Raw genomic sequence first — 550,483 nt, 5'->3', positions numbered from 1 at the left:
GGGATGTCCGACTGCCCATTTAGGCCCGATCCCACCGGGATCAGGCCTAAACGGGCAGTCAGACATCCCTCTCACAATCCAGGACTGCTGGCTCCCAACCGCTCGCCTGCCTGCCTGCCTGATTGCACCTAAACGCTTCTTCCTGCCAGCCTGATCACCCTCTAACCACTCCCCTGCCAGCCTAATCAACACCTAACTGCTCCCCTGCCAGCCCGATTACCCCTAACTGCCCTCCCCTGGTGGCCTAGTCACCCCTAACTGCCTTCCCTTGCCAGCCTGGTCGCCCCCAACTGCCCTCCCCTGCCAGCCTGGTCACCCCCAACTGCCCTCCCCTGCAGGCTTGATTGCACCTAACTGCTCTCTCCTGCAGGCCTATTCCCCCCCCAACTGCTCTCCCCTCCAGGCCTGGTCCCCCCAACTGCCCTCCCCTGCTGGCCTGGTCCCTCCCAACTGCCCTCCCCTGCAGGCCTGGGTCCCCCCCAACTGTCCTCCCCTGCAGGCCTGGTCTCCCCCAACTGCCCTCCCCTGCAGGCCTAATCACCTGCAACTTCCCTCCCTTCCAGGCCTGGTCCCTCCCAACTGCCCTCCCCTGCTGGCCTGGTCCCTCCCAACTGCCCTCCTCTGCTGGCCCAGTCACCCCTAACTGCCCTCCCCTGCAGGCCATCTTGTGTCCACATGGGGGCAGCCATCTTGTGTGTTGGAGTGAGAGTCAATTTGCGTATTACTCTTTTATTAGATAGGATATTAGATCCATATGTACAAAATAGCCTTCTTGCATTTTTAAATGCTTGGCTGTAGGTCCTCTGAAGGAAGGCTAGGGTAGGGTTGGGGGAGTATTGGTGACAATCACATTTTTATTAAATTAACATGAGGGTAGGGAGAAGAGAGGTTACAAGTTGATGGAAGGAGATTAGACTTTGGAAGGTGAGCACACAATAGAGTATACAGATGTATTATAAAGTTGTATACATGAAACTTATATGTTATTAACCAACTAGAGGCCCAGTGCACTGATTTGTGCACCAGTTGGGGTCCCTCATTCTGAACTGTGTCCCCTCACAATCCGGGACCCCTCGGGGGATGTTGGACTGCCGGTTCCGTGGGGATGAGGCTGAAACCAGCAGTCCAACATCCCCCAAGGGCTGTAGCAGTGCTCAAAGCGGCCAAACCCAAGCAGGGCTCGGCACTCCTAACCACTTGCCACTCACTCCTAGCCGTTCACTGCTCGCTCCTTAGTGCTGCTGTAGAGGCGGGAGACACTGCCGCTGTGCTCACCGGCTGTGAGCCCAGCTTCTGGATGAGGAGCGCTCCCCCTGTGGGAGTGCACTGACCACCAGGGAGCAGTTCCTGTGTATGATCTGCCTTTTCTCACCTGGCACACCTACTTACCAATCCCAGATCTTGCCCCCTGGTGGTAAGTGCACATCCTAGTGACTGGTAATTCCATCTTTCCATCATAACAGTTGCTTAGGCTTTCATATATACAGATGTTCCCCCCAATAAATTTAATATAATTAATTAACATGAACTGATATTTAAAAGTGGAAAATAAATTATAAAGAGGAAATCTTAGGGCGAGGTATGTTATGTGTTGTATTTTTTAAAATATATTTTATTGATTTTTTTACAGAGAGGAAGGGAGAGGGATAGAGAATTAGAAACATCGATGAGAGAGAAACATCGATCAGCTGCCTCCTGTACACCCCCTACTGGGAATGTGCCCACAACCAAGGTACATGCCCTTGACCGGAATCAAACCTGGGACCCTTCAGTCTGCAGGCCGACGCTCTATCCACTGAGCCAAACTGGTTAGGGCTATGGGTTGTATTTTTGTTTTTTGCTTTTTTAAAAAAATATGTTTTTATTGATTTTTAGAGAGAGAGGGAGAGGGATAGAGAGATAGAAACATCAATGAGAGAAACATCATCGATTGGCTGCACAGCCCCCACTGGAGATCAAGCCTGCAACCCAGGCATATACCCTGACCAGTAATCGAAACAGTTACCTCTTTGTTCATGGATTGACGCTCAACCACTGAGCCACATCAGCTGGACTGTTTTTTGCTTTTTAAGCATAGGTTTCAGGTCTCTGTCTAGAAAACATCTTCTTCCCACCTTCTTCACCAGACACATCTGACTTTTTCCTTAAGGTCTCAGCTCAAAAGTCATTTCCTCAGTAAAATCTTCTGTGACCACTCCCTAAACTTAATAAGACTCCCTGTTATTCTCACAGCACCACCCTTTTTTACCAGAGAGCTGATCATAACTTGCAATTGTGTACTTGTTCATTAGCCTAGTGTCTGCCTGCTCTCTGAGACTATAAGCTCCAGGAAGACAGGAACCATATTTGTCCTGTTGGCTCAATCCCCAGTAGGGTGTACAAGAGGCAGCCAGTCAATGATTCTCTTTCATCATTGATGTTTCTATCTCTCCCTCTACCTTCATCTTTTAAATCAATAAAAATATTAAAAAAAAATAAAAAAAAGCAGGAGAGACAAAAGGCTCAAGCCCACTGGGAGGGAGGAAGGATGTTGGCTACAAATGCTAATCATCTGTGTCAAGTTCTAGCCAGAAGAGATCTCTAGGTTTCAAAATTTTCCTCTTCCGGTCCCACACTGTCCCTCAAGATGGGGAGAATGCCTCTGGTCTGGGCCTAATAGTGAGGCTCACCTTCCAATTTCCCAGACTGCCTCTGGCCACTTTTCTGTCTCCACAAAAGGCACAAAATTCAACTTTTTGAATCACCATCACTTGGAATGGATGAGTGTGAAACATGGGGTTTGGGGAGTGGATCTCCCCCCCTTGCAGCAGGTTCTTGCCTCACGAAGATTGAAGAATAAAATTCACGGACTAAAAGGACTTGTCAGGGGAGTCCTTCCCCTTGAGTTGGGCTCCCGCCTGGCCCCCAATATTTCCAAATTAATATTTTCCAGTCTCTTTCATTTGAGTGTGGCCTCCTCCAGAGCCCAAACCCTGAACCTGAACCCTGAACTGGGCCTCTAATATGTATCTACACCAGGGGTGGGCAAACTTTTTGACTCGAGGGCCACAATGGGTTCTTAAACTGGACCGGAGGGCTGGAACAAAAGCATGGATGGAGTGTTTGTGTGAACTAATATAAATTCAAAGCAAAGGAGTGGAGGGGAGAGCAAGAGAACCGAATAGAACAGCCGGATCCGGCCTGCGGGCCGTAGTTTGCCTACGGCTGATCTACACTAATAAAAGAGAAACATGCAAATTAACCATCACTCTGCTACATCCACCAGCCAATCAGGAGGGAATATGCAAATTAGGAGAAAGATGGCGGCAGCCCAGCTGCTCCAGGTGTGGAGTGCCAGGCGGGGCAGGATGCCTGCTATGAGAGGGAGGGCGGGGGGCTAAGGGATCTACAGGAGTGGCACTCTGACGACAGCGAAGACAAAGACTGCAGACTCCAGTCTGCAGCAAAGACAAAGATGGCAGACTCTGGCCAGAGTCTGCAGCAAAGACAAAGAAGGCAGACTCTGGCTGGAGCGAAGGCCTGGGTCCCAGGTGCCTGAAGAAAATGGGTGCTGGAAGCTAAAGGAAGGAAGGCTTATTGCATGAATCTCTTCATGCAATGGGCCTCTAGTATATATATATGTGTGTGTGTGTGTGTGTGTGTGTGTGTGTGTGTGTGTATACACACGTACACACTGAGTGGCCAGATTATTATGAATTCAGAGATCATAATAACCTGGCCACTCAGTGTATATATACACACACTAGAGGCCCGGTGTGCCACTGGGGAGGGTGTGTCCCTCAGCCCAGCCTGCACCCTCTCCAATCTGGAACCCCTTGGGGGATGTCTGACTGCCTGTGGGATGGGGCCTAAACTGGCAGTCGGGACATCCCTCTCACAATCAGGGACTGCTGGCTCCCAACAGCTCGCCTGCCTGCCAGCCTGATCACCCCCTAACTGCTCCCCTGCCAGCCTGATCAATGCCTAATTGCTCCCCTGCCAGCCTGGTCGCCCCCAACTGCCCTCCCCTGCTAGCCTGGTCACTCCCTACTGCCCTCCCCTGCCGGCCCAGTCACCCCTAACTGCCCTCCCCTGCTGGCCTGATTGCCCACAACTGCCCTCCCCTGCTGGCTATCTTGTGGCGGCCATCTTGTGCGAGGGCATGAGGGTCAATTTGCATATTACCTCTTTATTATATAGGATATAGATACTACACTGAAAGATTGCTAGTATATATAATATATACACACACGCACACACACTGAGTGGCCAGATTATTATGATCTCTGAACACATAATAATCTGGCCACTCAGTGTATATATACAGTATATCTGTACACACACACACACATACACACACACACACACAAAGGCTGATGATAAGACAGAGAAGGCATCAGCATATACACGGCAGGTAAAGTTAGGTAAGAGAAAGCCTGGGAAATGTCCCTTAGATTTGGAAAACAGGAAGAGCACTGGTCACTGGATAAGAGCACTTGAAGTGATATGAACACAAGTCAGATTTCAGACATAAGTGAGAAGAATGGAGATAAACTGTTACTGGTGAGCCCTCTGAGTGGAATGGGGTTGGTTCTCCTCTCCTTGACTCTTATCAGCTCGCAAGAAGGAACTCAGATGAGTAACAGACAGCAGTGTCGAAGCAAAGCAAGCAAATTTATTAAGAAAGCAAAGCAAGAGAATTGATTAATAAACATGGCAGCCCTGGCCAGTGTTATTAAGTGGTTAGAGCATTGGCCCACAGACTAAAGGTTCAATCTCTGCCCCAGGTCAGGGCACATACAGGAGGCAACAAATTGATGTGGCACACATTGATGTTTCTCTCCCCGCTCCCCGCCACCTCCTTCCCTTCCACTCTCTCTGAAAAATCAATGGGGGAAAATATCCTCAGGTGAAGATTAAAAAAAGAAAGAAAGAATAATTGTGGCAGCCCTGGCTCAGTTGGTTAGGCATTGTCCTGTGCATGGAAAGGTTGCCAGTTTGATTCTGTCAGAGCACATGATCGGGTTGCAGGCTTGATTCCCAGTAGGGGGCATGCAAGGGGGCAATCAATGTTTCACTCACATTGATGTTTCTCTCTCCCCCGAGCTTCTAAAAATCAATAAAAATATTTAAAGAGAAAACAGAATATACGTGGCATAAAGCACAAGCAGGCAACTGTTTGAGTGTACCACCTGGAGGGGGTGTAAGAGGTTCTATACTCTTCCCCTTATAGGTTTCAAAGCTCCTCTGCTAAATTATCTTGGGTGGCAGACTAGGTTTCAAAGTCTCCTTCTACATTGTTGTGGCTTATCTTGGAATGTTTGTACATATATCTGGTCATTTTGTTTGGCAAGTCCTAAGATGGCTGACTTCTTTGTATAGTGGGTGACATCAACTTCCCTTTTTCTCCCCTCCCCTCCCTCCTCCCTAGCAGCTATCTTTCCTGCCTAACATCTCCCAAGTGATACCATCCAAATGCTTTTGGGGTTTTGTCCCCCAGACTTTATCTGTCCTTGGGTTTAGCTGGCACAAATGACATTAGTTGGATCTTGGCTCTCTATTTTCCTAGGCCAGGGTGATTTAAGCTAAGTATTCTCTGGTTAGAGAGGAGAGGTATAAACCATTTGCTCTCAAGTGTCCTTAGTTGGGGAAGGTAAGGTCTTGCAATTTACAAGCTGGCTGCAAGCTGCTCAACTTGTTTGGCCTTGTTTAATTTTGTCTCAGTTTCCCCATTCCACTTGCCCAGGAATTTTCCTAGCTTCTTACTATCCTGCCACATAAACCATTGCCAAATACAAGTGGATTTGACACCAACTCTTCCATGCAGACATGAGAACCCAGCATGGCTTTTCTGAGCAAACATTAAAATAACCGGTTTGGCTCAGTGGATAGAGCGTCAGCCTGCGGACTGAAGGGTCCCAGGTTTGATTCCGGTCAAGGGCATGTACCTTGGTTGCGGGCACATCCCCAGTAGGGAGTGTGCAAGAGGCAGCTGAATCGATGTTTCTGGCTCTCTATCCCTCTCCCTTCCTCTCTGTAAAAAATCAATAGTAATAATAAAAAAATAACCAAGACTATTTTACCTGGTCTTTTCTAGGGACATAGGTTCCATTCCAGTGGCACTTGATGAAATAGGTGCTCTCAACTAGTAGTCCCTTGCTAACTCATGCCAAACTGGTCCTCCAGTCAAGGCAAGCAGGTCAGGGCCACACTGGATTCTTTGGTTGCAAGCTCAGAAATTACCTCTGCTACTTTAAACAAGATGGAATTTACTGGCTGTTCACAGGTTTCATAGCAAGAAAAAGACAAGGGCAAAATAAATGAATTCTTACTGATCATTCCCTTTGTTCCTCTGCTCAAGACACAAATTCTTGGTGAGGAGCATATAATTGGCCCAAATTAGTCATGAGCCTACTGCCTGGCTAAGGAAGGGAGTTCCCCCAAATTACAGTCCCACTGTACCATATTGCCTGGGGAAGAGATAATTCTACAAAAAAGAACCTGTGATCTGTTCAGGATGGCCAGAAAACTAATATCCAATCACAGTAACCTATAACAAAACCATCTTTGTAACAGGTGGCATTTCACAAAGAAGTATGAGCAGGACATACATTCTATTCAGTAATCAATACTGGCTCCTCAGTTAAAAATAGAAGGGCACTTTTCGGAGATACATCCTTCCAGCTACCATTTAACAATGTCAAATTGTGTGTGGTGATAAAGTTTGGCTGATTTGTTCTTTGACTCTTTGCATTTATGCCCAGAGTGTCCTTTAGGGAAATAGTCCTTCTAGATCTGATTATTTCTGGGCATAGTCCAGTCAAGTCTCACTGATGCTAGCATGCGCTGCTCCTGAAATGGCACAGCTGGCTGCCGAGTACAGAATACAGCATTCCGAAGGTGATCAAACAGAGATGAAACAAGCAGGCAGCCAACAACATGCTTCTTGACAAGAGAAACACGAGGTTCCTATTGCAGAATTGACCCCACTGGAATTCAGGAAAGAGCTTATTGCTGTAAGCATGCTGAAATCTGTAGCCAGCAGGAACATCATTGGGTGTGGGGGAGGAAGCTTCTCTGGTTTGATAAGTCGGCTTGAATGGCTGTCTAGGAGCCCAGCAAGAAGGCCAGGTCCACTAGTGTACTGAATTTTATCATCAGATTCCACTCAACCACAAGTCCTGCCAGGATCTGTTCCCAAAATTAATCAATACAAAGGAACAACTGCATCTGACCTGGTCACTCATCTGACCTGGACCCCTCTGAAATTTTGTTCACAGGATGCTAGTGTTGCTGGAGTGGAATAGTGAATTCTTCTGTCCAATAAGGTAAGTCCTAGAAAGGTGGAAAACAGTATGGGGAGCAGATTACAGCCATGGAAAATGAGAGACATTTCCTGAACACAGAACAGATACCATCTTCCTTCCATTCCCACAGCTGCCAAAGAGCTTTAGTTCACAAATCTGAATGGATCTTGACTGCTCCAAGTCCTTTATTGGCTCCTTTACATTCATGACATAAAATCCAAAATCTCTGCATAACACAATCAGGCCCATCTCTCTCTCTTCCTCCTCTACAGCCCTCCAATCCTACCTTATGCTTCAGCCATGCTGAACAGACTGCAGGTCCCACACCAAGTCCTGCCCTGCAGGGGTGCAACTGTGCACCCTCCTGCCTCTGTGAGAAACTCCTAACCTCCTTATCTGCAGAGCACATTTCTGCCCCTCCTCTGAGTTTCAGCCCAGCTCTGACCTCCTTGGTGAAACATCCCCCTGCTCTTCCAGCTCCTGAGGCTCTAAGGGCCTTTCTGTTTGCATAACCTACATCAGAGGCCTAGCAAAAGGCTTATCTTCTGGAAGGTGCTCAAATGTTTGAAGTAGTGAATGATCAACACTTTCATTTTATCTCTGGCAATGTCCAAACCGAAGAAAATCACATTTGTCTTCTCAGAAGAGGGAAGATATTAAAATACTAAGAACTGCAGTTCCTGGTAAGACCTTTTAGAAAATGACGTCAGGAATAGTAGCAACTAGAAACTCAGCAGAATGCTTAAGTACTAAGACCAGAGTGAAATAGGCCAAGACTTGAACAGTCATGGTTTAGGTAGACTGGGGCACAGGGGAGGGGGGAACAGGGATAGGAGGGGGGCAGCTGGGAGAGTTTCAAGATTGTAAGGTTTAAGAATCACAAGTTCTTGGCTTTTCAACCATAAAAGCAATCTTGCTGAATGATACATTCACATGGGTACCTGGGGAAAGCTAGACCTGTACACCTATTAATAAAAAGGCCCTTAAAAAATAAAAAAAGAATCACAAGTTCTTTTTTAAGAATCACATATATTTACATGTGGATCTGGGATACGCTTTTTACAGGAGTTAAGCTGTTTCCAGCTGGAGTGGCTTTGGAAAGTCCACTCTAAAATGAAGTCAACTATTGTCACTGTTCTCCTCCCCAACCTTTGTTCTGAAACCAAGCACCTTCCTGTGACACCCAAAGGAGGCTGCTCTCTTTAGTTTTCCATGCGACTCCCGAGCTGGTCCAAGCTGTGGGGATCACTCTTCAGCTCAGGGGTAGACAGATGCTCCAGCTCATAGTGCCCACTGTTAAAGGCCTTATGTGTGGGTTTCTCTTTCATGCCCTCCTTCTGGTTCCTCTTGTGCTCAATAATCTGCTGGAGCTGGTGCCCAGCATACTCTGGCTTGGTGGTCAGTGGGCTCCCAGCTGGCACAGCCACACCAAGAATATCTGATACCATGTACGGGCGTAGCCAGCCCACTAGAGGAGTGCTTCCAGGGCTATAGTGGGTCTGCTTGTGGTAGAAGAGAAGTCCATCCACCTACAAGAAACGAGATCAGGGATCAAAATGACTTCTGAGGCCACATGTTTTTAGGAGAGCCTATATACACGGGACAGCTCTAGTGGTTCAAATCCTTTTTCTGAGTCACTGCCAGAGGAAAGAGTTCTCATTTCTCACACATGCAATTTCTCTAAATGAAGAAACGGCCTAGAAAACTAAATTTTAGAAAATAAAAAAAACATAAATAGCACATTCCTGTTTATAGTGTGCTTCCCTACCCACTACTTCACCCTTTCATCCACCATGAGGGCATTTTCGAGATGGGGCTGGCTCAAAGTTCTGGGGGCTTCTGTAATAACACAGTTAGTACGAAGTAGAAATTCAACTTGAACCCAAGTCCTCTTCCCAAATCCCATGCACTCCTACCACCAGAGATCTCACAGTGGGTTATGTGTTTTGCAAACGGAACAAAGCAGGGGAACTGGATAGGCCCATATGAGATGCTGGACTGCTGAACACAGAGGAAACCTGTGTGGTGGTCAGTGGTTGAACATTGACCTATAAACCAGAAGGTCATGGTTCAATTCTTGGTCAGAGCACATGCCAGGGTGTGGGCTTGATCCCCAGTTGGGAATGTGCAGGAGGCAGCCAATCAATGATTCTCTCTCACCATTGATGTTTCTATCTCAGTCTCCTCCTTCTTCTGAAATCAATAAAAATAAATTATTAAAAACAAAAAGAAGCCATGCTCCCCAAGCCATTGTTGGCTGCCTAACTCTTTCCCCTAAATTGTTGCAAGCTATGTTCTAGGAAACTCAGTTTTTCTTAATGGAAAGATTTCCTACAGTCCCAAATTTTCTTTTCTGGGAGTCAGCAACTCATCTCTAAAAAGCATTTACTGGATCAGCCAAAGGACTTGTATGCATGCATATAAGCCTAACCAATGAACACAGACACCAGGGTGGTGAGAGCAGGAGTGGGGGGTATGGAGTGGGGAGTGGGGGATGGGGGGGCAATAAGGGGGATAAGGAGACATATGTAATACCTTAATCAATAAAGAAAAAAAAAGCATTTACTGTAACTTTATTTATAGTATAAGGGCTATAAGTAAAAATAAAGATGGCAGTCACCCTGGTTAGTGTGGCACAGTAGTTAGAGCATCAGCCTGAACACTGAAGGGTCTCGGGTTTGATTCACGTACCTGGGTTGTGAGTTCACTCCTCAGGGTGAGTGTGGTAGGCAACCAGTCCATGTGTTTGTGTCACATCAATGTTTCTCTCTCTCTCTCTCTCTCTCTCTCTCTCCCCCTCTCTCCCCCTCCCTCCCTTCCTCTTTTTCTTAAAAGCAATGGGAAAAATATCCTCAGGTGAGGATTAACAAAAATAGATAAATAAAGATAAAGATGGTGTTCTTACCACCTTCGTAATTGACTCCCAGAAATGAAGGCAACCGCCTGAAGCTGTGATCCTTTCTGCAAAATATATCCAGTTCAAGTAAAGACTTGCAAGTGACTAGGCAGAATTTTAAAGGGTTTGTTGGGCAAAGGAAAGTTTGCTTATTGAGACTGGAGAGGATAACTGCAGGTTCTAAGGATGACAGAAGACTGCCCCAAGACTGAAGAGCTGCTGCTGACAATGAGAGACTTTCAACACTAAGACTGGGAAATTCTAGGACACAAACTGGGATGAGTTGATCACCTGTCCCATGCCACTGCTGAGCAAGCACTGACAGACCCAGGGATCACTTGCTCTTCCTAGGAAGGAAGAATTAGAAGTTTACATCCCTGTGGTCCATCAGTCAAAGAAGCCCCTTGACTTTACAACCAGCCATGGCAGTCACACAAAGGGCCTGGTTCTCAAGCTTACAGCAGAAAGGGGCAAACAAAGAACGATCTAGGAATGAAAGCCTCACCATGATCTGGGCTTCAGTTTCTCTATGTGTAAAATGAGAGCGTTAGATGAGGTGTCCTTTCAGGGCCCTTCTACCTCTGGCATTCTGATTTACGTAGAAGGGTGAAGCTGAGGCTCTGAAGGGCAGTGAGTATATCCCTTCCTAGAAATCAGCTTTCAGCCCTTTTCTTTTTCTTAAAGAGATTTTAGAGAGAAGAAAGGGGGGAGGGGATAGAAAGAGAGAAAGAGAATCATCGATAGGTTGTCTCCCGCATGCGCCCTGACAGGGAATCGAATCTACAATTTTTTGGTGCTCAGGATGACATTCCAACCAACCTTCTGAGCCATACCAGCCAGGGCTCAGCCCTTTTCTGATTCTTTAACTCAGCAAAGTCAAAAGATATCTTAAGACTGTGTAACCAACTTTTCTTGTGTCCTGAAACCATAACAGAACAATAAAGACAATGACTTTTTTACCTCAAAAGGGAAATCCATAGACAGCACCTTACACAGGCTCTCAGGGGTACAAGGAAAATTCTTTAGCCCCACAAATTTAAACTAAAATATAAATTAGAACAAAGAATTAGTACATATTACAAATAATACTATTCTAGCAACTAAAAAGCTATATCAAAGAAGTTTTTGGTCTCTTCCTTCCCAGCTACCTCCTCTCCACATACATGCTGAATTACTAGGTCAATGGTTCTCAACCTTGCTTTATACAGGAGAATCATTTGGGGAACTCTTAAAAATTACTGATTCTGACGGAAATGGTCTGGAAGAAGCCCAGACAGTGATTTTAACATATAGTCAGGATTGAGAACCAGGGTCCTGCGCTAGGTTTAGGGATTATATGTTATTCTCCCAGCCCTCTGACAATTGCCCCTAATGAAGGAGTAGTTGAACTTCTTTCACACCGGCAAGGATTTTATTTATGTATGTATGTATTTATTATTTTTATTTCTTTTAGCTGCAAAGATTTTTAGACTGAAGCAGTATAACTAGTGCTTTGACTCCCAGCTCTGCCAATCATTTTATCTCTATATGATTTCATTTTCCCATCTGTAAAATGGGATAAAAGTATCAACTTCATAGGACTGTTGTGTGGATTCAATGAGATAATACATGTAAGAGCACCAGAACTGCTCCCATGTTCCCCCTTTTCTTAATACACATTTTTCTAGGATGTTATTGATAACATCACAGGAAATATTGACTCCGTTTATGGTCCTGTAACTGTTATCTAATTGCCTTTAAAAATGTTGTAACAAAACAACAACAAACAAAAAAAAAAAGAAAGAAAAGAAAAAGGAAAAAGAAAGAAAACAAAAGAAGAGCTGCCTGGCATGGCTCATTGGTTGAGCATCGACCTATGAACCAGGAGGTCACAGTTCCATTCCTAGTCAGGGCACATGCCCAGGTTTCGGGCTCGATCCCCAGTGAGGGGTGTGCAGGAGGCAGCCGATCAATGATTCTCTCTCATCACTGATGTTTCTCTCTCTCCCTCATGTTTCTCTCTCCCCCTCTCCCTTCCTCTCTGAAATCAATAAAAATATATTGAGAAAAAGGAAAAAAAATGTAAGCAGTCCGGCCATTGTAGCTCAATGGTTGAGCATCAACCTATGAACCAGGAAATGGCAATTCGATTGCTGGTCAAGTAAGGCACATGCCCAGGTTTCAGGCTCGATACCCAGTGGGGGGCATGCAGGAGATGGCTGATCAATGATTCTCTCTCATCGTTGATGTGTTTCTCTCTCTCTCTCTCTCTCCCCCTCTCCCTTCCTCTCTCTGAAATCAATAAAAACATATTTTTAAAAAAATGTTGTAAATAATCCAGGCAAATACCAATATGCAGGGCTTAATAAAATTTCCTCAAAATAGCTGTCATATATTTAATAATTGAGCAGATAACAAACATACTTGAACTATTATCCTGTACTGTGGGACCTTGGGGAAGGCAATCCCCTCTCTGAGCCTATATTCTCATCTGTAAAATGAGGGAACTGACTAGATGAAGTTACTCTCAGCTCAGATATAAGAGCAGAGGTTATCAAAATGTGGCTCATGGACCAGGGATATCAGCATCACTGGGGAACTTTAGCATTTCACACCAACCACTATTTATTGAGAGCCTACCATAAGTACTATGCTAGGAGGACATACATATTTTTCTCATTTAGTTCTTAGAACCACCCTGTAAAATAGATATTATTAATACTATTATACAGATGAAGAAACTAAGGCCAAGTGATGTTTTTAGCTTAGCCTAATAATTATGAAAGCCAAAACTGGAATTCAGATATGGATGACTGTTAAGCCTATAATCTTCCTGCTATGCTGTACTATCTCAATATTAAAGAATTTCATTCATAATGGTTATATGTAGATAATAGATCATTCCAAACCAATCCACATAAAGAAATTTACAACCCTAATCCCAGGCCTTACAGGATTGAGCTTGGTGTTCTCTCCCAGTCCTTCTTCTTCTGGTAACTTTGAATGCATCCAGTAGAATCGGAAATCAGTCTGCCACAAAGAAAAGACAAAGATAAAATACAGCTCATCTCAAACTCTAATAGAAGCAAAAAGCCATATTCTAAATAGCCACCTGATTTATGAAGACCTAAGCCCTTCTATCATTTACCCTCATTTCCTTAAAACACTGCCATCAGATCAGGAAGATATTTATAAAATCTTTGAAGATTTTTTTCTTTCATTTTTTCTCTTTAGATTTGCAAACGTGTCAAAATAACCGTTATTACTTTTATAACAGCCTCTTATGTTCTCACACTTTCTTGCCAGAAGCCTTTGTAGCAGGTGCTTTTAGGGCTGGAGCTTTCAGATCCTTGTGCTTTTCAAAGTGCTGCCTTCTGGCCTATAGCTTTCTAGGCAGATGCCCTCTGGACTGGAGCCGTCTTACCTGCAGCGGTCACCTTTTTTTTAAAGAATAGTTTATTGATTTTTAGAGAGAGAAAGGGTAAGAAACATTGATGTGTTGTCTCCTGCATGCCCCCTTCTTCCCCCCAGGGATGGAGTTCAAAACCCGGGCATGTGCCCTGACTGGGAATAGAACTGGTGACCTTTCTGAGCATGTGATGAAACCCAACCAATTGAGCCACATCGGCCAGGGCCAGTGGCCACCATTTTTGCTGGAACCTTTGCAGAAGCAGTTGTAGCTCCACCTTTAACAGCAGGGAGCTTTAAGAAGAGATGCCCCCTGCCCCCCGCCCCTTTTGGCTAATCCTCACTAGAGGATAGTTTCTCCATTGATTTTTAGATAGGGTAAGGAAGATGGGGAGGGAGGAGAGAAACATCGATGTGAAAAAGATACATCCATTGGTTGCCTTCCACATGTGCCCCAACTGGAGCTAGGGATCGTACCTACAACCCAGGTACATGCCTTTGACCAGGAATCAACCTGTGACCCTTCGATGCATGGGCTGCCACTCCTAACCATAATCCACACTGGCCAGGGCAGAACTGCCTTTTAAAGGTTCCTAACTTCAAGCTTGATTATTCAGTTCCTCATTTTCTTTACCGTCATGACCCTGTAATGATCAAAACCTGTCATCTTGGCTTGCTTTTCTCTGGCTTCAATCTTATTGGCCCATCTTGTGGCTGCCAGGCTTGTTAAGTAAACTTCTGGCGGGCACTATGTGAGAACTTGGGATGAAGACAGTAAGCCGCGTGCATTTGAAGTCATGGCTTGTCTCCTTACTTGAGTGAAAGTTCCATTAACCAAAGCCCTGTTCTGATGGATATCTATAATCTCGAGCAGCTTCGTGGCAAGAGGCCCAAAGGAAAGGTAGGCCACCCAGGCAATCTCCATGAAGCAGCTGAACACCATGTTGAGTGGGTTGTGTGAGAAGGAAAAAGGCATGAAGATTTTTTTTTTTTTAAAAATCCAGTAATATTATTAATGGCAGTAGGCCAAATATTTGTTATGGAAGACCTACTGTGTGTCCAGCATCAAGATAAGAACTGTACAAACATAATCTTATTAATCCAAAACCACCCTGTTGTATTATCATTATTCTACAGGTGAAAGGGCAGAGGCTCAGAGACATTACATCACTTGCCTAGTTGCACACAAAAAATACTAAGAGACCAGGACTCTACAACTCCAAGTCACATTAGGTCGACCTTTGTTTTATTTTAATCCGGAGGACTAGAAACCACTATATAGCTTACTTGATTCTCTGAATCAGTGATATAAACCTTACTGTACTTATTTATGTCATTTTCTTTCCTTACATTATTTAGCTTTCAGAAACCAAAAAAACAACATAGTATTTTCTTTATATTATAAAAACATAGGTGGTTTTGCCTAGCTGGTGGGGCTCAGTGGTTAAGCGTTGACCTATGAACCAAGAGCACAAGGTTCGATTTGCCATCAAGGCACATGCCAGGGTTGCGGGTTGGGTCCCCAGTAGGGGGTATGCAGTTGGCAGACCATCAATGATTCTCTCTCATCATTGATGTTTCCTGGAAAGATCTTTTAAAAATATATTTTTATTGATTTCAGAGAGGAAGGGAGAGGGAGAGATAGAAACATTGATGAGAGAATCATTGATTGGCTGCCTCCTGCATGCCCCCTACTCGGGATCGAGCACACAACCTGGGCATATGTCCTTGATGGGAATCGAACCTGGGACCCCTTCAGTCCGTAGGCCAACACTCTATCCACTGAGCCAAATTGGCTAGGGCTCATCATTGATATTTCTATCTCTCCCTCTCCTTTCTTCTCTGAAATAAATGAAAATATTTGGAGGGTAAAAGATAAGTTTAAAACAAAAAATAGGTGGTTTTAGTTACCAAATTCATATATTGTAAATGCATGTTAGAAAATATCCTTCGCCAAAACCGGTTTGGCTCAGTGGATAGAGCGTCGGCCTGCGGACTGAAAGGTCCCAGGTTCGATTCCGGTCAAGGGCATGTACCTTGGTTGCGGGCACATCCCCAGTAGGAGGTGTGCAAGAGGCAGCTGATCGATGTTTCTCTCTCATCGATGTTTCTGACTATCTATCCCTCTTCCTTCCTCTCTGTAAAAAATCAATAAAATATATTAAAAAAAAAAAAGAAAAAAAAGAAAAAAAAAGAAAATATCCTTCAACAGAATTACAGGAAAATGTGTTTGGACTGAATTTTTTTTTTTTTTTTTTTTTTAAATATATTTTATTGATTTTTACAGAGAGGAAGGGAGAGGGATAGAGAGTCAGAAACATCGATGAGAGAGAAACATCGATCAGCTGCCTCCTGCACACGCCCCACTGGGGATGTGCCCGCAACCAAGGCACGTGCCCTTGACCGGAATCGAACCCCGGACCTTTCAGTCCACAGGCCGACGCTCTATCCACCGAGCCAAACCGGTTTCGGCTGGACTGAATTTTTTTTAAAATATATTTTATTGAGTTTTTACAGAGAAGAAGGGAGAGGGATAGAGTTAGAAACATCAATGAGAGAGAAACATTGATCAGCTGCCTCCGCACACCACCTACTGGGGATGTGCCCACAACCAAGGTACATGCCCTTGACCAGAATCGAACCTGGGACCCTTCAGTCTGCAGGCCGACACTCTATCCACTGAGCCAAACCGGTTAGGGCTCGATTGAATTTAAGACTTCTAAGTTTTAGTTTTGGCTCTGCACCTGGGCAAGTTACATAACATCTGTGGCTCTCAAATTCCTTATCAAAAGGATTACAAATACGAGTACTTACCTTTTAGAAATGTAAGGAATTCAATGATATAATGCTCAAAATTGCTTAGTAATGCATGTCCTGGAGAATATTCTTAGAATGAGGAGCATGTTAGAGTTTCAAAGTACCACCACTGAGCAGATGAGGAAACCTAGCTTTTAGGAATGACATGAAAGGAAATAGCCTACCCAGCTGGTGTGACTCAGTGGCTGAGCATCAACCCATGTACCAGGAGGCCCCAGTTCAATTCCTGGTCAGGGCACATGCCCAGGTTTTTGGCTCGATCCCCAGCAGGGGGTGTGCAAGAAGCAGCCAATCAATGTTGATGATGTTTCTCTTTCTCTCTCTCAAAAACAAAAAAGACTATGGTGATAACCCATGATTCTCACATTTGGCCTGCATGAAGAGCACCTGCAGGCTGATTAAAATATAATCCACCCCGCTAAAACCGGTTTGGCTCAGTGGATAGAGCGTCAGCCTGCGGACTGAGGGGTCCCAGGTTCGATTCCGGTCAAGGGCACGTGACTTGGTTGCGGGCACATCCCCAGTGGGAGGTGTGCAGGAGGCAGCTGATCGATGTTTCTCTCTCATCGATGTTTCTAACTCTCTATCCCTCTCCCTTCCTCTCTGTAAAAAATCAATAAAATATATTAAAAAAAAAAATAATCCACCCCAATAGTTTCTCATTCAGTAGGTCTGAGAACTTTCATTTATTAATTTTTTTCAATTACAGTTGAAATCCCTTATTTTATATTGGTTCTGGCATATAGTATAAGGTTTAGACATTTATATAATTTATGAAGTGATCCCCTCAATGTCTTAGTACCTGACACCACACATAATTACAAAATTACTGACTATATTCCCTATGCTGTACTTTACATCCCCATGACTATTTTGTAACTGCCAATTTGTATTCTTAATCCTTTCACATTCTTAAACCAGCCCCCGCAAACCTCCTCCCATCTAGCAACCATCAGTTTGTTCTTTCTATTTCTATACTCCTTGATCATTTATTTTGATCTTTAGATTCCATAGATTATTTGCCTTTCCCAGTCTTATTTCATTTAGCACATTACTTTCTAGGTCCATCCATGTTGTCACAAATAGTAAGATTTCATTCTTTTCATGGCCGACTAATATTACATTGTACATGCTTCACCTTATTTATCCAATCTACTGATGGGCAGTTGGGTTGCTTAATATCTTGGCTGTTGGAAATAGGAGTGCATATATCTTTTAGAATTAGTGTTTTGGATTTCTACCAATAAATAAAAGACAGAATTGCTGGTTAATAAAGTAGTTCTAGTTTTAATTTTCTGAGGAACCTCTATACTGTTTTCCAAAGTGGCTGCATCAATTTGAAATACGACCAACAGTGCACAAGGGTTCCATTTTTTCCACATCCTCCCTAACTCTTGGTGTTTCCTGATTTATTGATGATAGTCATTCTGACAAGCATGAGATAATATCTCATTGTGGTTTTAATTTGCATTTCTCTGATGATTAGTGACATAGAGCATCTTTTCATCTTTCTATTGGTCATCTGTATGACCTCTTTGAATAAATGTCTATTAGGTCCTTTGCCCATTTTTTAATTGGGTAGTTTGATTTTTGGTGTTGTGAGTTCTTTATAAATTTTGGGTATTAACTCCTTATCAGATATATTATTGGCAAATATAGTCTCCCTTTCAGTAGGCTGTCTTTTTCTTTTGTTGATTGTTTCCTTTACTGTGCAAAAACTTTTTAGTTTGCCCAGACGGTGTTGCTCAGTGGTTGAGCAAGAGGTTATGATTCAATTCCCGGTCAGGGCACATGCCCAGGTTGCAGGCTCGATACCCAGTTGTGGGTGTACAGGAGGCAGACGATCGATGATGTTCTTCTCATTGATGTTTCTATCGCTCTCCTTTCCCCTCCCTCTAAAAATCAATTAAAAACAAAACATTAAAAAAAAAGCTTTTATGATTCTGAGTCTTACATTTAAGTCTTTAAACCATATATAAGAATAAACTCAAAATGGATTAAGAAGGTGGTCTAGTTTCACTTGTTGCATATATCTGTCCAGTTTTCCCAACACCATTTATTGAATACACTGTCTTTACCCCATTTGATATTCTTGCCTCCTTTATCATAGATTAATTGACCACAGAGTTTAGGTTTACTTCTGGGCTTTCTATTCAGTTCCATTGAACTATGAATCTGCTTTTATGCCAGTACCATGTCATTTTGATTACAACAATCTTCAAATATAGTTTAATATCAGGTAGCATGATATGTCCAACTTTGTTATTTCCTTCTCAAGATGGCTTTGGCTTTTAGTGCCCTTTTGGGTTCCATATAAATTTAGAATTATTTCTTCTACTTCTGTAAACCATTGTTACTTTGATAAAGACTGCAAAGAATCTCGATTGCTTTGCACAGTATAGACATTTTAGTGATGTTAATTCTTCCTGTCCATGAGCACAATATATGCTTCATTTGTACCTTCTTCAATTTCTTTCTTCTATTGATTTTTGGTGGAACTGTTATGGTTCTATATGTATAGTATCATGTCATCTATTAAAAATGACAGTTTTACTTCACTTTTTAAAAAATCTTTATTGTTCAGATTATTACAGATATTCCTCTTCCCCCCCCCCCCCCGCCCCATAGCTCCCCTCCACCCGGTCCCCTCCACCAGGCCCTCACCCCCCTGCACTGTCCTCGTCTATAGGTGTAATATCTTTGTCCAATCTCTTTCCACACCCCCCATACCCCTTCCCCCCTGAGAATTGTCAGTCCACTCCCTTCCCATACCCCTGATTCCATTACATTCACCAGTTTATTCTGTTCATCAGATTTTTTATTCATTTGATTTTTAGATTCACTTGTTGATAGATATGTATTTGTTGTCACTTTGTTGTTCATAATTTTTTTATCTTTATCTTTTTCTTCTTCTTCCTTTTCTTAAAGAATACCCTTCTGCCCTGGCCGGTTTGGCTCAGTGGAAAGAGCATCGGCCTGAGGACTGAAGGGTCCCAGGTTCGATTCCAGTCAAGGGCATGTACCTTGGTTGTGGGCACATCCCCAGTAGGGGGTGTGCTGGAGGCAGCTGATCGATGTCTCTCTCTCATCGATGTTTCTAGCTCTCTATCCCTCTCCCTTCCTCTCTGCAAAAAAATCAATAAAAAAAAAAAAAAAAAAAAAGAATACCCTTCAGCATTTCATATAATACTGGTTTGGTAGTGATGAACTCCTTTAGCTTTCTCTTGTCTGTGAAGCTCTTTACCTGACCTTCAATTATAAATGATAGCTTTGCTGGGTAATCTTGGTTGTAGGTTCTTGCTATTCCTCACTTTGAATATTTCTTGCCACTCCCTTCTGGCCTGCATAGTTTCTGTTGAGAAATCAGCTGACAGTCGTATGGGTACTCCCTTGTAGGTAACTAACCGTTTTTCTCTTGCTGCTTTCAAGATTCTCTCTTTGTCTTTTGCCCTTGGCATTTTAATTATGATGTGTTTTAGTGTGGTCTTCTTTGGATTCCTCTTGTATGGGGTTCTGTGCGTTTCCTGAACTTGTAAGTCTATTTCTTTCACTAGGTAGGGAAAGTATTCTGTCATTATTTCTTCTAATAGGTTTTCAATATTTTGCTCTCTCTCTTCTTCTGGCCCCCCAAAAATTCGGATGTTGGTACACTTAAAGTTGTCCCAGAGGCTCCTTACACTATCTTCATATTTTTGGATTCTTTTTTCTTTTTGTTTTTCTGGTTGGGTGTTTTTTGTTTCCTCATATTTCAGATCTTTGGTTTGATTCTTGGGGTACATTGATCTACAGTTGAGTTTCTGTATATTCTTTATTTTAGACAGTGTATGCTTAATTTCTGACTGGTCCTTTTCCATTTTTTTGGCATTCTCATTAAGATCCTTAAAGGTCTCACTAAGTTCCTCAGCGGTTTTTAGAAGATTCTTGAGTAACCTTATAAATGTGGTTCTGAACTCTATGTCGTCCATTAGTTTGCTTTCCTCCATTTCTCTCATTCGTGACATGTTTCTTTGTCTCCGCATTTTGCTGCTTCCTTGTGTTGATGGAGTGGCTTTGTGTGGTAGGTGACCTATAGGGGCCGGTAGCTCAGCCTCCCCAATCACCTGAGGTGGACACCTTTGGTACACCCCTTTGTGGGCTGAGTGCAAAGTCTTGGTGTAGTTAAGCCTTGATTGCTGTTGGTACACTGGGAGGAATTGACCTCCAGGCCAACTGGCTGTGAGGACCCGCTGTGTCTATAATGGAAGAACTGCTGCGCTGGATACACGCTTATGGTGCAGGCCTTGTTTCAGTGGGGCTTTGGTGCTCACTGAGTCTGCCTCTTGAATGTGTCACTTATGGATGTGAGGAGTTGAAATCTGGTGTCTCACACTGACCACTAGGTACACTGGCTTCTGGATCTCCAATGAGGTACAGGTCAGCTACTGTCTGAGGCCACCCAGCAGGAGCTACAGCGAGAACTACAGTTTTCTCCTCTTTGCTTGGGGTTTGGAGGTTTTGGAGCTGTCTGACCCGGGCTGCAACTTTGCTAGATTAAGCTGCGATAGGGCAGGCCATTCATATGCTAAAGCCACTGCTTGGAGCTTGGGTGGGTTTGTAGGTTGTGCGGGGCGGGGTCTCATGATGTTACTAGGCTAGGGCGTGGCAAACAGTGATGGCTGACAGTAAGCCGGCTCTGTGTCTCCGACCGCATCCCTGCGTTACCTGCCACAGTGCAGTAAACGATTATTCCTGCGCGCAGCTCTGCAAGCAAGCCACCCTCACTTTCCGACCCGATGGCAGACAGTCCAGCTTCTCCCCATAGGAGTTTGGGTGCCCCGCGTCTCCCCAGAAACTGGAGTTCGGAGTAATCGGGAACTTGTCTCCATTTGTCTTGAAAAAAGCAGCACTCCCAGTCGCCCGCCGCCAGCCCGATTCTCGTGCCTCCGTACCTCAGCTTTTCAGCACTTGTGCACGTCTCAATGCTCTTTTCTCCTAGTTGTAGAACTTCCACTCAGCCAGCTTTCCCATGGTTCTGGGTGATAGATGTTTTGTCTTTTAGTTGTAGTTTTGAAATTGTTGTGCGAGGCAGCAGTTTAGGTGTTTACCTACGCCACCATCTTGGACCCTCTATCTGTCATTGTTTTTCTTTTTTTAAAACTTTTAATACATTTATTATTTTGCAGCATCAGTTTTCCACTGATAAAAACGACAAAGGCATAATATAACACCAGGTAATGAGTCATACTGAAATAGAATACATTACAATCAATCAATTCTATCAATGGAAAATACAAATGGGACAAAGGTTTGTAACACATTCATTGCCTAGAAATAGGAGCAATTCAAATGTTACCAAAAATTAATAAAAATATAGATACGTTATGAGTTGAGTCTTCCTGGTGTCCAATTATGCCGTGAGAAGGAGGTCAATTCTCCGAGTCCAGCGAATGCAATAGGAAAAGCACAAGGCAGCCACGAGTCACAGATGTGCTAACACAAAAAGCTCTCCCAGTCCTACCAGTGCCAGAGCACGCCGCCAGGAGGAGCATGGAGGTTGGGCTGGGTCCTTTGGAAAGTTCTTGGCAGCAGCTCTCTAGTGGATCCTGCACCACCAGCAGCTATTGCGCTCCCAGCACTGAGAACTCGCAGTGAGGTCATGTGCGCCGTGGAGCAGTCCCACACAATGCGCATGTGCAGTGGCCACAAAGGGAGCAGAGCAAATGCCACCTCTGCAAGTTGGATGCTTAGAGGTGCGCTGACGCTGCACAAGAGCAACTGGCGTCCAAGATGCAATGACCAGCGCTTCTCGCACCCGCATGGGCGCACACCCTTTTCCCGTGGACGCGCGACATCTGCAGGACTTGGCGGGGATAGACTCCCTTAAAGATCCAGTAACTTGTAGGGGTCCTCCTCCCTCTCAGCCCAAGGCTGGCAGGAGGAAAAGGGCCCCTCCAAGGGGCCTTCGGGTGAGTGCAGCTCTGTGACTTCAGGGGTCACAACAGGGTCGGTCGGGAGAGAAACTAAAGGTGTAGGGGCCCTGAGGCGAGATTCTGGCTTGAGCTGGAGCTGGAGCTGGAACTAGAACAGGTGCAGCGGGGACCTTGCCTTGGAAGTCCTGTGCAGGGTCTCAGCAGGCCTGCCTGTAGCTGAAGACGCAGGGTTCTGCTTCTGGGAAGACTTCGAAGGGTCTGGGCGGAGGGCGGCTGCAGAAACCTGGGTCCCAGTGGTGCAGAGGGCCGGCAGGGAGCACAGGGTTGGCGGGGAACACTGGCTCCTCAGGGAACACAGGTGTGGAGGGGAGCACAGGGTCCCCCTGGAACGCAGGGCCCGCAAGCATGGGCGCAGGTTGAGGGGTGCAGACTCCAGTTCCTGGGGAGCAGCGGCAACTCCCTGGCCTTGCTGCCCGCGCAGTCGCTGCAGCCTGCGGTCTTTGGCCCTGCGGTTCTTGAGCCACACCTGCACTTGGTGCTCCTGCAGGTTCAGCTTGTTCGCCAAGTCCTTGTGTTCCCCATAGGTCCCGCAGCGTTTCTTCTTAAAGAATTCCTCCAACTGTAGCCACTGTTCTATGCTGTACACCGTGCACTTCTGCCGCCTCTTCCTCGAATGGGTTGCGGAAAGTGAAGAGCCCTTGGGGGACTGTGGTTCCTGCATCTTCGATGCTGCTGTGCCCTCTGCACATAAGACTCTCTCCACACAGCCTGGAGCTTAAATAGCACCTGCTAGGGGTCCTGGGACCCACCCTTCTTCAGCTGGCATTCAGCCCCACCCTCTACAGAAGCCTCAGTGCTTTACTGGTCCTTTTATTGAGCAGTTACTGCAGGTGGTCCCTATCCTGGGGGCTGGGAGACCTCAGTTGCCAGACATCCTTGGTCCTGCCCTCAGGGGGACGCTGCATTGTTTCTGTGGGGGATCCCCATCTCAGAAAACAATCCCTCCAGTCGAGCAGCCAGTTTCCAGTATGTCCATTCCATGTCTGAAGCCACCCCAACAGTGCCATTCCATCCCCAAACCCACTAAGCCTCCAAGAGAAGGTGGCCCTGGTCTGAATGCTCAGGAGCCTCCAGCCCCAGCCCCCTCTGTCATTATTTCTTCAAATAGGTTTTCAATGTCTTGCTCTCTCTCTTCTTCTGGCACCCCCATAATTAGGATGTTAGTACACTTTAATTTGTTCCAGAGGCTCCTTACACTATCTTCATATTTTTGGATTCTTTTTTCTTTTTGGTCTTCTGGTTGGGTGTTTTTTGCTTCCTCGTATTTCAAATCTTTGATTTGATTCTTGGAATCCTCTAGTCTACTGTTGAATCTCTGTATATTATTCTTTATTTTAGTCAGTGTATGCTTAATTTCATTCTCACTAAGATCCTTGAAGGTCTCACTAAGTTCCTTGGAGGTTTCTAGAATATTCTTGAGTAACCTTGTAACTGTGGTTTTAAACTCTATATCCAGGATTTTGCTTTCTTCCATTTCTTTCATTTGTGACATGTTTCTTTGTCTCTGCATTTTGGCTGCTTCCCTGTGTTTGTTTCTATGTATTGGGTAGCTGCTAAGTCTCCTTGAGTTGGTAGAGTGGCCTTGTGTGGTAGGTGTCCTATAGGGCCTAGTGGCTCGGCCTCCCCAATCACCTGAGGTGGACACTCCTGGTGCATCCCCCTTTTGTGGGCTGTGTGCACAGTCTTTTTTTTTTATATATATAATGAAGTCATTTCTTTTTTTAAATATATTTTATTGATTTTCTCACAGAGAGGAAGGAAGAGGGATAGAGAGTTCGAAACATCGATGAGAGAGAAACATCGATCAGTTGCCTCCTGCACATCCCCTTCTGAGGATGTGCCCACAACCAAGGTACATGCCCCCTCCCAGAATCGAACCTGGAACCCTTGAGTCCACAGGCCGACACTCTATCCACTGAGCCAAACCAGTTAGGGGTGTGTGCACAGTCTTGTAGTTAAGCCTTGATTGCTGTTGGTATCACTGGGAGGAACTGACCTCCAGGCCAATTGGCTGTGAGGACCAGCTGTGTCTACAATGGAAGAACTGCTGTGCAGGAGACACCCTTATGGGGCAGGACTTGCTTCAGTGTGGCTTTGGTGCTCACTGGGTCTGCCCCTTGAGTGTGTCTCTTATGGATGTGAAGAGTTGTAATTTGATATGGTCTCACACTGACCACTGGGTAAACTGGCTCTTGGATCTCCAAGGAGGTGCAAAGTCAGCCACTACCTGGGACCACCCAGCAGGAGCTACAGAGAGATCTGCAGATTCCTCCTCTTTGTATCGGGTTTGGAAGTGCCCAGATGAGGCCCAGCTGTGAAGCAAGGTAGGCTCCTGCTGCTGGCCTTGGGCCTTCTTTTGATAACTTTGGGGCTCCCTGACCCAGCTGCTGCCTGTTTGACAGGTTTTAGGCTAAGAAAGGACAGGCCATTCATATGTAAAAGCTGCTGCGCACAGCTTGGGTGTGGTTGTAAATTGGGTGGGGTGGGGTCTCAGAAAATCACCAGGGCAGAGCAAACAGCAATGGCTACCAATCAGCCCTGCATAGGAGAGGTCCCAGCGTAGGAACAATGATCACTGCAAGCACCTCCGTCTGAAAGAAAGCCACTTTCTTGTTCCTGCCTGGATGCCAAACACTCATTTCTCCCTGTATGTGTCTGAGTCCCCCAGAGTCTTGCCCGGAACTGGAGTTCAGAGCAAGCGGGAGCTTGTATCTCCCCCCCGATTAAAAAAGCAGTGCACCCAGGTGCTAGCCCATTCCGCGCCTCTGTACCTCCTACCAGTCTCAATGCACTTTCTTCTTTACTTCTCTGGTTGTAGTACTTCCACTCAGCCAGTTTTCCTTCAGTTCTGGATGATAGTTGTTCTGTCTTTTAGTTGTAATTTTGATGAAGTTGTGAGAGGCAGCAAGTACAGGTGTTTACCTATGCCACCATCTTGGTTCTCTTTACTTAACTCTTAAAATAAAAATTTTTCTTTACCCTGGCTGATGTGGCTCAGTTGTTTGGGTATTGTCCTGTGTACCCAAAGGTTGCCGGCTCAATTCCTGGTAGGGGCCATGAAGGAGACAGCTGTTCAATGTCTCCATCAATGTTTTTCTCTCTCTCCCTTCCTCTCCAAAAACCAATAAAAATACATATATTTTTAAACTTTAAAAAATATATATTTCTTTATTGATTTCAGAGAGGAAGGGAGAAGGAGAGAGAGATAGAAACATCAATGATGAAAAAGAATCATTGATCGGCTGCCTCCTGCATACCCCCTACCAGGGATTGAGCCTGCAACCCAGGCATTGTGGCCTTGGCCAGAATCGAACCTGGGACCCTTCAGTCCGCAGGCTGATGCTTTATCTACTGAGCCAAGCCGCCTAGGGCAAAAATATTTTTGAAAAAATTTTGCCCTAGCTGGTTTGGCTCAGCAGATAGAGTATCAGCCTGTGGACTGAAGGGTCCTGGTTCGATTCCCGTCAAGGGCATATGCCCGGGTTGCGGGCTCAATCCGCAGTGGGGGCATGCAGGAGGCAGCCGATCAATGATTCTCTCTCACCATGGATGTTTCTATCTTTCTCTTCCTCTCCCTTCTTCTCAGAAATCAATAAAAATATATTTAAAAAATGAATTTTTTAAATTAGTCAACATACATTATATTAGCTTCAGGAGGACCATAGTTATTAATCATCTATGACACTTACGAAGTGATCACCCTGATATGTCTAATACCCATCTGATACCAATTATTACAATATTATTGACTATATTCCCTATTCTATACTCCACATCCCCATGACGATTTTGTAACTGCCAATTTGTACTTTTTAATCCTCCAAATATGTAATGCTTGATGAATTTGTATGTCATCCTTGCCCAAAGGCCATGCTAATCTCTGCAGTATTCCATTTTAGTATGTGTGCTGCTGAAGGAAGCAGCAAATTTCCTTTTTTTTTCGGTGTTAAATTTTTTTATTGATTTGAGAGGAAGAGACAGATTTGTTGTTCCACTTATTTATGCATTAATTGGTTGATTCCTGCATGTGCCCTGACCAGAAACAACCTTGGTGCATAGGGACTGTGCTCCAACTGAGCAACCTAGGCAGTGCAACAGCTTTACTTCTCCCTTTCCAATTTGCATGCCTTTTATTTCATTTTCTTGTCTGATTGATGTGGTTAGGAGTTCCAGTATTATGTTGAATAAAAGTGGTGCAAATGTTTATTGTTCCTAGTCTTAAAGAAAACACTTTTAACTTTTCCCCATTGGCTATGAAGTCAGCTGTGGGTTTGTCATATATGAACTTTATTGTGTTGAGGTACATTCCCTCTATTCCAACTTGGCTCAGACTTTTTATCATAAAAGGCTGCTGAATTTTGTCAAATACCCTTTTTTAAAATTTACTGATTTTAGAGAGAGACAGAAAGAGAAATATTGATTTGTTGTTGTACTTATTTATGCATTCATTGGTTGTTTTTGTATGTGCCCTAACAGAGATTGAGCCCGCAACCTTGACCTATCAGGATGGTACTAGTCAACAGAGCTACCCAGCCAAGGTTCATTTGCGTTTCCTGCATGTGTTAATATGATGATATGTGGTTGTATCATGTTTACTGATTTGAAGATGTTGAACCAACTTTGCATCCTAGGAATAAATCCCATTTGGTCATTAAAAAATCTTTTGAATATACTGCTTAATTCAGTTTGCTAAAATTTGTGGAGGATTTTTGTACCTATGTTTGTCACAGATATATCCTTTTTGTTATGTCTTCATCAGGCTTGAAATGATGGTTATGACATCCTCATAAAATGAGCTTGGGAGCTTTCTTTCCTCTTCAACTTTTGGGAGTACTTTGAGAATAGGTGTTAATTTTTCGAATGTTTGATAAAATTCACTTGTGAGCCATCCAGTCTAGAGCTTGTATTTGTTGCGAGTTTTTTGATTACTGATTTAGTTTCAGTTGGTAGTAACTGGTATGTTCAGATATTCTTCTTTTTCTTGATTCAGTCTTGGAAGATTATATGTTTCTAGAAATTTATTCATTTCTTCCAGATTGTGCAATTTGTTGGAATATAATTTTTGTAGTATTTTTTTTAATAATCCTTTGTATTTCTATGGTGTCAGTTATCACTTTACTTTCATTTCTGATTTTATTTATTTGGGACCTCTTTTTTTATTCTTTTAAACTCACCCAAACACATGTTTTTTATTGATTACAGAACAAGGACAGGGGTGGAGGGGAGAAACAGATCAGTTGCCTCCCTTACACACCCCAACCTGGGAAAGAACCTACAACCTAGATATGTGCCCTGACTGGGAATCAAACCCACCTTTTGGTGTATGGGACGATGCTCCGAGTCACCTGGCCAGGGCTCTTTTCTTTACTTCTTTCTTTCTTTTCTTTCTCTTTCTTTCTTTCTTTCTTTCTTTCTTTCTTTCTTTCTTTCTTTCTTTCTTCTTTCTTTCTTTCTCTTTCTTTCTTTCTTCTTTCTTTTTCTTTCTTTCTTTCTTTTCTTTCCTTCCTTCCTTCCTTCCTTCCTTCCTTCCTTCCTTCCTTCCTTCCTTCCTTCCTTCCTTTCTTTCTTTCTTTCTTTCTTTCTTTCCTATCTTTCCCTCCCTCCCTATTATTTATTTATTTGTTTATTTATTTACATTTTTATTGACTTCAGAGGAAGGGAGAGGGAGATAGAAACATCAATGATAAGAATCATTGACTGGCTGCCTCCTGCATGCCCCCTACTGGGGATCGAGCCCACAACCTGGGCATGTGCACTTGATCAGAATCAAACCGGGGACCCTTCAGTCCACAGGCCATCGCTCTATCCACTGAGCCAAACCAGCTAGGGCGGGCTCTTTTCTTAAAAAACAACAACAACAACAAAACGAGTATTGATTTCAGAAAGGGAGATATAAACATCAATGATGAGAGAGAATCGCTGATTGGCTGCCTCCTACACCCCCCCCTACTGGGGGTTGAGCCTGCAACCTAGGCAAGTACCCTGACCAGGAATCGAACTGTGACCTGGTTCATAGGTTGATATTCAACTACTGAGTCACACTGGCTGGGCTGTTCTTTTATTCTTGAAGAGCCTGGTTAAAGGATTCTCCATTTTGTTTATCTTTTTAAAGAATCAGCTCTTGGATTCTTTTTTAGACTATTTTTGGTTTATTTCCACTCTCATCTTTATTATCTTCTTCCTTCTACTCACTTTGGGGTCTGTATCTTGTTCTTTTCCTAGCTCCTTTAATAGCAAAGTTAGACTGAGATTTTTTCTTGTTTTTGAGGTAGGCCTATACTGCAATGAATTTTCTTCTTAGGACTTTTACTTCATGTGTCCCATAGACTTTGGGTTGTTGTGTTTTCATTTTCATTTGTCTCAAGATATCTTTTGTTTTTTTCCTTGATCTTGATTTGATGCTTCATTTGATTTCAATTTTCTTACGTTCACTGAGAACTGTTTTCTGGCTTAACATGTGATCCTGGAAAATGTTTCAAAAGCACTTGAAAACTGTATATTCTACTGCTTTGAAGTGAAATACTCTAAAAATATCAATTAAATCCAGCTGGTTTAATATGTCCTTTAAGCATGCTTTCCTTGTTGTCTTTCTGGAAGATCAATCTATAAATTGCTTTGGATGATGATGGAGTGTTAAAGTCCCCTACTATGACTCTAATTCTGTCGATCTCTCCCTTTATGTCTGTCAATTTTTGCTTTATACATTAGGTGCTGCTATGTTGGCTGCATGTTTACAAGGATTATGTCCTCTTATTGGATTAATCCCTTTATCATTATAAGGTGTCCTTCTTTGTCTCTTATTACAGCCTTTGTTTTAAAGTCTATTTTATATGACAGAAGTATTGTTATGCCAGCTTTTTTTTTTTTTTTTGCATTTGCATTTGCTTAAAATATATTTTCCTGCCAGGCCAGTGTGGCTCAGTGGACAAATGAACCAGCAGGTCATGATTCAATTCCCAGTCAGGGTACATGGGCACACCCTCTGGTTGTGGGGTCGATCTCAAGTGTGCGGTGTGTAGGAGACAGCCGATCAATGATTCTTTTTCATCATTGATGTTTCTATCTCTCTCCCTCTCCTTTCTTCTCTTTAATCAATAAAAATATATTTTAAAAAACTTTTTCCACCCATTTACTTTCAGTCTGTGTATCTTTCAACTGGAAAAGGGTCTCGCACACAATGTATGTATCGATCTTATTTTATTATCCACTCAGATACCTTATGTCTTTTTTTTTTTTAATCCTCACCCAAGGATATTTTTCCATTAATTTTTTATAAAGAGTGGAAGAGAGAGGGAAAGACAGAGAGAAACACTGATGTGAGAGAAACAGATCAATTGGTTGCCTCCTATACCCGCCCTGACCAGGACTCAGGCCAGAGAGGAGCCAGCAACCATGGTACATGCCCTTGACTGGAATCAAACCTGGGACCTACAAGTCTGCATGCCAACGGTCTATTCACTAAGCCAAACCAGCTAGGTCTACCTTATGTCTTTTTATTGGAGCACTTAATCCATTTACATTTAAAATGATTGTTGATAGTACATACTTTTTCCCATTTTTTTATTCACAATTGTTCTTTTTCCCCCATACTGACTTTCTGCAAGAGTCTACATTTCACCTTCTCTATCTTGATCAAAGGCATTCCCTTCACCTACAATCATCCCTGACAACAATCCTCCCAAGACTCTGGAGAGGGCAGGGGGCAGCTGCAACCTATAAAAGTCCCAGCCTACCCTTCTGCTCTCTTTCTTTCTTTCCTCTCCTCAAGAATTTACTATACTGTGCTTGCTTCAGCAGCACATATACTAAAACTGGAACGATACAGTGATTAGCATGGCCCCTGTGCAAGGATAACCTGCAAATTCATGAAACATTCCATATTTAAAAAGAAAAGCTAATTTAAACAAACTCAAAGATGCAAGAAATGGAGAAAACAGAACACATGAGGAGATTATTGTTCCTTACCTGGCAGTCATAAAAAGGGTGGCCCCGCCAGCACATCACATCCAGAATGTAGTAGGTCTGCTTTGCCTCACTGTAAATGCAGTCCAGAATGGTATAGTCTGGGACACAATGCAGAAAGTCAGTACAGGGTGCCCTTCCAATCAGGGTTCCCTCCACCACCATCTAGGAAGCCCATCTTAGGGCTTGGAAACAGAATCCAATAATCCTTGGTACTTGCAGCAAGCACCAGCACTAAGGTATGAGAATTCAGTGGGGAAGGCATTCTTCATGATGCAGCTGAAGAATGGTGACCTGAGGTAGGACAACACAGGAGGGATCAAGGCAACCCCTAAGCCAACTGGAAATTCTGAGCTTTTATATAAATTGGGACATTTACTTACAGAAGCTCAAGTTTGAAAGCATTTTAGTTTGTAATTACTTTTGAGTTCCTATCATGGGCATTGTGTTCTGTGGGGAACATTACCTGCATGTAGTCCCTGCCTTTAAGAAAGTTACAATCTGCCCTCGCCAACATGGCTCAGTGGTTAGAGCATGGGCCCGCGACCAAAGAGTTGCAGGTTTGATCCCCAGTCTGGGTGCGGGAGGCAACTGATCAATGTGCCTCTCTTACATGGATGTTTTACTCTCTCCCCCAACCTTCTATTCTCTCTTAAAAAAAAGAGGAGAAGCCCTAACCGGTTTGGCTCAGTGGATAGAGCGTCGGCCTGCAGACTGAAAGGTTCCAGGTTCGATTCCGGTCAAGGGCATGTACCTTGGTTGTGGGCACATCCCCAGTAGGAGGTGTGCAGGAAAAAAAAAAAAAAAAAAGAGGAGAAAATATCCTTGGGTGAGGATTAACAACAACAACAACAACAAAAATCACAATCCAGCCTGTTATATATGCCGAGCCAAATCCTAGCTGGTTTTGGCTCGGCATATAGAACATCGGCCTGCGGACCAAAAAGGGTCCCAGGTTCGATTCGGTCAAGGGCATGTGTCTTGGTTTCGGACACATCTCCAGTAGGGGGTGTGCAGGAGGCAGCTGATCGATGTTTCTGTCTCATCGATGTTTCTAACTCTCTATCCCTCTCCCTTCCTCTCTGTAAAAAATCAATAAAATGTATTTTTAAAACAATCACAATCCAGTTAAGGAGATAAGATGATCACAGAGGAAAGAACCAAGAGCTGAACTATAGCACAAACTAAGAACAATAGGAATTCCAGAAAACAAGGGATTGGAGCAGCAGGAAGTGCTTCATAGAAGACATGTGATATGAACACAGTCTTCTGGGTTAAGAGAATTAAAACAACAGGGCAGAGGGTTGGGAGGGCATTCCAGGCCAGAGTACTAAATTGGCATGAGAAAAGGCACAGAGGTAAAATAAATTGGGTACATGAGGGGAGCAAGAAGGCAAACCAGTAGAACAGAGCTAAGGGTAGATATGGAGAGTAGGGGAAAGATACAAAGATGGGTAGACCAAAGCCCATGTGTGAGGAGCTCTAAAAGTCAAAGGAGAAGTTGGGCTCAGTACTGAGGACATGAGGAACCAGCAAGGGAGCCTTAGCAGGCAGGGAAGAGAGCAGGGTTTATCCCAGCTCCGCCACTTTGTCACTGAATGACCATGAGCAAGTTATTTCACCTCCATGATCTTAGTCTCCTCAGCTAGGCTCAGGTGGGAGAGAGAAGCTAAGGTTAGTACAACGATAAAGGAAAAATGGGAATTCGGCAGGGAAGCCCCAGCAACATCTTACTGTACATTACGCTCAGCATTCTAAGGGACCTTCCCCAATAAACTGTAGCTGTCACCTTGTAATGGCAGTTCATGGGAAAGGCATGCTAATTTTGATTCAGGGATTTTTTTGCCAAGCAGGCCACATTGGGCTACATCTACTCTGCAGCTACAGAGGGCTGACTTTGAAGGAGATGGCCTGAATTCAATGGGCAGGGCGGTGTCTATGCAGTTTCAAAGGCATGCTTTCAAAGTGGATCTTTAAAACAAATGACCAAGAAGCTTACACTATCTTTTACTGATTAAAAAACATAGTAATTATAAACTAAAAAAAAAAATAGACAATTTCATGTAGGTACCTTTTGCTGTTGTTGAGTTTCGCTTGTTGCCTCCTGGCAGAAGCGAAGAAAACTTGTTGACACAGTAACCACTCTTGGTGTAGGCACTGGTAGAACCCTATTTGGAAAGAAAGGTACCATTAGACATCAGTTCTCCTCACACTCTTGCTCCCACACTCTGCAGAGGCCAAAGATGGCTCTCAAAAAATCTTCCTACAGGCAAGTGTTTCAATCCCCATGCTAGGCACAGCTGCTGTGGTGGACAAGGAACATGAAGTGCAAAGAATCCCTCTTATTACAGACAAGGCTTGGTGATGTAAGAGGAGGCAGCTACTCACCCTGGAGGCCACGATAAGCGCTCTTTTTCCAACAGGGCACACAACCACAATCCATTCCTGCCCCAAATCTGAAGGGACGTCAATTAACCACTCAGAAAGCATCAACTGGGAACACAAAATATGGTGTTAAAAATCAACAGGGGTGTGCTGCTCCACTATTTACAATGACAAGGAATCTATATACTATCTATATATATAAAAGCTAATATGCTAAGTGTCCCTCTGCCCCTCTGACTGGTTGCTATGATGCACACTGACCACCAGGGGGCAGATGCTCAATGCAGGAGCTGCTGAGGTGCATTAACTTGGCAGCGGTGGTTCTCAGGCGATGCACCCCGAAACCAGAGAGGAGGGAGCCTGATTCCTCGCGGGGCCACGCAAATCCACCTTCAGCCATGGGTTATGTTGTTGCTGGGGCACTGTCGGCCCCGAATCTGGTTTACTGCACACTTGCTACGACAGCAACTTTGCAGAGTGCCCTCTTACACTCGGGGACCCCTCGGGGGATGTTGGAGAGCCGATTTTGGCCCAATCCCTGCAGGCCAGGTCGAGGGACTTCACCTGCTGGAGGGACCCGCTCACTTCACAGATGCCCTTTGAGCCACGGAACCACCCCGGGTGCAGCCAGCTGGCAGGGGAGGGAGTGCGAGAGGTTGGCTCCAGGGCGTGTCCAGCCCGTCTCGCCCAGTCCCGCCCCGCTGGCCATCTTCTAATTAGTTTCCTTTCAAGGTACATGGATCTGTGCACTGGATCACTAGTATTATATATCCATAATGAAAATACAAGTTAAAGAATGAGGGCAAAAAAGACTGACAGTAGGAGCCTCCACCCTACTTGCTATTAGCTGTCCACTATCTCCTGCTCAACTGATGGGATGGAGGCTACTCACTGTGAACTTCAACTTCTCTCCTCACCTTCATTACCTGCATTTATATCCATTCTTACTACCTTGCCCTCTAGACCAGGGCGAAGGGACCCTCTTCCTTTCCTTACTTTGTCAACCAACCTACCATTACCATAATGATTATGTTCCAGGGACTATACCTTAATGATAAGGTCCCTGACATTGACATGCTCTTAAACTAGAGCATTCTTTCCCAAACTGGTGAAACAAACACTATACTAAAGAATATTAGGGCCCTAGCAGGTTTGGCTCAGTGGATAGAGCGTCAGCCTATGGACTGAAGGGTCCCAGGGTTGATTCCAGTCAAGGGCACATGCCCAGGTTTGGGCTTGATCCTCAGTAGGGGGCATGCAGGAGACAGCCGACCAATGATTGTCATCATTGATGTTTCTATCTCTCTCTCCCTTTCCCTTCCTCTCTGAAATCAGTAAAAAAATAAAAATGAATGTTAAAAAAGGATAGCAGGAAATTTGCCTCAAGAAATGGGGGAGGCTGTTGGTGAAATTAAGCTGAAAAGGTTAATTCTTCCACTCATCACTCACAGTCCATCTCATCTATAAAACTTAGGCCTATCAATGAATCCCTCCCATTGAATCTTTTCTCTCTCCTTCCTCTTAGCCCACAAAATACTTACCCCCTAATCTTCAAAAGCAAAACAAAAATGAAAACCTTATATCACTCTGCATTTGTTAAACTATCTTTCTCCTTTTTTTTTCAAACTACTGCACATCGTTGTTGTCTTCCCAGCTACTGACACCCTCAGTCCAAATTTGCTACCCCACAGCCCTGCTAAAGACCATCAATGACTTCTTTGCTACCAAGTGTCTCTTCCCTATCCTCCTTCTTCCACTTCCTGTCTGATGCTGCCAGTCATATCCTCCTCCTTGCTATATGTTCCCTTGTCCCTATGACACAGTGCTACTGTTTTTTCCTCCAAATATTCTTCCACACACTCCCCCAAAACAGGTAAATAATCTTCATGAGGCTGTTTGTTTATGCCCCCCTTTTCTCTCAGATGCTGCCCCCTTGGGGGTAGATGTCATCTATTTCTGTAGCTTCACCCATCATTCTAAGAGGATGGATGCCTCCCAATTGCCTTCTTTTTCTTGTCCAGATTTCCTTCCTTTCCTCCAGACATATATTTCAAGCTGGCCACTTAATATTTCTTTCTTTGTCTTCTCTATACCTTAAACTCAGTATAGTATATAAAAAATGGAATTTACTACCTTCTGTGTTGCCTAAGTATTTCCCAACCCTAAAACACACACCCTTCTCCTTTTGCATTCTATAGCCCTGTTAACTGCATCACCACTATCTCTGCTACTAAATCTTAAACCCAAGGCATAATCAACACAAAAGAAGAGTAGTAATATAACACTAAAAGAACAAGTGACAAAACAAAAAATAGATTAGCCTGGTGGTGTGGCTCAGTGGTTGAACGTTAACCTATGAACCAGGAAGTCACAGTTCGATTCTCAATCAGGGCACATGTTCCTATCTCTCCCTTCCTCTCTAAAATCAATAAAAATATACTAAAAAAAAAAAAAAAAAAAAAAGATAAATTAGACTACACAAAATTTAAAACTTCTGTGCTGCCTCAACGAGTTCTAGATCCCCATTATCAAAAAAGTGAAAAGAACCCAGTGGTGTGACACCAATTCAGAGTGTCCCCTATGCAGGGAGAATGACCAAAAGATGGAGGAACTCAGGAGTTGCCTAACATCAGGAGAAAACTTAACTTAAAAAAAAAATATATATATATATTTTATATATATTATATATATATATATATATATATATATATATATATATATATATATATATATTTTTTTTTTTTACTGATTTCAGAGAGGAAGGGATAGACAGAAACATCAATGATGAGAGAGAGTCATTGATCGGCTGCCTCTTGCATGCCCCCTACTGGGGAATGAGCCCGCAACCCGGGCATGTGTCCTTGACCGCAGGCCGACGCTCTATCCACTGAGCCAAACCAGCTAGAGCATTAACTTCTTATTAAATTTACTTGCACAGCCCTAACCAGCTAGAGCATTAACTTCTTATTAAATTTACTTGCACAGCCCTAACCGGTTTGGCTCAGTGGATAGAGCATTGGCCTGCAGACTCAAGGGTCCCAGGTTCGATTCCGGTCAAGAGCATGTACCTTGGTTGCAGGCACATACCCAGTGGGGAGTGTGTAGGAGGCAGCTGATTGATGTTTCTCTCTCATCGATGTTTCTAAATCTCTATCCCTCTCCCTTCCTCCCTGTAAAAAAACAATATAATATATTTAAAAAAATTTACTTGCACAGAAATCATAAAATTCCCTAATTTTATATTTTTGTTACATAAGATACTGTGCCAGCAGCTCAGGTGGAGGACAGAAACTGGACTGCTGGTCCAAGGCCTCCAGGGCCAGGTTTGGGCGGGGGCTCCACCCAGCTCAGTTATCCCCAAGCCTGCAGACCTGATGGGGAGCTGTGACCAGGGCCCAATGATGGGGCACCCCCACCCTCAACCCCTGCAGCACAACTCAGTTACTTCTGCATAAAGTTCACTCGCTGGGACAAGGTTCTAGATTCCCTCCCTTCTCCAAACCACACAGTTGAGAACTCATTTCAGAAATAGGCTGGGACACACTATTCACTTCTATGATGAGGAAAGGAGCCAACATCTGGCAGACAATAAGGGGTTAGCCTGAATGAGCAAGCCTTGAGTGAGCGGAGAACATTGCTGCTTTCAGGGGCCTGGTCAGTCTGCCAGCCCCAACACCAGCAAACCTTACCTTGTCCAGTTAGCAGGCACATCCATTCACAGAAGTAGAAACCAAGGCGTTCCATCTATACTTAAAGTATTCGGCATGTACCTTTTAACGCACATGTAGTTTGTTTCCCATTTAGAAAGTGCAAGTCTGCATCCTGGGCCTTATAGATGCTGACGGGTCTCCTCCAGCCCAGGGCTTTTGGTGGAGCACAGCCAGCTTAAGTGAGAAATTCTGTTTTCCTAACACTGAGGCCACAAACTGCCTCAGAGGCTAGTGGGTGGGACACCTGTCACCTCTATATCCAGGCTACTTCCTGACACTTTGTTATTTTCAGGTTTTTAAAACTGTATTTAACTTACACCAGAGATAAGACTTTGTCATAGGTGTCCTTAGGGAACGAATTCCACAGTAGTGTTGGTGCGTTAAGAGTGAAGTGAAAACCACATAAGCCTGGTGTTAACAAGCCCCCACAAGGACCTCTGGTCTGATGTAGCATCCCCTGCTAAGAGTGTGCAGCTCGGGCTTGTAGCAGAGGCCTGCATAGGCTGCTCCTCAGAGTGCAACCTAGCGTTGTCCAGTAACAGAAATGACTCTATTCTCCTCGGCAGTAAAGGTCAGCTGCCAGAGACAAGTCAACATGACCATGGGCCAGACTGAGAAGCAGACCTTCAGATGAGGAGGGGCCCAGAGTGAGCCTCTAATAGATCTGAAATCCTTTACTTATACTCTGACCAAGTACACACAACTGTCCATCATGTCAGACCTGAGCACTTACTAGGAAAATAGTGTAAAAGATGAAAAAGTAACCTGTCAGAATGGCTACCATCAACAAATAAATGACAAGAGCTGGCAAGGATGAGGAGAAAAGGGAACCCTAGTACACTGCTGGTGGGAATGCAGACTGGTGCAACCAGTTCCAGATCCCCATTATGGAAAACTGTATGGAGTTTCCTCAACAAATTAAATATGGAACTGTCATTTGACCCAGTGATCCCACTTCTAGGAATATATCCTAAGAAACCGGAAACACCAATCAGAAAGAATGTATGCACCCCTATGTTCATAGCAGTACGATTTACAATAGCTAAGATCTGGAGACAGCCCAAGTGCCCATCAGTAGATGAGTGGATAAAAAGCTGTGGTACGTTTACACCATGGAATACTATGCAGCAGTAAAAAAGAAGACTCTTTTACCCTTTGAGACAGCATGGAGGGATCTGGAGAGTATCATGCTAAGTGAAATAAGTCAGTCAGAGAAGACAAGTATCACATGATCACACTCATATATGGAATCTAAGTAACAAAATAAACCAATGAACTGAGTAGATCCAGAGACCTGGAAGCATGAAACAGAGGGCAAAATCTCAGAGGGAAGGCGTAGGAGAGTGGGTGGGCGGGAGGTAACCAACCAAAGTCTGATATGCATATATGCATAACCCATGGACACAGACAATAGGGTGCTAAAGGCCTAGGGTGGGGGTTGGGGGGCAGGGGCAGGCTGTAGGGGGTCAATGGAGGAAAAAAGGGGACACACGTAATACTTTCAACAATAAAGAATTATTTTAGCCCTAACCGGTTTTGCTCAGTGGATAGAACGTCAGCCTGCAGACCAAAGGGTCCAGGGTTCGATTCCGGTCAAGGGCACATACCTTGGTTGCAGGTTCCTCCCAGGCCAGGGAACCAATTGATATGTTTCTCACACATCAATGTATCTCTCTGTCTTTCCCTCACTTCCACTCTCCCTAAAAATCAATGGAATAATATCCTTGGGTGAAGATTAACCAAAAAAATAAAAATAAATAAATAGAATAAAGAATTACTTAAAAAAAACACCCACAATGTAATAAGTGTTATTTATAATAGAGCATTTATTTTAAAAATTAATTCCTACTTTAGATGAATGAATTGATTCCTACCATGATGAATGCCTTCCTTTCCTTTTCAATCCTATCCATGTACTCCTGTCACTTCATGGAAAGCCTCATTTGAGGATGCTATTAAAAGCAAGGACCTGTCAGATGAAATCACCTGCCTATCACCTGACTTGTTATAGATCCTGCAGAAAGCAAAAGGCTCAAAGGTAATCCAACTAAAAACTGGAAAAAGAGATTACTGTAATTTGTAGCCCAAAATAAAAATTTTCTTCCTCTGAGAAAAAAAAAAAGACGAAAAAGTGTCTAGAGTTTGAACACCTCCAGTGCTGTGGCATAATAAAAGTACTGACTTGGAACGCACCTAAACATGAAGTTAAGTACACCATTAGGTGGACAAAGATCTAAACAAAGCCTCTTAGAAGCAAGAGAAGCCTGGCCAGTATGGCTCAGTGATTGAGTGTTGACCCATGAACCAGGAGGACACAGTTCAATTCCAATCAGGGTACATGCCTGGTTGCGGGCTTGATCCACAGGAGGGGGCATGCAGGAGGCACCCAATAGATGATTTTCTCTCATCATTGATGTTTCTATCTCTCCCCCTCTCCCTTCCTCTCTGAAATAAAAATACACACACACACACACACACACACACACACACACATATGATAAGGTATTGACAAACATGTGAAGAAATTGGAACTCTCATATGCCATTGGTGAAAATATAAAATGGTGTAGTCATTTTGAAAAATAGTTTGGCAGTCCTCAAAGGATTAAACATAGAATTACCTAGTAATTCCACTCCCCGGTATATATCCAAGAGAAATAAAAACATGACTTGCCGAAACTGGTTTGGCTCAGTGGATAGAGCGTCGGCCTGCGGACTGAAGGGTCCTGGGTTCGATTCCGGTCAAGGGCATGTACCTTGGTTGCGGGCACATCCCCAGTGGGAGGTGTGCAGGAGGCAGCTGATCGATGTTTCTCTCTCATCGATGTTTCTAACTCTCTATTCCTCTCCCTTCCTCTCTGTAAAATATCAATAAAATATATTTTAAAAAACAAACAAACAAAAAAAAACATGACCATGCAAAAACTTGTAAATGAATGTTTAGAGCAGATCATGATAGCCAAAAAGTGGAAATAACTTAAATGGACATCAACTGATGAATGGATAAAGAAAATGTGTTCACAAAAATGAACATATGCTACAACACAAATGAACTTTGAAAACATTATGCTGAGTGAAAGAAGTGACACACTAAAAGACACATCTTGTATGATTCCAATTATATGAAATGTCCAGAATAGGCAAATACATAGAAACAGAAAGGAGATAGGTGATTGCTAGGGCTGAGGAAAAAAAGAGGAATGGAGATGGACTGCTAATGGGGATGAGGTTTCTTTGGGGATGATGAAAATGGTCTGGAATGGTGATGGTTGAACATCCCCTATGAATACACTAATAAACTGAATTATCCTATACAATAAAGAGCTAATATGCAAATTGACCATCACTCCAACACACAAGATGGCTGCCACAAGATGGCCAGTAGGGGAGGGCAGCTGTGGGCGATCAGGCCAGCAGGGGGAGGCAGTTGGGGGCAAACAGGCCAGCAGGGGAGGGCAGTTGGGGGGGACCCAAGCCTGCAGGGGAGGGCAGTTGGGGGGGACCAGCCCTTCAGGGGAGGGCAGTTGGGGGGGGCCAGGCCTGCAGGGGAGGGCAGCTGGGGGGGGGGGGCAGGCCTGCAGGGGAGGGCAGTTGGGGGCAACCAGGCTGGCAGGGGAGGACAGTTAGGGGTGACCGGACCAGCAAGAAAGGTCAGCTGGGGGTGTCCAGGCTGGCAAGGGAGGGAAGTTAGGGGTGACCGGGCCAGCAGGGGAGGGCAGTTGGGGGCAACAAGGCCTGCAGGGGAGGACAGTTAGGGGCGACCAGGCTGGCAGGGTGGGGGGCAGTTATGGGTGACCAGGCGGGCAGGGGAGCAGTTAGGCATCGATCAGGCTGGCAGGGGAGTGGTTAGGGGGTGATGAGGCTGGCAGGCAGAAGCAGTTAGGGGCAATGAGGCAGACAGGCAGGAAAGTGGTTGGGAGCCAGCAGTCCTGGACTGTGAAAGGGATGTCCCAGATTAGAGAGGGTGCAGGCTGGGCTGAGGGATACACACCCCCATGCACAAATTTTGTGCACCAGGCCTCTAGTACATTATAAATGTGTGAATTATATGGTAGGTGAATTATATCTCAACTAGAGGCATGGTGCATGAACTTCGTGCACTGGAGGGTGTGTGGGGGGTGTCCCCTCAGTCCGGCCTGTGCCCTCTCACAGTCTGGGACCCCTAACTCCTTACCGTCCGCCTGCTCGCTGCTCCTTGCCCGGTCGGCTCACTACTCCCCATTTTAAAGATAAGAAACCTGAGAGACTTAGAGTGGTTAAGTAACTTGCTCAAGGTCAACAAACAGCCTGGCTTTGAGGTCAGGTCTATGTGACCTCAGAGTTTAAAACCTTAATCACTTCTCATAGTGCCTCTTCTATCCAATCCACTGCTAAATTCTGTCCATTCTTCATGGCAACATTTTGACATTTCTCATACTCATGACCTCATTTCCTTCCCATCTTCATTGCCTATCATCAGACTGTTTTAGCAAACCTAAGCTCCCTATCCTAGTCTTTCTCTTCCAGACCCTTCGACACATTGATGTGGGTGTCTTCACAAGAAGTCCCAGCTCTGTCCCTGGCTCAAAAATTTTCAGTGGTTCAACCTAAAACACAATCAATACCCATGCACATATTTCTACCATATTCCTTCCTCTCATCCTATGCTGCCCCATTCTCATCACTCCTGAACACACCATATACCCCTCTCCCACCTCTGGACTCTTGCTTAGCCTGTTCCTGCTGCCTCGTATGCCCTGCACCTCTGCCTATCAATTTCCTATCCATGTTTCAAAGCTGGCTCCTTGTTTACTAACTTTTTCTCAATTTCACAACCCTGCCTCTAGCCTGTTGGAAGTTAATCTCACTTTCTTACAGCAAAAAACATATTCTACAGTTATTCTAGGAGTATAGGGATTATTTCTGACCCATGTCTACCTTCCCACAGCATAGCCTAGCATAACACGGGGCCTTCAACAATGCTTGCTGAACAGTACTGTCATAGAGGATATTACTTGGGCTGTATTTGGGACAGAGAAGAAAGATGGGAGTATGTGCACCCAGGAACCATATTCTAAAGGTGGGAAAAGATTCTGAGATGACAAGACACATAGGCTATGGAAAGAAGTATACAATAGCAGGGTAGGACCCATACCCTGCCTTCTGGAATACCTGGATTGCCTAGAGCACTGGACAGTCTCCATGCCTGCTCCCCCTATGGTGCCACAAGCCACATTGGTTTTCTGTCTGGAACCAATAGGGCAATTAGTTAAGTTTGTAGAGTGATCTGTTATTTCATTGTCTCAGCCCCACATAGTCCAACTGGGTGGCTTGGGTGGCTATGCAGGCTCCTTATATTCAAGGGCAGCTACACTTCCCATTTCCTACCACCTGAATGTGAAAATCCAAGACTGCCATCTTAGTCCTCTGCTTGGGAAAGATTACCAATCTGGGAGGTTTGGTGGGGCAGTGCTGGGCTGGGCAGGTTCAATCCAGAATAGCTATACAATGACTATTAAAGAAGTGACAAGTGCATGGAGTCCATTACTATATCAGTAGTGAGCCTGGGGTAAGGGTTTCCAAACTCACTATTCACAGTACCCATTAGTGATCCCTGCTCGGCACAGGGCACTCTTCATCTCTTCTCTGTATCTATAAACTGAACATCAGCATTTTCTTTGCAGTTTCCATTCCTTTTCCTGCCTCCTCCTCCTCTCTTTATGGCAACATTTATTTCAGTGGGGGCTGAATGCATAGTAAAGGGAGTGGGACTAGCTGGGCCTAATCTCTGGAATACTCACTTGATTAGCATAGCGTTTTGGTAACTTCTTGCCAGTGTCAATGTCCATTTCTTCATCACATTTCTTATCTTCTTCCTCACTCTCCATCCCTGTCCAGTCATCTTCAGCCAGTCTTCTGGCATGATTCACATAATCCAGCCGCTTGCTAGAGAAAGAAAAGGCATAAGCAGCAGTGAGAATTTTAAAACGACAGCTTCTAGGGCTTTCTGCTTTAAACTGTTTTATGAGGAGCAGCTAGGCCTTTCTCCAACTCCTGTTTAGTTTTCAAAAACAATCATTTAGTTTACAATTTAATAACTTATTTATTTCCCTCTATCGTTATCTTCCTCTTTTAAAAAAATATTTTTTATTGATTTCAGAGAGGAAGGGGGAGAGAGAAACATCAATGATGAGAATCATTGATCAGCTGCCTCCTGCACGCCCCACACTGGTGATGGAGACCACAACCCAGGCATGTGCCCTGATGAGAATTGAACCATGACCTCCTGGTTCATAGGTTGATGCTCAACCACTGAGCCACGCCAGCCAGGTATTATATGCCTCTTTTTTTTAAAAAATTACATATTGTACAAAGTTTGGGAAATGAGAACAGTAATCTTTGGAACCTAATTGTTCCAAAGTGATTTGTAAAGTAGCCCTGGCCCAAAAGCTCAGTTGGTTAGAACATCATCCTGATACATCAAGGTTGCAGGTTTGATCCTTGTACAAGAATCAACTAAGAGATCAAGCACTGAGGCAATGAGACCAACTCAGCTGTTTTTTTCTCAAACACACATGTTCATGCACATAAAGGTGAACATGAGAGAGGGCATATGCAAACACAATGGTCTTTTATTTCAAGACTAGTGCCCTATTCATGCACATTGAAGGAAAATTAATTAGAAGGTGGCCGGCAGGGTGGGACTATGTGAGACAATCTGGACACACCTGGGGTGGCGCCATGGCTCAAAGGATATCTGCAGAGTGAGCGAGGTCCCTCTGGCAGGTGGGGTCCCTCAGCCTGGCCTGTGGGGATCAGGCCGAAAAAGGCTCTCCAACATCCCCCTACGGGTGCGGGAGTGTGAGAGGGCAGTTCTCTGGTGATGCAACCCGGAATCGGGCTTCCTCCTTTCTGGTTCTGGGGTGCGTCACCTGAGAACTACTGCCAAGTCACCACAGCTCGGCAGCTCCTGCCCCCTGGTGGTCAGTGTGCATCATAGCTACTGGTCAGACGATCACTTAGCCTTTTATATCTATCTCAACGCAGGAGCTGCCATAACACGCACTGGCCATTTAAAAAGAAACAGCACTATGGACCTGGCACCAACAAATCAACACTCGGCTTCCCCCAAGTGGGACACAGGCCCCGCCACCACCCTGGAGTGACAGCCCACGAAATCACAGCCGACGTTGTTGAGACCCCATGGCACAAAATGCGGCCCATAGCTCAGCCCAGCCCGGAAACGGTCGCTGTGGGTGCCAGGTAATCACGTCACATAGCAATGCCTGGCTTCCTCTCCCTAGCGACTAGCCTCCTTGGAGTTTCCTCAGCCCAGGAACATGACTTGCTTTATAGCCAGGTGCAAACATTTCACACTTTAACCAAATGTCTGTGAAGCGTTTTCATGTGCCTCATCTCATTTGATCACAGAAGTCCTAGAGTAGGAAGATAGACTTGGTGGAATCCTATTTTCTTTTCATTAGCTGGAAAACGGAGATTTGGAAAGTTTAGAAACTTGACCTGACTGAAAAGAAGAAATGGTGGAACTTGAAAATGACTTCACGTTTTCTCACTGCGCAGAATATAGTCAAACACTGCTGCAGTTAAATATTTTACCCTTTGTTCTCCCTGTGTGATCTACAATAATAACCTGCTTCGTGTTAATATTTACTGCTGTTTTGCTGACAATTACTTGAAAGAGAAGTTGGGGTGCTTCACTGTGCTGGAAAGTTTAGCTACATCAGAAAGCAGGTCTAAGTAAGCAAGTTTATCTATATATATAAAGCTCTCGCTGGCGCCAATCACATGCCTGTGTTTTGATCTGTCATTGTCGATTGTGAATTTGATTGACACTTCTATTATAGAGAAAGCACAAATAGCGATATTAAAATATTTCTTCTAATTAATTTCCTTTCAAGGTGCACGAATCCATGCGCTGGGCCTCTAGTATATAGATAAGAGCTGGTGTGTGCTTGTACATGTACAAAAAGATGCATTTCTGTGGTTATTTCCCAAGCATTGTTTTAAGCACAAGAGAACTAAAAAACAAAAACAACAACAAAAAATACCTGCCCAGCTGGTGGTGTTCAGTGGTTGAGCATCGACCTATGAACCAGGACCATGGTTCAATTCCTGGTCAAGGTTGCAGGCTCAATCCTCAGTAGGGAGCATGCAGGAGGCAGCCAATTGATGATTCTCATCATTGATGTTTCTCTCTCTCTCCCTTCCTCTCTGAAATCAATATATATATATATTTTATTTATTTATTTATTTATTTTTTTTTTTTATATATTTTATTGATATTTCACAGAGAGGAAGGGAGAGGGATAGAGAGCTAGAAACATCGATGAGAGAGAAACATCGATCAGCTGCCTCCTGCACACCCCCCAACTGGGGATGTGCCCGCAACCAAGGTACATGCCCTTGACCGGAATCGAACCCGGGACCCTTCAGTCCGCAGGCCAACGCTCTATCCACTGAGCCAAACCGGTTTCGGCAATATATATATATATTTTAAAGAGAGGCGGGAGATATCTGTAATACTATCAACAATAAAAAATATATTTTAAAAAAAGAGGAAGTTACCCATATGCCCATCAGTAGGGAACTGCTTTGATTATTATATCATGAACTGTCCATTCAATGGAATACCTGGAACTTAACTGATATAGAATTTCTGCAAAAAAACATTGTTAGCTAAATGTTCAGAATAGTATACTTACTGCATTTGCTACCTAAAAAAAAGTCACCAGGCCAGGTAGCTCTAGTCACCAAAAGGGTATGGATTCAATTTCTGGTCAGGGAATATACCAGTCGATGTTTCTCCTTACATAGATGTTTCCTCTCTCTCTCTCTCCTTTCCTCTCTCTCTCTAAAATCAATAAAAAAAACAAAAACATATCCTCAGGTGAGGATTAAAAAAAAAAGGTCATCACACACTTGCTCATTTGGCAGAGAATATCTTTGAAAGGATACATAAGAAACTAATAATATGAGAGATAAATTGAATACCTAGGGGAAAGAATTAGGAGGAAGACTTTTCACCAATTATTTTGCAATGGGTAATACATTCATTACATGTATTCATAGTTCAAAATATATAAATTATAGTGTTTTTTTTTTTTTTTTTTAAGAGGGGGCATGGGATAATCTGAGAAGGTAATCTGCAAGCAACCCAGAGGCCACAGGGAACCATTTCTGCTAAATACATGCAGTGATGCAACACTGGGCAAAATGCAGATGGTACAGAAACTCTGCAGCTGTTAATAGCTCCTCTTGATTTTCAATTCCTTAACTGATTACCCAGAAGAGACCCATGTTGCACTGAGAATAAAAGGACAGGTCTTGCCTTCAGAGAAACATAGCCTCAAACATTCCTATCCTGCTCTTTTTTCCTGTATGCTCATCTTGGCACTGAGAATTATGTGTATGGAAGACATTTCCTCAGGTTCCCTGTGGAATTATTTGTCTGGAGCTCCCAAGGTCTCTACAGAAACATCTGGGCTGTAGGCAGACAGGAAGACCACACCAAGGCCAGGATTCAGAATGTGGGAGAAGCTACACAGGGAATGTGGGGAGTGGAAGTCTGGGCGTGACTTTCACAAGTCCATAAATTACAAAGCTCAGTACTGCTACCAGGAAAAAAAAGAAAAATTTAACCAAGTAACTGAACTTTTACTTTCAAACTTCCTCATCTTTTTTCTAAGGTGTGGATGTAAAGGACATCTACCTCTGCCAGGATTTATTCCTCCCAACCTTGTGGATAAGATGATCAACAGACAAAGGGTCTACTTTGAAGAGGGTTCTGTAGAGGTGAGCATAGAGCTTCTGAACTGTTCACAATGCCCAGCCTGGAGAAAAAAGCCAGGGAGTCAAAGCATCTCTTACAATTTCTGCCGTTCCAATAACTGCTGACGCCGCTCACTCTGCTCCAAGGAACTGTACTTGGACTTGTACTGGGACAGGCGGGGGTGAGGGGCAGCTGTGCTATTCAGATCTTGAGACACAGAAAAGCTACTAGCCAGAGCTTGACTCAGTTCTTCCATTTTCCCTATAAAGGAAAATATAAGATGGTTGTTCATTCATTTTATATTACCTCCTGTATACAGGCAGTTATAACATGGTATCTACATTACTAAAAAAATTTACTTAATCCAAAATCATAATGGTTTCCATGGAAAAAATGAAAGTTAAAGGTAAAAGAGTTACAGATGAGCAATTACGGTATTTCCTGCAGGTATTTTAATAATGATCCTTCTGATAGCTCTGAGTGTATAGATATAAACTTAAACATTAGTCACTAAGCAATCTCACCTTGTGATTCAATCTAACTTTTGCTCTTTGCCACCCATTACCAGGGGTCTTATCATTAATTCCTTCTTACCATCATTGATAACCAGTGATGTGATCAAGTACCTAACTTTTTCCTGAATAGCTCTAAATAATCATTATTCATTAACTAGTATAACTTTCTGATGCAAATTTTACCCAATTGGTTGTTTAATTCTCTAATAAATGCCAACCCACATAAAGAAAATTTAGCTCCAGGAAAAATACTGGTTCTGGGGCCCCTGTCAAAAACTCAAATCTAGCAGTTACTTTCTCATTTTATAGTTTGTTTTGTTTGGAGTGGGTCAAAGGAAGTTTTCAGAACTACCTACTTAGGACTCACTTAAAAAATGATAGCTAAAAAAAAATATAAAATACAAATGATAGCTAGAATGTGGAAGGTTGTCTACCAGCTAATACCATGTGCTTTAGAAATGTGAAGGACTGACATGTGGTACCTTTGGGAGAACAGAGAGTAGATGTCATACTGGAGAAAGACTACCCAGGTAGGCCCTAAAGAATTAAAGTGGAGCCGAAACCGGTTTGGCTCAGTGGATAGAGCGTCGGCCTGCGGACTGAAGGGTCCCGGGTTCGATTCCGGTCAAGGGCATGTACCTTGGTTGCGGGCACATCCCCAGTGGGAGGTGTGCAGGAGGCAGCTGATCGATGTTTCTCTCTCATCGATGTTTCTAGCTCTCTATCCCTCTCTCTTCCTCTCTGTAAAATATCAATAAAATATATTTTTTAAAAAAAGAATTAAAGTGGAGAGAAGGAGGTGAATTCACACTTCACTCTTCTGTGAATAAAGGTATGAAGTGTAACAGGAGCTTACCCAAAGGTTAAAGGTGTGCCTCAGAAGAAAAGGGAAACATTTGAGAGACAGCTGGACAGGCCTAACCCTTTAGTTCTAGTGGGCACCACAGTGCTTCAAGTTCACCTCAGTGCAGGTCCCACTGCTCTGAGCATCAAACCAACAGATTCATTCCAGAGCCTCTAGAGTTAAAAATAGACCTTTATGGGCCTCTACTTGGCAATGAGTTACTTTCCATTGCACACTTGAGGTCCAATTTTTTTCTTAATTTACAGCATTAGATTTTTTAATTTGAAAGGAACTTTCAAAAATTGTGATTAAAAACTCAAGTTACCATCTTAAACCATTTTAAGTACACAATTCAGTAGTGTTTAGTACATTCACATTGTTGTTCAATCAATTTTCAGAACTCTTTTTCATCTTGCAAAATGTACAGGAAAGGAACTCTTTTTTCACTTAAGATTAACATAGCAATACTTGATTTGAGGCTTGTCTTAACACACATAATGCCACCAGGGTGGCCATTTGCGGTTGAGGACAGGTGATGAGTACTTGGAATCCGTAATGGCGAGCTACTTTCTGTACTTTTGTGTAAGTCTGAACACTTCTATAATACAATTTGTGGGTTTCTGCTCTTCTGAGAAGCACAAAAAAAAAATCGTAATCGCAGCTTTGGATACTGGAGAGGCTCTCTACACTGTCCCTGGCTGCCTCCTGCTCTTTGAGCCCATTCCTCCATGGGTGCAGTCGTTAAGGGTTCTCACCTCAGCATGGTTGGCTTCCTGCTCTAGCTGCGTCTGCGCCCCACTCCCAAATTTCCGACACACCCAGCACCAGCACCCGCACCCGCGCTCCCGCCCCTCGCGTGGCTCCCGCCTCTCCTCCTCATACTCCGCGGCCTCAGGTGGGCATCCCCAACCCGAAGGGTTCGAGGCCTTCTGGGCGTCTCTCACCGAGCTCCTATCGATTCCAGGCGGCCGTTCTCCACAACAGCCGCTTCCCCTCCGGATGGGGCAGTTCAGGTCTCGAGAGATCCCTCCTCCCCCAAGTCCCTGAGGGACTGGGCCAGACCGCGGGGACTAGAGGATCGGAAGCGCGCCCAGTGGGAGGGCCTTGCTGGCTCCGCCCCTGCGGGGGAGCCCTCGGGAGATCCGGGATTGGAGCCGGTGGGGGGATCAGAGCCGGCACCGAGAAGCAGTTAGAGCTAAGAATCGAACCCAGGACTTACCAGGCCGGCCACGCGGCGCCGCCACCGCTGCCGCCACAGGCAGGGGCCAGCCAATCAATGGCCGCGGAAGAGCCTCTCTCTCCCCAGGGTCCGCCCCGCCCACTCGCCCCAGCTTCCCAAGATTCCGGCCCTTCCGGGGGCGGGGTCTCCGCGCGGCGCTACTTCCGCTCCTCGGGGCTGGTGTCTTCCGGTCAGCTGGGGCCCTTTCTGGGAGGGCCTGGCTGCGCCCCAGCACCACTCCTGGGCTACTCCCGTTTCAGACCCGCTGTGAGCGCGCTGGGCGCTCCCACAACCCGCCCCTCTCCGCGGTCCCTGAATGGCTCCCTGCTCTCTTCACACCCTCTCCCGCTTGAGGGAGCCACGCTGGAACCCAACCTCATTACACCGGGTTTGCTCCAACTGAGAGGCTCCCTTTCGTACTCCGTGGTGGGCGCCGAGGAAGGCTGATTCCTGCTTAAGTAGTAAGCATCAAGAACCAAGTGTTAGGGGCAGAAATAGAATAGTGGGGACTAGCAGTAGTTACAAGAAATATTAATCATGCCCTGTTAACTGATTGTTCCGTTCTGATTTAAGAAAGCACATTCATGCCTTGGCCGGTTTTGCCCAGTGGATAGAGCATGGGCCTGCAGACTGAAGGGTCCTTGGATGGATTCTGGTCAAGGGCACCTACGGTTGCAGGCTCCTGGCCCTGGTGGGGGGCATGCAGGAGAGGCAACCAATCGATAGTGTTTCTCTCTGTCTCTCCCTCTCTCTTCCTCTCTGTAATCAATAAAAATATACTTAAAAAACAACAACAAGTAGAAATACTATTTATTGAATGTCTACATTGACCAGACACTGCCTCAAATACATTATCTCACTTAATCTGCAAATAACACAAGTAGAAACTCAAAGAGGTTAGGTAATTTTGCCGTCACACAACTTTTGAGCCAAATATTTGAATTTGCTAAATATTTGACCTAGAAAATGGATATTGCTATCCTACAGAAAGAAAATATACAAAGTTGGCACATTTGAGTCCAAGGTATGGATAAAAAAAAGGGGGTTCTATGGAAAGTAACCTCATAGGTAATCTGATCACAAATTCCCAACAGGGCAGGTCATTGTGGGTAGTCTTGCTCCAGGACTATAACTTCCTTATGAAAGGTTTTTAACTAGCCCTGTCATTTGTTCTTATGCATTTAGGCTAAAACACCTTTGAAATGATAGAAGTAGCCCTAGCAGGTTTGGCTCAGAGGATAGAGCATGGGCATGTGGACTGAAGGGTCCTGGGTTCAATTCCAGTCAAGGGCACATGCCTGGATTTGCAGGCTCAATCCCCAGTGTGGGGCTTGCAGGAGGCAGCCAGTCCATGATTATTTCTCATCATTGATGTTTCTATCTCTCCCTCTCCCTTCTTTGAAGTCAATAAAAGTATTTTTTTAAAAAAGAAATGACAGAAGTAATATCCTTAGAAGAGGGAGTGTGTTCCTGCAAGAGCATATAATCTTGTTAACTATCCTGTGATCCAATCCCAACCTTGCTTTCTTTTTTTAAAAATATATTTTATTGATTTTTTACAGAGAGGAAGGGAGAGGGATAAAGGGTTAGACACATCAATGAGAGAGAGAAACATTGATCAGCTGCCTCCTGCACACTCCCCACTGGGGATGTACCCGCAACCAAGGTACATGCCCTTGACCGGAATTGTACCTGGGACCCGAGTCCATAGGCCGATGCTCTATCCACTGAGCCAAACTGGTTAGGGCCCAGCCTTGCTTTCTCCAATCTTCCTTATATACCCTCCTTAATTTTTTTTTAATACATTTTATTGATTTTTTACAGAGAGGAAGGGAGAGAGTTAGAGAGTTAGAAACATCGATAAGAGAGAAACGTCGATCAGCTGCCTCCTGCACGCCCCCTACTGGGGATGTGCCCGCAACCAAGGTACATGCCCTTGACCAGAATCAAACCCGGGACTTCTCAATCCACAGGCCGATGCTCTATCCACTGAGCCAAACCGGTTTTGGCTACCCTCCTTAATTTCAAATGCATAAAGGAAGATGCAAAGTGTTATTCTCAGGAGCTTTTGAGATCTTGCTTCCTGCATATGTGGTCAGTTTGGCTCAAATAAACTCTTATGAAAATATCTCTGCAGGTTTGTATATCTCTTCCCTGGACAGATACAACAACAAAAAAAGCACAGGCAACAAAATTAAAATAGATAAATTGAGCTTCATCAAATTAAAGACTCTTGTACATCAAAGGACATTATCAAGAGTGAATATACAACTTACAGAATGGAAGATAATATTTGCAAATCAAATATCTGACAAAGGACTAATATCCAGGACATCTAAAGAACTACGATTCCCTTGGTAATCAGTGGTTGAGCATTGACCTATGAGCCAGGAGGTCACTGTTTGATTCCCAGTCAGGGCATATGCCTGGGTTGCAGGCTGATTCCTGGTGTGGGGCATGCAAAAGGCAGCCAATCAATGATTCTCTCTTTATCATTGATGTTTCTATCTCCCCTTCTTCCTTCCTCTCTGAAATCAATAAAAATATTTTTTAAAAAATTACATAAAATAACATGTTGGTGAGGATATGCAGACATTGGAACCTTTAGGCGTTGTTGGTGGAAATATAAAATGGTTCAGCCACTATGGAAAACAGTATTATGATGGTTCCTTAAACAAACATAAAATTACTATATGATCCACCAATATCACTTCTGAGTTTACAGTTATGGATGAAAAAAGGGTCTGTAATAACACTGAGAAGTCCATTCAGGGAAAGTAACCTCACAGAGTGATCTGATCATAAATTCCTAACTGGAAAGGTGAGAGTGGGTAGTCACATGTCTAATCTCATTCTCAGGAGTGTTTGAGATCTTGCTTCCCAGCAATTGTCATCAGTTTGGCTCTGTGGGGGAGCACAGGTGACTTGGTTGGAAAGTTTGTAAGGAGAAAAATTCCGAAAAAAGGAGTGGGCTGAAGGCAGCCCACCCTGTTTATCAGAATTCCTACTTAGGGGAGTTTGGCCGAAGGCGTCTGCCCATAATTGTTTCTTTTTTCTTTTCTTTTCTTTTTTTTTTTTAAATATATTTTATTGATATTTCACAGAGAGGAAGGGAGAGGAATAGAGAGCTAGAAACATCGATGAGAGAGAAACATCGATCAGCTGCCTCCTGCACACCTCCCACTGGGGATGTGCCTGCAACCAAGGTACATGCCCTTGACCGGAATCGAACCCGGGACCTTTCAGTCCGCAGGCCGACGCTCTATCCACTGAGCCAAACTGGTTTCGGCCATAATTGTTTCTTGACCTTTCCAAACAAGTCTGTGTACGTGCGGACCCTCAGGTGTTTACCAGAATCTTTATGCTTAATCTTTAGGTGTCCTTGCTTAAAGGACATTGCAGACACATGTGTCCTCCCAAGATTACTTACCCTACTGATTGTATCTAAAAGATAAACTTTATTTCAAACTGCTGTTACAATAAAAGCCTGAAGAGGCAGGCGATTGAGGCTGTCTGGTCCCTTTAGCCATGCAGTCCCTTAGCCCTCTCTTTCACAGCAATCCCGTGTCAGAGTAATCATTCATCCATCGCTCAGGGTCTGCTGGTCAGCCCCAGCAAAGTGGTACCCCATGTGAGGACCAAGGAATGCAACAAGACACGGTGGAAACAAAGAGTAAGAAAACAAAGAGTAACTGCACAGTAAGTCATTGGAGCCGGCTTGGAATTTCCAAGTTTGAGGGTATGTTTTCCAGCTAAGGTTTCACAATAGGACAGCAGGTGTCCACTGAGTAACAGATTTCTTTGTTACTTAAACAGTTATTAAAAGCAAATGGTGTGTTTATAGAAGAACAATTAAAGAGCCTGTTGCAGACTGTCTGGCTGTCCGGTTTACTAGAGGCCCAGTGCATGGATTTGTGCACCAGTGGGGTCCCTTGGTGTGGCCTGCGGGGATCAGGCCGAAACTGGTAGTCCAGCATCACCTGCTGCTCCTTCTGCCACCGCCACTTGGTAGGCTCGCTGCCACTCCGCTGCAGTCTCCTTAGGCTTTAATCCTATACTAGAGGCCCGATGCACAAAATTCGTGCAAGGGGCTTGGCCCTCGCAGCCACGGCAGCCGCCTCAGCCCTCACAGCCCCAGCTTCATTCAGAAGGACGTCCAGAAGGTCGTTTGGCTGTCCGGTCTAATGAGCATATTATGCTTTTATTATTATAGACTAGGGGCCCAGTGCACTAATTCATGTACCTTGAAAGGAACTGTGGGCCGCGAGACTGCGGTGGGCAGTGGAGCAGGTCTTGGCCCATCCTCCGCACCCCTGCCTGGCCCCTCCAGCCCTGGCCCCTGGTCCCCTCTCTGCTAGCAGCCCCACTCCCACTGCTGCTGCTCCCACACACTGCCAGTGCGGAGCAATTGGGGCCGGTGCCAGCAGCAGGTGCGAGCAGGGCTGGTACCATCAGCAGGTGAGAGCGGCGGCTGCTGCCCCAATCACCTCTCAGGAGCAAGGGGAGGTGGAGAAGCCCTGAGGGGCGATTGGGGCTGGCAGCCGCCGCTGGCACCCGCTGATGGCGCCGAGTGATCGGGGCCAGTGCCGGGCACCGGCAGCAGGTGCAAGTGGTGGCTCCAGCGCCGGCAGCAGGTGTGAGTGCCAGGCAGGACCGCAGCACGAAGGAGCAAAGAATTTTCAGTAACCACCAGAGGCTCGCCCCGATGATAGCGACAGGCACCCCGCCTTGGTCTGACACCTCTGCTCACCTGCTCCACCATCCTGCCGCAGCTGATGCCTGCCATGTTCTGCGCTCTGTCTCCTGCTGCCGACGCCCGCCATGTTCCGTGTACCCCCAGGTGGTCAGCGCACATTATAGCAACTGGTTGTTCAGTTGTTCTGCCATTTGGTCTATTTGCATATTCGGGTTTTATATATATAGTAGAGGCCTGGTGCATAAAATTCATGCACGGGGCGGGGGGGTCCCCTCAGCCCAGCCTGCACCCTCTCCAATCCGGGACATCCCTCTCACAATCTGGGACCACTGGTTCCTAACTGCTCACCTGCCTGCCTGCCTGATCGCCCCTAACTGCCCCCCCCAGCTGGCCTGGCCACCCCCAACTGCCCCCCTGCTGGCCTCGTCGCCCCACACAGCCTTTTCATTTATCCGTTCGGTTGTGATGGTCACTTAGGCTTTTATATATATAGACTAGAGGCCCGGTGCATGAAAATTCATGCATTAGAGGGGGGGTCCCTCAGCTTGGCCTGCCCGCTCTCACAGTCCAGGAGCCCTCAGGGGTGGGAGGTGACCCAGCGATCAGGGGAAGGCGATGCCTCCATCATACCTCTGCTGCTGCCACTGCCGGCAGCACAAGCCTAGGCCGGCCCTAGTTACCTGAGCCTCGGGTGGCCCTGGGTGGCTGGGCAGCTGCCATCCAAGGCTTGCCTGCACCTCGGGCGTTGGCTGGGCAGCCGCCATCCAAGGCTTGCCTGCGCCTCAGGCCAGCCCTGGGCGGCTGGGCAGCCACCATTTGAGGCTTGCCTGTGCCTTGGGCTGGCCCTGGGTGACTGGGAGGCTGAGGGGACTGGGGACTCCAGAGGCAGGCACGCAGAGCAGCTGGATCCACCTGGGGACGGGCTCGGCCATGCCGCGCGCCTGCTGCCCTGGCAGGGCTGAGGGGACTGGGCGCCGCCATCTTGTGGCTGTGGGTGCTGCCATCTTTGAGGGTGTGGCAGTCAATTAGCATATTCCCTCCGTATTGGCTGTGGGTGCAGCCATCTTTGTGAGGGCACAATGGTCAATTAGCATATTCCCTCTTTATTAGATAGGATAGAAGATATATAAAAGCCTAAGTGACTGTTATGACCTAACAACTGGAATGACCGGTTGCTATGACACACACTGACCACCAAGGGGCAGATTCTCAATTCTGGAGCTGCCCCCTGGTGGTCAGTGTGCTCCCATAGCCAACCTCCCACAGCCCTTCCCCTCACCCAGCTGGCCCCACATTGGTCCTGATTGGGGGGCCAGCCGGCCAACCTCCCAAGGTCCCTCCACCCAGCCAGCTGGCCCCCCGATAGGCCTCGATCACTAGCCAGGCCGAGGGACCCCCACCTGTGCATGAATTTGTGCACCGGACCTCTAGTAAAAGCATAAAAGGAATAGAAAAAAACAGGGCACCAGTTTTATAAAACTTTTGTTTCATTTATCTGTGTTTAACCTTTCTAGGAAGCTGGCCTAAGTTAGGATGACACATAGAAATATAATTTTGTATGATTTTAATTAAGCTGAGGCTTATATATGTGGCAAGTTGTTTTAAAAAATATATTTTTTATTAATTTCTTATAGTTATATATTGTCTTCATAGAAAAGTTGAAAAATACTGAAAAGCACAAAGAATCATTGATCAGCTGCCTTCTGCATGCCCCCTACTGGGGATCAAGCGCACAACCCGGGCATGTCCCTGACTGGGAATCGAACTGTAACCTCCAGCTTTACAAGTTGACGCTCAACCACTGAGCCACACTGGCTGAGCCTGCCTTCTATTTTTATTTATTTATTTATTTTTTAAAATATATTTTATTGATTTTTTTACAGAGAAGAAGGGAGAGGGATAGAGAGTTAGAAACATCGATGAGAGAGAAACATCGATCAGCTGCCTCTTGCACACCCCCTACTGGGGATGTGCCCGCAACCAAGGTACATGCCCTTGACCGGAATCGAACCTGGGACCTTTCAGTCCGCAGGCCAACGCTCTATCCACTGAGCCAAACCGGTCAGGGCTTTTTTTATTTTTTTTACACTTATTTATTTTAACCCTCACCCCGAGATATTTTTCCATTGATTTTCAGAGAGAGTGGAACAGAGAGGAAAAGACATAAATATTGATGTGAGAGAAACACATCAATTGGTTGCCTCCTACATGCACCCAGACCAGGGCCCAGGCCAGGGAGGAGCATGCAAACGAGGTATGTGTCCTTGACTGGAATCAAACCCAGGACCCTTCGGTCTGCAGGCCAGCACTCTATCCACTGAGCCAAACCAGCTAGAGCCTGCCTTCTATTTTATTTTTAATTTTAAAAATAAATTTTTATTGATTTCAGAGAGGAAGGGATAGGGAAAGAGAGGTAGAAACATCAATGACGAGAGAGAATCATTGATCGGCTGCCTCCTGCACATCCCACACTGGGGATCGAGCTCGCAACCCGAGCGTGTGTCCTGACCGGGAATGGAATGGAACCGTGACCTCCTGATTCATAGGTCAATGCTTAACCACTGAGCCACGCCAGCCAGGCCTGCCTTCTCTTTTTAAAGGTAATTTATTGATTGATTAATTTGAGAGTTGTTCCACTTATTTATGCATTCATTGGTTAATTCTTATATGTGCCTTGATCAGGGAATAAACCTGCAACCTAGGCATACCAGGGAACAATGCTCTAACCAATTGAGCTAGCTGCCCAGGGCCATGGGTCCTGCCTTCTAGAGACACCAAACTCTCCTTTCATGAGATCCATAACCCTAGGAGCCCTGAGAACACCCCTCAAATGAGATGAGATTGTGTCTAGCCATTACAGTTGAGGAGTAGTAAGATTTCCTCTCCTTCCATTTCTAAAGGGATAGAACTGAAAAGAACATGTCCCTTGTTGTCACATGAGTGAATGTGACTTGAATGCCAGCCTTGGGTAAGTTCTAGTCCCAATTCTGTCTCCCAAACTGAAAGGGTATGGATAGCACCACCTGCCTTAGGGGTTGTTGGGAAGAGCAAATGGCAGCTTAGCACAGGCAGGGCATCAGTGAGTGTTAGTCAAGCCTTGGTAGCTCAATGCCTGCTCCTTGCTCAAAAATTCATACAACATTGCCTAGTGCTGCTGCTTCTCTGCTGGCTTGAAAATTCAAATTAAGGGTTTCTCTCTAAACCCTGACACATCCTGAGGTTAGCTCTTTCTTTCACCATATTTTGTTGGCATTTGGGATTTTCTCCCTATTTCTGGGCTATACAGTTCTTTCCAGGATACTTTGTAGCAATTTGAGAGTTTTGAGCATCACCTTTTGCTCAAACCCTTTGAGGGGGATCTAGGAGGAACTTGGGGCTGTGACTAGATTTCCAATGGACTCACCAAGGAAGTTTAACCCAACCTTGACCCTGGAGTCTTCTCAGCTGCCCCATGAAGATTCATCTGGCACTCAAGCTGTCTCAGATGTACTAGCGAAGAACCTTGGTAACTTAACTCTTAACCTAGCAAAGTTCTTGTTTTCACACTACAATATTAGTACCAAATACCCTTCCTTTCTAACAGAATGTTCATCCCAACAGTAGGACAAAGTAAAAAACTTACAGGGGCTTGGACTAAGGCCATAAAAAAACTTACATGCCGCCCTGACTGGTTTGGCTCAGTGGATAGAGCGTCGGCCTGCAGACTGAGGGGTCCCAGGTTCGATTCCGGTCAAGGGCATGTACCTCAGTTGCGGGCATATCCCCAGTGGGAGGTGTGCAGGAGGCAGCTGATCGATGTTTCTCTCTCATCGATGTTTCTGACTCTCTATCTCTCTCCCTTCCTCTCTGTAAAAAAGCAATAAAATATATTTTAAAAAAAAACACATACATGCCTTGGCCCAGCCTCAGCCCAAGCCATGCTCTCTCAATAGATGTGGAGTGAGGACATTGGCAACTGCTCAGAAAAAAAGGATGTTACAAGTTATTAGATACTGCACTCAGTTTCTACTTCAAAAAGACCCACAGGAGAGAAAACGAAACAATCAAGATTCAGGGGAAAAAAATTTTTATTCTGAGAGTATGTTTATTAAAGCTGGGGATAGTGAAACAAGAAAGGGCTTAGGATAGAAGCAATAGGAGAAAGCCTAGGCAGTGCTACTTTGCTCTCCAGAAATGTTATAGGAAAGAAATGAGTCTAGGCTGGGCTGCTGTCAGCTCACTGGAAAGTCAGAGAAGAGGGGACCTTGGAAATAGATTCTGGACGTTAGCCCGGGATGAGCTGCTGCTACTACTGCCCATTGCTCCCCTGGTTGCAAGTCTTGTGGGGTCCCTTAGAGTTTAGGTGATGCATGCCTGTCAGGAAAGGAGAGGGTGAAGGGAAAGGCTCAGGTGTGCTCCTGGGAGGGAGAGCACACCTAGATTCAAAAAATGTAGATGCAGTTGTTATTATTGCCTATATCATGGAGATCGTTCTGGTAATATTAGCATGGAGAATAATTATTTTATTTTTCTTTTTTTCTTTTTATTTATTTATTTTAAAATAAATCTTTATTCAGATTATTACAATTATTTCTCCTTTTCCCCCCCCATAGCTCCCCTCCACCCAGTTCCCACCCCACCTTCTGCCCTTACCTCCCCCCCACTGTCCTCATCCATAGGTGTATGATTTTTGTCCATTCTCTTCATGAACCCCCCATACCCCTTTCCCCCTGAGAGTTATCAGTCCACTCCCTTTCTATGCCCCTGATTCTATTATATTCACCAGATTATTCTGTTCCTCAGGTTTTTAATTCACTTGATTTTTAGGTTCACTTGTTGATAGATATGTATTTGTTGTTCATAATTTTTCTCTTTACTTTTTTCTTCTTCCTCTTCTTTAAGAATACCTTTCAGCATTTCATATAATACTGGTTTGGTGGTGATGAACTCCTTCAGCTTTTTCTTATCTGTGAAGCTCTTTATCTGCCCTTCAATTCTGAATGATAGCTTTGCTGGGTAGAGTAATCTTGGTTGTAGGTTCTTGCTATTCATCACATTGAAAATTTCTTGCCACTCCCGTCTGGCCTGCATAGTTTCTGTTGAGAAGTCAGCTGACAGTCGTATGGGTGCTCCCTTGTAGGTAATTAACTGTTTTTCTCTTGCTGCTTTTAATATTCTCTCTTTGTCTTTTGCTCTTGGCATTTTAATTATGATGTGTCTTGGTGTGGTCCTCTTTGGATTCCTTTTGTTTGGGGTTCTGTGGGCTTCCTGGACTTGTAAGTCTATTTCTTTCACCAGGTGGGGGAAGTTTTCGGTCATTATTTCTTCAAATAGGTTTTCAGTATCTTGCTCTCTCTCTTCTTCTGGCACCCCCATAATTCTGATGTTGGTACGCTTGAAGTTGTCCCAGAGTCTTCTTACATTATCTTCAACTTTTTGGATTTTTTTTTTGCTTTTTGCTTTTTCGGTTGAGTGTTTTTTGCTTCTTTGTATTTCAATTCTTTGACTTGATTCTTGTGTTCCTCTATTCTGTTTCTGGGTCTCTGTATAATATTTTTTATTTCAGTCAGTGTATGTTTAATTTCTAGTTGGTCCTTTTTCATATCTTCGAGGGTCTCATTATATTTATCGGCCTTTTCTAGGATATTCTTAAAAAGTCTTATAACCGTGGTTTTGAATTCTATATCCAGTCGTTTGTTTTCCTCCATTTCTTTCGTTTGTGATCTGATTCTTTGACCCCGCATTTTCACTGATTCCCTGAGTTGGTAAGGTAGATATTTGTGCTAGGTTTCCAATATGGCCCAGTGGGTCTGCTTCCCCAGTTAACCTGAGGTTGACACTCTTGGTGCACCCCTTTGTGGACTGTGTGTACAGCCTTGTTGTAATTAAGTCTTAATTGTTGGTATCACTGGGAAGAATTCACCTCCGGGCCAGTTGGCTGTAAGGATCAGCTGTGTCTATGCTGGGAGAAGTTTGGTGCTGGAGACAGCCTTATAGGATTAGACTTGCCAAATTGCAATAGCCTCTGTGCTCAGCTTGGATAGGGTGGAGTCTCAGTTTTGGCTTCCTGTCAGCCTTGCCCTTGCACGCATGTGCGCTTTCAGTCCTCCGCCTTCCCCAGCTCGAGTCTCCGCCTGAGAGTCCAGACTCCCCCAACAAGAGCGTGGGTTCCCAGGGGCTCGCCTGGAACTGGGGTTCACTGCAGTCAGAACTGGGGCTCAGTGCCGTCAGGAGCCTCTGACTCCCTTTCACTAGGGAAAGCCTGTGGCAACCTCCGCAGCCTTTGTGCACACTGGCGCACGCGCGCGGGCACTTTCAGTCCTCCGCCTTCTCCGGCTCCCGAGTCTCCGCCCGAGAGTCCAGACTCCCCCCACAAGAGCGTGGGTCCCCAGGGGCTCGCCTGGAACCGGGGTTCACTGCAGTCAGAACTGGGGCTCAGTGCCGTCAGGAGCCTCTGACTCCCTTTCACTAGGGAAAGCCTGTGGCGACCTCCGCAGCCTTTGTGCACACTGGCGCACGCGCGCGGGCACTTTCAGTCCTCCGCCTTCTCCGGCTCCCGAGTCTCCGCCCAAGAGTCCAGACTCCCCCACAAGAGCGTGGGTCCCCAGGGGCTCGCCTGGAACTGGGGTTCACTGCAGTCAGAACTGGGGCTCAGTGCAGTCAGAATCCTCTGACTCTCTTCCACTAGGGAAAGCCTGTGGCAACTTCTGCAGCCTTTGTGCGCACTGGCGCGCGCGCGCGGGCACTTTCAGTCCTCCGCCTTTCCCGGCTCCCGAGTCTCCGCCCGAGAGTCCAGACTCCCCCCGTAAGAGCGTGGGTCCCCAGGGGTTCGCCCGGAACTGGGGTTCACTGCTGTCAGAACTGGGGTTCAGTGCGGTCGGAAGCTTCCTTCCCCCTTCCGCCAGAGAAAGTCAGCCAGGCTCTCAGCCGCCCTTCCTCTCTGCGCGCACAAAGCCCCTTTGCCGTACCTCCAATTCTCTGTGAGCTTTCCTCTTTCCTTCTAGTTGTAGAATTTTCACTCAGCCAGCTTTCCTGTGGTTCTGGATGGTGTCCGTTCTGTCTTTTAGTTGTAGTTTTGAAATTGTTGTGCGAGGCAGCAGTTTAGGTGTTTACCTATGCCGCCATCTTGGTTTTTCCAGCATGGAGAATAATTATGACATGGAATTGACTTAGCCTTAAACCTTATTCTCGTGTTTTTTTTTCTTGCTAGTAATTTAAAAAAGTGTATTTTTAAAATTTCAGAGAGAGCGAGAGGGAGAAATAGAAAATTCAATGATGAGAAGCATATCGGCTGCCTCCTGCATGCCCCCTACTGGTGTGGGGCCTGCAACCTGGGCATGGTCCCTGACGAGAATAGAACTGTGACTTCCTGTTTCATGGGTCGACACTCAACCACTGAGCCACACCTGCTGGGCTCTTGCTAGTAATATTAAGGTCATTATGCAGCAGCTTAGGCAAGCTACTCTATGCTAGGATAGACTGTATACCAATATTTTGATAACTTAAAATAGAAGTTCTGTGATATCTTTAATTTATAAGGCATCTATGTAGTTTGCATTTGAAAATGACTTCAATATACTTCAGTTCCTATTTATTTGACTCAAAAAAGCACTAATAAGTCTTGTGTGTTGTGTTTTAGAAACCTGAAGTCAGCAAGATGAAACCCACCATCAAGAATTAGAAGCAAGTAACTTGTGTGGAAGGAATGTAGAAAAGAAAACATTGGGTGGTTTGGCTAGAGCATGATTAGTGCAGGATGCATTAACTAGATTCTCTGATTTTCAAAAATTTGAATTGTAACAAATTTTTTGCTGTATTATTTCAATTTTTAGTAAATAAATATGTATATAGGGCATCTTATTTGACCCATCTCTCCCTCTGTTACTTCACTTGAAAAGTAAAGAATATAGTAATTGGATTCCTTACTTCATAGGAGTATTGGGTTAAATGGTTAAGATATGTAATGTGCTTAAAATCATGTCTGGCATGTAGTAAAGCATTTGCTATTACCATCCCCAGTGCCTTGTTCCCTTCATTGTATCTTCAACACGTGCTGCCTCACACCTGGGGAAATGGAGGAGACACCCTGGTCCTGGCATTCTATTATTCTCCTTGTAAGTCTTATGTAAAACCAGGTGTCTCCCTTTTCTAATTTCCAACTCTCTCCCACTCCTAAGAGCTGTTGTCGGCAAACTGCGGCTTGCGAGCCACATGCGGCTCTTTGGCCCCTTGAGTGTGGCTCTTCCACAAAATACCACGGCCTGGGCGAGTCTATTTTGAAGAAGTGGTGTTAGAAGAAGTTTAAGTTCACCCCTGTACAAAACATTGCAGCCTTCACATGTCCTCCCTGTTGCAGGACTCAGGCAGGCAGCTACTGATCCTTGACCCTGTTCCCTTTCTCTGGGTTCTTGAGCAAAGAAGACCTACAGATATGACCCTATGTGAGAAAACCAGACAGGCAAAATTTTGCACTTACAAAGCAGTTGAATTATTTATTGGCATTAAAAAAGCATTCCTTTAAACACTAAACTCTCACCCCATTTTATGAAAACTTAAAACCAAATTCTCCATGGTCGTACACAAGCTGATCACCAGGAGCAAGAATTCGAGTTAAATTAACGGTCCTGCTATGAGATAATAAGGGGAAAGCGGGAGTGGGCGCAAAGTTCTTGCTTTCACACTACAATATTAAAGGTACAAGAATCTAACAATTCCTAGCGTAGCACAAAACCGCTTCCCATTGTTTTTTAAGGCAGCCATTTAATTATCAATAGTCCAAGGGCTAAGAAAATTTTCAGATAACAGGGGCGTACCCTTTGGTTGTAAGCGTGGCCTGCAGCTAAGGAGCCAAGTTCTTAAGAACCGACTATTGGTTGACACACTCTTGGGAAAGCGCATTCACAGAATCTCCTGCATCCGGTCTCAGCTTCCAATCTATAAAATGCGGCACTGGTGAGGGAGGGGGGAGGAAAGACAGCTAGGCTTCCAGATCGAAGTCATCGCGCTCCTCATTGTACTCCAGCACGTGCCGTTTGATCTTGGACGAGTCAACCCAGGTGACGAAGTCCTCCATGCTGCGTGTGACAAGGAAGGCGGGGTCGGTGACCACGTCGGGGCCCACGCGTACGTGGCCCTGCTCCACGAATGCCACGGCAGCCTGGAGGTGCTGTGCCATGCGCAGCTTAAGGAGCACGGTGGGCAGGCGGCGGCGGCAGAAGGACGAGGCCGTGATGAAGTCGCAGAGTTCGAGCGAGCTGCGCGTGGGCACCAGGCCAAGAGCATACAGCTTGTCCAGCAGCGCAGCCGAGGCGCGGACGCGAAACGGGTCGCGCTCAGGCAGGTCGCGCAGGCGCCGCGCCAGCTCCCGCACAGATCGGCTCAACCGATTGTAGCGCGTGTAGTCCTCGCGCCGCTGCAACCGATAACGCCGCAACACGCGCAGTTCGTGCAGGTTTTGGTCAGTGACCTCCCAGTTCAGGAAGTCCACCTGTTTCAACAGCTTCTGCTCGTGGAACTTAAGCTTCCTCACCATGATGGCTGATGCTAGCGCCCTAGGACCCCAGGATGAGAGTGAGTTCCGGCTTCTGTGCGACTTCCGCCTTGGCGCGAGAAGGCCTGGCTGCCCTTGCAACTGGGCCAATGAAAAAAAGGCTGACGATCATGTACCCAATTTCCATTGGTGAGAGTGGGGCACGCCCCCACAAAGTATCTCGCGTTTCTCTCGCGCCACTCAAGAGGCTGGGGGTGGGGCGGGCGGAGCAGTGTTAAATTGCCGTAATCGTTTCTCTCATTAGATGTCTACCTTTTAGGGACTCCCAAGGGAGTCTCCCCTATAAGAGCTAAACAGGTGAGTTGGGAGGAAGAGGGAAGATGGCATTTGTTTGGTTGGGTTTACGTAGTGCTAACTGACCGTTGGGTTCATTCCACTTTGTAGAGGGCCTCCCGGAGTTTGCAGGCCTGTGGGCTGACCTGGAAGTCCCCATCGATCGCCAGAGCCAGGTTCTTCACCCGGTGGGAGGAACGATTTTTCTGTGCTAAAGGGGCTGGGCTGCAGCGAACCTCTGAAATACAGATTCTCTGGCCGTATAGGCAGAATCGGGCTCTACACGGGAGCCAATTGGAAATCTGCACTGTTGACAGGAGTGCTACTTGATTCATAAAACACAGCAAGTTTGAGAAACTTGGATAGTAGGTACAAGCCCGGAGCCTGCAGTATGGACGCAAACTAATTTGCTTGACGGTGGATATGTGGTCACTTAGGCTTGAGTTGACGAAGTTAATTCTGTTTCAGCTAGTTATATCTGTAATTTGTATCAGAGTGTAGCGCTGCCCGATTAACCTCATTTGCTCAAGCCTTTGAGGCCACCTAGCTTCTTCCCTATTCATTTTTTTGTTTTGTTATTTTTTTGTACGCTTTTCATTGTCTTTTAAGGTGTAATGTTTGATCTATGAAAAATAATATGTTTTATATGTAAGTTATAAAATATAATGAATACTTATAAACCCAACAGCCAGTTTAAGAAAATGTCACCTGGACCATTTCATCTACCTACTCTCCCAACCAGAGGTAAAGGTACCTGTTCTCCAGAATCTTTTGTTTAAAAGAAAGAAAAATAGTTTTCTCATTATACATGCATCTCTAAATATGCATCCTTCCCACTCAAAGTGTAGCCTCTGCACCAGCAGAGAGGTCGTTGGAAATGCAGAATTTCATGCTCCACTCCTGACCCACAGAATCAGAATCTGCATTTAACAAGATTACCATGTATTTTGTACATACACAATATTTGAGAAGCTTTGCTTAGAAGAAATCACACCATATGGAATTTATTATATGTAGCTGTAGTTGTTTTTGGTTTTTATAATTTTTTTAAAAAAATTGATTTTAGAGAGAGGAAGGGAGGGAGAGATAGAAATATCAATGATGAGAGAGAATTATCAATTGGCTGCCTCCTGCATGTTCCTCAATGGGGTTGAGCCCGAAACCAAGGCATGTACCCTGTCTGGGAATTGAACCATGACCTTCTGGTTCATGGGTTGATGCTCAACCACTGAGCCACCCCAGCCAGGCTGTAGTTTTAATTTTCTTTCTTTTTTTTTATTGCTACAGAATATTCCATTGTTTGGCTCTATCAAATTTATTAATGTTTTTTCCTGTTAGGTTTTTTTGGAGGGACTATTTCTTAGCAGTGCTGCTAGTAACATTCTTGTAGGTCTTCTGTTGTACATATGCAGTAACTTCTAGTATATATCTTGGAGCAAAATTGCTGAGTTTCAAGTATGTGCATGTTCAATCTTATTAGACATTGCCAAATTGGTTTTTTCTTTTTTCTTTATTTAGACTATGAGGGTATGTTTATTAAAGCTGGGGACAGTAAAACAAGGAAAGCCTTAGCATAAATGAAGTGACAGGAGAGCCTAGGCTGGGCTGCCTTAGCTCACTGGGAAGTCAGAGAAGGGGGCTTTAGAGATAGGTTCAGGGGGTTAGTCTGGGATGAGCTGCCCCTGTGCATTGCTCCCCTGGTTGCAAGTCTCCTGGGGACCCTTAGAGTTTAGGAGATGAGTGCCTGTGGGTGAAGAAGTGAGGAAAGAAGAGGGGGAAGGGATAGTGTGGTTGTGCTCCCTATAGGGAGAGTGCACCTATATTGCCAAATTATTTAACAAAAGGGTTGTACCAATTTATATTCCTTTGGTAATGTATGAGAGTTCCCTTTGTTCAAGCATATTTATGTTTGTTGGTTTTGACAATATTTTTTAAAATGTTTTTATTGATTTCAGAGAGGAAGGGAGAGGGAGAGATAGATGGAAACATCAGTGAGAGAGAATCATCCATTGGCTGCCTCTTGCACGTCCCCCACTGGGGACTGAGCATGTGCCCAGACCTTGAATGGAACTGAGACCTCCTGGTTCATAGGTCAATGCTCAACCATTGAGCCACACCAGCTGGGTGTGTTTCATTCTTTTTTTAAAAAAAATAGAAATGAGTATTTATTTTTTAAAAAGTATTTTATTGATTTTTTACAGAGAGGAAGGGAGAAGGATAGAGAGTTGAATCAAACCTGGGACCCTTCAGTCTGCAGGCTGACGCTCTACCCACTGAGCCAAACGGGTTAGGGCGTGTTTCAGTCTTGATTGTTAGTTTTTAAAATATTTTGCCTATTTGGTGAGTGTGTGATGGTATTTCAATGTGATTTTAATTTTCATTTCCCTGATGAATAATGGTTTCATATGTGAATAATGCCCCCCCCCCCAAAGATATCCACTCAGAATAAGGGGATTTTGTGACAAAGGGGATTTTGCAGACGTGACTAAATTAAGGATCTTTAAGTAGTGAGATTATTCTGGATTATCTGGGTGGGTCCCCTGTAATCACAAGGGTCCTTATAAGTGAAAGAAGGAGGCACAAGAGCCTAAAGGGATATGTTGATGGAAGCAGAAGTCTGAATGATTTGATTACTGGCTTTGAAGATGAAAGGGGGCCAGGAGCAAAGGAATATGGTGAGCCTCTAGGAAACCTGAAAAAGCAAGGAAATAGAATTTTCTCTAGAGCCTCCAGAAGGAACATTGCCTTGCTGACACCTTGATTTAAGCCCTGTGAGATCCAGTTTGGATTTTTGATCTCCAGTACTGTAAGATAATAAATTTGTGTTAATTTCTTTCAACAGTGCAGTAAAACCAAAAATCAAACAAACAAAAAAACCACTCATAGATTGCTTGCTTTTTTTTCTAATTGATTTGAAGGTGCTTTTTTAAAAAAATAAATCTTTATTGTTCAGATTATTACAGTTGTTCCTCTTTTTTCCCCCCATAGCTCCCCTCCACCCGGTTCCCACCCCACCCTCTGCCCTTACCCCCCACCCCACTGTCCTCATCCATAGGTGTATGATTTTTTTAATATATATTTTATTGATTTTTTACAGAAAGGAAGGGAGAGGGATAGAGAGTTAGAAACATCGATGAGAGAGAAACATCGATCAGCTGCCTCTTGCACACCCCCTACTGGGGATGTGCCCCCAACCAAGGTACATGCCCTTGACCGGAATCGAACCTGGGACCTTTCAGTCCACAGGCTGATGCTCTATCCACTGAGCCAAACCGGTTTCGGCCATAGGTGTACGATTTTTGTCCAGCCTCTTCCCGCACCCCCCCCACACCCCCTTCCCCCTGAGAATTGTCAGTCCACTCCCTTTCTATGCCCCTGATTCTATTATATTCACCAGTTTATTCTGTTCATCAGATTTTTTATTCACTTGATTTTTAGATTCACTTGTTGATAGGTATGTATTTGTTGTTCATAATTTTTATCTTTACCTTTTTCTTCTTCCTCTTCTTACAGAATACCCTTCAGCATTTCATATAATACTGGTTTGGTGGTGATGAACTCCTTTAGCTTTTTCTTGTCTGTGAAGCTCTTTATCTGACCTTCAATTCTGAATGATAGCTTTGCTGGGTAGAGTAATCTTGGTTGTAGGTTCTTGCTATTCATCACTTTGAACATTTCTTGCCACTCCCGTCTGGCCTACATAGTTTCTGTTGAGAAATCAGCTGACTTCTCTTGCTGCTTTTAATATTCTCTCTTTGTCTTTTGCTCTTGGCATTTTAATTATGATGTGTCTTGGTGTGGTCCTCTTTGGATTCCTTTTGTTTGGGGTTCTGTGTGCTTCCTGGACTTGTAAGTCTATTTCTTTCACCAGGTGGGGGAAGTTTTCTGTCATTATTTCTTCAAATAGGTTTTCAGTATCTTGCTCTCTCTCTTCTTCTGGCACCCCCATAATTCAGATGTTGGTACGCTTGAAGTTGTCCCAGAGGCTTCTTACACTATCTTCATATTTTTCTTTTTTTTTCTTTTTGCTTTTCCGATTGGGTGTTTTTTGCTTCTTCGTATTTCAGATCTTTGACTTGATTCTTGCGATCCTCTAGTCTGCTGTTAGAGCTCTGTATAATATTTTTTATTTCAGTCAGTGTATGCTTAATTTCTAGTTGGTCCTTTTTCATGTCCTTGAGGGACTCACTAAATTTATCGGCCTTTTCTAGAAAATTCTTGAAAAACCTTATAACTGTGGTTTTGAACTCTATATCCAGTTGTTTGCTTTCCTCCATTTCTGTCATTTGTGACCTGTTTCTTTGTTTCCACATTTTGGCTGCTTCCCTGTGTTGATAGAGTGGCTTTGTGTGCTAGGTGTCCTAAGGGCCCAGTGGCTCAGCCTCCCCAGTTACCTGAGGTGGACACTCTTGGTGCACCCCTTTGTGGGCTGTGTGCACAGTCTTGTTGTAGTTAAGCCTTGATTGTTGTTGGTATCACTGGGAGGAATTGACCTCCAGGCCAGTTGGCTGTGAGGATCAGCTGTGTCTACGATGGGAGAACTTCTGTGCTGGAGACACTCTTATCGGGCAGGACTTGCTTCAGTGGGGTTTTGGTGCTCACTGAGTCTGACCCCTGAGTGTGTTCCTTATGAATCTGAGGAGTTGTAATCTGGATGGTCCCACTCTGACCACTGGGTACACTGGCTCTTGGATCTCCAAGGAGGTGCAAATTTAGCCTCTGCCTGAGGCCACCCGGCAGGAGCTATGGAGAGATCTGCAGATTCTTGGAGGTGCCCAGATGAGGCCCAGCTGTGAAGCAATGCAAGCTGCTGTGGAATCTTGGGCCTTCTTTTGGAAATTCTGGGGCTCTCTGACCCAGCTGTAGTTTGTTAGGTAATTTTAGAAGGGCCAGGCCATTCATATGCAAAAGCCACTGGGAACAGCTGGGGTGGGGTTGTAAATTGGGTGGGGCGGGGTCTCAGGGAACCAACAGGGTGGAGCAAACAGCAATGGCTGACCTTAGCCCTGCCCTAAGAGGCCCCCGGGTCTCAGTGTCCTGCGGTAATCAATGCAAGCACTTCTGAGAAAAAGCCGCCCTCGTCTTCTGGCCCGATGCCAGACAGTCCAGTTTCCCACCCCCGTATGAGTCTGGGTCCCCAGAGTCTCACCTGGAACTGGAGTTCAGAGCAGTTGTGAGCTTGTGTCTCCTTCCCAATTGAAAAAGACAACCGCATCCTCAGTAGCCAGCCCTTTCCGTGCGCGCGCCTCCGTACCTCTGCACTTTACTTCCGCAGCTCCTCTGAGTCTCAGTGTGCTTTTCTCTTCCCTTCTAGTTGTAGAATTTCCACTCAGCCATCCTTCCTGTGGTTCTGGATGATGTCCATTTTGTCTTTTAGTTGTAGTTTTGAAGTAGTTGTGCGAGGCAGCAAGTTCAGGTGTTTACCTATGCCGCCATCTTGGTTTCTTCTTGAAGGCGCTTTTTATATATTATGGATATTAATCCTTAACCAGTTATATGTGGTACAAATATCTTCTCCCTATTTGCACTTTATCTCCACTTTTCATATTACCCTAGCCTCATTCCCTTCCAACTCTTTTTTAAAAAAAATATATTCCATTGATTTTTTTACAGAGAGGAAGGGAGAGGGAGAGAGAGTTAGAAATATCGATGAGAGAGGAACATCAATCAGCTGCCTCCTGCACACCCCCTACTGGGATGTGCCCGCAACCAAGGTACATGCCCTTGACCGGAATTGAACCCGGGACCCTTGAGTCTGCAGGCCGACGCTCTATCCACTGAGCCAAACTGGTTAGGGCCCTTCCAACTCTTTTCCCCCCTTCCAACTCTTGCTCAACATGTCTGCAGCAGGACTCTTGGCTAACTTCCTTCTCCCCAGACAAACATGATAAATGTGTAAATTATATATGTTACCAGGTGGTGTTATGAAACAAAACTCAGCAGGATTTAGGAGGGCTTGGGCTGAGGATGGGCTGTAATTTTAAATGGGGTATGTCTGGGTAGGTCTTATTGAAGTGATATTTTATAGGGGTTTAACCTTGTGTGTGTGTGTGTGTGTATATATATATATATATATATATATATATTTAAAAATTTTTAAAAATATATTTTTATTGATTTCAGAGAGGAAGGAAGAGGGAAAAAGAGATAGAAACATCAATGATGACAGAGAATCATTGATTGGCTGCTTCTTGCACGCCCCGCACTGGGGATCAAGCCTGCAACCCGGAATTGAACCTAGGACCCTTCAGTCCGAAGGCCAAAGCTCTATCCACCGAGCCAAACTGGCTAGGGATAGCCTTGTCTATATTTAAGGGAAGAGCATTTCAGGAGGAGGAAACAGTCAGTGCAAATCCCTTAAGACAGGAATGTGCCTGGCATGTCTGAAGAGGAATAACAGTCATCTTGGCTGGAGCAGAGTGGGCTAGGCAGGCAAGAAAGGAAATTCGGATAAAGAAGCTCGTGGCTCTTGTAAGAACATTTTATGCTGAGTGAGATAAGGGCACTGCAGGGTTTTGTACAGGATTGACCGCTAACTTGTATTTTAAGAGGATCACCCTGATGCTGTGTTGAGAACAGACTATCTGGAGGCAGAGGTGGAAACAGAGACTACTAGGAAGCTGTTGCAGTGATCTAGGTGAGAAAGAGTAGCTAGGACCAGCAGAGCTGCAGTAAAATGCTGATGAAAGATGAGTCCCACGGTTCTCCTTTGCTGATTCCTTTCCTAAAGGAGGAATGTTGGATGCCTGAAAGGGGAAATAGATGCTGTTTTCTGTGCAGGATTCAGGGTCCCAGCAGGAAAAAGAGACCATACTCCAATTATAATAATGTGAAGAGAACTTAATAAAGGAACTTTTACCAACAGAATGGGCAGAATGTAGGGAAACCACAAAGGTTAGTGGTTTCCAGACACATGTGACCAGAGGCTCTGTAACTCCTAGGCTTGAAGAGAGTCCCTGGAAGGGAGGGAATGGAAGATACAAGTTCTGGAAATGCCTGTGAGGCCGAAGTTTTCCCCAAGAACCTGGAAATAAGGTTGGCCCCTGAAAGTTAGAAAAACCCACCCAGATGTGGGAGTAAAAAGCAAAGATGGTTGGTCTATAAATGTGTGGGAATTAAAGACCATCAAGTTGGTGGCTGGGGGCTGGATTAGGACCCTAGTTGTGTGAGCAGAAATCCCAATTGTATTAAATGAGCTAATAAAGGTAAGATGTTTACAACAGTGTCTCTAAGGAAGTAGCTGCTATTTTTTTGTAAAAATATACTTTATTGATTTTTTACAGAGAGGAGGGGAGAGGGAGAGAGAGTTAGAAACATCGATGAGAGAGAAACATCAATCAGCTGCCTCCTGCACACCCCCTACTGGTGATGTGCCTGCAACCAAGGTACATGCCATTGACTGGAATCGAACCTGGGATCCTTGAGTCCGCAGGCGGACGCTCTATCCACTGAGCCAAACCGGTCCATGCATAGGTGCTATTGTTAAACCCAGCTTGGAGAGAGGCTTTATGAACAGAAGAGAGATCACAGAAAAGAGGCACCCCAAAGCAGCTGAGAGAAACATGTATTCAGACTGGTCATGGTGATACAGTCCTGGGATAAATTGAGTCCTTAGCATCAAGGCTGCCCCTGTAGAGAGGGATACGAATTCAAGGTTTGTTCTTTGAGACTTGCCATACCATCCCCTTTTCTCATTCTAGGGGTTCCAGGTTCACTGTGCTAACCTTCTGGTAACGGCTTTCCAAGGAGCAGCCCAAAGTGCTTTATTCTATTGGTGCAAAAATTCAGGTTTCCCTGACAGTTCTATTTCTCTGTGCAAATTAATACCTGGGCTTTTGGGTTTTGTACAAAATACTTTATTTGGGTCAAATGCAAGACCTGCACAGGGAATTAGATCTACTCACTGCATCAATGAATTTGAGTTTTGGAGCTAGAGGCCTGCAAATCACACCCCTCAAAACAGGCAAAGGTGTCCACCTTTAGCAGTATTGCCTTCTGCCAGTTAATCTGCATCAAGTGGGAAGAGTGAGAATGATAGGGAATCCTAGCTAGAGGGGTAGGCAAGGCTCCAGGGCAGAGCCAGGAAGGGGAGTAGGAACTGAGGCTGATGCTGCACACATCTCCTCTAGGAAACTTTCCTTGATCCTTGCTCCATCCCGGCTGGGTTCTGTGCACTCCCAAGCACATTTTATGTTACTGGTCACATTGGGCAAAGAGCCTCTGTCTACTTGTCCAAACACATCTGAGCCCCTGGAAGGTAAGGACAATGCTTCCTTGAGTGCATGATTGAATGAATGAAACAGAGAGAGAATGGATGAATTAAGGACAAGAGGGTGAACTGTAAGCCTTCCAGGGAAGGAACCCGGAATGACTTGTGCTGTGGGCACAGTGCCTGGCAGTCAGTGCCCAAAGTGTTCTGGATGGGCTGAGCAAGAGTCAAATCCTTGCCTCTTCTTGGATGCCTAACCCCGATTACCCCTCCCTCCTCGCTGCTGCTGCTGCTGCTGCTGCCAAAGACTGAACACCCCATCCCCACCGCTGCACGAAGCACACGGAACCGGGTGGTGTCTGGGCTTGTTTCTGTCGCTACAAGATTTAGGGTCTTGGACTTTTTCCGTGAAAGAACTTTCCCAAGGTAGGGGTGCTCCTGGCTCTGGCTGAGGTACTAGGACCTGCAGCGGCCAATATCCCAGGCAACTCAGTCTTTTTCCTTGAGGACGCCGCTGGCTCGGGAGGGGCGGGGGTGGGCAAAGCTCCAGAGAACAGTCCAGAGCTGCACCTCCGCCCAGTCCCGCTGGGGCAGGGACGGGGTTGTGGTGGTGGTTGAGGGGGTGGAAGGAAGCGAGTGTCTGCGGCTCTCCACGCCCCCTTCCTCAATCCCCTTCCTCTGGTACCCTCCTTGCAACCCCTCAATTTGCAAACTTCTGGGGTTTCATCCACTGGCGTCACGGAAAAGACAGGAGGGTGACCGGAGGCGAGGAGGCGAGGAGGCGGCGGTGGCTGGCGGGGGAGAGCGCGACGCTCCAGACCCTCGGGGCGAGAGGTACCTCCCATTGAGGGCTGACAGTCCTGGAGGCTCGCGGGGGGGGGGGGGGGGGGGGGGGGGGGGGGGCTACTTCCTGGGTCGTCCTCTTTCCTTTCTCATCCCGATCTCCCTGGAGCTAGTGTGGGCCACTGCCCGAACAACGAAAGAAGCCAAGAGCTGGCGGGGGGGTGGGGGGGTGGGGGGGTGGGGGGGGGCCGGCGAGGGCGGAGTCGGCGTTCGAGCCCTGCGCCTCGCGGAAGTGCGGTAGAATTTGCCTGCTTTCTCTCTGCCACGCCCCAACCCTACACCGCGCCCCGCCCCCCTACCCCCTACCCGCCCCCCCCCACCCCGCCTTGCCTGTTCCCTCCTTCCCCGCGGACGCCACCTCCCCAATCGCCTTTTTTTTTTTGGAGCTGGCTTCTTGCTGGCGGTGTGGAGGGGCTGCAAGTGCTGGAGGAGGCGGGCTGGAGGCACGGAGGCCGGCAGGCCGGGCGCCATCTGTTCGCTGGAGCTCACTCTGCAAACTCCTGTTGAGCGCGTGCTGGCCGGGCGGGGGGTCTGTACGCCGGCGCCGCGCCGGGCCGCTTACCTTCGGACGCGGTCCTCGGATTCTATCAGGTCAGCCTCAGGCTCAGAAACTGCTGAGGAATTAGGCAAACAAAAGAGGCCACTCAGCTGGTGGGGCAAAGTCGCCTGAACGCCACTTCGCCCCCACGGCGCCCGAGCGGGCTGGAGGCCCCCTGGACCGCCAGGGTCGGCGAGTTGGCGGCCTGTTGTGTAAGCCGCAGTCCTTGTTTTCCCGGCCTGGCTGGTTGGGAAGCTGGACACATCCACCCTTGGACTCGATTCAGGAAGGAGGCTGCTGCTTTTTCCTTTGGATTTTCTGGATTTTTGAAAACCCAGTGGCCCAGGAGGAGGAGAAGGAGGAAGGAGCAGATCTGGGGAGGAATGTGAGAGTCTTCCAAGGCCTGGAGGGGCCAGAAGGAGCTGGGAGCCACAGCTGCCAGGGTTCTGGAACCGTGGTTTCCGAGTGATTCTCTTTTGTTTTAGAACCTTGTTCCAGTGGAAAGTGGAATTTTTGCCCTCTCACTTCTCCAAGTCACTTGACTTTTCTCCTGGGAGTGAAAGGAGGGAGAAATTCCCCTTCAGGTCCTGCCACGGGTAGGGAAGAAGACTAATAATATGAGGCTCCCCTGCCCCCAGACAGGTGCTGGGAGTTGTGATAGGGAAGTTTTGGAGCCATGGGCACAGCTTTGAAGAGAGGGCTGGGCAGCATGTCTGGGTGCTGAGACCTGCATTAGGGGCGGAGAGACAGCTGCTGGGGCAGGCCTTTGTTTGCTAGTGCGTTCTTGGACATCCTAGTTCTGGGCAGGACCCTTTCCTCATCTTTCTCTACCACTGGCCCAGCCATGGCACTAAAAGGCCGAGCCCTCTATGACTTCCACAGTGAGAACAAAGAGGAAATCAACATCCAGCAGGGTGAGGATTTGGTCATCTTCAGTGAGACCTCACTGGATGGTTGGCTGCAGGGCCAGAACAGCCTTGGTGAGACAGGGCTCTTCCCCGCCTCTTATGTGGAGATTATTAGCTCTGGCACCAGCTTCAACCATGCTGACGACTCCAGCAGCTCTGCAGGCTCTCCAGGCACCCAGGTGAGCTTGTATAACAGCTCCAGTGTGGCCAACCTTGGGAGTGGTGGGGGCAGTGGCTTCCTCTCAAACCAGGGCAGCTTCGAGGAGGATGATGATGATGACTGGGATGACTGGGATGATGGATGCACAGTGGTTGAGGAACCACGGCGGGCTGGTGGGATGGGCACCAATGGGTATTCCCCACTCAACCTCTCCTACCCTGGTGCCTACCCCAGCCAGCATATGGCCTTCCAACCCAAGCCACTCCTGGAGCGGCAGGACAGCCTGGCATCTGCTAAGCGAGGCAGTGTGGTGGGGCGCAACCTCAACCGTTTCTCATGCTTTGTGCGCTCTGGAGTGGAGGCCTTCATCCTGGGTGATGTGCCCATGATGGCCAAGATTGCTGAGACATACTCCATTGAAATGGGCCCTCGTGGCCCCCAGTGGAAGGCCAACCCCCACCCATTTGCCTGCTCTGTGGAAGACCCCACCAAACAGACCAAATTCAAGGGCATCAAAAGCTACATCTCCTACAAGCTCACGCCCACCCATGCTGGCTCCCCTGTCTACCGGCGGTACAAGCACTTTGACTGGCTCTATAACCGCCTGCTTCACAAATTCACTGTCATCTCTGTGCCCCACCTGCCAGAGAAGCAGGCCACAGGTCGCTTTGAGGAGGATTTTATTGAGAAGCGTAAGCGACGGCTCATCCTCTGGATGGACCACATGACCAGCCACCCTGTGCTGTCCCAATATGAGGGCTTCCAGCATTTCCTCAGCTGCTTGGATGACAAGCAGTGGAAGATGGGCAAACGCCGGGCAGAGAAGGATGAGATGGTTGGTGCCAGCTTCCTCCTCACCTTCCAGATCCCCACGGAGCACCAGGACCTGCAGGACGTGGAGGACCGTGTGGACACTTTCAAGGCCTTCAGCAAGAAGATGGATGACAGCGTCCTGCAACTGAGCACTGTAGCATTGGAGCTCGTACGCAAGCATGTGGGAGGCTTCCGCAAAGAATTCCAGAAGCTGGGCAATGCCTTCCAAGCCATCAGTCATGCCTTTCAGATGGACCCCCCCTTTAGTTCCGAGGCCCTCAACAATGCCATTTCTCACACGGGCCGTACTTATGAAACCGTTGGTGAGATGTTCGCTGAGCAGCCCAAGAACGACCTCTTCCAGGTGCTCGACATGCTGTCTCTCTACCAGGGTTTGCTCTCCAACTTTCCTGACATCATTCACCTGCAGAAAGGTAAGAGCCAGTGCAGCACATCTGGAGAGCCTTACTGAATCTGCACTCTGCTGGACGTGGGGATGTGAGCATGGCCTACACAGAATGGAACAGCTCATCTAGTCTTTCTGTCTCTGCCTTGTTCATTCATTCAACAAGCGTGTTGAGCACCTACTATATGGCAGATGCTATTTTAAATGTAGTGATATTATTGTGAATAGGTCTGTCCCTGTCCTCATGAGGCTCACTGTTTACCTTCTTGTTGTCTTTTCCTTTCTTCATTCAGTTTTTTTTCCTGTTTCTGTCTCATTTTCTCATTTGCGCATTATACACTGAGCTCTTGAAGGTATCAGGCTGGGTTCTGGGAACACGGAGGTGACCAGGGCCTAGGCCCTGCCCTTGAGGAGCACACATGGATACAGACTCAGATAACAAGCACAGTGTGGCCTGTCTTCCCACTGCCTTACAAGCTCACCTCCTTCAGAACCGGTTCTCACCACTGCATATCCTTTCTGTGAGCTCCCAATCTGGGTAGGGAGGGTTGTTGTCCCCATTCTACAGATATAGAGGGTGGTGTCCATAGAAGAGTAGTTGCACAGGGAGTCCATGGCCCAGCGGAGACTGTTTCTTCCTCTTGTGACTCCTCAAGCACACATTCATATTGGCCACCTCCCAAACCTGGCTGTGTTTTAATTTCTCACAGCCCCTCTGTTGGGGAGAAGCAGGATGGGCCCCTCTGTTACTGTGTGGCTGTCAAGGAACTGGCAGGGAAGTGACTCATCTCTGGTCACCCAGGGGCACCTGGGCTGGCCTGGGGAGGAACCAGGGGCACATGGCCCATCTAACTACCCCTTCCCGAGCCTGGCTGTCTTCTTGCCTGAGCAGTGAATCCTGATCTGACCTATCTGGTAACTGAGTCCTGGAAACAACAGGCAGGGCAGACGTCAGGAGAGAGGTGTGGTCCTCCCTGGGGCTGCTTGGTAACTCTGGAAGAACGTCTCTAAGGCATCTGTAGGGTGGGTCTGGCTCCTTGGCCCCTAGGCCTGAGGTCAGGCCTGGCTAAGTTGGTAGTTTTCCTCTGGGTGGGGTCAGGAGTCAGGCCTCTGTATTGAGCCTGGAGGTCATCAGTAAATGCCACCCCCTACCTCAGTACCCAGGAGAGTCTGGTTTAAACCAGCCCTGCTCTCCTTTAACAGGAGGTTGACTTCTAGAACTTCTGTAGCTCTCAGCTTCCTTTCTCCCTTCACTTTCTCTTTTCTTTTCTTTGTCCTTTTCTCTCATCTCCTCATTCCTCTCCTCCTCCTTCCCTCTTCTTTCAGCTTCAGGAGATATGAGGCCTGAACTCTAGTCTTGGCTCTTCCCCCAATTTGCTGTGTGCCCCCTGAAAAGTGCCTTCCTGTCTCTGGGGTCTTAGTTTCCTGATCTATAAAACAAGGGAGGGTAGACTCTAGCTCTTAGGCCTTCAAGGTGGGGGAGGGAGACTTATGGGGAGGGTCTGGTTGAGGACAGAGTGATGCCTTAGATCTGGCTCTGAGCTCTGGAGCAGGGATAGGGCAGGGGAGGTGGCCTGGCTGGCTGGTGGCCTTGGTTTGGAATGGAGCCACACCCCCACTGCTGCTTTAGGGCCTGGGAAAGCTGGTTCAACCAGTTCCTTAGATGGCCTGTTCCTACTGGGCAGCAGCGTGGGCAGCAGGAGGAAAGCAGTGGCACAGTGATTAAACAGCTGTGCAAATCCCCCCCACCCCACCCTGTGGTGGCTGGGGACCTTCACCCAAGGCAGAGCTGGGGGCAGGAAGGCAGCCCTATATCCAGGGCTCCCAGGCACGCACTTAAGTAGATGGGAGTAGAAGCCAGACTGGCCTTTCTGACCCTGGGGCGGGGAGACAGAGCTGAGAGAGGCCATTTCTGACTTTCCACTTGCCACTTGAGGTGTTTCTAAGAGTCAGGGGCCAACTGTCCTCTGGGGTGATGTATTCAAGCTTAGGCAGAGGCCAGCCCACCTCCCCTTACCTGGAGGACCCTCTCCCCAATAATCGAAACCCTTTTGGGCTTATTCTTCCTCCTTCTGGACTCTGCACTGCCATTCCTAGGCCTGTGTTCTGGTGAGTTACGGAGGGGGCTTGTAATCTGGCTGAGACAGAATTGGGCTGGCTTTGGGGGCCCATAGCCTGTTGGAGGAGGAGAGGTCCCATGCTGGCCCTGCAAGTAGAGCCTTTTCTCAGAGGAAGGAGGAGGAAAATTGGGTCCCCCAGGATTCTGTCCAGCTTGTCTGGGTATCTGCAAGATGGTGAGCGTGTGGGAGAGGTCATGGAAGGAAGGAAGTGGGAGGCCTAGATGGGATTAGGAGACCAGGATTTGGATAGACATTGTCTCTAAGGTGACCTTGAGAGAGTTTTCTCCCCTCAGTGTTTACCTTAGTAAAATGGGAGATGGAGTCTAGTTGGCACTGAAATGAGGCTCACCAGCCTGTCTGCCCACTGGCCCAGCTCCTGGACCTCAGTCCTAATCAAGGCAGTTTTGGGGGTAATTGCCCCAGGGTAACTATTATTAGGGCCTGGGACAACAAGGGGAGACAGTGACTGCCCCTACTTAAGACTCATCACACCCAAGCCAGGAGGTTGGTATGACCCCTTCCATTTTACAGACGAGGTGCAGTGAGGTGGGATGGTGAGCAGAGCAGGAATTGGAGCCCAGGTGTGTCTAATTCCACAGCCCAAGCAGTGTCCACTGTTCCTGATAGATGGGGGAAGGAGCTCCCTCAGGGATGGCTATTTGGAGTAGATGAGTTAGGAGGGGAAGGGAAAGGGAGGGAGGCTTGGATGCTCTAGTGCAGTGGTTCTCAACCTTTCTAATGCCACGACCCTTTAATACAGTTCCTCCTCATGTTGTGGTGACCCCCAACCATAAAATTATTTTCGTTGCTACTTCATAACTGTAATTTTGCTACTGTTATGCATCGAAATGTAAATATCTGTGTTTTCTGATGGTCTTAGGCCAGCCTTGGGCAAACTACGGCCCGCGGGCCAGATCCGGCTGTTCTATCCAGTTCTCTTGCTCTCCCCTCCGCTCCTTTACTTTGAATTTATATTAGTTCACACAAACACTCCATCCATGCTTTTGTTCCGGCCCTCCGGTCCAGTTTAAGAACCCATTGTGGCCCTCGAGTAAAAAAGTTTGCCCACCCCTGTCTTAGGCTCTACAGCAGCGGTTCTCAACCTGTGGGTCGGAAAACACAGATATTTACATTACGATTCATAACAGTAGCAAAATTACAGTTATGAAGTAGCAACGAAAATAATTTTATGGTTGGGGATCACCACAACATGAGGAACTGTATTAAAGGGTCGCAGCATTAGGGAGGTTGAGAACCACTGCTCTAGTGCTAACTTAGCTGCAATCCTCTGTGGACTGGAGGCAGGCCCAGGACCACAAAGCATGCACGGAGAGGCCAAGGAGCTCCTAGATTGGACAAGGCAAAGTGACTCTTGCAAGCCAGGCACCTGTCTAGGGGACAGGTGGAGCCTCTGTTCTGGGCTGTTGTCTAACCCTCCCTCTGCCACCCCTCCTAGGTTTCCATAAACAAAGAGAATCATTGCCATGAGCCACCACCAGCTGGTTCTTGCTGTGAAAAAAGCAGTTTGTAGACAATTGCACGTAGCATTTTGAGCTCTTATTTGGTCAGGTGCCGTCCTAAGTTCTTTATACATATTAGTTCAATCAAACTTCAATTACACTAAAGGGTAAATATTCTTATTCCATTTCACAGATGTGGAAACTAAAGCATTATCCTGCTATGAGCAGTTGTCAGTAGCATCATATCTAGTCCAACCTGTACCCTTTGATGTGGGGAAACCTGTAGACCAGGCAAGAGCAGTAGCTTGCTGGAGGTGACACAGTTGGGACCAGGACTCAGACCTCCTGCCCCCAACCTGGTGCAGATGGTTACAATCTCCAAGAAGAGGGGATAAGACTGATTAAGGAGGGAGCTTAGGGACTATGCCTGGGACCATGGAGCTCTGAAACTCCAACCTTCCTTTTCCTATTCCCGGGACCCAGCCTACAGGACAACTGCCAGGGCAGGAGGCTCCCCTGGGTCTCTCAGGTTGACTCCAAAGTGGAAGGTAGGGGCGATGCCGGACAGGCCTGAGTCCTGACTCCCTGCTGGTTTCTGGGGCACTTTAGTGTTAGCTGGTCTAGGCCCCAGACCTGAGTTGCAGGGTGGAGAAGTGACAGAGAGCAGGGTGGGGCCTCCACCTCCCTCTTACCCCCATAGCCTTTGTCCCTTATCCCTGGCTCCTTGCCTGTCTGTCTGTCTTTGGATACCTAGCAGTTGCAATAGATTAATTTCTATTATTTGGGCCTCAATCTCCTCATCAACAAAAGGGGCCTTTCCTTCCTCCAAGGCTATGGGCAAGAAGTGCCTTCTCGAGTACAGGCCCACCCCCCACTGTACCTGGACTTTCTCAGCCAGGTGGAATCCAGGCTGGTTAGTGTCTCCTCTTCCAGTAGGTTCTTTTTGCTGAAGCTTAACTCCAGTTTTTTTTGTCTTGTTGTTTTTTACCTGTTTAGTCCTTCCTTATTTCTTGGAACCTTCTCAAATTCCTGAGTCCATTGTCTGGGGGTCCCACACAAATGCCTGGGTGACCTGGCATGGGCTCCCTGCAGGAGAAGTCATGTCTACCTCCCAGCTGTGGAGGGATGTCTCTGTGCCAGGCATCCCCTATGTGAGGGGCAGGAAGGAGGTGGGAGCCCCTAGGCAAGTCCCTTCCCTTCATGGCCTCAGTTTCCTCTGTAGAGCAGTGGTATGGAAGGTGGGGCAGGCAGCTGGCCTCTAGGGCCTCTCCTGCTCTGAAGTCTCTTATTGGGTCTTAGAGTGATCCTGCTCCGCTGCCCAGGCCTGAGCAGTTGGGATGGAGCAGGAATGTGGCCAAAGGACTGAGTGGGCTGGGATCTGGTGACTTCAGAGTTATTTTGAATGCGGTGTGAGCAGCGCTGGAGACTGTTCAAACTTGAGTGTATCTGCCCCAAATGCCAGTATTAGCCAATAAGCCATGTACTTGTTTACTAATATGGTGCTGCCAGTTCTAAAGGCCCCCAGAGTTATTTCCAGGATATAGAGCCCTGGGATTGGCATATAGTAGTGCTCAATAAATGCATCTTGAATGCATTGAATAATTTGTAAAAAAAAAAACGTTTTGAAGTCCCTTGAGAAGCCTCCTTCAAGAAGAAATGGGAAGTATGGATAATAAGCATGTTATTTGTATGCAGTGGATCCTTTTGAAGTACTTGATGGTGTGCTGTCCACCATGCCAACCCTTCTCATCTCATTCCTCTTTGCACAGTGGTTTCCCTACAGCTCTGAGGGAGTGAGTGCCAGGCCCTGGCAAACTGCCTCCCCCTATCAGCAACTGTCCCCCACTGGCTTTAATGCAGAATTAGTCAAGTGCCTGTTAATTCAGAACTGGAATCCATTCACCAATTGCTTTGTTGATTCATTCAGATTCTTCCAAATTGGGTCACCTGCCCAGGTTCATCTCTTGCCCTCCATCTGTCACCTGGTTATTACAATGGCCTCCTCTAGTCCCCTGGGAGCTGGAGTGAGGAGGGGCCAGGATCTGTCTGTGGGGGAGACACACACAAAGGAAAACTCCAGGTGGCCTTTGAGGCTCTGTTTTAGAATAAGCAGTGTGATGGTAGTGGGAAGCATTGTTCCTGGGAACACTGAGGGAGGCTCCTGGTATACCTGATGGGAGGCTTTGAATTATGCATAGGGATCCAGGGGGCAGAGAGATGAAGTTAGGAAAGAGCAGGGTGAGTCTGATGAACATGGGGTCAGTGTGAAATGGGTACAGGGACCAGCTCTCAGAGAGCCTTATGAATGGATGTGGATCTTGATCTGCAGACAGAGGGAAGCCAGGGAAAGCTTGGAACTCTGGGTGCCCAGCTTGGCTGCTCTTCAGGTGCTCTGGAGAATCTCTCAGAGGCTGGGACTGAGGTGGGGAGGTCCTTGGAGGCCTGTTGTAGTTGTCCAGTGAGGGACAGGTTGAACATGTACCAGTGGATATGTATCAGGATCTGCTGTGTGTTAGGCTTTGTTCTGGGTGCTGGAAATATTGAGCTCACAGCCCATAGGAAGGCAGTCAGAGAAACTGCAGGGTGGTGAGAGCTATGGGAGAGGGAAACCCAGGGCACCTGAGAACACTGGGAAGCACCTAATGCAGTGGGGTTACAGGGGAGGCTTTCTGGAGGAGGTAATGTCTGAGCTGAATTAGGATATCCAGGTTCTGGAATGTAGCTAGCAGAGCAGTGACTGCTTGGGTGTGGGTTGTTGTTGGTGCCATAGGTTTGGAGGGAAGATGGTGCATCTGTTTAGGTGAGGGTTGGGACATCCTGGTGGGGACACCCAGTTGGACCAGGAGTCTGGAGTCCAGGAGTGAGGTCTGAGTCGAATTAATGAGGCCACTGTCTGCTCTTGGGGGTACTAACAGAGGGTTTAGGGAACAAATTGGGGACATCAGAGCCCTAACAACCCTTGTCTTCTGCTCTGCCTATGCCAGGCGCTTTTGCCAAGGTAAAGGAGAGCCAACGCATGAGTGACGAGGGCCGCATGGCACAGGATGAAGCAGATGGCATTCGCAGGCGCTGCCGCGTGGTGGGCTTCGCCCTGCAGGCTGAGATGAACCACTTCCACCAGCGCCGTGAGCTCGACTTTAAGCACATGATGCAGAGTTACCTGCGCCAGCAGATCCTCTTCTACCAGCGGGTAGGCCAGCAGCTGGAGAAGACGCTGCGCATGTACGACAACCTCTGACCTTGAGTACTTGGCCCCACCCCACCTTCAGCCTGGTCACTGCAGTATACTCTGGTTTCCAGACCTCCTGCACCAGCAGCAGCTGGGGGTGGGCTGTGGAAGAGTCATGGGTACCCCTGGGGAAGTTCTCCATCCCTTAGAAGTGGGCACAGCAGGGGTGAGAATGGGACCAGGAACCCTCCAAGCTGAGGCCTGGGCTGCTGGTCAGTCACTTGAGGCTAGGCCAGAGGCTTAGCCAACTGTAGAGCCTCTAGTCTTTGTGCACCAGGCCACCATCCCCTCATTCTGGGGCCTGCTGTGGTCCTGGGTCATATGTTGAACACCCAGGGCTGTGACACACCTGCCCTCAGGTTGTCCCCAGTCAAGGTGGGGATCAGACACAGAAACAGATTTGGCGGGGGGATGGGTAACACAGAATGACCCATGGTAAATAAGGGGTTCCTGGAAGCTCACAGAGGGGTCCACTCATTCTGCAGGTCAGGAAAGACTCCACAGTTTAGGTGACATTCAAGTGGTATCTTGAAGAATGACAAGGACCTGCCAGATAGTAAGTGAGGACAGTAGATGGGGAGGACATTTGGAAGAGAGGAACAGCATGGGCAAAGGTATGGAGGCATGAAAACACCCTTCATTTCTCCCTCACCTTTCCCAAGCAAGTTTGCTACCTTACTTTGGTGGGGAGGGATCTTCTTTGTTCCTTTGTCCCTGTCCCTGCCTCTGCCCCACCCCTGCTCCCTGCAGGAGGGCCTGCAGGCCAACATCCTCCTGACTCCCTTTTACCTGCTAAACCCCTAACACCCCTTGGTTAGTGGACCACACAGCATCTTTTCCCTGGGCTCAAGGTGTTAAGAAAAGTCATAAACCCCAGGGCCCTGGTGTTATCTTCCTGGAGGGCACACCCAAAAGGTACCAGGTATTTGAGTTCACAGCAATAGTTCCTCACACTCCAGCAGGCTCAGACCCCAGGTTTCTAGGGTCCTTGGTCCTATGAATCCCTGAATTCTTCCTGGTGCACAGTGGGAAACCCAGGGGAAAAAAATAGGTTGATTGACCCTGGGTCCACCTGCTGATGGCCAGTCTCATTGTGATGCCTGCCTGGATTCTGGCCATTTGCACTGTCTCCCACTCATGTTTATGTTACTCCTTCCACCAGGCCAGGGGGTGGTCCAGCAGCGAGTTGGGTGGAACTGACAGGTGCCACTGCTAGCCCCCTCCAGGAGGTCATGGTCCTTCCTGGTGGCTGCTGCTTGAATATTTTTTCTTGATAAACTTTTTTACAATTAAGATAACAAAAACATGATTTTTAAATTTAGATCTCAGAGGGGATGAGGGTGTGGGAAGGATAGAACCCTATTGTCCCTGAGGTTATGATAGGCACAAAATTTACCCCAGAACCTCAATAGTTGGGGAGAAGGCTGTGCTGGTGGGAGGTGCTATCTGGGGATCTAGAGGTGGCCAAGAACACCTCTAGATAGTTTCACACCCTTCCCAGACCTCACTATCATCTCACAAATGGTGAAGTCCTGCCAGGGATTTGGCTGTGCTGCTCTGATCTAGGGCTGAGGGTTGCATGAAAAAGGGATAGGACACCATGTTTCAGGACAGTCTAATCAATGGGGTTCCTCTCCCCAGGGAGGCCCCAGCCCAGGGGAAGGAGGTGGAGCTCAGAAACGGTGTCCTTTCCTAGGCAGTCCTGGATACCCAGCCATGCGGTGGCTTCCATGTTGGAAACTGAGGAGGACTCCTTAGCCCTGCCATTGGGGGTGCCCCAGGCAGGATGAACAGGGATCTTCACACATGGAACAGATGAGTGTGGTGAAAGCACAATGTTCTTTCAGGGCAACGTGGACTTGGTGTAGGGAGAAGTGCCTGGGTCCAGACATCAGGGGTGGCTTTGGCCAGGCCGGGGGCCTGGGGGCTCAGGGCAGTGAGATAAGAAAAGAGATGGCAGATGCATTGGGGGAGAGGGCAGCAAGGGCTCCCCATTCAGGGTAGAATGTCCTCAGAGGAAATTCTGGATTGGGCCCTTAACCCTGAGTCAAATTAGATCAGATTTGGGACTTTGTGAAATTTTCCCCCTCCCTCTTCCCTGCTCTCCTTCCTTCTTATCTATTCCCTTTGAGGACCTTCTCCCCCTTAATATTTTCTCAGCTTTGACCTCTAAGTAGCCTTCTGCAGAGAGCAGTCTGACCACAGCAAGGGGGCTGTTGGGGGAGGGTTTGGGGGCAACTTCTCAAGGACAGTCTGAGAAGGGTGGGAATGCTTCTCTTAGCCCACAGTGCCTGGAAAGTCCCCATGCATGCTTCCTGCCCTGGGACTGCCCTCTGTGTCCCTTCCTTGAAAGGGGACCATCTCCCATACCTCCCATCCTCAGGGTGAGGGAGTTGGCCTTACACCAGGTCAGCATGCACCTAGGAGAAGAACCAGAATGTGAAGTGTTGGGACGGGCTAGGCCTACTGAGATCTGTAGGCTGAGATAGCATGTGTGTGGTGGGGACTAAGAATGTCATAGCCCCTCTCCCTATTTCTTTCTTTCTTTTTTTTCTGTCTGTGTGTGGGATAGGGTGTTGGCGGAATTTGAGATCTATTGGGTCCGGCCAGAGCTCCTTTCTGCAGGGGACTGGGGGAATAGTTTGGGGGAATATCCTGGTGGCTGGCCTCAGTCACATGCCAGGCACTTGTTCTAGACTAAGCTGGGCCCAACTGCCTCCAGTTCCCTCCCTCATTTTTGTCTGAGGGGGGTGGAAAACCAGGCCTCTCTTTCTGCCCTGGGCAACTACCAGGACCTGAGGGGACCCCTGATACCCAATCTTGGCCCAACTCAGGAAAGGAATCTGTTTTGTGGCCACATGTGGGATGTTGGGGATGGAGGTGGTTCTCAGATCCTGCATCCTGTTGCCTCCTGGACACAGGAGGGCTGTGAACCACTGTGCCACAGCTGGAACAGAGCCAGGCCTGGGGAAGACAGGTGGTCCTAGGCCCAGTTCACTACCACACCTCCCATCCTGTGGCACAACCACACAGTCATCCATACACCCACATGGTCCCAGACACTGTTGCCCAACCCAAAGTAGACATAGCCACACACAGCCACACAACTTCCCCACAGGCACATAAGCCACTCTTGGCCACATATACATATATGCATGGTCATGTGCTCTCACAATTGCACTCCTATCCACAGTGCCACATACTGTCACACATTCACAGCCATGTCCACACTTGGCCATGTCTATACATGTTATCTGTTCACTATGTCAGTCTCAGCTATGGCATCACTCTCAGCCATACCACAGTCTCATGCACACAGTCATACCCTCACACAGTAGTGATACACGCAAACTGCCACAAAGTCACATGTGAACATAGCAAAGGTGTCCCACATGTAGCTACACCTGTATCACCTTCTGGGGCAGTGTGCGTGAACCACCTCCAGCCATCTGGGATCACCCATCACCCGACACCACCACATTAGTTCTTCATTGCACAGACAAGGAACTTGAGGTCCAGTGAGGGGTGGCAGCTGGCTGTGTCAGTGTGCCAGGGGATGCTTCGGGCCAGAAGTCAACTCCTGGTAGGCTCTCTGGCCTGGCCTTGTGAACCCATGGGCCAGTGTCTAAGTTTAGGCTGCCTCTGGAGGCCCCTGGCTGAAGCCACCAAACAAAGCTCCAGGCATCTACTGTCTCTTGAACTAAAGTTGAGGCTGCTGCATCTGCAAGAGCCAGGATGCAGTGGGCAGAGCCCAGGCCTTGGGCTTGAGGAACATTCCTGCACCATTTCCCTAAGTATGTGAGGACTGGGCCCACCCTGCCTGTCTGCTGCTGACTCAGACCTCTCTAGCAGTCAAGCCTTCTGGGCTCCCTGCCACCCTTCCACAAACCCGCTTTCCCACCAATTCGGCTGTGGTACCTCTCTCCACTGGCCAGGCCAGAAAGAGTCAGTGAGCCCAGCAGAAAGACCATGGAGAACAATAAAAATTCACCTCTCCAGACAGAGCTCAGAAAGGACAAGTATGAAGTGTCTCTGGGATTCAACATAGCTTAACACAAACATTTTTTCCTTGAGTTTTGTTTTGTTAGACAAAGTCCAGTGCAGTCCAGTCTGTTTAAAAAACTGTCTCACACAGCTGTGACCTCCTTGGTCCATACAGCAGCCTTACTAGGCATCATTATTCCATTTCATGGATGAGATCAAGACTTGGCCAGTGGGAGAATAGGATCTGCCTATGATCACACGATGTGTCTGAGGCCTCTGGACTCGAACCCAGCTCTCTGGATCCATTCCTTAAAGTTACATGAATTAACTTATTTAGGTTAGAAGGAAGAGGGGCTGGCAGATTTCCACTTCAGAGGTGGTAAAGAATGGGAGGCTGGTGAACCCAGCTGCTGAAATGTGAAGGGGCTTGAGGGTAGGTGGATCCCGTCAGCACTCAGGGATGAAGAGGCTGACCCAGGGACTCCATTACAGATGAATGTGTGAGGAGCATTCCTACATTTTTCTATAACTGACTTGCATTCCTCTCTTGCTTTTTCATTTCCCCACATGGTTGAAATTTAATTTCAAATCAATATGGGGACCCTTTCTTTTCTGAAGGATGCATCTACCTTTTGGGGGTGGCATATTTGAAGACCATAGGCAGGCCCCTGGCACTTTGAATTTTAGAGGCTGAATCCCACACCCTGTCACACAAGAAATTTTGCTGGCATTCCACATTAAAGTCATTAATATATACCAATTTGAGTTAGGTTCATTACTACTTAACAATGTATTGTCTTATAGATATTTAATTAAACTTTATTAATTTTAATTTTTGTCTTTTTCTTTTATTTCTTTTGCCTTTTTTTCTGGTCATCTTCCCCTACTTCTTGCCTTCTCACCCCTTGTTTCTTTGATCCCCATCCTGAGGTCTCTGGGTCTGGCCCTTTCTCTGTTTTGACACTCAGGGCCCCCTCAATTGCCCCTGTACCTTGTGGCCCACAAGGAACCTCAAGGGGGTGGCAGTGTCCCTTCTGTGACCTGTGGCCCTCTGTGGGGCTTGTGATCATCAATCCATAGCTCCCACCTCACGCTCAAGCACAAGGAGTTCTGGAGGCTCCTTAGAGACACTGCAACCCTCTGTTGTCTGAGGTCTGGGGCTTCTATTGTCTCCCAGTGTAAGCAGTGATGGACAGTGGGTGGTCAGTATTTCATAACCACTCTATGTGTCCATTTATAACAGGAGTTTCAGATGGTTTTCAGGAGGGTTACATGAGCAAAATTGGTCATCTGGACAGTGCCTGCACATTGCAAGTGCTCAGTAAGGACCCACAGGGATTGTCAGCCTCTGAGCAGAAACTTAGAGCAGCTCTTGAGCCAAGAATATGTGTGCTTCATTTCATAGGTGAGAAAACTGACTGGGTGAGTCCTTCAAGGCCATATACTGGGTGGATGGCAGGGCTGGGTCTGGGACCAGGCTCTCAACCACTCCTAGACCCTGAGCCTTGCTGCATGTTGCCACCCAGTTTCCTTGGGAGCAGACTCTTTGGGGCTTCCTGGATGTCATGGTATTTGTCAGTCCAGGGCAAGAGGTGTCCTGGCTGTTACATATTCCATTACACACAAGATAGCATGGCCCAATACTTATGACACAGGCTCACACTTCAGAACTTCCTCAACAGACTCCCTGGGGGACCTTAGGCAAGGTCACCACTCAGTCTCAGTTTCCCCCAACATCACTTGAGTGATGGTTATCACAATTAGAGCCTGAGATCACAAGTGTGGGCATTGCCACTGTCCCAGGTGAGCTTTGACCTCAAGCCATAGAGGCCAGTAAGGCAGAGGTGGGTCTGAATGCACAACAGCTACCATTGTGTAGCTGCTATGTACTGGGCATTGGGCTAAGGGCTTCCCATGAATTATTGCCCACAAGTCTGGAAGGTGAGAACTACTGCCAACCTTTTCTAGCAGAGGCATTGAGTCACCTGTGTGTGGCTGGTTATGCAGCTGTTCAATGGTGGGTGGGGCTGAGGGCTGCCTGAGCATGAAGCGCTGCCCTTCCCCATTGCACCAGGCTGCCTACCCATGGCTGGCAGGCTGGATGGGGGAAGGAGGGAATCCGGAAGGTGGTTGGGAGAGAGGGCAGCCATCCTGTAGAGTGAATGCAAGAGTGCTGGGAATAGGGCAGTTGGTGGTATTAGGTAAACATGGAGGTGGGACCTCAAGTCAAGGTGAAAGGGCAGAGAGCTTGGCCCATAGAGAGCACTGAGCAAATATTTGTTGAGTGATAATTTTCTGTAGGGCCTCAGGCTGGAGTGTGGGAGCAGGATCTGGTCATGGAGGAGGGGACTGGACAGGTAAGACCAAGGGCAGGGAGCTGGAGTCAGGGGCCAGGCTCTAGTCTCTGAGAAGAATCTGAGTCAGGAGCCTTCTTGCTAAAGGAGCCAGTATGGGCAGGAATGAGAGTTGGTAGGAAAATACTGGGGTGGGGGTGTTCTATGAGTGCCAAGGCTGAGCTGGGAAGGATGGGGGTCAGGTGGGGGCTCTGACCCTGGGGCTTTGATGTGGGAGAAGACTGGGGCTGGCAGAGGTCAAGTGGTGGGGTCTGTGTCTGTCCCTGATACTATGGAATGTGTGCTTCCAGCTGTGTGGTGGCTGAGTGCATCTGTGCCTGAGTGTATAGGTCCCTGTGGTGGCGCTCTATGTTTGCATGCATGTGTTTCCCAGAGCTCAAGCCTAGCCTTGAAACCATATTCAGCTCCTCTTTCTCTCATACGCCACATCTCATTCATAAGCAAACCTTCGTTAGATCCTCAAAAGAGATCCAAAATCTGCCGCATTTCATCATCTCACTGCTTGGCCCAAGCCCTAACCATGCCTGCCTGGACTACTACAGTAGCCCCCAACCTGCTCCTATGCTCTCTCGCCTGCTCCACGACAATCTAACAGGAGCCAGAGTCATCTTTTAAAACGATATTCTAAAACAAATTATGCCCCTCCCCTGCTTTCAACCTGCAGGGTTCCTACCATTTGTAGGATAGATTTCAAACTCTTACTACAGACCACAAGGACTCTCTGTGATATCACCCACAACTCCAGGCCCACTGAACTGTTGGCTATTCCTCACATAGGCCAAACTTGATGGTACCTCAGGGCCTTTGTGCTTGTTGGCCCTTCTAGAATTTTTTCCCTCCCAGATGTCTGTGTGGTTCACACCTCAGTTAATTTAAGTCTTTGCTTACATATTGCCTCTTTGGAGAAGCCTTCCCTGACCATCCAAAGAGTCTTTCTAGCCCTGGCTGGGTAGCTCATTTGGTTAGAGCATTGTCCTGATATGCAACGACCCTGGTCAGGGTACATATAAGAATCAACCAATGCCTGGGGTGGTGGCGGCCCGGCCTGTGGGAATCCACTGCCATGGGAAAGTGACATGCCTGTGCCCACTGTTCCACCACAGTGGCAACACATGAGGAGACCCTGCGGCAGGGGCAGGGGCAGTATGGAGGAGAAACACAACAGGGATGTGCTAGCCAGCCCCAGTGTTGGTAGCAGCGGTGGCCTCGGGCTGGTGGACATGCATAGCCCTTGGTAAGGGACCGATCCAGTGCCTACCTCCAAAGGCTTTCTCCATGTGCCTGCTCTCGCAGGCTCTCTCACTCATGGACCTGGACAACAGCTTAGCACCACCAGACACATTTTTCCCGGCTGCTGCTCTGGACTCCACCAGCGTCCCTCTCAAACCCATGACAGCCTGAATCACCCTCCTTGGTTCAGCACGAGCCCTGGAGTCCCCTGTCCTCTCTCCACCTCCAGGCTGCTTCTAGCTTTCATCAGCTCCTCTGTTCCCTGCTTCAGAATGAATGCTCTAACACCAGGACGGTTCTGCTTGAAACTGGTTTTCAGGGCAGACTGTTAACCTTAGAACAGCTGGTCATTTTAGTGAGAGGTTTTTCCGGTCTAAGAGAAGTATTTCTGTTGGTGATTTCTCCCTAAAATAGTAATTTAGTGACTACTTAACCTTTCTGACATCTTCCTGTGTAAAGTAGGGGAAGGTGTCCCCGTCATATCTTCAGGCAAAGAAACCAAAGTATCCAGCCCATCATCTAGTTTTCTCTTCATTTCTTGGTTTATTGTATTGTTAAGTAAGAAATGTGTGCTCATTGTAGAAAAATACAAATAGTACAGAAATTCAGAGTAAAAATTATTATGTTTCACTAAATTTTTGAAGGCAGTGAGACTTTTTGAATCATCTGACCTCCTAAAAGCAGTTCACATTATTCAGTTCATTTTTATTTTAAAACTTAGGACTGCATTTCTTATGGTTTTGTTTCAAAAGCTATTTTCTTCTGGAAAAAATATTACCCAATACCAGTGGATCAAAATATTTAAACATGCCAAAACCGGTTTGGCTCAGTGGATAGAGCGTCGGCCTGCGGACTGAAAGGTCCCAGGTTCGATTCCGGTCAAGGGCATGTAACTTGGTTGCGGGCACATCCCCAGTGGGAGGTGTGCAGGAGGCAGCTGGTCGATGTTTCTCTCTCATCGATGTTTCTGACTATCTATCACTCTTCCTTCCTCTCTGTAAAAAATCAATAAAATATATTTAAAAAAAATATTTAAACATGCAGATGCTGGGTATATAATTCCACCCTTGTGGTTTTTTGGCCTCACTCTGTGGACCACTAAGGACTTTGCTGCTACTTGAACACAGTAATGTAGTTGCCATCTCACTACTCAGTGTTTTGTTCACTAGTTCTGGAGGAGGACTGCTTTTTTAAATTTTTCATTAAAAAATATTTTAATTGATTTCAGAGAGAGAGGGAGAGAGAGAAAAATCAATGATGAGAGAGAATCTTTGATTGGCTGCCTTCTGCACACCCCACACTGGGGATCGAGCCCACAACCTGGGCATATGCCCTGACTAGGAATCGAACTGTGACCTCCTGCCTCATAGGTCAACACTCAACCACTGAGCTGTGCCAGCCGGGCTTTTAAAAAAAATTATTGCTGTGATATGCCTATTACTTTTCGACAATGATGATCTCATGGCTAAAATGACTGAACACTCAGGACATCATGACAGTACTCTAACTCAGCGGTCACTAACCTTTCAGACCTCAGGGGCTACTAAATTCATAATTTTAAATTCCACGGACCACTGATATGATTTTTTTTCAGCTCTACAAGGGGTATATTAAGGTAGTGTTACAGCAGCCATAGCATTTCCAAGAGCACAACAAATAAAAAGTCCTAGCTGGATTTGAGAGAACAATTTCTTGTTATAATAAACCATAAATACAAGATTCTACTGAAACTGGAACAGTTGACAGAATATGGTTGAACTTACAAACCTTCAAGGGAAATAAGAGAGTCAAACAAAGCCAATGTATGGAAAAGCCCAAGACTGGTTTGGGATAAACCTAAGAATTACATTCAACATGGGTTTCTTCTGACCCCTCCCCAGCAGGTATCTGCCATAGTTCTCCCATCCCTTCTGAAGCATCTGCTTAACCAACGGCCTTTCCCTCTCTACTGCAGGTGTAAGCCAACCCAACAGCACCCCTTTGGACGTGATGCAAAGCCAAGAGGCAGGTTTACAAATCTTATTCCATGGTAGAAATAATGCACACACCCAAACCAGCTCACATACGTGGTATCAATGCACATGGTAGCAACTTCCAGAGCTGCTACCATGTATAACCTGTAGTGTGACACTGTAGCTAGGGCTGTTCCTAATTTACTAAAATATCAACGTGGCAGAATGCATTTTTGAACTCCAGATTTTCTAAACACTTGTAAGTGGCTATTAAAGTGATATAGAACAGAACTGTATCAAAGACACCTAGGCATTAGGGAGGAACACTGAATGGATTCTTTCTGGGACTTTCAGAGGATAGAGAGACGAACAGAGGAAATGTTAGACAGTCAAAGCATATATGGCAGTTGAGGGGGGGCAGAGGTGGAAAGAGGGCCAACATATTCATGTTCAAAGAGAAGTCTGGGAGAAGGAAAAAACAAACCCAAACAATAAAACGAAACCAAACCCAAGTCAGAGGAAAAAAGGGTTTCATACAATACAGTTATCAAAAAAGTAAAAGGAACACACTAAATGCACAAACTGGTGGCAAGTAAGTCCATAGTCTATTGTGATAGGTCCTTCCAGCATCAATCAGGTAGGCTCTTCTCATCTGTTATCTCAAGGTTATTTACAGACGTGGTAACTTTTTAACAAGAGTCTCTCAGAGGAGGGAAGGCAGGCTTCAATCATTGGTTTCAGGATCTGTCTGTGCCATCCAACTCCGCATCCAGGTGTCCTTTTGTTTTCAACATGTATGCATCCAATTGGTTGTCCAGCTGTTCCTTGGTCAGTACAGGGCGAGTAAGGGCACCTCTCCCTCGTCCACGGCCTCGGCCTCCAAAGCCCCCTCTTCTCCGACCTATCATACCCCAACCTCTACCACCGATTCCACCACGACCCATAGCTCCACGCCCTAGGCCCCCTCGCCCAGGACCTCCACGACCTCAAACACCACCTCTTCTTAAGCCCATTTGGGGAGTTACAGCTCCTCCACCTCGGAGCAGGTTTTGACCTCGGAGAGCATCCCGCCCCTAAGTAGGGTTCTTGTGGCACGCCCCCCATGTAGTCCTCCTCTAGGCAAGCCTCTCTGGATTATGGGTAAGCCTCGTCCTCCGACTGCTCCCCTGGCCAGGGCCCCTATGGGTCGGCCTAACCATGCCTGGATGTTACTCTTACCCAGGTGCTGCTTTAAGCTATTCTGCTTAAGTTTTTAATGCTGCCTGGACAGAGGGTCTATTTTCCATCTGCTGGGCCAGTCTTCTGTTTCTGGCACTGGCTAGCTGCTGCTGTTGCTGCATCGAAGCCCGAATATTCACTGGCATCGGCTGTTTGTTCTTCAGCATATTAGTAAAGCGCTCATTGAGAGACATCTTGGTGGTCCTTTTTAGCACAACTTTCGGTGCTGACCATGCAGCCATCTTCAGATCTCGAGGATTGAAGGAAAAGGATGCCAATGCTCCTCCCGGGGCTGCCACGACGGCTGCGGAAGGCGGGCCGGGGGCCGGCCCAACCTGAGTTGATGGTGAAGGGGCTTGGGTTAACTTGTTTGGTTGGCTAGATGTGTAAGTGGTAGACTGCTAGGTTAGTTCGTTGTTGGCTGGCTGGCTGCTGGGCTCAGCCGGTCCGCCTGCTCACATGGCCTGCCCTTTCCTGCCTTTCGTCTGTGCCACCACAACCACTGCGACCAACTCTCGCTCAGTGTCCACTAATATGATTTTTTTTTTAAAAAGGTAAGTACATCCTATATAATAAAGAGGTAATAATGCAAATTGACCATCACGCCCTTGCACAAGATGGCCGCCTCCATGTGGTCACAAGATGGCCGCCCCATGTGGTCACAAAATGGCTGACCCCATGTGGTCATAAGATGGCTGTGCCCATGTCATCACAAGATGGCTGCCACAAGATGGCCAGCAGGGGAGGGCAGTTGGGGGTGACCGGGCCTGCAAGGGGAGGACAGTTAGGGATGACCAGGCTGGCAGGAGAGGGCAGTTGGGGGGGACCAGGCCTGCAGGGGAGGGCAGTTGGGGGCGATTGGGCCGGCAGGGGAGCAGTTAGGCATCGATCAGGCTGGCAGGGGATTGGTTAGAGGGTGATCAGGCTGGCAGGCAGAAGCAGTTAGGGGCAATGAGGCAGGCAGGCAGGCGGTTGGGAGCCAGCAGTCCCGGATTGTGAGAGGGATGTCTGACTGTGAGATCGGGCCTAAACCAACAGTTGGACATCCCCCGAGGGGTCCCAGATTGGAGAGGGTGCAGGCTGGGCTGAGGGACGCCCTCCCCCGCAGTGCATGAATTTTGTGCACCGGGCCTGTAGTTTGTAAAATAATGATCAAAGAACTTCCATTTTATTAATATGAAATGCACCTATTTAAAATAACAACATTATAAATACTCATTTAATTATAACAAAATCTTCAAAGGTTGTTTAATTGTAACACATTTGTTAAAATAAGTTTAAGTATTACATATTTTTACAGTGTGATATTTGCTCCTGTTTGCTTGAAATAAGTTTATGGATTTTTGACTCAATGACATTACTGCAAGACGGAAAGCCATATTTATTTCAAGCCGAGACTGGTACCAAGTTTTAATTGCTGTGACTGATGAAAATGTTTTTTTCGCACAAATATGTTGTTGAAAATTGAATCAAAATTTTCATTGCTTTTTCACTCAGCAATGGGTATTCACTTTTAATGGAGATCCAAAAATGAGGTCATGATAAGGATGACTGGAATTTAGCTTTGAGACTGTCGTTGGATGATAGATTGATGAGGCTTTCTTTTTCATTCATGCTTGAATTGCTATCTTCAGTGTTGACTGCAAATGGATCTATTATCCACATATTACCAAGTCTGGGATCTTCTTTCTTTGGGTAAGAATGACCAAAAGGTTCTGTGATGATTGTAAGTGCTGTTGAACAATGGTTACCACCTGTCGGTTGACATCCTTCTCTCTCATATATTCATCAAAGTTTGAAAACATTTGCAGATCTTCTTCAGCCAACAATGTTTGCCACAGTAATATTTTCTTTTGAAAAACATTCATTTTACCTCATAGTGTGAACACATCCTTAAGTTGTCATTTAATAGCAAAAAAATATCTGTTAGGTATGCAAGCTTGGCTGTCCACTCATTGTCGGAGAAGAGTTCTTGTAATTTCGGATTATTTGGCCGCTGGAAAAATATTTTGACTTCTTCCGTAGGGCAAACAGTCGGGTTAGTATCTTGCCCCTCGACAGCCATCTCACCTCAGCGTGAAGAAGAAGGTGAGTATACTGGGAACCCATTTTTTCGCAAAGTGCCTCAAATATTCGAGAACTGAGCACTTTGTGTGGAATTTCATTTATAATTTTAATAACATCTGATAATACTTTGTGTAGTTCTGGGGACATTTTTTTCGCCGCAAGTTGCTCACGATGTATAATGCAGTGTGTAGACAAAATGTCTGGGTGACCAACATTTTTCACCTTTGCAACAGTTCCTGCAAGATGTCCAGTCATGTTTGCGGTACCATCTGTACATATCCCAGTACAATTTTTCCATTCAATTCCGTGTTCCAGGAAATGATTGCTTCAGGAATCTCAGAGCTAGTTGTTCCACCCAGCAAACTAAGCGAACAAAGTAGTTCTTCCTGTAACTCTCCTTCACACTCAGCCCTCACAAAACAAAGGAGAAGTGCCTTGTTACTTAGGTCCGTTGATTCAAATTGAATAAAATGTTTGTGAATTGTTCACCATTTTTATAACTTGATTTTCAATATCTTCAGCCATGTCTTCAATTCTGCATTTGACAGTGTTAGCAGACATAGGAATTGCTTTCAGTTTCTGGACAGCCTGCTTTCCCAAAACCTCTTTACAGGCTTGTAACATGCAAGGCTTAATGAAGTCTTCTCCAATTGTATATGGCTTTTTATAAGCCTTTAATAAGGATTTATCTCCAACAGTCATTTTTGTTACAGCAATTACTTGCTTTTGTATATTTTCATGCATTCTTTGAAAATATTCAAGTGCTTTTTTAGCTAAATCCAGGTGTTTTGATTGCAAGTGTCTTTCGAGTTTTGAAGGTTCACGGCATCATTGGATAAACTCTCAGAACACACAGCAGAAAGTGGCCATGGATCCAGCTCACTACCAGGTTCTTGAACAAATCCAAATTTCAAGTAGTTCGAATCTATTTACTTGATTCTTTGAGTTTTTTCTTTTCTCCACCTCCAGTTCTAATGTTCTTCCTAATGGTGCCTGATGAGGACTGTGGAGACTGATTCATTGATCAGCTCACGGTTAAGTGAAGTACACATGTTACTATTGTTACTATTATCATTAGTTACATTATCTTTTGTATTACTAAAGAAATGCAAAATATTCCTTTGCTTTTTTTCACTCATTGTGGGTTTATTTAATTCGAATCTAAAACCAAACAAGAAATGATAGTTATTAAAGTCAAACTATTTGATGCCATCCTATCTAATAAAAGAGTATCATGCAAATTAACCATCACTCCGCTACACTCACCAGCCACGCCCACCAACCACGCCCACCAGCCAATCAGGAGCGGATATGCAAATAAACCCAACCAAGATGGCTACGGCCACAGAAAGCAGGAGGGAGGCTTGGGTTTCCCTGGCAATGGGGGAAGCCAAGCTTTCCGCCTGCCCTTGCTGGCCTAGGCCTCCACTCAAGGCTACAAAGTTTCAATGATAGAAGATACATAAACCCAAACAGAAATGGCGGCAGCCACTGAGCTGGAAAGAGCAGGAGGCTAGGGTTGCCCCCGGAGATGGAGGAAGCCAAGCTTTCCCCACACCCTGGCTGGCCCAGGCCTCGCTTAAGGCTACAAAGTTTCAATTATAGAAGATACATAAATCCCAAGAGAAATGGCTGCCACCTTGGAGCAAGCAGAAGGCTTGGCTCAGCTCCAGGCTACAAAGTTTCAATTGTAGAAGATAAATAAACCCCAGATACCAGGGCCTCCGCTTGGGTCGCCAGGGGGCGTGGCCCACCTGCAATCCACCACAGGCCCCTCGCCCAGGCCACCCCACGCCCCAAGGGAACCCCCACCCTGATCCTGGACACCCTTCAGGGCAAACCAGCTGGCCCCCACCCATGCACCAGGCCTCTATCCTATCTAATAAAAGAGTAATATGCAGATTGACCATCACTCCAACACACAAGATGGCTGCCCCCATGTGGTCAAAGATCCTGCCCCCATGTGGACACAAGATGGCCAGCAAGGGAGAGCAGTTGGGAGGGACCAGGCCTGCAAGGGAGGGCAGTTGTGGGCAATCAGGCCAGCAGGGGAGGGTAGTTGGGAGGGACTAGGCCTGCAAGGGAGGGCAGTTGGGGGCGATCAAGCCTGCAGGGGAGGGCAGTTGGGAGGGACCAGGCCTGCAAGGGAGGGCAGTTGGAGGCGACTGGGCCTACAGGGAAGAGCAGTTGGGGGAGACCCAGGCCTGCAGGGGAGAGCAGTTGGGGGGTACCAGGCCTGCAGGGGAGGGCAGTTAGGGGTGACCAGGCCTGCGGGGAAAGGCAGTTAGGGGTGACCAGGCCTGTAGGGGAGGGCAGTTAGGGGCAAACAGGCTGGCAGGGGAGCAGTTAGGCATCAATCAGGCTGGCAGGGGAGTGGAAAGGGGGTGATCAGGCTGGCAGGCAGAAGCGGTTAGGGGCAATCAGGAAGGCAGGCAGGTGAGCAGTTGGGAGCCAGCAGTCCTGGATTGTGAGAGGGATGTCCGACTGCCTGTTTGTGGGATCGGGCTTAAACGGGCAGTCGGACATCCCTCGAGGGGTCCCAGATTGGAGAGGGTGCAGGCTGGGCTGAGGGACACACACTCCTGTGCACGAATTTCGTGCACTGGGCCTCTAGTTAAACATAACAGTTAAAGAAAATACACAGTTACTTACAATACACAAAATAAAACAATCGGATGAGAATTGGTAATTGCGGAGTGGGTGACTGCTGTAATGGTCGAAACAGTACTGAAACCGCTTGCACCTCTCTGGTTTCCCCCTCTCTAGTTACTAGAAAGGGGAATTATGAAGTATACTAGACTGTAGTACATTTTGTGAATTTCGTGCAGTGTAAAGGCGAAAATTGTCATTCAGTCAGAACATAAGAATTTCTTAGAATATTTTTTTGTGTTTTATTATTTATTAGGACCAATAAAACATAAAAAATGCAAATAATGTCCAAATTTTTCTATGGCCACCAAAAGTTTCTCATGGACCACGAGTGCTGCTCTAATTCACATGTTTTACACAGCCATTCCCTTCTTAGTTGTGGCAGATCACAAGGGTGGAGTATTGTTGCAAGTACTAAATTTGTGTCATAAAGATGGTTTTCATACAGCTTCCAGAAAGCTCTCTATAGATGTAGGTGGAGCCAAATGTCTTCAAACTTTATCCCATCTTGTTTTTGAGCTTCTCTTATGCCCATGGGTCATTGTTGTTGTTTTTTGTGTGACAACTGAGAGTAAAATCAAGTCTTGTTTTTTCTCATTATTTCTTTCATGGTTATCTTTTTTGTCATGATCCTGGATTTCTATGTCAATTTCATTTGCTCAGTCAAAATGGAAGTTTCCACTCTCTGCTCTGGGGTTAGTGCTGCACCTCTTCCACTGTTGGTCCTGTCAGAGCTGCAGCGAGTTCGGGTCCCAGTGCAAACTCCTCTCCCGGACTGAGTTGCAGGGCCTGCTGTCTGCATCTCTTCCCTGAGCATGGCGTGCCCCAAAAAGCCTAGCATGCTTGATCTGGGCCTGGGCACCTGGAGCCCTGGCACCCAGGAGGAGAGTCACAAGACTCCGGCACCTTCCAGGGGCAAGCAGCTGCCGGAGTACAAGGCGGTGGTGGTGGGCACAAGTGGGGTGGGCAAGAGTGCACTGACCATCCAGCTGAACCACCAGTGCTTTGTGGAAGACCATGACCCCACGATCCAGGATTCCTACTGGAAGGAGGTGACCCTGGACCATGGTGGCTACATTCTGAATGTGCTGGATAAGGCCAGGCAGCCCACTCACGAGGCTCTGCGTGACCAGTGCTTGGCTGTTGGGGATGGTGTGTTGGGTGTCTTCGCCCTGGATGATCTGTCGTCTCTAACCCAGCTGCAGCAGATGCGGGCCACCTGGGGCCCTCACTATACCCGGCCCCTCGTCCTTGTGGGCAACAAGTGCGACCTTGTGACCACCGCTGGAGATGCTCTAGCCAAGAGCTGGGGGGCCCCCTTCGTGGAGACCTCAGCCAAAACACGGCAAGGTGTAGAGGAGGCCTTTGCCCTGCTCATCCACGAGATCCAGAAGGTGCAGGAGGCCATGGCAAAGGAGGCTGAGAATAAGTCCCGGCACCAGAAGACCATGTGCCACTGTGGCTGCTCTGTGGCCTGAAGGTCTTGATCAAGAAACATGGACCATCCCCCAGGCCAGGGGGATGCTTCCTTGCTATGAGAACCCCAAGATTAGCTGTGTGGGACAGCGGGTGTATTTAGGATAGATGGACCCCTCTTTTGGGGAGGTTTTCGTTCGGTGGTGGGCTTTTTGGTAATGTGGAACATACTGTTGGTTATGTTTTGTCAAGTTTGGAGATTTTGTGGAAAATGAAATAAATGGTGTTCTCAGGTTTCAAAAACAAACAAACAAACAAACAAACAAACAAAACCAAAACAAAATGGAAGTTTCCAGTTCATGATGATCTTAGAAATGGGAGTGGAGTAAGCAGAAGCTACACTGACTCTTCCAGGACCAAACTGGAATTACAACTAAAATGTAGAAAAACCAACCTGAATAATCAAATTAAGAATATCTGAAGAGAACCCTGATAACGGAAAGTGGAGAGTGCATGGAGACTAATAGGAAGTGCAGAGGCATGAGCAGGCTAGCCAGGCTCCTGCAGATAGCAGCTGAAGTTCCAGAGGGAAATCTTAGCTGTGTGTGTGTGTGGGGGGGTTCCCCACTGAGAACTCTGGAGTCTAAACCCCAAGCTGAGTTCCCCAACCCAGAGCATCAGAACTGAGAAAGGTGCCCACATAATATCTGGCTGTGAAAAGCAGCAGGGAGAAACAGCTGGAAATGCAGGCACCCTCTTAATGGGCCAATGCACAAAAATTTTGTGTGCAGCCACTCACCTTGGGCTCCAGCAGAGGACTGGAGTTGTGTGAGGAGAGTCCAGAGATGGGAGCATCGACCTGTGAACCAGGAGCATAGTCACAAATCCAAATGGGCAGCCAAAATGGGAAGACAAAAAAAAACAACCCATAACCCAGCCATGGTGGCTCAGTGGTTGAGCATTGACCTATGAACCAGGAGGTCATGGTTTGATTCCTGGTCAGGGCCCATGCCCTGGCTGTGGGCTCATTCCCCAGTAGTTGGCATGTAGGATGCAGTTAATCAATGATTCATCATTGATGTTTCTATCTCTCCTTCTCCCTTCCTCTCAGAAATCAATATAAAAATCCCAAACATATGTGTATATGTATGTCCTATATAATAAAAGGGTAATATGCAAATCAACCGAATGGCAGAATGACTGCAACGCCTGCGGCCCCTCACCCCAGCTGGCCCACCCCTGATGGGGGCCATACACTTCCTATTAGTCTCCATGCACTCTCCACTTTCCATTATCAGGGTTCTCTTCAGATATTCTTAATTTGATTATTCAGGTTGGTTTTTCTACATTTTAGTTGTAATTCCAGTTTTGTCCTGGAAGAGTCAGTGTAGCTTCTGCTTACTCCACTCCCATTTCTAAGATCATCATGAACTGGCCCCCCATCAGGGGTGGGCCAGCTGGACCCCATCAGTGCATGAATTCGTGCACCAGGCCTCTAGTATATATATTAAAAAAACCCAAAAACTTAAAAAAAGAACACATTGGAAGGAATACACAGCAGATTAAGGGAAGCTGAGGATCAGGTCAGTGAATTAAAAGACAGGGTAGAAATAAAATCAATCAGAGAACAAAAAACAAAAAGCAATTAAAAAAACAGGAGAACAACTTAAGGGAGTTGTGGGGCAGCATGAAATGTACCAATATTTGCATAATAACAGTGCTAGAGGAGAAGAGAGTGAGCAAGGGATAGAGAACATGTTTGAAGAAATAATGGCAGAAAACTTCCTTAACTTAGTGAAACAAAAAGTCAAACAAATCCAGGAGGCATAGGGAGCCCCAAGGAAGAAGAACCCAAACAGGCCCATGCCCAGACACATAATAATTAAATGCTAATAATTAAAGACAGAGAATCTTAAAGGCAGCAAGAGAAAAGCAATTTGTTCCCTACAAAGGAGCTCTCATGAGAAACTCTACAGGCTAGAAGGGAATGGCATGAAGTACTCAAGATACTGAAAAGCAAGGATCTGAAACCAAGATTATTATATTACAGCAGGGCTATCTTTATCACTGCCAAACCAGCACTATAAGAAATTATAAAGGGAGGAGAAACCAAGATGGCGGCATAGGTAAACACCTAAACTGCTGCCTCGCACAACAATTTCAAAACCACAACTAAAAGACAGAACGGACACCATCCAGAACCACAGGAAAGCTGGCTGAGTGAAAATTCTACAACTAGAAGGAAAGAGAAAAGCTCACAGAGAATTGGAGGTACGGCAAAGGGGCTTTGTGCGCGCAGAGAGGAAGGGCGGCTGAGAGCCTGGCTGACTTTCTCTGGCGGAAGGGGGAAGGAAGCCTCCGACCGCACTGAACCCCAGTTCCGGGCGAACCCCTGGGGACCCACGCTCTTACGGGGGGAGTCTGGACTCTCGGGCGGAGACTCGAGCTGGGAAAGGCAGAAGTCTGAAGGCGCACGCGGGCCAGTGCGCACAAAGGCTGCGGAGGTTGCCACAGGCTTTCCCTAGTGGAAGGGAGTCAGAGGCTCCTGACGGCACTGAGCCCCAGTTCTGACTGCAGTGAACCCCAGTTCCAGGCGAGCCCCTGGGGACCCACGCTCTTGTGGGGGGAGTCTGGACTCTCAGGCGGAGACTCGAGCTGGGGAAGGCGGAGGACTGAAAGCGCACATGCGCGCAAGGGCAAGGCTGACAGGAAGCCAAGACTGAGACTCCACCCCATCCACGCTGAGCACAGAGGCTATTGCAATTTGGCAAGTCTAATCCTATAGGGCTGTCTCCAGCACCGAACTTCTCCCAGCATAGACACAGCTGATCCTTACAGCCAACTGGCCCAGAGGTCAATTCTTCCCAGTGATACCAACAACAATAAAGACTTAATTACAACAAGGCTGTACACACAGTCCACAAAGGGGTGCACCAAGAGTGTCCACCTCAGGTTAACTGGGGAAGCAGACCCACTGGGCCATATTGGAAACCTAGCACAAATATCTACCTTACCAACTCAGGGAATCAGTGAAAATGCGGGGTCAAAGAATCAGATCACAAACGAAAGAAATGGAGGAAAACAAACGACTGGATATAGAATTCAAAACCACGGTTATAAGGCTTTTCAAGAATATCCTAGAAAAGGCCGATAAATATAACGAGACCCTTGAAGATATGAAAAAGGACCAACTAGAAATTAAACATACACTGACTGAAATAAAAAATATTATACAGAGACCCAGAAACAGAATAGAGGAACACAAGAATCAAGTCAAAGAATTGAAATACAAAGAAGCAAAAAACACTCAACCGAAAAAGCAAAAAGCAAAAAAAAAATCCAAAAAGTTGAAGATAATGTAAGAAGACTCTGGGACAACTTCAAGCGTACCAACATCAGAATTATGAGGGTGCCAGAAGAAGAGAGAGAGCAAGATACTGAAAACCTATTTGAAGAAATAATGACCGAAAACTTCCCCCACCTGGTGAAAGAAATAGACTTACAAGTCCAGGAAGCCCACAGAACCCCAAACAAAAGGAATCCAAAGAGGACCACACCAAGACACATCATAATTAAAATGCCAAGAGCAAAAGACAAAGAGAGAATATTAAAAGCAGCAAGAGAAAAACAGTTAATTACCTACAAGGGAGCACCCATACGACTGTCAGCTGACTTCTCAACAGAAACTATGCAGGCCAGACGGGAGTGGCAAGAAATTTTCAATGTGATGAATAGCAAGAACCTACAACCAAGATTACTCTACCCAGCAAAGCTATCATTCAGAATTGAAGGGCAGATAAAGAGCTTCACAGATAAGAAAAAGCTGAAGGAGTTCATCACCACCAAACCAGTATTATATGAAATGCTGAAAGGTATTCTTAAAGAAGAGGAAGAAGAAAAAAGTAAAGAGAAAAATTATGAACAACAAATACATATCTATCAACAAGCGAACCTAAAAATCAAGTAAATTAAAAACCTGAGGAACAGAATAATCTGGTGAATATAATAGAATCAGGGGCATAGAAAGGGAATGGACTGATAATTCTCAGGGGGAAAGGGGTATGGGGGGTTCATGAAGAGAATGGACAAAAATCATACACCTATGGATGAGGACAGTGGGGGGGAGGTAAGGGCAGAAGGTGGGGTGGGAAATGGGTGGAGGGGAGCTATGGGGGGAAAAAGGAGAAATAATTGTAATAATCTGAATAAAGATTTATTTTAAAAAAAAAGAAATTATAAAGGGACTGCTGTAATGAGAAGAAGAAATAGAGAGACAGAAATGTAGGCATACAGAATTAAAATGCAATAAATATGTACCTATTGATAATAACATTAAATGTAAATGGATGAAAAGACATAGGGTAGCTGAAAGGATACAAAAACATGACCCAATTATATGCTGTCTACAAGAGACCCACCTCAGAACAAAAGACTCACACAGGATGAGAGTGAAGGGATGGAAAAAAATTTCCATGCAAATGGAAACGCGGGTGGGGAGGGGAAGCTGAGGTAGCAATACTACTCATATCTGACAAAATATACTTCAAAATGAAGGCCATCACAAGAGACAACAAAGGTCACTACATAACACTAAAGGGATCAATCCAACAAGAAGATATAACCCTGGTAAACATATATGCACACAATATAGGAGCACCTAAATAGATTAAAAAAAACACCTCTTAGAGGACTTTAATGGAGAGATCAACAACAATACAGTCATAGTAGGGGACTTTAACACCTTGCTGACTTCACTGGGTAGATCATCCACACAAAAAATTAACAAGGAAAGAATGACTCTAAATGGCACACTGGATCAGATGGATTTAATTGACATTTATGGAACATTTCACCCCAAAGCTGCAGAATATATTCTTCTCAAATGCACATGGGTCATTCTCAAAGATAGACCACATGTTAGGACACAAAACAAGTCTCTAGAAGATTAAAATCATATCAAGTATCTTCTCAGATTATAATGGAATGAAAACACTCAAAAACATTCAAACACATGCAGGCTAAACAGCATGTTATTAAACAATGAATGGGTTACCAATGAGATCAAGGAACAAATAAAAAACTTCCTGGAAACAAATGAAAATGAACACAAAACAACCGAAAATCTCTGGGACACAGCAAAAGCAGTCCTGAGAGGGAAGTTCATAGCACTACAGGCCTATCTCAAAAAACAAACAAACAAAAAATAAACTATTTAACCCTACAATTTAAAGAATTAGAAAGAGAACAACAAGAAATGCCCAGAATGCCCTAACAGGTTTGGCTCAGTGGATAGAGCGTCAGCCTGTGGACTGAAAGGTCCCAGGTTTGATTCCAGTCAGGGGCATGTACCTGGGTTGCGGGCACATCCCCAGTAGGAGGTGTGTAGGAGGCAGCTGATCGATGTTTCTCTCTCATCGATGTTTCTAACTCTCTATCCCTCTCCCTTCCTCTCTGTAAAAAATCAATAAAATATATTTAAAAAGAAAAAAAAAGAAATGCCCAGAATAAGTAGGAAGAAGGAAATATTAAAGATTAGAGCAGAAATAAATGACATAGAGGCTAAAAAAATAATACAAAAAGTCAATGAAACCTAGAGCTGGTTCTTTGAAAAGATAAACAAGATTGATGAATCATTAGCCAGACTCATCAAGAAACAAAGAGAGAGGACCCCAAAAATAAAATCAGAAACAAAAGCAGAGAAGTAACAGCTGACTCCACAGAAATACAAAGAATTGTAAGAAAATACTGTGGTCAACTATATGCCAACAAGCTGGACAATGTGGATGAAGTGGACAAATTTCTATAAAAATACAATCTCCTAAAACTGAATCAGGAAGAATCAGAAAACCTGATCAGGCCAATAACAACTGATGAAATAGAAGCAGTAATAAAAAAAACTCACAGCAAACAAAAGCTCTGGTTCAGATAGCTTCACAGGGGAGTCTTACCAAACATTCAAAGAAGAACTAACACCTATACTCCTCACACTATTCCAAAAAATTCAAGAGGAAGGAATACTTCCAAGCTCTTTTTATGAAGCCAGCATTATCCTAATTCCAAAACCAGATAAAGACACTGCAAAGAAAGAGAATTATAGGCCAATATCCTTAATGAACATAGATGTTAAAATCCTCAACAAAATATTAGCAAATCAGATCCAGCAATATATGAAAAAGATCATACACCATGACCAAGTGGGATTATTCCAGGGATGCAAGGCTGATACAATATTCACAAATCAATAAATGTGATACATCACATAAACAAATTGAAAGACAAAAACCACATGATCATATCAATAGACTCAGAAAAAGCACTCGACAAAATCCAGCACCCATTTTTGTTTTTTTTAAATTTCTTTATTGATGAAGGTATTACATAAGTGTCCTTATCCCCCTATTACCCCCCACCCTCCCACTCATGCCCTCACCCCCCTGTTGTCTGTGTCCATTGGTTAGGCTTATATGCATGCATACAAGTACCTTGGTGGATCTCTCCCCCTTTACCCCCCACCCTCTCCTACCTTCCCTCTCAGCTTTGACAGTCTGATCAATGCTTCTCTGTCTCTGGATCTGTTTTTGTTCATCAGTTTATGTTGCTCATTATATTCCATAAATGAGTGAGATCATGTGATATTTATCTTTCTCTGACTGGCTTATTTCGCTTAGCATAATGGTCTCCAGTTCCATCCATGCTGTTGCAAATGGTAAGAATTCCTTCTTTTTTACCACAGTGTAGTATTTAATTGTGTAGATGTACCACAGTTTTTTTAATCCACTCATCTACTGATGGGTACTTAGGCTGTTTCCAAATCTTAGCTATGGTGAATTGTGCCGCTATGAACATAGGGGTGCATATATCCTTTCTGATGGTGTTTCTAGTTTCTTGGGATATATTCCTAGAAGTGGGATCACTGGGTCAAATGGGAGTTCCATTTTTAGTTTTTTGAGGAAACTCCGTACTGTTCTCCAACAGTCTACATTCCTACCAGCAGTGCATGGGGGTTCCTTTTTCTCCACATCCTCACCAGCACTTGTCATTTGTTGATTTGTTGATGATAGCCATTCTGACAGGTGTGAGATGATACCACATTGTCATTTTGATTTGCATCTCTCGGGTAATTAGTGACTTTGAGCATGTTTTCATGTGTCTCTTGGCCTTCCTTCTGTCTTCTTTCGAAAAGTATCTATTTAGGTCCGTTACCCATTTTTTTGATTGGGTTGTTTATCTTTTGTTAAGTTGTATGAGTTCCCTGTAAATGTTAGAGATTAAACCCTTATCAGTGTTAACATTGGCAAATATGTTCTCCCATGCAGTGGGCTTTCTTCTTGTTTTGCTGATGGTTTCTTTTGCTGTGCAGAAGCTTTTTATTTTGATGTAGTCCCTCTTGTTTATTTTCTCTTTAGTTTCCATTGCCCTACAAGCAGTATCGGTGAAGAAATTGCTTCGGCATATGTCTGAGATTTTGCTGCCTATGGATTCCTCTAGTATTTTTATGGTTTCCCATCTTATGTTTAAGTCCTTTATCCATTTTGAGTTTATTTTTGTGTATGGTATAAGTTAGTGGTCTAGTTTCATTTTTTTTGCATGTATCTGTCCAATTTTCCCAACACCATTTGTTGAAGAGACTGTCTTGACTCCATTGTATGTTCATGCCTCCTTTGTCAAATATTAATTGAACATAGTGGTTTGGGTCAATTTCTGGGTTCTCTATTCTATTCCATTTATCTACATGTCTGTTTTTGTGGCAGTACAAGGCTGTTTTGAGAATAGTGGCTTTGTAATACAGCTTGAGGTCTGGTATTGAGATCCCACCTACTTTGTTCTTCTTCCTCAGGATTGCTGCAGCTATTCAGGGTCTTTTTTTTTTTTATTCCAGATGAATTTTGGGGGAGTTCATTCTAGGTCTGTGAAATATGCCGTTGGTATTTTAATGGGGAGTGCATTGAATCTATAGATTGCTTTGGGTAGTATGGACATTATAATGATGTTTATTTTACCAATCCATGAACATGGTATGTTCTTCCATCTGTTTATGTCTTCCTCTATCTCTTTTTTCAGTGTCCTGTAGTTTTTTGCATATAGGTCTTTTACATCCTTAGTTAAGTTTATTCCTAGGTATCTTACTTTTATTGGTGTGATGGTAAATGGGATTGCTTTTTTAGTCTCTCTTTCTGTAAGTTCACTATTGGTGTATAGAAATGCCATAGATTTCTTGGTGTTAATTTTGTATCCTGCTACATTGCTGAATTTATTTCTTAAGTGTAATAATTTTTTATGAGTCTTTAGGGTTTTCTATGTACAGTATCATGTCATCTGCCAATAAGGACAGTTTTACTTCTTCTTTTCCAATTTAGATGCCTTTTATTTCTTCTTCTTGTCTAATTGCAATGGCTAATACTTCCAGTACTATGTGGAACAGGAGTGGTGAGAGTGGGCATCCCTGTCTTGTTCCTGTTCTTAGGGGAAATGGTTTTAGTTTTTGCCATTGAGTATGATGTTGGCTGTGGGTTTGTCATATATGGCTTTTATTATGTTGAGGTATGATCCCTCTATTCCCACCTTGCTGAGAATTTTTATCAGGAGAGGGTGTTAGATTTTGTCAAATGCTTTTTCTGCATCAATTGATATGACTATGTGATTTTTATCTCTCAATTTGTTTATGTGATGTAGCACGTTTATTGATTTGCGGATATTGTACCATCCTTGCATCCCCAGGATAAATCCTACTTGGTCATGGTGTATGATCTTTCTGATGTACTACTGAATCCGATTTGCTAGAATTTTGTTGAGGATTTTGACATCTATGTTCATGAGGGATATTGGCCTGTAATTCTCTTTCATTGTGTTGTCTTTATCTAGTTTTGGTATTAGGGTGATGTTGGTTTCATAGAATGAGCTTGGAAGTGGTCCTTCCTCTTGAATTTTTTGGAATAGTCTGAGGAGGATAGGTTTTAGTTCTTCCTTGAATGTTTGGTAAAACTCTCCTGTGAAGCCGTCTGGCCCCGGGCTTTTGTTTGCCGGAAGCTCTTTGTTGACTGCTTCAATTTCTTCCATAGTTACTGGCATTTTGAGCTGTTTAGATTCTTCCTGATTTAGTTTTGGAAGGTTATATTTTTCTAGGAATATGTCCATTTCCTCCAGGTTGTCCAGTTTGTTGGAATAGAGTTGTTCGTAGTATTTTTTAACAATCCTTTGTATTTCGGCGGGATCTGTTGTTATTTCACCTCTTTCATTTCTGATTTTGTTTATTTGGGTCCTCTCTCTTTGATTCTTGGTGAGCCTGGCTAGAGGTTCATCAATCTTGTTTATCCTTTCAAAGAACCAGCTCTTGGTTTTGTTGATCTTTTGTATTGTTTCTTTGGTCTCTATGTCGTTTATCTGTGCTCTGATCTTTATTATTTCCTTCCTTCTGCTTACACTGGGCTTTTCTTGTTGCTCTTTTTCTAACTCTTTGAGTTGTTGGGTTAGGTAATTTATTACCCCTGTTTCTTGTTTTTTGCAGTAGGCTTGTAGAGCTATGAACTTCCCTCTCAAGACTGCTTTCGCTGTGTCCCATAGATTTTGGATTGTAGTGTTTTCATTGTCATTTGTTGTCATGATGTTTTTTATTTCTTCTTTGATCTCTCTGGTAACCCAGTCATGGTTTAATAGCATGCTGTTTAGTCTCCATGTGTTTGATTTCTTTGGGTTGTTTTTATTGTAGTTGATTTCCAGTTTTATGCCACTGTGGTCTGAGAAGATGCTTGATATGATTTCTATCTTCTTGAATTTGAAGAGACTTTGCCTATGTCCCAACATATGGTCTATCTTTGAAAATGACCCATGTGCACTTGAGAAGAATGTATATTCTGTGGCTTTGGGGTGAAATGTTCTGAAGATGTCAATTAATTCCATCTGGTCTAGTGAGTCATTTAGGATTGATGTTTCTTTGCTGATTTTTTGTTTAGAGGATTTGTCCAATGGTGATAGTGGGGTATTAAAGTCTCCTACTATGATTGTATTGCTGTCAATCTCTCCCTTGATATCCTCCAGGAGTTTTTTTATGTATTTGGGTGCTCCTGTATTGGGTGCATATATGTTTACCAGAGTTATTTCTTCTTGTTGGATTGCTCCCTTTAGTATTATGAAGTGGCCTTCCTTATCTCTTGTTATGTCCTTCAGTTTGAGATCTAATTTGTCAGATATAAGTATTGCTACCCCAGCTTTTTTTTCAGTTCCATTTGCCTGGAAAACCTTTTTCCATCCCTTCACCCTCAGTCTGTGTGCGTCTTTTTTTCTGAGGTGGGTTTCTTGTAGACAGCAGATATATGGGTCATGTTTTCTTATCCAATCCATTACCCTATGTCTTTTGATTGGGGCATTTAATCCGTTTACATTTAAAGTTATTATTGATAGGTACTTATTTGTCGCCATTCCTATTCTTTACACCTGTGTTCCTTCTTCGCTTCCTATTTCTTTTTTTTTTTTTTTACAGCAGACCCTTTAGCATTTCTTGCATTGCTGGTTTGGTGGTAATAAATTCCCTTAGTCCTTTTTTGTCTGTGAAGCTCCTGATTTCACCTTCAATTTTGATTGATAGCCTTGCTGGGTACAGTATTCTTGGATTCAGACCCTTCCTTTGCATGACTTTGTATATTTCATTCCATTCCCTTCTGGCCTGATGAGTTTCTCTTGAGAAATCAGTTGCTAGTCTGATGGGGGTTCCTTTGTATGTAACTTTCTGTCTCTCTCTGGCCGCTTTTAAGATTCTTACTTTGTCGTTGGTATTTGCCAATTTAATTATAATGTGCCTTGGCATCGGTCTTTTGGGGTTCATTTTGCTTGGGACTCTGTGAGCTTCTTGGATTTGTGTGGGTTTTTTCTTCTCTATATCAGGGAAATTTTCTGTCATTATTTCTTCAAATAGGTTTCCTATTCCTTGCTCAGCTTCCTTTCCTTCTGGAACCCCTATTATGCGGATGTTGTTTTGTTTCATGTTGTCCCAAAGTTCCCTTAGGCTCTCCTCCTGCCTTTTAATTTTTTTTTCTAGAAGTTGCTCTACTTGGGTATTTTTTCCCATCTTGTCTTCTAGCTCACTGATGCGGTCCTCTGCTTCTTCTAGTCTACTCTTGATGCTTTCTATTGAGTTCTTTACAGCAGCGATGTCATTTTTCATTTCTTCTTGGTTCTTCTTCATTTCCTCTTGGTTCTTGCTCATATTGTCGAATTTGTCTTCCACTCTTTTCAGCCACCTTATGACCATTTCTCTGAATTCTTTTTCTGGAAGGTTGCTTGCTTCCATTTCGTTTACTTCCTTTTCTGGTGACGCCTGCTTTTCTTTCATATGCGGGCTGTGTCTTTGTCTCCCCATGGTCTCTCTTCTCTGGGTGTCTGGTTATGTAGTTCTCTCTCTCCTGCATCGATTTAAAGGCACAAAATACAGCACTACCAGGTACAACACACAAGGCACTGAACAGAAATGTATTCACGATATTAATAACCTCCAATAAAGGTGACCGGAAGTGGTCCTTCTTCTTGAATTTTTTTGAGGTAGTCTGAGGAGTGTAGGTTTTAGCTCTAACTTGAATATTTGGTAAAACTCCCCTGTGAAGCCGTCTGGCCCTGGGCTTTTGTTTGCTGGAAGCTTTTTTGATGACTGCTTCAATTTCTTCCGTAGTTATCAGCCTATTGAGATTTTTAGATTCTTTCTGATTGATTTTTGGAAGGTTGTATTTTTCTAGGAATATGTCCATTTCCTCCATGTTGTCTAGTTTGTTGGAATGGAGTTGTTCATAGTATTTTTTAACAATCCTTTATATTTCTGTGGGGTCTGTTGTTATTTTGCCTCTTTCATGTCTGATTTTGTTTATTTGGGTCCTCTCTCTTTCCTTCTTGGTGAACCTGGCTAGAGGTTCATCAATCTTGTTTATCCTATCCAAGAACCAGCTCTTGGTTTCATTGATCTTTTGTATGGTTATTTTTGGTCTCTATGTCATTTATTTCTGCTCTGATCTTTATGATCTCATTCCTTCTGCTTAATCTGAGCTTTTCTTGTTGCTCTCTTTCTAATTCTTTAAGTTGTAGAGTTAGGTGATTTACTACCATTTTTTCTTGTTTTTTTGAGGTAAGCCTGTAGAGCTATACACTTCCCTCTCAGGACTGCTTTCATTGTGTCCCATAGATTTTGGATTGTTGTGTTTTTATTGTCATTGATTTCCTGGATGTTTTAAATTTCTTCTTTGATCTCTCTGGTAACCCAGTCATTGTTTAATGGCATGCTATTCAGCTTCCAAGTGTTGTGAATGTTTTGGATTGTTTTTATTGTAGTTTATTTCTTTTTAAAAAAATATATTTTATTGATTTTTTACAGAGAGGAAGGGAGAGGGATAGAGAGTTAGAAACATCGATTAGAGAGAAACATCGATTAGAGAGTAACATCGATCAGCTGCCTCCTGCACACCCCCTACTGGGGATGTGCCCACAACCAAGGTACATGCCCTTGACTGGAATCGAACCTGGGACCCTTCAATCCGCAGGCTGACGCTCCATCCACTGAGCCAAACCAGTTTCAGCTGTAGTTTATTTCTAATATTATGCCATTATGGTCTGAGAAGATGCTTGATATGATTTCAATCTTCTTGAATTTGGAGAGACTTTGCTTGTGACCCAATATGTGGTCTATTTTTGAAAATGTCCCATGCCAGCACCCATTTTTGATAAAAACTCTTGGCAAAGTGAGAGTAGAGGGAGCATATCTTAACATAATAAAGGCCATATATGACAAACCTACAGTGAACATCATACTCAATGGGCAAAAACTAAAACCATTTCCCCTAAGAATAGGAACAAGACAGATGTCTGTTTTCACCTCTCTTATTGAACATATTACTGGAAGTCCTAGCCACAGGAATCAGAGAAGAAGAAGAAATAAAAGGCATCCAAATTGGAAAGGAGGAAGTAAACTCTCATTATTTGCAGATGACATGATATTGTACAGAGAAAATCGTAAGACTCCACCAAAAAAACTACTAGATTTAATAAAAGAATTTGGCATTGTAGCAGGTTCCAAAATTAACACCCAGAAGTCAGTGGCTTTTTTATACACCAATAATGAATTCTCAGAAAGAGGAACTAAACAAACAATCCCATTTACCATTTCAAGAAAAAAAATTAAGATCCTTAGGAATAAAATTAACCAAGGAGGTAAAAGACTTGTATTCAGAAAACTACAGGACATTGAAAAAAGAGATAGAGGAACATATAAACAAATGGAAGAATATACTGTGTTCATAGATTGGTAGAATTAACATAATTAAAATGTCCATACTACCCAAAGCATTCTATAGATTCAATGCAATCCCTATTAAAATACCAACAGTGTATTTCACAGATCTAGAACAAATACTCCAAAAATTTGTATGGAACCAAAATAAACCCTGAATAGCCACAACAATCTTGAGAAAGAAGAACAAAGTTGGAGGACTCACAATACCAGATATCAAGTTATACTACAAAGCCACCATAATCAAAACAGCCTGGTACCAGCACAGGAACAGGCATATAGATCAATGGAACAGAACAGAGACCCCAGAAGTTGACTCAAGCCATTACACTCAATTAATTTTTGACGATGGAGTCAAGACAGTCTCTTCAATAAATGGTTTTGGGAAAATTGGACAGATACATGCAAAAAAATGAAACTAGACTCCCAACTTACACCATACACTAGGATAAATTCAAAATGGATAAAAGACCTAAACATAAATTGTGAAACTTTAAAAATCCTGGAAGAAATCATAGGCCGCAAAATTTTAGACATCTCTTATAGCAATATGTTTACAGATACATCTCCTAGGGCAAAGGAAATTAAGGAGAAAATGAATAAATGGGACTACATCAAAATAAAAAGCTTGTGCACAGCAAAAGTAACCATCAACAACACGAAAAGGGAGCCCACTGTATGGGAGACTATATTTGGCAATGATACATCTGATAAAGGGTTAATATCCAAAATATGTAAGGAGAAACAGAAACCAACATGGCGGCATAGGTAAACACCTAAACTGCTGCCTCGCACAACAATTTCAAAACTACAACTAAAAGACAGAACGGACACCATCCAGAACCACAGGAAGGCTGGCTGAGTGGAAATTCTACAACTAGAAGCAAAGATAAAAGCACACTGAGACTCACAGGAGCTGCGGAAGGCAGAGGTACTGAGGTGCGCGCGCAGAGAGGGCTGGCAACTGAGTATGCAGCTGATTTTCTCAATCGGGAGGGAGACAAAAGCTCCTGACTGCTCTGAACTCCAGTTCCAGGCGAGACTCTGGGGACCCGGACTCATTCAGGCAGAAACTGGACTGTCTGGCAGCGAGTGAAACTCGAGGGCGGCTTTCTCTCAGAGGTGCTTGCAGTGATTATGGAGGGACACTGAGACCCAGGGGCCTCTTAGGGCAGAGCTGACGGGAAGCCATTGTTGTTTGCTCCGCCCTGAGACTCCGCCCCATCCAAGCTGAGCACAGAGGCTTTTGCATATGAATGGCCTGGTCCTTTGAATTTTAAACTTACCTAACAAAATGAAGCTGGATCAGTGAGACCCAGAACATCCAAAAGAAGGCCCAAGGCCCCACAGCAGCTTGCATTGCTTCACAGCTGGCTCTTATCTAGGCACCTCCAAAACCCAAACAAAGAAGAGGAATCTGCAGATCTCTCCGTAGCTCCTGCTGGGTGGCCTCAGGCAGAGGCTAAATTAGCACCTCCTTGGAGATCCAAGAGCCAGTGTACCCAGGGGTCAGAGTGGGACCATCCAGATTACAACTCCTCAGATTCATAAGGAACACACTCAGGGGGCAGACTCAGTGAGCACCAAAGCCCCACTGAAGCAAGTCTTGTCTCATAAGGGTGTCTCCAGCACAGAAGTTCTTCCAGCGTAGACACAGCTGGTCCTCACAGCCAATTGGCCTGGAGGTCAATTCCTCTCAGTGATACCAACAACAATCAAGGCTTAACTACAACAGGACTGTGCACACAGCCCACAAAGGGGTGCACCAAGAGTGTCCACCTCAGGTAACTGGGGAGGCTGAGCCACTGGGCCATTAGGACACCTAGCACACAAAGCCACTCTATCAACTCAGGGAAGCAGCCAAAATGTGGAAACAAAGAAACAGGTCACAAATGACAGAAATGGAGGAAAGCAAACGGCTGGATATAGAGTTCAAAACCACGGTTATAAGGTTTTTCAAGAATTTTCTAGAAAAGGCCGATAAATTTAGCAAGACCCTCGAGGATATGAAAAAGGACCAACTAGAAATTAAGTATACACTGACTGAAATAAAAAATAATATACAGAGACCCAACAGCAGACTAGAGGATCATAAGAATCAAGTCAAAGATTTAAAATACAAAGAAGCAAAAACACCCAACCGGTAAAGAAAATAGAAAAAAGAATCCAAAAATATGAAGATAGTGTAAGGAGCCTCTGCAACAACTTCAAGCGTACCAACATCCGAATTATGGGGATGCCAGAAGAAGAGAGAGAGCAAGATACTGAAAACCTATTTGAAGAAATAATGACAGAAAACTTCCCCCACCTGGTGAAAGAAATAGACTTACAAGTCCAGGAAGTGCAGAGAACCCCAAACAAAAGGAATCCAAGAGAAAAACAGTTAGTTACCTACAAGGGAGCACCCATACGACTGTCAGCTGATTTCTCAACAGAAACTATGCAGGCCAGATGGGAGTGGGAAGAAATATTCAAAGTGATGAATAGCAAGAACCTACAACCAAGATTACTCTACCCAGCAAAACTATCATTCAGAATCGAAGGTCAGATAAGGAGCTTCACAGATAAGAAAAAGCTAAAGGAGTTCATCACTGCCAAACCAGTATTATATGAAATGCTGAAATGTATTCTTTAAGAAAGAGGAAGAAGAAGAAAAAGGTAAAGATAAAAATTATGAACAACAAATACATGTCTATCAACAAGTGAATCTAAAAATCAAGTGAATAAAAAATCTGATGAACAGAATATACTGGTGAATATAATAGAATCAGGGGCATAGAAAGGGAGTGGACTGACAATTCTTGGGGGGAAAGGGGTGTGGGGGGTGCGGGAAGAGACTGGACAAAAATCGTACACCTATGGATGAGGACAGTGGGGTGGGGGGTAAGGGCAGAGGGTGGGGTGGGAACCAGGTGGAGTGGAACCATTGGGGGAAAAAAGAGGAACAATTGTAATAATCTGAACAATAAAGATTTATTTAAAAAAACCAAAATATATAAGGAACTCATACAACTTAACAAAAGGAAGACAAACAATCCAACTAAAAAATGGGCAAAGAAACTAAATAGACAATTCTCCAAAGTGGACATACAGATGGCCAAGTGATATATGAAAAAATGCTCAAAGTCACTGATCATCAGAGAGATGCAAATTAAAACGACAATGAGGTATCACCTCACACCTGTCAGATTGGGTACCATCAACAAATCAACAAATGACAAGTGCTGGTAAGGATGTGGAGAAAAGGGAGCCCTAGTACACTGCTGGTGGGAATGCAGACTGGTGTAGCCATATGGAAAACAGTATAGAGTTTCCTCAAAATATTAAATATGGAACTGCCATTTGACACAATCATCCAACTCCAAGGAATGTATCCTAAGAAATCTGAAACACCAATCACCCCTATGTTCATAGCAGCACAATTTACAATAGCTAAGATCTGGAAACAGCCCAAGTACCCATCAGTAGAGGAGTGGATAAAAAAGAAGGATCTCTTACCCTTTGAGACAGCATGGAGGGACCAGGACAGTATTATGCTAAGTGAAATAAGCCAGTCAGAGAAAGGTAAGTATTACATGATCTCACTCATATATGTGGAATGTAATGAACAAAATAAACTGATGAACAAAATAGATGCACTGACAGAGAAGCATAGAACAGACTGGGGAATCTCAGAGGGAAGGTGGGGGAGGGTGGGAAGTGGTCAACCAAAGAACTTTTATGCATATATGCATAACCCATGGATTCAGACAATAGGGTGGTTAAGGCCTAGGGTGGGGGGCAAGGGTGGGTTAGAAAGGGTCAAGGGGGCAAAAAGGGGACATATGTAATACTTTCAACAATAGAGATTTAATTTAAAAAAGTGGAAGTTTTCAAATGTGCCTGCTATGGATCCTTCCCCATTTATATTAGTGTTCTACTTTGGGGAAAGTTTTGGACACATCTAATAACAAACCAGCTTTGAGTTGAACAAGTCCTGTCTGGAGGAGTGGTAGTGAGTGCTATATTCTTTTTAAAAGATGTTTTTATTGATTTTAGTGAGAGAGGAAGGGAGAGGGATAGAAAGATAGAAACATCCACGAGGGAGACATCAGTTGGCTGCCTCCTGCACGACCCCTACTGGAGATCGAATCCACAACCTGGGCATGTGCCCTGACCAGGAATCCGAAATTAGACACACACATGTTAACACCAGTCTCAGTTGGAGGACTGATAGTAAACCTTATTGGTATCTGTGCCTTTAGCCATGCCCATAACTATACCAATGGATCTTCTCAAGGAAGCTATCACTCATCTGATCACAGCCATTCGCACTATATGCATGAACACAGTGACCATGGGCATGGTCCCAGCCATGGATCTGCACGCAGAGGCATGAATGCTAACATGAAGGACACACATGGCAGTACTGGTGTACTTACAGAGCAGTTTGGATGGTTCATTGCTGATCCCCTCTGTTCTCTTTTTATTGCTATCATAATATTTCTCAGTGTCATTCCATTGATTAAAGATGCCTGTCAGGTTCTACTTCTTTTTTTTAAAAATTTATCTTTATTGTTGAAAGTATTACAGATGTTCCCCCCACTCCCATTGACCCATTCCACTCTGTCCCTGAGACTGCCACCAGAATATGAAAAAGAATTACATCTTGCTTTAGAAAAGATACAGGAAACTGAAGGATTAGTATCATACCAAGACCCTCATTTTTGGCATAATTCTGCCAGAATTGTGGCAGGAACAATTCATATATAGGTGATATCTGATGTGCTGGAACAAAGACTAGTACAGCAGGTTACAGGAATACTTAAAAAATGCTGAGTAAACAATTTAACAATTCAAGTGGAATAAGAGGCATACTTTCAACATATGTCTCACTTAAGTACTGGATTTCATCATGTACTGGCTATGATAAAACAACCAGAGTCCATGAAATAGGACAAAGATGGTACTTACATCATATGAGATAACTGGGAATTACCCCTGGGGTGTGAACAATGAAGGTTAAATGACTAAGTACTTAAGAGTATTGCCAGAAGGAAGAAAATTGCACACAATTATACAGAAACATTTGGTCATATTTAAAAAAAAGTTTAAAATTCCCTACTATTGGATCAAGGAATCTTTCTTAAAGGAAATTTAAATACAGAATGGAGCATTCATTGTTCAAGTAAATTCATTATTTGAATTATGTGTATAACAAGAACCTAAAAAAATTTGAGTTTGAAAATGAACATATAATGATGGAATTAAGTGAAGACCAAAATTACTTCTGTGTTTAGTTTCTTTTCTTTTTTTTTTAATCCTTACCCGAGGATATTTTTCCATTGATTTTTAGAGAGAGTGAAAGAGAGAGGGAAAGACAGAGGAATATTGATGTGGATTGGTTGCCTCCTGCATGAGCCCTGACCAGGGCCTGGGCTGGGGAGGAGCCTGCAAACAAGGCATGTGCCCTTGACCAGAATCAAACCCAAGAACGTTTGGTCTGCAGTCTGACGTTCTATCCACTGGGCCAAACCGGCTAGGGCTGTGTTTAGTTTCTATCAGAAAGCATCTCCACGTAAATAATGTATTTACATGTTTATTACGAAGACTCAAATGAAAAATTTTAGTCAATATTTTTGCATAGCCCTAGGATAAAAAGAAAACAAAAGTTCTATATGGATTTTCTGTGTATAAAACTAGTTTCTAATTATAACTTAAACCCATTAAGTAAAATCTATATTTACACTTTAAATGTAAATTATTTGGGAGAAACTTCAACCACTGATAGGAGACAAGAAGTGAGAATAGGGAAGTATAACATTACAGTTTTTGATGTATTACAAAAACCAACCACTCTGTAAAATAATTTTTTAAAACTTTTGGTAAAAAAAAAAAAAAAAGAACCAACCAATGAATGCATGGATAAGTGGAACAACCAATTGATGTCTCTTTCTCTCTCTCTCAAAATCAATAAAAAAAGTTTTTTTAATCCTCACCCGAGGATATTTTTCCATTGATTTTTAGAGAGAGGGAAAGACAGAGAGAAATATCAATGTGAGAGAAACACATTGATTGGTTGCCTCCTGCATGAGCTCTGACCAGGGCTCGGGGTGGGTAGGAGCCTGCACCTGAGGTATGTGCCCTTGACCGGAATTGAACCTGGTACCCTTCAGTCGGCAGGCTGACGCTTTATCCACTGAGCCAAATGGGCTAGGGATCAATAAAAAAAATTCTTTTCTAAAAAATCAGAGTTTGGGTTTCTGACTCCTGGTGCAGGAGACTGCCTACCAATGTTGTGCTCTCACATAGATGTTTCCCCTCTCTCTAAAAATCAATAAAAATATATTAAAAAAAAACAACAACAAAGAATCTTTCTAGTCTTGGTCCTCTGTCCCTGAATCTTGCCTTATTTCTCTTCATTTTACTTATTACCAACTCACAATTATATACGTGTATGTATGTATTTAGCCTTTTATTATGGAAAGTTTCAAATATATATAGAATAGAGAAATTGATGTAGTGCAATGGATCCCTATGTTTAACAGGTATCAACCCTGGGCCGATATTTTACTCCCCCACGTACCTTGCTTCCCACAGACTCCAGACATCACACAATCTCATCTGCAAATACTTCATGCAAAAGTTAGATTTTACATGAATCTCTTTGTTAGAAGGCAGCCTTCAGGGCAGTTGGTATTTGTCTGTCTTGCTCACTGCTGTGACCCTAGTACCTAGCACAGTACCTGGCTCATAGCAGGTGACTTGGGACGTCTGCTAGGCCATGTCTCAGGTCTCCAAGGAGGGTGTGTGTTCAGGTTCTGGTTTGCAGAGGCCCATTGTGTCAGTGAGTACATTTGCACATAACTGTGTGCACAGCTGCATGTGGCAGTACCATGAGTATGTATGCATGTGGCATGTGCATGTGTGCTGCTGCAGCAGCTGGTGTCTGAATGCATGCTTCTTCCCTGACGTCATCTCCCACCTCCCAGGACCTAGGACTTGCTCTGGGGAGTTATTTGTCTCTCTCTCAGCAAGGTTTGGGTGTGAAAGGGGGGAGCGTTTGTTTAGCACATACTCTGTATCAGTCCCTGTTCCACCCTCTGGAGGGCTGGGCTGGAGAGCCCTTCCTGTCCTTCTCTGGTTAGCAGGAGACTGTGCCATTCTAGCTGGCAGAGTGGGCAGCTTCCTTCCTCCCTGGCACTAAAGCTCAGCCCTGTATTGCTGACATCAGCTGGGTGTGGTGTGGAATAGTATGTATGAGGGGTGGCAAACTCCTAAGGCTCCTAGAATGACTCTTGGGTAGTTGGACAATTGAGGCTACTCAAACTGTGGGCAACTGGGTACAGAGTTCTGGTCCAGGGTCTCAGCAGCCCCCCTTCCCATCTTAAAGAGCTGGCCCTGGAAGATGGGCAGTGGTGGAAGAACATGCCTCCAGCCCAGCACCAGGTTTACTCCTGGAGGCGATGCCCTATTAGATCAAGCCTTCCACAGCTCCTTTTAGCCTGATTCCCCAGAGCCAGTCTCCTCCAGGAAGCCTGTGTTCTGGCCTTCCCTCCTCTGTTCCTCTAAGGTAGGCAAGATGGTCCCAGCCCAGCCCAACCCACCCTAACCCCAACTTCAGGGAGAGTCCTGTGAATCATTGGAGTGGAGGTAGAGAAGGAGAAGTCAAAGTGGGGCTGCCAGCTTTTACCCAGAACTTGACTCCCCCCTTGCTGCACAACTCACTCTAGCTTCTAGAACCAAGCAAAGGAAAGTGTCTCAATGTCCTCTTTTCCAGATGGGGACTGCATGCATTTGACTTTCCAGGAGGACTGAGCATTTGTTTATAGCACAAACTGTGTGCCAGACATTGTGATGCCTATAATCCTATATAATAAAGAGGTAATATGCAAATTGACCCTCACAAGATGGCTGCCTATGACCAGGCCAGCAGGGGGGTTAGTGAGGGACAAACAAATGACTGAACAGCAGGCTATGTGGGGCGACCAGGCCAGCAGGGGGAGCAGTTGGGGGCGACCAGGCCAGCAGGGGGGGCAGTAAGAGGCAACCAGGCTGGCGGAGGAGGCAGTTAGGGCCGATCAGGCCAGTGTGGGGGGGTGCAGTTGGGGGCGATTAGTCTGGTGGGGGGGCAGTAAGGGGCAACTAGGCTGACAGGGGGTCAGTTGGGGGTGACCAGGCTGGCAGGGGGGGCAGTAAGGAGTGACCAGGCCGGCAGGAGGGGCAGTTAGGGCAATCAGGCAGGCAGGCAGGTGAGCAATTAGGAGCCAGCGGTCCAGGATTGTGAGAGGGATATCTGAATGCCGGTTTAGGCCTGATCCGGAAATTGGGCCTAACCCAGCAGTCGGACATCCCCCAAGGGGTCCCAGATTGGAGAGTGTGCAGGCTGGGCTGAGGAGACCCCCTGCCCCGTGCATGAATTTTGTGCACCAGGCCTCTAGTAAATTATAATAATAACAATAACATAGATTTTGAACATTTTTTAAGCACCTACAATATGCCAGACCCATATGCTAGGCAATTCAAAATAACCACCATTATAACAGCACTAATCATATGGTCAACATTTACTGAGCATTTACTATGTCCCTGGGGTTATTCTAAGAACTTTGCCACAACAATGACCCTTTGAAAAGAAGTCTTGGCCAGTTGCTCTGTTTTGATAGGTCCTTACTCAGGCAGAGAAGTGGGAACGGGGCTGGGGACTCTGGCTAGCCACATCTCATGGATACTGGTAGGGATGGATAGGGCAGAAATGAAGTCAGGAGGTGGGGCTCTAGGCAGAAAGTAGGCATCAAGCTCCCCCAGGCCTTGATCCATACTCTCTGGGGTCAGTGATCCCACCTGAGTTAGAACAGGTAGGTGGACTTCCACAAGTTCATTGAACAGGAATTCACCACCCCTGCCCTCTCTCCTTTAGTTCATGGCTTCTGTCCCTAGACTCTGAGGTTCTCAGGACAGATCATGGGTCAGAGGGGCTGAGGTCCTGTGGTTTGGAATCTTCTTGGGGTTCACAGGTCCTGCCCCAGCTGCCTGTCCAGATGCCACGCTCATAAGGCAACCTCTTAGCAGGGCTGACTTAGAAGGGGCCTTTCTGCCCTGAATTACCACCTTCCAGGATCACCCAGGGTCTGCCAGCTTCACCCACCTGCCTGCTTGCTCAACGTTCTTTTAGAACAGGCTACACCTTCTCCAATAAGACTTGACAGGATTCTCCTGCATCTCTCTGGTTCTTGGAGGTCTCTGCTGTGGACTCACATGTCTCGCATCGCTGGCCTACCCACACTTACTCCAGAATCTAGGTGTTCAGAATCCCATTGCTGAGAGATGTGTCCTTGGCATCTGGAGGGGCTCCAAACCTCTGGGAAGTAAGCTGCATCATTGTGATAGTCACTCCTCTAAGGTTAGGCTTCTGACCAGCGGTGGTCTGTGAGGTGCCAAAGATTGGGGACCGTTGGTTTAAGGTTGGCGACCGCCGCTCTAAATGCAAGCAGGGTCCTCTGGGTGGGGAAGCAGTGGGGACACCTTTGGCTCTACTCTGCTCCTTGCTCCTGAAGGTTGGGTCTGCAGTGGTTAGATCAGCTGTTACAGGAGGTTCTGAGGAGGGGCTGTAGGGCAGGAGGAGGCTGAGTGGGAGGAGCTCTGGGTTGTCTCCTCCTCCTGAGTATTTTGATTCTATCTGTGGTGGGCTCTCATGCATGATTTGGTGAAAGTGGCGGAAGTCCACGGGTTTCTGAGCAGATAGACCCGGAGTGTCTGTGTGGGAGGGAGTCATGGGTGAGTATCGAGGGAGAGAAGAAAGAGCTCTGAGAGTCTGGGAGGGACAGATTAAACCTGCTCCTTAGAAACTTAGGGCCTGGGGTCAGGTCTGCCTGGGTCCTGAAAGGGATCTGGGAACCAGAGCAGCAATTGGGAGCCCATTCAGCACCCCTGGGAACGAGGGAAGTCAGGGGAACCAGTGGCAACTTAAGAAAGGAGGTCTGGATGGGATTGGTGGTTAGAGACCTCTTAACCTGTGGGAAGGGAGGGGTTATATTCTGGTATTAGATGTTTACTGAACATCTACTATGCACCTAACCCTGGGTCAGGCTGGACACAGCATTGAACTATGTTTACTATAAGGTACTGAAGAACTTTGCTCATGCCAGGGCCTCAGCAACTTGGAAGGGGTGGGCAGTTGGGTGTCAGAACCAGGTTGGGGACCATGGCCAATATCTGTTCTGGGGGGCAGAACAGACAGTTAGTGTGGCAGCCTCTCTTGCTTCCACTCTCTGTGGGACAGAGAGCTTGAGGCCCAACACCTCCTTCCTGACCAGGCCTGGATGGTAGCCTGACAGGCAGCTTCTTCCCCCTTCTCTGCTGGCCCCTGCTGCTCCTCCATGGGTGAGACAGATGCACTCACTGGTGACTTTGGCTAAACACTTCCCTTTGTCCCTCACTCTGCATGTGGGACCCAGAGAGGTGGGGAGGGGCCAGGGTGAAAAGGACCAGCTAGGTTGCAGAAGGCAGGGTACAGGGGCTGCTGCACGTCCCGGGGACCACTTTTTGGGAGGTAAGGATGGGAGTGGGCTGCTTCCTGAAGACTCTCCCCATTGGAGCAAACCTGGTTGCCAGCCTCGCTCTCCTCTGCTTCCCTATTTGTTTCACTGGAGACAGGAACTCCAACATCAGAACCCTATCCCCCCAAATGTGTGGGGTATATGGGGACTTCAAAAGAGTGTAGGAGAGAAGGATAGACAGCCCAGGGTTAGGTGCTTAGGAGATGTTCCATAAACATGTATTGCCATTGGAGTAAAAGACAACACCTTGGAATAGTCACGAGGTCTGACCTCCTTCCAGCTGGGTCATTGCCTGAGTGCAGTGATTTTCAACCGGTGTGCTGCAACACACTGGTGTGCTGCAAGAATTGAACAAAACATGCAATACCTGACTATTTAGTAGGGACACTGACCTCTTTTCCCTTGTCAATAAAAAACAAAAAGCAGCAGCCAACACAACAATAGCCATCCACTGTGAATGAATCAATGTCATACCTAGTTTTTTGTCAGACTGACAAAAAATATATATTTTTTGGTGTGCCACAGAATTTTAGTAATTAGTTTATGTGTGCATGAGATGAAAAAGGTTGAAAATTGCTGCCTTAGTGTGATGTTGGTCTGGTCCTTGCCTCTCATGGCTCAGTTCCCTCAGAGGTCAACGGGGAGGATTTAAGTCAGTGTGTCTTTAACTTTGCTATTTGGTTTTGTTTCAAGTACCTGGGACCTTGTTCAAATTCAGAGTATGATTCAGCAACTCTGGGGTGCGCCTAAGATCCCTCATTTCCAACAATGCAGGTGTTCCTGGTCCAAAATCTTTGCTCTACTTTGAATGGCAAAGACTTAGACACTCACTGAATTTGGGCCTTCAGGACTGGTCACTTGAGCCCCTTGTGACCTCACCAGACATCAGAAGGAAGTCTTGGGATTAGCTCCCAGCTCCAGGCTAACAGTGTTGGCAGTCCCCAGGTTGAGATCAGGGGAGCTCCTTCAGCCCCAAGTGAGGCTGTGTTCAGGTAGAAGAATCCCTTCTTGGCTCTGGATGATTTAACCAAGGGCTGCTCTGTCTTTAGGAGCTCTTAGGACAACTGAAATGTGAAAGAACACTGTATAATCCATCAGTTATCCTAATGGCCACGAGGCCCTCTGAGGAGCTGGCGCCCTTTATGAGGATAGTGGCTCTCAGTTAAATACTGCACCTCATTGCACTGAGAATGGAAATGTGACAGGAGGTTAGTTTGGCGTTTTTGGCTCGGCTTTCATGGTTGCATGGCTGTCCCTTCCAGGGAAAGGCCCAACACTCTCTAAAGAGAAGGAAGCAGACACAGCCAGTTGCCCTCTTACTCTGGGGTTCCCCTTATCAGCCAGCACACATCATGGTGTGGTAGTTATTCATGGCGGGTTGGGGGATCTTCAGCAAGGGCTGGATGGATTCCTATCTGCATTTCTCATAGAGTTTTGGCACAAAATACCCTTTCCAACACCTGACTAATCATAGCAATAACTACACAGGGATGGTGTTACCTGAGAGCTCTTGGGGAGGCCAGGAACTTTGGAGAGAGGGGTCCTGTAGGTCTGGTTCCCATTCCTGCTCCACCCACTTGCCAGGGCTCACTCACATGTATGGCCAGGAACAAGAGACCCAACCAGAGAACTCTGTGGGGGCTGCCCTGGTACCTTTATTCCTTTAAGATCTATAATCTTCAGGGCCCAGAGGAAGATGTCAGCAACCCTGGAAGTTCCCATTGGTCAGCAGAAGTGGTGGTGGGGGACCATTTCTCCTACTTTCTATTGGAGGATGATGGTTCTAGCTCTGCGGGTTCCACTGCTCCCATAGCAACTTCATTTAAAGGGCCAACTTTTAGAGCGAGGAGAGGGGCTCAAAATGAGCCCATTCTTTGGTACATAAGAGGTTAAACCATTTGATCTGGGCCTCTCTGGAGGCCCCTACTCTGCTCCCCACGCCCTCTCCACCACAACCCCTCCCACTGTGGAGCACTTCCCAGTTCTGCTGATGTCACTTGGGTCTCTGGATGAGCAAGGCATCTTGGCCCTTGGCTCATTGTGGCCAGCTCCTGGGACTGTGGGAAGGCCACAAGTAAAGAGCATAAATCTCCAGTTTGTGTGAGTATGCATGTATTATGTAGGCAGGTATTTATCTCTGTATGTTGTGTCTGAAGATTTGAGGATGCACAGCTTTTTATAAAAGTGCACACCGTGTGTGTGTGTGTGTGTGTGTGTGTGTGTGTGTGTGTGTGTGGTGTGTGGTGTGTGTGTGTGTGTGTGTGTGTGTGTGTGTGTGTGTGTGTGTGAAAGAGTGTCAGAAACTCCCAGACATTCCTGATCACTTATATACAGGTTGGCTTCTATCCTCAATGCCTGGGAGGAGCTGGCTCCTTAATAGGAAATGGTGAATTATTTTGTAAAGTGGATAGCAATCCCCTTAAACCTCAGGGGCATAGCTGAAATCTGCAAGAGTCTGGCAGAGCTGCTGGCACAATTCCTCTAGTGCCAGCCTACTGTCCAGCTGAGGCTTAGAGGAGCCAAAATAGACACTGGGGGCAAGGCAGGCTGGCCTGTAACAGAGAGGGTTTGGTCAGTCCTCTGGGGAAATCCAAGCTGAGGCCAGATCCTGCCTGGAGAGTCTGTCACCCTTGTCTCGGCTTACAGTTCCAGGGAAATTGGTTGCTCCGGGTGGAGACTGGCCCCAGATATCAGGGCCCTGAGGATGCAGCCCTGGGCTTCTGGGAGAAGCAAAGCAAAGCATGGGGTGTGGCATAGAGACACCCTTGGCAGGGCCCTGCGTGAGGCTGGCCTGGAGGGTGCTGAAGAGACTGGGAAGTCAGACCAGGATTAGAGCTCTGGGTATGAAAGGATCTCTGTGGGGGTCGCCACCTATGGGACCTGGCTATCCTATAGGACAGGCTTTCCCTGTGTCAACAAGAGCTGGCTGGGCCTTCTGAGAGAGTGAAGAGGATCTAGGTGGCTGGATGTAAAGGCATCAGAAGGAGGGGTGGTCCAGGGGCAGCCAGTGAGGAGGAAGGGATCTCCTCTCTTGCCCTAGTTTCTGGTTTAGATGTTACAGGTGTTGAGGCACAGGGAAGAGGTGGCTCAAACACAGGTCAGCTGCCAAAGGCTGGTTGGGGCTCTCCACTCCCAATCTGGCTGTGCTCAAGCCTCTTTCCCCCTACTCCAGAGCTCAGACACCTCTCATGCTTCTTAAGAGGACGTTAACCTGGGGTATCGCCTGGGACCCAGAATCTGTCTCCATTTCCCCCAACTCTGGGAGACCCTCAAGTGAAAGGACCAGAGGGTGGTGGCTCCTCAGGAACTCATTAGGGGCCTTCTGGAGACCCTGTGTCTCTAACCCACCCCTAACCAAATGATAACCCTTTGGACCACACACAGAAACAGCTTGCAGAATCCTTGCTGCTTACTCTGCTTTTGAGGAGCACCCATGATCCTCTTGTTGGAAGGTTAGAGGCCAGTAGAAATCTTCCTTGTGAATATCTCCATGGAGCTGAGGGCAGGTGTCTGAGGTGGTAGTATCTCAACTTTCCCATCATCACCAGGGCCCAGCCTTGGGTCCTCATGTCTCCCTTATTCTCCTCAGCTTTGGTGCTCCAACCTCTTGAGAGGTGGGTGGAGAGGGATAGGTCTGTGGAAGCCAAAACTCAGGCTAAGACATCTAGGGCTGGACACTGAATATCTCTTGGTTTCCTTTTTTGCTTTAAGCTCTTTTGAGAGAGCCTAGCCCACGTGTACTAAACCAAAGGGCTTTGGTCCCATCCCACAGAAGAAGCAGAGATCTGGTCCCAGGAGGGGGAGGTTCGGGGCTCCTGTGGCCTTGGCCACCCTGCTGGCTTTGGGGACCAGGGGAATGCAGGCTGGTGTGGACAAAGACCCAGTGCACAGTCAGACAAACAACACACAGCTGTCCAGAACCTCTGAAGCACTGTTTATCCAGGCCCCATGGAGCCGAGTGTCCCAAACTGCCTGCCCTCTAGTCCTCAGGGGAGCACAGGCAGTACAGTGCCCATGGCCTCAGATCCCACATGCTCCCCAGCCCAACCTGTTGCAGGGCCACGCACGCATGCTTGCTTAGCCCTCATCCCATGTAGGTGGTAATGAACTGGCCCCAGACCCTCCTCCATCTCACACTGCCAGGGACTCCATCAATCTGGGCTAGCTCAGCACCATGTTAAATACTTTCCTTGCATTCTCCCTTAAATAAACCCATCACCAGAGCAACCCGCCCACATTGCACTCTGAGCATATTCTACTAGCTTCTGCCTTCCAGAGGGTGGAGGGGCTCTCTCTTCCTCCGCTCCAGGAAATACCATTTCCCTAAAAGACCAGGGGAAACATTTTTCTCTCAACCCTGGGGCAGAGACAAGGGGAGGCCTGACTTGGAGGGATCACCTAGGAACCTTGCCTGCCCCTCCCTTTCCTTTTTTCTCCTTGCCCTTAAGAAGGTTAGGGGTGACTCACCTGAGGTCACAGACCCAGTACCCAGAGTCCTGACCCATGTAGGAGGTTGCTCTGGTTTTGATAGCCTAAACTAGCTCCAGGGCAGGGGACTGACTCCCCAAGCCTGCCTCTGTCCTTGGCTCCTTGTAGTTCTCCAGGCATGGAGTGAGCTGGGGAGATCCCAGTTTTTGACTCCACTCTGTCCCAGACCCCTGAAACATCCTCCCAGCACCCTCCATCCCTGGTGTCCTCAGGTCTTTCTGGCTTTGTGGACACTCAGACAGTATCAGGGCATGGGAGCAATGGGGCCTGGGCCTGAGCAAGCCTGTCCCTGTCCTGTCAGTGTCTGGGCCCAGGACAGTCCTTATACCCAGTACTGGCCATTTTTGAGGGCAGGGTTGGATGTCCGGCAGAACTGCAGAAGCTCTGGGTCCTGGTGGCCCCCTGGTGGGGGCCTCTGGCCGGGCACAGCCGTGAGTGGGATGGTCTGGCCGGGCTCCACCTTGCGGAAGGTCTCCATGTCTTCAGCCAGGCTGTTGCGGGGCTTGGCTGTCAGCACCTGGACGTGGTGCTTGCCCGTCTTATTGCGTTTACGGAGATAGAAGAGCAGGGGCAAGATGAGTGCCAGGAGCAGGAGGACCAGGCACACGGGGATGATGACACTGAACATGTTGTCCTCGAGGAAGCCCAGGAAGCCCCCTCTGGCCACAGGTGGCACGGGGCTGGAGGCTGTTGGCCGTGGCTCACCAGTTGGAGGGCTGCTCTCTGGTCTCCCTGCTTCTGTCTGAGCAGCCTCAGGGAGACTAAGCAGGGCCACGCTGTAGGACTGGGCTGCATTGTAAGGCTCGGTGGCAAAGTCCAGCGAGGCCACAGCAGGTGGCACACCTCTTGCCCACAGCTCAAGAGTGAGACTGTCACCTGCGGGGCCAGGGGACCTACTCTCTGGTCTGTCTACCTCCAGCCCAAGCCTTCCATCCTCAAGGTCCTGCTGTGTGAATTGCTCCACAGGTTGGCCGTCCCTGGGCATACGGACCACACGGCCATGCCGGGGTCCTACCAGGAGCCGGAAACAGGGTACACTGCCTGTGTAGTTGGCCAACTCACCTGCATCTAGGATGGTGGAGTCCAGGCGTAGGGTGGCACCCTGGGGCCACGGACCACCTGCCCACATATGCAGCAGAGCCCTCACAGTGACATTCACTGTGGCTGATGTATTGGCACCTCTAGCCAGTGCCAGGACATTGAAGTGGTCATGAGAGGAGGAGAAGTTGGTGAAAGCAAAGACCACCTCACCCTGGTCTACCTGGACCTGGCTGAAGTCTGTGGCTGGATGCCCTCCCACCAGGAGATGCCCATACTGAGGCCCTTGGGTGAGGTGGTATGTGGCGTCTGGTTCCTCCTGATCTGAAACCACCCGGAGCTGCTGCCGGCTTAGTGAGGAGTGCCCTAAGGCTTGGGGCACCTCTAGGGGTGCCTGCAGCTGCACCTCAATGGTGGATGGCAAGACGTCCACGGCCAGGGACATGGACAGGGGTGGACTGGCCCCGTCAGACACGCTCAGCTGGAAGATGCCTGCCACACTGCTCCCATTGGCCACGAAGGCCAGCCGCCCTGCATCCACATCGCCCTGCGTGAAGCGCCTCACAGGGCCCGCACTGGCCCCTGCCAGGCTCAGGAAGCCATTGTGGGGTGCTCGTTGCACCTTGAACTCGATCTCCTCAGGAGCTGAGTCTGGGTCCACCACACTCAGCTGGGCCCTGGAGATTGAGGCACGGGAGCCGCGGGTGAGCCGGAGTGGAATGGAGGCCTGTGGCAGAGGTGGCCCCTCATTCACATCTTGCACCGTGATGGTGAAGGCCTCTGAAGTTTGGGGTCCTGCCAAGGAGGCCCCTGCCTTCCCCTGGAGGTGGGCATGAAAGTGGAAGCCATCTGGCTGAGTGCCCCCGCCACCATGGGCATACACCAGCTGCCCTGAGGCCAGCTGGGACTGCAGGAAGTGGGGCTGCCCAGCATGGAGGGCCTCCTCAGACAGCAGCAGCTGGCCCCAGGCAGGGAACTGTGTGACCTGGAACAGCACATCGTGTTCTGGGCGCTGAGATGACAAAACACTGGCCAGGAGGTTGGAGGCGTCAAGGGCAGCCCTGGTAATCTTGGCCCGCTGGCCTTTGGAGACCCAGAGACCTGTGGGTAAAACACAGGCTATGAAGGCTCAGTCCACTGAGGGAAGAGCCATGGACCCTCAGGCTGGGGCCCCCAAGGCAAGGTTTGCCTCCCTCCTCAGACCAGGTACCCCAGGATGGGGTTCAGAGTTCTCAGGAGGAACAAGGACCATGTCTCCCCTTGGACCTCAAAGCCTCTCTATCTGCCCACCCTCCCTATAACATCCCAGGTCCTGGGAGCTGACCCTGGTCTTGAGTCCACTCCTCTCTGGGCCTCTCCTAGTGTCCTCCTGACTTTGCCAGCCTATCATACTGTTCACCTTTGTTCCTCCAGAGACGGCTGGGGCGCTGGGGACAGGCAGCCTCAAAAGATACAACCACAGCAAGGGTGGTGGCTACATCAGGGGCAGGAGGTGAGGCCAGACGGAGCTTCAGAGTGTCATGGGTCTCCCAGAAGGGCTCAGCAGGCATCTTGTGCTCATAGAGAACATTCCCGGCATACACCTGTGGGAGACCACCACTGTTGGAACAAGGCAGGTCCAGCCTCTGTGCCCAGCAGTCTCCTTCCAGGCTGGCACCTCCCTCAGACCATCCCTGGATTATGGCGGTAGCCTCCTAGCCTCATTCTAGGCTCTCCCAGTTATGCCTGCCTCTGTGTCTGTAATGTGCACTCTCACTGTCTCAGGGGCCACCACTAGGCAGTCATATGGCAGACCCAGGCTTTGCCACCTTGGGCAACTCTCTTCTCTGAGCCTCTGGGGAAAGCAATATTCTACCTTATTTCTCCCAACAGAGGTCTTTCCTCTTTGCACTGATCCCTGCCCCTCTTGCCTACTGAGTACACCTCTTTTACCTTCTCCCTTTTTTTTTTTTCGTATGGTGTCAATTTTGCCCCAAATGGATCATTCCCATCATTATGCAGCCATATTATTCTTTCTTCCACCTTAAAGAAAAAAACTTGATTCACTTTTCCCACAAACATTTGCCACCTTCCCCTTGCTGTTCTTTGTAGCAAACTGCAAAAAGAATAGCTTACACTGCCCAGCTGGCATGGCTCAGTGGTTGAGTGTAGACCTATCGGACAGGAGGTCATGTTTGATTCCTGGTCAGGGAACATGCCCGGGTTGTGAGCTTAATCTCCAGTAGGGGACGTACGGGAGGCAGCTGATCAATGATTCTTTCCCATCATTGATGTTTCTATCTCTCTTTTTCTTTCCCTTCCTCTCTGAAATCAATAAAAATATATTTAAAAAAAAGAAAAAAATAGCCCACACTCCCCCATGATGTTCTAAGTGTACTCCACCCAGGCTTTGCTCCTGTTCTGACCAGGGGCACCAGTGGCCTCCGTGTTGTTAGATCCAATGGTGGGTTGTCAGGCCTCCTCTTGCCTTGGATGCCATATGTGAGCATCCCTTCCTCTAATGCAAACTTCTCCAGGATGGCCCCTTGTCTTGGTTTTCTTCCTACCTTAGTAGTTGCTTCTTCACAGACTCTTTTGGTCCCTCCTGTTCTCCCCGACATCTATGACTTGGCCTTGAGATTCTCCATCTACAGGCAGGCCCCACCTGCTCTCATTCAGTCCTCAATGCCAGCTATGTGATGATCCCCTTATATGTATCTCCCACCCGGACTGCTCTCTCTGGAACCCCTGCCTCTCGTATCTACTTGCGTCCTTGGCAGCTTCTTGGGGTTGTATAGTGGACATCTCAAACTCTGCATGCACCATGCAGACTCCTGCCCTGCCCCCCTTTCCATCCTCCCAATGCGGAAGATAACAGCTCTGTTCTTCCAATGGCTCAGGCCAAACTCTGGCATCACCCCTGACTTCCCTCCTCTTCCCACACCCCATCATCTCTGGCCTGTACTATGGTGATAGCTCTCCTAACTGTGGCCTGCTTTGGCCCCTTCTCCCCTCTCTCTACATTTTGTTCTTAATACAAAAACCAGAATGAGCCTTTAAAAAGTAAGGTCATGTCACTCTTGCTCAGATTGTGCAATAGCTTATCATTTGACTACAGAGACCCCATTATGACCCCATTACCCTTTCAACCTCACCTATGACCACCCTTCCTTAGCAAGTCCAGTCCAGCCAACCTGCTGCTTGCTAGGGCTGTCTACATGTTAAACACCAGGCATATTCTTCATTTCCATAAAGAAGTTCCTCCCCGCTTCTGATCCTAATGTGTTCTCTTGGCTTATCTTTTGTTTTCTCCTTTTAGAAGACACAGAACTATTTTCATTCACTCAGAAAAAAAGGACTTGTGCAATAGCAACATGGAAACTGATTGGTGTGGAAGACTTTAGGAGAGAAGGGTTGTGATGACTGGAGAGCACAGCCTACTTAAAGGGTTGGTGGCTTCTCAGCTGATTGCTGTAAGAGGGAACACAGGATTTTTAAAAAACTGGAAATTATTTTTTTTAGTTGAAATCTTCTAGGTTGTACGCTGACCATTAATTAAAAAATATTAAATGCATTGTGCAGGCTGTTGGCCAGATGTGGCCTGCAAGGACAGCCAGATGTGACCTTTGGCCTAGGCTGAAGGGTGGGCAGGAAGGAAATGAAGACCCCTGGGAGTGGGGGTGGGAGGCTGAATGCCTGGGTACAGGAGCATCTTGGGTGGGAGGGGTCTGGTTGAGGGTGGGGCAAATCACAGGCAGAGTGGAGAGGGTCCCCGAGCTCTGGGAGCAAGCAGTGTCCTCTAGGGAAAGAAACCTTGGACTAACAGTCAGAAGGCACAATCCTAGCTTTGCTTCTTATTAGCCATGTGCTCTGAATAACGTCATCTGACCTCTGTGACCTTCAGATTTCTTATCTGCAAAGTGGGGACACCTGTTCCCTGACCCACCCAGCTCAGAGTATTGTGGGGCAGTGGTGATGTCAGATAGCACCAAGTCCTCCCTAGCCCCCTTCCCCAAGGGCAGATGGGTCTCTGCCATGCTCCTCTGCATGGCACTGCCAGCCTACCCCCTGTTGACTGTTCAACCTGGTCCTTCAGACTACTGGGATGTGGGGAGAAGCACTGTAGGGTGGGGGCAGGGCTCAGGAGGCCTAGTGCATTCCCTCCCACTTCCTGGGCATCTGATGACAAAGGCTCCCAGGGACTCAGGTGCACAGCTGCTGCAGCCTCCGGCTTACTGACTATTTCATTATAGGGAGGGGCAGGAAGAGGACATAGCAGAAGCCAGGGCTCCAAGAGAACCAAGAACCCAGGCCTAGTGGATGTTGATATGAAAGACCCTAGAAACATATCCTACCACCATTAAAGACTCTCCTTTTCTGAGGCCTAAAAGCTCCCTACCTGCTCTGCCTTTGGGAGAACCAAGGCTTCCCTGGCACCTCTTGCACATAGAAGGAGTGTTAAGTGATGGCTGCTGGTACTGGTACTGTTAGCACAGAGCTCTGTGATCCCAGCAGCCCTGTAGTCTGAGTGTTTACTGTTAGCCTCTGCTGTGTTTTAGGACAGCCAAGCCTTGAAACTGCAGTGATGGACAGATGGCAGCTCCACTCCCCACTGGACCTACTCAGCTGCCTTCTGTCCACTCTCATGCTCCCAGGACCCACTCTGTTTCTTGCTGGCTCCTGACCTGAGACCCAAGCTCATACATCTGTCCACAGGCCCAAATTGTCCAGGGGAAGCCTCCATTCAGGGCTGCCTTCATCTCAAACTCCATCCCCTGAACCAAACACTGCCCCTCACCAGCCACTGGGGTTTACTAGTGTCCCCCACCCAGTGCACACTCCTAGGGTCCAACTTCATTTTCCTTCTAGAAGCCAAGTCCCAGGACCTGATCCCTGTTCTGAGCCCCTGTCACCTTGACCTCCTGCATTTTTCTCTCTCACCATGGAACACTAAGTCCCATTTGCCTTAAGGGCCTAAGGCATGCGTGGCCTGGATCAGAGGAGGTTCAGGGAGTGTGCTGCCAACTATGCTGCATCTGGTACCGGTATCCACGTATGTCCATGGTGGAGTGGGCCACCTGAGATGTGGCTGTAGAGAGTTGAGCCCTTACCTCAGCCTGAGTGAAGTTCATCAGGGCCTCCCCAGTGCTGCCCTGCTGGGTGTGGAACAGCCGGCCAAGCTGGGGGCCCTGTACCACCCAATAGAGCAGATGGTGAGGGTTGGTGCCTGTGCTGGAGCTGGCTCTCAGGTTCTGGCTGCTAAGTGGCTGGACAGATCCTATGAGAGGCAAAAAGGGCCTGTCAGACTCAGACCAGGGGCCAGGGCAAGGCCTGTGACTTCTGGAGAGGCAGCATGACCCTGATGTGCCACCCACACTTGGCAGACCCACCTGGGCAGACAGTTAGCGTTCGGCTGCCCTCCAGTGAAAGAAGCGGCTGCTTCTGGGCCATCACGTGGAAGAAGTGTCCAGGGGAAGTGTGCTTGCCATCAGAGAGGCTGAAGTGGAAGCCTCCATCCAGGGCTCCTGAGGGCAGATGTGGAATTGGGTATCACTGGCCCATGCTGGTACCCTGTCCTCAGGGTGTCCCCACATCTAAGCACCCACCTCTGTGTGAGAATAGCACAAGCCCACTGTCCAGCTGGGCCTGTGTGAAGCTGTGGGCCTCAGTGCCCAGTGTCGCCTGCAGCACTACTCGTCCATTGCTGGGCTGCTCGATGGTGTAGACCAGGTCCTCGGGCTCTGAATCGCCGTCTGTGCCCTTAAGGGCTGTCACAGGGATGGGCACAGTGCCCCCCTCCCACATCTGGGGACACAGGCCTGTGAAGGTTCTGCCCCCACCAATGGCCATTCTGGGCTCATCTGCACAAAGGGTCCCACCCTATTCACCTTCCTCTGTTACCCCAGGTACCCCATGTCCAGGCTTCCTGCTCCCATCTGCCCTAATCTTGACTGTCCCTCAAGGACAGCTCATGTCCCTCTACCTCAGGAAGCTTCCAGCTCTTACTCTCATAGGCTTCTCAACCCCAGAACCCTCCAAGCCTGGCCAACAGCACTGCTTAATCTGGTTGTCTCACTGGCAGGGCAGAGGTCTCCCTCAGACCCTCCATAGTGAGTATGGGAGGCAGGGACTGGGAACAGTAATTTTTGCCTGCCCAGGATATTTAGAAATGGGCTCCCCTTCCAGGTGAGGGAGGGGATGGGAGGCAGGGACAGCTGGAGAGGCTGATGGTTGGCCACCACCCTGAAGCACTGAAGCAACACTGGGAATAGGGCAGTCACAAGCCTCAGTGGGTGGGTGAGGCCTGCTGGATGTGGACTGCCCCTCCTATGCTCAGAGTGAAGGGGAACCTCCCTCAGCCCTCCTACCTGCCAGCAGGGCAGGATCCCATTCCCAGAGTCCTGTTACATGTCCTGCTGGGTCAACACCTTTGAGCAGTATTGGGGAGGGGCTTCCAAACCTGGAGAACTAAGGTCTCTGGGATGCCTGGACTCCCTCCCCTAGCCCCAGCTGACCCCTGCCAGAGCTCTAGAAGGAATGCCACTATGGTTGGAGGCTCCTGGCATGAACACAGTGGACACCACCACCTGGTGGCTGAGCTTCCACATAGCACCACCTGACTGTTCCCTGAGGGCGGGGGTGGGGGTGGGGGTGGGTGGGTAGGGGAACAGCCCTTAGCCTATACCTCACCTTTTGCTGGTCTCCCTACCACTGAGCTGCTCCCCAAGGCACATCCTATACCACAAAAATGCCCAGTGCTCATGTCACAGACAGCCTGTCAGCCCTCTTTCGAAGCCTCGCATGTCTCCTGCTGACCTGGAGTCCACACCCTGTCCATCGCTGTCTTGCTGGGTGAAACCACACCATTTCTGTTCCACCAATAACTAGTTTTGAGACCGTAGAGAAGTTTTGTCACCTGTATGGGCTTCAACTTCCACCTCTGCTGAATGAGGGCACCACTGCTGTGCTCCATGTGGGGGCAGGGACTTGGGGAGCCAAACTGTGAGATTTACTTGCTGGGGGTGGAAGTGGGGAGCTTGATGGCTCCTCACCTGGAGTCCACCCTTAAGCGCTTGAAAGAACTTTCTTCAGGAATTCTGGTCCTAAGCCATAGAAAAACACTTCTGTTGAAAGTGAGCCCAGGAAAGAGCAGTGCCAAGCATGGCCATTCTCAAGGTTGCCTCCTGCACTTATAAGTTTCCAAGAAGAAAACCTCACACCTGTGTTCTATTTTCAGTGCAATAGCTCTTCCCTCTTCCCAACAACCTAGTGAGGCACGTGACATTGTCCCTATTTTAAGGAGGAGGAAACTGAGGCTCAGAGAGGGGGAAGCTGTGTGTTGGGCCTTTCTCCAGGAGGGGGTGGGATGGGAGGTGGTTCTAGAATGCTCTCACCTGCAGGCCTGTGTTTGTGGTGAGGACAGGGGGTTGGTCGTTGACAGGCAGGATGGTGATGGCAAAGGATATGGGGTGGCTCTGGCGGTCCATCTCTGAGGCATTAGCCACTAGGATGAAGCTGTCTGTCCGTGTCTCGCTCCCATCATGAACATAGTGGATCAGCTGTTCTTCCACCTGCAGGCCGGCCCAGGGCTGGAGGTCAGGTTCAGCACCCTTCCTGCCCTGCCCTTGGGTCGGGGAGGAGACTGAGTCCCTTAGCACTTCAGTTTCTGGAGGTGGAGATAGCCCTTTCTCCCCGAGTAAAGGAATGAAGGAGTGAAGGAAATGGGATCATCATTTCTATCTACCTGGTGAAGGAATGAGGTAAGGCATCTGAAGCAAACATGCTCCATAAAGGTGGGCTCCATGTCTCCTCTCTTCACACATCCCCAGACTGCGCACCCATAGGCTCCCTCACTCTGCCCCCAGAACTGGACTGTACCCCTGGGACCTCTCTGACAGCATACCTCTCTCCAGAAGAAGGTGCTAAGGGTCCTGTTTTGAAGGTCTTCTTCTCTCCGCAAGGCCCCGTGCCGGGGTGATTCTAACACCTGCAGGACAAGGCCTGGCAGCATGGGAAAGTAGGGCCCAGTGATGCGGAGCAGCGGAGGGGCCAGGGTGCAGGTGCCACCCTCAGGGACACTGAAGTTCTGTGCCTCCAGTGGGATGGTGGTGGGCAGCACCTCCAGCTCCATGTGGATACCCTTGAGGGGAGCACCCAGGCTTGAGGCCACATCCAGGGAGAAGGTATCACTCCAGAACTCAGGGCGGGAATGCAGGTATAGGACCCTGCCCGCATCCACGGCCTCCTGAGAGAAGCTCTGCACGGGGTCCAAGCTGGGCGGCTCGGCTGTAGGGGTGGCGTGAGACAACATCACCAGGTAGCCAGCACTTGGTGGGGTCTTCACTGAGAACACAATGTCTGCGGGTGGCACTGTCTCCTGGGCTGCCTGGTTAACAGAGGGTCACAGGGACTCACCATAGGCACAAGGGAGGCTGTCATGACCTCTGAGACATACTCCCTGAGATGTAGACAATTACACATCCTCAGATTCAGTGACATAGACATATAATTTTACCAAATACTGACGTGTGAATAGAGACACACAATCATCCCACATGTACACACACACACACACACACACACACACACACACACACACACGCTGCCCCGCCCCCACTATTGTCACTTCTTACCACCAGAGAGCGCCCCATCCTTCTTGAGGCACAGACTCTAAGACACTATAGGCTCCATGGAACTTGCAGACCCTGTCCAGATCAAGGGCTGCTGGGTGCTCCCTCATCTGATTGTCCACCCCCAAGTTCACATTCCTGATTCTGTGCCTTTGCCTGGACTTGTCCCTCTTCCTGTAATATGGTTCCCCCCATTTCCTGCTAATTGAAATCCCAGACTCTTCAAAAGCCTGGCTCAAATGCTGCCTCCTCCAGGGCAAAGTCAGCCTGATGCCAGATATATATAGTCACATTCTGACAAAAGCCCAGAGAGCCAGAACCACAAGGGGCTCAGAAATTGACAGTATAGGAGAATAAGGTCCAGAAAGGGCAAGAGACTGGCCTGAGATCACAAAGCAAGTCAGTGGGCCTGCTGGGAGGCCTGTGGTTGCTCTGTGAGGTTCCTGGGTGTTCAGCAGCTCTCTTCAGACCATGAGTCCTGGTCTGAGGTCTGGGAAAAGAGCTGAGAACATGGGAGCCTGGGGATCAGCTAAGCCTATCTCCAAGGCCTGTAGTCATCAAAGTTTGTGTCCAAGAAAACCCTCCAGAGAACTTATTGTTACTAGAATACAGATTCTTAGGCTCAACTTCAGAGATTTTGTGGTCTGGGAGGGGCCCAGAAACATGCATGGTTAACCACAGCATGTACACATATGCACATGACATGTGGAGGTACACACATTGCACAGGTAGCTTTATGTACAACAAATCCCCCAGAAACTCTTGGGCACACAACATGTGTACAGGAGCATACCCAAGACATGTACACACACCTGACCCAGAAGCCACCACAGGCATACCGGAAACATCCAAGCACGCACAGCATGAAGGCCCATATGCTGCTCATCTCCCAGCCCTTTACCTCCAGCTGATCCTTTCTGATCTTAGCTGCCTCTCCTTGGAAGACATAGACCTTCTTGTGCTGGACCAGGTGCAGTGGGGCCAGTGGCCCTTCTAGGGCAATGGTCACTTGTAGGGTGGCATCCGTATGCATAGACCCTGCATCCACAGAGAAGGCCAGGGTGTCATGGGGGCTGAGGCTGCCGTTGTGGCTGTAGAGAATGGCCCCATTCAGCAGATCCCGCTGAAAGAAGGCTGTGGCTGGCTGGCCTGCCCGGAGCAGCTGCCCCCAGTGTGGACCAGCTGTGACATGATAGTGAACCTCATCCCCACTGCGGATGTCTAGGTTGGTGTCCAGGTGGAGTACAGATGTGTCGATGGTGCCCTGGCCTCCTTGAGGGACCACGAGGCTAGAGTCATTGGCCACACGGAGGTAGGGCTCTGAGGCCTGCACTTCAAGCAGTGTGGTGGCCTGGTGCTGCCCATCAGACACCTGTAGCTGGATCCAGCCGCGGTCAGCCCCGGAGTGCACGAATAGTACTCGCTTCTTCCTGAGGTCCTCCTGAGTAAAGCGGTAGATGGGCCGCATGGGGTCATCCACAGCCACAATACTGCCAAAGAGGAGGTCCTTGCGGGTCAGCACCAGTTGGGCATCAGTAAAGCCAGAGTCAGCATCACTGAAGGCCACGTCATCTGTAGTGAGTAGTCGCTGCCCACCCCGGGCTACGTGGAAGATGCGGCTGATCGTCTGCACAGGGGCGTGGTCATTCACGGGCTGGATGGCCACTCGGAAGACACTGCGTACCTCCTCCCAGGCCATGCCACCGCTGCCCTCCCCCTGGCGGGTAGCTACAAATGGGATATCATCTTCTGTGGTCTCAGAGTCATCATGCTGGTACACCAGCCGGCCATGCAGCAGGTCCTCATTGGTAAAGGATGTTACCATGATGGTCTTGTCTTGTGTCCCCTGCCATGCCAACCTCCCATGGCGGGGCCGCTCCATGACCTCATAGAGATAGCTGGCATTGTTGAGACTCTTGACGAAGAGGTGGTCAGCGGAGAGGATAGCCTCACCACCTTCAGGGACTGAGAGGAGAACATTGGTGAGGACCGGAGCATCTGGGTCACCACCAATATGGATGGGGAAGGTGTAGAGTGGGGAGAAGTGTGGTGGAGCTGTGACACGGAAATGGAAGACATCCTCGACCACCTCTGAGGCACGTGCAGTGGCCCCATAGGTCACCCTACCAGCTTGCAGGTCATCTTGGGTGAAGCTCTGACCTTCTGATAGCCGCATGCCCTGGAGTCGCAGATTACCTTTCTTAGGGGCCTGAACCACTTCATAGTGAAAAGTGGTGGGGCTCAGGCCTGCCTCCTCCAGGGTGGCCTCCAAGTGGGCTGTGGTAAGGGCCTCTTGCCGGGTGTTCTGAGTGTGCAGTGGCTCCAGCCGCAGCAGCCACACAGTGGCTCTCTGGATTGTCACTGGGAAGGACAGATTGCTTAGGGTCTCCTGACCCACCTGCACCTCCAGGGTCAGATTCTCCACCATGTCCTCAGCATGGTGCTGTGGGTCAGTGCTTAGGTACCTCATGCGGCCCTGTTCCAAGTCCCGCTGGTGGAAGGCCTGCGTGGCCCACCATTCTGCACCCTCTGCCCCGCCTGATCCCTGCTTCTGCAGCTCCCCGAACTGCAGGGCTCCAGTGACTCGGAATAGCACACTCACATCCTGCCCTACAGCATTTGTTTCCACTGACAAGTTGGTGGGCAAGACCAGTGCAGCAGAGCCCTGGGCCAGGCGCAGCCCTGTGTTGTGGCGGATCTGAATGGCTGGCCGGACAGCCACCACCTTCAGTGTGGCCAGGGAGCTGGCCTGCATCCCATCGCTGACCCGGAAGATGAGGTCCTGGGCAGGCCCACCACTGTGGACATAGACAAGGCTGCCTGCCTCCAGCTCCTGGCAGGAGAACTCGGTTGCTGGCTCCCCGGGTTTGTCTCGGCGTTCCACGGGGCCAGTAGCCAGGAGTTGGAAGGTAAGGCCCTCACAGGTGGAGTCTGGGTCATAGGCCTGGAAAACCTCGGGCCCCAGTGGCTTCTGTGTGTGTTCCAAGATCACCATGAGGCTGCCATGTGGGAAGATGACACGGGGCGGATCATTTACAGGTTTTATCTGGATGGGCAGAAGGTAAGTTTGGCCCCTCCGAAGGCAGGAGGGCACGGGCCCCTGAGCTGTCACTGACACCTCCAGCACCAGCTGGTCGGAGGTGTCCTCAGAGCCATTGTGGACAAAGCGGGCCTTGCGGTTCACCACATCTAGGAGAGTGAACATTTGCCGAGTCCGCGCGCCCGGAATGTCCAGCTCTAACTTGCCGTGGCGCGGCTCACGGCTCACACTGAACAGCACCTGGGATTTGCGCAGTTCAGCCTCTCTCAGGTCCAGGGTGGGCTGCACGTGCCGCCATTCAAGCCAGGCTGTGCCACCCTCAGCCACCACCAAGGGGCTGATGGTTAGCAGTTGGGTGAAATTGTCAAAGATAGGAGGCAGCCCAGGTTCAGGCATGCAGGGCTCAGGCAGCTCCAGGGCTGGCCAAACTTCAGGTGCCAGGGTGGAGAAAACTTCGTAGGGGCCATAAGCATCCTCCTCATATTCATCTTCCTCAGGCCTGCAGCCGGCCACCATGTTGCGAGTCAGCCAGGCCTCCCGGAACCCCCACCTCTGGCCATTGATGCTGAGGTCCTCCATGCAGCCCAGTAGGGAGACACTGACAGCCCCCGCTGCCAGGCCCAGGCGGTGTTCCTGGAGGTGGTGAGAGGCCTCTGCATCTAGCCCCCCAAGGAGAAGACTGCCACGTGGCTCCAGGTAGCTGAGGACCCCACGGTTGGAAGTACGTGTTGGGTACTGGTCCACGGAGATTTCCAGCTGGTGAGCATCTATGTGGACACTGACCTCGTGGGGCTGCCCATCGGCCACAGGCACACCGTTGTGGAGCAACACAGTGCCCTTGCCTTTCTCGACCACAGCTCGCAGGTGGCCCTCAAATATATCCAAGTAGATGAAGTCCCCATGCTGACCACCTGCCTGGAAGGCCAGGGGTGCCTGCTGGCTCCTTGTGATGAGCGTAAACTCCAGGGTGCCTTCATTCTGAGTGCTCCAAGGAGGGAAGGCTGCCAGTGAGTGGGGCCCAGAGAAGCCCAGAGCCACATCATCACCAGCAGAAAACTCTTCAGCACAGCCCTCATGCACATCTGGGGTTAGTGGCTGAAGGAGGCTGTGGCCATTGAGGGTGGCTGCATGGAGGCAACCCCTCAGAGGTCGGCTGGTTCCCCTCAAGTAGGGCAGGCCCAGGCTTCCAGTGCCCCCCACAAAGAGCCCGTAGGGGACCTTCAGCGGCCCCCCTGTGACTGGGGCTGAAGTGTTGAGGAGCCCATCGACTGACAACCAGGCCCAGCCACCTGACATTGTTAGCCCCACTGTGTGGAGGACGGAGTCACTCAGCAGCATCTCTGATGGGGTCTGCAGCCTCAGTTCCTCCCGGCCTAGGACAAGTCTGACCTGAGGAGAGACGGGGAGTAGGGAAGGCAGCCATGTGAATCTACCACTTTTGCTGGAAAAGCATAGTTGATCCCTAGGGCCTAGGACAAGGTCTTCTCATGCCACCTCTCTCTCGTTCCTGTCATCTCTTATTTTCCAAACACTCACCAGAGTGATCCCTATGAGGCCTGGACAGCCACTGGGTTTTGATATGAGTCAGATGTGGCCCCTATCCACAAATAACATATATCTAGAGGATGCTCTCCTAGACATTAAATCTGGATTTTAAAAAAATTTGTTCCCTCTTTCCTTGGCTGAGAGATGCTAGAAAAATTACTTTGGAATATAAAAGATTCCATCATGGGCACCTGGGAACCCCTTGCTGAGGGCCCTGAGTGGGGCAAACATGGAGGGTTACCAAAGCAGCCAGGCTCACTATTCAGGGATGGGGACCCCAACCAGAGGTTCTGCATTGTGAAGGTTTAGTAAGAAAAGCTCCATGACCTAAAGTGAGGGGAGATCCTTAGGGAGAGAAGAGGGACATGGTTCTGTCTCCAGGACATTGACACCAGAACTGACTCTGGTGCAGTGCTCCCACAACCAGAAGGCAGAACAGGTCTTGGCAGAATAGAGGAACTGAAAGAGCAGAGCACTATTAATGAGACCATGGCAGTCCAAGTATGGAGCACCTCTGTAGGGGTGTGGCCTTATTGCATCTGGCAGAGAGAAAGGGTATCAGGATCAGGCTATACCAGACCAGGTTTAACAGTGATATCTTATGGCAGTGAGAAGCAATGGCAGCAGCAGATGGATTGATGGGGGATAGTCCTCTCCTCAGTGTGGTCTGGAATCAGCTGACTCTCATTTGGACTAAGACCTTGGGTTCTCAAACTCTTCATGGTTAGGGAGAAGCCTCAAGAGAGAGCCAGAGGAATTCTTGCTAATATAGCTTGTAGTGACTTGAAGTATTAAATGGAAAAATGAGGAAGCTGTGGCAGTACTGTTGTTACCATCATCTACAGACATGATTGTTGCTATGCAGAGCCCAGGTGTTCACTGGGTGCGGTGGGGGGTTAGGGGGAGGGAGAAATGTCCATGCTGAGACCTCAAGGAGAGACTAGTGTTAGACAGGTGCAGGGAGTTGGTGAGAAAACACCTGGCAGCAAGAGACCATAGATAACCAGGGAACTGAAAGCCATTGGAGTGATCAGCACCTAAAGGCCAGCTAGAGTTGTGGTAAGAAGTGAGGTTGGAGAACAGGAGGGCAGAGCAAGTTCATGAGGGACTCACAGCTTCTGGGATTCTGTTGTCCATCTCACAGTGGAGAACTTGAGACTCCAAGGTGAAAATGACTTGCACAAGGTCACATAGCTGATTAGGGAGGGGCCATTGAAAGTTAGAGTTCAGCAGGGAGATGTCACTGACCTGCAGGCGTCCAGAATTGAGCTGCAGGAGGAGGTGGTCAGTTGGGCCTGCTGCCAGGAGAAGCAGGGCTTCACGCTGGGATGTGGAGAACTGTAGCTGTAGGTCTATGTTGGTCAGAACTGTGGCCACTAACACCTCCAGGTGGTTCTCACCGAAGAAGGAGGCTGTGTGAGAGAGGGAGTCTTAGTCAAGTCTCAGACCCTTGCCTGGAGGAGGACAGGTGCTACAGATTGAATATGTAGGTTGCAGGGAAAGGTTTCATGCTGTCCATGGGCCTCAGCCAGATCCCAGCACCTGTTTGGTCCTGGCCCCAGAAGGTACCCAGCCTAGATTTTGCCTCTGAAGAAGGCCCAATCCAGCAATTTCAAGCAACTCAGGTCTCCTCTTCAGAGGTTCCTGGAGCCAGGGGCCTCTACCAGCAATGGCTCTCTTCCCCTCAGCCCCAGCAGAATCTGGGTCTGGACCCTCCTTGGCCCAAAGGGAAACCATAACTGGTGTGATCACCTGTCCGGTGGTCACAAATCCCAGGACTGGAGTTCCAGGAGAACCACCTTTACCCTCAGCTGATCCCTGTTCAAATTCTTTCTCCTAAGTACGCTTACACTTTGGTCACTTTCCATGCTATGCCCCACCTCTGTGGGTTGGTTGGGGCCTGGTGGTGTTGCTGTCAGGCAGCTCACCCATCTTTGCTTTTCTCTTGGGCCATGCTCCCAGCTGCTTTTGGGTGTGGGCAGAGGCAGCTTGTTGGGTCTGAGTCCACAGAGAAGCAAAGGTTTTAAGGCCAGATGGAGGCCATGTGCAGTGCTAGACCCCAAATGGGCCAAAACTTCCTGCATCACCCCATGTTGCATCCTGCTGTAGAGCTATTATTGGTCCCTGGTGAGCAGTCAGATCCGGTCCCATTGTTTGCAAGCCAGGGATGACAACAGCTGAGTTCTCTAAGGCAGGGTCTGAGGCTGAAGACAAGGCTTGGGAGGAGCTGAGGGTCTGCTGGGCAGGCCAGTGGGCCTCCCAAAGCAGCAGGGGTTTCATAGCGTTAGTGGTCATTATCAGGGTCCCTTTTGTCCCACACCTCCTCTTTTTAAGTTGCCACCTCCTTCCAGGCAGTTTCCTCAAATTAGCCTCTCTTACCCTCCAACTTGCTGCCACAATTTCTGATCTATTCCTTTGTGGAGATTAGGGCCAAAAATAACTTTGAGTCTGTCCCCCAGATGTCCAAGCCTGGGAGAGGCAGACAGTAATGGTTTAAAAAGATGATTCATCCCTGTTGGGCTTCCCTTAAACCCCATGTGAGTGAATAAAGGCTAATGGCGTGATAGGGATGGCCTAGCACCAGCTATATACCTAATAGTCCCTGGCCAACTGGAGCCAGCTGATGTGTGCCTGAAAAAATAGCCACTGGAGGAGTCTGAGGCATGTATTCCCTACAGGCAGCCAGCACTATGCCAGGGATGTCCAAGGATAACACTCTTCCACTTGGGCTGAGCTTACAACCCTTATAGTCATCTCCTTTGCTGGCACTTGCTGGAAACATCAGGAGCCTTTGATTGGGAAGTTAAAGGAGTCAAATAAGCACTTTAAAATCACCTGAGAACACGGCCCAGTAAGCCCAGCAGGGCCAACAGACCTTGGTACTGGTAAGGGACAGGTCAGGGGACTGGCAGGTAGCGGGCACCTGTGGGCAACTTACCTGCAAGGACATTGATTCTTAAGAACGAAATGCAGCACACTACACTGAGAGCACCCACAGTTGCAGAGGGTGGGGCACGTGGCCGCTGCAGAACAGGGCCACCATGGTGGTGGGCCAGAGCTCATAGCAGCTGGCAATAGCTGATTGTAAATTTTTAGGGATTTTGTTTGCCAGGTGATGTTGCCTAGTGAGAATATTTATACCATGTAAAGAGGCCAAAACCACAGATCAGGGCTTCCTCTCTCCCAGAGAACCTGTTGCTGAACATTTACCTGTCTACCACCCACAGGGAGAGGGCCCATTTCTCTCCCCTGTGGGAATGAACCCACACACCCATCTATACTCCCTTTTGCTAAAGGTGGATATAAATCTGTTGGGGCCTGGCTGGTGTGGCTCAATGATTGAGCATTGACCTATGGGCCAGGAGGTCACGGTTCGATTCCTGGTCAGGGCACATGCTAGGGTTGCAGGCTCAATCCCCAGTGTGGGGCATGTAGGAGGCAGCCAATTAATAATTCTCTCTCATCACTGATGTTTCTATCTCTCTCTCCCTCTCCCTTCCTCTCTGAAATCAATACAAATATATTTAAAAAAATAAATCTGCTGGGCATAATCAAGGTCAAGACTCTGGATTAAGCAGGAACTGCAGTAGATGGCTGGCTCTAACCAACCTGCCTCCAGTGCCCTCCCAGCAGCCAGTTTGGCCTGGTTCTCCAGGCCCAAGTGGGAGGGCAGCAGGATGTACTAGTAGAGGTACTTTCCAGAGGCTGGAGTCTGAATGGGCTCATTGAGGGGCTGGACCCTGCTGTTTCCAGTGGGGCCAGGCAGGGAAAGGCTCACACAGCAGCCTTGTGCTATGCTGGGAGTTCACAGGCCAGGCAGCCCCTCCACCCTATCCCAACAGAGGCTTCTGAGGCCTTGTTGGCCAGGGTTTTGGAAACTCTGACAGTTCCCCTCCCGTCCACCCCAACCTCGCTGCCTCTACTTTCTGTTCTTCTTCTGCCCCTTACTGTCTCTGATGGCTGCAGTTGTAAGAAACTAGAATCTCTGTCCTGGGGAGGGGGCAGTTGGAGAGGGAATTTGAATGAATAGGTGGTGCAGGATAAAGAAGTAATGAGTAGAAGTCAATTCCCAAGGGCTTCCTAGGGGAGATAAAGGTGGTGTAGAGGAGCAGAGAGGGAGGGAAATGGGCAGCACGGACAAGGACAAGTGAGAGACTGGCAGGAATATATAGGCTCCGGAATGTTGAAGACAGAGGAGAGTAGAGGGAAAGGTAACATGACTAAATTGGGTTAATGGCTGCTGGGGAGTTGGGTGGTCGGGGAGGGGAGGAGAGGAGGCATTAGAACTGTCTGGAGAACTCCCCTTGATTCCCTTGGATCAAGAAGACCCATGATTCATCAAAATACCAGCTCAGGCCTGCAGCAGCTGGAGAAGGGCCCATGCTAGGGTTGGAGGCTTGATCCCCAGTGTGTGGTGTACAGGAGGCCTCCCGGTCACCATTTTGTAAAATGGGCACTCCTTCCAATCCTTCCTCCTCCTGTCTGTTGGGATTAGTCCTGGAGGTCCCTCCCCCATCCAAAGGTTTGCTTTCTAATATGGGTGTGCAGAGGGTTCATGTTGTGGGCTGCCAGAGTGGTGCCAAGCTTTCAGAATGGTGGGAGCAGGATGCTCCATAGGGTCAGGGGATAAGTGAAGGAGCAAGAAGAGTCCCACTTGTATGAGTTTCTCTGACTAGAAGAAGGCACATAGGTGAGTGTCCAGAGTAATACAGATGTGTATGTGCATGTGTGTGCAAGTGTGTGGGTGGCTGCTGGGGGTGTGTTTTGGATTTGCATAAGGCTGCGTGTTTGTGCGTGCGTGCGTGCGTGTGTGTGCGTGTGTGTGTGTGTGTGTGTGTGTGTGTGTGTGTGTGTGGGCTGGGAGCTGCCAGAACAGAACAGTGATTGTGCCTAGGCCTGTCTTGTCCCTCAGTGCCCACCCACCATGACTTGGCTGAGCCTGGCTTCGTGAAAGGGGCCCTGTGTTCCTGGAGGGTTTCTGCCCCTCCTCCTCGGCGCCCATCCATCTAAGTGGTTTACTGAAGGTGGAGAAGGCCCATAACATCCCACCCTTCCTGCCCATGAACAGGGCACTTCTGTCTGTGCCCAGAGCTGGGCAGCTCCATCCCTCTTCCTGAGACAGGGCTGGGAGCACAGAAAGAGCTTGTGTCCTTCCCTACCAAGCCCTTTCTCACATGGGGAGATGAAGCCTAGGCCAAGGGCCCCTAGCAAGCCACCCTCTGGCAGGGCACAGGTTATGTGGGCATCTTCTGGTTCCCTGGGGGCACTCCTAGGACATTTATGAATGGGAACCTGGCTCCTGCTCCAGGGGATCCTAAACCTGAGGCTTACTTCCATCATGATGCCCAAGTGTCTGCCTGTCAACAGGCTCTTGGGACAAGGGGCAGAGTATGTGCACATCGGGCTGTCGACCACCTCCCAGGCTAGGGACAGTTCTCAAGCATGGTGCCTTTCCAGTTGGGGGCGAGGGTGGAGGGGTGGGCTGCTGCAGACCCTGCTCCTTCTGAGTCCTCAGGAATAGGCTAGCCAGACTCTCTCTCCTTGGCTCTGTCCCATCTCTCCTTATCTTTGTCTTGGCTCTTCAGCCACCCTGCTGCCTGTCTCTGCCTCTGTTTTTTCTCATCTCTCCCTGTCTTAGTCTTTGCCTCCCCTCTTCCCTCTGTCCCATTCTGGTTGTATCTGGGAACATCACCCTTGCTCCAGAACAGTCTAAAGAGTCTGGCCTGGGGCCTTTTGCCTTATCAGCCCTGGGTCCCCACATCCTGGGTTGTGGGTTCCACAATATCAAAATTCTCTGTAGCCCTGCCTGCAGTAGGGGGACTTGGCTTCCATTTCTTTGGACACCTGAGGCCCCAGAGCATAAGCTATTTGACAGAGAGAAGCAGAAAGCCTGCAGTGCTGGCCCTGCCACCTGTCTGGGCACCCCCACCCGCACCTCATGCCTCCCTGGTAATTGATTCCTTGTGCCTGCTCCTGCCACATTCCTGGTCGCTTGGGGGCAGCCAGGCAGCCCCACAGCCAGCATGCGTCATGGGCAGCAGCAGCATTCCTGGGTGTTTGCTGCTGACTTTATAAGGGAGAAAGTTTGGGAGCTGAGAGCTGCTGGGCAGGATGGCCAGTGGGGAGCGCCTAGGCGCACAGTCAAGTGTGGATGGTGGGAGATCTGGACATGTGTTGTTGAGGAAGGACTTATTGGTACAGAGGTAGAGCAGGAGCTGAGAGATGGATGGTGAGAGAAGGCAGAACCATATTCATTCATTCATCCACAAATACAGTACTGGAATGATAGGGATGTAGGAGAACCAACCTAGGAAAGACAGAAAGCCTGAGAAAGATATTAAAACTGAGAATGGGCCCTAGCAAGTTTGGCTCAGTGGATAGAGCGTTGGCCTGTGAACTGAAGGGTTTGATTCTGGTCAAGGACACATACCTCGGTTGCAGGCTTGATCCCGGCCTCACATGTGGGAGGCAACCAGACGATGTCTCTCTCTCTCTGTCTCCCCCTTTCCACTCTCTCTAAAAATCAATGGAAAAATATCCCTGGGTGAGGATTAACAACAAAAACAAAACACCACCACAACAACAAAACACACCTGAAAATGTAAAATAAAGACCCTTCCTCCACAAAGACTGAACTCAGGGATCTAGACTGAGGCCTGAGGGAGATGGGGAAGGAAAAACCCAAGAGAGACGGAGAAGGCAGGATGTCGGCAGTGAGTCTGCTGCTGTGGACAGGAGCAAGGAGGGTGAGGAGGGGACACCCCGCAAGCCAGTTGGGGACAAAGGGGTTCCTGCTCTAGGTGAAGCTGGACTCTTCCACCGTGGGTGACAAATCCTGGTTCCAGATCCAGGGTAGGGAGGGGGTGAGGCTGGGAGAGTCCCCCAGGGGAGTCCAAACAGTGGGGTACTCTGGGAGTGTCAAAGCAAGGGTGAAGGGTCCTTTGTCTTCATGGGTGTGTTTATGAATGGCCCTTTGTGAGAGCAGGGATGGGCCAGGTGTCCTTCCCCTGTAGCTGGGCCCTCCCTGAGGTCACCTCAAGCCAGATCCCCATTATTCTGCTGCCCAAGCCAGTGAACCTCTAATGAGGCTGGGGTAGGGAAGTTCCTTCTGATTTAGAACCTGATGGGGCTGATGTTCCCTATGCTGCTCCCTCCCATTGCAGAGTTGGGAGAAAATGTACTGGTATGAGAACTCAGTCCCACGGAGCAGTGCAGACCTTAACCCTTGCACAGTGGGTAGTGGAGGAAGTGAGTGCAGAACAAGGGAGGATTTGGTGTGTCTCTGAATACTGGACCTGTCACCTGGAAGATGCTCATGCACCTAGCACCCTCAGTGCTCACTACCTGTGTCCTTGGTTCCAGATGGAGTCCATAACCCAGGGTCATTCAAGCACCCTCAAGGCTCAGCCATAGGAACAAGAGTAGATTAGTTCAAAGTCATGGGGAACTTAAAACAGTGGCCATTCCTGTTCCTCTTAGGAGACAATAGCTTGTCCCAGTAGAGTGTGGGAATCACTGAGGGTAGGCTGTTGGAGAGGCTCCTGTACTTGTGGGCAAACCCCTGTCTTTACATCTCAACACTACAGAGACCTCAGCTGTGGTCCCCATTCCTCCTCACTTTGAGAACTCTTGACCACAAGACTCACTCTCAGGGTACTTGACCTTGTGTTTGGTTGCCAAGGAGTTCAGGGCAGGACAACGGCTTCCTCAGTTATTGGCTGAGCCCTGACCCTGGTCACTGGCCTCAGCTACTGGTCTTCTAACCAAGCACCTGGAGGCCATCCATGCCAAGGGCCATACACTGAGGAACATGTCCAATTTAGGAACCCCTCTAGAAGGTGAGTGCCTCTGGAGAGGAAGCAGGGGACTAGTGGGGTAGAATACTGAGCTTGGTCCACAGACACTGATCGGGCAGAGTTGGTGTCCTGGGCTCCCAGCCATGTGTTCCTACCCTGAGGCCACGTGGGACACAGAGGAAGTGGGAGAGAAAATGAAAGGTTTTGCTGGAAGAAGCAGCCCAGAGTCCACCCAGTCTGGAAGGCTGGGGCAGGAGGAAGCAGGGCCCTCAGTGGAGTCTTTGTGGAAGCCTGCTGTTCTCCAAGCCAGAGGCATGAAGGGGTGGGGCTTCTGTGGCTTGAAGCAATTCTGAAAGGCTTTTCCTTGTCCTGTGATTTTCCTCCTTATACAGGGAGGATTTCTAGGCCCTCATCCACATTCCCTTTCCCCTGGCTTTCCTGGCCCTGGAGGGAATATGGGTCCCTCATCTCAGTTGACCAGGTAGGAGTTCTGGAGAGAAGAAGGAGTGAAGGAGCTTGCCTGGCATCTGGCCTGCCCAGCCCCCACCCCCAGCAGGGTCCCCATGAGATTGCTCTCATTTTACAAGTGAGAAAACTGAGGCAAGGTGGATAGTTACCTGTACTAGGGTATAAAGAGCAGCTGTGGAGTGGGATTCAAGACCTTGTTGGTGTGCTTCCTGAGCCTGCTACTGTAGGTGTCAGGGTGGGGTATGTATATAGAAGGGGGTGTTGATTGCTATGTGTGACTTGGAAATGGAGCATCTGCCTGAGTGTGAGAACTGGCCCCCTGCCTGGGGAAGACACACTTTTTCCCTTCCTGTCCTCAAGACTCCCTCTTTGAGGGTTGAGGGTAGTAGAGGGGGAAGGGAGGAGGGAAGGGGAGAGCATTTGTTTTCCATGCATGGTTTGGCAGCTGGCCTCTCCCAGCATGGCTGGATGGGGTCTGGCTTTGGATCTTCAGGGCTGGCTGAGGATGACATGTTCCAGAAAATAGTGATAAGTGAGTCAGCACTGAAGAAGATCCCTCTCTGATCCACCAGACCATAGAGTCTTAGAGGTCATGGAAGAGGCTGGAGAGGTGGGAGGTGTGGTTTCCACCCAGGTGAGAAGCCTGCCTTTAGGAGGCTGAGGGGCCATCCCCTCTGGCAGAACCCCTTCTGCTCTGGGATGAGAAATCTCAGAGGGCAGGTGTTGTAGAGGTGCCTCAGGGTTTTTCTGAGCCTGGCAGATGGCTTAGAGACAGTGAGTGTGAGCTGGGATGGGGGAACAGTGGAAGCCAGACAGAGGTCTGGACCAATTTGAAGCAACTGGTGCTCAAAAGGCTATGTGCCTTAGAGAAGACACCACTATCTTTGCCTTAGTCCTCCCATCTGAAATATAGGGAAGGGAGGTAAGATGACCCCACAGACAGAGGTTCTGTATCCAGGAGACCTGGGGGAAGCAGAGGCTTGGGTCAGGGATTCCCCCCCACCCCCCACCCCCGACACACACTAGTTTTTCCATCTGTGAAAAGGGACTGAGGTGTGGAGACTGACACATAACACCTGAGCCCTGGCCAGCTCAGCCTAGCCCAGACCAAGAGGAACTGCTGGTGGAGAGGTGTGGTCACTACAGTGAATACAGCAGAATTCACCTCTGGCCTAAGGGATGACAGGCCTGGCCAGACTGGAAATTCTTGAGAACAGGGCCCAGAGCCTGTGTCCTGTGCCCAGGGCATCTATCATTCAGGAGGACTAGACACATGTACTGACAGAGGAAGTATCAGCACCTAAGGGAATACAAAGATTAAATGAGGAAGAATTTGGCCCACATGAGGGATTTTCTATTGGCAGAGCTGACAGCAGATAGGCAGAACAGCAAGCTCCCATACTGGTGGCCTGTGAGGGTGGACCAGGTAACCTAAGTGTCCTTGCTAGTGGCCTCTGTGCCAACCAGGTACCCCAGAGGTCCCCAGACTGAGTCCTCCCACAACAGGCCTGAATCCTCTTGGCATAGGTCCCTACCTAGCATGCCCACTAATTATGTAACCCCTCTAGCCTGTCAGTATCTCCAAGCTGTGCCCATCCTGCCACATTCCCTAGCCCCGTGGTTGGCAAACTGCGGCCTGCAAGTCACATGCGGCTCTTTGGCCCCTTGAGTGTGGCTCTTCCACAAAATACCACGGCCTGGACGAGTCTATTTGGAAGAAGTGGCATTAGAAGAAGTTTAAGTTTAAAAAATTTGGCTCTCAAAAGAAATTTCAATCATTGTACTGTTGATATTTGGCTCTGTTGACTAATGAGTTTGCCGATCACTGCCCTAGCCCATCTCTCTTTCCTGGCCTCAGGCACCACCTCTTTGCTATGGTACCCACATCTCTGTCTCTGGCACCGGCCAATGACCCCTAGACATCTACACCAGGAACAACCCTAGGAACCCCCAAACCCAAGCCCACCCATCTCAAGCCAGAGTCAGTGTCATCTCTGCTCCCCATCCAGTGAAGGTCCCACCACTCACCCACTGCTAGGCAGAAATCTAAAAGTTGTTTCAGACATTCTCTCTCCTCCCTCCTCATGGAAACCCATCCTACTCTTAAATTCTCCTTCAAATTCATCTCCCCCTCTTGCTCCTCTATGCTATCCCGCAAAGCAGATGGCCACCATTAATTGCCTGGCTTAATAAATATTCTGCCTTGTTTTGCTAATAGCAGCCACAGTTAACCTAAAATGAAAGTCACTCTATCATCCTTCTTTGCCTGGAATACTTCGATGGCTCCCCATTGCCCCATGACCAAACCTCAACCCCCTACTGCAGCACTGATGTGGGTTGCTGGGTGACCTTGCCCTGCTCCACAGGCTTTCCTGTGCACCTCCCTTGAACACCCCACGTGCCACCCTCACCAGACCTTGGGCTGTTTTCCTTTCATATCTGTCAGGTTCTTACTCCCAGCCTCTGCTCAGAGCCTTCTACGTGGTGAGCTCTTCTTCCTTCTCTGCCTGTGAAATGCCCTCATGCTCCTTCATAAAAGTTCACCTCATCCTTCCCCACAGCCCAAAGCTCCTCTGTACTGGGGGTGCAAAGACACTCCACTGTGGCTTGGGGAATTGTGTCACTGTCACTTCTCTCTTTGTACACTGTGAGTCTTGGGATAAGACTGGCTACTTGGTGAAGGGAGATGGGAAGGAAGGAGGGTGGACCCAGGAGGATGAGAGGGGCAGCCACATTCCCTAGTGGACTGCTGGCAAGGACGGCACCTGGGGGCTTGACCAGCTCTATCCAACCTGTCTCACCTCCAGGCTTCTTTCTAGTTCCCCTCTGCCCTTTAGGGCCCCAGTGCCCAGAGGTAGGGGCCTGGACACAATGTCCCCACCCTGCCCCAGCCAGGGAGTGCTTTTCTGGGCCTGTGGTAACAGAGTCTGGTGCTTGTTTTTAAAGAAAATAGAATCAGAGCCCCTATTTATAGCTAGAGTCCATAGCACAGACAGGAGATAGATGGGATTTGAGGCTGTGCAGGCTCCAAACAGGCTAGGGAAAGGAGATGGGGGAGGAGGAAGAGGGCCTCCAAGGCCCCCTCCTTAGCCCCCCCACCCCCCTTTCTCAGCTGCTAAGGAAGTGCCTGTGGGATCTTGACACTCCCTGGGACAGGATATAGCTGCGTTTTTGGACAGGGGAAGGAGGGGACTTGGGTAAGGGAGATGGAAACTTTCTCTTTGGATTGGTCCCTGGAGCCCAGAGTCTCTGTGGGAATGGGTGGAGGTGAGGTGTGTCATGTCTTCTGGGAAGGCAGAGAAGAACCTGTGGAGGTGCCAGCTGCAGAGAGAGCACTTTGGACTGCCACCAGGACTGGGTAAAGGAAGAACAGAGCAAGGCCAGAGAGATGGAGCTGACAGAGGCAGAGAGAGAGAGAGAGACAGGGATAGGGGAGAGTTCTGCAGTTCAGTTGATCCTGTGTGTGGAAGGGACATAGAGCAAGGAAAGGTTTGAAGTGGGGGCTTCTGTCCCACAAAAAGTCTTCCTGGTGCTCTGGGCAGATTGGGCAGAGTCTGAGCTGGATCCAGTGAGGAAAGGCAGGAATTGGACATCTCTGTGGCCTTCACCTCAGAAAGCCAAGCCATGCTCACTCCTACCCTGCAGGGCTCAGGGCCTGTAGACCCCCCATTCCTGGCAATCTCAGGGTGGGAGGCCCAGACCTATTTAAAAGCAAAGAAATGCTGTGGAAGCAGGGCCGATGCAGATGGGCTTTGTCACCAAAATTCCTGAAGGACTGTCCTGGGCAGATGGGGCAGGGTAGTGCCAGGATCATTAGGGGCAGGTCTGGGCTCTGGATTGCTAGGGGGTGAGTTCCTCAGGCCTGAAGGCGCTAGCCTGAACTCACACCTGCTGCCAGCTTCTATTCTGACTCCTCCTTCATTTGGACCTTTGGGGGCTGCAGCCTGAGGTATGTGTCATGGAGACTTAGCCACACTGGTGACTCAGACAGTTAAAAAAAGAAGCAGCTCTAAGCAGTGACTCAGCTGCCTCTGGAGGGGCTGGGTGGGTCTCTAGCTGGTACAAGATGGGGTGGTCTGGGTTTATTTTTGGCAGGGTGGGGCTGGGGTGAGGGGGTGTAAGATGGGAAGTGGGAATGGAGAGAAGCTGCTACTCTCATTCCAGGAGAGCCCCAGGGCTTTGTGCCACAGAGAAAATCAGTTTCCCAATGCCTGGGAGCTCTGGCGGGCTGGGCTGCCTCTCAGTCCTGTCCCAGGCCCAGCCTACCTTGTTATGTGGCCCAGAACAAGCATCTGGCTCTGTCTGGACAGAAGCAGAGTCTCCTGTCCTATTCTTAAGAGGCTTGAGCTCAGAATTTTAGAGTTGACCTTGAAGGATGAAGATCCTACACAGAGACCCAGAGAGGAGCAGAGGTCTGACTAAGGCCACCCAGATCCCTACAACTTCTTTCCTTCCCCAGGGCTGTCAACAGTTGAAGGGACAGGCTCCCATCTGAGTACAGAAGTACCCCCTTATTTGTAGTTTTGCTTTCTGTGGTTTTATGGTCAACCATGGTCTGAAAATATTAAATGGAAATTCCAGAAATAATTCATAAGTTTTAAATTGTGTACCATTCTGACTAGTGTGATGGATCATCACTTTGTCCAGCGTCTCCACACTGTATGTGCTCTCTGCCTCTTTATCACTTAGTAGCTGGTTTAATGATCAGATCGGATCAGCTGTTGTGTTCAAGTAATCCTTATTTTACTAATGGCCCCAAAGTGCAAGACTAGTGATGCTGGCAATTTAGATATGCAAAAGAGAAGGCGTGAATTGCTTCCTTTAAGTGAAAATGTATAAGCATACCTCAGAGATATTGAGGGTTTGAATCTATACCACAACAATGAAGTGAACTTTGCAATAAAGTGAGGAACACAATTTTTTTTTGTTTCCCAGTGCATATAAAGGTTATGTTTACACTATACTGTAGTCTATTTAGTGTGCAATAGCATTATGTCTAAAAAACCCAATTACATGCCTTAATTAAAAATACTTTATTGCTGCCCTGGCCAGTGTGACTCAGTTGGTTGGAGTGTTGTCTGATGAACTGGAAGGTTGTGGGTTCAATTCCTGGTCAGGGCATATACCTAGGCTTTGGGTTCAATCTCCGGTCTGGGAGTGTGTGGGAGGCAACTGATCGACGTATCTCTCTCAAATTGATGTCTCTCTCTCTCTCTCCCCCTCTTTAATATTCTAATAAAAAATAAAAAATACTTTATTGCTAAGAAATGCTATCCATAATATGAAAAATGGCACCAATAGATTTGTTTGACAAAGGGTTGCCACAAACATTCAATTTGTAAAAAAAATAAAATAAAAAATGCAATATTTGTGAAGCACAATAAAACTAGGTGTGCCTGTTTAGGAGAGAACATAGTATATATAGGACTTGGTACTATCTGAGGTTTCAGGTATCCACTGGGAGTCTCAGAACGTATCCCCCATGGATAAGGGGAACAATTGTACCTGCCCCTGGAGGGGCTCAGCTGGGGTCCAAATGGGTGGCTGGAAGCATGTGGGCACCAGATGCCCAGAAGTAGAGTCTCAGCCAGCAGCTGGGGCCTGGATTTTATTAGCTACTAGAAGCCTGGTGCACGAAATTCGTGCACGGATAGGGTCCCTAGGCCTGGCCGGCGATCAGGACCGATCTGTGGGGCAACCAGCAGGGCGATCGGGGGGTTGGGGGAGGTTGGACCGCTGGCACCCTCCTTGGTTGGCCTGATGCAGCTCACTCACCAGCCCCATCCCCCACTGCCACTGCCGGTCGGGGCCTGCAGGCTGGGGGTAGCTCCTGCATTGAGCGTCTGCCCCCTGGTGGTCAGTGCACATCATAGCGACCGGTTGTTCCACTGTTTGGTTGATTTACATATTAGGCTTTTATTATATAGGATTAGCTCACATCCGGGGAGCTAGCTGGGATCTGTCCAAAGGTCTATTGAGAAGAGTTACTCCTGTGGGGGTGAAGGCAGAGGATGCCCACACAGTGGGGTTTTGAGCTGGGGACCCAGGCTCTGGCTAGTTTATTATCCAGAGTGTCCCTCCAGTGGCATCCCCACCCTCCTCGGCTGCTCATTTCCTGAAACTCACTTCCCCTCATCTCTACCAACCCTGATCTCACACATACAGGGACTCATCACCAACATCCCAATGGCTCCAAGCAGCTCAGGGCAGAGGTCCCTCACTCCCTCAGTTTGCATTTTGCTCCTCACTATGCAGTCACTGCCGCTTATGAGTTGTGGTAATACCCCATGGGAACTCTGGCAGTTGAGCCATCTCATGACCTTGGACTTCTGCCCCTACCTCTGGAGGGGCCCCCGAGGGGTGGGCAGAGGAAGAGAAAGGTGGTTAGGCTCCCTGTCAGGTAGGAAGTGCTGGTGCCTGTCCTCTCTTTGTCCCGGCTCATCTGCTTTTGGGACAGGTCTGAGTATCATTTGGTCATTTGTTCAGCACACATTGATTGTATTGCACTCTGGCTCAATGATATCCATCTAAGGGAATATTAGGATTTGGGTCAGGGCTGTCCTGCTTCTCCTCACAGTGGGAAGGGTATGCAGGTCTCAGCCAAGAGGGTCAGTCAGATGCAGACTCCCTTCACCCTGGCCCTTTTCTGAAGAGTCCTGGGCAGGCTGTCAGTGGCTGGCTGACAGCTACCTTAGGAGCCTACCTCCTCTTTTCCATGTCACTTTATCCCACACAGACCCTCTCACAGGGCCCTCACATCCAATACCCCACCTTGGGACCTTTCTGAAAGATTCCTAAGCAGGAGCCCCCGTCTTGCTGGGGCTGCCCCCATTCCCGAAGGAGATGGATATAGAGTAACAGCAACCTCGGGAGCAGATACCTATTCTAGGTAAAGGGCTTTCATCCTTGACGAACAGAGGAAGTAGGCATTATTTATCCATTTTAGAGAGGAGAAAACTGAGGCTCGGAAAGGCCAAATCCCTTGCCCAAGGTCATGCACCCAGTGGTAGGGCTGTAATTAAATCCTAGACGCTCTAATACTGTGTTCTTTATCATTATGTTCCTGCCTCCTTCATCCCCCAGCCCTGTAGAGGTTCCCACAGCTAAGGACTCACAGTGGGGAGAGGTGGGGCCTGAGTCAGAACTGAGAGTGGAAAGGGAGCTCAAAGCACCCAAAAAGGGTGATTTGTTCCTTTCCTGACCATTGTGGGAAGTGTGTGTGTGTGTGTGTGTGTGTGTGTGTGTGTGTGTTGTGTGTGTGCCTGAGGCCTGCCTGCTGGCTGGCCTAAAGCTGCAGGAGTGTGGGGCTGGTCCCAGCCAATGTGCATGAGAAAAGGGGGCAGGGAGGGGCTGGTGTCATGGGAATCAGCATCCAGGGCCCACTGATATTTATAGTTGGCCCTCCTGAAATGTGGGTGGGGGAGGAGTTGCTCTTAGGTGGGAACGGAAGTTGGTCTCCTCTTCCCAGTCCCCTCTATTCCCTAGAGAGCCGGCTGTCTCAGGCCAGAGGCCTTGCTCTGGTGGTGGAGCTGGGGCTGTGTGTCCTGAGTTGGGGGTTTCCCCCAGGACTTCTGTCTCAGGGGCTGGGCACTCTCCTTGCTAGGCTCTGAGCCAGGCTGCTGAGCAACACGGTATGTGTGTGTGCCCATGCTCCTACTGGGTGTCACACTGATGGAGGTCATGGACCAAGGGGCAGAGGCCAGATGAAGATAGGGGAAGAAAGGCTTGTAAGCTCATAGAGATGCAAGGCAGGGGCCTAGAAGGAGGGCAGACCAGGCTGTAGGCCTCAGCAATCAATGGTTAGAAAGGCTCCCAAAGGTGGTGATGTTGAAACTGGGCCTTAAAGGATGGGGAGAAAAAGGGAAGTTAGCAGTTGTAGGGAATCGGCTGGGCAAAGGTGAAAGGGCGCTAGAGGTTATGGATTATTATCTGCTGTCCTAGTTCATCAGTTAGGCGGTGGGACACAGGATCACTTGGAATGTGGAGGCTGGTATTTGAGGTGGGGACAGGCAGGTGGCACCATGAGGCTCTTGCTTACCTGGATGCTTAGGAATGTCTCGTTTGGCTCTAGAAGGGTTAGGATGGGATGCTGGGGCATGAGAGGCCAAGCCCCCAGGCCTGACTGGGAGGAAGTTGGGACTGTGTTCTGCTCCCTGACTTTGGGTCTCCAGACTGTGTCCACCTGGGGAAGGACAACGTCCAGGGGTCCTTTGTAACAATTGTGATTTGGATTCTCTGAAAGCCAGGAAGTTTTTCCTTGTATCTGGCCTGAATCTCCTATGCTCTCAGTATGTTTTAACTCAAAGCAATTCATTGGTTTTCAAGTTTTTTTTAAGCCACAGAATACATTGTCAAAAATAAAACTCCAATTTATGTTCATGAAACTGTTATGCATGAATTAGGGTGGGGCATGTATCCTATATTTCTAGATATGGGTATGTTAAGCCCTGCAGCACCCTGGGCACAGTCTGGGAACTCCTGGTTGGCTCAGTGATCTTTATGCCCCTTTGTGGGTCCAGTCTGGTGCTCAGCAAGAAGTGGAGACCCCTGAGAAAAGCAAATAGGAGGTCTGCTCTCAGGGAGCTACTGGTCTCGTGGGCAAGGCCACATCTAGACCAGGGTATAAGGCCAAAGAGCAGAGAGGCCCAGCCTCTGCCCTGCTAAAAACTTGCTGTGTGACTCTGAGAAAATAGTTGCCCCTCTCTGGGTTCTGGTTTCCTTGTGAACCATGGGGGTCTGGCCTGGGATCAGCAGTCTCTGCAGTAAGGTCTGGGAGGGGAGGCAGTCTTGCTGACCCACCATGACAGTTAAGCCATGAGAGAGACACACACTGAAACAGTTTAGCATGAGCAGTGGAGGAAGGCCTGGCAGAGCCAGCTCCTTCGAAGGCTGGGAGCTGGCAGGGCATGGGCAGGAGTTGAGTGGGAGGAAGGAATGGTCAACAGGATAAGCACTATCCAGAACATGGGTGAGCCATGCCACCAAGCCATCTTGCCAGCAGCCCCAGAGCCACTCCCCTACATCGGAGACAAATGTGATTTCCTTTGCCATTCCAGCTGTTGGAGGAGGAGTGCGGAGCTTTCTTGAAGAGGACCTGCTTATGCTATGAGAAGGTGGAGAGGATTTGGAGAGGTGGGGTGTTGGAGGGGCATGGGGGCATGGGAACAGAGATCTGGGGGCCTCAGGGAGCTGTCTCTCCCTTGATGACCTGTCTCTCTTCCCTGCTGGGGGGCCTATGCCCACTGGTGGTGGCTGTCCACCTGTTTATATATGGGAGAGCCAGCTGTTGTTGGGGTGAGAACACCATGGTTGGTGTGCCCAAAGAGTGACCTGAGGACAGTCCCTCCTGTTCTTTGAGCCTCATTTCTTCAACTGTAAAATGGGGCTGTCTTTGGCTTGCAGGGCTGTGAGGCTGCATGGCAATATGATTAGCCTTCCCACAGGGTATCTCTGGAGGTAGGAGCCCTATTATAACACAGCTTCATTCTCTCCCCTGTTTGGAGTTATGGACTCTCCTGAGAAGCAGGAAGAACTAGGACTTCCTACCCCAGAGAAAATCCAATTACAAAATTGTTCATACCAATTCAGTTAATTAAAAAATGACCCCTACACATTCAGTAACAATGAATATAGTACTTCTGAAACACACCTACATTTGCACCGGGAGAAAGAGTCCTAACTCTAGAAGGCTCTACAGAACTAGACATATGCTGGGGCAGGGGGCATGTTGGAAGGAAAAGGGGAGCTGGATGGGGCTGGGAACTGGGGTACAGGCAGTGAAGGAGCAGAGGGACCAGGCAGTGAGCAGGCTTAAGTCCTGGACCCAAAGGCCCCTTTGTTCATTTGCTCCTGGCACCAAATAGGAGCCACAGCTCAGCATCGCACCCCTGGTCCCATCTTGTCCTCACCTCCTTCCCCCTCAGGTACCACCCAGCCCAGGTCTGTGAGATATGGGGCTTGTATTTCCAGATAAGGAGGCAGCAGCCATCCTGGGCTCCTGGCAGCAGCCACCCACCCAGGTCTGAGAGGGCATCTGGCTGTGTGCCGGTTTGTCTGTACTCATGTGCGAGCCCACATCTGTGTGCACCAATGAGTGTGTATGACAGGGTTATTTCCAACTCCCCCTCCCCTGCCTGCCCCCTCCTGGGCAGCACGCCCAGTTCCCAGACTGAGCCTACATACATTTCCTCTGAGAACTCTCCGCATGCCCCACTTCCTCCTAGCCATCGCCAATGGCCTGGCCCACCTGGCCTGGCCCTCTTCTGGCCCCCTTAGGCGGCTGCACTGAAAGGCCCTTCTTATCCTGCCCAGGCAGGCAGGCAAACATTGGGAGGGGGCTCAGTTATACTTGGTTCTGAAACAGTTTTTCTAGAGCCTGGGTGGGCTGGGCCAAGGGCCCTAGTCCCTGCCCTGCCCTGAGGCTCAGGCTAGTATGTGCATGGCTCAGAGACTGTTTCCCCCAGACCAGTGGTTGGCAAACTGTGGTTCACGAGCCACATGCAGCTCTTTGGCCCCTTGAGTGTGGCTCTTCCACAAAATACCACGTGTGGGCATGCACGTACAGTGCGATTGAAACTTCATGGCCCATGTGCAGAAGTCAGTTTTTGGCTCTCAAAAGAAATTTCAATCTTTGTACTGTTGATATTTGGCTCTGTTGACTAATGAGTTTGCCGACCACTGCCCCAGACCATCCAGCAGAGTCTGCCCTGGTTCAGTTCCTTGCACCTGGTCCCCCCATGCTCTCTAAGACAGCCCCATTAGTTCAGAGCCCCCATCCAGGTTACACAGGAGCCCTCCCTGCCAGGTGCTCTTGCCTGGGTTCCACTTCAACCCCTCACCTATCTTTCAAAGGCAGCTATACCCGTTCTATGCTCACTCCGACCTCCAATTTTGTCATCTCCACATCAGCTCAAACCCAGTCTTCCCCAATGCTTGTTACTCTGCTAAGGGCCTCCCACAGTGCTCTGAAGGAGCTGGATACCACACCTACTCCCTCAGAGCAGGACTGGAGGCTCTTCCCTGGCAGCTGGGCTTCTCTGTGAACTTAGGGCACTTTGCTTCCTCCCTGGGGCCTCAGTTTCCCTGTCTGTACAATTGGAAGGCTGGACCAGATGGTTTCCAAGGGTGTTCTACTCTCAGGACCCATGACCTAGATGTCCAATGTGCCTCACTCTTGTACCTTGAGGGCCTTTGGGGCCAGAGGTGTCTAGTGGTGGTAGGAATGATGCCCTCCTCAGGCAGGGGCTGTTTCTACTGCAGATACCAGGAAAGGGAGTTAACCAGGCATGGTGACAGAGATGGGTTTTTGGAGAGGAACTCTGCCTGGGATGGGGAGAGGAAACCAGCTCACCCACCCGCTACCCAGTTCCAAATCTTTCCTAAAGCAGGGGTTGGCTTAACGTTATAAAGCCCCACTGGCATCATGTCATCTCCTCTCTGAAACCTTTGTTGGCTCCTCAGCAGGGCATGGGCAGTGGGATGCATTTTGCCATTTAAAGTTTCTGTGCCCCAGTGCGATTGCTTTTTCTGGCTCGTGCTCAAAATGTGCCTTTCAGCCAGGCTGCTGGCCTTTCTATCTCAACATCCCTCTGCTCATACCACCTCAGGCCTTTTCTCATGGAACCCCTTCCTGGAGTGCTGACTTTTCACATCCTCCCAGCCTTGGCTCAAGGATCATACTCTGCCCTGCCCCAGCTTGCCTCTGGATTTCTTTTCTCCATACTCTTTATCAGGATCTTTGCAGACATGACAGGAATTGCTGTTTGAGTTCTAATCTGCTTTTCTACCTCCTGAATGAAACCAAGTTCAGCTTATAAATTTCTGTGCACTCCTCACTGCCCAGCATGGTACCTGCACATTGTCGATGCTGAGGAGGTTTTGAGAGAGGCTCTCAGTTGAAGCCAAGGTAGTGGTGGTGCTGGATCCTTTCCCTTGGCTGGAGGCTGGGGAGCTACATGAGCGGGCCTCCGTAGTCACATCAGATGCCCCCTTCCCATCTCTCTAGAGACCCGCCCATCACCCAGGCTCTGAGACCTTGGAGGATGGAGTCTCTGGGGATGGGAGTAGCAAGCCTGGGGATCTGGCTCTGACTCACCCCAGTATGTGTGGGGTTCTCCCCTGACTCATTTCCCTTCTAGTGGCCTGAGCCCCTGGAAGGGATACTCGGGTCCTTCCTTTTCTCAAAGTTGCTCTTGGGAATGGTCCCAAAAGCTGTAGGCTGAAGCACTGATTCATACATGGGTATAATGACTGATGGGTTCTGAGGCCACAATTCTTATGCTTTCACTGAAGGAAGAATGATGCAGTGGTGGGATTTCTGACATTGTGACCCAGAGGGGACACATCCTAGCACCCTTCAGAAGGCAAACTGTCATTCAGTCTCTGCTGGGGTCAGCCACCAATGCCTGGGACAGGGAGGTGTGTCATTGCCCAGAGCTGTCTGAGGGACAAGCCCCTGTTGGAGCACAGGATATGGAGAGGCACCAGCCCTGCCTCTAGGAGGCTGAAGAGTGGGTGGTCCTGTCTGTCACCAATCAAGACTTCTCAGTGAGGAGAGAGGAGAGAGAAAAAGTCAGGAGGGGGATGAGGAGGACAGGAGGAAGGTGGCGATGAATAAATCAGACAGAAATTGAACCTGTGAACAACGGGAGTAGGAGCAGTAATAGAGCTGGAGGAGACCAGAGGAGGCTGGAGGAGGTGGAAGCTGAGGTGCCTGTGCCCCATCCCCCCAGCACAGGGTGGGGCAGGGTAGCTCCCTCCCCATTTCTTGCTTTGCAGCACTCCCCATTCCTGGCCTGGGTGGCTGAGGCTGGGGTACTTTTCATCACTGGGTGTCCATTGGGCACCATGTGGTCACGGAAAGCCTACTGGGCTCAGGGAGCTCAGACAGCGTTGAAGGGGCTCCACTGGGTTTGGAGAATAATCCTGCATAGTGCCATACCCTGGGCAATACCTCCCTAGGGCCAAGCTCAGGAAACCAGAGCCCATATTACCCTGAGATGGAGAGCGTCTATCCCTGGTGGAATTCCCAGAGACCCCAGCCTGGGGTGGCAGGAGCACAGCCTCCTTGTTTCCTAGTCTGGGGCCCACTTCTGGGGCCCATCTCTTTTCTCTTTCTAAGGAACCCTCCACAGCTCTTGCCAGTCTGGGTTGGGGTCTCAGCTTCCTCACTTACCTGCAGATGCTGGTTCTGCCAACATAGCCAAGGTCAAAGCCAGGGCCAGGGCAGGGGCTGGGGTTCGGGGCCGAGGACCTGCATGCATTGCAGCGGGCTGGCAGCCGGACTTGAGCGCCAAAGTCTCCAGTTGAGAGAAGTCGGCTCTTCTGGTGTGGGCTGGGGCTCCCAGTGCACATAGTCTACTTAACTCTGGGGGCGGAGCAGCAGCCCAGCCAGCACTCGGATTTCAGGCCTGGGCTCCCTGCCTGTCCTTCCCTCTGCCCCCGCCCCAACAACCTTCTTAAAGGGCCCGTGCTAGGCTACTCCTTCCTATGGAGGGGTGAGGGGACCCTTACAGCTCAGTCAGACCCAGACCCCACCCTGAATATTTGGGACAGAGTCCCAGAAGAGATTAGACCTACATGAGTTAGGGTGGCCCACTTATTTCTCTTCCTTTTGCCCTTGCAAGGATTGGGGGCAGAGTCTCACATTAGGGCTAGGAGGAAGGACCCCACCTCACATACTGCTTTTGGGCCTCTTTTCCTCTGAGGTCTCCTCAGGATTCCATTTGGGCAGAGAGGCATCAGCCTGAGGTTCTACACCTGCTCGATGCCCACTGGTGTTGCAACCTTGACCGCTCCGCTCTGCAGAGCCTCAGTTTCCTAGTATGTAGAGGAGAGATGTCCTACACTCACCCACAAGGCAGGAGGGATTCTCAATTCCGTGGTATCATTTGCCTTAGAATAGCCTTGCAAGGTGGGTAGAACCACCCCTCTGCCCATTTCATGGAGTAGGAAACAGGCTGAGAGCCGGAAGTGGTTCTTTCAAGGCCCCCAGGTGGAGATTAGGTCCCTGACCATTTGGTACCAAAATCCCAGGCCCCCTGACTCCTGAATTTGGGTGTTTCAACTTCCTGGGGCTGCCTCCTGGAAATCTGGCCCAGGATTTAGCTTCTACCTAACAGTTTCAGGCTGGGGCCTGGCTCCCTCCCAGGCAACAACCTCATCCTGTCCCAAACAGGAGTAGAAAAGGCTATATTATTGTAGAGTTCCAGCACCTAGAGGCTCTGCCTGCTCTCTGCTGGTCCTGGCATCAGCATTGCCTGGCCTCAGTTTTTATGTCCAGAGAAAGGGTGGAAGCACATCCCTGCAGTGCTCTCCCTTCTTGTATCAGAATTCCTCTATCACATCTGCCTGCTTAAGCCCATCCTCAACCCCATCCCACCAAGTACTCTCTCCCCAGCCTCTCCCCTTGACCAGTAGCATTCTCACCATGTGTACAGCATTTCACAGTGTGCAACAAAATTAAGTCCACTTAATTTTGAGATGAAGAAACTGAGGCTTAGAGAGCTTATGGGACTTGAGAGAGTCTACACAGCTGCTAAGGAGTGGAACCAGGTCTTTGATCCCAAGCCCAGCACTCCTATCACCAAGTGTGATAGTGCCAAGTCTGTGAGGTGGTTGTGAGCACTGATCTTAAAACCAGCCCTGATTTAAAATTTCAGAATTTTTACTTAACTATCCAAACTTGAGAAGTTGCTTTACCTTTCTGGGGCTCAGTTTCCTCATTCCTAAAATTGGATTTGTGAGGATTAAATGCTTTAATGTACTCAAGTGTCTAGCCCAGGGCCTGGTATACAGCAAGTGTTCAACAAATGCTTGTCCTTTCTTATCTTTTTCTGTTGTCCTGCTGCACATCCGTGTTTCAGTTTGCATACAGCTTCACATTCTTCATTTCCCTTGAAGGAAAGCCCTTTGAAGGTTGAACTTTCCCCTTCAGAGGCAGCTGCATATAGTAGATGCTCAATAAATGCATTGTGGGGTTGACTAGGAAGCCAGTTGCTGCTGCTCTGTGGGAATTTTGGCAAAACTAAGAAGTCTCATCTAGGTCACCCTAGAAGGCCTGGGGTGGGGCTGTGCTCAGTTGGTCTTAGTGGCTTAGCTGATTCTACAACTTGCTCCTTTCCCCGGCTTCTCCCCTAGTCAGTAAGGCACCTGGTCCTTGTTAGGGGTTAATTTCTGGCCTAGTGTGAGCCTGGGGCAGGGGATGGCAGCTGCTGGGAAGACTGTGTTTGGAGGAATAGAACTTTCATTTTAGGAATGAAAAAAAAAAGTTTGGAGAAGGGCTTTGCCTCTTTATGAATCAAAAACTTGGGGAGAGATTTCCACCCATCCCATCTTCCCATTCTTCCCTCTCTCCGTGTTCTGCCTGATTCCTACCCACACAGATTTACCCACCAGGAGTCCACTGTCTGTGGAGCCTCCAGTTGCAGTTCAGGATGGAGTCAGTATTAGCTCGAAGCCTCCCTTGCCTTGTTGCTAGCTAGGGGGAGAAATGGGCCTGGAAAAATAATGGCAACCCACGCTTGCTTCTCTGCTGAGCCTCCCTGTTTATAAAACATTCACCTGGTCTCTTGAATACTCTGAGAAGTGTGTGTGTCAGGCGACCATGCTCCCTTTTCACTGATGAGAAAACTGAGGCTATAATGGAAAAGTGTTGCTGGGGCTCTGGCACATACAAGCCTGGCCTTTGCTCAGCCTGTAGCCCAGCATTTGAACCCCGGACCAGTGCTGAGTGGCATCATGTCAGGCAGACTGGCAGAAAGTTGGGGCCCTGCATTGCTTCTGAACTGGTTCCTGACTACTTCCTACTATCTCAGAGCAAAAGTCTCTGGACTGGGCAATGTCTGCTGCCTGCTCCTCAACTGTCCTCTCCCAACCTCCTCAGAATGCCCCTGAGACCCTGAAGCTCTGGCATCCTCAGGCCTTCTCCCTCTGCATTCTGACCTTTGCCATGACTTTCTCTGGCTTGGGTTGGCCAGGTGTCCTCAGTGACCATCTCTGACTGCTCCTGCCTCCCTGGCTGCATCTCAGCTTCCTCCAGGAAGCCCTTTCAGCCCCCCTTCCCATCACTGACCTCCTTTTCCACAGACTCCCTGGAGAAGTGATGTCTCTGTATTCTCCTCATGCCTAGCTATGTCAGGAAGTCTGAGTCAGGGTCTTCCCTGCCTCCTGACTGACTGTTTCCCAGCAAAGCACAGGACAGCACCCCCAGTCTGGGGAGAGGGAGACTCAGAACACATTCAAAGAATAAAGCAGGATGCCCACAGTCCAGGGGTGGAGAAGGATTCCAAATTTTCTGAAGCTACAATGACCTGTGGTATGTGCTGCCTCAGTTTCCCCAAGAGATCTGCTTCTTGGAGAACAAACAAGAGAGCCCCGCATCACTCCTTTCTCTGCCAGCAGAACTCAGCCAACCATGTTGGTCAGGCCCTCCTGGTCACTCTTACCCTCAGTGCTTTTGGGATTAAGAGTGCCTGCTCTGGTAGTGGCCGTGGCTTGGTCCTGCCCCTAGCCACAGCCTGGCACTCTGAGTGACTCCATATTTTGCACCCTGAAGACCTGAGCCCCACCCAAGGAGGCTGTGACCAAAGCCAGTTTGCCAGTAAATGGTGTGTGCTTATAGTATCCAGCCGTGGGCAAACTCCGGCCCGCGGGCCGGATCTGGCTGTTCTATCCGGTTCTCTTGCTCTCCCCTCCGCTCCTTTACTTTGAATTTATATTAGTTCACACAAACACTCCATCCATGCTTTTGTTCCGGCCCTCCGGTCCAGTTTAAGAACCCATTGTGGCCCTCGAGTCAAAAAGTTTGCCCACCCATGGCTTATACCCTACATGGGATGGTACCTGAGCTGGGTGTGCTTTCACTGTCCAGGTCCTGCCCTCAAGGAATTGGCCTTCTGCCATGAAGGACACAGAACCCAGGCCACTACTGTGCAAAGAGACACAGGTTTTTGTCCCTGATTCTGTGCCCCTGCAGTCTCATGAGCAGGAGCTCCACAGCAGCAGGCCCCAGGCCTGGGCCTCTTACAGGGGCCTCTGCTAGGAGTGGTCTTGCTCCTGCTCTAGGCTGAAAGCATTGATGGAGCTCCTCCAAGTGTAGAGGCCAGGCACAGGGGGAGTGGGGCAGCCATTCCCAACCATTACAACATTTAGGAGCTGAAATATCATGTTTGCGGCCCCCGGCAGCCGTCTGTGGACTGGAGGCCAGTGGCAGGACTTCGCCCTGGCCAGGGACAGGGTCTGGGCCATGCCCCAAGCCCTTCTGGACAATCAGACTGGGGGTGGGAGGACCATCTCAGAGCCTCTGTTCCCAGGAGCAGACACTCATCGTGCAAACCACATCCACAAAGGCTGTGGCTTCAGTGGCTGTGACCAGCTGGCCACAGCTGACTCCCCTGGGGTTTCACTATTTCTAAATAGTGGTTCATGTTGTTAACCCTGCTGTGCCCCACCAGTGGACACCCAGCTACCTACAGAGGAAGCCTTGGGAGGGGGAACAAACCGTCCCTGTTTGGATGGAAAATCTGCACATACTTGCTCAGGCTCTAGCATAGGGCAGGCACATTTGGGGACTGTGGAGGGCTTCCCAAAAGGATGAGAAATACCTCCTCAGAACTATGAATGAAGCTTCAGTGGATGTTAGGGGATGTGGGTCTGAGCTGGCAGCTGGGCAGGGCAGTGGAAAGAATGTGGGGTTAGGGAGCCAGAAATCTGGTTCTGCCAAGCCTTTCTGTGTGGCCTCAGGTGAGTCACTTCACCTCTCTGCACCATTCTCCTAATCTGTAAATTGTAGAACCACTGTAACACTTGGATGATGCTCTCCAACAGAGGTGCTAGGGCTTCATAAACTGTGAAGGACAGTGCCTGGTGGTTATGTTAATGGGAAGTATTAATGCCAGGGTCCTGCTCTCTGCATGACTCCTGGGAATCCCTTGAAGGAGAGGCAAGACTGACAACCAAGAGCCAGCTGGAGCCAGCTGGCAGAGCTTAGCTGTGTGGGGCTTAGTGGGTATGCCACTCTACACAAGAACATAGAGCTTGGATTTTGGCCCCATTGGCTAGGTGTCCTTGTGCAGTAAAATACCTGTGGTAGCCAGCCTCCAAGATGTCCCTCAGTGGTCTTCTGGTACTCATGCCCTTGTGTAGTCAACTTCCACATTGAATAGGGCTGACCTGCATGATCAATAGGGCATTGCAGAAATGACAGAGAATGACTTCCAAGGCAAGATTATAAAAGACATGGAAGCTTCTGCTTTGCTCTCTTCTGATTGCTTGCTCCAGGGGAAGCCAGACACCATGGCCTGAGGTTAGTTAAATAGTCTGTGGAGGACCCATGTGGAGAGGAACTGAGTCCTTTGCCAACAGACAGCATCAACTCACCATTCATGTGAGTGGCCATCTTGAAAATGGATCTGCCAGGCCCATACAGATGACTACAGCCCCTATTTGTGACATCTTGATTGCCACATCTTGACCTGGAGCCAGAACTATCCAGCTAAGCCACTCTTAAACTCCTGACCTACAGAAATAGCCTTAGGTTTTGAGGACAGTTTTGTTATGCAGCAATAGGTAACTGATACAAACCTGTACAACTGTAAATGGTAGGCCAGTGAGCCAGATTGGAAATGTGTCTGGGACTCAGAGAGTAGTAAGACTCTGCTTCTTTGAGGATGAGTGATGTTTCCTTGACCAATCAATGAATAGAGTCATTCATTCATTCAACAATATTTCTCAAGCACTTGAGAAATGTTAGGCAGTATGCTGGGGGCTGGGGACCCAAAAGTAAATGACAGAAACCCTGCTTTTGGGAGCTCACAGGCTCCCCAATGTCACTTGGTGATTGTTGGATATAGGGAGTAGGGACAAGTAAGATGTATAGGACAAGCTCAATTTTTTAGTGTGGGCACTTGGATGGCTGGTGATATTATTCATTGAGATAAATGGGTGGCAGGGGCATCTCATGAGAAAAGCTTTGGGCATGTTGATTTAGAGATGCTTGGGAGAAACCTAAGTGACCCTGTGCAGGCTGTCAAATATGTGGGTCTAAAGCCCCTAAAATGGTTTGGGCCAGAGGCATATCTCTGGGAATTGTTGGGGTACAGATAGTGGGGCTGAAGCAACAAGAGAAGATAAGACTACCCAGGCAAGAAGAGTGTAGTGGAAAATGACAGGAAACTCCAGGACTGAACTCTGACACACCAACATTTTTTTCTTCTCACATTTTTTTTTTAGACATAATTTCAGACTTGCAGAAAAGTAGCAAGAACATCTATACTAATAATAGAGGAATATGCAAATTGTCCAGCAAGCCGTCACATAACAGTAACAACTGAACAGCAGGCTGCGTGGGGCAACCAGGCCAGCAGGGGGGGCAGTTGGGGGCAACCAGGCTAGTAGAGGGGGGCAGTAAGGGGTGATCAGGCAAGCAGGGGGGGGCAGTTGGGGGTACCAGGCTGGCGGGGGGAGGGAGCAGTTGGGGACAACCCGGCCAGTGGGGGGTGGCAGTTAGGGGTGACCATGTCGGCAGGGGGGGAAGTTGGGGGCTACCAGGCTGGCAGGGGGGGGGCAGTTAGGGGTGATCAGGCCAGCAAGCAGGTGAGCAGTTAGGAACCAGCAGTCCCGGATAGTGAGAGGGATCCTGGATTGGAGAGGGTGCAGGCTGGGATGAGGGGACCCCCCCCCCCTGCCCTGTGCATGAATTTCATGCACTGGGCCTCTAGTTATTAATATTTCTCACATGCTCTTTACCTAGATTTCCCAAAGGTCAATATTTTACCACATTTTAAATTCTTTTCTATGTACGTGCATATACTGTATTTTCCTGAACTATTTGAGACTAAGTTGCAGACATACTGCTGCTCCTTTATCTTTAAATACTTCATTGTGTATTTCCTAAGAACAAGGACCTTCTTTTTCATAATCAGAGTGTAGTGATCAAAATCAGGACATTAACATTGGTACAATACTTTTAACTAGCCACAGACTTTTTTCTAGTTTTGCCAGTGTTCCCCAATAACATTTTTGATAGCAAAGTAAAAAACATTCAAGCCTGTAAAGAATTTTTGTGAGTTTATTTGAGTCAAACTGTCGACAATTGCTGGGAAGCAATATCTCAATGGATTGGGATAGTGCTCTGGAGAATGGCAGGTTTTCCTTTACTTTTATACATTGCAATCAAAGGAGGAGTTGTAGGTGGGTTACATGAAGTCCGTTGGTGATAGACTAGAGAGGCAGGAAAAAGCACAGGTGGAGGGGGGAGGAAACTTCTGGGATTGGATAAAAAGTAAAATGACAGACACATACTTAGGTGGGTGCAGGAACAATTAACATGATAACAATGAAGGAATTTGTGGTATCTCTCCTGGTGCCCAGGCACATTAGGTTGTGCCCCAAGGGTTCCAGAAAAAGGGAAGTTATAAGTTACCCAGATATTTCAAGGCTATTTATACATATAAAGAGGTAATATACTAATCGTCTGTTACAGGTGTCCCAGTAATGACCAATTTACATATTGATGCATGCACAGAAGGGGTCAGGCGGTTGGAGTTCCCGGGGGTCTGAGGAGAATGCCTGACAAGAGCCTGGACTGCAAAGAAGGAAGAGGAAGCGGCCACGGGAGCTCTTCCAATCTCCCTGCATGGACACCCTACCCCAGGTCCCGCACCCCCGGGGGGACGGGGAGGTTGACTGGATGGGAGAAGACCCAGCCTTGGGGGTAGCTGCAGCTGGGGCTGGGCATGCCTCTCCTCCCTACAACTCCAGACCTGGGTGGAGGCAGGCCTGAGGGCCCCCCAGGGTCAAACCCTTCCCCGCTGACAGCAGCAGCACCGTCTTTGCGGTGGAATCGCGCTGAACCTCACTGGGGGCGCGGCTAAACCCGCCCGCCTAGCCTGCCTGGCTCTGCCCTGGCCTGGCCCTGACCCTGTCCAAGAAATTGGATCCCCGCCCTGAGCAGGTACAGCTGTGAAACAGCCACATACAATTTAAAGAATGGCGCCAAGCGGGAAGGTTTGACAGTTACTTCCCCTTCGGCCTCGCCACCCCCCTAGCACCTCCTAACTTCCTGCCCCCCCGCCAGTGCCTCCAGGGATGACCACCACTACAGGGCTGCTGGCCAGAGCCCGCCCCTCCGAAGCCTGCGGAACCCTCTGCAAAGCTTCCATAGCTACAGTCCCAGGAAACAATCATGTCTTCCTCCCCTAATCAGCACCTACTACCTTCGAGGATACCCGTGAGCTGAAAAATAACAATCCCTTCCCGTTTAGACATCACTTGATGAAACATTTCTAGGTTTATTAGCTCAGAACCTCCTTATGACAACCCAGTGAGGTAGGCGGAGAAGAGATTATAATTCCCATGGTATATGCGTATGTATTCAGAAATGAAGGTCCGAGAGGAAAAGTGTCAAGCCCAGTGGTTCCCAAGGTGCAGCACACGCCCCACAGGGAGGCGGGGGGGGGGGGGGGGGGGGGGGGGGCGGGAGGGGGGGAGAAAGCAATTTGATTTTAAGTGGGGGCAATTCAAGAATGAATTAACAGTGATTTTTTTTTTGCATTTCTTATGGTTCTAGGGGGCCTCATCTATAGCATATCCTACATAATAAAAGGCTAATATGAAAATGACCAAATGGTGGAATGACTGGTCACTATGATGTGTGCTGACCACCAGGGGGCAGACACTCAATGCAGGAGCTGCCCCCTGGTGGTCAGTGTGCTCCCACAGGGGGAGTGCCCCTCAGCCAGAAGCCGGGCTCACAGCTGGCGAGCACAGTGGCCATGGTGGGACCCTCTCCCACCTCCATGGCAATGCTAAAGATGTCCGACTGACGGCTTAGGTCCACTAAGCTGTCAGTCGGACATCCCCCCAGGGCTTCTGGACTGCGAGAGGGCGCAGGCCAGGCTGAGGGACCTCCCCCTCCCATGTGCACAAATTTCATGCACTGGGCCTCTAGTGTTATTATAGATGCAAAAAGACAGATAGGCTCAATTAAAGTAAAGGTTGACCTTGTCAGTGAAGATACTGGCCTAGGAGGTGACTACCCACCATAACTGCTTTTAGTTAAAGTTTAATTTCAGACCATCCTTTGTGGTTACTTTAGGTCTCTGAGTTTGCAAGACCACCATGCAGGCCTGCCCTGAGCTTGTCAGGTTAGCATCTGGTCCCTTTCGTCCACAAAAAGAAAATTCTGGCTCCTATGTTGCACTTAATTGTTATATATCTGGAGTTTTTATTAATCTGGAAAAGTTCTTCAGTGTTTCTTTGTCTTTCATGACATTTCAGAAATGTTATTTTGTAAAGTGAATCTTGATTTGAGTTTATCTGGTTTCTTCATAATTAGGTTCAGGTTATGTATCTTTGGTGGAACAGCCCAGAAGAGATGCTGTGTCCTTCTCAGTGCACCCTTTCTGGAGGCACACAACACCTCTCTGTCCCATTGTGGATGATGTTAACTTACATTACTTGGTTGATGTGCTACCTGCCAGGATTCTCTCTGTAAAGCTACTGTTTTTCCTTTGTAATTAATAAGCATGTGCCAACATTGAAAGGTCGGTTGAGGAAGAAGAGCCAGGAAGAAAGCTTGTGAAGGCACATGGGGACATGGGAGGAAGACCAGAAATGTTAGAACCAGGAGGAGGTGCTACAAGGAGGGGAGAATGGTCAGTCAGTTTGGTCCAGTACTGTTGAGAGGTTAATTGGGTGAGGGTGAAAGTGTCCATTGGTTGCAACTTCCACATGCAGATCATAGCTGAGGCTGAGTGATGGGCCTGAAGCCAGCCTGTGGAGAGTCGAAGCATGAAAGGGAGGTGAGAACAGACAACAGGGAAATGCTGTGGACTGGAGGGATCCAGGTAGTGATGGAGAGGTGTGCGGGGCCAGGGACATGGTCTGTAATAGATGGAAGAATGTAGGATATGTAGACTGAGCTAGAAAGGGGCCAGATGAGGGGTTAAAGCAAAGAGGAACCATGGAGAGCAAAATGTTCTTGAGGAGGCAGATGAGATGAGAGAAGTCTTAGAGGGTCCTTCCCTGACCCAGAGGGAAGTGAGAGCAGGTGATGGTGGAAGCAGGGTGGTTCTGATGGTATGGCAGGGAGAGACCTCACTTTTCTTAGCTGAAGAGGAGGTGGAGCAGGGCTGGAGGGAGGGCCAGGCATGGAGAGGGGAATGAACCATGCTTGAAATGATCTCTGGAAAGGGAGACAGCAAGCTGACCAGAGTGGAGATGGGAGGGGATGACATGAAGGCAAATCTAGTGTTCAAGAGCCATGAGTTTTCAGCTCCTTTTTGACAGGGAGTAGACACTGCCTGGTGGGTACTGAGGAGACAAGGGACCCTCTACCTTGGGCTCTCAGGGGCAGGTGTATGGGAGACAGAACAGAAGCTTTGGAGAGGACCGAGGTCTGTCTCCAGGGGTTAGCTAGTCTCTGTGAAAGCTGGAGGGAAAGGAGCTTCTGCATTCAGAGCAGAAGCAGGGGTGTAGAGTGGTTCAGTTTTTCCAAGAGAGCTGTGCACAAGGATGACAGCCAGGAGCAATGCAGGAGTGGGGGGTGGGGGAGTGGAAGGAAGGCTCCCTGGATTTAAATACCAGGAAACTCCTCCCCCGTCTTCCCTCCCCACCAAGACCAAGAAGGTGGAGCTCCCGGCCCCACATCTGGCCCCTATTGGCATGAGACCATCAGGGCTCTAGCCCAGTAAGCTCACAGCTTCCTCCAGGAAAAGCTGACGAGGATGGGGTGTGGAGGCGGCACTGCCCATGGCCCCGGACGAACTGAAGTAGGGCCAATCCCCACTTTGCCAAGCCTCACCTCTTCAGAAATCAGAGGCTCGGCTACTCCATAGGTGACGTGAGGGCATGGGCAGCTCTGCTGCTGTTGGGGTGGGACCTTGCCATCTGTTCTGAGCCTTCTGGTCCGACAAGGGGATTTTGGAATGCCAGCATGAATGGCTGGTCCACTCTGCGTCTTTCCTGCGCCTGCTGGTGGGAATAAGTGCTCAGCATATTTTGGTTTCCATTAGATCAGAGGCTATGATCCAAAGAGAGCCCTGGGGTTTTGTCCTGGTTCTGTTTCTGCTACTGATGTGAGGAGAAAATTTGGGCAAGTCCTTCTCTTTTTTGGGTCTCAGTTTCCTTATCTACGTACTGGTGTTGTGACAGATACCCTCTCTAAAGCCAGTTGTCATCTGTTCTCAGAACAGAAACCCCTCTTACCTGGTTTCCACCAAATCCAATTTGAGCTATGAACTGGTTGGTATAAGCAGCCCCTGAGCCCCCCAAAACTCGGGATTTTAAGGGTGAAGAGATCTCCAGCATTTCCTCTGCCCAGGGGCTCATACATCAATTGTATGTTTTCTCTCATACTCCCCTCCGCTCTGGGGTGCTCCTGACTACAGGCACAGGAAGTGGCTTCTTAAGGCCTCAGCACTACCCCTCCATCCTCCTTTATTTGTTTCTCATTCCCTGACTGAAATGCCAGCAGCAGGCAAGTATTCCTTGAGCTAGACATAGATTTCTACAGATACTGGCCTTGGGATAAAATCTGGGAAGCTATTGGACCTTAGTGTGAAATAATTGGCTTGATCCTTTCCCAAGGAAAAACAGACTTTGGTAGAAGGCAGGGCATAGGTGGGAACCTTGGGGGATAGGTAGGAGGGGCAGGAGGTAAAGGGCCACCCTAGGGGGCTATGCAGGCTCCAGGAACCCTTGACCCATGACCTACCCAGTCTTTCTATTCCTTTTCCCACCCCTAGGGCACCCACTAGGAGTGAAGATCTGGCTCTGTCACTCCACCTCTCTGTTTTCTTTCCCTGACCCAGTGTCCTGGGGACCCTTCAGGCAATATAGCCTGGTTGGGTCGAATTCTCAGGGTTCCACGACTGAGCTGCTAGCATAGAATTTCTATGCCACAGTTCAGGCACCATGGCAACTGACAGAAATAAACACCGTGCTTCACAGTCTAGGTTCTGCAGTGATGTCATCTCCAGGTCCTGTCTCCTGGGCCCTGTGGCTTGCTGCACCCTAGACTGTCTCAGCTGCACAAGCTGGAGTACTGTCTTCCTTCTCAGCCCCCACGACACCTCTGGAGTGGGGAAGAGTGGACGCAGGAGCTTGGGCAGGGGAACCTGAAATAAGCCCCACACCAGTCTAGCTCCTTTCCTGCCACTTAGATGTCTCTGTAGCTGCTATTGTCCCTTCCTTGGTTCCAGCCATGAAACTGCCCAAGGGGTCCAGGAACTCTGTGTTCTATGGGCAGCACCCAGAGAAGAAGGTGCAGGTGCCCTCACGGCAAGAGGTAAAGCAGACCCCTGTGATCATGGCGATGATCAAAGGTGAGAGCAGAACCCCCCCTGACCCTGCCCTAAGCTTGGGCCCATTTCTTTCTCTGCTGGGCTGCCTTGTCTCTTGCAGACTTTCTTTGAAGTCCACAGAAGATGTGTGCCTCCAAGTTGAACCTTGCAGGCAGTGATTAAACTGCTGGGAATTTTCAGGGGGGAGGTAGGTAGGAAAGGAAGGGAGGATGTGGCATAGAGTGAAACCAGCTTTAATAAAAGGCTATGGATTTATTGGAGCCTTTAACCCAGCTTTAGCTCCCCCCGCCCACTTCCCTTGAATCTTAATCTCAAATGAAAGCAGAAACATTAATTTTTTACTACATTGTTAATGACTGATTATTGCTCTGTTTGGGAGGTGGTTTAGTGCATGGTTAAATGTTTGAGTTCAGTTGGCTGATTGTCTCAGAATTTTCACATTACCAGCTTGTGTGACTTTGGGCAAATTGATATTTTTAAGCCTCAGTTTTCTCATCTGTAAAATGGGAAAGATGATAGTATCTATCTTACAGAGTTGTTGGGAGGCTTAACTGAAATAATTCATATAAAATGCTTAGTGTATTACTTGGCACAGAGTAAGTTAATTGTAACTATTACCTTTCTTATTATGCATTGCCTATCCAAGGGAAATTACATTCTACCTGGGAACACTGCATTTCAGGCAAGGAAGCAGCTCGATGGTGGGATTTGAGGTAGTGGGACATCAGTGGGAGCAAAGACCCTGATGTTCTCATGGAGCACTGTACTTGGGGCTTCCTGCCTCTGATCTGGTGGGCCCAGAGTGAGCATTGCTCTGTCTGTTCTCGTAGGTCCGGGGCCTGCCAAGTACTTGCGGCCATCCTGCACAGGCTACCTAGGCCATGACAGCTCCATGTTCCAGGAGCCAGCCTGCACTCTGCACACTCAGCACTCAGAAAAGCGTGAGTGTCCCCCACACCTTGGGTGTAGGGTTATTGTTAGTTGTTTGGGGGTGGCAATGAGAGGAAAGGAGCCATTATCTGTAGCCACAGGTCCCTGGGAAAGCAGGCCTGCCCTGAACTGGACACCAAGGTTATCTGCTAGGTCCAGATGGATGTCAGCAGTGATGCCCAAGTGACCCACCCCTCTGAAGGCAACTCTGTGGGCATCTTCCAACTGGACCTCCTGAGGGAGCTTTAGAGGGATGTTGTCACTGTCCAGCTGGCAGAGCAGAGTCTCCTTTCTGTCTGGCTTTTATGGATTCACTTGCCACAGCAGCTGGGCAGGAATAGCTGGAAATTGGGGGAAAGTGGTGAGAATGGTGGCCCCCAAGGCTTTCCAGGTGGCTTGGAACCCCCTGAAAGGGGAGGAGCATTGGATCACAAAAGAGCTGGAACTGCTGGCCTTGGGCAGGAGTATGTATCTGGGGGTCTGAGATCTAGAGTGCTTGCCAGACCCCTTCCTTGGCCAGCAGTTCCAGCTCTTTTCAGCAGGGTACCCCCATGGCTGAAGCTGGGCCCCCTTTTTATTATTTACAGTATTCCCCATCCCCCCCATTTCCCCCCTGCACCCAATCCTCATGCCTCCCCAGGCCTTCACTACACTATTGTCTGTGTCCATGGGCTATGCATATATGTCCTTTAGTTAAGTTCTTTCCTTTCCCTCTCCCTCCTCCTCTCTAAGGTCTCTCAAGTCTGTTCCATGCATCCATGCCTATGGACCTATTTTGTTCATAAGCTTATTTATTTTGAGCCCCATTTTAAAACTAACAATAGCCACCGTGCCTATTTGACCCCTTGGCACCAATCACTGACCAGTGGACTAAGCTGCTATGCAGCTGTCCCTCTGGACAAGTTCTTGAGAATGTTAAAAGCCCCATTTTACAGATGAGTCGAATTCTCAGGGTTCCCAAGAGCCTGAGGAATTGAGAAGGAACCCTTCGCTCCTTTCTTGGGGAGGAGGGTTTCACCTGGGGACAGACTCTGGGACTGACTGAGCTCTGTGTCTGCCTTGCAGGGATAATGGACATATGCAACCTTGGGCCTTGCTATTTATTGAACCCTAAAATAACTCGGGTTGGACTGTCCAGCTGCCCGCAGATCCCCATGGAGGAACGCATCTCTAACCTGTGTAAGATGGAATGGGGAGTGGGGTTGGGAGGTTGAAGAATGGAGGTCTACCCTTAGGACCTGAGCGGGGGCAGAGGATCATGACTCCCCTCTCCAGGTGTGTCTGTGGATGCTGGCATTTCCCTGCAATGTCACATCAAGACGCTGATGTCACCATGTCTGTGTCATAGTACTTATGTATTGAAGCCAATGTTATGCATATGTATCAGGGGTGATTGTTATGATATAAGTGGGGCTCATAATAGGGGCAGCAATATCGCTATGTTAATGAGCTCATGGACTGTAGTGATTTCAGGATGTTTTCTTGGTGTTGCCATAGGGACAATGTAAGAATGCTGACAGCCCAAGGTGACATACTGATGACACTTGTGTTTTTTTCTTTTTGTTAATCCTCACTCGAGAATATTTTTTTTCCCGTTGATTTTTAGAGAGATTTGAAGGGAGGGGAAGAGACACATAGAGAGAAATATCGATATGAGAGAGACACATTGTTGGTTGCCTCCCGCACGCACCCTGACTAGGGCTGGGGATCAAGCCTGTAACCGAATATGTGCCCTTGACCAGAATCGAACCTGAGACCCTTCAATCAATGCTCTAACCACTAAGCAACCGACTAGGGCGTGGTTTTTATGTTATGACAATAGTGTCACATTCTAATGTCAGGATGGCCTAAGTCCCTCACCTGCCCATAGCTCCGTGTAGGGTTGGATGTCTCCCTGTCCAAAGCTAAGGTGGCTCCAGTGAAGTCACATCAGGCTAATCAACGCCTCAGTTCCCCACCTTTGCCCACTTTCAGGCCTGAGCTCCACCCCAGCCTCCTGCCACTACTGCTTGGAGAAGACCCACCCTCCTGGAGAACGCAGGGCTCCGCAGTACACTTTCGGCTACCGGTGCCCATACAGAGTAATGGAACCCAACCCGGCCCCCAACCACTACCAACTGCCACTCTTGCTGGGGCCCAACATCCCCATCAACCGAGCTGCTCCTTGCTATAGTTTGGCCTCCGCAGACAACAACTGGTTCTACAAGAAGAACGTGGCAGGAGGTCCTGGGCCAGCCATGCACACCCGCCCTGAGCCATCTGTCTACCAGAACCGCAGCCCCATCTACAGCATGGCCAAGCGCTTTGCCTATCCAATGGACCACACACCTCAGCCTGGACCGGGTTCCCATGATGTCCAGCTGGTCACAGTACACAAACCCCGCACACCTTCTTTCACCATGGGTGTCAAACACTCACCCTACCTGTGCCCGCTGGTCATTGACATTCACAACTGAGGGCCCTTCTGGTGTACTTACTCACTCCTCCCCACAGAAGATATTTTCTATACCAAAATGAGCAACTTACCAAGGTTTTGAGTAGCAGAACTGATGCCTGCTGTGTTTAGCACACAGAAAGTATTAGATAAATATTTTTATTTTTTTATTTCTTCATTTTGTAAATGTTCATGACTGCTTCCTTTGGGCCCTGCCCTGGATGAGGGGTGGGAATACTGGGAGGCATTACAGGTCAATGTCTGGGAGAAGTTCTGTTCTGGCTCATCAGGGGAGGCCACATGTTCTCAAGAAGCTGTGGGCAGAGGTTCCAGAGAGCTGAGTTCTAGTTCTAACTCTGCCACTATGTGCTGTGTGAGCTTGCGCAGCTTCCTCCCATCTCTGGGCCTTGGGGTTGCATTTTGTGCAGTGAGGGTGGGGGGAAGACCTGGAGGATGTTCAAGTTTCCTCTAGGTCCAGAACTGTGTGACTCTGAATCCTGACAGTGCTCAGTACCTTAGCGGGAAGAAGGGAAAATGGTTGGGTATAGAGGATGGATGGATCACTCTGGTTGGGAAAGGGGGAGAGCTGACTTTTCCTGGGGGAGGGATTCAGGAGGACAAGCAGAGACAGTGTGCAGAAGGAAGGGTATTTCTGGTGGTGGTAAAGATAAGAGCAAAGACAAGTAGATGGGACCAAAAGGTGCAGGGCAGGAAGCTGGGGAGGCTCAGAGGGCACAAGCCCGGACTGCAGGAGGCTGGCTGGTAATGGGACCAGATGGTGGTCAGCTTGGAGTGGACTCAGGCTTTGTCCACTGTGAGGTAGGTAAGATGTAGTATTTTCAGAATTCTTTGGGCAGAGAGAGAAGGTTAGCAGGATGGGCAGAGCCTGAAGGCTGCAGTCAGCCTAGGGAGGAGGCAAAGGGGCTGAGCAGGCTGCTAAGAGGAGGGTCTGCATGTCACATGCTGTCTTTGGAAAGTCACTTTATGACCCCAGCCTCAAAAGCTTAGCCTTGCAGTGCTGGTTAGAGGAGGAGCTGCACACCAGCCAGGAGGGGGCGGTGTTGCTTTGCTCCTGAGTCCAGGCCTTGCCCACTGCCCCCACTCGTTCTGACTGGGCTTTTGGTAGCCAGGTGCCAGCTCTGGGGAGACTGGGGTCTCTGGGGCTGGTATTTGTCCTTCCTTAATTCTTGGTATCTGGATCCCCCATTCGGACTTGCCCTGCTCCCTGGACACAGGAAGTGTGAGGGGGACTTCTATCCCTGCTCTGCAGCTTGGGGCCAATGGCAGGAGTGAGGGTGGATTATGGAGGGAGAGGGGCTGGGGAAGAGGAGAGGAGGCAAAATGTCTTCCAGACCCCATGGCTCAAGGAGAGGCCCATTCTTCTGCATCCATTGTCCCAAGAGCTGAGAGGCAGGAGAAAGGACCACTCAATATTCTGATGTGTCTGCTGGCTCATCCTTATGAATCTGAGAAATATTCAGGCTTTAATTGAAAATAAAAATTGGCCCTAGCTGGTTTGGTTCAGTGGATAGAGTGTTGGCCTACGGACTGAAGGGTCCCGGGTTGGATTCCAGTCAAGGGCACATGTTCAGGTTTTGGGCTCGATCCCCAGTAGGGGGCATGCAGGAGGCAGCCGATCAATGATTCTTTCATCATTAATGTTTCTATCTCTCTCTTCCTATCCTTTCCTCTCTGAAATCAATAAAAATATATTAAAAAAAGAAAATTCAATTGAACAACTTTGGCCAGAAAGGAGCAGAGAATATCTTTGGAGTATTAAAAGTACACGCACGGTACACGCGCGCGCGCGCGCACACACACACACACACACACACACCCCTGAGTATTTTTAAAAGGGGATTGTTGAAAAACCCACAGGTCATACCTGACTCTGGGCCTGAGGTCCCACCTCCCAAGGAGTATTGTGTCTGTCTTGTCTTCCACACTCCTCAACAAGCCTGGGCTGCACAGGCTGGATAGGGAGCGAGTGAGCTTGGGGACCCATCGGTCCTGCAGCAGGTTAGAAAGATGTCATTTTGCCAACAATGCCATGGATTACGAATGCTATAAAAATTAGTGATATTTGGGCTAAAGTGTTGGGTAGGTGTGGGGGCTGGCAGGTGGCAGCAGTTGATACTCTTTTTTGTTGCCCGTCAGAGGAGATACAGGGCAACCTTTGAATAAGGATTTTCTGATTTAGTGCTCAGCCCCTCCCAAGGCCTGCCAGTGGAAAAATGAGAAAACTGAGGTGCAGAGCCAGGGAAATAACTTTGGCCATATGACAAGTTGATGGCCTGTCTCTAAATAAAGTTCCAGGTTCAGTGTGTGAGCAGGGTCGGGGCTTAACATGTGAGGAGGTTGAGGGCTAGCATGTGAGCAGGGTCAGGGTTCAGTCTGTGACTAGAGTCAGGGCTTAGTCAGGTGTTTGACCCATGACTTAAATTAGGAATAAATCCTAGTTTTTGCCTTCATGGCTCAGTCTGGGACCACCCTCAGCCTGACCCCTATCTGGGTAGGGACTGGCAGTTAGCCCTAGAGTTAGAACTAACCCTTGTGTGGTTTTGTGGTCCTATGGAAAGTAGAGAAGGAAGCTAGAGGGTTCAGAATGCATATTCAGGGGATAAAGATGTTTGGATGAGAGATGGCCCCCCCCAAGAAGGGGACGTGGCCTCCAGGGAAGGTGGATGTGGCCTGCCTTGTGCCTCAGCCTGCAAAATGACAGCGCCATTTGATTTGGGATCAAACTTTTGACAAAGTAGTCCCCATCTCTTGGTCTTGCCTCCCTCTTGTATTTTAGGTCAAGACCATGAGATGGGGATTGCTTTGTGAAAAGTTTGATCCCAAGGTAGGTAACCTGCAGAAGGTCAGGTGGGTATGGCATCCCAGGTCTGGTTGAGTGTTGACCCCATCTTTTTAAATTTTATTGATTTTGTCTTAGAGAGAGAGGAAGGGAGAGGGAGAGAGATAGAAACATCAATGATGAGAGAGAATCATCAACCGGCTGCCTCCTGCACGCCCCTACTGGGGATGGAGCCCGTAACCTAGGCATGTTTGATTCTGACCAGGAATCAAACTGGTGATCTTTTGGTGTATGGTAAGACCCTCAACTAACTGAGCCACACTGGCCAAGGCCCTACCTCCTTTAAACACCTCAGGAGGGTCCAGCTTGACCTGGCAGGAAGTCTGGTCTTGTAGGACTTATACCTTGGCCTGGAGCCTGGCACACCATCACACAGACAAGATTATTTCTTCATTTAGCTAGCATTAGCCGAGCTACCCTATGCCAGGCTCTGGGTGTGCCTGGGTGTACCAAAGGCTGGTAAAGGCCTTCAGGAGCTCAGATGCTGGCTTGCTGGGATGATGAGAAGCAGCTCCCTCCAAACCTGAGCATACACTGGAGGGTGGATGAGGCTCAAGGTGTGGCAGGGTGCCCACCAGTCTTCCTTTCTTTTCAGGGGACTTACTTCATGGGTCACCCCTACTGTGGCTGGGTGGTAAAGCTGCAGTCATGTGATCCTCCTGTATGCTGGCTGCAGGGATAGTCTCTGTGACTATTGTTGTTGTAGAGACACTGAGGACCACAGGAGCTGGGGGGATGGGAGCAAAAGCTGGTACCTGCCTTTAGGGAAACACTAACACATCACAGTCAGGCACACAGGTAGGATTTGTGCACAAACACATGTTCCTTACCCACATATACACAGAGATAAGACTCCTTACTGCACATGCTTACTTGTGTATGCATACACATGCACAGGCACCCCCCACCCCCCAGAACCAGACACACTCAAACACAGGCATTATAATCACAGGGAAAGACAGACACAGTACACACACTGCACATGTACACCAACACCACAGCATACACTACACATACCTGTTACTAACACACAGACACACACACACACACACACACCCCTTTTCTCTACAAGCTCACTCACATAGCCCAGTGCCCTGGAGAGTAAAGTATAGACAAACCAAGGGAATTCCACCTATGCCAGGCATAGGTGCAGAGAGGAGGTCAGGGGGATCTCTGTGCTCAGGAAGGAGTTGGGGCATGACTCCTGGCCCTGGGGTTAGAGTTGCCACTAGCTGGCTCCTAGCCCTCCAGTCTGGGGTCCTCCCTCTGCATGAGGTGCACTGGGCTATGAAACCCTACCCACCAAGATAAGCCAGACCCGCTCTCAGAGCTGCTTACCTGAGGGGATGCCCAAGGACTGAGGACAGTAGGAGCTCTGGCCACCTGGTCTTCTGTTTCTTGGTTGGGATGGGGTGGGGGAGCTAGTTGGAGGGCATGTGTCCCTGGATTCCTGGTTGGGGTCCTCAGCTACATCTCCAAGCTCACTGGACACAGAGAGTCCTGTTCCTTCTGGCTTCTCCCCTATCCTCTCTTTGTGTCCACAGTCTTCAATCTGGCTCCTCTCCCTCCAAGTCTCTCTGCTTCCCTCTGGCTTTCTTTTCTCCTCTCCTTCCCTCTCCCTCTTGCTCCCCTGTCCCTCTGCCCTGTTTATCCTCTAGAATAAATATAGACATTTAATTACTCTGTAAATAACAGAGTTGTTCTTGGAGGCCCTTACAAGAGGAGGCCTGTGTGGCCTGTAGGTGGTGTGGCTAGGAGCACTCACAGTCTCACTGTCCTTAGTTTGCTCTTCTCTTCTGGAGTGCATTTTTTCCCTGGGAAAGTGGAAACATATTACCCTTCAGGGAGAAAGGGAGACAACGAGAAGTAAAAAACTGTCATCATTGTAAAAACAGCATGTAGTAGAGTGGGCTGAGGAGAGAGGAACTGAGAGAGAGGCAGGGACGAAAAAAGGGATCTGAGACATGGGAGAAATGTGGGCAGGGCCTGGGTGGGTGTGAGCACCAGGCAGGGCTGCTAGGGGGAGAAGACAAATGAAAGTTGATCTGGGATTGTAGAAAGGGTTTGAGGAGGGAGACCCTTATTCTGAGTTCCAGGCACGGCCCACGAGGGAGAGGGCCTCCAGGCTTTTGGATGCCAAGGTGAGTAAGATAGACAAGTGTCTGTTCTTGTGGCCTATAAAATTTACTAGAAAAAAGTGGTGGCTTTGTGTGTTCAGCACTTGTCATGTGCCAGGTACTTACATAGCTGAGAGTCAGAGGGGGTGGGTGATCTGCCAGGGGTAGGGGCACCAGGGTTCCAGCCCAAATGTATCTGACTCCAATCTTCTCTTCACACTGTCTCCTCTAGGGAGCTAGGGCTGGGAATGAGGGCTGGAGACTTGGTTCTGCCATTTCTAGTGTGCGACCTTGAACAAATCCTCCCTTCTTTCTGTCTCAGTTTCCCTATCTGAAAAGTGGAGAGAATGCTGGCTGCTCTGCAAGCCTGTGGGAAGGATCAAATGTCTGGATGTGACCAGCTCTGGCTCCTTGGAGAGCCAACTGAGGGTGTGCGGGGAACAAAGAACAGGCAGTGTTGGGGCCAGACTATCCAGCAGCAGCCCCAGTCTCTGTAGCTGGAAGGAGGGGGACTCCAGCTCAACTCCCTGATGCCTCCCAGTGGCAATATTTGGGTACTGCAGGAGATGGGTATGGACGGGATTGCAAAAGGGTCAGAGCTGGAAGACACCTCTAAGGGAATGTTGTCTGGTCCTCTCTGGCCTGTTTTGCAGATGCCCAGAGAGGGGAAGAACTTACCCTCAGGTCACTCAGGATGAAAGCTTGAACTGGGATTGGCTCTCAGAGTAGGGTGCTTTCCTTCAGCTATGTGGTCCTCAGGAAGACCAAAAGGAGCTCAGAGCAACAGAAGTGGAACTCTGCATGAAGCCACCTCCTCCAGGGAGTCTTCCAGGGTTTCCTCCAGTAGGAAGTGACTTTACTCTGGCCCTGCAGTCCTACACATACCCTCTCCTTGTTCTTCCTGCTCCACCTGCGCTGAATTGCCCCCCTCCCTTAAGCAAATCAGGCAATGGTGCCCCTTGAGATAATAGGGATGATGAAGGATCATCTTCACTATGCAGGGAGCACCAGCCAGGGATCCAGCTCTGTTCCTAGACTTTACCTGTATTATATCACTTGAGCCTCATAACAACCATAGGAAGTTAGGTTAGTTTTTGAGCCCCAATTTTTGGGTAAGGAAATAGGCAGAGAGGTTTTAACTTTTAGATACAAAGTGGTGGAACAGGGATTCAAACCCAGGTCCATCCATTCTCTGGAGAGGGGCCTGCATTTTTTAAAAAATAAATCTTTATTCAGATTATTACAATTGTTTCTCCTTCCCCCCCCCATAGTTCCCCTCCACCCGGTTCCCACCCCACCTTCTGCCCTTACCTCCCCCACACTGTCCTCATCCATAGGTGTATGATTTTTGTCCAGTCTCTTCCTGCACCCCCCATACCCTTTCCCCCTGAGAATTATCATTCCACTCCCTTTCTATGCCCCTGATTCTATTATATTCACCAGATTATTCTGTTCCTCAGGTTTTTAATTCACTTGATTTTTAGGTTCACTTGTTGATAGATATTTATTTGTTGTTCATAATTTTTCTCTTTACTTTTTTCTTCTTCCTCTTCTTTAAGAATACCTTTCAGCATTTCATATAATACTGGTTTGGTGGTGATGAACTCCTTTAGCTTTTTCTTATCTGTGAAGCTCTTTATCTGACCTTCAATTCTGAATGATAGCTTTGCTGGGTAGAGTCATCTTGGTTGTAGGTTCTTGCTATTCATCACATTGAAAATTTCTTGCCACTCCCTTCTGGCCTGCATAGTTTCTGTTGAGAAATCAGCTGACAGTCGTATGGGTGCTCCCTTGTAGGTAACTAACTGTTTTTCTCTTGCTGCTTTTAATATTCTCTCTTTGTCTTTTGCTCTTGGCATTTTAATTATGATGTGTCTTGGTGTGGTCCTCTTTGGATTCCTTTTGTTTGGGGTTCTGTGCGCTTCCTGGACTTGTAAGTCTATTTCTTTCATCAGGTGGGGGAAGTTTTCTGTCATTATTTCTTCAAATAGGTTTTCAGTATCTTGCTCTCTCTCTTCTTCTGGCACCCCCATAATTCTGATGTTGGTACGCTTGAAGTTGTCCCAGAGTCTTCTTACACTATCTTCAACTTTTTTGATTTTTTTTTTTTTGCTTTTTCGGTTGAGTATTTTTTGCTTCTTTGTATTTCAATTCTTAGACTTGATTCTTGCGATCCTCTAGTCTGTTTTTGGGTCTCTGTATAATATTTTTTATTTCAGTCAGTGTATGTTTAATTTCTAGTTGGTCCTTTTTCATATCTTCGAGGGTCTCGTTATATTTATCGGCCTTTTCTAGGATATTCTTGAAAAGCCTTATAACCGTGGTTTTGAATTCTATATCCAGTCATTTGTTTTCCTCCATTTCTTTCGTTTGTGATCTGTTTCTTTGACGCCGCATTTTCACTGCTTCCCTGAGTTGGTAGGGTAGATTTGTGTGCTAGGTTTCCTATATGGCCCAGTGGGTCGGCCTCCCCAGTTAACCTGAGGTGGACACTCTTGGTGCACCCCTTTGTGGACTGTGTGTACAGCCTTGTTGTAGTTAAGTCTTGATTGTTGTTGGTATCACTGGGAGGAATTGACCTCCAGGCCAGTTGGCTGTAAGGATCAACTGTGTCTATGCTGGGAGAAGTTCAGTGCTGGAGACAGCCTTATAGGATTAGACTTGCCAAATTGCAATAGCCTCTGTGCTCAGCTTGGATGGGTGGAGTCTCAGGGCGGAGCAGACAGTCTTGGCTTCCTGTCAGCCTTGCCCTTGCGCGCACGCGCGCGCCTTCAGACCTCTGCCTTCCCCGGCTCCCGAGTCTCCGCCTTAGAGTCCAGATTCCCCCCACAAGAGTGTGGGTCCCCAGGGGTTCGCCTGAAACTGGGGTTCAGTGCAGTCAGAACTGGGGCTCAGTGCAGTCAGGAGCCTCTGACTCCCTTCCACTAGGGAAAGCCTGTGGCAACCTCCACAGCCTTTGTGCACACTGGCACGCGCGCGCCTTCAGACCTCTGCCTTCCCCGGCTCCTGAGTCTCAGCCCGAGAGTCCAGACTCCCCCCACAAGAGCGTGGGTCCCCAGGGGCTCGCCTGGAACCGGGGTTCAGTGCAGTCAGAACTGAGGCCCAGTGCAGTCAGGAGCCTCCGACTCCCTTCCACTAGGGAAAGCCTGTGGCAACCTCCGCAGCCTTTGTACGCACTGGCACGCGCGCGCCTTCAGACCTCCGCCTTCCCCGGCTCCCGAGTCTCTGCCTGAGAGTCCAGACTCCCCCCGTAAGAGTGTGGGTCCCCAGGGGCTCGCCTGGAACTGGAGTTCAGTGCAGTCAGAACTGGGGTTCAGTGCAGTCGGGGGCTTCCTTCCCCCTTCCGCCAGAGAACCTCCAGTTCTCTGTGAACTTTTCTCTTTCTTTCTAGTTGTAGAATTTTCACTCAGCCAGCTTTCCTGTGGTTGTGGATGGTGTCCGTTCTGTCTTTTAGTTGTAGTTTTGAAATTGTTGTGCGAGGCAGCAGTTTAGGTGCTTACCTATGCCGCCATCTTGGTTTCTCTTCTCGAAAAATCAAGGGGCCTGCATTTGGAGGTGAATATTATTCCCATGGCCATATGACAATTAGCTATGACCAGACACTGAAATGTCTGGTCCAGAGGTCTTATGAAGTCAGATCTCAGCCACATCAATGCGCTGCTGTGTGACTTTGGGCAAGGCTTCTCTCTGGACTTCTGGTTCCTCATCTGTGAAATATCTGTGTGTGTTCTGGATTACTTCAGAGATTTATTTTGGTCCTGGAATTTGGCATGTCCAGTCTTGGCTTACCCTGAAATAGATCGTTCTGAAGGACAACAGGAAGGGGTGAGCAAGTGGCGGATTTGGGAGGGCTGAGCTCTGGCCAGGGAGCTGGGCCTCTCAGGTACTCTCCTCCTTGGGGGTGTGGGGAGCTGGGAGGATCATGGGGAGGTATAGGCTGAGAGGATGGGAGAAGGGTCCAGATAGGGACAGGTATGGGGTGATGAGCTGGCCCTTGGGCCTGGGAGCCATTTCCAGTGCTTCCTGTTATGGAGGGGGGTTTTTCTTGGGAGGAAACAATCAGTGGCAATGGGGGCTGAAAGGCGGCAGTCTCTGCCAGCAAGGCTTGAAGCAGACTCATAACTCTCACTTGAGGCTGTGTTGTAAATTCCTGTGATTCATTCTCAGCCTCTTGGACAGGCTGTGGACAGTCTGCTCTCCCTTGGGCAGAACAGGTGGAGTAGCCTGTTCATGGTACCTGGGAGACTCAGACAGCCCCCTCCATAGGCTGCACAGGAGATGCAGGACACCTTAGTCCAGCCTGAGCCATTTCTGCCCAGATCTGGCTACCTCAGCCTTCAGTCCCAGCCATTCCTATGTCCCTGCCTGATCTGGCCAGAATCACTCCAGGGATCACATGTATAGACACTTTCTGAGTCCCCTGAGATTTCATGGGGTCTCCTGTGGCCAAGAGAGACCACCCACTTACAACTTCTGCCACTTCATGTGACAGTTCATCTAGGTGATGATGAGGACAAGGTGGGAACCAAGGCCCGGTCTGTGTATTTTCTTTCTTCATTTAAAAAAATTATCGTTATTGAAAGTATTACAGATGTCCACCCTCTACCCCCAATTGACCTCTTCCCCAACACCCTCCCCCAGGCCTTCACCACACTACTGTCTGTGTCTATACGCTATGAATATATGCATATATGCATATAAATTCTTTGGTTAATCTCTTGCCACCCACCCACCCACTCTGCCTTCCTTCTGAGATTCATCAGTCTGTTACATGCTTCTATATCTCTGGATCTATTTTGTTTTTGTTTTTGAAAAATGTATCTTTATTGTTGAAAGTATTACAGATGTCCCCTTTGGTTTTGTTTTTGTTTTTTCCCCCTTTGGTTTTGCTTTTTCCCCCATTGACTGCCTATTTTTTTCATCAGTTTATTTTGTTCATTAGATTCCACATATGAGTGAGATCATGTGATACTTGTCTTTCTCTGACAGACTTATTTCACTTAGCATAATACTCCCAGGTCCCGCCATGCTGTCTCAAAGGTTAAGAGATCCTTCTTTTCTACAGCTGCATAGTATTCCATGGTGTAAATGTACCACAGGTTTTTTTATCCACTTATCCACTGATGGGCACTTGGGCTGTTTCCAGATCTTAGCTATTGTAAATTGTGCTGCTATGAGCAATAGGGGTGCATACATTCTTTCTGATTGGTGTTTTGGGTTTCTTAGGATATATTCCTAGAAGTGGGATCACTGGGTCAAGTGGAAGATCCTTATGTAATTTTTTGAGGAAATTCCATACTATTTTCCATAATGGCTTCTCCAGTCTGCATTCCCACCAGCAGTGTTCTAGGGTTCCCTTTTCTCCACATTCTCACCAGCACTTGTCATTTGTTGATGTGTTGATGGTAGCCATTCTGACAGGTGTGAAGTGGTACCTCATTGTCATTTTGATTTGCATCTCTCGGATGATCAGTGACTTTGAGCATGTTTTCATATGTCTCTTGGCCTTCTGTATGTCCTCTTTCGAAAAGTGTCTATTTAGGTCCTTTGCCCATTTTTTGATTGGATTGTTTATCTTCCTTTTGTTGAGTTGTATGAGTTCCCTATAAATTTTGGAGATTAAAGCCTTATTGGAGATAACATTGGCAAATATGCAGTGGGTTTTCTTGTTTTGTTGATGGTTTCTTTTGCTAGACTCAACCACCAAGCTTTTTATGTTGATGTAGTCCCACTGGTTTACGTTCTCCTTAGTTTTCACTGTCCTAGGAGCTGTATCAGTGAAGATATTCCTATGGCATATGTCTGCTATTTTGCTGCCTATGGTTTCTTCTAGGATTTTTATGGTTCCCCATCTTACAATTGAAGACCTTTATCCATTTTGAGTTTATTTTTGTGTATGGTGTAAGTTGGTGGTCTAGTTTCATTTTTTCCCCAGTAGACCTTAATCTGAGAACTGGGGATGAGGAAGAAGAGCACTGATTATTTCCTGAGGCCTTCCGAGTTTCTTAGTTGCATTTCAGGATATCGAAAAATGTGCTCCTAGCTTCTTAGTTAAAACCACAATCTTTTCAGATCCTTTGCTCATTTTTTAATTGGATTGTTTGTTTGCTTGCTGTTGAGTTTTATACGTTCTTTATAAATTTTGGATATTAAAAATATCAAATGTATCACTGGTGAATATGTTCTCCGATTCAGTGGTTGTCTTTTCAGTTTGCTGATTTTTTTCCTTTGCTGTGCAAAAGCTTTTCAGTTTGATATAGCCTGATTGTTTATTTTTTCCCCTTGCCTAAGGGGGAAAATATTGCTATGAGAAATGTCTGGGAAATTACTGCCTATGTTTTCCTCTAGGATTTTTATGGTTTCGTGACTTACATTTAAGTCTTTTATCCATTTTGAGTTTATTCTTGGGTATGGTGTAAGAAGGTGGTTTAGTTTCATTTTTTTTTGCACTTATCTGTCCAATTTTCCCACCATTTATTGAATAGACTATCTTTACCCCATTGTAAATTTTTGACTCCTTTGTCAAATATTCATTGACCAAAAAGGCATGGATTTATTTCTGGGCTCTCTATTCTGTTCCATTGATCTATATGTCTGTTTTTATGCCATTACCAGGCTGTTTTGATTACTATGGCCTTGTAGTATAGTTTGATATCAGGTAGCATGATTCCTCCAACTTTGTTCTCCTTTCTCAAGATTGCTATGGCTATTTGGGGTCTTTTGTTCATTGCAGCATTATTTACAATAGCCAACAGTTGGAAGCAGCCCAAGTACCCATTAGTAGATGAGTGGATAAAAAAGCTGTGATCTATTTACACAATGGAATATTTCTTGGCCATTAAAAATAAGGAAATCTTATATTTTGGGTCAGTATGAATGGACCTGGAGAGTATTATGCTAAGTGAAATAAGCCAGTCAGAGAAAGACAAGTACCATATGATTTCACTCATATGTGGAGTCTAATAAAATAAACTAACAAACAAAATAGAAACAGACTCATAGATAGAGAACAGACTGGCAGCTGTCATAGGGGAGGGGGTTGCAGAGCTGGGTGAAAAGGGTGAAGTGATTAAGCAAAAAAGATCTCATAGACACAGACAACAACATGGTGATTACCAGAGGGGAAGGAGTGAGGTAGAAGGGGATATTGGGGCATGGGAAATGATAATGGAAGGAGACTTGACTTGGGGTGGTGAACACCAAGTTGATGTGTTATAGAATTGTATACCATTAACCAATGTCACACCTATAAATTCAATAAAAAAACTCAGTCTTTTGGGAAAAAAACACACATAGTAAAAATGGGTATATTAAGATATAGATAGTAAAAGTAAAACAAAAAATGATAAAAAGAGAAAAACAAAATAAAATAAGAAAAATTAATAATAACAATAAGAATAGACTAAAGTAGAATAGAATCAAAGGAGAGAAATTATATATATACAAGAAAAAAGAATCCCATCTAATAAAGAGGGGAATATGCAAATTGATCATCATGCTGTCACAAAGATGGTGGCTCCCAGTCCCCTCAATCCCACCGGAGTCTCCCAGTCCTTTCAACCCAGCTGGGGGGGGGGGTGGCAGGTGCATGGTGTGGTTGGACCTGCCCTCAGCCCCCCAGCCGCCTAGGGCCGGCCTGAGGCCCAGGCAAGCCTCAGATGGCAGCTGCCCAGCCGCCCACGGCCGCCCGAAGCTCAGGTAACCAGGGCTGGCCGAGGCTTGCACTGCCGGCAGTGGCAGCAGCAGAGGTGTGATGGGGGCGTCGCCTTCCCCTGATCGCTGGGTTGCCTCCTGCCCCTGAGGGCTCCTGGACTGTGAGAGGGGGTAGGCTGGGCTGAAGGACCCCCCCCACTCCAGTGCATGAATTTTCATGCACTGGGCCTCTAGTAAATAATAAAAGGGGAAAAAAGAATCTATACTAATAAAAGCATCCTCGTGCCCTCACGTCATCACAAGATGGCCACCCCCATGTTGTCACAAGATGGCCACCCCCACATCGTCACAAGATGGCCACCACAAGATGGCCATCCCCACATCATCACAAGATAGCTGCCTCCACATTGTCACAAGATGGCCAGCAGGGGAGGGCAGTTGGGGGTGATCGGGCTGGCAGGGGAGGGCAATTGGGGGCAATCAGGCTGGCAGGGGAGCAGTTAGGCATCAATCAGGCTGGCAGGCAAGCAAGTGGTTAGGAGCCAGCAGTCCTGGATTGTGAGAGGGATGTCCAACTGCCTGTGGGATTGGGCCTAAACCAGCAGTTGGACATCCCCTGAGGGGTCCCAAATTGGAGAGGGTGCAGGCTGGGCTGAGGGACAACCCCCCAGTGCACAAATTTCGTGCACCGGGCCTCTAGTAAATAATAAAAGGGAAAAAACAAAGAACAACAAAAAAATCCACTCACACACACACAAAAAGAAAATGATACACACTCACACACTCAAAAACCTTGGGCTCATTATTTGTAGAGCTCATTGAATTTTGCTCTGATGTTATTGAATCTGGTCCCTTGATGTGTCTATCCTGGGCCTCCTGGCAGCTTGTCTGGTGCAGGTCAATGTGAGGAAAGATAAACAAAATTTACCTTTAGTAGCACTAAAAGTAAGTTCCCTTGACTGGAATTTATCTTTAGAAAGCCCCTAGTAGTTTAGTAGGTGGGGACTCCTTAGCCCAGAGGCTGGGTCTGCCTTGAGTCTCACACCTTGATTGTCCCTGTTCTGAGCTGTACTCCCTTTTCCCACAGAGCTGGTTCTGCAAGTGTCAGTTGCAGGTGTTTGGGGTCCTGCTGGCGTTCACTTAGCTGTGCGGTCCAGGCGGTGTCTGTGGTGAGCATGCCCAGGGTCTGGGTTGTGTCTTTGGGGCATACACAGGCGTGGGGTGCCCATGGGTTCAGGCCTGGGCTGTGGCTAGTCTGGATGGTGGCCAGGCTGTTTGCCTAGCGGCTGCCACTTCCTACAGCCTCCTCCCAAGGAGGACCTTGTGAACCCTTCAAGATGGTGTGGTTTCTGAGCCAGAGCCACTGGTGTATGATCTTTTTAATATATTGCTGGATCTGACTTGCTAACACTTTGTTGAGGATTTTAGCATCTATGTTCATCAGGGATATTGGCCTGTTATTCTCTCTCTTTGCAGTGTCTTTATCTAGCATTGGAATTAGGATAATGTGGGCCTTGTAAAAAGAGCTTGGAAGTGTTCCTTCCTCTTGAATTTTTTGGAATAGTTTGAGGAGAATAGGTGTTAGTTCTTCTTTGAATGTTTGGCAAAACTTCCCTGTGAAGCCATCTATATCAGGGCTTTTGTTTGCTGGGAGTTTTTGTTGTTGTTGTTGTTTTCCTTAATCCTCACCCCAGGATATTTTTCAATTGATTTTTAGGGAGAGTGGAAGAGAGAGGGAAAGACAGAGAGAAACATAGATGTTAGAGCAACACATCACTTGGTTGCCTCCTGCATGAGCCCTGACCAGGACCCAGGAAGGGGAGGAGCCTGCAACCAAGGTACGTGTCCTTGACTAGAATTGAATCTAAGACCCTTTGGGGGTCGTCTGCAGGCTGATGCTCTATCCACTGAGTTAAACTGGCTAGGGCTTGCTGTGAGTTGTTTTTTTTAAAATTAGTACTTCAATTTCATCAGTAGTTATTGGCCTATTCAGGTTTTCTGATTCTTCCTGATTCAATTTTGGAAGGTTGTATTTTTCTAGGAATTTTTTTCTTTTAGTTTACATTGTCCAGCTTATTGGCATATAGTTATTCATAGTATTTTCATACAATCTTTTGTATTTCTGTGGTGTCAGTTGTTACTTCACCTCTTTCATTTCTGATTTTATTTATTTGGGTCCTCTCTCTGTTTCTTGATGACTATGGCTAAAGGTTCATCGATTTTGTTTATCTTTTCTTTTTTAAATTAAACATATTCTTATTGATTTCAGAGAGGAAGGGAGAGGGAGAGAAAGAGATAGAAACATCAATGATGAGACAGAATCATTGATCGGCTGCCTCCTGCACACCCCACACTGGGGATTGAGCCCACAATCCGGGCATGTACCCTGACTGGGAATCGAACTGTGACCTCCGGGTTCATAGGTTGGTGCTCAACCACTGAGCAACGCTGGCTGGGCTGTTTATCTTTTCAAAGAACCAGCTCTTGATTTCATTGATTTGTTTGTATTTTTTTTTAGGTCTCCATGCCATTTATTTCCTCTTTGATCTTTATTATTTCCTCTCTTCTACTTACTCTTGGCTTTTCTTGTTGTTCTCTTTCTAATTCTAAGTTGTAGGGTAAAATAGTTTATTAAAAGTTTTTCTTTTTTTTAAAAAAATTTCTTTATTGATTAAGGTATTAGATATGAGTCCTCATCCCTCCATTAACCCCCCCAACCCTATCCCCACTCATGCCTAAATCTCCTAGTGGGACAGGAGTCAGGTTGTGTGTACACTGCAGACACACAGCCTGGAATTATCACCTCAGTAAACAGCTCCCCAGGGAAGGGCTGCTGCTTAAACCCCGCTCTTCCCCTCCCCTAGGACCTCTTTCCCCACTTCTTCCCAGTCTTGAGGCACAACAGGAGCCATAGGCACCAAGAAGGGCAGCCAGAGCACAGGGTTGTGCCTAGTCCCACTAGGAGATTCAGGATATATGCCTGCCTGCCCATAATTCTGCTGCCAGGAAGCCCACTGTACTCTGTGTTAGAGCACATTCTCCAAAGGGCCTCTGGGGATTCAATGTGCTTCTGGGGGAAGGGAGGCTTACATAGCCTGACCAGTCCCTCCACAAACAATGAGCATGCTTCTGTAAAATGAGCACTAGGCTGAGAGTCAGATGAGCTGGCTGATAATTCCAGCTCTGTGTGACCTTGGGCAAGTTCCTGTGCCTCTCTGGGCCTTGGTTTCCTTGTCTGTAAAATAAAGTAAGAGGACTAAAGCCACTTTTCTCAAAGAATGATGTATGAATCACTGGTGAGAAACAAGACTATTTTAGATAGTATACTGATAGCTTTTGTTATTTTAATTATGCATTTATTTTCACGTATTTTCCTGGCTGGCAAGGCAAGTGGCCTCATTAGTGAGTGTCTTCCCTGTAACACTGCCACCTTCCCACTTTTGAGCTCCTACCATCTGCACTGCCCCTGCTGCCACCACTATCACCTTAGAGATGGGACAGAATGGCCCTTGCTGCAGAGCCAGGAAGGAGGTGTGTGTGTGCGCGAGGTAGTCAGGTTGTGTGTACACAGCACACACACTAATGTCCATTCATGGCACATGTGCACACACGCACACACACTTGTACACCAGTGCACAATTGTGAGATGTCCGTATCTAAGTGTATGCACATGCACACACATACACACATGCAGAACACAAATACATGTGTCTGTACCCAAACAGACTAGCATGGTAACATGTACCTACCCAGACACACTGTCTTAGTTCAGATTTAATACATAGCCATGTACACATAGAGGTGGATTTCAATGGGAAGACATACAGTGCACAGGTGCAGGTGCACATGCGAATGTAGACAAGCATCCATACCAAGAGACTCCTGTGTGCATTCACACACACAGGATGTGTCTGCAGACCCAGGAGTGCATGTGGCATTGTGCACAGCTGTGTCCACACTGGTGAACCTGCAGAAACATGCAGAAGCATGCAGTGTGCCCTTCATATGCAGGAACACCTACATGACAGGTCCATGCAACAGCATGCACAAGTGGTATGTTCCTGGAATCTCACAGGGCTCAAGGTGCAGGGACTGTCTAATTCCCTGGGGGATGTGAGGAGACAGGAGCTGAGGACACGTTAATGAATTATCATTTTTGACAGAGGGAGAAAAGGAAGAAATGAGGGCTAAGGAGCAGGGAGGAAGGGGGGGCAGCTAGAGGGGTGAATGTGAAGAGGGGGTGGGATCAGGTTGGGAGACCCTCATGGACCAGAGCATTAACCCTTTCCACTCAAGGCAGACCCAGGGACCCCACCACTCAGACAATTCCCAAATCAAGGTAAGTGGTTAGACTGCTGTCACATTCTTGTAGAGCTCCCTCTGCACAGCTCTGGGGATGGAAGACTCACTGTCTTTCAGTTGACTTCATTGAGTAGAAATCTGCCCCCATAAACCTCCCATCCTCAGTCTTACGTCTATGTGGGTTCATTGGCTCAGGGGCTGCGGGGGCTCTCTTTTCACTGGGCCAGGATTTGGAGAGACACAACTACCCAAGGAGGCCCCCACTGGATACCAGGACAATTCCCCCAACTTTGCCCTCATCTCATCCCTACTACAAAGTCCGGGTGACAATGGTGGAAAAAACAGGGACTCTGAGGGAGAGAAAGGATGTGAGCCAGGAAAGCAGGGAGATGGGCTGGGTGGGAGTGATATAGAGAGACACAGGGACCAGGGATGAGAGAGATGCAGAGACACTAAGAAAGAGTCAGAGAAAGATATGAGAGAGACTGATACTGAGCCAGTGAGAGCAAGATAGGCCCAGAGACAGAGGGGGATCTAGAGAGAGAGTCAGAGCCAGGGTGAAGCAGATCTCATGTAAATAGATAAAAGAAAGATCTGGCGACTGGGAGAGACAGTCCAACTTTGCCCCTTTCCCTGGTTAGGAGTGAGTTACCTCACACGGGAGGCGGGGGGAGGGGGTGTGTGGAGGGAGGAACCCTGGCTCAGAGAAGATGCTGTGTGACCATTCCAGGGACACCTAACCTCTGAGCAATGGCTGCTGGTCTATAAAGTGAGGGTGTGTTGACCCTGCTTCTGAGTGGGGCCTGAGACTCAAGGAGAGGCTGGCCTGGCCCTTTGTTCCCTCCACTTCCCCTGAGACACCTGAGCCTGCAGATGACAGTGGGGGCTCTTCCAAGGGCTCCTAGCCCAGGGCCCACTTGGAAGCCTTGGAGTTGGCAAACCAGGTGGGAGAGGAGTGTCTCAGCGGGCCTGTGTAATGTGCTGCAACCACATGGTACTGAGAGATAAAGTGTTTACCCTAAATATTGAAAATGCTTAAGTATTCATTTTCAGGCACCAAGATATAAATACAGAGTGAGGGGGTGCAGCCTTCAGTAGCAATTTACTGGCTTATTCTGGTGGTGGCACGGGCACTTACGCTTGGCTGTCAAGAGCATTTTTGCAATGGCTTTATGATTTCCAGCTGCCACCTGAACTCCTTTTCCTGGAGAAGTGGCTCCTTTGGGATTGCTAACTGTGCTGGGGGTGGGGCAAAGTGGTTATTCCTGGGCCTTCTCCATTCCAGGATTTTGGGGTCTCTCCTGCCTTCCCCTCCTCCAGCATCTCCTGGCTGAACCCTGGTGTACTTGAATAGAATCAGAGGAGCTTCAATGTTCCTGTGATCTTCTGGACTGGGACACAGAGAAGCCATCCCAGATGCCCTCAGGAGCTCACACAAGGGGAACTAAGGCTCAGAGAGGAGAATCACACGGCCAGTGGTGGCTTCAGCCCCGCATGTCCACAGCCTCCCACCCAAGAAATTAAGCAGCAGGGTTCTTGCAGGAGGATGGGGCAGCAGAGACTATGGTACTCCTCAGCTTGGACATGGGGCATGCCCCATGCTGGCTTATCTGCTCCTTCTCTCTGGGCCAGCAAGTGCAGGCCTTGAGTCAACTCCTTGTCTTGCCTCCCAGAGCTGGGGCATGGGCTTGGGGCATCCTGATCCCTACAACCTGCACACCTGAGAGGTTTTCCCTTTGAGCTGGAACACAGAGCCCATGGCTGTGTTCAGGGGGGACTCCTTCCCACAGCAGAGAAGCCATACCTTCATGCTGTAGCCCTTCTGGGGTCCCTAAGCCTGATTCCCAGGAAGGGTGGCTTTGGGCTTCCCTGCTCAGAGTGAGAGCCCACCTGGGCTAGAGAGAGCTGTATGGTCACCTGCTGTCGGGGCTGTATCAGGAGTCTGTTTGTGGGGGCGGGGAGGGGTCAAGTGTGCTGAGTCAGCATCATGTACTTGCCAGACAGAGCAGGGATGGGGGTGGGGCCAGATGGGTGGGTGGGTGTCTATGGAAGGAGGGCTGAGGCTGAGTCTGGGACCCTTCCTTCTGTTCCTTGCCTGCCTCTCATTTTTACCTCTTTACACCATTGTCATAGACGACCTCCATGACAGGCCTGTGCCCTCCAGGCCCATCATGCAAGAAACACCAATAGGCTCAGGGGATACCCAGGTGCCTGAATGGGATAAACTGGCCAACCACTGGCTTCCAACTCTGGTTGGCTACACTCACATTGACATGGGTAGTGAGAAATGCTGCAAAGACCAGTCACCTGGTCTACTGTCACCACACTTTCTTCTCAGTCCTGGTTCCGGTGATGAGTGGGGTATAGGCCATAGTGGACTCTCTTGATTTGTTCCTGGCTCTCAGCCCCACGCGCACCTCCTGTCTGTCCTGTACTGCCTAGATGGAAGTCTGCAGACCATACTCCAGGTGCCCTTGCTTGCTGGTTCTCTGTTCAGCTCTTCCGAGAGGAGATACTAGCAGGTTCTGGCACCTGAACGATAGCTGCCTCTTGGTTCTAGTGCCAGTAGTGGTGGCACCTCCAGGGCACAGCACAGAGCACCAGATCAGGGCCACAGAAGCCTCCTCATGATTGGATCTGCCTCCTCCTCTCCACCCCTTTGTACCACCTCATGCAGCCTGGCCCTGGAACTCCTAGGAGGCTCCTTAAAAAAACTCCAAGCCTTGCTGGGCCCTGGATACCAAGGAAAGCTGTCTCTTCCCTGAAAAATACCTTGCTTTTTCTATCAATGGACAACTCTCAGTGAATCCAAGCTCTCTGGGCAATGTGGACACACTCAGGCCTCCAGCTGCAGCAGCAACAAGGGCCTCACTGGCAGTTGCTCCCTAATGTCTCCTCTGCTCCTCCCTCCCTTCTTGGGCTTCTTCAGCTTCCTGGAATTCTGGTGATCCATAACCCTGGTTTGTACGTGGCCCTGACTCTACATTTTGGCCCATTTACACACAGGCTCTTGGCTTCTGCCTCTGCCATAGACTGACTGCATCACTTGGAAGGTCAGATTATGTAGGGGACCAGTCTTGGCTTATGGTCAACATTCATGCCTACTCCAGGGCAACTCAGAGGAGCCACTGAGCCTGGGAGTGGAGACATCTTCTTTTTATTTACCTCATTTTTAATTTTTAAATTACAGTTGACATTCAATATTATTTTACTAGTGGCCCGGTGCATGAAATTCATGCACGAGGGGGGGGGTTCCCTCAGCCCAGCCTGCACCCTCTCCAATTGGGTCCCCCTTGGGGATGTCCTACCACAGGGATTGGGCCTAACCCAGTAATTGGACATCCCTCTCGCAATCTGGGACCTCTGCCTGCCTGCCTGATTGCCCCTAACCCCTCTACCTGCCTGCCTAAATTGCCCCTAACCCCTCTGCCTGCCTGTTTGATTTCCCCTAACCTCTCTGCCTGCCTGCTTGATCTCCCTAACTGCCTCTGCCTGCCTGCCTGATTGCCCCTAACCTTCTGGCCTGATCTTTCCTCCAACTGCTTTCCCCTGCTGGCCTGATCTCACCCCCAACTGCCTCTGCCTGCCTGATCACCCCTAACTGTCTTCACTTGCCGGCCTGATCTCGCCCCCAACTGCCCTCCCCTGCCAGCCTGATATTGCCCCCAACTGCTCTCCCCTGCAAGCCTGATCGCCCCTAACAGCCTCTGCCTCAGCCCCCACCACCATGGCTTTGTCCAGAAGGAAGTTGGATGTTTGGAAGATGGCCAGTCGACACAGTCTAATTAGCATATTACCCTTTAGTAGTATAGATAGATTATATAGGATAGGATTGCTTAAATGGGTGCGGTGGGGAGAGCCTTTTTCATCAGGAGGAGATGCTCTTGGCAGACAAAAATACACCATCCCTGTATCTGGACTGATAGCCAGCCATATGCACTATACTGCCAAACCAGTCATTAAAAAATTGAACCGCTTTCTTACACCTTACAGCAAACAGCTGTTGCCCTTAAAACCCTTCCTCAGCCCCCACCTTAGGTTCTGTCTTTGCAGTTCACCCACATTAGGTTCTTATTGGTCAGTTTCTAAGCTCTTCCTCCTAGGCAGCCATTGGCTCCTTGCACTTCACCCAGATTTGGTTCTGATTGGTCGGTTTTTATGCCAGTCAGCATCTCTGGGCCTATCAATGGGCCTGATCAGAGAGGTGGGGCTGATCAGCAGCCCCAGCGGAGGCCAGAGAGAAAGAGAGGTGAGGCTGCTGGCCAGGCCCGGAGGGAAAGAGAGAGGCAAGTGCTGATCAACAGCTGCCACGGAGGCTATGAATCAGACCCTGATTCTCTCTCCCCAGGCCTGATCTGCAGCCCCCTTGGCAGTCAGTGCTGGGTCCAGGCTCTCGTGGCAACCCAGCACTGACTTGCGGTTGGTCGAGCCTCCAGTTGTTGTGGATAATACGGACCCTGGGTTTTTATATATTAGGATATTAGTTTTAGGTATACAGCTTAGTGATTAGACATATGATTTACAAAGTGATTCATCCCCTCATAAGTCTAGTACCCACCTGGCACTATATATAGTTACTAGAGGCCTGGTGCACAAAATTCGTGCATGGGTGTGTGTGTCCCTCAGCCCAGCCTGCACCCTCTCCAATCTGGGACCCCTCAAGGGATGTCCGACTGCTCGTTTAGGCCCGATCCTACCAGGGCAGTTGGACATCTGGGCAGTCGGACATCCCTCTCACAATCCAGGACTGCTGGCTCCCAAATGCTCACCCGCCTGCCTTCCTGATTGCACCTAATTGCTTCTGCCTGCCAGCCTGATCACCGCCTAACCACTCCCCTGACAGCATGATTGATGCCTAACTGCTCCCCTGCCAGCCTGTTTGCCCCTAACTGCCCTCCCCTACAGGCCTGGTCACCCCTAACTGCCTTTCCCTGCAGGCCTGGTCACCCCTAACTGCCTTTCCCTGCAGGCCTGGTCACCCCTAACTGCCCTCCCCTGCAGGCCTGGTACCCCCCAACTGCTTTCCCCTGCAGGCCTGGGTCTCCCCCAACTGCTCTTCCCTGTAGGCCCAGTCGCCTCCAACTTCCCTCCTCTGCTGGCCTGGTCCCTCCCAACTGCCCTCCTCTGCTGGCCATCTTGTGGTGGCCATCTTGTGTCCACATGGGGGCAGCCATCTTTGACCACATGGGGGCAGCCATCTTGTGTGTTGGAGTGATGGTCAATTTGCATATTACTCTTTTATTAGATAGGATAGAGGCCTGGTGCATGGGTGGGGGTGGAGGCCAGCTGGTTTGCCCTAAAGGGTGTCCTGGATCAGGGTGGGGGTTCCCTTGGGGCGTGGGGCGGCCTGGGCGAGGGGCTGTGGTGGTTTGCAGGCCAGCCATGCACCCCCTCCACACTGGCGACCCAAGCAGAGGCTCTGGTATCTGGGATTTATTTATCTTCTATAATTGAAACTTTGTAGCCTTGAGTGGAGCCAAGCCTCCTGCTTGCTCCGTGGCCACAGCCATTTTTGTTGGGATTTATTTATCTTCTATAATTGAAACTTTGTAGCCTTAGTGGAGGCCTGGGCCGGCCAGGGTGTGCAGAAAGCTTGGCTTCCTCCATTGCCAGGGAAACCCAAGCTCCTGCTCTCTCCATGGCTGCAGCCATCTTGGTTGAGTTAATTTGCATACTCACTCTTGATTGGATGGTGGGCGTGGCTTGTGGGTGTAGTTGAGTGATGGTTAATTTGTATATTACTCTTTTATTAGATAGGATTGGTCTATATGTCTGTTCTTGTGCCAGTACCAGGCAGTTTTGAGAACTTTGGCTTTGTAATACAGCTTGATGTCTGGTATTTAGATCCCACCTACTTTGTTCTTCTTTCTCAGGATTGTTGCAGCTCTCTGGGGTCTTTTTTTATTCCAGATGAATTTTTGGAGAGTTCGTTCTAGGTCTGTGAAATATGCCATTGGTATTTTAATGGGGAGTGCATTGAATCTACAGATTGCTTTGGGTAGTATGGACATTTTAATGATGTTGATTCTACCAATTCATGAACCCAGTATGTTCTTTCATCTGTTTATGTCTTCCTCTATATCTGTTTTTTCAGTGTCCTGTAGTTTTCTGAGTACAAGTCTTTTAACTCCTTAGTTGAGTTTATTTCTAGATATCTTAATTTTTTTGGTGCAATGGTAAATGGGATTTTTTTTTTTTTTAGTGTCTCTTTCTGTAAGTTCACTATTGATGTATAGAAATGCGTTAGATTTCTTGGCATTAATTTTGTATCCCACTACATTGCTGAATTCATTTCTTAAGTCTAATAATTTTTTGATGGAGTCTTTAGGGTTATCTATATACAGTATCATGTGATCTGCGAATAAGGACAGTTTTACTTCGTTTCCAATTTGGATGTCTTTTATTTATTCTTCTTGTCTAATCGCAATGGCTGGTACTTCCAGTACTATGTCGATCAGGAGTGGTGAGAGTGGGCATCCCTGTCTTATTCCTGTTCTTAGGGGAAATGGTTTTAGTTTTTGCCCATTGAGTATGATGTTGGCTGTGGGTTTGTCAAATATGGCTTTTGTTATGTTGAGGTATGATCCTTCTATTCCCACCTTGCTGAGAGTTTTTATCAAGAAAGGGTGTTGGATTTTGTCAAATGCTTTTTCTGCATCAATTGATATGACTATGTGATTGTTATCTCTCAATTTGTTTATGTGATGTATCATGTTTATTGATTTGCGGATAACTGTACCATCCTTGCATCCCCAGGAATTATCCTACTTGGTCATGGTGTATGATCTTTCTGATGTAATGCTGGATCCAATTTTCTAGAATTTTGTTGAGGATTTTGCCATCTATGTTCATGAGGGATATTGGCCTGAAATTGTCTTTCATTGTGTTGTCTTTATCTGGTTTTGGTATTAGGGTAATGCTGGCTTCATAGAATGAGTTTGGAAGTGTTCCTTCCTCTTGAATTTTTTGGAATAGTCTGAGAAGGATATGTTTTAGTTCTTCCTTGAATGTTTGGTAAAGCTCCCCTGTGAAGCCATCTGGCCCCAGGCTTTTGTTTGCTGGAAGCTTTTTGATGACTGGTTCATTTTCTTCCATAGTTATTGGCCTATTGAGATTTTTAGATTCTTCCTGATTGAGTTTTGGAAAGTTGTATTTTTCTAGGAATATGTCCATTTCCTCCATGTTGTCTAGTTTGTTGGAATGGAGTTGTTCATAGTATTTTTTTAAACAATCCTTTGTATTTCTGTGGGGTCTGTTGTTATTTCGCCTCTTTCATGTCTGATTTTATTTATTTGGGTCCTCTTCTTTATTTCTTTTTTTAAAATATTTTATTGATATTTTACAGAGAGGAAGGGAGAGGGATAGAGAGCCAGAAACATCGATGAGAGAGAAACATCGATCAGCTGCCTCCTGCACACCTCCCACTGGGGATGTGCCCGCAACCAAGGTACATGCCCTTGACCGGAATCGAACCCGAGACCCTTCAGTCCGCAGGCTGACACTCTATCCACTGAGTCAAACCGGTTTCAGCACTCTTCTTTATTTCTTGGTGAGCATGGATAGAGGTTCATCAATCTTGTATATCCTTTCAAAGAACCAAGTCTTGGTTTCATTGATCTTTTGTATTTTTTTTTTGGTCTCTATGTCATTTATTTCTGCTCTGATCTTTATTATCTCCTTCCTTCTTCTCACTCTGGGCTTTTCTTGTTGCTCTCTTTCTAATTCTTTAAGTTGTAGAGTTAGATGATTTACTACCATTTTTTCTTTTTCTTTTTTTTTTTTAGGTAGGCCTGTAGAGCTATAAACTTCCCTCTTAGGACTGCTTTCATTGTGTCCCATAGATTTTGGATTGTTGTGTTTTTATTGTCATTCATTTTCAGGATGTTTTTAATTTCTTCTTTGATCTCTTTGGCAACCCAATCATTGTTTAATAGCATACTATTCAGCTTCCAAGTGTTTGAATTTTTTTGATTGTTTTATTGTAGTTTATTTGTTATATCATGCCATTGTGGTCTGCGAAGATGCTTGATATGATTTCAATCTTCTTGAATTTGGAGAGACTTTGTTTGTGACCCAGTATGTGGTCTATCTTTGAAAATGACCCATATGCACTTGAGAAGAACATATATTCTGTGGCTTTGGGGTGAAATGTTCTGAAGATGTCAATTAAGTCCATCTGATCTAGTGCGTCATTGCTGTTTTTTGCTGATTTTTTTGTCTAGAGGATTTATCCAGTGATGTCAGTGGTGTATTCAAGTCCCCTACTATGATTGTATTGTTGTCAATCTCTCCCTTAATATCTTCCAGAATTTTTTTTTAATGTATTTGAGTGCTCCTGCATTGGGTGCATATATGTTTGTCAGGTTTATATCCTCTTGTTGTATTGATCCCTTTACTATTTTGAAGTGGTCTTCCTTATCGCTTCTTATGGCCTTCACCTTGAGGTCTATCTTGTCAGACATAAGTATTGCTACCCCAGCTTTTTTTTTTTCATTTCCATTTGCCAAAAAGATATTTTTCCATCCCTTCACTTTCAGTCTGTGTGAGTCCCTTTTTCTGAGGTGTGTCTCTTGTATACAGCATATATATAGGTCATGTTTTCTTATCCATTCAGCCACTCAATGTCTTTTGATTGGAGCATTTAGTCCATTTATGTTTAAAGTTATTATTGATAGGCACTTGTTTGTAGCCATTTTTATTTTTTGTGCCTGTGTTCCTTCTTTTCTTATTATTTATTATTTTTATACCAGTCCCTTTAGCATTTCTTGCATTGCTGACTTGGTATTGATAAACTCCCTTAGCCTTTTTATTGTCTGTGAAGCTCCTTATTTCCCCTTCAATTTTTAATGATAACCTTGCTGGATAGAGTCACTCTTAGATTCAGTCACTTGCTTTGCATCACTTTGTAAATTTCCTTCCATTCTTTTCTGGCCTGATGTGTTTCTGTTGATAAATAATTTGATAATCTAATGGGAGATCCCTTCTATGTAACTTTCTGTCTCTCTCTTGCAGCCTTTAAGATTCTCTCTTTGTCCTGAACATTTGCCATTGTAATTATTACGTGTCTTGGTGTGGGTCTTTACAGGTTCATCTTGTTTGGGACTCTCTGTGCTTGTGTGACTTTTTCTTCCCCACATCTGGGAAGTTTTCTGACATTATTTCTTCAAGTAGGTTTTCTAACCCTTGTTCCTCTTTCTGTTGTTCTGGCACCCCTATTATTCGTATGTTGCTTTGTTTCATGTTGTCCCAAATCTCCCTAAGGCTCTCCTCCTGTCTTTTAATTTATTTTTCTCCAATTGCAGTTCAGTTTGGGTGTGTTTTGTTTCCCTGTCTTCTAATTTGCTAAGTTGGTCCTCTGCTTCTCCTAGTCTACTGTTCAAACTTTCCATGGTGTTTTTTTAATTTTAGCTATATCACTCTTTATTTCTTCTTGATTCTTACGTAAGTTGTTGATTTTTTCCTCCATCCAGTTTATGAACGGTATGACCCTTATTTTGAATTCTTTTTCTGACATATTGCATGCCTCTGTTTACTTAGCTGCTTTTCTGGTGATTCCTCCTTTTCTTTCCTTTCGGGGTTTCTTTGTCTACCCATTTTTGTTCTCACCAAAGAATCTAGGTTTTAAGTCGTGCAGGGGCTGCTCCTTGGGTGGCAGTGGCTTCTCGTGTGGCGGCTGTTCCTTGGGTGGTCATGGCAGTGGCTGGTCCTCAGTTGGCAGCGGCTCCTCTAGTGGGCACTGTTTGCAGGAGTGGTGGCTCCTCTGGCTCGTGGGGGGAGGTTGCTCATGCAGCTTCTGCTTCTTGAATGGGGGTGGGCTGCTCATGAGGCTGCTGCTCCTTGGATGGGGGCGGGCTGCTTGTGTGGCCACTGCTCCTCGGATGGGGGCGGGTTGCTCACAGGGCTGCTGCTCCTCGGACAGGGGTGGACTGCGCGCGGCTGCTGCTCCTTGGACAGGGGTGGGCTGCTCGTGCGGCTGCAGTTCCTCAGATGAGGGCAGGCTGCTCACGGGGTTGTTGCTCCTTGGATGGGGCTGGGCTGCTCATGGAGCTGTTGCTCCTCGCATAGGGGTGGGCTGGTTGCATGGCTGCTGCTCCTCAGATGGGGGTGGGCTGCTCATGGGGACTGCCACTCCTCAGATGGGGATGGGCTGCTCGTGAGGCTGCTGCTTTTTGAATGGGGGTGGGCTACTCACAGAGGTACTGCTTCTCGGATGGGGGCGGGCTGCTTGCACAGCTGCTGCTCCTCGGACAGGGGCAGGCTGCTCGTGAGGCTGCTGCTCCTTGAATGGGGATGAGCTGCGTGTAAGGCTGTTGCTCCTCGGACAGGGGGGCGCTCGCACAGATGCTGCTCCTCGAATGGGGGCGAGTGCTTGTGTGGCTGCTGCTCCTTGGATGTGGGTGGGATGCTCACATGGCTGCTGCTCCTTGGATGGGGGCAGGCTTCTCACGTGGCTGCTGCTCCTCAGATGGGGACAGGCTGCTTGTATGGCTGCTGCTTCTCAGACGGGTGCAGGATGTGTGCAGCTGCTGCTTTTGGACAGGGGTGGGATGCGTGGGGCTTCTGTGCTGTTCCTTGGTCATGGGCGGACTGCTCATGTGGCTGTTGCTCCTCCGGTGGGGGCAGGCTGCTCCTTGGACCAGGTGGCCTGCTTGTGCAATTGCTGCTCCTCGGACTGGGGTGGGCTGCTCACGTGGCTGCTGCTTCTCAGTTGGGGGTGGGCTGTGTGCATGGCTGCTGCTCCTCAGACAGGGGGTGGGCCACTCGCACAGCTGTTTCTCCTTGGATGGGGGCAGGCCACGTGAGGCTGCTGCTCCTCAGCCTGGGGCGGGCTGCTCACAGGGCTGCTGCTCCTCAGAAGGGAGTGGGCTGCTCACATGTCTGCTGCTTGCATGGTTGCAGTGCCCTGGGCTAAAGCGTTGGGCTGCTCAGAGGGTTGCACGCTTTGGAACTCACAGGAGCCTGCACCCAGGGTGACTGGAGTCTTGGTGACTGTGGGACTGCAGCTGAGGTAGCATGTCCCTGGTGGGGGTGGCTGTAGGGTCCCGGGTGTTATCTGAGGGCACCCTGGGTGGAGGTGAGGCTGGGCTCCCAGTCACAGCACTTATCCCCTTCAAAAAGGCGAGGCCTCTGAGGAAGAACCAGCCTCTCCAGCACGGTTTGCAATGGTAGCAGAGGCTGCCTAGTTAGACTGCCTCCAAAGGTTCTGTGGGATCTAACTGTGTCTGAGTTACACACACACACACACACACACACACACACACACACACACACACCACACGACCACACACTCCTCTTTTGCTCCCTCACTCATGCTCTTTCCCTCACTGCCACCTTCTTCCTGCCTCTGTAGTTGGGTCTGGAGTGATATTGACCCGTTTGTGGATAGAGTCTCCTCTCTGGGTGTCTGGTTATGTGGCTCGCTCTCTAGCACATTGGCCAAATAGGATAAAATTCATCTCGACAAGACATGACACAAAGGGAACAAAACACGAATATACTCCAGACACCAATAACCCCAATATAAGTGACCACCAGAGAAAAGAGAATTAGGGGAGAGAAAAGAGAGCACAAATGATATCGGAGAGAAAAAAATGGTATGAGAGAAAAGAAAAAGAAGAAAAAGAAAGAAAAAGGAGAAAAAAAATATATGTTAAGAAAACAACAGAGAACAAACAGGTAAACCAAAACATACAAACACCAAAAGAGGGTGGGGGCATGCTGTTTTTTTTTCCCCAGCCTTACAAAGGGTTCATCATTCTGGAGAAAGGAGTTGATGTGTAGATTCAAGAAGGAGTCCAAGGACGAAAGATAATTTTGAAAGGCATTGGAGGTCAGAGGATCTTCGTGACCCACAGGTTGAGAACTGCTGCTGTAGAGCCTAAGACCATCGGAAAACACAGATATTTACATTACGATTCATTAACAGTAGCAAAATTACAGTTATGAATTAGCAACGAAAATAATTTTATGGTTGGGGGTCACCACAACATGAGGAACTGTATTAAAGGGTTGCGGCATTAGAAAGGTTGAGAACCACTGAGCTAAAGGGAACTGAAGACTACTTCCCTTGACCAAGGATCTGTGCTTTTATTCAACACAATTTGTCCCAAGGCAAGGTGGAAATATACACTTCAAAGGGTAAGGTATAAAGGTTAGAATACAGAAGCATTATCAGTTTGGGGAATACAGCTGTTCAGGTGTTTGGCCAACAGGAGGCAATAAAATGCCCTGAGCTGTCTGGCAGTTAACAATCCTATTCAAGTTAGGGGGAAAAGCCGTTTAGCCATTTCCAACCAGTAAACTACATTTGACTCAACCCTGTTGAGCTCCCCAAGCTTCACCAACCTTTTGGTAAAACTCTTGTAATTATTACATGCTGGAATTGGTTCCTGGCAGGGGCAGAATCTTATATACAGAAAGTAAGGTTAAGAATTGGATGAATATGAGGAGGATCTCAGTTCAGTATAGAGGAAGTAGAAAAAGGAAGAGTGGATAAGAAGAAAGAGAAAGAGAAGAAAGTAATAATAATAATTCGAAATTTTTAAAAAATTGATTAAAAAATAGGAAAAAAGAGAAAACAAAATAATAAAATAAAATCAAATAAAAATGAAAAAGTGAAGTGGCGTTCCTTTGGCTTGTTTAAGATCCCACTCTTCTGTACTGTCGGTGGCTTCTCAATTTCCTTTTGCTGGAATTGAAGGCCTCTCTTTAGGCCAGTCCCTGTGGACTCTTAGGGACTATTCAGATTTTTTTTCTTTGTAACACTCAGGGTATAGTCTGGGTGTGGCTGTATTGGTTGCCTGGAGACTGCAGGGAGGGGCTATCTCTTCAGGAGAAAATGGCTGCCTGGGTCCCGTGCATCAGATATGACTCAGCGCCAAACTTGGGGCCACCTCTCCCAGGCCCTCTCCTCACTCCAGCCTCTCCCCAGACTCCAGAAGTCCGCACCTCCTCCTGGACCTCAGCCACGGGTGAGTGTCCATATCTGAAAGGTCCTGTGAACCACGTTCAGCAAAGAAAAGCAAAGACCACAAAGAGGGGAAAGAGCTGTGCCTCTGCGAGCCCATCTCCTGGCCCCATGCAGTCTGGGAAGCCATCCAGGCTGCCCCCTCTGGGCTCAGTCTTTCATGACTGTGGACCCAGATCTAGAATCCCCTGCCACCAGCAGTCCTGTGGACCTCCTTTCCACAGTCAGACGCTGTGCCTGTCCCAAGGGACACGGCTCTGTGCTGTGCGGTTTCCCTCTGACCCTCTAGGCTCAGAGGTCTTGCAGTTCTCTCCAGCCCAGATCCCTGATTTTACTGTTCTCCAGGTGTCCTCTGCCCTTCCCGGCTGTGAATTCAGGGTGGATATTATTTGGTTTAGTTGCTCATTTTATCTGCTCTGGGACAAGGTTTGGAACACGTCTGTCTATATGGCCACTATTTTGCCTTCTTCCCCTAAGCCCTCTCCTGTTTTTAAAGGTTTTTTTTTCCAGTTGCTGCTCTGCTTGGGTGTTTTTTCCCACCTTGTCTTCTGGTTCACTGATGCGGTCCTCACTGTCTTCTAGTCTACTGTTGATGCTTTCTATTGAGTTCTTTATTGCAGCTATGTCATTCTTGGTTCTTCTTCATTTCCTCTTGATTCTTACACACGTTGTTGAATTTGTCTTCCATCCTTTTCAGTGTCCTTATGACCATTGCTCTGAATTCTTTCTCTGACAAATTGCTTGCCTCCATTTCATTTACTTCCTTTTCTGGCGATTCCTCATTTTCTCTCATGTAGGGGATGTTTCTTTGTGTCCCCATTTTAACTACTCTCAGGGTGTCTGGTTATGTGGCTCACTCTTTACTACATTGACCAAGAGGCACAGAATACAAGTCGACAAGACACAACACAAAGGGAACAAAACACAAATGTATTCACAACATTGATAACCCCAACTAAAGGTGACCACTTGAGAAAAGAGAAATAGGGGAGAGAAAAGAGCTAAAAAATGTTATTGAGAAAAGGAAAAAAGGTAAGAGAGGAAAAAATGAAGAGAAAAGGAGAAAGAAAGATGGAGAAAAGAAAAAAATATACATAAATGGGGAGAAAATTCCACAAATCCAACAACTAAACCAAAAATTGCAAACAACAAATCCCCAGAATAAATAGGAGGGGAGCTGAATTTGAAGAGGCAGAGCTTATTTCCAGAAGGTAAGGTAAAGAAATTGAATGAATGGGGGAATGGCCATGATTCAGTATAGAGGAGGTAGAAATAGAATGAGTGTATAAGAAGAAAAGTAAAAAAGAAAACACTGAATTAAAAAAATAAAAAATAATAGTAATTAAAATATATATATTAAAAATGTAAATTTATATATATATAAATTTTCCTCTTTCTTTTATCTATCTATCTATCTATCTATCTATCTATCTATCTATCTATCTATTCATCTATTTTTGAAAAAGGAGAATAGAGTATGTAGCAGATAGCCCTGAATTTGGTGAGTGAAACTAATTAAGCTATTAGTAGAAGAAGATAACAAGCAAGGAGAGGAAGAACAAAAGCATAAAATAAAAAACAAAAACAAACATCAAATTAACAAACTATCAAACAAGCATCAACAACAAGAAAAAAATTGGCTAGTAAAGAAAGAGAAAAGAGAAGGGTGCATGAACTTGGAGCAGGGGAGAGGAAATTAGATATATGAGTAAGCCAATAGAGACTACTGTAGTAGAAATATGTCAATAAAGTAGATAAAGAAGATCAATTTTTAGCAAGGAGTAAAAAGAAAGGAGAGAGAAAAACTAAAGCAGGAACAGGAAAAGAGAAACTGGGTGAAAAAGGGTGAAGGGAGGAAGAAATGGTTGGCATAAAGGAAAAAATGAGATAAAGTAATGATAAAAAATACAATACAATAAAATAAAAGTAGAATGTAGACCACTAATCCAAAAAATAAAAAACAAAAACAAAACAAAACAAAAAATGTTAAAAAATAATAATAGTAGTAAAAAATAAAAATAATAAAAACAAAATAAAGAAAAGAAAAAAATTAGTTTCTTTAGTAAAAGTTTTTTTTTAAAAATGTGAAGTTGTGAAGTTTGTTTGCTTCAGCTGAGCATTTAATGTTCCATGGGGTCTGGTCTAAGACCCCTCTCCAGTGTTCTGTCTGCCACGTCTCAGCTTCCTGCTAGATAGTCAGCACTGTGTTGAAGCTCCTAGCAATCCACAGCTCCTTTGTGTCAGATGCCACAGCCTTGGTGTCAGCCAGGAGGGACCACTCTGCCTTCTTTGTCTGCCTGCTTTCAGTAGTATTTACACAGTCGTTTATTTCTGACACTGCCTTTAGGTGGCAGTGTTTCTGTATTAGTTTCCGGGACCAAATGGCCCCTCAACCCAGTCCCCAGGGGCTCCATGGGGGTATTTTGAATCCTCATTTCCCCGCCACACTTAAGGCTGTGTGTGGCTGCACCGGTAGGAGGGGCCTGGTCTCCAGGAGGAAAATGTCTGTTCAGGGTTGGAGGAATCGGATTGTCCCAGAGCTGGCCTCCTGATCACCTCTTCCTATTTTGTTCCCCAGCTTCCCTAAAACCACCTTCCACTGCATCACAGCCTTGGTGAGTGTTTGTAATTCAAAGATCCTATGTACTGGGTTTAGAAAGTAAAGGCAAGGAGATTATAAAGACAGAACAACCGCACTGTGCAGCCGGTGCAGTACTTAAGGCTGCCTTCTTGGGTGCAGCCTCCCATGGCTGTGGGCTTAGGTCTAGAGTCTCCCACTGCCAGCAGTCCTGTGGACCCCCTTCCACAGTGGAGCACTACCCTTGTCCCTAATGGATGTGGTGTTGGTTCAGCATGGTCCAGGTTGCATGCATTTCTCCCTCCAGCCCAGATCTCCAATCCCACCAGTTTCCTGGCTAGCTCTGACCTTTCTGTTCACAGAGTGCCTCTCCAGCTGTGTTTACTTTGCCAATTCTGGGTGGATGTTATTCCATTTAGCTGTTTCCTTTATCTGCTCCATGAGAAGGCGTTGGGCCCGTCTGCCTATTCGGCCACCACTTTGTCTCCTCCTGGACAAACTTTTTAGGAGCCCGTTGCCAGGGAGGCTGGAGTCTTGGTGTTTGTGGGTTTGTAGCCATGGCAGCTGGTCCTTGGCCGGTGTGGCTGTAGGGTCCCAAGTAGTGTCTGAGGTCTCCCCGGGTGGAGGTGAGGGTGGGCTCCCAGCCATGGCTGCTTCCCCCCTCAAGATGGCATGGTCTCTGTGGCAGAGCTGGCCACCCTAGGAGACATTTCAGTGGTAGTATAGGCTGCCCGGCTAGGGGAGCCTGGTCCGCAAGTCTCCAACAGTCTTGTGGAATATAATGATCCCTCACTCACACACACATACCCCACACATCCATGCACACTCCCCTTTTGCTCTCTCACTCACCCATACTCTCTTTCTCACTGCCATCCTGTCTGCCACTATCTTGGATCTCCCAAGAAAATCCATTCTGACCTCTATTATCTCCTTCCTTCTATTTACTCTGGGCTTTTCTTGTTGCTATCTTTCTAGTTCTTTAAGTTGTAGGGTTAGATAACTTATTACCAGTTTTTCTTGTTTTTTCAGGTATACTTGTAGTGCTATAAACTTCCCTTGTTAGAGAGTAGCTGCACCTCACAAAATAGCCTTGCAAGATAGAACACTGTCAGCTTTCTGAAGAACAGGATGACCCTGTAAATAACATAGTCATCAATAACATGACCCTGACATTAAAAACTGTTTTATCTTAAATTACTTACTCTGCAAAAACAAGATGTGGTAAATGTGCTTAAAAGCGGTCCTGCACAAAGGATCGTGGCTGCTCTCTGGACTCCCTGTGTGGAGAAAGGCAGAGCAGTTGCTGGCCGGTCGGCTAATAAAGGCTCCCTAAATTTTAATTTGGTCTGGACTCCAGTGGTCATTCACTCGTGTTCCCTCCATAACATTTGGAGGCCCCCAGCGAGATAACCAGCCTTTGACTGGTCCTGTGACCGGAGCCCAACAGGGTCCCCGGCAGATCTCTGAGAGATGTTCCTCAGCCCCGGGACTGGTAGAGGTCGGAGACCCCACCTGCTAAATTTCCTGATTGACTCTGATCGGAGCCGCCTGGATCTGGTTCTTACTGGTAAGAAACTTATTTCTGGTTCTGTGGGCGCCCATCTAGGGTCTCTGGAAGGCTGGACGCAGCGCTACTTCCAAGACCAGATCCCGGTGCATGACGGTGCCTGGTGATCCTCAGTTGGTTGTCACTGTCTTTGTTATTCTGTGTTGTTGTGGTCTAATTGTCTCTATCATTAGAATGGGTCAGTCTGCTTCATGTTCTGTCTGTATTCCCCTGCAGTGTTTTTTGAAAAATTTTCAGGAATTCAAGCAGTGAGTGGATGACTACGGAGCCTCCATTAACGCTTTTGATTTACAGAAATTTTGTCAAAAACTCAGACTGTCTGGTGTATAAATGTAAGTATGAGAGTCTGTGTGAAAGACAGTGCAAACCCTGCTTTAGAGGGAAGACAGTAGAGAACTTTTAATTGCTTTTCCTTGATTTATAATTTTGCTGTGTTAGTTTAAAATTTTGGAATTCAAGGTTAATTTAAAGGTATAAAATTTGTGAAGGTTTCCAATCCAGAGAAGTTTAAACAATGTTAGGTTAAGATTAGTCATAATTAACTGCTTTGTAGGCTGCCTTTTTCAGTCCTCCTAGCAAACAGAGAATCATGTGGTCCCGAGAACTGCGACCTGCCTGCCCTTCCTGATAGATTTACAGTGGGTCTCTGGGGGCGGAAGCAAGCCAAAAACTGCTCCAGAGCAGGTGTGCGAAAGGGCAGAGATGGTGGAATTCACTCTCAGCCTGCTGAGATAGAGAAGCCCTAGGCTGGGGAACAGGGGATGGTTGGAGATAACAGAAGTGGTGAAGGAGGAGGAGGATTTGAGATCCTCTGGGGCAGTGGTAGGCAAACTCATTGGTCAGTGGAGCCAAATATCAGCAGTGCAGTAATTGAGGTTTCTTTTGAGAGCCCAATTTTTTAAACTTGAACTTCTTCTAGTGCCACTTCTTCAAAATGGACTCTCCCAGGCCATGGTGTTTTGTGGAGGAGCCACACTCAGGGGGCCAAAGAACCCCATGTAGCTCGCGAGCTGCAGTTTGCCGACCACGGCTCTGGGGCCTTGGAATAAAAAAGGAAAATCTGGGAGGGAGAGCAGCTGTTCCTTAGGTGTAAAAAGCCTGGTTATAGAGGATCTAAACTGCTTGCCTTATATCCCCTGCTAAGGACAGAGTAAATGGTTAATGCAGAAAAGGGGGGGAGGGCATTGGCTGGGAGAGCAGGGACAGATAGGTTTTTGTTGATTTTGCTGGCTATAACCTGCTCTGCTGGTGTCCTTGGTTTCTTGCTTATCTGAACTATGCTAGACTCAAGGATTTCTGCAAAACACAGTGGATCTTCCTCTGCCCTGTTTTCTTCTTTTTAACCCTTCCAATACACATAAAGAAAATCTCATTGTCCGAGCCTGGCAGGGCGGGGTTACTGGGTACTTCTTGGGCGGTGGTGGAATATTCAGCAAAGGAACTTTAAGATATAATATCTTTAATGTTACAACTAGTTTAAGTTTTAATACTGAGTAGAAGGTCTGAGGCATGGTTATGCATTTTTAAAGGACACAGAAAGAAGGTTTGATGGCTAATTTGGGAGTGTAAAATTTATAAAGATTGTGTATGTAATAAGAAGGAGAAGAGAAATGTTGAAGGAAATCAAATAATACAGGCCAGTAAGCCAGGAAGAGTAAATAATTTACATTCTGCCTCCCTAAACAGAGGGTAAATAGTTATGCCAAAGTACTTAGGGAGGGACTGATAAAAGAAATCTAACAGTTACTGTTTGTTATAATACATTCAGAAAATATTACTTTAGAAAGTCCATAAAAAGGACTGGCAAGGAAAATTCTATCTTAAAGCAGGTCAGTATATTTTTTTCCTTATACAATTCCTCCGAAGTTTGGCAATACTTAATAAATAAATCATGGCAATACATTTCTTTGCATAAATTCAATAAGACTGGTTTCCAATAGTGGTTTTATTAACCAGAAACTTTGACTGGAGTATCATGTTTTAAAGAGCCCTGCCTGAACTCTGAAGACTTAAAGCCAATAAGAGTTCCACGGAGAAAGCCTGGTATCCTGCTTGGTAGCCCTGAAAATAGATGGTGCTGGAGCATCAGGCCCATACCCTATCATTACTGGTGGTTGGTCAGAGTAGAAGGGGAGTAATAAGGGCGCCTCTGCATCCTTGTGGGACCCCCACGCACTCTGAGCTGCGACGAGTAGGAGGGCAGAGATGGGCCTTGAAGCCTAGGGCATGGGCCCGGGTAGAGCCATTACAGGTGAGGACTTCACCTAACACAGCAGATACTTCAGGCAGGCCTGACAGCAGCTAGAAGGCTTGGCTTTCTGGCCCTACGGGGCACATTAAGATTCAATCATGAAATTCCGGCAAAGGTAGTCAGTTACCATCCTTGTTATGTTTATGCAAACAATCAGGCCAAATTAAATACAATAGATAAATAAGTCTTGATTTGGCTCTTTTGATAAACATAGGGGTAATTTTGAGGAGAAAAATTCTATTTCAATAGAAGTTATTAAAACTGAAAGGTTTTTTTTTCCCTTCCACCAGACCATTTGTTACAGTTTGTCTCCGCCAGGTCACAAGCCCACCTCCCTCTGTGCTCAGGCCTCATTGTCCCTCTGACAGACAGCAAGGATCTTTTGGCTCTGAGAGAAACCTCTGACCCGCCTCAGCAGGAAGTAGCTAGAAGAGCCCACTGACATCCATTTTCCCTAAAAGAATTCAGAGCCAAGATCCTTGAGGTAGTAGGCAGTTAGACAGATATGAGCAGAGCAAGGACGATGGGCCAACTAGCACTACCAGATGTAATTAAGTCTTTCCATCTCTACCTATGTGAGACAAGGGGACTCCCCAGAAGCAAGAGGGAATGAGGCTGCAGATGAAGCAGCCCAGGAGGCTGCCCTAAAACCAGTGGGGCCTCTACAGATTCTAGTGACTCTTCCAAACTCTGACCTACCTACCTCACCAGCTTACATGGAAACCCAATCTACAAAAGCTGAAATCCATAACCAATCTTTACTCAAGTTCTTACAGGTTTTACAGTCCACCCAGAAAGCAGTCCAGAAGCATGTCCAAGGTACTCTTCTGATCCGGTCCATCCTTCCACCCTGGTGACTCTATTTGGGTAAAGAAATTTGCCACACAAGGACTGACTCCTACCTGGAAAGGACCACCTCCATGGCATTCAAGGTCAATGGGATCCCGACATGGCTTCATTACACCTGGCTTAAGACAGCCCAGGCAAAATAGAGAGTCCAGGACTCTTCGTACCCTCTAAAGATTAGTCCTGGCCCTCATTCCGGGCTCTTATCTTATAAACAGGCCCACTGACTTTATTCAGCAGAGAATTAATTCTATCGAGTTTATAGTCCTCAGGGGTCAATATAACTCCCTCACCAACAATGACCCAAAAGAGTTAATGATTTGACTCATGTACATAAAACCAGTGGGGAATATTAGAGAGTAGCTGCACCTCACAAAATAGCCTTGCAAGATAGAACACTGTCAGCTTTCTGAAGAACAGGATGACCCTGTAAATAACATAGTCATCAATAACATGACCCTGACATTAAAAACTGTTTTATCTTAAATTACTTACTCTGCAAAAACAAGATGTGGTAAATGTGCTTAAAAGCGGTCCTGCACAAAGGATCGTGGCTGCTCTCTGGACTCCCTGTGTGGAGAAAGGCAGAGCAGTTGCTGGCCGGTCGGCTAATAAAGGCTCCCTAAATTTTAATTTGGTCTGGACTCCAGTGGTCATTCACTCTCGTTCGCTCCACAACACCCTCTCAGGACTGCTTTATTGTGTTCCATAGGTTTTGGATTATTGTGTTTTTATTTTCATTTGTTTCCAGAATTTTAAATTTCCTTCTTTGATCTCTTTGGTAACCCATTCATTGTTTAATAGCATGCTATGTAGCCTCCATTTGTTCAATTGTTTTTATTATATTTGATTTCTTTTTTTGTGTGTGTGTTTTTATATATTGTCTAAAGTTTTACATATGTCTCCTTTTTTCCTGATTGACCACCCCCACCCCCGCAGCCATTCCCACCCTGGGCAAGCCCCCACCACCCCTGTGTCTGTGTCCATTGGTTATGCTAATATGCATGCATACAAGTCCTTTGGTTGCTCTCTAAGCCCCCACCTCTCCTACCATTTGTCTCTGGATCTATTTTTGCTCATCAAATTATGTTGATCATTATATGCCACATATGAGTGAGATCATGTGATATTTATCTTTCTCTGACTGGCTTATTTCACTTAGTATAATGCTCTTCAGTTCCATCCATGCTGTTGCAAATAGTAAATGTTCTTTTTTTTTTTTTTTTTTTTTTTTATAACGGCATAGTATTCTATTGTGTAGCTGTACCACAGGTTTTTTTTTTTTTTAAATATATTTTATTGATTTCTTACAGAGAGGAAGGGAGAGGGATAGAGAGTCAGAAACATCGATGAGAGAGAGACATCGATCAGCTGCCTCCTGCACACCCCCTATTGGGGATGTGCCCGCAACCAAGGTACATGCCCTTGACCGGAATCGAACCCGGGACCCTTCAGTCCGCAGGCCGACGCTCTATCCACTGAGCCAAACCGGTTTCGGCTGTACCACAGTTTTTTAATCAACTCATCTGCTGATGGGCACTTAGGCTGTTTCCAAATCTTAGCTATTGTAAATTGTGCTGCTATGACCAGAGGGGTGCATATATCCTTTCAGATTGGTGTTTCTGGTTTATTCGGATATAGTCCTAGAAGTGGGATTACTAGGGCAAATGGGAGTTCCACTTTTAACTTTTCAAGGAAACTCCATATTGTCTTCCACAGTTGCTGCACCAGTCTGCATTCCCACTAGCAGTGCAGGAGGGTTCCTTTTTCTCCACATCTTCTTTGCCAGCACTTGTTGTTTGTTGATTTGTTGATGATAGCCATTCTGACAGGTTTGAGATGGTATCTCATTGTTGTTTTGAGTTGCATCTCTTGGATGATTAGTGACTTTGAGCAAGTTTTCATATGTCTCTGGGCTTTCTGTATGTCCTCTTTCGAAAAGTGTCTATTTAGATCCTTTGCCCATTTTTTTATTGGATCATTTATCTTCCTTTTGTTAAGTTGTATGAGTTCTCTGTAAATTTTGGCGATTAAATTCTTATCTAAAATAGCATTGGCAAATATGTTCTCCCATGCAGTGGGGTTTCTTCTTGTTTTGTTGATGGTTTCTTTTGCTGTGCAGATGCTTTTTATTTTGATGTAGTCTCATTTATTTATTTTCTCCTTAGTCTCTATTGCCCTAGGACAGTGGTTGGCAAACTCATTAGTCAACAGAGCCAAATATCAACAGTACAATGATTGAAATTTCTTTTGAGAGCTGAAAACCGACTTCTGCGCGTGGGCCACGAAGTTTCAATCACACTGTATGTGCGCGCCCGCACGTGGTATTTTGTGGAAGAGGCACACTCAAGGGGCCAAAGAGCCATATGTGGCTCACGAGCCACAGTTTGCCGACCACTGCCCTAGGAGCTGTGTCAGTAAAGATATTGCTACAACAGATGTCTGATATTTTGCTGCCTATGGAGTCTTGTAGGATTTTTATGGTTTCCTGTCTTACATTTAAGTCCTTTAGCCATTTTGAGTTTGTTATTGTGTATGGTGTAATTTGGTGATGTAGTTTCATTTTTTTGCATGTATCTGACCAAATTTCCCAGCACCATTTATTGAAGAGACTGACTTGACTCCATTATATACTCTTGCCTCCTTTGTCAAATATTGAGCATAATGGCTTGGGTCGATTTCTAGGTTCTCCGTTCTATTTCATTGGTCTATATGTCTGTTCTTGTGCCAGTACCAGGCAGTTTTGAGAACCGTGGTTTGGTAATATAGCTTGATATCTGGTATTGTGATCCCTCCAACTTCGTTCTTCTTTCTCAGGATTGCTGTGGCTATTCAGGGTGTTTTTAAATTCCAGATGAATTTTTGGAGAGTTTGTTCTAGATCTTTGAAATATGCCATTCGTATTTTAATGGGGATTGCACTGAATCTGTAGATTGCTTTGGGTAGTATGGACATTTTAATGATGTTGAGTCTACCAATCCATGAACATGGTATGTTCTTCCATTTGTTGATGTTTTCCTCTATCTTTTTTCAATATCCTGTAGTTTTCTAAGTATAAGTCTTTTACCTCCTTAGTTAAGTTTATTCCTAGGTATCTTAACTTTTTTGCTGCAATGATAAATGGGATTGTTTTTTTAGTTTCTCTTTCTGTGAGTTCATTGTTGGTATATAAAAAAGCCATAGATTCCTGGGTGTTAATTTTGTATTCTGCTACATTGACGAATTCATTTATTAGGTCTAATAGTTTTTTGATGGAATCTTTGGGGTTTTCTATGTATAGTATCATGTCATCTGCAAATAAGGACAGTTTTACTTCATCTTTTCCATTTTGTATGCCCTTTATTCATCTTCTTGTGTGATCACTATGGCTAGCACTTCCAGTACTATATCAAACAGGTGTGGTGAAAATGGGCATCCCTGTCTTGTTCCATTCTTAGGGGAAATGAGTTTAGTTTTTGACAATTGAATATGATGTTGGCTGTGGGTTTGTCATATAAGGCTTTTATTATGTTGAGGTATGATCCCTCTATTCCTACTTTGATGAGAGTTTTTTATCAAGAAAGGGTGTTGGATTTTGTCAAATGCTTTTTCTGCATCAATTGATATGATTATGTGATATTTGTCTCTCAGTTTGTTTATGTGATGTATCACATTTATTGATTTGCGGACATTGTACCATTCTTGCATTCCCAGAATAAATCCCACTTGGTCATGGTGTATGATCTTTCTAATGTAGTACTGGATCTGATTTGCTAGAATTTTGTTGAGGATTTTAGCATCTATCTTCATCAGGGATATTGGCCTTTAGTTCTCTTTTTTTGTGGTGTCTTTATTTGGTTTTGGAATTAGGATAATGCTGGCTTCATAGAAAGAGCTTGGAAGCGTTCCTTCCTCTTGAATATTTTGGAATAGTCTGAGGAGGATATGTTTTAGTTCTTCTTTGAATGTGTGGTAGAACTCCCCTGTAAAGCCACCCGTAGCAGGGCTTTCTTTTGCTGGATGATTTTTTAAAAAATAAATCTTTATTGTTCAGATTATTACAATTGTTCCTACTCCCCCCCCCCCCCCCCCACAGTTCCCCTCCATCCGGTTCCCACCCTACTTTCTGCCCTTACCTCCCCCCCCTCCACTGTCCTCATCTATAGGTGTACGATTTTTGTCCAGTCTCTTCCCGCACCCCTCACACCCCTTTCCCCCCGAGGATTTTCAGTCCACTCCCTTTCTATGCCCCGGTTCTATTATATTCACCAGTTTATTCTGTTCACCAGATTTTTATTCACTTTATTTTTAGATTCACTTGTTGATAGATATGTATTTGTTGTTCATAATTTTTATCTTTACCTTTTTCTTCTTCTTCCTCTTCTTAAAGAGTACCTTTCAGCATTTCATATAATACTGGTTTGGCGGTGATGAACTCCTTTAGCTTTTTCTTATCTGTGAAGCTCTTTATCTGACCTTCAATTCTGAATGATATCTTTGCTGGGTAGAGTCATCTTGGTTGTAGGTTCTTGCTATTCATCACTTTGAATATTTCTTGCCACTCCTGTCTGGCCTGCATAGTTTCTGTTGAGAAATCAGCTGACAATCGTATGGGTGCTCCCTTGTAGGTAACTAACTGTTTTTCTCTTGCTGCTTTTAATATTCTCTCTTTGTCTTTTGCTCTTGGCATTTTAATTATGATGTGTCTTGGTGTGGTCCTCTTTGGATTCCTTTTGTTTGGGGTTCTCTACACTTCCTGGATTTGTAAGTCTATTTCTTTCACCAGGTGGGGGAAGTTTTCTGTCATTATTTCTTCAAATAGGTTTTCAGTATCTTGCTCTCTCTCTTCGTCTGGCACCCCCATAATTTGGATGTTGGTACGCTTGAAGTTGTCCCAGAGGCTCCTTACACTATCTTCATATTTTTGGATTCTTTTTTCTTTTTTCTTTTCCTGTTGGGTGTTTTTTGCTTCTTTGTATTTCAAATCTTTGACTTGATTCTTACGATCCTCTAGTCTGCTGTTGGGTCTCTGTATATATTTTTTAATTTCAGTCAGTGTATACTTAATTTCCAGTTGGTCCTTTTTCATATCCTTGAGAGTCTCGCTAAATTTGTTGGCATTTTCTAGAAAATTCTTGAAAAACCTTATAACCGTGGTTTTGAACTCTATATCCAGTTGTTTTTTTTCCTCCATTTCTGTCATTTGTGACCTGTTTCTTTATCTCCACATTTTGGCTGCTTCCCTGAGTTGATAGAGTAGCTTTGTGTGCTAAGTGTCCTATAGGGCCCAGTGGCTCAGCCTCCCCAGTTACATGAGGTGGACACTCTTGGTGCACCCCTTTGTGGGCTGTGTGCACAGTCTTGTAGTTAAGCCTTGATTGTTGTTGGTATCAGTGGGGGGAATTGACCTCCAGGCCCATTGGCTGTGAGGATCAGCTGTGTCTACGCTGGGAGAACTTCTGTGCTGGAGACACCCTTATGAGACAAGACTTGCTTCAGTGGGGCTTTGGTCTCACTGAATCTGCCCCCTGAGTGTGTCCCTTATGGATCTGAGGAGTTGTAATTAGGATGGTCTCTCTCTGACCACTGGGTACACTAGTTCATGGATCTCCAAGGAGGTGCTAATTTAGCCTCTTCCTGAGGCCACCCAGCAGGAGCTAGGGAGAGATCTGTAGATTCCTCTTCATTGTTTGGGTTTTGGAGGTGCCCAGATGAGACCCAGCTGTGACGCAATGCAAGCTGCTGTGGGGCCTTGGGCCTTCTTTTGGATGTTCTGGGTCTCACTGACTCAGCTGCAGTTTGTTAGGTAAGTTTAAAATTCAAAGGACCAGGCCATTCATATGAAAAAGCTTCTGCGCTCAGCTTGGATGGAGCGGAGTCTCAGGGCAGAGCAAACAGCGATGGCTTCCCATCAGTCCTGCCCTAAGAGGCCCCTGGTTCTCAGTGTCCTGCGGGCTTCAAGCACATCTGAGAGAAAGCCTCCCTCGAGTTTCGCCTGCTGCCAGACAGTCCAGTTTCTCCCCGTATGAGTTTGGGTTCCCAGAGTCTCGCCCAGAACTGGAGTTCAGAGCAGTTGGGAGCTTTTGTCTCCCTCCCGATTGAGAAAGCCAGCTGTGTACTCAGTTGCCAGCCCTCTCCGCGTGTGCGCCTCCGTACCTCTGCCTTTACTTCTGCAGCTCCTGTAAGTCTCAGTGTGCTTTTATCTTTGCTTCTAGTTGTAGAATTTCCACTCAGCCAGCCTTCCTGTGGTTCTGGATGATGTCCATTTGGTCTTTTAGTTGTAGTTTTGAAATTGTTGTGCGAGGCAGCAGTTTAGGTGTTTACCTATGCCGCCATCTTGGTTTCTCTCCTTGCTGGATGATTTTTTATCACTGCTTCAATTTCTTTGGTAGTAATCAGCCTATTCAGGTTTTTTGATGCTTCCTGATTGAGTTTTGGAAGCTTTTTTTATTTCCAAGAATATGTCCAGTTAGTCTAGGTTGTCCATTTTGCTGGAATAGAGTTGTTCGTAGTATTTTTTCATAATCTTTTGTATTTCTGTGTGGTCGATTGTTAATTCACCTCTTTCATTTCTGATTTTGATTATTTGGGTCCTCTCTCTTTGCTTCTTGGTGAGCATGGCTAGAGGTTCATCAATCTTGTTTATCCTTTCTTAGAACCAGTTTTTTATTTTGTTGACCTTTTGTATTGTGTTTTTTTTTTAAATCTCTATGTTGTTTATTTCTGCTTTGATCTTTATTATTTCCTTCCTTTGCTTACGCTGGGCTTTTCTTGTTGCTCTCTTTCTAACTCTTTGAGTTGTAGGGTTAGATAATTTATTACCATTTTTCTTGTTTTTTGAGGTAGGCCTGTGGAGCTATAAAGTTCCTTCTCAGGACTACTTTCATTGTGTCCCATAGATTTAGGATTGTTATGTTTTCGTTGTTCTCTGTTGCCAGGATGCATTTTACTTCTTCTTTGATCACTTTGGTAACCCAATCATTGTTTAATAGCATGGTATTTAGCCTCCAAGTGTTTGATTTTTTTCATTGTTTTTATTGTAGTTGTTTTTTAATGTTATGCCATTGTGGTCTGAGAAGATGCTTGATATGATTTCTGTTTTCTCTTATTTGAAGAGACTTTGCCTATGTCCCAATATGTGGTCTATCTTTGGAAATGTTCTGTGTATACTTTAGAAGAATGTCTATTCTGTAGCTTTGGCATGAAATGTTTTGAAGATGTCAATTAATTCCATCTGATCTAGTGAGTCATTTCAGATTGATGTTTATTTGCTGATATTTGTTTAGAGCAGGGGTCCTCAAACTACGGCCCACGGGCCACATGTGGCCCACTGAGGACATTTATCCGGCCCGCTGGGTGCCGCTGCCTGTCCTGCTTAGCAGCCGACTTGTCCCAGGCCCACAGTGCGCATAGGAATTTGTTCATAGTTTGTTTGTTTTTTAAACTATAGTCTGGCCCTCCAACAGTCTGAGGGACAGTGAACTGGTCCCCTGTTTAAAAAGTTTGAGGACCCCTGGTTTAGAGGATTTATCCAGTGGTGTCAATGGGGTGTTAAATTCCCCTACTATGACTGTATTGCTGTCAATCTCTCTGTTGATATCTTCCAGAAGTTTTTTTTATGTATTTGGGTGCTCCTGCAATGGGCACATATATGCTTGCCAGAGTTATATCTTCTTGTTGAATTGCTCCCTTTAGTATTATGAAGTGGCCTTCCTTATCTCTTGTTATGGCCTTCACTTTGAGGTCTATTTTGTCAGATATAAGTATTGCTACCCCAGCTTTTTTTCATTTTTATTCGCCTGAGAAATTTTTTCCCATGCATTCACTATCAGTCTGTGTGAGTCCTTTGTTCTGAGGTGAGTTTCTTATAGACAGTAAATATATGGGTCCTGTTTTATTTTCCATTCAGCTACCCTATGTCTTTTGATTGTGGCATTTAATCCATTTACATTTAAAGTTATTATTGTTAGGTACTTGTTTGTCACCATTTTTATTCTTTATGCCTGTGTTTCTTCTTCCCTTACTATTTATTCTTTTTACTGCAGACCCTTTAGCATTTCTTGCATTGCTGGAGTGGTGGAAATAAATTCCCTTAGTCTTTTTTTTTTGTCTGTGAAGCTCCTGATTTCACCCTCAACTTTGATTGGTAGCCTTGCTGGGTACAGTATTTTTGGATTCAGACCCTTGCTTTGCATGACTTTGTATATTTCATTCCACTCCCTACTGGCCTTATGTGTTTCTATTGGGAAATCATTTGATAGTCTAATGGGAGAACCCTGGTAGGTAACTTTCTGTCTCTCTCTGGCTGCCTTTAAGATTCTTGCTTTGTCATTGGTGTTTGCCAATTTAATTAAGATGTGTCTTGCCATCAGCTTTTTTGGGTTCATCTTGTTTGGGACTCTGTGAGCTTCTTGGATTTGTGTGAGTTTTTTCTTCCCAATAGCAGAGAAGTTTTCTATCAGTATTTTTTTTCAAACAGGTTTTGTAATCCTTGCTAAGTTTCCTCTCCTTCTGGAACCCCTATTAAGTGGATATTGTTTCATTTTGTGTTATCCAAAATTCCTTTAGGCTCTTCTCCTGTTTTTTCATTTTTTTCCAGTTGCTGTCTGGTTGGGTATTTTTTTCCTACCTTGTCTTCTAGCTCACTTAAGCAGTCCTCCACTTCTTCTAGACCACTGTTGATGGTTTCTATTGTGTTCTTTATTGCAGCAATGTCATTCTTCATTTCTTTTTGGTTCTTCTTCATTTCCTCTTGGTTCTTACACATATTGTTGAATTTGTCTTCCATCTTTTTCAGTGTTTTTATGACCATTGCTCTAAATTCTTTCTCTGACATATTGCTTGCCTCCTTTTTGTTTATTTCCTTTTCTAGTGACTCCTCCCTTTTTTTGTATGGTGGCTGTTTCTTTGTCTCCCCATGTTCGCTCCTCTCAGGGTGTCTGGTTATGTAGCTCTGTCTTTGCTGCGTTGACTTAAAGGCATAAAATACAACACGACAAGACACAATACACAGAGCACCAAACACAAATGTATTCATGATACCAGTAACCCCAAGTAAAGGTGACCACCAGAGAAAAGAGAATTAGAGGAGAGAAAATAGTGAAAAAATGGTATTGAGAAAAGGAAAAAATGTAAGAGAGAAAAGAAAGAGAAGCAAAAAGAAGGGGGAAAATATATTTATATGGGGAGAAAACTCCAAAAAAAACCAACAACTAATCCAGCAATGCAAACAGCAAACACCCAGAAAAGAATGCAATCAACAACTAATCCAAAAACTGCAAACAACGAACACCCAAACAATAAACACCCAGATGAATCTGAAGAGGCAGAGCTTATTTCCAGACAGTAAGGTGAAGGAATTGAATGAATGGAAAAATGGCCACAATTCAGTATAGAGGAGGAAGAAGGAGAATGAGTGTATAAGAAGAAAAGTAAAAAACAAAATTAAAAAAAGAGAAAATACATATGTTAAAAAATATATATATAAAGGAAAATTTATAGAGTAGATAGGCCTGAGTTGGTGATTTAAATTAACTAAGCTATTAGTAGAAGAAGAGAACAGGTGAGGAGAGGAAAATCAGAAGCCAAAAAATTAGAAAAACAAACAAATGATCAAACAGCCAAACAACAACAATAAGACAGAAAAAAGAAGAAGAAAAAAAAAAGGAAAGAAAAGGAAAAGAAAAAAATTTGGCTAGTTAAGACAGAAGAGAGACGTGTGCATGGAATTGGAGCAGAGGAGCAGAAATGAGATATATTAGTAAGATCCATTTTTAACAGGGAGTAAAAAGAAAGGATAGAGAAAAACTAAAGCAGGAACAGGGTAAGAGAAACAGTACAAAAACGGAAAGTGAGGAAGAGAGTGTTGGCATAAAGGAAAAATTGAGATAGGGTAAAATAATGTTAAAATAAAAATAAGAATAGAATGCAGAACACTAATTGAAAAATAAAATAAAGAAAAAATAAAATAAAACTTAAAAAAGTAAAACAATAGTAATAATAATAATTTAAAATAAAAATCCTATATAATAAAGAGGTAATATGCAAATTAACCCTCACACCCTCACAAGATGGCTGCCTACAACCAGGCTGGCACGGGGGTTTGTGAGGGACGACCAAACGACTGAACAGTAGGCTGTGTGGGGCGACCAGGCCAGCGGGGGGGCAGTTGGGGGCGACCAGGCCAGCAGAAGGGTTAGTGAGGGATGACCAAACAACTGAACAAGCAGGCTGCATGGGGCGAGCAGGCCAGCAGGAGGGTTAGTGAGGGCCGACCAAACGACTGAACAGTAGGCTGCGTGGGGCGACCAGGTCAGCAGGGGGGGGCAGTTAGGGGCGACCAGGCTGGCAGGGGGGGCAGTAAGTGGTGACCAGGCCAGTGGGGGGAATAGTTAGGGGCGACCAGGCTGGGGGGTGCCATTGGGGGCAACCAGGCTGGCAGGGGGGCAGTTGGGTGTGATTAGGCTGGCAGGGGGGACAGTGAGGGGTGACTAGGCCAGCGGGGGGGGCAGTTGGGGGCAACCAGACCGGCAGGGGGGGCAGTTAGGGGCGATCAGGGCAGCACGCAGAGGCAGTGAGGATGATCAGGCCAGCAGGGGAGGGCAGTTAGGGGCAACCAGGCAGGTAGGCAGGTGAGCAATTAGGAGCCAGCTGTCCAAGATTGTGAGAGGGATGTACGACTGCCAGTTTAGGCCTGATCCCAGGGATCAGGCCTAAACCGGCAGTCGGACATTTCCTGAGGGGTCCTGGATTGGAGAAGGTGCAGGCTGGGCTGAGGGGGACCCCCCTTTTGTGCACAAATTTCATGCACCAGGCCTTTAGTATAATAATAAAAAAAGTAAAATCAAGTGAGAAAAAAAATTTAGTTTCTTAAGTAAAAGATGAAGAATAAAAAAGTGAAGTAGTGGAAGTCGTTCACTTCAGTGGAGCTTCAATACCTATGGGGGCTGGTTTAAGACCCCTCTCTACTGTTCTGCCTGGCACATCTGTTTCCTGTTGGTAGTCAGCACAGTGTTGAAGTTCCCTGCAATACACCACTCCCCTGTGTCATAAGCCACAACCTTGTTTCCAAGCAAGCGGGATCTCTCTGCTCACTTTGTTTCTCTGCCTGCCTTCAGCTGTATTTACACAAGTGTAAATTAATGACACAACCCCTGGGTGGCGGTGTTTTTGTATTAGTTTCCAGGATCAAATGGCCCCGCAACCCAGTGTTTAGATTCTTCTTTCCCTGCCGCACTTAATACTGGGGTTGGAGGGACTGACTAACTGACCCAGAGCTGGTTTCCTGCTCATCTCTTCCTATTCATATCCACAGTTTCCACAAAAACAACTTTCCCCTGCAGTCTTGGTGAGTGTTTTTAATTGAAAGATCCTATGCACTGGGTTTTGCAAGTAAAAGCAAGGAAGTTATAAAGAAAAAGCAACTGCGCTGCCTCCCATCTTTTTCTCACTCTCCCACCCCCCTGCACTGCATGGCTGGTATAGAACTTCAGGCTGCTTTTCTGGGCACAGTCTCCCATGGCTGTAGGCTTAGATCTAGAGTCTCCCTCTGCAAGCAACCCTGTGGACCTCCTTCTACATTTGAGGGCTACACTGACCCCAAGGGCCATGGATTTGGTGGGGTGCAGTCTCCCTCTGAGACTCTAATCCTTATTGTGTGCATTTCTCCCTCTAACCTGGATCCCAGATTCCACCTCTTTCCAGGTGATCTCTGATCTTTCTGTCCACGATTGCCTCACCAGATGTGTTTAATTCACCAATTCCGGGCGGGTGTTATTTGATTCTGCTGTTTCTTCTATCTTCTCTGTGAGAAGGTGCAGGGCCCGTCTGCATATTCGGCCACCACCTTGTCTCCCCCTGGACAAGCTTTATAGTTGCCCGCAGCTGGGGAAGCTGGAGTCTCAGTGTTCGTGTGTTCACAGCTGAGGCAGCTGGTCCCTGGGCATTGTGGTTGTAGGGTCCCCGTAGTTATCCAAGGTCTCCCCGGTTGAAGGTAAGGCTGGGCTTCTGATCACAGCCACTCTCCCCTTTAATATGGTGACATCTCTGTGGCAAAGCTGGCTGCTCTGGGAAAGATTTCAGCAGTAGTAGAGGCTACCCGGCCAGGGGAGCCTGGTCCGCCAGTCCCCAACAGTCCTGTGCAATATAACTGTCCCTCACTCACAAATAGACACTCCCTGTATGTCCACGCACTGTCCTTTAGCTCTCTCACTCTCACACACTCTTGCAGACTGCTGTCCGTTGCCCACCATCTTGGATACCTGTAGTTGATTTCTAATTTTATGCCATTGTTATCTGAGAAGATGCTTGATATGATTTAAATCTTCTTGAATTTGTAGAGACTTAGCCTGTGTCCTAATTGTGGTTTATCTTTGAAATGTCCCATGTGCACTTGAGAAGAATCTATATTTCATAGCTTTGGGCTCAAACGTTCTGAAGATGTCAATTCCATCTGATATAGTGAGTCATTTAGGATTGTTGTTTCTTTGCTGATTTTTTTTTTTTTTTTTGTCTAGAGCATTTATCCAGTGGTCTCACTGGGGTATTAATGTTCCCTATTACGATTGTATTGCTGCCGATCTCTTCCTTGATATCTTCCACAAGTTTTTTTTTTTATGTATTTGAATGTATATATGTTTACCAGAGTTATATCCTCTTGTTGAATTGCTCCCTTTAGTATTATGAAATGGCCCTCCTTATATCTTGTTATGGCCTTCACTTTGAGGTCTATTTTGTCAGATATAAGTATTGCTACTCCAGCTTTTTTCATTTCCATTTGCTTGAAAAAATTTTTTCCCATCCCTTCACTATCAGTCTGTGTGAGTCCTTTGTTCTGAGGTGGATCTCTTGTAGACAGCATATATATGGGTCATGTTTTCTTATCCATTCAGCTACCCCATGTCTTTTGATTGGAGCATTTAATCCATTTATGTTTAAAGTTATTATTGATAGGTACTTGTTTGTTGCCGTTTTTATTCTTTATGCCTGTGTTCCCTCTTCCCTTCCTATTTCTTCTTTTAACAGCCATCTCTTTAGCATTTCTTGCATTGCTGACTTGGTGGCAATAAACTCCATTAGCCTTTTTTTGTCTACAAAACTCCATATTTCACCTTCAATTTTGAATGATAGCCTTGCTTGATATAGTATTCTTGGATTCAATCCCTTGCTTTGCATTACTTTGAATACTTCATTCCATTTCCTTCTACCTTGATGTGTTTCTGTTGAGAAATCAGTTGATAGTCTAATGGGAGATTCCTTGTAGGTAACTTTCTGTCTCTTTCTGGCAGCCTTCAAGATTCTTACTTTGTTGTTGACATTTGCCAATTTAATTATGATGTGTCTGGGTGTCAGTCTTTTTGGGTTCATGTGGTTTGGGACTCTGTGTGCTTCTTGAACTTGTGTGACTTTTCTTCCCAAAGTCAGGGAAGTTTTCTGTCATTGTTTCTTCAAACAGGTTTTCTATTCCTTGATTAGCTTCCTTTCTTTCTGGAACCCCTATTATGCTGGTTTATTTCATTTCAAGTTGTTCCAAAACTCCCTTAGGCTCTCCTCCTGCGTTTTAAGATTTTTTTCCCCCTGTTGCTGCTCTGCTTGGGTGTTTTTTTTCTACCTTGTCTTCTAACTCAGTGTTTTGGTCCTCAGCTTCTAGTCTACTGTGGAAACCTTCCATTGTGTTTTTTGTTGCTTCTGTGTCATTCTTCATTTCCTCTTGATTATTACACATGTGAATTTCTTTTCCAGACGTTTGAGCATCCTTATAACCATTATTCTCAATTCTTTCTCTGACAAATTGCTTACCTCCATTTCATTTAGTTCCTTTTATGGTGAATCCTCCTTTTCTGTCATATAGGGGTTGTTTCTTTGTCTCCCCATTTTTGCTTTTCCTTTGTGATTGTTTTTTGTATTAGATCAAACTACTATGCCACCCAGATTTTTTCGGTTGGTCTTATGTAGTAGATATTTTGTGGGACCCAGTGGTGCAGTCTCTCGGGTCTTCTGGGTGGATATTCTATGGATGCCCCTTACTTGAGATATTTGAGTTCTCTTGACGTAGTTGGGTCTTGAATATTATTGTCCCTTCATGGATACAGTCTCCTCTCAAAGTGTCTGGTTATATGGCTTGCTCTCTACCATGTTGTGCCAACTTTTGTGGAGGTGCTGACCGAATAGCACAGAATACAACACAACAAGACATGATGCAAAACAAACAGAATACGAATGTACACAAGACACCTATAACCCAATAAAAGTGACCACCAGAGAAAATAGAATTAGGAGAGAGATAAGAGAGCCAAAATGATAGGAAGAAAAGAAAAAAAAGAACAACAAAAAAGAACATGGGGAGAAAACACAACAGAACAAATAAATAAACCAAAAACCACAAACAAATAACACCCAGAAATAGGGGATCCAGAATCTGTATAGGCAGAGCTTAAACACAGAAAATAAGGTTAAGGAATTGGATGAACAGTTTAAGGATCACAGTTTATTATAGAGGATGGAGATAGAGAATGAGTGGATAGAAGAAATATATATATATATATATATATATATATATATATATATATATATATATATAAATTATTTATTTATTAAATTTTTTTGAAAAGTAGGATAGAGGAGAGAGCAGATAGGCCTGAATTTAGGAAGTGAAACTAATTTAAAAAATTAGGATAAGAAAAGAGCAAGAAAGAAGAGGAAAAAAAAAAAGAATTGAGTAGCAAAGAAAGAGAAAAGGTAAGGGAAAATGGAGTAGGAGCAGGGAGGAGGAAATTAGATATATGAATAAGCCAACAGAGACTACAATAATCATAACATCAATAAAGCAGATAAAGAAGATCAATTTTTTAAAAGGTTAAAAAGAAAGAGAAAAACTAAAGCAGGTAAAGGAAAAGAAAAACAGGATAAAAAGGGAGAAGCAAGGAATAAAATGGTGAAAAAAATTAAATAACAATAAGGAAATAAAAATACAATCTATATATATAAAAGCCTAAGTGACCCGCCAGTAGCTATGATGTGCAATGACCACCAGGGGGCAGACACTCAACACAGTTGAGTGACAGCAACTTTGTAGAGTTCCCTCTTACACTCCAGGATCCCTCAGGGGATGTTGAACTGCTGGTTTCGGCCCGATCCCCACAGGTCAGGCTGAGGGACCCCAACTGCTGAGGGACCCCGATCACTCCCCAGACACCCTTCGATCCCTGGTGCTGCCCTAGGTGTGGCCAGCTGGGGAGGGACTGCGGGAGGTTGGCTCCAGGGCACGTCTGGCCTGTCTGGCCCAGTCCTGCCCCACCAGCCACCTTCTAATTAATTTACTTTCAATGTACATGAATCCGTGCACTAGGCCTCTAGTAAAAAATAATACTAAACTTTTTCTAAAAAATAAAAAGTGAAGTGTCATTCACTACATTTTTATGCCCCATGGGGGCTGGTTTAGGCACTCTTCTGTTCTGAGTGCCAATTCTGGGCTTCCTGTTCGGTAGTTAGGTGCTGACCACTGTCAGGTACTGTCTTTGGCTTTTAGCACTATTTTGAAGCTCCAACTGATCCACCACTCCTCCGCTTGTGTCTATCTCCACAGGCCTTGACTGCAAGCAGGTGGGACCAATCTGCCCACTTTGCCTGTCTGCCAGCTGTTAATCTTAATCACTCAAGAGTCTATTTCTGACAGGGCTTTAGGTGGGGAGGTGCTGTTTTGCTTTCTGGGAATCAGATGGGTGTTTCTCCCCTGACCCAGAGCTACTCCTCTGTGAGTGGCCCAAAATATTACTCTGTCCTTGGCTGGTCAGAAATCCTTTTATGGAGACCAATGGGGTTGGCTGGCAACTTGGAGCTTGTATAAGTCTGGTTCCCAGAATAGTTGGGTGGACTTGCCCCTCTTCCCAACGCAGTCACTGAGGGCTCTTTGGGGGGCTATTCAGAGCCTTTGTTTCCTTTGTATAGCTCAGAATGCAGGCAGGGTGTGGCAGGCTGTATTCCCTGCCTTGAGGCTACTGGAAGGGGCTAGCTCTTGAGGAGAGAAATGGCCACTTAGGTTTGGAAGGCCACAAATGTCCCTGTGTGGGAGTCCTGGGTACATCTCCCTGCCTTACTTCCCTCCCTCCTTTCCTCAGGCACCTCAAGTCTGTGCCTTTCCCTGTGCCGCAGCCTCAGGTGAGTGATTGCAATTGAAAAGCCCTATGTTCTGGGTTGAGCAAATAAAAGCAAAGACAAAAGAAAAGCAAGACAACCACCAGACTGCAAGTTCCCCCGCCCCGCCCCCCCCACCCGCTCTGCCCGCCCCGCCCTTCTCCCCCCCCCCCCCCCCCCCCCCCCCCGCCTCCCGCACCCCACACACCACACTGCTTGGGCCGCTTTTCAGGCCACCTTTTAAGGCTCACCCTTTCATGGCTGTGGACTTAGGTCTAGATCCTCCAGTCACCAGCAGCCCTGTGGCTTTTCTTTTTCACCGTTTGGTGTTATGCCTGTCACCAAGCAACGTGGCTTTGGTGCAATGCAGCTTCCTCCTCACCTTGGCCCGGTGGCTGGGTGTCCCTCTCCAGCCCAGATCCCTATTCCTACTGCTCTCGAAGCGTCATTTGCCCTTCCTTGTAAATTTTCTCCTCAGCTATGACTAATTTGTTAATTTTGGGTGTATGTTTTCTGATTTAGTTGCAATACCAGCCTGGCCCAGGGATGAGATGCACGACACGTCTGCCCATTTGGCTGCCATTTTCCTCCCAAAACCCTGATGATATTTTTCTATTGATTGTTAGAGATAATGGAAAGGAGGGGAAAAGACACACAGAGAGAAACCTTGATGTGAGAGAGACACATCGATTGGTTGCCTCCTGCATGTGCTCCATCCAGGGCCGGGGATCAAGCTTGCAACCAAGGTACATATCCTTGACCAGAACTGAACCCAGAACCCTTCATTCCACAGGCCAATGCTCTGTCCACTGATCCAAACTGGCTAGGGCCCCCACTGTTTTTATAGCCTGAAATTATGGGGATTTCTCTTTCCAGTACTAGAACTCTGGGCTGAGCTGTCTGGTGTGGGGCTGGGACCCCTTGCTCCTCTTGGGAGGCCTCTGCAGCCAAGATATCCCTCCTGATTAAAAGGATGCCATATGTGGGTGTTGGACCAGCCCGTTCCGCATCTCTTCTCTTTGTACCAGTTTCCATGTATTTTCTTCTTTATTTTTTTTGTAAAAGAACATTTATTGGGTAAACTATAGAGGTAGAAGAAGTAATTTCTACAAGAAATGGGCTTAGCAAACAAGTTATGAATATAAAGGAAGGGCCCTTGGAGTTTGGAAGTTAGGAAGTCAATGGTAACATGCCTGGGGCCAGGAAGGGAAGGGGAAAGGGAAAGGCACGGACATGCTCCCTGGAGTGAGAGCACTGCCTTCTTCTTTACTTCTCTAGTTGTAGGACTTCAATTCAGCCAGATTTCAGGTGGTTCTGAATGATTGTTGTTCTGTATTTTAGTTGTAATTTTGATATGGTTGTGAGAGGATAATACATGATTCTGAACTCATGAAATACCTAAATAATGTTGTGGAACAATTAAAAGAGTATACAAGTGTTCTGTTCAGAAACTGGTGATAGTTATCTTGAATATTGAAAGTGGTGAAGTCCTGACCAGCCAGCATGGCTCAGGGCCATCGACCTATGAAGCAGAAGGTCACAGTTCGATGTACTGTGAGTACTGCATTTATCTATGCTGCCATCTTGATTCTACGTAGATTTTTAAAATATGAAAACTATGCAAATGAAATAAATGGCAAAAAGAGCTAGTAGCAATGTTTTGTTATCGTGGACTATCAGTTACTTTAGGACCTAAACAAAAATTCTGAATATTCAGACTTCTTTAGCTCTGTTTCATATATACCTGTATTCTGAGTCAAGCTACTTGACCAAAAGTTCTGATTTAGGAAGGCATTTAGCTTTATAGCAAACGTTTTTCCACCTACAGTTACCACCTTCAAAGGAATTGACATCACAGTGCTGATGTAATCTGCTGGGCCCCTTTTGAACAGTGTGCAAAAAATTATGTCAACTCTATGGAAAGCCCAACAGGTACCAAAAATAGAACAATTATATACAATTCAGTGAGGTATAATGTTAACTTTTCCTCATTGAAAAATTAGTCAACAAAATAAAACATAAATTATAACTAACTTGGTTTCAGAAAATACACATTGAGAATTACATTATTGTCTTTGTTTTATTTTTAGTGATTGACAGGGATTTTGTAGACTATTATGCTGTTTACATTGCAGACTTTAGTAATAAAAGAATGCAGATGGTGTTACTCAGAATTGTTAATGAACTGTGGTTCCAGACTTTTACAACTTTTCAGGTACAACCATAGCATTGTCTGTATAAATCAGTAGATCAAATGAACAAGAAACTTCCAATAGTGGCAGAAATGTCACTGTAGCTGTGATCTGTCTGAACACTGAACGGATTTCACCTTGGATAGTTTTCTGAGACCATTATCTGAGTGTACTGTAATCTCTGGCAGTCCCATCATACTCAATATCCAATTGCCATCTTTCAAGGTATTCACCACTTCCTTTCTTTTTTGAAAAAAAATATTTTTATTGATTTCAGAGGAGATGGGAGAGGGAGAGAGAGATAGAAACATAAATGATGAGAGAATCATTGATTGGCTGCCCTCTGCACACCCCACACTGGGGATCGAGCCTGCAACCCAGGCATGTGCCCTGACCAGGAATTGAACTGTGACCTCCTGCTTCATAGGTCAATGGCACTGAGCCATGCTGGCTGGTCAGGACTTCACCACTTTTAATATTCGAGATAACTATCACCAGTTTCTGAACAGAACACTTGTATACTCTTTTAATTGTTCCACAACATTATTTAGGTATTTCATGAGTTCAGAATCAGTAATTACAAGCAAGGTGAGCCCATATTTCTGCACTCAAATAAAGGTGTCAGAAGGATATATGCCACACTCATATACAATGCTTTTTTTGTGTGTGTGTGTGTAAATCATCACCTGAGGATACTTTTTCCACTGATTTCTAGAAAGAGTGGAAGGGAGGGATGAGGGGAAGAGATAGAGAAACATGGATGTGAGAGAGACACATTGATTGGTTGCCTCCTGAATGCACCCCTACCAGGGCTGGGCACCTGCAACTCAGGTGCATGTCCTTGACCAGGAATCGAACCCACAACCCTTCAGTCCGCAGGCTGACTCTAACCACTGAACAAAACGTCCAGGGCTAAAATGCCATGATTTCGGTGCTCTGGTGCAGGGTGATGCCTTACTCCCAGGAGAGCTGCCACACCATAGCCAGTCCCACAGACATGGTGCATGCCCACTGCAGACAGTGATTGCATGGCTCTGCAGCAGCTTTCTGCCACTGGTTTCATAAGTAACAACCAAAATTTTTCTTGTTTCTTGAGGTAGGCCTGTATTGCTATCAATTTCCTTTTTAGGAATCCTTTTTCTGTGTCCCATGGATTTAGGGTCATTCTGTTTTCATTTTTTCCCCCCTTGGTTTCATTGTTAACCCATTCATTGTTTAGTAGCATTTTATTTAGCCTCCATGTATTTGTGTATTTTACAGTTTTGTTCTTATAATTGGTTTCTAGTTGCATACTACTATTGTGGCTGAAGAAGATGCTTATTGATTTGAATCTTCTGAAATTTATTGAGACTTGTTTTGTGGCCTACCATGTAGTCTATCCTGGAAAATGTTCCATGTGCACTTGAAAAGAATATATATTCTACTGCTCTGGAGTGAAATGCTCTAAAAATAAAAATTAAATACATCTGATCTAATGTGTCATTTAAGGCAACTGTTTCCTTATTAATTTTCTGTCTGGAATATCTATCCGTTGATGACAATGGGGTGTTAAAGTCCCCTACTAACTGTATTACTGTCAATCTCCCCCTTTATGTTTGTCAATATCTGCTTTATATATTTAGGTGCTCCTATGTTGGGTGCATAAACGTTTACAAGGTTATATCCTCTTATTGGGTTGATTCCTTTATCATTATAAAATATTCTTCTTTGTCTCTTATTATAGCCTTTGTTTTAAAGTCTATTTTGTTTGATATCAATATTGCTATCCAAGCTTTTTTAAAATTTGCATTTGAATGAAATACCTTTTTCCATTCCTTCACTTTCAAACAATGTATATGCGTGTTTTGATCTTAAGTTTGAGTCTGTTGTAGACAGCATATGTATGAGTTTTGTTTTCTTAATCCATTCAGCCACTCTACGTCTTTTGATTGGAGCATTTCATCCATTTACATTATAAAGTGACTATTAATAGCTATATAGTGATTGCCATTTTATTATACATACTTATGCTCCTCTTTACTTTATTCTTTTTGTTGTTGTTATTCCTCAGCCTAGTATATTTTTCCATTGATTTTTAGAGAGAGTGGAAGGGTGGGGAAGAGACACAGTGAGGGAACACCAATGTGAGAGAGACACATTGATTGGTTGCTTCCCTCACATGCCCTGACCAGGGCTGGGGATCAAGCCTGCAACAAAGATGCATGTCCTTGACCAAAATTGAACCCAGAACCCTTCAGTCCACAGGCTGACACTCTATCCATTGGGCAAAATGGACTATGGACTCTTTTCTTTATTCTTAAAGAAGTTCCTTTAACATTTCTTGTAATACTGGTTTGGTGGTGATGAACGCTAGCCTTTTCTTGTCTGGGAAGCTCTTTATCTCTTCTTCAATTTTAAATGATAGCCTTTCTGGGTAGAGTAGTCTTGGATGTAGGGACTTGCTTTTCATCACTTTGAATATTTCATGCCAATCCCTTCTGGCCTGCAAAGTTTCTGTTGTGAAATCAGCTCACAGTCTTATGAGAGCTCCTTTGTAGGTAACTTGTTTTCTCTTGCTGATTTTAAGATTCCTTCTTTGTCTTTAACCTTTGGTATTTTAATTATGATGTGTCTTGGTGTGCTTCTTTGGGTTCATTTTGTTTGGGTCTATCTGAGACTTCCTGAACTTGTATGTTTATTTCCTTAGTCAGATTAAGGAAGTTCTCAATCATTATTTCTTCAAATATTTCTTTGATATCCCTATCATGCAAATGTTGGTACACTTGATGTTGTCCCAGAGGTCCCTCAAATCATCCTCAGTTTTTAAAAAAAATTTTTGTTTTGCTCTTTTGATTGGATGTTTTCTAGTTTTTTGTCTTTCAAATTGCTGATTTGATCTTCTGTTTTATCTAATCTGCTGTTGATTTCTTCTAGTGTATTCTTCATTCTAGGTATTGTATTCATTTCCTACTGATTCTTTTTTAAAAGTATATTTTTATTGATTTCAGAGAGGAAGGAAGAGGGAGAGAGAGATAGAAACATCCATGATAAGAGAGAATCATGGATCAGCTGCCTCCTGCAGTCCCCCACTGGGGATCAAGCCCACAACCCAGGCATGTGCCCTTGACCGGAATCAAACCTGGGACTTTTCAGTTCACAGACTGATGCTCTATCCACTGAGCCAAACCAGCTAGGGCTTCATACTGAGTCTTTAAAAAAATTTAAAAATATTTTTTCAGTATTAGTTTACATTTAATATTATTTTGTATTAGTTTTAGGTGTACAGCTTAGTGGTTAGACAATCATATACTTTACAAAGTATTCCCCCTGATATTTTCAGTACCCAGCTGGCATCATACATAGTTATTACACTATTATTGAGTATATTTCCTATGCTGTACTTTATATCTCCATAAGTATTTTGTAACTACCAACATGTACTTCTCAATCCCTTCACTTTTTTCACCTTTCCCCCAACCCTCCTCCCATCTGCTAATCATCAGTCTGTTTCCTGTATCTATGAGTCTGTTTCTGCTTCGTTGTTTCATTTATATTGTTATTTTGATTCCTCATATAAGTGAAATCATATGGTATTTGTCTTTCTCCGCCTGACTGATTTCACTTAGCATAGTACCCTAGGTCCATCCATGTTATTGCAAATGGTTAAGATTTTATTCTTCTTTTATGGCTGTTTATTATTCATATTTTTAATCTTCTCTCCTCTTCCTCCTTATTCTTATTCTTATTATTTCTTTTTTTTATTGTCTAAAGTTTTATATATGTCTCCTTTTCCCCCTGCTTGAACCACCCTCGCCCCCCCCCTCCAGCCATTCCCACCCTGGGCAAGCCCCCACTGCCCCAGTGTCTGTGTCCATTGGTTATGCTAATATGCATGCATACAAGTCCTTTGGTTGCTTTCTAACTTATTCTTTCTTATTAAAAAAGACCCTTTAACATTTCTTATAATACTAGTATGAGGTGATAAACTCTTTTAGCTTTCCCTTCTCTGGGAAGCCCTTTATCTGTTCCATGATTACAAATAATAGTTTTGCTGGGTAGAGTAATCTTAGTTGTAGGTCTTTGCTTTATATTATTTTGAATATTTCTTGCTACTCCCTTCTGGCCTACAAAGTTTGTATTGAGAAATCAGCTGACAATTGTATGCGCACTTCCCTGTAGGAAACAAACTGCTTTTCTCTTTCTGCTTTTAAGATTCTCTCTTTGCTCAGGCCAGTGTGGCTCAGTTGGTTGGAGCATTGTCCCATACACAAAAAGTCATGGGTTTGATTTCTGGTCACACATTCAATTCCTGGTTAGGGCACATGCCCAAGTTGCAGGTTCAATCCCCATTCGGGGTGCATACAGGAGGCAACCAATTGATGTTTCTCTGTCTCACTATCCCTTCCCCTCTATTTAAAATCAATAAAAATAGTCTGTAAAGGAAAAGCAAGATGGTGACACAGAGAAATGCCTGTACACGCTGCCTGCCACAACCAAATCAAAATAACAACGAAAATATAGAACAACCATCATTCAGAACCACCTGAAAGCTGGTTGAATGGAAATCCTACAACTAGAGAAGTAAAGAAGAAAGCTCATTGAGACTAGTAGGAGGGGCAGAGGTGCAGAACAAACTGGTCCGACACCACATGTGCCATTTTTTAATTGGGAGGTAGATTGTCTCTGGGGAGGTTGCTAGTGAAAAGCAAGGGGTCCCAACCCCACAACAGACTGCAGCCCCAGGGTTCCAGAGTTGGGAAGAGAAGTCCCCATAACTATGGGCTGTAAAAACCAAGGGGGATTGTGGCTCAGTGACACAGAAGCTGCTAGAGACCAAGGAATTTCTTTTAAAGGGCCAGCACATGAACTTACTCAGACTCAATCCCTCTGAGCTCCAGCACCGGGTGGCTTTGGGGGAACCAGACACATATGGGGAGCAACTGGATAGTCTGGCATCTGGGAAGGATATCAGGGGTGGCTTTCTCCCAGATGGGGATGCTCACAGGGGTCATTGCTCCTGTGCTGGGATCTCCCTGTCCCAGAACTGACTGGCAGGGGCCATATCTGAGTTTCCATCAGCTTGGAGCACACAGTTGGCTCCACCCTGGTGATTCCCTGAGACCCCATACCAACCAGTTTGCAGCCCCACCCAACCTGTTTGCAGTAGCTTTTCCATATGAATAGCCTACCGTGGCTCAGGCTTCAGAATTTCCTAAAATCTCTCAAACAAGCTGCAGCTAGTGTCAGCATGCCCCAAACCTATCATTAAAAGGCCCAAGACCTGGAATTAGTACCAGCCTGCATTGCTTCACAGCTGGGTCTCACCTGGGCACCTACAAGACCAATAAAAATAGCAGCCATCTGCATATCTCTCTGTAGTTCCTGCCAGTTGGCCCCAGACAGTGGCTGACTTTGCATATCTCTGGAGACGCCTAGAGTCAGTGAACCCAGTGGAAAGCTTCAGACCATAGCAGATTACAACTCTACACATCCACAGGCAACACACTCAAGAGGCAGACTCAGTGAGCAACAAAGACCGATTGAAGCAAGTCCTGCTCCATAGAGGTGGTTCCTGCACAGCAGCTCTCCCACTGTAGTCACAGCTGGTCCTCACAGCCAATTGGCCTGGAGGTCATTTCCTCCCAGTGATGCCAATAGCAATCAAGCCTCAACTACAAGACTGTGCACACAGCCCACACAGGGACACACCTAGAGTGCCCAGCTCAGGTAACTGGGGAGGCTGAACCACTGGGGTCTACAGGACACCTACTACATAGGGCACTCTACCAATTCCAGGAGACATAGCAGCTCTACCTAATACATAGAAACAAACACAGGGAAGTAGCCAAAATCGGGAGACAAAGAAACATGTCACAAATGAAAGAAATAGAAGCAAGCAAACTGGCTACAGAACCATGGTTATAAGGTTACTCAAGGATCTTCATGAGAATTTCAAGGGACTTAGTGAGACTTCCAAGGATGTTAGTAAGAATGTCAAAGACATGAAAAAGGACCAGTTAGAAATTAAGCATACACTAACTGAAATAAAGAATAATTTACAGTGTTTCAACAGTAGAGTAGGGGATTCTGAGAATCAAATCAATGATTTGGAATATGAGCAAGTATTTCACCCACTCAGAAGAGCAAAAAAAAAAAAAATGAAGATAGTGTAAGGAGCCTCTGGGACACCCCACATTTGCATCATGGAGGTGCCAGAAGGAGAACAGAGAGTGCAAGATATTGAAAACCTATTTGAAAGAATAACAGAAAACTTCCCCCATCTGGTGAAAGAAATAGACTTACAAATCCAGGAAGCACAGAGAGTTTCAAATAAGAGGAACCCAAAGAGGCCTACACCAAGTCACATCATAATTAAAATGCCAAAGGTTAAAGACAAAGCATATTAAAAACAGCAAGAGAAAAACAGTTAGTTTCCTACAAGGGAGCATCCATATGACTGTGAGATAATTTCTCAACAGAAACTTTGCAGGCCAGAAGGGAGTGGCAAGAAATACTCAAACTGATGAACAGCAGGGACCTACAATCAAGATTACTCTACCCAGCAAAGCTCTTATTTAGAATTAATGGTCAGAAAAAGAGCTTCACAGACAAGAATAAGTTAAATGAGTTCATCACCACCAAACCAGTATTACATGAACTGTTGAAGGGTATTCTTTAAGAAGAGGACGAGGAAGAAGAATGAACAATAAAATGGCAATAAATATATATCTATCAATAATTGAATCTAAAAATCGAAGTAAACAAGAAATTTAATGAACAAAATAAACTGGTGAATAACCGAACCACAGGCATGGAAACATGGAGGGAAGGGAGGAGTTGGGAGGGTGGGAAGAGATTAACTAAAGATCTTACCTAGCGACATAGACAATAGGGTGGTCAAGGTCTGGGGTCGGGCAGGGCAGGAACTAGGTGGAGGGGGGGACAATGGGGAGAAAAGTGGATCACCTGTAATATGCTCAACAATAAAGATAAAAAAATCAACAAAAACATATCCTTGGTGAGGATAAAACAAAAGATTCTCTCTTTGTCTCTAATCTGTGGCATATGAATTATGATGTGTCTTGTTGTGGACCTCCTCAGGTTCAATGGATTTGGGACACTGTGCTTCCTGGCCTTGTATTTTTATTTCCTTCTCCAAGTTAGGGATTTTTTCCATCATTATTTTTTCAATTAGGTTTTCAATTTCTTGCTCTATCTCTTCTCCTTCTAGTATTCCCATGATGTTAATATTAGTACGTTTTGAGTTGTCTCAAAAGTGCTTTACACTATCCTAATTTTTTGGATTCTTTTTATTTTTTTGCTCTTCTGATTGGATGTATTCTTCTTATATCCCAAATCACTGATTTGATTCTCTGCTTCATCTACTCTACTGTTATTTCCCTGTATTTTATTATTCACTTCATTTAGTGTATCCTTCATTTCTGAATGATTCTTTTATATAGTTTCTCTGTCTTTTTTCATGCTGCCGAAGTTCTCACTAAGTTCCTTGAAATTCTTACTAAGTTCCTTGAGCATCCTTATAAACGTCGTTTTGAGCTCTGTATCTGGTAGTTTTCTTGCCTCCATTTCATTTAGTTCTTTTTCTGGAGATTTCTTCTCTTCTTTTATTTGGGATCTGTTTTTTGTCTCTGCATTTTGGCTGCTTCCCTATGTTTGTTTCTATGTATTAGGTAGAGCTGTTATGTCTCCTAGAGTTGGTAGAGTGGCCTTGTACAGTAGGTGTCCTGCAGGGCCCAGTGGCACAGCCTCTCTAGTCACCCAAGCTCCAGGTACACCCCTGTGTGGGCTGTGTGCACTGTCTAGTTGTAGTTGAACCTTGATTGCTGTTGGTGTCAGAGGGAAGGATTGATCCCAAGGCTGATCAGCTGTGTGGACCAGTTGTGATTATAGCAGAGAAGCTACTGCGCAGGAGCTGAGTCTAAGGAACAAGACTTGCTTCAGTGGACTTTGGTGCTCATTGAGTTCACCCCTTCAATCATGGAGGTAGTAGAATTTTATGTGGTCTGTAGCTGTCCATCAGGTGCACTGGCTCTGGGGCCTCTGAGGAGATATAAGGTCTTCCACCACCTATGCTTTTCTTGGGGCCACCTGGCACCCACTACAGAGTGATATGCAGATGGCTGCTACTTGTGCTAGGCTTGGAGGTGCCCAGGAAGAGCCAACCTATGAACCAAGGCAGGCTGCCCCTAGTGCTGGGCCTGTGGCACTATGCAAGAGCTATGGGGTACACATGGCCAGATGCTGCTTGTTTGAGAGGTTTTAGGAAATTCCAAAGCATGAGGCACGAGAGGCTATTTGTATGGAAAGGCCACTGGAAATGGCTTGGGTAGGCCTAAAAGTTGGGTGGGGTGGGGTCTCAGGGAATCACCAGTGTGGGGCAAACAGGATTAGCCAGGTTGCTGGAGACTCAGATATGGTACCTGCTTGCCAGCTCTGGGTTGGGAGGGTTCAGAAAAGGAACAGAGTCCTGGCTGGTGTGCTCAGTGGTTAGAGATAACCAATTGATGTATCTCTCTTGCATCAATGTTTCTCTCTGTCTGTCTGTTTCTCTTTCCCAATACTCCTTCTACTCACTCTAAAAATCAATGGAAAAAATTTCCTCAGGTTGGGATTAAAAGAAACAAAGGAAGGAAAAAAGAAAGAAAGAAGAAAGGAAGGAAGGAAGGAAAGAAGGAAGAAAGGAAGGGAGGGAAGAAGGAAGGGAGGAAGGGAGAAAGAAAGAGAAAAAGTGACCTCTGCCAGCACTTCTGTTTTGAGGAAAGCTGCCCCTCCAAGCTCTCACCTCGATGCCAGACAACTCAATTCCTCATCGTATATATTCCTGGTGCCTGTTGAATTGCTGTCCCAGTGTCGGAGCTTAGAGCAAGTGATTCCAAGTTAGGTTCATGCACAGGCCCTTTAAGGGGAACGCTGGTACTCCAGCTGCCCTCCATCTCACTCAGTCACAATCTCCACTGGGATTTACAGCCAAAAGTTATGGGAATGTATCTTCTAGCACTGGAACCCTGGGCTTAGGTCTTGGTATAGGTCTGGGACCTCTCGCTCCTCAGGGGTGACCTCCACAGCCAAAATATCCTTCTTGATTTTTATCTGCCACATGTGTGTGTTGGTCTGGCCTGTTCCACATCTCTGCCCCTCCTACCAGTGTCGATGTGGCTTCATCTTTATATCTTTAGTTGTAGGACTTCTGTTCAACTAGAATTCAGGCAGTTCTGAGTGATGGTGGTTCTGTAGGTTAGTTGTAATTTTGATGTAGTTGTGGTAGGTTGCAAGTATGGCATTTACCTATGCCGCCATCTTGACTAGAATCCCCTAATTGGTTCTTTAAAAAAAAATAATTTCTATGTCCTTTTTTATGTTACTATATCTTTGTTGAAGTTCTTACTAAGTTCCTTGAGCATCCTTATAACCTGTGTTTTGAACTCTGTATCTGATAGATTGCTTGCCTCCATTTCAATTAGTTCTGTTTTTGGAGAATTTTCCTGTTCTTTCATTTGGGACATGTTTATCTCATTATGGTTACTGCTCTGTGTTTGCTTATACATATTAGGTAGAGCTGCTATGGCTCCCAGTCTTGGCAGGTGTCTTGGGGGACCCAGTGGTGCAATTTCCTTGATCATTCGAGCCAGGTGCTCCAGAGTGCTCTTTGTGTGGGTTGTGTGTGCACTTTTGTTGTAGTTGAGCCTTGATTGCTATTGGCACATCAGTGGGTGGGGATGATCCTCAGGCTATGAGTATTGACTATGACCACAGTGTGTGTGGGCTGACCCCTGGAGTGAAATTTGCCCTAACAAGTCTCTGGTGCCTGCTGAGACCACCCTTTGGGGAACTAATTAGATGGTGCTCTGTTGTGCTCTGAAGCTGGCCACTGTGTATATTGGTTCTGGGGCCTGTTGTGAGGGGCTCCAGTGCAGGCCATGGTCAGCCACTGCCTGTGATTAGCTCATGCTTCCTGATAGGAGCTACAAAGTGATCTGCGGTTGATACCTGCCTGTACTAGGCCTGGAGGCATGTGGGAGCAGCCATACTGCTGCGAACCAAGGTCAGCTACTACTAGTACAGGGCCTGGGGATGCTCAGCAAAAGGCTCAGGGCCCCTGAGACCTGCCCTGGCCTGCCATCTGCCTGTAAGCCTTAGCTGCTGAAAGAGCTTCGGGTGGTACACTGAGTGTGTGAAGCAGTCTCAGGGAGTCACCAGGGTGGTGCAAGTGGTATTTACCAGGGTAATGCAGATTCTGTGTAGGGGGAAGGCACAACATAGGAAATATGGCACTCACCTCCTGGCTGTGCTGGAGAAGGGCTCAACACAGGGACATGGCAGGTCTCCTTGAACCTTGCTCAGAAGCCACACAACTCAGTTTCTCCCTGTATGTCTCTGGCACTTCCAAGCTGCTGTCCCTCTGCCAGAGCCCAGGGTGAATGCCTGTGAGTGAGTGAATCTGTGTGCAGGCCCTTTAAGAGGATGCCTGGAATTCCAGTCGCCCTGTGTCTCACCAGGATGGACAGAATCCATCTGATTTTCAACAACTACATGTTGTGAGGGATCCTCTTCCTGGCACTGGTGCTCTGGGCTGGGGATCTTGGTGATCCTCCATAGCTGAGATATTCCTCTGATTCTCAACTGCTATATGTGGGTGTAGGACCAGCCTGCTTTGCATCTCTGCCCCTCCTACCAGTATTTAGGTGGCTTCTTTTTTATAGCCTTACTTATAGGACTTCAGTTCAGTTAGTCTTCAGATGATTATCCCGGTTGCTTGTTCTATAATTTAGTTGTAATTTTGATGTAGTCATGGGAGGAGGTAAGCATGGCGTTTACCTACTTTACCATTTTGACCAGAACTCTCTTCCATGAGGGTTGTCTTCTTTAAAGTAGGGCATGAATTGGGCAGGGAGCCACTAGTGGCCAAGAGGCTGCACTCATCCCATCCCCTCCACCTTGGCCCCAGCAATACCTACTGTATACCAAGCACCATGCTGGACATGGGGTGGGAAGCGAGATGAATAAGACTGAGTCCTTGCTCTCAGGGGATTAGAGTTCCATGTGGGGGACAGTGTGTCCATACGTGGGAAATGCAAGGGTATCCGAAGCTAGGGATGCACAGAAGAGGGAGAATTTAGCTCTGACTGAGGAGTTAACAGTGCTTCATAGAAGGAGTAATATTGGGTCTGAGCCATAAGGTAAGATTTGAGTATGTAGCTCTGGATTGCTGGAAACATCACCTCTGTGTAGATGTAAATGGTACAACAGGAACAGTGACTCTGCATGGGGGAGAGGGACCTGACTACTAACCCACCTAACTTGGTTGGTGAAAGAGCCCAGAGTAGTGGGAGTTAACAGAAAGGGGGGCAGGGCCAGCTCCTGGAGGTAAGTGTCTGGCTAAGGGTTTACTTCTTTTTCTTCTTAATCTTCATCTGAGGACATGCTTAGACAGAGGAAGAGAGAAGGGGGGCGGGCATTGATGTGAGAAACATCGATAGGCTGCCTTCCATTCACCGTGATCGGGGATCAAACCTGCAACCCAAGTATGTACCCTGACCAGAAATCAAATGGCAACCTTGTGGTGCACAAGATGATGCTCAACCAACTGAGCCACTCTGGCTGAGCAAGGGTTTGCTTCTTGTTTGGCAGGAAGTAGGATCCCTAAGAGGATGGATACTGAGCAGGGAGGGGAGTCCGGCTGAGAGCAGAAAGGCCCAGAAACAGGTGGGCAGTGGGGGTGACAGTGTCAGAAGGACCTGTTTGGCTGAGCTGCTCTGTTTGTCTGGGAGTAGAGGCATCTAGCCCCCTGACACTCCTGTTGGGCTCCCCAACTGCATTTAGAGCTGGGCAGATATACAGCCCTATTCAACCCCAACACCCCTGACTGCAGTCTGCTGTCAGGGCAAAAAATTAGCCTTTTGGCTGTGGGGGCAGCAGGAGAGACATCCATGAGAATTGCCCCAGTCTTTCCTCTTAGAGGTAGTGACAAGGGCTGCTGAAAGACAATGGACACAGACCTGGATCCAGAGTAGAGTTGGGGTTCCTTTGACCACCTTCACAACTTGGCTCTGAGAGCAGAAGCCTGGGGGGCGGGGGCAGAAAACTTGACTCTCTCTCTCCTGGACACCACTTTGCCACTGCCAAATACCTGGGGGAAGGGGTAGCTAGGTTCTGAACCCCTAGAGCCCACAGTGCATTAATCAGGCCAGCAGCCCCCGCCCTAGTCATCCTCAGCTTTTCCTGTTTGCCTAAGTGCTCCATTACATTGCTCCACAGTTGCCATGAGAACCCCAGGTGGCTAAAGTTTGCCTGAGTCCAGCTCCCTGACAAGATGGGTAGTGGGGCAGGGGACATGATCTCCATCCTGGGTTCATGACTTCTCCCTTTCTCATATAGCCCATTGCCTGGTCTCATTTTCATTTTCTCACTCCCTAGCAGGCCCACAGCCACCTAATTAGCCTCCCAGCCACCTAATCTTGATCATTCCTTCCACTTACCATCCACTCTGCACCAGCTTCCCTAACTCTGGCCTGGTCCCCCTCCTTCAGTCTGCTCTCCATGTAGTGAGCTATTTGCCCCATATCCCTTCTGGCCTAAAACTCTTCAGTGGCTCCCACTGCCCTCTGAACAAAGCCATGCTCCTGACCAGTGCCTGCAGGTCCCAGCCTCTCCTTCACTCCTCTCTTACCCTCACCTGTGCTCCAGCCACCCTGGGATGTTGAGCCTTTGGTCACCCTGGTAATCGGAACATGCTGGGTGTGAGTCACTCCCTGCAAGAGCTAAAAGCTGAGGACAGTGTGGGGCCAACCACAGTGGCATTTCTCAGTCAATGTGTTGCTGTGGGAAGCCTGCTAAAAATAGCCTGATTCTGGGCTGACACTGGAACCTGGATGTATAAAGCAAGAGTGGACTTTTTGGATACTTTTGACAATACAATATGGAGTCACTCCAATTGTGGTGAGCAAGGGAACATCCCCCAAAGGAGTCACTCACAGAAGTTTGTGTCTGTCCACAATGCCAAGTTTATTAGGGGAGACCTCCCTAAGGTCAACAGAGTCATATGCAGGTTACACAGAGAGCGGGAGCTTAGGTGATAGAATCGAGCAAAGCAAGCATTGGGTAGGAAGTCCCCGTCACTGGCAGCCTTAGCAGGCTAGAGTGGTGGGTGTTGGTCTCAAACCAGGTGGCTCCAGTGGGGGCACCCATCCAGTGGAGTGGAAATCTGGCAGGGCTCTGAGAGTGACATGTAGTACAGCCAAGCTTGAGCATTGGGTTGTTGGAGCTCTGGGTTCTTATAGTCCACAAGTGGTGGAGGTCGCACCCTAGATAGAATCCTTATTCAAGTGTCCATACTTGTGATTTTGGGCATTCTGGACCCCGCCTAAGGATGTTCCCGGTACACCCCATTAACTGTCTTGACACAATAGTTGACACACTGGCATGGCTGATAGTGACTCCATATTGGACTGTCAAAAAGTGTCCAAAAATTCCACTCTGCTCTTGCTCTGTACTGGGAAAGTCTGGCTTGGGGGCAGCCAGGGAAACCCCTCCTGCCTGGGTGCTGCTGGCTGGGGCACAAAGGTGGGGTGGGGGCTGGTGAGGGGCATGGCCCTGCCCTGAGAAGACTATGGGGGAGATAGAGCTCTGACTTGAGGGCCCCAGTCTGAGGGCAGGTGGGGGGAGTCCAAGACCTTCCTCCCCCTACTCCCACACTGTTATGATAACTGAGGAACTGCCCCTGTTAGGCTGAGACAGGGCACCAGGACATGTTTTTGTCCTAGGTGGTCTGAGGAAGGTCCACAGGGGCCTCTCCTGTTCAGCATGACATTCCAGTTCTCTGGACTTTGGTCCAAAATCCCCACAAAGACCCTCCATCAGGATGCCTGACTCGAGCCATTTCCTGCTTTGCCTGAACATGTCCTTGTCCTTGGCTCATCCCCTTCTTAACCTATTCAAAGCCTCCCTACCTTGGTCTAGAAGAACCAAGATGGTGGCATAGGTAAATGCCTGTACTCACTGTCTCCTACAACCCCATAAAAATTACAACCAAAATACAGAACAACCACCATTCAGAACTGCCTGAAAGCTGGCTGAATGTAAGCCCTACAACTAGAGAAGTAAAGAAGAAAGCACATTGAGACTAGCAGAAGGGGCGGAGGCACAGAATGGGCTGGTCCAACAACCAATTGTGCTGCTTTTTTAATTGGGAGGGAGATCATCTCTGCAGAGGTCGCCCATGAAAAGCAAGGTGTCCCAGCCCCATAGCCCAGGGCTCCAGAGCTAGGAAGAGGAGTCCCTGTAACTACAGGCTGTAAAAACCAGCAGGGATTGGGGCTCAGTGACACTGAGGCTGCTGGAGACCCAAGTGTCCCTCTTAAAGGGCTGGGCACTAACTTACTCAGATTTTGCTTCTTCTGAGCTCCAGGAGGTGTTGGGGGACCCAGACATATACGGGAGGAACTAGATTGTCGGGAAGTGGGGCAGGAACTCAGGGTGGCTTTCTCCCAGATGGAGGTGCTTGCAAGGGTCATTGTTCCTGTGCTGGGACCTCCTAGGTCTCAGGGCTGACTGGCAGCCATTTATGTTTGCTCTGCCCTGGTGATTCCCTGACCCCATCCCATCCAAAATGCAGCCCTACCCAACCGGTTTGCAGTGACTTTTGCATATGAATGGCCTATCCTGACTCAGGTTTCAGACTTTGCTAAAGTCTCTCAACAAACTGCAGCTGGCTCAGCATGCCCCAAACCTATAAATAAGAGGCCCAAGACCCAGCACTAGCATAAGCCTGCCTTGCTTCACAGCTGGGCCTTGCCTGGGCACCTCCAAGCCCAATACAAATAGCTCCTGCAGGGTGGCCCCAGGCAGTGGCTGACTTTGCACCTCCCTGGAGACCCTAGAGCCAGTGACCTGGTGGACAGCTTCAGACCATACCAGATTACAACTCTACATGTCTATAAGACACTCAAAGGGCAGACTCAGTGAGCACCAAAGCCCCACTGAAGCAAGTCTTGCTCCATAGAGGTGTTTCTTACAAAGCAGCTCTCCCATTGTAGTTGCAGCTGGTCCTTACAGCCAGTTGGCCTGGAGGCCAATTCCTTCCAGTGATGCCAACAGCAATCAAGGCTCAACTATAAGACTGTGCATATAGCCCACACAGGTACACAACTATAGTGCCCAGCTCAGGTGACTGGAGAGGCTGAGCCATTGGGCCCTATAGGACAGCTACTTCACAAGGCCACTCTACCAATTCCAGGAGACATAACAACTCTACCTAATACATAAAAACAAACACAAGGAAGCAGCCAAAATGGAGAGACATGTCACAAATGACAAGAATGAAAGCAAGCAAACTTTTGGATACAGAGTTCAAAACCATGGTTATAAATTTACTCAAGGGTCTTCATGAGACTTTAAGGATCTTAGTGAGAATGTCAAAGACATGAAAAAGGACCAATCAGAAATTAAGCATACAGTAACTGAAATAAAGAATAATTTACAGGAAATTAACCAGTAGAGTAAAGAATTCTGAGAATCAAATAAACGATGTGGAATATGAAGAAGCAAAAACACACCCACTCAGAAGGGCAAAAAGAAAAAAGAATCCAAAAATACGAAGAAAGTGTAAGGAGTCTCTGGAACACCTTCAAGCATGCCAACATTCACATTATATGGGTGTCAGAAAGAGATGAGAGAAAGCAAGATACTGAAAACCTATTTGAAGAAATAATGACAGAAACTTCTCCTACCTGGTGAAATAAATAGATTTATAAGTGCAGGAAGCACAGAGAGTCCCAAATGAGAGGAACCCAAAGAGGCCCACATGAAGGCACATCATAATTAAAATGCCAAGGTTTAATGCCAAAGCGACAATCTTAAAAGCAGCAAGATAAAAGCAGTTACTTACTGAGAAGGGAGGGCTCATACAACTGTCAGCTGATTTCTCAACAGAAACTTTGCAGGCCAGAAGGGAGTGGCAAGAAATATTCAACTATTAATCAGGTCCAGGTTAATAGTTGACACTCTGGGGACTCAAATCTCACTAAATGAGCAATGAACAGAAAGGACCTACAACCAAGAATACTCTTCCCAGCAAAGCTCTCATTTAGAATTGAAGGTCAGATCAAGAGCTTCACAAAAAAAAAAAAAAAAAAAAAAAAAAAGCTAAAGGGCTTCATCACCACCAAACCAGTATTACATGAAATATTGAAGGGTATTCTTTAAGAAGAGGAAGAATAAGAAGGGAAGAAATATGAACAATAAAATGACAACAAATATATATTTATTGTTAGAAATAAGGCAAGCCCCAAAACCAGGAGTCCTGGCAGAACACAAAAGATACTTGGGAGCCAGACAGCAAGGAAAATATTTTTACTTCTCTAGAAGGGTGTGTACCAAGGCAGGGTCTGGCAGCACGCACATGAGGGTAGTCCGTTGATGGCTTTATTTCTGATGTAGGTCATCTGTCCCTTACTCTTGATTGGTCAGAACGTAGGCTCACATTCTTGTGTGATTGGCTAATTCAAAGGAAAAAGGGAGGGGTTGACCTTTGCCATTTCAAAATGGTGACCCCCAGAGGAGCTGCAATCATGGAGCCAAAATGGTGGTTGCCTAAACTTCCTTATTTGACAGAAAAGAGTACTTGTTTATTCTCACAATTCCCCCTTTTTCTTATTTAACTCTTTCCTTCAAACTCAGCTAACATTTGTTAACTTTCATGCTCTGCAATATCTAGGAGATTACTCCTTTCTTATATATATGATCTTATATATATGATGATATAATATTCCATGACTGTAACTCCTAACCCAATTATCAAAGAGGTGAATATGGATACCATCATTCCCTTCCACTTTCTGAACCATTGTTCTAGTAAATCAGAGAAAGGATTTTCAATTCCAGGATTCTCAGCTCACTCATTAGCTAAAGTTGTTAATCCCTGTGGGGCCTTAGTGATGGTTCCATCTGGAGCTGTGTTGTCAGGGATGAAAGTATAACACTGGCCCTCAAGATTACACAAACTCCTCATTTTTCTGCCAGAATCATATCCAAGACCAACCTGTTCTCCCACGTCAGCCTGGTGGTGGCATCTAGTTGTTCAGCTATACCTTTAACTGCATCTTGAGTATAGTTAACATCCTTTGCTGGTTAATTATAGTAAATACTAGAGGCCTAGTGCACAAATTTGTGCACGGATGGGGTCCGTCTGGCCCAGCCCCAATCGGCAGATCTGAGCCGGGCCTGTTGGGAGGAGGAGATGGCGGGAGGTTGGCTGGCTGGCCTGGCCTGATTGGGGCCCGATCAGGGATGGGTCAGCTGGGGGGTAGGGGCTGTGGGTGATTGGCTGGTGGGCCCCACCCCCGATTGGGGTGGGGGGGCCCATTGGGGGCAGGGCCAGCTGTGGGAGGGGCTGTGGGTGGTGGGCTGGCTAGCCCCCAGCCGATCAGGGGCCATGGGAGGTTGGTCGGCAGCCCCACCCCCGATTGGTGAAGGGGACTGATGGGGGATGGAGCTGGCTTGGGGGAGGGGCCATGGGCCCATCAGGGTGGTGGAGGCCCATTGGGGGCGGGGCCGGCTGGGGCAAGGGGCTGCAAGAGGTTGTCTGGCTGGCCCCACCCCCTATTGGGGTGGGAGGGCAATCAGGGGTGGGGCCAGCTGGTTGGGGGTGGGGCCAGCTTGGGGGAAGGGCCACAGTGGTGGTTTGGCCACCCCGCCCTCGATCAGGGTGGAAGAGGCCAATCGGGGGTGGGGCTGGCTGGGAGGAGGGGCCTCGGGAGGTTGGCTGCTGGTTCTTTGGTCGCAGTGGGCATCATAGTGACTGGTCGTTCTGGTTGTTATGGCATTCTGGTCACTGGCTTTATATATATATATAGATAATTAATCCAATCCACATTCTTATTTATAGTGGGCCATCAGAACAGGACAGATTCAAATCCTGCAGCAATCTGATTTCTAGCCTTAAACTTTTTTGACACTCCTTCTGGAACCCCAATGGAATCTGTGTACATAATGGGGATCAAAGGAGCCCCATGGACTCTCTCTCTTCTTTCTAGTCTGTCTGTCCATTGAAAAAGGTTTACAATATGCCAAAGTGAAAGGAATAGCCAATTGTATCAGAGAGCAAGTTCTGCTCCAACTGCTGGGCAAGGCTGCAAGTAATGGTCTCCCAAAATACCATCAGATATCAGCATGGGGTATCAACAGTGCAGAATGATTGGCTTGACGATACTCAGCCATTTTATCCGATACTCTGGATAAATTTCCTATGAACTTCGAGTACTGTCCCCCCCCCCGCCCCCCGCCTCCACACACACCTTGAGAGGCAGTAGGTATAGTTTATGTCAGAAGACAGGGGCTGGATCGTTTTGGGGGATCCTTGCTCTTTACCTCTGTTGGATGGAAACAACAGGGCGTCTTACTGGAAGTGTTTCCCCAGGAGGTTTCCTCCTGATACAGGGCAAGCATACATTCCATCCTGTTAGTGTCTGAGGTCCATCCAAATGGAAATGGGATTACTTGGGTCTCTAGTTGTCCTGCTGCCCAAGCGTAACAGTCACTTTTATATAGGCCCCGTACAGAATATTTAATCCATTCCAATCAGGCATTTGTTTTCTTATATCCTACTTCTATTTGCATGGTGGTGGCAGTGGCCTAGGGAATCTTGTCCTGTGACATCTACTCCTAAATCTAGTCCTAGCCAATCTTTTGGCCTAAAGTCTGAAATAGACAAGTCATTCAAATTATCTATAATCAATAACTTAACTGGGTAAGCATGATCCAGATGGTACACAATTCCCTAGCCCACATTGTAAGTCCCTGCAATTTGCCAGATCCCTAAAGCAAGTAGACAGCTTACCATTTCTTTAGCATTAGTTTCAAGGGGCTATGTCCTGGTATAGCCATCCAAGTTGAGGTGTTTCCACCCAGAGAAGCTGGTGGTCTACCCTTAACCCATGTCTGATGGGTCCAACCTCGTTCTGCAGTCCGAACAGCAGTCTCAGTGGTAAGCAAGATGAGATAGGGTCCTTCCCAAGAAAGTTCCAACTTGTTTCCCTCCAGGTCTTGACCAGAATGTAGTCTCCCAGTTTATGGCAATGAGCTGAAACTCAAGAGGAGGGCCTTGGGTCAGGAGGCTTCTAACCTGAGAGAGATTAAAGTAGAAGAGATACCCAGTACATAGTTCTTAAGAAGTTGGTCCTTAGTCTCTATTGTAGGAAGATCTTAAGGCATTCTAGGGCCTATTAGAATGACGTAAAGACAATTCTAAATCAAGAAAAAGTTTAACTTCATTTGTCCTTGGGTGTGGTCAGCAAATGACATTAATTGGACTTCTGCTATCTGTCTCCCTGAGTATATTGAGATAAGCTATTTGCCCTCTGGTTAGGGAGGCAAAATGCAAATCATTTACTCTTAAGTGTTCTTGATTTAGGGAAGATAGGATTTATTAGATGGCTCCAAATTGCTGTTTAATCATCTCAGTTTCCCTATTCTACTTGTCCAGGCTTACTGGCCTATGTCATTTATATAACTTCCTTTCAACATTTCTCCTTAACCCACTTTAATTTTCTTTCAAAATGACACCAAAACCATAATTTCTTTCCAATTAGTTAGAATTCTTAACCCTTAATTTTTAGATGACACATAGCAATACATTCACATTTTTAAGAGACATTTAAAATAAAATACAAGAACAGATTCAAATCCATCCTCTAGATTATCCATACAAGGCAAACTCAGATTAATATTTCAGTATCCTGTTATTTCAAAATACCTAGATATTTAATAATTTGTACCATTTTAACCCAGCAAACTCAAAGTTTTAAGTTACAACTTTGAGATTTTAAAGCTAATCATTATTAACCAAGGCATTTTATTGGCAATTTTGTAACAGGGATAACTCACTGGCCTTCAGTGGCTTTAATGTGAATGTACTATTTTCTTTATAAAAACAGGAGTGGCATCCCTCCCCCCAACCCCGATATTTCTGCATTTTGCTGGAGTGTACTTTACAGATCTGCTCCTCCCAGTGCTAGGAGCAAAAATAGAACATTGGGGATTACCTACAGTTATGGGAAATATCAATGATGCTCTGCTAACCATGATTGCCCTGTGTTGGTTAAAGAAAGGACATACCAAATTGGCTGGGAATTGTATGCCCCCAGGACCTGGGAGTCAACCTTGGAATGTGGTCCATTCTCATTCAAGAACTGCTCACTATTATGGAAACATTAACTTTGCCCTAGCTGGTTTGGCCCAGTGGATGGAGCATCGGCCTGCAGACTGAAGGGTCCGGGGTTTGATTCTGACCAAGGGCATATGCCCAGGTTGCAGGCTTGATCTCCAGTAGGGGGTGTGCAGGAGGTAGCCAATCTATGATTCTCTCTCATCATTGATGTTTCTATCTCTCTCTCCCTTTCCCTTCTTCTCTGAAATCAATAAAAATATATTTTTAAAAAAGAAACATTAACCTTATTGTCCAAACCATGGAGTCCCACCTCAGCCCACATTGCTTATTTCCCCATGCCTGTAATCCCTACTTGCCCATGTAATCTTTGTCCCTATGTTCATAAACCAGCAAAGAACAAACTAAGTCCCCAAAAGATAGAAAGCAAGCAAAGTAAATCAGTAGCCAAAATTACATTACAGATACAGACAAAAAAATCTCACTAGCTAAGAGTTTTTGGTAGCTGACGCCCTGAGAGGGAAAGCAGGAAGAGTCTTCACGATTAAAAATTCTTAGCAGCTGCTGGGACGTTCCTGCAATCTCTACCACATGTTCAGTCCCACCACAAATAGCTGGGCTCCCCCAAAGCAGGACATGCCCCATCTTTAAAAAATTAAACCAAACAACAAAGAGACACAAAACATCAACAGAAACACTCTTATACATGTGCGTACAACCCACAGAAAAAGCTTCACATGATGCTCCTTGTCTGTCCAGCTACAAACACCACAGAATGCCCTGCATTAAAATAACCACCAAAGCAGAGCAATGTCTCCTGTCCTTGGTTCTAGGACTGGTGCCCCCAGAGCCTCAGCATTCTCCCCAATGGACTATCTGGGGGAATGTCTTCCCTAGGCTTAGAATTTTTGTTTCCCATCCTCAGAAAGTCCGTTGTGACTATGTGCTCAATCCCCCATATTGGAGATTTCTGGCACATCCCAAGAGCTCCTTGTGACTATGTGCTCAACCTCCCATACTGAAGATTTCTCGCACTTGCTAGGGTCCACTTTTCCCTCTCTGGCTGATTCCCTCATGGGAGAACGGAACCACAGATCAGAACTCCACACTCACTTCATGTCCAAAGCACGTCTCCGTCACACACCCTCGACCTCCGAGGATACCCAACCATCAAGGTAGTACTAAAGTCAATTTCCCTCCTTGGCTCATTCATGAGGTTACCTAATTGCCATGGATGTTGCTTGAGCTTTTCCCGCATTGCTGGCTGACTCTTGATCCCAAGCTCATAGTCGGCCCAGGGGGTAATGACCATCCCTCCTCACTGAGGCTGCCACAACTTGGCAGAGGGGCATGCTTCCTCAGGAGAGGGGTCCAATGGCCCACCTAGTGACCAACAGAATCCCAGACGAGCCCCCAAAATTGTTAGAAATAAGGTGAGCACCAAAACTAGGGGTCCTGGCAGAACACAAAAGATAGTTGGGAGCTAGACAGCAAGGCAAATATATTTACTGCATCACAGAGTCTGGGATCACATACACACCAAGTGGGTGGTCCACTTTGGGCTTTATCCCTGACACACACCACCTGTCCCTCACTCTTGATTGGTCAGAGCTTTAGGCTCACATTCCTGTGTGATTGGCAAAGTTAAAGGAAAAAGGGAGGGGTTGACCTTTGCCATTTCAAAATGGTGGTTGCCAAGTCATGCAAACCAAAATGGCAGCTGCCTAAACTCCCTTCTTTGACAGAAAAGATTATTTGTTTATTCTCACATCTATCAATGTTGAATCTAAAGATCAAAATACACAAATGAGAAATCTAATGAACAAAGTAAACTGGTTAATAAAATAGAATCAGAGACATGGAAGCATGGAACAGACTGATGAATCTCAGAGGGAGGGCGGGCAAGAAGAAATTAACCAAAGATCTTACCTATGGACACAGACAGTAGGGATGAAGGCCTGGGGCAGGGTGGGAACTGGTTGGAGAGGGACAATGGAGGAGAAAGGGGAACATCTGTAATACTCTCAACAATATTTAAAAAACCCCACAAACCCTCCCTACCTTGAGGGTCCCTCATGTATGTCTCTGTCCTCCAGGAAGCCCCTCTGATCCTTCTGCTCAAAGTACCAGACTCTCCTCCAAGCCCATCACTCTCTCCAGCTACCCAGGCCCTGGGACTTCCCTTCCCCTATTGCAGCTTTGTTCCTCTCCATGAAATCAAGGTCTAGAGCTGGCTAGAATTCTTAACACACCCTACTGTGATGTATTGTAAGTGTCACCAGGATCCTAGCTGGGGAGAATCTGAGACCTGGCCATGATTCTCATTCAGGTCCCTCTCAGATGACTGGGGATCAAGCCTCTGCTCACATGCCCTCACTGCCTCCTGAGGCAGCCCTGCCCTTCTGGTAACCTCTTTCCCTGCCTCCTCTTCAGAGTCCTGCTTTGGCACTATTCCCTTGGGATGGTATTCAGCCTGCCAGGGAGACAATAAGGCCTGGTTGTTGAGGAAGCGAGGTGCTGGTGGTTGGAAAGGCTTCCCTGCCCCATGATTGCTTCTGAGATGTCCCTGGCACAAAACTGACTTCTCTGCCCTGGGTGGAGGGAGGGAGCAGATTTCCTATTACTATTGAGGTGAGGGGCATGAGAAGAGCTGGGAGCACGGAGGTCCACTGAGCAGCATTGCCTGTCTGTAAAACCTGGGGTGAAAGAACCCTTTGGTGCCTGAGGGGAGCCCACTTAACTCTCTGGGCAAATTTAGTCTTGGATCTGACCAGGTCCAGGTTAGTAGTTGATACTCTGGGGACTCAAATCTCACTAAATGAGCAAGTTTCAGCCACTTAATCTCCCTGTGCTTTAGTTGCTACATCTGTAAAGTGGGGATGACAATAGAATGGCTCTCATAGGGTTGTTGTGAGGATTAAATGAGTGTATGTGATATAATTAAATGAGGATTAAATTAGTGTGGAGCCTGAACTGTAGTGTTATATAAATATTAATTATTACTAGGTTCCAGGCTCTTTTGAGAATTCAATAAAATTTATTTATTTATAAAATATATTTTTATTGATTTCAGAGAGGAAAGGACAGGGAGAGAAAGAGAAACATCAGTGATGAGAACCATTGATTGGCTGACTCCTGCATGCCCCCTACTGGGGATCGAGCCCACAACCTGGGCATGTGCCCTTGACTGGAATCGAACCCAGGACCCTTCAGTTCACAGGCCAACATTCTACCTACTGAGCCAAACCAGCTAGGGTTCAATAAAACTTTTAGATCTCTTTTCATAGGAATTCTGCACTCACATACCCATCTCAGTGCTCAGTTTTTCTGGTTATCAACTCCCTGAAGCTCACCTGTTTAAGAAGATATGAGTGAGGCATTCTGATTTGGACATGCTTTTTTGTTTTTGTTGAAATTTTGGGATCAAATTGATATATACAAATAGTTTTAAATGGACTTCAGGTACACAGAACTGGGTAAATCATAAGTCCTACTTAATGACACACTCTCATTTTTGACCCCTGTATGGCCACTTTAATTAATAAATTTGTTTACAATGATTTTTTTTTTGTTTACAATGACATGATAAATCCATCAGAACTCAGAACTCAACCCAAGATGTAGAGCCTTAACAATATTTTCACCCATCTTGTGCTTCTCCCTTATGATATCCTCTAACTCCTCCTCAGAGGTAATTACTGGATTTTGTGTTTCTTATTCCTTTGCCCTTTAAAATAAACTTTTATTACTGTATCAGGCAGGATAAACTAGTTAGATGCCACAGTAACAATAACCACTAACCTCAGTGGCTCAGCCCAACACAGGTTTATTTCTCTCTCTTGCTACATGACCATTGCAGATCGGCGGCCTCTGTCCACTGCAGACACGGACGGGGCGCAGCGGCCATCCTATGGTTGCAGCTATTCAACACTGAGATCTGGGGTTTGCTTTCACAGGGGAAGAGAAGAAAAACTCAAGCACCAGTTAGATGTTCCTGCCCCAAACTGACATTGAGCACTTTGGTGACATTTCATTAGCCCAGGCCTTCCCTGATTTCAGGAAGGAGTATATCTAGAAAGAATGAGGAGCCAGAGGTCTTACTGAGCTCATGCGATGTTACCACAACCAAGTATCTGTAGAGGCCTAAACAGTGTTTTTTACTTTAGTTGTTGGTAAACGTTATAGACAGGGCATCGTGTTATAAGTGATCCTTTGAGATTAATTTTTTCACTCCCCATTATGTTCCTAAGATTCTTCCACACTGTTGTATGGAGCTGTGGTTTCTCCTGTCTCTTTGCCATCCAGTCATCCACAGAATGCCTCTACCCCAAGTACCCATTTTCCTTTCATAGGGCATTTCAATTGTCTGATTTTTTGGCATATGGACACTGCCACTGTGAACAGTCTCTTCTTGAAATGTCACTTGGATTTCATTATCCCAAACTGCAGACTTTGAGCTACTCCGGGCTCAGAGAGTTCTGTGCAGCTCTTGCCTTAGCATTCATCACCCCAAAGCCCAGGCTTCTCAGCAGTGGAGGAGACCTTCCTATAGAGAGTGCCTGGGAAGGCACATGAGCATTTCTTTGATTATTGTCAGCTGAGTCCAGTGGCGTTGGCAGAGCCATGTCCTGGAAACGTACTTGACCCTTAGCTCAGATGCCAGGGGGTGGGTTTCATTATCTAAGTTCAGCCAGGAGCAAGGAATGGACACAATTATCCGTTCTCAGCCAGGAGTGACAATTACAAAGAAGCCACAAGAATGAAGAATTGCAGCTTGATCTTTAACCATGATTTCACATAATTTCCTTTGTCTTAAACTCTAGTAAAACTTCCTGGAACCATGCTGTATATAATAAATGCGCTGCACCAGCTCTGGGTCACTGTCCCTCCATCAGAGGGTAGCGTCCCACCTGATCCCAGCTTTCCCTACTGTCTCTGTGTCTGTCTCTTTTTTTCCTTTTCTCAATCTCCAGCCGCCCCTACTCAGGAACTCGTCTGCTCTCTAGCTGTGCTGGTGGTGGTAAAGAGAAAAAACTTATACCTTCCTCCCACTGACATCCCCTTCCCCACTCTTCCCTCCACTCCCTGGCACTGGTGGACTAATTAGCAAGGACAGAGCTCTCCTGTGTGTAGCTTTTGCTTCTCAAAGTGCTTACAACAGGAGACAGGGCCATTTTACGGTTGAGGATAGCCCTGTTAGTGGTTAGGTCTTTTCTTTCTTTCCAATGTGTATTAAGATTCAGCTGTCTGTTAAACCATGGAATAACTCAATAGACTACAAAGCAGATAGTTATTTACTTTATCTGTGCACACTCTGTTGGGCTGGGACCACAAACAAAGGCACCTGCCATCAAGGCGCTCACGGTCTAGATGGGGAAACAGGGACTTAGATGTATAGGTGTGCAGGTGTGCAAATCTCTTTGTGATTTTACAAGGATTTTAAAAATCTAAGTATCTTTAGTCATATTGTCTATGTCTATCTCTGTCTCTAGATATGTATGTATGTATGTATCTATAAAATGTGATTTTATTTATGTAAATTCAGCATCCTCTCTCCTGGAATAGAATTGGAAACCAGATCTTAATTGGTGGGTTATCATTTTCATAGATCATAAAGTTCCTAAGCTAATATTCTGTTCAATTCTTCTACTTGTGGCCACTTAAAAGTTTCCCAAGAGAGACAGGTTAGATAGGGCTTTTAATTGCTCTTCTGATTTTCTCCAAGTCCCTTATCTTCTCCTTTTTTTCTCTGTTGCTGGTGAACCAAAATATCATTGCATTCTCTTGAGAAGTTAATATTGAGCTTGACCCTAATGTTATAGCAATACCTGCACTGTTTTAGAGTCATGGTTTACATTCACATAGAAAATGCTGAGGAAGTTGTCCACATTCTATCTTTGACTAATAAAGTGCTTGTTGTTGTTGCTTTAACTAAGAATGCCTACAGGAAGTGACACTGGAGTATTTTCTGTGATGTCTTGGGCTGCCCCGTTTAGCCCCTCTTCAAGAGGGTGGCATTATCTTATGCACCCCAAATCCAGCACATGTCAGCATGGGAGCCTCCATGCAGGCATGATGCCCAGAGGAGGATGGATCTAACTCTTGCATGTGTAGGGAGCATGATGGTGGAGAATTTATTGGGAGAGTGGCACAACAGCAGAATATTGAAGAACCAGCTGGTGTTTAGCCAGGAAGAGAAGGGGAAGCTGGAATTTCAAGCCAAAGGAACAGCATGTACAAAGGAACAGGAACATGACAGGATATGGTGCCTACAAGAGATAGAAAGCGGATTGCAGTGGCTAGGACAGAGGTCCATTCAGGGAATCTTACCTAATAATAGACAAACATGTAAATTGACCATACCTCCACTACGCCCACAGCCAATCAGGAGTGAGTAAGCAAATTAACCCGACAAAGATGGCGGGCCTGTGGGCAGCTTGCACGTTGTGCAGGCTCCGAGTGGCTGGGGGCGGGGCTGGACGCTGGCATCATCGCCTCGGCAACGAGGTCCGATGGTTTGCCCGCTGTATCTGCCTCCAAGGGGCACGCCTGTGCCAGTGGCTCCTACACATGGTTCCAACCACTGCGGAGTGGTCAGACCCTAGGGTCACCATCTCTGCGGAGAACCAGGAGGCTGCTTCTCCGAGGCCCAGGTGAGAGCACGGCTCTGCCTCCTGCTTTTCAGACCCACCAGGACACAGGAGCAGAGCCCGGCCTTCAAGGTCTCTCTGGAAGCAGCCTCCCCGGGGAGGTGAGCGGGCTGGAGATCATGCCTCCAGCTCCGCGCCTTCCTGCGGGTGGGGAAGAGGCAGCTCGGCTCCTCCTCCTCTCCCCAAACCCCTCCCTTTCTAACCAGGGGCCTCACTGGGAACTTAACTTTCTTTGTTAAACAAGGGAATTCTGGACAACAGTTGTCCAACCTCTGCAAACCCAGCGGGAGAACACGTCTGGGGCCAGGGTGCCCCCGTCAGCGGGCAGTGACTGTGCACAAGCACACACCTTTCTTCCCCCGGAAGATGGACGGCTGCTCAGAGAATTCTGTGGAACAGCAGGGATCCGCTGAGCAGTTCCCAGGCATCCGGCGACCAGTCCACCTGCCAAGAGGTTATAGGAGAAGGGTGTCTCTGCCGCAGGCACTCCTGACCAACCCCTCTGACACCCCCAACGGCGAGGTTTCCCACAGAAACCACAACGCAGGATGAGACCTGCATTTCCTCACCATCGAGCTCTCTGAGAAACTAAGAAAGAGGCTTCCAAAGCTGTGACTGTGAGCGTTTCATGCAAACCCACACGACCATCTCCCCAGCCAGCACCCAGTGCCTGCTATCACCCACAGGTCTTCCATGTTCCCTTCACCCAAACCTATGACAGCACACCTCCATCGCTGAGAGCTTAGGGGACTGTGATGGAAGAAGGCACCATGACTGCTCCGGGGCCACAACAGTGGGGCGACTCAGGGTGCAGAGAACTGGCCGCACTCCCAATGCCTGGATCTGTTGACTGCGCGGGATCGAGGCTCCAACTCCCCAGGCCGTGCCTTCCCCGTAAGCTATGCACAGCCCCGATGGGCACCGCACTGCTGGGCAGCACGGAGCAGATGCATGAAACCCCCCAGCCCAGGAACGAGCCAGTCTCAGGCAGCTGGTCATGAACTGGCCACTGCAAGGTGGCCCTGCTGGCCGTCCCCACACTCAATTGCCTGCCGAGGTCCTGACCCTACGGTCTGGGTTTGGTTTGCTCCTTTTCCTCCCCAGCCCCCTCTAAAGACCCAAACTAATATATATATATATATAATCATCTGAAGAATGATTCAAAAATTTCCAAATTTAGCAAAATATAGTAAAAAATATAAACCCACAGATCAAAGAACCTCAGTGAATAGCAGGCACAGGACATAAAGAAAGCTACATCAAGACACATAAAAATCATATTGTTCAGGGGAGAAACCAAGATGGCGGCATAGGTAAACACCTAAACTGCTGCCTCGCACAACAATTTCAAAACTACAACTAAAAGACAGAACGGACACCATCCACAACCACAGGAAAGCTGGCTGAGTGAAAATTCTACAACTAGAAGGAAAGAGAAAAGCTCACAGAGAATTGGAGGTACGGCAAAGGGTCTTTGTGCGTGCAGAGAGGAAGGGCGGCTGAGAGCCTGGCTGACTTTCTCTGGCGGAAGGGGGAAGGAAGCCCCCGACCGCACTGAACCCCAGTACTGACTGCACTGAACCCCAGTTCCGGGCGAGCCCCTGGGGACCCACGCTCTTACGTGGGGAGTCTGGACTCTCGGGCGGAGACTCAGGAGCTGGGGAAGGTGGAGGACTGAAAGTGCGTGCGTGCCAGTGCGCACAAAGGCTGCGGAGGTTGCCACAGGCTTTCCCTAGTGGAAGGGAGTCAGAGGCTCCTGAATGCACTGAGCCCCAGTTCTGACTGCAGTGAACCCCAGTTCCAGGCGAGCCCCTGGGGACCCACGCTCTTGTGGAGGGAGTCTGGACTCTCGGGCGGAGACTCGGGAGCCGGGGAAGGCACAGGACTGAAAGCGCGTGCGCGCCGGTGAGCACAAAGGCTGCGGAGGTTGCCACAGGCTTTCCTTAGTGGAAGGGAGTCAGGGGCTCCTGAATGCACTGAGCCCCAGTTCTGACTGCAGTGAACCCCAGTTCCAGGCGAGCCCCTGGGGACCCACGCTCTTGTGGGGGGAGTCTGGACTCTCGGGCCGAGACTCAGGAGCTGGGAAGGCAGAGGTCTGAAGGCTCGCACGTGCGCGCAAGGGCAAGGCTGACGGGAAGCCAAGACTGAGACTCCACCCCATCCAAGCTGAGCACAGAGGCTATTGCAATTTGGCAAGTCTAATCCTATAAGGCTGTCTCCAGCACCGAACTTCTCCCAGCATAGACACAGCTATCCTTACAGCCAACTGGCCTGGAGGTCTATTCCTCCCAGTGATACCAACAACAATCAAGACTTAATTACAACAAGGCTGTACACACAGTCCACAAAGGGGTGCACCAAGAGTGTCCACCTCAGGTTAACTGGGGAGGCAGACCCACTGGGCCATATTGGAAACCTAGCACACAAATCTACCTTACCAACTCAGGGAAACAGTGAAAATGCGGCGTCAAAGAAACAGATCACAAACGAAAGAAATGGAGGAAAACAAACGACTGGATATAGAATTCAAAACCACGGTTATAAGGCTTTTTAAGAATATCCTAGAAAAGGCCGATAAATATAACAAGACCCTCGAAGATATGAAAAAGGACCAACTAGAAATTAAACAAACACTGACTGAAATAAAAAATATTATATAGAGACCCAAAAACAGACAAGAGGAACACAAAAATCAAGTCAAAGAATTGAATTACAAAGAAGCAAAAAACACTCAACCGAAAAAGCAAAAAGCAAAAAAAAAAAAAAAAAAAATCCAAAAAGTTGAAGATAATGTAAGAAGACTCTGGGACAACTTCAAGTGTACCAACATCAGAATTATGGGGGTGCCAGAAGAAGAGAGAGAGCAAGATACTGAAAACCTATTTGAAGAAATAATGACCGAAAACTTCCCCCACCTGGTGAAAGAAATAGACTTACAAGTCCAGGAAGCCCACAGAACCCCAAACAAAAGGAATCCAAAGAGGACCACACCAAGACACATCATAATTAAAATGCCAAGAGCAAAAGACAAAGAGAGAATATTAAAAGCAGCAAGAGAAAAACAGTTAGTTACCTACAAGGGAGCACCCATACGACTGTCAGCTGACTTTTCAACAGAAACTATGCAGGCCAGACGGGAGTGGCAAGAAATTTTCAATGTGATGAATAGCAAGAACCTACAACCAAGATTACTCTACCCAGCAAAGCTATCATTCAGAATTGAAGGGCAGATAAAGAGTTTCACAGACAAGAAAAAGCTAAAGGAGTTCATCACCACCAAACCAGTATTATATGAAATGCTGAAAGGTATTCTTAAAGAAGAGGAAGAAGAAAAAAGTAAAGATAAAAATTATGAACAACAAATACATATCTATCAACAAGTGAACCTAAAAATCAAGTGAATTAAAAACCTGAGGGACAGAATAATCTGGTGAATATAATAGAACCAGGGGCATAGAAAGGGAGTGGACTGATAATTCTCAGGGGGAAAGGGGTATGGGGGGTTCATGAAGAGACTGGACAAAAATCATACACCTATGGATGAGGACAGTGTGGGGGAGGTAAGGGCAGAAGGTGGGGTGGGAAATGGGTGGAGGGGAGCTATGGGGGGAAAAAGGAGAAATAATTGTAATAATCTGAATAAAGATTTATTTAAAAAAAAATCATATTTTTCAACACCGATGATGAAAAGAAAAATCTTTTAAGTAGTCAGAAGAAAAGAGACACACTATACACAGTAATAAACATAAGGATTACAAAAGATTTCTCATCAGAAACAATGTAAGAAAGAAGATAGTAGAGCATCATCATTAAAGTACTCACAAGGGGGGAAAATCCTTTCAATTTATAATTTTAGACTGAGTGAAAATATTTTAAAAAATAATTAAAGTATATTTTTCATATATAAAAGATTGAATTTTTTTACGACCAGCAGATTTATAGTGTAAGAAATGTTAAAAGAAGTCCTGCAAGCAGAAATAAAATTTTGCCAGATACAAATAATGATCTATGCCAAGAAATGGAGAACACCAAAGACAGTAAATGCATAGGAAAAAATATAATAGAAGTTTCTTGTTATTTAAATATATTTAAAGACAATTAACTATTTAAACAAATAATAATGTAATGTCAGTTTTATAACATCTGTGAAAGTAAAATACATGACAACAATTGCACAAAGATTGCCCGGGAAAATGAAATTTTGTTACAGTGAAGTTTCTATACAAGATGTGAAGTGGTATAACATCCACTTGAAGATAGACTGTGACAAGTTAAAATCCTATATAATAAAGAGCTAATATGCAAATAGTCATCATGCCCTCATGCCATCACGCCATAACGGCTCAGACACTCAACACTGGGGAGAGAGGAATGGGGACCAGCCAGGCTGCAGCCCTGCAGAAGAACAAGCCACCCCCTCCAGGGTCCTGAGTGCCAGCAGCTGCGCCTGCGCCTCTGGCCTCGGAGAGGGACAAGCCGCTCACCCCGCAGTCCTGGGCACCAGCAACTGGGGCTGCGGCCCAGGAGAGGAACAAGCTGCACGACCTGTGGTCCTGGGTGCCTGCAGCTGCAGCCTGGGCGAAGTTGCCCACCCACGGTCCCCTGTGGCTGTGGCCGGCCTGGGTGAAGCTGGCCTGGGTCCTGGGTGCCTGTGGCTGTCCAGAGGGAGGGAAGCCTGGGTCCTGGGTGCGGGGCAAGGCAGAGGCAGTTAGGGGCAATCAGGCCAGCAGGGGAGCAGTTAGGGGCGATCAGGCAGGCAGGCAGAGGTGGTTAGGGGTGATCAGGCAGGCAGAGGTGGTTAGGGGTGATCAGGCAGGCAGGCAGAGTGGTTAGGGGCGATCAGGCAGGCAGGCCGGTGAGTGGTTAGGAACCAGTGGTCCCAGATTGCGAGAGGGATGTCCGACTGCCAGTTTAGGCCCGATCTAAACCGGCAGTCAGACATCCCCGAAGGGGTCCCTGATTGGAGACGGTGCAGGCTGGGCTGAGGGAACCCCCACCTCTGTGCATGAATTTCATGCTCTGGGCTACTAGTGAGATATATGCTTGTGGTGGCATTGCCTGCACTTAGCGAGACTTCTGGTTTTCCCTTCATTCTAGGTCCACACTGTCCTGAAGGTCGGGAAGGTGGTGGGACCTTTCATGGCAGCACATGATGGATTTTTTTTTACTGTAGTAAAATATATATAACGTGAATTTTACAATTTTAACCATTTTTAAGTATACATTCAATGGCACTAAGTACATTCACAATGCTATGTAACCATCACCACTATCTATTTCAATAATTTTTTCATCTTCTCAAACAGGAACCCTTTCCCATTAATAACTCCCCTTCTCCCATGATCCCCATGTCCCCAGCCTCTGGCAACCACCATTCTGCTTTCTGTCTTTATGAATTTGCCTATTCTAGGTACTACATATAAGTGGAATCATACAATATTGTGTCTGGCTTATTTCACATAGCATAATGATTTCAAGTTTCATCCATGTTGTAGCACATATGAGAATTTCATTTCTGTTTATTACTGAATAGTATTATCATGTGTTGGGACTTTGACTTTTCTCTGGAAGCAATGGCATGCTGGGGAGAGTGTCACATACAATGATAGCGGGCACCTGTTGCTTTGCATGCTCTCTGATCCATGTGAGGGAGGAGGGTGGGGGCTGCAGGAGACCTGCAGCACTGGTTCAGCAATGGGATTCCAACTCTACCAGCCGGTGCAGCCTCCCCTCTTCCAGGAAGCTTTTCTTTCCCTTTGAAGCCCTCAGGGCCCTTTCTGCCTTCTGAGTATCCACAGCTGAATTACATAATCTCTGCTGTCTGGTTAACATTTTGACAGGTGAGGACTGTGACCCAAGCACTCGCAGGACCTTCAGGCCTGGCCACCAGTTTCTCCTCCTCTGTCCCCCCATGGCATAGCCAGTGCATGGCCAAGGCCTCAGTGGATACAGGAGTTGGGGCTCAGGGAGAAGAGTCACCCCCAGGCATCAATGGCAGGTGTGGTCCTGGAGAGTCAGTATCTCCCATCCTGCCTTCCCTCTCTGTCAGTCTTTGGGCTGGGTCAGGCTGCATCCCTCCAGTCTATACCCCCACCTCCTAATGCCCCTGGCAGGTCTTATCTCCAGAGTTGGGGGTTGAAGGAGACAGAACAAGCCCCAGTGGTGTCAATAATAATCCAGTGAGATGAGACTGAGCTCCTTGCAGTCTCATAGCATTTTTCCAGCCCTGGCTACTTTATTACTATATTGCTGAGTGATGGGGCTCGGGGGAGCTGTGGTTCCAGCAGCCGCTCCCACTGTCACACACCTGCTTGCAATTGATCAAGCTACAATTGGGCTGAGCAAATTCCTACTACTTCCTGCCTCCTGCCTCTGTTCTCCCAAACCTCTTTTCTCCAGTTCCTGAGGCTTCCCCTCCTGGCAGCAGAGATTGGGTCCCCATCATCCAGAGGGCCTTGGGGTATGAGCTGCAGACAGCTGATGCTGACTGCAGGGGCTGTAGACTTGCGCTTCAGACCAGGACTGCTTCATCCTCAGTATTCTCCGAACAATAAGGGCTGCAGCACTTGTGCTCTGAGTTTTCTTTCTGCCCTGATTGCTCTGTGACTTATTTTTTTAAGATCACAAAGCAAATTGCATAGCATTGTCTTCCAAAATCATGACAGTGTAAAGGAACTGGGGTGTAAAGGAACCCCAGCTTGCTGAAACCCCATGCAATGAGGGCATCTTTTTTTTTTTCTTCCAGGGAAGCATGTGGCTATCCCCAGGCCAGTGGACTGGTGACTCTCCTTGAGACTGCATAAGAGTTCAACCCATTAGGTCATAGCTGTGGGGCAATCAGATGACGTCTTGACTCAATAAGCTCCCTCACATGGGAGAAAGATACCATAGCAGAGAACCTAGTCATCACCTCTAGCCCATCTCAGATTGCTTTGCTCTAGAAGCTCTCTGGAGAAGAGCATTTCACAAATGAGAGAATTTATATCTAGGGTTTTATAATCAACTAGAGGCCTGGTGCATGAAATTCGTGCATGGGGCGGGGTCCCCTCAGCCCAGCCTGCACCCTCTTGAATCCCCAGGATTGGGCCTATACTGGCAGTCAGACATCCCTCTCACAATCCGGGATCACTGGCTCCTAACTGCTCACCTGCCTGCCTGCCTGGTCACCCCTAACTTCCCCTCCTGCTGGCCTGGTCATTCCCAACTGCCCCAGGGCCATCTTCCCCAGGTCTAGGGACCATACCCGCGCAGAATTTCGTGCACCGGGCCTCTAGTAAAATATAATGCCAAACAGCACAAATAACTTCTAAAAGTTGACAGTTTTCTGCAAGCCAGCCCTGCCTAAGTAACTGACTGGCTTTTATTTACCCAAAATTTAAAACATATTTGGTTGTAATAGTAAATTATCAAGTATGGCCTTAACTAAATAACAACAAAACATGAGAGCACTGAGAAAACAAATTTCCAGGCCAGCATGTTAGGCAGATCACTGAGATCTGCTTTTATGATCAAGCAAGGTCCCATGACCATGTAGCCTTTTCTCTCTCTTCCCATATCGATGAGCTATTCCTCATTATCCTATCTGTTTCCCTGACCACCACATACTGAAGACCCACCCATACTAGAAAACTGAGTCAGAAGATTAAATTAGATGATAAAATTAGGATGATGAAAAAGAAAGAGGAAAAACATTAGATAATTGTTGGATTGTAAAATCAGGAAAATCAACTATGAGTCCAAATCACAGGCCACATCCTCCATGACATCATTCTTCCAAGACCTACCACAACAAACTCACCTTTCTAACTGTGCAGTTTTCTGACCCATCACTTGCTGTAGGAGAGAACAGATGGGTTAGCATAGGATATGCCAGAATCTTAGTTCTTTTTTACCATACGCCCTCCTATTTTTCCCCCAAAATTGACAATTCTACATTTATAATGGATTTCTTAAGCACGTGGTGATATTTTCTTTCTTTTTTTATTGTTTAAAGTATTACATATGTCTCCCTTTTCCCTGATAGACCCCCTGCCACTCCCTCCCCCCAACACAAGCACCCACCGCCCCAGTGTCTGTGTCCATTGGTTATGCTAATATGCATGCATACAAGTCCTTTGGTTGATCTCTTACGCGCCCCCCCTCTCCCTCCCTGGCCTTCTTTCTGAGGTTGGACTGTCTGTTCAGTGTTTCTTAGTCTCTGGATCTATTTTTTCATCAGTTTATGTTTTTCATTTTATCCCACATATGAGTGACATCATGTGATATTTATATTTCTCTGACTGGCTTATTTTGCTTAGCATAATGCTCTCCAGATCCATCCATGCTGTTGCAAATGGTAAAAGTTCCTTCTTTTTATAGCAGTGTAGTATTCCATTGTATAGATGTACCACTGTTTTGTAATCCACTCATCTGCTGATGGGCACTTAGGCTGTTTCCAAATCTTGGCTGTGGTGAATTGTGCTGCTATGAACATAGGGGTGCATATGTCCTTTCTGATTGGTGTTTCTCATTTCTTGGGATATATTCCTAGAAGTGGGATTACTAGGTCGAATGGGAGTGGAATTTTTTTTTTAAAAAAACTGGTAGCTCTGGGGAATAGACGGACTTGTCCCAGAGCAAATAAAATGAGCAGCTGAAACGAATAACATCCAACCCAAATTGGCAAAGGAGACTCAGCTGGTGAGACAGTTTGCAGCCGGGAAGGGCAGAGGACCCCTGGAGAAAGGTAAAATCAAGGATCTGGGTGGGAGAGTCTGCCAGACCTCTGAGCCCAGAGGGTCAGAGGGAATCCGCACAGCACAGAGCCACGTCCCTGGGCACAGGCACAGCGTCTGACTGTGGAAAGAAGGTCAGGGGATAGCAGGGGATTCTAGATCTGGGTCCACAGTCATGAAAGGCTGAGCCCAGAGAGGGCAGTCTGGGGGGCTGACCAGACCACGCAGTGCCGGCAGGAGAGGGGGTCGCAGAGGCACAGTCCAACCCCTCTCTGTGGTCTGAGCCTTCCTTCACTGAACCTAGTTTATAGGACCTCTTGGATACAGACACTCACCCGTGGCTGAGGTGCGGGAGAAGGTGTGGACTTGTCGAATCTGGGGAAGGGAGGGGGGTCCAGGAGAAGTGGAGTGAGTCTGGTGCTGAGTCATACCTGAGCCTGGGACCTGGGCAGCCATTTTGTCCTGAAGAGATAGCCCCTCCCTCCAGTCTCCAGGCAACCAATACAGCCACACCCAGATTCCACCCTGAATGGTACAAAGGATTAAAAAAAATCTAAATAGTCCCTGAGAGTCCACAGGGACTGGCCTGAAGAGAGACCTTCAGTCCCAGCAACTGGAACCTGAGAAACAGTACAGTACAGAAGACTGGGATCTCAAGCCAGACACTTTTTTATTTGAAATTTTTTTTGTTATTATTTTGTTATCTCTTTTTTTTCTTTGTTTTCCTGTTTTTGTTTTTTGCTTTATTTTCTATTTCTTTTCACATTATCTTTCCATCACTCTATTTTACTTTATTTTTATTTGCTATTTTTATACCTTTTTTAAATCAATTTTTTGGTAAATTTATTAATATTATTATTTTCTTCTCATTCTTTTTCTTCTTATCCACCCATCCTCTTTTACCTCCTCTATACTGAACTGAGGTCCTCCCCATATTCATCCAATTCTTAACCTTATTTTCTGTATAGAAGCTCAGTCTCTACAGATTCTTCCCCACCCTCTTTGCTGGGTGTTTGGTGTTTGTATTTTTTTTTGTTTGTTTTATCTATTGGTTCTGTGGTGTTTTTCCATATATATATATATGTGTGTGTGTGTATATATATATATATATATATATATATATATATATTCTCCTTTTTCTTTCTTTTTATTTTCTCTCTCATCTTTTTCTCTCTCTTTGATATCATTTGTGCTCTCTTTTCTCTCCCCTAATTCTCTTTTCTCAGGTGGTCACTTTTAGTGGGGTAATTGGTGTCGTGAGTACATTCATGCTTTGTTCCCTTTGTGTTGTGTCTTGTTGAGGTGAATTTTATCCTGTCTGGCCAATGTGCTAGAGAGTGAGCCACATAACCAGACACCTGGATAGGAAACTCCATCCATGAAAGGGTCAATAACACCCCAGACCCAACTACAGAGGCAGGAAGAAAGCGGCAGAGAGCGAGAGAGCATGAGTGAGTGAGGGAGCAAAAGAGGAGTGTGTGGTCATGTGGGGTGTGTGTGTGTATATGTGAGTGAGGCATAGTTAGATCCTGCAGAACCTTCGGGGGCAGGCTGACTGGGCTTGCCTAACTAGGCAGCCTCTGCTACCATTGTAAACAGTATTGGGAGGCTGGCTCGTCCTCAGAGGCCTAGCCTTTTTGAAGGGGAGAGCTGCTATAACTGGGAGCCCAGCCTCACCTCCACCCAGGGTGCCCTCAGAGAACACCTGGGACTCTACAGCCAACCCTGCCAGGGACCTGCTACCTCAGCTGTGGTCCCACAGTCAACGAGTCTCCAGCCACCCTGGGTGCAGGCTCCTGTGAGTTCTGAAGCGCGCTCCACTCTGACGGGCCCAACGCTTTAGCCCAGGGCACTGCAACCACACGAGCAGCAGACATGTGAGCAGCCTGTTCCTGTCCAAGGAGCAGCAGCCCCGAGAGCAGCCCACCCCAGGCCTAAGAGTAGCAGCCTCACGTAGCTTACCCCTGTCCAAGGAGCAACAGCTGTGTGAGTGGCCTGCTCCCCTGTCCGAGGAGCAGCAAACGTGAAAGCAGCCTGCCCCATCTGAGGAGCAGCAGCCACATGAGCAGCCTGTCCTGGTCCGAGGACCAGCAGCTACAAACAAGTACCTTTCAATAATAACTTTAAACATAAATGGACTAAATGCTCCAATCAACCTCTAGCCAGGCTTACCAAGAAGCAAAGAGAGAGGACCCAGTGGGCAATGAGACCCCCATCAAGGGAGGACCAGTACATTAGAAGATAATAAGGACCCTACAACAAGACACAAAAATTGTATTTAGCCTGGTTGGTGTGGCTCAATGGTTGAGCATTGACCCATGAACCAAGAGGTCACCAGTGATTCCTGGTCCAGACACATGATGGCATTTGGATTAATGTTTCAATTTCATTGGTAGTTATTGGCCTATTCAGGTTTTTTTTTTATTTTTCCTGATTGAGTTTTGGAAGCTTGTATTTTTCTAAGAATATGTCCATTGCATCTAGGTTGTCCAGTTTATTGGAGTAGAGTTGTTTATAGTATATTTTTTACAATCTTTCATATTTTTGTGTGGTCTATTGTTACTTCACCTCTTTCATTTCTGATTTTGTGGGGTCATCTCTCTTTGTTTCTTGGTGAGCCTGGCTAGAGGTTCATCAATCTAGCTTATCCTTTCAAAAAAACAGCTCTTGGTTTTATTGATCTTTTTTTTGTTGTTGTTTTTTTTTTTTTTTTTTTTTTTTTTTTTTTTGTGTGTGTGTGTGTGTGTGTGTGTGTGTTTTTTGTCTCTATGTTGTTTATTTCCGCTCTGATCTTTATTATTTCCTTCCTTGTGCTTACTCTGGGCTTTTCTTGTTGCTCTTTTTCTACTTCTTTAAGTTGTAGGGTTAGATAATTTATTACCATTTCTTCTTGTTTTTTGAGGTAGGTCTGTAGAGCTATGAACTTCCCTCTCAGGACTGCTTTCACTGTGTTCCATAGATTTTGGGTTGCTGTGTTTTCATTGTTGTTTGTTACCAAGGTGCCTTTTATTTTTACTTTGATCTCTTTGGTAACCCAATCATTGTTTAATAGCATGCTATTTAGCCTCTGAGTGTTTGATTTTTTTTCATTGTTTTTATTGTAGTTGATTTCTAATTCTATGCCATTGTGATCTGAGAAGATGCTTGATATGATTTTCATCTTCTTAAATTTGAAGAGACTTTGCCTGTGTTCCAATATGTGGTCTATCTTTGAAAATGTTCTGTGTGCACTTGCGAAGAATGTATATTCTGTAGCTTTGGGGTTAAATGTTCTGAAGATGTCAATTGGTTCCATCTGTTCTAGTGAGTCATTTAGGATTTATATTTCTGTGCTGATTTTTTGTTTAGAGCCGTGGTCGGCAAACTGTGGCTCGCGAGCCACATGTGGCTCTTTGGCCCCTTGAGTGTGGCTCTTCCACAAAATACCATGGCCTGGGCGAGTTTATTTTGAAGAAGTGGCATTAGAAGAAGTTTAAATTTAAAAAATTTGGCTCTCAAAAGAAATTTCAATCATTGTACTGTTTATATTTGGCTCTGTTGATTAATGAGTTTGCTGACCACTGGTTTAGAGGATTTATCCAGTGGTGTTAGTGGGGTATTAAAGTCCCCTACTATGACTCTATTGCTGTTGATCTCTCCTGTATTGGGTGCATATATGTTTTCCAGGGTTATATCCTCTTGTTGAATTGCTCCCTTTAGTATTATGAAGTGGCCTTCCTTATCTCTTGTTATGGCCTTCACTTTGAGTTCTATTTTGACAGATATAAGTATTGCTACCCCAGGTTTTTTTCATTTCCATTCCCCTGAAATTTTTTTTCACCCTTTCACTATCAGTCTGTTTGAGTCCTTTGTTCTGAGGTGGGTCTTTTGTAGATAGCAGATATATGGGTCATGTTTTCTTATCCATTTAGGTACCCTATGTCTTTTGATTGGAGCATTCAATCCATTTAAGTTTAAGGTTATTATTGATAGGTACTTGTTTGTCCCCATTTTTACTCTTTATGCCTGTGTTCCTTCTTCCCTTCCTATTTCTTCTCTTTACAGCAGTCCTTCAGCATTTCTTCAATTGGTGGGTTATCCTTATCCTTTGGTGGTAACAAAGTCCCTTAGCCCTTTTTTTGTTTATGAAGCTCCTGATTTCACCTTTAATTTTGAATGATACCTTTGCTGGGTATAGTATTCTTGGATTCAGTCCATTGCTTTGTATCACTTTGTATATTTCATTCAATTCCCTTCTGGCCTGACATGTTTCTGTTGAGAAATCAGTTGAGAGTCTAATGGGAAATCCCTTATACATAACTTTCTGTCTCTCTCTGGCAGCCTTTAAGATTCTTACTTTGTTGTTGGTGTTTGCCAATTTAATTATGATGTGTCTTGGTGTCAGTTGTTTTGAGTTCATCTTGTTTGGGACTCTGTGTGCTTCCTGAACTTGTGGGAGTTTTTTCTTCCCAATACCATGAAAGTTTTCTTCATTATTTCTTCAAACAAGTATTCTATTCCTTGCTCAGTTTCCTCTCCTTCTGGTACCCCTATTATGTGGATGTTCTTTCATTTCATGTTGTCCCAAAGTTCCCTTAGGCTCTCCCCCTGCTTTTTAAGTTATTTTTTTTTCTCAGTTGCTGCTCTGCTTGGGTGTTTTTCCTACCTTGAAAAACAAGGTCTTCTATCTTGCTGATGTGGTCCTGGGCTTCTTATAGTCTACTGTTGATGCTTTCTATTGTGTTCCTTATTGCAGCTATGTCATTCTTCATTTCCTCCTGGTTATTCTTTATTTCCTCTTGATTCTTACACAAGTTGTTGTATTTGTCTTCTGTCCTTTTCCGTGTCCTTATGACCATTACTCTGGATTCTTTCTCTGACAATTTTCTTGCCTCCATTTCATTTACTTCCTTATCTTGTGATTCCCCCTTTTCTTTTGTGTGGGGGCTATTTCTTTATCTTTCCATTTTTTGCTCCTCTCAGGGTGTCTTGTTATGTGACTCACTCTCTAACACATTGACTGACAGGCACAAAATACAACTTGACTAGATACAACACAAAGGGAAGAAAACATGAATGTATTCATGACACCGACCACCAGAGAAAAGAGAATTAGGGGAGAGAAAAGAGCACAAAAATGATATTGAGAAAAGGAAATAAGGTAAGAGAGAAAAGAAAAAGAACAAAAAAGATGGGGGAAAATTTAGATATATGGGGAGAATACTCCACAAAACATACAAATAAAAAATGCAAATAGCAAACACCCAGAAAAAAAGGGTGGGGGGACTGTATCTGAAAAGGCAGAGCTTATTTCCAGAAAGTAAGGTAAAGGAATTGAATGAATGGGGAAATACCAAGGTTCAGTATAGAGGAGGTAGAAAGAGAATGAATGGATAAGAAGAAAAGTAAAAGACAAAATAGTCAATAAATAAATTTCCACTTTCTTTAATCTATCTATCATCTATCTATCATCTATCTATCTATCTATCTATCTATCTATCTATCTATCTATTTTTGGAAAAGGAGAATAGTGTTGAGAGCAAATAGGCTTGGGTTCGGTGAGTGAAACTAATTAAGCCAGGCGTCCTCAAACTACGGCCCGAAGGCCACATGCGGCCCACTGAGGACATTTATCCTGCCTGCCAGGTGCCACTGCCTGTCCTGCTTAGCAGCCGACTCGTCCCGGGCCTGCAGTGTGCATAGGAATTTGTTCATAGTTTTTTTTTTAAACTATAGTCCGGCCCTCCAACTGTCTGAGGGACAGTGAACTGGCCCCCTGTCTAAAAAGTTTGAGGACCCCTGAATTAAGCCATTAGGAGAAGAAGAGAGCAAGCAAGGAGAGGAAAAACAAAACCATAAAAAAATTGGCTAGCGAAGAAAGAGAAAAGAGAAGGGCGCATGGACTTGGAGCAGGGGAGAGGAAATTAGATATATGAGTAAGCCAACAGAGACTACTATAATAGTAATGTGTCCATAAAGCAGATAAAAGATCAATTTTTAACAGGGAGTAAAGAAAGGAGAGAGAAAAACTAAAGCTGGAACAGGAGAAGAGAAACAGGATGAAAAGGGGAGAAGTGAGGATGAAAATGTTGGCAAAAAGGAAAAAATGAGATAAAGTAAAATAATGTAACTTTTATAAAATAAAAGTTAAAATAGAAGGTACAACACTAATCCAAAAAATAAAAGGTTAAAATAATAATAAATAAAAATAAAATAAAATAAAAATTTTTTCATTCCCTTTCTTTCTGAACTAAAAGATAAAAAATAAAAAAGTGAAGTAGTGAAGTGTCGTTTGCTTCAGCTGAGTTTTAATGTCCCATGGGGGCTGCATTAAAGCCCTTCTCTACTGTTCTGTCTGGCACTTCTCAGTTTCCTGTTAGGTAGTCAGCACCGTGTTGAAGTTCCCAGTGATCTACCACTCCTCTGTGTCTCTCTCCACAGCCTTGGTTTCAGGTATGTGGGACCAATCTGCCCGCTTTGTTTGTTTGCCTGCTTTCAGTTGTATTTACACAGGCCTCTATTTCTGACATGGGCTCTAGGTCATGGTGTTGCTGTATTAGTTTCCGGGGTGCTAGGAGGGGCTAGCTCTTCTGGAGAAAAATGGCTGTATAAGGTTGGAGGGACTGGACTGTCCCAGAGCTGGATTTCTGGTCACCTCTCCCTGCTTTGCTTCCCAGTCTCCACCAAACCACCTCCTACCTGAACTGTAGCCTCGGTGAGTGTTTGTAATTGAAAGATCCTATGTAATGGGGTTAGTGAGTAAAAGCAAGGAAAATATAAAGACAGAGCAACCACGCCACTGCTCATTTCTCTCCCTCCTGCACTGCATGGCCAGTGCAGAACTTCAGGTTGCATTTCTGGGTGCAGCCTCCCATTGCTGTGTTCTTAGATCTAGAGTCCCCCTCTGCCAGCAGCCCTGTGGGCTCCCTTCTACAGTCGAGTGTTACACATGTCCCCAAGGGACGTGGACTTGGTGCAGTGCAGTTTCCTTCTGACTGTCTCATCCTGGTGGTCGCATGTTTCTCTCTCCAGCCCAGATCCCTGGTCCTACCATTCTCCAGGCATCCTCTGTCCTTTCTGGCTGCAGATTGTCTCACCAGCTGTGTTTAATTCACCAATTCCAGATGGATGTTATTCGATTTAGTTGTTTCTTCTATCTGCTCTGTGAGAAGACACAAGACATGCCTGCCTATTTGCCGTCATTTTCTCTCCTGCCCTGGGCAAACTTTTTAGGAGCCCATGGCTAGGGGGTAGGGGGAGGGGGGCCTGGAGTCTCAGTGTTCATGGGTTCGCAGTCGAGGCAGCAGGTCCCTGGCCAGTGTGGCTGTAGGGTCCCTGGTGGTGTCCAAGGGCTCCCTGGGTGGAGGTGAGGCTGGGCTCCCAGTCACAGCAGCTCTCCCCTTCAAGATGACACAGCCTCTGCAGTAGAGCCAGGAGAGATTGCATCAGTAGCAGAGGCTGCCAAGCTAGGGGAGCCTGGTCCACCAGCCCCCAAAAGTCCTGTGGAATATATCTGTCCCTCACTCACACACACACACAAACATTCCCTACACTCCCCTTTCACTGCCTCACTCACTCACACTCTCTCCCTCATTGCCGTCCTGTTGGCCACCATCTTTGATTCTACCAAGATCGGTAATATTTTCTTAAGAACAAAAGCAATGAAGTTCCCAAGTTTCCAAGACAGAAAGTGTTACCAGGGGACATTTCTGGGAGAGGATGGCACCTGATCTATATATAAGCAACCTTGAAGTCAAAGATGTGTTCTAACAATGTCAAACTTTCCTGGCACAATCCCCTTTGGATCTGGCCTCCAAGACACTAGGAACAACTGTACTTCAGAGAAAGTTAACGTGTACTGAGCATTATTAAATTGAATGCCTTTCTCAGAATCAAAGCATCATCAAATCCAAAAAAGAAGTCACTCTGATGTTAATAGAAGATTCACCATGCTCAGATCCCATACCTAAGAAAGCACGGCTCAGCAAGAAAAAGTTGGAAAACTAGCTGTGATACAGAGGTAGATTTTAAACATGTTGCCTTAACTTCAGGTTTTTTTTTTTCTAGAAAAATGGAGCTGGAGCTGCTGACAACATTCATTTATCCCTGACTATGTGTCCAAGTTCCAAGATAAGTACCTTATTGCATCATCTACTTTATTGTTTATTATTTTTTAAAAATATATATTTTTATAGATTTCAGAGAGAGAGAGAGAGAAACATCAATGATGAGAATCATAGATCAGCTGCCTCCTGCATGCCCCCTACTGGGGATCAAGCTCACAACCCATGCATGTGCCCCAACCAGGAATCAAACTGTGACCTCCTGGTTCATAGGTTGACACTCAACCACTGAGCCACATCAGCTGGGCACATCATCTACTTTAATAGTCACCACAGCTTCATGAGATTCCCAGTCAGGTATTATAGTATTTGCTCCATAAGAACTTTCTAAACAGACTGTTGCAACCAGGATGTCTAATTATTGTATTATGCCCACCTCCTTCATGAGGGTATTCACATCATCACCCCTGCCCTTAAAGCCATTCCCACTCTCTCAGCCACCTAAGACCTTCTCTTTACTCATTGCCTCATTTTGATATAAAAGCTTCTGCTAGTAATAATACATAAAGATAAAAAATGTTTTAAAAAAAGAAAAATTGTTGGTGTAACTGGTGAGGAACTTATCTGATTAAATTTGGCTCAGCCTTTGAAAGAAAGAAAAAGGGACATGAAAAGAAAAAAGGGGTGGACTTCCAGCCAAGATGGTGGTGTAGGTAAACATGGCATTCACCTCCTCCCATAACCACATCATTATTGCAACTAAACTACAGAACAACCATCATTCAAAATCACCTGATGTCAAGCTGAATGGAAGTCCTACAACTAGAGAATTAAAGAAGAAACCATATTGAGACTGGAAGGAGGGGCAGAGGCTCAGAACAGGCTGGTCTGACACCCACGTGTGGTAGGTAAAAATCAGAAGGGATACTTTGGCTATGGAGGTTCCCCCTGAGGAGCAAGGAGTCTCAGTTCCACACCAGGCCTCCAAGCACAGGTTCCAGGCCCAGGAAGAGAAGTCCCCACAACTTCAGGCTATAAAACCAGTTGGAATGGAGGATGAGAGAGACCAAGGCATCTAAAGTCCTAGGCAGTCTTCTTAAAGGGCCAGCCCATGGACTTACTTGGATTCATTTCCTCTGAGCTCCAGGATAGGGACAGCAACTTAAAAGGCACCAGAGACATATGGGAGGAATTGAACTGTTTGACATTAGGGCAAGAGCTAAAGAAACAGCTTTCTCTCAGACAGAAGTGCTTGCAAAAGCAATTGTTCCTTTGATGAGCCCTCCCCCCACAGAGCTGACAGGCAGGCACTATATCTGAATCTCCATCAATCTGGCTCATACTGTTTGCCCCACCATGGTGATTCCCAGAGACTTTACCCCACCTAACTTTAGGGCCCACCCAAGCTGTTTCCAGTAGCCTGTCTTGGCTATGCTTCGATTTTCCTCAACTCTCTCAAATAAGCAGCATCTGGACTCAGTGTGCTCTATACTTCTAGTTAAGTGGCCCAGGCCTGGCACTAGCAGCAGCCAGCCTTGGTTCACAGCTTGGCCTTGCTTGGGCACCTTCAAGCCCAGTACATGAAGCAGTCATCTGCAGATTGCTTTGTGGTTTATGCCTGGTGGCCCTGGGAAGAACACAGACAGTGGCTGCACTTCCTGGGAGTCCCCAGAGCCAGCGTACCCAGTGGATAACTTTAGTCAATCAGAAGAGCAAAAAGAAGCACCACCACCCAACCATCTCCATAAACGACACACTCAAGGGTGGACTCAGAGGGTACCAGAACCCTGCTGAAGTAAGTCGTGCTCTGTGCAGTGGGTCTCTGCACAACTGATCCTTCAAGGTGGTTGGAGGTCCGTGGTCAATCATCAGCCAGTCCTTTCAGCTGATCATCCTGATATCTCCCATTGACATGCCAATAGCAACCAAGACTCAACTACAACAGGGGGCCACACCTTGAGTGCCCACCTGGGGTGGTTGGGAAGGCTGTGCCATTAGACCCTATAGTACGCCTACTAAATTAGGCCATGCTACCAAGCCTGAGAGACATAGAAGCTCTACCTAATACATGGAAACAAACCCAGGAAGGTGGCCAAAATGAGGAGACAAAGAATCATGGCCCAAATGAAACAACAGAATAAAACTCCAGAAAAAGATCTAAACAAAATAGAGATAAGCAATCTACTAGACGCAGAGTTCAACACAATGGTTATAAGGATACTCAAGGTACTTAGTGAGGACTTCAACAGCATAAAAAGAACAGTTATAAATGAAGGTTACACTAATTGAAATAAAGAATAATTTACAGGGATTCAACAGTAGAGCAGATGAAGCTGAGAATCAAACCAAATATTTGGAATATGAAGAAGCATATAATCAGAAGAGCAAAAGGAATTAAAAAAATATGAAGATAGTGTAAGGAGCCGCTGAGACAACTTCAAGTGTACCAACATTTGAATCATGGGGGTGCCAGAAGGAGGGGAGAGAGAGAGAGAGAGAGAGAGAGAGAGAGAGAGAGAGAGAGAGAGAGATTGAAAACCTATTTGAAGAAATAATGACAGAAAATTTACCCTACCTGATGAAAGAAATAGACTTTAAAGTCCAGAAAGCATAGAGGGTGTCAAACAAAATGAATCCAAAGAGGCCCACACCAAGATGCATCATAATCAAAATGTCAGAGGTTAAAGACAATCTTAAAAGCAGCAAGAGAAAAGCAGTTAGTTGCCGGAAGCCAATTCCAGCATGTCAGCAGGGCTGAATCATCTGGAGATAGCTGAGGGCATTTCCCCAAACCTGAAAAGGATGCATAAAATGATTGCTTGCTGACAGACAGCTAAGGGCATCTCAATCTGAAACCCTACCCTTTGATGTGTATATCTCTACCTTGCCTTAGGACAATTTGTGTTAATAAAAAGCCAGGGGTCCTGAGACAAGAGAGAACTTAGTTCCTTTAGCTAAGTCTTCTCTGGCTCCCCATAATGCCTTCCAAAATTATGTTTCATCTCTGGACTCTTGATTAATTTACACACAGCACCTTCTCCAGATTCCTGAACCCTTCGAGATGCTGGATCAATACCATCGGCATTGATTGGCACCCAAAATATGGACAATTTGGAGGAGAAGTATTTGCCTGAGTGGATAAAACAGCACCAGTGATGGTGGTAAGATTAACAGTGCGTAAAGCCCATGTCAGCTTCGGAAGCCCGAAGATCCATAAGTGCGTGGGTGATACTTTTTGTTTAAGTGTGATTATAATGGGGAAGAATTTGATTAAAAGGCAAAATTATAAAGAAATTGGAATATTAAATGGTACTTTTTAAAATCAGGCTGAAAAAAGAGTGCCGTGGTCATCTTTAATGTGGTTTCTTGTTTAAATCATAAAATACCTAATTTGTTTTGAGGTTTGAAAATCTATAATTTCTAAAAAGCCACCGGATCCTCAGCTTCTGATCTCAAAAGAGGCTGGAGAGGGCAGAGCTATCAGCTCTCCAACAAAAACACTACTTAATGCTTTGTTTAAAAATTACCAGAGGATGTGTTGGGATAAACAAATTTTGGCGAAAATCATCTTAATTGCTAGTCATTACTTTGGAAAACGAAATAGGAAAAAATTTAAAATCTGTCTTTTTCTATTAAAGCATGCCTTTAATTGGGAAAAGGAATGTGGCCAAACCACTTACTGAATTTTCCCCCAAAGCAAGTAGGAGGTGGGGGAAGGGAGACACATGGCAATCCTATATGGACGCCCCCTCCCAGAGAAAGCTATTTTAAAAGGTCTCATGTTTCAACAATGGTTTTTTCCGGCTAGTGACTTAAAAGTTTTACAAAATTTAGAAATGTCTGGGATTTCTGTGCATGTGTAAAGAGAAGCTAGCTTAAAACAAATGCGCACAACTGTCCAATTTTTGGACTTTAGATAGGTTTTGAGCTAAACTCAAGTCTCTTTGCGATTGTACAGAATAAAACCCCAAAGACTGTTTTTTCCTCAAAAAGATGGTGGATTTGACCCAGGGAAAAAATACAGGCTAGGTTCTAAGCAACAAGATTGGTATTTCCATAATAAAGAGTAGTTTTAAAAATGCTAATGAACCACGTTCAAAAGTTAACATTAAAGCCGCCAAGAAAATCAGTAAATTGTCTCTGTTACAAAAATTTGCCAAAGAAAATGCCTTAAAATAATTATAATTTGATTTAAATCTCATAAAAATTATTGAAACATAAATAAATAATATATTAATTATAAAGGCCCAATAGCCCCAGGGGTGGGGGGGAAAGCTAGCTGCACCTCTTTAATGGAGGAAGGGGCTAGTCACCCTTCCTCCAGCAGAACAAGCAGGTAGGCCAAAGTTTCCCACTGGCAGCAGTCTCTAAGGAAAGAATGGCCAATTTACTTCTAAATAGACCTAGCTAGGCCAAAACCTGTTTTGCCAGCCTCAAATGTGGTTTTCCAGAGTCGCTGGAAACTTAAAACTTTAAAGTTTACCAAACAAAATGATAAAAACTTATATCTAAATATTTTGAAATGACAAAATACTAAAATATTAATCTGAGTATGCCTCATATGAAATCTAGAGGACAGAATTGAAGCTATTAATTGATTATATCTTGTATTTTTGAAATTTATTCTTAAAAATATAACATGTTACTCATCAAGAAATGCTAAATATTTGACTTGCCTGCTCTAAAAGTTCAAGGTTCAAATTAAATTGGGAAAAAATTATATAATTGTGGTAATTAAATGCCTGAATATAGAAATTTATTTTTGAGGAAATAATTTTTGTATTTTCTCTGAAATAATTAGGAATTCAAAATATGTTGCTTCTTGGTCTAATTAAAAAACAGGATTAATTCTGTGATCCCAACCAAATTTTTAAATATAAAAACCAGTTTACATTTAATTGATATCCTTTAAGATAATTATAAAAGGTATATAATCTTTAAATCATATGTATATATGGAAAGCTAATTTATTAAGTAATTTAAATGGGTATCTTTTGAAACTTAACTTGGAAAATATATTTGATGGGCTTTCCAAGTTAAATTTCAAGGCTATAACTGAGGGATGATTTTTGGAAAACTCCAGGGGCCCGGAGTGATTCAAAGAATTTGTTCTCTCTTCTTAAAGGAAATATTTTAAATTTAGCTGATTTAATATATTTGAAATCACATGGAAAGCTTAATCAAATAAAAATTAATAAATATATTTTATTTACATACATATATCTTAAATGTTATGAAGGTCTTGGCCTCTAAGAAGGGCAAAATAAAGTAGCAAAATAGTTCTTAAAGGCAAATTTTTCAGCATTGGAATTTTAAAACCAAATTAAAAGACAAAAAGCCTCTAGCCACCTGCATTTTAAATAGGCTAGGGGTGGAGGCAGTGTTTGTGCCTTGTGAATCAGACGTGTAAGTTTATTAAATTTGCTTGCTTTGCTTTTTTAAATAAAGATACCTATTTAAATGACTTAATAAATTAGCTTTTTAAAATATAATCAAGGTCTCATATAAATTAAGTTATATGAAAAGCCAATATTTTATAAGCAATTTGAATCCTACTAAAGTCTTCTAAGAAAGTTACTGAAACCTCCCATCATCCCTCTGTATATGCAAATAAGCCAAAAGGGATACTCTTTAAAAATATAAGTCTAAGCTTAATAAAAAGGAGAAATTTTAAATTTTTGAAATCTCTTCCACTAATATTTACAGGGTAAACTAAAGATTGTTGTTAAAGTACTAATCTGACAATAAACAGTAGTCACCATACATGTAAGGGAAGTCATTTAATGTGAATACATGGCTTGGCAATATTGGTAAGCATCCAAAAAGCAACCATGTTTGTTACATTTGTTGCTTGGTGTAAAAAAAAGAAAGAAAAGTGTCTTTAAGAGAAACTCTAAATGTGGCATGTAAATTATTCTGGAAGAAAATAAAGAGAGTTTTCCTTCAAATGTCTGGAAAGCTATAAAAGTATATATATTTGGCCTCAAAAAGAAAAGTAAGTAATTTGTATTTTTGCCTCCCTAAACAAAGCTTATGTAAAGTCACTCAAAGACTATTAGCAAAAATTTAATTAATGTCATTTACTGTCCATAACCCAGGACAGGTAAAGTTAAAAAATAAACCTTATTTCAGATCAATTTAAATTGGCTAATTGAAATAAGTGAATATTCAAGAAAACTTAATTGTACTGGGCAGGAAGCTGTTCCTGAAGTATTAACTAAATTTTTTACTGATGGTTAATCTCATGGTAAAAACTGCTTAACATGCAATAAATCCAGAGCAGTCATATTTCTGTACAGAAAAATTAAAATTCATCAAGACTTCACTGTAGGAGAAACCAAGATGGCGGCATAGGTAAACACCTAAACTGCTGCCTTGCACAACAATTTCAAAACTACAACTAAAAGACAAAACAAACATCATCCAGAACCACAGGAAGGCTGGCTGAGTGGAAATTCTATAACTAGAAGGAAAGAGAAAAGCACACTGAGACTCAGAGGACCTGCAGAAGGCAGAGGTACCGAGGTGCGTGTGTGCAGAGAGGGCTGGCAACTGAGTATGCGGCTGGCTTTCTCAACTGGGAGGGAGACAAAAGCTCCTGACGGCTCTGAACTCCAGTTCCGGGCGAGACTCTGGGGGCCCAGACTCATTCGGGGAGAAACTGGACTGTCTGGCAGTGGGCAAAACTCAAGGGTGGCTTTCTCTCAGAGGTGCTTGCAGTGATTATCACAGGACACTGAGATCCAGGGGCCTCTTAGGGCAGGGCTGACCAGAAGCCATTGCTGTGTGCTCCACCCTGAGACTCCGCTCCATCCACGCTGAGCACAGATGCTTTTGCAAGTCTTGCCTCATAAGGGTGTCTCCAGCACAGAAGTTCTCCCATCGTAGACACAACTGATCCTCACAGCCAATGGGCCTGGAGGTCAATTCCTCCCAGTGATACCAACAACAATTAAGGCTTAACTACAACAAGACTGTTCACACAGCCCACAAAGGGGTGCACCAAGAGTGTCGACCTCAGGTAACTGGGAAGGCTGAGCCACTGGGCCCTATAGGACACCTAGCACACAAACCACTCTATCAACTCAGGGAAGCAGCCAAAATGCGGAGACAAAGAAACAGGTCACAAATGACAGAAATGGAGGAAAGCAAACGACTGGATATAGTGTTCAAAACCACGGTTATAAGGTTTTTCAAGAATTTCCTAGAAAAGGCCGATAAATTTAGCGAGACTGTCGAGGATATGAAAAAGGACCAACTAGAAATTAAGTACACACTGATTGAAATAAAAAATAATATACAGAGATCCAACAGCAGACTAGAGGATCGCAAGAATCAAGTCAAAGATTTGAAATACAAAGAAGCAAAAAACACCCAACTGGAAAAGCAAAAAGAAAAAAGAATCCAAAAATATGAAGATAGTGTAAGGAGCCTCTGGGACAACTTCAAGTGTACCAACATCAGAATTATGGGGGTGCCAGAAGAAGAGGGAGAGCAAGATACTGAAAACCTATTTGAAGAAATAATGACAGAAAACTTCCCCTACCTGGTGAAAGAAATAGACTTACAAGTTCAGGAAGCACAGAGAACCCCAAACAAAAGGAATCCAAAGAGGACCACACCAAGACACATCATAATTAAAATGCCAAGAGCAAAAGACAAAGAGAGAATATTAAAAGCAGCAAGAGAAAAACAGTTAGTTACCTACAAGGGAGCACCCAAACAAATGTCAGCTGATTTCTCAACAGAAACTATGCAGGCCAGACGGGAGTGGCAAGAAATATTCAAAGTGATGAATAGCAAGAACCTACAACCAAGATTACTCTACCCAGCAAAGCTATCATTCAGAATTGAAGGGCAGATAAAGAGCTTCACAGATAAGAAAAAGCTAAAGAAGTTCATCACCACCAAACCAGTATTATATGAAATGCTAAAAGGTACTCTTTAAGAAGAGGAAGAAGAAAAAGGTAAAGATAAAAATTATGAACAACAAATACATATCTATCAACAAGTGAATCTAAAAATCGAGTGAATAAAAAATCTGATGAACAGAATAAACTGGTGAATATAATAGAATCAGGGGCATAGAAAGGGAGTGGACTGAAAATCCTCGGGGGGAAAGGGGTGTGAGGGGTGTGGGAAGAGACTGGACAAAAATCGTACACCTATGGATGAGGATAGTCGGGGGGGCGGTAAGGGCAGAGGGTGCAGTGGGAACTGGGTGGAGGGGAGCTTTGGGGGAAAAAGGAGGAACAATTGTAATAATCTGAACAATAAAGATTTATTTTTTTAAAAAAAAGACTGCACTGTAAAATTTCCAAAAGCCTCCTAATATTTAAATAATAAAGGGGGAATAGTAGAATAATCCCCTGTAAGAAAACTACATCAAGCCTTAATTGCTTTAAATTTTTACTTTGAAAATTATTTTTCACTTGTAATGCTGATAGCAAGACACCCATGAAAACATACATGGTGTCAAAATAAGCCATAGGAAAATCGTTTGGGCAAAAAATGAAAGGATCCCGAGTCTAGTTTATAGATAAGATACCTTTATTAACCTTTGGTTGAGAATATGTTTGTATATTTCCAGAAAACTTCTCCAAGCCAGTGTGAATTCTTGCAACAATGAATCCAAGAGAGGAACTGACCAGATTATTCAAGCCACAAAATAGCAGTTGCCCCAAACAACATGCCCAGACAACAAGAGGAGAAACAGTCCAGAAATGAAGATGGTGAAGATGCCTTGCCATACTAGAAGTCAGCAGCTGTGCATTGCTGCAGGTTGCCCAGGACCAAACCAGAAGTTCCGACCTACATTTGTCCACCATCCAGAGCTAGCATATCATTGCTGGCATGTACATAAGGAACTGTTTGACATTGAAATTGGGACTCAAAGAACTGTTGGCCCAGAAAGAAACTGACTGCAGGCTGATTCCTTTAATGCCTGACAGCAATTTAAAGGGACTTGATAGAACTCTATCCTTTCCAATGAATTTAAAAATCTTAAAACATACTTTCTTGTTAAATTTATAAAATAAAAAAGGGTGAGATGCTGGAAGCCAATTCCAGCATGTCAGCAGGGCTGAATCATCTGGAGATGGCTGAGGGCATTTCCCCAAACCTGAAAAGGATGCATAAAATGTTTGCTTGCTGCCAGACAGCTAAGGGCATCTCAGTCTACATGTTATTGCTTCCTACTGCCCAAACACCTGAACAGCCGAAGACAATTTTCCCCAATCTGACAATGGATTGTGTATACAAAACCCTACCCTTTGATGTGTATGTTTCTACCTTGCCTTAGGACAGTTTGTGTTAATAAAAAGCAAGGGGTCCTGAGACAAGAGAGAACTTAGTTCCTTTAGCTAAGTCTTCTCTGGCTCCCCATAATGTTTCATCTCTGGACTCTTGATTAATTTATGCATAGCGCCTTCTCCAGATTCTTGAACCCTTCTAGATGCTGGATCAAGACCATTGGCAGTTAGTTACGTATAAGATAGTACCCATATGACTGTCAGCTGATTTCTCAACAGAAACTTTGCAGACCAGAAGGAAGTGGCAAGAAATATTCAAAGTGATGAATAGCAGGGACCTGAAACCAAGATTATTCTACCCAGCCAAAGTATCATTTAGAATTGAAGGTCAGATAAAGAGCTTCCCAGACAAGGAGAAGCTAAAGGAGTTCATCATCACCAAACCAGTATTACATGAAATGTTAAAGGGTCTTATTCTATATAATAAAGAGCTAATATGCAAATGGTCATCATGCCCTCACATCATCACACCCTCATTCTGTCACGCCTTAACTGCTTAGACACTCAACACTGGGGAGAGAGGAATGGAGACCATCCAGGCACAAATGAGCTCACAAGAGAGGAATGGGGACCAGCCAGGCTGTGGCCCAGGAGAGGGACAAGCTGCCTGCCCCATGGTCCTGGGCACCAGCTGCTGCACCTGCAGCCCAGGAGAGGGACAAGTCACATGCCCCGTGGTCCCAGGTATTAGCAGCTGCGCCTATGCCTGTGGCCCAGGAGAGGGGCAAACTGCACACCCCATGATCCCGAGCACCAGCAGCTGGGACTGTGGCCCAGGAGAGGGACAAACCACATGCCCCGGGGTCCCAGGCACCAGTGGCTGGGGCTGCGGCCCAGGAGAGGGACAAGCTGCCTGCCCCACGGTCCCAGGTGCCAGCGGCTGTGCCTGCGCCTGCAGCCTGGGAAAGGGACAAGCCACACACCCCGCTATTCCAGGCACTAGCGGCTGGGACTGTGGCCCGGGAGAGGGACAATCCGCATGCCCCATGGTCCCCACGGTCCTGGGCACCAGCGGCTGCACCTGCGGCCTGGAAGAGGGACAAGCCACCCACCCCATGGTCCCAGGTGCCTGCAGCTGTGGCCCGGGTGAAGCCATCCCAGGTCCTGGGTGCCTGTGGCTGGCCAGAGGGAGGGAATCCTGGGTCCCAGGTGCAGGGCAAGGCAGAGGCGGTTAAGGGCGATCAGGCCAGCAGGGGAGCAGCTAGGGACAATCAGGCTGGTAGGGGAGAAGTTAGGGGCAATTAGGCAGGCAGGCAGAGGGGTTAGGGGCAATCAGGCAGGCAGGCAGGCAAGCGGTTAGGAGCCAGCAGTCCCGGATTGCAGGAGGCAGTTGGACATCCCTGGAAGGGTCCAGGATTAGAGATGGTGCAGGCCAGGCTGAGGGACCCCTCACCCCCGTGCACGAATTTCATTCACCAGGCCTCTAGTCTATTATATAAAAAGCCTGTGGTCATCACGCCATCATGCTGTAATGACCGATCAGCAGGAGGCTGCATGTGCAGGGTGGGCGGGGCTGCATGTGTGGTGAGGCGCATGCGGGTGGGCGAGGATTTGACTCCGGAGGACTTGACTGGAGGCATGGGTGGGTTTCTGGGTCCCGCCTCTAGTGGTGGCGGCAGCGGCAGGACTCTTTCTGGGTCCCGCCGAGCCGCGGGACTCTGGGTCCTGGGTCTCGCGCGATTTCGCTCACTGGGCCTTTAGTTTAAAAAGAAGAAAAGAAGATAAAAAATATGAACAATAAAATGGCAATAAATACATATCTATCAACAATTGAATCTACAAACAAAATGAACCAGCAGAACAGAAACAGACTCATAGATACAGGGAACTTTTTGCTGGTTGCCAGATGAGAAAGGGGTTGTGGGGGGCGGGGAGGATGGTAAAAGGATTAAGAAGTACAAATTGGTTGTTACAGAATAGTCATGGGGATTAAAGTACAGCATAGGGAATATAGTTAATAATATTCTAATAACTAGGTGTGGTGCTGGATGGGTGTGGGATTTATTGGGATGATCACATATTAAGTTATGTCATGTCTGATCACTTGGGTGTATGAAAAAAAAAGGAAAAAGGGGCAGGGAAAGCACCTGCTTCCATTCTCCTTCTGGCACAAAACTTAATCAGAGTGTGTGGGAGGTCAAGTGAGCACTGGGCCAGCTCCTCCTGGCCTGTCTGGGGCAAGATGCGTAGGGAAGACCAGGGCTCATTTCTGCACTTCATTCCCAGGGCCCCAGACCTGTTGCCCAGGTTCTTTCCTAGGGGCTGGGATATATCATTCTGCCTGGCCCAACATGGGAGATAGTGTCTTGGACTGGGCTCCTGAGAAACAGAGTTGGAAAAGGGAATCTGAGTGGTAGAGATTAATTAATTGAGTGCTTTCAAGTGATGCCCACAAGAGTGTGAGGGCAGCAGAATAGGATGGGAGGAGTCTAGGCAAGGATATGGGTTTGCTGGTCTGGTCTCAACTTGATTCCAGGGAGCTCTGGAGTTAGAATATCACTAGGGTTGTCAGGAGATAGGGGCAGGCTTTTGTTTCTGGATCTATCAGCCATTGACTGTGGATTGTAAACCCGAGGCATTTCCTGATAAGGTAGGTCTCCCCCTGGCTGAGAGTGACCTCTAGAGAAGGGGGACAGATGTATTGGCCTGATAAAAGGGGCCAGAGTGAGACCCCAACACCTACTATGGATGGACTGGAGGGGGGCTGTTGGGGTTGGAGATGAAGTGGATGGATTCATGCTGATTAAGGAGGTAGAGCTGACGGGACTTTGTGTCTGAATGAAGATGTGATGGAGGGTGAAGTGATAAGGGGCTTCCAGGCTACTAGCAAGGTGACTGGGTGGCTAGGGGTGTCGGGCTCCAAGATGGGTACCCAGAAGGAAGGTAAACTTGGTGTGTGGAGGATGATTTCTTATCTGAACATGGTGAACATCCAAGTGGGAGTGTTAAGCAGGCTGCTAGGTACACCAGTTTGAAGCAGAGATGTGCGCCATCTGCGTACAGATTGGAGAGGGTGTGTGGGCCATTGTGAGTGGGAAGTAGGGAGAGAAGAGGCAAAGAACAGAGCCCTGAGAACTTCCTACCATTGGGGCTGGCAGAGAACAGGGAGCCCCAGGGCTACTTGAGACAGTGCACAAAAAAGGCAGGAGGAAAACCAGAGGAGCAAGGTCCCTGGAGTCACCTCCCCATCCTCTGTCTGTCTCAGTCATTACCTGTTACCTCTGTCAGTGCATCTTTGTGGAAGGAAACAGCCTTGTGGAGCCTTGATAGACTGTAATTTCCTCAAGGGTGGGAATTGTGCCTGTCTTGATTAGTATTGTAACTCTAGTATCTATCCTGTCTCCTGGTATAGAGTAGGAGCTCAATACGTTTTTGCTGAAAAAATATACTAGCTAATACTCATATGGCATCTACCATGCACCAGGACTGTATACAAACTCATTTACCTCTGAAGAAGGTGCCATTATTAGCCCCATTGTATAGATGAAGACTCAGAGGCACAGAGAGTTAAGTAGCTCACCCAAGGTTACACAGATGGTAAGTGGCCGAGCTGGGCAATGACTCCCCAGGGCCATGCTCTTAGCTCCTAGGCAAGTGAGAGAGCTTTGAGGCCAGCCTCTTTGGGACCAGAACACATGACTGTTTAAGGTACACACATGCACATGCACATGCAGCCATGTCTGCATGCAGCACAAAGACAGCTCTGTCTGCTACAGGAAAGGACAGCACACAACCTTGGGGAGTGAGCTCTCTTGTCGCATTGGACTAGCCAGATACTTCAGACACAAGTTACTGCTTCCTTTATAGCCCCTGAAGACAGAGGTATTGGGACTGGACTAGTAGGGAAAAGTGGAAAACTCTGGTATGAGGCAAGATAACTTCCAGTCCAAGCTCTGCTATGAAAGTGCAGCTTGGGCAAGTCCCTGAGTCTCTTTTAGCCTCAGTTTCCTCATACCCCAAATGGAACTAATTATACTTCTTTCCCAAGTTTTCTTTTCCTTTAACTGTTTTTATTGACGACACACAGAGAGAGAGAGAGTGAGAGAGAGAGAGAGAGAGAAATGTGAGAGAGAAACATCAATTGGTTGCCCCCAGCACGTGCCCCAAGCAGAAATAGAACCCACAACCTGAGTATATGCCCTGACCAGGGCTCAAACTTGGCATCTTTTGGTGTATAGGATGATGCTCTTACCAACTGAGCAACACTGGCTAGGGCCTTCCCCCAATTTTTTTTTTATTGCTTAAAGTATTACATATGTCTCCTTTTTCCCCAATTGACCCTCCTGCCCTGGCCACTCCCATGCCCCAGAACAAGCCCCGACCACCCCAGTATCTGTGTCCATTAGTTAAGCTAATATGCATACATACAAGTCCTTTGGTTGATCTCTTACCGCCCCCTCCCCCTTCTCTCTGAGGTTGGACGGTCTGTTCAGTGTTTCTTTGTCTCTGAATCTATTTTTGCTCATCATTTTATGTTGTTTATTATATTCCACAGATGAGTAAGATCATGTGATATTTATCTTTCTCCGACTGACTTATTTTGCTTAACATAATGCTCTCCAGGTCCATCCATGCTGTTGCAAATGGTAAAAGTTTCTTCTTTTTTATAGCAGTGTAGTATTCCAGTGTGTAGATGTACCACAGTTTCCTAATCCACTCATCTGCTGATGGGCACTTAGGCTGTTTCCAAATCTTAGCTATTGTAAATTGTGCTGCTATGAACATAGGGGTGCATATGTCTTTTCTGATTGGTGTTTCTCATTTATTGGGATATATTCCCAGAAGTGGAATTACTGAGTCAAATGGGAGTTCCATTTTTAATTTTTTGAGGAATCTCCATACTGTTTTCCACAGTGGCTGCACCAGTCTGCATTCCCACCAGCAGTGCACGAGGGTTCCTTTTTCTCCACATCCTCTCCAGCACTTGTCGTTTGTTGATTTGTTGATGATAGCCATTCTGACAGGTGTGAGGTGGTACCTCATTGTTGTTTTGATTTGCATCTCTCAGATAATTAATGCCTTTGAGCATGTTTTCATATGTCTCTTGGCCTTCTGTATGTTCTCTTTTGAAAAGTGTCTATTTAGGACCTTTGCCCATTTTTTTTTTTTATTGGATTGTTTGTCTTCCTTTTGTAAAGTTGTATGAGTTCTCTGTAAATTTTGGAGATTAAACCCTTATCTGAATTGGCAAATATGTTCTTTCATGCAGTGGACTTCCTTGTTGTTTTGTTGATGGTTTCTTTTGCTGTGCAGAAGCTTTTTATTTTGATGTAGTCCCATTTGTTTATTTTCTCCTTAGTTTCTATTGTCCTAGGAGCTGTATTGGTAAAGATATTGCTATGACATATGTCTGATATTTTGCTGCCTATGGAGTCTTGTAAGATTTTTCTGTTTTCCCATCTTATGTTTAAGTTCTTTATCCAGTTGAGTTTATTTTTGTGTATGGTGTAAGTTGGTGATCTAGTTTCATTTTTTTGCATGTATCTGACCAAATTTCCCAACACCATTTATTGAAGAGACTGTCTTGACTCCTTGGTATGCTCTTGCCTCCTTTGTCAAATATTAATTGAACATAAAGGCTTGGGTTGATTTCTGGGTTTTCTGTTCTGTTCCATTGGTCTATATGTCTGTTCTTGTGCCAGTACCAGGCAGTTTTGAGAACAGTGGCTTTGTAATATAGCTTGATACCTGGTATTGTGATCCCTCCAATTTTGTTCTCCTTTCTCAGGATTGCTGTGGCTATTCGGGATCTTTTTTATTCCATCTGAATTTTTGGAGAGTTTGTTCTAAGTCTGTGAAATATGCCCTTGGTATTTTAATGGGGATTGCATTTAATCTATAAATTGCTTTTGGTAGTATGGACATTTTAATGATGTTGATTCTACCAATCCATGAACATGGTGTATTCTTTCATTTGTTTATGTCTCTTTTTTCTCTTTTTCCAATATCCTGTAGTTTTCTGAGTACAGATCTTTTACCTCCTGGGTTAAATTTATTTCTAGGTATCTTAATTTTTTTGTTACAATGGTAAATGGGATTTTTTTTTTTTAGTTTCTCTTTCTGTGAGTTCATTATTGGGGTATAAAAAAGCTATAGATTTCTAGGTGTTAATTTTGTATCCTGCTACATTGCCGAATTCTTTTATTAAGTCTAATAGTTTTCTGATGGAATCTTTAGGGTTTTCTATGTACAATATCATGTCATCTGTGAATAATAACAGTTTTACTTCTTTTTTTCCAATTTGAATGCCTTTTATTTCTTCTTCTTGTCTGTTCGTTATGGCCAGCACTTCTAGTATTGTGTCCAACAGGAGTGGTGAGAGTGGGCATTCCTGTCTTGTTCCTGTTCTTAGGGGAAGTGGTTTTAGTTTTTTCCCATTGAGTATGATGTTGCCTGTAGGTTTATCATATAAGGCTTTTATTATGTTGAGGTATGATCCCTCTATTCCCACTTCCCTGAAAGTTTTTATCAAGAAAGGGTGTTGGATTTTGTCAAGTGCTTTTTCTGCATCAGTTGATATGATTATGTATTTTTGTCTCTCAATTTGTTTATGTGATGTATCACATTTATTGATTTGTGGATATTGCAGCATCCTTGCATCCCTGGAATAAATCCCATTTGGTCATGGTGTATGATCTTTCTAAAGTAATGCTGGATCCGATTTGCTAAAATTTTGTTGAGGATAAAGACACCACAAAAAAAAAGAACTACAGGCCAATATCCCTGATAAACATAGAGGATTTTAGCATCTATGTTTATCAGGGATATTGGCCTGTAGTTCTCTTTTTTTGTGGTGTCTTTATCTGGTTTTGGAATTAGGGTCATGGTGGCTTCATAGAAAGAGCTTGGAAGTGTTCCTTCCTCTTGAATATTTTGGAATAGGTTCAAACCTATCCTGAGGAGGATAGGTTTAAGTTCTTCTTTGAATGTTTGGTTAAACTCTCCCGTGAAGCTGTCCAGACCAGGGATTTTGTTTGCTGGAAGATTTTAAATTACTGTTTCAATTTCATGGGTAGTTATCAGCCTATTCAGGGTTTTTTTTTTTTTTTTCCTTCCTGATTGAGTTTTGGAAGCTTGTATTATTCTAAGAATATGTCCATTTTGTCTAGGTTATCCAGTTTGTTGGAGTAGAGTTGTTGGTAGTATTTTTTTTTTTTTTTTACAATCTTATATTTCTGTGGGGTCTATTGTTACTTTACCTCTTTCATTTCTGATTTTGTTTATTTGGGTCCTCTCTCTTTGCTTTTTGGTGAGCCTGGCTAGAAGTTCATCAATCTTGTTTATCCTTTCAAAGAACCAGCTCTTGGTTTTATTGATCTTTTGTATTGTTGTTTTTTTGTTTTTTTTTTTGTTGTTGTTGTTGTCTATGTTATTTATTTCTGCTCTGATCTTTATTATCTCCTTTCTTCTGGTTACTGTGGGCTTTTCTTGTTGCTCTCTTTCTAGTTCTTTAAGTTGCATGGTTAGATAATTTATTACCATTTTTTTTCTTGTTTTTTTTTTGAGGTAGGCCTGTAGAGCTATGAACTTCCCTCTCAGGACTGCTTTCATTGTGTCCCATAGATTTTGGATTGTTGTGTTTTCATTGTCATTTGTTTCCAGGATGCTTTTAATTTCTTCTTTGATCTCTTTGGTAACCCAATCGTTGTTTAATACATGCTATTTAGTATCCAAGTGTTTGATTTTTTCATTGTAGTTGATTTCTAGTTTTATGCCATTGTGATCTGAGAAGATACTTGATATGATTTCTGTCTTCCTGCATTGAAATAGACTTTGCCTGTGTCCCAATATGTGGTCTATCTTTGAAAATGTCCCATGTGCTCTTGTGAAGAATGTATATTCTGTGGCTTTGGGGTGAAATGTTCTGAATATGTCAATTAATTCCATCTGATCTACTGAGTCATTTAGGATTGACATTTCTATGCTGATTTTTTGTTTAGAGGATTTATCCATTGGTGTCAATGGGGTATTAAAGTCCCCTACTATGTCTGTATTGCTGTTGATCTCTCTGTTGATATCTTCCAGACTTTTTTGTGTGTGTTTGGGCTCCTGTATTGGGTGCATATGTTTACCAGAGTTATAGCCTCTTGTTGAATTGCTCCCGTTAGTATTATGAATGGCATTTCTTATCTCTTGTTATGGCCTTCACTTTGAGGTCAGTTTTATCAGGTATAAGTATTGCTACCCCAGTTTTTTTTTTATTTTATTTCCATTTGCCTGAAAAAATTTTTTCCATCCATTCACTTTAAGTCTGTTAGTTCTTTGTTCTGAGGTGGCTCTCTTGTAAACAGCAGATATATGGGTCATGTTTTCTTATCCATTTGGCTACCCTATGTCTTTTGATTGGAGCATTCAATCCATTTAAAGTTATTATTGATAGGTACTTGTTTGTCCCCATTTTTACTCTTTATGTTCTTTCTTCCCTTTCTGTTTCTTCATTTTACAGCCGTCCTTAGCCCTTCTTTTGTCTATGAAGCTCCTGATTTCACCTTCAATTTTGAATGTTACCCTTGCTGGGTATAGTATTTTTGGATTCAGTTCCTTGCTTTGTATCACTTTGTATATTTCATTCCATTCCATTCTGGCCGGACGTATTTCTGTTGAGAAATCAGTTGATAGTCTAATGGGAGATCCCTTATATGTAACTTTCTGTCTCTCTTTGGCAGCCTTTAAGATTCTTACTTTGTTGTTGGTGTTTGCCAATTTAATTATGATGTGCCTTGGTGTCGGACGTTTGGTGTTCATCTTATTTGGGACTCTGTGTACTTCTTGAACTTGTGTGAGTTTTTCTTCCCATATCAGGAAAGTTTTCTGTCATTATTTCTTTTTTTAAAATTTATTTTTTCTTTTCTTATTGTTTAAAGTATTACAACTGGTAGTACATATGTCTCCTTTTTTAATTTTCCAATTGACCTTACCCCAGCCTCCCCAACCCCCCGGCACATGCCCTCACCCCCTTCCCAGTGTCTTGCATCCATTGGTTATGCTTATATGCATGCATACAAGTCTTTTGGTTGATCTCTTACCTTCCCGCACCCCCCCCCGCCACCGCCAACCCTCTCCAGCCTTCCCACTGTCGTTTGACAGTTTGTTCGATGCTTCTCTGCCTCTGTATCTATTTTTGTTCATCAGTTTATAATGTTCTTTATTATCCATAAATGAGTGAGATCATATGGCCTTTTTCTTTCACTGACTGGCTTATTTCACTTAGCATAATGCTCTCCAGTTCCATCCATACTGTTGCAAATGGTAAGAATTCCTTCTTTTTTATAGTGTTCCATTGTGTAGATGTACCACAGTTTCCTAATCCACTCATCTGCTGATGGGCATTTAGGCTGTTTCTGAATCTTTGCTATTGTAAATTGTGCTGCTATGAACATAGGGGTGCATATATCCTTTCTGATTGGTGTTTCTGTTTTCTTGGGATATATTCCTAGAAGTGGTATTACTGGGTCAAATGGTAGTTCCATTTTTGAGAAGATGCCATACTGTTTTCCACAGTGGCTGCACCAGTCTGCATTCCCACCAGCAGTGCATGAGGGTTCCTTTTTCTCCGCATCCTCTCCAGCACTTGTCGTTTGTTGATTTGTTGATGATAGCCATTCTGACAGGTGTGAGGTGGTACCTCATTGTTGTTTTGATTTGCATCTCTTGGATGATTAGTGACTTTGAGCATGTTTTCATATGTCTCTTCGCTTTCTGAATGTCCTCTTTCGAAAAGTGTCTATTTAGGTCCATTGCCCATTTTTTGATTGGATTGTTTATCTTCCTTTTGTTGAGTTGTATGAGTTCCCTGTAAATTCTGGAGATTAAACCCCTATCAGTGATAACATTGGCAAATACGTTCTCCCATGCAGTGGACTTTCTTGTTGTTTTGTTGATGGTTTCTTTTGCTGTGCAGAAGCTTTTTATTTTGATGTAGTCCCATTTGTTTATTTTCTCCTTAGTTTCTATTGTCCTAGAAGCTGTATCAGTAAAGATATTGCTATGGCATGTATCTGATATTTTGCTGCCAATGGAGTCTTGTAAGATTTTTATGGTTTCCCATCTTACATTTAAGTCCTTTAACCATTTTGAGTTTATTTTTGTGTATGGTGTAAGTTGGTGGTCTAGTTTCATTGCTCTCAATAATTTTTGTGGAAAGAATGAAGAACAATGGCTCTTAGTTCAAATCCTGGAACTCCACATTGAACCTTGGTTTTCCCTCTCTTAAATGGGAATGATAATACCAGATTAGTATGAGGATGATCCAATGAATGAAAATTCCTGACACATAGTTGGTTAAGAGTAGAGAAAAGGAGGGAGATTGGAGTGGGCAGAAGATAGTCAAGGAAGGCTTTTTAAGGATGAATGGATTTTAGAAGTGAATGGATCGTGTGGAAACCAAGTGGTGGTGAAGGTAGATAGAGAAAGACTTGGAGGTGGGGAGATAGGATGAAAGGGAAATTTCTCTGAACCTTGGCCACCCTATTTACTTTTCAGCCTGACCCAGGAAGCCAGGGGTTTGCTGTGAAGGCAGGCAGGACATGTCCACTGTCTCCTGAGACTTCCTGTAGGCAATCGCCAGGGCTGGATCTGGCTTGCTAACCAGGTATGGGATACTGCTAGATCTCCCTATTGGCCTGTGGAGATAGCTGAAAATAGCACAGGGGCCCTGGGTGTGCATCTGCAGAGGCATTGACCTAGTCCTTGTGGCAGGAAATAGCAAGCTCCCAGCTGTAGTGAAGGGGCTCCTTCCTGGAGCTGCCACACTGGTCTTACTTCTGCCCCAGGCCCCCAGCTGATGCTGTTCTGGCAGCAGTGAGTGGTTTCTCCAAGTGGGTTGCTGCCAGTGGTTAATTCAGCATCTAGAAGGGTTCAGGAATCTGGAGAAGGCGCTGTGAGTAAATTAAATAAGAGTCCAGAGACAAAACATAATTTTGGAAGGCATTTGGGGGGCCAGAGGAGCTTGGCTGAAGAAACCAAGTTCTCCCTTGGCTCATGACCCCTTGCTTTTTATTAACACAAATTGTCCTAAGGCAAGGTAGATATACACTTCAAAGGCCAGGGTTTGGTACACAGAATCCATTGTCAGATTGGTGAATTGCCTGCGGCTGTTCAGGTGTTTGGCCAGTAGGAGGCAGTAACATGTAGATTAAGATGCCCTTAGCTGTCTGGCAGCAAGCAATCATTCATGCATCCCTTTCAGGTTTGGGGAAATGCCCTCAGCCACCTCCACATGATTCAGCCCTGCTGACATGCTGGAATTGGCTTCCGGCACCTTGCCTCTCTGTAAAGCCTGCTGGGAGGCAGAGGTGGCAATAGCTACTGGCTACTAGCAGGGCAGGGCACCGGGGCTACAAATGGTACCTCTGTACCTGCCTGGCTCTGTGAGGAACTTGTGGCTAGAAGGCCAAGGCCTGGGTATGCTGAGGGGAAATAAATGTTAGACTTATGTTCATTGCCCCTATGTGGCACACAAGCTTGCTCCCATACTTGGGGAGGAACTTGAGATTCGGAGAGGGCATGCTACATACCTGAGGTTGCAGAGCAAAGCTGGGGGCATAAATTCTCAAGCACAGACACAAAGGCTGTGCGGCTCCCAGGACAGAAGAGTGGGAGAAATGGATGGGGATGTAGACTGGGAATGTGACAGTTTGGATGTCAAGGACTCTAGGGAAAGGCTGTTTGTCTCTGTTTGGCTTCCCCAGGGACCACCTGGGAGCCCTGGGAAGACTCCACAGGGGGTGTGTTGAGCCAGAGTAGGCAACAGTCATGAGCTCATGTCCCTAGAGGCCCCAGGAAGTCTGGTAAGAAGGCAGAAGGAAAATGGCCAGGCCAGCAAGGAACAGAAAGACAATAAGGGACTTTGGGATGGACCACAAAGCCAAACTCAGATGTGGGGAAGAAAAAGGTCATTTGCTGAATATCTACTGTGTGCTGGGTCATTTATGTGCCAACCCCCTTGGTGGCTGAGTATTTTTATTTCTACTGAACAGAGGAGAACACTAAATCTGGAATTGGCATGGGGTATGCCTGACACCAAAGTCTGGGGTCTTTACAGAGTACCTTGATATGTGGGTGCCCAAGTCTGGCCCTCCTTGGACTCATACTAGTATCCTGATCACAATGGAGCCTAAGTTTTGCCCACTTCTAACTCCTATCAGAGGCCTCTTTCAAAAGCTCTGGGATTTGGGAAGCCCTTAGCTATACCTCTGTAATGGCTGTAAGATGGGGAGGGCTTCTGCCTAGATTTGCTGAGGGTAGTCCTGCTGTTGCCCCAGAACAAAGTTGTAACTCCTCAGTTCAAGGCTCTTATAGCTTCTCCCCCCCCCGCCCCCCCCCCCCGCACTGCTGCCTCCCATACACCCATCCTTTCTTATTTCCCACTTCCAGGTCTTTGCACACGCTCTTCTCTTGGCATGGGATACCCTTTATGTTCCTTTCTGCCTGGTCAACTCCTACTCATCCTTCAATTCCTAACTTCAATGTCACCTCCTGCAGGAGCTCTCCAGGACCTCCTCCATTCCCAAAAGTTCCATCATATCTCCTGCTGTTTCATTTTTTTTTTGAGGGCAGAAATGTGTCCCCACTACCTAGCACAGGGTGGGGCACACAATAGATGCTTAGTAAACAAGTGAGCAAAATGTATCCCTCCTGGTGGTTGGGGAGCAAGGGTCTATCTGGGGTGGTGAGACGAAGAAGATGAAATGCTCATGCACCAGCCCTGCCCAGGATCAGGCTGACCGGAAGTCTAGGGGTATACTTTAGTTCTTAGGTGGTGTCATGAGGGTCCAAGGAGATCTTGGATGTGAAAGAGCTCTGCAAACTGTAGTGTGCTATCCCTAGTAGGTCCCTGTACCTTGCTCCAGTGAAGAAGAGGATAGAGAAAGAAGGTTATAGAATGAGGGAGGGGGAAGACCAGGCCTGGTGAGGGTGGGGTGATGGTGGCCTCAGCTCTCAGAAGCAGAATTCTGGGGACTGAAGACCTGCCTTGGATCTCTCTCTCCTATGGGATCTAATACCATATGGGGGTGGGGGGCATGGCCCCAGAACTGAGGCCCAGAGAGAGGCAGGCATTTGCCCAAGGTCACACAGCAGGAGTGGGAAGTCACCTTATGAGCTCTGTCCTCCTAGCATGACAGGTGTCTTCACCCTGGTCTCAGATTCAGACATCTGCTTCCCTGATCCGTCCTCTCCTGGCCACGCAGTCCCAGCGCCCATCCTGCACTTCTTCCACACTACCAGCCTGCTCCTAGGCTTAGCCGCCAACAAGCACTGAATGCACCCTGGATGGTATAGTCTGAGAAGCTTCAGACCATCCCTCTCCTTGACTCCCCTCCAGGTGTGGAAGACCGGGCTCAACCTCGGCGCACCACGGCCCAAGCTGCATCACCGTCCAGGCCTGTCCCTGAGGCGGCCAGGACGCTCTTCTCGATGCCCGGGGTGGGGCAAGTCTAACGCGGTGCGCTATCCCTTTAAGCCTGAGCGAGACGGAGGTTGTTAGAGATAGCTGAGGGTAGCACGGGCCGTCGCCGCCGGACAGGCCAGAGGTAGAAGGGTCAGAGGAAGTGGAGAGCAGAAGGGGCGGCGGCAGGGGAACCTGGATCTGGTGTCTCGGGGTCCCCGCGCCGCCCACTGTGTGTTCGAACCCTGGGCCCAGCGAGCAGCGGGCGGTACCCAATGTAATGCGGAGAATGTGAGAGGAGTAGGGCGGCGGGGAGCAGGGGACGCTGGAGAGGGCTGTGGCAACGTAGAGAGCGGGAGAGACCGGACCTGGATCGGGAGGTTGGGGGGCGGGACGGGTAGGAGAAAGGAGAGGAGGTAAAGAAGGGGCAGTGACCGAAAAGGGGAAAAGGGGGAGAGAAGGACCGGGAGAGCACGGGCTGCAGGCGGAGGCGCGGGCTGGTAGGAGGGAGCTGGAGCCTCTGGGTGCGAGCACCGGCGGCCCGATTGAGCGCCCTGGCTGGGGCATGGTGCAGCCGCGGCCTGGCGGGGCATGGTGCCGAAGCTGGGACGCAAGAGGGTCCCTCTGGGAGCGGCAGGGGACCTGAGGCGGGGTCAACTGGGAAGGGGACGGAGCTTCGCTCTGCGGGGGCCAAGGGCTGCCCTTCGGAGATCCGGAGGGCCTGGGCTCCAGGCCTTTGGGTGCGGCGGCAGGGTGCGCGCGCGCGCGCGAGTGTGAGCGCCCCGGCGCGAGGGAGCGCGCATTAGGGATTCTACTGGAATCGTAGCGTGGAGAGCCGGAGGCAGGAGCGGGCGCGCAGGGGAGCTCAGGGCCCTCCCGCGTACACACAGGCCGCGCGCGCGCGCGCGCGCATACGCCCTCTCTGCTCGTGTGTTGCTTTTGCCACAATCCCGGAGCCGAATCCTGCGGAGCGGGGACCCGAGCCAGAGTGGGAAGCGGAGCGGAGGCCAGCCGGGGATGCGGCCCCAGTACAGTGAGTATGGCCAAGCAGGGGCACTGAGGGTAGGTCGGCATCGCGGGGCACAGGCCAAGAGCTGGGGTGTCTGCCCGCCGGTGGTGCTGCTGCGTGCGCGGCCTCTGATTGGGCCGGAGCCTTGGGGCACTGGGTGGGGACTGGGTGTTGGGTGCGCGCCATGGGTGCGTGCACGCGCGGAGCGGGAATGGGGCGCCCACTGCACTCCAGTTCCAGACCGCGCGCCCTCCCGCTGCGCGGCCCCGCCTAACCCTCGCCTGTAACCTGAACCCTGGTGACTTGGAGCAACTTTGGGTGTGCGGGGAGAGGATGGAGACGCTTTAATGGTAGCGCTCAAACCTTTCTTTCCTGAGGAGAGAGCGCGAGGGAGGAATGGGGCGGGGCGCGGGCAATGCTGCCTGATGGGCAGAGAGGTGCGTCTCTACCACTCAGTCGGCACAGCCGCTGGCTTTTGGGGACACCCATCCAGCCCCGCGGCGCCGAGCTGGAGCCGCTCTGGTCGTAGCTGGACTCCTGTGACCCTGCCTGGGTCGGCAGGACTGAGAGACTACAGCTTCCAGGTCTTTCCCGCCAGACTAAGGACACGGGGCTTGAGGTGGGGAAGTGGGGAGATTGCCCAGCGTGTGTGTGTGTGTGTGTGTGTGTGTGTGTGAGTGTGTGTGTGTGTGTGTGTGTGTGTGTGTACACCTCTAGGCCCTCTAGCCTGGTTCCCCGCCCTCCCTGATTTGCTTGGAGCCATGCTCCGTGTGCCTCACTCTGTGTGATGAGGTTGTGGTTGTGCTGTGTCCCCGGACCCCCATCCTCCAGTCTCCTTCCACACTTCTGTCCTGTGCTAGCTGCCTCGGGGAACTTCCTAGGCCCTTCCCCTACAAATGCCAGCCCTGCCCCTGCAGTAGAAGATGGGATGGAGAGATGTGGTCCAGGTTGGGGCCCCTGAAAGGAAGGGAACCTGTGTGTCCCCAGGAGTGAGAAGCCCAAGGAAGGGCAAGAGATCAGACCTCCTCAAGTCCCCCTCCCCCTTTACCAAATCCTCCCTACGTTCAGGGCAGATTCCTCCTCCTCTAGGAACCCTTCTTCGATTACTACTGGATCCTTCAGTATAGCTTGGCTTCTGGATTGGAGCAGTTGTTTTCCCCAGCAGCCCTTGTCCATATGCCCTTTTTCCTGGCACTTAGTGTATGAGCCTGTGGGGTCAGAAGTCTTGTTCTCAGGGGTGTGATGCTTGACCAGTCAGTATCGATGTTGTGTGACCAGCTTTCAGGCTTAAGCCTTACTTCCACTCCCATTTCCCTCTGGAATCTTTCAGCCACCTTGTGAGAATGTGGGGGTCCATGGGCACACTTCCTCTCCATTTCACAGAGGAGGATTTTGAAGCAGAGATGGACTTAGGAGAACTCCAGTTTCAGGACAGACTTCTGGTGAAGGTATTCTTTAACCCTGGTCTTTGGTGAGGTGGGGGTAGGGGTGGGGGCAGGGAAGGCACCTGGCCCTCTTTACTGACTTAGCATCAGGGCTCTGAAGTGTCTCCCCAGGGCAGCTATTCTGTGCTTGTGACTAACATCCTCTCCTGATGGACAAGGAGGTGGGCACAGCCCCCAGCCTGATTCTCCTGGCTTGACTTCTGGTACTTTTTGATCCCACCCTCATGAACTTTCCTAGATTTGGGACCAGAGTCTGCCAGGGCTTTGCATGATGGTTTGCTTATCCTCAGCACTGGGATGTTGGTATCATCCCCAGCCTGCCCCTCTAGGCAGGGCCCTGACATTATCATCCTATTTAGGACCCGGAACCCTTCCCACTCTCCTGAAATCTCCATCCTGGAGCTTACAGAGCTCACCCTCAAGGGAATAATTTCCACAGGGAGGTCTAAATGTACATGGGGGGAGGGTGGCCTGGTGTCTATTAAGACCGCTTCCTTCCCTGGTGGCCTACCTGAGGCACAGAAGGCTAGAGTAGCTTTCAGCCTCAGACAGGCCTTTGTGACTCTCCAGTCCCGAAGGCAGCCCAGACTCATCCCCAGGACCACTTAGGCCATTGGAAGCCTTCTGTGGGGAGGTGGGGAGAACTGTTGCCCAGGGGTGATCAGAACTCCTCCTGGGGCTAGGGGCGGGAGGGGGCGGGGAGGAGTGGTAGGCCTATTGAACCTTGTGGTGGCTCCCTCAACCTCTGCTAGCTTTCATTCTCAGGCATCCTCTTGCTGACTCAGTCTTTCTTAGCTGTTCTCTCTCTCTCTTCTTATCTGCCATCCCATTCCCACCCCCCCCCCCCCCCCCCGCCCAATACCCTGTGGGTCCCTGAGCCTCCTGAGTGTTGACCAAAGCTCTGGTTGACACCCAGGTGGCTAGAGCATGGCCAAATGCCTGCTTGGCCATACTCCTGCCATCAAGGCCTGTTTAAACCACCTGCCCTAGTTCTTATGTCCTCCCCGCCACCCCAACTGACTCTAGCAGGATAAGCCCTCCATTTGGGGCCTTAAGCCTTGGGGAGGGAGAGAGCAGGATACCTCTTTGGTCCCTGGTCTCTGCTGTAAAGGTTAAAAATCCCAGCCAGGTGCTCTGAGCCCCCACTGGCTGCCCCTTTAGAAAGACAGCCACTTGCCCCTCAAACCTTCTAACTGGTAAGGGGTAGCCCCTTTAATTTCTATCTCCAACCAGGCCCTGACCCTGCCATGTTTATGTTTTAAATTATAAAAATAGTGCATTCTAACAAATTCAATGATAAGAAGTTATTGGGTGGGCTGGGCTTTAGGGTCACTTGAGGAAGGAAAGGTACCTCTGATCACTCAAGCCTCCTTTTGAGGGAAATGGGAACAGGTCACCCTGACCAATCACAGTCTCTTCTGTGGGCTTCTGGGGCCCAGACATCTGCTCCCAAGCACCATGCCTTGAGGGAGGGGAGTGGGCAATGAGCTATTTCAGATGAATTGGAAGGGCTGGTGCATTTTGACCTCCTCAGATGTTTCTGGCACTTGGTAGATGCTCAGTAAATATATTGAGTAAATGAATGAATGGAGAATGTGAATGAACAAGGTCTTTCCAGGCAGGTGGTACAGCATTAGCAAAAGCACAGAGGAGGGAAACAGCAGGCATGAGTGAAACATGTTGCAAGTGAGTAGTTCATGCAGGGGCACAGCAGGCACAGAACAAGTTGGCACAAGACGGAGGAGGACCCTGAGTGCCTGACTGAGGAGTGTGGGTTGATTCCCTACTCAGGTTGTAGAGTTGAAGTTTTGGCGGGATTCAATCAGATTTGCAATTTAAACTGCTCCCTCTGGTGGTCATGGAAGGGGTTGACTAGTAGAGCCAGAGGCAGGGAGGTGTTCCTGAGGCTGCAATGGGAATTCAGGCTGGTTGGTGGTGAGGGCAACCGCTGGATAGGCTCCTTGCCTGCCTTCACCAGGATGGCTAAGGGGCCATTCATGGTTCCCCACGCAATGGAGGATGCAGAGATGTGGCCTGGGTGGGGAGCCAGGTGGGGCAATGAGCCATCAGAGTTGAACAGGGCCTGGGGCATCACTATTCCTACCACCTGGGTATATGTTGCAGGTGCCTGGAGTCATAAATATGGGCCTTTAGCGTAGCCAGCATGGCTTAGTGGTTGAGTGTCAACCTATGAACCAGGAGGTCACAGTGCGATTCCCGGTCAGGGCAAATGCTGGGTTGCAGGCTCGATCCCCATTGTGGGGTGTGCAGGAGGCAGCCGATCAATGATTCCTTCTCATCATTTATGTTTCTATCTCTCTCTTCCTCTCCCATCCTTTCTGAAATTAATAAAAATATATTTTAAAAAATAAAAAATATGGGCTTTTAGTATGGACCTCCCAGTGGTACACTTGAGCAAGTCCCTGTGGCCTCAGTTTCTATGCCTATAAAAAGGATAAGTTTATTTGTTTCTCTGGAGACCTGGACTGACTTTGGGACCTCAGAAATGGGATACATAGGGGAAGGGTAGAGGGTCACTACAGCTATTTGACAGAGGAAGAGTTTGAGACCAGAGAAGGGTCTCATATAAAGTCTTAAATTGGGGGCAGGGCATTCCAGCCTGGGATTTTCCTGGCTGTGACTAGCTTGCTGGGTAGGGATGGGTGGTGGCTGGGGCCTCTGCAGAGGACATTCTCAGGCAGTTGCCTTGGCAGTCCAGCTGTCAGGGAGTATATGGGGCCATATGGTCACATCAGGGGAGGTGCAAGCCACTGAAAGAGAATCCCTGGCCTTCTGGTTCTATATAGGCACTATTAGCCACCAGGGTCAGGGTGTGAGGAATCCAAAATGGAACCTCAGTGTCCAGGTTTGTTTGGACATGGAGGTTGAACCTTGGCAGGTGGCCTAGTTCCAGCACCCATCTGCCAGGGCAGCCAGGCAAGTGGCTCCATGCCCAGGACTGATCCAGTTAGCTCAAGACCAGCTGTGCCAGCCACCCTCCCATCGCTCACCCAGCTCTTATTGCCCTGCTAGTCCAAAAGCCTTGGGGTGGCACAGCATATCTGATGTCAGGGTCCTGAGAGTATGTGTATGTGACATGCAGCCCTACCCTGAGCACTGATTATGTATCTATGAGATTTGGGGCTATGGAAATGGGCCCCTTGAATCAGCCTGCTGTGATCAAAAGGGCCTGAACTTAGAAGGAGGAGGAGGAACAGGAGGAGGAGGAGGAGGAGAAGGAGAGCATCGAAGGCAGCGGAGTGGGGAAGGGGACTGCCATCTGGGAAGGTGTGGGTGACCTGGTGCCTGGCGTGCGCGGAACCCCACTTTTCAGCCTGAGGGAAGTGAGCCAATTGAGTGAAGTTATAAAAAAAATAAAAAGAAAAGGGTCTGAACTTAGATGCATCTGGAACTGGGTTTGATTTGAATCCTGACTCAGCTACTTCTAAGCTAGGTGAGCTCGGGCAAGTAATTTCAGTTTTTGGAGCCCCAGTCTCCTCCTCTGTTTCTGGAAGAATGGTACCTATCTTATACAGGTGTTATTAGCAGGCTTTGAAATAATACATGGGAAGCATGCCCTAGCCCCGTGGTCGACAAACTGTGGCTTGTGAGCCACATGCAGCTCTTTGGCCCCTTGAGTGTGGCTCTTCCACAAAATACCACGGCCTGGGCGAGTCTATTTTGAAGAAGTGGCGTTAGAAGAAGTTTAAGTTTAAAAAATTTGGCTCTCAAAAGAAATTTCAATCGTTGTACTGTTGATATTTGGCTCTGTTGACTAATGAGTTTGCTGACCACTGCCCTAGCCTGATGCCTTGAAGAGTCTCAGTAAATGTTAGCTTGGTTTGATCTTTGCTAGGAGGAGGAGGTGAGTCCCGCTGGAGTTTAGTGTCCAGGTTGAAGTAGAGAGAAGCCTTATTATTATTTTCCAGGACAAAATTTGTTTTATAATTTTTCATAAGTTTTTACACTCCTTCCCACTCCTTCCCTCATGTAGTCCTCATGGTAGTTCTATAAAATAGGTAGAGAGCCACCATTCCATTTAACAGATGCTAAAACTGGGATGTGACTCTTCAGAGTTGCAGAGTGAGTTGGGCTTGACCCTGTCTCTGGACTCCTAGTGCAGGACTCTGGCTCTATGGGTATGCTTCCCAAACTTCGGGGGTGGAGGCCTCTCTAGACCAAGCTTGGGGGTTCCAGAGATTCCGGGAACAGCCCTGTCTCTGTCATAGATGCAGGGGCAGGCTGTCATAGTGACAAGCAGCCAATCCCAGCTGGCGTAGTATGGAGAACACTCAATGAGGCAGCATTTGCTGCATTTTTCTGGCTGTTCAGCACTGGGTAGAGGTGTAGGGGGTGGTGCCAGGGAGTACGGAGGGGTGGGTCTTCACCCCCTGGGCAGCCCTGGGCCATGCCAAGGCAAGCAGGGCTTAGCCTTCTGGGGAGAGCACTGGTCTTCACTGCTAACTAGCTGGGTGACCTTGGCCAGGTCACTGTCCCTCTTTGAGCCTTAGTTTCCCTCTTTGTAAATTTGAGATAATTATCTTCCTCCCTACCTCCTAAGGCTGCCCTGAGGGGAGGATTATTTTTAATCCTCACTTAAGGATATTTCTTCCATTGATTTTCTAGAGAGAGTGGAAGGGAGGGAGGAGGGAAAGAGAGAGAGAAATAGCAACGTGAGAGAAACACGTTGCCTCCCACATGTGCCCCTTCTGGGGATAGGGAACCTGCAGCTGAGTTATGTACCCTTGGCTGGGAATCGAACCCACAACTCTTTTGTCTGTGGGCCAACACTCTAACCATTGAGAAAACTGTCCAGGGCTAAATATATATTTTTATACAAACATGATATTCTACAGCTCTGAGTCCAGGAGTCCCCAGTCCTCCATCTGATGATCTTATAATCATTCAGTGATTCACTTGTTGGGCACTTCCTCTGGGCCAGCTGTGCTGGACAGAGGTGAATAAGACCAGCCCCTACCCTCTTGGGAAGTGCAACCTGGCAGTAACTGTGGGCTCTGTGGCTTTTAACTGGTCATCACACTTCTGCTCAAAACACTTCAAAGGCTCTCTGTTTCCTGCAGGCTGGCGTCTGGACCCCTCAGTGCCTTGCACAGTCTCACCGTCTGCCCCTCTGCCCCAGCAAGCTCCCACCATGCTCCTATGTGCCCCCAGGCTTCAGCCAAACACCACTTACCCTTCCCTTCACACATTCTGTGGCTTTCACCCTCCAGGGCTTGGCTGTGCTGTTCCCTTCACCTGATCCCTTCAACACTTTTCAACACTTAGTCCAAATGCCATATTTAAACACCCGTTTCCTGTACCCCTAGCTGGAAGTAGCTGTTCCTTCCTTAGAACTCTGAGAGCAGTGTATCTGCTTTACATTTAGCCGACATTTGCTGTGCATTTACTGTATGTCAGTCCTACTGTTTGCTAGGCTGTGACATAAGGCCTGGGAGTATTTTGGTGGCAGGGACCAGGCTTATTCATCTTGGGTCCTTGATCTGTCCATGGACCTGGGCCAAATGGACTGAGCAGGAGCCTGTGGTGTGTCTCTAAGGGCCTTTGTGGCTATGCCACTTCCTCTTCCCCCTTGGGCCAGGACTGTGGGCTAGGCCCAGGACATCTCAGGCTTTTGCTCTGAGGTGCCCACCTCTGGAGGCTCCATCAGTCCAGGGCAGGGCCCAGTCTCTGACCGCACACAACGCTTCCTTATGAACTGCATGACATTCAACAAGTAGTGACCAATTACTTGGTGGTACTGATAACTCTTCCATTATCAACCAGCAGAGGTGGGCCAGCCAGTGTTCGTGTAGGTCAGCTAGACCTGGTTGGGTCATTGTAATCTTGGCTGTTTATTCCTGACCAGAAAGCTCAATAAATGGAAGCCAGAGAAAAGGAGGTGCAGTCTACCCTCTCTTCAGACATACTGCCAGGGTTGGGATTGAAGGATGGGGAGGAGGGGAATTGGGGCAGGCAGGGAGCTTTTGCTCACTCTCACCTTCCTCTGTTCCTACCTTCTCTATTCTGCTTCCAGTCTCTCTTGGTCCTGGGTCTCAGCCTTCCCATTTGTTAAGTGGGGATTTCAGTCTCTTTGTGGGATAACTGCTTTTGAATGAGATGTCCAGGCAGTCACTGACTTGTCATCATTTCTGCTTAACAGGTGGAGGCATTCTGAGGCTCAGAGAGGGTGATGGCCACATGAGGAGGGAGCCAGCATTGTAATCCCTAGCCGAGGGCTGCTCTGCAGAACAGGGAGATGGTGGGCAAGTGGGCGGGTGGTCAATCAGAAGACAATAGTTGCCTCACTAAAACGCTGTGTCTGGCTTCTAAATGTGGAGCTAGGACTCAGTGGAACCTGTGATAAAGCGGTTTCTAGGGAAACCCATAAAGGAGATGGCAGGGGGGATATTTAACCTATTTAAGAGACACAGCTGCCTTTTAGGCCCACCAGGAGCATGGGGCACTGTTTATGGGGCTCCTGGCTCACATCAATGCTGGTTTATTAAAAATATTTCTTTTTGTTAGGAAAATTTTTGAACATACAGAAAGGTAGAGAGAATAGTATAAGGAAGTCCCATATATCCCTCACCTAGATTTTTGTTGTTGTTAATCCTTACCTGTGGATATTTTTCCACTGAATATTTTCTGGTCCATAATATTTTATTTAATTAATTTATTTAAAAATTATTATTTAAATCTTTATTGTTGAGACTATTACAAATGTCCCCCTTTTTTTCCCTCCCATTGCCCCCTTCCACCTGGTTCCTGCCCTGCCCAGCCCCAGGCCCTCACTGTCTGTGTCCGTAGGTAGGATCTTAGGTTAATATCCTCCTGTTCCCTCTACCCTCTGTTTCCCAGCCCCGTTCCCTCCAAGATTCATCATGTTCCATGTTTTCATGCCTCTCATTCTATTTTATTCACCAGTTTATTTTGTTCATTAGATTTCTTGTTCATTTATTTTGATTTTTAGATTCAATTGTTGATAGATATGTATTTATTGCCATTATATTGTTCATATTTTTAATCTTTCTTTTTTTGTTGCTTATTTTTTTAAATCTTTATTGTTGAAACTATTACATGTGTAAATGTACCATAGTTTTTTTACATAGGTCCTCCTTTCTCCCTCATTCCAGCCTGCTCCTGTCACACCCCTACCAAGGCCCTCACCACACCATTGTCTGTATCTATGGGTTATGCATATATGCATACAAGTTCATTATTGATCTCTTCCCACCCACCCTCCCCTGCCTGCCCTCTGAGGTTCAACAGTCTGTTCATGCTTCTATGACTCTGGGTCTATTTTTTATCATCAGTTTATTTTGTTCATTAGATTTCACATGTGAGTGAGATCATGTGATACTTACTGGTATCTTTCTCTGACTGGCTTATTTCACTCAGCATAATACTTTCCAGGTCCATTCATGCTGTTGCAAATGGTAAGAGTTCTTTCTTTTTTTATTGCTGTGTAGTATTCCATTGTGTAATTGTACCATGGTTTTTTTATCCACTCATCTGCTGATGGGCACTTAGGCTGTTTCCAAATCTTAGCTACTATAAATTGTGCTGCTATGAACATAGGGATGCATATATTCTTTCTGATGAGTGTTTCAGTTTCTTAGGATATATTCCCAGAAATGGGATGACTGGGTCAAATGGGAGTTTCATTTTTAATTTTTTGAGGAAACTCCATACTGTTTTCTACAGTGGCTGCACCAGTCTGCATTCCTACCAGCAGTGTACTAGGGTTCCATTTTCTCCACATCCTCACCAACACTTGTCATTTGTTGATTTGTTGATGATAACTATTCTGACAGGTTTGAGGTGACATCTCATTGTCATTTTGATTTGCATCTGTCGGATGATTAGTAACTTTGAGCATTTTTTCATATGCCTCTTGGTCTTCTGTATGTCCACATTGGAGAAGTGTCTAATTAGTTCCTTTGCCCATTTTTTAATTGGATTGTTTGTCTTCCTTTTTTAAGGAAAATTAACTTCCTATATATTTTGAAGATTAACCCCTTATCAGATGTAAAATATGTTCTCCTATGCAGTGGGCTCTCTTGTTATTTTGTTGATGGTTTCTTTTGCTTTGCAGAAGCTTTTTATTTTGATGTAGTCCCATTTGTTTATTTTCTCCTTAGTTTCCATTGTCCTAGGAGATGTATTGGTAAAGATATTGCTATGAGAGATGTCTGAGATCTTGGTGCCTATGGTTTCTTCTAGGACTTTTATGGTTTCATGCCTTACATTTAAGTCTTTTATCCAGTTTGAGTTTATTATTGTTTATGGTGAAATTGGTGGTCTAGTTTCATACTTTTGCATGTACCTGTCCAATTTTCCCAACACCCTTTATTGAAGAGACCATCGCTGCTCTAATGTATGCTCTTACCTCCTTTGTCAAATATTAATTGATCATAGTGGCTTTGGTCAATTTCTGGGTTCTCTGTTCTGTTCCATTGACCTATATGCCTGTTCTTGTGCCAGTACCAGACTGTTTTGAGTATAGTTGGTTTGTAGTATAACTTGAAATCTGGTATTGTGATTCCTCCAACTTTGTTCTTCTTTCTCAAGATTGCTGCAGCTATTTGGAGTCTTTTTTGGTTCAATATAAATTTTTGGAGTGTTTGTTCTAGGTCTGTGAAATATGACGTTGGTATTTTGATAGAGATTGCATTGAATCTATAGATTGCTTTGGGTAATATGGACATTTTAATGATGTTGATTCTACCTATCCATGAACATGGTGTATTCTTCTACTTTTTCATATCTTCCTCTATTTCATTTTTCAATGTCCTGTAGTCTTCAGAGTACAGGTCTTTTACCTCCTGGGTTAAGTTTATTCCTAAGAATCTTAATTTTTTGTGTGGCAATGGTAAATGGGATTTTTCTTTTCTTTTCTCTCTCTTTTTTTTTTAGTTTCTCTTTCTGAGAGTTCACTGTTAGTGCATAAAAATGCTATGGATTTTTGGGTGTTAATTTTGTATCCTGCTATGTTTCTGAATTCATTTATTAAATCTAGTAGTTTTTTGATGGAATCTTTAGGGTTTTCTTTGTACAGTATCATGACATCTGCAAATAATGAGAGTTTTACTTCCTCTTTTCCAATTTGGATGCCTTTTATTTCTTCTTCTTGTCTGATTGTTATGGCCACAACTTCCAGAGCTGTGTTGAACAAGAGTGGTGAAGGAGGGCATCCCTGTCTTGTTTCTGTTCAGAGGGGAAATGGTTTTAGTTTTTGCCCTTTGCGTATGATGTTGGCTATAGGTTTGTCATATATGGCCTTTATTATGTTGAGGTATGTTCCCTCTATTCCCACTTTGCTGAGAGTTTTTGTAAAAAACCAGTGTTGGATTTTGTTGAATGCTTTTTCTGCATCAATTGATATGATCATGTGATTTTTGTCTTGCAGTTTGTTTATGTGATGTATCACATTTATTGATATGTGAATATTGTACCAGCCTTGCATCCACAGAATACATCCCACTTGGTCATGGTGTATGATCTTTTTAATATATTGCTGGATCCAATTTGCAAAATTTGGTTGAGGATTTTAGCATCTATGTTCATCAGGGATATTGGTCTGTAGTTCTCTTTCTTTGTCATGTCTTTATCTGATTTTGGAATTAGGTAATTCTGGCCTCATAGAATGAGCTTGGAAGTGTTCCTTCACCTTGAATTTTTTGGAATAGTCTGAGGAGTAGAGGAGTTATTTCTTCTTTGAATATTTGGTAAAACTCCCCTGTGAATCTGTCTGGACCAGGGCTTTTGTTTTCTGGGAGTTCTTTTTATTACTGCTTCAATTTCATTAGTAGTTATCGGCCTATTCAGGTTTTCTGAATCTTACTGATTGAGTTCTGGAAGGTTGTATTTTTCTAGGAATATGTCCATTTCAGCCAGGTTGTCCTGTTTGTTGGAGTAAAGTTGTTCATAGTAGTTTTTTATGATCCTTTGCATTTCTGTAGGGTCAGTTGTTACTTCACCTCTTTCACTTCTGATTTTGTTCATTTGGATCCTCTCCTTTTGTTTTCTGGTGAGTCTGGCTAGAGGTTCATCAATCTTGTTTATCCTTTTGAAGACCCACCTCTTAGATTTATTGATCTTTTGTATTTTTTTTTCAGTCTCTAAGTCATTTATTTCTACTCTGATCTCTATTATTTCTTTCCTTCTACTTGTTCTGGACTTTACTTGTTGTTCTCTTAAGTGATAGTGTTAGATAACTTATTACCAGTTTTTCGTGTGTGTGTGTGTATGTGTGTGTGTGTGTGTGTGTTTTGAGGTAGGCCTATAGTGCTGTGAACATCCCTCTCAAGATTGCTTTCACTGTGTCCTCTAGATTTTGGATTGTTGTGTGTTCATTTTCATTTGTTTCCAGGATGTTTTTAAAATTTTTTTCTTTGATCTCTTTGGTAACCCATTCATTGTTCAATAGCATGCTATTTAGCCTCCATGTATTTGAGCTTTTTTATTGTAGCTGATTTCTAATTTCATGCCATTGTGGTCTGAGAAGATGCTTGATATGATTTTAACCTTCTTGAATTTGTAGAGACTTAGCTTGTGTCCTAATATGTGGTCTATCTTTGAAAATGTTCTATGTGCACATGAGAAGAATGTATATTCTACAGCTTTGGGGTGGAATGTTCTGAAGATGTCAATTAGTTCTATTTGTTCTACAGTGTCATTTAGGATTGCTGTTTCCTTGTTGATTTTTGCTCTAGAGGATTTATCTAGTGTTGTCACTGGGGTATTAACGTCCCCTACTATCATTGCATTGCTGCTGATCTCTTCCTTGATATCTTCCAGAAGTTTTTTTTATGTATTTGGGTGTTCCTGTATTGGGTGCATATATGTTTACCAGAGTTATATCCTCTTGTTAAATCAATCCCTTTAGTATTATGAAGTGGCCTTCCTTATCTCTTGTTATGGCCTTCACTTTGAGGTCAGTTTTGTCAGATATAACTATTGCTACCCCAGCTTTTTTGTTGAAAAATAAGTTGCTAGTCTGATGGGGGAATCCTTTGTAGGTAACTTTCTGCCTTTCTCTGACCTCTTTTAATATTTTTACTTTGTTGTTGGTGTTTGCCAATTTATTTATTTATTTATTTAAACATTTTCCTTTCCTTCTGAAGGTTTTTAAAACAATATATTTTATTGATTTTTTACAGAGAGGAAGGAAGAGGGATAGAGAGCCAGAAACATCGATGAGAGAGAAACATCGATCGGTTGCCTCCCGCACCCCCTCCACTGGGGATGTGCCCACAACCAAGGTACATGCCCTTGACCGGAATCGAACCTGGGACCCCTCAGTCCGCAGGCCAACTCTCCATCCACTGAGCCAAACAGGGTAGGGCTGCCAATTTAATTATACTGTGCGTTGGCGTTGGTCTTTTGGGATTCATTTTGTTTGGAACTCTGTGAGCTTCTTGGATTTGTGTGAGTTTTTTCTTCCCTATATCAGGAAAGTTTTCTGTCATTATTTCTTCAAACAGGTTTTCTATTTCTTGCTCAGTTTCCTCTCCTTCTGGTACCCCTATTATGCGGATGTTGTTTCATTTTGTGTTGTCCCAAAGTTCCCTTAGGCTCTCCTCCTGTTTTTTAAGTTTTTTTTTTTTTCTAGATGCTGCTCTGCTTGGGTATTTTTTTCTACCTTGTCTTCTAGCTCACTGACGTGGTCCTCTGCTTCTTGTAGTCAACTGCTGTTGATGCTTCTATTGAGTTCTTCATAGCAGCGATGTCATTTTTCATTTCTTCTTGGTTCTTCTTTATTTCCTCTTGGTTCTTACACATATTGTTGAATTTGTCTCCCATTCTTTTCAGCCACCTTATGACCATTTCTCTGAATTCTTTCTCTGATATATTGCTTGTGTCCATTTCGTTTACTTGCTTTTCTGGTGATGCCTCCTTTTCTTTCATATGTGGGCTGTTTCTTTGTCTCCCCATGGTGTCTCTTCTCCGGGTATCTGGTTATGTAGCTCTTTCTCTCCTGCATTTATTTAAAGGCACAAAATACAACAAAACAAGGCACAATGCACAAAGCACTGAACACAAATGTATTCACGATACTAATGACCCCAAATAAAGGTGATCACCAGAAAAAGAGAATACTATCTAATTAAAGAGTAATATGCAAATTAACCATCACTCTGCTACACCCACAAGCCATACCCACCAGCCAATCAGGAGAGAGTATGCAGATTAACCCAACCAAGATGGCTGCAGCCATGGAGCGAGTAGGAGGCTTGGGTTTCCCCTGCCATGGAGGAAGCCAAGCTTTCCACACACCCTGGCAGGCCCAGGCCTCCACTCAAGGCTACAAAGTTTCAATTATAGAAGATAAATAAATCCCAACAAAAATGGTGGCAGCCACGGAGCTGGAGAGAACAGGAGGCTTGAGTTTCCCCCGGCAATGGAGGAAGCCAAGCTTCAGCAGTCCTGGCCTGCCTTGGCCTCTGCTTAAGGCTACAAAGTTTCAATTATAGAAGATAAATAAATCCCAGATACCAGGGCCTCTCCTTGGGTCACCAGGGGTCGTGGCTGGCTTGCAAACCACCACAGGCCCCTCGTCCAGGCTGCCCCATGCCCCAAGGGAACCCCCACCCTGATCCGGGACACCCTTCAGGGCAAAACAGCTGGCTCCCACCCATGCACCAGGCCTCTACCCTATCTAATAAAAGAGTAATGTGCAGATTTACCATCACTCCAACACACAAGATAGCTGCCCCCATGTGGTCAAAGATCCTGCCCCCATTTGGATACAAGATGGCCACCACAAGATGACCAGCAGGGGAGGGCAGTTAGGAGGGACCAGGCCTGCAAGGGAGGGCAGTTGTGGGCAGTCAGGCCAGCAGGGGAGGGCAGTTGGGAGGGACCAGGCCTGCAAGGGAGGGCAGTTGGGGGCGATCAAGCCTGCAGGGGAGGGGAGTTGGGGGGTACCCAGGCCTGCAGGGGAGGGCAGTTAGGGGCAAACAGGCTGGCAGGGGAGCAGTTAGGCATCAATCAGGCTGTCAGGGAGTGGTTAGGGGATGATCAGGCTGGCAGGCAGAAGCGGTTAGGGGCAATCAGGAAGGTGGGCAGGTGAGCAGTTGGGAGCCAGCAGTCCTGGATTGTGAGAGGGATGTCCGACTGCCCATTTAGGCCCGATTCTACTGGGATCGGGCCTAAACAGGCAGTCGGACATTCCTTGAGGGGTCCCAGATTGGAGAGATGCAGGCTGGGCTGAGGGGGGACCCCCCCCCCCCCCGTGCACAAATTGGGCCTCTAGTTAGGGAATAAGAAAAAAAAAAGGACTGTAAAACTGATATTGAGAAAAGGAAAAAAAGTAAGAGAGAAAAGAAAGAGAATAAAAAAGGAGGGAAAATTATTTATATGGGGAGAAAACTCCAATAGAACAACCACTAATCCCAAAAAATGCAAACAACAAACACCCAGAGATGAATGCAAACTACAAACAACTAATAACAAGTGAGGAGAGGAAAAACAGAAGTAAAAAACAAACAAAAACAAAAACAAACAAAAAACAACAACTACAAAATAAACAATCTAACAAACAAGCACACTAAAAAAAACCAATCTAATCAACAATCAAGCAAACAACAACAATAGGACAGAGAGAAAGCAAGGCAAAACAAAACAAAATGAAACAAAAAAACCTAGAACAAAAAAACAATAACAACAACAAAAAACAAACAAACAAAAGAAAGGGTAGAGAGAAAAAAATTTGGATAGTGAAGAAAGAGAAGAGAGTGGTGTGTATGGACTTAGAGCAGGGGATTGGAAATTAGATATATAAGTAGAATGAATTTTTAACGGGGTTAAAAGAATGAATAGGGAAAATCTAAAGCAGGAATAGGGTAAGAGAAACAGAACAACAAAATGGGAAAAGTGAGTAAGAGAGTATTGGCATAAAGGTAAAGTTGAGATAGAGTAAAATGATGCTAAAGGAAAAATGAAAATAGAATGTAGAACACTAATCCCAAAATAAAATAAAATAAAGAGAAAATAAAATGACACTTAAAAAAAAGGTAAAACAGTAATAGTAATAATACTGGTTAAAAATAAAAATGTAATAATTAGAAAGGTAAAATCAAGTGAGGAAAAAAGAAAAAAATTAGTTTCTTAAGTAAAAGATGAAAAAATAAAAATGTGTACTAGTGAAGGTCATTCACTTCCTCTACTGTTCTGTTTGGCATGCCTGTTTCCTGTAAGTAGTCAGGACAGTATTGAAATTCCCTACGTTCCACTGTTCCTCTGTGTTGTAAGTCACAGTCCTGATTTTCAAGCAGGCAGTATTTCTTTGTTTCTTAGACTCCTTTATTTGTGTTTATACAAGAGTCAATTTGTGATTCAACCCCTGTGTGGCAGTGTTTCTGGATTGACCTCCAGGGCTATAAGTCCTCTCTAGCCAGTATTTAGATTTTGTTTTCCCTGTCACACTTAATACTGGTTTGGGAGAATGGACTGCCCCAGAGCTGGTTTTCTTATCATTACTCCCCGCTCTGATCACCAGGTTCCACAAAAACAACTTTCCCCTGCAGTCTCTGAGAGTGTCCCCAGTTGGGTGATCCTATGTACTGGGCTTAGTAATCAAAAGCAAGGATTTAAAGAGAAAAAAAGAGCCAGAGTAAGTGCGTGATCTCGTGACATTTATTCTCCGGCACTGCGCACAACTCTGTGAACTTCTCTGTGGCAGTCTTTTTTACCCTGGCACTAAGCATCTGGCACACTGGTAAAATTTCAGGGTACCTTTTTGCGCCCAGTCCAGCTATGGATTGATTTTTAGAGTTCCCTTTCACTAGCAGCCCTTCCACATTCGCGGATCACGCTAGCCCCAACAGCCGTGGATTTTGTGCGGCGCAAACTTCCCCCGAACCTCTAGATCCTATTGTACGCACTTCTCTCTCCAGCCTGGATTGCAGACCTCACCTTTTCCTAGGTGAAATCTGACCTTTCCGTGAGAAGGTGCAGAGCTCATCTGAGTCTGCATGTTTGTGCTGTTTGAGATTCGGTGTTCCTGGGTTCGCAGCTGTTCCCTGGATGTTGTGGTTGTAGATTCCCAGGTTGTATAAGCTTCCGATAACAGCCAATCTCCCCTTCAAGAAGGTGTGGTCTCCGCAGCAGAGCCAGTTGCTCCAGGAGAGATTTCAGCAGCAGTGGTGGCTGCCTGGTTAGGCAATTTCCAACAGTCCCTTGGAGTATAGCTGTCCCTCACCCAAAAATATACGCTCCCCATATGTTCACACACTCTCCTTTCGTTCTCTCATTCACACACTATCTTGCAGTCTGCCTTCCCGTCAGCAGCCATCTTCCAATCCTCCTACCCCAGCTTTTTTTTTTTTTTCATTTCCATTTGCCTGAAAAAAATTTTTTTTTCTATTCCTTCACTTTAAGTCTGTGTGAGTCCTTTGTTCTGAGGTGGGTCTCTTGTAGACAGCAGATATATGGGTCATGTTTTTTTTTTTTTTTTTTTTTTATCCATTCAGCTACCCTATATCTTTTTTTAAAAAAACATATTTTATTGATATTTCACAGAGAGGAAGGGAGAGGGATAGAGAGCTAGAAACATTGATGAGAGAGAAACATCGATCAGCTGCCTCCTGCACACCTCCCACTGGGGATGTGCCCACAACCAAGGTACATGCCCTTGACTGGAATCGAACCCGGGACCCTTCAGTCCGCAGGCTGACGCTCTATCCACTGAGCCAAACCAGTTTCGGCTACGCTGTATCTTTTGAGTGGAGCATTTAATCCATTTATGTTTAAGGTTATTATTGATAAGTACTTGTTTCTTGCCATTTTTATTTTTTATGCCTGTGTTCCTTCTTCCCTTTCTATTTCTTCTTTTTAAAATAGCCCCTTTAGCATTACTTGCATTGCTGATTTGGTGGTAATAAATGCCCTGAGTCTGTGTTTGTCTGCAAAGCTCCTTATTTCACCTTCAATTTTGAGTATTCTTGGATTCAGTCTCTTGCTTTGCATCACTTTGTGTACTTCATTCCCCTCCCTTCTGGTTTGATTTGTTTCTGTTGAGAAATCAGTTGTTAGTCTAATGGTAGACCCCTTGTAGGTAACCTTCTGTCTCTCTCTGGAAGCCTTTATGATTCTCTTTGTCTTTTACATTTGACAATTTAATTATGATGTGTCTTGGTGTCAGTCTTTTTGGGTTCATCTTGTTTGGGACTCTGTGTTTCTTGGACTTGTATGACATTTTTCTTCCTCAAATCAGGGATGTATTCTGTCATTATTTCTTCAAACAGGTTTTTTTTATTCCTTGCTCACCTTCCCCTTCTGGCATTCCTGTTATGTGGATGTTGTTTTGTGTTGTCCCAAAGCCCCCCTAGAGTCTCCTCTTGCTTTTTAAGTTTTTTTTTTTTTTCCAGTTGCTGCTCTGCTTGTATATTTTTTTCTACCTTGTCTTCTAAATTGCTGATTTGGTCCTCAGATTCTTCTAGTCTACTGTTGAAACTTTCCATTATGTTCTTTATTGCAGCTCTGTCATTTTTAATTTACTCTTGATTCTCTCACGTGTTGGCGAATTTCCATTTAGATATTTGAGCATCCTTATAACCATTACTCTGCATTATTTCTCTGACAAATAGCTTGCCTCCATTTCATTTAGTTCCTTTTCTGGTGATTACTCCTTTTCTTTCATTTGTGGGTTTTTTCTTTGTCTCCCCATTTTGCTATTCTTTTGTAATTTGTTTCTATGCATAGATTAAACTGCTATGCCACCCAGATTTTTTGGATTGGTTTTATGTAGTAGATGTTTTGTGGGACCAAAGGGTACATTCTGTCATGTCTTCTGTGCTGGGTGTTCTAGGGAGGCCCCCTACTTGAGATATTTGGATTCTGCTGATTTATTGAATGTTATTGTCCTGTTCCTGGATGGAGTCTCCTCTCAGGGTGTCTGATTATGTGGCTTGCTCTCTACCACGTTGTGCCAGCTGTTGTAGAGGTGCTGAGTGAAAAGCACAAAATACAACATGACAAGACACAACACAGAAGGAACAGAACACAAATGTAAACAAGACACCTATAACCCCAACAAAAGGGACCACCAGAGAAAAGAGAATTAGGAAAGAGAAAATAAATAAAAAATGATAGAGGAAAACAAAAAGAAAGAAAGAAAGAAAGAATATGGGGAGAAAACACAATAAAACATACAAATAAACCAAAGAGCATAAACAAAAAACACCCAGAAAAAATGGTGGGGTGTGGGGGAGCAAAATCTGTAGGAGCAGAGCTTAAATAAAGAAAATAAGGCTAAGGAATTGGATGAATAGGAGAAGGACCATGGTTTAGAATAGAGGAGGAGAAAAGAAATGAGAAAACCAGAAGAAAAAAAAAATTTAATGAAAAGGGAGAATAGAGGAGAGAGCAGATAGGCTTACATTTAGGAAGTGAAACAAGTTAAAAAATTAGGAGAGGAGCCTAAGCTGGTTTGGCTCAGGGAATACTGTGTCAGCCTATGGAATGAAGGGTCCCAGGTTTGATTCCGGCCAAGGGCACATGCCTGGGTTTCAGGCTCAATCCCCAGCAGGGGGCATGCAGGTGGCAGCTGATCAATGATTCTTTTTCATTATTGATGTTTCTATCTCTCTCTCCCTCTCCCTTCCTCTCTGAAATTAATAAATATATTAAAAATTTTTTTTTAATTAGGAGAAGAAAAGAGCAAGAGTAGAGGAAAAGAATATTGACTAGTGAAGAAAAGTAAAGGGCAAATGGAATAGGAACAGGGAAGAGGAAATTAGTTATATGAACATACCAATAGAGACTAGAATAATAACACATCAATAAAGCAGATAAAGAAGGTCCATTTTTAAAAAGGAGAAAAAAAGTAAGAGAAAAACTAAAGCAGAGAAAGGAAAAGAAAAATGGGAGGAAAAGAGAAGAGAGGAAGAAAAATGTGCAAAAATAAGTAAAATAATCCTATATAATAAAGAGGTAATATGCAAATTGACCATCACTCCAACACACAAGATGGCTGTCCCCATGTGGTCAAAGATGGCCACCCCCACGTAGACACAAGATGGCCACCACAAGATGGCCAGCAGGGGAGGGCAGTTGGGGGCGACCAGGCCAGCAGGGGAGAGCAGTTAGGGGTGACCAGGCCAGCAGGGGAGGGCAGTTAGGGGTGACCAGGCTGATAGGACAGGGCAGTTGGGGGGTGACCAGGCCTGCAGGGGAGGGCAGTTGGGGCGACCAGGCCTGCAGGGGCGGGCAGTTGGGGCAATCAGGCCAGTAGGGGAGCAGTTAGGTGTTGATCAGGGTGGCAGGGGAGTTGTTAGGGGGTGGTCAGACTGGCAGGCAGAAGCAGTTAGGGGCAATCAGGCAGGCAGGCAGGCGAGCAGTTGGGAGCCAGCAGTCTTGGATTGTGAGAGCCTAAATAGGCAGTCGGACATCCCTCGAGGGGTCCAGATTGGAGAGGGTGCAGGCTGGGCTGAGGGACACCCCCCTCCCCCATGCACAAATTTCATGCACCGGGCTTCTAGTAAATAAATAATAAAAAATAAAAAATTTAAATGAAGTGCCGTTCACTTCAGCTGAGTTTTAATGCCCCATGGGAGCTAGTTTAGGACCCCACTCTTCTGTCCTGTCTTCTAATTCTGGGCTTCCTGTTAAATACTTAGGTGCTAACCATTGTCAGGCGCTGTCTTTTGGCTTTTAGCACCCTGCTTGAAGCCCCCAGTGATCCACTGGTCCTCTGTTTGTGTCTGTCTCCTCAGGCCTTGGCTGCAAGCAAGCAGGACTAATCTCCCCTCTTTGCCTGTCGCCAGCTGTCAATCTTAATCACCCAAGCGTCTATTTCTTACAGGGCTTTAGGTGGGGTTGGTACTGTTTTGCTTTTAGGGAATATGATGGGTGTTTTTTCCTGACCCAGAGCTACTCCTCCATAAGTGGCCCAAAATATTACTCTACCCTTGATTGGACAGAGATCCTTGTATGGAGATAAATGGGGTGGGCTGGTAACCCGGAGGTTTTATCAGTCTGGTTCCCAGAGTCACTGAGGGCTCCTTGAGACTATTCAGACCTGTATGTTTGGCCTCTGCCTTTGTTTCCCCTGTAAACCTCAAAATGCAGGGTGTGGCAGGCTGCATCTCTTGCCCTGAGGCTACTGAGAGGGGCTAGCTCCTTTGGGGGAAAATGGACTTTTAAGTTTGGAAGTCTAAGAACTTTTAACCCTAACCCTTTTAAGTTTGGAAGTCTAAGACTGTCCCAATGCAGGGCTCCTGGCTATTGCTTTTCTCTGCCCTGCTTCCCTCCCCAGCTTCTCCTCAGGTACCTCAAGTCCGTGCCTTCCTCCCTGTGTCAAAGCCTCAGGTGAATGGTTGCAACTGAAAAGTTCTGTGTTCTGAGTTTAGAGAATAAAAACAAAGTCAAAACAAAACAAAAACAACAACGAAACTGTGGCTTTCTCTCCCCCCAACACTGTGCTGCTCTCAGGTGCTGCCTACGTTGGGGGCTGCCTTTCAAGGCACAGCCTCTCCAGCAGCCAGCACCCCTGAGGCTTTTCCTTTTCACAGTTGGATGTTACACCTGCTGTCAAGGGATGCAGCTCTGGTACTCAGCCTGGGCTTAGCTTCTATTTTTCTGAGGGAACTGATACTCCCATAATGCAGCTTCCTTCTTTCCCTCTCGGCCCTCCAGCCTGCCACCCTTCTTGAGCCCTGGCCACTGTTCCTACCAGTCTCCAGCCACTTTCTCCCCTTCCTTGCTATAAGTTGCCTCCTCAGCTAGGCCTAATTTGTTAATTCCCAGGTGGATGTTCTCCAATTTAGTTGTATTTTCAGTCTGGCCCAGAGAGGAGGTGCATGACATGTCTGCCTATTCAGCTGCCATTTTTTCTCCCCTCTCTCTTTTCTTCTTCTTTTCCCCTTCTTAAAGAATACCCTTCAGCCCTAACCAGTTTGGCTCAGTGGATAGAGCGTTGGCCTGTGGACTGAAGGGTCCCAGGTTCGATTCTGATCAAGGGCATGTACCTTGGTTGTGGGCACATACCCAGTAGGGAGTGTGCAGGAGGCAGCTGAATCTCTCATCAATGTTTCTGACTCTCTGTCCCACTCTCTCTCCCTTCCTCTCTGTAAAAAAATCAATAAAATATATTTAAAAAATTAAAAAAAAAAGAATACCCTTCAACATTTCATGTAATGTTGGTTTGGTGGTGATGGACTTCTTTAGCTTTTTCTTGTCTGTGAAGCTCTTTATCTGACCCTCAATTCTAAATGAGAGCTTTGCTGGGTAGAGTAATCATGGTTGTAGGTCCTTGCTATTCATCACTTTGAATATTTCTTGCCATTCCCTTCTGGCCTGCAAAGTTTTAGTTTAGAAATCAGCTGACAGTAGTATGGGCACTCCCTTGTAGGAAATTAATTGCTTTTCTCTTGCTGCTTTTAAGATTCCCTCTTTGTCTTTAACCCTTGGCATTTTAATTATGATGTGTGTTGGTGTGGGTCTCTTTGGGTTCCTCTTGTTTGGGACTCTCTGCACTTCCTGGACTTGTAAATCTATTTCTTTCACCATGTAGGGGAAGTTTTTTCTGTCATTATTTCTTCAAATAGGTTTTCAAAAGCTTGCTCTCTCTCTTCTCCTTCTGGCACTCCCATGATGAGAATGCTGGTACTCTTGAAGTTGTCCCAGAGGCTACTTACACTATCTTCATATTTTTGGATTCTTTTTTCTTTTTGCTCTTTTGATTGGGTGTTTTGTGCTTCCTCATATTTCAAATCATTTATTTGATTCTCAGGATCTTCTGCTCTACTGTTGAATCCCTGTAAATTATTCTTTATTTTAGTGAGTGTATGCTTAGTTTCAGACTGTCCTTTTTCATGTCTTCAACATTCTCACTAAGATCCATGAAGCTCTCATGAAGGTCCTCGAGTTAGTTTATAACCATGGTTTTGAACTCTGTAGCCAGTGATTTGCTTGCTTCCAATTCTTTCATTTGTGACATGTTTCTTTTTCTCTGTATCTTGGCTGCATCCCTGCGTTTGTTTCTATGTATTAGGTAGACCTGCTATGTCTCCTGGAATTGGTAGAGTGGCCTTGTGTACTACTGAGCTGGGCACTCTAGGTGTGCCCCTGTGTGGACTGTGTGCACAGTCTTGCAGTTGAGCCTTGAGTGCTGTTGGCATCACTGGGAGGAATTGACCTCCAGGCCAATTGGCTGTGAGGATGAACTGTGGCTACAGTGGGGCTACTGTGCAGGAAACACCCCTATGGAGCAGGACTTGCTTCAGTAGGGCTTTGGTGCTCATTGAGTCTGTGTCTTGAGTGTGTCACTTATGGATTTGTAGAGTTGTAATCTGGTATAGTCTGAAGCTGTCTACTGGGTGCACTGGCTCTAGGGCCTCCAGGGAGGTGCAAAGTCAGCCACTGCCTGGAGCCAACTGGCAGGAGCGACAGAGAGATTTGCAGATAGCTGCTATTTGTATTGGTCTTGGAGGTGCCCAGGTGAGGCCCAGCTGTGAAGCAAGGCAGGCTGGTGCTAGTGCTGGGTTTTCGGCCTTTTATTAATAGGTTTGGGTCCTGCTGACACCAGCTGCAGCTTGTTTGAGAGATTTTAGGAAAGTCTGAAGTGTGAGGACAGGCCATTCATATGTAAAAGCTGCTACAAACAGCTTGGGTGGGGCTGCAAATTGGATGGGGCAGGGTCTCAGGGAATCACTAGGGTGGAGCAAACAGTATGTGCCAGGCTTATGGAGACTCAGATATGGCCCTGCCAGTCAGCTCTGGGACAGGGAAGGTCCCAGCACAGGAACAATGACCCCTGCAAGCATCCCTGACTGTGAGAAAGCTGCTGCCGAGTTCCTGCCCAGATGTCAGACAATCCAGTTTCTCCCTGTATGTGTCTGGGTTTCCCAAAGCTGCTCTGTGCTGGAGCTCAGAGTCCGAGTAAATTTGTGCATTGGCCCCATAAAAGGAACACCTGGGTCTCCAGCAGCCTCCATGTCATTTAGCCACAATCCCCGCTGTGAAAACCAGCCCATAGTTAGGGGGACTTTTCTTCTCAGCTCTGGAACCCTAGGCTGCAGTTCTGGTGTGGGGCTGGGACCCCTTGCTCTGCATGGGTGGCCTCTGCAGAGATGATCTCCCTCCTAATTTAAAGAATGGCACATGTGGGTGTCGGACCAGCCCGTTCGGTGCCTCCACCTCTCCTACCTTTCTCGATGTACTTTCTTCTTTACTTCTCTAATTGTAGGACTTCCATTCAGCCAGCTTTCAGGTGGTTCTGAATGATGGTTGTTCCGTATTTTAGTTGCAATTTTGATGTGGTTGTGGGAGGCAGCAAATGCAGGCAGTTACCTACACTTCCATCTTTGTTCTCTCCTCCATTGATTTTTAGAGAGTGGAAGGGAGGGGGAGAGACAGAGAGAGAAATATTGATGTGGGAGAGACATATCAGTTGCCTGCCTCTTGCATCAGAGCTGGGGATTATGCCTGCCATAGAGTTATGTGCCCTTGACCAGAATCTAACCTGCAACCTTTCAGTCTGTGGGCTGATGCTGTATCCACTGAGCCAAACTGGCTAGGGTACCCTCACTTAGATTTAGCAATTGTTGACATTTTGCTATATCTTTTTTTCCAGAGCTATTTGAAAGTACATTATGGATATCATGGAATTTTACTCCTAAATATTTCAGCATCCATCTCTAAAAAATAAGAGACAATGTTTATCTAACCTAAGTGGTCACATATTTCTTTCATTTTATCCTTGAGAGATGAGGATGATGACAGATGTGGAGACTGAGGCTTGAGAGGTGGCCTGTCCTGTCCAAGGTCACGTAGCAGAGGGCTCGGGGAGGAGACCTGTGATCTAGGGGGTGGGCTGCAGGTGTCAGCCCAGCCTGGCAGAGATGGGATAGGAAGGGTAAGTGATCTGGAGCTGGGCAGGTGGTTGAGCAGGACCACCCTCTAGTGGATCCTCTGGCTCAGGCTGGAGGTTCCAGCTGGAAACAGGAAGCATCTGTCTTTTTAAAAATGTATCTTTATTGTTCAAACTATTACAGATGTCTCCCTCTTTCCCCCATTGACCCCTCCACCCTGCACCTGTCCCCCACAGGCCTTCACCACACTATTGTCTGTATTTTAATTTAATCATCTCTTCCTTTTGTTTGCTGTGGGGATTAATCAGGAACTGCAGCATCAGGAAAACCTAAAATAGCTTTTTGTGTTACTAAAGTCATAATATAGGTGGGTACTTGGTACTTAGGAGCACAGAGCAGGGAGAGCCAGGGGAGTCAGAAAAGCTGCAGTAGAGGAGAACTTGGATTGTTTCATGAAGAGGGAGTTTGACAGGTGAGCTGGGGCCAAGGAGGAGGGAATTCCAGATAGGAGATAGCATGTGCAAAGGTGAGAGGAGCTGTGGGTGGGGTCAGGCCAGGGAGGAGGTGAGGCTGCCCAGATGGGCCTGAGTTGGTTCCAAGGATAATGGGGAGCCATGGAAGTTTTCTGAGTAGAGGACATGTGGGGATGATCCCTCTGGCTCCACAGCAGGGCGTGCTGGAGGGGGCATGCTGGCTGGGAGGCTGGTCTCAGGTGAGCTTGTGGGGGAAGGGAGGATGTGAGTTTGAGACAGACAAGATGGGAGTGGGAGGATGATCCAAATCCTGGTACTTATCTCATCTCGTTGCTCTGTGGCTTCAGGCCTTCCCTGGACCCTGGGATGGGGGTCGACTTAAGGTATATTTTCCTTCACAGTGTATAAAGTCCCTCACCTATGACCCTTAGTAGATCTTTTAAACAGTCCCCTGAGGTGGACAGAGCAGACACAGCAGGGGGCCATTCCCCACTGACAGGTGTAGGCCAAGTTTGCCCAGGGTCCTACAGGCAGGTGGAGATGGGGTGGGATTAGAATCCAGGACACAGGGCCTCTAGCCAATTGCCCACATCACCTTTACTACAGCCTCGTCACCCCCAGCCATTTCCTCCCTTCCCCTCTCCTTCAGAGCTCTGTGCTCCTTCCCTATTTGTAGAGCGTGGGTCTTTTCAGAAGCATTAATGAGAGAAAATAAATTGGAATTGGAGAGGAATTATCACTGGGTGTTCTCCGAGGGGCGCCTCTGCCCTTGCGTCTCCCAGCCATATTGAAGCCGGCAGCCAGACCAGAATACCAATGAGTCTGGGCTGGCACTGCTCTTAATCTGTTGGGGAGCCCTCCCTGGCCAGATAGCACTCGCCAGCGGCAAAGCTGTTTTCAATGAGACCCGGGCACTATTGACCAGGACTGAGTTCTCTGCGATGGCGGCACAGTCCTTGGCTGGGGAGGAGGGATGGATAGGGCCTCACGCCCAGCTCCCCCTCCACCTCAAGCCTTCTGCTGGAGACACAGCTCTGAGCCAGTCCCGGGTGGGGTCACGCATCCCTGCCCAAGGGGGAAGGGGCACATATGAAACTGCCAGTGGCTTCTCAGGGCCTGAATTCCTCAACTGGGTATTCAGGCACCTGTATGAACTTGACCCTCTTTGTCCTGTCTCTTCCAGGAAGACTTCCTTTATCCCTGCTCAGCTCACATTGGGTTTTCCCTTTTTAAGCCTCTTGTGCTCCCTGGAGCAGGGGTACAAACCTGTCACCTACAGGGGACAGGCAGGTAATGAGTGGAGCAGGCTTGGTGTGGTGCGGTAGGGAGTGGTGGGGACTGGCAATGTGGAGGCACAGGGCACCATTTTGGGAGCCCTGCCATAGGCACTTTCACTCCCAGCTCTGCTGAATAGCCTTTGCGTCAGGACCACCATTCCTATCTGCAGACTAGTAGGGTGCTCCCCGAGGGCAGGCCCTGTTCTCTGTCCTGCAGCTTGTCTCCCAAAGAGATGGGCATGGGCTGGGCACGGAACAGGCTTCCTGTAAAATCAGAGGCTCTGGGGGTCTGGGGAATACTCAGGGTAATCTTTTCACTTAGAGATGGGAAAATTGAGGCCTCTGTTCTACTCTAAGCAGACTATACTTCTGTGCTCTTATAATCCCTACACAGGCATAGGAGGGCAGCTTTTGTACCTCTCTTTTAGAGAGGAGGAAACTGAGGCTCAGGGTGGCTAGATCCTGGGGGACATAGCAGGCCTGTGCTTGAATCAGTCCGTTGGAACCCCAGTGCAAGCCACCTCTTTCTGGAAGGATTAGGAGGTGCTGAGGCATGCAGCATCACCTGAGGTGGTGAGGTGCATTGGTGTCCAGAGTATAAGCCCAGCCAGGAAGCCTGGGATCCCGGCCCAGATCTGCTATTAACTCCCTGTGCGACCCAGGACAGAGGGCTCTCTCTGTACCTCAGTTTCCACAGGTCAGACTGGGAGAGGCTCTGGAGGGGTTGAGACTTTGGGGGAATCACGGAGCTCATGTGGCCTTGGCCTGCCTGACAGCCCTGCTCAGGTGCTTCTGTTCAGCTCCTGGACTCCCTTGACCCCAGTCCAGACTCATAATGAAACCTCTTGCTCCCGTGTTCTCTGGAGTCACCATCATGTGGGAGGTGGTGACTGCAGCACTGAAGCAGGCCCAGTTAGCAGTGTGGGCAGCTAGGGCAGCCTGTCCTTTACTCCTGGAGGGAAGAGGGCCGCAGGTCACCACAGGTGGGAGGACTGCCCAAACGTAAGGACTGTGCCTAGAGCCTCAGCCCTGCATGGCCCAGGGCTTTCACACACTCAGGATGGATTCACAGGGGTCACTTTGTGTAGTCCTGGGCTGTAAGGTGGGGAAACTGAGACCCAGAGAGTCCGAGAGTGAGACTCGAGGCTGCCATTCATTCACTTTGACTCTAGCCCGTCCAGCTGTGCTCTTGCTCATCCCCACAAGGCGGCACCATCTTGGACAGCTCTTCCCTGCTCAGGGGTCCTGGCTGGGGCTTGGAGCTCAGAACCTGTACTGGTCCCTGCCTCCCAATAGTCCCCTGATGTGCAGGCACAGGTGGGCCCCTGAATCTTCTCTCCTGGGGGATAGCCTTGTTCTTTCCTGCTCTGTGGTTCTGAATCTGAAACAGTTATATCCCCTCCCCACCATGTGCATAAATTTATATCAGTGCTCACAGACCTCCTAAGTCCCCCTCACTGGAGACTTGGGTTAGGAACTCCTGCTTTAATCATTTTCCAAGTGACATGGTTAATGGTACCTGTCGTGCTGACCTAGGACAGGAAGCTAGGCATCTCAGGCCCCAGGCCATGCTCTTTCTGCCCTGCTCTGTTGCCTTATAAAGGTCCCACTGTGTCCCTGGCTAGAGGTCAAGTGCTGTGATAATCCACTCATTCTTTCCACAACCTTTCATTTTCGATGCCTCCTCTGTGCCAAGGTCTGAGTGCAGAAAAGAATAAGGCCCACCCCTCACCTGTCAGCACTCAGAGCTTTGGGGTTAGGGCAGGACAGAGGTGACACAGGGTGGGAATTGCAGAGGGGGCTCCTGATTCAGCCTGGAAGGAGAGGTGTGGGGTTGGGTCAGAAGAAGCCTCCTGGAGGACTTTGGGGCCTGGTCAAGGAGGGAGGGCACCCTCATAGAGAGAACCGCAAGTGCAAAGGCTTGGGACCTATCTCTGTCAAGGAGGTCGGGTGCCTGGTCTAACTGGAGGGTAGTTTGGGAAGCACTGGGTCAGGCATGAGGCTAAGTGCCTGTTGTGGATGGATCACTGGAATTTGCCACCTGTTCCTGGCCTGTCTTCAGGTGTGCTGGCTGCCCATATTTCCTAACACACACACCTCCTGGGTCTCCTGTCCCTTGACACACTACCTCTTTACTCTCATCCCTGGAAGTGATAACACACATGCACATGCACTCACTCTCCCCTGGATACAGACACACTTCCACACACCACCTCCACAGTTCACCTCCCCAGACCCACATGAGCCCTCTCTCTCTGTGAACACCGACAGCTGCATACACCAGTCCCCTCTTCTGGCATCCACCCTTTGTCTTCACAGAGATATTTTGCCCCTCCTCTCTCTCCCTCTTCTTCCCCAGCACCAGAGCCCTGTAAGAGTTCAGAGTTGAGCCCCAAAGCCCCCTCCCATGTTGCCCTCACCCCGGGGCTCCCTTGAGCCTCAGCCTAGGGTTTCTCAAGATTGTGATATCCCAGTGTTTTCTGGATGCCTAAGGCAACCTTCCATCCCAGTCCAGGGGAGTCAGAGGCCCTAGCTTTAGCCTTAGCCAGTCTGGATCGCCTGTGTGACCATGGCAATCTCCTGTCATGGCCTTGATTTTGAGGAACAGCAGTGTGACTCCACATTCTCCAGCATAGGGAGGCTCTTCACCTGGTGTTAGAGCTCTGGTGTCCCTGAGGGGGCCTCGGGGTAGCCTGCAGAGACCTCTTTCCTTTCAACCATAGCAGGGCTGCTTAGGTCTGCATTTTATATTAGGGTCTGGGCAGGATTTAAAGGAAAAAAACCCATTAACTCTTTATTGATTGCTGGTTACAAAGGGAAATCCAAAAACATATTTGTGGATAATGGAGACCATGAAAGTCTTCTTGTCCCCCTCTAGGAGGTGTTCACTGTAACATCTGGATATTGCCTTTTGGGGCATATACCAACAAACTTATTTATAAAGATGGGCTCATTCTGAAGTATATTGTCCAGCTTGTTATTTTTCATATTGTTATATATAGAGGTGCCTCCCTCTGTCAAGTGGCTGCAGACTGTTCCATAGCATGGATATACTGTATTTTATTTGAACAGTCTCTTACAAACATTTAAGCCATTTCTGATTTCTTTTCTACTATTACCAGTAACACTGCTATGAGCATTCTTGAATGCTTATGTGTGAGTGCCTGTGCTGTCATTTCTTTAGGAGAGCTCCTAGAAGTGAGGTTACTAGGTTGTAGGGTGTGTGGGTTTAAAATGTTATTCAGTATTGCCAAATTACCTTTCCAAAGGTAGAGCCAATTCCTGAGCCCTCATTCCCCCATATCCTTGTCAGCACTGGTTGTTATTTATCAATTTATTTTTCCCAATCTGATGGGCAAAACAATGGTATTGTGTAATTTTCATTGTATTTCCCTGATTGCTAGTGAGGTAGAACATCTTTTCATATACTCAAATTGGCCAATTTAGTTCTTCTTCTGTGGGTTTCTAATTTGCTGCCATTTTTTTCTTTTCTTTTGTCTTTTTCCTTATTGATTTGTAGGGGCTCTTTGTATATTAGTGGTATGTTCTTACAATGTCTCACTTGCCCTTAACTACGTTTACAGTGTCTTTTTGCTGTACGGATGTTATATGTGTTTGTGTAGTCTGATATATCAAATCCTCACTGTATGCCTTCTGGATTTAATGTCTGGCACAGAAAGGCTTCTCCCACTGCATACAGTTTCATTTCAAATAAGAATTTTATTGCTGAAAAATCTTTGCAAAGCCCAGGTTTGTAGGCTCCTCCGGGAAGCTGCTATACTGACTGGGGGAGGAGGACTGGCCCATCTGCTAATATTCCATTTTCATCTCTGCATCTCCCCCTCTGGCTGGCTTGGGGTTGCAGTTGCTCTGTCTTTCTTTGGGCCTCTGTCTGTCCTTTGTGTTTTGCCCCTCCTTTCTCTGTTCCTCCTGTTTTCCATCCCCAGGCTGGTTTCCCTCTGGGCAGTGGGATGTGAAGGATGTGAAGTGGCAGCTGTGGCAACCCTCAGTGGATTGGGATGGGATGGTGGTTGTCACGGAGCATCTGCCCTCACATTCCACCTGCCTCTCTAGCCCCAAATCACATGGACTGCCGGTGCAGGCCCTGGCCCAGTTCTCTCAGAGAAACACATTTTCTGCCAGGAGTCGGAGAGCAGGATCTGAGCCAATCCAAGTTCCTCTCCACCAGGAAGTCTTTCCCGATAGCTCCTTCTACCACTTCCACAGCCCTGGACCTGACCCTGCCCTTTGGTCCTCACTCCCCTATCTCCCTCCCCCATACTCCTGCCTTCTCAGCATTGAGCAACCTGGGGTCCACCTGGTTACCTCTCAGGGTCTTGTTTTCCACCTGTGCAAAATAGGTCCTGAGAGTCTGTATTAGCTGCTAGGAGTCATGGCCCATGTGGGATAGAGGAGAGGCTGGCAGGCGGGTCTTCCAAGCCCAGCTCTGGAAGGTGTCCTCTTTTGCCCTCTCAGTACTAAACCCCATTCCAAAAGAAACAGATAAAAAAAAAACAACACTACAGGACAGAATTTGCAAGCAGCTGACAAAGAGATGGGGACCTGAGTTCCATAAGGTAAAGACTGATGACTAGGGCTCAGTTGTTCTCTGTCCTGCCCCAGGTCAAGGACAATGTCTGACTCACAGGAGGAAAGAATGAACAATGTAGGAAGGTGCTGAACCTGGGTGAGAGGAGGGTAGTCAAGGGCACTTTCCTTATGGTTCCTCATTTCTAAGGGCCGGACTGCTAATGGGGACTTCTCCCCTCCCTTTACCTCCTGGAGGTGAGGCCTCCTTGTGTGGGCTGATAGAGCAGTTGGGAGACAAGTCAGGGAAATCCTGAGGACTCTTTGAAGCATGGCTCAGAAATGCATAACTACAGTTTTTGGAGTAAATTTCTCTGGGCTCCTGCAGCCCCCTGGACTTCTGTTCCAGCATCCTCCTTCTGAGCACAATGGCCTTACTTCTCTCTGAGCTTTAGGCAAGCAGGAGTGACGTCCTTTACATTTTTCAATCCTAATCATTAAGTACAAAATGGAAAGAAGGAAGGAAGGAAGGAAGGAAGGAAGGAAGGAAGGAAGGAAGGAAGGAAGGAAGGAAGGGAGGAAGGAAGGAAGAAAGGAAGAGCTGCGGGGGGTCGGGGGGAGATTGGGTCAAGAGTTCAGGTCTGGGGAAGAGGAGACCTGGGTTCTGGGTTTGACTTTTTGGTTGATTTGTGGGGTGTCCCCAGCCCTCATTGGGCCTCAGCTTCCCCATCTGTATAGTGGGAGTGGGTCTCTCAAGCTCTGTGATTTTGTGACTGTGTTGACCAGAGTAGGCACATGTCTCTCTCTCTCTCTTTCTCTCTCTCTCTCTCTCTCTCTCTCTCACACACACACACACATGCCAGCACTATACTCTTTGATCACAGTAGGTACTGGGTGCCAGGTTATAATTCCCTTCTCTCTTTTTATCTTCCTAGAAGCCCTGGCAGGCAGAATGGTATCCCCATGTTATGGATGAGAGAAGTGAGGCTCTGAGACTTATCTTCCCAAGGTTACAGAGCCAGTGGGTGGGGAAGCATATTTAGATCCCCCTCTGCCTGGGGCCAGAAACCCAGCATTCTCAGGGCCCAACTTGTCCCAGCTTGTGGCATGAGTGTGTGTGTGTGTGTGTGTGTGTGTGTGTGTGTGTGTCAGTGAGTGTGTCAGCAAGAGGGAGTGTGTGTGTGTGTGAAAGAGAGGTATGAGTGTTTATTGTGTGTGTGTTTGAGAGAGAGATGTATGAGTGTTTATTGTGTGTGTGTTTGAGAGAGAGATGTATGAGTGTTTATTGTGTGTGTGTGTGAAAGATGGATGAGTGTTTATTACCCAGCCAGGTGGAATCAGACCAACTGTATGCATAGCCCCCCATTGCTCCCCAGAATTTCCCCCTGCTGTCCTATTTCAGCTGACAGCTCATCTCCTCTTTCTCTCACAGCTTCCTGTGCCCACAGCTCTGAGGCTCTGGTGTCCATGGGCAAAGAGGGCAACTGAGTCAAGCCCAGGCTGACACCCAGCCCAGTTGCACTCCCCAAATGCCTGCCCGACCTGAGGTAAGAAACCATTCTGGGCCACTGGGTAGAGTGGGATCCCCAAGGGAGAGGCTATAGAGAGACCATTCGGGGATAGTCTTTCTGGGAGTGCGTCCCTCCCTCCCTTCCCTCATGAAGTCCAGTCTAGGAGGCTTGACGGTGTAGTGCCCTTTCCCACTAACCCTTCCTAAACCAGGGCTCTGGAAGCCAGCTCAGAAGCCTGGGGCATTCTTCTGAGCAACAAGTTTTCATGAACTTGCCAGCCAATGGGTTCCTGTGTGGTGTGGGAGGTCTCTAATGGTGAGCTGAAGGAGTCTGCCCTTGGTTCTGTCACATGTTGAAAAAAATGTGTGCATGACTCCAGGTTAGGAGGGAGTGGGAACAGGTGGACTGAGACAATCAGGGTTCAAGAAACTGTTAAGAGGCTGGCTTTGATGTGTGGGGTTTAACGAGATTTGCCCATCCAGACACTGTCCAGGCAGGATGAAACACAGCCCCATGTATGTATATGTGGCAGCACTGGCAGCCAGGTGACCTTGGCTCTTTGTGAGCAGAGCAAATGGCCTCTTGGGCTGTATCACGAGGGGCAGGACACCCAGAATGTGGGAAGTGACAGGCCCTCCCACTCCATGTCCCATGTGAGAGAATGTGGAGAAACTACAGTAAGTCCCGAAGAGATGGGAAGTGGGGAAGGAGTGGGAACTGGGTTGCTTGACCCCCAGCTTGCTTGTGAACTTGGACAAGTGACTTCTAACCTTTATCTGGGACAACCCCCTGTAAAGAAGACCCAGAGGTTCAGCAGGGCAGCAGACCTCCAACCCTCCTCAAGGAGGGGTGACAGTTTCGGTAGGTGTGGCTGAGCCTCAACTGACACTGTCCTCTCAACCAGGAAGCTGGTGGGGATGTGGCAGGGAGCTGACAGCTGGGTTTCCTTTCTAGGCACTAGGCCTTGCTTTGAAGTCCAGTTATCTCCCACAACATATTCCTGCTCATCAGTCCTGGGTGTAATAAGCAGCTAATTAGCCCCTCAAGTTTAACCTGTAATTGCCACTGAGAGATGGGGAGAGAGGATGCAGTCAGGGTTGTCTTTGAGGTAGCCAGGGTGATGGTAGGACCTGGGGCAGGGAAGGCAAGGAGGCAGGGTGGCCAGGCCCTACCCCCACCCTCAGCAGGGGTCACAGCAGCCTCCCCCACTGCCCAGGTGGCTGGCATTGTGGAGGCTCAGCGGGTAGGGAGCAAGAAGAGGAGCTAACTCAGAGAGAGGAGGCTGTTCTCAACTGGGAATTGGATTGGATGAGAGGACGCCTGGGCTGAGACTTAAAGACTGTAGGATTCTTTAAAAATGTTCTGTTTTTCTGATTATTAAAGAAATGCATGTGCTGTGTAGAAAATGTGAGCGCTTGGGTGCTTATCCCATCAATCTCTTACAAAATATGTTTTTATGACATAATTGGGATCAAACTGTACTTACTTTTTTCTAACCTGCCTTTTGCACTTAATACTATAGCAAGACAGTTTTCCCATCATTAAATACTCTTCTGTAATGTGATTTTTAAAAACTATATATATATATTTAAATACATATGTATTTTAATATATATTTTTATTGATTTCAGAGAGGAAGGGAGAGGGAGAGATAGAAACATCAATGATGAGAGAGAATCACTGATTGGTTGCCTCCTGCATGCCCCCTACTGGGGATCAAGCCCGCAACTCGCAACTCGGGCATGTGCCCTTGACCAGAATTGAATCTGGGACCCTTTAGTCTGCAGGTCGACGCTCTATCCACTGAACCAAACCAGCCAGGGCTGTAATGTGATTTTTTTAATGGCAGTGTAATGTTTCAGCCTGTCTGAGCCATAGCATGTTTAACCAGTTCTCTGTTGTATACTTTGATTATTGCCAATGGGGTATCATTATAAATACTGCCTGGATGCACAAGATGATATATATAGGGCTATGATGGGCAGAGGGGTTTAGCGGAGGTCCCAACCTAAGCAGAGCTGTAGAGGCAGGGGACTTGCAAGTGTTTGGGAGTGGTGTGCTCAGGAGGGGGCAGGGCTGGTCATGGGCAGCCTTGGAGGCATGCTGAGGAGCTGAGACTTAATTCAGCAAAGCTCTGAAGCCTGAGGAAAGCCAGGTTTTTTCCTTGCCCTGTCTGCTCCGCTAGTGCTCCTGTGATTTTTTTTATTGATTTCAGAGAGATAGGAAGAGGAAGAGAGAGATAGAAACATCAATGATGAGAGAATCATTGATTGGCTGCTTCCTGCATGCCCCGATTAGATGGAGCCCACAACCCAGGCATGTGCCCTGACTGTGGATTGAACCGTGACCTTCTGGTTCAAAGGTTGACCCTCAACCACTGAGCCCTGCCAGCTGGGCAGTGCTCCTGTGATTGGAAGGGGTGAGGCAGGATGGTGGGCTTGGGGAAGGGCAGGTAAGGGTGGGGTCCCAGATGCTAAAGCCCTTGCTTGACCTCTCACAGGAGGAATCATACCCCTCTCCCCACTACAGCCCTGCCCAGGTCTACTCCTTGCAGGAGGGACATACATGCCAGTTCTGAACATTCACTGACCCCCTCAATAAGTGTGGCTTGTGAGTCAGGCCTCCTTCATCCCCTTGGTTGGGAGTGGGAGGTGGCCCAGGGCCCTGAGAGGCAGGGAGAGAAACTGAGTTGGGGTGTCTCCTGACCTTTGGGCCCAGTTGGTGGCCCCTCCCCAGTGCTCTCCTCTCTGTTCACATTTGCTCATCCCAGCACTGCTCACAGGCTGGATAGAATTACTCATAGGTGTTGGTCTCTTTCTCCCCATAGATGGTGAGGGCTCTCAGGACAGATCTAGCCTGATTCGCTCCTTTGTTCCCTTGTGGCATACACCAGCTGCTGCACAAATTCTTACTGAAGTCATTAATTAGTTCAATGATTCATTCATCATTCATTCAACACAGACTTACTGAACACCTGCTACATGCCAGGCCTTATTCTACATGCCCAGCATCCCTGGGTCAATAAGTTAGACCAGGTCATTGCCCTCATAAAGCTTAAATTTGAACAGCGTAGGCAGAAAAAAATCAGACAAGTAATTAATAATATAATGTTAGAGAGTAATAAGTGCTGTGGAGAAAAATAAGGCAGGAAAAGGGAGTGACGTGCAGGGGGAACCATTCTCTATAGGATGGGCAGGAAAAGGCCTCTCAAGTGAGGTACCCTTTGGACAGGCTCTGGACTGGGAGCCACCTGGGGGGAAGAGGTGCTGGGAAACAGGGCTGCAGGGTGTGAATAGAGGTGATTCATGCTCACAGGCTCTCCCTCACTGCCTTGTAGACAGTGATGGTGGTTGGTTGGTAAGAGTAGAAGCTGGCAGGCTGGTAGGAGGCCATGGCAGGGAGGAGGACTTGAGTGTAGGACACTGAAGGTAGTGAAAGACCGGCTGTGAGAGATCAGAGCGTAAGAACTGGTGGGTGGTGAAGCCTTTGACTGAGCTGGGCAACAGGGGGCCGAAAATGGGTGTGGAGGGGAAGGAAGAGTCCTATTTGGAGGTGTTACATTTGAGATGTCCATAGGCAAGTCGAGGGGCTGTACAGACCTCGGTGTAAGGCTGCAGCTGAGGGCCGATGGGGGCTGAGCATGCCAGGGAGAGAGTCATCAGCATTGGGAGGGTTTAAAAGCCTCTGTGCCGGGAAAGGGTCATGGACAGGAGGGATCTGGGCCTCGCTGCTTGGGGTGACTCTCGCCCCTGGGGCTCCCTACCCATGGGTAGGCCTGTTACTCCAGCCTTGCAGACAAGCCCTCTGGATTTGACAGCCTAGAGAAACTGCTGCCAGCTCACCCTCTCAGCTCCTCCTTCCAAGTGGCTTAATGGTTGGTCCTGTCATTCTGTAACATTCTTCAGGGCTGCTGTGAGCAGGAAGTGGGGTGCTGATACTGGGCTCAGTCATCTCACCCTTCCCTCTCCACAGGGAGCCTCATCTGGTAAGTCTGGAACAGCCCAAGCCCCTCTGAGCCCCGCTGATGGTCACTACTACAGGCCTGCCTTCATTTCATGTTTCTCCTCAAAAACCCTCAGCTGCTCCTTGCTGCTTAAGGTTGGAGTTCAAGCTCCTCCTCCTGGTTGTTCAAGGCATTTCACTCTCTGGTTGAAGCCCACTCTTTCTGCCCCCCTTCTTTCTAACAGGTGACTCTCCTCCATCCTCTACACACACCAGGCTCAGTCTCACCTTCTATCACCTCCACCTAGAGGGCTTTTCTCACCACAGCCAAATCCCACCTTTTCTCTGACATCTTTCCTGACCCTCCCACCCCCTATTGCCCCTTTCAATGGCTGTTGGTACCTTTCACTTGGTGAGCTACCTACCATTTTACTGTCATCCTCTTCAACTTGTCTTCATCTTTGCCCTCCTCATCCTCTGTCTCTCATGTCTCCTGTCCACCCCTGCTCCTCACCCCCATGCACTGTTGCCAAAGCTCTTCCAAAATGGAATCCTGCTCAACCCATGGAGCTCTGTGTCCAGGATGCCCAAGCTTGACTCTGAGTCAGGACCACCCAGGGATGTTATTAAAGAGAAGATCTTCAGGGGTCCACCAGGACATTCTGATTCAGAGTCACTGTGGGGTTCCAGGAATCTGGATGGTTAACAAGCTCCACAGTCACTTACGATGGTCTGCTGGCCCAACCCAGACTCACACTTGGGGACTGCAGCTGTCCTTGCACTCCTGCAGGGATGAGGACCTCACTCTCTCCAGGGCAGCCCAGGCCCGAAGGTACCTCTGATGTGGAGAAAGCTCTTCCTTGTGCTGACTGAGCTGAACCTGCCTGCCTGCCACCTCCGTGGAGGTCTAGACTCCACATGGGCAGGGCCTTACTTGGCACTTGGAATCTCTCCTTTCCTACTCCCAGGGCCCAGTGTGTTGTGGGGGGTGGGCTGGCATGTGATGAGAACTGAGGCAATGTCTGTGGCTTGATGGGTGGAGGACTTTCTCCTTCCACCTCTGCCTGCCTGGAGCAACTCTCTATGCTGAGGCTGTGGCTGCGGCCATATCAGCCAACCCTCTGTGTGTCTGTCGATCCAGCATCACCATGTGTGTCAAGGGCTTTGGCCTTGTTAGAGCATAACCCATCCTTCATCTCACCTCATCCTTATAATAGCTATGTGGAAGGTGGATACTGTTGTCCTGTTCATTCTTCCAGTAAGCATTTATTGAGCACCTACTGTGTGCCAAGCAGTGTGCTAGAGATGATGGGAACAAGCCAAGGTTTAGAGAGGAGTGGGGGCTTGTCCAGTGTCACGGGACTGCTGAAGGCCTGAGTCAGCACTGAAACCCAGGTCTGCAGGTATATTATTTTGCTAGGCCTGCTGTAAGAAAGTATCACAAACTGGGTGGCTTAAACAGAAACCTATTGTCTCAAAGTTCTAGGGGCTTGAAATCTGAGATCAAGGTGTCTGCAGGGCTGTTTCTTTCTGAAAGCTGTGAGGGAATATCTGTGCCAAGCCTCTCTCCTTGGCTTGTAGATGGCCATCATTCTCTGTGTCCCCCAAGCCGTTCTCTCTGTGTGCATGTCTGTGTCCTTCTGTAAGGACACAAGCCATATTGGATTAAGGGCCCACCCTCAGACACCAGTCTGACCTCATCCTAATTAGCTAATTATGTCTTCAATGGCCCAGTTTCCAGGTAAGCTCACATTCTGAGGCAATAGGGGTTAGAACTTCAACATGTAAAATTTGAGTGGAGGGGCACACAGTTCAGCTCCTCATGGCTAGACCTTGGATTTCTGCAGCTGTGCACAGGTGATGGGGAGCATCTCATGCCTCGAGGTGTGCAAGGGGGAGGTGAGGCTGCCTAATCTGTCAGGGATCTAGAGGAGATTACTATGTCAGGGCCATGACTAGGGCTCTCAGAGGTCTGTTTCAGCCAGGATGTTAATCAGGGCCTAGGGACAACCTCATCTCTGTACACTCTGGTGGAAGACAGGTACATATGATCAGGCTGGAAGGAGGAATTTCTGGGGCTCTGTACCCCCAGCTGGGTGACCTGGGGCAACTGCTTTCACTTCTGGGCCTCAGTCTACCTAACTGTGAATTTGGGACCATCCTGCCTGCCTGTGAGAGAATGAATAGGAAGGTCTTTGCTTTTGTTCATTTTTACGTATTTGTCCTACAGACACTTATTTAGTATGACTGTTTGTTGGGCCCTGTGCTGTCCCCAGGGAGATAGATACTCAGGGCCCTGGCCCTTAAGACATGTACTAGCCAGGGCCCTGATGAAGGCCATTTAAGGTTATGCCCTCTCTGGAGCCAGACTACCTGAATCCAGTTCTAGCTCTGTCTCTAGCTAGTGATGTGAATTTAGGCCATTTATTTAAGCTCCTGAGGCCTCAGTCTCTTTATCAGTAAACTAGGGGCCCAGTGCACAAATTCATGCACCTTGAACTGTGGGCTGCGTGGCTGCGGTGGGCACAGGGATGGGTCTCGGCCCATCCTCCGCAGCCCCACCCAGTCCCTCCCGCTGCGGCCGCCAGTCCCCTGTCTGTCGGCAACCTCTCTCCCGCTGCTGCTGCTGCTCCCAAGTGCTGATGGCGCCAGCCCCACTCACACCTGCTGATGGTGCAGAGTGATTGGGGCTGGCACCAGCAGCAGGTGTGAGCTGCTGCCCCTCAGGAGCAGGGGGAGGTGGAGAAGCCTTTGGGGCAATCAGGGACAGCGCCAGGCGCACGCAACAGGTGCAAGTGCCAGGAGGAACCGCGGCACGGAGGAGCAAAGAATTTTCAGTAACCACCAGAGGCTTGCCCCGATGACAGCCACCGGCGCCTCGCCTTGGTCTGGCGTCTCCGCTCACCTGCTCCACCATCCTGCCACAGCCGATGCCCGCCATGTTCCGCGCACCCCCTGGTGGTCAGCGCACATCATAGCAACCAGTTGTTTGGTTGGTTGGTTGTTACGCTGTTTGGTGTATTTGCAATTAGCCTTTTATTATATAGGCTTGGGAATGAAAATAGCATCTACCTTGTGTGGATTAAGTATGTTGGTTTATGTAAAGGGCTTAGAGCAGTATCTGGCACATAGTAAGCATTTAATAGATATAATTCTAAGTCATCAGCTATAGCACAGTATGACAGAGGGCAGAATGGGGAGTTGTACATTGAGTGTTAGGTAGGCTGTGTGGTCCCTGCCCTGTCATCCTGTTAACCCTTTAATCATTTTCCACCCTTTGCTCCAAGGGCACTTTGGGTGTGGGGTAGTGAGGGAGATATGGAGCAGGCAGGCACAAAGGGAGAGGTTGGAGGCCTTCGCAAGTCATGGGTAGGAATCTGTGGGTCAGTGCAGGTGGGGTTGGGTGGGGCCACTCCTGCCTCTGCTCCCTGGGGAAGGGGTGCCCAGGTGTCAGGTGTTTGGCTTTGTTAACTTTTGTGTTTAGTTGGCAGGTTTTGGGGGAGAGGAGATAGGAAGCAAAATTAAAATTTCTCTTTGAGAAGTTGAAAACTTCCCAATTAAAGGATTCTTATTTGTGAGATGCCTTAGAGGCCTTTTCCCTCAAGAGGCTCTTCTGAATCATAAAAGGGCTGGAGCTGTGTTGGAGAGACCAATTGGAGCCTGAGATGCAGATGAAAGGGAGTGGGGAGGTGTTGCTGAAGATGCCCCAGGACCTTGAGAACTATGGTTGTGTGGTGGGGATGGGGCAAAACTGCAGCTCCTTTCTGCACAGCATTTGGGTGGTGGGAGAGGTGGGGGAGGTGGGGGTGGTGAGGATGGCAGGGGTGGTGGGGATTGCAGAGGGCAAAGAGAGGTGAAGGTTCTCACCCTTACTCCCCTTTCTGCACAGCCCTTAGTTTCTTTTGGCCCAAGACTGAATTGCATATATGGATGCCCTTCATCAGGGACCCATTGTCTTCCACAGCCCACCCTCTGCTCTTTCATTCAGGCCAGGACAGAGTTGGGAGGAGGCTGAATATGCTGAAGACAGTTTGTAATGGTGGATATGGACTGGGTAAGATTGGAGTCGTTCAAGTAAACAGGAGGATGCAGAGAGCAGGAGGGAAGTTTATTAGAGGGAATGGGGGATGGAGCCACAACTGAGGAAGGTTAGGACTCAGTCCACTGTCCTTGGGGTTGAATTTTACGTGCAAAAACCCCAAAGGGCGGAGGCTGAGGGATGTAGGTGTTCTAGTCTGATTAGATGGAGTTCGTTGTCCTTCAGACCGATTAGTGCTGGCCATTGAGGCTGTGGGCTGCAAGCAGTTATTATCGTTGGCCTGCTGTCTTGCCCTGGGAGCGGCTGCTTCCTGCTGTGCTGGATAGAGTGACCGCTGGCTGTTCCACGAAATGAGGCTGGGGCCACTTTCTCATTTGGGACTTTCTAGTCCACCTGAGCCAAATGCCCTCTGCTGGCCTGTCAGACTGGACCTTGGGCTCAGAAGCAGCCAGTCTGGAAGGGGGGAGCATCCTCTTGGCTTCTGAGACCCCAGGCTCCCTGGAACCCATGCTATGGCCGCTGCTCTGACCCAGCTGGCCAGGTGACATCCTGGGTATGGTATTGTTGCTGTTTGGTAGGGTGTCCACCTACATGTTAGCCTGGTATCTCCACTCAATGCTGCCTAGCTGTTTTCCTGGGAGACCAGATCTTTTCTGCTTGGGTTGGGTGTCCTGAGAGAGGTGCATCCTTAGATCTAGCTGGGGTAAACCATCCTCGTGTAGCTGAGTGCCTAGAATGTGGATTCAAGTAATTATTACCTGAATCCCACTTACAGATGAGGGGGCAATGAAGTGAGGTGACCCCTTAACACAGAGAGGGTTCTTGCTAAAAGGTGTGTCTCTTCCCCTGTCCCATGAGCCTTCCAGTTAGCCTAGCAGAGAGGAGCTGAAGAGGACATTGACAAGGTCCTCTGCTCAGTGTGCCGTCCATGCCATTACCCTAGATCCCACAGGGTCCACCTTGAGGCATTGCCAAGGTCATTTGAGGAGACTTTGCCACAGTCTAGGCGGTGGCTCTGCTGTCCAGGTGGAGGGTGGGTCACCAGGGAGGGCAAGGTAGGTCCTGCAGATCCTGTGAGGCAGGTGTCCTGAACATGTGTTCTGACAAGGCTGAACCCCACGCAGCCTTCCTCTGACCAGTGGCATCTAGAGGAGGGAGCAAGAACTTGAGTGACACTAGATGGGAAAACTTGGAGAGCTCGGGTGCCATCTCCTACTGATATCTGGTGTGTGTGTGTGACACCCTCCACCCCCGGCCCATTAACAAACAGAGAAATAAATTAACAAGTATTCAACCCAACAGATATTCCTTCTGCTCTGTATAATAGAGCACGGGAACATGATTTTCCCCTGGAGCAAATTGCTACAGCCAAACCTGTTCCTCCAAAAACTGCTTGACATTCTGGAAAGCTTATTGATTTCAGGTCCTTTCCCTTTCTGCCTCCTGTCCCCAACCCCCAGGCTGCTTCCCTTTGCCTTCCCTGTGCTTGGTCTCAGAGGAGCCAGAGAAGGGGGAGGTTCCTGGGGGGCAGCAGCTCAGGGGTATAGAGGGTAAGGGGCTTTTGGTGTGCTGAGCATGAATTAAATGCCCAGTGCTTACAGAAAGGACCTGTGGCCTCCTGTGGAGTCTGCCACACACATGCTGTGTGACTTTGGGCTAGTCACTGCCCCTTCTAGCCTTTAGTGTACCCTGACAAACACTCACACCATCCCATGTGAATGCATCTTGTGGTACACAGAGTGCTGTGTAAGTGTGAACCACCTCCTTCTGAGGACACTGTGTGCAGGGAATGGGCTGCTTCCCTCATCTTACCACAGGCTTTTCCGTGGAGCCCTTGGACTCAGGGACAATGGCCCTGCTTCTAAATCCTTTAGGGCACGTCTAAGTTTCTTAAAGCAAATTAATTTAAATTCACTTTAATTAAACATGTCATTAAAATGTATATTTATTTATAGACATTTTCTCTCTCTGCATATTCTGATAATTTCTGTCATTCAGAGACCAGGTTTCCACTTGCAGGCAGCCCCTTAGGGGTGGTAGCCTGGTTTGAGGGGAGGTCTTTGCACATTGACTCTGGCTGGCTCTGGCCAGGCTATCATTACCTTTAGTGGAGACAGAAGAGGGAAGCTGGGATCTGGTGCTAAGGAGCCATAAAATTCCAGCCTTTTCCCCTGTCTGAGAGGTCTGCTGTACTTTGTGAAAGATCTCAAGTCCCATCAACCCTGCAATTGCCTCTTTGCTCCTCTCAGGAGAGTCAAACCCGGAAGAAACTACTGAGGCTTTGTAGGCCGCATTAAGGTCTAGCAAGCCAGAATCTGGCCTGTCTTCAGCCCTAGGACTGCCCAACACCTTGTCTCCCACAGGAAGCTCTCCTTGACTTTGTCATTTTCTTAGTTCACTTGGCTGCCATAGCAAAAACTCATAGACTGGGTGGCTTACTCAACAGTAGTTCTGGAAGCTGGAAGTCTGAGGTTGGGGTGCTAGCATGGTTGGGTTCTGGTGACAACTCTCTTCCTGGCTTGCAGATGGCTACCTTCTTGCTGTATGCTCATATGACAGATATTTCTGGTGTCTCTTTTTATAAGGGCACTAATCATATCAGATTCGTATTTTGCCATTATGACTTAATCTAATCTTAATTATTTCCTTCAAATACAATCACATTGGAGGAATGGGCTTCAACATATGGACTTTGGGGGATATAGTTTGGTCCATAGTGCCATACTTGCACATAGCCACACATTCTAACATTTGTTGAAAACTGTTGGCTTTAATTTCCCCCAGGTCTCCTCTCATCACAGGCCTGGGTATACTGGGGGTGTTGGGTGTGGGAGAGCAGGTGCAGTCAGAGCCCAGAGAGGTCCCAGCCCTGGAGCCCTGGTGGGGTTAGGGGACTAAGAGTTGGGAGTGAACAACTGTGTCCTGATGGCAAACATGCAGCCTGGATCCCAGCACAGAGCCTGATATGGGGCCTGTGAGGAGGGATGGGGGTTTAGTGTAGGGTCCATGCACAGACAGGACTCCCCAGGCCCTGGGGCTTTGGGTGGGAGATATGAAGGCCTGGGAGGAGGCTGATGGCAGCTGTGCAAACTAGCAGGAAGGGCCTGTGGGGAGGCTCTGGCTAGAGTTGGGGGTCAGCCTGAGAGTAGTAGATTAAGGAACCAGGTGGTCTAGCTCCTTAAGGGCCAAGAGACAGAGAAGTAGCGGGTGGGTCTGTGGTGGATTGCAAAGGCCAGGAGACTCATGCTTATCCAATATCCACTGTGCCAGGCCCTGACTTAGACTCGCTGGAGGCTCTGAAATGATACTCTGGCTTGAACTGCTTCCTGGCTGAGGCCACAATTTGGGGAATTTCTAAGTCCTTCCCCTCTCATGTGGCAGGTGGACCGAATACCCTAATCTCTCCCCAGGTCTAGTCTGCTTGTTGGTGTCTGAAGTGGAGGAGTCTCCAGACACACACACCTGCCACATGCTTTCCTTCAGTGGCCCACCATTGCCCATGGGGAAAAGTTCAACCCCCTGGGCCTGCTCTCTAAGGCCCTTCAAATTAGCCCTTGCTCACCCCATTTAGTCTCATTTCCTGCCCCCTCCATTGTTCCAAGAACAAGTCTAATTATTTTGTTTCCTGTTTTTGTACCTATTGTTTCTTCTGCCAGGTATGAATTTGTCTCCTCATCCAGCCAGTGAACTCCTACTTATCCCGAAAAGCCCTCCTTAGCATGGCCTTCTCCAGCTCCTTGGGCTGAATTGGTTCCTCCCTTCTTTGAACTACAATGGCACTCTGGGCTTCCCTGCCACAGTGCTTAACACCCTGGATGGTCTTTGTCAGAGGCTGTGTCTGGTTCACTGAGGGGTCCAGGTACTTCCTCAGTGCCTGGCTCCATCATTATCTGTAGAATAAATGAATGGGTGAATATTTATTGAGCACCCACACACAGGCACACATTTGGACCTGGGAGGCTGTCATTATGGAGCTTACATTCTAGTAGAGGAGACAGACTTAAACAAGATGTATAAGCAAAATATGTATTGTGTTAGTGATAATGTCAAGGAGGAAAAATAAATTAGGGAAGTGGGCAAGGAACTGTCAGGGGTAGGGATGTCTTACCGAGAAGGTAACTTTTAGGTAAAGTCCTGGAGGAGGTGAGGAAGCCACATGGATACCTGGGCAGAGGGCCCTCAGGTGGGAGTATGCCTTGCCTGGGTGAGGAACAGGGAGGCCAGAGGGCAGGAGGAGATGGAGGGAGGGGGTAGAAATTGATGTCAGAGAGTAAATGGGGCCAGAACTTGCAGACCATTGTAAGGACTTCAGCTTTTGCTCTGAGTGAGGCGGGAGTCACTGCAGGGTTTTGACAGTGGATTGCAAAGGCCAGGAAACACATGTGACTTGGGTTTTAAGGGTCCCTCTGGCTGTGGTGTTGAGGAGACTGGGGGATAGGGGCAGAAGCTGGAAATCCAGGGAGGAGGCTGTTGCAATAATCTAGGAGAGAAGGTAGTGGTTTGGTCAGGGTAACAGCCACTGACAAGGACCATCCAGGGTGTTAAGCACTGTGGCAGGGAAGCCCAGAGTGCCATTGGAGTTCAAAGAAGGGAGAGACCAATTCAGCCCAAGGAGCTGGAGAAGGCCATGCTAAGGAGGGCTTTTCGGGATAAGTAGGAGTTCACTGGCTGGATGAGGAGACAACTTCATATCTGGTGGCAAGAAGTGATCAGATTCCAGAGAGATTTTGAAGGTTAAACTAATAAGGCAGGCTGATGGTGGGTCCACTGTGAGAGTGAGAAAGAGAGGAGGTCAGAGTTGATCCCACAGTTTTTGGCAGCTGGGCTGATGGGGGTTCTACCACCTGAAATGGGGAAGCCAGAAGGGTCAGGCTTGAGATAAAATGAGGCACTCAGCTGTGAACAAGTAAAGTTTGATGTGCCTGTGTTGTCCAGGAGTGGGGAGTTGGTGACTGGTAGGCTAAGTAATGGCTCCCAAAGATGTCCATGTCCTAATCCCTGAAACCTGTGAAAGTTACCTGCCCTGAAAAATGTCTTTGCAGAGCCGATGAAGTCAAGGATCTTGAGATGGGGTGATTATTCTCGAGGTCTGGGTGGGTCCCAAATGCCATTGCTAGTGTCCTTTAAGGAGGAGGCAGAGGGAGATTTAGCTACAGAGAGGAGAAGGTGATGTGACCAGAGAGGCAGAGGCTGGAAGAGGCAAGGAAGGTGTCCCCTAGAGCCTCCAGAGGGAATCAGCTCTGCTTATACCTTGATTTTGGCCCAGTGGAACCAGTTTCAGAGTTCTGGCCCCCAGAATAGTGAGAGAATAAATTTCTGTTGTTTTAAGTCACCAAGTTTGTGATAATTTGTTATAGTGGCCACAGGAAACTAATACAATTGGAACAGTTCTAGTAAGAGAGTGAGTGAAGTACCCTAATGTCCCTGGGCCATGGAGAGAGGGAGTGTGTGCCCTCCTGTGAGGTGTGAGGTCAGAATGCCCACAATAATGGGATCAAACATCCACTATGATGATAGCAATACCAGAAGTAGCAGTGCCCCATGTCCACTTGTCTGGTACTTGATAGTTGACTCAGTTTAGAATGTTTGCTCCTTGTGATCCCCCTGAGATTAAGACTGCCAGTCAGGGAAGGCTGGGGTGAACATCTACAACGAATCAGACCCAGCGCCTGGGCTTTTGTCCTCTAGTTAGCATAGTGATGAGGGCCATCTTTGCATGGGGCTGAGTCTTTCAAGGCAGTGGGAATGTCTCATCTGGCCAGGCTAGAAGGCTGCTCTGAGCAGAGTCCTTAAGAGCTGGGTTCTGGGGCCAGCCTGCTTGGCTTTGATTCTGGCTCCTCCACTTTGAAGCTCTGTGGCCCTGGCTATGCCTCAGTGTCTTGTCTATAAAATGGATGTATTAGTAGTGCTGTCTTCATGGAGTCATCACAAAGTTTAAATTATTACATGTAAAATGCTTAGAACACATCAGCTCATAACCCTCAGGCCTTGGGGGGCCAGAATGTGGTGGAAGGAGCTTTGCAGTCTATGGTTCTTGGTTCGGATCCCAGCTCCCCCACAGACCAGCTATACCATCTTAGAGGCTAGATTTTTAACACCAGATGCCTGCAGGCTGTAGGGAAGATTTGATAGCTGATATGTAGAGCCCAAGTTGGGGTTTCAGCCAGGGTTAGCTCCCTTTTCTCCTTCCCATCAAAGCCCTAGGTAGGTGACTCACCCCCCAACCACCTCTACTATGGGTAGACTCTGTTTTAGGGATCACAGGGCAGCAGCGAGTGTGTGGGTGAGGGGTTGGCTGAGGACTCTCCAGTGTCTCTGGGCATGCCAGGGAGGGTAGCCAGGGCAACCAGAGTGAAGCCTTAAGGCACCATTAACACGCTGTGGCTGTGGGTCTGTGGCTTTGGTGGCCTCAGCAGCAGCAATTTATTCAGGCCTGTGGAAATCTACAGGGAAGACATAGTGATATTTATAGCCCATATCTCTGTTTTCATAAAGGCAGGGGTGGGGAGTGAGAGGGAGGAACTGGACTTTTTAATAATGTCATAAATGAGTCTGTCTCCCTGGAATGGCAGTGGTGATGGCAGCCACAGGCCGACAGATGTACACACTGTAATATGGGGCCATGGTGGTGGTAGTGAGGACATTGGGAGGGATAGATAAGCTGTAACTCACAAGCCTGGGGCTTGGGACAGCCGGCTGTGCTAATGAGGGTATGTCTGGGATGCTGATGGAGTGATGAGGGCTTAGAACTGGGCATGTTGTTGGCCAGGGTTTGTAGGACACCCTCTGGCCTCTGGCCCAGGGACAACTTCAGAGTCAAAACAAGCTGGCCGAGAGACACTTTCAGAGTTGGAGGCCTACCTGCACAGTGTTGTTCCAGGCCTAGAGAGGCACAGACATAGGGCAGAGTGCTGAAGAGTCTTGGCTCAGGCTGTGGGAGGCTATATCTCAAGGAACAGTAAATCTGGTGTGAAGGAAGTGATGACTGGGGAGGCTTAGTTATGTCTGGTGTGCAGGGCTTCGTCCAGGGCTCAGTATGATGGGTCCACAGTGTCAGAGCCTCTGGGGCCAGAGCTTTGCCTAAGTTGTCTCATTTCAGAGGCATGAGGAATTAGCCTTGAGCCACCCAACCAATTGATTCTCCAGCTTGGCCTCCACCTAAGTCCACAGGGACACTAATGGAAAGTGTAAGGCAAGGAAGAACTGGGACCTGCAACCTGAAAAATGGCAGGCTCAGGGGCTATACTTGTTGTCCAGAAACCTCGGAGGGGTCAGACCCTCCCACCCCCCAAATCTGGTCTACAATGGGAACTAAATGCCCTGGGATAGAACCAAGTCTAGGAAGGGGGATACCAATTAGAGCTACAGATGGAGAGGCTGCTTTGGTGGTGAGTTTGCTGTCATCAGAAGTATGCAGTAGGGCCACCTAAGCAGCATCCCCTGCACAACTCGACATCTAGATCAGTCTGTGCGACCAAAAATGGGTAGACAAAGATACCTCCAAAGGAAAGAAAAGGAGGAATCGCCAGAAAAGCAGCTAAGTGAAACAGAGGCATGCAATATGCCAGAAAAAGAATTCAGAATAAGGGTCATAAGAGTTTGTAAACCAGATGGAAGAAAAAATTAACACCGTATGTAAGAATCAAGAAGAAATGAAGAGTGATATAGCTGCAATAAAAAACACCATGGAAAGTTTCAACAGGAGAAGCGGAGGACCGGATTAGCGAATTAGAAGACAGGGAAGCAAAAACAGCCAAACTGAATTGCAATTGGAGAAAAAAATAAAAGACAGGAGGAGAGCCTAAGGGAGCTATGGGACAACATGAAACGAAGCAACATATGAATAATAGGGGTGCCAGAACAACAGGAAGAGGAACAAGGGTTAGAAGACCTATTTGAAGAAATAATGTCAGAAAACTTCCCTAATGTGGTGAAGAAAAAAAGTCACACAAGCATAGAGAGTTCCAAACAGGATGAACCTGAAAAGACCCACACCAAGACACATCATAATTATGATGGCAAATATTCAGGACAAAGAGAGAATATTAAAGGCTACAAGAGAGAGACAGAAAGTTACATACAAGGGAGCTCCCATTAGATTATCAAATGATTTCTCAACAGAGACACATCAGGCCAGGAAAGAATGGAAGGAAATGTACAAAGTGTTGCAAAACAAGGAACTGAATCCAAGAATACTCTATCCAGCAAGGCTATCACTCAAAATTCAAGGGGAAATAAGGAGCTTCACAGACAAAAATACGCTAAGGGAGTTTATCACTACCAAGCCAGCAATGCAAGAAATGCTAAAGGGACTGGTGTAAAAAGAAGAAATAAAAAGGTAAGAAGGAACACAGACACAAAAAATAAAAATGGCTACAAACAAGTACCTTTCAATAATAACTTTAAACATAAATGGACTAAATGCTCCAATCAAAAGACATTGAGTGGCTGAATGGATAAAAAAACACAACCCATATATATGCTGTCTACAAGAGACCCACCTCAGAACAAGGGACTCCCACAGACTGAAAGTGAAGGGATGGAAAAACATCTTTTAGGCAAATGGAAATGAAAAAAAAAGCTGGGGTAGCAGTACTTATATCTGACAAAATAGACCTCAAAGTAAAGGCCATAAGAAGAGATAAGGAAGGCCACTTCATAATAATAAAGGGATCGATACAACAAGAAGATATAACCCTGGTAAACATATATGCACCCAATGCAGGAGCACCCAAATACATAAAAAAAAACTCCTGGAAGATATCAAGGGAGACAGAGACAACAATACAATCATAACAGGGGACTTTAATACACCACTGACATCACTGGATAAATCCTCTAGACAAAAAAATCAGCAAAGAAACAGCAATTCTAAATGACTCACTAGATCAGTAGGCGCTTGATGGCAATGACCAAGGAGACTGGAGAGGGAATACCTAATGGAGAGGGGGTGGGTTTGGGACTGTCCTTCCTGAGGGTACTGCCATCCTGAGTTCTAGGAGCTAAGACAGACCATGACATGAGCACTGTGGCTGCTCCTCTCACAACATGCACTGCCCCTGAGCCTCAGGTCCAGGACATGAGAGACCTAGGTTCTAGTGCCAGCTTGGCCCTGACCTCTCTGAGGTGGAAATAGGGAACACTGGTTGTGTGAAGGAACCTATGGCTGGGTGGCAACTCCAGCTGCTCTTGACCACTTTCCTCTGCAGATAGTTGGACCCAAGTAAAGGGGGAGACTAGAAATCTAGGAAGATCCATTGATGATCCCTGTGGCCAGGGTTAGGACTCAGCCTGGGGTCAGGAAGCTTCTTTCCATCTGCTGTGAGTGGCAGGCAGTGACATATTGGCCTGCTGCTGTCATTGTTGACATCACTGGTCTGAATCAGGTGGGCAGGAGAACTGTGTGTGTGGTGGGCACTCATGCCATGCTCACACATGCTGAATGCCTGGATTGCAATGTGTGAGCATGTGTGTGGATGTATGTATTGAATGTTGGGAATTGGAGCAGGGCTCCTGAGGGATGCCCCACAACTTCTGGCATCCAGTGGTGTGTAGGTGGAATTGGATGGGGGCTGTTTCTTGATTCTGAGGTAGAATCTAAATAGAAGGTACTTGAGGGGCAATGGGCCTAGAATGATCTGGCCAAGGGGCTAGAGGGCTTGGCTGGGGACAGAGTAGGCATGGGCATGAGATAAAGGCCTGTCAGGCACGGTCAGTACCAGATGAGCATTGCATGTGTGTGAAAGCCCACACTTCCCTGCTCACTTGAGGAATCAAGAAAACTTTATGGGAAAGTTAAACCCCCTCCCTGTACACTTTCACCATCCCCTAGATCAGTGGTTCTCAACCTTTCTAATGCCGCGACCCTTTAATACAGTTCCTCATGTTGTGATGACCCCCAACCATAAAATTATTTTTGTTGCTACTTCATAACTGTAATTTCTCAACCTGTGGGTTGCAACCCACAGGTTGAGAACCGCTAGCAGGGTCACCTAAGACCATCGGAAAACACAGATATTTACATTACGATTCATAACAGTAGCAAAATTACAGTTATGAAGTAGCAACGAAAATAATTTTATAGTTGGGGGTCACCACAACATGAGGAACTGTATTAAAGGATCGCGGCATCAGAAAGGTTGAGAACCACTGCCCTAGATGGACCCTCTGTGGCCTCCAACTCCCTTCACCCATTCCTCCCAGAGAGAGCATGAGCTGGCCTACAACCTCCAGAGGGTCTGGCCAGGCGGGATCAGAGTGTGAGCCTCCCCTCCCACCTTGGGAGAAGCTTAGGAGGGTGGCAGGTAAGGGAGGCTCCCACTGTTGTTCTGGTGGTCAGGGCTCAGGCGGTTTGGAAGCTCTCCCAGAACTCATGACCCCTTTGTAGTGTGAAAGTGCGGGATTGAAGAGGGTTTGTGAGGGCTGGCAGAAGCCTGAGGGATGCTCTCAGCATTTAAAAGGGGGTGAGTTAGGCAGAGATCCCTGAGTTGGCAGGACAGATGGGGGCTTCTGAGTTCAGGGAAGGGTAGCTGCTCCTGGGCAGGTTCCTAGGGTGAGGGCATTGGACGAGAGCTTTGCTCCAGATGGGGCCTCTTTGAGGCTGGCTGGACCCAAGTGGGTTTCCAGGGCTGTGAAGGGGGGGCCAAGAGCCAATATTCTTAAAAACCCACCTCTCCCAGTCTGTGTGACTCCAGGTGAGAGCCTTTATCTCTGTGTATCATTGTACAGTAATAGCTCTCATGCCATAGGGCCACTGTGCTAAAAGGTCCTGAAGGCTGAACAGTCACATGTTTCTTCCTGCGCAGATCTGGGGCTGGAGTCTGGCTGGGCTGCATGGGCTTCTAGAGTGTAGGATGGGGCTTAGTTTGGCCTGTCTCTGTTCAGATCTTACCTACTAGCTGCCACTTAACATTACTGTGATTAGCCTCCTCATCTGTAAAGGACATGAGGGGAGAAGACCTTGTGGGGCTCTGTGCCAAGATTGAGTCAGTTCAGTCAAGCCCTGTGCTTAGTAGGTGCTCATTAAATGTTGGTCACTATTGTTATAATATGAGAATTGAAAGTGCTCAGAGCTCCAGGCAACCCCTTTCTTCCACCAGTCTGCCCCTCCCAGGGACAGGGTATCCAGGGCTCCAGGGTTCTCAGCAGCCACACTAGCAGCTCCATGGCTCAGAGTGGAGGGTGAGGCCTTGAGGGAGAGCACAACTGTAGGGACTAGGCTCTGAGAGCAAATGTTTCGAGGTGAAAGACTGGGGGATGGTAGGAGGGAGAAACTGAAGCCCACTGCCTGGTCTCCAACCCCCTAGATCTTGCTAATTAGCACCAGAAGGAGCCGGGCGAAGGCACTCTTCCCAGTCTGCTCTTAGCCACAGCATTACAGTAATTTTGGCTTCTGGTGGTAGCTGGAGGTGGGGGTATTTTTTCAGGCTATTTTAAAAATTGTCCGTAGGGATTTTCAAACCTATGCATTCTTGCCTCCTTTGGAGAAAGAAGAAAATGTGTTAATGGATCCTTCTCTGCAGCTGAGGAGGTAATTAATGATAGAGGTGATAAACCTCATTTTAATAAGAAGCAAATCTCACTTTACTTTAAACTACAGATTTTCCCTCCTGGTCTGTGGATTTTGGGCATTGAAAGTGGAAGCTGAGGTGTCAGGAGGGGAGGACCTAGGGGCAGATGGGCTGCTCAGGGAAGCCTGGTTAGAGATCCTCCACCAGCCCCATTGTTTTGCCTGCTCACATGCATCCCTTTCTTTTAAGGGAGTGCATATGGCCTCCATTTATGGAGGTCAACAGAAGTTAATAGGCTTGCCCCAGTCTGGGGTATAGCAGGGTGTGGGAGAGATTCTTCCCATAGGAATTTGCCCCCTTTGCCCTCTTGCTGACCCTGGTCACACTATTGGCCTACAAACAGATCTACTAGAGCACCTGCTGTGTGCTAGGAGAGGAAGGAGGGAGGCCCAAGTCATGGGTGAGATTGAGAGAGGTCATGGAAGGATCCTTGAAAGAGCAGCCACAGGGGGACTTCAAGTGGGTTATTGGGTAGGAGAAGCAAGGATCCTCTAGGCAGGTGGCCCGACAAGAGTAAAGGCCCGGAGGTGGGAATGGGCCAAGTGGAGTTTCCTCCTGACCATGAACTCTTGGCAGATTTCCATTTACCCCAAATCTCAGCTTCAGCATGGTCCTTTTGGAGGTCTTTGCTGACTTTGTGGCAGCTGGGCTTCTCCCTGCCATGGGCAGCCTCTTCTGTTCCAGCCAGGATGGTGCTAAGTGGTTATCAGCTCCTGGTTCAGCCAGGACTGCATTCTAGGGCCCATAAATTGTCCCTGAGAGCAGTGGGAGCAATGGAAGGCTCTTGAAAAGGGGAGGCCTGGATGAAAGCAGAGTTTATGGAGGAAGGACAGTGGCAGGCTTCAGCAAGCAGAGAGAAATTCCTGTCAGAGAGACCCTGCACCTATACCCTGTTGCCCCCTCCTTCCTCCCATGGATACACAACCTCAGCTGATCTGAGTGAGGAATGAGTTGAGGGTGTAGGTCACCCTGGTAAGATGGGCACCACTGTCCATTAAAGGTTGGACTGTGAATTTCTCTCTCCTGCTGTCCTCTGACAAGCCTGGCCCCAGGTGTGATAGGTGGGAGCAAAGAAGGGGAGGCAGGACAGAGCTAGGGGAAAGACCCTTAATCTCCCCTTCCCCACCAGCTAGTCCTTTACTCCTTCTCCAAGCCCAGACATTCCGACACTCGTGTCACTATCAGCATCCCAGCCCACCCACCCCTCAGTGTCCTGGTGAAGATATCAGACCTCTGCTTCCACAGACCCAGTTCCCTTCCCTCAGGGCTCTTCCCGCAATTTGTATTTAATGTACAGCTACCTTGTTCACAGCCCTGTCCCCAGTGCCCAGGACAGAGGAGGCACGCAATAACTATTTGTTAAATGAAAGATAGAAAGAAAACTCAGGCTTGAGCAGACCCCCACCCTCAGGAAACCTCCAGCCACGGAGCAGAAGAAGAGGAAGAGGAAGCTGAGTGCCTCTTTGTCTGCCCAGGGGATCTGCTTCTGTCCTTGAGGGAGGGGAGAGGGCACAGTTGTGGAAACCCAGCAGGGGTGGAGGCAGGAGCTGGCCAGGCTAAGGTGCTGGTGGGTTAGGGGTGCATGGGCCAATGAACATTTATGGGTTAGGGCAGGGGAGGGCGGTATTTAGGGCTAGAGATGGTCACATTGGGGTGGAGATGGTATGGGGTGGGCAGGCACTGGTGTTGCTTTGTCACAAACCCTATAGTCCCCTGTCCTTCCCTGGGCCATTTGCCACTCCTTTGGAACAAACTCATTTAACTCTTTTTTTGTGTGTGGATTGTTTCTGTGTTTACTTTTTTACTTCTAGATAACTGGCTTATATAGCTGCTACTTGATTTTCTAGTTTTAGGCATTACCTAGTAACTTTTACTATAGATGCTGAGGATTTAGCTCCATTTGACCATCATCTCCCTCTTCCACCCTATTCGCCACATTTTTCCTTGGCTGAGCCTCCCAGCTGAGCCTGGTAGAATACTCTGATTACTTTTCCTTTCTTGACAGCTTTCGTTTTCCCTGGATTTAGTAATTGTCTTTTTCTTGGTGAGTGGGTGTGACAGGGGTAAGGGGTGGGGCTTAGCTTTATTTATTTAACTTTTAAAAATACCTATCACTAATTCAATCTAGGCAGGGGCCTTGTAGTGTGAATCTCCTCTGGACATAGGTAAACACATACTAGTAAAGTCCTCTGTCAAGGGAAGAACTTCTCTTCTGTCGTCTTCTGGAAGAACTCTCTCGATGAGCCTCTGACCCGCTCAGCTCGGTTTCTTTAGAGGCCTGTGTCCGGAGGCTCACAGGGAAGCGTCCTCCATTACTCAGGCTCCCTGTCACCTCTCTCTTCAACTCCTCAACTTCCCTGTGGCTGGTCTGCTTGGGCTGGTTTGCTGGGGAGTTCACTGGCAGAGCCTTCTGGAGCTGAGGGGGAAAGGAAGGCTGTGTCAAGACCTCACATCCAGCATATAAACTTTCCCCTACTCCTTCAGTTTTCAGTATAGTCCTCACCTCCATCAGGCCTGGTATCTCCCAGTCTGCTTGATCCTCCCCAGAGGAAACTCCATAAAACTTTAGTCTTCTCTGGGCATAGCTGGGGATGGACGCTCCTTGGGGTCTACCTGCTTCTTACACAGCCTTCCAACCAGACCTTTATTCCTATGTCCACGGCTACCTGGTACCACCAGGTACTGAGCCTTTGGTGGGTTTTGCCAGGTAACAGGACCTGGACTTGGGACTCTGCTTTCTGAGCTCTGCCAAATCAATTACCACTCACCCATCTGCTTTCCAACTTCCATAATTATGTTGCTATCTCCTTTTTTTCATCCTTTGCCTTTGTGGATTTATGGAAAGGAGTGAAGGTGAGTGCACATGTTCAGTCTGCTGTGGTTACTCTGTCTGAAGTATGGTAGCAATCATCTCAGGTAGAAACTGCTGTTTGGGTTCTGTACTTATTTGTTTGCTAAAACAATAGAAAGTTATTTTGGTTTTCTGAACTTATGTATGCTATCCCAATACTCCATTGATGATGGTTTGAATATCCCATTGATTGTGATCTCACTGGTCATCGAAGCACATTCTTCTGGGAATCAGAACAGACCCTAAATTGCCTCAGTAGCTACAGATAATGCATTCCAGTTGACTCAGTGGTCCCGGAATCTGGATAGCACAATTATTCTAAATTGCCCCGGTGGTCCCAGATAATGTGTTTCTGTTGATTCAGTGATTCATAGATACTTTAGATAACTAAGTTGCTCAATTTTTGCTTCTGTAAAGAATGCTTTTTGCGAAACAGGTTCCTCATTCCAGACCCAAAGATGTAATCAATACTTTTGTGATATTCTGCATATAAGCCAGAAGTGGCAAGCTGTTCGGGGCTGCGAGGTCTGGAGCGCTTTTGCTCCCTTGTATGCCGCCAGCTTTTAATAAATGACTCCATAATTCAACCTTTTTTTGAGGCGTCCCTTGTAAGATGGGGGTTACACTACAACATGTCCATCCGTGTTGATCCATTCTCCTGGTGGTAGACACTTATAGTGTTTCACCTTCACTCTTACAAACAAGGCTGCTGTCAGCATTGTCCATCATCCTTGTGTGTGTGTATTGCTGGGGAGAGGGTCTCTCGGAGTGGAATGGTGGTAGTAGTGTACATGTATCTTCAGCTTTACAGGCCAAATTGTTTCTCCAAAAGCTGTGGCAAGTTCTACTTCCACCAACAATGCTTATCATGCTGACTTTTTTGGTGTCCACTATCTTAATGGGCACAGAATTGTATTTCATAGTTTTACTTGGCATCTCCAAGAACTTGGCTGCACTGAGGCAAGTCTTATGTGTTTGTGGCTCTTCAGGACTCTTCATCTGCCTTTGCCTTTTACTTTTTGTAGACTAAGTCAAATTTTTCACCTTTATGACGGATGCTGTTTATAATTTGTTGGGAATGAGCATTTTCAAAGGATCTTTATCTTCAATGAGAAAAGTTGTCCTTATTTGCTCTTGGAATGGGCAGAGAGTTGACAGGCATCTAGGTGCACAAATGGTGGGCATACCTGCAGTGGAAGCAGGGATAAGTAAGGGAGTAAGGCAATTAATGAGCATTTGAAATATGGACAGTGCTCAAGGCTTCAAAGTGCTTTAGGTGAAAATGCTGTACTTCATCCTGGACCCCATTCTAAAAGGCCCCTTTCTTTACTCTCCTTTGGGAAATGGAGGTCTCCTGCCATCACAGGTGACTGATTCCGGCTCAGCTCCCTCCATGGCTACTGGGTTGTCGGTTGAGAATGCCCTGGGGAGGTGGCTAATTAGTGTCCAGGGGGGTGAGAAGGAGCAAGCTACCTTTTCCCATGGTGGGGGCCACTCGTGTTGTTGTTAGTGGCAGTGGAGTGTTTGTGTCTCCAAAAGCTTGCTGCTTGGGGAAGTGGGAAGGGCTTGGGGTCACTGAACAGGGGTTTTGCTGCTTACCAGCTCTGTGATCTTGAGTAGGGTTTAGACCTCCCTGAGCCTCTCCTCCAGGATAGAATGGGAGTGATGCAAATTTGCCCTTAGGGACCTGGGAAGATGAGTGAGATGATGTGGGTAAAATGTACCTGAAGCTGAAAAGGTTTTCTTAGGTGGAAGGTCTGTTTCCTGCCACAGCAGGAGAGGGGAGTGAGCACTCAGGAGTATGGCCCAGGCATGGGCTGCGCAGATAGACACTCAGGGTTGATCAGTGAGGGGCAGGAAAAGCCAGCGGGGTTGGGTGGGGCTAGACCCTTGATCTTTATTTTCTTGTAAAAGGTCTTAGTTGAGCAAACCTGACCTTCACCCAGTGAGTGGGCAGAGGGGAAAGGGGAAGAGTGAACTGTTCATTCTCAGGTTGGAGAGTGGGTGTGAAGGTGGGGCTGGGGGAGGTACAAGGATTGGGCAGGGTGAGGACCATCCCTCCTTCAGCCTCGGCTGATCTGTGTCACCTGCCCTTCCTCTTCCCTAGACCTCACCCAGCCCTCCCACCTCTTGGCCAGGCTGGGCCTGAGGCGTTAATTTGCCATCCCAGCAAGGCTGGCATGACTGTATGCAAATGCATGCACTTTCACAAACTGCTTAATTAGGTGAATGGTAATGAGATGTTAATTACTGTTGTGCTTGTGTATCCCACAGAAACAGAGATTATGTTTCTCTTCCAACACCCTATCTTAATTATAACTTGTGCTTAATTCTGCAGCTTTTGCTATCTAGGCCAGGGTGGGGTGGAGTGAGGCTTGCTTGGCAGGTGGGGGTGGGTGGCACCTCCCTTTCTGGGTGTTCCTCCATGCCTCCTCACCTTTGGTCCTCTATTTGTTAGACATCTGTTGAGTACCTAATATGTGTCAGGTAGGGTGCTGAAGCTGGTATTAGGATGACAGAGAACAGTGAGATCCAGTCCATCCCTTAGGGAGCTCCCAGCCCTGTGAGGAGGTAGTTTTGTGATTAGATATTAGTTAAGTGAAGGCCCCTGGGGCAGAGGTAGAGGGGTCCAGGGCTGCTTTGCAGGACCAGTGTTCCAGTGGAGGAATAGGTGCATCTCTTGAGTGGTGGGTCAGGGAAGGCTTCTTGGAGGAGGGGGCCCATGGACTGAGAGCTAGAAGTAAAAAGGTGTTCATAAGATAGAGAAGAGACCTAACTTTGGGTGGAGGGACCTGCTTGGCAAAGACCTGGTGGTTGGAGCCTTGTCCATTGTGTAGCTTCTCTCCTGTGCTCTCCCATTCTAGTGTTGTTTTCCCAGAGTTTCCAGTTCAGACCAACAGGAGGCTGGGAGGCCCTGTGCAAAGGAGGTATCTGCTCCTTTCAGGGTCTCACTCACTCCATCTGTATCCTGAGGGCCTGGTCAGGAATTGATGTGGGCCTGTGGCGAGTGGGATCCTAACCCAGAGAGGAAGGTGTTCAGGGTAGGCTTCCTGGAGAAGGCTTGCCCAAGGCCTGCTCCTCTGGAGTTATGAGAATATATCTTGCCCTTGCACTTGGGTCTTGGGCATAAGATGTACTTGGTTGGTTTGCGCCATGGCCCCACATTCCATACATGCCTGATATCTTAAAGACTGGCTCTCATCTACTGTCTTCATGTCACTGCCCTCTACCTACCCCTCTGCCTGCTCTGCCTTCACCCAGCAAGGACCACCCAGCACCACCTCAGCCCTCTCCTTGAGTTCTTCCACCCCCAGTACTAGGAAGCCTCTGTGTGTTCTAGCCATAGCCAAACCTGCCCAGGTGACTTTTAGGCTGGATCATCAAGTTCTAGGGCTCAAAAGACCCAGGAGAGTGTAAAGCCCAATTTTATAGATGGGGGACACGAGGCCAAGGATGGTCAGGGTCGGGTTCACACAGCCAGGATTTAGTAGCACAGCACAGCCTAGGGCAGGGTCTCAAGTGACTTGTGGGCCTTTCCTTAGGGGAACAAGAGAAATGAAAGCAAAGGCCTGCTGCCTGAACTGTGCATGGCCAGGTCTCACTCCATCATTCACATCCACTTTGTAGATGGGAAACCTGAGGCTCAAAGAGGCCATGTGCCAGGGATGGAAGTGCTAGGGACTGGGCATGCAGCAGGGATTCACTGAGCTCCTTTGGATCATCTCCTTTGACACCACTCCCTCTGGGGGGAATTCTTGGGCATAGGGGCTACAAGTCACTAGTGAGGGGACTTGGCTCCATGCCTCTGGGGCCAGGAAATTGCCCAGGCTTCCCCAGTCCTTGGTGCCCTTCCTTCTGAGAACTCCTTCAGTCAAAATCTCTCCTTCCAGCACTTAGTTGTGGTGGGAAACTATTTACTTGGACTGTCCTATACCCGACTTGGGCCACATAAATGTTATTTCTAGCGTCTAGATATCTTAACTGCAAAGAGCACAATCATAGTGGAAAAGCTTTTTGCTCATTATGTCTGCTTGCACAATTACAACTCAATCTTTTAAACTGGTTATTGTATCCCCAACTATGATAACAGAGAATGTCTGTCTCAGCTCCTGAACTATTGGCAAGAATGCTAGGACAGCGTTTGATTGCATGTGGTGTTGTTTGGACTGGACTTTTCTGGCCTGATCCCTCACAGTTGGTTGGTAGGTCCCAGCACTGTCCCACCCCATGTACTGGAGCAAATGTTTGGTTTAATAGGATGGTGTGAAGTAAAAATGGGTACTTGTTAATAACAGCAACAAAATGAAACCTTTTCCACAATAAATTCGGTGGTTTGTATGTCCCTGGATTGCATTCCCAAAATGGGTCTAACTGCGAGTCCTGTTACCCCCATGTCTTCCTGTGCTTCATTCCCCCCAGCTCCAGGCAGGGCACAAGGGGCTGGATACAGTTTGAGAGATTTGGAACCTAAGCACTGGAGGGCCTTGCCCAGGGGCCAGGCTGGGAATGGAAATGAGTGAAGCAGACTGGGTGGGGACTATGAGGACCTGGAGGGCCACTGTCAGCCCCAGCTGATTATCATCATGTGGAAATGCAGGCCCTGTGTGGCCAGGTTCTATTTTTCAAAAAGAAAGCAGAAATCCAGATTTCTATGTGATTTGTAAAAGTTGGCAACTGATTCTTATCTTTTAAAAACATCTGAGCAGACCAAACAAAACATTCTGTTGCCCAATTTGCAACCCCTGGGTATGGTTTACTCTTAGTTGTTACAGATAGGCACTGAGGCCCAGTGGGGGTTGGGGTCACAGGGTGGGCCTGGGACACCCTCTTGTGGTGCACTCACTTATCTCCTTGACCTCCTCCATATTCAGCCCAGGCTGTTCACTGTTCCCTTCCCTTGCCATAGGGATGCCCTCCATCCCCATGGGGAGGGGGTCATCAGTGGGCTCGAGTGACAGCGTGGAAACAGGCTGCTACAGGGAAGCAGGTGTGAGTCACAGTGAAATAGGTGTGAGTCACTGCCAAGCTCCCATTTGAGGAAGAAAAATAACTACCTCCTTAGAATTGTAACCCAGGCTCGCGTGGGGAGGGAGGGGGCCTCAGACTTGTTAGTCACTTTCTGGGATGTGGCTGTACTCCAGGCCTCATCGGGGATGGGCATTAGCTGGCACCATGTGAGTAGTGGAGTCCTGGTTACGGAGTATGCCTTGGATGCCAGCCTCCCAGAGAGTGTGGCCAGAGGAGAGAATTTGTTCAGTTATGACTTTTAAAAAATAACACAGGAACTTTTTAATAAAATGCCCGAGTCACCAATCAAGGTGTTTTAATAGGACGCGCAATTAGAGCAAGATTTACAGAGATGCAGATGCCCCCTCATATGTCGGCACCTTTTGTCCTAGTCCTGGCTTCAGACATCACTGTTTAGTGGGGTCTCCTGTTCTCGTTTGGTGTTAGATGAAAGCTGCTCTCAGCTTCCCAGTGCCTCTGAAATTAGGGGAGGGGCACCGAGGGATGCTTGTTGAGCACTTACTGTATGTCAGGCACTGGGCTGGTGTTTCCATATGTGGCCTCACTCAATTTTTACAACCACCATGTGAACGGAAGTTGGTGTAACTTCAGATCTGAGAGTAACTTGGTCATGGCCACTGCCCAAGCCCACCTGGACTGAGTTGGCTCTGCCAGCCAGGCTCTGACAGGACCCTGTCCATCCTCCCAGTTGCCCTCAAGTCTTCAATTTGGGTGGGACCCTTCCAGTCTGTACTTCACCCCCACATCACCCTACTTCTGGGTCCAAGGGTGCTGGGAACAACAGGGGGCTTGTAACCTCAGTTCAGAGGCAGGCCCATGATGGGAGAGGAGCTATGGGAAATGTGGTGTGTGCATATGTGTGGGGGTTTCATTTACATAGGTCACATGCCCACACTGGGGTGTCTGCTACTTATTCACCTGCCCTGCTGTTATAATGCTTTTCATTCCTTGAGAGAATGCCCTGATTTTATTTCTTACTCATGGAGGGTACAGTGGTTTGGTCTCTGTCTATGGCAGAGAGAAATCTTGCTGCCATGGTCAGAGCCTCGTGGGTTCTCTATGGGCTAAGCACAGCATACCCCACATTGGGACATGTTGGACAGGCCTAGGGTGAGGTGGGGATGAGCAGTGGGGAGCCTTGTCAGACTGGCCTCACCTAGGTACTCCTCCCTGCTCCTCCTGGCCATCCCTGATGACAGTCACACTGCCATTGCCTGGGTACTTTTTCTGTGCCAAGTGCAGTGCCAGGAGCTTTTTCATGGTCAGTGGTCCCATTTGATCCTCCGAAGAGTCCTGTTGGGTAGGTATTCTCATCACTGTTTTTCAGACGAGGAAACTGAGGTGCAGAGAGGGTCAGCAACTTGCCAATGCCACAGAGCAAGTGGGAAGCAGGGATTTGAGTCCTGGCATCTAGCACCAGAGGCTGTGCTCTTACAGAGCTTGAGGCTTGGCTGCTCCTCTGACCTGAATTTAAGTCTTGCCTCCTTTGCGAAGCACACCCTAACTGCCTAGCCTGCTCTGACTTCCCCCAGGTATATCTGTCTCTCCCTTAAAGGTGTTGTTTTGGCCATTCTTGAGGGCTCTCTGCATCAGGGCCCAGCCCTGCTTCTCCTCAGTCTCCCCAGACCACATGGATGGACCACAGCGGTGAGGACATCCCAGAAAAGGAAAAAGGAACCCAGCTCTTGGAGCTGATGGGACCTGGACAGTGTCAGTATGGGTGAGAAGCATTCAAGCCTCTGCTCTACAGACCAGGGAATGGAGGCTGGAGACAGGAGGGGCTTGGCAGGGGTGCAGTTAGCTGTGAAGCAGGACTCTGCTCTCTAGTCCAGTGCTCATCCTTCTCCACCCACCTGTTACACTGGTTTTATTTTAGAGCCACAAGTAGAATGGATGGTGAGGGAGAGGCCATAAGGAAGATTATGGCCAAGATTCCTTTTATTCTCCATTGCCTCTGCCCTTTACCTCCTCGCCATTAAAAACAAAAACAAAGACAAATTAGGAGTCAAGGGGAGGAGCAAGCAGTTGACTTGAATGTTTAAATTAACCTCACTTTGAGCTAAGCTGGGCATCAGGATAAATTCATTCCTACAGCATCATGTATCTTTTCCCGAGTGGGAAGTTGGTGAACAAATGAAGATTCTTCATATGTTATTGTGGCCTGACACAGCCAGAGCAGGGAGAGGCTGCCCACAGTGATGAATGAGCAGGTCTTGGCTAACATGCTAGAGGTTGGGCTTCTTACCAAGGGCCCTGTGGGGCTTGTGCCAGGGTGGGGGCTGAGCCCCAGATTCTGGGCATTTCTAGCCAGCCCTTGCTCATGGCAGGCCTATGGCTGTCTTTCTTCTCCACCCTTCTATCTGTTCCTTAGGGCAGCCTCCCGCTCCTCACCGCCTCTCTTTACTGTCTTCACATCCTCTGTCCTCTCCTCTGGGACTTGAAGTGACCCTTTGTTCTTGTGGGAAAACCTCATTGAGGACATTCTTTAGGAAAACATCTTGAGACCCTAATACCTACGTGGCATTATTAGATCAAAAGTATCTTTACTTGGTCTTCACAGTATCCCCATTGACTGATGCGGAAACTGAGACACAAAGATGTAGAGTGATCCCCATAAGGCCTATGAGGCTGAGCCTCCACCTATGTGGTGTTCCTACCCTCACCTCAGTTTTGGTCTGGAGTCAATCCCCATGCACATTCAATCCCCTTCCCAGCCTGGGAGAGTGGGGCTAGAACCGAAACCTGGGAAGGTGTCTCACTGACTCACAAGAGTGGTTCATAACCTGGGGCTCAAACCTTCTGTCCTGTCAGACCAGTTAGGACCATTAGAAGGACTGCCCAAGGAGACCCTTGTCAGAGACATGGTCTCAAACATTAAACTAAGGTGATTCCTGGGAATCAGGGAGATGTCCTGAAGGAGGTGACCCTGAGACAGGGATACTTGTGAGGGAGGAAGAAAGGGAGGTGGCTAGGCCAAGGAGGAAGGTAGTAGGGCCCTGAGCATCAAATCTTGCCCAAGGATGGCTCCTCCTCAGGCTTGGGCCCCCCCTCCCCAGGCTGTAGAGGCTCTGGTATGAAAGGGGAAACAGGCACAGCAGAAGTGGGGGCTGTTCCCCACAGCAGGTCTCCAAGGTGTCCCTGAGGGCTGCGTGTATATGCATAATGAGTATGTGTGAGCAGTGGAGTACTGGGTGTACTACATAAACATAAGGTATCCAATGCTCCATAGGGAGGATGTACAGGTTGGAATAGGAAAGTGCAGGGTCATTCCTTTAAAGTGGCGCTTTTGCAGCTGTCTTTCAAGAATGTGTTTTGACATAAATGTTCTTAAGAATATGGAGAAAGCTGGACAGTTAGGTGCCAAGATGGAGTGAAATAGACACCAACCAGGTGCTGACCCTGGGCCACCACCTCGGTCTGGCCTTCCCTTTATGGCATGCGTGTGTTTGTGAATGTGTGGTTGTCATTGTGTAACTCTGTGTGAGTGTGTGTTGCTATGTATTTCATGATATTATGTTTGTGAAAATGCATGTCTGTGTCATTGTGTTAGTGCTGTATATGTATGACTGTCTTTGCAAGTGTGAGTGTCAAAGTTTCTGAACCCTTTGGGACTTGTGTTTCTCATGGACCCCATGAGACTGTGGACTCTTTGGCTATAAAGCACTGTCACCACATGAGATCTCCATGTAGAGATCAGGACCCTTCAGGGAAGAAAGTTGGTTCAGCTGGGCAGGGTCTGCCTGGGGCCTGCCTGGCCCTTCTTCATGTACATGGACTTGCAGGCCCCTTGTAGTTGAGTCTTTGCCTTCCCAATCTTCATCTGGACTGCTCCAGAACCCTCCTGCCAGCCTTTGCTATGCCACACTGTGGAAACAGGATGTGGAGGAGAACTGGTCCTAGCCCTGGAGGAGGCCCCGACAGGATGAGGAAGTTGGCAGCAATAAAGTATTAAACCACATTGTGACCATCAGAGGAGGCTTCTTGGAGGAGACAGGCTGTCAAGCCTTGGCAGATTGAAAGGGAATTTAACTTTGCAGAGGGGAGGGAGGAGGGCAGTCTAGGTGGAGGAAACATCAAGGGCAAACATGCTTTGCATCAGGAAGGAGGCAGGACTGCAGTGGAGGAGATAGGGAGGAAGCCAGCCATCTGGGCACAGGGTACTTACAACAAAGAGCTAGAAAGGTAGGTAGCAGATGCCTGGCACATAGTAGATGCTCAGTAAATATTTATGACATGAAAACAGGGGCCAGTTATGGAGTTATCTGTGTGTCCTTGGGGAAGGTATTAAATGGAAAGTCTAGCTATAGCATAGTTAATGTTAACAGTTCCATTTGTTGAGCACCTACAATGTAGGCAGCACTGTTAACCAAGCATGTTACCGTTTACATTATCCAAAGGTATTACAATTTTACTTTCCAGGTAAGGAAATGGACGCTCAGGGAGGTAGTGACTTGCTCAAGGTGACAGCACAAATAAATATGATACTAGGATTTGATTCCAGGTTGGACTTCAAAGCTGTATTACTCTATCCACTTCTGTGCCTCAGTTTTCCCATCTGCACTATCAGGGCCTGGAGATTTGGCCAATCTCTGTGAGTTTGAAGAGTGTTTTGCTTTGGAGCTAGAGCCTGCTAACCCCAGAGTTTCCTCTTGGCCCTGATTCTGAGCCAGGCCTCTAGGAAACCTCCTCCTTCCCATTTAGGTTCCTTGGGCTCCTGGCACCAAAGCCAGCATCAAATCTGACCTGGGGTGGGAAATAGGGGCAGATCAAAAGCCCTTTGGAGAACATGTGTTTCCATGCACCTGAAGGGGATTGAGTGCCCACATATAGTCCTAGGAGGGAGAGTTTTTATATGTTTGTGGCTATCTGGTCCCCTTTCCCACAGCCCTGGCTAGATCTGAATGCTTCTCACCCATACTGCCTGCTTTAAGCTTCACAATCACCTTGGGAGGTGGAGACTGTTTCATGGTAGCTTGAGAGTTTCCCAAGGTCCCCAGTGACTGAGGGCAGAGTCTCTGTGCACATGACTGCCCTTGACCTGGCCCTCTAATAGAGGCCCTGAAAGGGCAGTTCTGGCGTCAGCGGGGGCAGCCTGAGGCAGGGTCTGGGGCCAAAGGGGCCCTTCTGCAGGCTCTTTCTCCTCAGAGCCTCTCCCCTAGGACACCCAACAGATGTCCATGCTGGGACTGCCTCCCTTCAAGTGCCATGGAGCCAACTATGCTGTGCTGGGCAGAGAAATGTGCAACACTGTCCTAGGGAGGTGAGCGTGCCTAATGAACTAACTAATGTTGGCAAAGCACTTGGAGATCTCAGGCTGAGAGATGCTCAATACATGCAAATCAGAGTGATTATTATTACTCATAATTACGGAGTTTCTTCTAGAGAAATTATTCAGAAGTGAATGGTGGCTAGGCCGGCACAGGGCCCTGCCAAGATCTGCTTCTCAATAGCAGTGGAATTTAACTTCCTTCCCGCCCTTCCTCTTTTTCTCTTTCCTCCCTCTTTCCCTTTCTCCCTTCCCACATTCCTCCCTGCTCCTACTTTTTCTCCCAGCTCTGGGTTTGTTGCCTACTCTTCCACAGCAAATGCCTTCTTTGTTTCATCTCATGAATACAGGCACCTGACACAGTTTGGAGAAGGGGGTGATTGGGCAGTAGCTTCTCACACTCTGAAAATGAGAAAGCTCCAGGAACTGAGTCTTATTTTCCTCCTCTTTTAAATGGGTCTATAAAGGGTTCCTGTGCCTCCTCAGATGTGGGGAGAACCAAATGTAGCAAAGCCTGAGAGGCACTCTGGGCTGGGAAACTCGATGCCTGTGAGGCTCAGGCCTACATTGTTTATATCAGGGGTGGGGAACGCCTGTCCGGAGGTCCATATAAGGCCCATGAAATCATTTGGTCTGGCTCTGTCAAGGCATTAGGAGTAAATTAATTAAATATTTGACCAAATATAGCAGGCTAATTTTTAAGTTGATAATTTTGTATGGCCCGGGAATGATGTTATAAATATCCAAATGGTCCTTGGCAGAAAAAAGATTCCCCACCCTTGGCTTACATAAACATTGTTATATATGTGCTTGTGTGTGCACACTTTGTGTATCTGTGCTTTCAATCCCCACCTCCATCAGACCATGTTCTCAATGTAGCTCTGGGTCTTTGGCCTGACTCTTGGTTCCCCAGTGACTGAGGCTGAATCTTCTCCACCAGCCTGAGCACATGGCCTCCACACTGACAGACCCTGGCAGTACCCAGAACCAGCAATTCAAATAAATTGCCTCTCTCAGATGTACCTTCCTTACCTGTCCCAGCCTCCAGGCCTCTGTCTCCATGGCTTTGTTCATTTTTTTGTGCCTACCAGCCCCAGAAAGGGTCACTCCTAGATTCAGCACCATGACCAGTGCCCAGCTCAGCCTTTAGACACTGTTTCCTTTCAGCTGAACACAGTCTCAGAAGTCATTGACTCAAGCCCTGTGTTGACAAATGGGGACACTAAGGCCAAGAGAATGCCAGTGACTTATCCAAGAGCACGCACAAGCTTAGCTTTAGAGCTGACTATAATCCTGATCTCCCCAGGCCCACTATAACACAAGGCTTTAGAAGGACTCCCTAATGTTCAGTCAACATTTATTAAGCACTTACTGTGTGCCTGTCTCTATATTAAACTCAATGATAGAGAAGAGATGGAAGCAGCCAGATATCTGTTCTTTCCACAACAGAGCTCGGCATGGTAGTCACAACAGAATCCTATGCTTGATATTGTGGCGCCTATGAGAAGTGCTCCAGGGACATGAGGCAGAGCAGGTCCCTACAGGATAGAACAGTCAGGAAGGCCCCTTGAAAGAGGTGGCATGGAACTTGGAGAGGCAGCAAGGTGGGGGAAACAGCATGATCACTGAAGAGGATGTTGGCATGAGCCTATCCAATAGGCTTAGGCTAGCTGATGAGTCTGGGAAGTAGGCAGTACTTCTGCTGAGGGACTGATCTTTGGGATGGTCACAAGGGAAGGCTGTCCATCACCATGGAGAGGGCAGGATTTCCATTAGCTCTCCAGTGCTGCAGCTCGGCCTGCTACCAGGATCCCACTCCCTACATCTTCTGCCCTCCCTCCTTTGCCTGGGGTTGGCCAATTTCATCTGAAAGTGATAATAGGTTTGGGTTGTATCTGGGTCTTTTGTACCATCCAACATGGCTCCTTTCTCTCCCCCTGCATTTGTCAGAATGATGGTACAGAGACCTAAAGCCCTGTGGTAAGACTGGGTTAGAGCAGGTCTCTTGTTGCCCACTGATTTGTGCTGCTTTTGGTAGCTACCTGAGTTGGTTTGCCAAACACCATGGGGCTGTTTTTGGCTTCAGATAATGAAAGTAATGTCCTTGTCAAGGAAAGGGTAAAGTACCTGCTAATTAGCTGCCTATCTTGATGACAAAAAAACTTTCCCGGGGATTCCCGGGATGGACTCCCCGGGCTGGCTGACATAGGCCACCCACCTTGAAGGCAGCAGTGGGAGGATGAGAGGGACTGGGCCTCCAGAAGAACCTTTCCAGGAAGAGTGTCCTTGGCCCTGTCACCTGCAGTAGGGCCTTCATGGTACAAAGGAAGCATGGGGCAAGGAAGGGCCTTGGATAAGATAGATTTGGGTTCTGTCCCCAGCTCTGCCACATTCAGGTCTTGTGACCTTGGGCAAGTTGCTGCTGACCTTTCTAGGTTTCACCCCTCTGAAGAATGGGGCATGGTCACATCTGGCATGTGAGACAGTAGCAGTTCAGTTTGAGCAACATAATGGAGTAGAGTCTTGATGCCCAACAGGGATTTAGGAAACATTGGTGGCCTTGAGATTCACCACTTGGGATCATGCTCTTACCTTGGTGTTGTCTCAGACCTTATTCATTGTGGGTACATGTGCACTACCTCCTGGGCATCTTATCCTTAGGAAGATGGGGTCTTTTTGTTCCACCTATCACAGGGTTCAGGAGGCAGTAGGGCCAGTTAAATGGTTGGAGTCAAAGGCTAAAGCTTTTGGGCCTCCATCCCTGGATCTGGGGCTAGGGTCTTCCCAAGGCCCCAATGGGAAGGCACTGAAGATCAGGTCAAGTGAACAAAAGAGAGGGAGTTGGGGTGGAGAGTCTCAAAGCACTGCCCCCTCCTCCAGGAAGCAGTGCTGGGGGTATTCCTTCCCTATGTGGCCCCCTCCTCATAGACTTTCACTGTGATTCTCCCAGGCACCCCCCACTCCATCACTTCAGGTTTTATAATCCTTCCCACTTCTATGAAGCTTCTTCTAAGTTCTCTCATATCCATGACTCACGTGAGAATAGCAGCAGCAGCAGCAGCAGCAGCAATAGCAGCAGCAGCAGATTCTGTTCTTCTGGGAAGGGCTGGATGGATGAACTGGAAGCTGGGCCAGTGAGTCATGGGAGAGGTGGGAGAGGGGCAGGTACTGGAACTCCGAAGAGGTGACAGCTGGGAGGAGGTGGGTTAGCAGCTAGGGCCCTGACACCTACTCTGTGTGGAGCTGAGGATGAGAGCATGTGTGTGTGTGCACACATGTGGGTGTGGGTGTGTGTAAAACAAATAACTGGAAAATGAATTTAATTATAAGGCACTTTTAATAGCTTTTTATATTTAATCTTGCTAATTCTGTGTATTATGTAGCCAAACTGTAATTCTATTCTTCTCACTCCCTTGTTAGTGAGAGTGGAGAGAGGGGAGACAGAGACAGTCCCATAGGAAGCAAAAAGCACCTCCCACCCAGGGGTCAGCCTAGGCCAGCTGTTGACCCTAAGGGCAGCGAGGAGCATGCTCTTGGCAGAGCTGTCCCAAGGGGATCTGGGAATGGCCTCAGCTCTGTCTACAGGGTAGTTTATCTGCTGGTGGTTACTGAGTACCTGAAGACAATTCAGCCTGAGTCAGGCAGACCCAGGTTCAAATCTAAGTTAAGCCAGTGCTTTAATTTCATAGAGGCTCACTCTCTTCATCTGTTACTAGGTGTACCGGTTAATAATGCAGATTTTGTAATAAAAGAAAACACGACAATTTCAAGAGATATATCAAAAGTGCTTTATTCAAAGTAATGTCAATCACTAGCTACACATTTCCCCCATCTTTCAGGTAATTTGTGGATGCCATCCCAATAGAACTTTTCTTGTTTTGAGGCAAACCATTCAGAGACCCAATTTTCTACTTCTTTGTACGTTTTAAAGTGCTGCTCAAAAAGTGCGTGTGCCATCGATCAGAACAACTGATAATCTGAAGGAGAAAGGTCTGGTGAATATGGCAGGTGGGTTAATACTTCATAGGCAAGATCTTTTAACATGTCTTTAACTGGTTTTGAAGTGTGTGATGGTGCGTCATCATGAAGCAAAATTACTTTGCCATGTCTTCTGGCCCATTCTGGTCATTTTACGATCAAAGTGTGGTTCAAATTGATTATTTGTTGTCGGTAGCAATCAGTATTAATGGTTTCACCTGGTTTTAGAAGCTCATAATACACCACACCTTCCTGATCCCACCAAACGCAGAGCATTGTCTTCTTTCCGAAGCGATTTGGCCTTGCTTTCGATGTTGATGGTTGACCTGGATCAACCCATGATTTTGTGCGTTTGGGATTCTCAAAATAAATCCACTTTTCATTACCAGTCACAATTTGATGCAAAAGAGACTTTCTTTTGTGCCGTTGAAGCAACATTTTCCATTTGTCTCTAGTTCAGTTGATGAGGCACCCATTTTCCTTCCTTTAAAATCTACCCCATTGCTTGTAAATGATCAGAAATTGTTTGCTGAGCAATGTTTAATCTTCCTGCAAGTTGTTTTTGAGTTTGACACGCATCTTCATCCAATAATGCTTCTTTTTTTTTAAAATAAATCTTTATTGTTCAGATTATTACAGGTATTCCTCTTTTTTTCCCCCTAGCTTCCCTCCACCTGATTCCCCACCCCACCCCACCCCATGCCCTTACCCCCCGCCACTGTCTTCATCCATAGGTGTAAGCTTTTTGTCCAGTCTCTTCCCGCACCCCTCACACCCCCTCCCCCCTGAGAATTGTCAGTCCACTCCCTTTCTATGTCCCTGATTCTATTATATTCACCAGTCCATTTTGTTCTTCAGATTTTTTATTCACTTGATTTTTAGATTCACTTGTTGGTAGGTATGCATTTTTGTTGTTCATAATTTTTATCTTTACCTTTTTCTTCTTCTTCCTCTTCTTAAAGAACACCCTTCAGCATTTCATGTAATCCTGGTTTGGTGGTGATGAACTCCTTTAGCTTTTTCTTGTCTGTGAAGCTCTTTATCTGACCTTCAACTCTGAATGATAGCTTTGCTGGGTAGAGTAATCTTGGTTGTAGGTTCTTGCTGTTCATCACTTTGAATATTTCTTGCCACTCCCTTCTGGCCTGCATAGTTTCTGCCGAGAAATCAGCTGACAGTCGTATGGGTGCTCCCTTGTAGGTAACTAACCGTTTTTCTCTTGCTGCTTTTAATATTCTCTCTTTGTCTTTTGCCCTTGGCATTTTAATTATGATGTGTCTTGGTGTGGTCCTCTTTGGATTCCTCTTGTATGGGGTTCTGTGTGCTTCCTGAACTTGTAAGACTATTTCTTTCACCAGGTAGGGAAAGTTTTCTGTCATTATTTCTTCTAATAGGTTTTCAATATTTTGCTCTTTCTCTTCTTCTGGCACCCCAAAAATTCGGATGTTGGTACACTTAAAGTTGTCCCAGAGGCTCCTTACACTATCTTCATATTTTTGGATTTTTTCTTTTTGTTTTTCTGGTTGGATGTTTTTTGTTTCCTCATATTTCAGATCTTTAGTTTGATTCTTGGGGTACGTTGATCTACAGTTGAGTTTCTGTATATTCTTTATTTCAGACAGTGTATGCTTAATTTCTGACTGGTCCTTTTCCATTTTTTTGGCATTCTCATTAAGGTCCTTGAAGGTCTCACTAAGCTCCTCGGAGGTCTCATCAAGTTTCTCGGCGGTTTTTAGAAGATTCTTGAGTAACCTTATAAATGTGGTTCTGAACTCTATGTCGTCCATTAGTTTGCTTTCCTCCATTTCTCTCATTCGTGACATGTTTCTTTGTCTCCGCATTTTGTTGCTTCCTTGTGTTGATGGAGTGGCTTTGTGTGGTAGGTGACCTATAGGGGCCAGTAGCTCAGCCTCCCCAATCACCTGAGGTGGACGCCTTTGGTACACCCCTTTGTGGGCTGAGTGCAAAGTCTTGGTGTAGTTAAGCCTTGATTGCTGTTGGTACATTGGGAGGAATTGACCTCCAGGCCAATTGGCTGTGAGGACCCGCTGTGTCTATAATGGAAGAACTGCTGCGCTGGAGACACGCTTATGGTGCAGGACTTGTTTCAGTGGGGCTTTGGTGCTCACTGAGTCTGCCTCTTGAATGTATCACTTATGGATGTGAGGAGTTGAAATCTGGTGTCTCACACTGACCACTAGGTACACTGGCTTCTGGATCTCCAATGGGGTGCAGGTCAGCTACTGTTTGAGGCCACCCAGCAGGAGCTACAGCAAGAACTACAGTTTTCTCCTCTTTGCTTGGGGTTTGGAGGTTTTGGAGCTGTCAGACCCAGGGCTGCAAGTTTGCTAGGTTAAGCTGCGATAGGGCAGGCCATTCATATGCTAAAGCCGCTGCTTGGAGCTTGGGTGGGTTTGTAGATTGTGCAGGGCGGGGTCTCAGGGCGTGACTAGGCTAGGGCGTGGCAAACAGCGATGGCTGCCTGTTAGCTGGCTCTGGGTCTCCGAACGGGTCCCCGGGTCCCAGGCCCCAGCACAGTAAACAATTATTCCTGCGCGCAGCCCTGCAAGCAAGCCTCCCTCACTTTCCGACCCCACGGCAGACAGTCCAGCTTCTCCCCGTAGGAGTTTGGGTCCCCCGAGTCTCCCCAGAAACGAGTTCGGAGTAATCGGGAGCTTATCTCCCTTCGGGTTGAAAATAGCAGCGCTCCCAGTCACCCGTCGCCAGCCGGATTCACGTGCCTCCGTACCTCAGCTTTTCAGCGCTTGTGCACCCCTCAATGCTGTTTGCTCTTTCCTTCTAGTTGTAGAACTTCCACTCAGCCAGCTTTCCTGTGGTTCTGGGTGATAGACGTTTTGTCTTTTAGTTGTAGTTTTGAAATTGTTGTGCGAGGCAGCAGTTTAGGTGTTTACCTATGCCGCCATCTTGGATCTCCCAGGTATTTTTTTCCCCAATAATGCTTCTAATTGTTGGTCTTCAAACTTTTTCTGTTGACCTGGACGTTCTTTGTCTTTCACATTGAAATCATCACTTTTAAAGCGTTCACAAGTATCTTGAGTGGAGCATGTTCACCATAAGCTTCCTGAAGTATACAGTAACTTTCAGCAGCACTTTTCTTCAAAATAAAGTAATGAATTAAAACTTTCCTCCAGTCTGCCAGAGGCAAATCAACTGTGTGTCCACTTACCTCCAAGCAGCTTGTCACCTTTGGAATTTGGTTCTCCTAATTGGTGCCTCATGACTTCAGCTCTCTGATGGGCTAAATAAAAGTTATGATTTTGCAGATTTTCTGGCTTTATCACTGTTAGGCCAGGAACAATGATCTCTGTGGCTTCTTCCAAGTCTTGGTATCCCTTCTGTAAAGGGGGACGCTGATGCCCTCTCAGAGACCCAGGTGGTGGCTCAGCTAGGCCCTGTCTGCCATGACTGCCCCCCTCCCAGAGGCCTGGGGAGAAGGTGCATTGACAGGCTGGGGCAGCTCTGACTGGGCTGGCATGGTTTGGGATGGGGGTGAAGGTATCTTTTCCTCATAGGCTCCACACAAGGCAGCTACTCTAGCATGTCCTAAGCTGGGCTGGGGACTCAGCACAAGGGTCACGTGGTCTGGTAGCTGCCTGATTTCTGGTCCTTGAGCTTTTCTTGGGGATATGGAGGGTTCTGTTGGACAATAACTGCTTAAGGGCCTGAGGGAGGCTGCTGCCACCTTGGACCACATCCCTCCTGCCACTGTGGCCTGGCTGCATAGCCTAGTGGAAGCACTTGCTCTCTGTGAGCCTCAGTTTCCCCCTCTCCCACTCAACTTCTTGGGGGCTGCAGGTTAGAGATCGATCTAGGCAGGCCTCATTCTTTGGGTGCCCATCTCCTCAGGCCTTTTCTGAGCCTCTGTCTCTGCTGCCCTGCCCCCACTTCTTTAAATCCTTATTTATTCAGAGTCCTGACCTACTTCTTCAGGAAGCCTGACCTGATGCCTTAATCCTCACAGAGCTGAGTCTAGACCTTCTGATGGTGTCTCCAGTTGCTTCCTTCTCCTTCGCACATACTCCTGGCTCTGTGTGGGGCTCCAGCTACAGAGACCACTCGGCATGGCCTGGTGGTCAGGAGACCCGTTATACTCAGCAGTAGGCCAGTGTGATCTATGGTGGGGTAGGGAGGAACACAGTAATGTGGGAGTCCAGAGGGAGCAGCACCTTCTGCCCTAGGGCCAGTGAGAGATTTGTGCTGCACCCTGTAGGAGAGGATGGGGATAAGGGGATCTTGGGGACAGAGACCAGGCTAGGAAGGGCCCTGAATGCCAAGTAAGGAACCATGAGGTCTGGCCTCCCTTATCAGGCAGAAAGCACTGGGAAAAGACCCCCAATTGAGTGGCATGATCCTGAGAGCAGACCTTTCCATAGTGCCTGGAAACTTCCACCCATACCTTATTCCTGGTGGTCTCCTGTTTGTCTTCTGATCTCTGTTCCAAGGACACTTCCTCAGGGGAGCGCTCCCTGAACACTGTCCATGTTCTCAGGGCACCCTGGCCATCATCCCAATCTGCCTTCTCCAGTGTGATCATTGACGTCAATCAGGCTTTAAGGCCACTGAGGTAGGCATCAGAAGGGTTTGGTTGTACCCTTCAGTTCCTGGCACAGAGTAGGTGCTTAATAATGCTGACTGTGTGCATATCAGGGAAAAAGTCCATGAGCACCAGTGGAGGGGCTGCCAGGCTGGAGGAGGGGGAGTAATTGGGGAGCATGGACCTACAGTGAGGTGAGGGCAAGGCTTGGGTCTCAGTTGGAGCTGTGCTCCCTTTGTGTGTCATTAGGCTGTTCTTTAAAGAGTTGCTTGTTTGCTGGAACAAAAGCCATCTCTGGCACCTCAGTGGGCGGGCTGCCTGGCTTGCTCCCTTCAGAAATGCTTTGAGAACAGGTGGACTGAGCCAACTTGTCACCCAGCAGGCTGGCTGGTGATTCTAGGGAGTGGGAGCAGCCACAGGGGCCATGGGAGGCAGGGCTATTGGTGGATCCAGCCCTGACCTCAATGGAATTATTTTTAAAATCTGTAAGAGAAAAAGGGTATTTTAAACCTTTGTTCCATCAAGGCATCCCAAGGGGAAAAGAAGGGAGAGGAGGCAAATGGAGAGTTGGGAGAGGGATATACACAGGGCCAGAGGCTTCCAGGGGAGGGGAGCTGCCTCAGAGAGCCCTGAGGACAAGCTTTTTGTCCCCAGCCCTTTTAAATTGTTTAAAAGCTCCAAATAGCGAGAGGGACAGTGGAGTTCATTATATCAAGTTATCTCCTCCGTTTCAGGCAAAGATCAATCTTCTGGGTTGAGAGAAAGAGAAAAAAAAAATGGGAGGTGAAGGAAAAAAACCCTCCCTGGACCAATTTCTGTGGCTAACATGATTACTTGGCTGCCTGGCAGCAGTGCCAGCTGTTGGCAGGCATCCTGGTCCCCTGCCAGTTATGCTCAGTTGCCAGCTGTCCCCAAGGCCTTCTCATGATTAGGACAGGTTGGCAGGTGTGAGAGTTCCAGACCCCCCTGAGGCAGGGCTGCCAGGCCTGGCATCCTAAGAGGCCTTGAGTCCCACTGTACTTCAAGGTGTAGCTTGTGCTTTAGCTGCCTTTGTCTCAGCCTTGTGCCCACCTCCCTGCCTTTGCTCAGAGGGTCCTGCCTTGCCGGGTGTGCCTCTGGCTACCTCCCACTTCTTCATAGGGGAGGTGGTTTGTGTAGGGAACAGGAACACTTTGGAGCCAAAGAGAGATGGCTCTGCCTGTTCGTTCGTTCATCCATCCATCCATCCATCCATCCATCCATCCATCCATCCATTCACACACACATTTATTCATGCATTCATTCCCTCATTCAACAAATATTTACTGAGCATCTACTATGTGCTGAGCACTGCACATGGTATAGGGATGGTCATAGAGCCAACAAGATGGACATGGTTCCTCACTGCCTTGTAGAGTTTATGTTAGGAGACACATAGGAAAGAAGGACACAAATAAATAAGAAGATAATGTCAGATGGGGGTAAATACTATGAAAAATAGAGGAGATTGGGGTGCATGGGGGTTTTTCACCTAGGATGACCAGGGCAGATAAAGGAGGACCATTTGAACAAAATGATAGGAAAGTTAGGGAAGAGCATTGTGAGCAGAAGGAGCAGCATGGACAGAGACCCTGAGACTGGCCAGCGTGAGATAGAAGGTGATTTCTGGGCAGTGAGCAGGCTCGAGTAGTCTGTACTTAATTCTCTCTGCATGGAAACCCCTTGCTTCTGGCAGGGTAGTGACAGGGTCCGATCTGTACCACTAGCTGGCTGGGGTGGTAGTTTGGGGCCAGGTAAGCATCTACTTGATTTACTACTGGAGTAAATCAAGCCAGCATTGAAAAGAAGCCTTGTGGGGGAGTTGCCGGGAGAACTGTCAGATTTTGCTGATGGCTTAGGTGTGGGGTGTGAAAGAGAGGAGTCAAGGTCAAGGAAAATATAATTTTGGGGATAGAAAGGAAGAGTTCTGTTTTGGCCAGGTCTGTTAGATGAGCTAGTGGAGATGACAGGCCTCTTGGACATATGCAGTTGGTGCTCAGGAGAGAGCTGGGACTGGGGCTTGTCTGGGAGACCAAGCCAAGGACTGTGCAGACAGGAGAGAAAGAGAGCCTGGAGAGCCTTGGGGCCTTGGATGTTTGGAGGAGGTGGGGTAAAAGGGGAGGAAGACATGGGAGGACAACCAGGAGAAACTGTATGCTGGTAGCCCAGAAATAAAGTACAAGTCAGAGAATGACCAACTGGGTTTGGCAAAGGGGATTCTGGGAACCTTGATAAAAGAAGTACAGTGGACAGGTGGGAATGAAAGCCCAATTGGAGAGAGTGCAAGAGAACTGGAGGTGAGGGTGGGGTGAGATGCTTACTCTCTTGAGTTTTATTATAAAAAGGAGCAGGAAAATGGGAGGGCTTGTGGGATGGAGGAATCTCCTTCCCTCTTTCCCTCTCTCCCTCCACAATATTGAGGCATATTGATATGCATTTTTAAAGAAAATCTTTATTGTTGAAAGTATTACATAGGTTCTCATTTTCCCCCCATTAACCTCTTCCAGCCTGCTCCCATCGCCCCCTCCCAGGCCCTCACCAACCCATTATCTATGTCCACAGATTATGCATATATGCATAAAAGTTCATTGGTTGATCTCTTCCCACCCTCCCATCCCTGCCTTCCCTCTGAGGTTCAACAGTCTGTTCATGCTTCTATGACTCTGGGTCTGTTTTTTATCATCAGTTTATTTTGCTCATTCAATTCCACATATGAGTGAGATCTGACTGGCTTATTTTGCATAATACTCTCCAGGTCCATTTATGCTGTTGCAAATGGTAAGAGTTCTTTCTTTTTTATTGCTGTGTAGTATTCCATTGTGTAAATGTACCACGGTTTTTTTATCCACTCATTTGCTGATGGACACTTATGCTGTTTCCAAGTCTTACCTTATTGTAAACTAGAGGCCCGATGCACAAAATTCGTGCACGGGGGCGGGGGGTATTTCTCAGCCCAGCCTGCACCCTCTCCAATCTGGGACCCCTCAAGGGATGTCTGACTGCCCGTTTAGGCCTGATCCTGGTGGGCTCGGGCCTAAATGGGCAATTGGACATCCCTCTCACAATCCAGGACTGCTGGCTCCCAACTGCTCGCCTGCCTGCCTTCCTGATTGCTCCTAACCGCTTCTCCCTGCCAGCCTGATCACCTCCTAACCACTCTCCTGCCAGCCTGATTGATGCCTAACTGCTCCCCTGCCAGCCTGTTTGCCCCTAACTGCCCTCCCCTGCAGGCCTGGTCACCTCTAACTGCCCTTTCCTGCAGGCCTGGTACCCCCCAACTGCTCTCCCCTGCAGGCCTGGGTCCCCCCCAACTGCCCTTCCCTGCAGGCCCAGTCGCCCCCAACTTCCCTTTTCTGCCAGCCTGGTCACTCCTAACTGCCCTCCCCTGCAGGCTTGATTGCCCCCAACTAACCTCGCTTGCAGGCCTGGTCCCTCCCAACTGCCCTCCCCTGCTGGCCATCTTGTGGTGGCCATCTTATGTCCACATGGGGGCAGCCATCTTTGACCACATGGGGGAAGCCATCTTGTGTGTTGGAGTGGTGGTCAATCTGCATATTACTCATTCATTAGATAGGATAGAGGCCTGGTGCACCGGTGGGGGCCAGCTGGTTTGCCCTGAAGGGTGTCCTGGATCAGGGTGGGGGTTCCCTTGGGGTGTGGGGTGGCCTGGGCAAGGGGCTTGTGGTGGTTTGCAGGCCAGCCACGCCCCCTGGTGACCCAAGCAGAGGCCCTGGGATCTGGGATTTATTTATCTTCTACAATTGAAACTTTGTAGCCTGGAGCAGAGGCCAAGGCAGGCCAGGGTGTGTGGAAAGCTTGGATTCCTCTATCGCCTGGGGCAACCCTAGCCTCCTGCTCTCTCCAGCTCTGTGGCTGCTGCCATTTCTGTTGGGATTAATTTATCTTCTGTAATTGAAACTTTGTAGCATTGAGTGGAGGCCTGGGCCAGCAAGGGCAGGTGGAAAGCTTGGCTTCCTCCATTGCCAGGGAAACCCAAGCTTCCCTCCTGCTCTCTGTGGCCACAGCCATCTTGGTTGGGTTTATTTGCATATTCGCTCCTGATTGGGTGGTGGGCGTGGCTTGTGGGTGTAGCGGAGGTAAGGTCAATTTGCATATTACTCTTTTATTAGATAGGATTGTGCTGCTATGAACATAGGAGTGCATATATTCTTTCTGATGAATGTTTCAGGTTTCTTAGGATATATTCTTAGAAGTGGGAGTTCCATTTTTAATTTTTTGAGGAAACGCCATACTGTTTTCCACAGAGGCTGCACCAGTTTGCATTCCTACCAGCAATGTACTAGGGTTCCCTTTTTTCCACATCCTCGCCAACACTTGATGTTGGTTGATTTATTGATGGTAGCCATTCTGACAGGTGTGAGGTGATATCTCATTGTTTTGATTTGCATCTCTTGGATGATTAGAGACCTTGAGCGTTTTTTCATATGTGTCTTGGCTTTCTGCATGTCCACTTTGGAGAAGTATCTATTTAGGTCCTTTGTCCATTTTTAATTGGATTGTTTGCCTTCCTTTTGTTAAGTTGTATGAGTTCCCTATATATTTTGGAGATTAAACCCTTATCAGATATACTAGAGGCCCAGTGCACATGTTCGTGCACCAGTGGGGTCCCTCAGTCTGGCCTGTGCCCTCTCATAATCTGGTGGGGATCGGGCCAAAACTGCGGTCTGACATCCCCCAAAGGATGTAGCAATGTGGGAAGCAGAAGGTGGCCAGGGAGGAGCCCGAACCAGGGCTGGGCGCCGCTCCCGCTCATCCCAATTCCATTGCATCTGCCACTGCTGCTGCTCTCTGGTAGTGCTTCTGGCTGAGCACTGCTCCGGCTGTGGGAGCACACTGACTACCAGGGGGCAGCTCTTGTGTTGAGTGTCTGCTCCCCTGGTGGTCAGTGTGTGTCATAGCTACCAGCTGGTCATCCAGTCATTTAGGCTTTTATATATATAGATCATTGGCAAATATGTTCTCCCATGTAGTGGGCTCTCTTGTTATTTTGATGGTGGTTTCTTTTGCAGTACAGAAGCTTTTTATTTTAATGTAGTCCCATGTGTTCATTTTTTCATTAGTTTCCATTGTCCTAGGACCGTGGTCAGCAAACTGTGGCTCGTGAGCCACATGCAGCTCTTTGGCCCCTTGAGTGTGGCTCTTCCACAAAATACCATGGCCTGGGCGAGTCTATTTTGAAGAAGTGGCATTAGAAGAAGTTTAAGTTTAAAAAAATTTGGCTCTCAAAAGAAATTTCAATTGCTGTACTGTTGATATTTGGCTCTGTTGACTAATGAGTTTGCCGACCACTGTCCTAGGAGATGTATTGGTAAACATATTGCTATGAGAGATGCCTGAGATTTTGGTGCCTATGGTTTCTTCTAGGACTTTTATGATTTCACGTCTTACATTTAAGTCTTTTGTCTATTTTGAGTTTATTTGTGTATATGGTGTAAATTGGAGGTCTAATTTTATCTTTTTGCATGTGTTTATCCAGTTTTCGCAGCACCATTTGTTGAGGAGACTGTCTTGACTCCATTGTATGTTCTGGCCTCTTTTGTCAAATATTAATTGACCATAATGGTGTGAGTCAATTTTTGGGGTCTCTGTTCTGATACATTGGTCTATATGCCTGTTCTTGTGCCAGTATCAGGCTGTTTTGAATACAGTGGCTTTGTAGTATATAGTTTGATATCTGGTTTTGTGATCCCTCCTACTTTGTTCTTCTTTCTCAAGATTGCTGCAGCTATTCGAGGTCTTTATGGTTCCATATAAATTTTTGGAGTATTTATTCTAGCTCTGTGAAGTATGCCATTGGTCTTTTATTTTTGTTTGTTTGTTTGTTTGTTTATTTATTTATTTATTTATTTATTTATTTATTTTAGTTTAATAAATCTTTATTGTTCAGATTATTACAATTGTTTCTCCTGTTTCCCCCCATAGCTCCCCTCCACCCGGTTCCCACCCCACCCTCTGCCCTTACCTGCCCCCCACTGTCCTCATCAATAGGTGTACGATTTTTGTCCAGTCTCTTCCTGCATCCCCCATACCCTTTCCCCCTGAGAATTATCAGTCCACTCCCTTTCTATGCCCCTAATTCTATTATATTTATCAGTTTATTTTGTTCCTCAGATTTTTAACTCACTTGATTTTTAGGTTCACTTGTTGATAGATATGTATTTGTTGTTCATAATTTTTATCTTTACTTTTTTCTTCTTCCTCTTCTTAAAGAATACCTTTCAGCATTTCATATAATACTGGTTTGGTGGTGATGAACTCCTTTAGCTTTTTCTTATCTGTAAAGCTCTTTATCTGACCTTCCATTCTGAATGATAAGTTTGCTGGGTAGAGTAATCTTGGTTGTAGGTTCTTGCTATTCATCACTTTTAATATTTCTTGCCACTCCCGTCTGCCTGCATAGTTTCTGTTGAGAAGTCAGCTGACAGTCGTATGGGTGCTCCCTTGTAGGTGATTAACTGTTTTTCTCTTGCTGCTTTTAATATTCTCTCTTTGTCTTTTGCCCTTGGCATTTTAATTATGATGTGTCTTGGTGTGGTCCTCTTTGGATTCCTTTTGTTTGGGGTTCTGTGTGCTTCCTGGATTTGTAAGTTTATTTCTTTCACCAGGTAGGGGAAGTTTTCAGTCATTATTTCTTCAAATAGGTTTTCAGTATCTTGCTCTCTGTCTTCTTCTTGCACCCCCATAATTCTGATGGTGGTACGCTTGAAGTTGTCCCAGAGGCTTCTTACACTATCTTCAACTTTTTGCCTTCTTTTTTCTCTTTGCTTTTCTGGTTGAGTGTTTTTTGCTTCTTTGTTTTTCAAATCTTTGACTTGATTCTTGCATTCCTCTAGTCTGCTGTTGGGTCTCTGTATAATATTTTTTATTTCAGTCAGTGTATGTTTAATTTCTAGTTGGTCCTTTTTCATATCCTCGAGGGTCTCGCTAAATTTATCGGCCTTTTCTAGGATATTCTTGAAAAGTCTTATAACCGTGGTTTTGAATTCTATATCCAGTCATATGTTTTCCTCCATTTCTTTCGTTTGTGATCTGTTTCTTTGCCTCTGCATTTTCGTTGATTCCCTGAGTTGGTAGGGTAGCTTTGTGTGCTAGGTTTCCTATATGGCCCAGTGGTTGGCCTCTCCAGTTAACCTGAGGTGGACACTCTTGGTGCACCCCTTTGTGGACTGTGTGTACAGCCTTGTTGTAGTTAAGCCTTGATTGTTGTTGGTATCACTGGGAGGAATAGACCTCCAGGCCAGTTGGCTGTGAGGATCAGCTGTGTCTACACTGGAGAAGTTCAGTGCTGGAGACAGCCTTATAGGATTAGACTTGCAAAATTGCAAAAGCCTCTGTGCTCAGCTTGGATGGGGCAGAGTCTCAGGGCGGAGCAGACAGTCTTGGCTTCCTGTCAGCCCTGCCCTTGCGCGCGCTCCTCCAGACCTCTGCCTTCGCAACTCCCCTGAGTTTCCGCCTGATAGTCCAGATTCCCCCTGTAAGAGCGTGGGTCCCCAGGGGCTCGTCCGGAACTGGGGTTCAGTGCAGTCGGAACTAGGGTTCAGTGTCGTCAGAAGCTTCCGACTCCCTCCCACTAGGGAATGCCTGTGGCAGCCTCCGCATTCAGCTTTCTCTGTGAGCACTCATGTGCGTGCCTCCAGACCCCCCGTGGCTCCCCCAGGTCTCCGTTTGCCTTTCTCTCTACCTGACAGTCCAGACTCCCCCTGTATGAGCCTGGGTCCACGGGGTTTCACCTGGAACTGGGTTTCAGTGCAGTCGGAACTGGGGTTCATTGCAGTCGGGGGCTTCCTTCCCCCTCCCGCGAGAGAAAGTCAGCCAGGCATTCAGTCGCCCTTCCTCTCTGCGCGTGTTTCCATACCTCAGCCCTTCTTTGCTGCTCCTCTGATTCTCTGTGAGCTTTCCTCTTTCCTTCTGGTTGTAGAATTTCCACTCAGCCAGCCTTCCTGTGGTTCTGGATGATGTTCGTTCTGTCTTTTAGTTGTAGTTTTGAAATTGTTGTGCGAGGCAGCAGTTTAGGTGCTTACCTATGTCGCCATCTTGGTTTCTCCTCTCTGCCATTGGTCTTTTAATAGGTATTGTGTTGAAACTATAGATTGCTTTGGGTAGTATGGACATTTTAATGATGTTAATTTTTCCAATCCATGAACATGGTATACGTCTCCATTTGTTTGTGTCTTCCTCTATTTCTTTTTTCAATTTACTGTTGTTTCCTAAGTATAGGTCTTGGTTAAATTTATTACTAGCTATCTTATTTTTTGTTGTTGTTGCAGCAATGATAAATGGGATTGCTTTTTTAGTTTCTCTTTCTGAGAGTTCATTATCTTAATAATAAAAGCCCAGGATTGTAATGACCACTCACGACCAAACGCTGACCATCTGGAAGTCAGTGCTGGGTTGCCCAGCTGCAGCCTGGCAACCCAGCACTGACTGCCCAGGTGGCTGAGACCCAGAAAGTGAGTCAGGGTCTGATTTGCAGCCTCAGTGGAAGCTGTTGATCAGTGTACTTACCTCTCTCTTTCTCTCCTTTTTTCTTTCTGATCTTCACCAGCAGCCAGGCTTTTCTTTCTCTCCCGGCCTCGGTGGGGCTGCTGTTAAGCCCCGCCTCTTTGATCAGGCCCAGAGATAGGCCTGGAGACGCTAACTGGCATAGGAACCAACCAATCAGAACCAAAGGTGGATGCTGTGGGGAGCCAATGGCTGTCTAGGAGGCAGAACTTTTGACGCTGACTGGCATAGGAACTGACCAATCAGAACCAAAGGTGAGTGCTGTGAGGAACCAATGGCTGTCTACGAGGTGGAGCTTTTGATGCTGACTGGCATAGGAACCGACCAATCAGAACTAAATAAGGGTGCTGTGAAGAACCAATGGCTGTTTAGGAGGCAGAGGTTCTGACGCTGACTGGCATAGACACTGACCAATCAGAACCAAATGTGGGTGCTATGGGGAGCCAATGGCTGCCTAGGAGGTGGAGCTTCTGACACTGACTGGCATAGGAACTGACCAATCAGAACCAAATCTGGGTGCTGTGGGGAGCCAATGGCTGCCTAGGAGGCAGAGCTTTTGACGCTGACTGGCATTGAAACCGACCAATCAGAACCAAATCTGGGTGCTGTGCGGAGCACCCAGGGATCGGGCCTAAACCGGCAGTCGGACATCCCACAAGGGGTCCCCAATTGGAGAGGGTGCAGGCTGAGTTGAGGGAATCCTCCCTCCGTGCACGAATTTCATGCACCGGGCCTCTAGTTGATGTATAAAAATGCAGTCAATGTTGATTTTGTATCCTGCTACCTTGCCGAATTCATTTATTAAGTCTAATAGTCCCCTGTGTAGTCCTTAGGATTTTCTATATACAATATTGTGTCATCTGTGAATAATGAGAGTTTTACTTCCTCCTTTCCAATTTGGATGCCTTTTATCTCTTCTTCTCTGATTGCTGTCTCTAGGACTTCCAGTACTGTGTTGAATAAGAGTGGTGGAATCAGACATTCTTCTCTTGTTCCTGTTCTTAAAGGAAATGCTTTTAGTTTATGCCTATTGAGTATTATGTTGGCTCTAGGTTTGTCATATATGGCCTTTATTATGTTGAGGTATGATCCTTCTATTCTCACTTTACTGAAAGTTTTTATCAAAAAGGGTGCTGGATTTTGTCAAATTCTTTTCCTGAATCTATTGATATGATCATGTGGTTTTAATCTTTCAATTTGTTTAGGTGATGTATCATATTTATTGATTTGTGAATATTGAACCAGCCTTGCATCCGTAGAATGTTCCACTTATTTATGTATTCATTGGTTGACTCTTGTATGTGCCCTGACTAGGGAATCAAATGCACAACCTTGGTGTATTGGGACTTTTCTCTAACCAACTGAGCTACCTGGCCAGGCCAGCCTATGAACTTCTTCAGGGTGTGGGCTATGCACTTTTCAGGCTGGACACATCTAGGCCAGCAGTTCTCAAAGTGTGGTCCTCAAATGGCAGTATCAGCACCATCTGGGAGCTTATTAGGAGCTTGTTGGGTTCTTGGGCCCAACCTGGACCTGCTGAATCAGAAACTCTGGTGATGGGGCCACCAACTTGTATTTTCACAAGCCCTCCAGTGACTCTGATGTACCCACAGGTACTAATGGAAAATCAAGGCACAGTGAGGGGAAGGACTTGTCCAGGATTATGGGGAGAGCTCATGACAAAGCTGAGATGATTCAGGTCAAGGTCCCAGTTAGAGGTCCCAGAAGGAGAAGGCCACCACATCTGGCCCTTGGAGGGAGGATCTAGCGTTCATTGCTGTATGTCAAAGGCTCGAGAGCCAGAAAGTGTGTATGAGTGGGGCAGCTGCTCTCTCTGGTGTATGTCCCTTGGGCCATGTGGAGCTGTGGGCCTATGTCAGGGAATCCCCCCTCCCCCGCCCCCAGGTAACTGTCCCTCCTGTGGCCCCTGCCGAATTTTACAGAAAGTGGAGTGAGTCTGGCATTCTTACGCTGCCCGGGAGTTTGCAGAGGGCAGGGTACAGGTTTCCTCCTGCTCTGTCTGTCCCAGGTCTGTGGATAGAGGCTTAGGTGGGGTTGATTGTAGGAAGGGTCCTATGGGCCAGGAGTCTGCAAGCCTCATCTGTCACCTTACCACTTTCTACTGTCTGGATTAATGGATGAGGTACGGGCTGGGAGTTTGCAAGGCAGGTTTCAAGGATGCTATTTTCCTCTGCTCAGTGCTTTCTCTGCCACCCCTTTCTCCTCTTCCATCTCCTGGAGCCCACCTTTCCCTTCCATCAGCCAGGCACCTGTATGTATGTGTAGGGGAGGAGAGGTGCTATTGAGTTGCAGGGTGAAGAAGGGGGTGAGAAGGTTTGGGGACAGTTTCCTGGAGGAAAGGAGGAGGGTAGCTTTTTACTGTGATAGGCTCAGGGTGCTGGGGGCCCCTGGCTGTTTGGGTCCCAGGGATACCTGGCTCAGGCACTAGCCAGGAGTGAGTCTTGGGAATCCTGGAGGTCTCTCATTAAGCAAGGGCATAGCTGTGGGTCACATAGGTAAGGTGGGCCTGCCTATGGGGGCAGGCCAGCACATGGTTGAGGCTGCGGGTGCTTTGGGCTCCATCAGGCTCTGGCCTCAGGGGCCTGGTTGTGCCCTGTGATTCGTAAGCATTTATGGGCCATGATTCTTGTGCGTGAGAACATGGTTCCATGAGGGCCTGCAGGGATAGGCTACAGCAAGTCTTGGGAACAGACACTTTTCCATTCCCCGAGCTTCCTTTGTCTCCTCAGACATCAGTTTCAAGGCAGCTTTGCTGAGTAGTCATTTCTAGGAAGGCTTCTGGCTTTAATTTGGTGCCAGGGGGCTCAACTGTGTCTGCTGAGTCAGCCTGCTGAGTGAGCATGGGGATGTGACATGGGGGAGGTGGCAAGTTCCCCCCAATCCTTTCTCATTAGCAGCTGGCAGGAGGGGTTAGCGTGGGGCTACCTTCTCCACCCTCACATTGCAGGGCAGGAAGTAATTGAGATGGAGTTGGAGTTCTTGCTTCACTCCTGTCTGTGTGACCCACTTGCCTGCATCTCCTTTGTAAAAGGGGCTCCTCAGAGGGCATCCCCCTGGGTGTTGTGTGGAGAAGGCCTACTATGGAACCTGGCGCACATTTGCTCAATGAATGTTAAAATGCACATTTTGCTGCATGGACTGAGTTCTGCATGTGCAGAGCCCTGGGCCAGGCATGGGGTAGGACTGGTTACTGGGAAGTGTCTGTAGAACAGGGAGGGGCAGCCCTCAGCAACTCAAATGTCCTTGCACAGTCCAGCACAGCCTTCTTGCCATGCTAGCTAGGAGAAACTGCCCAGTAGACTCAATCCAGGTAGACTGCCTAGAGGAATAGTGTTAATAATTATTAATTTGATGTGGTCAGTCATCTCTTTTATGTGCACAAGAAACCTTTTTCATAGTTTAATTAGCTTATTTAAATAACCACCCATGAAAGGAAGCAGTTTATTTTCTTCCTAGATGTGGGGACAGACTCTGGTAGCTGAGGTAGGATTCTGCCCAGGTCTCCTATCCAGGCCCCACAGTCTCCCATTGCTCCCACTACCCTGCACATTGCTTCCCAGTTTGGGGCCACCCATTGGGAGGGACACAGTTGGTCACCATGTCCCCTGGCGAGGCACCCAGGAACTGGGGTTTGCCCTCCAAGAAGCCATAGTATGTGGAGTGGTAGCTGGAGGCTGCATCAAGTCAGTGGGGATGCCTGTTTGGACCAGGCCACAGGGCTGTGAGATGGAGCCACTGGGCCAATCTGTTGGGTTCCCTCTCTGGGACACATCTATTCTTCTGGACATGACTCATTTCCCTCTCTTCCTGTCTACACACTGACAGCCCCTCTGTTCAGAGTTTGTGCCCTTGTAGAAGCTACTTCTCAGCTGTCCTCCCCAGACTACTACTATCCCTTTGTTGACAAAATGGGCCCAGCCCCATTTGCTTCAGCGAAGAACAGCTCCAGGTGCTGCTGTCCCAGACCCTGTGGGGCTAAGTATGGGGTGTCTGCTCCACCCGGGAAGTCCTGGAAACAGGCCAAAGGATGGGCAGGCATCTCAGTGAGCCCACAGAGGCAGGATTTAGCAGCAGGGAAGCTGTTCCAGGGCAGAGCCAAGAAAGGGCAGGTTCAAATCCATGAGGCTGGCTGTAGCAGACTGAAGGGATGTCACCCAACACACCTGCCTGCAGCATCTGATGCTTGTTGATTACTTATGACTCATGGGACAAATACGTCATTTTTGCAATAGAAGAAACCTGTGCTGGATCAGAGCCTTGTGTGCTGGGGGTTGGGGAACTTGGCAGGGGAGGCATTATGCAAATATGGGAGCCCCAGTTGTAACAACAGCATCACTGAGGGCAGAATGAGGAGCCTCAGGTCACACCAGGGCTCCATGCTCTTCACACAGGTAACATAATTTGTTCCTCGTATAGGAGAGGGATGTTATTAGCCCTGTTCCCACATGAAAAATGGAGGCCAATATAGGAAAGATGAGTTGACTCAAGTCACAGAAGAGGCAGAGCTGGAATTGAATGCATGAGTCCTCTAGCCTACTGGGGTGGGGGCCAATGGAAGGCACCAGGAACAGATAGGGCTCTATTGCTGGGCTTTAGCTGTTTGGGGCATTAGTCATGCATGGTTCAGGATATGTGTGCATGTCCATGTGTGATGCCCCCTCCCCACTTCAGCAGAAAGCCCTCTGGGCAGCTAGGATGGGGAGCAGCTCTTTACCACCTCCGACAGTGCTGGTACCTGGAGCCTGCTCTCCTGCACATGCCTCTCATGGCTCTGCCCAGACCCTCATCAAGCTGCCTGCCAGGAAGGAGGGGTGCCTAGGGTGGAAAGGTGCCCCAGGATAATAAAAATAATTAGTGGATAAGACATTGTATGCCAAGCATGGGTAAGTGACAATTCTTCTGTTATTCCCATTCTGCTGCTGAGGAAATTGAGGCCAGAGGGGTGTAGTGACCTGCCCAAGGTCACACAGTTAGGCAGCTGAAGGGCAGGATTCTGGCTCTGGTGATGTGGAGGGCTGATGGGCCCAGCTCTGGTTTGCTTAGTGAGCAATCCCAGAAGAGTCCCTCAGGAGCTGAGGAGCCAGGGTCCTTCCTAAGCCCTTCTGTGGGCCAGGCAATTTCTTACTGTCCCATGTTATAGAGGTGGAAGCTGAGTCTCAGAAGGGGCTCAGTTCCACCCTGGTGCCAAAGTCTGGCCTTTATCCCCCACCATGTTACCTCAGAATGTTTGGTGACTCCCTTTGCCCACTCATCTCCCCATTGCTAGTTGGGGAGTAAATGCACCCAGTTCTGCCCCCCCCCCCCCCCCCCCCGGCCTGATGCCTGCTCATGCAGCTGGAGGGAGGAGAGGTCCTGGGCCAGTCCAGACATCAAATAACAGAGACAGGATCAGCCCCAGGTGGGTGGTGGGTAGGGACTGGGCTCTCATCTCAGGTTGAGCCTCCCCACCTGGGTCCTTTCTACCACCTGAGGCAGTATGAATAGTTGTTAAGAACCTGGGCAGGCCCTAGCCGGTTTGGCTCAGTGGATAGAGTGTCGGCCTGCAGACTCAAGGGTCCCGGGTTCGATTCTGGTCAAGGGCATGTACCTTGGTTGCGGGCACAAACCCAGTGGGGGGTGTGCAGGAGGCAGCTGATCGATGCTTCTCTCTCATCGATGTTTCTGGCTCTCTCTCCCTCTCCCTTCCTCTCTCTCTAAAAAATCAATAAAATCTAAAAAAAAAAAAAAAAAGGAACCTGGGCAGTGGTATCAGACAGCCTGGTGTGAATCTCAGCTCCAGTACTTATCAACTGTGTGACCTTTGACATATTACTTAAACTCTCTGCCTCAGTTTTCTCACCTGGAAAAGGAAGGATAGTAGAACCTACTCACAGTGCTGTTAGAGGATTAACTGGAGTGCTCATGTACTGCACCAGGAGTGATGCCCAGCACATAGTAGGCACTTGATATATTCTAGTCACAGTTGCCAGGGTTGTTATTAGCAGGACTATGGAATATTCTAGGATGAGAGCAGATCCTCCCAGCTCCCGAGTGCAACTAGAAGCCAGAGACGAGGGGATAGAGCTGGAGCCTTCCTCAACCTGCCCCTGCCCCTGCTCCCCTTCTCCAAACCTCAGGCCCTGAGTTTTTCACTACTTGGGGAGGAGATATGTGTGTGGGTTTTATTTTTGGCTTTATTTTTGTTCCATTTTACTTGTTAACTATTTATACCCACCTTATTCCTTCAAGTATTCTTAAGGGCTTCAAGCATACATGTGATACTGAGAAAGACTTAATCCAGAGCTGGGAAATAGGATGCAATAGGAAGAAAAGGCTCAGGGAACTTAGACCATGGACACACAGGGCCTGAGGTTGAGCTGAATATTTGGGCCTGTGCTTCCTGGTAGTCAGAGTGAAGAGGGAAACATCTGTTAGAGATTCACACTGTCCTCAGGAACAGAGTAGCATAGGGCCCCAGGAGTGGTTTCCCGGGAAGAGGGGTCTTAGGGGAATGGGATGTGAAGGCCTCTATACTTGTCAGGTTGGATCCAAGCAGCCCCTGCCCTCCTGTCTGGCTACCCCCTGGCAGTTAGGACAGTGGGTTCACTGGATTCACATGGGAGTGGGGACAGAGAACTTGGAGTCCTTGGTTAGATTGGGTGGGGAGCCTGCAGATGGTGCAGTATCATCTCATTCTTTTCACGTGGCACCTGGGCTCAGGGAGGCAGAGTTTGGTGAGCAGTGAGGTGGACCACCAGAGCTGGGCTGATCCTGCAGGGTCCATCCCCCAGAGGTAGAGTCTGGTTTAAAAGGCCCCTCATATACCATCTGTTAACCCTTTCATTTTACAGGTGGGGAAACTGAGGCCTAGAGGGGAATTTGAGTACCTACTGTGTGCCAGGTGTTTTAAAGCCATCACCCACTTCTTCCTTACTGTGCCCTGTGGGTGTGCAAGAAGAAGCTGAGCTTAATGTGGCTGAGTAACGTGCTCAGGGCCACATGGCTGGGAAGCTGAGGAGTCAGGCTTGAACCCAGGCTGTCTGGCCACAGGAGACGGGAGATGTGTGGTGCTCCCTTCTGTCAAGATCTGGACTGGCTAAAGTGGGGGCTGCATCTGTCCAGCCATTCCTGCATGCCACAGAAACTCAGGATTTGGGGAATGGAGGTCAGATCTGGGTCAGGGAAGCTGGCCAACTTAAAGCAGGAGGACCCTCTCTCCCTGCACAGGGTGATGCTGGGTCACCACACTATTTGGCCAGCATGTGTAGGGTGGGCCCTGGGCCACAAACTCTGATGTTTGTGCCTCTGCCCCAAGTTCCCCAGCCCCACCCCCACCCCCAGATCTGGTTTCTCCTGTCCAGCTGGGCTCATATACCTGCAGGGCAGGGTCTGAGGTCAGCTCTGCCCAGTCTGCTTCTCTCCTCAGGAACTCTCAGTGTATTCCCACTGCCTGACCATGGTTCCAGTTCCATGTGCCCGTCCTTCTAGCTCTCAACTCAGAGCCTAGCTCAGCCCTTGGGGCTCCCCGACACCCATTCTCATGACTTAACTCTGCAGGTAACAACCTTAGCCCTCCTCACCCCAACCCACTGGTTCCTGAACTGCTTAGGGTAAGACAGAGTGACCTGCCTCCCTCCCAGTGCTGGCTGAACTCTTGGGGATGCGGGGGCTCCATAAAGCCTTGCAGGGAAGGATAGTAAAAGAGAATGGACATTTAGCAATCACAGGGGATGCACCTCCAGTTTGCAGAACCTTGCCAAGTCCAGACCTGAGAACAGCCCCATGAAATAGGACATCAATAACATACCAAAAGCAAGCCCAGCTGATGCTTCCATAGTGCCTGCTGCATGCCAGGTGCTGTTTCAGGCATTTTCAAATCTTTGTTTATTTAATCCTCACCACTGCCTATGAGGTGGTTCTACAGAAGAAAACACTGAAGCAGAGAGGTTAAGTAACTTGCCCAAAGTAACACAGTCCATAAGTAGCCAAGTGGAGATTTGAAGCCAGGCAGTCTGGATTCAGTAGAAAGGAAAGAGGCCCACCATCTATTATGCTTCCATCATAGTGCAAGCATTTGGCATATGCTGTCTCCTTGGCTGCTCATAAGGGCTGGCAAGGGAGTAGTGTGGCACTTACATTACAGATGAAGAAACAGGCTCAAAGAGGATGAGGCCTGCCCAAGTCACACATCTGGGAGGAAGTGGATGAGGTGGGCTTCCCATTAGTTCCATCTGATTCCAAGCTGGAGCTGCCCTAGAGGTTGGAGGAGGGGCAGGAGTGAGATGGTGAAAGCTCTCTTCCAGGTGTGTCCATCACACAGGGCCCAGTCCTCAGTAGGAACTAGGCAAGTTCTGGGGACTGGACTCAGGCAGGCCCTGGGGTAGCCCCCCTGCCCTACGCTGGTGGTCACATGGTATGGCTGTGATAAATGGGCTCCTGGCAGGCTGAGTATTAATCACACCGCCAGGTTTTGAGAGAGGCAGCTGCCTGAAATGCCTGCACTGGGGCAGGATCTCTCACCACTTGGCCTGGCTGGGCAGGGAGGTGAGGAGGCAGCCAGCGGCCATCTCTGTGGGCAGTTGGTTGGAGTAGGAGCCCAGTCTGAGGAAGGAGACACAGCCCGACCTGGGTCCTACCTGAAGAAGCTTGGTTTGAAGGGTCTCCTTTTTTTGCCCCATTTGTATGTCTTTTCAGAAATGTTTATTCAAGTTCTTTGCCCATTTTTTGACTGAATTACTTGTTTTTTGGTATTGAGTTGTAGGAATTCTTTATATATTCTTGATATTAACCCTGTATCAGATATATGGTTTGCAAATATTTTCTACCATCCCATAAGTTGCCTTTTCACTCTGTTAATTGTTTCCTTTGCTGTGCAGAAGTTTTCAGTTTGATATAGTCCCATTCATCTATTGTTGCCTGTGCTTTTGGTGTCATATCCAGGAACTCATTGCCAAATCTAATGTCATGAAGTTCTCCTCCTGTTTTCTTCTAGGAGTTTTACAGTTTTGGGTCTTTAACGTTTTTGTGTGGTGTAAGTTAAGGGCCCAGCTTCATTTGTTTGCATATGGATATTTAGAAACTGAACATAGGCTGTAGCAACTGCAAGCTCATTCATGTAATTTCTATATATGCAGGTCCACTGAGAGCAGGACCCACATCCTTTCCTCCCTTTGGATGCTGCTGCCCCCAAGGCAGGGCCTGAATCCCCACTGGGGTCTTGTGAACGTCAGGGATGCAGGCTTCTGCCCCACCCATCTCCAGAGCCTCTGGACTGGGTCAGGAGCTCTGTGATGGAGTAGACATGGTTGTCCAGTGTCATTCTATGGAGTAGGATTTGGGAAGGACCAAAGACAATTGGTGTGACAATGTCAAGACTGGTCATTGATCTGTGGGAGAAAGGTCACCAGTGAGGCACCCTAATCCCCTGGCCTCATCCTGTCCCAATTTTCTTCTGGTGACTTGGGTGATGGTGCAGAGTCCACATTTGCCAGCAAGAGGCAGTTCTCACCTTGGGTAGACAGCCAATGGAATTTCTTGGCTAAAACCCACCAAACCACCTGGAATTTTAGAGCTGGAAAAATGGTCTGTACTTGGGCACTAAAGTTCAATGGCCAGGGGATGGGCACATGAATGAGGACTGGGCAGTTGCTGCCACACACCCTCTGGCAGTGCTGAGCTTCTTTCTCTTGAGCCCATTGGCACATGTTCAGGAATTTTTTGAGCCGTTTGTTCAATACAGGCATCTCAGGTGCTCTGTCTTTTCCAGGCCTGGTGGATGCAGGCTCCACCTCTGATGGGGCTTCCTGTGAAGCCAGGGGATTAACAGGCTTTGCCACTAGCTTTCTGTGTGACTCAGGAAGGCCTTGCCCCCTCCCTGGGCCTAAGTTTCTCCATCTGTAAAATAACCATTATTTCCTTCTTGTGAGGGAATTTTGAGAGTTAAACAAGATGATGGATGTGAGTCCCTTTCTTGTGAATCAGTCATGCTGTTATTATTACCTCTCTGGGCAGGATTTGTTGGTTGTTCTGGTATCCCTCAAACACCCCTGAGACTCAGGTCAGGGTAGGTAGTCATCGGCAGCGTGTGCCTGGCTGTGTAAGTGTGCTGGAGTGAGGGGTGCCTAAAGGAAGCTAGGGCTGAGCAGACACTGTGGTAATTGGGCAAGAGGAAGGGCCCCTGCCTCTTTCAGCTCGGGGCAGGGAGGGGGAGGAGCCCAGGTGACTGGTTTGTGCCCACTATATATAGCCGCTCAGACATGCACACCCATCTATTTCTGTGTTCTTCCTCCTACTGGGGTGTGGGAGAGGAAAGAAAGTAGAACATCTAAAAATATAGTGGGGGGAAAAATCTCCCAGAGCCTGAGCCTCAGCCGGAGTGATCTATCTCATTTTCTTGCCTCTGCGCCTGCACCCTGAACTTACCTCACAGCCGCCTTCACTCCTTTTGGAACCTTAGGGATGTTACCTCTGCCCACACTCATGCAACCTTCCCCTGGTGCCCTTTCTGTGGGTTTGGGGTCTTCCTGCCCCCATTTCACTTGGTGGAAACTGAGGCCTGGAAAGAGCTTGCTTTGGTGGGCCCACAGGCTCCCAGGGTTCTGCAATGGCCCCTCTGAATGCCCAGAGCCTCCCCACCCCATAGGGCCTTGGACTCTGGCAGGTTTAGGACTTGGCTCTGCACTCACGTGCGACAATATCTTTCCTTTGAACTTCAGTTTCTCATATACAGGGGCTAAATGAAACCATTACCTGGTAGGTGGTGATGAGAACGGAAGGAGAGGTGCAGGTAAAAGCTGGACATGGGGCCAGGCACTTAAAAAGCACTCAGGCCCAGCCCGCGTTGACCTATGAACCAGGAAGTCAGGGTTCCATTCCCTGTTGGGGCACATGCCTGGGTTGCAGACTCGATCCCCAGTAGGGGGCGTGCAGGAGGCAGCTGATCAATGATTCTCTCCCATCATTGATGTTTCTATCTCTCTCTCCCTTCCTCTCTGAAATCAATAATAAAAAAAAAATTTAAAGCACATAGTAAGTCAGCCCTTATCACCTTTGTTGTTATTATTTTCTTCATCTTTGTCCTGGCAGTGAGTCCCTCTTTTCCTGAGGCCAGGGACCTCTAAGCCCCATTTCCTGAGGCTTTGCTCAGTACAGTGTTGTTTAAGATGACTTTTCCTGAGGGCAGGTCTGCATCCTGGTGCACAGTATGAGGGCAGCCTGCCCCCCACAGCCTTCAGGAAGTGACAACTTTGCTGAGGAAGGCAGGTCCAGTCTAAGGGTGAGTGAACATCTGCCTGAGGCTAGGCTTCCACTCTATGGGCGGGTAGAGTGGGATGGGCTTTTGCCAACCCCACTTTAACGTTGGAATCCTGGAAAGCAGAGAGGGAAAGCCATGGTCCCTGAGTCACACAGTTGGAATGGCAGGCCTGGAACAGAGGCTATCTGAATTCTCTGGATTCCCAAATCTCTGGTTGTGGGGCCTCTCATCTGCCTGTCTCTCCTGTGGACTGTGGGAGCCTCCAGGGGCCTCTGTGAAGGCTGAGCCCCCTAACCCCCATGCTCCTTCATGGTGCTTTTTGATGTCTTGTTGCCACCTGTGTCTGAACCTGGCCATGTAAGGGGTCCGAGGGGTTGAAGCCTTCTGAGGCTGGGAGTGTGCACCCCTGGGTTTAGTGAACACCCTGTAGGTGCCCGTGTGATGGTTCAGTGTGACAATGTCAACCTACACAAAGTGGGGAGACTAGTTATTGAAGCCTACATTTCCATCAGTGAACATTAATTCATTACCACATTTGTTTCCTTTTCCTCCATACCCACCCACACACCATACCAATGAGTTATTTTGACATTGTATAATTTTATCCATAAATGTTTCTCTAAAAGTTAAGAACCCTTTAAAAAAATATAACCATAATGCCATTACCATACCTTAAAAGTCAAATGTTACCTGGCACTTGTTGTTTTTTTAAAAAATCTTTATTGTTGAAAGTATTACATAGGTCCTCCTTTCCCCCCTATTAACCTCTTCAAGCCTGCTGCCGTCGCCCCCTCCCAGGCCCTCATCACACCATTGTCTATGTCCACGGGTTTTACACATATGCATTCAAGTTCATTGGTTGATCTCTTCCCACCCACCCTCCCCCACCTTCCCTCTGAGGTTCAACAGTCTGTTCATGCTTTTATACTTTGGGTCTATTTGGTTCATCTTTTTCTGGCTGGCTTATTTTGCCCAGCATAATACTCTCCAGGTTCATCCATGCTGTTGCAAATGGTAAGAGTTCCTTCTTTTTAATAGTGGCATAGTATTCCATTGTGTAGATGTACCACAGTTTTTTAACCCACTCATCTGCTGATGGGCACTTAGGTTGTTTCCAAATCTCAGTTATTGTAAATTGGGCTTCTATGAATATAGGGGTGCATACTAGTATATCCTTTCTGATTGGTGTTTCCCTTTTTTTGGGATATAGTCCTAGAAGTGGGATCACTGGGTCAAATGAGAGTTCCATTTTTAGTTTTTTGAGGAAACTCCATACTGTCTTCCACAGTGGCTGCACCAGTCTGCATTGCCGCTAGCAGTGCATAAGGGTTCCTTTTTCTCCACATCCTTGCCAGCACTTGTCATTTGTTGATTTGTTGATGATAGCCATTCTGACAGGTGTGAGATAGTACCTCATTGTTGTTTTGATTTGTATCTCTTGGATGATTAGTGACTTTGAGCATGTTTTCATATGTCTCTCAGCCTTCTGTATGTCCTTTTTCGAAAAGTGTCTATTTAGGTCTTTTGCCCATTGTTTTATTGGATTGTTTATCTTCCTTTTGTAAAGTTGTATGAGTTCTCTGTAAATTTGAGAGATTAAACCCTTATCAGAGATAACATTGGCAAATACACTCAGTGGCCAGATTATTACGATCTCTGAATGCATAATAATCTGGCCACTCAGTGTATATCCTATAATAAAAGGCTAATATGCAAATTGTCCCCTCAACCAGGAGTTCAACCAGCAGGCAGGCCGGCCAACCGCATATGTCCCTTCCCCCTGGCCAGGCTGGCTAGACCCCACCGATGCATGAATTCATGCACCGGGCCTCTAATATATATATATATATATATATATATATATATATATATATATATATATATATATATTGAGTGGCCAGATTCTTATGCGTTCAGAGATCATAATAATCTGGCCACTCAATGTATGTTCTCCCATGCAGTGGGCTTTCTTGTTGTTTTGTTGATGGTTTCTTTTGCTGTGCAGAAGCTTTTTATTTTGATGTAGTCCCATTTGTTTATTTTCTCCTCACTCTCCATTGCCTAGGAGCTGTGTCGGTAAAGATATTGCTACGACATATGTCTGCTATTTTGCTGTCTATGGAGTCTTGTAGGATTTTTATGGTTTCCTGTCTTAGATTTAAGTCCTTTAGCCATTTTGAGTTTGTTTTTGTGTATGGTGTAATTTGGTGATGTGGTTTCATTTTTTTTGCATGTATCTGACCAAATTTCCCAGCACCATTTATTGAAGAGACTGTCTTGACTCCATTGTATGCTCTTGCCTCCGTTGTCAAATATTAATTGAGCATAATGGCTTGGGTCGATTTCTGGGTTCTCTGTTCTGTTCCATTGGTCTATACATCTGTTCTTGTGCCAGCAGCAGGCAGCTTTGAGAACTGTGGCTTGGTAATATAGCTTGATATCTGGCATTGTGATCCTTCCAACTTTGTTCTTCTTTCTCAGGACTGCTGTGGCTATTCTGGGTCTTTTTTTATTCCAGATGAATTTTTGGAGAGTTTGTTCTAAGTCTTTGAAATATGCCATTGGTATTTTAATGGGGATTGCAATGAATATGTAGATTGCTTTGGGTAGTATGGACATTTTAATGATGTTGATTCTATCAATCCATGAACATGGTATGTTCTTCCATTTGTTTATGTCTTACTCCATCTCTTTTTTCAATGTCCTATAGTTTTCTGAGTACAGGTCTTTTACATCCTTGGTTAAGTTTATTCCTAGGTAACTTAACTTTTTTGGTGCAATGGTAAATGGGATTGTTTTTTTAGTTTCTCTTTCTGTGAGTTCATTGTTGGTATATAAAAAAGCCATAGATTTCTGGGTGTTAATTTTGTATTCTGCTACATTGCCAAATTCATTTATTAGGTCTAGTAGTTTTTTGTTGGAGTCTTTGGGGTTTTCTATGTATAGTATCATGTCTTCTGCAAATATGGATAGTTTTACTTCTTCTTTTCCAATTTGGATGCCTTTTATTTCTTCTTCTTGTCTGATCGCTATGGCTAGTACTTCTAGTACTATGTTGAACAGGAGTGGTGAAAGTGGGCATCCTTGTCTTGTTCCTGTTCTTAGGATAAATGGGTTTAGTTTTTGCCCATTGAGTATGATGTTGGCTGTAGGTTTGTCATATAGGGCTTTTATTATGTTGAGGTAAGATTCCTCTATTCCCACGTTGCTGAGAGTTTTTATCAAGAAAGGGTGTTGGATTTTGTCAAATGCTTTTTCTGCATCAATTGATATGATTATGTGATTTTTGTCTCTCAGTTTGTTTATGTGATGTATCACATTTATTGATTTGTGTATATTGTACCATCCTTGCATCCCTGGAATAAATCCCACTTGGTCATGGTGTATGATCTTTCTAATGTAATGGTACATCTGATTTGCTAGAATTTTGTTGAGGATTTTAGCATCTATGTTCATCAAGGATATTGGCCTGCAGTTCTCTATTTTTTTGTGGTATCTTTATCTGGTTTTGGAATTAGGGTAATGCTGGCTTCATAGAATGAGTTTGGAAGTGTGCCTTCCCCTTGAATATTTTGGAATAGTCTGAGGAGGATAGGTTTTAGTTCTTCTTTGAATGCTTGGTAGAACTCTCCTGTAAAGATCTCCATACCAGGGTTGGGTTTTTTTTTGTGTTTTTTTGTTGTTGTTGTTTTTTTGCTGGAAGATTTTTGATCACTGCTTCAATTACTTCGGTGGTTATTGGCCTATTCAGGTTTTTTTATTCTTCCTGATTGAGTTTTGGGAGCTTGTATTTTTCCAAGAATATGTCCATTTCGTCCAGGTTGTCCATTTTGTTGGACTAGAGTTGTTCATAGTATTTTTTCATAATCGTTTGTATTTCTGTGGGATCGGTTGTTATTTAACCTCTTTCATTTCTGATTTTATTTATTTGGGTCTTCTCTCTTTGCTTCTTGGTGAGCCAGGCTAGAGGTTTATTAATCTTGTTTATCCTTTCAAAGAACCAGCTTTTGGTTTTGTTGATCTTTTGTATTGTGTTTTTTTTTTTTCTTCTCTATTTCATTTATCTCTACTCTCATCTTTATTACTTTTTTCCTTCTGCTTACACTGGGCTTCTCTTGTTGCTCTCTTTCTAACTCTTTGAGTTGTAGGGTTAGGTAATTTATTACCATTGTTTCTTCTTCTTCTTCTTCTTCTTCTTCTTCTTCTTCTTCTTCTTCTTCTTCTTCTTCTTCTTCTCCTCCTCCTCCTCCTCCTCCTCCTCCTCCTCCTCCTCCTCCTCCTCCTCCTCCTCTTTCTTCTTCTTCTTCTTTTTTGCAGTAGGCTTGTAGAGCTATGAACTTCCCTCTCAAGACTGCTTTCATTGTGTCCCTTAGATTTTTGATTGGTGTGTTTTATTGTCATTTGTTGCCATGATGCTTTTTATTTCTTCTTTGATCTCTCTGGTAACCCAGTCATTGTTTAATAGCATGCTATTTAGCCTCCAAGCGTTTTATTTTTTAAATTGTTTTTGTTGTAGTTGATTTCTAGTTTTATGCCACTGTGAACTGAGGTGTTGCTTGATATGATTTCTATCTTATTGAGTTTGAGGAGACTTTGCCTGTGACCCAATATATGGTCTATCTTTAAAAATGACCCATGTGCACTTGAGAAGAATGTATATTCTGTGGCTTTGGTGTGAAATGTTCTGAAGATGTCAATTAATTCCATCTGATCTAGTAAGTCATTTAGGATTGATGTTTCTTTGCTGATTTTTTGTTTAGAGGATTTGTCCAATGGTGATAGTAGGGTATTAAAGTCCCTTACTATGACTGTATTGCTGTCAATCTCTCCCTTGATATCCTCCAGAAGCTTTTTTATGTATTTGGGTGCTCCTGTATTGGGTGCGTATATATTTACCAGAGTTCTTTCTTCTTGTTGGATTGCTCCCTTTAGTATTATGAAGTGGCCTTCCTTATCTCTTGTTATGTCCTTCAGTTTGAGATCTAATTTGTCAGATATAAGTATTGCTACCCCAGGTTTTTTTTTTTTCATTTTTATTCACCTGAAAAACCTTTTTTCATCCCTTCACTATCAGTCTGTGTGAGTTCTTTTTTCTGAGGTGGGTTTCCTGTAGACAGCAGATATATGGGTCTTGTTTTTTTATCCACTCAGCTACCCTATGTATTTTGATTGGGGCATTTTATCCTTTTACATTTAAAGTTATTATTGATAGGTACTTGTTTGTGGCCATTTTTATTCTTTATGCCTGTGTTCCTTCTTCGCGTCCTATTTCTTCTTTTTACAGCAGACCCTTTAGCATTTCTTGCATTTCTGGTTTGGTGGTAATAAATTCCCTTAGTCCTTTCTTGTCTGTGAAGCTCCTGATTTCACCCTCAATTTTGATTGATAGCCTTGCTGGGTACAGACCCTTCCTTTGCATGACTTTGTATATTTCATTCCATTCCCTTCTTGCCTGATGTGTTTCTGTTGAGAAATCAGTCTCTAGTCTGATGGGGGATCCTTTGTAGGTAACTTTCTGTCTCTCTCTGGCCACTTTTAAGGTTCTTACTTTGTCATTGGTGTTTGCCAATTTAATTATGATGTGCCTTGGCACCAGTCTTTTGGAGTTCATTTTGTTTGGGACTCTGTGAGCTTCTTGGATTTGTGTGAGTTTTTTCTTCCCTACATCAGGGAAGTTTTCTGTCATTTCTTCAAACAGGTTTTCTATTCCTTGCTCAGTTTCCTCTCCTTCTTGCACCCTTATTATGTGGATGTTGTTTCATTTTGTGTTCTCCAAAAGTTCCCTTGGGCTCTCCTCCTGTTTTTTTTTTTTTTTTTTTCTAGATCCTGCTCTGCTTGGGTATTTTTTCCTATGGTATCTTCTCTTCTAGCTCACTGATGTGGTCCTCTGCTTTTTTTTTACTCTACTGTTGATGCTTTCTATTGAGTTCTTTATAGCAACAATGTCATTTTTCATTTCTTCTTGGTTCTTCCTCATTTCCTCTTGGTTTTTACACAAATTGTTGAATTTCTCTTCCATTCTTTTCAGCGACCTTATGACCATTTCTCTGAATTCTTTCTCTGACATATTGCTTGCCTCCATTTTATTTACTTCGTTTTCTCGTGATGCCTCCTTTTCTTTTATATGTGGGCTGTTTCATTGTCTCCCCATGATCTCTCTTATCCAGGTGTCTGCTTATGTAGCTCTCTCTCTCTCTCGTGTTGATTTGAAGGCACAAAATACAACATTACAAGGCACAACACTCAAGGCACTGAACACAAATGTATTCATGTTACTAATAACCCCAAATAAAGGTGACCACTAGAGAAAAGAGAATTAGGGGATAAGAAAGAAAAAGGAGTGCAAAAATGATATTCAGAAAAGAAAGAGAGTAAAAAAAGAAGGGAGGAAAAACTACTAATATGGGGAGAAAACTCCAATAGAACAACCACTAATCCCAAAACATGCAAACAACAAACACCCAGAGATGAATGCAAGCTACAAACAACAACTAATAACAAATGAGGAGGGGAAAAAAAGACTCAAAAAACAAACAAAAACAAAAAAACACACACAAAAAAGAGAAACAACCTCACCAACAAGCACAAAACCCCCCAATCTAATCAACAATCAAGCAAACAACAACAATAGGACAGAGAGAAAGCCAAGCAAAACAAAACAACAACAACAAAAAAACCTAGAACAAAACAAAACAAAACAAGAAAACAACAACAACAACAAAACAAACAGAAAAAAAAAAGAAGAGAGAAAAATAATTAGGATAATGAAGAAAGGGAAGAGAGAGGTGTTTATGGACTTAGAGTAGGTGATCGGAAATTAGATATATAAGTAGAATGAATTTTTAACAGTGGGTAAAAAAAGGAATAGGGAAAATCTAAAGCAGGAATAGGGTAAGAGAAACAGGACAACAAAATGGGAAAAGTGAGTAAGAGAGTGTTGGCGTAAAGGTAAAGTTGAGATAGAGTAAAATGATACTAAAGGAAAAATGAAAACAGAATGTAGAACACTAATCCCAAAATAAAATAAAATAAAGAGAAAATAAAATGACACTTAAAAAAAGGTAAAACAGCCCTAACTGGTTTGGCTCAGTGGATAGAGCGTCGGCCTGCGGACTGAAGGGTCCCAGGTTCGATTCCGGTCAAGGGCATGTACCTTGGTTGCGGGCACATCCCCAGTGGGGAGTGTGCAGGAGGCAGCTGATCGATGTCTCTCATCGATGTTTCTAACTCTCTATCCCTCTCCCTTCCTCTCTGTAAAAAATCAATAAAATATATTTAAAAAAAAAAAAAAGGTAAAACAGTAATAGTAATAATACTGGTTAAAAATAAAAATATAATAATTAGAAAGGTAAAATCAAGTGAGGAAAAAAGAAAAAAATTAGTTTCTTAAGTAAAAGATGAAAAAATAAAAATGTGTAGTAGTGAAGGTTATTCACTTCCTCTACTGTTCTGTTTGGCATGCCTGTTTCCTGTAAGTAGTCAGGACAGTATTGAAATTCCCTACGTTTCACTGCTCCTCTGTGTTGTAAGTCACAGTCCTGATTTTCAAGCAGGCAGTATTTCTTTGTTTCTTAGACTCCTTTATTTGTGTTTATACAAGAGTCAATTTGCGATTCAACCCCTGTGTGGCAGTGTTTCTGGATTGACCTCCGGGGCTATAAGTCCTCTCTAGCCAGTATTTAGATTTTGTTTTCCCTGTCACACTTAATACTGGTTTGGGAGAATGGACTGCCCCAGAGCTGGTTCTCTTATCATTACTCCCCGCTCTGATCACCAGGTTCCACAGAAACAACTTTCCCCTGCAGTCTCTGAGAGTGTCCCCAATTGGGTGATCCTATGTACTGGGCTTAGTAATCAAAAGCAAGGATTTAAAGAGAAAAAAAAGAGCCAGAGTAAGTCCGTGAACTTGCGACTTTTACCCTGTGGCACTGTGCGCAACACTGTGAACTTCTCTGTGGCAGTCTTTTTTACCCTGGCACTAAGCATCTGGCACACTGGTAAAATTTCAGGGTACCTTTTTGCGCCCAGTCCAGCTATGGGTTGATTTTTAGAGTTCCCTTCTGCCAGTAGCCCTGCAGATCCCCTTCCATATTCACGGATCACGCTAGCCCCAACAGCCGTAGATTTTGTGGGGCGCAGACTTCCTCCAAATCTCTAGATCCTATTCACGCATTTCTGTCTCCTGCCTGTATCGCAGACCTCACCTTTTCCTAGGCGAAATCTGAGCTTTCCATGAGAAGGTGCAGAGTTCATTTGAGACCGCGTATCTGTGCTGCTTGAGATCCAATGTTTCTGGATTTGCAGCTGGTCCCTGGGTGTTGATAACAGCCACTTTCCCCTTCAAGATGGTGTGGTCTCCAAGGCAGAGCTGGTTGCACCGGGAGAAATTTCAGCATTGACTGCAGGATGCCTACCTTTGGGATCAGGCCTAAACCGGCAGTCGGACATCCCTCTCATAATCTGGCACTGCTGGCTCCTAACCACTCGCCTGCCTGCCTGATTGCGCCTAACCACTCTGCCTGCTAGCCTGATAGCCCCCTAACCACTCCCTTGTCAGCCTGACTGACTCCTAACTGCTCCTCTGCTAGCCCAGTTGCCCCCAACTGCCTTCCCCTGTGGGGCTGAGGGTACCGGGGGACTCTGGCTGGATGAAGCAGAGCTGAGGGGACTGGGGGACTCCGGCTGGATGAGGTGGGGCTGAGGGGACTGGGGGACTGAGGCTGGATGCTGCGGGGATTGGGTCAGGCAGGACTGATGGACCTGGGGCACTCTGGTTGGATGAGGCAGGTCTGAGGGGACTGGGGGACTCTAGCTGGATGACTGAGGAGATTGGGCACTACCATCTTGTGGCTGTGGGTGCTGCCATCTTGTGATGGCATGATGGTCAATTAGCACATTCCCTCTTTATTAGATAGGATAGGTACTTGTTTGTCGCCATTTTTGTTCTTTATATCTGTGTTCCTTCTTCGCTTCCTATTTCTTCTTTTTACAGCAGATCCTTTAGCATTTCTTGCATTGCTGGTTTGGTGGTAATAAACTCCCTTTTTTATCTGTAAAGCTCCTGATTTCACCTTTAATTTTGATTGATAGCCTTGCTGGGTATAGTATTCTTGGATACAGACCCTTGCTTTGCATGACTTTTTATATTTCATTCCATTTCCTTCTGGCCTGATGTATTTCTGTTGAGAAATCAGTTGATAGTCTGATGGGAGATCCCTTGTAGGTAACTTTCTGTCTCTCTGGCAGCCTTTAAGATTCTTTCTTTGTCGTTGGTGTTTGCCAATTTAATTATAATGTGTCTTGGTGTCGGTCTTTTTGGGTTCATCTTATTTGGGACTGTGTGTGCTTCTTGGACTTGTGGGAGTTTTTTCTTTCCAATATCAGGCAAATTTCCTGTCATTATTTCTTCAGACAGGTGTTCTATCCCTTGCTCAGTTTCCTCTCCTTCTGGCACCCCTATTATGTAGATGTTGTTTCGTTTTGTGTTTTCCCAAAGACCTCAGGCTCTCATCCTGTTTTTGAAGGTTTTTTTCCCCCTAGTTGCTGCTCTGTTTGGGTATATTTTCCCTACCTTTCTTCTAGCTCACTGATGCAGTCCTCTGCTTCTTCTAGTCTACTCTTGATACTTTCTATTGTGTTCTTTATTACAGCGATGTCATTCTTCTTCATTCTTCATTTCCTCTTGGTTCTTACACATGTTGTTGAATTTGTGTTCCTTCCTTTTCAGCATCCTTATGACCATAGCTCTGAATTCTTTCTGTGACAAATTGCTTGCCTCCATTTTGTTTACTTCCTTTTCCAGTGATTCCTCCTTTTCTTTCATATGGGGGCTATTTCTTTGTCTCCTCATGTTCACGCCTCTCAGGGTGTCTGGTTATGTAGCTCTCTCTCTACTGCGTTGACTTAAAGGCACAAAATACAACATGACAAGACACAACACAAAGGGCACCAAAGATAAATGTAGTCACGATACCAATAACTTTAAATAAAGGTGACCACCAAAGAAAAGAGAATTAGGGGAGAGAAAAGAGTGCAAAAATGATATTGAGAAAAGGAAAAAAATGTAGGAGAGAAAAGAAAGAAGAAAAAAGAAGGGGGAAATATATATGTATATGGGGAGAAAACTCCAAAAAACCAACAACTAATCTAAAAAATGCAAAAAACAAACACCCATAAAAGGAAGGCAGCTGAATCTGAAGAGGCAGAGCTTATTTCCAGAAGGTAAGGTCAAGGAATTGAATGAATGGGGAAATGGCCACAATTTAGTATAGAGGAGGTAGAAAGAGAATGAATATATAAGAAGAAAAGTAAAAAGCAAAATACTAACATATATATATATATACACACACTAATAAAAGAGAAAGATGCAAATTGACCATCACTTTGCAACACCCACCATCCAATGAGGAGCAAGTATGCAAATTAACCCCACAAAGATGGTGGGTTAATTTGCATACACAGGCACCGAGCAGCCAGGGGCGGGGCGGCTGCTTGCGCACGTGCCGGAATCAAGCGGCCTGGGTCCCAGGGACGGGCATCCTTGGGAGCCAGGCCGCTCTGAGCCTGTAGGCCTGCGTATAGGCCCGGGAGCAGCTGGGGTCCCAGGACACCCACAGCCACTCTGGGCTTACACTTGCAGGTGCTCAGTGGCCGGGGGGCGGGGTGGGAATGTCTCCCTCAGCGAGTGAGCAGACAGCAGGGCCCTGCTTGCCCCTGGCCATGGCAGCGAGGGGCAAGCATTCCCCCACAGGGCCCCCACAGAGAGCAGACACCAGGACCTGTGGTGGTGTCAAGCAGGCAGGTCTGCAGAGAGCAGAGAACCATGGGGAGCAGGCCTAAGCCATCAGTTGGACATCCCCTGAGGGCTCCCAGATTGGAGAGGGTGCAGGTCGGGCTGAGGGACCCTCCCCCCCCCAGTTCACGAATTTCATGCACCGGGCCCCTAGTATGTATGTGTGTGTGTGTATATACTAATATATATATATTTATATATGTATATATAAATTTTTTTCCCTTTCTTTAATTTATCTATCTATGTATTCATCTTTTTTTGGAAAAGGAGAATAGAGAATACATAGGCCTGAGTTGGTGATTGAAACTGATTAAGCTATTAGTAGAAGAAAAGAACAAGCAAGGAGAGGAAAAACAGAAGCAAAAAAATAAATAAATAAACCCTGAAAAAAACACAAACTAACAAACAATCAAACAAACAACAACCACAAGACAGAAAGAAAGAAAAAAAAGAAAAAAAATTGGCTCATGAAGAAAGAGAAGAGAAGTGTGCATGGACTTGGAGCAGGGGAGAGGAAATTAGATATATGAGTAAGATCAACTTTTAACAGGGAGTAAAAATAAAGGATAGAGAAAAACTGAAGCAGGAATAGGGTAAGAGAAACAGGATGAAAAAGGGGAAAAGTGAGGAAGAAAGTGTTGGCATAAAGGAAAAATTGAGATAGAGTAAAATAATGCTAAAATAAAAATAAAAATAGAATGTAGAACACTAATCTAAAAATAAAATAAAGAAAAAATAAAATAAAACCTAAATAAAGGTAAAATAATAGTAATGATAATAATAATAAAAATATAATAATAAAAAAGTAAAATAAAGTGAGAAAAAAATTTTAGTTTCTTAAGTAAAAGATAAAAAATAAAAAATGTGTAGTAGTGAAGGTCATTCACTTCAGCGGAGCTTCAGTGACCCATGGGGGCGGGTTTAAGACCCCTCTCTACTGTTCTGCCTGGGACATCTGTTTCCTGTCAGGTAGTCAGCAGAGTGTTGACGTTCCCTGCGATCCAGCGCTCCTCTGTGTCATAAGCCATAACCTTGGTTTCAAGCAGGCGGGATCACTCTGCTCACTTTGTTTCTCTGCCTACCTTCAGTTATATTTACACAAGCGTCTATTTCTGACGCAGCCCCTGGGTGGCAGTGTTTCTGTATTAGTTTCTGGGACTACATGGGCCCTCAACCCAGTCCCCCAGGGCTCCCTGGGGATGTTTAGACTCTTCCTTTTTCTGCCACATTCAAGACTGGATTGGAGGGACAGACTGTCCCAGAGCTGGTTTCCTGCTCGTCTCTCCCTATTCTGCTCCTCAGTTTCCACAAAATCCACCTTCCCCTGCAGTCTCGATGAGTGTTTTTTAATTGGAAGATCCTATGTACTTGGCTTAGCAAGCAAAAGCAAGGAAGTAAAAAAGTCAAAGAAACTGCACCGACTCATGTCTTTCGCTCACACCCCCTCTACCCCTGCACTGTGTGGCTGGTATAGAACTTCAGGCTGCCTTTCTGGGCACAATCCCCCATGGCTGTGGGCTTAGATCTAGAGTCCCCCCCTGCCAGCAGCCCTGTGGACCCCCTTCCACATTTGAGGGCTACACTTACCCCAAGGGCCATGGATTTGATGGAGCGCAGTCTCCCTCTGAGACTCTAGTCCCCACTGTGCGCATTTCTCCCTCCAGCCCAGATCTCACCTCTCTCTAGGAGATCTCTGACTTTTCCATCCATGCACTGCCTCACCAGCTGTTTAATTCGCCAATTCCAGGTGGATGTTATTTGATTCAGCTGTTTCTTCTATCTGCTCTGTGAGAAGGTGCAGGACCTGTCCCCATATTCAGCTGCCACCTTGTCTTCCCCTGGACAAGCTTTTTAGGCACCCGTGGCCAGGGAGGCTGGAGTCTCAGGTGTTTGTCGGTTCGCAGCTGAGACACCTGGTCCCTGGGTGTTGTGGCTGTAGGGTCCCAGAAGGTATCCGAGGTCTCCCCGGATGAAGGTAAGGCTGGGCTTTTGATCACAGCCGCTCTCCCCTTTAAAATGGCACGGTCTCTGCGACAGAGCTGGCCACTCTGGGAGAGATTTCAGCAGTAGTAGAGGCTGCCCGGCTAGGGGATCCTGGTCCGCCAGTCCCTAACAGGTCTGTGGAATATAACTGTCCCTCACTCACAAAATAGACACTCCCCCGCACGTCCACACACTGTCCTTTCGCTCTCTCACTCACATACTATCTTACAGCCTGCTGTCCCATCGGCTGCCATCTTGGATCTCCCTAATTTTCAATATGGTATAGTCTTCCACTTGTTTATATCTTCCTCTATCTCTTTTTTCAACGTCCTGTAGTTTTCAGAGTACAGGTCTTTACCTCCTTGGTTAAGTTTATTCTTAAGTATCTTAATTTATTTTTGTTGCAGTGGTAAATGGATTGTTTTTTTAGTTTCTCTTTCTGAGAGTTCACTTTTGCTGTATAAAAATGCTATGGAATTTTGGATGTTTTTGTATCCTGCTACGTTTCTGAATTCATTTATTAAATCTAGTAGTTTTTTGATGGAGTTGTTAGGGTTTTCTATGTACAGTATCATGTCATCTGCAAATAATGACAGTTTTACTTCCTCCTTTCTGATTTGGATCTCTTTTATTTCTTCTTCTTGTCTGATCGTTATGGCCAGGACTTCCAGTACTATGTTATACAAGAGTGGTGAAAGAGGGCATTCCTGTCTTGTTCCTGTTCTTAGGGGAAATGGTTTTAATTTTGGCCCATTGAGTATGATGTTGGCTGTAGGTTTGTCATATATGACCTTTATTATGTTGTGGTATGGTCCCTCTATTCCCACTTTGCTGAGAGTTTTTATCAAAAAAGAGTGCTGGATTTTGTCAAATGCTTTTTCTCTATAATTGATATGATCATGCGATTTTTGTCTTGCAGTCTGTTTATTTGCTGTATCACATTTATTGATTTGTGAATATTGTACCTACCTGGCATCCCCAGAATAAATTCCACTTGGTCATGATGATCTTTTTTTTTTTTTTTTAAAGTATATTTTATTGATTTTTTTACAGAGAGGAAGAGAGAGGGATAGAGAGTTAGAAACATCGATGAGAGAGAGACATCGATCAGCTGCCTCCTGCACGCCCCCTACTGGGGATGTGCCCGCAACCCAGGTACATACCCTTGACCGGAATCGAACCTGGGACCCTTCAGTCCACAGGCCGACGCTCTATCCACTGAGCCAAACCGGTTAGGGCATGATGATCTTTTTAATGTATTGCTGGATCTGATTTGCTAAAATTTTGTTGAGGATTTTAGCATCTATGTTCATCAGGGATCCTGGTACTTGGTATTTATTACCTGATTCACTCTTCAAAATAGACCTCAGGTGGGAATTAGCATTGCCATTTTAAAAAAGAGGAAACTGGAGGCCCAGAGAGTTCATAGTCACTGGTCTGAGGTCACACAGCTAATAAGTGGCCAAGAAGGCATTTGAACCTGTACCACTTCCCTCTTTCCTTTGGCACTACCTAAGGATTGCCACATCTTATGGCCCAAGCAGGACTCTGGGCACACCTTATTGAAGAATGTCTGTGGTCCCAGCCCAAGGCTCAGCACAAGTGTGTGCTTGGAGCACAGACTGCACTGGGTCCAGGAGTGAGCTGTCTCCTCTGGCCAGTGCTGAGCTTTATGGGCATTAACAACCATTTAAAAAGCGCTGACAGCACACTTTGTGGGTCCTAGTTAAGACGTACTAAAAAATAAGCACCTTTTCAGGGAGGAAACTACAACATGTTGGGGTGAAATACATCTACAGTGTCACCTATGCACATGTGTCATCCTAAAAAGGCTGGTGAGGGAGCAGTGAGTGCCAAGCTTCACCCTCCCTGGGTAGTCTTGATGGCAGCAGGTACTTGGTGAGCAGGTTAGCATCTCAAGCCCTGCAGGGGAAAGAGGAGGGATGTCTGAAGTTAAATGTCAGGGTTGGGTAGAGTGGGGCATGTAGTTATCTGCTCTAAGCTGTCCATTTTGCAGATGGAGAAGCTGAGGCCCAGAAAGGGGAATGAAAGGTCCAAGGTCACACATTCCAAGAGCTGTCCCCAGAAGCCCAAGGGTACACTGTACCCAAAGGGGCTACTCCTGTATTTCTCTCCTTCCTCCTCATTCTACCTTGAAACAGATGTAGTCAGGACCTGGGCAGGCCCAGAATTTGTGCTCATTCACTGGATCCTTAGGCTCCTCCTGCCTGTCTCTGGGCCTTAGTGGGGAGAGTCATGATGCTCAGGTGGGACTAGGGGAGTGGAGCATTTCAGTGTTGGATGTTCCCTTACTTCCTCCATGGAAGGCCCCAGCACACATGGGCTATGGCAGTCTCCTGGAGAGTGTGGGGCTGGGCCTCCCTCCTCCTGCTCTTCCTTCTTTCCTTCCACAAATATTTCTTAAGCTTACCTCCAGCCTAACACTGTGATGGGCACTGGGGAATACAGCAGTGAACAAACAAAAAGTGCAGTCAAATGATGAAACAAACCAACAAAAACAAAGTCTCTGGCTGCTTCATGGAGCTTACAGTTGATTAGAGGAGCCTGAAACTCGTAAAGAAGGCAGCCATGATGTAAGGCTGCTGTGTACATACTGCCCTGGTGCTATTCATTCCCTGAGGGGATCAGCCAGGTCAGGGAGGGTGAGGAGGGCTTTCTTAAGCAGGTGACATGCAAGCTGTGCACTGCAGGATAAACAGATGAGCTGAGATATGTGTGAAGTGTTAGCTGGAGGGATGGGACAGCAGGCAGAGGGGATGGCATGTACAAAGGCTCTGTGGCAGGAGCTTAGGAGATGAGGAAAAGTCAGTGTGGCTGGAGTGGAGCATGCTTAGGGAGGTGTAGTAAGAGGTGAAGTGGGCTGGGCCAGGCCTCTGTGTGGGCAATGAGGGCTTTAAGTGGGGATGGGGAGGGTCATATACTTAGATTTGTGGTATGGACAGATTTCTGGCTGTTATGTGGGAAGGTGGCCTGAAGTTCAGTCAGGAGTGGAGTGGGTGGTAGTTAGGGGTGAGTGGTGTGCATCCAGGTGGGAAGGGCTGGTGGCCTGGACCAGGGTGCTGATCTGAGTGCCAACTAGCTAGCTGTCTGCTCCCCTTTATTCCCCCTGGGCCTGCTGACCCAGAAAAGTATCTGCGGGTGTCCAGGAGGGACAGTGCTCTGGGACTCATTATTCTGTGGGAAGTGGAGGGCTAAGGGGATGAGGTGGGTGCCTTTCTCAGATGGGTGCCCTTCCTTCTCTAGGAAGCCAGGCATGGGTATTCCTTCTCTGAAATGCAACTCAAGAGGCATCTGGGTTGTGTGAGAGCATGAGCACTGAGGGTGTGACATTTACCTTATCACACTCTGAGATCTAACTCAGGGAGGAGCCAGTGCCCTGAGCAGGGAAGGAGCAAGAGGAAAAAATGGCTTGCTTTATTTAATTATGACTGATGGTGATAGCTTGCATCTTTAGCTGAAAAGTATCTATGGAGTAAGGACTGCTTTTCTCAATCGAGATAATTATGTTAATTAAAATGCTTCCTTTATAGTAGTTCTGATTAATAAAACAGTTTCACTGCTTTCTTTAAACATTCTAACCTTCTGTTACACGGATAGGCCCTTTCTCAGCAATTTATGGATCTTCACGCAGATTCCAAGAGGCAACCTGCTGTCGGGTGGCCTGGTGGCAGGCAGTTTGCTTACACATGTGGGGATAGATACAGGGAGAGGGGCAGGCGAGTGGACCTAGCAGGAGGCTGGACAGGCCATTAGGGGTGGGGATAGAAATGGGATGCTCCAGTGCTGTGGAGTCTTCTGGAGCAGTGGTCGGCAAACTCATTAGTCAACAGAGCCAAATATCAACAGTACGATTGAAATTTCTTTTGAGAGCCAAATTTTTTAAACTTAAACTTCTCCTAACGCCACTTCTTCAAAATAGACTCGCCCAGACCGTGGTATTTTGTGGAAGAGCCACACTCAAGGGGCCAAAGAGCCGCATGTGGCTTGCGAGCCACAGTTTGCCGACCATGGTTCTGGAGAATAAAAATACCACTTTTTTTTTCGAGTTGCTCTTTACTTCCACTGAAAAACATGGGGATAATTAATGAACTCCCAATTAAGGAAATTATATGTGGGAGAAAGAGGCGCCAGGGCCAGAGTGGTTTTGGAGTGAAGGGCAAACTGGGGGACTCCTCCACTCTGGCCTTGGTGAGCTAGGGGGAGATAGTCAGAAAGTGGGAGTAGCTAGGGGCTAAGAAGGGGGTGTTCTTAATAAAGTGGAGGTGGTTGTTGATATGCCAGGATAAGAGATGGAGTGCAGGAGGGACTGGGGTTGGGAAAGGCAGGAAGGTAGGGGAAGAAGGGGTGATTCCTGTCTCTCACTCCCAGGGAAGCTGAGCTGGGAGGAGTGAGTGGGGTCTTGATGGCAAGAATCTGAGCCTGGGCCTGGATCCTCCACCCCTGATGCCCTTTGTTACTGACACAACTTCATGGTCTCAGCCTTGATTCCTCCATCTCTGCCTGGGCCAGAGATCCCAAACCATGGCTCAGAGACAGAATCTGCTCCATGGATGTGTGTGTGTGTGTGTAAGCAAGTGGGCAAGTCTGTGTGCATACATGTATGTGTAAGAGTGTATATGCGACTGTTTGTATGTTCATGTAACTGTGATATGAGTGTATTTGTGCATTTATGTGTGTGAGTGTGTGAATATGAGTGTGTATGTGTGTAAGCGTGAGAGTGTGGATCATGTATGTATGGGAGAGTGTATATTCCAGCCACAGAATGTGGTAAAAATCTCAGCCCATAGATCTGGGAATATTGAGTGTTTCCCATCAAAATCAGGCTTTCGGATGTATTATGAAAAGTCAGAAGCCCTGGACCCTCTATCCGCCAGGAGCCCTGGGTAGGCAGAACAGTAGCTGCTCTTACAGAGCCTCCTCCCCTCTCCATCTCCATTATAGCCTGACCTCAAGTTGTGAAGTCCTGGTCTCAGAAAGTACTGGTGGGGTTCTGGTGCCTGGTGACTCTGTGGGCAGCTAAAGCCTGTGAGGATGGGGGATGGTATGGAGAAGGGTGTTTAGGGGACCCCAAAAGGGGGAACATCTCAACTGACCGCCATGCCCTCCCTCCTGAGAGGATTGAATATAGGTGGAGTCACAGAGACCTCATGTATAAGTGTCCCAGGTGCTGGAGGGAGACTTGGTGGGCTTCCTCACTCCATTCATACCCAGCCATCCCAGTCCTAGAAGCTGCTCTGCCCAGTCATGGTCACAGCCAAAGGGTTTCAAAGCTGGGGGCTTACTCTCTCAAGGAGGCAGTGAGGACAGGGTTACAGGAGATGTCATAGCAGTGAGGCCCTAGCATGGAGAGCTGACTGCCACCCCATCCTTGAGACCCCAGCAATCTGCTGTACATCCCTCCCCAGGTCATTGTCACTGCCATACTACTCATTTACCAGGGCTTTGGCTCCAATTCTGCTCATACCAACCCAGGCCACGCCCACCAAACACAGCTTGGGGCCTTGTTTATCTTCTTGCTCTCCTCCAATCCCAGCCCAGTCTTGGGCTCTCTTGCTGCCTAAAAGGATGAAGTAAGCTGAGGGATTCTTTTTTGAATATGCCGCCTGGTTGAAGAAGAGGCTGTTGCAGTCAGGGAGGCCCCAATAGCCCACAGACCATGTGGACCAAAAGGGGCAAGGGCTTGTCCAAGGTCATGCAGCCTGGAGCCATGGGCTGGGGAAGAGACATAGCCCAGGCCCCTGACCCCAGGGGTGTCTGAGGGTGGTCAAGGCCAAGGGACTGAGGCTGAGGGGTCCCCATGGCCAGAGGAAGAGATGCTAGAGGCTCTCTAGACCCTTGGACCTTTCTTGAGAACTCTGCACACTAACTTCTGGCCCACATCTTTGGGGCCTGATATTGGAGTCCCGAGGCTTGCCTGTGCACATGGGTCTGAGCACTCACACACGTGTGTGTGTGGGAATGTATACACACATGTGTTATCAGGTGTACATATACAAGTGTGAACATTTGTACTCATGTCTATGTGCTGGTACATGTGCACAAGTATTGGAACATGCCTGTATGTACACATGGGTATATGCAGCCATATGGTTACACATGTGTACATGTGTGTGTGGAGTGCTCCTGTATATACACATCTATGGTCATGTGTGTGTGTGTGCATGTGGCTGTGTAACATGTGTGTCTGGGGTGCTGTACCCCAGTAGTTCTGCCCCTGCATGTTCACATGTGTGTCTTCTCCTGCAGGTCTGTGTGTGCTGCTGATGGACCCTGCAGGCCCCTCCTTAGGCCCTGGAATAGGGTGGCTGTCTAGGCGGGTGGTGACAAGTCAGAGATATGAGCTCTGGCCAATGCTGAATGCTGGCCCCCTTGGGAGGGATGACACCATCTCTCTAGGTGCCCTTGTATGGAGAGAGCATGAGCTGTATCACCTGCCTGTGACTCCACTGTCCAGATGTGCCAAGGACAGGACAGGGACTTCCTTGCGTCCACTCCCCTCTGAGGCCCAGTTGGGGGCAAACCCTTCCTCAGGTGGCAGAACAAAATCCCAGATGTGCAGTGGGTTTGAGCAATGTGGAGGAGGGCCTTGGACTGGGGCCTGTCAGCTGGGCCTGCCTCCTCTGTGAAGCAGTAGCCTGGATCTGCCCAGAAGGAGCTGCCCTGGCCCTATCCCAGGCCAGCCCCACCCTCTTCCCACCAACACAGCTGCTAAGGTAGAAGTCAGCTAAGCCCCCATGTACCTTCCCTCCCAACCCTCTCCGCCATTATCTGACAGACTCTTGGGCTGAGCTTATGATCCTCTGCTAGGAGAGAATAGAGTTTTCAAAGACAGGGCAATTCCGACTGCTGAGATGTGGAGTGCTAATGGCTGGGTACCACTTCTGGGCAGGAACACCCCTGCACCTCAGTAGATATAGTTGGCTCCTAGATAGGCTGGCTGGGACCTGGCCTATCACTCCCACCTCAGCCTGCCTAGGGGGCTGCCCCCTCTCACCTCTACTATATTTATGTGCCTGTTTTATGATTTCAATTTTTAATGCCTATGCTCTTTTAAGACACTTAGTGCTTTTGAGTGGAACATTTCCTTCTAGGACCTGAGCACAGATTGAGGACAGAGCAATAAATCAACTAATAACTGGAAACTCATTTTCTGCTCCACGGCAGAGAGTTAACCCCTGCCTCACTGCATTCCTCTGGCCCAGGGTGCCGCGAGGGGGCCCAGTGAGCTGGTAGCTGAGCTGGGACCCTTCTGCTCTCTGCACAGACTTTCCCTGTTGCTTCTCTCCTCTCTTCTCCTGGGTTCCTCTCCTACTTGCCTTTGTTTCCCTCTTTTTCTTTGTGTTTTCGCTTCATCTTCATTTATTTTGGTCCTGCTCAAAGCTAGTAGGAATAGAGATGTCTGGAATTGGGGGTTGTGGAGGGGACCATGAGATAGTGTGAGAAGGGTTTGTTGGAAACTTCCTAGGCCTGGGAGCTGGCCCAGTTTTGCCCTGACTTGCTATGTGACTTAAGGAGAATGTTCAATCCTCTCTGAGCCTCCAGGTCACCACCTATGCAAAGGGGTCTTACCACATGGGCAGACCATGATTTGATTTTTACATTTGGGACAGACTTGACAGCAGAGGTGGGCAGTGCTTGAGGTTTTCCCACTTCCTCCCTGCCCATAATTGCTTGAGAGGGGAGAGATGAGACTTCCAGGCCTTGGGATTGGTAGTGGTCTTGATGCCTCTTCTTTCCTTTGCGTGCATAAGCCTGCATGTGTTAACTAATGCCGGCATGTGTGTGTGTGTGTGTGTGTGCGTGCACGCGTGTGTATATGTGTGTGTATTTCTGCATGTGTCTTGGCCTCCAGGGTCGTGAAGCACCACTACTGTCACTTAGGATGGCTCCTGATCCTCTGCAGTACTTGTGAAAGGGCTCAGAGTGGGGAACCACATCTGCATTGAGAGGCTAAATGTTGCAGGTTGAAGGGAGCACAAACTCTGGGACCATACTGCTTGGGTGCAAATCTGGCTTTCCCATTTATTGCCGTGTTACCTTGAATAAGTCACTTAACTTCTCAGGGCCTCAGATCCCTCTTCTGTAAAATAGAGATGAATAGTGCCTCCCTCCTAACTTTGTTACACAGGCTAAATGAATTAGCTGCCTATAAGGTGCCCAGTACATGTAAATGCAGTGTGAATGGTTGCTGTCATTATTGTAAGACACACACACTCATACATAGCATGAACCCTTGCCCCAACTCACTGACCATGAGGTACCAGAGATGCACCTGGTGTGCTCCACAACTTGCAATTGAGGAGGAGCCCAGTGTCCATCAGAGCAGCCAGGGGTGGCTTCCTGGAGGAGGTGGCACCAGCACTAGGCCTCAGATAGACAGAGAATAGGGTGGAGCTGTGAACCTGTTGGGGAAGGACAGAAAGGATATTTGGAGCATGTCAAGGTCCAGATGGAAGTGTTTACATTGATTCAGAGGTAAGCAGAGAAGCTAATATTTAGTACTGCATGCAGACATCTTGTATGTACTATCTTTCTGTGGAGATGAGGAATCTGCATTTGAACACGTATGTATCTTGCTCAGGATCACTCAAGCTATCAATGGCAGAGGTGGAATTTGAACTTTGTGTGTTTGACATTGAAGTTCTATTCTACTCATGGTGCAAGTTCCAGCACTGGGAAAGGGCAGCTAGTTTAAACCCTTTCCCACAATGCCCTACTTTACCCAGATACCTCTGGTAATGGAGCTGACTGCCTTTCAGGACAGTTCATGATTTTTTTTTTTTTTAATGATTCCACTCATTCTAACAGTGATATTCAGGGTAGGCCCAAATCTAGTTACCATAACTCACCCTTCATCCACTCCATAACCCCTCAGCCACACTCTGTCCATGTGGGCCCACTGGCTTCCTGCTGGGCCCACACTGGTAGGCTGCACCATTTCCTCCCAGTGCTCCACTGACATATGAAAGGAATGGAAAATGCCTTACACTGAACACCTGCAGTGTGCTGGATGCACAGCACATCCCACATTTGACCAAGGTCACCCTATAGAACAGGCTGGGTCAAGCTCCGGTGCCCAGCCCTGGAGTGCAGTGTCCCATCAGCCAGGTTGTTCACTGGCATCCAGGGCAATCTGGAGTAGTGTTCAGCCCCAAGAGTTTGGTTTCCAGAGTATTTATTTACTTATTTATTTTTTAATTCTCACCTGAGGATATGTTTATTGATTTTTAGAGAGAGGAAGAAAGAGGGAGGGAAGAAAAAAGAGAAAAACATCATTGTGAGAGAGAAACATTGATTGGCTGCCTCCTGTATGCTTCCCAATGGGGGATTGAACCCGAAACCTGTGTATGTGCCCTGACCATGAATTGAACCCACAACATTTTGGTGTATGTGACAATGCTCCAACCAACTGAGCAACCTGGCCAGGAAAATTTCCAGAGTATTTAAATGGATTCTTCTAGGTTATAACTTTAGCACATTATGGCTGATGTCTTCTTGGGGCCATAAAACAGCAAACTTTTCCCACTGGAAGCAGCTCCCAGCAAGACGTAGGAAAACCATCATGTCATCCAGTTATATGGATATCAGTTACTGTTTAGGGGAAAGTGTTGTGTGTGGGTTTATTGACATGTACCCCCTTTTCCCCCCCTCACCCCCCGCCCCATGCACAGGTGAGCCAGCCTTGTCAGGTGGCAGAGAACACACTGCCCCGGGAGTCGATGAGGGAGGGCTTATCCATTCAATCAGCAAGCATTATTGAGCAGCTACTATGTACCAGGTGCTGATTGGTAGGTAAGGCAGACACTAACAAAATAAAGGCTAATAGGGAATTTGAAATTGCTAAGGTTGCAGTGATGGGGAGGAATGGGGACACCTGTGAGATGAGGCCCAGGCCTCTCTCAGGTGAGGGAGCACCTGTGGGAAGGCCCTGTGTGGGGAACAGAAGGCTATGTAACAGGGGAGGAAGCCTCATGTGAGGACACTTGCATGGACTATGGTAGGGGCACTGAGACGTTTCCCAGGGGGCAGTGACCAGCTATTGATGGGTTAAATAGGGGGAGAGGTCTGATCTGATTTATGTTTTTAAAAGATCTCTCTGGATGGTGCAGGAGGGGCCAAGAGGGGAAACAGGGTAAGGCAGAAGTGATGGAAGCTTGGGCTAGAATGGTAGCCATGAGGGTAAAGAGAGGCAGATGACTGCAGACCTGCCTTGGAGGCTGATCTGGGGGTGGGGGTGGGACGTGAAGGAAGCAAGGAGGACAATTCATTTCCTGATTGATATGGGAAGACCATGGAGGTTAAGGATTGGATCAGACAGAGTTTGTTCTTGACTGCCTCCTGAAGCAGAGATGTCCATTGTAAGTTGGACTTACAAGCCTGGAACTCAGGGAGAGGGCTGAGCAGGGGATGGAGATGCAGGAGCCAGCAGCTGTAGGTGGTATTTATAGACATTGTGCAGATTGCCCAGGAGGAGATGTGGATGGTGGAGAGAGAGGACTAAGGCCTGGATCCTGGGCTCAACTACATGGAGAGTTGATGGAAGAGAAAATCCAGCATAAGAGGCTAATAGGGCACATTCAGGGAGAGCGAGGAGAGCCAGGATGGTGTGGCATCCCAGAAGCAGAGAGAGGGTTCCAAAAGGAAGTGCCAAGTTATCCTTGTCACTGCTGTGAGGGAGTGGGGAGATGTCCATTGCATTTGACAACATGGAGGTCATGGGGCTGGGCTGAGAGAAATTGTTGTGAAGGAGTGGACAGAATCCAGTTTAAAGTGGGCTGAAGAGAGGAAAGAAAGAAAGGGTGTCATTGACTCTCCCTAGAAATTTTGTGTAGAGGAGAAGAGAAATGAAGTGGTGACTGAAGGGGTAGAGTCACAGGAAATCTCTGAGGAATGTACAGGCATGTCCCAGACTCTTACCCAGCTGTCCTCAGTGGGAATATCTGTGTAACTCTAGGAAAAGATCAGACCAGGTCACAATCCACATTGATACAATCCACAGACCTTATTCAGATTTCCCAGTTGTACATGCACTTGTGCAGTTCTATGTAATTGTGTCACATATGTAGCTTTGTGTAACCACCACCACAATCAAGGCACAGAACTGTTCCATCGCCATGAGGTTCCCTATGCTACCACAAACCCCTTCCTCCCACAGTGGCCCTTCCTCCAGCTACCACTCCTTTGTCCTATATCTCTGTAGTTTTGATATTTAGTGAGTGTTATATAAGTGGTATCATATAGTTTAGAACCTTTTGAGACTGAACATTTTTTAATGCAATGTAATTAAGGGAGGGGATTTTTAAAGGACAAGAGATGCCAGGACATGATTGTTTGCTGGTGGGAAGGCTGAGGGATCCAGTAGAGGGGACAAGATGAGTGATGCCGAAAAACAGCAAGTGATGGAAGCTGACTCCTGGACCAGAGGAGATGGGTTCAGAGACCAAATGAAGTGGCACACCTAACCTTTGACATGTAGCGTGACCCCTTCTTAGGGAGGAAGAGGGGACATGGGCAGAGCAGGTAGGCTTCTAGAATATGCAGGGGGCAGATGAGGTGGTTGACATTCCTCAGTGAGAATGGAGGGAGGTCTCAATTGAGAGTGATAACTCAGATAGAAATGGGAGGTATTAGGAGAGCAGACAGGGGGAGACATTGTCATCTTGGGAGAGCAAGAAAGTGAGCAGGCCAGTGACATGAGCTGAGACTGCTCTTACCTTAAGATCATGGAGGGCACAGCTTTCCTGGCAGGCTCATTTTCTCCAACAACATTTGACTTTCCAGATGGTTGTCAAGAGGGTGCTGGTTGTGTTTATCTAGGTTGGAGTTTCATGAAAGTATTGCCAAGGGAGAGGGGGTCAAGGCATTTGAGGGGTTAATGCCTTGACTGTGGAGCCCAAGCTAGGAAAAGGGAGAATAGTGGATGTGGAGAGAGAGGTGTGAAGTTCTCAATTAGGTGAAAGAATTGTGGCAAGAGGACTGAGGGAGGCACTGGAGGGCTGGGCTGGGCTGGGAGGCCTGACCAGGAGTTTTGGTGGAGATGAGGGCCAGGCTGTGCCTGGGATAGAGGCTAGAGGGAATGGAAATCAAAGGTCACTAGAGATAGGAGGTCAGAGAATGGAGAGCACCAGTACTGGTCATCCCTAGCATGGTGAAGTCACCTAGAGGATGTCAATGGCTGATGTGAAGAGCGAGATGCGAGCCTTATGTGGACCAGGGGAAGTGGCCAGGAAGAGATGCTCTCCCAGTGTCTCCCAGAGTACCGAGGGAGGTCAGCATCTGTCAGACAGCCTTTACTATGGAGGAACATAGGTGACACAGATGCTGTTCCTGTCCCTATACCACAGTCTCATAGGGGAGATAGGACAAAATAATGAGCAAAGGTGGTAACATTAAACAATGGAATATAGGTCAAGAAACAGTTGCTCAGGGCGACAGAGATTTGGGCCTAGAGAAGATCTCAAGGAAGGAAGAAAAGTTCCAGTGACTGTGGTGGTAAAGGAGGAACAAGGGTGAGATGTGTTTTGAAGCATGGTGTGAATTTATCGAAGGGGCATTCCAGGAGAAGGGGGAGGGGAGCTGTGTGAGCAAAGCCCCAGAGTGGGGTTGGGGTGGGTATCCACGAGAGCAACAGAGGTGGGAAGGCCAGGTGTGCAGGCTGGCTCCTGAGTTGTCTCAGTCTTCTCTGGGAGAGGTGAACCAGATGCCCCTAAGGCTTGTGAACAGATGTCAACAATGGGAAATTGGCCAGTGGACTATCTGTGGACCCCTGTGTGTCCAAGCCACCAATTGCTGAGGCAAAGGGGCCTGCAAACTGGGGTTAGGGGAGGGTATTAGCTGCAGGGTGTGATTGACCAGTTCACCTGTGACCTTGAGCCAGCCAGCTCTGCAAAATGGAGCTACCCCAGCCACCCCATTCTCCCTCCCAGGGCTGTGTGAGTTGTCACAGCCCTGTGCAGTCTTCTTTAGCAAAACAAGAGTAGCTCCCTGGCAGAGATGCCCAGCGAAAACCCAAGGTGCATCAGAAAGCAGATTTTTGGGAGAACCTTTGATTTAGAGAACAAGATTTTGGCATAAAACTGAAATCAGAGAGCAGGGGCAGCCCTCAAGGCCATGAAACTGACTGCTGTAAACCTCATTAATCTGATGCCTCTGTGTTCAAAGTGGCACCTAATTAGAAGGAGCAGTGACTTTCCACAGGCTGGGAGGCCCATTGTTTCCTCTGAAAAATCACACCAGGTAACTACAAAGCCTGTTCTTCTCTCATGCCTGGGCTTCATGGTACCAATTAACCAGTGTTTAGGGTCAGCTGCCGGCCTGGGGCTTCCAAACAGTTCTCCAGTTCCTGGGGCAGATGGGTGGAGTTGATTGCCAGGCTCAGATGGGGATGAAGGACAGCCTTCTGGGCCCAGAGGCCTGGAAGGAGCTGGGGGAGGCAGAGGAACGACTGTTCTCCCTCAGCTACATTCTTTCGTCCCTTCCTTTCCTTCCAGGTCAAGCTGCTCCTGAGGGGGCCCCAGGAGAGGGCCCAGGATGCCCAACCAGAGGTGATACTTGATCTGGGGTCTTGCTGGCGGTCTGATCTGCATGGACTCTGTATCCCTGAGAAGATGAGGGGTCCTGCCTTCCCCTGTTTTTATCCTCACTTCCCATTCTCGTAGGGGCTTTGCACACAATAGCTTTATCTCTCTTAACTGAATGCTGTCTGAGAGGCTGGTGCCTGCCTCAGAACATAAACATCAGAGGCCATTGATGCTGCTCAGAAGCTTTTAGGTTAGAGTTGGGCAAGGTTTAGGCAGTGATGTCACTTTCAGTCTGGAATCGCTGGGTCTATGGACTGTGGGTTCTGTCTTCCAGGACATTGAACTGTAGTTGAGTCTAGAGACAGGGAAGACAGTAAGACTCAGGGGAGTGAGCCCGAAAGAGCCCCAGACTGGTGGTTGGGATTCCAGGATTCCAGGCCTGTTGCTGGCACTGACTTTTGCTGAATGACAACTCTGTCCTGTCCAGCTCTCTGGTCTGCATACAGGCAGGTCAGGTGGGGGACTAAGTATGAACCTGCATCAGCAGCTGTTCGGAGTCTGGAGGGAAGGGGCCACTCCTGGCTTTGCTAGCATATCTCGTAGGTGGGATGCTCACCACTTTTAGCGGTTGCTGTTTTTTATTGCTGGATAGTTGCAGTTGTTAGAATGGTCATTGTATTAATTTCATAGGTTTCCATAAATAAATTGCCACACACCTGACAGAATGAAACAACAGAAATTTTTTTTTTTTATCATATTTCTAGAGGCCAGAAGTCAAATCTAGGTATTGGCAGGGCTGTGCTCTCTCTGAATTTCTAGGGGAGGAACTTTTTGCCTCTTCCCAATTCTGGTGGTTCTAGGTATTCTTTGGCATTCCTTACCTTGTATGCATCACTCCATTCTCTACCTTCATCTTCACAGGGCATTCTTCCATGTTTGTGTGTCTATGTCCAAATTTCCCTTTTCTTATGAAGACACCAGTCATTGGATTAAAACCCATCCTAATCCAGTATGACTGTATTCTAACTAATTACATCTGTAATTATTAATCACCCTGTTTCCAAATAAAGTCACATTCTGAGCTTCCAGGTGGACATTAATTTTGGGGACACAGTTCAATGCACTACCTTCATTTTTCTTCTCCTGAGACCAGACTTCCACCCTGTGACTTCGTCCCCATCGGTTCTCCTGCCCAGTCCCAGCTCTGTCAGCCTCTGATGCCCCAAAGGATTCCAGCCCCCTCCTGCCCTCATGTTCTTTTTGGGGATGCCTGCTGGTTTTGCAGAAACTTTTCTGGCAGAGTATCTATCTTACTTCTTGGAGTTTGGTGTCCCTCCTCCTGCTCTTCTTCCCTTTAGATATGGAGCTCCCATTACTCAGGACTCAACCTGGGTCCTACCAGTTACCAGCCATCTTGATATAGAACACTGTAAACCCCATAGTAGGAAACTTCGTTTGAATGGCTTTTAAAAACCATCTCATTACACAGGAAGAACTCTCTCTTGCACAAGAAGGAGGTTCTGGATGAGCTGGTGCCTAGCACTCTCAAAATCCTGGGACAGGGCTCATTGTTGTCTGGTTTGGCCATTTAATCCTCTCTGGCCCCTTTCTTTCTGGGATTTGGACCCCAAAGATCAGACCCTCCACAGAGAGAGGAGAGCAGCTAAGCACCTGGGCTCTGATGGCCAGAGCCTCCCCCAAACATTCTCAAGGGCTGCCCCACCCAAGCCTGCCCTCCTGGAGGTAGGTGGAGCTTACCCAGTGGTCCCAGAAAAATCACAGTTGGGTGGGACCCTGGTGGTCAATAGGTCCAGCCCCTGCCCTCAGCCACTTGCCCTGTCCTTCTCCCCAGCAGCTCCCTGAGAAGGGACCCCAGCTCAGCTTCCTGGAATCAAGGTTTCCAGCTTCCTGGAATCAATCTCTAACCTTTCAGGAGGTATTCTTTGTATGTGGCAAAAACCCTGGCTGCCCCAGACATGACTTGATTTTAAACTCCCCTTTTCCTGGCAGTGTAACCTTGGGCAGGTCATGTGATCTTTCTGAGCTAAGTTTTCTCACCTGCAGAATGTTCAGGATTATTTCTGTTTCAAGGGTCATGGTGAATATGGGCTGTGTCCACAGGTATGGGATGCCCGGCCTTGGGTGCATCCTGGGAAGTGAATGCTGCTTCCCTTTTCCTAGGAGTGGCTGGCCATGGGGGCTTCTTTACCTCTCTTCTCTGCATAATGCTGGACCAAATGGCCACTTGGGTGATATGAAGAATGGCTCCCCAATATCCCTCAGTGGCCCTGAGTGGATGTGGCTTCCCTCCCCACACACAGAGCCCTGGGCGTTGTGTATGTGTATGTGTTGGGTGGGGGCAGGGATGACTGCTTCCTTGTTTTTGGTCCCTGTCCCAGCCGTGGGCACAGCTAGGACCACTCCTCAAGCCTTGCCCTCCCCTGAGGTCACCAGCATATGGGGGAGCTGTGGTGGGAGGAGAAGAGAGCCTATCAGGGTGTCCCTTACTGGAGATACCCCCTATAGGACTTTTTTGCCATCCTGACCTTTTTAGTTTTCAGCAGACCGATGGGCTCCCAGTACCGCTTTGGTCCCCACTGGCTAGTTAGGTGGGTCACAGTTAGGGGATGATGGCATGTGGAAATGTCAATGACATCCTCAGAACCTGGCAAAGTGGCTACCCCAGGATATGGGGCTGCTGAGCCAGTGATAGGACAGCTAAGTGGATAGACCGCTTCCCTCTCTCACAACTTAGGCGTTGAGGGTGTCTGTGTGAGGAAGCCCCAGAGTGGCAGGACAGGACACCTGAGGTTTAGTACCAGTTTCCCACAGACCTTCCCTGCCACCATACCTCTCCTCTGGCCTCTGTCAGCATACTACAACTCAGTATGATACTCTTTCTCTGGGATCTCTGTCTACAGCATCCCTTAGCCCTCCCTATCTGGTCTAGGTGCCCCTACTGTGTGCTCTTCCCTCTCACCTATGCCCAGTTCAGGACCTAAGAAGGCAAGGTCGAAGGAATTCTATATGTGTGGTCATCTCTCCCAGGAGTCACACTGGGAAATGTGTTGGGCTCTGTCACCCTGGTGCTCCCAGTGTCCAAGCAGTGCCTGGTGCAGATTTCTTTAGTGATTGAATGATAGGAGGATTGGACCTCATGGTAAGGTCTCCTTCAACAGACCATGGCTCCTAGAGTCAGGAACCCTGCTGCGTTGAAGACTGAGGCTCATTGGAGGGCAGAAGCTGACTCCTCTCCTCCTTCCTCCTTCTCCCTGAAGTCTGTCCCCCTGGCCTGACAGGGGATAGGCATGGGCTGGGTAAAAAGTGGGAGGTGCTGGGCTCTCACCACACACATGCCATGGTTTGCCACCCGCACTCCACTCACCAAGTCTCCTTCCTATGTCCCAGGGGTGCTGGCCTTCATCTGGGGAAACTGATGGAAACAGAGCCCTGCTTCTGCAGGAGCTACATTGGCTGGAAATGCTTCCCACAAGAAGTGGGACTAGATCAGGGTGAAATTTGGATAGAGATATTGAGGAACAGAGGAAACAGCTTTGGCAGAGATATAAAAGTATGACTGGATGTCTGTAGCCTGCTGTCAGGAACACAGGAATCTGGGTTTTGGGGAGGGATCCATTTGGGAGAAGGTTGGGAGGGTCAAGCTGGGAGATGCTGAGGACTCTGAATGCCAGGGGATGGATGCCATCTGGCTCCCTGCAGCACTTCTAGAAGTCACAGTGGTTCAATTCCAAGATTCCAGTCCATGAACCCTGTGTGTGAGAATCAGCCCTTTCCAGCCACTCCCCACTCCTGAGGTCAAGTTGTCCTGAGTGTGGCCTATTGCAGGGGTGTACCCCACAAAGGACTAACCTACCAGAGCCCAGGATTGAGATAGGCACAACCAGAGGGGCGAGCTAGAGAGGGGCGAGCTAGGATTTTTCTTCTCTCTCTCTCTCTCTCTCTCTCTCTCTCTCTCTCTCTCTCTCTCTCTCTCCTGGAGCATCAGAAAGGGTGATGCAAATATGGGCACCAGCCAGCCAAGCAGAGCTGTGCCTGTTTGGGTGTCTTCACCTAGCAAGGCCTCTTCTGAAACTCCAGATCTGGTTTCTGGGACTGGTTGGGGAAGCAGGGAGGGTAGAATCTTTGATTTGCTCCTAGGTGATGAACCTCAGGGAGTTCCTATTTATTGAGCACCTATAGGAACTGGAGAAACAGTGCTGAGTTGGATGGGGAAGACAGTGGAGGAAGAGTACAGGGGTCCTAGGTTTTTGGTCTTCAGAGCTGGGCCAGTGGTGGAGACCTTCACAGAGGCAGAGCACTGGAGGGGAGGAGAGGGCTTGGGGGAAGATGAGGGCCATGAGATGTTTGCGGGAAATCCCAGGGGAGATGGCAAAAATGTCAGAACCTTAGTGGTCATAATCAGATGACTGACATATTATTATCCCCATTTTACAGATTAAGAATATAAAAGACCACACTGGTAGTACATAGAGCCAAGATATGAACACAGTCCATCACCTCTAAAGGTAACCCCTACATTTGTCCAGTCTTGTGTTTGAGAAGATCAGGGCTTTACCTAAAAGGATGAATCATGCATGTCGGGTCTTCTCCCAAGGCAACCTCTGAATTCAGTTGCAGAGTCTCTCTCAGTATCATCTACATTGCCCTTGGCCAGGAGGCCTTAGCTGTACTGGGAAAAGTGGGGGCCATTCATATCCTGTTGTGGCCCCATTATACCAGAGAGGATCTAGAAAAGTTCTTCAATGTTCAGTCTGAGAAGAGATCTAAAATTAACCCCAAGTTGGGACAGATGGTCCCAGGACAGAGTGGCTTCCCGAGGCTCTGCCACCTTCTGCTGCCTTACTGGGAGGAGGCTTGGGGCCTGTCTGATCCCCATCTACAGGGACCCATCCTCTGCTGATTGGGTGGGGCACTGAGAGGAGGGAACCTGGCAGTCAGAGGTCTGGGTAAGAAAGGCACTGGACCAGGTTGGGAGTCCTGGGACTGCCATTGACCTCTAGTGACTTCAGTATCCCCACCTGAACAATGAGCTCAGTGAATGAATGAGGCCTGAGGCCCTTCCCCTCAGCATTCCAAAATCTCCACCTTCCAAGGTCAGAGGGGAAAACATACCAAGGGCTTGGGTTGTAGAGTTATGGTCAGAGGGCCTAGAAACGTGGCCAGCATGATGGAAGTGGGGCTGAGATGTATGTGGGCATCTTCAGGAAGAACAGTGGCATAGGGTGAAGAAGATATGAAGAGACTATGAATAGGAGGAGCAAGTGTATGGGGGACACACACTGAGCTTACATTCTCTCATACCCTCCCCAACAGGGATAAGCCAGTTCATATGATAGAAGATGCGCTCAATAGCTATTCTACAAAGAGTTGGGAGCCCTTCTTAGAGCCAACTACAACATTGTCTCTGGTAGGGACTGGCTATAGTGGCTCAGTGTGTGACCAGGGTCAGACATGTGGGATAGGGATCAGGGTTCCTGTGTGACCAGGGCAAATGCTCCCCATGGACCAGAAACAGGAGTCAGCATATGAGCAGGGTTGAGGCTCAGTATGTGATCAGGATTAAGGCTTCATGTGTGACTAGAATCAGGGCTTAGTGTGTGAGCAGGGTCAGGGCTCAATGTGTGAGCAGAGTTTAGGCTTGGTGTATGATTAGAGTCAGGGCTCAGCATAGGAGCAGGGTTGGGGTTCCGTGTGTGAACAGGTTTGGGGCTCAGCCTGGTTCTCTAGGTGGAGCCTCACTTGGGCCAGATTTAGGTCCTTACCTTATCCTCACTCCCTCTTAGGTCTCAGTACTCATCTCCCCCATTGGGCCTGTTTAGTCATGTGCTCAAGGCTGAGGTCACCTCCTGTGGGCCTAATGTGAAAAAGCCAAATCCCTGGCCAGGAATATGGCCATAATGTCCACAGTTCTGTAACCAAAATGAAGGTTTGGCTGCCAGTCACAATGAAAGCTAAACTTGTGAGATAGATGCTGGTGCAAAAGGAAAGAGGTTTATTCAGGTGCCATAACCTGGGAAAATGGTGGACTCCTATCTCAAAGACTATCCCCCTTTCCTGCTCAAGCCCGAGGTTCTTACAAGGTTAGGGAGAGGAGGGTTTTGTTTTTTTTTCTATCTAATTAGCTGGCTAGCTTTTGGCATGCTTGGGCCCTGTCTATTCATCTTTCTAACTTTTGGTGAGCTCAGTGTAAATACCTCCCCCTGCACCATTTGACCAATGTGGGAAACTCTCCGGTGCTCCCTGACTGTCTACAGTAACAGTTCCTCCAGAATTTGCCATGTATCAGGCATTGTGTGTGTCATTTTACTCATTTTATAGATTAGGTAACAAACTCAAAGAGGTGAAGTGACTTTCTGCAGTCAGCCAGGTAGGTAAGTGGTGGAGCCAAGATAAAACTCTTGGTTCCTTTCTCCATTTCTAGGCTCCCTCAGCATCCCTCCCTAGGGCAGAGAGCTCTTTCTGCCCAGGTACCCCTGTGGAATCTTATTTCCTTTTCCATCTAGATTGGGGGTTATAAGTTCAGCTTTCCTCAGTCTGAAGCTCCCTAGGTAGGCTAGTTGGGCCTGAGGATGGACTAGTAGACCCTTTTCCAGAGTCCCAAGGCATGCAGGCAGGCCCTGTCCCCACAGTGTCTGGGAACAGGTGGAGCCTGTCTGCAGGGGCCCATAAATCCCAGAGATTGGCTTTGTCCTTTGTTAGAAGGTTGAAGGAATGTGGCAGCTCCAGTGGAGGCAGTTGGTCATCATGGTCCTGGATTTGAGACCTTTGGAGGGTCCTTCCCACCACCCCTGACATCACTTCTACAGTAATTTTTCTTCTTTCCTTCCAGGAAGTGGTGTGAAGAGGGCATACTGCCTCCCTGGACACCTTATGCTGTAAATGGGGCAACTGAGGGCTAGGGAGGGGAAGACATTGTGCCAAGAAACACAGTATGTTAGTAGAGAAGAGGAACCAGAACCCCAGGGCCCTGCCTCCCACTGCCAATATCCCTAGGTGTTCCGGCTCCCAGGCTCAAAACTATTGTGGAAACTGAAGACTCATGAGCACACGAAGGAATCATGTTCTAACAGTGGGGTTCTGAGCACTATCCCAGCTGTTTTCTTGGGCCTTCCTGGCCCCTCTATTAGCCTCAGATGTTTTTTGGCAATAAGAAGATGTTTCTTCTGCCCATTTGTTAGTTGTTTGGGAAATTTCATGGGGAGGAGTGGCACATAATTTGAGTCAAGTCCCAGAAGGGAGGGGACATGATGAGGGGCAGTAGCCCCTTTCGAGGTTTATCTGCATTCTGTGAGATGCACAGGATCATCTTGTGTCCCAGCTAGGAAATCTGAACTTCAGTGAGATAAAGAAATGGGTCAAGAGTTTTCCAGCTTAATTCCACCCCCACCTTCCACATCTAAAGCCAGTGTGTTTTTGCCAGTCCTCTCTGTGTGCCCAGACTGTGGAGTTCCCTGCTCTCAAGGAGCTGCTGAGAGAATGAGATTTAAGTCAGAAGTAAAAGGGAGGCAGTGTTCCATTAGGTCTCAGTGCTGTATGCACAGATCACAGCTGTGCCCTGAGTTCAGGAGAGATGTGTGCACTGCAGCAGTCACAGGAGCTGGTGAAGTTTAGATAGAAGGAGGGGATTGGGAAAAGCAGGCATAGCAAAGGGAGGGAGGTGACTGGTGGTTGTCAAGAAGGCAGCAGCCTGAAGCTGACCAGGATACTGCACAAAACAGTGCCCACAGGGCTTGACTGCCCCTCTTCCTGGACACCTTAGAGTACCCCTTCTTGTACCTGAGCCTCAGTTTGTTCACCTGACAGGGGTCCTCAAACTTTTTAAACAGGGGGCCAGTTCACTGTCCCTCAGACCGTTGGAGGGCCGGACTATAGTTTAAAAAAAAAACTATGAACAAATTCCTATGCGCACTGCGGGCCTGGGACGAGTCGGCTGCTAAGCAGGACAGGCAGTGGCACCTGGCGGGCCGGATAAATGTCCTCAGCGGGCCACATGTGGCCCGCGGGCCGTAGTTTGAGGACCCCTGACAGAAGATTGGAGTCTGATACCTGAGAGGATAAAGGAGGATATGGATGATTGTGCTGAGCACACAGCCTGCATTCAGTCAACAAGGGCATTGGGAGGGGTGATTTGTCGGGGCATCTCCAGCACCATTAGGTATTCCCCAGCCTTTAGGCCTGCACAGTTCATGTTACAGATGAGGTGACTGGTAACAAGTGAGAGGAAGAGTGTTGCCAAGAAACAGTGTGTTAGATGAGGGTCCTACATCCCAATGCCAGTATTCCAGGATTGTCCTGCTCCCAGGCTCAGATTTGTGGAAACTAAACACCATTGGGACTTATTTTAATTTAATTAATTAATTAATTAATTAATTAATTTTAATCCTCACCCAAAGATTTTTCCATTGATTTTTAAAGAGAGTGGAAGAGAGAGAGAGAAAGACAGAGAAATATTGATGTGAGAGAAACACATCGATTGGTTGCCTCCTGCACATGCCCTGACCAGAGTCTGGGCTGGGGAGAAGCCTGCAACTGAGGTACATGCCCTTGATCAGCATCGAACCCAGGACACTTAGGTCCACAGGCTGATGTTCTATCCACTGAGCCAAACTGGCTAGGACCACCTTTGAGGACTTAAAGAAATGATTCTGTGATAGTTAGAGTCCAGGCACTGCAACACCTGTTTGCTTGGGTTTTCTTGACCATCCCCCATCAGTCTCCTGCCATCAGTCTCAACCCACAGATGGCCTTGCCCTAGCTCTAAGCTGCGCTTTCATCTCTCTTTAAGTTTACCCCCTACCCCCACCCCATGCAGAGGTTTTCTCAAACCCTGTTGGCAACATCAGGCCTCCTAAGTGCCTATCTCACCAGGCAGGAGGGATATTTTCAGATAGGGTTGGGGTGGAGCAGAGGGCTGCTGAAAGCCAAAGGAGAGATTTCCCTCATCTTCCCCTGCCACTTATCTTTTCAAACTGCATGACCCCACCCCCATCTGTCCCCAAGACCTGGGCGTGGGACAACTGGCACCAACTGTGTGGGGAGCTAGGAAAAGTCCACCCTCAAAGGCCTTCCAAGGCCTGCTGATTATGCTTGAAATGCCCTCTGACTTCAGCCCCATGAGCCCAGTCAACCTTTGGCTTCTTCTCATCCATTAGAAACAGTGCTAGGTGTGAGTCCCAGCTCAGCCATTTTCATCTGTGACCTTGGGTAAGAGACATAATCCCCTGGATCCAGTTTCCTAGTTAACTGGGAATAATACCTGCCACACAGCGTTATGCATTTTCAGCCTGGGAGACATACATAGCATTGGCCACTATTGCTCTTCCCCCTCCCTTCCCTCTTTCCTTCATTTCCGAGGATGTCTGGAGCCTTGCATGTGGGTGTGGGTGAAGGTGGCCCTCTGGAAGACAGGAAGGGGGAAGTTGTAGCTGTAGGCAACATTCCGTATTAGTGTTTTGAACACTAGGAGGGCCTAACTGAACTGCCACTACAGCCACTGTGTGACCTCTTATTTTGCTGCCTCTGTTCTGACTATAGAAGGTTCCCCTTATCCAACCCCACCCTAGTCCCACTTATGCAGGCTCAGGACTGGCCACTTGGAGTGATGCTGAAAATTTGTAGACCTTGGCCATTGGTGACAACTGTCTCCCCAACTATCCTGCCTGTAGTTGACCCAAGGCCCAGATCCCAGTAAAACTCGCACTAGTCAGTCTAGCACAGTGGTCGGCAAACTCATTAGTCAACAGAGCCAAATATCAACAGTACAACGATTGAAATTTCTTTTGAGAGCCGAAAACCAACTTCTGCGCATGGGCCACGAAGTTTCTTTTTTATTTTTTTAAAATGTTTTTTATTTTTAAAAAATTTAATAAATATTTATTGTTCAGATTATTATAATTGTTCCTCTTTTTCCCCCCATAATTCCCCTCCACCCGGTTCCCACCCCACCCTCTGCCCTTACCCCCCACCCCACTGTCCTCATCCATAGGTGTACAATTTTTGTCCAGTCTCTTCGCGCACCCCCACACCCCTTCCCCCCTGAGAATTGTCAGTCCACTCCCTTTCTATGCCCCTGATTCTATTTTATTCACCAGTTTATTCTGTTCATCAGATTTTTTTTATTCACTTGATTTTTATATTCACTTGTTGATAGATATGTATTTGTTATTCATAATTTTTATCTTTACCTTTTTCTTCTTCTTCCTCTTCTTAAAGAATACCTTTCAGCATTTCATATAATACTGGTTTGGTGGTAATGAACTCCTTTAGCTTTTTCTTATCTGTGAAGCTCTTTATCTGCCCTTCGATTCTGAATGATAGCTTTGCTGGGTAGAGTAATCTTGCTTGTAGGTTCTTGCTATTCATCACTTTGAATATTTCTTGCCACTCCGGTCTAGCCTGCATAATTTCTGTTGAGAAATCCGCTGACAGTCGTATGGGTGCTCCCTTGTAGGTAACTAATTGTTTTTCTCTTGCTGCTTTTAATATTCTCTCTTTGTCTTTTGCTCTTGGCATTTTAATTATGATGTGTCTTGGTGTGGTCCTCTTTGGATTCCTTTTATTTGGGGTTCTCTGCACTTCCTGGACTTGTAAGTCTATTTCTTTCACCAGGTGGGGGAAGTTTTCTGTCATTATTTCTTCAAATAGGTTTTCAATATCTTGCTCTCTCTCTTCTTCTGGGACCCCCATAATTCTGATGTTGGTACGCTTGAAGTTGTCCCAGAGGCTCCTTACACTATCTTCATATTTTTGGATTCTTTTTTCTTTTTGCTTTACCGGTTGGGTGTTTTTTGCTTCTTTGTATTTCAAATCTTTGACTTGATTCTTGTGATCCTCTAGCCTGCTGTTGGATCTCTGTATATTACTTTTTATTTCAGTTAGTGTATGCTTAATTTCTAGTTGGTTCTTTTTCATATCCTCGAGGGTCTCGCTAAATTTATCAGCCTTTTCTAGAAAATACTTGAAAAATTTTGTAACCGTGGTTTTGCACTCTATATCCAGTCATTTGCTTTCCTCCATTTCTTTCATTTGTGACCTGTTTTTTTGTCTCTGCATTTTGGCTGCTTCCCTGAGTTGATAGAGTGGCTTTGTGTCCTAGGTGTCCTGTAGGGCCCAGTGGCTCAGCCTCCTCACTTACCAGAGGTGGACACTCTTGGTGCACCCCTTTGTGGGCTGTGTGCACAGTTTTGTTGTAATTAAGCCTTGATTGTTGTTGGTATCACTGGGAGGAATTGACCTCTAGGCCAATTGGCTGTGAGGACCAGTTGTGTCTATGATGGGAGAACTTCTGTGCTGGAGACACACTTATGAGACAAGACTTGCAAAAGCCTCTGTGCTCAGCTTGAATGGGGCGGAGTCTCAGGGTGGAGCAGACAGCATTGGTTTCCCATCAGCCCTGCCCTAATAGGCCCCTGTGTTTCAGTGTCCCATGGTAATCGCTGCAAGCACCTCTGAGAGAAAGCCGCCCTCAAGTTCCGCCTGCTGCCAGACAGTCTAGTTTCTCCCTGAATGAGTCTGGGTCCCTAGAATCTTGCCCGGAACTGGAGTTCAGTGCAGTTGGGAGCTTTTGTCTCCCTCCTGCTTAAGAAAGCCAGCCGCGTACTCAGTTGCCCACCCTCTCTGCGCGCGCGCCTCGGTACCTCTGCCTTCCACAGTTCCTCTGAGTCTCAGTGTGCTTTTCTCTTTCCTGGCAGTCCAGTTTCACCCCGTATGAGTCTGGGTCCCCAGAGTCTCGCCCGGAACTGGAGATCAGCGCAGTTGGGAGCTTTTGTCTCCCTCCCACTTGAGAAAGCCAGCCGCGCACTCAGTTGCCAGTCCTCTCCGCACGCACATCTCAGTACCTCTGCCTCCTGCAGCTCCTCTGAGTCTCAGTGTGCTTTTCTCTTCCCTTCTAGTTGTAGAATTTCCACTCAGCCAGCCTTCCTATGGTTCTGGATGATGTCCGTTTTGTCTTTTAGTTGTAGTTTTGAAATTGTTGTGCGAGGCAGCAGTCTAGGTGTTTACCTATACCGCCATCTTGGTTTCTCCTCCTGGGCCACGAAGTTTCAATCGCACTGTATGTGCGTGCCCACACATGGTATTTTGTGGAAGAGCCACACTCAAGGGGCCAAAGAGCTGCATGTGGCTCGCAAGCCGCGGTTTGCTGACCACTGGTCTAGCAGAAAAGAATCTAGGAAAGGGCAGGCTTAGCCTCAGCTCTACCTGTCTATCTTGGCACAAAGAGCTCCCATAAAGCCTACCACAGAGCAAGTGCCTCAAATGCTTTAGATACTATTGTTAGTGGTGATGGTCATAAGAGGAAGAGAAAAAGGAGGAGGAGGAGGAGGAGGAAGCGGAGAAGTGCAGTTCTATTTTACAGTACAGTAAGATGAGGCCCAGAGCAGTTGAAAAGCCACCACCTTCATGAAGCCTTCCAGGCTCTCCCACTTCTCCCAGAGTCACCCTTCCTTCTTTTTTACTTATTTAATTCCTCTCCAATGCTGTAGCTTGGTCAGGGCCTGACACACAGTGTGGTGAATTCTGAGGTGGGGTGGGTGTGGGTTGGAGGGGCAGCTTACATGACTGTGGGTGCTATTAGGAGACCTTGGGAGGCCTGTCTGTCTAGGGACCCTCCACGTGGGTGCAACCCACCCCCAGCCCTCACTCCCCTCTACTGGCTCCCCTGCTAGTCTGCTAAATTATTGAGGAGTGCTAATGTATGTGGTGTGAGCAGAGCCTCTGCCACCTGCCGCGATGACCCTGGCCTCTGCTTCATCCTCATGCCTGCTCCCTGGGGTGTCTGCCATGTCCTCCTTCCTTGCAGACCCTTTCCTACCGAGTCCACTGGGCAGAATTCTAACCACCTCACATTGCTACCAGCTGGTTAGCATTTAAACTTAGGTCAGTAAAAGTTAATTGAACAAAAATGTATGTGAGGCACTGGGGACTCCAAGAGGCTCTGCCACTAGGGAGGGGCAGGGACAATCATCTGTGTGTACGTACTGTGTGTCAAGCACTGGTAGTGCTTTCCCGACCTGACCTCCTGAAACATGGGGGCCTCCCCAGTTTACTGATGGGAAGAGTAGGGTCCAGGAAAGTGAGGAGCCTGCTGGTGAATGGTAGGTGTGGACCGCTGGCCTTGAGGCCTGCCTTACAGACAGGGAACTATATGGGAGCCAGTGGAGGAGAGTTGGCCCAGGTGGCTCTTAGCAGTGAGAGTGTGAACGGCAGCCTGAGGCCACTGCATGGGGCACCTGCTAGGTATTGGGGCCTGCTGGGTATTATCTGCCCTCTGCCCCTCCCCTAGCTCAGCTCTGCTCTTCTCCTCTTCCTACAGCCACTTTAGGTGACCCAGCCAAGCTCTGGGTCCTCCTGCTGTGCCCACCCTGACTTCTGTCATCCTCTGGGCCTCCCCTTTCCTCAGGTAGGCCTGATGGTCCTGCCATTCCATACTGGTGCCCCTCCTGCCCACAGAAGACACAGTTCTTCATCATCAATTTGCCTCCTTCCACCTCAAACTCCCTCTCTGGCTTCCCACCCCTGTCTTGGGGGAAGAGGTTCTTTTACTCCAGTCATATTCATCCCTGTCCCTACTCTGACCCAGCCCCAGTGTCAGGCATTCCCTTTCCACAGCTCTTATTTGGCTTCTGCACCTACCCATTCCCATTCCCATTCCCATTCCCATTCCCATTCCCATTCCCATTCCCATTCCCATTCCCATTCCCATTCCAGGCTATAGCAGAAGTCCCACACCACTTCTCACTAAAGGAGACTGACAGCAGCCCTGGACTCCCACCTGCTATAGTCCCAAGTGGCTGTGGAACTTCTTGGGCAGCACTTCTGGGTCTCAGTTTCCCCTTCTGTTGAGTGGGCTAGAACAATGCCTGGAATATAGTGGGCATTCAACAAGTTCTTGTTGAATTAATGAACTAATTAAGTAACTGATTCCTGGCCTGCTCACCTCACCTTAGTATTATGAAGATCAAAGTGGGTTTAAAAGGGCTTTGCAAAGTTTGACTGTTTTGTTTAGCCATGAGCATCCTTGGTGCTCAGTGGGAGATTGCTGCTGGTGGTGTTATAACCACTGCCCTCACTACAGATTCTGCCTCCTAAATACCTCTTGCATCCCGCCCTCCTCTCTATCCCTTTACCCATCTCAGGCCCCATCAGCTCTCCCCTGGCCACTACCTCAGTCTTCAGTTGGCTCACTGTATTTGGTCTTCTGTGTACCCATCCTCCACTGGTGGCAGCCAGAATGAATGTGACCCTGTCACTTCCACTTAAAATCCATCAGGCTCCCAGTAGCTAGTAAGAACAGATATCTCAGTCCTGCATACAGGCCCTCCTCTTCAGCCCATTGTTCATCTCCTGGTCCTTGACACAGGTGGCCCCTCCTCCTGTCCCCTCCTCAGTGCTTTCAAATCCAACTCCTTTTCCTTTGAGAGCCTTTCAAAGATCCCTTCCCCTAGAAGCCCTCCTTGATCCCCAATGCTGGATTGGATGCCCCACTCCATTCCCACAGCTCCTTGCGCTCCCCTCTCACACAGTCCCTCAGTGGTGGTCTCTTATCTCCCTGTGTGCCCTCCCTTCCCACTTGTCCTGTAAGCTCCCTGATGTAGGATCTTGGGCATTTTTGTTCCTTTAGTTCACAGAAAGCATTAGAGAGAGTTTGTTGAATGACTGAATGAGTCAAGAAACAAGCTACCCCCCAGGCGGTGGGACTCTGGGCTGAACCTGTGGTCCTGCAGTGGGGAGTGGTCAGCACAGCATGCCTCTACCTGCCTTGCATGGCCTTCCTTTCTCAGTGGCACTTCCTTTCTAGAATGTAGGCACTATCCCAGAATTGCCCCCAGCACAGCCTTTTTTGCCCAGCCTTGTGCCCTGCAGTTTCAGTGGGAGCTGTCCTAGGGCTTTACTACAGGCTGAGGATGGCATAGGAGTCCAGAGGGACAGAGACTAGGGTCTGCAGAACCTCCCCACTAGGCCATTCCTGGTCAGCCCTGTTCCCCATCCAGCTACAGCCTTTTGGCCCATGCTACCCCCAACAGGTCTGTCCTGTCCCTTTTGTCCTGCCCTGGCCTAAGCACCTCCAGTGCCTCAGCACTGAGCCAGGAACCCAGCACTTAGTCCACCTTTATACTCTACTAGAGGCCCGGTGCACAATATTTGTGCACTGTGGGGGGGTGGGCAGGAGGGTCCCTCAGCCCGGCCTGCACCCTCTCACAGTCCAGGACACCTCGCTCCTTACCACTTGGCTTGCTGTTCCTTAGTGCTGCTGTGGAAGCAGGAGAAGCTCCCGCCACCGCAGCTGCCCTCACCAGCTGTAAGCCCAGCTTCTGGCTGAGCACACTGACCACCAGGGAGTAGCTCCTGCATTAAGCGTCTGCCAACTGGTAGTCAGTGCGCATCATAGTGATCAGTCATCTCACCGGTAGTTCCGCCATTCAGTTGATTTGTGTATTAGGCTTTTATTATATAGAACTAGAGGCCCGGTGCATGAAAATTCATGCACTGGAGAGGGGGGTCCCTCAGCCTGGCCTGCCCCATCTCACAATCTGGGAGCCCTCAGGGGCGGGAGGCGACTCAGCGATCAGGGGAAGGCGACGCACATCACACCTCTGCTGCTACCACTGCCGGCAGCGCAAGCCTCAGCCGGCCCTGGTTACCTGAGCCTCAGGCGGCCCTGGGCGGCTGGGCAGCCACCATCTGAGACTTGCCTGTGCCTTGGGTGTCAGCTGGGCAGCGCCATCTGAGGCTTGCCTGCACCTTGGGCCGGCCCTGGGCGGCTGGGGGGTTGAGGAACCTGGGGGACTCCAGAGGCAGGCGCGTGGAGCAGCTGGGCCCACCTAGGGCCTGGCCTGACCTTGCCATACTCCTGCTGCCCTGGCAGGGCTGAGGGGACTAGGCGCCACCACCTTGTGGCTGTGGGCGCCGCCATCTTTGAGGGTGTAGCAGTCAATTAGCATATTCCCTCCTTATTGGCTGTGGGTGCTGCCATCTTTGTGACGGCGTGAGGGTCAATTAGCATATTCCCTCTTTATTAGATAGGATGGCTTGACCTCAGCCCTGCCTTGTGCCCTGACTGTCCTGCAGATGGTACCACCCTGCTCTCACAGACTCATGTCCTGAGATTTCTGGCTTTCTGGTCCAGTTTCCCTGGTGCTGATGATATTCCCGTGAGTGTCACCCTTCAGTGGATGCAGCTCATACCTGCTCCTGGTTTCTACCAGCCCTTGCCTCCAAGCCTGCACATCTGGGCAGAGTCCTGTGTACCAGTCTTGAGTGTGGGAGAGGCTTGGGGAGGATGGGAGGAAGGAAATGCAGCCCTGTTCAGAGGGAACCCCTAAGCCTGAAGCACCCATCTGCACACAACCACCAGAGACTGGAAAAGTCTGGAAGGTGGGGTTCTGCTGTAGGAGATACCCATGGGTGGTGGTCAGAGAGCATTTCCTGGTGGAGATGGTGTTGACCTATGGGGGACAGTGAGGATGAAGAGAAGGAGCTCCTTATCAGAGGGCTGAGTAGTGCCCACTTTGCTGGGCTCTGGGCCAGCTTCATTCCCTCCACAGCATAGCACTCGGGTGGGTGTTATCAGCTCCATCTAACAGACGGGAATGGAGGTTCAAAGAGGCTCAGGGACTCACTTGTGCTCACCCACTGTCATGGAGGCATTTCGGGCCTCCACCTCAGGTCTGGCATCTTTTTAGGCTTCTAAGTGGAGAGAGTAAGGAAGTCTGGGGAGGAGGGCTGGTGGCTGGCATTTGCTACACACCAAGCATCAAACAACTGCTAACTGACTTTCAGGGAGAGGGTATGGGAAGATGAACGGTGGCTTTCTGAGTTGTTCTTGTTCCCCCGCTCCCCACCCCCACCAAAGCTTTTCTGTTGTTTCCTCCCCCTGTGTGACAGCCTTCACTATAGGGGTTCCTGTCCTTTGCCCCCTCCTTGGGTGCCTTTTCAGAGAATAATTCCCCATTATACAGAGAGATCTAGCCTAATAGAAGCTGACAGATCATTCAGAGCAGTAATGTACTCAAGCTTCAGGCATTTAGTTTCCATGGCCTGAGTCCCAGATTAAAGGCTTCTTGCCAGCACCTTGCCTATGTCCTCCCTGCACCCATGCCTGTGACCTTGACTTCAGCTATGGGATAGGTTACTCTTTTCCTTATCCCCCCCCTTTCATGGCGGACTCCTCCTCCCTTCTTTTCTCTCTCTTTCTTAAAAAACAAACAAACATGTATTTTTCTTCTTAAATATTCAGTTGAGAGGCTGTTGCTTAAACCCTAGGACAGGCTCATTGTGCTCACTGCCAGCAGGCAATGGAACACCTGGTTGGCCCTAAACACTCTCTCAGCCACACAGCCTGGCTGGTGTGCTGCACCTGGTGGGCAATCTGGGCAGCTAGACCCCGAGCCCGGCATGGGCAGACAGAGGCTGGATAGATGGCAGCGGAGGAAGCACTAGAAAGCCTTTTATTGATCAAGAGAGCAGCATCTGGAGCTGCCTCCTTCAGGCCCCTGGAGGGTCCACTTGTCAGTTGTCTGTTTCTGCTGCTCTGTCTTATCTTTGTCTTGCCTTCTTAACCCTTTCTCTGCCCCCCTATACCACCCCACCTTTTATCTGCTTACCAGGCTGCCTATTTGAGCTACATTGCATTCCTGTGCAGGCAGCAGGGTGCATGGAAAAAGCAATGGATATTTGGAATCAGCCAATCCTGAGTTCAAATCCTAACACCAGGACTTATAAGCTGTTTCTGTTCACTTTAATATTTTGAATTTGGGCAAGTTCCTTAATCTCTCTGAGCCTTCATTCCCTCACCTGTAAAGTAAGATGTTGTATTCTGAGGGTTCAGGGTTTAATGTGGTGAGGAGTGGTGCTGTAGGTGGCAGCTTGCCCTTCCTTGGTGAACCCAGTCTCCCCTGAGGAGACTCCACCTTCTGATGCTCTGACCTCTCTTGCCCAGATACCCTTTCCCTGCCCCTCTCATCAGGAGGGGTGTTTGGCAAGGTGGGCTCTGTATCCCCCTGGTCACAAGCTGCCTGTGTATGTGTGAGGGGAAGAATGAGGTTGAGTGGGAGGGACCCTTCTCCTTGACTTCAGTTCTTGGGCAAAGCTTAGAGTCTGGTTCCAGGTCTGACTTGAAGGAACTAACTTTTGAAGGGTTGAGGCAAGACTACCAGGGGAAAAAGGACAGTGGGTAGAGGCGCAGTGCCTGTGTAACCCGAGAGGAGGAGCCTTCCAGGCTAGGGCTCTACCCACAGGTTTCAGAAGATTGGGCTAAGAGAGACTCTAACCTTCAAGGATGGGGAGTCTTGGAAGCTGGATGGAAGCCTGGGTTGGTTTGGGGGAGATTCCTGCTCCACCCAGGGCAGGGAATAGGATGACCATTGGAGGTGCAGGGTGGGGAGGTCCCTAGGTATAGGGCCATAGAGATTATCTGGGTCTGATGTGCTGTGGGACCTTGGGCTGGTCCCATTCCTTCTCTGGTCCTCAGTTTCTTCATCTGCTAAACTGGGTTAATCATCCTGTCCTATCTGCTTCATGGGTTGGGCAGAAGATCCAGTTAGAGAATAGATGGGAGTGTACTGTGATCTATAATGTTGTAATAATAATAACTGTTATTCTGAGCATCACCTTGCCTTCCATTCACTCTTTATAACACCCACTTTGATCCACACAGTCTAGCTCTAATTCATTTATTGATAAAATTGAAGAAACTCACAGCTGGAAGCAATTTCCCTTCCCATTTAGTGCAAACTCCACCCAACATACATGGCATACATGGTCCCCAGACCTCTGCATGCATGCCCCCATGAGCTCAGTACTCCCAATGCTAAAGAAAGATTTGTTTCCCTGAAGTCTTTTCTTACTGGGCCTAGCTCTATTTTCTGGGCCCATAAATGCCAAGTATCTCTATCAGGGACCTGAAGTCCCAGGGGGCATGGGTTCCAGGCCCACCTCTTCTTGACAAGCCCCTGTGAGCAGACCTCATTTTATCAAAGACCTCTGGGCAGATACACTGATGAATGGGCATGGCTGTCTGGAGGTGGTTGCACCATCTCCAGAACTGAAGTGGCTGGCTTACCAGCTCCAGGGTCTCCTGGCCATCAGGTTCCCTAGCCACTTTGTGCAGTTGGCTCTGGGCACTACTCTCGGATTCACCCATGCTTTACTAACTCTCTCTTGTCCACATTGGCCCATTCCTAGGGCAACTGAAGGGGTCCTTTGTACAGAGGACAATGCCTCCTTAATTGACCCCTCCCAGCTGGACCTACTTTCAAGATTCCATCCTAATGTTTGCCCAAAAAGTTGTTCCAAGCAGGGCCAAGCGCCAGCCCTATCAATGCCAGTGAGAATCCACCCCGGGGGCCAGTCTTACTCCTCTGCGCATTCCTGGACATGGTTATTTAGCTAACCCAATGAGGAACCCAGCCAATTTTCTGTCTCATCCACAAGGATGTCATGAGTCGTATGCCATCTTTTCTTTTTTTCCACTTGATTATTTTATTTTCCAGTCAGCCAACAGTCCTAACTTAAGCCTTTCTTCCCTTTTTATGCAATGACTGTCCTCCAGAAAAAGCAATGAATCTGCCTCTAGCTTCATCCTCTTCAGCCTTTTGGACCAGTGGATGTAAATTTCTGATTAAAGTGATCTTACCGCCCTGGCTGGGTGGCTCGGTTAGAGCATCATACCATACATCAAAAGGTTGCAGGCTCGATTCCCAGTCAGGGCCCATACCTAGGTTGCAAGTTCCATCCCTGGTCGGGTTGTGTGGTGCATACGGAAGGCAGCTGGTCAATGTTTCTCTCACATCAATGTCTCTCTCTTTCTCTCTCTTTCTCTAGAAATCAATTGGTGAGGATTAAAATAATAATCCTAATATATATAAAGAGTTAGGTGCCGTAACGACCAAATGGGCGACCAGTCACCATGAAGTGCGTGGAGCACCTCTCGGTCCCCCCCTCCCCCGCCCGCCCCCAGCCTCTCACCACCAGGGCGGGTGGTGCTGGTGCGGGACTGGGGACTGTTGAGTGGCGGTGGCCGTGAGCTTAGTGGGGCAGTCACCCGGGCAGCAGCAAGTTTTGCGAAGCGGAGGGAGTTTCATGGAGCAGTGGCGGGGCTGGGGGAGTTTCGCAGAGCATCCAGCAGTGAGCTTCACGCGGCGAGCTTCGCTGGGCGGCAGCAAACTTCACGGAGCAGTCAAGGAGGGGTGGGAGGAGCCTCGCGGAGCATCCTGGGGCCGGGAGCTCCACTTAGTCGCAGGGCGGCAGAGACCGTTGAGATGGAGGCCAGGCTAGGCCTAGGGACCCTAACCGCGCACGATTTCCTGTGTGCTGGGCCTCTAGTAATAATAATAAAAAAGAAAGTGATCTTATCAAGTTTAAATTCATAATTAAGAATTCCTCTTTTAATATCTTCAGGCTTGATTGGAAGAGGGGCTGGCCCCTGGACCTTTCTTCTTCCCTTCCAGTCTATTCCCAGAGCTGAAGAAGGCACAGAAGCCCAGCTCTCCAGCATAGCCACTGTGGTCAGCTTCGCTTTCAGTTGATTCCTCATGCTGGACTTTTCTTTAAGGTTCTTTGTAGCTTAGTAGAGCATCCAAGTCTACATTCATGTGGCCTTGTCGGGATTGATCTCCATCACCCACAGCTCATAGATCTTGCTGTAGTTTGCCTTTCCCCAGTAGTCAGGCAGGCAAAGTTTCTCAGTGTGTTTTCTAATACTGCTTTGGGGTTGGTGATGTCCAGGAAGTCAGGGCTCTGAGGCTGAAATTTGGAGTTCGTGGCCACTTGAAGATGGACACTTTCCACCTGAACCAGGCCCCCTCTTTCAACAGCAAATACTGCATTGTCTAGTGTGGGAGGTAATAGATACCCTCTTCAGTCACTAATTCCAGCACACCACAGTAGTTCATGCGGTACAAGTTCTTGTTGGTTAGTTTAAACAGCATGGGGTAGGTAATGTTGAGTCAGCTGAGTTGATCAAAGGCCAAGGATGGCATAATTATCTTCCTGCCTTTCTCCACATTTGACTTGTCACTAGTCCCCATGACCATGGATATGGAGATGCATCTATACTCCATGGAGAAGCATTTCTGGGAGACCCAGGGAATCATGTTGTAAAACATGTTGAAAGAGAACATGATGGTACCTTCCCCTACTGTAGGAGTGGTGAATTTCTTACCATATAGGTATCAATTCAGATGTGACCTCTATAAAAGGCCTTCTCTGGTCCCCCAGCTAGAGTTACCCCCGAGCCCCTATCTAGGCACTCTGTGTCACATACCAGGTTTGATTATCTTTTTTTTTAAGACTTGATTTTTTTAATTTAAAATTTTTATTGTTGACACTATTGCAGAGGTTCCCCATTTGCCCATCTCCATCCATCGAACCCCCCCCCCGCCCCCGCCTCAACACACTATTGTCAATGTCCATGGGCTATGCATTCCTGCACCTTCCTTTATCCAGTCCCCCCACTCCCCTCCCCTCTGACATCTGTATGTCTGTTCCATGCATCCATGCCTCTGGTTCTATTTTGTTTATCAGTTTGTATTTGTTCATTAGATTCCACATATAGGTGAGATCATATGGTATTTGTCTTGCTCTGACTGTCTTATTTAGCTTAGCATAATACTCTCCAGGTCCATTCATGCTGTCGAAAGGTAAGAGTTCCTTTTTTTTTTATTATTAAGGTATTATATGTGTACATATCTTACCATTGCCCCCCCCCCCACCCTACTCCCATACATGCCCTCACCCCCCAATGTTTTGCATCCGTTGGTTACTCATATATGCATGCATATAAGTCCTTCAGTTGATCTCTTATTTCCCCCACCTCTCCCTAATCTTCCCGCTGTAATTTGACAGTTTGTTTGATGCTTTACTGCCTCTGTATATATCTTTTTGCTCATCAGTTTATAATGTTTTTCATTATCCCCAAATGAGTGAGATCATGTGGTATTTTTTTTTCATTGACTGGCTTATTTTACTTAGCATAATGTTCTCTAATTCCATCCAGGTGCCTACAAATGGTAGTAATTCCTTCTTTTTTATGGCAGCATAGTATTCCATTGTGTAGATGTACCATAGTTTTCTGATCCAGTCATCTGCTGACGGGCACCTAGGCTGTTTCCAAATCTTAGCTATTGTAAATTGTGCTGCTATGAACATAGGGGTGCATATGTCCTTTCTGATTGGTGTTTCTAGTTTCTTAGGATATAATCCTAGGAGTGGGATTACTGGGTCAAATGGGAGTTCCATTTTCAGTTTTTTGAGGAAACTCCATACTGTTCTCCACAGTGGCTGCACCAGTCTGCATTCCCACCAGCAGTGCACAAGGGTTCCTTTTTCTCCGCATCCTCACCAACACTTGTCGTTTGTTGATTTGTTGATGATAGCCATTCTGACAGGTGTGAGATGGTATCGCATTGTTGTTTTGATTTGCATCTCTTGGATAATTAGTGACTTTGAGCATGTTTTCATGTGTCTCTTGGCCTTCCTTCTGTCTTCTTTCGAAAAGATTCTATTTAGGTCCGTTGCCCATTTTTTTATTGGATCATTTATCTTCCTTTTATTAAGTTGTATAAGCTGCCTGTAGATGTTGGAGATTAAACCTTTATCAATGATAACATTTGCAAATATGTTCTCCCATACAGTGGAGTTTCTTGTTGTTTTGTTGATGGTTTCTTTTGCTGTGCAAAGCTTTTTATTTTGATGTAGTCCCATTTGTTTATTTTCTCTTTGGCTTCCATTGCCCTAGGGGCAGTATCAGTGAAAAAGTTCTTTTGGCATATGTCTGAGATTTTGCTGCCTGTGGATTCCTCTAGTATTTTTATGGTTTCCCATCTTATATTTAAGTCCTGTATCTATTTTGAGTTTATTTTTGTGTATCGTGTAAGTTGGTGATCTAGTTTCATTTTTTTGCATGTATCTGTCCAATTTTCCCAACACCATTTATTGAAGAGACTGTCTTGACTCCATTGTATGTTCATGCCTCCTTTGTCAAATATTAATTGCGCATAGTGGTTTGGGTCGATATCTGGATTCTCTATTCTATTCCATTGATCTATATGTCTGTTCTTGTGCCAGTACCAGTCTGTTTTGAGGACAGTGGCTTTGTAATACAGCTTGAAATCTGGTATTGAGATCCCTCCTACTTTATTCTTCTTTCTCAGGATTGCTGTGGCTATTCGGGGTCTTTTTTTATTCCAGATGAATTTTTGGAGAGTTCTTTCAAGGTCTGTGAAATATGCCGTTGGTATTTTAATGGGGAGTGCATTGAATCTATAGATTGCTTTGGGTAGTATGGACATTTTAATGATGTTGATTCTACCAATCCATGAACATAGTATGTTATTCCATCTGTTTACATCTTCCTCTATCTCTTTTTTCAGTGTCCTGTAGTTTTCCACGTATAGGTCTTTTACCTCCTTGGTTAGGTTTATTCCTAAGTATCTTAATTTTTTTGGTGCGATGGAAAATGGGATTGCTTTTTTAGTCTCTCTTTCTGTAAGTTCACTGTTTGTGTATAGAAATGCCATAGATTTCTTGGCATTAATTTTGTATCCTGCTACATTGCCGAATTCATTTATTAAGTCTGTTAGGTTTTTGATGGAGTCTTTTGGGTTTTTTATGTACAATATCATGTGATCTGCAAATAAGGACAGCTTTACTTCTTCTTTTCCAATTTGGATGCCTTTTATTTCTTCTTCTTGTCTAATTGCAATGGCTAATACTTCCAGTACTATGTCACACAGGTGTGGTGAGAGTAGGCATCCCTGTCTTGTTCCTGTTCTTAGGGGAAATAGTTTTAGATTTTGCCCATTGAGTATGATGTTAGCTGTGAATTTATCATATATAGCTTTTATTATGTTGAGGTATGATCCTTCTATTCCCACCTTGTTGAGAGTTTTTATCGAGAAAGGGTGTTGGATTTTGTCAAATGCTTTTTCTGCATCAATTGATATGACTATGTGATTTTTATCTCTCAATTTGTTTATGTGATGTATCACATTTATTGATTTGCGGATATTGTACTATCCTTGCATTCCTGGGATAAACCCTACTTGGTCATGGTGTATGATCTTTCTGATGTACTGCTGGATCTGATTTGCTAGAATTTTGTTGAGGATTTTGGCATCTATGTTCATGAGGGATATTGGCCTTTAGTTCTCCTTCATTGTGTTGTCTTTATCTGGTTTGGGTATTAGGGTGATGCTGGCTTCATAGAAGGAGCTTGGAAGTGTTCCTTCCTCTTGAATGTTTTGGAATAGTCTGAAGAGGATAGGTTTTAGTTCTTCCTTGAATGTTTGGTAAAACTCTCCTGTGAAGCCATCTGGCCCTGGGCTTTTGTTTGCCGGAAGCTCTTTGATGACTGCTTCAATTTCTTCCATAGTTACGGGCATATTGAGCTGTTTAGATTCTTCCTGATTGAGTTTTGGAAGGTTATATTTTTCTAGGAATATGTCCATTTCCTCCAGGTTGTCCATTTTGTTGGAATAGAGTTGTTCATAGTATTTTTTAACAATCCTTTGTATTTCGGCGGGATCTGTTGTTATTTCACCTCTTTCACTTCTGATTTTGTTTATTTGGGTCCTCTCTCTTTGCTTCTTGGTGAGCCTGGCTAGAGGTTCATCAATCTTGTTTATCCTTTCAAAGAACCAGCTCTTGGTTTTGTTGATCTTTTGTATTGTTTCTTTGGTCTCTATGTCGTTTATCTCTGCTCTGATCTTTATTATTTCCTTCCTTCTGATTACACTGGGCTTTTCTTGTTGCTCTTTTTCTAACTCCTTGAGTTGTTGGGTTAGGTAGTTTATTACCATTGTGTCTTGTTTTTTGCAGTAGGCTTGTAGAGCTATGAACTTCCCTCTCAAGACTGCTTTCGCTGTGTCCCATAGATTTTGGATTGTAGTGTTTTCATTGTCATTTGTTGCCATGATGTTTTTTATTTCTTCTTTGATCTCTCTGGTAACCCAGTCATGGTTTAATAGCATGCTGTTTAGTCTCCATGTGTTTGATTTCTTTGGGTTGTTTTTATTGTAGTTGATTTCCAGTTTTATGCCACTGTGGTCTGAGAAGATGCTTGATATGATTTCTATCTTCTTGAATTTGAAGAGACTTTGCCTATGTCCCAACATATGGTCTATCTTTGAAAATGACCCATGTGTACTTGAGAAGAATGTATATTCTGTGGCTTTGGGGTGAAATGTTCTGAAGATGTCAATTAATTCCATCTGGCCTAGTGAGTCATTTAGGATTGATGTTTCTTTGCTGATTTTTTGTTTAGAGGATTTGTCCAATGGTGATAGTGGGGTATTAAAGTCTCCTACTATGATTGTATTGCTGTCAATCTCTCCCTTGATATCCTCCAGGAGTTTTTTTTTTATGTATTTGGGTGCTCCTGTATTGGGTGCGTATATGTTTACCAGAGTTATTTCTTCTTGTTGGATTGCTCCCTTTAGTATTATGAAGTGGCCTTCCTTATCTCTTGTTATGTCCTTCAGTTTGAGATCTAATTTGTCAGATATAAGTATTGCTACCCCAGCTTTTTTTTCAGTTCCATTTGCCTGGAAAACCTTTTTCCATCCCTTCACCCTCAGTCTCTGTGCGTCTTTTTTTCTGAGGTGGGTTTCTTGTAGACAGCAGATATATGGGTCATGTTTTCTTATCCAATCCATTACCCTATGTCTTTTGATTGGGGCATTTAATCCTTTTACATTTAAAGTTATTATTGATAGGTACTTATTTGTCGCCATTCCTATTCTTTACACCTGTGTTCCTTCTTCGCTCCCTATTTCTTTTTTTTTTACAGCAGACCCTTTAGCATTTCTTGCATTGCTGGTTTGGTGGTAATAAATTCCCTTAGTCCTTTTTTGTCTGTGAAGCTCCTGAATTCACCTTCAATTTTGATTGATAGCCTTTCTGGGTACAGTATTCTTGGATTCAGACCCTTCCTTTGCATGACTTTTTATATTTCATTCCATTCCCTTCTGGCCTGATGAGTTTCTGTTAAGAAATCAGTTGCTAGTCTGATGGGGGTTCCTTTGTATGTAACTTTCTGTCTCTCTCTTGCCGCTTTTAAGATTCTTACTTTGTCGTTGGTGTTTGCCAATTTAATTATAATGTGTCTTGGTGTCGGTCTTTTGGGGTTCATTTTGCTTGGGACTCTGTGATCTTCTTGGATTTGTGTGAGGTTTTTTCTTCCCTATATCAGGGAAATTTTCTGTCATTATTTCTGCAAAGAGGTTTTCTATTCCTTGCTCAGCTTCCTTTCCTTCTGGAACCCCTAATATGTGGATGTTGTTTTGTTTCGTGTTGTCCCAAAGTTCCCTTAGGCTCTCCTCCTGCCTTTTAATTTTTTTTTCTAGAAGTTGCTCTACTTGGGTATTTTTTCCCATCTTGTGTTCTAGCTCACTGATGCGGTCCTCTGCTTCTTCTATTCTACTCTTGATGCTTTCTATTGAGTTCTTTACAGCAGCGATGTCATTTTTCATTTCTTCTTGGTTCTTCTTCATTTCCTCTTGGTTCTTGCTCATATTGTCGAATTTGTCTTCCATTCTTTTCAGCCACGTTATGACCATTTCTCTGAATTCTTTTTCTGGAAGGTTGCTTGCCTCCATTTCGCTACTTCCTTTTCTGGTGATGCCTGCTTTTCTTTCATATGCGGGCTGCTTCTTTGTCTCCCCATGGTCTCTCTTCTCTGGGTGTCTGGTTATGTAGTTCTTTCTCTCCTGCATTGATTTAAAGGCACAAAATACAGCACTACCAGGTACAACACACAAGGCACTGAACAGAAATGTATTCACGATATTAATAACCTCCAATAAAGGTGACCACCAGAGAAAGGCAAATTAGGGGATAGGAGAGAAAGAAGAAGAGAAAAAAGAAAGAAAGAGGAGAAAAAAAAAAAAGCAGTGTCAAAATGAAATTGGGAAAAGGGAAAAAAATAAGAGAGACAAGAAAGAGACTAAGAGAGAAAGAGGAACAGACTATATATATTGGGGATAAAACTCCAATAGAACAATCACTAATCCCAGCAAATGCCAGCAACAAGTACCTGGGGATTAATACAAACTACAACACCAACTAATATTGAGTGAGGCAAGGGAAAACAGAAGCACAAAACAAACAAAAAAATAAACAAAAGAAGAATGAGCAAAACAATCTCACAAAAAAGCATAAAAATTCAATATAATCTACATTCAAGCGAACAACAACAAAAGGACAGAGAGAAAAACAATTTTTTTGGTTAGTTAAGACAGCAAAGAGAGAGGTGTGTATGGACTTGGAGCAGGGGATTGGAGATTAGATATGTAAGTAGGGTGAAATTTTATTTATTTATTTTTTTATTTTTATTTTTTTTATATATATTTTATTGATTTTTTTTTTTACAGAGAGGAAGGGAGAGGGATAGAGAGTCAGAAACATCGATGAGAGGGAAACATCAATCAGCTGCCTCCTGCACACCCCCTACTGGGGATGTGCCCGCAACCAAGGTACATGCCCTTGACTGGAATCGAACCTGGGACCCTTGAGTCCGCAGGCCGACGCTCTATCCACTGAGCTAAACCTGTTAGGGTAGTAGGGTGAAATTTTAACAAGGGGTAAACAGAAAGAATAGGGAAAATCTAAAGCAGGAAAGGGGTAAGATAAACGGGACACCGAAAAGGGGAAGGTTAGGAAGAGAGTGATGGCATAAAGGTAGAGTTGAGATAGAGTAAAACGATGCTAAAGGAAAGATGAAAATAGAATGTAGAACACTAATCCCAAAGTAAAATGAAGAGAAAATAAAATAACACTTAAAAAAAATAAAATAGCAGTAGTAATAATACGGATTGAAAATAAAAATGTAATAATTAAAAAGGTAAAATCAAGTGAGGAAAAAAGAAAAAAAATTAGTTTCTTGAGTAAAAGATGCAAAAAATGAAAATAAAAAAATAAAAAAATAAAAAATAAAAAATAAAAATAAAATGTGGAGTAGTGAAGGTCATTCACTTCCTCTGTTGTTCTGTTTGGCATGCCTGTTTCTCAGTCCGGACAGTATTGCAGTTCCCTGTGTTCCACTGCTCTTCAGTGTTGTAAGCCAGTCCTAATTTTAAGCAGGCGCTGTGTCTTAATTTCTCGTATTTCTTTATTTTTGATTACACAAGAGTCAATTTGTGATTCAGCCCCTGGGTGGCAGTGTTTCTGGAATGACTTCCGGGTCTATCTATGGCCTCTCTAGGCAGTGTTAGAGCCTTCTTTCCCTGTGGCACTCACTACCGGTTTGTGGGAGTGGGCTGCCTCAGAGCTGGCTCTCCGATGGTCACTCCCCACTCCGATCCCCAGGTTCCAGAAAAACAACTTTCCCCTGCAGTCTCCCAGGGTGTCCCCAACTGGGTGATCCTATGTATTGGGCTTAGTAATCAGAAGCAAGAATTTCAAGAGGAAAAAGCCCAGTTGTGCGAACTCCGGGACTGCGAATAAGCCCAGGCACCCAGGGAACGCAGGGGCTGCGCGTAAGTCTGGACTGCCTGAAATTCTTAGGGTGTCCCTGCACTTCAGATCAGAATGGGTTGCTTTTTAGAGAGCCCTTCTCTTAGCAGCTCTGAGGACCCCCTTCCACATTCACAGATCACGCCAGCCCCAACAGCCACGGATTTTTCTAGGCACAGACTTCCCTGGTCCTCCAGCTCCCGCAAAACGCGCATTCCTCTCTCCTGCCGGGACCAGAGACCTCACCTTATCCCAGGCGAAATCTGACCTTTCCATGGTGGAGTGCAGAGCTCCTCTGAACCCGTGTGTTTGCGCCAATTGGGGACGTTGTCCTGGGGCTCGCAGCTGTTCTGTGGGTGCCGCAGTTGTGGATTCTCAGGCTTCAGATAAGCTCCACTTTCTGGTTCAAGATGGCGCAGACTCCGCGTCCAAGCCCGCAGCTCCGGGAGGGGACCCAGCCGCAGTGGGGGCTGCCAGGTCAGGGGAACCCCGTCTAGCAGTCCCCCACCTTCTTCTGGAGTTCAGCTGTCCCCCAACTTGCCAACATCACCTCTCGTGCGACCCTCAGCTGTTCTTTCTTTCTGCTCTGGGACAAGGCTCGGAACACGTCTGTCTATTCCGCCGCCATTTTTCTATATCAGTTCCTTCTTTTTTTACAGCCTTAATTGTACTTATCACTGTCTGGAATTATCTTTGTTATTCATTTGCTTATTATCTATATCCCTGTCCTTATGAGAACACCACATGTGTCTGTTTTGTACTCCACTGAATCGCCATTACCCATAATACACCTAGCATATAGTAAGTGCTCAATAATTATTTGATGACAGAATGAAAAATAACACAGAAACATATAAAGGAGAAATATAGCATCATACAATTGTGGATATAGTAGCAGTTAATAATGTAGTGTGTGTGTGTGTGTGTGTATGTGTGTGTGTGTAAGCTGGGAATCATCTGCCCTTTTAATGATAGGCTTGTGGGTACCTGGGCCTGAAGCACTCATGCATGGGAGACACAATTGTGTGGTCATACGCACACAATGCATGTGTAAACACACTTGTTTCCTTATTTACTGCAGTGTGACCTCTGATAAGGTCTTTCACCTTTAGGGCCTCAGTTGTTCCACCTGTGGAACAAGGCGGCCTGGATTAGAGGCAGAGGCCTGGATGTCATGGCCTCTTGAGGTCAGCCCTTGCCAGTAGCAGGAGTATGCAGGCAATTAGCCTGTTGTGCTGTGCTGAGGAAGATGGGAGATGTTTATTGAAGTCCATCTCTACACAGGACTGCCCCCCTTTCCTTCTGGGTGAGGATCTCACTCAGGCAGGAAGGAGTGGGGGACAGGAAATTGGCAGAAAAGCCTGGAGACATGAGCTTTGCTCCTGGGAGGTAGATTGCAGTAGGTGGCCTCTTGGATGCATCTGCAGATTTAATTTGATGTTTTTATTTTTGTGTGCGCTTGGTATTTAAAAAAAACTTTGGTACATTTATTTCTTGAACTTTTTTCATTCAATTGCTACAAAAATAATTTCCATGAAATTAAAAAGGGAAAACACACATATCTGTGCTTCTACCACTCCAAGACAACAACTGTTCCCTTCCTACCCCTTGATCTTTGCTTGTGAGGGCAATACCAGAACCCTGCAGAACATGTGGGAAGCACAAGTGGCTCTGGACCTCAGGCAAATTAGTTTATGTCTCTGTGCTTCAGATTCCTTATCCCAAAAATAAAGATCTAATAATTGCTCCCTCTTTCAGTTGTTGTGTAGATTACAAGTCCACATTTATAAAGCCCTTATTTGAAAGGTGCCTGACACTTAGTATGTCTCAGTTAAATAAGATGAGTAAATAACTAGAAAGAACAGGACACCCATAATGCTCTCATTCTAGCACAAAGAGGCTGCTGTGGGATTTCTCCTTAGAGTCAGAAAACAAGAGATCAAGGTCCCACTCTGTCCTTACTCCCCATGTAACCAGGGATATGTATATGGCTTCCCTAAGCCTCAGTTCCTCCATATAATGGTTATATAATCTGAACCTGGCAATGCTGTGGGTAATGGATGTGAATGGGCTCAGTGAGCATAGAGCCACGTACACCATGGCAACCCAGCTCCCACCCTCATCTACTTCAATTGTTAGATAAACATGGCTGTGTAATATTCCATCAAGCAGAGGTGTCATGCATGATATACTTTGCCATCTCTATTGTGGGATGTTTAGGCAGTTTTCAGCACTTTCCTATTATAAATAACTTTGCAGTGAACAGCTCTGTGCCCCGAGCAGTTCCCCTCTAATGGATGATTTCCCTAGTCAACCTCAGGAATATTCATTGAGGCTGCTTTGCTGGGGGACTGAGGGACAGGCCAGCAGCAGTGGCTGGGAGAAAGAGGTTCCTTCAGAGGTGGTCTGATACACTGCCACAGAAGCAGCAGAATGGGTAGGGGGGCAGCAAGACGTGCAGTTCTAAGCATGATAGGAAAAGCAAGGCATCTAGTTGGACAGTGCTAAGCATGTTGGGAAAAACAGGGCATCTGGCGTGATAGTGCTGAGCATGATGGGAGAACAGGAGGCCACCATGAGCAGCACAGAGTTGGTGCTGTGGAGAGTTTGGACTAGGAGGTAGATGAACTAGATTCTGGATTTGCCCTTACCATGCTTTTGCTGCATGACCTTAGGCAAATTCCTTCCCCTCTCTGGACCTCAGTTTTCTCCACATACTGTGGCCAGGACTGGGCAAGGGTTGGTCCAGAGCAGTGTTTTCCATTATGGTAGCCACTAGCCACATGTGGCTATTTCAATTTAAAAGTAAATTAATAAAATAAAATAATTAATTTTTTAGTCATGCTATGCACATTTTAATACCCAGTTGTGGCTAATGGCTACCACATTCAGCAGCACAGGCATAGAACATACCATCATTGCAGAAGCTCTATTGAATTGGGCCTGTCTAGAGACATTTGTAGAAAGCCAGTCAGCCTCACTGTGTTGTGATTCGTGATCTCTGTCATCATGCATTGAAATGGCCAAGAGTAAGGTGGGCAGCCCTGAGCTCAGAGGACTCATTAAGTATCTAAAGAGGCTAAGTGACTTTACAAAGATCAGGACTATGGGAGAGTTTTGAGTCTGAAAAGGCTACACTCTGTTGCTCTGCCCAAAGTTTCCAGCTTGGCCTCAGAGAGAGATTGGGGAAGAGTGTGAGCCCTGCTAGGGTGGCCTCCACCCAGGGATGGTGCGCAAGGGAAGACGGCTTGAAGGCAGAGTAGGTGGTCTCCTGTTTCCTCAGACGGGAGGGCCCTTGAAGGGGATAAACGGCTCTCTGCCCATGCCTGAGACAACACCATCTGTTCCCTTGGGTTAAACAATATCCTCTCTGGAATTGTTTTGTAAGTCTAGACTAGAGATTAAAGAAGATGGCTACCTCACTCACCTCGTCCCACTCTGGCTGCCCCAACCCCTAGGCTTAGTTCTGGGCACTCACTGGGGGAGGAACTGTGAGAAATGAGTCTCCACACTTGAGGGTGAAGCTCCTCCACCCCCTCCCCACCACCAAACTCACACATTCTGGCAACAGCACATGGATTCCAGCTGCACCTTCCCCCATCCCTCTCTTCTATTCAGAGGACAGATCTCTGCAGATGCTTTTCTGCAACCTGGAGATTCTCCAGTGGGAGCGGAGGGGCCTGTGGGAAGGGGCAGTAAACGGGGAAAATAAGATTCAAGGAAATGCTCCCTCTTGCTTTTGTTTTCTAGGGATCCCAAGGCCATGTCTTACCTGCCCTAAGTCTTTGGGGCCACATAGCCTCCCACTGGCATTCCAGGATGCTGGCCCTGTCCAGCCCCTGGAGCAGCTTCCAAGCTTCCTCTGTACCCCAGCCTGGATCAAAGGGACTTTTCAAGCTTCAGGACTCAGTGGGGCACAGTAGCAGCCACAATAGGTGTCATCCCCACCCTGCCTACTCCCTGGCTCCTAGGGATACCTGAGCCTTCCTGGTCCCTGGAATAGGAAGGATACCTTTATGAACACTATCTGTCAGGATCCCCTTGGTTGCAAGTAACAAAAAACCTATTTCAATAAATGAAATGGTCAGCTCATGTAACCAAAGTGTCCAGAGGTAGGATGGACTTCAGCCAGGGTTTGATCCAGTGGCTTAAACAATGTGACCAGGATCTGTCTGTATTCCTCTGTTTCTCTTCCTTGGTGATGGCTCTATTCCTAATGGTATTTCACAAGATACAGTCACAAGATGTCTGCCAGCAATTTCCAGGGCAACCTCCTTCCAGGTTTAAATCTGGGGTTGGGGTAGAGATAAAATCTGCTTTCCTGATTTTGTCTCCACTGAAACCCCAGATTTAAAACTGGAGTTGATCTCTTGTGCCCTATTGGCAAGATTTGGATAATCTTGATCCTTTAACTGGGTCCACAGGGCTTGGAAACATAGATGGGTTTGGGGACAGGGTCTATCCTTCCCCACTGTGTGACCAGGAATGAAGGGAGGGTGTTTCCTAAAGGAAGTTTACGGTCCTACTGGCAGGAAGGAGATGCCTCCAACTGGGGGAGGCAAATAACAAATGATTATTATAGACAGTCTGCATCATGCTCTTTTCAAGGCCCTATTTAGGGTTCTCCTCTAGGAAGCCTCTGCTGACTATTTCAGCCAGTGGATATCTCCTTTAGTCCATCCTCTAGCTCCATCTTTTTACAGATGGAAATACCAAAGCTCAGTGTGTATTTTCTCATGAATACTCTATTGGTTATTGCATCAGTGCCAAAGGGCGCTGCTTTCTTTGCCTTGGATGCTAGGAAACTCATAGCTGGCTTGTGGCCTGTTTCTAATTAGTACTCAGGATGCCATGACATGCAGTTGCTCAATGATCTTGCCTCTGGCTTTATCCTTTTCTCTCTTATTTTTTTCCTTGTTCTGTTTTCTTCTTATTTTTTGGCTTGTGCTGTTCTCAGCAACATCAAACTCTTTTAGAATGAGGTGGGTACAAATAACCAAGAGTGGTCATAATGAACCATTCAGCACCAACTGTAGCCAAATGCTAGGCCTTCCCCTTCCTAGGGGCAACTGGTCTAGTGGGGGGAGGAGGGGTCAAGCCCAGAGTCAAGCCTTTTTCCAGGGAGACACCAAAGCCTGAACATGGTGGTCCCACAATAATGGCCACCCCGCCCTCCATAAGTCAGGAATGGCATTGTTCTGCTTCCCACCTGCTTCCCTCTCCTCTCCCCATCTTATCAGGAGCTAATGGAAGAGGCTGGGAAACCTAGTCCTCTGATAATTAAATTTATTTAATGGGTATTCAAGTGGAGTAATGAGAAGTTTAATGCAGTGATTAGATTTTTCTATAATTAATTAAAATGATAATCACGTGTCTTGCCAGCAAACCAACTTGACCCTCTGCTCGAGAGTAGCAGGCAGAGACAGTGGGAGACTTGGCTAGATGGGTGGGGGGCTGAGGCCTTTTGCCCTGGCACTGACACTCTCAGAAGTAAGCCCAGCTCTGATGCCTACTCAGGCCAATCTCTGATTCAGCTTTCATTTCTGAGCCCTGAGAGTGCCAGGTCTGGGCTAGATCCAGGATGGAGGTTTCAGAGCAGGGTCATCACGGGTGGCTTAGAGCAAAGAGCACTAAGGAAGGATTCCAGGCACTGTGACAGGAGTAGGCATTTGGTTGGCATATCTCATTGCCACGTGCCAGCTGATACCTTCACCTGCATGTTCAGCTAAACTTGGGTTTACCTCCATTGACACTAGATTACCTGGGCTAATGGAGTGGGGGCAGTGGGGTGGATAATAGAAAAACCTGAGGTAACCCACAAACTACTTCTTGGCTTGGGAACACATCCATGCCACAAAGCTGGTCATCTTCGCTGTGTTTCTGAAGGCTAGCTAGCGATACAAGAATGCACTTTCCACCTTGAGCCACCTCTGCTGAGGTCATATGAGTGGGACAAAATGACTGTGGGGATCCCAGCATAGCTGTATGGAGTGAAGCACAAGATAGGTCTTACCAGGGTAGAGGGTGAGAATATTGGGGACCCAAAGACAGGCCCTGACACCCCAAAGGCAGGATATATTGTTTTCAAAGCAATGGGTAAGGCTGGGGAGATTCCTGAGCCTTGAGGGGAAGGGAAGCAGAAAACTTCCTTCATTGAGCCCTGACCCCAGCCCCACACTGAGCCCTGATCCTGGACAGACTGAACCTTGCTCCTGGTCCCATACTGGCCCTGATCCCAGCCCCACATTGAGCCTAGCATTGTCATGGATATGTCAGCAGAGAAACAGGTGTCCGGGTAGAAGGGGTAAATGGCCCTGTTTTTCCATCCCCACTGCCAGTTCTACTGCCTGTGGGTGAGACTCCTGTGCCAGGCCTCAAACTCTGGAATGGATGAGATGAATCAGACATGGTCCCTGCCCACAGGACTGGTGGGAGAGGTGACAAGCAAACAGGCAATGCCAGCCTGGTGATCAGAGATGAGATGCAGGAGGCCCAGCCGCTGGCAGGCTGTGAGTTTGTACTTGGAGCATTCCTCTGGCAGCAGCAGGTGGGTGGGGAGGGACTGGAGGCAGTCCAGTGAGGAGGTTGAGAGTAGGTCTCTGGGTCTTGATGAGGTGAGAGATAAGGTGGATGGCACCCATGGAGGGGTGGGGAGGCTAGGGCAAGTGATCCCCTCCCCAGAACTGGTTGTGACTCCCCCAGGGCACCCTCAGCTCCTGGTGAACAAAAGGACTCACCTGTGGGGTTTGATGGTATGCCAGGACCGAGCTGATAATATTACCTCATAAGAAAGGTGTTTTTTCTCCATTTCACAGAAGAGGAAATGGAGATGTGAGGGACTTGCCTGACCCTACTCATCTGTAGCAGCCTGGTGGGGCGTGTTCCCAGGTGTTGCAGCCTCCAGGCCTGCACACTGCTATTCCCTCCAGTGAACTTGCCCTGGGTGGTGGGGCTCCTCTTCTTCTGACACTCCATGCCCCATCTGGTGAATAGAGCCTAGGCACTGAGGGGTGGGAGATTTGAACTTGGGGCAAGTCAGACTGGTATCCAGGGCTTCCAACCCCAACTGGGGTCCTTGGAGTGGGGTAGATGTGGGGAGCTCTGACTGGGTAGGGGACTAGCCCCAGGAAGAAGGGTCTTTGGCTTCCTTCATTCCCACCCCTCCCCACCCCTCCATGGATCCCACTCCTTTGGATTTCCACTCCCCCACTCCATTTCCTTCCTTTCATGACCCAGCCCTTTCTGAATAACCAGACCTAGAGAAACCACCCACATGGGGAAATTGAGGCCCTGAGAAAGGCAAGGACCCACTCAAGATCATGGGGCTCTTCCTCTCTTACCTCTTTAAGGTGAAGAGTCTGAAATCACATTATCTTAAATGTACACTTTAAACAAAAGGATTGTAGGAGAGGCCTTGTAGGGACATGTGCACACAAACTTACACTGTTCTGGCAGATGTCCTCAGGGAGCCACCCCTGTCTCCTTGGGCACTGTGCTCCCAGATGTGTCCATCCCCCATCCCTGAGTTCCAGGGGCTGCAAACCACTGTGGAAGGCACATTATTTTTGGCAAGTGAGGGAACCAAGGTCAGGAACTAGGCCACAGTCACACAGCTAAGTAACTGCTAGGGGAACTGCCTGACAAGCTCAGATTGCCAGGATTGCCTCCTCCTTGCCTGTGAGCAGCTCCCCTTCCAAGGGCTTCCAGCAACCTCCCCCAATCCACTGCTGCTTCCCTACTTGCCTTGTGCTCCAGCCAAAACCGATGACTCCTTGCCTATACTCCCCACACGTTCCCACTTTCAGGCCCTTGCTCAAACTGTTCCAGCTCCCTGGAGCTCCCTTTCCCAACTCCATCTGCCCAAATCCTCCTCATCTTTCTAGGCTGGCCCAAATGCCACTTCCTTTTTTCAATTTTTTCAATTACAGTTTACATTCAATATTATTCTATTAGTTTAAGATGTACAGCATAGTAGTTAGAAAACAGAGTGTTTCAAGTACCCACCTGGCCCCATACATACTAGTAGTTATTGTGATGTTATTGACTATAGTCCTTATGCTGTAATTTACATTTCTGTGACTATTCTGTAACTACCAATTTATACTTAATCTTTTCACCTTTTTTACCCAACCCCCTTTCCCTCTGACAACTGTCAGTCTGTTTTCTGTATCTTTGAGTCTGTTCCTATTTTGTAGGCTTATTTTGTTCTTTAGATATTTTTGTTCTTCAGATTCCACATATAAGTGAAATCTTTCTCTGCCTGCTTTATTTCACTTAGCACAATACCCCCTAGGTCCATCTATGCTGTTGCAAAGGATAACATTTCATTCGTTTTTAAAAAATGTTTTTATTGATTTCAGAGAGAGGAAGGGAGGGGGGGAGAGGGAGAGAAAGAGAGAGAGAGAGAGAGAGAAAGAGAGATATCAATGATGAGAGAGAATCATTGATCGGCTGCCTCCTGCATGCCCCTACTGGGGATTAAGCCCTTCAACCCAAGCATGTGCCCTGACTGGGAATTGAACCGTGACCTCCTGGTTCATGGGTTGATGCTCAACCACTGAGTCACAACCAGCTGAACTCGTTCTTTTTTTAATGGCCGAGTAGTATTCCATTGTATATACTAGTATGTACCACAGCTTTTTATCCACTCATCTATTGAGTGGCACTTGGACTGCTTCCATATCTTGGTTGTTGTAAATAATACTGCAGTGCACATAAGGTGCATCTATTCTTTCGAATTAGTGTTTTAGATTTTAAAAATATATTCCCAGAAATGGAATATCTGGGTCATAAGGCAATTTCATTTTTAATTTTTTAGGAACCTCCATACTGTTTTCCATAGTAGTTGCATCAGTTTGCATTCCTACCAACAGTCAAATGCCACCTCCTTTATGGAGATCCTGTCTGCCCTCACCCCAGTTGGAAGCCAGGCCCCACATCCCCTGAGCACCATCCTACAGCTCTTTGCCTGTCCCCATCTTAGGCTCCTCCCTTTGACCCTGCAGCTGTCTGGAGGACAGGGTTGTCTCCTGGCCTCTGATTTCCAGTCCAGTTAACCCTAGGGCCTAGCACACAGTAGGTGTGTTGGAAGTCTCTAGGATCCTCACCTTGGAGGGGCTGCTCCTCCACAAACTACTTTCCTCAGTAGTCCTGGGTCAGCTGGCCTTACCCTTTCCCTCACCCCAGCCCCTGAGGAGACCAGCTGCTTACTTTAACCCTTGTCGGGTAGAGGTGAGAGCTGGCTTCTGATCCTAGCAGAGCTCCCTGTGCACGTTCCCCACCTGCCCAGGTTCTAGGGGCAGGAACAAGGTAAACACCATCCTTGGGACTTACAGGCAGGTCTTGAAGCTTGGCAAGTAGGGGTATCAGGGCAATCCAGCCCTGTGTGCTGAGCTCTGAGGGAGGGCTGCATGGGCACTCTACCTAACTTCACTTAACGGCTGGCTCTGCAGATTCCTAGCTGCGTGACTTTGAGTAAGTCATGTAACCTCTCTGTGCCTCAGTTTACTCATCTGTTAAATGAGGTGATAACAAACCTTCCTAGGGTTGCTATGAGGATTGAACAAGTCAAAACATAGACACACGGTGTGCTCCCTGAATGTTTACTGTCACCATGGCTACAGGAGAAAGTATGAAGGCAGTGTGTGGGAGATGTTCATGGAGAGTTTCTAGGTGAGGACACATGAACAACAACTTGAGATACAAGACATAGGAGATAGGAAAGGACATCTTGGAAGAGGGAACCACATAGACAAAGGCCCAGGGGCAGTTAGGGGGACAGGTAAGGGAACTGGGCATGTCTAGACTTAGGTAAGAATGGGATGAGGGGTTACCGTAGGCTGATGGAACACAGGACTGCGTCCTGAGGGATCTTAGGTGCCACACTGAAGAGTTTGGACTTGGTCCTGCAGCCTGTGAGTGGCCATGGAATTGGGTATTTTTTCTTTTGTTTTTTTTACCATAAAAGCAATATTTGCTCAGAAAATATTGAAACAGTATATATAGATGTGTGTCCTATTAAGTAGGAAAGTTCTCTTTGCCCTTAAATTTCATTTTGTCAAGGTCCCACTGTTGTTGGTCTGGTGTACCACCTTCCAGAACTTTTTCTTTGCCTTTAGAAGCATATTCAATTGTATTTTTATTAAAAAAAAAAAGAAATAGAATCATGTTATGCACATTGTCCCACAACTTCTATTTTTTCACATGGCATTGTATTTGTGGGCATCTGTCAGTGTCACAGCATATAGATCTACTGTACTTTTTAAAAATTGTTGCCTAATATTCCTTTGTTTGCACGTAGCATAATTTATGTAACTAGTCTTGGGTTGATGGATATTTAGGTTGTCTTCTATTTTTCACTTTTGCAATAATGCTTCAGAGAATGGCCTTGTATATATATCTTGCTGACATGTGTAAGCCTTTCTGTGGGAGAGACTTTTAGATGTGGAATTGCCAGGGCAAGGGTTTACTTATTAAATTTTGGTAGGTAATGCTACATTGCTTTTCCAAAAGGTTGGGCCATTTTAGACTCCCACCCTGCAGTGAACATTATCACTCTTTTTAATTTTTGCCAATCCAGGAAAGCATGTCATTGGTTTCAACCCTCACTTTCCTTCTCCCCAGCGAGGCTGAGCATTTTTTTATGCAGTTACTGGTCAATTGTATTTCCTCCTCTGTGAATTGACTATTCATATCTTTTGCCCATTTTTCTTTTATTTTTGCCTTTTTCTTATTGTTATAAAGGTGCTTTTAGTATATCAAAAATTTTAAAACTTCTGTCTGTTTTGTGTTGGAAATATTTTCCTTAGTCTGCCATTTGTCTTTTTCTATGTTTATGGTATCTTTGCCATATAGAAGCTTTAGATCTTTATTCAGTGAAATCTATCAGGTTCCTCCTTGGGGCTTCTGAATTTCACATCTTGATCTGCCAGGCTTCCTGGAAGGATTTTAAGCAGAGTGGGGATGAAGTCAGATTTGTGACTGGAAAAGGTCATCTGATTCCCACTGTGTGGAGGGTGAGAGGAATGGGCGACTGCAAGCCAGAGGACAAGGAGGCAGCTGAGAACTTTGTGCTGGGGTGGGTTGGGGAAAATTTAGAAGAAGGTAAGTTTGAGAAATATTCATGAACTGGCTGTCCATGGTGATGGGATGTGAAGGTAAGAGAGGGAAAGAGAAAGGACTCTGGAGTGATGCCTGGGTGTTTGGATGGGGACAGCATAGCTGATGCCACCACCACCCTGGGGTGGGGGTGGGGGGTGGACTAAGGAGGAAAGTGCATGGAGGTGCACATGAATGCTCACCTTGTCAGGTATACGTGTACACATGGACACAGGCATGCCCACATGTACATCTATGCTGTGGCTTCACAGTGGGTGAGGGTCTATGTTTTGTGGAGTTTCTGCTCTCTACCAAGTACTGTACCAGGCACAACATGTGTGCCTGCACACATAAGCCCTACAAGCTCTACTACCACATGAAGTGTGTTTTACAGGTAAGGAACCAGACTCAGAGAGGTGAAGTAACTTGCTCAAGGTCACAGAACTAGTAAATGACAGAAGTCATTTTTTTTTCACCAACTTGGACAGAATTTCCACCTATAGCATTGACGAGCCTTTCATGCATTTCTAACCTGATCAACCCAGTTTCATCATGGACTCTTTGGATGAGTGCTGGAGCCAGACTGCCTGGGTTTGAAATGCAGCCCATTCCTTACAAGGCAAGTTATCCACCACCCAGTGCCTCAGTTTCTTCATCCTGAAAATGGAGACAATAACAGTACCCACCTCATAGGGCTTTGGTGGGAATTCATTGTGTTAGTGCATGTGAAGTGCTTACCCAGTGAGGGCCAAGTGTCTGTGATGATTGTGATGATGACCACGATGGTGATGGCACTCACCCTCACCTCCTGTCTGAGGCTCTTTGCCTATCCTGTCCTCCTCCATTCTTCTTCCACTTGTCACTTCACTCCTATGTTCCTTAATTCCTCACAGAAACTTCTTTCAACATTTGCCTTTTAACCTATGTCCTCTGTTTTCAGCCCCCAAACCCAGTGAATTAAAGCCCAATCAGTCAGCAAAATCCATTCAGGGGAAATGATCCATGTTGCTTTCAGCAATCATTCCCCACCCCCCAAGCACTCCTCATCAGACATTTCCACTATCCAGCATGTTCATCCTGACATTGCTCAGCTCTGAGAACTGGACTATAATGTTCAAATCTAAAACCCCTTCCTCCCTGAGTGGAGATGCTCAAGTGTACTTTAGCCATAACCCAGCACTAGACCCCAGACCCCAGGAAGGGTAATTCTCAGCATCACTAGCTGGAAAATTGCCCATAGAAAACAAAAGTGGGAAACACAGCAAATCCTGGTGCCGGGGTTCTTGTCCCAGCATTGCAAAGTGTTCAGCAATCTGGAGAAAGGCTGTGCATAGATTAAGTAGGAGTCCAAAGACGAAAGATAGTTTTGAAAGGCATTGGGGGTCAGAGGAGCTTCAGCTAAAGGAGCTAAAGACTCCAAGTTCTTAGTTCTTAGTTCTCCTTGTCTCAGGACCCTGTGCTTTTTATTAACACAAATTGTCCCAAGGCAAGATGGAGATAATACACTTCAAAGGATAGGGTACAGAAGCATTGTCAGATTGGGGAATAGCCTATAGCTGTTCAGGTGTTTGGCCAACAGGAGGCAATAACATGTAGATTAAGATGCCCTGAGCTGTCAGGCAGCAGACAATCATCCTGTTCAGGTGTGAGGGAAGTGCCTTTTAGCTAATCCAGTGGTCGGCAAACTCATTAGTCAACAGAGCCAAATATCAACAGTACAACAATTGAAATTTCTTTTGAGAGCCAAAAACCAACTTCTGCGCATGGGCCATGAAGTTTCAATTGCACTGTATGTGCGCGCCCGCACGTGGTATTTTGTGGAAGAGCCACACTCAAGGGGCCAAAGAGCTGCATGTGGCTTGTGAGCCGCAGTTTGCTGATCAATGAGCTAATCCAACAGGTAATTACATATGTGACTCAGCCCTTGTTGAGCCCCCAAGTTTCATCAACCTTTTGATAAAACTCTTGTAATTATGACATGCTGGAATTGGCTCCTGACATCCTGGGCACAGTTCTTTCCCACGAACACATCTAACCAAATCCTGTAGCCATGAGGATGGGTGCAAGGTGTCCAAACTGGGTTAAAGCTTCAGGTTTGCACCCAATTTAAATGGTCTCTATGCCAAAACAAAAACAAAAACAAAAAACCCTTCACGAAAATCACCAAACTCACCATATGGATTTCTCTTCATTAAAGTAAATTGCCAAGTAAATAAATCCTCCTGGGGGAAAAAATGGAGCAGTTTTTGCCCATTTCTTTGCAGTATTTTGTTTACAGTTGCACTGTATCAGTCATACTCCTTTATTGTTTTTTTGTTGTTGTTGTTAAAAAATATTTATTGTTGAAAGTACTACATATGTCTCTTTTTCCACCCATTGACACATTCTAGCCTGCCCCCACCCTCTACCCCTGGCCTTCACCACCCTATTATCTGCGTCCATAGGTTATACACATATGCATACCAGTTCTTGTGTTGATCACTTCCCACCTCCCACCCTCACCTGCCTTCCCTCTGATATTTTGCAATCTGTTCTATGCTCCTATGTCTCTGGATTTATTTTATTCATCAGTTTATTTTGTTCATTAGATTCCATATATAAGTGAGATCATGTGATTCTAGTCTTACTTTGACTGGCTTATTTCTCTTAGCATAATACTCTCACTCCATGCTGTCTCAAAGGGTAAGAGATCCTTCTTTTTTACAGCTGCATAGTATTCCATGGTATTGTACCACAGCTTTTTTTATCCACTCATCTAATGATGGGCATTGTTTCCAGATCTTAGCTATTGTAAATTGTGCTGCTATGAACATAAGGGTGCATACATTCTTTCTGATTGGTGTTTCGGGTTTCTTGGGATATATTGTAGAATTGGGATGACTGGGTCAAATGGCAGTTCCATTTTTAATTTTTTTAGGAAACTCCATACTGTTTTCCATAATGGCTGCACCAGTCTGCATTCCTACCAACAGTGTACTAGGGTTCCCTTTTTCTCCACATCCTCGCCAGCACTTGTCATTTGTTGATTTGTTGATGGTAGCCATTCTGACAGATGTGAGATGATACCTCATTGTTGTTTTAATTTGCATCTCTCTGATGATCAGTGACTTTGAGCATTTTTTCATATGTCTCTTGGCTTTCTGTATGTCCACTTTGGAGAAGTGCCTATTTAGGTCCTTTACACATTTTTTAATTGGATGGTTTGCCTTCCTTTTGTTAAGTTGTATGAGTTCCCTATATATTTTGGAGATCAACCCTTTATCAGAGGTATCATTGGCAAATATATTCTCCCATACAGTGGGTCCCCTTTTCATTTTGATGTTGGTTTCTTTTCCTGTGCAGAAGCTTTTTATTTTAATGTAGTCCCATTTGTTTATTTTCTCCTTAGTTTCTTTTGCTCTAGGAGATGTATCCACAAATATATTGCTACAAGAGATGTCTGAGATTTTGCTGCCTCTGGTTTCTTCTAGGATTTTTATGGCTTCCTGACTTACATTTAAGTCTTTTATCCATTTTGAGTTTATTCTTGTATATGGTGTAATTTGGTGGTCTAGTTTCATTTTTTCGCATGTACCTGTCCAATTTTTCCAACACTGTTTATTAAAGAGATTGTCTTGACTCCACGATATGTTCTTGCCTCCTTTGTCAAATATTAATTGAGAATAGTGGCTTTGGTCAATTTCTGGGGTCTCTTGTGTTCCATTGATCTGTATGCCTGTTCTTGTGCCAGTACTAGGCTGTTTTGATTATGGTGGCTTTGCATTATAACTTAGCTGGTATTGTAATTCCTCCAACATTGTTCTTCTTTCTCAAGATTGCTGTAGGTATTTGGAGTCTTTTTTGGTTCCATATAAACTGTTGGAGTATTTGTTCTAGATCTGTGAAATATGGTCTTGGCATTTTAATAGAGATGGCACTGGATCTATAGATTGCCTTGGATAGTATGGACATTTTTTTCAACTAATTTTTTATTTAAATTCTTTATGGTTTAATGTATTACATATGTCTCCTTTTCCCCCCATTGACCTCTCCCAGGCCATTCCCATCCCCGCACAGCACATGCCCTCACCCCTCTATTGTCTGTGTCCATGGGTTATGCTTATATGCATGCATGTAAGTCCTTTGGTTGATCTCTTACTCCCCGCTTCTCCTACCTTCCCTCTGAGGTTGGACAGTCTGTCCCATACTTCTGTGCCTCTGGATCTATTTTTGTTCATCAGTTTATGTTGTTCATTATATTCCACAAATGAGTGAGATCATATGATATTTATCCTTCTCCTACTGGCTTATTTCGCTTAGCATAATGCTCTCCAGGTTCATCCATGCTGTTGAAAATGGGAAGAGCCCTTTCTTTTTTATAGAAGCATAGTATTCCATTGTGTAGATGTACCACAGTTTTTTAATCCACTCATCTGCAGATGGGCACTTAGGCTGTTTCCAAATATTAGCTATTGTAAATTGTGCTGCTATGAACATAGGGGTACATATATCTTTTCTGATTGGTGTTTCTGATTTCTTGGGATATATTCCTATAAGTGGGATTACTGGGTCAAATGGGAGTTCCATTTTTAATTTTTTGAGGAAACTCCATAATGTTTTCCTTAACAGTTGCAACAGTCTACATTCCCACCAGCTGTGTTCTAGGGTTACCTTTTCTCCACATCCTTGCTAACACTTGTTGTTTGTTGATTTGTTGATGATAACAATTCTGACAGATGTGAGATGATACCTCATTGTTGTTTTGATTTGCATCTCTCAGATGATTAGTGACTTTGAGCATGTTTTCATATGTCTCTTGGGCCATCTGTATGTCCTCTTTCAAAAAGTGTCTATTTAGGTCCTTTGCCCATTTTTTGATTGAATTGTTTATCTTCCTTTGGTTAAGTTGTATGAGTTCCCTACAAATTTTAGAGATTAAACCCCTATTGGTGATAACATTGGCAAATATGTTCTCCCATGCAGTGGGCTTTCTTGTTGTTTTGTTGATGGTTTCTTTTTCTGTGCAGAAGCTTTTTATTTTGATGTAGTCCCATTTGTTTATTTTCTCCTTAGTTTTCATTGTCCTAGGAGCTGTATTGGTAAAGATATTGCTACGACATATGTCTGATATTTTGCTGCCTATGGGTTCTTCTAAGATGTTTATTATATCCTGACTTACATTTAAGTCCTTTATCCATTTTGAGTTTATTTTTGTGTGTGGTGTAAGTTGGTGGTCTAGTTTCATTTTTTTGCATGTATCTGTCCAATTTTCCCAACACCATTTTTTGAAGAGACTGTCTTGATTCCATGGTATGCTCTTGCCTCTTTTGTCAAATATTGAGCATAATGGCTTGGGTCGATTTCTGGGTTCTCTGTTCTGTTCCATTGGTCTATATGTCTGTTCTTGTGCCAGTACCAGGCAGTTTTGAGAAGACTGGCTTTGTAATATAGCTTGATATCTGGTATTGTGATCCCTCCAACTTTGTTCTTCTTTCTCGGGATTGCTGCAGCTATTCGAGGTCTTTTTTTTTTTTTTTAATATGAATTTTTGGAGAGTTTTTTCTAGGTCTGTGAAATATGCCATTGCTATTTTAATGGGGATTGCCTTGAGTCCATAGATTGCTTTGGGTAATATGCACATTTTAATGATCTATGAACACGGTATATCCTTCCGTTTATTTATTCCTCTATCTCTTTTTTCAATGTCTTGTAGTTTTTCAAGTATAGGTTTTTACCTCCTTAGTTATCTTAATTCCTAGGTATCTTAATTTTTTTTGGTGCAATGGTAAATGGGATTGTTTTTTTAGTTTCTCTTCCTGTGATTTCATTATTGGTGTATAAAAAAGCCATGGATTTCTGGGTGTTAATTTTGTATTCTGCTACATTGCCAAATTCATTTATTAAGTCTAGTAGTTTTTTGATGGAGTCTTTTGGGTTTTCTATGTACAATATCATGTCATCTGCAAATAAGGACAATTTCACTTATTTTCCAATTTGGATGCCTTTTATTTCTTCTTGTCTGATCACTATGGCTAGCACTTCCAGTACTTTGTCAAACAGAAGTGGTGAAAGTGGGCATCCCTGTCTTGTTCCTGTTCTTTGGGGAAATGGTTTTAGTTTTTTCCCATTGAGTATGATGTTAGCTGTAGGTTTGTCATATAAGACTTTTATTATGTTGCAGTGATCCCTCTATTCCCACTTTGCTGAGAGTTTTTATCAAGAAAGGTTGATGGCTTTTGTCAGATGCTTTTTCTGCATCAATTGATATGATTATGTGATTTTTGTCTCTCAATTTATTTATGTGATGCAGTTTTCCACTTATTCTAGTCTATGGTTGAAACTTTCCATTGTGTTATTTATTGCAGCTATGTCATTCTTCATTTCCTTTTGATTCTTACACATGTTTTTGAATTTATCTTCAATACTTTTCAGAGTCCCTATAACCATTGCTCTGAATTCTTTCTCTGACAAATTGCTTGCCTCCATTTCATTTATGTCCTTTTCTGGTGATTCCCCCTTTTCTTTCATGTGGGGGTCGTTTCTTTGTTTCCCTATTTTTGCTGTTCCTTTGTGATTGTTTCTATGTATTAGATCAAACTTCTATGCCACCCAGATTTTTTGAGTTTGTCTTATATAGTAGATGTTTTGTGGGGCCCAGTGGTGCAATCTCTCAGGTCTTCTGGGCTGGGTATTCTAGGGTTGTTCCCTACTTAGGATATTTGGGTTCTCTTGGTGTAATTGAGTATTGAGTGTTGTTGTCCCATCCCTGAATGCCATTTCCTCTCAGGGTGTCTGGTTATGTGGCTTGCTCTCTACCGTGTTGACTGGAAAGCACAAAATACAACTCAACAAGACACAACAGAAAAGGAACAAAATACGAATGTACTCATGACACTGATAACCCCAATAAAACTGACCACGAGAGAAAAGAGAATTAGGAGAGAGAAAGAGAGCAAAAATGATATCAAGAAAAGGAAAAAAGCTAAGGAGAAAAGAAAAAGAAGAGGAAAAAATATAAATGGGAAGAAAACCCTACAAAACAAACAAATACACACAAAAAAATGCAAACAACAAACATCCAGAAAAAGGGGGGAAGAGAATATGTAGAGGCGGAGCTTATACACAGAAAGTAAGATTAAGGAATTGAATGAATAGGGTAAGGACCACAGTTCAGTATTGAGGAGGTAGAAAGAGAATGAGTTGGTAAGAAGAAAAAAAATAAGAAGATAAAACAAAAATTTTTTAAAAAAATTGTCTATCCATTTATTCATTTATTTTGGAAAAGGAGAATAAAGAAGAGAGCAGATAGGCTTGAGTTTAGCGAGTGAAACTAATTAAACAATTAGGAGAAGAAGAGAATGAGAGAGGAGAGGAAAAACAAAAGCATAAAAAATTGACTAGCGAAGAAGAAGAGAAGGGTGCATGGACTTGGAGCAGGAGAGAGGAAATTAGATATATGGGTAAGCCAACAGAGACTACAATAATAATATGTCAATAAAGCAGATAACGAAGATCACTTTTTAACAAGGAATAAAAAGAAAGGAAAGAGGAAAACTAAAGTGGGGACAAGAGAAGAAAAAACAGGATGAAAAAGGAGGAGTGAGGAAGAAGAGGATGGAAAAAAAGAAAAAATAAGATAACATAAAATAACAATAAAAATAAAAGTAGAATAAAGAAAAATAATGCAAAAAAGATAATAAAACAAAATAAAATAAAGAAAATAATTTAAAAAAGATAAAAAGTAAAAAAGTGAAGTGTCTTTCACTTCAGCCCCAGGGGGACTGGTTTAAGACCCCATTCTTCTGTTCTGTCTGCCACTTCTCAGTTTCCATAGTCAGCACCTTGTTGAAGTTCCAAGTGATCCACTGCTCCTCTCTTTTCTGTCTCCACAGCCTTGGCTGCAAGCAGGTGGGACCAATCTGCCTGCTTTGCCTGTCTGCCTGCTGTCTATCTTAATCACTCAAGTGTCTGTTTCTGATAGGGCTTTCAGTGGGGGTGGTGCTGTGTCACTTTCTGGGACTGAATGGCCCCCTTTCAGCCCAGTCCCTGAGGGCTTTTTGGGGCTATTCAGAGTCTTTGTTTACTTTGAAAAGCTTGAAGTGTAGGGTAGGTGTGGCTGTATTAGCTGCCTTCGGGCTGCTGGGAGCAGCTGGCTCTTCAGGAAAAAAATGGCTGCTTAGGTTTGGAGGGTCACGAATGTTGGATTCCTGGTCACCTCACCCTGTTCTGCTCCCCTCCACAGCCTCTCCCCAGACTCCACAAATCTGCACCTCCACCTGCACCACAGCCTTGGGTGAGTGTTTATAATCGAAAGGTCCTATGAACTGGGTTTAGCGAATATAAGCAAAGACAAAACAGAGGCAAAAGAACCACACTACGAGTTTCTCTCCCCTCAGCACTGTATGGTTCAGGTAGTTCTTCAGGCTGCCTTTCTGTGTGCCGCTTCTTGTGGCTCTGGACTTAGATCTAGATTCCCCAGCCACCTGAAGCCCTGTGGACTTCCTTTCCATAGTCAGATGTTATGACTATCCCCAAGGGATGCGGTCTTGGTGCAGTTGCAGCTTCCTTCTAACCCTCTTGGCCCAGTGGTCACATGTCTCTCTCCAGCCCAGATCCCCAATCCTACAGTTCTCCAGGCTTCCTCTGCCCTTTCCAGCTACAAATTGTCTCACCAGCTATGTCTAATTTGCCAATTCCAGGTGGATGTTATTTGATTTAATTGCTCCTTCTATCTGCTCAAAGACAAGCCCCAGGACACATCTGCCTATTTGGCCACCATTTTTTTCTCTATTATGAATATTTTAATGATGTTAATTCTACCAATCCATGAGCATGGTATATTCTTCCACTTGTTTATAACTTCCTCTATCTCTTTTTTCAACATCGTTTAGTTTTGCAAGTACAAGTCTTTTACCTCCGTGATTAAGTTTATTCCTAAGTATCTTAATTTTTTTTTTTTTTTTTTTTTTTTTGCCAAAACCGGTTTGGCTCAGTGGAAGAGCGTCAGCCTGCGGACTGAAAGGTCCCAGGTTCGATTCCGGTCAAGGGCATGTAACTTGGTTGCGGGCACATCCCCAGTAGGAGGTGTGCAAGAGGCAGCTGATCGATGTTTCTCTCTCATCGGTGTTTCTGACTATCACTCTTCCTTCCTCTCTGTAAAAAATCAATAAAATATATTTAAAAAAAAAGTATCTTAATTTTTTTGTTGCAATGGTAAATAGGATTGTTTGTTTAGTTTCTCTTTCTGAGAATTCATTATTGGTGTATAAAAAAGCCACCAATTTTTGGGTGTTGATTTTTTATCCTGCTACATTCCCGAATTCATTTACTAAATTTCATAATTTTTTGAGTCTTTTCTATGTACAATATCTTGTCATCTGCAAATAATGAGAGTTTTACTTTCTCCTTTTCAATGTGGATGCCTTTTATCTCTTCTTGTCTGATCGCTGTGGCTAGGAATTCCAGTATTATGTTGAATAAGAGTGGTGAAAGCAGACATCCCTGTCTTTTTTCCTGTTCTTAGGGGAAATGGTTTTAGTTTTTTCCATTGAGTATGATGTTGGCTGTAGGTTTGTCATTCATGGCCTTTATCATGTTGAGATATGCTGCCTCTATTCCCACTTTGCTGAGAGTTTTTATAAAAAACCAGAGGCCCGGTGCATGAATTCATGCACAGGTGGGGTCCCAAGGGGGGATTGAGGGGGGACTGGGATATGATTGGCCCTCCAGGCAGGTGGTGAGACGCCCTTGCTGGCCTGGGATCCAGATCCGCCCCACTGACATTTGTGCTGGTTGTTGGGAGCCACCTGGCGACCGCCTTTATATTGTTTCTTCCTTGCGGAGCATCCAGGGAGGGGAAGTGGCCGTGGTGACCAAGGTTGACTTCCAGGAGGCTGGCAGCGCTGTCAGGATCATGCTGGTGGCACTGGTCCATTGGTGCCTGGCCCGTTCTCCAGAGATTGGACCTGCAGGACTGCTAAGGGAGTAGTGGCTGCCGCTGGGCTGGTGGGCCACTGGGACAGGATGGTCAGCTGAGTGGGAGGCCATGGGAGCATACTGACCACCAGGGGGAAGCTCCTGCATTGAGTATCTGCCCCCTGGTGGTCAGTGCGCGTCATAGCGAACAGTCATTTCAGTCAGTCGTTTGGTTGTTTGGTCACTTAGGCTTTTATATATGTAGATGGGTGTTGGATTTTATCAAATGCTTTTTCTGTGACTATTGATATGATCATGTGACTTTTGTCTTTCATATCCTTTATGTGATGCATCATGTTTGTTGATTTGTGAATATTGTACCAGCCTTGCAGCCCTGGAATAAATCCCATTTGCTCTTGGTGTATGATCTTTTTAATATATTGCTGGATCCGATTTGCTAATATTTTGTTGAGAATTTTTGCATCTACATTCATCAGGGATATTGGCCTGTAATTCTCTTTATTTGCAATGTCTTTATCTGGTTTTGGAATTAGGATAATTCTGGCCTCTTAAAAAGAAATATGAAGTGTTCCTTCCTCTTAGATTCTTTGGACTAGTTTGAGAAGTATAGGTGTTATTTCTTCTTTAAATGGTTGGTAAAATTTCTCTGTGAAGCCATCTGGATCCGGGCTTGTGTTTGCTGTGAGTTTTTTTTTTTAATTATTATTACTGCTTCTATTTCCTTAGTTGTTATTGGCCTATTCAGATTTTCTGATTCTTCTTGATTCAGTTTTGGGAGGTTGTATTTTTCTAAGAATTTTTCTGTTTCATCCACATTGTCCAGCTTGTTGGCATAAAGTTGTTCATAGTATTTTCTTAAAATCCTTTGTATTTCTGTGGTGTCAGTGGTTATTTCTCCTCTTTTGCTTCTGATTTTATTTGTTTGGGTTTTTTCTCTTTGTTTCTTGATGAGTCTGGCTAATGATTCTTCATTCTTGTTTATCCTTTCAAAGAACTAGCTCTTGGTTTCATTGATTTTTTGTATTTTTGTTTTAGTCTCTACATCATTTATTTCTGTTCTGATCTTTATTATTTCCTTCCTTCTACTTACTCTGGGATTTTCTTGTTCTCTTTCTAATTATTTAAGTTGTAGGATTAAGTATTTTATTATTAATTTTTCTTGTTTTTTGAGGTCGGCCTGTATTGCTATGAATGTCCCTCTCAGGACTGATTTTGTTGTGTCCCAGAGATTTTGTGTTGTTTTGTGTTCATTTTCATTTGTTTCCAGGAAGTTCTTTTATTCTTTATTGATCTCATTGGTGACCCATTCATTGTTCAATAACATGCTATTTAGGCTCCATGTGTTTGAAGGTTTTTGAATGTTTTTACTGTAATTGATTTCTAATTTCATTCCATTGTGACCAGAGAAGATTCTTAATATGATTTCAATCTTCTTAAACTTGTACAGACTTGTTTTTGTCCTAACATGTGGTCTATCTTTGTGAATGACCCATATGCACTTAAGAAGAATCTATATTCTGCAGTTTTGGGGTGAAATGATCTATAAATATCAATTAAATCTATCTGATCCAGTGTATCATTTTGAGCCACTGTTTCCTTGTTAATTTTTTGTCTGGAAGATCTATCCATTGAAGTCAGTTGGGGTGGTAAAGCCCCCTACTATGACTCTAGTGCTGTTAATATCTCCCTTAAAGTCCTCTAGAAGTTTTTATTATATATTTAGGTGCTCCTATATTGTTTGCACATGTTTACCAGGGACATATCCTCTTGTTGGATTGATCCCTTTAGTATTATGTAGTGTCCTTTATTGTCTCTTGTGATGGCCTTCATTTTGAAGTCTATTTTGTCAGATATGAGTATTGCTACCCCAGCTATGGAAAATTTTTTTCCATCCCTTCACTGTCATCCTCTGTGAGTCTTTTATTTTGAGGTGGTTCTTTTGTATATAGAATAGTTAAATAGTTAAATAGCATATAGTTAAATCATGGTTGTGCTTTTTTAATCCATTTTAATCCTATATCTTTTGACTGGAGCATTTAGTCCATTTACATTTAACATTATTATTGATAGGTACTTATTTGTTTCATTGCAATTCTGTATGCCTATGTTTCTTTCTATTTCTTCTCATTACATAATTTCTTGTAGTGCTGGTTTGGTGGTGATAAACTTCTTTAGTCTTTTTTTTGGGGGGGGGGGCGGGTCTGGGAAGCTCTTTATTTTACCATCTATTTTGGTTGATAGTCTTGCTGGATATAGTAACCTTGGTTTCAGATCCTTGCTTTCCATTATCCTTATTATTTCATGCCATTCTTTTCTGGCCTGTAGAGTTTCTAATGAGAAGTCTGCTGACAACCTTATTGGAGCTCCTTGGTAGGTAACAAGTTGCTTTTCTCTTGCTGCCTTTAAGATTCTCTCTTTGTCTTTAATTTTTGACATTTTAATTAGGAGGTGTCTGGGCATGGGCCTATTTGGGTTCTTCTTGCTTGGGACTCTCTGTGCCTCATGGACTTGTGTGATTTTTTACTTCACCAGGTTAGGGAAGTTTCCTGCCAGTATTTCTTCAAACATGTTCTTTATCCCATTCTCTCTTTCTTCCCCTTCTGGCACACCTATGATGCGAATATTGTTACGTTTCATGTTGTCCCACCACTCTCTTAAGCTGTCCTCCTGTTTTTTAATTGGTTTTTCTTTTTGGTTCTTTGATTGCATGATTTTTTTTTAACTTGTCTTCTAATTTACTGATCTGATCCTCAGCTTCCCCTAATCTGCTGTGTATTCCTTAAATTGTATTTTTTATTAGTGCTATGTCGTTCTTCATAGTTACTATATCTGTTCTTATGCTGTTGAGCATCTTTGCCATAATTATTCTGAACTCTATGTCTGATAAATTTCTTATCTCCATTTCTTCTGGAGAATTCTCTTGTTTTCATTTGGGGGTTGTGTTTTTATCTTCTCATATTGGCTGCCTGTTTGGGTTTGTGACTATGTATTAAGTAGATCTATTATGCTTCCCAATCTCTAGTTCAGGACAGTGTCAAACCCTGTTTCTGGCTAATTAGATCAGGCAAAGACTGAAATCCTCCATAGACCTGCCTCTGCCTGCAGACTGATTGGATTCAGTCTTGTGTAGCCTCAGGCAATTGTCCACAAGTAGGGCAAGAAATTTTCCAACAGTGTGGGGAAATTGCTTCTGCCTAGAGGCTGATTGTTATTCTCACTCTCTTAATTGGCCTCAGAAACCCCACAGGGTGGGGCAAGTCATTTTCCAATAAGGTGGGGCAACTGTCTCCCCCCACCCCATAGGCAATAACTGCCTGGATAGCAAAGGTCTGCCTGAGAAAGATGTCCTCTGCAGCATGAGGAAATGACTCAGCACAGGAAACTGGGGTGTCTTCCTTCCAAGGTATAACCTCAGAGCCCTAACGCTGGCTTCTGATCACACAGTTCTGGTCTACTCTGCTCTCCCTCTGCAGCAGCCCAAGATGAGTGGCTGCACATGAAATTTTGTGCATTGGCCCTCTAAGAGGGTGCCTGCATTTCCAGCCATCTCTCCCTCACAGACAGCAACCCTGCTGCTGCTTTTCACAGCCAGATGTTATGTGTGTACCCTTCTCAGTTGTGGTGCTCTCTGCTGGGGGGCCCAGCTTGGGATTTAGACACCCGAGGTTTCAGTGGCAATCCCCCACAGCTAAGAAATCTTTCTGGAACTTCAGCTGCTGCCTATGGGAGCCCTGCCAACACTTTCATGCCTCCGTCCTTCCTAACAGTCTCTATGCAGTCTCCACTTTCTGTCCTTGGTTATTAGGGTTCTCTCCAGCTAGTCTTCAGTTGATTATTCAGGATTTTTTTTTCTTGTATTTTAGTTGTTATTCCAGTTTGGTCCTGGGCGCATGTCTATGTAGCATCCACTTACTATGCCACCATTTTTAACCTCTCCACACCCTTTTATTCTTAACCAAAAGGATAGCAGAACTTGCTTCAGTCCTACCCAGGGAGTTGCAGGAGGATTCTTTATAACTGCTCTTTTGGAAGACCCAGTCCCCTGGTCCCCACCTTTGTCTTAGGGGCTTCTTTGTTTTAAACAACTCCCACCCCTACCTCCAACCCAAGTTCCCTCTCCCAGCATACCCAGTACCCCTGCAAGGTGCCAAGCAGTGCCATAGTTTCCAGGTATCATGGCCAATATTCAAAACATAGAAGTTTGACACTAGCATCCCATGCTCATATACAAGGAACTTCTCGGGTTTGCACTCACAGTAGAAGAGCCTTCCTAATGGCCTCAAAGAAGCTGCATTGTACTCATTTTAGAATTAGGGGGGAGTGTATTCCAGTGTAGCCAAACTTCTTGGATGAAGGGAGAGGTGGCAGGAGTGTTCATAGATGTGAAAAGTTTTCCCCTTGGGTTGCCTGCCTGCCTGCCAGCACCTGTTCTTATCTTGAGGGCCTGCCTCTTCTCCCTGTTTCCTGTGTTGTCCCACAGGAACACACAGCATTCAAGGTGATAATTGCCAAAGTAACATGCCCTTAATTTCATAATATAAATCCATAATTAAGCTTGTAGCCTGTGGTCATTTGCAGCTCCAAAGGTCTGCCAGTTTTCCTCTCGGACCCCTCCAGGTGTCCATCCAGGTCAGATGAGTTGAGGAGGTCCCAGGGCCTTCCTGAAAACTGGTCCCAGACCTAATTTAGAGATAAAGCTCTGAAGATGCCCCAGCCTTTGTTCTAAAGTCAAGTTTAAGCTCTTAAATGTAGGCCAAGGCCCCAACTGTCATGGAGATGCCCCCACCTGCATTGGCTAACACCTCCCTTCTCCATGTGGGGATTGTGTTGCTAGTGGGCCCTGCTGCAGGGCCTGGAACCTTCCCCTTTTCCTTGTGAACAGTGAATTCTTCAACTTGTGGATTGAGATTATCTCATCCACTCTTGAAATCCTAGTTATTTAGGAGCTCCCAAATGGAGCTTAGTTCTCGTACCCAGAAAGTCATTGAGCATCTTCTCAGGCCAGATATAGCAAGGTCATATGGCAAGTATGTGTGTAGTAGGGTAGAAAGGTTGTGCTGCACTGAGTTCTCTCTGAACTCTCAGTGATTCAAAGCAACAAAGTTCCCCTTCTTCTTTCTTCCTTTAACATATGAACTCACATTACATATCCGATGTGGGAAGTGGGGAGTGTGGCAGGCTCTGGTCCATACAGTCATGCAGGGATTGACAGAAGCTTCGTCATCCTGTATCTGCCCAATCTGGAACATGTGGCCTCCTTTAGTCACTGTTGCGAAGAAAAGAAAAGTGGTATTCACACAGCTGGCTCTTAAATGCTTTGGCCAAGCAGTAACACACATCATTTTTTTTTGTTCACAGCCCATTGATCATATGGCCTCAATTAACTGTAAGGTGGCTGAAGAAATGTGGGGGACATTGTGCTGGGTGGGGAGGTTGTGGAGGAAATGTGCCCAGACATTTAATGAGCAATAAAATTCCCCTCCATATAGGGGATGAAACTCAGAGCAAGGGTTTCAGAAGAGCAAAGGCCATGAATTCTTGTTCATTGTCTCCACCTGGGGTACCCAAGGCCAGAGAGGCCCAGACTGCCTGGGAGGGCCTGGTGGGAAAAGCTCTGAGGAAGAGTCCCTGTGGACAAGCAAGGCCCATGGAAGACCCAGGTTCTGCACCCACTAGGCTCAAGGTTTGACTAAACCTCTCCCCTCCTATCCCATTGATCTCTTTAAATTCCAACACCACCCTATAAATTGAATTTCACGGGAGTAGAATCAGGATTGAGGGTGAGGATGGGTTCATCTTTGAGGGAAGGAATCCAGAGGAGACATCCAGAAGGCACCATGTCTTATTCCATTCAAGCGCCATAACAAAATCCCATAGACTGACTGGGATTATAAACAACAGAAGTTTATTTCTTACAATTCTGGAGGCTGGAAGCCCAAGATTAAGGTTCAGGAAGATTTAGTGTCTAGTGAGGGTCCACTTCCCGGTTTATAGATGACCATCTTTTCATGATATCCTCACATGGTGCAAGGACTAAGCATTCTCTCTGGGGTCTCTTTTATAAGGTCCCTAATCCCATTCATGAGGGCTCTGGCCTCATGTCCTAATCACCTCCCAAAAGCCCCACCTCCAAATACTACTACATTGGTGATTACTTTTCAGCATATGAATTTGGGGGGCGAGGGGGAGGACACAAACATTCAGGCTGTGGCATGCTGAATATGACAGCCTCAACCCAGGAAAGCACCGTCTCCAGGAGAGAAAGAGCTGTAAGTTGTTGGCTTTCTTTCATGCTTTTATTCCTCAGCAAATGTGGCTGCTATGGACCATGTAATGTACTGATTACAACTGCAGTCTTACTCAGGAACACCTGGGATTGAAGCTTGGCTTGGCCCCTTATTAGCTATGTGACCTTGAGTAAGTTATTTCTTTTTGCCTTGCTTTTCTCCTCTTTAAAATGGGAATATTGATAGCATCTGTCTCTTAGGGTAGTCGTGAAGATTGAGTTAATATTTGTAAAGCATTCAGAATAATGCTGGGCACATGGTAAGGGCTCTGTGAATGTTAGCTGTCACCAGCAGCACTGCTGTCGTTGTCATCATCATCATCATCATCATCACCATCATCATCACCATTCCAGATATTGTTCTAGGTGTCAAGGTCCCTGCTCTCACATATGATGAGAGAAATGGAAAATAAACAGATAAATAATTCAGTAAAGATAATTTCAAATAGTGATGGCATTAAAACAATAAATCAGACACATGAAAAATCATTCATCCATTAGTCAGTAGGGAAATGCAAATTAGTACCACAATGGATACCACTGCATAGCTATTAGATTGACTTTTACAGAATTGACAATACCAAGTGCTGGTGAGGATACAGAGCAAATGGACCTCTCATACGTTGCTGGTGGGAACACAAAATGGTAGAGCTACTTTGGAAAACAGTTTGGAAGTTTCTTATAGTTAAAAATGTGCTTACTATGTATGTAACCCAGCAATCCTACTTAGGTACCCAAGAGAAATAACTTAGGTTCACACAAAAAAACTGTACTCAATATTTATGGTGGCTTTATTCATACCCGCCCCAAACTACAAACAACCCAAATGTCCTTCAGCTGGTGAATGAATAAACAATTGAATAACACTCAGCAATTAAAAAAAAGAATGAAATTTTTATACAATAAACAACACAAATCTCAAACGCATAATATACTAAGTAAACAAATGTATAATATGCTAAGTAAACAAAACAGCTATATATAGATGATTCCATTTATATCACACGAGAGGCCCAGTGCACAAAATTTGTGCATGGCGGGGGGGTGTCCCTCAGCCCAGCCTGCACCCTCTCCAATCTGGGACATCCCTCTCACAATCCAGGACTGCTGGCTCCCAACCGCTCACCTGCCTGCCTGCCTGATTTCCCCTAACCACTTCTCCCTGCCAGCCTGACCACCCCCTAACCACTCCCCTGCCAGCCTGATCGATGCCTAACTGCTCCCCTGCCAGTCCGATTGCCCCTAACTTCCCTCCCCTGCTGGCCTGGTCGCCCCTAACTGCCCTCCCCTGCTGGCCTGGTCACCTCTAACTGTCCTCCCCTGCAGGCCTGGTCACCCCCAACTCCCTCCCCTGCTGGCCCGGTCACCCCTAACTGCCCTCTCTTGCCAGCCTGGTCACCCCTAACTGCCCTCCCCTGCCAGCCTGGTTGCCCGTAACTGCCCTCCCCTGCCAGCCTGGTCACCTCTAACTGTCCTCCCCTGCAGGCCTGGTCGCCCCCAACTCCCTCCCCTGCTGGCCCAGTCACCCCCAACTCCCTCCCTTGCCAGCCTGGTCACCCCTAACTGCCCTCCCTTGCCAGCCTGGTCACCCCTAACTGCCCTCCTCTGCTGGCCTGGTTGCCCCCAACTGCCCTCCCCTGCAGGCCTGGTCCCCCCCAACTGCCCTCCCCTGCAGGCCTGGTTCCCCCAACTGCCCTCCCCTGCAGGCCTGGTTGCCCCCAAATGCCCTCCCCTGCAGGCCTGGGTCCTCCCCAACTGTCCTCCTCTGTAGGCCTGGTCGCCCCCAACTGCCCTCCCCTGCTGGTCATCTTGTGTCCACCTGGGGGTGGCCATCTTTGACCACATGGGGTGGCCATCTTGTGCGTTGGAGTGATGGTCAATTTGCATATTACCTCTTTATTATATAGGATTCTGGAAAAGGCAAACCCATAGGGGAGAAAACAGATTAGTGGTTGTTAGGGGCTGGGGGTAGGAGGCGTTGACCACAAAGGGACAACTCATGGAGATTTTTAGGGTGATAGAATTATTCTATATCTTGATCAGGACAGTGGTTACATGGCTGTACGCAACTGTCAAAACTCATAGAACTGCACTAAAAAGGGTAAATTTTACTGTAGGTAAATTATACCTCAATTAACCTGACGGAGGGAAAAACTCACTGTGGGACTGTTGAAATAGGGAAAACCAAATGATGAATCAGTCAGTTAGGGTGTGTGGCACAGGTGAGGAGGGGCTCCTGCACACAGTATAGTAGTCAGAGAAGGCTTTCTGAGGAGGTGCTCTGAGCTAAACCTGGGTGAGGAGAAGGAGCCAGGCCTATAAGGATCCAGAGGAGGATATGTCAGGCAGAGGGCAGCAAGATGGCCCACGTGGCTAGAGCTGGGTAGGGGAAGAGGAGAGGATGGAGGACAGGGCAGGGGCTTCGGCTCTTCTCTGGGCATGTATAAAGGAAACATTGAAACATTGATGTGGGTGAGATATTCTAGAGGGGAGGGGAGAGGGGAGGACAGAAAACAACAGCTTGTGACCATGTGTGGGAGTGATGGAGGGGTGCGATGCCCCAAGGAGAGGGTGGGTCAGGGAGCCCCAGCAGGCTGGGGTAGGAGGACTGGCACAGGCAGATGGGGTGCTTCAGGACCTTGCTGAGGGTATTGCTGCTGGTGGTGAGGCATAAGCCAGACATCCTGGGTTGAGGATTGCTGGAGGTGAGGACATGTAAGTGAAGCTTACAGGGGACAGACTTGGTAGGAATCAGTGGGAATCTCAGAGACAGTGGGGTGGAGCTGCTCATTTGTGTTTGTGATTATGTGTATATGCATGTAAGTAGGTGTGTACGTGTGTATGTGTTTATGCATGTGTATGTGTATATGTGTATGTATGTTGATGTGTATGTATTATGTGTGTTGGTGTGTATGTATGTGTGTGTGTATGTGCACCTATGTGTTTCTGTCTCTATGTTTATGTATGTGTGCACATGGATATATGTGTGCATGCCAGTGTGTATGCATGTGTATACATGTTGTGAGCACAACTTACAAAATGGGCTTGACCTATGGAGGACAGTGCCAGATGGTGAGAAGTGGGAGCTTGGTCAGGGCCTTGAATGCCAGGCCAGAGAGGTCACTTAAGGGGGTGGGGGGAGAGCAGGGAGGATTGTGCCACGAGGCCCATCCCAAAGGTGGGAGGCAGTGTGAAGCCCCGCTGGGCTGGGAGACTGGGATCTGTCCTGGAGAACCCATGCGGAGGTGAGCCCACCTGGAGTAGTGGAAGTCCCATTTTTGCCCACACTAATCTTCCTGCTCCTTCCCCACAGTGCATGCTGGGACAACGATGGACAGGCTGCCACTCCCTGGGCCCCCAGAGGCTGGTATGTTTGCCTCCTGGCACCGTCTGACTCAGGTAGGGGGAGAGCGAGGGGCTCACCTGCCTCATGCCTCTGTACCCAGTGGGAGGGCCCTGGGAGTGAGGATGGAATGAGCCCTTGCCAGGGGCAGTAGTGTGTAGGGCACAGCTGAGTCTCCTGGAGAGGAGCTCCTGGACCCCTGAGAAAGTAGGGCACCTCAGCAGCTATCCATCCTCACCAGGCACCGCCCAGGGCACTGAGAGGCCAGCCCTGGGACACATAATTTCCCCAGCACCTGTTTGATCTCACATGTTCACTATCTGGAGTTTGTTCAGGACTTGCATACACACACCTTCTAAGTATTTTGGCTGGGAGGTGTTGCATCTGTGGGGCTCCCCTGTGGTCACTCTGGCTTTTTCTGCCAGAGTCACTGTGCTCATATTGTGTGGATGTTTCCATGAGTGATGGCTCAGACCCTGGAAGGTCCTGCTCTCTGCAGGACTCCCCCAGGGCAGGGGTACTTTTTCCAATGCCAGGCATGGCCCAGACCACCTTTCCACTTGGTGTTTCTCTGCTGCTCCTGAACACTTTAGATGATGCTTTCTGCTTAGGGCCAAGTGCCCCAAGGGCTGGGATGGGTTGTGGGCTAGGTTGGCCAGAAAAAATACAGAATGTCCAGTGAAACTGGAAATTCAGGCAGATAACAAATCATTTTTTTAGTACAAGTATATCCCAAATACTGCATGGGAAATATAATTTTATTTGCTAAATCTGGCCACCCTAGTGAGGGCTGATGTCCCAGTCCCCCTCCTCCTCTGGTCAGTCCTTCCTGCTGGGCCCACCTTTACCCCCTCAGATGAGTGATCTCCAGTGCCTATGACAGGTGTCCTAGAGCCAGGGGTGGCCGAGCTTACTGCTCTCCCAGAGTGGTTAGGGGTGTGGAGGTAGAGCTAGAAGTAACAGGGCTAAGATAGGGTCAGATAATGGAGGGCTTGGAGTGTCCTATTTCTGCATCCTCAACATTGGAGAGACACGGGAAGTGTTTCCTCTGTAAGCCAAGTTATATTTCTGGCTGTTAAGGTAATATTTTCTTTATGTTATCTATCTACGTATCTAACAATCCAGGAATATTTCAAGCATGCTGTTCAAGCTCTTCCCATAATCTCTTCCTTCCTAGGGCTAAATACTGCTAACTAGTTCGATAGATATCCTTCTAGACTTCATTCTATGCACTTATAAACGTATTTTAAAAGGAAAAACATGGGCTCATGCTATTTATACTTGCTCTGTCACTTGATGTTTTTTTTACTTTCAAATATTGTGTAGCTCATTCCAGAGTTCCTAACTATCCTTTTATGCCCATTGATTGGATGATCTTTAAGTTATGTATCCATTATTAATCCTGTTGGTAGCTGTTTAGATAGTTTCCAGTGTGTGGCTATACAGAAAACTCAGGGAATCTCCCAGTTCATACATATGTGTACACTTGTGTTCTGGGTCCTCCAGGAATGTTTCTGATAGTGGACTGTCTGTATCAGAGGGCATGCACATTTCAAGATTTAATCTGTATGGCTAGATCAGCCTCCAGAAGGCTGTGTGAATTTATCATGCACAAGAGGCCTCTTCCCCTCACCCGCGACAACCATGGGCATTATCAATCATTTAAATCCCTGCCAATCTGATAGGTAAACTGATCTTATTTTCCATTTCTTTGACTACTAATGAGCTTGAGCATATTTGTGTGTGCTTGCTGGCCATTTCACTTTCTTTATTCATATCATGTCCTCAACTTATTTTTCTGTTCATCTGTCCACTCATTTAGTAAGCATTTATCAAGCACCTACTATATATTAGGCACTGTTTTGGTTAGGGGCCTAACAGTGAACAAAACTGACAAAAAATACCTGCTCCATGGAACTTAGACTTCAGTGGAGGGGAGACAGCCAAGAAAAAATAGATAAATGAAATATAGTGTACATATGAGTGTTATTTAAATACTAAGGAGAAAAAAATAACACAGGGGAGAGATTGGAAGTGTTGGGCAACTTGGATATGGTAGTAAGCCAGGCCTTACTTGGAGGTGGCATTGAAATAAAGAGCTGTGGAGGAGAACCAAGATGGTGGATAGGTAAATGCTGGTACTCACTGCCTCCCACAACCACATCAAAATTACAACTAAAATACAGAACAATCATCATCCAGAACCACTTGAAAGCTGGCTGAACAGAAGTCCTACAACTAGAGAAGTAAAGAAGAATGCACACTGAGACTGGTAGGAGGGGTGGAGGTGCAGAACGGGCTGGTCCAACACCCATGTGGGCTGCCTTTTTAATTGGGAGGGAGATCATCTATGCAGAGGCCCCCCCCATGAGGAGCAAGGGGTCCCCGCCCCACACCAGACTCCCAGCCCAGGCTCCCAGAGCTGGGAAGAGAAGTCCCAGTAACTACGGCTGTAAAAACTAATGGAGATTGGGGTTCAGTGACAAGGAGGTTGCTGGAGGGCCAGCTGTTCCTTTTTAAGGGGGTGGTACATGAACTGAACTTACAAGGTTCCCCTTCCTCTGAGCTCCAGCACCAGGATGATGCTCTGGGGGACCTAGACACATATGGGGAAGAACTGGATTATCTGGAATCAGGTCAGGAACTCAGGGGCAGCTTTCTCCCAAATGGAGGTGCTGGCAGGGGTCATTGTCGCTGTGCTGGGACTTCCCAGGTTGCAGGGATGATTGGCAGCCATATCTGAGTCTCTATCAGCTTGGAGCATACTGTTTGCACAGCCCCGGGGATTCCCTGAGACCTCATCCCATCCAATTTTCAGACCCACCCAAGCTGTGTGCAGTGGCTTTTGCATATGAATGGCCTGTTCTTGCTTGTGCTTCAAACTTTGCTAAAATTCTCAAACAAGCAGTAGCTTGGTCAGGGAGCCCCAAACCTATCAACAAAAGGCCTAAGACTCAGCACTAGCACAGCCTGCATTGCTTCACAGCTAGGCCTCTCCTGGGATCTTCCAGACCCAATACAAATGGGAGGAATCTGCAGATCCTCTGTAGATCCTGCTGGGTGGCCCCAGGCAATGGCTGACTTTGACCTCCCTGGAGACCCAAGAGCCAGTGCACCCAGGGGTCAGTGACAGACCATACCAGATTACAACTCTACACATCCGTAAGTGACACAATCAAGGGAAAGACTCAGTGAGCACCAAAGCCCCACTGAAGAAAGTTCTGCTCCATAGAGGTGTCTCCTGCACAGCAGCTCTCCCACTGTAGTCACAGTTGGTCCTCACAGCCAATTGGCCTGGAGGTCAATTCCCCCCAGTGACACCAACAGCAATCAAGGCTCAACTACAACAAGACTGTGCACACAGCCCACAAAGGGGCACACTTAGAGTGCACAGCTCAGGTGACTGGGGAGGCTAAGCCACTGGGCCCTATAGAACACCTACTATACAGGGCCACTCTACCAACTCAAGGAGACACAGCAGCTCTACCCGATACATAGAAATAAACACAGGAATGCAGCCAAAATGCAGAAACAAAGAAACATGTTACAAATAAAAGAAATTGAAGAAAGCAAACTATTGGATATAGAGTTCAAAACCATGGTTATAAGTTATTTAAGAATTTTTATGTGACCTCCAAGGGACTTAGTGAGACTTTTAAGGATCTTAGTGAGAATGAAAAAAAAAAAAAAAAGGAAAAGGATCAGTCAGTAATTAAGCATACACTGACTGAAATAAAGAATAATATACAGGGATTCAATAGTAGAGTAGAGGATACCAAGAATCAAATCAACGATTTGAAATATAAGGAAGCACAAAACACCCAATCAGAAGAGCAAAAAGAAAAAAGAATTAAAAAATATGAAGATAGTGTAAGGATCCTCTGGGACAACTTCAAGAGTGCCAACATTCGCATTATGGGGGTGCCAGAAGGAGAAGAGAGAGGGCAAGATATTGAAAACCTATTTGAAGAAATAATGATAGAAAACTTCCCCTATTGGGAAAAGAAATAGACTTATAAGTCTAGAGAGCTCAGAGAGTCCCAAACAAGAGGAACCCAAAGAGGCCCACACCAAGACACATTATAATTAAAATGCCAAGAGCTAAAGACAAAGAGAGAATCTTAAAAGCAGCAAGAGAAAAGCAGTGAGTTACCTACAAGGGAGCATCCATATGGCTGTTAGCTGATTTCTGAACAGAAACTTTGCAGGTCAGAAGGGAGTGTCAAGAAATATTCAAAATGATGAATAACAAGGACCTACAACTAAGATTACTCTACCTAGCAAAGCTATCATTTAGAATTGAAGGTCAGATAAAGCGCTTCCCGAACATGGAAAAGCTAAAGGAGTCCATCACCACCAAACCAGTATTATATAAAACTAGTGGCCCTCAGCCTAGCCTGCACCCTTTCCAATCGGGGACCCCTTGGGGGATGTCTGACTGCCCACAGGGATCGGACCTAAACCAGCAGTCGGACATCCCTCTCACAATCTGGGACCACTGGCTCCTAACCGCTCACCTGCCTGCCTGCCTGATCAACCCTAACTGCGTCTTCCTGCCTGCCTGATCCCCCTAACTGCCCTCCCTGACATCCTAATCTCGCCCATAACTGCTCTCCCCTGCCGGCCTGATCACCTCTAACTGCCTCTGCCTGCCTTTATTGCCCCTACCTGCCCTCCCCTGCTGGCCTGATCTCACCCCCAATTGCCCTCCCCTGCTGGCCTGATCTCACCCCCAACTGCCCTCCCCTGCCGGCCTGATCTCACCCCTAAATGCTCTCCCCTGCCAGCCTGACTCCCCTAACTGCCCTCCCCTGCCAGCCTGATTCTGCCCTCATCTGCCCTCCCCTGCTGGCCTGATCACCCCTAACTGCCTTTGCCTCGGCCCCCACCACCATGGCTTTGTCCAGAAGGCAGTCGGATGTCCAGAAGATGGCCGGTCGACCCGGTCTAATTAGCATATTACCCTTTTAGTAGTATAGATAGATTATATAGGATAGGATTGCTTAAATCGGGGGAGGGGGGAGCCTTTTTCAGCAGGAGGAGATGCTCTTGGCAGACAAAAATACATAATCCCTATATCTGGACTGATAGCCAGCCATATGCACTATACTGCCAAACCGGTCATTAAAAAATTGAACCACTTTCTTACACCTTACACCAAACAGCTGTTGCCCTTAAAGCCCCTCCTCAGCCCCCACCTTAGGTTCTGCCTTTGCAGTTCACCCAGATTAGGTTCTGATTGGTCAGTTTCTATGCTAGTCAGTGTCAAAAGCTCTGCCTCTTAGGCAGCCATTGGCTCCTTGCACATCACCCAGATTTGGTTCTGATTGGTCGATTTCTATGCCAGTCAGCGTCTCCAGGCCTATCTCTGGGCTTGATCAGAGAGGCGGGGCTGATCAGCAGCCGCCCAGGGATGAACTGCTGATTTCTTGGAGAGAGAGGCTTGGCTGCTGGCGAGGTCTGGAGAAAGATCAGCCCTTGCCTCTCTCTCTCTCTGGGCCTCTCCAGCAGCCTGGGCTGGCTGCTGATCAGCCCCGCCTCTCTCTCTCTGAGAGATCAGCAGTTCAACCCGCTTGCCAGTCCCCGCTCACCCGAGCCTGCTGCGCGTGCAGCCTGGCATTTGGTTGTCTCTTCAGTCTTTTTGGATGTTACGGACCCTGGCTCTTTATATATATATATATATATTATATATAGATAGATAGTTGTTGAAGGGTGTTATTTAAGAAGAGGAAGGGAAAAAAAAGATAAAAAATTTGAACAATAAAATGGCAATAAATACATATCTATCAACAATTGAATCTAAAAAACAAAACAAATAAGAAATCTAATGAACAAAATAAACTGGTGAATAAAATAGAATCAGAGGGATGGAAATGGAACAGACTGACGATTCTCAGATGGAAGGGGTGGAGGGCAGGAAGAGATTAAACAAAGATCTTATATGCAGGCCTAGTGCATGAATTCGTGCACTGTGTAACAAACTGTGGGCTGTGAGGCTGTGGTGGGTACAGGAGCGGGTCTTGGCCCATCCTCCATGCCCCTGTCCGGCCCCTCCTGCCACGGCCCCTGGTCTCCTCTCTGCCGGCAGCCCTGCTCCCGCCCCCGCCTGCTCTCACGCGATGACAGCGCAAGCCCCACTTTCATCTGCTGATGGTGCAGAGCAATTGGCGCCAGCACCAGCAGCATGTGCGAGCAGAGCTGGCATCATCAGTGGGTGCAAGCAGCAGCTTCTGCCCCGATCACCCCTCTAGAGCAGGGGGAGGTGGAGAAGCCCTCAGGGGCTATCAGGGCCAGCAGCCGCCGCTCACATCCGCTGACAGCGCTGAGCAATTGGGACTGGTGCCGGGCGTCGGTAGCAGGTGCGAGCAGTGGCTCCGGCACTGGCAGCAGGTGCAAGTGGGGTCATTGCCGGCAGCAGGTGTGAGCGATGGCTGCTGGCCCCAATTGCCCCTCAGGAGCAAGGGGAGGTGGAGAAGCCCTGAGGGGTGATTGGAGCCAGCAGCCACCATTCGCACCCGCTGATGGTGCCAAGCAATTGGGGCTGGCACCGGTCGCTGGTAGTGGGTGCGAGCAGGACCAGCGCCAGCAGCAGGTGCGAGTGCCAGGTGGGACTGCGGTGCACGGGAGCGAAGAATTTTCAGTAACCACCAGAGGCTCACCCCGATGACAGTGACCGGCACCCTGCCTTGGTCACCTGCTCCACTATCCTGCCATGGCCGATGCCCACCATGTTCCATTCTCTGCCACCTGCTGCCAACACCTGCCATGTTCTGCGTACGCCCCCTGGTGGTCAGTGCACGTCATAGCGACCAGTTGTCCGGTTGTTCCTCCATTTGGTCTATTTTTATATTAGGGTTTTATATATATACTAGAGGCCCGATGAACAAAGATTCGTGCAAGAATGGGCCTTCCTTCCCCTGGCTGCTGGCACCACCTTCGCTCCAGCCAGAGCTGCCTTTTCACTCTGGCCAGGAGCCGCCTTTCTGCCTTCCCATGCTGCCCAAAGGCCCAGAGTGGCTGGGGCAGTGTGGAACGCCTGCGTCCCACCTTGCCCCCGGCTGCTCGGTGCCTGCATATGCAAAGTAACCCACCATCTTTGTTGGGTTAATTTGCATACTAATTCCTGATTGGCTGGTGGGTGTTGGAAAGTACGGTCAATTTGCATCTTACTCTTTTATTAGTGTAGATAGATATGCATTACCTATGAACACAGTCAAAAGGGTGGCAAAGGCCTGGAGTGGGGCAGGAACTGGGTGGAGGGGGGCAGTGGGGGAGAAGAGGAACATCTTTAATACTCACAACAATAAAGATTAAAAAGAAATAAAGACCTGGGGACCCTTTTCCCCTTCCCCATGTGGGAGACCATTCTGTGGGACTCTTCCCTCTCCCCATGTGGGAGTCTGTACTTGTTCTTCAATAAATTTCCACTTTTGCTATACCAAAAAAAAAAAAAAAAAAGAAAAGAAAAGAAAAGAAAAAAAGAAAAAGAAATAAAGATCTGTAGGAAGCAAGAGAATGAGCCATGTGATGTCAGAGACCCTGAGTCAGGAGCAGGCCTGATCTGTTCAGTGCTCAGTAAGAAGGCCAGTGTGGCTAAAACAGGGTGAGTGAGGAGAGAATGGTAGGAACAGCCAGGGAGTGATCAAAAGTCAGGTATTCAGGGCCTTGTGGGTCACCCTAAGCACTTGACTTTTCCTTAGGATGAAGCAGGGAGCCATGAAAGTTTCTGATTAGTGACATGATGATCTGAATTTCATTTTAACCAGATCATTCTGGCTGCTGTAAAGGAGGGAGATTAGTCAGTCTATTGCAATGACCCAGGGGAGGGATGGTGGGGGCTTGGACTAGGGGGTCTTAGTGGAAGTGGGGAGACGTGGATGGATTCTAGGAGCATTTTCATAGTAGAGCCAATGGGATTAGCTAACAGATTGGATGAGGGAGTGTGTGTGAGAGAGAGGGAGCCAGATTACTATTTTAGTCATCTTGGATTGCCATAACCAAATACCATAGGCAGATTGGTTTAAACAGCACTTTTATTTCTTACACTTCTGGAGACTAGGAAGTCCACAATCAAGTTACTAGTAGACTCATTTCTAGGCAAGGACCCTCTGCTTGACTTGCTTGTGCTCACAAGATCTCTTCTTTGTGTACAGGTGGAAAGAGAGCTCTGGTATCTCTACTTCTCCTTATAAGGACATTCATCCCATCACAAGGAACCCACCCTCAGGATCTCTTCTAACCCGTTACCTCTCAAAGGCCTCACCTCCAAATACCATTATATTACAGTGAGGACTTCAACACATGAATTTTGGGGGCACAAATATTCAGTCCATAACAATGATTCCAATGGTTTTGGCCCAAATACCTAGAAGAGTGGGGCTGCCAACAACAGAGATAGAGTGGAGAATAGGGAGTAGTGGGTTTGGAGTGGGGAACTTCCACTGTGGACAGGATTAGCTACATAGTGTGTGGGGCCCAGAGCAAAATGAAAATGGGTGGCTCTCTGTTTAAAAAAATTATTGAAAATTCCCAAGTGGTGCCTGGCCAGGTGGCTCGGTTGGTTGGAGTGTCATCCTGTATACCAAAAGGTTGCTGGTTCCATCCCCTGTCAGGGTGCACATGGGAGGCAACTAATTGGTGTTTCTCTCTCACATTGATGTTTCTCTGTCTTTCTCTCCCCCCTCCCACTTCCTTTGTCTCTAAAAATCAATAAAAACATGTTCTTGGGTGAGGCTTTAAAAAAAAAAAAAAAGAATTTCCAAGTGGTGACTGTAGAGCATTAAACCAAGCCTGCAGCCCTCCTGACTGTGAGACCCTGTGTGACTGCCAAGAGGGCACACTGATGAGCAGACCCTGGCTGTGGACTGTTAAGGTTGAGGTGCCAGTAGATATCCACATACAAATGTGGAGTTGACAGTTGAATAAATGAGGCTGGAATTTAGGGAATAGGCCTGGGCTAGAGATACAAATTTTGGGTCATTAGTATAAAGATGGTATTTAAAATCATGAAATTGAATGAGCATCAAGGTATTGAAACTAGGTAGAAAAGAAAAGGACCAAAGACCCAGCCCTGGGGCCTCCTTCAGCTAGAAGTTGAGGAGTTGAGGAGGAATCAAAAAGTTTACTGAATAGGAGCAACAAGCGAGGTGGACAAGAACCAAGCAAGTGTGGTGTCCTGGAAGCCAAGGGCAAGCTGTGTTTCAAGTGTGAGGTCAAGTAAGATGTAGACTGAGCATTGATCATGCATTAGCTCTGAGGAGGTCACAGACAACCTTGGTTTCAGTGATGGGGAATGGTGTGTGTGTGAAATGCATCTTATTGACTTGCAAGAGCAAATTGATTTATAGGAGGGTAAGGGATTTAACCCTTTATCTGTCATATGTTGCAAATATTTTTTCATAGTTTCCTGGTTTTTATTTCATTTTGTTTAGATTTAAGTTTATGGTGTCTGTGGGGTTTTTTAAACCCCTATAAAGTTTTAAATTGTCCTGTGGTCAAGTCTGTCACTCTTTTCCACTGCAAAGTTTTGAAAATATTGTTTTTTAGTTGTTTATGATACTTAATAATCTTTAAATTTCTGTTCATCCAGAATGTTTTAATGTGTGTGGTTTGAGGTAGGGATCTAAGTGTTTTTCCCCTGAATGACCAGCTTTTTTGACACTGTTTATTGAGTAAGCCATTCTTTCCCTGCTTCTCTGAAGCTCCATTCCCATCACCTGCTCAGTGTCCCCATAGTCTCGTATCTGTCCAAGCCTTGGTGATTGATTCCATTGATCTTTGCCTGGGTAGAGATCAATTGAATTCATTTAAGAAATGGAGAGAATGGGCATATTTGGTGATTGATTGAGGGTAGAGTGTGAGGAGGTGGGAAGCAGGAGAGCTGACACAGTTACCTTCAATGAGGGACAGGCAAGGGGAGATTAGGGACCTTGGGAGTTCTCAAGTATGAAGGACTTTGTCACAATTCTGCAAGGTTGGTATTCTATATACCCATTTGCAGACAAAGAATCTGAGGTTCAGAGAGGTAGGTGGAGCTGAGAATGAAAGGCAACTCTCTGGGCTCCAGAGCCTGCATTCTGTTGACCCTGGGTGAAGGGGAGGGAAAGAAGGTTCCAGGAAGGCCTGAAGGGCTCCAGGCACCAAACACCCCCAAACCCCACTCTGCCATATTACTGGGTCTTAAAGGTTTTCCCAATTTCTAAGAGCAACCTGTTAAAACCAAAATGATCCTAGTGGGGAATCACACTTTAAGTTTATAGCTGACATCTTAATTATCTGTTAACACCTCCTTAAGGATTAGTTGACGAGAACTGAGGACACTGAATGGGAATCAGTGTGAAGTGAAGGGAGGGGCAGGTTTCCAGCAATTCACAGCTTTTTTGGGACATGTGAGGAAGTGAAGGAGGTGGAGCTGGATCCCTATGGGAGGTGTTGGGGTGGGGTGAGGGTGAAGTGGGGGGGCTTGGGGAGAAAGCATCTTCTCTGTAGAAACCAATGGCTGGGCTCATAGACACTGCTGTGGCCTGGTATCAGAGGAGGCTAATCACATTCTCAGTCTTGATCTTGAGAAGGTCAGATCAGCCACCCGTGAGCCACCTTGGGACAGCTGCCAGCAGTCACTCAATGCTGGGACCTGTCTCTTGACACCCACAGACTGGATCTGTCATCTGCTCTGAGGAGTAGTAGGAGGAGAGGCTAAGGGCCCTGAATCGCCCTTTAGTTCAGGCTGGTATACCCTGTTAGGGCCAGGGCTCAGTGTGTGGGCAGGGTCTGGATTCAGTGTGTGAGCAGGATTAGGACTCAGTGTGTAAACAGGATTGGGGCTCAATGTGTGATCAGGCTCAAGGTTTAATATATGGCTAGGATCAGGGCTCACTATAGGACAAGGGTCAGGGCTCAATCTGTAACCAGGGTCATGAGGGTCTAACCCTAGAGGTCACCCAGAGGGCAGCTGAACTTCTTAGGCTAAAGGAAGACATAACAAGAGGTCAAGATAGTACCAGGTTGCTTCCTACCCCACTGGTGCATGAGGACAGGGGAGTAGAAAGATGTGACTGCTTGTCTAAAACAGACATTTTTCCCCAGAAGAGCTTCCTTCCCCCTTCAGTCTGTACAGGAGGATTAATAGGTGTCTTTGGGTGATGTCATGTGACCAGCTGTCCAATCGCTTCATCGCTGTCTTAGCCTTTCTGGAACACTGGGGCTAAGAGCAGCTCTTCCCTCATCTCCCGTTTTCCTCCCTATCTTTTTCCCTCCTCTTCCCTATCCTGCTTTCCTTCTCCCTCCCCCTCTCTCTTTTCCTGTCCCTTCCCCCGTCAGCCAACCCTGGCCTTGCTCCCAAATGCTGGCAGTCAGACCCTGAGACACCCAGACACCCCTTCAGCTCGAGGCTGCCCAGGTCCTGGGTAACCTGCAGTCAAGCACAACCTTCAGCTCTTCCTTCATTCTCACCAGCACATCCTCCCAAATACACTGCCAGGGCTCAGCAGGGGAGGTAATGCGAGAAAGGGGCCAGGTCATGACCAAGTGAGACTTCTGGGAGGTGAGGAGCTGAGCTGGTGCCCAGGAACAGGCTGAGAGTGCTCTAGGAAGGGGACCTACATGAGCAAAGGCCTGGGTCTCTGGTGGTGTTGGGGTGGGGCCCGTCAGTGAGTTGGGGGAAGGCTGGAGGGTGTGAGGGGTCATATGGAGGAGACCTCCATGGCCAGCTGAAGACCTTAGAATTTATTCCTGAGGCTAGTAGTTTCCAAACTTTTTTTTCTTCAGTTCAAACCTATCATAGGGAAGCCTAAAGTGGAAAATGGACTCAATCATTCATTCAGCAAATATTTAATGGGCACCTAGCCTTCTAGACCAGAGGCACAGCTGTGAACCAAACAGAAACTAGTTCTCTGCCCTCCAGGGGCTGACTGTCTACAGGGAGGCCATGGCTGAAGGAGTAAAGGGCCTTATCCTACCATCTGTTCCCTCTGCCTAATGGCCCTGGGGGCATCTCCACAGACACAGGGTGCTCAAGGGGCTGGTTCCAGAAACCTGCTTTCCTTGAAGGATCTGAAGGAGAAGCTGAAAGAGAGCTGATTCCTTTCTGCTAATGGAAGGTTCTGGGAGGGAGGATGACTGAGACATAGAGAAGGTAAGCACGAGAGGAAGGGACAGAAGGCCTCTCAGGAGAGGAGCTCCCTCCCGCAACCCATGGCTCACCCACTAAGGCAGAGGAAGGGGATGGGGTTCTCTGAGGTGTGGTGGCCAACTGCCCCATCTTGCCCAGGACTGTCCCAGTTTCAGCAGCTCTAGGTTCCAGGATGGTTGGTCACTCTACCTAAGTCTTTCTACACTTGAAGCTCTCTGACAAGCCTGTGTCCCTGGCAACCCAGAGCATCCAGTCAAGCTATTCTGGGTCTCTGAGAGACTAGGTGTTTAAGTTATGGTGCTGGCCATGTCTGGGGATTGTAGGAATCCACTGCGGCTCCTGGGAGGGGGGCGGGTGGTGCTGAAGAAGGAGTGAGGGGCAGAGGCCTTGTTGCCATGTCTGAGCTGCCTTTAGGGCCCCAAAGGGAACTAAGACCAGATCCATCAGATACATTTGATTCTGAGGCCTGCCATGGGACCTGAAGGGCCTTGAGGCAGGAAGCAGCAGCAGAGTTGCCTGCACTTTTGTGTTCACCTGCCTCTGCCCACCAGCCTGGCCTCTCTTCTCAGTTCTGCCTCCAGCTTGCCATGTCACTTTAGGACAGGTAACCTTGAACCTGGGCCTTAGTTGCCTTGTTTGAGACATGGCTGTGACTCTGGACCAGAGCCATCTGAGGGAGGTTTTGCAAAGCACAAAATGTATTCTGGGGTAATAGGCTGCAGTTGTCACTGCTATGGCTTAGATACCTGACCTTGGGGTGCCAGCTCTGAGGGCAATGGAGAGCCCCCAGGTAGGGCTGACTCACCATTCTTGGGGGTAACAGATGTATGAGCTAGAGGTTGAAAACTGGGGGCTCTGACCAGGGATGTGGCTTGTGAATGTGTTTTGTTTCATTTTAAACAATTTTTTTTTTGGTAAATTGAGATATAATATGTAACTCACCATTTTAAAGTGTACAATTCAGTCTTTTTTAGTATATTCACAAGATTGTACAACATTTCATCACTAAATCCAGAGCACTATATCACCTCAAAAGGAAACCGTATACTTATTAGCAGTCCCCTCTCTCCATCCCCTAAGCCCTGGCAGTCACTAATCTTCCTGTCTCTATGGATTTACCTTTCTGGATAGTTTATGTAAGTGGAATCATACGATATGTGGCCTTTATGTCTGTCTTCTTTACTTTAGCATAATAAGTTCGACATTTATCTATGTGGTACCATGGATCAATATTTTCATTTTTTGTTATGACCCAATAATATTCCATTTTATTGCTATGCCACATTTGTTTATATGTTCATTCAGGAACATGTGGACTGTTTGTACTTTTTGGCATTTATAAATAATACTGCTATGAACATTTGTGTAATGGTCTTTGTGGGTTGGGTTTATCCCTGGAGTGTAATTGCTGGGCTATAAAGTGACTTGGTGTTAACACCTTAGGGCAGTGGTCGGCAAATGCATTAGTCAACAGAGCCAAATATCAACAGTACAACGATTGAAATTTCTTTTGAGAGCCAAATTTTTTAAACTTAAACTTCTTCTAACGCCACTTCTTCAAAATAGACTCACCCAGGCCGTGGTATTTTGTGGAAGAGCCACACTCAAGGGGCCAAAGTGCCACATGTGGCTCCGGAGCCGCAGTTTGCCGACCACGGCCTTAGGGCATATGCTCTCCACTTTTCAAGTCCTGCCCACTCCTGATTGCATTACCTGCACCCATTCACTCACTGTCATTTCCTCTCTGTCCCCTATAGGCATCTAAGTTTTCAGCCTTGATTGTGGAACAGTGATGGAGGGAAGCATAAGGGGCTGTAGAGCCAGAGAAGGCTCCTGGCCCAGGGAGGTTGTCCTGGAGGGCTTCCTGAAGGAGATACCTGATCTTCGCTTATGCCCAGTGGATATTTTCTAGGGCAAAAGGAGTGAAGAAGAGTGCTCCTGGTAGGCGAAACAGGGAGGTGTGAATCCCCTCCCCTTTCCCGCTCTAGTGGGCTAGCCCTGTGAGGGGAGGGGCTCCAGGGACCAGCTGAGATGGCCTCTGTCCCTTCCTTGGGTGCTTGCCTTCTCTCTTTTTGGTCTCTGTTGTTTCCTTAGGGAACTGTAAAGAGCTTGATGATTTGGAGGAGAGGGGGAATATGAAAGAGTGAGATTGCCAGTGGTCTTTAAGCCCCTGCAGAGAGAACCCGAGGTGGGTGGACAAAAGGGTGGGAGACTTTGGCCCTTCCTCAGCTGGGGGCAGTCTGAGGATCTAGGACAGAGGTGACCCTGAGCCAGGACACCCTGTGTCCCAAAATGGCATCCAATTTTCCCTATTTCACAGGAAGGTAAGAGGTAGATGGGTCCCACCAGGTTAGACCAGGCCTGAGGCAGAGTGAGGGCCCAGACCTGGAGCTACACACATAGCCTCCTGATCTAATGGGTAATTGCACCCTGACATGCACATAGGCAAAGAAGGGATTTTTTGTGAAGCAAAATCTCCTGTGAAATATTCAGGCCCTGCTGGGCTTTGCTTCCCAGCCTCATCACTGCTGCTTGGCTTAGTTATGGCTTCAGAGGCCACCTGTGCCTGGGAGACCACATGGGGCTCTTTAGTTTCTTCTCAACAGGAAGCGGTTTCCATGGTCCATGCTCGGCTTTTGGCCTAAGATGCTGCAAGTGTGTGCATGTGTGCATGGCCTGTTTCCAGCCTGAACACATTCATTTATGAACTTGGCTGTGCGTGTGATCCTCACAACTCAGAGGCTCAGGGACACTAGATGGCAGCTGCACATTTGTGCCAAGCTTTTGCCTTTCTTCTCTCTGACTTTAGCGTTTGTTTGATTCCCACAAAGTTTTGAGTGCTTGATGGGGGCCAGGAGGGTGGGGAGGGTTTAGCTTCTGAGAGTTGATTGAGCTGAGATATGTCCGTCACTTAGTCAGTGCTGCCCAGCCCCTCAGCTGCCCCACCTGTCTCCTCCAGCCCACAAAGCCCCTGCTTTTGCACTGAGATCACTCTCCTAAAGCTTGCCTTTGCACTTTGTTCACTCCCCCATATTGTGTAATGTAGGCAGGGCTGGAATTATTGTACCCATTTGGCAGTTGAGGTCTAGAGACAAGCTTAAAGTCCCTTGGACTTTCCACAAGATCACTAGCTCCCCCTCCCGGAACATGGACCCCTTGCGCTCAGCCCCTGCCCAGAGGGAACAGGCCCCGGTTTCAAGAATGAATCCAGCTGCCTTCTCCAAATGAAGCTTTTCTCTCCTGTAGTCATTCAGCATTGTCCTGGAGAGATGGCCCCAAATCAATAGTCAGGGAACCACAGGAGGCAATAATATTGATGTCGATCATTGTTTTTTCCTTATTGTGACTCTAATTAGCAATTTTTCCACAGCTGCAGCCCGATCTGGCAGTCAAATGGAGGAGCTCCAGCTTATTAATATCAGCCCATTAATGTCACACTGACAAGGCTGATGGGGGGTGGTTTTAGGTAGGGAGAAGGAGAAGCAGGGATGGGGGCTGAGCAGAAGGTCCACATTCTCCACACCTCCACCAGGCACTTGCTTTCCTTGAGCACAGCCCACCGAGTGTCTCTTATCCCATATATCCCAAGGGAGTTCACTTCCCAGGTTGCCTCCTTTACCCCATGACCCCTTGTTTCTCCCTGTACTGCCAGGATGGCTTAGATTAAAGAGCGGCTTCCATACCCCTTGGAAAGCCTTGGGCAATAGCCCGAGGCCCTCAGGTAGCCAGAGGGAGGAGAGACGCTCCCCAGCCCTTTGCCCTTCTTTTCCAGCTGGAAGAATGCCCCCATCCCCAGCACTGCACATTCAGATCTGAACACCCCTGCTGATGCTGGCCTCACAGGTCACTGCATAAGTCCCCTTAGCCATGTGCTGGTTCAAACAGAAGGGCTAAGACCCCTAGGAACCTCCTTAGCCATCTGCTTTAAGCTTCCCCTCTTCCCTCCCCTCTAGGAAATTCTTGAGTCTATATCTCCCCACCTCCATTCCAACTGTATTGCTTGCCTCTGGTGTTCCTCTGCCCAGATTCCTTTAGATCCTTTGGTTCCTTGAGCAGAGGAAGCCAAGTGTTGTTATGAGGGCTGCTAAGTGGTGGCTGAGTGAACCAGGCCGTGTGGCTCCACTGAGCTGCCACCCTAATCTGTCCATTAGGTCATTTCCTGCACCTGCTTCTCTTCTCCACGAGCTCCCAGAGCAGGCAGGGGCCATGTTTTCCTGGGTCCCCTAGCCCCAGCCCAAGGCTGGCGCCGCAACGGGTGCTCATAATCAGGAAATGAGGGAGTGGGGGCAGCCACACACTGTCTGAGCTCTGCATCCCACAGGTGGTCCCTCCTATGGCTCTCAGATTAAGTGCCTGTTGCCTCCAGAGTACTGTACACCCTCTACTGAGAGGGACACCCACTGTATGCCTCACTAGTGGTATTTGCTGAAGGAGGGGACAGCATCAGCCTGCAGGGCTCCCTGAGACAGAGAGACACAGCCTTACCTGCGGAGCTGCCCCTTCAAGGAGACCTTTGAAACTTGTGTCTTCACTCATGCTGGGACTTGGTAAGAATGTTCACATATTCACATCATTTATTCGTTTGTTCATCCATTCATTTGTTCATTCATTTAACAGACACTTGCTGGATGCTGTGTGCTCAGTGCCAGGCTCCACAGAGGGTCTCAGCCATGCCCTGGCAGAGCCCATAGCCTTTGTCAGCATAACCGGACCTGAGCAATGCAGAATAAAACGGGCCCAGTGGAGGCAGTACTAGAGCATTGCATGCATGTGGATGGGTGGGGAGGAAGGTGGCATAGAGGAGGAAATGTGAATGGTTCATTAAGGAGAAGGAGGCATTTTTAAGCTGACAGAGAGGGAAGGTCACCACAAGCAAAGGGAACAGACCGTTCAATGGCTCTGAGTCTGAGAGAGCAGGTTGGAGTCAGGAAGAAGCAGAGTTCAATTATGAAATACCCAAGTGGGTAAGCTCAGTTGTAGAGATGGGGTAGGGACAGCTGTGGGAGCTTTTAGAAGGATAGGTGCCCCACCTCCTACAGGTACTGGGACCACTGGAGAGGCAATCCCTAAAGGTTAGGTCTTCTACAAATGGCCACAGTCCAAGACAGTGGCAGGAAGGCTCACACTTCTCCTTTCCTGCCCAGTGTAGGGTGAAGTGTGGGCAGGTCAGTGTCTGTGAGGAGGTGGGGTGGTCCCCATCTGTGAAGAAGTGTGTGAGGACAAAGATATCCTGACTATACTGGGAGGCTCCTTGGGCTTAGGAACTAGATGCCCTTGTCTGCACTGGCCTGGAGGGCACCTGTGACTGTGGCTGCATCCACCTGGGCCATACCCCCTGGCCATCAGAGCTCCCAGCCTTCATAGCAATCCCTCTAGTGGGCAGAAGAGAGACTGAGGCCCGACAGTGGCCGAGCCCTGCCCAGTGTCACACACGATATAGGTTTCCTCTTGCCCTTCAGCCAATGTTGGGATCTTCCATAAGGAAAATACCCCCAGGTCTCAGGGTCCAAGACAGAGCCAGGGTGGACACACTGCATGGTGCAGAGAAGGCCTAGCTGGAGAGGAGGTGGTGCAGGAGGGCAGAGGGCAGACAATGGGCCTGGAATGTTGGCAGAGGAGGAGGCTTCCCTCTGGAGTCTTAGTTGTGGAAGGTTTTCTAGGATTTGACTGGAGCATCTCGTGACTGGTCTCTGGATAAAATTGCATGTGCATCATGAAGCCCAGAGCAGTCAATGAGGGAGCCAAGCACTCCCAGCCATGTTCCCGTGTACACAGGCATGCACATGCACGTCGGCCTGTGTACATAAGCTTATGCTCATATGAGCTAAGGCCTACTTCTGTTCATACTTTTATGTGTGTCCAGCTGCTTGTCCATGTGTCTGAAGGAGTGTATCCCTGGGAGTATAGTTCTGCATTCATATGTGTGCTGGTCATGCCAGCAGCCCCTCAGGACACAATCTTTTCCTCCCACCTGAGCCAGAAAACTCCCAAACTTCCTCTGCCCAGCCTAGGCCCAGCTATGCCCTACCCCTCACACAGCTCTCCCCTGAGTCCTGAGGTCTGGCCTTCTGAGGATAGGCACTGTGGGTGGAGGTGGGCATCAAGCAGACAGCTCAGGCCAAGAGGTACCATCCAGCTCTTTTTTGTGCTCATCTCCTCCCCACCTATCCCTAAGTGCCTGCCATGGGATCCTGACAGGTAGGTACCCTCTCTCTGCTGTTTGTCTAGCCCCCATGATGGGGAGCTCACTGCCTCCCAGGGAAGCAGCAGGGGGACCTGTGGGAAACTGCCCAGAAAGGACAGGCCAGGAAGGCAGAGAGTGGGGTCTGGGCTCAGCCCTGAACACTCAGGGCCTGGGGCTGTCCCCAGACAGCCAGGCCTAGGGCTTTAGCTCCTGGCAGCATGGTCAGGCTGGAGGGCTCACCTTATTGTCAAGAGTGTATTTTAGTTATTAGTTACAGCAGCAAGGAATTTGGGGGGATTTCTCTCATTTTCAGAACTTTCAACAAGCCTCCTCCCTGCCAGTGCTGAGGACACACACACACACACACACACACACACACACACAAACACACTCTCACACACTCACACACTCACACACTCACTCGGTTGCTCCTGTGTGGCTGAGAAAGAGGGAGAGAAATCTGGGTCAGTCTCCCAGGAAGGGCTCTGTAGCATCTCCCCACCTTTCCTGCAGATGTCAGTGTTGCAAACTTGGGCTGTGGTCTAAAGGCCAAGGCCAGCCTCAGTCCTGCCCCAGTCTGCCCTGTAGTGGGATCTGGTCCCTCCCTGGGCCTCCCTGTCTAGATGACTTCAGGCAAGGCCCCTGGAATCACAGGTCATTTTTGCCATACTCTGCTGATTGCATGGAAGATGGCAGAAGTTTCCCATCTCCAACTGAAACCTCCAGCTCCAGCCCCTGGGGTTTGGGGATGAGGGATGGAGTTTTGGGGAGCTGAGGCCATGTAATAGCAACCCCATGCAGAGAATGCAGATACATAGGACAGATTCCTAGTGGTGGAATTTTAGGCAAGATGGCAGGGTCTGGGGTCTGGGTAGGATGCCTCAGGAGTGGGAAGGGGTTTCTGAGAGAAGGTAGACAGAGAAGAAGTTCAAGATATTACTGCCATTTCAGGATGGAGCTTGCAGTAGGGACTCAGCTAAGTTAACTCAATTTTGAGACAGGACCAAAGCCCAGGGTAGGAGCCACTCCTCAGGGAGACAGTCACTGGACTGTGTGGCAGAGGGAGGTGGTAGAGTTTCCTGGAAAGACTGGGGAATTACCATGGTTTAAGTCACTCAGAGATATTAGAAGCTTCCCCCTACCTCCACCCAGGGTGACACCAAAGTCATTTTCTTTTACTCCCCTTGGCACAAAGCAAATCTTTCCTTCATGGCCCAGGTCCTCAATGTCTGTTGAGTGAAAGGAAAGAAAATTTATTTGATTTAAGGTAGATATAAGGAAGGACTTCCTGATGCCACAGAGGAAGCCTTATCTTCAGGACTTGATGCCTTTGAGATCCTCAAAAGGGCTATCACATAGAGGAGGTTACTCCAGGCATTCCCAGCTTCCCCCAGAAGCCAACCCTTCCTGCCAAGTGTGGGGAGGAACAATTGCCTGCCTACAGGGGTTTCTGTCTGATCTAGAATCTCTAGGACCAGAGCCCCCTGGGATGCCCGTCTTTTTTCAAGCATAAGGGTGTGTGTGTCCTGTGTGGGGTTGGCTATTGAAATATTGCTGCCACTTGTATGTGTTTGCACATACCTGTGGTACTTAGAAGGGGATAGAGGGATTTTTTTTTTAGTTCAGGGAGAGGGTGGCTGGACCAGCCACTTATGGATGGAGACTGTGGCCAGTGTTCAGGGTAACTGGTAAGGGGAGCTGGTCCTTGATCTTGAGGCCTGGCTGTGAGAGGGATGAAGGAGAGTCAGGGAAGGCCTTGGAGAGGGGGTGGAGAGTGTTAGGGCTTGAGAGGTGGGTGTGAGGCAGGGTCATGGTCTCCTCAGATGGGCTCCAGAGCTGGGCTGGGTCTCCCTTCTCAGACTGGGGTTCTTGTGGCATTATCAGCTCCTGGACAACCTGTCTCCTCCTTGACAACCTGTGGAAAGGAGTTTCCTACCTCCTTGTCCTCAAGGTTTCCAGCCAGTCCCAGTCCTCCTCCATTCTGACCACACTTGGTACATCCTTCTCCCACTCCCTGCAGTCCCAGCCAGGAAGCTGCAACCCCATACTTGGGCCCCTTGGGCAGAAGCTGGGGCAGCTGGGGCTCCCACTGGGAGGAGCAGAGCTGTCAGCATGCCATCCCTCTGCTAACCTGACTGACTCGGGAGCCTTGGGACCCCAAGGGCTAGGAGCACATGCACACTCATGCATCCTCCCTGATCAGTAGGCAAGAAGCTGGAAAAGATACAATGCAGTCTGTCAGATGGTTATTAGTTACTAGAGGCCTGATGCACAAAATGTGTGCACTGGGGGGTGGGGGTTGTCCCTCAGCCCAGCCTGCATCCTCTCCAATCTGGGACATCCCTCTCACAATCCAGGACTGCTGACTCTCAACTGCTTGCCTGCCTGCCTGCTTGATTGCCCCTAACTGCTTCTGCCTGTCAGCCGGATCACCCCCTAACCACTCCCCTGCCAGCCTGATCAATGCCTAACTGCTCCCCTGCCAGCCCGTTTGCCCCCAACTGCCCTCCCCTGCCAGTCTGGTCGCCCCCAACTGCCCTCCCCTGTAGGCCTGGTTGCCCCCAAATGCCCTCACCTGCAGGCCTGGTTGCCCCTAACTGCCCTCTTCTGCAGGCCTGTTGCCCCCAACTGCCCTCCCCTGCTGGCCATCTTGTGGTGGCCATCTTTGACCACATGGGGGTGGCCATCTTGTGTGATGGTGTGAGGGTCAATTTGCATATTACCTCTTTACTATATAGGATTGTGCTAGAGATGGCTCTTGCTCACCCCACCCCCACCCCCAACCTTCTTCTCTGGCCTCCATTCAGAGGGCCATGCAGGATCCTGGGCTAGAAGGAGAGCTGGGCAGGGTGCACTGTGGGCAGTGTCAAGGGTAGGAATGGACCATGAAGATTGGGGCAGGCCCTGGCCAGTGTGGCTAAGTTGGTAGGAGTGTTATCCCATACACTGAAAGGTCACAGGTTCCATTCTAGTCAGGGCACATACCTGGGTTGTGGGTGCAATCTCTGGCCTCAGTTGTGGCGCGGGTAGGAGGCAACCAAGCGATGTGTCTCTCTCACATCAATGTTTCTCTGTCTGTCTGTCTGTCTGTCTGTCTGTCTCTCTCTCTCTCTCTTGCTCTCACTCTCACTCTCTCTTCTTCCCTCCGTCCTTCCCCTCTCTCTCTAAAAATCAATGAAAATGTCCTTGGTTGGGGATTAAAAAAAAAAAGATTAGGTCAGAATATGAGACAGCCTCTCCCCACCAAGAGCCACTGGCCCTTGGATGGTCTGCAAGATCCTCTGGGTCAGCATAACCATTGTGCAGACAGGGAACCTAAAGCCCGGTGAAATAGAGGCCTGTGCTGTGTGTGGTGAAGGCCACCCTGTCCCAGCTTGCACAGCCTCCTCTGGGAAGGGCAGGATGAAAAAGGGAGCAGAGGTGGGGAATCAGTGGGTCAAGCGGTGAGGGATCTAGGGTGGTGTGGTGTGAGAATGTGATCAACTGTTCACCCAGCAAATGATGTCTCAGTCCCTGGGCCAGAGAAGGGCTTGTTTCAGCCCTGCCCTCAGAGATAGTGGCTCAGGGGGGAATTGACTGTGTCTTATTTGGAATCTCATGTGGCCTGGCAAGGTAGGCACTCTCATGCCCATTTCACAGATGCACAAACTGAGCCCCAAAGGGCAGCTTTTCCAAGGCATATGGATAGGGCGGGATGGTGCCTGCCCATAGGGTACAGAAACCTGTTCCTGGTGAGAGGGGTCTACTACAAGTGAACACTCTCAGCAGGAATCTGCTTGCTGCCTTGAGGCAGAGCTGGGACTAGTTCCTCTGAGAGAGGCAGACACTTAGCTTTAGGACTCCGGACTTTCTTGTTTGTTCCCTCTGCTGGCCAAGAATTTCTTCTATAAGGCTGACCATAGTGCCTTATGCTTTAACTTTACCCACCATTCTTATGGGATCCTGTCAATCCACTTCCCTCCCCCGCCCACCATCTCTCCTCTGTTCTGCTTTTTGGTTCTGATGGCTTGGATACTGGCCCCTGCTGCATGGCCAGTTCCTGAGAGTTCAGCCTGTCCTGTCTGTCCTGACGCACCCAGGCCTGTCTGAAAATTAGCTCACCTTGCCCAGCATTGTCATCTGAAGGGCTTCATTTTCCACTCTTTGCCCATAACCCGCCCTGCTCCAAGCCTGTCTCTATCTCTGTAGTCTCTCCCTGCAGTACTCAGCATGGTGGTGAGCGGGCAGTCAGGCTCAGGACAGCTCAGATCTCTTGCTTCCTTCCTGCTGTCTGTCTTAGGAAGAGGTCTGTGCTCCAGACAGGTATCTCATCCCTGCCTCTATGAGTTTCCCTGCTCCCAAACCAGAAACCTGGTTTAGTTGAAAATTAGGGAAGATTCTCAAGCCCCTGAAGGCTTTTCACCCCTTACTTTCTACCTTCTCCACCCAGGCTAGGAAGACCTGTGTATCACCCTGAAATTCAATGCTCAGTGGCCCAGGTCTTGCTTATCATGCCCCACACACAACAAGCTCCAAATTCACCTTCATCTAAAGAGAAGCTGACTTTAGATCAGGATGACCAGGAAAGCAAGGTGGTTTTTAACTAATTCACACTAAGGTGTGAGTGATTGGTAACAGTTTATCCTGACTGTGATATTTGGATTTGAACAGAGGGGCATTATAGTAATAGTATTAATAATAATAATGACAATAATAATTACTACCTCAGTTTTTACTGTGTCAGGCACTGTTGTTACACTGTACATACATTAAGTCATTTAATTAATATGCTACTCCAGATGAATTTCTAATTGGTAGGAAGATAAGGGAAGAATGCTGAGGAGCTGAAGGAGCTTGAGGGAGCAGGAGGCAGGCCTCTCCCTCCTTCCTCTAAATGTCCATCCCAGCTCCCATTTGGTACAGAAAGTCAAGTTGTTTGCACTGCAAATCATGTCGAGTATTTGCTTGAGGTCACCTGGGGAGGGCAAGGGAAGCTCTGCTTTTCTCTGGGGCTCCCAGGTCTCCCATAAGATGCCTGGGAGGGTGCTGCTCCCGGCTAGGCAGCCTCTCCACAGGATCTCAGAGCACCCTTTAGGAAGTCTGTCGGTACAGTGGGTTATCACACAGGCCCCCTAAGGCATTAACACCAGTGTCCTCCATGGTCTCTGAACCTGTCTAAATCTCCTGTGGCTGAGTAGCTGCCTGACCCTCTGGTACACCCCTGACTCTACTGTGAGCTGGACAGGCCCCAGAGCCTGTCTGTGAGTTTGATTTAATGTGAGTCTCAGATGAACCTATAGGGTGAATTGAGCTGGGATGAGGATCCCCATTCTGCAGGTGGGGAGACAGAGGCTCAGAGAAGAGAAAAATAACTGTGCCGAACCCTCCTATGTAGAAGGACAGCCTAGTGAACTCCTGAAGTGAAGGAAGGGTTTATTGCTTCTTGAGTGGAACTCTCACCACTTCAAGCAGACAAATGTGAGTAATGGTGGCATTTCAGATCCCACCCTTTCTCTCTCCCCCAGCAGTCTTTTGGTTGCCCTAGGCACCCCATTGGAGGAATCTGAGCAGCTGCTCCTAGATGGTCTCACCCACCCACCCCAGCCTCTTTTAATCTGCCAGCTTTCAAGGTTGGCTGCCTGGTAGCTCAGTAATTGATCTAGGAGACTTGAATGTGGCCAGTTTTTCCCATACAGCCAGCCACCACGCCCCACAGCCCATTCCACCCAGTTTATCCTAGTAATGACCACCCATCCATCCCTCCTGGGAAGATAGCTGGCCACTCCCTATTTCTTCCCCCACTCCCCAGCAGGACCCCAGGGACTCTAATTCAGAAGTAACATGGTTCTGAACTGACCTCACCACCAACTACTGTGTGGTCTCAAGCAAATCCTTTCCTCTCTCTGAGCATCTGTGTCCACACCTAAATGTGGATCTAACCAGAGGGCCTTGAGAATCCAGTGTGACAAAATGTGGGAGCTGGCAGGATGGCCACTGTGATGAGGGCTCCTATGCTTGGGGGTCCTCAGGGTGGAAGAGCCTAGCATAGGGCATGGTTGTACCTGCCCTTCTTAGCAAGTCAGGGAAGACTTCTCAGAGGAGGAGGCATTTGTGCTGGGCCCTGCAGGATGACCAGACTTCCTCACATTTGGGGGTGAGGACAGTGGTGGATGGCATTCTGGGAATGGCAAGCAGGGGCCCCACATGGGGACATGACAAGCTGGGGACCTTAGGGTTTCGTACTTACACACCTGACTACACCAAGCCCCCTGCTTATACCCTTCAGTGGCTCTTCGATGCCCTTGGGCAAAAGTACCCACTCCCTGGGGAAGCTTTGGAGGCCTGGCAAGATCTAGTCCTTGCCACCTCCAGGCACCCAAACCACTGCCCTGCCCTAGGCCTCCAGGTTTGATGCATTTTTTAAATTCTCTGTACACCCTAATTTGGCTTTGACCACAATAAAATTTGACTCGGTGACCAAATAAAACTCCCACTCCCTTTCAGGGCCCACTAGGCACTATGTGATGTGCCACCCCCCTCCCCGCAGAGCCCACATCTCTCTCAGGGTCCAAGACCTTGCATTGAGTCTCCATGTTTGGGAATCAGCAAAAATGTACCCAACTTGAAGACCAGGGCATTTCCAGGGTGCAGACATTAGAGTGCTCAAGCCAGGACAATCCCAGACACATCAGTGTAATTGGTCAGCCTAATTTCCCCCTAGCCCCTGTTCTCTTGTCCTCACCACTCTATTGGAAAACCAGTTTGTCTGTGTTTTTTCTTGTTCCTTGGCTGTCTCCATCACCAGCCTTCAGTTGCCAGAGAGTAGCTCTGAATCCCTCGTGCCCAGAGGCAGTGCTGGTACCAGAACTTAGTGTTGAATGAGTGAATGAGGGGCAGGGATTCAGTCCTGTGCAAGCCTCTCCTCTCTAGCCTCAATTTCCCATCTATACCATGAGGTGGGCTCTAGGTGTCCAGGGAGAGCTCTCCCAGGCCCAGTACCCCCAAATGCAGCAAGTTGGAGAGGAGGAACAGTGCCCATCTCAGTGAGGTAGCCCGGCAGTAGAAATGTCACAGCCCTCACCTTCCTAAGTACTCCACCATTAACTGACAACCATTACTGGGCCAGACCCAGGGCTGGGGGTATTCAGAGTGATGGCACCAACTGCCAAATCCCACTCCCCTCCCACGCCCGGAAACAGATGGCCCAAGCTTGGGCGGGCAGTAGAGATGGGGACTGGCATTTGTGTATGTGTGTGGTTTTTTAAAAATCTGACACATTTTTGTCACGTCTTGGTGCATCAGAAGAGTAGAGGAGGCGGGAGTGTGAAGAATGTTTTAACTTGCAACTTTGTAACAGTTCCAGTTTCTCTGGGCCTCCTCCCCCTCCCCCAAGCCTCTTGGGAGGAACCTCAAAGTCCATCTGTTCCTGAATCCTCCCCCCCACCACATCCCTCCATCCATCCATTCACCCATCCATCCATCCACCCTTCCTTCTTTCCTCCATCCTTCCTTTTAGTCAGCTGAGGGAGAGAAAGAATCAGAGGAAGTAGCTCAAGACTAAGAGGACCCTGGTCAGGGAGGCAAGGGGCCTGTTTTTGAGTCTAGCTTGACACCAGACTTGCCGTGTGACCTTGTGCAGTTCCTGACCCTCTCTGGGCCCCATCCATGTTATCCTAGAGGGTCAGGCCCACCCCTTAGGAATTTCCTGACTCTCATAGAAATGTCTGGGAAGAGTGATTAGAAATTGGGAGGATACAGGAAGGATCAAGCAGGGAAGTTTGTGGTTCAGAGCATTCAGGGAGACTGGCCCCAAGGTGGTAGAGAGAACCACATTCATGAAGCCAGACTATGTGGTCCCAACCTTCATTCCCCTCAGCTCCCACTCTACCTAGCCCACCCTGGGTGGTTCTTTGAAGGTGATCCAGCGCTGGCTGAGGTCTGGGGCAGCTGCTCCAAGTTTAGGTGGGATGAGGAGGAGCCAGGCAGGACAGGCACCTAGATGTCTCTCCACTGCCCTGCTGTGTTTGTCAGTCCTGCAGGGCCCGGGAAGAGGAAGCAGAGTGGGTGCCAAGCCCCAGAAGATTTGCTTATCAGCCACCAGCCCTGCTGTCCCCAGGCCTGCTTGGCACTAACTTCCATTTCATTAGTCTTAGAAATGTCAACTGGCCTAAGAAAACCATGAGTCCACATAGCAGGCTGGTATGAGCTGCCCTGGGCATGGGGAGCTGTTGGAGGCATGAAGGGGCAGTGCCCTGGGGCAGCTTAGCTGTGGCAAGGGCTCCAGCCTTGCTTTCTCATTCCACAGCTCAGAGACCAGGGCTGCTGGGCACCAGTGCTGTGGTTTGGGATGGAGTGGGGGCAGGTAGTTAGTGCTCTTCTGCCAGGGGCAAAGTAACCAGCCCCAGGTCCACTCTGTTTCCTGCTTCCTTGTATACCTAACAGAACTCCCAAAGTCCAGGTCATGCATTGGAGGGCAAAGGCAGAGGAAAGGAGTAGGCAGAAGGAGCTCCCATCTCCCATTTGACCAGCTTACTCTGTTCTGCCTTCGGGAGCTGAAATCAAGTCAAAAGCAATACTAGATCACTGCTGACCACAGAAAGTTTCTTACTCTAGGCTGAGGCAACTCCTGGATATTATCCCCACCTCCTGCACCCAGGGTAGGACTTAGGACAGCTGGGGCTCTCCCCACCAAAGAATCCCAGCAGGAGGTGGTCTCATTGGCTCAGGAGGATGAGCTCTGGCCAGGGCAGCCAAATAAATCGTGTCTCCTGTTGCAGCCTTGGCCTAGGACCCAGCACAGCTGAGTCAGCCATGCGAATCTCACCATATGGGAACAGGGTGGCTGTGGTAGGGGAGGGGGCGGGGGAAGCTGGGTTGCCATGAGAACTGGAATGCTGGCATTTCCTCTTTTGGGGAGGCTGAACCATACTTCACAGGTGGTGTACGCTTCTGAATCCCATTTCTCTGTGTTTTTTAGGAAAGGAAAAAGGACAGAGGAAGGGGGTGGGAAAAGGCAAGGAGGGAGAGAAAGACAGCCGCAGGAGCAGTGGGAGCTCTCTGGGGCTTCTGAGTGTTGATCAGGGGCCTGTGTTCCCCAGAGCTTAGCCCAGGGCCAAAGAGGGGACGTCAGACTATTACTCTTATCCAGACCTTGGGTAAATCTTTTCCTTAAAACACACAACCCTGCACCCTGCCTGAGCCCCTTTCTGGGTTATTCATCCTTATCCCTGTCCCCTCAGTGTCCACTCTGTGGACAGTGACACTGGGGCAGAGAGAGCAGAAGACTCAGGCCCTGCTCCCAGGCCCTCAGTCAGGGGCAGGTATCCAGACTACCTGAGTTCATCACAGACCTTTAGTAGCTTGGCAGTGGACCTCCACATGGCCGGGGCAGATGTGGAAAACTGCCCTGAGTGAGAAGAGGGAACAGTGAAGCAGTGGGAGGTGGGAGGTGAGCTTGGGAGGATGTTGGGAGCTGAAAGGGAAGGACTGTTTTCACCCATCCATTTGGAGGGAAGTGAGGGGTGGATATGCCAAGATTACAGGCTTTGGGGTGGACAGGTCTGGTGTGCATCCAGTTTCATCTCTGGCACCTATGGCAAATGAGCCTCCTTGAATCCTGGTTTCCTCCATAAATTGGGTTGGTTTCCTGTGGTGTGCACACAGTGGAGGAACTAGAGCTGCCACTGATGTGATCTTCAGGACATGGTCCTTGGCATTGGGTGGAGACATAGGGATGAGTTTATGTGTCCTGAGCCTGGAGTGCCCGCCTGAGCAAAGCTGTGGAAGGACCTGGCACAGCCGTGCTCAGGGTAAGCGGCGTTGTAGGGAGGAGCTATCCTGGCACGAAGGAGAGTGGGATGGCAGGAGGAAGGCAGTGTGACAACTGGGGAGCTTGGGTCTAGGGGCAGAATCAGTCCTGGCCCATCCAGACTCAGGGCAGGCCCAGGACACGTGAGCAACTCTAAGACAGAACTGCTGCCTCCATTGAATCTCTGGCTGTCCCCAGTTTCTCTTCCTGAGAGCCTCACTTGTCATGTTTGGGGCAGACTTCTTGGGAAATCCCCTCCAGACTCTTGGAAAGCAGGGCTACTAAGCAAGGAAATTGGTGCTGTGACACCAGCTCCACCAGCACATCCTGATGTGTGATCCTGGGAAAGCCCTCTCTCTGGACTGCCCTCTCACTGTAAATGGGGTTTCAGACTGCTGTCCTTCCCTTCTCCAGGGCTGAGGAGGGCCCCAGGAGACAGTCGAGTAAGCTTCCTTTAGCATGTGTCTAGAGAAAACAGGAGGGAAGGCTGGCTCTATTTCCAGTGAGAGGTGGGGAGGGGGAGTGGGGGTGGGGCTCTTACACTCTGGTTGTTGCCTCCAATGATAATGGAGCGCATGTGTCAAGTCCTCCTATGTGCCAAGATCTTCATATCTCATTCCACTCTTACAGTAACTAGGGAAGTAGTATCATTCCCACTTGACACCCAAGAAGACTGAGGCTTAGAGAAGGAGAGTAACTTGCCCAAGGTCATCCAGCTAGAGGAACAGAGGCAGGACTAGAACACAGGTCTGCCTAGCTCTGGAACTTTCTTTCATGACCCCTCTAGGCCTCTCTCCTCTGACTTCTTCTAGCTCCCACAGACTGAAGGCCTCAGTCCAGCCTCTCCAATTGGCTGTTGTCAGGGTTGCAGGGACTCTGTGTTCAGCAAAGAGTGGAGAACAGGGAGAAATAGATGCTGAGCACCAGGCTCCAATCCCCACTGGCTGCAGTGGGCCCATACCCAGCTGGCCCAGAGGCACAGGATCCCAGCTTAGGAATGAGTGGAATGAGACTTTGAACTTTGCTGATTACTCACTCTGGTCTCAGCCTGAACCTCTCTGAGCCTCCATTTCCTCATTCAGAAAACAGGCAATGGAGTTGCCCTGTATCAGTCAGACTAGATAGGTTTTGCTGCAATAACAAACAATCTTAGACATCTCAGAGATTTAAAACAGCTTAAGTGCATTTCTTGTCTTGATTGCAAAGAGGTAAGAAATGAAGGTCTGTTTCTTATTGTCACTCAGGACCCCAGGCTGAAGGAGCTGCCACCCATCTCAAATGTGTACCCATAATACCATGGCAGCAGGAAGAGGTAGGGCCAAGGTTACAGCTTGTAAAGCTCCCTCATGTAAATGACACAGGTAACTTTCACTAATAGTCACTGGCCAAAGTACGTCACATGGCCATGCCCACCTTCAAAGGGGAAAGGGAAGTGCATTTCCTCATCATGTGCCTGAAAGAAAGAAAACTAGGATCTTAGCAAATATTTCTTACTGATGACCCCAGGCACCTGCCCACGAGCATACCTTGTGCTAAAGGAAATGGGGGCCCTGGCACAGAAGGTACCCAGAATATGTTAGCTCTTTTCCCCTTTGCTCCCAACTCCTAGGAGAGCCAACCTCCCTTTCCTTTCTGGTTGTCTCCCCCAATGGGCCATCAGGATTGACGGACAATCCTCACCTTGAAGGTGGTGTCTTCCTCAGGGGCACACAGCATGGTGGCAGCAGAGCCAAAACAAGCAGACAGACGTCCTCACTCCCAGCTGAGCATCCCCCACCCCACCCAGTGCCTCTTTTTACAAATGGGGGTGGGGGGAAGCATCAGAGACTAATAGTACCTTCACTTTATTAAGGGCTTCATAATACCCAGATAAAATTTCATCTCCTGCCATCAACCAGGAAATACAATTCTATTCCACAAATGTTCCATTGGACATCAAGAGGGCCCAGGGTGGTCTGGGTGGCCCACAAGGCTGGGGACCCTCCTCTCACTCAGCACCTTCCCTCATCCCTCAGGAAGATGCCTTGCTCCCTGGCTGGAGGCCACAGGTCTGCCTAAAGTCCAAGATGAGTAACCAAAGCCTGCGGGGAGAGGGGGCAACGGGCAGGGAAAGCAACTTAGGCTTGAGTTCACAGCCACAAAAGGCTGTGTCACCTTGGGCAAGTCCCTTTCCCTCTTAGTCCCTCAGTCTCCCCCAGATAAGGGATGGGCCTGGGTTCCCATCCCTGTCTCTGACATCAGGGTTCTGAGAGCTTCTTTACCAACCAGCATTTCCCCCTCCTAAAGTGAGGTGGCTAGACTGGGGGAGAGAACCTTATCTCTCCACCCTGTCCTTCAGTGCACTCACTGGCTAGTCAGACTCTGCCCTTCCCCAAAATAGCTCAAGTCAGAGGAGACAGACAGGTAGCCAGCAAAGACCCAATGACATACTCCCTTCAGGAGGCTCTTTGATTACCAGCCATGTCACAAACCAGACAGGCTATAGGTTGAGCCCAATTTCCTGCCCTCTTCCCCCTGATCCTGCCTTTGACCACCAGTGGACTGGAGAAATCCAGGACTCCCTGGTGAAGGAAGAATTGGAGCTGGACCCTGAATCACTTAGCTGGGCAAGGAAGGGGAGTGGTTTCCAGGTTGAGAACAGCAGGAGCGATGACTTGGAGGTGGCATGCCTCTGGAGTGGGACTGAATGACAGCTGTCACCTGAAGGATATACATATTGACAAGAGGAAGCATGATTTCAGTGTTGTAGCAAATCTCTCTCTCTCTCTCCCTCCCTCCCTCCTCCCCTCCTTTCCTCCTCCCCGCTCCCTTTCCCTTTCCCCAGCTGCAGCTACGGGCAAGAGATGTTGGGGTTTCTCAGGAAGATGGAAGAGCTATCAACCAATCTTTTATAGTGTAGAGAAGGGATGCTGCTGGAAGGCCAGGGAGGCTCCGAGTCCTCTAGGACTGTGGGAATGGACCCCCTTATACCCAGTAAATTGATAATAGCAACAAAAATAGTAGTAACTCTTTTTGACACTTTACCATTAATGGATCACTTTGGATCCATCATCTTATTGGTCCTCACAATGGCCCTATGAGTGGTGTTCTGTCCTATTAATTCCCTGATTCACAGAGAAGGCAAAAGATTTGCCCAAAGCCAGTGGGTCTATGACAGGTGCTCACACCGTTTGACTCTATGATGTATTTTACCCACTTTTCAGGAGTCACAAGGGCCTTCATCAGGGGACATCTCCCTGGTGCATAGATGGAGCAGGGTTCTGGCATAGATGGGAAGTGGATTCTAGATTTCCACTCTATGGCTTTCCTTGACTTTTTGAGTTTGAGAGGTCTTGCTGAGCCCAGAGTGTCGGAGGTCCTGGCCAAGCCCAGAGACACCAAGCTCCCGAGCCTCAAAATACTGCGGAACATCTTTCCCTTGAGACAAGACTGGCAGAAGTACCAGTTTGCTGGGTGAAGCTGGAAAGTGACTTGAAACTGTGAGGCTCATTTACTTGCTTATGAAATCAGAGCATGATGTAAAGAAGTCTAAACACCTAGGAACAGTGTGGTACTTTCTTGGTAAAAATGGATGGTTACCAGTCACTACTACATACAAATTTGTGCTTTTGTCATTGGCCTTAGAAAGGAACTATTCCCACCATGACATTGCATGAAGGTTCCCTTTTCTCCACCCTTGTGCACTGTTGGTGAGAATGCAGATTGGTGCAGCCACTGTGGAAAGAAAGTAGTATGGAGTTACCTCAAAAAATTAAAAATGAAACTGCCTTATGACCCAGCAATTCCACTTCTGGAACACGAATTCAAAAGAATATATGCACCCCTATGTATTTGGAGCATTATTTACAATAGCCAATATGTGGAAGCAGTCCAAGGCTTCCACCAGTAGAGGAGTGGATACAAAAGCTGTGGTACATTTACACAATGGAATATTATGCAGCAGTAAGAAAGAAGGAACTCTTACCCTTTGTTACTGCATGGATGGACCTGGAGAGCATTATGCTAAGTAAAATAAGCCAGTCAGAGAAAGACAAGTATCTAATGAGCAAAATAAACTAACAAACAAAATAGAAACAGACTCGTAGAGAACAGACTGACAGCTGTCAGAGAAGAGGGAGTTTGCAGGGCTGAGTAAAAAAAGTGAAGGAATTAAGAAAAAAAAAGAAGACAAACTCATAGGCACAGACAACAGCATGGTGATTACCAGAGGGGAATGGAGGCAGGTGAGGGGAGGTAGAAGAGGGTAATGGGGGAATAAATGGTTGTGGAAGGAAACTTGACTTGGGGTGATGATCACACAATACAATACACAGATGATGTATTATAGAATTGTACACCTGACACCTATATAATTTTATTAAAAAATGTCACCCCAATAAATTAAATTTTTAAAAACCTATTTATATAAAAAAGAAGGAACTATTACTACTTTTTCAGATTTGGGTTTCCAGAAGCTCTGAGTATGTCCTGGGCACATGATGTTAAGAATCCTGTCTTATTTCACTTAACATAATGCTCTCCAGTTCCATCCATGCTGTTGCAAATGGTAAGAACTCCTTTTTTACCACAGTGTAGTATTCTATTGTGTAGATGTACCACAGTTTTTTAATCCACTCATCTGCTGATGGGCACTTAGGCTGTTTCCAAATCTTAGCTATGGTGAATTGTGCTGCTATGAACATAGGGGTGCATATATCCTTTCTAATTGGTGTTTCTAGTTTCTTGGGATATATTCCTAGAAGTGGGATCACTGGGTCAAATGGGAGCTAAGTAAAATAAGCCAGTCAGAGAAAGGTAAATATCACATGATCTCACTCATTTATGGAATATAATGAACAACATAAACTGATGAACAAAAACAGATTCAGAGGCAGAGAAACATCAATCAGACAGTCAAACCTTAGAGGAAAGGTAGGAGAGGGTGGGGGTAAGGGGGAGAGATCAACTAAAAGACTTGTATACATGCATATAAGTCTAACCAATGAACACAGACAACAGAGGGGTGAGGGCATGAGTGGGGGGATGGGGGGTAATGGGGGGATAAGGACACATATGTAATACCTTAATCAATAAAGAAAAAAAAAAAGAATCCTCTGTCTCCAGGCCAGCAACATTCTCATTAGCAATTTTAGGTTGTGTTGGCTTCTTTAGGTACTTAACTCTTTCAATACAGCCTACAAATTATGAGAGAGAAGGTGTCAGCTGCCTTCTTAGAGCTTCATTTATTCAGGCCTCTGTTGCTTATTTATTTTATTTTTTAATTATATTTTTATTGATTTCCAAGATGAAGGGAGAGAGGTAGAAACATCAATGATGAGAGAGACTCATTGATCTGCTACCTCCTGCACACCCTCTGCTGGGCATCAAGCCTGCAACCTGGGCATGTGCCCTGACTGGGAATCAAACTGTGACCTCCTGGTTCATAGGTCAATGCTCAACCACTGAACCATGCTGGCCAGGCTCAGGTTTCTGTTATTTACTAAAAAAAGAAATCTATACTAATAAAAGGGTAATATGCTAATTAGACCAGGAGACCTTCCAGATGTCCTTCTGGACAAAGCCATGGTGGCGGGGCTGAGGCAGAGGCACGTTAGGGGCGATCAGGCCAGCGGGGGGGTGGGGGCAGTTGGGGGCAAGCAGGCCAGCAGAGGGGGGCAGGTGGGGGCAAGCAGGTCAGCAGGGGGGGGCATTTGGGGGCAAGCAGACTGGCAGGGGGGGTAGATGGGGGTGAGCAGGTCGGCAGGGGGGGGCAGGTGGGGGTGACCAGGTTGGCAGGGGAGCAGTTGGGAGCAAGAAAGCTGGAAGGGGGGGCAGTTGGGGGCAATCAGGCTGGCAGGGGGTGGTGCAGTTAGAGTGATTAAGCTGGAAGGGGGAGGCAGTTGGCGGCAATCAGGCAGGCAGGCAGGCAAGCGGTTGGGAGCCTGCAGTCCTGGATTGTGAGAGGGATGTCCGACTGCCCATTTAGGCCCGATCCCATGGGGATCCCACAGGGATCAGGCCTAAACCAGCAGTCGGACATCCCTCTCACAATCCAGGACTGCTGGCTTCCAACCGCTCACCTGCCTGCCTGCCTGATTACCCCTAACCATTTCTGCCTGCCAGCCTGATCACCCCCTAACCACTCCCCTGCTGGCCTGATTGCCCCTAACTTCCCTCTTTTGCCAGCCTGGTCACCCCTAACTGCCCTCCCCTGCTGGCCTGGCACCCCTAACTGCCCTCCCCTGCTGGCCTGGCACCCCTAACTGCCCTTCCCTGCTGGCCTGGTCACCCCTAACTGCCCTCCCCTGCAGGCCTGGTTCCCCCCAACTGCCCTCCCCTGCAGGCCTGGTCCCCCCCAACTGCCCTCCCCTGCAGGCCTGGTTCCCCCCAACTGCCCTCCCCTGCAGGCCTGGTCCCCCCCAACTGCCCTCCCCTGCAGGCCTGGGTCTTCCCCAACTGCCCTCCCCTGCAGGCCTGGTTCCCCACAACTGCCCTTCCCTGCTGGCCATCTTGTGGCGGCCATCTTGGGTGTTGGAGTGATGGTCAATTTGCACGTTACCTCTTTATTATATATGATAATTATATCTGGGTGGTCTTGGGGCTCATTTTCCTCTTCTGTAAAATGGGGTTATAATGCTACTGAGGACCCCAATCTTCTTCCCATTTACCATTCCCTCTGCCATCCCACTGCCCTGTCTTCCTAGATACCTCAGAACAGAGCCTAGAGACAGGGAGGAAAGAAGGAGGCAGGGAAATAAATATCTCACCGTCTGTCCGTCCATCTGTTAGCAAAGGTGGCATCAGTTTTCATCGAGGTGGGGAATCTGCGAAGTAGTCAAAAAATATTCCTCTGTGATTCCAGCAGCCCAGCTGTTCTCTTTCAGGAAAAGTACTGAGGGCTGAAAATAAAATAAAGGAACAATGATAGAAAGACACAAGGAAAGGAGAGAGGGGAGGAAGAGAAGAGTAAAATAGACAGGGAAGAGAGAGGCAGGCATGGGGCCGGGTAGCAGAGAGTGGGCCAAGGTTTTGTCAGGGCCTTTCTAGCTACCTGGAACAGCATTCAGCAAGGCTACCTTTGACCTGCTCTGCATGCCCACTTGAACCTGGGCTCAAAGGCAGTGTCATCTGTGATCTTTAAAGTTGCTGTTGTATCTGTAAATCTTCCTGCTTAATATCAGGGAGGCCTTTGGGCCCTTGGCCTTTTAGAAATGGTGGCATCTCAGCTGGGGAGGGAGACCTTGGAAAGGAATTTCCAGGCTCCTGTTTGGCCTCTGACTGTGTTCTGACTCTGGTCCCCAAGATAGGCACTTGTGGCCACTCCATGGGCCTGTACAGACCCCATTTTGTCCATCCTCTGCACCTTCGCACCTGCTGTTCCTTCCTCCTAAAATGTCTGTCCCCCTCTCTGCATGGAAGGATCCTACCATTCTTGCAAAACTGCCTCCTCCACGGAGACCCCTGGGATTTTCTCCCAACCTCCGGGGCTTGTCTCTCCTCCCTTCCTGCTCTGATCATAGTGGGCCTGCCTTTCCCTGGCCTGTGCTCTGGCAGATGGGCCGGTGCCATTTAATATCTGGCTTCCTTTGGTCAGGGGCAGGACATCTCTTGGTGCCATAGCAGGGCCAGGTTTGAGAGCCTCTGGGGGCCTTGGGTTCTTATCAGACCACTCACCTACCTCTAAACTCCCACTAGGGAGGCCAATAGGGAAACTGCCCTCCCTGCTTCAGAATCAGTGCCTATCAAGTAGGCAGTTAGAGCAATGAGTCCCAGACCACATAGCCACCCAGCCTGAAGTCTTCTTCACGCCTCTACACTCTTCAGCTAGAGTGTATCCTGGATGCTGGTTCCAGCTTTGTCACTTACTTCTCTATGATCTTGGGTAAGGTACTGTGCTTCTCTGTGCTGTTTTGTCATCTGTAAAATGGGGAAGCTAACAGAACCTTACAGAGTTGTTGAGAGTGTGAAACAAGTTATCGCCTAGATTATAGGAGATCCTGGAATTAGACATTTACATTTTCCTCCCGAGTCTGTGGCAGGGCCTGCCTCCTTCTGGGCCCAGTTTAGATGAGCATGCCCTCGCTGGCTGTCAGCTAGTCCCAGCTCAGTCATTTATGGAGACAGAGGTGCCTCAGAGGCCCATGGAGGAAATCTCTCATGCTGTAATTTCAGGCTGTGAGAATGGATTTGGGATAACATCACGCCAACTCAGTCGGGGGAGAGTCTGGACCAGGGGCTGGCCCTGAATGTGGGTTTATGCTCTGCCACAGCTACTCCCGAGAGGGAGGGCTGGCTAGCCTCTGCTCTGGCCCTCTTGGAAGTGGAGAAACCCTAGGTTCCTGCCATGCCCCTCCTGCTCATAGATTTGTGACTATATTTGGGGCACAAAGAAGAGGGAAGGAAAACTTGGCCTCTGGATGAATTATGAGCTACAGCCTGGTCCCCTCACCACTTTCCGCCCCTACCCCAATCAGCTCTCTTGGTTGCCATGACAGCAGGGAGCTGGGAAGCAGGACTCCTTCTGGGGACAGAACCAGAGTGCGCTAGCATGTGTGCCCATGGTGGGCAGTGTATCCATGTGCCTGCCCAGGTCTTCCTGCTGGCTGGTGTGTGGTGGTGTGCGGGGGGAGCTGTGTTTGGGTGGGGCCACACTCCCCTGACAATTAGGAACAAGCATTTGTTCATGATGCTTCTCACACTTCAGACGTTGCTGGCATTTATCTTAGCCATGAGATATACAGTCACCCTTTTCCCCCAGTTTGTTAACTATGGAAGCCATAGGTATGCCCGTCCCCATCACACCCCCACCAGGCTCATGCAGAAGACCCTTCACCACCCTTCTCATGTTGCTGGCCCATGCATGAAGCAGGCAATATAGGCAGTGCTGTCCCAATTTGTAGATGGGGAAACTGAGGCCTGCTCATACACTCACTCATTCACTGGACTCATCCTGGACTGCCAACTAGGCTGGGGCTCTTCTGGGGCTTCCTGGCACCCCCGGGCAGTATAAGTGTCTGAGAACCACTTGGGATCTTACGCTCCTGTGCTGTCTCCTCTTCCACACCTGAGTGAGGCTGGCTATTGTCCACAAGGGGAGACTTATCAATAAGGTGTTTAACTGCTTCTCTGTTCTTCAGTTCAGAGCTAGCTGCTGGCCTAAGGAAAGGCTGCCAGCCATTCTAGAGTGGGTCTGGAGTCAGCTTTCCAGTGGGACCAGTAAAACATGTGGGTACAAAGTGAGTGCTGGCCTGTAACTAAGGCCTGCAGGGACCAACCTGCCTTCATTTGTTCATGGTGCTTCTCACACTTCAGACATTGCTGCATTGCTGGCATTTATCTTAGCCATGAGATGTGGAAACACCCCCTCCCCCAGCTTGTTAACTAATGTGAAAATGGCCCTGCCAAGTTCTAGAGTGGAGAGAGAGCTAGGCACTGGGAGGATGAGTGATGAGGTCCTCACCTCTGCCTGCTGCTTGGGCTGCTCTCGGGAGAGATGGTGAGAAAGAGCAGGCCCCAAGGTCAGCACCCCCTTCTCCCCTCCCCATTGTGTACCTGGGGGTCCTCCCTGACCCCTGCATCATGAGCTGTGATGTATGAAGTCTTTGTAAGCTGGCTGGCCAGGGCTGCCTCCTCCTAGACAACTCTGCCCCTGATTTGGAGAATGGCTGGGTGGTCTTCTTGACCCTGCTCTCTTTGGGGAAGGATGAAGGCTCCTGGACAGGCCAGTCCTGGGAGGAGGAGTGTTTGGGTGTGCACTAGGAAATTTCCAGAGGGCACACCAGGGCCCTCTCCCTACTTGCCTTATGAGCCATCATGGCAGTGCAGGAGTTTATGGCTTGTTTTCATGCCGCAGCAGGTGATATGAACACTGCATCTGAGTATATTGTGCCCATGTTTTGATTTGAGAGTGTGTGGGCCCTCCCATTGTCTGAGACCTTCTAGATCATTCCACGTTGGGCAGCCAGCCTGAGCCACATCATTTATCCAATGGAGAGAGGTCCTCTATCCAACCCTAAAACTCGGTGAATGTAACCAGGGCCAGACGTAGCCACTGATCCTGGCTTTACTAGGACAAGTCACCTCCCTTTTCTGAGCTTTAGTTTTTCATCTGTTAAATGGGCACAGCAGCCCCTTCTGCACATGTTGCTGGAGGGATTGAGGGAGTCAGCCCAGCACTGTGTTCATCAGCTTTAGGAGTGGCCAGTGAGACATCAGTCAGAGCTTAGCCTGCCCTGAGCTCAGGCTGGCTCTGGGCTCATTTCCTGTCATCTCAGGTACATATACTGGTTCTTTCTTGCCCTCCTGGTGTCACTCACACTTCCACCAACACCACCCTCATTTCCCAGGTAACAGAAATGCTTCAAGCAGGTAGGGGGCCCAGAAGGAGCAGGTAGATGCTCAGGTCTGCCCTTGGAATCCCCAGAACCAGAGCACCCCCTCATCCACCTGCCCTCCAGCTTCTGGTAGCCAGTTGTGGGCTTCCAGGATAATGTGGGCAGAGAAAGGACAGAGAGGGCTGGCACTGCCCAGATACAGACCACAGGTGCTGCTCTTCCCCAGCACAGCCAGGAAGCCCTAAAAGGGGACTTGGGTTTTCTGACTGTGGCGAGAAGCCTTGGAGAATGTGGGAGATGCAGAAAAGTCCTGCTCAGAAAGCTTAACTCTGACACACACAACAGAGATGATACCTCATGTTTAACAGTGATACATATACCATAGATCTGCCAAACAACACAATTATATTTTCTATATATATATAAAGGGCTAAGTGACTGACTGTCCATCCATCCAACCATCTGACCAACCGACCAGCCGGTACATATGACACACACTGGCAATTTAAAATTCAACGTTGACTTGCCCATACACAATACATATAAAGCTCTTGCTGGCACCAATCGCACACATGTGTTTTGATCTGTCATTGTCGATCGTGAATTTGGTTGACACTTTTATTATAGAGCAAGGGCGAATAGTAATATTAAAATATTTCTTCTAGTTAATTTCCTTTCAATGTGCATGAATTCGTGCACGGGCCACTCATATTTTTAATAACCACTAACACAACAAACTGGATACATACACAAAGCAGACACTACTGCACCAACTAGACTCTACCACAGTGGTCACTCTTTTGAGGCCTGACCATTCAATGCCCAAGGCCCTGAGTGGATTATGTCATGTAATGTCATGACCTTTTGGATTAGGGAAAGGATTTGCCCAAGTGCTCTGCTCAGAGGGGTCCATATTCCAGAAGGTTCTCCCACTCCTCACACCCACCCATTTTCCTGTTTGCAGACATATCATCCCCCTATCCAATCCCATAGTAGAGGGGGATGAGATAGGAGGGCAAAAAGCCCAAGCATCCTGCTGGGGGCTGGCACAGGCTCTCAGGAAGGGTGCCCGGTTTCTTGCATCCCTACCTGAGAATTCCCCTTGGCTTACTGTCTCTGGGCTAGAGTTGTGGCTCCTCTCTGGGTGTAAACACTAACCCATAGGGCTTGGGGTAGGCCACCTTCTATACCTCCTCTTCCCTGACCCTCAGGCTATGACTGGTGGGGTGGCACACCCAAGAATGGCAGGAAGGGGCATCTAGATCCACATAGCCAGAATAGACCCTGGAGAAGCTCAAAAGCTTCCCTCCCTGTTTGCCACCTTCCATGTGCCCCATGAGCCTCTCTTCCCTCGGTGCAACCTTTTGTTGATGGTTCCAGCAGTCCTTATAAAGGCCTGACCTAGATAAGGGGGAAAGGGCGCCTTCCTCGCCTTTGAGGATTACCACAACCCCCGGTCCTACCCCCTGGGCCTGCTTTCCTACCTGGTTCAGCCAGGTAGCCTTCCTGTGCCCCATTCCTTCTCAGCTCTCAGCATCATTCAGGGGACCTGGTCAGGTTCACCTGTCACTAGCTGAGAGTCAGTTCTGCCTTTCTCTTCCCTGATCCTCTGAGAGGAGAGTCAGCCAGAGTGTGTGTGTGTGTGTGTGTGTGTGTGTGTGTGTGTGTGTGTGAGAGAGAGAGAGAGAGAGAGAGAGAGAGAGAGAGAGAGAGAGAGAGGCTATAAGGGTGGGGCTGATGCTGATCTGTGAGAGCCGTGAGGGGCTGTGGTCTGACCTGACCAGCCCACCCCCAAAAGTGAACAGCCAGATGGAATGAGGTGATGCAGCTGGGGGCACATTCTGCATGCTCCCCCATTCAGTTTGGTGCAGACTTTGAAACCAGACAGACATCTTTTAACTTCCCCACATATGACCTATGTGATCCTGGGCAAAGATGTCCTTAGGGCTCAGAATGAGCACCCAGTCCCAGGAGTTGTCCCTTGAAGATGCCTCCATCCCTCTCAGACCAGGGTACCTGGCTATCACTGTAGGAACCTGCTGCCAGCTGCCCCCAGCCCACTGGGCAGGTGCCAGGCAGGCACGTGCCAATGGCAGCAAGAGAGCTCCTGAGAACACCACACCACAGTGGCTGTCACAACACCATGCTGAGCACCAGTTGTGATGCCATAATCTCCCCACCTCCTCCTGGGGCTGAGTCAGCTGGTGTGGGGAAAGGCAGGAGGTCCAAGCTCCAGGCCTCAACTCTGACTTGGGCAGCTGCAATGCCTCTCTGTGTATCTGCAAAACAGGCCATAGTGGGACAGACCAAGGCTGCACAAGATACGATAAAGGGGTGCAGAGAAAACCCCTGGAGGAGAGCCCTAGCCCAAAGTATAGCTGGTAAGAACTTTCAGGATTCCCTTCTTTTGGGAGAAGGAAACTACTGACAGAACTAATGCTCTCCCGAGGGTATTTGGGGACTGGGGACAGGAGCCTGTCTGCTGCCAAAAGCCCAAGTGATGGGCCCAACCTTGCTCCCTGTGTGCCCGTGGGAGGGTTATGGAGGGTGATCTGACTGCTTTTCTAGGGCCAGGCTGAGGTGAGGGCATCTTCCCTAGGCCCTTGTCAGAGCTGAGTACACCAGGGACACCCCAGTGCCCAAATCAGGCTGCATCTGAGAGACTGCAGACCCCAAATTTGAGAAACAGTGGCTCCACCATCAAGGAGCCAAAATAGCATTATTCCCAGCCACCACTCCTACCTTCCCACACCCATAAGCCTCTCTGTGGTGGTAGCTCTGGCTCTAGAACCCTGCCTTCTCGTCTTTCTTCTCTGCTCCCTGGGGATGGGTGCCCTGTGTGTGGTGGAGTCTAGGGTGGGCCAGGCACTGGCAGCGGACACTTTCCCTTCCTCAGCTGCTCCTCCCTTCTTACTAATGGCCTGGACTCAGGCCTTAATGAAGCATAAACAGGGCCTGGTGGAGGGAAGCCTCATTAGGCTTGGATGCATAAAATTTGGTGATGAAATTTGGGTGATCTAATTCGGAGCTCTGTGAGATTGGGGTGGATGAGAGAAGGGGAGGGAGTGCCCTACTGTGCACTAGGAATAGCATACCCGTGTGCTCACTCCTGGATCGTCTCCACACTCCCCAGATAGTGTGAATGGAAAGCGATTCAGAGATAGGTGACATGCCCAAGGTCACACAGCCAGCAAGAGGCTTCTTGGATGTGCACCTGTGTGTCCAGTTCTTTCCAGCACCCCAACCTGCCTCGGCACATCAGACTGGACAGAACCGCAGAGTTCTTCAGGCCCCCCTAGCATCCTCTGTGGCAGGTCTGTCCAGCATCTGCTTGCACATCACAGTGATGGGGAGCTCACAGTCCAGTTTGGTTCTTTATGTCTGTGGACCTCCTCTCTCTCCCACCACCCCCTGACTCCACAGTGGGTCAGGAGAGTGGGCGGGGAGTGGGGCAGCCAGATTTCAGCCTCTCTCCACATCCAATCCTCATCCATCTCCTTCTGCAATCTGGGAGGGTGTGGGCAAGTCCATGCAATGCCAGGCACTGACTGCCCTTCATTAGACATGTCTAACAAGTTGTGTATGGGTCATCTTATAATTCCAATAATTTATAGGCATATGAGTGACCAGGCAGCTGCCCTCAGTCCCAGCTAGATGGAATGGGATGATGCAGATAGGAGCCTCTGCTGATATTTACTTTCTCCCACCATCAATTATTAAGGAGCTCTCCTTCATTTTTGTACATAATTACATGCACTATTATGGTTCAAATTCCCCTGCTCTTAATCCCTTTGGAGAGAGCCCAGCCTGCCTAACAGGGCTGCGCTGGCCTGGGGACCTAGCTGGCTAGAGCTGAAACCATTCAGGCCAGTTGCCTCTTGCCACCATTCTGGGCCAGGCCTTTGCACCTGCTGTTTTCTCTGCTCAGAGCACCTGTCCCCCTGTACAGCTGGTTGACTCCTGCTCACCCTTTGGATTTCAGCTCAGCCATTGTCACCTTTCCTACCTCCTGGTTATCATGACTCCCCAATGCCTGCCCTGTGTGTGCATGACTCCCAACCTTTTCCTCACCTCAACCTGGATCATGTTGCGTTGAACCTTCCTACTATACCAGGTCTGTCTGGGGCACAGAGAAAGCTGTAGTGTTTGTTGAGTGAATTAATGGATAGATGTGGATGGAGGGATGCCTCCACCTACTTCACCACTAGTGAGCCCACTGAAGTCCTGGTCCCACCCCCTCTTCCAGGAAACCTTTCCTGATTGCTGCAGCCACACACATCTCCCTTTCCTCCCAACTCCTCCAGACCCTCTGGCTCTGGGCTGGGGCCCCCGAGGGCAGCAAGGCCTGGGCCCTCCATCTATGCCCCCAGCACAAAACAGAGGGCAGGGTAGAATAGAGGTAGAGACTATCTCAGCTCTGCTGTGTGACCTGGAGAAGTAGCTTACCTTCCCTGATCCTATTTTCCTCATTTGTTAAATGGGGTTAATAACAGTTCCTACTTTACTGGGTTGTGGTTGAGGCTTATGTGAGATAAATTATAAAAGCACCAAATACAGGGTCCATTATGTTGTGGGTGCTCAAGCAATATTCCTTAACCTTAACCATTGTCTGTCTGTGAACTGAATTGAGGTAAAATTGAACTGAATTGTGTTGAATTGAATTATCTTCTAATTCACACTTGTCCATGCCTTTTGGTTTTTAGTCTCCCCTACTATGTAGCTTGCTCCAGGCTTGGCTCATGGGGGCCTCTGAAAATATTTCAGATTGCTTTACACAGACTTTCCAAGCATCTCGATCCACACCTACGAAGGGAGAAGGGGGCAAGTCTCTCCTGTTCTACAGAAGAATAGACCAAGGCCAGGGAGATAATATGGCTTCTCCTAGTTAGTGGCAAATTGAGGAATCAAGCCCTGGCCTCCCACTGGACTTGAAAGCCCAGGAATATCTCCCTGGAGACCCTGAGCCTCCATTTCTTCCTCTGTAAGAAGATATAATAATTGAATGGACCCCATGTGGTTGCTGAAAGAATTAAATGAGTGAGAACCACTGTGCCTGCTTGTGGTGAACACTTCAGAGTGTAGGGTTTGGGATAGGCCCAACTCTACTACCTCTGTTTCTTCTCTCCCCAAAGATAACACTGGTGTTGATCATTCCCATGAATGTTTTTATATTTTTCCTATATATGTAGGTATCCATACACAGTCTAGGGTTTGTTTTTAAACCTTATGTAGATGGTACTATCTCATACATGTCTTGGGTGTTTTCATCAACATAATGTTTGTGGGGTCACCCACAGTGATGCAGGTAACTCCGGCGTATCTGTTTTCAGTGTTGCATAATATTCCACTGTGTGATTGTGACACATTCTGTTCATGCCTTCTCCCAACAATGGTACCCCAGTGAGTGTTCCTGTACTTGCTTCTATAGGCATATCTCTTCCGTTATATACCCAGGAGGGAGTTTTTGGGTCACAGTGTGTGTATCTTTTCAACTCTACTGGATAAGCACCTAGTTCTCTGTCATTTCTCACCCAGGCTGGCAGCAGGTACTTTGCCTGCATTGTCTCAATGCCCAGTCCTATTGGGAGAAAGGAGTTTTTATGCTCATTTTACAGATGGAGCAGGTGTTAGTTATCGATTTCTTTGAAACAAATCACCCCAAAACTCAGTGGCTTAAAACAACAAATATTTATTATTTTAGAGTTTCTGTGGGTCAGGTGAGGCTTAGCTGGGTGCCTCTGGCTCAAGGCCTCTCACAAGGGTGCAGTCAAGGTGTCAGCCAGAGTATCAGTCATCTCAAGGCTGGACTTGGGGAAGGTCTGCATCCAAGCCTGCTCGTGTGGCTATTGGCAGGTCTTAGTTCCTTGTGAGGTGTTAGTTAGAGACACCAGTTTCTTTCCATGCAGGCTTCTCAACAGAGCAGCTATTCACATGGCAACTGGCCTCTGTCATAGAGAACAAGCATGTAACAGAAAGAGGGCACCAAAGATGGAAGCCACAGTCTTTTTGTAACCTGATCTCAGAAGTGGTATTACTTCTGCCATAAATGAGCCAATTAGTCCAGGCCACACTCGAGGGTAGGGGATTGCACACGCAGTGGGGAGGGCAGGATACCAGAAAGCAGGGACTATCTGGGGTCATCTTAGGGGCTGCCTATTACAGGGCAACTGAGGCGCAGAGAGGTGAAATGACTTGCCTAGGATCACAAGGTTAGAGACAGAGCCAGGACAGGAACTCAAGACTGCTTGGCCCTGAGGCTAGAGACCTTCTGAGCTGCCACACTGCTTTTGACTTAAGTTAATAATAGGTTTTGACTTCAGTTAATAAACAAGTTTCCTGCACAACAGAGCTCAGGACAAGCACTTAATAAATGGATTTGCTAATCATGCTGCCTGTTTGCACACATTAGCGCAAGTACCCCCTGACATGAGCCATGGGGATAGCTGAGCCCAGGCCCTTGGGAAAAGTTGTTCTGCCAAGCCTGGAGCCCAGATTCCCAAAGATCAGGGACTGGTCCCTTCACACAAACTAACTGCCTTTTGTGTTTGCTTTTTTGTTTTGCTCTCAATTTAATTATTTTAGTGGTATGTGTGTGTGTGTGTGTGTGTGTGTGTGTGTGTGTGTGTGTGTGTGTGTGTAATGGAGTGTACACTTCCCTGTGTTCTAAGAAGAGCTAACTGCAAGGTTAGGAACATCAGGTATTTCCCAGAGGTGCTTCGGGGTGGGCAGGGCTAACAAGCCCCCTTCCTGACTGGCCCCAGACAAATTTCCTGCTTCTCAGCTACTATGGATGCAGCAACCAGGTGCACAGCTCAGTAGGGCTGTGTGAATAGGCTGAGCAGGGGCCAGCCCTGGGACCTTGTCTCTCTACAGGGCCTCCCAGAGCCTTTCGACTCCCCTGGTTCTTAGTGTGATTCCAAGTAGTGGAAGCTGCTGCCTACATTGCTTCTAGATAAGTGGATGTTGCTGATACTGGGATATTTCCAGTGGAGGTGTGCGTGACCAAGACCCTGAGATGAGGGAAGTGAGAGTTGAGGATTTAAGAGTACTCCTGGCCCCTTCTGCAGAGAAACCCATTGGTCTGTTCTGACTAATGGATTTCAGTCGACTTTAATTTGTACACATCAGACCCTCTGGAATCAGGACTCTGGGCTGTCTGTGGAAACTGGAGGCAACACAAGATCAGTCCCAGCCTTCTGGGTGTTCCTGATCCTCAAAGGATGAAGAACTCGGTCGAGGCCTCTCCTAGTGGGAATGCTGCCAGGGCCTTTACGAGGGTGGCCTACAGGCTCAGGGGCAGACATCAAGCATAACAGTAAGTATAATAACCATGAAAATACCTGCATTTATCAAGAACCTACTGTGTGCCAGGCCCAGCATCAAGTACTGGATATATATTAAGTAATGAGACCCTAACACTAACCCTGTGAAATGGGTTTTACTGATATTCCCATCTTACAGAGGAGGAAACCGAGACTCGGAGAGGTGCCCAAGGACACAAAGGCCAGCTCAGAGCAGGAGACTGTGGTGCTTAGAATAGGCTTCTGGAAAAAGGGGGCCACATAGAGCCCTGATTTTGAAGGGGAGGAAGGGAAAGGATGCAAGAATGTAGGTCTAGGGACTGAGAAAGCTGTCAATGTCAAGACATGCCAGTGGTGGGAACTGCCAGGAAAGAGGATGCTCCAAGGAATTAAGGGGGGCTTTCCACACCCTGTCCTTGGAGTCTTGGCCTCAGCCCACACCCATATGGATGTCCCTTCATGGCAACCAGTCTATTGCCACATCCAGTTGAGCCAGCGACTGTGCAAAGATGTCCCCTTTAGCTGAGCCCCAGTGCCCTTCCTGGTGCTCCATACAGGATGTGGAGGATAAGGAACTGGGGTGTACCTGGAGGAGTGACCTTTAGTAAGACCTCTCCCATTTAGATGCCTTGGCCGGATCCTCTGTAACATGCACGGTGGGATCCTGGTGTTCCTGAGTCCCTTCTGTCTCTTGGGGCAGGGGTTAAGAGGGAGCAGGAAAGCCCTAATCCTGGCCACTCCCTGGATCTTTGGGAATCTGGGCTCCAGGCTTGGCAGCACACTTCTCCCAAGAGCCTAGGCTCAGCTATCCCCATGGCTTATGTCAGGGGTTACTTGTGCTGTGTGCAAACAGGCAGCATGAATAGCAAAGCTCCAGATCCACCTCCTAGAGGGGGCTTTCCTGCCACCCCCACAGATGTCCCCCATTCCTTGCCCCCCTCCATAGCTGCACTAGCATGGGGCTCTGAGCTAAGGATTTTCTGCCATATCCTGATCCACTTGACTCCAGCCTGGGTCTCTGGGACTTCATTATACCACTGGCCTCGGTGACCCTAACATGGAGGGCTGCAGGAGCCGTGGGTGAGCTCAGGACTTATGCTGTGGCTTCCAAGAGACTGCTCTAAGCCCTCAATCTCCTGCTCTGAGCTGTCCTTTGTGTCCTTGGGTACCCCTCTAAAATGGCTGGGGCATTGGAGTCTGCTGAGACCTCTTATTAGCAAGAAAAACAAAGACCAGGAGTCCAGGAATGACCCTGAGTCCCTAGGAAGCTGAAGCCACAGATGCCATTCAGGGTCCTTCAAGGAGCCCCTGTGGGAGGCCTCATCCCACTCTCCCCTGTGTCTAGACAGGGCCACAGAGACCTGAGCTAAGAGACCCCCCAAGCCAACACCTCACTGTATAGCTGGGGAAACTTTCCCCGGGGATGGGTCACACAGCAAGTCAATAAGAGAGCTCAGAATCAAATTTACAGCATAAAGTGGGACATGGGCACTTCCAGCTGAATGCTGGCTCCAACCCACTCTCCCATTCTTGTTCCATCCCCGGCGCTGTTTGCCCTGCCCCCACCCACCTCCTGGACTCCTGGTCTTTGTTTTTCTTGCTAATTAGAGGTCTCAGCAGTGACTCCACTGCCCCAGCCATTTTAGAGCTGTCATTAATTTCAAGTGCCTTCAGAAATAATCATTAGTATAAAACCCTACAAGCTGCTGGGATGAAAGAGGCAGGACCAGCACAGAGCAGGCATACAGGCAGGCCTGTGTACCACCCATTCCTTCCTGTGCTCTTGCATCCTTAGCCTCACCTTGCATCCTCAGCTCCCCCAGAGTCGGGAGAAGAGGGCTTGGGCTCTGACATCAGAGGCAAAACCCAGCTGGCCATCTTGCACACAGAGTGAACTTGAGCAACTCAACAGTCCCCTGGGAGCCTCAGTTTGTTTCATCTGTACAATGGGGATAGAAGTACCAGTCTTGAAGTGAGAAGTACATAAGGTATAGTTCAGAGCCTGGCTTACCATAGGGGAGGAATAAATGTTAGAGAGCCCTGTCCCCTTCTCCAGAGTTCCCTGATAAACCCATTCCAGCTTCTCTGCTCTGCTGTGAGGACTCAGATTGCAGCAGGCTGGCTCTTTCTCACAGCTATCAGCTCTTGATTGACTGGGAGTTGCTGAATTTTCACTCCAAAGCCAGGATCTGCTCTGTGCCCATCCATATAACATGTTGTTTTGGGCCTACCATTGGGAGCTCCTAGTCCAAGGACAGACAGGGAGGAGACTGGAGCTTTGTCTCTGAGGCCATTTCAGTCCGGGGAGAGAAGACAGGAATAGAAGAGAACAGTCTTAGTTTTGGTCTTGAAGCACAGGTGGAGACAGGGAGAGGGCATGCCAAACAGGTGGGCCAGTGAGGACAAAGGCTGGGAGGTGTGGGTGAACCTGAATGGTAGCTCCTGAGTATTTTTCCCTGGTTGTGTCAGTGAAGACCCGGACTGGGCCACTCCCATGTGTCCCCATGGCCCTGGGACCCCTGAAAGGTTGGGGGCCCGCTCTCCAGACTGTTCTGCAGCTCATGTAGAGGCTCCGACTGGGCGTGGGAGGGTCGAGTAACAGGCCTCCCTTTTATGGGGTCTCTGATGACAAGGCCAGGAACCTGCACTCTCACCAAGCCCAAGCTGGATCCTCAAAAAGGCCTTTTCTCCAAGTTCTTCCCCCTAAAGCCTTCCCCTTCCCATTATTTCCATTGGTGAAATAAGACCAGGGATGCTGGTACAGGTCATTTCTTTTGGAGAAACAGGGAAGGGAAATGGCTTGGATACTGTTTGCAATGTAGAACTAAGGCTGCAGGGCAATTCCTCCCAGACACATCTCTGCTGTCACCCCTGAAAGGGTCATTTTGGGTCCCAGAGAACCCTACCCCGGGATGCCAACATCCTCAGGCAGCATCTGGGGGACACTGGGCACACTCCAACTTCTCTGACGAGATTACTGAGGCAGGGAGCAGGTGAGTCTGGGGTGGAGACAGGCCAAGGCTGCGCTGTTCCAGAGTCAGACGCCACACCAGGAATAGCCCCCGCCCCTGCCTCACCTCCCCTCTCCCAGCCCCTGCAGGTCTGCTCTCACTCACGCCCAGTGGGACCTTCATGCTGGAGCATGAGCGTGTCTATTCCTGCTGGGCTGGTGGGAGGAGGCGGCGCGGGAGTCAGGAGCACACGGGTAACTCACAAATAGCCTGGGCGGGGGAGCCAGGAGACTGTGTTGGGGTTCAGGCAGCAGAGTTGAGGGGCCAGGGAGCCGCCTTCGCTGGGCTCTTGAAGGGAGGAGGACTCCTGTGCCGTTTCTCTTCCCCTCCCACATATAAGTCCTTCAGCCAAGCCTGCCGCCTACTGGTTTTCTTAGCCCGGAAGTCGATTCAAATTCCCTTTCCAGGCGTGTTACCAGCTATGTGACCACAGGCAAGTCAGTAATCTCTCTGAGCTTGGGATTCCTTGACTCTGTCACAGGGAACAGCAGCACAGCATCGGCTTCTGCAAGGAGGGGGGCTCCACCCAAACCTAGGATGAGGATGGACACAGACATAGAAGACAGGAGATCGTTCTCCAGGCAAGACTGTCCCTAGCTGTGGTGTGGCAGTGAGACTGAGAGGTACGCAGAATCTGTTTAGCTGGAACAAAAGGTCTGTGCAACACTTTGGGCTGCGTGTATGAGGCTGAACAGTGGAGAAGCAAGATTGTGCTGGAGATGGGGGGAGACTGGTGGCCTCACTGTGCCAGCCAGGTTATCAGCAAGGAATGTCAGGCATGCTCCATGGGAGGGGGTGGGTGGAGGCACTGGGAACAGGATCTTGGGGTCTGTCTTAAGCCTGAGAGGCCTTGGGCCAGTCTCCTCCACCCAGCCTCAGCTTCTTCTCTGCCTGTCAGAACCCCTACTCCTGTGGGCCCAAGGTATCAGGAGCACTAGTGTGATAAAGGAATGCACTTCCAACTGTGGAGAAAGGGCGAATATCAGCATTAGTAGTTATCCTAATCAAACTAGCTTAGTGTTAAAGTGCTGGCTTAAAGGAGATGGAAGGGAATGTACAGTGGAAGGAGGTGAGGTCCCAAGGGTCTTAGCCCACTAAGCATGCTTTATTTACCCGGACACTCCTGCCAGCCAATTCTCTGTTATCTGCTGGTCAAGGAGGATCTGGATGTCTGAGGAGAGGTCCCATCTGAATATGTGGCCCCAACCCAGGGTCTCCTGGACCTTTGCAAGGGTACGAGAAGAGGGCCCACCGAACCCAGATGGAAGCTCCATGCTGCCCTCTCCTAGTCGCTGGGTGCAGTAGCTGTGGCCAGAGTCTTACATAGTGGCCTGCTGCCCTCTGCTGGACAGGAAACCAGGCTGGGCGGGAACGGGCTGCAAAGGGGGAGGGAGGAGCAAGATCTGGTTTGGGGTAAAGCCACTAAGCAAGCGTGCCTGACCCCCTAGGTCCTAGGACACCAGCCTGTAGGCCTTCCAGCGATTCGCAGACATTTCCGAGAAGAGGGGGGAAGGCGCAGGACACAGATTCTGGACCATCCTCCCAACCACCCTGACCGGGTGGGGAGCTTTACCCCTTGACGTACGTGTGTCCGTTCACAGGGCCGTGTGCTGTGATTCTACATGTCACTCAGGTTCACATGCACACGTACACGGCCACACAAGAGGGTGCGCGCACACAAGAGGGAGGGTCACGTTGGCCAATGATTGGCCCTGAGTCCGGACTCAGAGGGGCGCGCCATGTGCAAGGCTGGACACCCGGGCGCCGGCTCCCAAGAGAGGCGGGCGCGCCCCTGGCCAGTTTCGCCGTTCTATGGGTGCCGAGCAGTGTTGGGGCGCTGCTCGCTCCCACCCCCTTCTCGAAAAGGAGACGAGCCCCCTTCCCCCCCTGCCTTCCCCTTCCTTGGCGGTGCGGCTGCGCCTTCTCCCCCGCCTGGCTCCTGCGGCTCACACGCTGCCTCCCTCCCTCGGCCCCCCTCCCTCCCAAGCTAGCTCCTCGCGTTCCCTCCCCACGCCGCGGCAGAGAGCGGACCCGGGCCCGGGCGGAGCCTGCGCTGGAGCGGGTGTGGCAGCTGGCAGGCAGCGGCGGGTCCAGGACCGGGAGCGTGCGGTGTCCCCACCCGCGCCGCTTCGGTGCCTCTCCTAACGCGGGGCTCCGAGCAGCATGCGTGGCCGCTGCCCGCGGGCCTCAGCCCTGGCCCCAGCCCCGCTGCGGAGCGCTCCTGGCCTCCATCCCGGCCCCAGCGGCAGAGGCAGCGGCGTCGCCAGGTCGGCTCTGGACGCAGAACCAGGTTCGTGGAGCCCGTATAGCGCGTCCTGAGCGCGCCTGCCCCTCTGTCTGCCGTGTCCACGGCCTCCTGCCTCCCCACTCCGGGGCCCAACCCTGTCTCCGGTTTCCGCTGGGCTCCTGCCGGGTCGGGTCGGACGGACAGTCGGAGGGCCAGGTCCGAGAAGGCGCAGAAGGCGCAGGACAGACCTGCTGGGCGGAGGAGGAGGAGACTGAGGAGAGAGCTGGGCAGGGGCTGTGGCTTGGCCTGAGAGACATGCAATTGGTGACAGAGCCGAGCAGACAGACGACGGGCCAGAGATGCAGGTGAGCTCGGGCAGCCCCTTGCCAAGCGCCCTTGGGGGCCGCCGTGGCCCCCCTGGAACTGCGAAGCACCACAATGCTACCCAGACCCCCCTTTGGGGGGTCACAGATCTGACCCTCTTCAAGCCTAAGAAATGAAGATTCTTCCTTCCCCTTTCTTCCACCTCAACAAATTCCTAATTGGCTAGCTGGGACCAGGGAGCTGTGGAGGAACCCTTACTGGAGTCCCAGTCCTGCTGGTCCTCCACCCCTCTCATTTTGAGCACTGTTCACCCTGAAGGGTACATTCCGGCTCAGAGGGCTGGGTGGCTGCCTTTCTCCTTAGACCACAGATGCCCCCATGCACCCGAGCCAGCACCGGTGGATGCAGGTCAGGGACCAGTTTTCTCCACAAGCTTCATCCTGGGGGCAGTGCCCTTCCCTTACAGGAAGCAACCCCAGTGGTGAGGAGAAAAGGGGAAATGGCAGGTAGGGGAAGTGGAGGAAAGGGAGTTGGGTCTGTGGAGAATCCAGGAATCCATTAGGGGCCTCCCCTTTGTCTGTCTTCAGCCCTAGCGTCTCACCTCCTCCTGCCCCACTTTTTATTCTGAGGCAGGGTGGGTGGGAGGTGGAAACCAGCTGAGAAGAAGGAGATAAGAAGGGAGCCTCCAACTCTGTTGCTCCCCCACCCCTCCGGTAGCTAAGGGACCCTAGGAGATGTGTCCCTCTAGGTGTCTCCCACTGTGAGGAGTGGAGGCGCCAGGCCCAATGGGCAGTCCCTCCCAGTTCTTGTCCTGGGCCCCCCAACCCAGCCCCATCCAGCCAGCAGCATTTCCTCTTTGTTCTCAGAGTTCCTGGGGTGGGGGTGGGGAAGAAGGGATATGTTAGAGGGTGGGAACAGCTCTGCCCTGGTGGGGTGGGAGGGTAGGAGGCCCTGAAGTGGGGGACAACCCCTTCCCTGCCAGTCCAGCCCTCCCTCAGTTCTCCTCTGCTTGGCTTAGATTGCCAGAGGGCATGCAGCCTGGCCCTGGGCTCTGGGCTCAGCCCTACTGGTCATTATGCTAACAGCTCCAGCACCAGTGCCTTCCTTGCCCAGGGAGCAAGGAACCTGGGGCTTCCCCTCATCCAGTGAGGAGTGCTGGTGAGGGAAGAAAGGGTTAGCTGTCCCAGACTCTTTGTTCTTGTGTGGGCCAGGTGGCTCTCAAGAGACCTCACACCTCTGGGAAGATGCCAGCACTTGGTCTGCTGGGACAGCTTGCTTGGACTTCCTCCTTTCTCCCCATGGCCTGAGGCAGGAGAAAGAAAATGAGGTGACAGAAGGGATAGGCCAAAAACTCCTTGGAATTCAGATGGGGATTTCAGGCAGTACCCAGCTGCCCCTCCTGGAGTGGGGCTTAGCAAAGGCCAGGGCAGCCCTCTGTTGTATTCTTGTTATCTTGGCCCATTTTCCCACCCTCTGCCTATTTAAGTGTGAGGTGGGCTTAGTCAAGGCTGCAGTGCTCCCAGAGCCTGGAGTTAGAGTGGATCTTGAATCCAAGGGGCCCACGTATCATGCATGGCTTGTGGGTTGAGGGCCCCTATGTGACTGGAGGGAGGTTAGAGAGACCACTCTACCCCCTGTAATAGTCCCTTTTGATCCATGCTCAGCTCCTTCATCCCCTGCCTCTGAATATTCATTTTTCCTATATTAGATATTGTTTTCTAAAACCCAGTATTCTAGAGGGACACACACACATATGGGTGTTCACCATAAAGTCAGACAGAATACCTGGTACCAGCAATGGTGCTGTACTCCAGGCACCTACCCAAGCAAATAGCTGGAAGATGACAGTCGGAGCTATTAAGAAGTGAAGCCGTAAAGTGATTTATGCAGGGGCCCCATGGAGGCATGAGGCAGTGTCAGATGGAGGGTGAGGAAGTGGATCGTGTGCGGCTAGGGAAGGGCCTGGAAGGGGAGGCAGGAGGAGGTGGTAGTTTCAGAGTCAGAGCTAGTTTCCTGGCCAGGGTCTCTTGGTCTGTCTGCCCTGCATGTGGCACATCTATGGAAGGATAATGGCTTCCAGCCCAGGGTCCCCCCACTTCCTGATGGTTCTCTGCTCTGTTACCACCAATAAGTCCCTCTACATATCCTCCCATCACCTGGCTTGATCCAGCATCCCTACCCAGAGGCCCCCTCCTCTCCTTTCTTTCTCCTGGCCGCTCCTCTAGGAAGCCTCCCTGACTGTTCTAAGTCACTGATCCTTCTCCAGGCAACCACAGCATACTAGTAGAATCACGTTGGATTGTACATAGTATCACACCAGCCTATTCATTCATGCATTTATTCTACATATCCTGGCTGAGCTGCCTGCTTGGCTCCAGGCTAGGCCTTCCCATGGATAGCCTTGAGCATCCTGGGCAATCCTGTGCCCATTCCCTGAGCTCCTCTGTCTGGCCCCCAAGACACTGGGAGGCCCAAGGGAGCAGCTGTTGGCTGGTGGCAAGGACTACCTGGGTAACATCAAGGATGCCCCAGGCAGGGGTTGAGGTTGAGGAGAACCAAGGCAGGGTGCTCTCAAACAGACACTCAGAGAAGGATGGGATTTGTTCCTGGGGGCTGAGATGGTCAGGGGTCTCCAGGAAGAGAGACTAAGTGGGTCCTGAGGTAGTAGCAGATGTTGAAGAAACACACAGAAAGCAGAATCGGGGACAGTTCTTTGGAGAACATGTGTGAGGGCAAGTTCATTTCCAAATGCATCCAAACCATTTTTGATGCCGACCTTTGTTTCTGTGTTGAATAAATGAGTGAATGAATATCCTCGGGTGCTATGGGCCTGGTAGAGTTGTGCTGACAACAGTCTCTTCCTCATGTGTGGTCAGTTCCTTCCAGGTCACTTGATAGTGAAGTTGTTGAGGGTGGACCCTGGAGCCAGATGCCCAAGTTTAAATCTCAGCTCCATACTGCCTGGCTCTGTGATTTTGGGCAAGTTACTTCATCTCTCTGGGCTTCAGTTTCCTTATCGATAAAGTGAGGATAACAGCAGTGCTTACCTCTAGGGTCATCGTGAGGATTAAGTATGTGAGGCATTTAGAGCAATACCAGCTCTCAAGAAATGCTGGCTACTCATAGTTTCTATCAGTGAGCTGCTCTCAGTCTTACCATTGCAAGTGGTACAGAGATTTGATTGTATAGCTAGAAAACAAAGCCACAGAGGTGGAATGCCTTGCTTCAAGTCCCTGCTAACAAGCATGGGGCTCAGGCTAGAATGCCTTCCTCCTGGCCCCTGCTCTGGGGCTCTTGTTCACTGTTTTGGGTGTGGCCTGCTAATTAACTAACCAATGTATTTAGTATTAATAATAACAATACAATGAACACTGTGACCCTACTCTCCAACCTGAATGCTAGCATTTAATAATGAGGTATGTCTTCCCATGTGCTTCTTCTCACCTTATCTATTGGCCTCTTTCTCTAGGCAACTACTACCCTAAATTATCTATTTAGCATTTCTTTTTCTTTTTCTTTTTTTAGAGTGACAGATTAGCTGCAAGTCTCATCCAAATATAAAGTCTCCTCCATCCACAATGCTTGGCGATGTGAGTCGCGGAAATGGCATTTTGATGCCTGCAAAGGGTCTCTCCTGTTCCCTGATCAAATTGCAACACAAACTTAACTCTGGAAGTCTTAGCTATGCTTTCACATTGGGGCATCACTCTGTCCAAAGTATAGGTCCAGGAGGAATTTCTTTCTTTTCTTTTATATATATATATAATATATATGTATGTATTTTTTTTTTTTTTTTTTTTTTTTTTACAGAGAGGAAGGGAGAGGGGGAGAGAGTTAGAAACATTGATGAGAGAGAAACATTAATCAGCTGCCTCCTACACACCCCCTACTGGGGATGTGCCCGCAACCAAGGTACATGCCCTTGACCAGAATCGAAGCTGGGACCCTTGAGTCTGCAGGCTGACGCTCTGTCCACTGAGCCAACCCAGTCAGGCCATCTATTTAGCATTTCCATGACTTTTAAAATCATATATTTTGATACATAGAAATTGTTCAGTTTTAGGTATTTTTGAACTTCATAAAAAGAACATGAAACCATACACAGTCCTCTGGAATTTGCTTTTTTATCCAACATCATATTTGTAAGCTTCATCTCTATTGTTGCAAATAATAGTAGATGTTGTTCATTCATTTCCACTGATGCACAGTGGTCTGTCATTTGGACACAACACAGTGTATTTTCTGTTCTTCCGTTAGTAGGTTGTTTTCCTTTTTGCTCTTACAAACAGTGCTGCTGTGAACCCACTTGTCCTGTCTCCTGAAGCACAGAGCTGGGAGTAGAATTATGGGCTAGAGGCATGTTTGCAGTTATCTTTACTCGAAAACCTGCCCAAGTGATTGAATCCTTTATGTGCCCCCAACAGGAGGTGATGTCCTGTTGCTCTGCACCCTCACTAGCACTCCTATGCTCAGGTGTCTCCATCATTACTATAAAATGGTAAACATTATGGTCTTGATTTGCATTTCTGGAACTCAAGGTTTTTGGTGTATGGCTTTGAGATGGGCAGCAGCCAGTGTGTAACACATGCTTACTAAGTGATCATCCCCTTTGCACCTCAGTTTCCCCAGTTGTAGGGATGCTGTCTGTATAACCCCTGCTTTGAAAGATGGGCAACAACAGTCAGGGAGGACTCCCTGATGAAGAGGAAATGGAAAAAGGGCAAGGAGAGCCTGAGTCCCTGTGCATTTAGAGTCAAAGGAACCTCAGTGATTCTGTGTTCATCCCAGGCGGGCAGGGGTGATCCTAGCTTGGGAGATAGAGGGAGCCTGTGCTTCATTATTTCAATAATGCCCAGGACCCTGAAAACCTGGTCTCTACACCCTGGCACAATGTACGGCTTCACAATGGTGAGTACGCAATAAGAGTTTGGTGACTTGGGAAACGAACAGAATAGAACGAACGTATATTTCTTCTTCCTTCATTCCCACCTCCTTGGGGAGTCCTCCCTGATTGTTCTTACCATTGAGTGACTGAGGGGTGGTTGAGCAAGCTGGCTCCTGGGCATGTTCAAGGCCCTCCATGAGGCCCTCAAGCCCTTTGCCTACTCACAAGGGCTGAGAAGCCCAGTACTGGCAAGGTAATTTGGAGTGGCTCCCTCTGCCAGCCTGGTGCCTTTCCCTGCCTGGACAGGGGCCCCTGGATCTAGTTAGAGAGGAGTGACAGGGCTGGTAGAATAATTATGCCTATTTCATGTGAAACCCAAATTGATTGCCACCAGGGTAACATTACCAGAGCATTGTTCTTCATCTCCAACCACTTATTACATGTTATTAGTGTGTGTGTGTTTATTTTTTCCCATTTCAGGGAGTTAAACTCTGCCATCTCCTCTGCTTCCTTCTGCAGAGAACCTGCTGGCAACTCCAGGAAAAAAGTGGGGCCTGGCCAGCAGCCTTCCCCTGCCTGGCCCAGTACACTTGAGGGGCTGGCCATCTCAAATCCCTTTACTTTGATGCAAGATGGGGGTATCTCAGAGCTAAGAAGGGCTGCTGCGGTATGGATCCCAGCAGAACAGTCTTTCTTCAGTGTCTCTGATCCTTGGACCTCTCATGACAGGCTGCTCACTCACTATTTACCAAGACATCTTGAGCCATCTGATCTGCCATTTGATTCCTCACACCAAGCTTAATGGGCCTCATCTGTGCCTCTGCTCATGGATCTCAGCTCTGCCCTTTTGGCCTGCACTGGACTCTTTGCATCCTCTTGGGGCATTCCTTAGCGATCTGCAGATGTGCCAGTGCCCTCCCCCGAATCTGGGCCTCTCAGAAACAGGTAGCTGGGTGATGGCATTGATTGTACCTGAGCAGAACACAGCACCCATATGTGTACTGAGCTCAGTATACCAGGTTGGAAAAATGGGCTGAGGCAAGGGGTTGGCCAAGATTCAGTTGATCAGAGAGGGCTCTGAACAGTCAGGGCCAGAAGAAGGGCAAGAGTTTTTCTTTATAGTTAGCCTGTCTGTGTTATAAATAACTCACTGGATCTTGGTTTGTGATGTATTGGGGGGTTGTTTTTTAAAATCTTTTCCCCTTTTTGAGGCAGAAATAACTCAACTGTTTACCTGTTCCTGAGCAAGCCCCACCATGTTACCCTGGCATGACATTGGGGAGAGAAGGTGGCTGTAGTCAGAAGGTGGAGGTTTTTCCAAGGCCCCAGCCCTGAGATGCTGTGGGACATTGGACAGATCCCTGGTGCATGTGGTCCTCTGTTTCCTCATCTGTGTGATGATGGTCTTCATTTCCTCACCTGTGTGTGGGTTATCATGCCTCTGAGTCAGAAAAGCCCAGTGACCTTGGGTAGATGAGCTAATGGCTCAGAGCCTCAGTTTTCTTATCAGTAAAATGAGGTTAATGGTACCTTCCTCATAGGGTATGTGGTGAGGGTTGGTGGGGTCACTGTACAAAGCACTGAGTATATATGTTCGTTATAAATGCCTCTTCCCTCCCCTCTCTGTGAACTCTCTGCCCCCAGCCTGTGAGGGCAGTGTGAAGTCTGCCACTCCCTTTTCTGAATGAGGATTTTAGGGCCCAAAATATAAGGCTACTTGCTAATGATCATGCAGCTCAGCAGGCCCTTGAACCTGAATCTGAACGAGGCAGTATGCAAGAGTGATCAGGACAACCTTGGGTCTAACTGCCTCGGGCCTAATCCCAGCTCTGCCAATTATCACTGTGATTTGGGGAAAGTTGTATTACCTCTGTGCCTCAGTTTTCTAATCTGTAAAATGCCAATAATATACCAAACCTAATAGGATTAACATGTTCATGTTTGAGTTCATATCATGCTATCTGTGTGACCTTAAGCAAGTTACAGAACTACTTTGTGCTTCTGTTTTTTTCCATCTGCAAAGTGGGGATAATAACAGGACCTACCTCGATGGGTTGTGCTGGGATTAAGTGAATTTTTATATGTAAAGTACTTAGAATGATGTCTGGCATACCAGGGCTTTCCAATCATCATCTTTACTATATGGCCTTCAAATCTCACACTAATTCCACCACTCCCCTCAGCCACCCTCTCCCTTGAGCACCCCCTACTTTGTGCTGGGTCTCTGAGGCTATGACCTCCCCTCTCTCCCAAGTTCAAGGCCTGTGGCCCTTCCAGGTGGACTTGGCAGTACCAGGACTCCAAAACCTGAGCTGTTTCCAGGTGAAGAAACCCTGAAGGCTGGGCTAGCTTGGAGAGGGCTCCAGAAGGCCCCAGGAAGGTGTGAGGGGATGAGTGGAAGATTGGAGATGGGGCAGGCATTTCTGCCAGGCACCTCCTAAGGGGTCACTGACCTGGGCAGGGGATGGGGCTGGAGGCCTTCAGGGGCACTTTCCTGCCCCCTTAGAGCCTGGGTTGGTATTTCAGACCTGGAGGGAAATAAGAAAGGAAATAAGGGGGTGCAGGACTTGGGTTTTCCTTGAGCCCCCTAAGGTCACCACATGGGTGCTTGCCTACCTCTCCTCAATTCTGGGACAGCTCCAATCCAAGTAGGGTTCTCTCAGGTGGGTTCCACAGACAGCAAGGAAGATTTTAAAAAACAACCCCCCAATACATCACAAACCAAGATCCAGTGAGTTATTTATAACACAGCCATTCTCTCAGGTGGGTTCCACAGACAGCAAGGAAGCTTCCCAGAACCAATGGCCCCTCCTATCTTCCCCCTACCAGCTCCCAGATTCCGGACTCTTCTCTCACCTGAGAAACACCCTGGGAAGGGGCAGGCAGGGTCCAGAGAGATCCAGGACTTATTCAAGATTACACAGCAGGGCAGGGATGCACTGGCTGGAGCAAGGCTTGGGACTTGTAATCCTGGTGACCTCCTCTAGACTTTGCCCCATTCCTGCTTCTCCCCATGAAGCCGACCATTCCTGGAGGGCAGAGCCTATATAAAAAAGCCTTTAAACATGAAGATACTTTGACAATTAAAATTCATAATTTATCTCTCAAATGGCCTAGGGCCATGGTTTGGCCAGCAGGCTGGTACCTCCTGAGATGGGCTGTGCTCTGGTGGGATGGGGCAGGCAGGGGCATTCCTTCCTCAACTGCAGGGGACCAGGTGATGCCCAAGGCCAAATAGAAGCAGCTGCAGCAGCCAGGGGGGTCTGATGGCCCAGTCAGCACCCTCCAGTCCAGCCCCAGCTAAGAGGCCATATGAGCACCTTTGGGAGAGGATTGACTTTCCAAGTGCACCTAAGAGATGGGCTGGTGACTCTGGGCCTGGGAGGGTGGGGAATATCAGGAGGAGGGGCAGCAGGCACACACACACTGGCCACACTCACACACACGGCGGGGGGGGGGGGGGGGGGGGGGGGAGGGGGCAGCAACTCTGCCAGAATCTAGAGAAAGAGGAAAATAAATAAAGAATTATACATGACAAAGGACATGATCTCAATTCTCTTTCAGATTGATGGTTCTCTCCTTGTGGGGCAGCTGGAGGAATAAGAGAAGGGAGAGAGAGGAATGGCAAAGGCAGGCAGACCAGGAGACAACTGAGGCTGCCAACCAGCTGCCTTTCTCCTAGAGCCCAGCCTGGGTGCTGACACCTCCCCTCAGGGTCCCCTGTGCACAGTTCCCCTCCCCAGGATTGAGCTCCCCCAACTAGCAGCTCACACCTTGACCATTATAAGCCATTCACACCTCAGCAGGGGTTAGCTGTAGAAAGCCAGAATGGAGTGTCCTGGCCCCCTCAGGATTTGGGGTGGAAGGGATCTAGTAGGAATCCCTAACTGTTCTCACATGGCCCAGTCCAGTCAGTCCATGCCACACACCTTTGTTCTCACTGTTCCCTCTGTCAAATGCTTTCTTGCTATCCCTTATTTGGCCTGTGGAAATGTGTTTGTAGTTCAGTGTGAGCTCACGTGACACCTCCATGAAGCCTCTGTAAAGAGCCTCACCTGGGGTCAGAGCTGCTCTGGGAAGTGTCTCAGCAGTTGTGATGGACTGTGAAGATGGCCTAGGAGTGCTGAGCTGTGTAAGCCCCAACCCTGCCCTGGGGAACATAGAATGGGGGGAGCTGCTGAAGCTCCAACTAAAGGAGGAAGGGGGAGAGGTAAATTCAGCAGCAATGCTCTGCAGAGGGGAGGTGCAGGCAACATCTTCCTGGGGGCTTGAGAAGAGCTGCATGGGGGAAGAGACCCTGAGCTGGATCCTGAAGGCCAGGTGGGCATTCAGTCTCCAGGCATGGGCATGACCACTACTGTGCGAGAAAGGCCCATTGAGGTCTTTTGAGACTGGCCTCACCCCACCCTACCTCCACCCCACTCCCAGCACCATGGCCACGGCTGCCTGTGAGTGGCTATACTTTCTACTAACATGCTTTATCATTTTCATGGAATGGATTCAGCTGCTTTGTGCTCTGGAGCTGAAGGCAAAGGGACTTCAGATAGGCAGGGACTTGGGGACAGGCAAGTCACTAGGACGCTGACTCCATTCTTTGGTGACCCATCATGAGTCCTTTCACCCTTCTGAGTAATAAACCCTGCTTTGTGGGGTGGTAGTGAAGACAGGTCAGGATGTGTTAACAGACTAGGACTTTGGGTAGGCAACATGAGCAGGAGCTCAGAAAATAGTAGTAGAGTCTGCAGGGCAAGCTCTCACTCTGTCTTTCCCCTACTCCTGCCCCACCCCAGCTACCCATCTTTCTTCTCTGCTTTCTCTGCCTCTCTCTTCCTCTCCCTTTCTCACCTGTTTGCCCACTGTGTGTCTTTCTGTTTCCGTCACATTCCCCCTCTCCTGCTCTCCTGGTAATTTATTGGTGGCAGAGCTGGGCAGGGCCCTTTTAGGAGCTTTCAGCCCCCCTTCCAAGGTCTGCCATTCCTCTTCATCAATCTTTACTCCTTCCTGCTGTGGACCCAGTCATAGGAACTTAGGGTGTTGGGTCAAGATGAGATCCTGCCTACCAGCCTCATTTTCCAGGCTGAGAACTGAGAGGCCCTGGCATTCCCAAAGTTCCAGTGATGGCAGCAGCGCCTCCCTGCCAGTGATCTCATGCCTGTGTGTGCTGGGGATCTCTGTGGTCCCCAAGTAACACTGAGTGGGAACACCATGAAATATTTATACTGGAAACCTAAAATAACTAAATCTTCAACCTGTGATGCTGCCGACCCCAAATTAGATGAGATTCTAGCATAGACAGTACCACAGGCATGGGAGAATGGTATCGTGGAAAAAAACTAAAAAAATTCAGTGTGTTCAACATACCATTTTTGGATAGTTGGGGAGTCAGGGTGCTTACTTGCAGCTACCTAAGGACTAGTGCCCTCCTTTAGCATGGGGGCCTTACCCTCATGCTGTCCTAACATGCTTGTCCCATCCAGTCTGGCCTGTGTGTCTGAAATAATCTCCATTTCACACCAGGCAGCTCTTGGGTCAGGAAGGGCAGAGCTGTGCTGCCTTCCTAACTTTGTGGCCTAGACCTAAGGCAAATGAATTCCCTTTTGGAAGCCTTAGTTATTCTCATCTGTAAAGTGGGTAAGAAATACTTCTTTTCAATGCTGGTGTGAGGGTTTCTGAGACAGTGTGTATAAAGCCCCAAACCTGGCCTGTAGCATGTGCTCTACAAATGTTAGTCCAAGATGTTTTATAAGAGCAGATGTATGATTGGCTTGTGTGGGCTGCCAAATGAGGTAAAATCACCCTTGACCTTCCTCAGTGATTCTCCAAGTCCACCCACAGGTGGCCCCATGCCCCTTCTGTCTCTACCAGTTGCCCTTTGCCACCGTGAACCCCAGAGGAAACAGCCACAATGTGAGTGCCCTCAAACAGATCCTTCTAGCCCCAGTGGAACCGTAATTGAAGGCAAGGCCTGAGCCCCCACTTGTTTTAATCCCCCAACCATACTTAGGATATTGACTTTCCAGCTGGAGAAAGTACAATTTCTATTGTGGGCTTTCTCAGGGACCCTGGAATCCAGCCTCTCACTGCACAGTGGGGGAAATAGGCCAGAGAGGACAGGCAATGCCCCTGGTCACACAGGGGAGTGGTTGGCATGGGGAGCAGCTGAGCCGGGCCATATCTGCCTAGGATATGAGTGAGGGTGTGATGGTGGCAGCACAGGTCTTTTGGGGGTGACAGGCAGCCCTGATGCTCTGGGACTGGAAGGACTGAAGCTGCTGTGAGGTCGGAGCATTGTGTCCCAGCATGACTCCTCTGCCTGTCTATCTGTATGCCTTCAATGTTTATTTCCTTTGTATTTATTGGTCCAATTTTTAAACTCTTGTTCTCGTGGGAAGCCCTTCAGGGGGCAAGGATCCAAAATAAAACACTGATTAAAGTGAGAAAACACTTCGCCTTGGGAATTGCAGGATTAATGGTGCCAGTTTTGGTGGCCCCTCAGACATGACCCTGCCAGCATCCTTAGGTGACAGGGACCTTATGGGCATGCTATGCTCCTGCTATGTCAGCTTAGGCAAGCACCTTAGCCTCTCCAGGCCTCAGTTTCCCCACTTTTCAGGATAGCCACATGCAAAAGATAAGGGGTGAGGCAATTCAGAGAATGTGTCCTTCTGGAGCTTTCCTGGTCCTGTGGAGCATGGACCATTGCTCTGTGGGTCTAACTGCCAGGCCTGAGGGTGGCAACCACACAGGGCAATGTTGACCAGCTTTCTATCAGCATATTTGAATTCCCCAGGTTTCTCATTGCTCAGCTGCCTGCTCCAGAGTCAGCCCCATCAGAGGAACTTCAACCCTTATAAAACTCAATTCCATTACAAGAACACCTCCATTCCAAAAACATTCGCTGGGGTCTGTATGTGCCACTCCTTGGTCTGAGGTGGCTGCACCACACCGCTGATCCTTAGACACCTCAACCTCTAGCAGGTGAAATACACCCATGACTGTCTGACCCAGAATTAAACATATGGAATAGGTGAAAGGCCAAGTGCTAAGGCTTTGGAGCATAGGTCCCTCTTTGCTCACGTCACCAGGAAGCTCTCACCTTTAATTATTATTCAGGATTTTGTGACATTCTTTCCTGACTGGCTTGCCTTCTTTAGTTTTATCTTTTTATCATCTCATTGCATAGCTTTTCTGTCAATTGGCTCAAATCATTTTTAGAATGATGTGTGCTATACTTCAGTTACATAATACCACTACTAATAAATGTAAGGTGCTTCAGTGTTATAGGCAAGAGATGATTTCTGACTGAGTAGGTCAAGGAGGAGATGGGGTGGAAGGTCACAAAGGCTGCTGGGGCAGGAGGCTGGGAGAGTTCTCCAAACAAAGATGGCTTCAAGGCAGGGATGTGAGAACAAGGCTAAATACCAGGCTTCATTGGGCAGAGTGGTGGGAAAGGAGGTAGATGGATAAGTTGAGGCAAGGTGGTAGAGTCTTCAAATACCAGATTCTTGCCTGTGTGAGGGGCTTACCAACATCTCAGGTGGCCTGTGCCCTTGCTAACCCCCCTTATTCCTCAGCCCCCTCCACTCCGCCCACCAACCCAGCCCCTAGTGCTAAAAGTTCTTTTTACCTCTCCAGGTCACCAGCCTCACACCAGCGCTGGCCTCAGCTGTCAGCCCAATTATTGATCACCTGTCAGGATATTTCCTTTTCTAGTGGGTCATTGGAGCATGTGTGACTATGGAAAATGGCCAGGTGGAGGTGGGGTGGGGATGGACAAACCACAGAAGAGTCTAGAGAGAGAATGAAAGGAGCTGAGGGGAAGGGGGTGGACAGAGCCCTTGGGGCTAACAAAATCTTGCAATTCCATAACATGTCAGTGACAACAAGAGCCCTTTCTGGTTAATCAATCATTTAGTCCCTCTACAACCAGGAAGCACCTGTCAGTCCTGGAGATCCCTGGAGCATTGGAAAGTGTGTGGCTCTATTGGAGTTGGACAGACCAGGGCTCCGATCTGAAATCCTTCCCCCTGTACAGGCTGTGTATCCTTGGGCAGCTATAAGCTCCCCTCCCCCCATCACAAGCCCTAGTTGCCTTAAGGGTTGAAGTGTGGATGAAAAGAACTGTGGCCTTAAAAGTGGAAGCTGTGCACAGATGTGGGGAGAAGCTGGAAGAGGTGGAGAGGGCCTGAGCTGGGGCAGAGAGGTGGGCCCTCCCAGCCTGGGCTTCCCTTTTCTGTAGTGAGTTGCCCTCAGAGCCATGATGTGCGGGACAGGGGGTATGGACAGGCAGCAGAGCTCCAAGGTGCCAGGTTGGGGTGGGAGGGCTGCAGCTTGGCTCCCAGAGGCCATCTTGTCCACACCCTGGAGTTTGGAGAAGCCCAGATTATTAGCCCTCCCAGTCCCCTTCTTGCCTTGCTGGGCCAGTTTTTCATGTGGTAGAACAGAGGAGAGGAGGAGGAGATGGGGAGACCATCTGGGTACAAGTGTGAGTAAGAGCCTCTGAACACAAGCTGGGAGGCAGTAATGGAGGGCTAGCTTTACATACCCCCTTGCTCACTCCACCTGCAGCTGGTGCTCAGGCTGGGCCCTGGCACTGTGACCCTTGTCACCACCACCTAAGGCCCCCAGGGCCCAGCTATGACAAGCCTCGTGTCCTCAGAGCTGTAGTGTGGACCGGCCCCTCCAGGGTCTGACTGCCTCCCTCAGACTAGCAGCAGCACAAAACTTGGCACTAGGATGAAGGTGATGAGAATCCCAAAAGACAGAGCGGTGGAGGCTGTAGGGGTCTTTGGAAGGGAGCATACTTCCTACTTGGGATCAGAAACAGCTTCTCAGAGCAGTGGACATGAAATTAAGCCCAGAAGATGAGGTTTCAAACAGGCAGGGGGATGGCATTCCAGGAGGACAGAATTGCAGGAGCCAAAGCCATGAAAACTCATTCCCTGTGTCCTGCACTCCTGAGCTCAGATGGGTCACTGTGGGGACCCAGAGGAAGGGGAGTTGGAGAGACACCACGGGAGGCACTGGCCTGGGTCCTGACTTTCTGGGTGGGAGTGCCCTCCACTGATCTAGAAACCCCACTGGGGAGCAGATTCATGAACACTGACAGGTACCACTGGGTTTGCTGATTGCACAGGATTCAGGCTGTGGACTCAGCTGCAGTCCTATGAGAAGGCGGCCATGGTGTCTACACCTGGGGCAGCTCAGGCTACAGGTTGTGAGGTGGGTTCCTAGCAGCCACAGGAGCCCTTGCTCACAGGCTGGGGACCAGATATGCTTCTCTGCAGACTGTCCCCAGAGGCCTCAGCCTTGAGCCCCTTTGGTTTTAAGGACAACTCAGCAGATCTGGCTTTATTCTGATGAGCACCAGTGGCAGCAGTGGCTCGGGATGCAGGGGGTGGGGGCTACACAGTGCACGCCTAGAGTCACACTACCTCAAAAATGTAAAGGAGGTGGATGTAGCCTGGGGGGCCAATACCAGGGGCCTCTGAGGTGGCTTTCTCCTTTCCATGAATCCCCTTGATCCCAGAGATGCTAGAAAGGTCCTTCAGGAGGGCTCTGGGCAAGGTAAGAGGCAAGGAGGAAGCACCACAGGGTGGCAGGAGCCCCCCACCCCCACCCAGCATCTGGGGTCCCAGGCAGGTGTCATATGCCACTCAGCCCCTTGCCTCTGTCTGTGTTAGGGATTTTCTTTTTCTATTTCTTTTTTTTTAAATTGTTTTTTTGTTGTTAATCTTCACCTGAGGATATTCTTTCCATTGATTTTTAGAGAGTAGAAGAAGGGAGGGGGAAAGAGAGAGAGAAACATCCAGGTGAGAGACACATCGATTGGTTGCCTCCCACAGGCCCTCCCATCAGGACTGAGGATTGAACCTGAAACCCAGGTATATGCCTTTGACTGGGAATTGAACCCGCACAGGCTGGCACTCTAACCACTGAGCAACACCGGTCAGGGACATTTCGACAGGGCAGGGGGCACATGGAGGGCTGAGGGTGGGGTACAGCCAAATGTTATCCTTTAACTGCTCCTTCTGTACTGTGTTTGTTCCTGGCTGTAGGTAAGCAAGAGGATGCTGTCAGGGGGTGAGAAGAGCATGCCCAGCCCCCTCCTGGCCTGCTGGCAGCCCATCCTCCTGCTGGTGCTGGGCTCGGTCCTGTCAGGCTCAGCCACAGGCTGCCCACCCCGCTGCGAGTGCTCTGCCCAGGATCGAGCAGTGCTCTGCCACCGCAAGCGCTTTGTGGCCGTGCCTGAGGGCATCCCCACCGAGACCCGCTTGCTGGACCTGGGCAAGAACCGCATCAAAACGCTCAACCAGGATGAGTTTGCCAGCTTCCCACACCTGGAGGCACTGGAGCTCAATGAGAACATTGTGAGCACTGTGGAGCCTGGCGCCTTCAACAACCTCTTCAGCCTCCGAACGCTGGGGCTCCGCAGCAATCGTCTGAAGCTCATCCCCCTGGGTGTCTTCACTGGCCTCAGTAACCTGACCAAGCTGGACATCAGTGAGAACAAGATCGTCATCCTGCTGGACTACATGTTCCAGGACCTGTACAACCTAAAGTCACTGGAGGTTGGTGACAACGACCTTGTCTACATATCCCATCGAGCCTTCAGTGGCCTCAACAGCCTGGAGCAGTTGACACTGGAGAAATGCAACCTGACCTCCATCCCCACTGAGGCACTGTCCCACCTACACGGTCTCATCGTCCTGAGGCTCCGGCACCTCAACATCAATGCCATCCGGGACTATTCCTTCAAGAGGTTGTACCGGCTCAAGGTTTTGGAGATCTCCCACTGGCCGTATCTGGACACCATGACACCCAACTGCCTCTATGGTCTCAATCTGACATCCCTATCCATCACGCACTGCAATCTGACTGCTGTGCCCTACCTGGCTGTGCGCCACCTGGTCTATCTCCGCTTCCTCAACCTCTCCTACAACCCCATCAGCACCATTGAGGGCTCCATGTTACATGAGCTGCTACGGCTGCAGGAGATCCAGCTGGTGGGTGGGCAGCTGGCTATGGTGGAGCCCTATGCCTTTCGTGGCCTCAACTACCTGCGTGTGCTCAATGTCTCTGGCAACCAGCTGACCACACTGGAGGAGTCCGCCTTCCACTCGGTGGGCAACCTAGAGACGCTCATCCTGGACTCCAACCCACTGGCCTGTGACTGCCGGCTTCTGTGGGTATTCCGGCGCCGCTGGCGGCTCAACTTCAACCGGCAGCAGCCCATGTGTGCCACGCCTGAGTTTGTCCAGGGCAAGGAGTTCAAGGACTTCCCCGATGTGCTCCTTCCCAACTACTTCACTTGCCGCCGTGCCCGCATCCGGGACCGCAAGGCCCAACAGGTATTTGTGGATGAGGGCCACACGGTGCAGTTTGTGTGCCGGGCCGATGGTGACCCGCCTCCCGCCATCCTCTGGCTATCGCCCCGCAAGCACCTGGTCTCTGCCAAGAGCAATGGGCGGCTCACGGTCTTCCCCGATGGCACACTGGAGGTGCGCTATGCCCAGGTACAGGACAATGGCACGTACCTGTGCATTGCAGCCAATGCGGGCGGCAATGACTCCATGCCCGCCCACCTGCATGTACGCAGCTACTCACCTGATTGGCCCCATCAGCCCAACAAGACCTTCGCCTTCATCTCCAACCAGCCAGGTGAGGGAGAGGCCAACAGCACCCGAGCCACCGTGCCTTTCCCCTTCGACATCAAGACCCTCATTATTGCCACCACCATGGGCTTCATCTCCTTCCTGGGCGTTGTACTTTTCTGCCTGGTGCTTCTGTTCCTCTGGAGCCGGGGCAAGGGCAACACAAAACACAACATCGAGATTGAGTACGTGCCACGCAAGTCAGACGTGGGCATCAGCTCCACCGATGCACCCCGAAAATTCAACATGAAGATGATATGAGCATGGGTCGGGGCTCCCTCCCTGGTCCTGTGCCACCCATCCCTGCCCCCTCTCCTGTGTTCGACTGCCCCGCTGGCCCTCACCACCTCCCTTCTTTCTACCAGGACCTCAGAAGTCGGGGCCTGGGGAGCCCGCAGCACATATGGACAGACTGAAGTCAGAAGCTGATGAACATGCAGCAGTCAATAATTCAATTTAAAAAGTTACAAACTTCCTCTGTAACTTGGGTTTCAATAATTATGGATTTTTATGAAAACTTGAAATAATAAAAAGAGAAAAAAACTATTTCCTATAGCTAGTCGGAATGCAAACTTTTGACATCTGATTGCTTCAGGGCCCTCTTTCAACTCAGTTTCTTGTTTTTCTTCTCCTCCTCTTCCTCCTTTTTCTTCTCTTCCCCTGTGGGGAGGGATCACTCAGGAAAACAGGAAAGGAGGTTCCAGCCCCATATGCCTACCCTGCCAGGTCAAGCCTGAAGGAGCAGGCAGAGTGGAGGGCATGAGCCTACTTCCCAGCTGGCTGTTTCCTGGGAGCAGGTGGTGGGGACAGGGCTGCCAGACGGGAGCAGGGCTGTCTGACCTCTGTTCCCCAGGGCCAAGTGTGGCTGATGCTATGGACAAGGGCTGGGGTCCTCCTGGAGGACAGCATAGTCAGCCGAGAGAGCCAGGGGCTGGAGCCGGGGACGAGGCCTAACTCTGGTCCCAGCTGTGCCACTTACTTGCCCTGTGGCCACAAACAGGTGACTGACCCTCTCTGGGCCTCAGTCTCTACATCTGTACAGATGGAAGAGGTACTCCCTGTCCTGCCTACCTCACAGGGCTGTTGTGAGGAATCGATGAACTGTATGTGAAACATTTTGTAATCTGTAAAGTGCTGTGCACACACGTGGGTGACTGTTCTCATTATGGTCATTATTATCTCAAGGTGAGGGATGGGGCTCCTGAAGGGGTCTCCATGGGATCAGGTTGGGGCAGGCTGTGGGAGGGCTTGCTCATGCCCACGGACTTCCAGAAACTCCTGCCACGACAGTTGCCAAAAACATCAACTGGATGAACTAGGCTTTAGACCCACAGGGATATCCTGATATCAAGGTCTTGGAGATCCTGAGGCCCATGAGCATCATGGCGTTGGGGTCTCCCAGGCAGAATACCTCTTTTGCTTTTGCTTAGGCCTATCCAGGGATTGGGAACATCTGTTCTTGCCATAAGCATTTATAGAGTGCCTCCTGTATGTCACTTCCCATGTAGAGTGCCCAGTCTTTGGGGCTGCAGGAGGCAGTTCTGGGGCTCACTTTTGGACGGCCCAGACCCAGATTACCACCCCCAGCTTTGCCCCATCTTCCACCAGGCCATACTCTGAGCCTACCCTGGGCTGTGAAGTGTTCTGGATTGGGATCAATTTGTACATGAGCTGACCAGGAAGGTCAGATGTGGCCTCATCTACTCATACCAAACCTAGACCCTTCAAACTCAACCCTGAAAAGGGATGCCCTGGATGACAAAAGTGCAAAGAGACACACAGGTCACCTTGTCATGTGATTATACATCTCTGAGGTTTGAGGTCAGGTCTAAGTGACTTCCTGTTCTAACTATTACTAGCTGTTTGGAATTGTTATTTAACCTCTCAGACCTCAATATTCCCATTGGTAACATATTGGTCTTGATACTTTAGGTTGTTAGGAGGTTAACAGAGGGAATATAGGTACGTTTGTTGATAGTTGGAGTGCCTTGCATTCAGGAAGCCTTCGACCAATGGAGGTGATGATGATTGCTGGTACAGATGCAAAGACTGAGAACCAGAGAAGCTAGGAGCTAACCCAGTTAAACAGCTACTAAGTGATAGGACCAGAGGCTGGGAATTCCAGACCCCAAGAGATACAGACTTCTAAGCCTGGCTTGGGGCTTCTCAGAACCAGGCCTGAGGAACCCCACCTGTCAGAAGACCACTTTGGGAAGCATAGGAACAAGGAGAGGATTCCTTGAGCATGGGGGTGGTTTGTATGTAAAGAAGCTAGTGGTATGCAAGGCTCAAGAATCTGACAGGCCTGTCCACCTCTAGAGAGACCAGAACACAGTTTTCCATTGCCTAGCACTAGATACCCTGGTCAGCACTGTCTTCCCACACGATGCAGCCTGGTTTGTTCCTTGGCCCTCTAGGATGCCTGGGTCCCTGGGGCTTCACAGTGTTCTGGTAAGAGCATGTGATTTATGGGGCCAAATTATTCCTGCATGCTGAGAAAACTGGACCCCTGGGGATACTCTGGAACCAGGAATTGTGAGGTTGTTGTCAGATGGGGGAGAGTCAGTTAGGGAGACAAAAGTGCCCATGGTCAGGGTGGCTGGGTTGGCCCAAGCAAAGGAGCCTGGGGACTGGGCAGAGCCCAGGCTGGGAGCTAGGTGGCCTGGATTTAAGTACTGTTCTTTCCTAGCAGAAGGTAAAGAACTCAACTGTTAAAAGCCCTGCCAAATATATAGATATATTTAGGGGGGAATAGCCTGGAAAGTCAGGCTGGAGAGGCTACTTTTTTGCCTGACACTATTTTGCCTGATAGCCTTTGAAGGGGAAAGAGGAGGAGCAGATACCATCCCACCCCTGCCCCCTGCCCTGGCACACACACAGCTAGGAGTGTGAACCCAGAGGTGATTGGAAAACGAAGGCAAAGCCTTCCCTGGAGACCCATATTCCACATATTCCAGTGGCCCCCGTCAGCCTCAGACCCAGTGGGTTTGTGGAGTCAGCATGTCTTGCCACCTCAAGCTCTTTAGGGAGCTAATGCTCTGCTCACCTTTCAGCCTGGGTCTAAGTTACTAGGGGAAAGGCAAGATGTTGAATCCTGAGAGTTCAGCCTGCTTTCCAGGAGACCAAAACCAGAGGCAGCCTGAAGGCCCATTTTTCCATGAAACAGCTTGTCTTCAAAGAAAAGGT

General features: G+C 47.3%; 6 protein-coding genes and 3 pseudogenes across 23 annotated transcripts; 4 read left to right on the top strand and 5 right to left on the bottom strand.

Moving 5' to 3' along the window:
• Nucleotides 1-4,633: 4,633 nt before the first annotated feature.
• SNUPN (snurportin 1) lies at nt 4,634-48,899 on the bottom strand. 4 transcript variants are annotated; one of them, XM_080644370.1, is made up of 9 exons: nt 48,759-48,893; nt 46,279-46,441; nt 42,192-42,336; nt 32,706-32,810; nt 32,389-32,485; nt 30,321-30,418; nt 13,114-13,191; nt 11,143-11,223; nt 4,637-8,815 (listed from the first exon to the last, which is right to left on the bottom strand). In XM_080644370.1, the coding sequence occupies exons 2-9, from the start codon at nt 46,434-46,436 to the stop codon at nt 8,489-8,491; spliced, it is 1,089 nt and encodes a 362-aa protein (XP_080500496.1). In that variant the 5' UTR covers nt 46,437-46,441; nt 48,759-48,893; the 3' UTR covers nt 4,637-8,488. The 4 variants fall into 4 exon arrangements, with proteins under 4 accessions (XP_080500498.1, XP_080500496.1, XP_080500495.1 ...); XM_080644369.1 differs by having other exon boundaries at nt 7,449-8,815; nt 48,484-48,868; XM_080644372.1 differs by lacking the exon at nt 32,706-32,810 and having other exon boundaries at nt 4,634-8,815.
• A 13,008-nt stretch (nt 48,900-61,907) lies between these two features.
• IMP3 (IMP U3 small nucleolar ribonucleoprotein 3) lies at nt 61,908-63,027 on the bottom strand. The gene has a single exon (XM_080668426.1). It carries the CDS (start codon nt 62,963-62,965, stop codon nt 62,411-62,413), a length of 555 nt encoding a protein of 184 aa, XP_080524552.1. The 5' UTR covers nt 62,966-63,027; the 3' UTR covers nt 61,908-62,410.
• A 9,661-nt stretch (nt 63,028-72,688) lies between these two features.
• SNX33 (sorting nexin 33) lies at nt 72,689-286,866 on the top strand. Of its 3 annotated transcripts, XR_013959110.1 has the most exons (7): nt 72,689-75,161; nt 174,801-174,923; nt 175,733-175,843; nt 176,898-177,011; nt 277,278-278,177; nt 280,305-280,434; nt 285,864-286,866. XR_013959110.1 is itself a non-coding variant. In XM_080642674.1 (2 exons), the coding sequence occupies exons 1-2, from the start codon at nt 73,691-73,693 to the stop codon at nt 81,949-81,951; spliced, it is 1,725 nt and encodes a 574-aa protein (XP_080498800.1). In that variant the 5' UTR covers nt 72,689-73,690; the 3' UTR covers nt 81,952-86,750. The 3 variants fall into 3 exon arrangements, 1 of the variants encoding a protein (XP_080498800.1); XR_013959111.1 differs by having other exon boundaries at nt 277,278-280,434; XM_080642674.1 differs by lacking the exons at nt 174,801-174,923; nt 175,733-175,843; nt 176,898-177,011; ... (1 more) ...; nt 280,305-280,434; nt 285,864-286,866 and adding an exon at nt 81,698-86,750.
• Nucleotides 90,134-98,175, top strand: LOC308254366 (proton-coupled zinc antiporter SLC30A5-like; annotated as a pseudogene). Its single transcript has 4 exons — nt 90,134-90,329; nt 90,555-90,704; nt 90,910-91,008; nt 97,731-98,175. The product of its transcript is annotated as a proton-coupled zinc antiporter SLC30A5-like (transcript).
• Nucleotides 92,187-92,922, bottom strand: LOC308243616 (chromatin target of PRMT1 protein-like; annotated as a pseudogene). The gene is made up of 2 exons: nt 92,488-92,922; nt 92,187-92,380 (listed from the first exon to the last, which is right to left on the bottom strand). The product of its transcript is annotated as a chromatin target of PRMT1 protein-like (transcript).
• On the top strand, nt 98,212-98,874 carry LOC308243607 (GTPase ERas-like; the record flags this gene model as incomplete). Its single annotated transcript, XM_080659274.1, has 1 exon — nt 98,212-98,874. The coding sequence occupies one exon, from the start codon at nt 98,212-98,214 to the stop codon at nt 98,872-98,874; it is 663 nt and encodes a 220-aa protein (XP_080515400.1).
• On the bottom strand, nt 126,535-162,860 carry CSPG4 (chondroitin sulfate proteoglycan 4; the record flags this gene model as incomplete). The annotated part of the gene is made up of 10 exons (XM_080663893.1): nt 126,535-129,241; nt 129,540-129,723; nt 133,231-133,397; nt 133,510-133,644; nt 133,726-133,924; nt 135,514-135,690; nt 136,023-136,505; nt 137,651-141,178; nt 142,583-142,746; nt 162,773-162,860. The coding sequence occupies 10 exons, from the start codon at nt 162,858-162,860 to the stop codon at nt 127,425-127,427; spliced, it is 6,942 nt and encodes a 2,313-aa protein (XP_080520019.1). The 3' UTR covers nt 126,535-127,424.
• Nucleotides 286,867-300,072: 13,206 nt separating the features above from the next.
• Nucleotides 300,073-548,450, top strand: LINGO1 (leucine rich repeat and Ig domain containing 1). 10 transcript variants are annotated; one of them, XM_080677253.1, is made up of 4 exons: nt 300,444-301,004; nt 332,952-333,066; nt 479,452-479,537; nt 545,702-548,439. In XM_080677253.1, exons 3-4 carry the CDS (start codon nt 479,469-479,471, stop codon nt 547,556-547,558), a joined length of 1,926 nt encoding a protein of 641 aa, XP_080533379.1. In that variant the 5' UTR covers nt 300,444-301,004; nt 332,952-333,066; nt 479,452-479,468; the 3' UTR covers nt 547,559-548,439. The 10 variants fall into 10 exon arrangements, with proteins under 10 accessions (XP_080533383.1, XP_080533379.1, XP_080533382.1 ...); XM_080677256.1 differs by having other exon boundaries at nt 300,455-300,495; XM_080677255.1 differs by lacking the exon at nt 300,444-301,004 and adding an exon at nt 301,194-301,330.
• On the bottom strand, nt 440,568-441,510 carry LOC308254361 (ubiquitin recognition factor in ER-associated degradation protein 1-like; annotated as a pseudogene). The gene has a single exon. The product of its transcript is annotated as a ubiquitin recognition factor in ER-associated degradation protein 1-like (transcript).
• Nucleotides 548,451-550,483: the final 2,033 nt, after the last annotated feature.

This window comes from Plecotus auritus, assembly GCF_963455305.1.
Source record: "Plecotus auritus genome assembly, chromosome: 1".
NCBI lineage: Eukaryota > Metazoa > Chordata > Mammalia > Chiroptera > Vespertilionidae > Plecotus > Plecotus auritus.
The sequence above is the reverse complement of the archived record's forward strand: the minus strand, read 5'-3'. Positions and strand labels throughout refer to the sequence as shown.

Coding starts and splice junctions, on each gene's coding strand:
- SNX33 (XM_080642674.1), top strand. CDS start 73,691: ATGGCACTAAAAGGCCGAGCCCTCTATGACTTCCACAGTGAGAACAAA. Junction 75,162..81,697: donor CATCATTCACCTGCAGAAAG/GTAAGAGCCAGT, acceptor TGCCTATGCCAG/GCGCTTTTGCCAAGGTAAAG.
- LINGO1 (XM_080677253.1), top strand. CDS start 479,469: ATGGACAGGCTGCCACTCCCTGGGCCCCCAGAGGCTGGTATGTTTGCC. Junction 479,538..545,701: donor CCTGGCACCGTCTGACTCAG/GTAGGGGGAGAG, acceptor TCCTGGCTGTAG/GTAAGCAAGAGGATGCTGTC.
- SNUPN (XM_080644370.1), bottom strand. CDS start 46,436: ATGGAAGAACTGAGTCAAGCTCTGGCTAGTAGCTTTTCTGTGTCTCAA. Junction 32,486..32,705: donor CGCTTATCGTGGCCTCCAGG/GTGAGTAGCTGC, acceptor CTTTCCAAATAG/GGTTCTACCAGTGCCTACAC. Junction 30,419..32,388: donor AAACTCAACAACAGCAAAAG/GTACCTACATGA, acceptor ATTGTGTCCCAG/ACTATACCATTCTGGACTGC.
- IMP3 (XM_080668426.1), bottom strand. CDS start 62,965: ATGGTGAGGAAGCTTAAGTTCCACGAGCAGAAGCTGTTGAAACAGGTG.